The sequence below is a fragment of the Nothobranchius furzeri genome, chromosome 12 (genome assembly GCF_043380555.1).
Source record: "Nothobranchius furzeri strain GRZ-AD chromosome 12, NfurGRZ-RIMD1, whole genome shotgun sequence".
Lineage (NCBI taxonomy): Eukaryota > Metazoa > Chordata > Actinopteri > Cyprinodontiformes > Nothobranchiidae > Nothobranchius > Nothobranchius furzeri.
Window position 1 is genome coordinate 34,768,247 of NC_091752.1, and position 465,535 is coordinate 35,233,781.

At 41.3% G+C, this 465,535-nt stretch overlaps 7 protein-coding genes and 2 long non-coding RNA genes across 39 annotated transcripts; 7 read left to right on the plus strand and 2 right to left on the minus strand.

Moving 5' to 3' along the window:
• The first annotated feature begins 2,100 nt into the window (after positions 1–2,100).
• On the plus strand, positions 2,101–12,725 carry LOC107376033 (phosphatidylinositol 3,4,5-trisphosphate 3-phosphatase and dual-specificity protein phosphatase PTEN). Of its 2 annotated transcripts, XM_015944917.3 has the most exons (10): positions 2,101–2,404; positions 7,189–7,273; positions 7,360–7,404; positions 7,488–7,531; positions 7,705–7,943; positions 8,751–8,892; positions 9,985–10,053; positions 11,352–11,518; positions 11,961–12,263; positions 12,340–12,725. In XM_015944917.3, exons 1-10 carry the CDS (start codon positions 2,317–2,319, stop codon positions 12,517–12,519), a joined length of 1,362 nt encoding a protein of 453 aa, XP_015800403.3. In that variant the 5' UTR covers positions 2,101–2,316; the 3' UTR covers positions 12,520–12,725. The 2 variants fall into 2 exon arrangements, with proteins under 2 accessions (XP_015800403.3, XP_015800404.3); XM_015944918.3 differs by lacking the exon at positions 9,985–10,053.
• Positions 12,726–44,590: 31,865 nt separating this feature from the next.
• Positions 44,591–59,143, plus strand: fas (Fas cell surface death receptor). The gene is made up of 9 exons (XM_015944919.3): positions 44,591–44,749; positions 45,462–45,574; positions 46,038–46,169; positions 46,580–46,694; positions 46,812–46,879; positions 46,973–47,067; positions 47,157–47,198; positions 58,063–58,081; positions 58,635–59,143. The coding sequence occupies exons 1-9, from the start codon at positions 44,679–44,681 to the stop codon at positions 58,931–58,933; spliced, it is 954 nt and encodes a 317-aa protein (XP_015800405.1). The 5' UTR covers positions 44,591–44,678; the 3' UTR covers positions 58,934–59,143.
• Positions 59,144–64,867: 5,724 nt separating this feature from the next.
• LOC139062118 (uncharacterized) lies at positions 64,868–68,225 on the plus strand. Its single transcript, XR_011515701.1, has 3 exons — positions 64,868–64,910; positions 65,049–65,135; positions 68,091–68,225. It is a non-coding gene; the product is annotated as an uncharacterized lncRNA (long non-coding RNA).
• Positions 68,226–68,292: 67 nt separating this feature from the next.
• On the plus strand, positions 68,293–70,454 carry ppifa (peptidylprolyl isomerase Fa). 3 transcript variants are annotated; one of them, XM_054750359.2, is made up of 6 exons: positions 68,293–68,385; positions 69,165–69,195; positions 69,302–69,390; positions 69,474–69,570; positions 70,053–70,128; positions 70,207–70,454. In XM_054750359.2, exons 3-6 carry the CDS (start codon positions 69,382–69,384, stop codon positions 70,340–70,342), a joined length of 318 nt encoding a protein of 105 aa, XP_054606334.2. In that variant the 5' UTR covers positions 68,293–68,385; positions 69,165–69,195; positions 69,302–69,381; the 3' UTR covers positions 70,343–70,454. The 3 variants fall into 3 exon arrangements, with proteins under 3 accessions (XP_054606334.2, XP_015800408.3, XP_015800410.3); XM_015944922.3 differs by lacking the exon at positions 68,293–68,385 and adding an exon at positions 68,592–69,060; XM_015944924.3 differs by lacking the exon at positions 68,293–68,385 and adding an exon at positions 68,852–69,031.
• A 6,025-nt stretch (positions 70,455–76,479) lies between these two features.
• On the minus strand, positions 76,480–141,490 carry LOC107376036 (zinc finger CCHC domain-containing protein 24). Of its 3 annotated transcripts, none has more exons than XM_070542561.1 (5): positions 141,021–141,490; positions 136,306–136,506; positions 87,095–87,259; positions 77,011–77,086; positions 76,480–76,617 (listed from the first exon to the last, which is right to left on the minus strand). In XM_070542561.1, coding segments are annotated over exons 1-5 (684 nt in total). In that variant the 5' UTR covers positions 141,261–141,490; the 3' UTR covers positions 76,480–76,615. The 3 variants fall into 3 exon arrangements, with proteins under 3 accessions (XP_070398662.1, XP_015800406.1, XP_054606333.1); XM_054750358.2 differs by lacking the exon at positions 76,480–76,617 and adding an exon at positions 86,269–86,360 and having other exon boundaries at positions 76,922–77,086; XM_015944920.3 differs by lacking the exon at positions 76,480–76,617 and having other exon boundaries at positions 76,746–77,086.
• A 5,347-nt stretch (positions 141,491–146,837) lies between these two features.
• On the plus strand, positions 146,838–162,780 carry LOC107376040 (annexin A11). Its single transcript, XM_015944928.3, has 15 exons — positions 146,838–146,965; positions 148,402–148,611; positions 149,560–149,636; positions 150,374–150,634; positions 151,069–151,156; positions 151,538–151,632; positions 151,931–152,044; positions 152,161–152,251; positions 152,481–152,560; positions 152,877–152,933; positions 156,340–156,433; positions 160,907–161,002; positions 162,048–162,106; positions 162,200–162,322; positions 162,489–162,780. The coding sequence occupies exons 2-15, from the start codon at positions 148,404–148,406 to the stop codon at positions 162,546–162,548; spliced, it is 1,503 nt and encodes a 500-aa protein (XP_015800414.1). The 5' UTR covers positions 146,838–146,965; positions 148,402–148,403; the 3' UTR covers positions 162,549–162,780.
• An 11,364-nt stretch (positions 162,781–174,144) lies between these two features.
• On the plus strand, positions 174,145–233,394 carry dlg5a (discs, large homolog 5a (Drosophila)). 2 transcript variants are annotated; one of them, XM_015944930.3, is made up of 33 exons: positions 174,145–174,662; positions 200,863–200,931; positions 201,537–201,711; positions 202,055–202,198; positions 204,833–205,016; positions 205,732–205,991; positions 206,164–206,476; positions 206,756–206,986; positions 207,283–207,467; positions 207,615–207,740; positions 208,899–209,031; positions 209,120–209,247; positions 209,330–209,505; positions 209,613–209,716; positions 212,033–212,125; positions 212,225–213,277; positions 214,739–214,859; positions 214,954–215,098; positions 215,493–215,626; positions 215,747–215,836; positions 217,890–218,058; positions 219,501–219,663; positions 226,861–226,994; positions 227,640–227,804; positions 227,880–228,063; positions 229,484–229,632; positions 230,194–230,364; positions 230,791–230,981; positions 231,055–231,198; positions 231,383–231,510; positions 231,722–231,831; positions 232,884–232,993; positions 233,081–233,394. In XM_015944930.3, the coding sequence occupies exons 1-33, from the start codon at positions 174,362–174,364 to the stop codon at positions 233,182–233,184; spliced, it is 6,087 nt and encodes a 2,028-aa protein (XP_015800416.3). In that variant the 5' UTR covers positions 174,145–174,361; the 3' UTR covers positions 233,185–233,394. The 2 variants fall into 2 exon arrangements, with proteins under 2 accessions (XP_015800416.3, XP_015800417.3); XM_015944931.3 differs by having other exon boundaries at positions 215,493–215,593.
• LOC129166838 (uncharacterized) lies at positions 232,116–241,581 on the minus strand. The gene is made up of 3 exons (XR_008565734.2): positions 241,442–241,581; positions 240,147–240,248; positions 232,116–232,166 (listed from the first exon to the last, which is right to left on the minus strand). It is a non-coding gene; the product is annotated as an uncharacterized lncRNA (long non-coding RNA).
• A 519-nt stretch (positions 241,582–242,100) lies between these two features.
• kcnma1a (potassium large conductance calcium-activated channel, subfamily M, alpha member 1a) lies at positions 242,101–451,474 on the plus strand. Of its 25 annotated transcripts, none has more exons than XM_015944934.3 (33): positions 242,101–242,617; positions 283,977–284,144; positions 324,612–324,673; positions 349,147–349,240; positions 349,718–349,829; positions 383,213–383,288; positions 383,628–383,703; positions 385,429–385,599; positions 388,192–388,283; positions 398,573–398,683; positions 398,792–398,897; positions 400,141–400,223; positions 400,303–400,372; positions 401,120–401,275; positions 401,733–401,842; positions 401,970–402,038; positions 403,886–403,897; positions 406,899–406,985; positions 407,065–407,141; positions 413,578–413,751; positions 418,970–419,050; positions 422,426–422,519; positions 426,739–426,865; positions 429,415–429,639; positions 430,182–430,374; positions 436,880–436,993; positions 438,297–438,380; positions 439,812–439,942; positions 444,968–445,162; positions 445,485–445,603; positions 445,700–445,924; positions 446,814–446,842; positions 451,117–451,474. In XM_015944934.3, the coding sequence occupies exons 1-33, from the start codon at positions 242,327–242,329 to the stop codon at positions 451,266–451,268; spliced, it is 3,966 nt and encodes a 1,321-aa protein (XP_015800420.3). In that variant the 5' UTR covers positions 242,101–242,326; the 3' UTR covers positions 451,269–451,474. The 25 variants fall into 25 exon arrangements, with proteins under 25 accessions (XP_015800420.3, XP_054606336.2, XP_054606339.2 ...); XM_054750361.2 differs by having other exon boundaries at positions 426,742–426,865; XM_054750364.2 differs by lacking the exon at positions 438,297–438,380.
• Positions 451,475–465,535: the final 14,061 nt, after the last annotated feature.

The window sequence follows — 465,535 nt, forward strand, 5'->3', positions numbered from 1 at the left end:
GATAATATTACCGTCTTATTATTACTAATACATCATTGATGTCCAATGCCGGTCCATGAGGACACGTCTTGCATGCTTAGATGTTTTTTTCTGCTTCAACGCACCTAATTTAAAGTAATAATTTAATCAGGTACAAGAAATCTTTGAAACGTGCTGGATTACGTTCACACATTAATTAAAAATGCATAGATTTTATTTCTTTTGGTCACTTAAGGGTTTTAAATAAAGTATATTCCTTTTAACCAGACATGAACGCAGGTGGGGTTGTTGATGAATATCATGGACATATTCGATGGATCCCTGAAGACTACGTGATTCACCTCCAGTCCAACAACCTCCTTTGAGTTGAGACTGAATGTTTCTTTAACTTTACTAAAAATGATGTGTTTTTATAAGATGTTAAGATGTTTATTCCCAGAGGAACATGGCGAGAGATCTTTTGGATGGCATCATTAGATCAATAAGTATCTTGAGTCAGATCAAATGCATTTTCAAAACTGCCAATTTCATTATTGAGTAAATTCTGAATATATAATTTTAAAGTTGCAGTAAAAATATGAAATATTTTTCATCACTGATACATTTTTTTAATAAACTTTAGGGGAGCTTCGGTGTCTTATGGCACTTTTCGCTGCTTTCTCTGTTAAAAATGAGCCATGTTTTAACCCTCTGGAGGCAGGCGTTGCAGACTTGCAACAGTTGAAACCTACCTGGTTACTCCACATATACGTATTTCATGAGCATTTTTTTTAACTCAGAAGTACCCCTGAAGGACTTAGTTGTTCGTCCTTTTATCAAAACTTATTTTGAGCTTGAGAGGGTTAATACATTAATAAAATAATATAGAAATTGGAGTTTTATCATTTGAGTTAGAGCTCTTTTTTGCACTAAAGGACCTGTAGACGTACACTGATACACATATGTGCTCTTTATGTGTGAATTACATGAAAATGAATGAGTCTTTCACAATGCTTATCGTTAGATTGCATACTAGAGTGTGTGGGTGTAAAATAATTGGCTTAACCTGAAGCTTCGCATTTTGTTCTGAGTCTGATTACTTTGAGTACTTGTCAAAAAGGAAGTCATACTCATAAAAACTGCTTGCATAATTTAAAAGTGTGACTACAATAGCAAATGTTTCACAGCTTTGAGTTCCCAAAATGTTTATTGATTGCTAATTCAATATTTGTTCCATTATTTTCACAGGGAATGAAACAGGATTAAAAAAGGAATAAAAATAGGTTTACAGATGTTGAAGTACATTATGTTTTTGTTTTAACTGGCTTGATAAGAACGTTTTAGATGTTCATCAGCTTAAATGTGGGCCTCAGGTCTGAAAAAGGTTTAAGAAAAGCTGTTCTACATTCTAAAATGACAGTTAAAACCTCGAAAAATGACATTAGGTTGGAAACTTCCCTAATTACAGCCCCACGTGACCACTTTGACAGGAGGGAGCCGCCGTTGAATGCCGACAATCTTGATCCTTCCGCTACAAGCACATATAAACAAGATATATTCTGGGTGTAAACTAATTATAAATATTAAATATTAGTTTTGAACGCATTTAATTAATAATATAGTGAATAGTAGTCAACTGGAGCTAATTTATTGTGATTAACCATGTGGACTATATACAGCCAAAGCGGAAGGATATGCGTTGTAAAATCCAAGCCTGCTCTAGCTTCTTTTTTTCCTTCGGTTGGAGGCCATGACGGGAGCCTGAGAGTTCAGCTGGACCTAGAATAAGAAGATGATTCCCCGGGACGTAACTGTCAAACCAGCCCGTGTAGATCTTTGATTTTTGTATAATCTATATACATCCTAGGTGGAGTCTGTCACTTTTTTCTCTTTTTTTTTTCCAAATGTGTTCTTGGCAATCAGTCGACGACAATGTTGAATCGCTAGGAGGTTTTTGGGTCGAAAAAGGAGGCTAGCACGGCTAATGCTACGTCTTATTAGTGACTGGGTTTTGAGAGCCGGTGAGTTCTCACTAACTAACCCCTGGCTGTCAATTGCGGCAGCTGTGACTGAAGTCGTCGCTTCGTCTGGCATCTTAAAGCTTCTCGGACGGTAGCTGCATGTATCTTATTTGGAGGAGTTTTTTTGCTAAACGAATTTCAGGATCGGGAAAGTCGGGCCTACGCGGAGGAGGAGCAGAGCGAGGCCCGTCTTTATGATCCAGAGAAAGCCTTTTCTAATCCTACATCTACCGACTGCCACTGCTAGCTCTGCGGGGCTAGCTCCTTATCTACGAGGGATCTGCAGAAGTCCGACGACCATTACCAGATAAACATTTCTTTTGCGTTTTTATCCCATATGGCCACAATGACTGCGAAAATAAAATTAATCGTTAGTCGGAACAAAAGGAGATACCAGGAGGATGGATTCGACCTGGACTTAACATGTATCCTTCCTTGTGTTCTATCTTTTTTTACAGCTTTTTTAAAAAAATTCAGGGGCATGCCAACGATTTTTTGATCACTACAGCTGAGCTGGATCCAGAAATGTCTGTGCTATGGCGTGAGGTTGGTTGATTTTCTTGTTGGATGGTCACACAGAGCAGCTTTGCTGTCAACTAGCATGTTTGAAAGATGGTGGATCTGTCAAAGCTGCGGGCACAAATGTCACAGGCAGATTAAAGTTGGAAACCCCTGCTAGCTGAACGCTAGCGCGTGCATTTTAACCAGCATACGGGCATTAAACGGGCACCCCATTTTTTTTTCAAGCGGTGGATTAACTTTAGGTTGCAACATTAATTGCAATGTAATTTTTTTAAAACATGTTGCAGATCTTCTTAAAAATATATTAAATATACTGAACTAGGGGTTAATTTATTAATTATTGTCATATTTGTGCAAGAAATCTAAAGACTGAATCATTTCAAGCTTAAAATGAAAATATTGCAACACATCTACGTAGTTTGCCATTTATGTATTAAATTGGTGTTGCTAAATTTAAGGTTTTCCATCCCAGATCACTGCAACACTATTGAATTACAAAATAATTATAGTTGACCTGATTCTGCTTGCTACTAGAGATGAGAGGCTTGCTTATTTCGCTGGTGATAAACTAGATCTGCAGCTAATGTGGTCTACCAGGGCCAACGAAATGCATAATTTAATGTGTGACAGTGCTGTGAGCAGGTCATGGTTAAAGCTAGGGTGGATGTGGCCTCCATATCTGACGTCAAAAGAGCTTGCTGGGGGTTTAACGCTACAAGTGCACTTGCTATAGAGGGTGGGATAGTAGGTGAGATAATTATTACTTAAATGCTTTTTTTTCCCTTCTGTTTATGATCCAGTTTATCGATTATGATTAGTTTGTCTTCACAGTAATGGTATGTGAAACATGCAACTTTAAGGAGTAGTAGTCTTGGATATCTGTTTGACAATTCTGACGGTGATAAAACCACCTTCATGTAGGAGTCAACAAAACACTATTAAAGATTTATGTTTTTATGGATCTGAATTAATTTAACTTGAGAAGGGAACGCATGTGGGCGTTTAAGAAAAGGCCCATAAAGTTGATTACTTTTAATTCAATTTCAACGCTATATGTGGAAACATCCCCTTATGCATGTGCATGACTGTACATCACAGTGGTGGATCAGATGTTTCTCACATGGTTTTATAATGTGATGGGTGTGTGTGTGTGTGTGGCAGGGCTCTGTGGTGCACTTCTACACACATTCGCAGGTGTTAAGGGGATCACTCCACTCCAAAGCGACGCTTTAAATTTGATGTGGGTCCTTTTTTTCCCTTTGTAATGACCCTGTTTTATCATTTCTGGCTCTGTCTAAAAACAATATGGGCTCTGCAGTTATGTAATGTATCATGGTTCTGGGAATTGCCCTTAAAATAGAGTTGCCAGTGATCTGGTATCTGGATGCTCTCTCCTTCTCTTACCCTCTCTCAACCCACCACCTCTCCTTTTGCTGTTTTCCTAACTACCCCCCCTTCCTGTGCTCTCCTCCTTTCCTGTCCTCCCCACCTCCTCGCCTTGCGTTTACTGATTCTAGCACTCTACTCCTCCTCTCCTCTTTGCTTGAAGTAGTGAATTTGGTGTATGCATAAAGCTACGACAAGGCTGGCTGTAAAGAAAAGGCATGCAAGCAGCACATTTTGATCCCCCCTCCCTCCATGTCTTCCCAGCTGCAAAAACTACCTAATTCCTTCATTAGCTTCTGATAGAAAATAGATGATGAAACACTAGTATTTGAAACTCACGTCACATCTGCGTCATACTGTCATAGGGCAATGCGATCTGACGATATAAGATCGTTGAGGATTATAAAGCGATGACGATCTACCAAAGCTCGGTGTCGATTTGCGTTCTGTCACAAGTGCCATCATTTCTGGACGGGTCTACGGGCACACATTTTTTTTCTCAAGTCACACTATTTGCTAGTCTTCTTCTTTCAGTACGACATAAACACTAATGAACCAATCAGAGCAAGTTTAAGGCAGCGTGTTGGTTGTTAAGCTGGGGTGCTTGATAGCTGAGGAAAATAATCTAATAATCGATGCACTAAGATGCGGACATACGCAATTATGAATCTTTGAAGAAACACACCATACTTGGTTATAGCGGCTAGCCGCTAGCATTGGTCACTTGCTTGTTCCGTCTTAGTGGCCATTACATGTATTCTCACTAGGGATGCACGATATATCTGTATCGGCCGATGTTAGTCACTGTTTAACCTATCAGTATCGATCCAATAAATGAAACTGGGCTGATATTAACAACCAATATTTTTTCCATCTTGTTTCCGTTTATCTGTTTAAGAGGGCGAGGGGGTGATGTGTATCTGTTTAGTCATGTGACAGTGATTGTACTCTTCTCAGAAGCGCAAATGTGTGTGTACATAACGTAAATTCAGTTTTAATAATTTTCATTCTATACAAAATCTGCTGATTTAAGAAGCATTGATGTCGGTATATCGGTATCGGCAAATATCGGTTATCGGCAACAACAGCCCCACCATTTTATATTGGTGCATCACTAATTCTCACGCGATCAGGAAACCTCTGGGTCAATGTTCTGTTCCAAACTTTGCATTTGGCTTCGTGGCTTTTATTTGGGGAAGTTTGTTTGGCTTTTAGCGAGCTTTTTCTCCGTGGCTGCAGACCGGAGCTTTGTTTATGCCAAACCCCTCCCCCACGTAGTCGGGGCACATCTACGGAGAGCTGTGGGGCCCAAATAGTGGGAGTGAAATGACTGACTAGAGGATGCATGAGATAAAGATGCATTATGAATTTAGCTATGATGATAGATTTTTTTTCCTCTGGACAAGAAATAATTACTGGTAATTTTATGGATGACAGGATGTGAGCCACCTTTAGAATTTGTTAGTTATAAATATATAATACATATAAGTGCCTGTGCGAGATTTGAGACATGCATCTCTATCTCTCAACTGTGATTAGACAGATATTGGAATTTTAAGATTTTTTTTAGGATTCTGAAAGCTTTTCTTATTTTCTGTGAAGATGTATGCGTTTAAATTTGTTATTTAGTGGCCTGAATTATTGAAATGGAAAAAGTCGTGATAAAATCTTGTTATTTTGCAAAAACAAAATGTGAAATCATTTGTTTCCATATCACCCACCACCCATACATCGTCACTTAACATTCACCAACCTTGACTCCCAATCGCTGTTGGTTTAGGAAACGGCAGAGAATGTCTTGGCTTGTAGAAGCTAACTGGTAGCATTAGCAGCTCCACCACACAGCAGAACTCCTTCAAGCTTGTTTGTTGAGATAAAACATCCATGTTGCAGAGCAAACGGAGTCAGTGGAGTTGCACAGCTGTTAGCCAATCAGAGGCAAGACGTCTGAAAATCAGGAAATAAGACTCCAAAATCTGTCTTCTGAAGCTTTCTCATCCAGCTGAATTGTCTGTGCTGAAACGGGCACACCGAAGCTTTTTCTCCCCAGAGTACGACTAATATGTCATTCATTCCCACTAGAGACCACCGCAAATGTATTACAGTATGAGTGGAGAGTCTCTTTAAGGGCCCCTTGCTATGTTCAAAATCTTGAACTTTCCCCTTAATTAGTTCTTTTGAGGCAGCAATTTACAGGGTGATGACACATAATACAAAGACATCTTTAAGTGTGTCTAGCTATCAAGTCTGTGTAATTTACTCCCATTCAGCTGCATTTAGTGATGTAGGTCAGCTGCAGAGGAATGATTTGGTTTTCAGCTAAATGGGTTAAAATGGCTTTAATCATGTTTGAGGTGGCTTTCCACCACCAACTTCATGGACTTTCTCTAAACTCTGCAGGTCTTCTACTCAAGTAATGAGCTGAGTGTGTACCATGTAAAAAAGGTGAGGGGGGTGTCCTTGTGTTTTATGCATGTACAGACCCCTTATCTGAGGGATAGAAGCAGCTTTTCTTGCCAGAGCTGTCAAATGCCTCTGTGAAATTTCTCTGACCAGTTAAGTAGTGATTTGACTCGATGGGAAGGGAAATAAAAGCTTGGCTAGATAAAAATCGGTCTCATCCAATCATAAATATTCAGCTTTTCTATATTTGACTGTGTGGCACAGGAAGTGTATGAGAAGGTTGCCCTTAAGTCTGTGTTCAAAGGTGTGAGATCCTACAGCTTATGGCTTCAGTTGCAGGTAGGCGTTGCAGCCTGGCCTGCAGATGTGCGTGTCAACTGATTTATATACACACACACACACACTTCTAGATGACACTGATGTGCACCTTTTTAAGATTTTTATTTGTCACATTGTAGGTTTTTTTTCTTGCACAGGTAGACTAGGCGTAGCAGGAACAAGCACAAGTGTGGTCTCTCAGGGTGGTGACCTGGCACTCTTTAACACAAAGCCTTTTCTTTGTTAAACCTTTTTTTTTTTTGCCTCAGAGACATCATGATGGCCTTTAATCTCCCAGATATTCAAATGAGTCTGACTGGGCTCCTAAGAGATAAGCCAAACATTTGCAGTCGTCCCAATATAACTTTTAGGCTCTAAAAATATCTGCAGGTCACGGAGCGGAGACTCCACGTGCACACACGTGGGCCTGGCTGTTGCAGGAGGGCTGTTACTCCTGTCCTCTTTAGCAGCAAGGCCACACACACTCACACATGCTGTATTTTTATCACAGCCGATATGCAAACACAGTTAAGTGTATGATTTGTGCCTCCATGCATTTCCTTGACCCCTGGCTGAACAGACATCTACCCAAACATCATTGCTATGGGCTTTCCAGCGGAGAGGCTGGAAGGCGTGTACAGAAACAATATAGATGATGTAGTACGGTGAGTGGCACCCCCTCCCAAAAGAGAGACATGAAAGAATATTTGGTAAATGATCAAATCTGAATTTTTTTTTTTCTTGTTTGCAGGTTTTTGGATTCAAAGCATAAAAACCATTACAAAATATACAACCTGTAAGTGTTCCACGTTCTAATCTGCCTTGTGTTTGCTCACTAACTTCCCTTTGCATGATGGCTAACTGTTCTTCCCATTTCAGCTGCGCAGAAAGACACTACGATGCTGCCAAATTTAACTGCAGAGGTAGGCTGTCATCACTCTAGAAAATAAAAGCCCGGTGACACTCAGTTTAAAAACAGCAAGTTATTTACTGTCCCCATCGTTTCATCACTGACTTGTTTACGATGTGTTCTCCACATTATTTTCATCTTTTTCTTTTACAACTGTGCGTGGGTCTTCATCCTAACACGCTTCAGTTGCACAGTACCCCTTTGAAGACCACAACCCCCCTCAGCTGGAGCTGATTAAGCCGTTTTGTGAAGACCTGGACCAGTGGCTCAGCGAGGACGACAATCACGTGGCGGCTATCCACTGTAAAGCGGGGAAGGGCCGCACCGGAGTGATGATCTGCGCGTATCTCCTCCATCGACGCAAGTTCACCAAGGCCCAGGACGCGCTGGACTTCTACGGCGAAGTCAGGACAAGGGACAAGAAGGTGAGCTTAACGTTTGCCAAAAAGACACATTTGCAAAGGAAATAGTTCTTTATACATGCTTTGCAGGGGCATGTCCAGAGGGTGGGCCTTGGGGGGCACGGCCCAAAACAAAGACAGTAAAACATATGGAACTTATAATCTATAAAAACATAAAATCTAAAACATAAACAATAAAATATCAAATGGAAGATGGCATTTATTTTTTGACTGTTAATAGTATTTTTAGCATTAAACTGAGCTTGGTTCATGCTCCAGAACATTTCTGAAAATCAGATTAATGAGACTACTGGGTTGAACCTAAACAACAAACCAGGCCAGATATTTAATTAATTGTTGATTTTGATGCCATTTCATGGATGTTTGGTTCCAAAGCTCACCTATTTCTGTTTCTAATTAACAAGAAGTTAAAATGCTAAACCTGGCAAGGACATCTACTTCGGCCAAAGTGTGCCCTCCTCTCATTTCTATAACAATCCTGACCTTACAATGTCAGAAATCCAATTTTATTATATAATGAATGTATGCATGGAAAAAATCCCATACTCATTGATAAAAGTGCACCATTGGTATTATGCTTAGACTTAATTTTGGTTTATAGTAGCCAATTAAACAGATCGTTTTGTAATTTTGTAAAAAAAAATATATATATATATATCCATTTATTTTTTTTATTTGTTATTTTGTTTGAGTTATGAGCTGTTTACATGTGCCACCCTTGTCCAAATGTGTTCCCCTACCTGGCCTCTCCCAAAAAAACCTAGACACGCCACTGATGTTTAGAACTAATTTAAATGTTTTCTGTTAAAGGGAGTCACGATCCCAAGCCAGCGTCGCTACGTCTACTATTACAACCACCTACTGAAGCACGGGCTGGACTACAAGCCGGTGGCGTTGCTATTCCACAAAATGGTGTTTGAAACTCTCCCCATGTTCAGCGGGGGCAACTGCAGTGAGTCACATTTTAATGTTCAAACCCATGCCTGCTTCAGCTGCTGGAAGGAAAAGGTAGATTCTGGATGTGTGGCGCTCCCCCCGTGCTCTGCTTCAGCACCGCAGAGCAGATGAGGTCATCGGTGGTGCAACCCGTGATCTAAAACTCGAATTTAACTTCCTTATTCTCGGCCTCTTGTCTAGAACGGCCTTGTCGATTAGGTCCTCCTTAACACCTGGTGATGTTTCAGTGAGGGGGTTTACGTTAATAAATACATCTCACTGCCACGTTCTGGCCAGAGAAGAGTGTTTAGAGTGTTTACATCTCAAGTGTCTCTTTATTTGATCTTACCAGGAAGTCAGTAAAAGTCAAAAGAGGAATTAAACGTCTTGATCAGTGATTTTTTTTTTTTTTTTTTTTGCATACAAAAGCGCTCTGGGGATTTAGTTTCTGTCCCTGGGTTTGGCCCGATTCCATACGTGACCCGTCCCACTCACCCAGATCCTCTGTCCTTCCAGCACACGTGTTTTCTGTGTATTATTCGGCTGCCGTTGTGGTTTAATGCTGCTCTGTTTTGGCCTGAAGAGGAAGAAACATCAAACAGTTGTGTATATCTGCTTCAACACGTGACTCACGCAATGTTTCACTCCTTTTTCCTGTCTATATTTGTCTGTTTTGACTCTTTTGGTCAAAAAAAGATTCTCTTCCTCTTCTATTTCACATCTGTGGCTTTTCTCACCTTAACACCAGAATGTGCTCGAAGGCCCTGACTGTATTGATCCTTCTCCTTCCTGCTAACTCTTAAAATATTAAACCACAGCCCTATTCTGAGTTTGACATCTTCGTTTTTTTTTGTTCTTCCAGAGTTTAGCTCAGGGCAAAAGAAAAGGAGAATTGTTTAGATCATTAATTTTTTTTACAGCAAATGGATTTAATGTGTTTTTTAGTATCTCATAAAGCCTTATCAGAAGATGTAACCCCGTCTGTAAATACACACTGTTTATTGATGAGGATGTAGATGTAAATATCTTGTTTCTGCCTGCTGTGCCATGGCGCCCCCGCCAGGCCAGCCAGGCCTTCCTTGTGATAATTTCCTTCTCTCTCTCTAAGGGGACAGTACCGTTAAAAACAGGAGCGAGCCGACCCCTCAGGGCTTCAAGAAAGGGAATTGGCATTGGGGTAAATGAGTCTTTCATCCATTTATTATTTCATTTGCTTTGATACGGGCCCGGAGTTCCACCAGGCGGGAGCTGTTAAAGGTAGATCGGTGAGGATAGGAAGCACCACATCCCACCCTGACCGGAAAACGGGAGGGTACATAAACCCCAGCTTTCCACCGGTCCGGATGTGAAAGCGTTAAAAACGTACTTCGCTGCAGTTAGCCGCCGTTACGTGTTGGACCTGTCCCAGAAGCAAAGGATCGCCATCGTTATGTTTTCAGTTCATTTTTTACGCGCTACGCTTCCAAAACACATCGAACTCCACAGTTTAGATTGGGCCAGTCAGGAAGTCAAACATGAAAGCAGTGTTAAACATTTGGAAACTTTCCAAATGAGTCACTTGCGGATTTGCTGTGAAGCCGCTGTAGCAAAGGTAAACGGAACAGAACATAAACCACAAACCTCTTTCTGCTTGTTTGTTATTGTGTGGATTAATTAAATTACTAGTGATGCACCGATATGAAATGTTTGGTCTGATACCGATTTCTGACATTAAGATCACTGTTATGGCCAATAACCGATAAACTGTCATTAATGCTTCTAAAATCAGCAAATTTGTATGAATAAAAATGATTCAAGCTGAATTTACATTATGTACACACACCACACACATTTGTGCTTCTGAGAGGATTACAATCACTGTCACATGATTTAACAATTACACATCACCCCCCTCATTCTCTGAAACAGATAAACAAATGGAGTCGAGATGGAAAAATATCACTTGTTAATATCGGCCCGGTTTTATTTACAGATATGTTAAAAAATGACTAATATTGACCGATACTAATATTGATGCCGATGTATTGTCCATCCCTAGAAATCATGCGTGGTGTTGATATTCTGTGACTTTGCGGGACCGGTGATATGGAACACTTTTTAGCTCCCGCTTTGTGGCAGAATCGCTCCCGGTTGGAAGGGAGCTCGCGGGTAAAACACCTTTTTTTTGTTTCACACCGTTTTCACGGCCAGTGGAAAGCCAGGGTTAGTCTAGGTGCTGCAGGCTGTTGCGTTGGTGCAAAACCAAAGTTTCCTGTCAACCAGAATAGGGTCCTACTTCTCTGGTTCTGGGTCTTTGTTTCTGTAACGTTCTGTGTTCTACTTGGTTTTTACTTGTCGAGTTGGGGGAGGTGGTGGTGTGCTGTGTTTTCGTCCAGCTCCTGTAATAACTAATATCCTGTCCTGCTCCCCCGACTCTCTCTCCACCCTCTTCATGAATCTCACACCCGATCTCACCCCGCCCCATCCCTGTTGCAGATCCACAGTTTGTGGTCTACCAACTCAAAGTCAAGATTCACACATCAAACCCAGCGCACACGCGGCGCGAGGACAAGCACATGATTTTTGAGTTCCCCCAGCCGCTGCCAGTCTGCGGAGACATCAAAGTGGAGTTCTTCCATAAACAGAATAAGATGCTGAAGAAGGTTAGTCTGCAGATTTAACACTCCTAATCCAGCTGATGCATGTTTATGATGACTGATGGAGCAGAACCCAGAAGATATTTGGCTGATTTATAATTTTTTTTATTTTTTGCCAGTTTTTCCAGATAATAAACAAAAAGCATTAAGCTCTCCCACTGCCCCTTAAGGGTTTTTATATTTTGTGCCAGTTGTGTTTCTGCCTTAATTACTGCAGTGAGCATTAACCCAAGGCTGAAAACAGATCTACAATGAAAAGTATGATTTAGAAACATCATGGGCTGTTTTTTTTTTTATATTTTTGAGAAGAGCATGTGAATCTATTTGAGTTTCTTTCTGGTTTGGTGTCAATAAAATAAAAACCCAGAAGATTATCGTCAACTTTAGCTCCAAAGACTGAAGCAATTGAGTGAAATTCTGTCCCATTTTCTTCCTTCTTCACCTTCAGGACAAAATGTTTCATTTCTGGGTGAACACCTTCTTCATCCCTGGACCAGAAGAAGGTGGGGAGAAGATGGAGAACGGGACGGTGAACAATGCGGAGAGCCAGCAGGGAGGACCGGGCCTGAGTCTGGGTCTGGGCCTGGGCCTGCAGCAGTGCGCTGATGGCAGGGACGGCTGCTGGGACGGAGACGGGGAAAGGGAAAAGGGGGAAAAAGACAAGGAATACCTCATCCTCACACTCACGAAGAACGACTTGGACAAAGCCAATAAAGACAAGGCTAACCGCTACTTCTCTCCAAACTTCAAGGTGAGTGCAGGTAGAGAAGCTGTGACGAGTTTTGTTTTCAGTTCCTGAATCTAAAATCCTTCGTCTTGATTTGCAGGTGAAGTTGTATTTTACAAAAACGGTGGAGGAGCCCTCAAACTCTAGCAATTCAACAATCGTCACCCCGGACGTTAGCGACAATGAGCCAGACCATTATCGATACTCGGACACCACTGACTCTGATCCGGAAAATGAACCTTTTGATGAAGAGCAGCACACGCAAATCACTAAAGTGTGAACTCTTTTAAAGCAGGAAGAGAAGAAATTATACACCTGAAAAAAGGAGAAAACTTGAATATAAACTCAAAAGAAAGAACCTTTGTCCCTTCCTCCAGACGGCAATAGAATATCATCATGTCAAAATGCCAACTTTAGGGAAAAAAAAGATAAATATCCTGACCAATATATTGTTTTATTTTTCTTTTTTTTTTTTTCTTTTTTTTTTTACACAGCAGTGTACCATGTGTGAGGTATCGACACTGTTGCCCCATGGGAAAAGGTGCTGTAGCTATAAAAAGGTGTTTATATATATATATATTATATATATACATACATACATACTTACATATATGTATATACATATATACATGCATATATAAACAAACTTTTGTGTCAAAGACAATGGAAAGAGATCCACAATCAGGAGACTGGAGTGGAAGTGTGGGAGAAGTTTGAATGAAATACTAGGACTATGCTGCTCCTTCTCCTGTCTAAACCAAGGCCAGTGCTGCAGTCACTTTGTTTCTTTCCTCCCTCCTCCTGTCATCTTCTACTCCTCACCTTTCCTCCTTATCCCTCCTTCCTAGATTCCTTTACTGTGAATGCTTCTTGTGCTCTTTGCAGGCTGTCTCATGTGACTTTTGGCCTTTGTGCAGTGCAGACTGCATGTAGGCAGCGGGGTTGGGGTGGGGTTGACGAAGAGGCTGTGATGATGTCTAAAAGCATTGCCATTCCTGTTCCCACTGTGTATACGTTTAAATTATGCAGAACAAGGCATCCCATGTAATTGTTAATGTTTTTTTATCCTAAGATAATAAAAAGTTATAATACACAAAAACAGCAGGGAGACAAGTGTTTGCAATAATGTCAACACTACATTCAGAGGACAGTGGTGATTTGCATGTACTGGAATTGGAGTCCATCCCTAATAAATGTATGCAATGTTGTCATTTTCTTAAAGAATCCACCTGTTGAGATGTCTTCTGCAGTCTTCATCAGTTGCACCGGTTTAAAATGGGTTGGGCCACAGCTCAATGATGGGATGGGATGGGATGGGATGGGAAAAGAAAGCGAAAGCATCAAGGTTGCATGTGAGTTGGCAGCTGGTTCATCAAGGCGTTCACGAGACAAGTAGAGGAAGGAACGGCTACCACCCCGGGAGGGAGGAGGGTTGCGAAGCTTCGGGCAGACTCGCCTGCTCTGCTTGCAAACTGGTGTGACTCCCCGAATGAAAGAGTAACAGGATTAACAACCATGTCTCTGATCGGAGAGCAGAGACGGGCCAGACCCTGGCCCAAAGTCTCTTGATGATAAAATAAAGTATGAATTAAACATATGTTTGAAAAACTAGAATAAAGTTCCACCCCTCTGTAGGCTGCTGTAACATAATCCCCCCCTTTGCTCTTTTAAGACTGCTGGGTTCTTTGGTGTTGATAGAGACATCAAAGCCAACCAGCGCAGTGTCAAATGAGCCAGGCAGCAGTCGCCAGGCCCTGGCTGTAATTGGCAGAACAGAGAAGGGGGTTAAGACTGTGGTAGATTAATAATGAATGTGCTTTACTGAGTTTAGAGAGAGGGGGGCCTCGGCGCTCCACTGGCACCGAGGCCTTTTTTTAGAACCCAACTTTCTAAAAGTTTTCACATTCTTAAATTTCACCTAAAGAAATGCAGCTGCTGAAATTTGAACCTAAAGTAACACGCTTATCACTTCATCAGTTGATGATTATGTATTCCCCTGGTATTCCAAGTGATACTTTCCCCAGAGACCAATAATTTAAAAAACAACACAGCAAAAACAGATTTCTAAGAAGTAATGCAAGGCAGCTTTATTTAAATAGCACATTTACAACACAGGGCCAATTGAATGTGCTTTACAATTAGCATTAAATGGCACAAAAACAAACATGAAAACACAAATTAAAAATATACACAGATAAAATTATAATTTAGAGCTAAAAGGAAAAGACAGAATTAAGGTTGAGCTATTACATCACAGATTACAGTGGAGGTGATGCAGCATAAGAAACTATTCATTCAAAGGCTGATGAGGACATTAGGGTTTTAAGTTTTGTTTTAAACAACTCTAGGGCTGGGGCACATCTGAGGCCTGTTTGGTTCTGACCCGTGGTTCTACCAGCTGATTGTTTTCTAATGATCTCAGAGCCCTATTGGGTGTATATACTGGGATGAGATCTGACATGTTATTTGGTCCCATGCCATTGAGTGATTTGTAAACTAGCAGGAGCACTTTGAAATCTATTCCGTAGTTTACTGGTAACCAGTGTAGAGATCTAAGAACAGGAGTGATGTGCTCCGTTCTCATAGTTCTTGTGAAGACTCTAGCAGCAGCATTCTGAACAAGCTGCAGTTGCTTCACAGCTTTTTTGGGTAGACCAGTTAGGAGACCATTGCAATAGTCCAACTGACTAGAAATAAAAGCATGAATGAGTTTCTCTAAGTCTGGTCAGGAGTCAGGACATGGGACCTCTGACTCTTGATATTTGATGAAGGTGATAAAACGCTGATTTAGTTTCAGCCTTAATATGTCCAGAGAAGCTCAGGTCGGAGTCAATAATAACACCAAGATTTCTAACCTGGGTCTTTGTTTTTATTCCCCTGGAGTCTAGCTGAGCAATAACATCCATTCTATCCCTCTTGTTGCCAAAGACAGTAACTTCAGTTTTGCCATTGTTTAGCTGAAGGAAGTTTGACTGCATCCAGTCGTTTACTTGCTCTAGGCTCTGACAGAGTGAGTCCAGTGGACGATGGTCACTAGGTGATCGGGCTAGGTAGATCTGGGTGTCATCAGTATAGCTGCGATAGGCAATGTTGTTATTAACTATGGCTTAACCCAGGGGGAGCATATAGAGATGGAAGAGTAGCTGTCCTAGAATTGAGCCTTGGGGGATCCCACATGTCATTGTAATTTGATTTGTGATCCCCAACAGAGACAACATAGCCCCTGTAAAAGAAAAAAAAAATTACATTTAATGATCTTATTTTTTGGTCTAAAAAGAAAGTTATTCTCTAGAAATGTTACATTACTTAAAAAAGGTTAAATGAATAAGGTAAATTCTCAAATATAATCCAAATTCTCTTGTCGGGAGTATAAAAAAAGTCTAAGCAAAAGTTGATTGGCTAGAATTCTTAAAGAGCAAGTCCTCCCCTACCAGAGTCTTAGGCCCAATCATAAAACTCGCACTTCCAGCCTTTCGCCCTTCATTTGCTGGCATACTGAGAGGGCGGAGCCACTAACAAATACACAAAAATAAGCTCATAACGACAAAGTGACATCATAATGCACCAGCTAATGTCATAATGTACCTCTTAGGCAGTGGTGATGGCAGATTTAAATTCAGTTTTAAGCAAAATATTTAAATTTGAACCAAGATGAACTAAAGTGCCAAATTATTGACTACATGTGTCTACAGCATGATTAGACACTCATTTCTATAGTTTATCAGCAAAAACAAGTTTATTTGGGGGTGAATCTTTAAAAAAAATGCTAAATAATCATTTTTGCTAGTTTTAAGAAATCTAGCCAATCAACCTTTGCAACCCATTGGGAGATGTTTTTAAACTTAAAACTAGAAAATTTGGATCATATTTAAGAATATTTACCTTATTTTAGGTAATGCAATTACACAACACCCCCCAAAAAATACGATAAAATGTCCAAAAACTAGTTTTGTTTAACTTTCTTAGAAATCCGTTTTTGCAGTGTAGTGAACCAGAGGTTGTTGTTAGCATTTATATGAATATAGCTTCATATCAGAATGCCCCCCCCCCCCCCCCAATCTGTATTAGATTAACAGAGTTTGCATAAACCCTCTAAACATGTCCGTTTTTCACATAGTAGGCATTTGGACGTTTCCAGCCGGGGAGGTCCAGACAATGCAAATGTGGTTGACAGAGGCTCGGTTCCACGCAGAATCAGATCATCTCATTTGTTTAATGCATGCCTTCTCGCCTAATCTTTTTTCTGTCCTCCTGTCTTGTCACCACGGTTTTAATTTATATTTAAAATTGACTGAAAACGAAAGAGGACTGCATGAGTGTTTGCTTTACATAACATTGTGATCTTGATTTGGAAATATTGTTTCATGATGATCTGGGTGAAAAGATTCTGCAAGATATTGTTTTCAATAATTGCTCCTTAAGGGAATCTCAGTTTGATGAACTTGTTGCTTCATCTCCTCTCTTCTGCCCTGGCAGCTTGGACTAAGATGAGAGGAGAAGAACAGAGGATGTGCAATTAAGGAAATGAGATATGAGGTACATCTCATTAAGTTAGGACATGGAGCAAGTAATCATAATACAAGGATCCTCAACTGACCTCACCTAAATAGTCTGGCGGTGTTTAGCTGATTCAGTCACACCAGCGCCAACGGGCTCTGCCAGAGTGGTTGTATAGCAACACGCTAAGAAGTTAATGACAAAAGCACTGCAATCAAGCTAATCTTTTAAACCCCATTTTAACTAACAAGCTCGAGTGCCGTGTTGACAAAAATGTCAACAGATTAGTGGGGCCATGAGTCGCTGTCGCCGGGACTTTGCCCTGAAATGTAGAAATGGAACCGGACTCTTCAGGAACTGCTGAAGCCAAGACAGTTGCTACTTTGCATCAATTTGACATCTTTCCAAATTTAACAGAAACGTGCAGCTCGTTTTTGTGAATGTGAACAGACCTGGTTTTAGGAGACAGCTTTCTGAGCTATTAAGAATCGTATGTCTGTGAAGGCTCCAAAAGGTCCCACTGAGAACATATATCAATTTTTTTCTTGTAAAGATTTTTCATTTGTAGGCTTTGAGTTCTTTTGTATTTCTTTGTAACAGTTTTCTGTGGGTTAAACATGATGTTTGAGTTTAAAGAGCAAGTAACGCCTAATTTAACTTTTTTTTTGTGCTGATAACCTGTATAGATGTGTCTAATGGTGCTGTACACATGTGTAATCCTTAGTGTGGCAGTTTAGTGCAACTTTCTTTAAATTTAATATTTCAGCCCAAAACCATAATTCTATCTCCATCTTCAGGTTAAAACTCTGCTCCACATTCATGTAGAACCAGCTGTGGCTGATGGTTAAGCTGAAAAACATGACATTGTCAGCAAAGTACTACGTGGCTGCACCACACTGGTCTCCAGGTGAGGCAGCCGCACCTCCACCTGGCTCAGCCACTCACCTGCCAATTTGACACATTAGCGCTCTGAGCCGCTTGCCTCCTTGATAAAAATGCCCTCCTCCCCTTTTCATCTAATCTTCGTGGTTAACTGGAAATCCTCCAGAATGCTACAGAATCTGTTGCTTTTCTCCTGAGCGGTAAGTCTTGTGTGAGTGCGTGCTTGCATGTACGCGCTCGTTAACAACTCATTTTTAGATAGAGAAACTCCAACAGCACACGCGCGGGGGGTGGGTGGGGGTGGGGGGGGTGAGTGGGGTGCAGTCTATCAGTGCCTCAGTGCCGCTCTCTCAGTCTGCCAGGTGACGCCTCTTTCGGAAGTGCTTTCCTAACAGGAAGTGTGGATGAAATACGTCCCCACCCATGCCTTGACCCTCACTTTAAAGGTGTGGATCACTGAGAAACCATTTTTTAATTCTTATTTCTGATTATAATCTGTCACTCTGAGTTTTTCATGCAGGCTGAACATGAACATGAACTCCCTCACCTATCTCCTGCATTCGCTTCTGGTAGATGGTGAAAATCTACTATTTGGAGATCCTGACAGATCTACATCACACTGTCACGACAGGGAAGGCTGTTGTTGGTTTAGCAACCAGGAAATGGCAGGACGTCTTGGCTGGTAGAAGCTAATTGTTAGCATTAGCAACTACACAACACAGCAGAACTCCTCCAGGCTTGTGTTCTGTGTAGAGATAAAACAACGTTGCAGAGCAAGCAAAGTCAGTGGTAGGGTTACCCAACCTGAGGCTAGATGTCCAAATATCAGGAAATAAGACTCCAAAGACCCATCTCTAAACTATCTCTCCAAGATCTCACAGCTGCTCTTGATGAACATCTACAATAGCTTCTAGTCAGGTTTTTGTAGAGCTCATTCTACTGAAACAGCTCTTCTTAGGGTCTCTAATGACCTGCTCACTAAGAGTGATGCAGGGTTCGGCTGGAACCGGATGCAGCCTTTGATACTGTCACCTGCTACTGGATAGGCTGAAAGACTGGGTAGGCCTATCAAGAACTGCTCTGAAGTGGTTCTCCTATCTGTCTGAGCATTCCTTCTCTGTGACAGTCTCCAAATTTTGGGCTTCCTCCACCTCTCTCGCCCAAGGTGTCTCACAAGGTTCTGTGCTGGGGCCTCTACTGTTCCTCCTTCACCTGCTTCCTCTTCAGCACATCCTGAGCTCCTTTATAGGAATTCTATGCCATCTTTATCCTGCTTATGCTGCTTCCACATCAGCCTAGCCTGGGCTGGACAGCATCAGGTCCAGGTCCTGCACCAGTAGTGTTTGTTCACACGCACTTCTCAGGAACATGCATCTCTGAGCACGTGGGCGGGGCAAAAGCTGTGCAGAAAAGTCTGCGGTTTCTCCCTTAAATTAAACAAACTGACTCTAATATTGCATCCAGACTGCTGTGTCTGTCCTCCCATGGGGCAGCTCAAGCCTGGCAGCCCTGTCTGTAGGGCTGCTATCAAATATTTTAGTATTTGAGTATTCTATCGACTCCTCCATCAATTAATCGAATATTATATTTGACAATGTTTCAAGTGAAATGAGATTGTGGTCTGCTGCTAAAAATGTGAAAATAAAACAACAAAATTATAAAAGGGTCAACAATATGTATTGAATTAGTGTTGTCTTGTTCCCTCTTCCCCAGCTGATATTTATAGGTAAGAAAAATTTTATGGAACAAAATTTGACTTATATTTCATGAAAATAATTGGTTTAATATCACTCATCATAGTCTAAACATGTCTAAATATAGCCACATATGACCAGTAGAATGGAATTATTAAATTAACATGTTCAGTAGTAAGCTACTGGAAATGCTACTAACATTTAATTTCTTCTAGTAACAATGTAATGGTGGCATATATGATTTATTATGTATGGGTTGGCAACATAATCCAGTCTAAATTGTACCCCATGAAGCATTTGTGCTGCTTGTAGAGTTTAGTTATTCACAACCATTGCGTTTTTTCTGAACTCCACTTGATTGTGGGCATGCTACGCGCTAGTTTAGCATTAGCTAATCTGCCCATAATTTAACTCTTGATCCCAAACTTTGGACCACTTCTACCTTTTACAATGGTTTCTGTCTTTGCTGGTTTCTCTATTTCCCCCACTGCACCTTACCACATAGTGCGCCAGTAAAATGTGTTCAGACTGCGGTGTGTACAGAAAGAAACCTCCAGCAGAACCTGGCTCCGTATAAGCAGCCATCTGCCGTGGAGATTTGAGAAGACATGATACAAAAAGCAAATAATTAAGCAGATGAACTAGTAGTAGCATGTTCTATGTTAAAGAATGTAAGAAGTTTAAATCGGTGGAGGGAGAATGTTCAGTGGTTGGCCCCCTCCAGGAAGGTGTAACAGCTCAGCATAACTCCAGACCTGATGCAGCCTCTCTGGGGGGGACTTAGAGAAAATAAAGTTAACAGCTGAAAAAACAGGAAATAATCCAATCAGTGGGTAGTGGTGAAAGAAAGTAGCGGAGTGTAGAAAGTGGTCAGTATGTCCTCCAGCAGTCGAGGCCTATAGCAGCATAACAACTGAGATTATTCAGGATAACCTAACCTTTTAGATGGAGGCATGTGGGAGGCAGGGCCACAGAGAACCTTAGTGTCAACCACACCTCTCTCTACACCCATGGTTGGGCATCGAGCATCAACTATCCGCGGCCGATCTCCGTGAAAAATAAACGTGATCTGCAAGTCCCCCCTCCCCCACCCGGCGCTCAGCGGCCAAATATATTGTAAACTTTAACTCTTGCAGCGTAGAGGAAACTTGTTAAAATGCGTCAACACTGTGGATTTAATAGAAGCTTTAAAGAACAAACTCTGGATGGTGTGAGGTGAGTTTGTCTCACTGCAGAAATAAAAACACACACGGAGCGTCAGCAGTCAGACGCAGCCAGCTACATTTAAGTTTCACTTTCTGTTCTGACTGAATGCTGCTGCAGCATGGAGGTGTAGTTCTCAGTCATCCTGGACATGATTATCCTGAGAGTTTTAGCTGAAAACAGCTGGACGTTTCTGGATATGTTGGAGACATTTAGCCTCTCATCCCAGAGGCTTCTTCCAGACTTTGGTTGTGGTCAGAAACAAACACACTGGTTGTGCTGCAAGTCTTTTTCTTTTCTTCTCCAAAACACGTTTTAGTCTAAATGAAGGTGATGTTATTGTTCACAGAATTAAAATTCATGTTGAAGTTAAGATTATTTCGTCAAGTAGGACCTGTGGTTAGCAGGCTCATGTAAAGCATGTCATGTCTTGAAAGAATCGGAATCAGGAATCGATAGGAACCGGAATCGAAACAAGGAATTGGAATCGGAATCGGAATAATTCAAAATCAAAAGATGCCCAACCCTACACCCCACTCATCCATCTGCTGGGCTAACATCAGTCAGTTATTTTGTATAGTATGCTAGCGAGCTAAATTATTATACAGTTACGTAGCAAAGACGGCGAGCAGAGTAAACCGGGTTGGGAAGATAACTTTGTGTTTTCATGGTTGTTTGACAGTATCCGTTGTGTCTGGTGTTATAAAAGATTCTGTGACTTTGTGAACAGATGCAGTCCAGAATCTGTGCGGCTTCTGGACGGACTGCCAAACACACCGACTGTGGACCGTGTGGGGAACGTTTCCAAAAAGTTGCCCCGCTAGAGCACCAACTGATTAAAAATTTGACATAATACATTTAAACATAGACCCGTAAAAACCGTGCGCACTATCACACACTGTAAATGGACGTCGCTGTCATTTTTAGTAAAGAATAAAAAAGGCTGGGAAATATTCCAGATGCACCTCTGCATGTTTCACTTCCTGTCTGGCTCATGTAATTTCTTTAATGTCTTGACTATTCCGCCAAAAATAAACTCTGTAGGGAAACTTTCCAGAGCTCCACATCTGCATCCACACCGCACCACAGCCAGTGTGAATGCTCTGACTGGAGTCAAGGATTTTTGGTCTTTGCGGAAGCCGGACTGCATATGGTTCACACTCAGTGTAAATAAAATTTGTTTGAACGCCATTTTCAAGAATGCACACTACACCTTTATAGTTCATGGTTATCTTTTGAAACTTTCTTTTTGAACTGAAAGGCTTTCCATAGTCCAAGAATCAGACTCTGTTTAAATTACACAAGCCAACACTAAAAATTAAGAGATTTAAGCACAGTATTTATGACCAAATAAAGAGTGCATGGGTGAGGGTGGGGGGTCAGTTTGGCCTACAAATAGAAGATAAGCCGAAGCTGGTAACCCCATTTCCCTTCCATCTGTTGGTAGCAGTTGTAGAGCGTGGCTGCACTCACCAGGACCTGGCAACCCATCCCCCAAGCCCTCTTTCTCTGGCTGACTGCACAGCTGTGTTGCGTTTGGATTAGGCCAAGAATAAAACAGGAAGTAGAAATTAAACAAAAGCTGACACACACGCGCATACACACAGGCACTGCAAGTTACCGAAGACTCTGCAGCGGCCTGAGTGACAGCCTGTGGGAAAAAAAAGAAAAGTGCATACACACACACGTGTAGAGCAGTGCACTCTGAAACACACACACACACGTGTAGAGCAGTGCACTCTGAAACACACACACACACACACACACACACACACACACACACACACACACACACACACAGTTTGCTGTACCATGGGAATAAAGTCAAACTCTGCCTCCAACACACTAACAAGATCCCAGGCATATCTTTTCTCCGTGCCCACGCTCACATTTATGATCTTTTTACATACTTGCTGCTTCCCTCCTCTTCACAGTGGTCTGTTGTGTTTGACCAATGAGGGAAAACTCCGTCTTGCCAACGTGAATGTGTTTCACTGGTAGGCATCGTTTCTAAGGCTTGAATGAGATAAAGACAACTTAAGTTATCATCGTGTGAGCTGGTTTATTTATTTATTCATGTTTTTCCCTAAATTAATCTTTTCCATTACAGCTGGAATCCCATCTTGATTTTCCTTTGAGAGAGATTAGAACATGAAAATCAGAACTGCTTTCATCAGCTTGTGGTAATCTTTTTTTTATGTTGATTGTTTCAGAGCAAGAAGCCCCACTGCTGATAAGACACCATCCACGAGAATCCGTTTGGATTCTTCCTCATGTATTCATGTGAACTTGGTCCTACTTACAACCTATCCTCTGCATAGTTTCTCTTTGTGTGTGTGTGTGTGTGTGTGTGTGTGTGTGTGTGTGTGTGTGTGTGTGTGTGTGTGTGTGTGTGTGTGTGTGTGTGTATGTGCACCGAAATAGCCTGGCGATAGTGCACAGGAACTATGGTGAATGAGGAAGTGGAATTGGGAAGAAGGAGGAGGAGATGTTTAGAAACAAATCTGTGTGTATCTAGCTGAAAAATGAAATGTGCAAACGACGGAAATCCACTGAAGTGTTTCTCGACATTAGTTGGAGCAACATTTAATGGATGTTCCGTAAATGTTTTCAAACTTGATTTTTACTGTCAAGACCTGAGTCACCTAATGAGTCACTGGAGCTCTGCTTCTGAATGTGTGATAGAGACAATGTGTTGACATGGATATGCCAACATGCTTTGTCAGTGTGTGTGTTTGTCTGTCTTCATGAATAAGACAAGCACATGGAAACACTTACTGTATCTGGGACCCCCTCCTTCCCCTTCCTTAGCACACACACACACACACACACACACACACACACACACTCACAAGTTCTAACTTTTCTGTGATCAGTGAAGAGCACATATGCGACTATTGTACAGAATAAAAGCCATTGCGAGCTGCCAGAGGCACAAGAAGCAAGACATGGAAGAAGCATATCAAGTTTCCCATAAGGTTTTGCAGACTTGCAGCCACCACTGCAAACACTCTCACGCTCCTGTGACAGGCACTCTGAGGATTTTATGCATCTTTGTGTGAATTTGTGCGCACAGTCTGTGCATTTATCTGACTTTATGACAGGCTCTTTTCTCCAGACTTTTACTCTGAAATCTTAGAGGCAGTGCAATCCTTCCCCCAAGCCACCTCCTCCTCTTCTTCGCTTCAATCCCTCTCTCCGTGTAGTGTCATCGGGAGGGTAATATGAGGCAAATGGCTGCTGATGACAGTCCCTAATCCTCACGCTGATAACTGATAGTCACCCGCGTGCTCCTCATCCCCATCTCATCCTTTTATACAGAGAACGGGGGTGGGGGGTGGGGGTGGGGGTGGGGGGTGGATGCAAGTGTGCCTGCTGATATCCGAAGAGTCCCAGCTGAGAATCATTATCTGAAATGACTGATGTGAGAAAAGGCTGATGGACAAGACATTAGTGTTGGAGTGAAGGTTACTGTGGATTCTTACAGAGCATGAAATGTGTCACACACAAAAGAGAGAAAGGCAAACACTGTAGATCTTGAGGGTGTGTGAAGGATTGAGTCAGAGCCCTCACACACTTCATGCTGTTTTATTAGGGTTCAGTTTTATTTGTTAATATTTTAACACCCAGCTGATCCATTTAAGGTCAATCCACTTACAAGACATATAGTGTTGGTGCTCAGCTTTTGACCAAATACAGTAAGTGCACCCAGCAATTTCCATGAAGCTGCAGATAAATGGATTTGGCCCCTGTAACGTCAACCTCTGTAATCTGAGTTGGACTTGGCCAAACAAAAGAACAATCTATTAAAACGCCTAAAAGGATTACTAATCTAATTAAGTAAAGGCTATAAAAGTGGACTTAAAACTCATTATAATACAGGTCAAAAACAACAGACTGGCATGGTGACAGAATGGTGTAAATAAAACAAAAAAATGACCTGCAGTTGTACAGCGCCTTCCTGAGTCAGATGACTCCAAGAGCAGTGAATCATTTATCCATGCACATGCTGGTGGTGATGTGCCACATTGAGCCACAGCAGCCCTGGAGCACACTGACAGAGGTGCGGCTGCTGAGCACAGGTGAGTGAAGTGTCTCGGGACACATCCAGACAATGGGAGCTTGGGATCAAACCAAGGAGGAACCTCCGCTTGCTAAACGTGAAGCCAACGTGGAAGTGCCAAAATTGCAGTTCATCCGCTATCTACTAGGGGCTGGCTGTCTCCAGAAAGGAGCCAGTTCCCATAGACTCCAATGTTTAAAATGCCAGCTTCACAGCAGAAATAAACGTGTTTACAGCCTGGTTCAAAAAACCATTTTAGGTGTAATAGGTCAAGTTTACCGACAAGACTGCGTGGGGTGAATATTTTTGTAACTCATCCATTTATATGTTTATACAGCTTGAAATCATGGCTGGTTAGAGTAGTGTCTTTTTGCGTGACATGTTGCAGTTGAATGTCAGCGCTAGCAACTTGTCCCCAATCTAGATCCAGGAAAGGCCTTGGCCTCACATTAAGGCAGAAGCCTGATTCATGCTTCTCTGTCTGCGTCAGTGCAGAGACATGCAACGCCATTATCCGTCCTTGCGGGCCTGCTGGAGAGCCCCGCAAGGACGGACAGAGTCGAGCTCTCTTTTCTAAACATCCGTCTGTCGAGACGGAGAATGCAAGCCTGTGATTGGTCAAGGCGCCGCTGCCGTCTACACCGCCAGCATTGAGCCCTCAAAAACATAAAGAGAGCCGAGGATAACTAGCGGCAGACACGGAGAAGCTTGAAGAATACATCGCAAAAAAACTCTAAAAATAGGAACGTTTAATTTTCCCGTGACTGGATGAGTGAAAAGATGCACAGCAAGCATTTTAATTGTAGACAGAAATGACAGGAAACGTGGGTTTAGAGGTGGCGAGCGCATGATGAGGTGGAGGAGAATGAGAGACAAATTTGTCAGTGTTAAAAAGTCTCTTATATACACAAAAAACACAATATAAACGCACTATCTTGGACCGATACACGACAGGATACCACAGAACAGCGCTACGCCCTCTGTTGTCCTGGCGGGGAATTGCTTTGCAACACTCTCCAGGAGACGGAGAAGTAAGAGAGCAAAACGCTTCCGTCAATCCGTGCGTGTCTGTCCCTTGCGGAGCTGACGGAGAAGCATGAATCAGGCTTTACTCACAACATAGGCTGAGTTCCATATAAGGGCGTTACCATTCTTGTAGAACAATCAGCCTGCACAGCTGCAGAAGTGGAATGCAGCCATCATCCACACGCCTCTTTTCCTATTAATTATCTTTTAATGCTGCTCAATGAAGAAAAATTGTATCAACTCTAGCTGATTGCAACATAAATATTTGCTTTCAACTGAAATATTGTAATAAAATTTGCATTAAAAATGCTAAAAGTGACTAAAGGATGATCAAAATAAGTCAAATTATAGTAAAGCACTTTGTTCTATGATTCGGGCTCAAATAATAATAATAATAGAAATAGTAACTCAGAAGAAACTAAACCTAAATAAAAATATCTGACAGTGCTTTGAACAAAATGCGTACGGAACAGCTTTGATTCAAACAATCTCTAAGCGTTACTTATAAATAATAAAAAGAAATACATATCAAGAGTAATTTGAGCAAAGTTGCTCAGTAATATCAGGATAAAGCAGCACAAGATCTGTCATAAGTTTACCAACATTAGTTGCTATTAGCCACCAAAGCCATTAAGAAAACCCCAGAGTGCACTGAAGTGAGCCATTTAGATTTTACTGCTTATGAGTTCCATTTTTCATTTGAAAGTAAAAAATATGGAGTCCTTTTTTATATTTAAGCTTTACTTGCACACCATATCATCTTGTTTCCTGATACATGGATTTATAAGGAGATGTTTTGATTTTGCGCGATTGTTTCACGGTCAGTTTCAAGCACCAACATCTTTGTTTTATGATGAAAATGGTTAATAACAGACCCATTTTACCAAAAGTTAATACCTGAGATTCTTTTCCAACAACAAAATGAGTCTGAGCTACACAAATACAGGGGCGTAGATTTGGCATGAACGGAGGTGATGTGTCCCCACCAACATCCAGCGATGACCAAATAGTCCCCTCCAAAGTTTAAAAACAAGCCAATCAATATCTCGTTACCCTAGAGTTGCAGAAAGGGTTAAAGTACCTACCTCTGTAATAATAATAATAATGCATTGAACTTTTATAGCGCTTTTCTAGACACCCAAAGACGCTTTCACACACTCTCACATTCACACACTGCTAGTGATGGTAAGCTACTTGTAGCCACAGCCGCCCTGGGGAGGTCTGACAGAGGCGAGGCTGCCATTTGTCGCCGTCGGCCCCTCTGACCACCACTAACACAGGCAAGTTGGGTGAAGTGTCTTGCCCAAGGACACAACAGCAGGATACCCCTGGCGGGAGCTGGAATCGTACCCATGACCCTCCGATCATGAGGCAACCCGCTCTACCACCTGAGCTACTGCTGCCCCATAATGCATATGGCCACTACGAGATGTAGATTTAGAAGTCTGTCAAGACCAAATTTATGCCAGTGCATGAATAGATATGTTTATTATTTGTTTAAAACCTCATAGCTGAAGTTATGATTTAGACCAGGGATTCCCCCAGGGGTGCGCGAGCTGCCGCTAGGGGGTGCGCGAGGTGAAAAGTGTAATGGCTGCAGGAGCTCAGAGGAGTCTGTCATATGTCACCATTAGCATAGCCAGAAATTCATTTGTGGGTGGGCCAAAGGAAAAGTACCTGCGCACGCTGTCAATAGCAAGATATGTTCCGTATTTGATCATTTTTAACGATGTTGGAGAAATCTGAAGGTGGTGAGTCATTCTGGCAGATTGTAATTAACTCCCTGTCTCATGCAGGTGTTCTGACATTGTAAACCTCACACACAGAACATTGTGGATGTAACAAAATAAATCAAGAAATGATTCCCATTCAGGCTATTAACAGCGCGCTGAAGATCTGAAGTTCAGAGTGCGTCTGTCAGAGGTCAGACGCGTTCCAGCGGAACCACGGCTCACGGGTGCACAAGTGAGCACATCTGGGCTGGGCAGAAGTAATTTTACAACATTGGTTTAAATAGCGCCAATAAAGAAATGCGGTGACTGGAGCGGCTCATGGAGCTGTGCCGCACACACACACACACACACACACACAGATTCAATAAGCGCACGCTGCTCAAACTCCGGCGTTGCGCTGCGCCGTCAGACTGAAGGCAGAAATGAGCGCTGCCTCCTCTGTGATAAAAACTTTTAAGAGGTTTTATAACAACATTTTTCATTCAAGGCCAAATTAAGATATTAGCTTCTATTTTGGGATGACGTATGAAATTCGAGTCCGCTCCAGCCAGTGAATCCTCATGAACCTGACCACAACTCATGTTACTGCAGCATTTGTTATTCCAGTCCGCGTGGCAGCGGATCGCAGATTCAGCCACACCAATAAACAGCAATAAGTCGGTCTGAGGCAAAAGTGAACCTCTTGGCTATAGCTTTTCCATATTTTCCCCTATAGACATTTGATTACGCACAAGTAGGTGACCAGCTCAGGTTTATGCAGAGCAGAAGGAAGGAGAGAGCTCTGGCCACAGGTTAAATGTTTCTACTTAAAGAAAACAGTTAAATTGCATTGTTTATGTGCTACCTGGGCACTCTAAATATTTATTTAAAATTAAATCAAAGGAAATTGTAATGGTATTGAATGTTTATTAATTACTATTTAAAAAATGAAAGTGATGGGGAAAAAAGTCAATCATATTTTTTTAACCCTGTCTGTCGATATCCATGCCCTGATGTGGGGGCTGGGGGGGCGATGCGTGGACATGGTCGGGACATAGAAGGGGGTGCGCGGCTAAATACGTTTGGGAACCGCTGATTTAGACTATTGTTTTACAGCTGAAGCTACATTTATGAGCAATTTCAAACCAACATCCAAAACACATCAAATGCTGTGTTTTCAGCAGGGATGGACTTTGTTTTGTTTTCTGTTTTCTTATCTGACTGTTTTCCTGTCCTGCTGTCTTTCCCTCATCTTCCTGCATCTCTTCTCATTCCTCGAAAAAAAACTTGCTGCCTGGCTTCCTACTTTTTCACCTCATGAGTTATATTTGAAATAGCAGAGTGTGCATTGCGGGGTCGTGCCAGTGAGGTGAAGTTACTGGAACGCATCATCAGTCAGTGCTTTTTGACCTCTCTGCTCAAAAAAGTCCTGGTACGCTGAAAGTCCATATAACTGATGTAATACATGTTGAAATTGGATCTTTTTTCAGGCTCCCCTGGATGTGTAATTTGAGGGCCTCCGGGGAACCCATCGCTCTGTCAGGGGAGCCGGGCTCCCCATATCTCCCCCCGTAATTCGAACCCTGATTCTGCAGCCCTCTACTGGCTAGATACTGCACTTATCAGTTTTGTGGAGTGGGTAGGTGCTCTATAGGGGGAGCTCTTTAACTGCTTTACAGCTGTTAGCTGTTATGCTAGCAGTTCGCTTTTTCAGTTTGCTGATCATCAATAAAAAATGCAATAAGAAAAAAAAAGTTTGCTTTTTTTGTTGGCATCATGGCGGAGCCTGGAAGTAAATGTAAGAGAGTAATTTCTTTGGAGGTGAAGCAAAGAGCTAAAACCGGAGTAAACATCAGCGCGGCCTACACTAGTTTGAGGGAGCTAATGGAGGCTAGAAAATCACGGACTTATGGTGACCTGGATTTGTTATTGGATTTGTTGCTACTGCACTTGTTAATAATATATTTTGTCCAGAAGGGTGGATCGTTTTACTTCGTGGTTTATTTTAGTATCAGATGGCTAGTGTTAGTGTTAGCTAATAGTTAGCGCTAGCTACAGCAGGCAGCCGCAGTGTTGTTTATGACAGTTGTAGTTCCATTTTCAACCAGTAGGACAGAGGAACAGGAAACTGCTCTGTTGCTGAACAGGTGCTAAAAAAGTCGGCTTCTAACAAAATTATTTAAAAAAAACCTTTGTAACCCAAATAGTTTTTTCTTTCAGTTTAAGCAAATGGACATATCCAAAGAGCCAAAGGTTTCTGTAGTTTTTCAGTGACCAGCCAGCGTTATCTACTTGTTTATCAAAGCTAGATTAAAGTTCTATCATCTCCATCACTCCTTGGACTGGATGAGAAAAATGTCAGCCATTGTAGCTCTCCGTTGCTGGAACATATGTTTTTTTTCTTCTCTGGAGCATCAATAGTTGTTTGTCAGAACATCTCCAGCGACAAACATCTTCCGTAAACCAAAAGACTCCCTCTTTCCAATCTGCTCCACAGTGAGGAATGCTCTTATTTAGACCTTCTGACGTACCTGTAAACTACTTTTCTGCACATGTTTATGAGCAAAACTGCTTTCACCACGTTGATCACTACCTCTGGAGGAGAAATCCTCCGCCGTCCGTGGTGCTTGTACAAACAAGTGACATACTTTCTGGAGGCCTAGTGCATGTCAGTCACAGGGGTGGGTTAGCATGGTCCACCCTCTCATTTAAAGCCTGCCAGTCAACAAGCTACTCAACCAGCCCTCAACCCAGCCAGCCAGAGCTTTTTAAAGGCCCTCTGATTTGACAGAATCCCGTCGGGGTGGGGGGATTAGGATTAGCAGCTGTTTCCCCTCAAACAGTGGAGGATATGCTTTAGCTACACCACACTGATGGCAAATTAATAGATGAATAGAACATGCATGTGTCGTCTCAGATGTGCTAAAGCTCCCCATTTCTTAGTGAGGAAGGTGTCCTTTTGCTGAACTCTGTGGATGTGCCACACACACACACACACACACACACACACACACACACACACACACACACACACACACACACACACACACACACACAGAGCAATGGAGAGGGAGGCAAAGGCATATTGTGGCCGTGAGAAAGGTTCAAAACATCACTTTAATCTGAGAGCACAAAGCCAGCTGCAGATTATGTCTCTCTGCCTCTCAAGTGATTCTGCTGCAGATCCGGTTTAGATGACCCCTGCTAACACCCTCAGCTCTTAACCCCAGACAAACACCGATAGCAGCCATCAAACAAGAACACACAGCAAGCACACAGGTATTATCCACCATTCTCAGAATGAATGTCAACTGTCAGTATTCACACACATACACACACACACACACACACACACACACACACACACACACACACACACACACACACACACACACACACACACACAGGCTTATGTCAGTTTCTTTTGCATACTCCTCAGGTTATTCCAGGAGGCACCAAAGGCCCAAGCTGTTGCGTAGCTAACAGGTTTTTGAGGTACAGATGACACCCTTTACAGTCACACACGCTGCCCCAAAGTGAGGATGACACTGCTGTAAAGTCTAACTGGCAGACCAAAAACAAAAACCTCAAAGGAGCAGTTAGCCAACTCACACATATTGTTTTTTACAGCAAAGCATCGGTCATACACAGTACCTGTACAGTCACCTTCCATTGAGTTGGTGACCAGTCATTTCTAACACTTGTAAAACATTGAGCTCTACTCCTAAATAACCAAACTAATCTGGGTTCTTTTTTTTGTCTAAAAAGCTTTAAAACAACAGTGTTACAGTTAAAGTCTTTTTTTGAGAGAGAGACTGGACAGAGGCATAACGAGAGGACAAGGAGACAAAAGTGAGGTAAATTTGCCACAATACTCCTGAGGGTCAGAGAGGACATGTCCAACTCGAGGAAAATTATGAAAGCGTGACAGACAGGAGGAAGTAGCATTCTGTGTGAAAGTAGCCTCTTTTAAAACCTTTTTGAAGTATTACACTTTAATCGTCTTTTCAGATTTTATTAAGCTGTACTTTGTTGTTTGAATGGACCTCAACTCTAACCCTTCTCATTTAGATCAGCAGATTTGAGCAATGTTTAAATATTTTATGTATACTTTATAAAATCACAACAACCTCAACCCCCACACCCTTAAATGACGGTTCTGAGTGTGCATGTGTGAGAGTGAGTTCACACCCCGGGTGTTTCCTGTCAATGACTACAGAGCAATAACCTGTGCATGCACATGCACACTAATCCAATGCATTGCATGTGCGTATGTTTGTTTTTATAGGAAAGGTGCAATTTCTTCTTGAGAGTGAAACTCTGTGATGCAGTTCTCCGCAACCAGCTCTTGTGTTGTGGTATAAACTAAAACCATAAAGCAGAGAAGAAAAGTTGGTGCAATCTCGTGCATCCAGACCTCACCACTCTGCAAGCTTGTACTGATCATGAGAACTTCCGAGGATTTAGACGGAACCAGGAGGCTGCACTTTGAAGAAAAAGTGTTTTTGCTTGTGCAACGCTTACAGTGTTGTGATTCAATGGGACAAATGATACAAGTAATGACTGATGCAAAAGTGAAACACACTATTCCCTTAAGCAGCCTGTTTCACCTTTATGGGTGATTTCACCCATGACAGGGTCTTCCATCAGAAGCAAAGTGCAGAGGTTTCACGTCCCTCTGTGATTGATGAACTGACATAAGCCTGTGTGTGTGTGTGTGTGTGTGTGTGTGTGTGTGTGTGTGTGTGTGTGTGTGTGTGTGTGTGTGTGTGTGTGTGTGTGTGTGTGTGTGTGTGTGTGTGTGTGTGTGTGTGTGTGTGTGTGTGTGATAAAAAGAGAGAGAGAGGCCCTATCTTTACTTGAACCTTCACTACTACCAGTGGCGGATTTAGCAATTTGGGGGCCCAAGGCGAACACAGACATGGGGCCCCCTTACACTAAATTTTCCACAATCTTATCTTTAACTAGATATGCGAAACTCTGCCCTCATCTGACATGAGTTATTTTCACTTTTTAGTAGTCCTCCTCTTTTTTCCTGTCTTTTTCTCCCTGTGAGTGCTTCAATATTTGCTCTGCTTTCTTCTTCCTGTCAGTGCTCCTGTGCTTTTGCCTTTCTTTTTTTTTCCTTCTATTTTCCATTTTGGTCTATGTTTTCCTCCCTTTAAACATTTTCCATTGTCTTTCCTTTCTGCTTCCTTTTGATGTTTACATAGAAAAACGACGTCACTTTTGGAAGTGAAGATAAAATCTTTTTTAAAAGCAAACTGCTTCTTTCTCTTATTGGAGCCACTAGGACAACTCCATTTCATACTTAATGTTTTGACTACCACTTCGAGTTTGTTACGAACGCTCCCGTCTTTCTTCTTTTTCTGCTTTCTCTTCTTCTTCTTATTTGTGATCTTATGGCACTTGGCAAACAACAATTTGGTGCATTACTGCCACCAACTGGATTGGAGTGTAATGACTACCAATCACTTCCTGTTTGTGCATCGGCGTCTTAAAGGAGTAGTCCATTGTGGCATTAACAGAGGGGTGCCAGCAGTCAGGGCTAAGCCCCCCCAAATAAGAGGGTCCCAGGCGGGCTGCCGACATATGCCTAATGGTAAAACTGCCACTGACCACTACCACAAATAAGTGAGCGTGATTCATCACTTCCTTCCTATTAAGCAGAAATAGCACAAAAGCAGAGGGTGTAAACCAAACGTTACACTTCAGAACACTCAGCTCCCCGCCCCTTTGTATGCTTGCAAGTGTTACGATACGTACAACTTGTGTGTCTGCAAATACACACGTGCAAACCTCTGTTATACAAAATGTAAATGATTCCTGATTACCCACAAAGTCCTTTTGACTTCCTGTTTCCTAATGAAGTTCGTTTGAAAATGGCAAATAAAGCTTTCTGTGCTTTTGTCTGTCTTTGTGTGAACATGCAGAGTGTAATGCACGGGGGGGGGGGGGGGGGGGGGGGGGGGGGGGGATCTCCAAAAAAGCTTAGCTCTCGACCTCTGGTGCCATCTGCCAGTGACAGGGCAGAAATGCAAATCAGATTCAGACATAAAACACACCATGCTTGCTCCTTCCATTAGAGCAGCCTACAGAAATAAACTAGGTCAGACAGACCAGCAACCAGCTGTGTGTGTGTGTAATAAGGCACACGCGCCTCTCTTTGTGTGAAGGGGGGGATGGGGTTTGAGATAGAATTGAGGGTTCTTAATATTTGGGACACTCTGTAGTAATCCAAGACAAAGAGCAGGTGGTCCAGTCAGCAGACCTTTCAGGATGTCGGGGCGAGGAGACTTCTGGGCTACGTGACGAGCCGAAGGAGCCCGATGACAAATACAGCCTCTTATCTGAGGCTGGAATTAGACCACAGCCAGGGTGCAACTGATAGGGAGCGAATTAAACTCTCACAAACGAAGCTCCCGGGAGGGTGATGCAACATAGAGGCAACGCTGGCGTAATGCAGACAGATGCACCCTCCTCTCTCCTATTGCTGCGATGCCTCTGAATTATGAATGAGGCCCCCTGTGCATCCCTTCAATGCAAAAGGCTTCTTAGCTTCATGCCCACCATCTACTGTTTGTTTTCCGTTAATGCCTCGCGCTTAAATGCAGCCTTCGACTGTCACTGCTGACAGGGAGAGAAGTCTTAATCGAAAAGGTTCACAAAGAACTGAAGGGAAATTTCTTTGTCTGACTGTCTGAATGCATGCATAAATCTGATTGGTCAAAGCTTCAGAAGCATGCCGAGCTTTTTTGTTTTGTGTTTGGTAAAGAAATATGTTGGACCCACTTTACAGCTTCACTTACATCTGAGGCATCCGAAATGCTGCAAACGATTCACTGAAGAACTGTGCATATTCTCATGTTCATGCACCGAGTCCTAAATTTGCCAATGTGAGAATATGAAACTGGATTAAAAGCAAGCCTGTGAAGTTTCTTTTTCTCATTCGGCGTGATAAACATGGAGCAATATGAGCTGAATAATAAATGGCTGCACGCCTTTCAGTATCATTTCAAAAACAGGCCTTCTATTTATAGCTCGCCCAAACCTTCTCTTCTCCAGCTAACTTTCTCTGTTTTCTTTTTCCTCCAACTGATTTCAGGCACAGATTGTAAATGCGGTCACAAGGGAGGGCCAACGATTCTCATTTCCTGCAGTTTGGTCCTCTTAAACAAAATGACTCCCCACTCCCTGAATTCTCTGAAGTTCCTCTGAGATATCTGCAGCTGCATTTGTGTGTTTGTTTCTCTGTTGTCATTTTTTTCTGTTCACAGAACGTGTGCATTCACTCCAGTTTGTAATGTTGAGCCGGGCATGTGGCTGAAGGCATGTGCATGAAGTTAGACGGAAAAGTGACTTGAGATGAAAAGGTTAATATTTTCCAGGCTTGTAGGTGGGAGGTGATTGCTTTGTTCATGTGATGTGGGCAGGCTCTGTGTGTGTGTGTGTGTGTGTGTGTGTGTGTGTGTGTGTGTGTGTGTGTGTGTGTGTGTGTGTGTGTGTGTGTGTGGTTTTCATTGCACATTTATGGGCATTTTCTGTGTGGGTGAATACCAAGGGTTCATGTAAAGTTTTGCAATGTTAGAAAGTTGATCACTTCACTCAAGCTTGCATGCCTGGTGGCTGGTGTGACTGTTGGAACAAGGGCTATTTTAAAAAAAAAACACTTGCAAGCAAAAAATCATGACAAGATAAGGAAAAACATTTGCCTTTTGTGTTGCAGATACAGAAACTCTCCTTTGATTGCAATAAATAATTTAACATAGTTTGTTCCAGGATTTGTTTGCACAGACAGGTGATTAATCTAATGCAATATAATCTAATATAATGGTTGACACAGAATCAAAGAGATCTTGGTGACAGATCCTATAGTCCATGATGTTTTTAGAGCTGCAAATCCCCCAAAACAGGGGCGTCTCAAGCCTTTAAGGAACTCCTGGACTTAGCCCATTTAGGCACTATAATTTGTATAGTTTACTTTTATATTGCCAGAAACTTTTTTTTTTGCCAGGAAAAGAAATTTATCATGTTAAAGTTAATTTCATGGCATAGTTACATCCACTGCACAGAGGATTATGTTCATGTGGGTCATCAGCACAAAATATACAAAAAAATAAGTTTGAGGAATTTTGGCCTCTGAAGGCTTCCATACCTGTAACCTGGTTATGTGGGTGAGGGGTTTGCCTCATCTCTTCACATAAAGAGAAAAAAGACAGCAGTGAAGCAGTGAATTTAAATGCTAAGGGAGGGAGCATGTAAATCACTACAGTAATGATAAATGACCCGCGCTTGTGTAGCGCCTTTCAGAATCAGAGGAATCCAAAGCGCTTTACACTACAGTGTATCATTCATACATTTAGACACACATTCACACCCTGGTGATGAAGAGCTACGATGTAGCCACGGCTGCCTTGGGGCACGCTGACAGAGGCGAGGCTGCCGAGCACCGGCGCCCCGGCCCCTCCGGCCACCACCAGCAGACAAGGTGGATTAAGTCTTGCCAAAGGACACAACAGCAGAATTCTCTGTCCGGAACCTGGATCAAACCTGAAACCTTCCGATTACTGGACAACCCGCTCAACCTGTTGAGCTACTGTAGCCCAGCTTGCTGTGAGTGAGAGAGTGGCGAGCAAGCCTGTGGATATTGGGCTAATGAGTGAAAACAAAACACACAAAACATTCGTGGCTGAAGCCCCGTCAACATCGGCCAGGGCGACTTGACTGCATGAAGCCGTTTTCCTGATAAAAGAGATCATTGCAGTTAAAGGTGAATAAAGTAAGAATGACATCCTGTGGTCAAAAGTGGGTACTGCAGTCCACGTATCAAAACAAATGAGTCTGCTCTGACTCTGAGCAACTGGTACGGGTCAGCGCCAGAAGATTCTAGATGTTGAGTGAAATTGAGTCATACACAGTAAGATGATGAGTAGATAAACGCATTTCACTATTGAGTTGTTGAGAATTGAACAAGTAGCTTGAGATATTTTTAAAGCTGACAATTTTTCCAATTCACTGTTAGCATTGTTAGCTCAACGTTAGCCTCTAGCCTTCTTCACCCAATATTAGAGAAATAAAATGGCGCTTACACACTAGTATTGGCTCTACTCGGCCTGGTCTGGGTTTGGAGTGTTCTCATTTGAGTAGCCTTGGATTTTTCCGCACACAACTGCACATCTTTTCAGCCCTCTTCCAAGGGCGGTCTGCCTGAACCCGAACTGGACCAACACACCCACTGCTGACTGATTGGCTGGCTCAAAAGCACGCCTACCATTGGGGGAGCCTCCAATTGGCGGATAGAATCGGCCCGCGTGGGGTTTCGCGCGTGCGCCATTCATTATTGTTCTGAATGCTGTGGAGTTAATGAGCCTTTGACTTCTTAGAGTAACAAGAAATTACTTCTGGGCAGCTCCTTTAACTTGCTAACATTCTTTCCACAACGCTGCTGCTTTTTCCAGCTGCTGTTGGATTACAAATGCAGCAGATTGCTGACGCAGACTTGGCAACCCCACAAGCTGTTTTTATTAACACTGTGTGTGACTCGCTATGTGTTTGAAAGCAGATTTTTCACCAAGAGTGTTGTTTTGTTTTAAAATGCTGTGTGTGTGATGAAGGAATGGTTGGCTGCAGCAACCCAGAACCCACCAGCGCCAGAGTCCGGGGCTATGCACGCCCCAGCAGCCACCAGTGGATAGGAACCAATAGGCCAGCTCAAAAGGCAGACCAGAACCCAGGGAAGAAGGGGGGGGGGGGGGGGGGGGGGGGGGGCAAAGGGAAACCATTAAGGACTGCCAAGCCCCCAGTACACTGTCACCCCCACCGATGGTGAGCGATGCAGTGAGTGCCAACCATGCCCCCTACCCATAGGGATGGTGAGGATGGTAGTTGGAGAAGACACCCTTGGCCGCAAAAATTGGGAGGCCAAGCAGCAGAGGGCCCATTCGGTGAACAGCCTCCAAGGCAGCAGGCAACCCAAGATGCCCGAGATCCCAAGCCAACAGCCAGCCACCCACCATGCTACAGCACAGGCCAGGGCCTCAGATCATACCCCAACCCGTGGGCACGCATCTCCAAGCATCCATCCCCACAACGGCCCCAAAGCCCCACAGGTAGGCCCTAGATCCCCACAAGTTGAAATATGATTGGTTCTGGAACCAGTTAGTATGGAGTAGGGACAGAGACTACTTCAGCCTTTTTTAAATAATAAAAACTGACAAGCCACCAACTGAGAAAGAAATCTGTTTTAAAATACTCTCCCTTCCAACACGGTTGAGACATTAGACTGTAAAATCCTCACTTTTTGTACCTCTATGGAACAACATTAATGTCCAAACAGAAAAAAATCAAAACCTTCATCAAAGCATCAAACTACCTCAGTAAACTTGTCTTCTAATGGTTCAACCCTGCTGCTGCACAAGCATCCTGTCATCCAGGGTAAGAACAAAAAATATCCTAAAAGCCTAGAAATTCATTGAAAGTAGAAGCGCTGAAGTTCATCCAAGGGGAAGAAGGGTTGCATAAAAAAAAGAAAATCGTGTTTAAGTTTATAAAAGAACCCAAGATAAACATTTTCTGACGATGACAATCATAATTGCTAAATTGCTTCAGATAAATTGGAGCAAATGCTCTCAGGCACGTTCACAAAGCAGCAGCTTGGATAAATTTTAGGTTCGAACACAATAGCTTTGTTTTTCTAAGATGATCTGAATCCCGGTTTCAAACCATCTTCCATTATTCTTTTAAGGTTTCTGTCAATCCAAGATCCAACTGTTCTTTTAGCTAGCTGAAGGATATTCAGTTTATCAGTGATAGAAACAGTAATTCATGGATGACCTCTGGTGCAGGAGTGCCTTACTCCACACCTCGGGGTTTGAGAGACACAGACGTAGTAGCTACCTCAGCTATGAGGAAGTTTGTTGTCGAGAGAACTGAAGTGTTCTTTCAGTTTATGTTTTATTAAAAAGATGAGCTAACGCAACAGCTATACTCGAGGGCTGACGAGGACAGGTAGGATGTGCTGCGTGCATCAGCTGGAGAGAAGGCCTGCTTCTGTTCTGCTTCGACTGAGCTCTAACTGGATGTTCCAATACCAGCAGTCCCAATAAATCCGTCTCTACGGGGGGTTTAAAGCAGCACGATTTCTGTCTTTCCTCCAGAAACAAGACGTCCAATCTACACTCTTCACCATTGTCTTCCCACCAGACAGCCCAGTGAATGAGTGCTTGCGGCCAAATCCCTCTTAAATGTGCAGACGCAGACTCGGCTGCCCACAGATACTCCCGGCTTTAATTAGGCGGACCACTGGATGTGTTGCTGGGGGGAAATCTCTCTGCAAAGCCTTATCATCAAGTGGCAGCTTCCCAGATTATGTCTTTTCATCTGGTATATGTGCAAGTGAGTAAGCAGAGAGAGAGATACTGTAATTGTGTTTGCCAATATTGTGCAAATCACATCCCATAGTTCTAGTGTACATTATACCACACAAAGATACGCAGGCATGTGTGTGTGTGTGTGTGTGTGTGTGTGTGTGTGTGTGTGTGTGTGTGTGTGTGTGTGTGTGTGTGTGTGTGCAGAAGCACATTGCTCAACCTCGCTGCTTGTGTGCTAATGGAGTGAACAGTGTGCTTCAGATGTTCTGAACTTGTAGAGCTTTCCCATGAGACCTGCGTCATAGGCAGCAAGGTTATTTCCTGTAGCTGAAGAGCAGCATGACTCTCTTCCTGTGCTCCGTGAGAAGAAGCATCAGGTTTGTCCTCCCGGTCCCTGCTTCTTCTGTGGTTACGAGGCTCATCAGACGTTGGCGACAGAAAGCATACGCAACACGAAGCTCCACGGTTTGGGTCAAGCCTGGGAGCGTAAAGCAGCAAGCGCCCTTTCATAACGTGTGTGAAATTCTAAATTGACTAACGCCTGACAGGAAAGATTGCAGCTAAAGTGAAGTGTGACATTCGTGTGCCTGCGGGAGGATTTTGGAAAGAAAAGGAGAAGTTATGTTTGTTATTCTTAAAAGAGTGGTGTGACCTAATTTCTAAAAAGTAAAATAATAGTGTGTTTAATAAAATTGGTAAAACCTGTGTTGACCGGCTGCTTTCCCTAAGTCTCATTGTTCAGCTTTGTCCTGCAGAGCAACATGTCTCATTTCAACACGTTCTTCAAACAACAAAAGCATTGTCTTCTTCTTTGTAGAAAAAAATACCTGCCTCCCTTCATTTTTGGTGCAGCTGTTAATTTGCTTTACTTTGTATTTAACCTGGGAGCTGCTAGAACACACTGACCGTGGATTTTAATGCACCACCTTACTGCTGCCGTGTGTGTGTGTGTGTGTGTGTGTGTGTGTGTGTGTGTGTGCGTGTGCACGTGGATTCAAATGGTTGATTTTGTGCAAATGCATTTGTTAATTATCACTGGTTTTTACAATCAGAGCTGGGGCAACAACAGCAGAGAAATAACAGAACAGTGACACTATTACTCTTCAGATTTATTCCTTTTGGATTAGAACTTTTTATGTGAATGATCCTTGCTCAAATATTGTATAAAAACAAATTATGATAGTAGTACAGTGTAACGTCCAGAAATGGTCAATTTTCACCGACATATTGATCTACACAATGTCCGGTCATCTACAGACCTAATTCCACTGGAGCTTCTATTCTGTCTTCTAAAGTCCAGAAGATTCTGCAGTCCTTGTTGACATTTCAGGGGGAGCAAGATGTCACCCTATGTTCCCAAACAAAGCCTTCTTTTGATAAGACTGCAGGACTGCACACTCTCATGAAAGAACTTTTACGACTCAGAAGTTAAATAATCATTAAAGAAACATATGGTTGAATGAACAAATGTTATATGAATATTAATGTTTGAATAATCTGTGCCTAATTTAATGAAGTTGAAATTAATTTTAATATTACAATGAAACATTTTGATGTTATGATCAGTAATGTCTGGTTTAACAATTGAATCATTATCTATACTCATACACAATGTTCATAAGATATAAATTAAAGTTAACGTCACTGCACATAAAGATTCTTCATCCACAGAATTAGAACATCTTTTGTATCTGGAAAAGACGTGTGTTCTGAGGTGTGTTTGTTACAGTTTATTTCGATTGCTAAAACTCAAAAAGCAAAAATGAGGCACAATTTTCACAACCTCTACTTCTGTTCCCAGTCGCTTGACTCAGTTTATCACTACTTAAGATTGCCTTATCATATTAGAACTCTGATTTTCCTCCTTTACACTCTGATGTCAATTTCACATCACCATGCTGTCAAAACACAACACACAATTTTCAGGTTTACACACACTTGTCAAACAAACTTTCAAAGCTTCAATCAACAACACACAAATATTCAAATCTCTAAACTTTCGGGTCTGGCGAGCAATTTGCAATCAGGGACTGCAGCATAAAAGTAAGTTTCCACAAGGCTACCCAGTGGTTTCAGGACCACCCACCGTTTTCCATTTAATACCTTCCACCTTATTCCCCCTTCCTCAATCCCACTGAGGAGTTTTTCTCAGCCTGGAGGTGGAAGGTGTACGAAAGGAATCCACAGAGCAAGGTCCCACTGCTTCAAGCCATGGAGGAGGCTTGTAGCGATGTGGCCTTTGAGGCCTGTCAGGGCTTCATGAGGCACTCGAGGCGGTACTTCCAGAGCTGTTTGGACCAGGAGGACATCGTCTGTGATGCTGATGAGACCCTCTGGCCAGGCAGAGACCGGAGGCATGATGGCCCATGATTATGCTTGGGGGGGGGGGGGGGGGGGGGGTAACCGTAAAAATAAAATGTTTTGTCTCAAAATTTGTGTGATGTCTAATGTTTGTCTCAGAGAAAAGTGGGCACTGTCATGTAATTCATTGTGTTCCCTTTCGACAATTGTGTGTTCAGTTTTGCTCTTCAGTGTTCTTTCCATGCTTGGTAGTGTTCACGCAAAGGCTACTTGTGTTTAAGCAATGAATGGTATGTGTGTGTCATGTGAAAATGTGGCTGTGTTTACCAAATGAAAACACATATTCCATTTTGGGAACATGTTACGATATGTGATGGCAGGGTTTTGTTGCAAAGAGAAGCCACGGTTTAGGAATTTGTGTGTGCAGTTTTGAAAGAAACGTACAGTTTTGAAAAACGCATTTTAGCAATTGAAAAAAACTGTAATACCTCTTAACCTCTTTTGTCCTGATTGGCCATGTGATCATAATATGGGAATATTAAAACAGAACCACTTGTGGAGTGATCTAGTTAGTTTTTGAGCAGAACTCCGGACTGGCCACCGGGGGAAAACTCTCTAACCACCGCATCTCTTAACAAGCTGTCAAAACCTACACGCTACAGCTGACACAGCAAAACGGTTCCTTCAGCTATTTAGAAACAGCTGTTCTAGACGCAAACGATTTCATCTATCTGTTGTGATCCGGGAGACGACTCTGGACCGACCTGGCCACACTGCGATCTTTTCTACGAACTTCGGTACCTTGGGGTCACCCGATCCAACCCCCCCCCCCCCCCCCCCCCCCCCCCCCGACATCTCGGATACAAAAGGGAGTCTCCTCAGGGGTACGTAGAACACAGCAAGATTGCGTCTGATGCCGATTTGGTAAGAACCATCTTCATAATTTAATGCAAACCAAATTCTTTTCACAACCAGAACTCAGTTCTTCTAGATACAAGGTTCTGATAAACACACACCATTCAATCACCATACATCACATCCCATCCACTTATATTCATTCATCACATAAAGAGTCCTAGTTGTCATGCTTTAAATTGTTTAAAAAATAAATTTCTTACCTTTTATAAACCTGACTGTCTGAATTGATACGAAGTGTGTTCGATCACTGAAAAAACAAAGAATCCTAGAATCTTCTGATTAAACATTCAAAGACCAATCAGAGTGATACACTATATTTATATAGAATATCACAGCTCATTGGTCTTAAGTTAAGGTAATATGTTAAGCTTAAAAGCAACAATATTTACCCCCACAACAACAGACCTTTATCCAGATTAGAGTAGATTCTAGTCCTGCCACGATTAAGATTAAGAGGGGAAATTTGTGCGTTACCACATCTCAGGACAGATAGCAAAGGAGTACTATTGTGACCAAGATTAGTCGATTCGTCACGATGATGACGACAAACAAAATAGTCAGCAGTAAATTTAATAGTCGACGTTTATTCTGTGAAGCATTTTTTTTATCTCGCTTGCTGCAGCACCTTCTGCTGCTTTCTGCTCGAAGCGCTTGCGCAGTAGCGGCCATCCGAGTCAGCCGTCGCGCCGACGGAAAAACAAGACATCGTGGTGAGCCGGCAACATAGCTCAAATGTTTGGGAGCCTTTTACAAAGTTAGAAGAAAAGCACGTAAAGTGCAAACTCTGCAAAGTAGAACTCTCGTTTCACGGGAGCACAACGGTGATGCACGAACACCTTAAAACGAAGAACGTCGTAGCGGAGGACGAAGAGGGGCGGTCGCCTCTGTAAGCTCGTTAGCTGCTAACATCAATGGGGAGTTGTTTGTATTCATAACTGTAGCAACAAGAGTAGCAAAACCTCCCTGAACCGTCTACAGGTGGTTCAGAACGCCTGTGCTCAGCTTCTGACCAAGTCCTCCAAACACACCCACATCACCCCACTTCTCCTCCAGCTTCACTGGCTGCTGGTTAACTTCAGGGTTAATTTCAAGATCCTGGTTCTGGTCTTTATAGGGCCTTACATGGACAAGCACCATCTTACATTGGTGATCTACACCCCCAGCAGGTCCCTGAGGTCCAGTGACCAAAGCTTACTGGTTGTGCAGCACCAGGCTTAAGACCAAAGGTGACAGATCATTTGCTGCTGTGGCCCCCAGACTCTGGAACTCTCTCCCCCTGAGATCAGTGGACTCAGTGGTCTCCTTTAAAGAGAAAAGGCGCCTCGTGATTTTTATCTTAAGAGGCGCTATGTATAAGATTGTTTTTTCTTTCTTCAGTGGAGGTGATTTCATTACCCTTAGCAGGTACGTCACGTACAAGTGCTAATCATTTAGTCTTTAAAAAAAACGTTCCCCTTCAATGGATGAGTTTATTTAGATGGCACATAACTGATCACACTTCAAACTAGAAGCTAATGATGGGTATATTAGAGCATCCTGGTGCTATAAGCTATACTTTACACACAACACGGTTAGTCGACTAATCACCAAAAAAACTGATGATTAGTAGACTATTAAAATAATAGTTTGTGGCAGCCCTAATAGATTATTTGGTTTTCTTCCCCTAAAATTTACAATTTTCATTTTAAATGTAATTTTTTTAGTGACTTCACATTAAACATTAAAATGTCCCACTTAATTAAACAATGCTGCTAAGAGAAGATGAAACACTGGATATCCAGTAACACCTGCAAGTATTCATTTTTGTTTCTGTAAGTGGGCCATGTGAGCCATGCTCAGCCTCTGAAACGGTGACTCAGTGGGACTACAAAGGGCTGAAATTTGATGCACATGCAGAAACATCCAAATCCCACAAGAGTTCTCCTTCAAGTTTAGTTTTAGTCCCTACAAACACTTCTCCTCCTGCTTCCTGTAGTTCAAAGTTAAATCTGCACTTGGCAGATCAAACAAACATGGCTCTTTATTCCTTTAGTATGTGAAGTAGCAGTTGAAAAAAAAACATTCTTAGAAGCATGAAAAAGTCACAGAAAAAATACTGCATATTAGTTACTTCATAATTAGTATTTCAGAAACACCTCATTAGAAAATCAGTTTAATGATTTCTGCTGTAATGTTACTACCTCACATGGTTATAAATAAAATCTAGATACTATGAACCAGGTTTGTTTGTTTCTTGATTCTTTCAGGTAAACTGACGTTACATTACATTAATTTAATTACTTCATTAATAAATTAATCTCAATTAATTAATCAAACCATTCTGCAGTAATCAAACCAAAGGAACAACACCCCCACCTAGTGGTAGAAATGGAGGTAACAGTTGTAAATCACAGAAGTACAAAACACATTGTTTTTACATCATTATTAACATGGTCAGATGTAGATAAAATGAAATAAATAAGAAGTTAAAATAAAAATAAGACTTTTTTTCACACAATGAAGGGTGTTGGCTTTATTATTATTATATGAACAAAATTAATTAGGTCCAAACAGTATAGTGAATAATGCTTCAGCTTTTTGCTAATTTAAATCTTTGTAACAACCTATAAACTCATTACATTTTTTAACAAACGCCAATGAATGCTTACGTTTAAACGACGCGGAAAATGTGTAAAACATAAACGAAACCGAAAGTTGCATGAGAGAGACAGAAAAAATGAGCCTTGGGAACCACCCTGGATTTGATCAGAGAGACCTTTAACTCAAAAAGCACAATGGCAGCCTGTGACCTAAAGTTTTCGATGATTTTTACCGTTTTTACTGTATTTTTGTTCTGCCAGGAACTGTAAGTACTTAAATAATTCACTGCTGTTACAGGTTGACCCGCTAGGATGTAAGTTTGGTTTAGTTTTCAGTTTCCAGAAATTGTTTTTTCGATATCTTTAAGGCGGATTGATTAGACAAAGCTATGTATGAAAAACAAAGATAACATAGTAACTTATAATTTTTGTTAAATTCAACTCGTGTTTTTGCCTAAAAGTGGGTGCGGTTAGAACTAGCGGACCGTGGACGCTTCATGAAACCGCAACTGTATTCGACGTAACCTCAACAGTTTAAAATCTCACTGTTATCGTGTTAAACCTTTGAGCTACGCGTGAACGCTCCTAACAACACGGTTGGTTGGTTTGTTTATCTGGAGAAGACTTTACAGAAAAGCGACACGCGCTTCGTTGTGTCGCAAAAGTTCATTTACGTCTGGTTTTAAATAAATTAAGGTCGCGAACAGCTACATTAATAAAAAGGAGTGTAGGAAATCTTTACAAGACCAAGATCGTGGATATCTTGGTGTGAACCAGCTAATGATTAACAGAGAAAAGTGACCGTTCTTCATGATTAGCTACCAAAACAAGCAGCTACACGGCTACTTCCGGTTATCTATCCGGAAGTTGTAGCCCGCTTTAATTTTAATGTGTAATGTTTTAGTAACGTTGTTAGAAATGTAAATATACGTCTTCTAAGCTTAGAAAATAAGTTTAATTTTCATTTTCATTTATTAGTTATGCCTCTCCCTTCTCGAGTGTGCATGGAAAAAGAGTCTGGAGGAAACTAGAAGTGTGTGCAGACGGTTCCTACGTGCATGAACGCAATACCTGTTGTAAGTGTGCAGTTGGTAAGTGACAGGCCTTTATTTTATTTTTATTAAAATAATTTAATTGTGAAATAAAATACATGATTCACATTACATAATGTTTTTTAACCATGAATGTTTTTAAAAAGATAAAATATCTTGCTTTCTGCAAGTTTAGTTTGTATGTTCAGAATTTCTCTTCCTTCTAAACAAATGTTAGTTTACCTTATTGAAGATGTGATCACGTAAGACAAAAACTCAGAGATTATATTTTTATTTCGATGTGAGAGGGGCAAACAGATGAACAGTTGAATTAGATGGCAAACATGTTTGTCACTTTGATTTTCCTGTTCTCTAAGTCAGCTTAGTTTGACTGACAAACTAATGTTTTCCAGCTGTTTTATCAGTTTGGGCTTTATTTGATTAGCCTTTTCTCCTGTTCTAAAAAATTTCTATCAAAATTCGAAAACAGCACCTTTTGGATTTGTGTTTGTGCTTATTGCAGGTCAACGACTCAAACAGCACTGCAACGCCACACATCCTGTGACATGTGAGCTCTGTGAATATGGCACGTTCAACAGTATCCCCAACAATCTGGACCACTGTTTACCCTGCACATCCTGCAACCAGCCCAACGGTAACAATATGACATTTGCAGATTTTTAAATGTATGTAGCGTTACATGTACAAAGAAAAGCTGACACACAAAGACATTTTTTCTGCAGGTTATTTAGTTATAAAACTGTAGTTGTTGCTAATCAGAGTTCATCACTTAGTCCTGTTGTCCTGTAACTAGCATCAATTTAATATTTTCAAATAAACTGATAGTTTTATTTATTTTTAAATGATTGATTTACATCACACTGCTTTTTACTGTGGACGTGTCACATCTTTCTACATTCAAAAAACACAAACCATGCCTCAGATCTGAATCCAAACATCACAATGTTTTTATTTATTTATTTTTTGTTATTGAAAAGTTCACCTTGTGCAGATACTGTCCAGCTCATCAAACAACAACATTGTGTCTCTATGCTCCCCTTTAAGCTAATTTAGAGGAAGAGGACGCATGCACACCGGGCCGGGATGCAAAGTGTCGCTGTAAGAAAGATCACTATTGCAGCGAGACTCACGAGTGTAAAATCTGCCAGCCTTGTGACACGTAAGTCAGGCTTTTTTAACTGATGCATTGTTCAAAGTTGCTGCTTGTGTTCAAATCTCGTCTCCTGCCAACTAACAATTGAAAAAGCAGTGGGTGTAAGGTTTTTTTTTGTTTAAGGTGCGATTCTGTGGGCATTAAAGTACCCTGCACATCCATCAGCGACACAATCTGCAACACAGAACCCAGTATGCTCATAATTAAGCTTTAAAGTACCCGTATCTCAGTCATTTATAATTAAAAAAACCTTGCTGGGATAAAAATGTTCCTCTGTGTTTCAGATCCTGGTGTGATTGCTGCTATTGTTGTCCCTTTGCTGTTAGTTATTTTGGGGATATTGGCTTTCTTTGGATATAAATATTTGAAAGGAAAGAAGGTGAGTTTTTGTTTGATCCTAGTAAATCCACTTTATTTAATGTTTGTTTCAGTCTCCATGCGGAATCACAAACTTTATGTTCTTCACAGATGCAGCAAGAGTTAGCGAACTGCACCGGTGGCACCAGTGATGTAAGTTTCTCTGTTTGACAACTTTCCTTGTCGTGTGTCACACACACACACACACACACACACACACACACACACACACACACACACACACACACACACACACACACACACACACACACACACACACACACACACACACACACACACACACACCAGGGTTTTTCCCGGCTCAAATTAAGGCAGAGGTGGTACCATCCTGACCATGCGCCAGCACAGGCATACTCTGTGCATTCAACTGCCTCATTTTTTTAAAGGCAAAATATTATAAAAGGCTCAATAATATGTGTAACCCAGAAGCTAGAACCTTAATGAGGTATTAACTAATTGGCTTACTAATATGATCCATCCTCAATTTAGATAAAATATAAAATATAAATTAAGGAAATTAACAATACTAATTAATAGATATCTAATTAACTAATAGATAATTTCATAATGAATTATTGGAAGGGTGAATAACTAAAATAACGAGTTTAATATTAAACATCGGTTAAAACAAGAATCTTGAACATCACTAACAGAAACAGAAGAGGAAAGCTGTATACTATTGGTCCAGGTGGGAATCTGAAATTTCATTGGCTGAGAGAAATAAGTCCCGCCTCCGCGAAATAAAACCGTGCGACGCAGCTGAGCGAGAGGAGAGACAAACGGCTGTGCAGCACGCAGATACAGAAAGCAAAGACTGAGCGGTTAGAGAGAGAGAGAGAGAGAAAAAAAAACAACGGTCGAGGCCGTGAAGAACCCTGATTTGGGTGCCGCATAGATAGAGGGAGAGGCGGACTTGACTCCTTCTAATAAGAGCTAGGAACTTGGAACCAACGCGATTTGTGTGGAGACGACAGAGTGAACCAATCCTCTGTAGGAGGGAACCGTTGGAGCGCGTTGGCTGGGTTTTTTTTTTTTCCTTGGGTTTGATCCCGACTCCTATGATCACTCACTTGGAACGAGAACTGGATTTCTTCCTGACGAGGGAGATGGCGAGCCTTAACCACTGAACGAACCAGGACATCTCAAGTAACTGAAGAGCAGACTGCTCTCTTCTGTGAACAATCTCAACGGTGCGGTAGGAAAAAATCGCACCACCGGACTCTGACTTTCACCCCAAGCGTGGGGATTTGACTTGACGCCGGCTGACTTGTGACTCATATGATCAAATCTCATACCGAGCATTTTACTATTGTCAATTGTTTTCATCTGTTTTTGTGTGTTATCTTTATGTGTTATATTTCCCATTATTATTAAAATTTAGTATATAAACCGTTTCATGCTATACCCGTGACTCCAGTCATTCTTAAACAACCTCCAATTCTCCCCGAACCTAATTATTGGCCCATTTGTTTATTTTTTCTTTTAATTATCTTATTGTATCCTGTAATCCGGTTACATAAAACTTGGCGAGCCAGCCAGGAGAATTGTAGAGTTGTTACCTTAGCTAACCATTGACTGACATCATAAGAGTGCCTGGAGGTCACAGTGGTTTGCCATTTTGGCATTATTGGTACTTTTGAGTGTTTTAAAATGGAAGTTGTGAAAACAGAAAAGGTCAAAGTTTCAAATGCTGTTTTAATCAGTGGGTTAACTGATACAGACCTTGATAACGAAGTCTTTGGGTTTATGGAAGGATTCGGACCAGTTAACAGGCGCATTAAGTTACCAAACTGTGATCAGATTATTGTGGAGTTTCAACATGAAGCCACTGTTAAGGAATTAAAGAAACAATGTTTACCCTATGACAAACCTTGTACTAGGAACCCAGATGTTTTCTTCCATATTCAAGACCTAGCCAGCGCGTACAGTCTAGAAACTAGCACATCTGCCACTGATGCCTATCTGTCAGAGCTCAGGGACATAGCTGCGCGTAGCAATCAATCATTTAAAGACCTTCTAATGGAGGAACTGGCAAAAATTGGGGAATCTTTAGGAAGGGATACCCATGCATCTGAACCAGTCACTGAACCAGAGCCAATGCTCCATAGTGACCAAGTTACATATTCCCTGCCTTTAACACCAGAAGTTAACTATATGAACAACTCAAAGGACAATTGTCCACCTACAGAGACTGGAAAACAAAACCCTTGCATTCCACCAAATCTTTTAAACACACCTGAGGTTCAGCGAGTTATTGTGGAACACATTGTTAAAAGCAGTGAGGTTATCCCTCCGCCTACTTCACAATACAGACTAAAACCGTTCTCAGGGCGAGTTCCACACCCTTCTTTTGAAACTGACTATGATACTTGGCGTAGTAGTGTAGTGTTATGCATAAATGATCCTTCACTCACCAAGTCCCAAATTGTACGAAGAATCGTGGAGAGTCTGTCAGCCCCAGCAGCGAGCATCGTTAAAGCTCTTAGTCCAAAATCCGACCCGGAAACGTACCTTGAACATCTCGATTCAGCTTACGCAGCTGTCGAAGACGGCGACGAGCTCTTTGCTCGCTTCTTAAACACAAACCAGGACAGTGGTGAAAAACCTTCCGATTACTTTCAGAGGTTATACACCTTGTTAAACCTAGTTATTCAGAGGAATGGAATTTCCTCCAGTGACGCCGACCAGCAGCTGCTCAAGCAGTTTTGCAGAGGCTGTTGGGACAGCTCGCTGATTTCAAACCTGCAACTCGAACAAAAGAAAGACAACCCGCCTCATTTTACAGCACTTCTCCTCAAACTGCGCACTGAAGAAGACAAACAGGCTACTAAAGCAGCACGCATGAAACAACACTTAGGGGCACAACGAACTAGAGTGTATTCAAATGTGCAAACAACATGCTCTCAGAGTAAAAACACTTGTGAACTGGAAATAGATGATAACTGTGATGACTTACGCAAACAAATCGCTGAGCTCAGGAGCCAAATTGCACAGCTTAAGGTTAATAACACAGATAAAAAGGCAAAGAAAACTCAAAAAGAGTCAAAACCCCGTGTGGGGACTAAAATTCCAGATGAGCCCAAACAGATTCAGCAGATAACAGCAGTGGTGCCCAGACCAAAGCCTGGATACTGTTTTAAGTGCGGAGAAGATGGGCACATAGCTTCTAGCTGTAGCAACGAGCCAAATCCAGCACTAGTTGCAACTAAAAGACTTGCTCTTAGACAGAAGCAGCGCGAGTGGGAGATGTCAAAGCCAATTGCTCAGTCTCCTCCTTTAAACCGGTAGAAGCTCCTATCGTGGGACAGATAGGTGCTAAAGTAGAACCAAGTCCCTCTAAGGAAAGGACAGAGAGACTTTTTTGCAAGCCAGTTCATGCTCATTCAGTGCCAAAACTTCCCAAAAGATTAGTGGGTGGGCGATGCACAGCTACAGTCTCAGTTAACAGTGTTGAATGTAATTGTTTACTGGATTCAGGGTCCCAGGTAACCACCATTGCCAATTCTTTTTACCAAGAACACTTACCTGACCTCTCAATTAAACCCATCAGTAATCTGTTAGAAGTCGAGGGCGCAAACGGTCAAGCAGTTCCTTATTTAGGATACATAGAGATAAGTGTCACATTTCCAAAAGAGCTCGATCAGTCTGGACTTGAGTTACCTACCCTTGCGTTAGTGGTTCCGGATATAAGCTCAAACTCTGATACACCACTACTCATTGGCACAAACACACTCGATCCTTTGTATGAGCAATTGTCTGCCAATAACTTACCTGATTCCAAGGCACTCTCTTATGGGTACCAACACGTGCTAAAAGCCTTTGCAGTCAGAAAAAAACAAAGCAAAGATGGACGAGTTGGTGTGGTGAAGCTTCGAGGGAGAACCCAAGAAGTTCTCCCTGCAAATAAAAAACTGTTACTAGAAGGGTTTATGCAACCCAGCCAAAACAAGCATGAGCCTTATGCACTCATTGAACAACCCACCAATGGTTCTCTACCAGGGGGTATAATTGTAGACTGTTGCCTCATTTCCTTACCTTCACATGGTCCATACAAAGTACCTGTTGTACTAAGAAACGAAACTAACCATGACATCACATTACCCACTAACTGTGTGATCACTGAGTTAGTTAAAGCCGATCGTGTTATGCCATATCCAGAACCTGACAAAAGTGATCAGAAAGTACTTGCGGCGTGTAGTTCGCAGCAACAGACTTCACCTTCAAACCCTCCTCTCAGTTTTGACTTCGGTACTTCGCCCTTGTCCGAAGAATGGAAAGGGAGGATCACCAACAAACTTAACACTTACTCCGATGTGTTTTCGCACCACGATCTTGATTTTGGTCATACACAACAGATAAGACATCACATCAACTTAAAAGACGAGACCCCATTCAAACAGAAATCTCGGCCGATCCATCCACATGATTATGAAGCCGTGAGAAAACATTTGGAAGCCCTCTTGGAAACCGGTATAATAAGAGAGTCGGAGTCTCCATTTGCCTCACCAATAGTGGTAGTTCGGAAAAAGAATGGTGAGGTACGTCTATGTATAGACTATAGAAAGCTTAATCTGCAAACCATTCGCGACGCATATGCCCTGCCTAACTTGGAGGAGTCCTTTTCTGCTCTCGCTGGATCACAGTGGTTTTCTGTGATGGACCTCAAGTCAGGTTACTATCAAATAGAGATGTGTGAAAAGGATAAACCTAAAACTGCTTTTGTTTGCCCGTTTGGGTTTTATGAATTTAACCGTATGCCACAAGGAATAACAAATGCTCCAAGCACTTTCCAACGGGTTATGGAAAAGTGTATGAAGGACATTAATCTGAAGGAAGTGTTAGTTTTCCTAGACGACTTGATCGTCTTTTCCAACTCCTTGGAAGAACACGAAACCAGACTTTCTCACGTTCTTGAACGGCTTAGAGAATACGGACTCAAGCTATCACCAGATAAGTGTCGTTTTTTCCAGACATCTGTGCGTTATCTTGGACATATAGTATCTCGAGATGGCATAAAAACCGATCCAGATAAGGTGGAAGCACTCAAAACATGGCCGAAGCCTCAGACTTTGAAGGAACTCCAATCTTTCTTAGGATTTACCGGTTATTACCGACGCTTCGTTAAAGATTACTCAAATATTGTCAAGCCACTAACATCTCTCACGGCTGGTTATCCACCCAAACGGAAAAACTTTAAAACACCACCATGTAGATCAAAGTACTTGAACCCCAAAGAACCCTTTGGGAATCGTTGGAGCCAAGACTGTGAGAAGTCCTTTCAAACTATTATTGAAAAACTTACCACTTCGCCAGTTCTTGGCTACGCTGACGCAAAACTCCCATATCTAGTACACACAGATGCTAGTACGACCGGACTCGGTGCAGCGCTATACCAAGTGCAAAACGGTGTCACACAGGTAATCGCTTATGCAAGTCGCGGTTTAAGCTCTAGTGAAACTAGGTACCCTGCGCACAAGTTGGAGTTTCTAGCCTTAAAGTGGGCCATAACAGATAAGTTTCATGACTATTTGTATGGGAACACATTCACTGTCATTACTGATAATAATCCGTTAACTTACCTCTTAACAACGGCAAAACTCGATGCAACGAGCTATCGTTGGCTAGCTGCGTTGTCCACCTATAATTTTGACATCAGATACCGTGCAGGTACACAGAACGTTGACGCGGATGGCCTGTCTAGGAGGCTGCATGATAAACCTGAAGACAACTCAAAATTCACTGAGGAATGCCAACGACTAGATGAGTTCCGATCTCATCTTTTATCCTCTGTCAAAGAAGTCGAGCTTCAACTTCAAGCCGAAGCAGTGAAGGCAACATGCCAAAAGCACATGGTCTTGGATGAGACTGATTCTCCTTGTGGTTTAGTTCAGTCACTTGCCATGTCTGCAGCGGCCATTCCAGACCTATTCCAGTTGGAAGACAATAGTGACAGTTTCTTTGCTGTGCCCAAGTATAACCATGCTGACCTTGTCTCCTTGCAGAGGAAAGATCCAACCATTGGCCGAGTCATTCAGCTGCTTATGACTGACAATAAACCGCCAACTGATACTATTGCAGAACCCCCGGTGGTTCTTAACCTTTTGAGAGAGTGGAAACGGTTTGAGTTTCAAAATGATTTACTGTACCGGAGACGCCAATTAGGACCAGAGACATCATTGCAGTTAGTCTTGCCTGATTCATTACGTTCAACAGTCATGCAAAGCCTACATGATGATATGGGGCATCTTGGGGTTGAACGTACGACAGATCTCATTCGGTCCCGTTATTACTGGCCAAGAATGGCTAGTGATATCGAAATCAAAGTTAAAACTTGCGAAAGATGTATCCGTCGGAAGGCCCTCCCTGACAAAGCTGCTCCAATGGTGAGTATTACCACCACCAGACCTATGGAGTTAGTTTGCATGGATTTTCTCTCCATAGAACCAGACAGTAAGAACACTAAAGATGTCTTAGTGATTACAGACCATTTTACAAAGTATGCAGTGTCCATCCCAACCAAAGATCAGAAAGCCACCACCGTCGCGAAGAACCTGTGGGAACATTTTTTAGTCCACTACGGGTTTCCTGAGCGTCTTCATAGTGATCAGGGACGGGATTTCGAATCACGTACAATCAAGGAACTTTGTTCTTTACTTGGTATCCGTAAAGTCAGAACGAGCCCTTATCACCCTCGTGGCAACCCCGTTGAACGGTACAATCGTACATTACTCAGCATGTTGGGAACTTTACAAGCCACTGAGAAACATCACTGGCGCGATTTTGTAAAACCACTTACTCACTCGTACAATTGTACAAAAAAATGACGTGACGGGATACTCTCCCTACGAGCTAATGTTCGGTAGGCAGCCTCGGTTGCCTATAGATATTGCCTTTGGGTTACCGCATTTGAACAAGCCCTCTATAACTCATTCTCAGTATGTTAAAGAACTGAAGAGTCATCTGGAACAGAGTTATGACATTGTCATAAAAAACTCTCAAAAAACAGCGAGGAAGAACAAAGAACGGTTCGACAGAAACATTCGTGAGTCCACACTAGGTGTGGGAGATCGTGTTTTAGTCCGAAATCTTCGCTTAAGAGAAAAGCATAAATTAGCAGACAAATGGGAGCAAACAGTGTATATAGTTCTCAAACAGATGGAAAACTTGCCAGTATACACTGTAAAACCAGAGAATGGAGAAGGACCCAACAGAACACTCCACAGAGATCTTTTACTGCCTTGTGGTTTTCTCTCTTCATTAGAAAATGAAACAGAACGCGTTACGAAACCTAGCAGACCTCATACAAGACAGAGTTCAGCCTTAGAACCTGACCCAGATGAGCCACTTGACGAAGAGGTAGATGAGTTTTATCACTCTGATCTTCCACAAGTGCTAAACCGACCATCCTATCAAATAGCGGTCACCTTGCCAAATAGGGAACTCATAGCAGATTCAGGACCGGTAAATAATATTCAACAACAAAACACACTATCCTTACACACAGGGGATCGCAAGGAACCAACCTTAGCTGGTAATGAAAATGCTGAATTGTCCTTACTTGACAAAGGCATCAACACCGAAACATTCTTACCTGACAGAATGAGTGAAACTGCGACATTCTTACCTGAAAGAGTGAAAGAAGCAGCAACATACTTATCTGAAAAAACGAAAAAAAACGAAGTATACTTACCTGACGTAGAAACGGGGGATGAAACTAACACAAACCTACCTCAATTGGATGGTGTCCTAAAGTCGCAGCAACGTGATGTAAGTTTTGAACCCATCATACACGATCAGACACATACATCTGAAAAGACCAAAGTCTTAGAGAATAGCTCATCAGCTCTGTCGGAAACAGAGAGCTCACTTCGTCCTGTCTCAGTTGAGAATCAAACCGAAACGGATGAGCATGATACTGTGCAACCAGAGATGTATGTCAGGAGATCTGAACGAAGTAGTCAGCCTCCTCAAAGACTAACTTACTCTCAATTGGGCAATCCACTAGTGACCGTAGTTAGGTCCCTTTTCCAAGGACTTAATGTAACCCAGAAGCTAGAACCTTAATGAGGTATTAACTAATTGGCTTACTAATATGATCCATCCTCAATTTAGATAAAATATAAAATATAAATTAAGGAAATTAACAATACTAATTAATAGATATCTAATTAACTAATAGATAATTTCATAATGAATTATTGGAAGGGTGAATAACTAAAATAACGAGTTTAATATTAAACATTGGTTAAAACAAGAATCTTGAACATCACTAACAGAAACAGAAGAGGAAAGCTGTATACTATTGGTCCAGGTGGGAATCTGAAATTTCATTGGCTGAGAGAAATAAGTCCCGCCTCCGCGAAATAAAACCGTGCGACGCAGCTGAGCGAGAGGAGAGACAAACGGCTGTGCAGCACGCAGATACAGAAAGCAAAGACTGAGCGGTTAGAGAGAGAGAGAGAGAGAAAAAAAAACAACGGTCGAGGCCGTGAAGAACCCTGATTTGGGTGCCGCATAGATAGAGGGAGAGGCGGACTTGACTCCTTCTAATAAGAGCTAGGAACTTGGAACCAACGCGATTTGTGTGGAGACGACAGAGTGAACCAATCCTCTGTAGGAGGGAACCGTTGGAGCGCGTTGGCTGGGTTTTTTTTTTTTCCTTGGGTTTGATCCCGACTCCTATGATCACTCACTTGGAACGAGAACTGGATTTCTTCCTGACGAGGGAGATGGCGAGCCTTAACCACTGAACGAACCAGGACATCTCAAGTAACTGAAGAGCAGACTGCTCTCTTCTGTGAACAATCTCAACGGTGCGGTAGGAAAAAATCGCACCACCGGACTCTGACTTTCACCCCAAGCGTGGGGATTTGACTTGACGCCGGCTGACTTGTGACTCATATGATCAAATCTCATACCGAGCATTTTACTATTGTCGATTGTTTTCATCTGTTTTTGTGTGTTATCTTTATGTGTTATATTTCCCATTATTATTAAAATTTAGTATATAAACCGTTTCATGCTATACCCGTGACTCCAGTCATTCTTAAACAACCTCCAATTCTCCCCGAACCTAATTATTGGCCCATTTGTTTATTTTTTCTTTTAATTATCTTATTGTATCCTGTAATCCGGTTACATATGCATTAGATTGGTGTTTTGTTCCCTTTTCCCATCTGATATTTATAGTTAAAAATATTTTTAAATATTTAACCTACAGTTCAGTAACATTTTAGGTTTGTATTAATAACACTCATCTTAGTCAAAACAACACATAAATATATCTGTCATGGTCTGGGGAAAACGTCTAACCCAACACATGCAGAATCACAACCCGAACACAGAATGATGGAAATATTTATTGAAAACGGGGAACAGAAGGCACACTGGGAAGTCCAGTGGGATAGAGAACGGGAGCGCAGCGTCTGGGAAGGGGAGAGCAAATACAGGTGAGTCCAGGGAGGTAAGTCTTAACTAGGAAGGTGCAGAGAAAAGACTTACTGGGAGTTGAGGGGAAGCACAGAAATGAGGGGGGCAGGTTGAGAGCCGGGGTGTATCCAAGTGGGGGGGTCCAGGAGAGGGAGCGTGAGGTGAGCAGGAGAGCGGGTCGGTCGGGATGGATGGAGAGCGAATCAGAGCTGAGTCCAGAAGTCCTATGGAGCACGAGTGAATAATCCTGAGGCGTCCACAAACCTGAAGGCAGGTAATCACAAAATCCAAAAAAAATCACAAAAGTTCACAAACACTAGAGCATCCAAAAAACTAAGTAGCACAAGGAGGGCTGGAAACTACCAAGCTGTAGCAATCATCCGGCGTCGTGGTGTGTTCTCCATCTAGCAGGACCCGCTAATCGCTAACCAGGTGCAGCTGGGAAACTCCCTCTCCTGCAAAACACAACTCAAAGATGGAAAGTTGAGAGGAGTACTCACCCCGGCTCACGACAATGTCCAGTAAAATATAACGCATTTCATTAACATGCATTTGTATTGGAAATGGTAATAACATTTAATTTCTGCTGCTAACAATGTAATGGTGGCATGTCTACTATGTTAGGGTTAGGGGGTGTTCCGTTTTTTCTTGGCCCCCAAAATGCCTTGAAACGGCTCTGGGTGTGTGAGTGAGTTTTGAAGGTGATCTGAATTGTATCAGATGCATAATTATTACATGTGTATAACTTGTTCTTTTATAAAACGTGTAGTGGAGATAAATCTACCTACATGCTACTTTCAAGCTTTGTTTTCTTGTTTTTATTTAACTATTTCCTGTCCTGTCTCTTGTCTTCCTGCATCTCCTCTAAACTCTCCAGAAAAACTGCTGCCTGGATTCTTATTTTTACCTCAGGAGTTACTTTTGAGCAGATCAAAGGGATCTCCTGACCGCAAAGTGGAGTGCGCATTTTGATGCTGCGCCAGTGAGGTGAAATCATCTCAGCACACGATGAGCGGCGTGCGTCAGGCATGATTAAAAGTCAGAGTACCAGAGGATATAAACGGATATGAATGATCATGTGTTAATAATCATGTTTTGTTGCACCACCTTGAGAATGTATCGTGCGCCGGACGCAGCAGGCGCACCAACAACCAGCGCTCTGCGTCCTCTCCGCTCAACAGAATCCCGCTACTCTGAGAGTCCATAAATATTGTAATATAGGCAGAAACTGGATCTTACCCTGATATCTAGCCTCCCATAACTCGATCCCTGCTCCTGGATGAAAAACTAGACATTTTGGTCAATGTAGGAACTGTAGGAACAATGTAGGCTGGGGCGGCACAAAAATAGCTGGAGGCGGCCGCTACGCAAATTTGAAGGCAGGAAAAACCCTGCGCACACACACACCTGATCATTAACATTTTTGTATTTTTCCTCTTAATTCTTGTCAAGCTGCCTCTTTATGTAGGAGACAAAGGTTTGTTTTCTGAAACCATCCGTGTCTGTGTTGGTGTGTGTTTACTGTGTAATAACTTAGAATAATTTTCACATTTCTTCTGTTTCCCAGGAGAGGAATCCTATTAGAGGTGAGATGAAAAACTTCTATGAGATCATTAACTCATTGGCTGCCGGCCCTTTCCTGATCGGTAAAGCCCTTCGCTGCCAGCGTTTCGCACCATTTTTACTGTTTTGTTCAGAGTGACAGAACGTTGCGCTAGGATGATGTCGATGTCAAAACAGCCAAAACAAAGAGGAGACTCACCTCTTACATCAGGAAGAATCTGCACGTTTCGAGCTTCATATGTTCTTTCATAATCCGTTGTTGAATTGTGATCGGCAGAAGCTTTTCCGGTTCACGCCTCACCTTTTTTTTTTTACAAAAGCAGCCCAAAACGATCTACTAACACATGGATTTTCTGCTTCCTGATCACGTGACGTGTGACATGCAGATGAAGATCGGCTTTAGAGCTGAGATGTTTGTCCGACGCCCACACAGTAAAAAAAATGCAAATGCATTCATTAGCAGTGAACGGTTGGATTTAAAATGACGACTTTAGTCGTCAACGGCAGTGAATGAGTTATGGTGATTTATTTTTCCCTTGCTTTGTTGTATTTATCCACATTTTTTCACCTCTTCAGATGAGCCAATTCCTATGGTGAAAGTCCAGCCTCTCATCCTCGACATTGCAGAAACGCTTGGATGGAGGGACATGAAGGATTTAGCTATTCGAAGCGGCATTCCAGACACCAGAATTGATGCTGTACGGCTGAACCACCCCAACGACACTGAGGAGGCGTGTCAAAGTTTACTCAGGATTTGGGTGGAGAAGACAGGCAGAAATGCTTCAGTAGAGCTGGTCCAGAGCCTTCGACGTAGTGGGAAAAGAGACAAGGCAGAGAAGATTTTAGAGATTTTGAGAAAAACTCTAGATGCATAAGGTTTGGTTACCTCGTAGAATTAAACACTTGAAACATCGTTGCAAATTTCTGTCTTTGCACAGATGTGTAAATAAAGTATTTTAGGGTTAAATGATCTGCAGTGATGTATACTTGTATGGAAGAGACTGTTGAGTGTGCTCAAAGTTACATTTGATGATGAAATAACAGGTTAGTTATTTGTTTTACATTTAATTAAATCATTTTAAAACATTTTGGCCCCGGCCCTGGGTGTGTGAGTGAGTTTTGGAGGTCAAATCAGATCAAAGGGATCTCCTGATCGCCAAGCGGAGTGTGCGTTTCGATGCTGCGTCAGTGAGGTGAAAACACCGCAGCACACCATGAGCAGAGCGCGTCAGGAACGATTAAAAGACAGAATACCAGAGGATATGAACGATACGTTACAACCATGGTTACGACCTGGGGTAACATGGAGGACACGTGACACAGGCAAAACCAGTATAAAACAAAGATTTATTTAACAAAACTTGCTTCTGACGACAGGCTTAAACTAACTGAAACAGAAAATACAAGGAGCTGAATTGGCGACAAAATAAAGAACACACATTCACAAACACGTGTTGTCTCATTAAATGGCACCACTGTATCCAAACTGAGACCAAACACTAAGCTCTAATCAGGGACTCCCCTGCAAACTCTAGAGGTTTTAAGCAGAACCTCACCTGCATTTCTAGGGACTCCCCCTCTTCAGACAAACACACACTAACCAGACACTAATAGCCTACTATGACACCAAACACATATCGGCTACATGGATGTAAAAATGCAAGCCAAGGAGACATCAGGCCAGAGATGTCACGTTCTGCCCCTGCCTTCCTGACTGTGTCTCTCTCCTGCCCTGATTAGCTCTTATTGTTCTCACCTGCCCCTCGTTAACCTGCCCATGTGTTCCTGATTTCCCTGTGTATTTATACCTCCCTCCTTGTGCCAGTCTTTGTCAGATCATTGTTGTTTGTAGTCACCGTTGTTTTGTTCCTGTCGTTCCCATTCCACCATTAAAACCATTTTTATTTTTCTGAAGCCTGCATTTTTACCTCCTGGTCAGCTCTTCCACACACGGTCCATCATCTCCACTCCACTCAACGTGACAAGAGAAATGTGTCTCTATTAGGGATGTGTATTGGTGAAATTCTGGCAATACGATATGCATCACGATACGGGGGAGACGATACGATATACCACGATATATTGCGATACATTCAGCCAGACAGTAGTAGCGATTTTTTTAGACTGAATCTATTGTAGGAAATTTCAATAAACTGCCCAAACTGATACTTAACATGTTTATCGTGATGTATCTGAACCATAATAAAGAGATTTACATTTCAATAGTGGAAACAAAACCCATGCACACTGCTGCCAACTAGAAGTCGGCTTTTGAATTGCACCAAAGGAAATGAAAATACACAAATGTTTGCAATGGAATTCTTCCCAAAATTCGATACACGGCGTTTGAATCTGGGACGTAATTTTGGGGGGGGACGGGTGGGACATGTCCCCCCCACTTTTTCAAAAGGCAGTTTTGGTCCCCTGCACTTTTTTCCGTCCAAAAACAATATTACGCTCCATTAAATGGATTTGGTTGAGCACTAGGACCGAAACGGAAACCGGTTTCCTATTAGACCCGCCCAAAAGCTAATCTATTGGCTCTGCTGATACTTGCTAACGTATTATTGGCTGTTGCTGCTGTCACTCCAAATTGTAAACAGTCAGAACGTGCTCACGTTGTTTTGCTAGTTTGGAGCCGCTAGGGAACACCGGTACTGAGTCACATCGTCAACTAGACGCTGTGTAATATCAGAGCTCAGCTCAGCTTCCATTACATAACATTTGAATAAGTGTTCATTTGTGAGTCTTTGGTAGTTAGGCACAGCCAGGAGGCAGCATGTCAAGAAAACGAAAAGTGGATATAAGAGACTTCTTTCAAAGTCAAAACGTAAGTTGGAACATGTGACACCCCTGCATTAAGCTCAGACTCACCTCCTCCTTCACAAACATACTCAAAACTAACTTTTACAAACGCATCTCCTCCACATAACTGACTCCTCGGACACAATTTATTCGTATTATTATAATTATTTTTTTTATTATTACTATTATCATCATAATTATTATTACTACTACTAGTAGTAGTAGAAGTGTAACTTCAAAACTTTTATCATTTAACTTTATTGTAAACTTATCTATTGCAATGTATATGTTCACATTAAAAAGCTCTGAAAAATGAACAGTATCATCATCATCAACAGATTTTTTTAAGCTTAATGTCAAAGATGTACACTTTTCATTAGATTTATCTTATTTTTTCCATTTATTTTTTGTGTGTTGAAATGCAACAACTGTTTAAACACTTTTAAGGGAAAAAAACATATTTAATATGTTTTTATACACTCAAATGTTAGGGTGATGATAATGTGTAAAACATTAGTTCAGCATGTCCTCTAACACAGCAAATGAACAAACGGCCAGATCTCAGGAGGGACCGTTTATGTATAAATAATTTTTATACTTTTGACTAGGCCTGGGAAAGTAACACATTTTGCTGGACGATATTTTGTCCAACAAATTGTTGATGATAAACGATATTGTCAACATTATCTAGACCAAAATAACCACTAATATAATGTTAATATATCATAATAATGCAAGTACACCCTTTAAAATGCAACAAATAAACCTTCATTTAACATTGAAATGTCCAGAACCAGAACTTCTAAATGAATAAAAATAACAAACAAAAATTAAATAAAAAAGGAATCTCACTCCCTGTTAGAAAATGTTGCACCAAAAACAATAAAAAAAAGACCCAAAACAATAAATACAATGGCCTATCCATTGTCAACAGCCAAAACTGCACTTCAATAATGATAATAGATAAAAATAATAATAGAGTTGTACATTTTTTAACTTTGATATATATATATATATATATATATATATATATATATATATATTGAGGATGGAAAAATTATTGAGATGGGCACGTGACGTGTCAAGGGGTCTTTACATAACACCCCCCACCCAAAATCCGCACAAGCCTGCTGTGTCCCCCCCACTTCTGAAATCAAAATTTCGTCCCTGGTTTGAATATCGATATAATATTGCAGGAAACAATATCACGATATATTGCCATATCGATATTTTCTTACATCCCTAGTCTCTATTCTGCTGCTCTCTGAGGAGTTGTTCCAGGAGTCTTTTTGAGCTGTTTGTCCTCCTTCAGCTGCTGATTGTGATTCTCTTCAGCTGAGTGTTTCAGGGCTGAGCCAGGTAGTGCAGGAGAAGAGAGGTGCTGCAGAGTTGCTCTTCTCAGCACATGAGGAGGAAAACAGGTGGATGAGAAACATAAAACAAAAAACAAATGGTGGTGGCCATAACATGTGTTAATAATGTTTTGTTGCGCCACTTTGAGAATGCGCTGGATGCAGCGGGCGCACAAACGATCAACGCTCTGCGTCCTCTCCGCTCAACAGAACCCTGGTACGCTGAGTCCATAAATATGGTAATACGGGTAGAAGCTGGATCTTTCCCTGAAAGGTATCATCTAACTATTCAAACCTGGAAGCTTGCAGCTCGTCCCTCACTACACGGGGGTTGTGGCTCACAGCTGCCTGTTGGTTGCGGTAGCTCTCTGCATGGTGCTGCCCGGGCAGCAGTACTCTGCCTTTAACAGTGGGCAACCATGGGCGATAATCATTGAGTAAAAAAAAAAAGAAGCTTAATCAATTATTTGATAACATCGTGGATTCAGTAAGGACGATGTGATGAAAACTAAAGACAAATGTAAACTGCAGAAAGACTTGAGCACCAAATCAAGTGAACACACCCTTCTCTACATGCAGCGCAACCAGGCTTTATAGAATACCTAAGTACCTGACAAGTCAAATGTGACAATATGCACATGTGATATCCAGAATTAGAATATGAGAGCGTGTCCTAAATAGTTTGTTTGCTGGAAATTAATGTTAGTTTACATTTCTATTTGTTCAGTTATGTTGGTTTTTCAATCAAACAACTAAACGTTTTTAGTACTTAGTTTGTAGTTTGTATAATAGAAATTTAAAAATTATTAACAATGAACGGATCTGAGGGAACAATACCAGTAATAAAACTAGCTGTGGAGCAATTATGCTGCCACAGCCCCATCTACTGGTCAACCTTAGTCTTTGTGTGTTCATGCATTTATCGTCCATTCATCGTTATCAGGCTGAAATCCTCAATATACAGTCATATTGACTTTAGGCCACATTGCCCAGCCCTACTATACGGTACATATGCTGGTAAATACCACATAAATATTTCATGCAGTTGTAAATCCATTTCCTATGTACACAGGTGCAGTACGGAGAAACCCGCCGATTGGCGGGGCTGCTGAAGCTCAGGTGGAGGGAATAATGAACAGGGGGCTCCAGCTTGCAGCAGATTGAGAGGGAGGGAGAAAGAGATGTTTTCTTGCAAAATAAAGTTCTTCTTAAGCTCACTCTACATATGTTTGAGTGATATTATGCAGTTAATTTTTGGTTCTATATTTTTGACTAAGGTCAGTGTTTTCATGTGTTGAGTTCAGCGCATTTTACTTGTTTGTAATGCATTTATTATTTGTTAAATACAAAAACTTTTTTGCAAAATTGTATTTGTGATTTATTTTTATTTAGCGTTTTATTGTCTTAGTTTTACAGTGTGTGGGCCAATGCTGGCCTGGGGACTCTCAGCCAGCTCAACTTTCAGTACATGGGCCAATAATGGGCCTGGGGTTATGCCAGCGCTCAGCCAACACTCACCTGTACTGGCTCACTGAGTGTGGGCCTCTACAGGGCCAAAGCACACAATGAGAGACATCATACAGTGCATGGGCCAGACCTGGGCCAAAGCCATATTGTGTCATTTTTCTGTAAGTGGGCCAGTATTTAGGCAAGGATGTGGGCCAGAGCTGGGCCGGACACATTTTGCTATGAGGGAAGGAGCTGCTGGTCAGCCTGCAGGAGACTGAGAAGAAGGTTCTCCTAATGGGTGAGACCCCACAAGGAAAGTTGACCATTGAGATGGGTTGATGGTTTATCCCTTGGGTCCACGTGGCAGGGTTGAGGAGTGAGCACCACCTCACCCCTGCCATGTGGACCTCAAGGGATAAACCATCAACCCAGCTCAATGGTCAACTTTCCTTGTGGGGTCAAGACAGTGGGAGGGTTAAAGAAGACGTTGACATGTTGGAACTATCTTTAGCACATCTTTCATATGTTCTAGGAAATTAAAATGTTAGAGCAATCCAAGTCAGATGTCAAAAGTTCAATCCAGTTCCTGTTAAATGTTTAATTGTTTCTAGCTTTATTATTTGAAAATAAATATTGATAAAGAGGGATTTTAGCAGCTTTAGCAGCTGTGGACACTCTTGGCATCCAGGTTATTTCCTCAGATTTTCCCTGTTTATTAGTGAAATATAGTTTTATATCTAACTTCGGTGAAAACTACAGGTCAAACTTCAAAAAATATGGAGCAAAAGTTATTTATGTCAATAATTCAGCTTAAAGGGGGAAACTAATATAAGTGACATACTCATGCAAAGCCTGGTGTTTCAGCCTTTATTTGTTATAATTCCGATAATCATGGTTTACAGCTGATGAAAACCCCAAATTCAACATCTCAGACAATTAGGTTGTCTGTTGTTAAAATCATTACAACAAGGATTTTAAATAGAGAAATGTTGGACACTTGAAAAGTATGATCATGCATCTGTACTCGGGACCCCTTTTGCTTTTAATGAATTAAATTAACTTTTGCACCATCTTGTAATTTTCTGAGTTTCACCATGTGCTAACCTCAGTGCAGATAAGGGTATCACTGTGTGGACTCACTAGAGGCGCAGCTGAACATGTGACAGTGATGAGCTGTCACACTCTTCTTATATAATGGTGTACCAGATTTATGTTTGTTTCTACAGAGAGGTCTGCGCACAGAGCTGTGAGCTGACAGCAATTTATAATTTACATGAAGCGAAAAAGACAAAATTAACTTGTTTAGCAGCTTAATAATTAAATGTGAGAACCAAAGCTGAGTTAAACATTGCTGATCAGGTGCTTGTTTGTTACATCATTTTAGACTCCCTCCTAAAGTATCTGGGACAACCTGCAGCTGGATCTTCTGTCCAGGAGCAGCCGTGCTCCTCAGCTTCTCTTCTGTCCTCAGGTGAGTCTGTCATGTTGGTAAATACTTGTGATGATTAAAATAGTTTGACTTGTGTGAAAATAACGTCATTTTTTTGCCATGACATTGAGTTCATATATTTCCTCGGGTTTCTCATTATGCTTATGGACCTGGAGCCACCAGAGGAGACATGCTGCTCCTCCTGCCACTATCTACTGCACCTGCTTGTTCAGGTGACTGACTTCTGCTCATACTAACAGAAGCATTCATTCCACATTCGGTGTGAGCCTGATTAATGTCAAGATTTTTATCAGTAACTTAACTCTCATTTATTCATGTAATGATGTATTCTTTAAACATATATCAGGTAATAATTTGTGTTGCAGTCCCACAGCAGATACTTACATGTATATTATAGTTATTCTTTATCTTGTGTACATGTGGTTTAATTGCGCCACTGCCTGAGTTCGTCTAGGGTGCCATATGGTCTAGGACTGCCCCGTGCACGCAGTATCTGAAAATAATGGAATAATGTTGGTAACATTATTTTATAAAGAAAATTCAGATTTTTTAAATAACGTGGTTCTGTGATAACATATAATATCAGTAGTTTTATGAATGTTTTGTTATATTTCAGTAATACAGTGGACAGCTGCTGCTACTTAACTGATCTCTTTGGAACTAAGGCTCTTTCTGCAGCAGCATGAGCATGCATTTGTTGCATGTGCACCTGTGATTGAGCCCCACTTTCACATCTTCGAGTCTCAGGTCTTCATTTTTATCTGCTGAGTGATTCTTTTCTTCCTCGCCACACCTGCCTCTCAGGTTCAAACTGGAAAGGCTGAACCGACGTTGTAAACCATAGGTCTCTAGGTCTCTGCTCATAAAGTGAGCTTTTGTTTTGTAGTTCAGTGTTTTAGTTACTAGGCTTGGCTTCCTGCCCCTTTGGATTTTTGGTTCACCATCCTAAATAAAGGATTTTACTTTTTACATTCGCTCCTGCCTCGTGTCATCTGGTGTTCTGCATCTTGGGCCCAAATCTCCTGCTCTCAACGTGACAAACTCCGCATGTGTTGATGGTGTTGATTCATAATTTTGATGCCTTCAGTGAGAATCTACCAATGTAAATGTCATGAAAATAAAGAAAACACATTGAATGAGACAGATGTGGCCTGTACGCTCTCTCTCCCTCTCTCCCCCTCTCCCCTCCCCCCCCCTCTCTCCCTCTCTCCCCCTCTCTCCCCCTCTCTCTCTCTCTCTCTCTCTCTCTCTCTCTCTCTCTCTCTCCCTCTCTCTCTCTCTCTCTCTCCATAAATATATGTATAGATGATTGATTTTTTATTTTCTTTAATTGAAATAATGCAACTCGAATGGCAACGTGCATCCCCACAAATGTTACATCAAAATGACCAGCTTAGCCATGGGAAGTGTGGTATATCATGATTTTTATATCACCCCATCGTCACCCCAATATCATGATTTTGGGCCTCTATAACACAACTCTATAACTGAGCGGGCAGGTCCCTTTCAAAGTTTCTTCAGGAAATTTCTAGTTATGGAATATTATTCCATTTTTATATAATCTCCAGATTAGGTTACATTAACTTTTTTCAGTTTTTTTTAATTATAATAATAAGATGCCTGTCAAAATGTCTGCCTTTCACTGCCCGGCTTTCCTTTCATGGTTTCTCATTTACAAACACAACTTCTCACCACATCTGGGACAACACAGACATCTTGTATAAACACAAATATGGAACACTGGTATCAATTACAATAAGTGAGTTGATTGTTTGATTTTGAGGGATTTTTATTTACACACGAAGAGTTTCTTATGAAATATAATATATATATTTTTTTCAAAATGATACAACACAACCTCATGCCATATCTCACTGGAATAAATTAGCAAATGATATTCTGTAGATAAAAGTCTGGCTACTACCTAATAGATATCTGATTAATAATAAAGTTAAAGAAATATCCTTTAAACTCCAGCTAACTCTTATATAAACATAGATTTAAGAAAGCAATTGATTTGAACTGTAGCTTTGGTAATTCTTGGCCTGAAACTGTGATGAATTTACTTTGGCACTACCCAGCAATTTAAACCTTTTGGCTGTAACGTTGATTACAACGTCCCTGCTCTAGTTCATGAATTCAGATCTCGAATGGGCTTCGTCTGGACTGTTAGCTTCGTAAGTAACGTTGCTTATGTGATCATCTGTGAAGCCGAGAACAGGTTCACAGTGCAGAGGCGCAGCTGATGGTTTCGTAGCAGTATGCAATTTAAAACTTCCTTGGATTACCTTTTTAAAGAGCAAGTCACCCACCTCCAGAGTCGTAATCCACTCCCACTTCCTGTTTGAAAAACGCAAGAAATGCTGTTGCTTGGCAGGCTGAGAGGACGGAGCTGCTAACAAATACACACACACAGGCTCACAATGGCATTGTGACATCATAATGTACCAGCTAACGTCATAGTGTACCTCTTAGCCAATAGCAATGGCAGATTTACATTTAAATGCAATGAAAAGTTTTTACCTGAAGAGGGCGCAACACTGACAGTTTTAGGCAGAAAATTAACATTTTAATTAAGATGCATTGAAGTGCCAAATTATCGATTACATGTGTCTACAGCATGATTAGATACTCACTTATATAGTTTTTCCAGCAAAAAACTTATTTGGGGGTGACTTGCTCTTGAAAACATTTGCTGTGCTGAGCAGTTCCGGTTCAGTTGCGTGCGCTGTCTGCATCCAAAAAAGTCCCTACTGCACAGAAGAAAGGCATTTCCATATAAGCCTGCTGTGTGTGTGTGTGTGTGTGTGTGTGTGTGTGTGTGTGTGTGTGTGTGTGTGTGTGTGTGTGTGTGTGTGTGTGTTCGTCCGAGTCAAACACAGTTGTCCTGGCAATTTCTCAGATGGTCGTTCAATTCAACAGCAGCTTTTATTGTATTTATCCTGAAACAGCTTTCATGTGCTCACCTTGTTCCAGATGCCCCAAACAATCGGAAAGAGGCTTCATTGGAGAATATGACTTTGCCCCAGTCCTCAGCAGTCCATTCGCCATACTTTTTGCAGAAGATCAGTCTGTCTTTACTGTGGGGCTTTTTTTTTTTGGGAGAGAAGTGGCTTCTTTGCTGCCCTTCTTGACACCAGGCCATCTTTCAAAAAGTCTTCACCTCACTGTGAGTGCAGATGCGCTCAAACCTGCCTGCTGCCATTCCTGAGCAAGCTCTGCACTGGTGGCACTCCGATCCCACAGCTGAATCCTCGTTAGGAGATGAAAGGTGATATATATGTATATATATAATTTTTGCTAATAACGACGCCGTGGTAAATTGAAACTCTTTCTTTGAAGTTCTTGATGATCCTATAAATTGTTGATTTAGGTGCAATCTTAGTAGCCACAATACCCTTGCATGTGAAGCCATTTTTATGCAACGCAATGATGGCTGCACCCATATTATATTCATGGCAGCCTCTTGCCCCAACACTTTTAAATTTTGAAAAAAATCTCACTTTGAGATATTTTTAAAAAGGTTGGCAGCCCTGTGTGGTGTAACAAACGAAAAACAATATTAAAAAGTCTTAAATTTGCCTCTAAAATTATAATTTTCTTTACTGATTTCCCTGAGTAATTCAAAAGAGTCTGAGCTGCCATATTTAGGGAGTCCTGTATTGTGTTTTGATGTATGAAAAGGCGTTGTTCCGCTTTCTACCACGTGGTGTCGCTATCCGACAGGCAGGAGCGTTCTTCCTATTACGTCACATGTAAACACCAGGAGCGTTCATGGCCTCACGTCCTCCTCAAAGCGGCAATGATACAAATAAAGAATCGAATGAGATTCAGCTCGCTGGGCATTACTGCTGCCAGGCTGTTCTCCTCCGGTTCTGACAAGAACCCGGTCGTGTTTCTGGATATCGAGGCCGACGGTGAGCCTCTTGGGAGAGTAGTCATTGAGGTAGCAGCTGTAGCTAGCGGACTAGCCGCTAACTGTCAGACACTTGAATTCAACTGCAGCTAACTCTGAGCAAACATCTTTTTATCACTGTGTGTTTCTTGCAGCTGAATGCAGACGTGGTGCCAAAAACTGCAGGTATATATATATTTTATTTCATTTTGTTATTATAATTTTTTTCAATGGTGTGGACTGCTGCTTTGGACTTTTTCCTACAATAACAATAATTTATCCAACTGAACAGAAAACTTCAGAGCCCTGTGCACAGAAGAACATGGCTTTGGGTACAAAGGTAGCGTGTTTCACAGGATCATCCCAGAATTCATGTGTCAGGTACGGTTTTATATTTACACTTTTTGTTTATGTCCTTTAACATAAAGAAGTTACACTTCTGTGTCGCTGTGTTTTGGTTTCAGGGAGGAGATTTCACCAACCACAATGGCACAGGAGGGAAATCTATTTATGGGAAATCATTCAAGGATGAAAACTTCAAATTAAAGCACACGGGTCCAGGTAAAACCGATCTAAATCACATCTGACACTGGAAGACGGTCAAGGTTCTCAGAGTTCACAGCCTTATGTGAGGATGTTAGATTTTATGTAAAAAAAAATCCAAAACAACGATCAAAAAGGACAATTTATACGCTTCCCACAATTATTTCAACAGACTATTTAATAACTCTCCACTAGGTGGCATTGCCTCATTTCAAAAAGCTGTTTAAAATTTTGTTCATATAGATTTAGCAATCCTCATGTGAATGACCTACTTTCTCCTGAGTCAACAAGCACACATAAAAATAATTTAGTATCTTGAAAAAAAAACTTTTTTTCTTAAGTTGCACGTTTTTTCTGAGCCTGTTTCTGTTAAGAGAAACAAGCTTTTCCAAAAACATTTCACAACTTTATCATGTGATGAGGCAGTCAGACTAGACCAGCGGTTTAATAAAGAACATCAAGGTTCTCTGGGTTTTGTTGATCACGATTTTCTTCTGCAGGAACTCTTTCAATGGCAAATTCAGGACCAAACAAAAATGGCTCACAGTTCTTTATCTGCACCACAAAAACTGAATGGTAACAACTTTCCTGCTTTTACCCAAAACTGTTAATCAAGCACCTGCTGAAGTCATTTGTTGTGTTTTTATTTGACAGGCTTGATGGTAAACACGTGGTGTTCGGGCAGGTGAAGGACGGGATGGATACAGTCATGAAAATGCAGACGTTTGGTTTACATGATGGAGGAGTGATTAAGAAAATTGCCATCGCTGATTGTGGGGAAATCAAATAACATCTAAAAACCATTTAAAGATGTCCCAGTATGCAAAACCTTTAATATTCTCTACATCTTCCAACTTCTGTTTATGCAAATAAAATAAAATAAAAAATTAAAGTAAAAAGTGTAACATAGAAAAGCAGATTTTCGTGAGTAAACAGTCTTCTCATATTGATGTCACAAACTGGCATTATCATTTTGAGATTTAGTCACATTTTTCTAAATAATTTTCACCTTTTATGCAAATTCATCATTTATGAGGTCTGAAATAGAGAACATTAAAACCAGCCTTCATTAGAAACATGGCAACAAAAAGGCTGATCTCTATATTTTAGGTCAACACTTAGACCTGTTTATTGCCATAGTTAGGTTGTAAAGTTATGGTTCATCCATTACCACACCACCTAATAAATCAAACAATTTTTCGGAGTTTACAACCTCGGGTTTGAGCACAGGACATTTCCTCTCTCGTGCCACCAGCTCTGCTGGTTCCAAAGCTTCCTGGAAAAGATCCAGTAGCTTTTTTTAGACCAACGCTCCAGCAAGAAGGACTTCCTGTGCATCGGAGCAGGATGCCACATCCACCTATCCTAACACAGTTAACAGATTATGTACATGTGGTCTATAGGCTCAGCCAGAGCAGATGATTCCATCCTGAAAAATGTCTATATTTTGCACATAGGCCTCTTCTATCTCAAGTACGCACCATCTCGAGGGGAGAGTGTGGGAGGCCGAGGTTATGTCCGAAAGCCGGTGGAGTGTGTGGTGCTGCTTATCAACCTAATACTTTATGAAAGTAAATAATGAAGCGATGTGAAAAGGAGGCTGTTGCCCCTAAATGAAAGCATATGCGTTGTGACCTTCCATCGTTTGTTTGAATTCTCAGATTACATCGTTGCTATAACAACTTGTGCAGCTCAACTGTCTGAGCCGGAGATGTTGTAACAAACTTGATAGAATTCGGGTCCCCACCCACTCGTTTAGTTTTAGTTATTTGGAATTCATGTCCAACACTGTGCATGGAAACTTGGCTCAAAAGACAAGTGGTGTCGGCCAGTGTTTGTCTCGCACACACACAGCTGGTACAAGCTGGATTCTTAATGTCTGCGTCACATGTTGTCCTCTCTGTTTTGGTGTCTCTGTCCACAGTTGGACTCACAAAGTGTTGAAATCAAAGTCTGGCAGCTTTATGTGTATCTATCAGCACTTTTAGGGAATGTGAACAAGTTCCCCCCCCCCCCCCCCCCCCATTATGCAACACCATGGATAATCCACTAAAGACACTGCCTTCTTCTAATCTAAAGTCAGCTTTGTGTGATACTTTAAATATTTTAAAGTAACTTCTGCAAAGATGCAAAGAACAATTTACCCCATACCTATTGCAGATGGCTACCTCTGAATAGCCTCAATTTGGTAAATTAGAGAATGCTTCTAACCGGACTAATGATTTAATAGCTAGCCTAAGTGGGGCCTGTCCTAAAACAACTAAAAACACTATTTTATAACCTCTGTCACTGTTATAAATGTCTTTTAGCAGTTTTTACGTAGAATTAGTTACTTGCAGCAGAAATAAGAAGTTGAGCCAGCAAAAAAAAGAAGCTGTTGGCATTTGCACGAACTGCTTTTTTATTTTTGTAATTAGTTGTTTAAGCATCATAAACATACCCTGCTCAGGCCAGCTGTTACCTTGTCTGAGGGCTAATATCTGCTTCCCAACACTGGTCCTCAGGGCACTCTGTCCTGCATGCTTTCCACGTAGCCCTTTTAAACACCAGTGTTTCCCTGCTGCCACACACCTGACTTAAATGAATGAGTGAATAACTGGTGCCTGCAGCACTTGATGTCCTGAAGAGACAATGTAAATCAGGTGTGCTGAAGCAGAGATATGGAAAACATTCAGGTCAGTGTGCCGTGAGGACATGGTTGGGAAACACTGCTCTAAACTGATGGTATCTTACCTGCTGCAGGTAACTGAACAACTACATAACATTTCCACAGAATGTCACAATCTTGCAGTCATATTACAAAGAAATTGCAGAAAATTCCTATTTATATTTAAATAAATTATTAATGGGGATCTAGGCATTTTTGACTTGCTTTAGCACCCCCTAGTGTCTGTTTAGTAGAGTCAAAAGTAAAACATCCCTGTGCTTTTGTCTTTTTAACACCTTAATCTAAAAGCTGAAAAGTCTCCTCAGCCTTCATTAGTATCTACAGGAGTGTTTCATTACTAAATTAAACAAATCAGAACAGACTGCAGCGCTAGGTATGTCAGCTCAGTCCCAACAAGGCGGGCTGCCAGTCTGAAGTTGCAAGTGGAATCTTCTGGTCACAGGGGCCATAGAGACTGGGTGTCCTTTCGTTAACCCTGCAAAAGGTCATTTTAGCACATACTGGCTCAAGAAAATGATTAAAAATCAGAAAAAGTTGCAATGTATCCTTTTAAATTAAATAAAAAATACACATAATAGAACATTTTTTAATATATTATAAAAATATGTATTAATTATACATAATAAAATATCTAGTTTTAGTTAAAGAAATTATAACAAAAAATGTAATCAAAAACTAATAATAGCCTTTTCTGGCTGAAATCAGAACGTATTCCCGGTTTCTGATCATTGTTCAGAGATCTCGTAAAAACAAATGAAGCACCTCAGAACACACGGTAATAATTCAATTTAATGTTTATTCACCAAAGACGCAACAGCACAAAAGCACTAAAATGTTTGACCCCATCTGAACAAATAAGGCACATTTTGGAATGCCGTTTCGTGGACATGAGAGACAGACCTGCGGTGGACTTTCCAAACCTCTCCTGTTTCCTAAACACTTCACCTCATGTCTGCCCTCTGTCCATTTCAAACTTTGCACGACTGCAAATAAATGCATTACAAACATCTCAAGAAATATGCACAGTATAGGATAAAAGTAACTTTCCAACTTGACCACATTAGCTTTACCGCATTATATTCAGTAAATACGTGTTATTCGTAGAGGCTACACTTGTGGTAAATGAAATAATCAGAATAATGTACTGTAGAATTTTAAATACATTGCACAAAATAATATTTAACTCAAACACATGCACATGCAAACTCAAACAGTTCTTTGTCAAACACACTCTTCTGACAAAAGTATACACTTTCTACACTACTAGTAAAAGTTTTATAATAATTTCTTGTCATTGCTGCGTTAAGCAAACTACATCTCACAGTTTAATGTGCTTATACAGTGGTGAGTATCCATCACTAGTTAAGAAACAAACAAACACAAAAGATTTCTGCATGTTAACACAATATATCTTCATATTATTGTTTACAAAACAAGTACATGGGGCTGTATGGATGTAAATGGCAGCAAATAATTAGTCACATAGCAACTGAAAAACGTGGGTTATTCAACACCAATAACGTCAAAACAAAACATGTTTAATACATGGCTTATAAATGAGAGGATATTCATTATGTACCAACTTTTTTAATAATAATCTATGCAGACATCAATATTTCCTTCTTAACTTTGTTGCATATTCTATACAAAAGTGTTGTAAAAAGTAATTCCTTAAATATTTCTGTAGGATAACCCTTCAGATTATTGTAAAAAAACAGAAAAGAAAACACTCCCAGCTTTGATTATTACTCAATAACAGGCCCTTCTTCATAGACAAAGAAAACTTTAATATTGTTAAACACTTTCTTGAAAAGGATGGCCATCTAATATATACATAAAAATCTCTTCGGCAGGGAAACGTTTGAGTTTGAATTTTCAACATCTTTAACGTGTTCCAAAATACACATCTCTTTCGTAGAAAAAAACAAAAACAAATTTGAAATGTAACGAAAGTAAGTGTAATTCAAGACACCCGAGTAAATCCTTTTTTCGTGTTTTCTTTCATCTGCTTCGTATTCGTTTTGAGGCGACGTTTGAAACAACTTGTTTCTGTGTGGAATAAAGTGTCCAGAAAGGATTTAATAAATCACAACACCATTACTTATGAGGTTCATTCAAAAGGCATCATTGGTACGTATTCATCTCACTACAGCCACGTGTTTTTATGTTGACAGTGAGAGTCTGATAACACCTGATAGTCTCATTTTCACAGAGAAACAAACAGTAAGATAAATGGATTGTTCCCAACAGTTTTAGGCTTTAATATATATTGTTTAAGTAGGATCGTATGGACTACCTATGAACAGTAAGTATCTTACCTGCAGTGGACAGGTGATCTTACGTTAGAAAACTACGAGGATGTTACTCTAACGCCTATGTACAACGAGGTCAATTCAACTTTATGTAGTCAGTTTTGCATAAGACAATCGTTTATGTTATCGCAATTTTTCAACTGAATATTATCTGTGTTGCTACACAAAACCACACGTATAAAGGGCATATTGTGCAACCAATTGCTCTTAGTTGCACATTTAGCTACACGAGTGATGATGTAACCCAGGGGTGTCCAAACATGATGGCTAAAATCCTCAAGTTAGAAGTCCTTGAAGGCCACAACATTTTTTTCATTAATTTTTTTCTTTATAAAAGCATTGCAAAAATTCTTTTAAGTGTTTTTTTTTTTACAAGACCCAAAAATAGGCCTATTAGTAGGAATCGGATCATAAGAATGTTAAAAATTGTCAATTTACATCAACAGCCTGGACAAAATTTCACCATTCTAAAAATGTAATTGGGGGCAAAAGCACTCCAAGGGCCACAAATGGCCCCTAGGCGGTGCTTTGGACATGCTTTGTGACCTGTTTTGTGCAAAAATCTGTATCATATTGGCTCAAACCACTAGTGAAATCTTTAAAGATGTTTAAGGTAGCCTAAATGTATTCTCGAATGGGATTTATTGTGCCAACTACTCTCGTGAGAATTTCTCTCTAAATCTCTAAACTATACCTGCGGTCTTCTAGAGTTCTAGAGAGACTTCATCCATATTCAGGAATAAATATCGACAACACCATGTTTAAAGTTTTAAGTTGCTATAATAAAGTTGCTACTAGAGACTTCATCCATCATTAGTGTTAGCCTCCCAACCTTATGGGGTACGAAGTCCTTGGAGTGCGCTTACATTTCCACACGCTGTAATGTACCATAAAAGTAACTTGGTTCATTTAGGCTTTTTGGAAAAACATATCTAACAATGAATGAGTTCCAAAAAGTTTTTTAACAGCAACTTCATTCAACCTACCCACTTTTAGTGTATTTATAAATTCCATGAAAAACCACAGTGTTCCTGGCAGCTGGAAATGCTGGATCAACTTAAACCTCCAGATCAGTAAAGCGAGCGTCCATTCTCCACGATCAACCTCTAACAAAGGGTCGTTTTTTTCTCTTTTGTCACATCTTGAACTTCCACCTGACTTTCTAAACATCAACATTCCCCATGCACATCCTCCGCTCCACCTCTAGGCTCTTTAACATGTCTGAAAGTTTAAATCCTATAGCCTTGACTTAGTTTAAGGCACATGTAGAATGTAACAGTATAAAATATCAAACTTCTTGTAAAATGGTTTAAATACAGTACATGTGAGCTCAGTCTTCCTATAAAAAGGCTTTTTGAAAGGCAGGTTTCAGGCGCTTTAGAACACTAAACATAATCACGATGGATACCTCTCTTCCTTAAATTACATTTATGAACTGTAGGCACCTTAAAATATGACTATGCATACTTCCCCATTACTTTCAACACATATAAAAATCTGGTGCATCACTTTCACAAACCAGTCTGTATGTAAACTTTGTTTCTTTCAACATTAACATCCTTCTTTTAATGTGACCGCCCTACAAAGGCTACCTGGTATCAACTAAACCTAAACGACTTTTATATTAGAAGCTTAACCTCTAATATCGTGTTTGTATTTTAAATTACAGTAATGCAACTTATCTGGCTAGGATTGGGATGCGTGGAACACTGCAGATAACTTAGTAAAGCTACAAAGACAGGGGGCTGCAATTTAACTGAGGAGCATCTCTTTAAGCAACTGAACCTACAGTAGTTTCTAAATACACACAGAAGCAAGAACACAATAATTTGATACACACACGTTAAAAAATACTCATGTCCCAGTTAAAATTCAAATTGCACACTAGACAAAAGAGAAAATAAATATGCCAAATGTAAGCTAGGGATGTATGGCACTTTATCCCTCAGTTAATTCACAGTTAAGAAGATGTGCTGCAGGTGCGGCAAGACATCGAAGGCCTCCATTTACATCATACCGTTGTTAGTAGCCCTGGTTAAATCATTTCACACACTTCACTTGGCAGGAGGATGGAAAAGCAGATTTCTGTAAACACAAAGCCAACAAACCCCAAGGTGAGGCATTGACACTAGACTTCTCATCAGTGACACCAACACAATACATACTTGGTGCCGATTCATTAGTATGATTGTTTGTTGCAGTAATGCAGTTTCTAATATATGGACATTTATTTAATGTTTTTCTTTGAGGAAAAGCACACAGAGCGATTACTCCTGGATAAAGAGGTGGCTAAGAGGGAGAAGGCATCCCAGTGAACGAGAGGATCTGAGCTACTGTTCCTAGATACAGATGGACAGGTTAGCTGTGAACTGGGTTCTGAAGATTCCAGGTAACACAACTTGGGACACAGTCGTTCTCCTCTTCCTCTGGATAGAGATGATTATTGCACACGGCGGCAGTAGTAACCCAGAACTTTACATTTCTCACACAAATGCTGTGGGTGCTCCTTGCTCTGGTCGGACACGTCCAGGCCATCTGGCTTCTCTAAAGGTCGCTGTGGATACAAACAACACAGTTAACAAGGCTCAATAAAAACCTGAAGAAAAAGCAGCAGCCGGGTATAAAAGCTTGGTAGTTTTGCGAGCAGTTTCTTTGGCAGCAGGTCTAGCACTGCAGCACGGGTAGCTAATCTGTTCTTCAACACCATTAGAAAATTCTTCAGACCAGACGTGAACTAAACACAATTAGCTACAGAGAGACATGGCAGAGCACCAGGAGTTATGGAACAGCATTGTGCTGAAGCAAAGGGATCTATTAGGATCTGATTATGATGACCTGCACAGAAATATTAGCATTAGGCTTCTTGGAATCATTATCAGGTACAAAGGAAATGTTTCTGAAGCCAGCACAGTTGGAGGTGATTTTAAGGGACCAGCTGGACAATTTTATTCCTCATCTTTTAGTTGGAAACACACAAAAAAGTAACACTTTATTTACTCGAATCGGTCCAACTGAAGGAAATCCGGTTACCATGGGTCATTACAAAGAGATTGTCAGTTGTCCACTAGTGAGTCCGCCAGCAAACGTTGAAACTTTAGTAAAGCAATGTCGAAGACATTATGGGCTTAAGGAAATTCCGATGTCCTCTGGTGTCCTCTCAATGGCTAAAGTGGAGTGGAGCTGGAATTCTGTGGTGTCAATTGAAGGTTCCAGCAAATGGAGTCCAAGCCTTAGCCTGTTCCCTGGAAAGGCCTATTACACATTAGGTATTTTGACCTGAAAGAGTATGGAGAAGGTGACGGCATTCCACTTCTGGAGCTGTGCACTCATTAATATAACTGCAAATAACATGCTCAGTTCTGCCTTTGCAGGCAATGAATGCCTCAAGTGTTGACTTCCTGGGCATGACCAGACACTGGGTTTGCTTCTTTTTGATGCCTTGCCAAGCATTTACTGCAGCAGCTTTAAGTTGCTTTGGTTTAAGGGCCTTTCAGATCATAGTCTTCAGCATTGTCTTCAGCAAGTTAAATGCTCAGTGGGGTTAAGATCAGTTCACTGACCTAGTCATTTGAGATTATTCCACTTATTCTTAATAAAGTTCTGGGTTGTTTTCGACATGTTTAGCCGCATGCTGTCCTTCAACCGCTGGTTGTCTAGGTGGTGTCCTGAAAACAACGTGGGCTACATTGATGATTGGAAAACTTTTTGGGAAAACCTGGTCTGATGCGGAGAGATGGCATCCATCCCTCTTTGGATGGAGCAGCTCTTCTTTCTAGGAATATGGCCAGTTTTATTAGTCCTTCATGGCAACCCAGGGTCCAGACCAGGAAGCAGAGTCGTAGTTTAACACACCCCTCTGCAGCTTCTGCACCCACCCACTACCCCATAGAGACAGTGTCCTGCCCACGGCCAAAATCACACAGATTAAATATCAGGCTTAATAAAGCAAATCATGGAAATCTCATAAATATTAGAACAAATTAAACTGAGCAGAAAACTACAAGTGAATTTGTGACACTTAGAGCTGACAATTTATTTCTAATTCATGTTAGCATTGTTAGCTAAAAGCTAGCCTCTAGACTTATTTGTCCGATAATAGAGTAAAACAAAAAAGGATGTTGTGGCTTCGTAGGGTAACGATAAATAACTTCTGGGTGCTAGCTAACATTCTTTCCACAACGCTGCTGCTTTTGCCAGTGGATGGGCTTCACCTAAATAGACAGGGGACCCGTACTCTAACAATGAGCCTGGCTTGTCCACGACCCCCCCACCCCCACCCCACCCCCGCCTACTCCACCGGCCTCAACTGCTCCCACTTCCTGATGTGTAGCTGGTCCATGCTCCTACCAGCCCAGCCATGATTTTAACAGTAAATCACATATCGGACTTGGACCTTGCCATACCTCATTCATACCTGTTATTATCAGCAGAGAGCGGACAAACAATCATAAACCAAACAAAGGCAACCCCAATAATCTAAAACAGTTACCAAAAGTCCCACCTTCAGTTAATACAGTCACTCCTTCACCAGTTGCTATTAATATGGCTCTTTTAAATGTTCATTCTCTGCTGAACAAAACGTTTTTAATAAATGACCTGATTTTAGATCGTAATCTTCACTGTCTGCTTTTAACAGAAACATGGCTGAGTTGAGATGCACCTGTTTTTCTCACAGAGGTCTCTCCGCCAGATTTTAATTTGAATTTTTCGACGAGGAGTAGCAAAAGGGGAGGCGGTACTGCTTTTATTAGTTCATCAATACTTTCTGCCAAACCAGTTTTATTTGATCATTTTACCACTTTTGAATATACAGCAGCAGTTTTTAGTTCTCCTCAGATTTTATGTGTCACAGTTTATCGGCCTCCTAAGCAGAGTGGCATTTTTATTCAAGAATTTTCAGAGTTTTTATCAATCCTGCTCAACTGCTTTGAAAGGATCATTTTAGCCAGTGATTTTAATCTACTTATAGATAATCCTTCTGATCCTTTTTCAAGGGAGTTTTTAAATATTCTGAGTTATATGGATTTTAGTCAACATGTCATGCAGCCAACTCACAACAGAGGACACACCCTGGACTTGGTCATCACGTATGGCCCGTCCACCAGTGTGTCCTCTGTTAATGATTTGGCTGTATCTGATCACTACTGTGTATTTTTTAGCATCACCAGTTTAATCCAGCTGGAACCCTCTGTGAGAACTGTAATGAAACGCCATCTCACCCCTGAAGTGGCTGCAGGTTTTCTTGAAGTTTTTAGAAAGATCCCTCCCACTCCGGTAACTGCCTCTTGTGATTTTACTGTCAATGATTTTAACAATAGACTGAAATCCGCTCTCGACCTGCTCGCTCCACTTAAAATCAAAAATCTATATTCAAAACGTGCTTCACTGTGGAGAAATGAAAATCTAAAGAAACTAAAGAGAAATTGCAGGGTTGCAGAGCAGAGATGGAGAAAGAACAAAACAACTATAAATCATCAAATATATACAGAGCTACTTAAATCATATAATAACGCAGTGAGAAATTCAAGAAATGCATAGCTTTCCAAACTCATTCTAGACAATAAACACAATCCCAGAATACCTTTTTCCACCATAAACAACGTTTTAAACCGTACATCCAATTCACCTCAGAAAACACCCTCAAATGCTCTCTGTGAGGAGTTTGCAGCCCACTTCAGAGGGAAGGTAGACACCATCAGAAAGAATATTTTATCCTCCATAAGTAATAAGGTCTTAGATAAATCTGAATGTGTGTCTATACCAGAGGAAACACTGGACAGCTTTGTCCTGATAGAAGCTGAGAGTCTTGATAAAAGTTTTCTCCTCAGTGAGACCCACCACATGTGTTCTGGACCCAATCCCAACTTCGTTTTTTAAACAATTCTTTGGATCTTTTAGTGATGAGATTTTAACCCTGATGAACTGTTCCCTTCAGACAGGGGTCTTTCCTGCTGCCTTTAAAAGGGTGGTGGTGAGGCCCCTGTTGAAGAAGAGCAATTTAGATTTTAATGAATTAAACAATTATCGACCAATATCTAACTTACCATTTTTAAGCAAAATTCTAGAAAAGTTGGTTTTAAATCAACTAAATGATTTTATTAACACTAATAATGTCCTAGAGACATTTCAGTCTGGTTTTAGGGTAAACCACAACACAGAGACGGCCCTTCTGAAGATTTTAAATGATTTTAGAGTAAATTATGACAAACGGAAGTCGACAGTGTTGGTTCTACTGGATCTAAGTGCTGCCTTCGATACAGTAGACCACACTATTCTTTTAACTGGTTTAAAACAGATCGGCCTCTCTGGTGCTGTACACAGATGGTTCACATCCTACCTCACAGACAGGACTTTCATGGTGAGTTTGGATACCTGTTCCTCTAGGGTCCATGGGATTACATGTGGTGTGCCCCAGGGTTCAATTTTAGGCCCAGTGCTTTTTAATCTTTATATGCTCCCTCTTGGCAGTGTCATCAGGAGTCACGGGGTCAACTTTCACAGTTATGGTGGTGATACACAGTTGTACATCTCTGTGTCTCCTGATGACTCTCGGTCAATGGATGCACTTTTTAACTGTATTTTAGACATTGAATCCTGGATGGCAGAGAACTTTCTGCAGCTCAACCAGGACAAAACTGAAGGTTTATTCATTGGTCCTGAGGCCCAGAGAGAGAAGCTTTTACCGAAATTACAATCTCGGTCTTTTAATCTATCTGAACAAGTGAAGAACCTGGGTGTGATTTTTGACTCGACTTTTATCCCACACATTAAAAATATCACAAAAATAGGTTTTTATCATCTAAAGAATATTGCCAGAGTCCGCCCCATTCACCTGAGTGTCACAAGCCTTTTATCTTTGACCAGATTGTCTTCCGAGCTTCGTCCCGAGTAACCTTACCTGTTTCCCCCTCCCCTTCTGGTCGAGCCTCCACTTACAGAACCTGCCATAAGTCACAGATCCATGCCTGTCTCCCGCTCCCAACCTCTTCCGACCGACCAGCTCTCCGCCTCCTGCTGCAACCCCCTCAGGACTCCGAGGATTCCCCCCCACCACCACCTTTGAGGATTACCCTGTCCCGCGCTCCTCCTGCCACTCACCTGCCAACCGAACCCTCCTCTCCTCCTTAACCCCGAACTTTGAGCCCCAGGATTTGGAGTAAATGAACTGAGCTAAGCTCCTAATCATCACCTACCCTTTTACGGTGCTCCTTTAGTTGGAACTAATAAATGATTGTTTGGTTTCTCACCCATCCTCCTGACTCTGAGTTGATTCTGTATGTCTTGGGTCAGACGGTTAACACCCAACATGACAACATAACTCCACCTTGTGTTAGCCAATCTATATCGTTTCTAAATTAAATGTTTATGTAATTTAATATTGAACTCCTTCTGTGTAGGTTAGTGAATGCTTTCTGTTTTTACAAATTCTTTATTTTGCCCCTACTTTTGAGCAGATTAGCTCCCACTTTCTTATCACCTCCTTAATTCAACAAGGACAGAGCTGCAGCTCATTAGACAGCTCTCACCCTTGACTCATCATCATTGTTTTGTTATTGGTAGACAAGCTTTATAAGATGACGCTTGCTCTAAATGACCCTTAGATTTGCTCAGTAGTATGATGACCTGACAACTGCTATGTGATGGTCATATTAATATGAGAATGACCTGATTACATATGAATCTAGTAGTTTTTAGGTTTGTCAGTCTTTTATTTTTGATTACTTTTTGTTGTTTCTGAGTATAAATCCTTTAGTTGTTCATTATCACGTTTAGTTAGACTCCTCTGCTTGACCCTTTAGCTATGTAGGGTTCTTTCTCAAGCACTTTCTAGGTTCCTGTAGTATAACCACTTTTACACAAAGTACACTTTTGTAACTTATGAATTATTTCTTAGTTATTTTTTTGTTGCTGTTTTTTTTCTTTTGGTTAGAACGTCTTTTCCCTTCCTGAAACGGTTAACATCTTTTCAAACACCTTTAGAGTTGTGTGCATCTAAAAACACCATCAGTTATTTTATTTTTGATCATTAACTGAATCTATGTGACAAATGAGTTTTATTTTTCTTAGAAAAATCTATTGTTCAATTTAACGTACTGAGTTTTATTTTGTTTGGATAATTCTGCTGTCCAAATTCGCTTAGCATCTCTGATTTAAACAATGAACAATATGGGTTTGGAACTAATAATAAATAGATTGACACTGAATCTTAATAAAACTAATTTTATACTGTTTAATGATAAAAAGAACAGTGATGTGTCATTGGAAATAGATGGGACTGAAATTCAAAGAGTAAAAGAAACTAAATTTCTTGGAGTTCTTATTGATGAAGACTTGACATGGAAATCCCATATTAGTTACATAAAAGGTAAAATTGCCAAATCCTTTGGAGTATTACATAGAGTCAAGTTTTTAGTGACTAATTCTGGTTTGTTGGCATTGTACAATTCACTGATTGTTCCATACCTGACTTATTGTGTAGAAATTTGGGGAGCAACATACAAAAGCTATACACAACCCTTATCTATTTTACAGAAAAGAGCTTTGAGAATCATCAGTTATAGTGGCTGTAGAGATACATCAAACCCGTTGTTTATTAAATATAAATTACTGAAATTTCATGATTTAAAAGACAGGAAAATCTTACAAACCATGTATAAAGCCAATTTAGGTAATCTGCCAACAAACATTCAGGGGATATTTGAAAAGAGAACTAGTAATTACATGCTGAAAGAAACTGATGTGTTTACAAAACCTAGATTTAGAACTAATATTAAGGAATGGAATATATCTGTAAATGGTGTTAAATTATGGAATAACCTTAAAAGGGAAATTAAAAAAACTATGTCATTTAATATATTCAAAAAATTTACCAAATTGAATGTACAAAATAATTATGAAAATGTAAATTAGATCAATGATCATGATCACTCTGGAATTAAGAACAGGAAAAAGTTCTAAATGAATCTGTATGTGTGTCTGACAAAAGGAAATTGTATATAAATAGATTATTTCTTCTGGAAAAGAGGGCAGAAGTTATAAGATGTTTTTCTTCATTCTGCTCCTTTTCGTAAAAATATTCTTTGTTATGTATTTCTTAATGTTTATATGTTTTATTTGTTTTTATTGTGAATGAAATATAAAAGAGGGAAAAATGTAGCAGTATTTATCTCCTGTTGACAAATTTTACACATTATTTGAGCAGCATTATTGAGTGACATTGCACATTGTTGATGTGCTCTGAAGTGATCTTGCCTTACTGAATCTATGTGGATTTGAAATATTATTTTTATAATTAGGACTGGTATCGTTGTTAGTTGATTCCAGTGTTGGAAGCAAAGAGATTTAACTATGAAGTCACTAGAGGTGAAAGTTTCTGGCATAATGAAAATGAACATGTAACTCTATGATATTTTTGTTTTGTTATTAGTTGGGGAAGCTGACAAGCTCTCACAGATGGGTTGATTGTTTTGATTTCACTGGATTTCAATTTTTGCTACAGCTCTTTTACATACTTTTCAGATTTTAAAAATAGGGCTCAATGCCTGCCTGCTTTGATGCTCAGCTTTAAGGGGTGATTTGGGGGGTTAAACCAAATAGTTCCTGAGGGCAGCCACTGCCCCCCAAAGGGATGGGCCAAATGCAGAAATGTAATTCCAGCAGTGAGAGATAATGACTAATGGGGCTTTAACTTTAAGGATAACCTGTTTTGCCAGCATAGGGAGTTAATTTGACTACATGTTGTACGTTCACACTTCAATCTCCCAAATGCAAACAAGACACCTGAAATCAACTCCAGGCCTTATCTGTCTAATTGATGGTGAAAAATGAAGGCATTGTCCATGAAATTACTTTTAAATGAATTACCAAATATCTTTTGGCCCATTTGAAAAGAGGGTGGCACATGCTACAGAACCGAAACCCATAAACCCATCATCCAATTTGAATGTGTCCCTATTCCCTACAGTGAATCACGAGTGTCCACACTTCTTCATTGCGAAATTGTAATCTGAATATATTTCAGTAAACAGGTTAACAAGTAAAACTTGTGTCAGTGTCCAAAGGGACCTAACTGTAATATCTGTCTATCTTTTGATAACTATGTACTTATCTGATGTTGTATTTCATATCATATAAAATATTATAAAAATGCATATTTAGGCCTAGTCCACACGTAGCCAGGTTTATTTAAAAACGAATATCCGCCCCTCCAAAAACTTGCATCCACACCACCTCGTTTTAAAAAAAAACTGTCCACACGTACCCGGATAAATGCGTTGTTAAGGACATGCCAGACCTGTAGGCGGCAGTACTTACCCCGTTCTTAACCTCGTCCTTCGTTTGTGGTCTTCCGCAAGGAGCAGTAATTCCACTTGCAAAAACACACAATCAAAAAGCGCTTGGACAATTGATAAAGCGAGCGCAGCTATGAGGGCATCTGAGGGCATCCATGCTGTCGGCTAGCGTAAACACAGGTCGCACACGTGATGTCAGCATTTTTTTGTCGCGGAAAGTGACGTTGCGGACCTTAAAACTCCGGTTTTATCTGTCCACACGCAGATACCCAAAACGGAGAAAATGCAGATCTTCACTTTGGCCGGAGTTTTTGAAAAGATCCGTTTTCGTGTGAAAAAACTCTGTTTTCATGTGGATGACAGGCCAAAACGTAGAAAAATATCTACGTTTTGGCAGATCCCCGGCTACGTGTGGACAGGGCCTTAGTTTTATCAACAAGAGTATTTCTCTGACAAAGGACACAAAAGCAGAGAAGAGTGGTGTTTACCCACCACTGAATCCAAAGGAAACATGTGAGTCAGGTTGAGAAATACTTGGCCATTAGAACACGGTGATAAGTTATTATTCTTGGTGACTGTCTCACCTTGATGAACACTATACAAATGATTAAACACAAGTTTTGGAAACAAATATCTTTTTTAGTTGCCAAGCAATTAGTAGACATTAGTGGTGCAATATCTCTTTCCTTTTTCATTTCATCCAAATGTTAACTGGGTGGAGCGCCAAGGAGAAACTCTAGTTTCAATCCTAGATTTCTTTTAGTAAATTGAATGACAAAAACGTAAAAAATAGGTTAGACAGTACAAGATAAAGTTGTACGGAAATGTACCTCACTTGTTTTCCTCACTTGTATTCAACAAGCTAATTGAAATTATATTAAAACCATAGACTGTAAATATAAGATGGATAAACCCTTCGTGCCATCACCTGTAGGTTTCTAAAGAGCCCAGTTTGTTTTAATGGTTCGCTCCCACCCCTGCCATCTTGGCCGTGTAACGTGTCTTGTCATTTCCAGAAACTACAAAAATGGAACTGAGACTGGGACTGTTATTATGTGGGCAGATGAATGGCACGCATCAAAATCTGAGTCAATTCAGCTACAAGCTAACTGAGATAACTGAAGCTAATGGAGGTTGATGGACACTTTTAGAGCTGTGATATACTTGATGTTTGACCTCATGTTGGCACAGGCAGCAGGTTCCATCTTTGTTCACATACTTGCTGCTGCACAGAACTGTACTGCACTTAGTACTGGGGTGTTCCACTAGGGGGTGCACTAGAATACTCAGACCGCACAGAGAGTCGAGTTTGTGGGTACAACCAAAACAAACATGGCGTCAATAGAAGAGATCAGTAACTGGTTAATTTTGGGTTTACGACAGAAAGAGACAGCAGTGATATCGAAGATGGTATGAAAGACCTCTAAACCAGAGACTGAGTCACCATGGTGAGTGTGTCTTGCTCATTTTGTCGACTCCACCTACTGGTTACCCGTATACTGCAGCATTCGCACGTGTCCCCGACTCATCTGCTACCTGTCAATCAAATGAACATGCCCATAAGTATTCATAAATTCAAGCTTTAATTACTCATCTAAACAGACGAGTTAGAAAAAAATTCATCCCTCTCAGAGTTGTTATGCTGGGAAACTTGACCTAGTAAACCTAAAATGGTTTTTGCCTCAGGCTATAAACATGTTTATTTCTGCTGAGAAGTTGGCGTTCTTAATATTGGAGTCATTGGAAAGTTGCTACTTTCTGGAGTCAGCCCTTGTGGATAAGGGGGAACTGCAATTTTTGTCACTTGTACATTAGCTTCATTTTAGGCAGGTGGCGTTTACCCCTTGATTAAAACAGAACTCTTTTGCAGCTTGTTAATTAAGTTTGAGTATTTTGGGGGGGGGGAAAGGACACCATGGTTAACGCGGTTCCAAGTTTTCCTTCTAAACAACTTTCTGAGTTACCACATGTGAGCCCTTCCAATAAATACTTTTGTTTTAAGTTTTGACGGCCTTTTGTAAATAATCCTAAACTTTCATGGGTCAGGAAATGTTATTTGTTTGTTCAATGCTGGTTTATTGCCACATAATTGTAAGTGGAGTGAATCTTATTTCATTTTAATGAGGCTGTCTGGAATAAAGTCAAAACAAAATGAAAAACAGTCTGAATTCTATTGGCGTTGGTTGAGGCGAGCCATTCGACGGTGTGAGTAATACTTTCTACTGAGCAAAACATTCTCAGAAGTCGTTGCATCATGCTGGGCGAAGTACCTGTTTGTGTGGATACACATTGATGTGACATTTGATACATTCTTGTCCCATGTTGGCCCAGGAGTTTCCACTCATCCACTTCCTTTTACACTTGGGGCACTTGTACTCGCCAAAGCATCGTTTTTTCCCCTGGTAGGGTGTCAGTCCTTCACCTTTAGGTCGGGCCTATAAGAGAAAAGTAAATGAAAAAGTAATTTCTTTGTATTAGCTTTATCTGATTGGAAATATCATAAAAATTAAATGTTGGAAATCTTTTTTTGGTGCATAGACATTTTTACGGCATGCTCTAGCCATAGGTTGAACAATAACAAATGCCAGAGAGACAGCTGAGTGGTTCCATCTCTAACTTAGTCATAAAGAAAAGTCCTAATGACGTTTATTTCCAATGCAGCTGTGTTACATTACTCCTCTGACTCTCGTGAGGGAGATGATTACGAACAGTCAGCTGTGAAAAAAGCACTGGCCCGAGGGCGTTATTGTCAGGAGGAGCCGCCCCTATGACTTCATGTTGGCAATTTTTATTTGGGTCACTAAAACAACATATGGAAGAGATGTCCTTTTGGGTGTTTTTGTCTTCCTTTTGTTCCAAACAAATGCACAACTCAAAAGGATAAATCACAAATTGTCCACTGCATTGCCCAAAAAATAAACCAAAATGTACACTTATTAGAGAGGTAGTCAGAGCATGTCCTTATTGCTTTTCAAGGGGGAAGTCATCTCACAAGCTTTTCTTACCATCTAACAGCCATTATCAGAGCGAGACATGTGCGTTTTCATGAGAAAAGCAACTGCATCTCTTAAAAAAATACATAAAATAAGGAATTTTGAATACTCTGCTTTGCACAGATAAGACAGGATAGAAAGAAGAAATGCTTTTCTCTGCCGACCACTCTAGCAGCCAAGAAATACTCTGGTTTAAAAGCAAAACCTTTCCTGTCCACTCCTGACCCCACCTGAAAGATTGTTTTCATAATCACGCTATCACGAGATACAAGTTTGCAACGTAGAGGGTGTGGAGACTTACTGCACCCCAGCCTGGGTATGAGTAACAGAAACTTAAATCTGCAGCATCTGGAGCTCTCCAAACAGACGTCAGCACTTTGCATCACCACTAGCGAGTGAGGACAAAGTACTCTTCGATCCAACCCTTCAAAGGCATGACCTCAACCCCAGCTTTGCATCTTGAACTGCAGCAACATGACTGGAAAATTTGACACTTATGTTCTGAGCCACACCAGTCCTAATGCACTGACAGTGTTTTGATGCAATCAATGGTTTGTCTTGAAGACAATGCCACAGCAATGCTTTGTTTGGAAATGCTCCTTCAAATGATGTAGTTACTATACAATCTAACTATAAACAGGCTGCCATTCCGGTGAAAATGCAGCATTCTCTGTGAAGGATTGTGGAGACAGTTTGAGTTCCAACATGATTCTCCCAACAAAATTTGAATATTTAGTAACTGATAGCTTCTCGTTACATCCGTTTGGTAGAGTTTAGCCAGGACTCAGCAGGACAGAAACAGCACTCATCCATCGCATGATCATTCCTCTCTTGCTCCATGCTGTTTCCAGTGTGCGGCCTTGGCCTCTGGCTGCACATCACGCTCTGTCTTCAGCTTAGTGCTTTCAGATTAACTAAACCTCTCTGTGCAGATCTGAGTACCGAAGAGAAAAAAGCTGCAGCACAAACTGTCGTCTAAAGTCAATGCAAGTTTTCAAATACAAGGCAAACTGACCAAAACGTTCAAATTAGCATCTGTTTTGTAAATTAGAAATGGAGCCTGTGGGGGTGTCCAGTTCTGTTAGGTGACTTGTTACAGATGAAATACATCCAGCTGATTTCAATTATGATCAAAAGACTACCAGGAGTGACAAACTGAGTCACAAACCAACTGACTCAGTGATGATCAGGAGAGTTCACAGGCAGCACCAGCGTGAACCCGGTCACCTGAAGACTTGATCAGATCAAAAATCAATATCCAAGGGGACTGCTTTGATAAGCTCCTATAGACTTTAATCTTGTGTTTGCCAAAGGGAAGAAGTTTTTGATGGCTCAGGATCAGACAGCATGCAAAACTAAGAAAAGGCTTTTTACATTTTATCCCTTTGATGCATGAATTATGAAATCTTCAACCATGATATATTTAACTTTTTTTTCATTCATCTTAAGGTGTGAATGAAACAAATTTCATATTTACATAGTTTTTGTAACATTTAATTTACACATAGTTTATTACATGTACACCTCAGTGGACAGCATGCATTCTGAGCATGAAATATGTTGGCTTGACTTACTGAAGTCCAAATGGAGGGGCCCAAATGCAATAAAGTCTTCAACAGTTGTGCTTAATAGCAAAAATAAATAAATAACAATTTTGAGTACCTGTCCACTGTAGTGACCATTGTGCATCAAAGGGTTATCATTAAAAATGGGGAAAATGTTGCTGTTTCCCACTGAACATCAGCTTTTAATACAGAAAAGAACCTGAACAAGAAACCTTCCATGCATCCGCATGTTTCTAGTACTAAATAAAAGTCATGTACCTTTTCTTCTTGCTGTAAATAAAGTTAAAGCTACAATAGCAAATTTGGAAAACAAATTAGCTTAACACTTTTTTCTACATCTTAACACTGTTCTAACATAATATAGCTAAAGATATTGAGATATAAAAAAAGATAAATGAGTGAGAAATTTGTGGCTCAATAATATCTGAGGAGAAACAGCCAGCTGGTACCACTATCAATTTTAAGACAAACTACCAAAAAGTCCCAAGAAGAAAAACACCACTTGAAGTCACGGACAAATTAAAAGACGTTTAAACCTAGAAAACGGCAATTGGTGTTTAGCGCTATCTCATTTTCTCTGGCAATGGCAACGGTTCCGGTTCCAGCAGAAGCGTTTTAGGGAAGATACCTGAGGGGTGGGGTGAGTGTTCCGTTTTTCTCAAGAGTGTAGCTTTGCACCAAATCTCCCAACTATGGAGAAGGCTGTTGTTGATTTAGAGTGCATCTTGGCTAGTAGAAGCTAGCCATTAGCATTAGCAACTCCACAACACAGCAGAACTTCTCCGGGCTTGTGTTTTTTGTGGAAATAAAACAACAATGTTGCAAAGCAAACGGAGTGAGTGGTAGAGTTGCGTTGCTGTTAAGAAATCAGAGGCAAGATACCCGATTATCAGGAAATATGTCTCCAAATCTAAGGAGCGTGGCTTCAATCAAGATAAAAAAAAACAAGATATATCCAAACAAAAATGATGTCCGTGGCATCATGTTTACAGCACAGTGGCTGCCCCAACACCACTTTTTTTACAGCATAGTGAAAAATACATGATCACACCACATTACCGCCACAATTTGACCACTTATGATGCCGCCTCTGCTTTGTGGCAAAACGGCACCATTATTTTTTGAAATAGGTTAAAGAAAAGCCCAAGATTAAAAAGTCCAAAGTTGATGCCAAAGCAGTGTATTGGAAATCGATTTAAAAAAATCAATGTTGAACATCTCAAGTGCTCTTTATCAGGTTTGACTGAGTAGGTTTTTTTCTAATCTTGTAGACAACAATAAGCAGTAAAAAAGAAGTGCATTTCTTAAAAAAAAATGTAACAAAAGGGGTGCATGTATGGTTCCCATTTCCCGTGGATTTACCGCGGATTACGCCCCTATTTTAATTTGCACATTAAATACTTCCACCAACGACATTCCACGCAAATGCACACTTACCCCGGTTTCACACTGAAAGCATCGGCGGCGCAGAACGGCAGCAAAACGTCACTGCTTCAAATATAATCCATTATAGTCTATGGACTCAAACCAGCAGCGACGTGGCGATTTCCAAGCACGTCCCAGAAGCAGCATGCAGCGCCACGCCGCTAAAGATAGGATTGGGTTCTATTTTTTCCACGATCCGCTTCTGGGACGCGTCAGTTTCCTCAGTTAACATAGGGCTAGACAGGAAATCGCACACGATTTCAGTTTAAAATCCCAGATAATTTTCAAAATAAAAGTACTGCAGCAATGCAATTTCATACATATAAAGCTTACGTGTGACCCGACAGCTTATTTACTTACAGCATCGTTTCAGAAGTACAGATGGAAGTAAATTTTAAAGCGTCCGAACGAGTGTACAAACAGCAGAAGCGGTACTTCTCCAGATTGCACTTTAAACGCAGACTCGCCAATGGTGAGTATGTCCAAAGACAGTGGCTGCTTTACTCTCCATCTTTCGGAGCTGTGTTTTGTTTTGCATGTCGCATTTTCAGTGATGCTAAAAGCAAATCGTGCTTTGAAACTGGTTTCAGTGACTGGAAACATGCCACAAACCGGATGAAACAGCATGAAAACAGTGAACATCGCAGAAAAGCTATGCTAACATATATCACACTTGGGTCAGCTGCTGGAAGGATAGATACAGCGCTGGAAAAACAATTTGAATCTGAGGGTGCATACTAGACTGAAGTTTTGAGAAGAGTTGTATCTATTGTGAAGTTTTTGGCAGAGAGAGGACTTGCTCTTACAGGATCTAGTCATGTTTTTGGCAGGACTGATTTATGGTAATTACCTGGGCATTCTGGAGTTAAATAAGCGAGTTTGATCCCTTTTTGAAGTCTCACATAGAGAAATATGGAAAAGCAGGTGCAGGGGCACCTTCATATCTTTCTTCTAAAATATGTGAAGAGTTTATTCAACTGATGGGTGATCGTGTTCTGTCTGAAATAGTAGGTGAAGTAAACATGGCCAAATACTATTCGATCTCTGCTGACTCCACCACACCAGATGTTTCCCACCTTGATCAGTTAACATTTATTCTGAGATATGTGTCACCTGAAGGGCACTCCCAGGAACGCTTTCTTAAATTTCTTCCCATAGAGAGCCATACAGGGGAAGCGTTATGTGAGCTTGTACTCAAGGTTTTGGGAGAAATGAACATTGACATTGCAAACTGCAGGGGGCAGTGTTATGATAATGCTGCCAACATGTCAGGAGTATATAAAGGACTACAGGCACATATAAAAGAAGTCAATGCCCTTGTTGAATGGGTTCCATGTGCAGCACACACCCTGAATTTGGTTGGGGTCAACAGTGTTAACTGTTGTTTTGAGACAGCTGATTTTTTCCAGTTTGTGCAAAACCTTTTTAACTTCTGCTCCAAGTCAACAGCAAGGTGGAACATAGTGACAGCTGGACTCAAGCCCAATGCTAATAAGCGCATTGAAACATTGAAGTCACTTTCTAACACAAGATGGGCTGCGCATGCAGATGCCACACAGGCCATATGCATAAGCTATGCAAAAATTCAGAAATCTTTAAAGAATATTGTACATGACACTAACCACAATGAAGCAACTAGAAATGAAGCCAGGTCACTTGATAAAAAATGGACAAACTTGAAACTGCCTTCATGTGTACTGTGTGGCATTTCATCCTCCAGCGCTTTGAAAAGGCACGTGTAGCGTTGCAGGCTGTGGAGCTAGACTTGCGCAAAGTTGTGGATTTGGTAAGATCCTTGAGGGACTACATTGGAGGTTTGAGAGATCAGTTTGACAGGTTTGAGTCGCAAGCAAAGGAGTTGTCTCCAACAGTCTCACAAGTGCCACCACTTCAGAGGTGGAGCAGTCAGCGAGACACAAGTTCTCCACAAGTGTGTTTTTGGTGGTTATTGATAGACTACTTGCTGAAATGGATCACAGATATGCTGCATATGATAACCTCAACAACACTTTTGGCTTCCTGAACAACCTTTCTAATGTCACTGCCCAAGAACTACGAAACAAAGCCTCTAATCTCCAAAGAAAATATTCAGCCGATCTGGAGATGGACTTTGTAGAGGAGATTGTCCAGTTCAAAGATTTTATTCAGAGTAGAAGCTTCACTTCTGCTCCATTACTTTTACAGTTAATCAAAGAAAAAAACCTACAGAGCATCTTTCCGAATGTGGATATTGCATTTAGGCTTTACCTGACATCCCCTGTTACAAATGCAAGTGGTGAGAGATCATTCTCTAAGCTTAAAATAGTGAAGAACAGACTCAGATCCACAATGGGACAAGAAAGACTGAATAGTTTCACGCTCGTGTCCATTGAGAGTGATATAGTGAGAAGGTTGGACTTCAGTGATCTTGTCAACTTTGCTGCCAAAAAATCCAGAAAAGTAAGCATGTTCTCAAAATGCTGATGGGTTTTAAAAACTTTGACAAATGAGTGAAAGAGCTTGGTTGCCTGATCCATCTTTTGCTTTGAGCACAGTCTTCTATCTTAGTGGCAGATAGGTACGCTTTTGCCTTTTGTTTATTTTTGTTTAAGTCATTTGACAGCAAAAGCAAAATTTGAATTGTATTAAAATGTTCAATGTGTAAATGACTACCTAATGTTAGGTTATTGATTCACACAGCTTTTAGAAGCCAAAGTTGAAATAACGTTTTCTTTCTATTAAATGCAAATTCAAGGATTATTGTAGTGTGTATGAATTGGTTTATTAAAGATGTGTGATCTAAACAAAAGTTTCAATTTGTAGTCCTTAAAATAATATAGTAAAATTATATGTGTGTGTGTGTGTGTGTGTGTGTGTGTGTGTGTGTGTGTGTGTGTGTGTGTGTGTGTGCGTGCATGCAACAATTTAGAAAAAAGGGGCCACCTAAATTGCCTGAAGCCCATGGGCCCACATCCTCCTAAATCTGGCCCTGGCTACAACAACATACTCGCCTACCCTTCCCCTGCCACTTTTTCTGCCGGTTGGCAGTGCCTCGGTCTGCCTGCATATCCACAGCTCCCGAGTCGGGGATGGGAAGTTTTTGGGATCTGTCGGGTTGCTCCCAGTGGCTGCCTGGTGGGGTCTGGATCCTTGCGTTCTGTCGGGTCCCCGGCGGGGTTGCTCGCCCTTGGGTCCCGGGCCACTGTGTTCCGAGCTCGGCCAGCTCGGGGTGGGCAGCTGCGGGCGGGCCTGAGGGCTTGCCGCTGTTATCTCCCAGGGCTCTGACAGCTGCTGGTTGCGACCCCCGGGATAATCCTGTGCACCTCTCAGGAGGGGGGTTGGGGCTTCTCCAGTGGCTGTCTCCCTGGGGTTCCTGCGCTTCAGGGAGACCCATGGATCTCTGGGGCTTGGAACTCCTCCATCTTCCACACGTCTTTGGGGTAAGGTCTGTGGCCCCTCACACTCACTATTGGACACTCCTATAGAGAAACCTTACATATGCAAGCATGTTTATGTACACAGGTGCTCTCATGGTGCTCTCACAAGGATGGACTTGGGCATTTTCAACACATGTCTTCAGGCACTCCTGTTTCCAGGTCCGTTGGGATTTAAAACTACCAAAAATATTTCTAATAAAGTTTTGGTATCAGGCATGGCACTATAGCAGAAGCTCTAACGCTCCACCCGTGAGATTAAAACTGTAAGGCTTGTCTTCAGCATTCAGACATCAATTCTGATTGCTTCACAGTCGGACAGGACACGGTGAAAAAAATAAAATGAAAATATAAAAGTAACACACTTATTTGCAAAAATCCATGTGCAATTCAGTTTAGCAGAGCTGCTAAGCTCAATAGATCTCATTTGGACGCTTGGAGTCATAAAGCTAAGTGTTGCACTTAAACTGTGGTCAGCTGTTATGACCCTGTTGCAACACACTGCCTCTCTTGGAGGTTTCAGCTGAAGCTCAGTGTCTAGGCACAAAATTTACGGACGCAGTTCGTGTTGTGCACTCCACTGGCTTCCCAAACACCTGGGAAATAATGCCACAATAACATCTGGACTGCTGTGCCACCACAGCTGACATAGAAAAGGTTGCGGAAAACAGGACTACGAGACGATGCTGAGAGGTGATGAAGCAAGCGTCTGGGATTCCTCACTGACTGAAAATGCCTCAGTGTTTTGTTTATATTGACGCAGTGAATTACAGATCAAAACTCTCAGCTGTAAACAGTGAGTAAATGTTTTAGTTAGGCCCAATTCACAGAAAAATAACCACTTTAAAGCAACGTTTACAAACTGAACACACAATGTGCAATGACAAATTTAATGGAACTGCGTCATCATTACACTGCACATCACTCAGGAGACGAGCCTGCATGGCAACATCTAAAAAAAAAACCTTTGTCTGTTTAAGTAAAACCATCCGAGCCTAAGGTAAACGCTAAATGGACATATCTGAGCAATTAACAACCTTTTGGTTTTCAGTCAAGTGGAAATGCTGCGAAACAGCTGTTGATTTCCAAGCCAGAAGGCAGCTAGTAGAGTTCGTCACTTTAAAAAAACAGAGCTTAGTGTTTGTTTAAGTCCCAAGGCTGGAGCTCGGTGAGTTAAAGATAAAGGTCAGCAAGTGTGCTCTTAAGAGGACAGCAGAGCTAGATGACCACATCCTCCTCTGGTCCAGATCACAGACCCATCACACAAATGTATTTGAATTTTGGGTCAGCGAACTAGTAATCGAAGCATGTACAAACATGTACTACACACAATTCACAGAGTTTGAGTCTACACAAACAAGGCCACACACAGACACAAGCAAACACTGCCCTCTCTCCCTTTTGTCCCTTTCAGAATCCAAACAGAGCAAATTCCACATCCACAGGTTTTCTCCACTCATGAGACACAACTGGGACGTCTCAACCCACAGTTTCCAGCATCACTCCCACTCTTCTTCCACACTGTTACAGGTCATCCTTTGGCTTGGATCACAGGATTAATGAGCTTGCAAACTGCGACAAATCGGATAAACAGAGCCAGACTTGACACACTAAAACAATAGTGGAGACGAGAATGAGACAGAAGACTGGGATGAAACTGGCTGGTTGAAGCTCTGACTTTAACCCAAACAAATGCACAACGAGCCAGAAACAACTGTTGAATAACCCTCCAAATCGGCTTTTTAGATGCAGGACGGGAAACGGAAGGCGAAACTGGGAAAAGAGGGAAAGAAGGAGGAGGAAATCTAAATCCAAAGCAGATGGCCTCCATAGGGGCAGAACACCGAGGGCCGTCGTAAAATTGCTGCTCTGCTTTCAATTAGGCTTTAAACTTTCAGAAAGACAGAGGAGGGGATGAAGCTGTGTTAACAAACCGCTGTAGTTCTGGCCACAGCTACAGTGGACCAAACTTATTATGTGAAGGAATGCAGAGAGAGAAACTATTCTCTAAAGAGAGTGTGCATGTGTCAAACGTGCACAAATAGAGCAACATTAGGAATATGAAACATGTGCACAACCATGAGGTACACCGCTGAATTTACAAAGACGGGTGTGAGTGAGTTATCCCAGTCAAGACGACACCCAGATACTGCTGTGAAATTGATTAAAAAGGCATGAAGTCCAGACATCTGACCCTGAAATTATTGTACGAATATCATTTCGCCATGAAACCATCTTGAAGATATACTCGATTGTAAATTCTGAAGCTACTTTGGTGACTGACCACTGGAAAAACACGGTCCAAACCACTGTCTGAGGCCTAAAGGTGATGCCTTTAACATTGATGTCATACCAGGCAAAACGTAACGACCAGCGAAAAGACACTAGACTGCAGATTCCCAGACAATTCCTCCAAACCTTTGGTGCTCTGTCTCCAGAAACAGGATAGTGCAGCCTTGGTTAACTTTAAATGTTCGGTTCAAGCCAAACCTAATAGGAATTGTTTTTGAAACCACTACTTTCAAGGTTGTGGAAAGTATTTCATTCTTTATTAAATATGTTTGCAAGCTTCTGTCAGTGAGCCACAGGGCAGCTGTGGCTACAATGTAGCTCATCCACAGTGTGTGAATGTGTGTGTGTGTGCGTGGGTGAATGACTGATTATATTGTGATGGGCCTTGGGGGGTTCTAGAACTCTAGGAGGTGCTCTACAAATACAGGCAATTTACCATACATTGGAGATGGTCATAAAACAAATAAATACAGAGATCAAACATGCAGTAAAATCCCTTTTTGTGAAAGTGGTTGTAGTAATTGTGCATAAAAACATTTAAGTCGAAATTCAACTGTTTATACAGTATTATGGAACAATATGTTCAAACTGCAGAAATAGTCAATTAACTATACAAAGCACTCAGATTGTGCAGATAAAGATAAACAATTTTAGTGTGTTTTTCTAGAAATAACGTTATTTAACCTGGAGGATGTGGAGAGTCCTTAATGTCTTCTTAACAAAAATCCTTAACTGAAAAATAAAAGTATTTGGTAATTAAAGACCTAGCATTTCTTAAAAGACTGCTTATGACCCTCTACTAGAGGCCGACCGACACAGCTGTTTCTATTGCTGATACTGATCTCGATATGTAAGGGACATGGTCAGCCGATATGTACTGCCGATTTTTATAGACTAATTTTCATGGCAGATATCTAGATATTTTCTGCCTCATTTTCATGCTAAAATGTCACTAATAACATTGGTTGATGCACAAAAATTCTGAAGCTGAATCAGTTTTTGAACTTTGAATTTACCCATTTCTCAGTTGCTTTGGTGCATTTCTCACAACAGAATTAAACTTTGCACAAAAGTTAGTTCAACCTCCACAACATGTAGTCGTTTTGGCACAACCTAGTGGCGGTTTCATGTTCATTTCATCCAAAGGCAAATGCCTTTGGACATGAAGCAGTTGAGTAAGTACAAATGTCTAAAGAATGGTCACTTTTGCCTTGCTATTCATCACTATCTCCTTGCTTTTATCATGAATGTCACAATTATTTATACTTGTACCGGCTGAATAGTACTTGTCCTTACTACTAATAGTCTTCATTTCATTGCTTGTGTCATTGCACTCAAAATTGTTGAACATCTAGTCAAACAATTTGTACACCCATTTTGAAAACCCTATTTTTAAGGAGTTTCCATGGAAATCTCCATAAATTCCTTTTCTCAGGTGAACCTTATCACACACTAATGAAAAATGGTGTGTGTCCTGGTGGCAATCGGACAATGTATGTAGTGGTTTGGGATAATGTTAGCTTCCATCACTCTGCTGTAGTCAGGCAGCGGTTTGCAGCACACGACAGGATGCTTATGGAGTTTCTTCCTCCTTACACTCCAGTCCTAAATCCAATTGAGGAGTTTTTCTCTTCCTGGAGGTGGAAGGTATATGACAGGCACCCACATACCCAAATGGCCCTGCTAGCAGCTATGGATGCAGCTTGTGAACTTTACCAGATGCATCGATAGAGCTGACATTCCCTGTGATGTTGATGAAAATATGTGGGCAGACAGATGGGAGCGTCTAGATATCAATGATTGATATGCAGCAGTGTCTGTTCAGTTGTTTTTTCATAAGTACTGCAGTAAGGTTTACTGTCTAAGTGAGTTTATGTTTGCTGTAAAATGTTTGTTTTACTGTATTTCCCCAGTTGCCCAATGCTGTGAACAGTTTCAATTAAATATTATCAAGAGTGCATATGAAGTGTCTTGATTTTCCTTTACAATTTATGGTTTTCAACATGCCATGCATGGTGTCCAGACTTGACATGTCATTGGGAAGCACCTACAAAGAAATCCGTCACAGTGAGATCATGTTCAAACCATTTGATTTTGTGACCAAAGGTGCTGGTGTAATGACTTGTAATTGTGACAGCCCTGACACTTTGATTGACATAAGTACTTGCTTTTGATGAATATATTATCTGTTTTGATTAAGGGACTTGCTTTTGAAGCATTGACTACTTATTTTGAGCAACTGACTTGCTTTTGAACAACTGACTTTTCTTTTTTGATGAAGTGACTCACTTTTCCAAGTTATCCACCATGTTTTGCAGTTTGCACTAATTGTTTTGAGAAGAGCCTTAGTAGTGGTGCAGAGATCAATTCTGTTGTGAGAAATGCACCAAAGCAACTGAGAAAAACTGTTAAGAGCATCTTTACTGTTCTTTAAAATGGTAGAAAAACATAATATAAGGTAAAAGTTCCTTTGGTTATCCTTCTAGGTTTTCAGATAACTAGCAGATGTTTAAAAATACTAAATCAAGGGAAAATCTGCGGTTTTAGAGTCACATTACGTACCTCGAGGAAAACTTAGAGAAAGACGTGCTTGACTCCAGTTATTTTTAGTTGCTGTGGTAACACCGATTCAACTGGTTTAAAGATGGGTTAATGTTTGAGTATGTTGGGGTTGTACAAACTCCTGTTTGTCTGGACATCGTGTTCATCGATTTCCACAACAGAAAATAAATATAAGCATAGAGATCAGATCTTATAAACGTAGAGGTGACATGGGCTGGGGCTTTCTATCGGCACTGCTGTAACTGTGGGCCACCATGTTGGATAGGTCACCAGTCACCCCCCAGTTCATTCATTGGGCTAGAAAAGTCAATAGTTATCCCACATAATCTGTTTTCAATAGTACACAAGTTGTTGGAATCGTAGACCACACAAAAAATAGCATTGTTGTTCACTCAGTTTAGGTTTTGGAGAGTGACCCATCCAATATGGGGGCGAAGTGGTAACACTCCAGCTCTCATTGTCACCTCTACATATTTTGTTTCATTTCATCTTGTTCCCACATCTTGTGGCAACTACCTGTTTGTTTAATAAAAATAGTACAATCGTACTGATTTCAAAAGTAAACTTTCTTCTCCTAAAGAAGACTTGCTTTTTATTCTGATCACTGTTTGAATGTGGGACTACTTTTTTTAGCATAATGAGAAAGTAGTAAAACGGCTCTCGCGTGATCGTTTTAGACCAATGCCATGCTCGCATTTCGTAATCAGGAACCATAGCGGTATACTGGGAGTCAGAAAATAGCAGTGATTATGATTTAATTACCTTAGAAACTCATAAATTAGAGAACAAAACATTTTTTTATGGAAACGTGTTTGATGTAATCTGTCAGCGGACAAGTTTCTGTAAAATTATTTTTTAATTAATAAAATACTCTTACCAATTTGCGTTTCCAAGTCTGTGTACATTTTGAAGTTCCCACACTTCAACAGCTTCTCTTTCACCATTTAAATTAATTATCCCTGTTTAGCCTGTTCCTATCAACTCTTGCTGCTGGCTCCAAGCTGTAAGGCTGTGCACCTACAGTATTTAACATAAATGTATGTTCGTATTCAGAACCTGGGGTCTCATTTATCAAACATTGTGTAGAATCCTTACTAAAACCATACTTATGCTCAGCAAAAAAATGTACTTACGCCAATGACGATGGCGACCGCAGATAAAGGAAGCACAATTTTACAAGCAGAAATTGACAACACATTCTCACACCCAAAGCATCAAAATATGACGCGTGTGACCAAGCGTCAATATGTGACGATTCGGGATGCCCCAGCGCATCAGGAGACGACGATCAGGGACACACTGATGACGCACTGTCCCAGAGCGTCGGTATCCGACGCCGGTGGTGAGACGGACATTAGAACAACTTGTGAACAACTTAACCTTCCCCTCACCCCAGTCCTAACCTTAAGGTCACAGTTACGGACCTTAAGGTTAGGATTGTGGTGAGGGGAAGGTTAAATAGTGGAATAATGTCCGTGTGACCGCGGGCGTCAAACACTGACGCCAGCGGAGCCACGTGTCCCTGCGTGTCCCTGATTGTCATCTCCTGATGCGCTAGGGTATCCCGAAACGTCATATATTGAGGCTTGGTCACACGCGTCATATTATGACGCTTTGGGTGTGAGAATTTGTTGAAATTGTGGTACGTGTGGGTGAGGTGGAGAAATGAAAGGAAGTGCTTTTGCAAAACAAATAAGAGAAAATCCACGGAGTGGCAGCGTTGCTGAAGCCGTCAATGTTGTGAATTCTTCAGAGAGATCTGTGGCGGACATAAAAAAAAAAGTTCCAATGGGGATTCAATCCCCAGACTCCCGGGTGGTCACGCATGCTAACCAGTCACCCAAACGGAGTTCTCCCTTGTCCAAGTAACCAGGGTGCATGATCAATCAGGTCACAGTGACAGGACGCTCACACTGTCACAGATGCATGACATTCTGTCTCAATCTGTCCCCCTGCTGATATTCTGCATTCTGTATTGTGCACTTCAGGCTGTTTGTGGTGTGTGTGTGTGTGTGTGTGCACGCGCATGTGTGTGAGCATGTGGGGGTCTTGTTCCGTGTGAAAACGAAGCAGTACAAGTGATAATGCTGCATGATTTCATAATTTTTATCCTTCTCAGCAGCAGCACTGCAGGTGCTCTCCATGTCCAAAATGTGTGTAAGCAAGGCCCTTAGTCAACTTAAAGTTGCACACATTGTTCCGCTACGTTTTCTTTCATGAATCCCAAAGCTTGCGTGGAAAGTTGCTTACGCAGTTTTCCGACCCCGTTATGTGCGTAAGCAAGCTTGATAAATCAGGCCCCTGTTCCTCTAAGTGAAACTTTAAGAAAAGATCCTATAAAAATCATTTGAAGTGTTTTATGATTACAAAGACTGAGCAAGCCAATAACAATGTCTTCTTAGGTTATTTAAGGCAAATATTTCAAGCAAAACCTCTCTTCCTGTTTGTCGTAGGCTGACCACACCACGGCAACTCAAGTGTGAAACATAAATGTACAAATATCCAAGCGGCATTCAGAACAGAAATCAGAAAAAAAAAACTTGTACTGCTTAAGTTCTGTTGTGCAGGAGGATCTATCTACCTTGTTTTTATTAAAACCACAACTACTCAACTGCTGTCTGACATAGAAACAATTACAGAAAAAGATCTAAGACCACCTGTCAGCCAGAACTCGGGGCCAAGGGAGGGCGTGCAGATGGCCACTACTTCAAGCCTCTCAAAAGAATGACACTGTCACCATCTCAGCTGTGTTCAACCGCACACAGAACAAGCATTTTTATTAGCCGTTTCCGCTGTCAGGGTAAACAACCGCAACTTCATGCCAGAACCTCAGCCAGGTGCATTATGGGGACTGTTTATCAATCCCAACATGCTCTACAGGCTCTAAATACAGCCCCTGTTTTCTGTGCATCTCTCCCCCCTTTTCACTGCAATCTTTCTCACCTCCCTCTCTCTGGTCTGCTCCTTTGCTAGTGCAGCTGTCTCTTTATAATGCCTGTAAGGAAAAGTGGCTGAGGCCTTTAGTGATGGGAGGAACAGGTGTGCTGTTGGAGTGATAAATCTGCCCTCGCTCCAGCACAATGCACCTCTGTTTATGAAAACAATTTCCCCAGAATGGGTCTGCATCGAGCAGGCGGACAATGAATACTCAGCTTGACAAGCAAAGAAAGAAAAAACAAGTTGAGGGGAATTAAAAGGTGCAAAATATCACTTTGCAATCAGAATCTGAATAAAAGCTTGGCTAGCGCCCATTTATAAGGAACATGCGTGCATTCACATCACTTAGTAAAACAAATGTTAATTACAGTCAGATGAAATGAATCCAAGTCTACATTTTGCAACTAATAATTACACTTAATGGCCTAAGACGTCATTGCAAACTGAACGTGTTGGCTCAATAAACGGGAACAAAAGCATGACATATTTGGTATCAGAGGAAAATAAAAATTATTAATTTTTTTCTTAAAAATCTGTCTCAGCCTTTAGGACACAATTGGAGAGTCATTACACAGCAAAGCCATGTTTTTCCAGATAGATCTGCCCTAATCCTGACTTGCTGGCTAAAACTCTGAACTGTGGGCCGCTCCCCAGTGCTCTTCAGAGCTCCAGTCACCAGCTAGCATCTGGAAACCATCAGTGTAAACAAAGGAACAGCGGAGGAGCTCAGGCCTCGCTCTGACTTTCCACATCCCCCAGGACATCACTCAGAGAGCAGCGCAAGAATCCCAAACCAGCACCAAACTGGTGTGTATTGCATTTCCACATACCCGTAAGTGGGAAAGAGTGTGTCCGTGTATGTATCTGTGTCTGCTCTTGTGTCCTCACCCCAAGGTTTGTATTATGTTTGGCCACAGCTCAGAAAGGGCTAGATCAACAGATACAGGGGATGGAGTTCAGTCCACAATGTTAGCTTTGGGCCTTCTTGAGTTTTTGTTTAGTTTGCTCATTAAGCGTAGTATTTCTGCTAAGGCTTCTAATTGCTTTAATGTGGTTTCAGTTAGCGTGCTAGCGCTGGCTAAGAATGGGGCAGGAGAAGCAGAAACCTGAACATGGCTTGAACCTGAGAACTGGCCTTTCTCTGTAAAACATAAAAATGATCAAAGCACCAATCCAGTTTGATTCTTGTCTTAGACGATGACTTGGAAATATTTCCTAGGTTTATCACGGCAGCGTTTTATCAGCGTATTATCTGTAAATCAACTGATTTGGTCCCTTTTAAGTCAGCTTGGATGTCCCAAAATGTTGCTCATGGAGCCTGTAAGCTCTGAGCTTCTTTGATGCTTGTGTGTGGACTGCATCCACCACCCAACATTGCTTTCTTTGCTATACAGCTCCACTCCTGCAACTGCTAAGATAAGCATTGTTATCTCATGCAACTGTCTCCAAAAATAAACTCCAGAATCACACATCTTTAACGGCACACAATCACACACCAGTGGTGGTAGTAGGGATGCAAATGCATGAATGCATGCTTTAATTCTACAAGCACAGTAAAATAACAGGGTTAAACCAATGAGATGGAAAAAATTTGCACAGCAAAGAAATTGGAATGAAAACTACACAAACAAAGAAAGCACATTAACCTTGTGTTTCCCACCTATTGCTCAAGTCAAACACCATTTTAGGGTTCTTTCACACCAGACTCCTTTGGGCCAGACTTTCCAACTTGGTCCAAAACAAAACTACATATGTGAGATCTTGTCTGAAACAGGTCTGGGATAATTAGGTTTATTTATTTGGCAAAACCCTATTTTTCCCTTTTATCAAATCAACTGAAAATATTTCCACAAAGACATTGTCAAAACTAAAAGGAAAATGATCTGGGGTAAAATGAGGGGCAAAACATGTAGGTATTTAAATTCTGATTTTGCAGCTATGCTTAAGTGGTGCATAACGTAATAGACACATTTTCCCCATGAGCTCAGCTGCACGTCCCTTTCTAACGCATTTCAGACGCATATCGGCAACAAAAGCATTTCACGGAGCTGGTCCCGCGAGGTCACAAAGTCACTAGAGACCACGTGTTATCAAGCAAGGAGAAAGAAGGAAGCATGTATCCAAAAAGTCTGTTGTTCATTTTCTGTTCTGTTTACCTCAGCCATGGAGGTGTCACATGTTATGAGGTACTTTTTCAGTTTTATTAGTTAAACAACAAGAAATATGCAAGTTTATTCTTTTCACAATGTTCCTATAGGTAGGTAGGGTGGGTAGACAGGCAGACAGACAGATGATAGATAGATAGATATAGATAGATAGATAGATAGATAGATAGATAGATAGATAGATAGATAGATAGATAGAGATTGCAGACCATGTAAAACCCATAACGATGTAAACCTACTCGTCTTAACAGCTGTACGAGTGTTTCTAGAGCTCAGGCTGATGGAGAATGGCACTAAGGTTAATGGTAAATGGCCTGTATTTGATATAGCACCTTCTAGAGTCCTAGAACCCCCCAAGGTGCTTTACAACAAAATCAGTCATTCACTCATTCACACACACATTCAAACACTGGTGGGGATGAGCTACGATGTAGCTACAGCTGCCCTGGGGCGCACTGACAGAGGCGAGGCCGCCAAGCACTAGCGCCACCGGTCCCTCCGACCACCACCAGCTAATGTTTGACAAGAATCAATACATTCCCAAATCAAAACCCAAAATTCCTATCTCAAAATTAGCATATTTCATCCGACCAATAAAGGAAAAGTGTTTTTAATACAAAAAAAGTCAACCTTCAAATAATTATGTTCAGTTATGCACTCAATACTTCGTCGGGAATCCTTTAGCAGAAATGACTGCTTCAGTGCGGCGTGGCATGGAGGCCATCAGCCTGTGGCACTGCTGAGGTGTTATGGAGGCCCAGGATGCTTCGATAGTGGCCTTAAGCTCATCCAGAGTGTTGGGTCTTGCGTCTTGCGTCTCTCAACTTTATCTTCACAATGTCCCACAGATTCTCTATGGGCTTCAGGTCAGGAGAGTTGGCAGGCCAACTGAGCACAGTAATACCATGGTCAGTAAACCAGTGGTTTTGGCACTGTGAGCAGGTGCCAGGTCATGCTGAAAAATGAAATCTTCATCTCCATAAAGCTTTTCAGCAGATAGAAGCATGAAGTGCTCCAAAATCTCCTGATAGCTAGCTGCATTGACCCTGCCCTTGATTAAACACAGCAGACCAACACCAGCAGCTGACACGGCACCCCAGACCATCACTGACTGTGGGTACTTGACACTGGACTTCAGGCATTTTGGCATTTCCCTCTGGCCAGTCTTCCTCCAGACTCTGGCACCCTGATTTCCGAATGACATGCAAAATTTGCTTTCATCCGAAAAAAGTACTTTGGACCACTGATAGTCCAGTGCTGCTTCTCTGTAGCCCAGGTCAGGCGCTTCTGCCACTGTTTCTGGTTCAAAAGTGGCTTGACCTGGGGAATGCAACACCTGTAGCCCATTTCCTGCTCACGCCTGTACACGGTGGCTCTGGATGTTTCTACTCCAGACTCAGTCCATTGCTTCTGCAGGTCCCCCAAGGTCTGGAATCGGTCCTTCTCTACAATCTTCCTCAGGGTCCGGTCACCTCTTCTCATTGTGCAGCGTTTTCTGCCACACTTTTTCCTTCCCACAGACGTCCCACTGAGGTGCCTTGATACAGCACTCTGGGAACAGCCTACTTGTTCAGAAATTTCTTTCTGTCTCTTGCGCACGAGAGAGAATGCCCTGTTATCCTCGGGCACGCTCTGCTGGCCTTGCAGCACTTCATCTAGCCGTAATCTGGAATGAATTCAAATAGCATAACGAACTTTAGTTTACCTGTCGAGCAGAAAACCAGCAGCGGTAGAGGCGTCTGTGGGGAGCCCAACCTTTGTTTTCAGCGCACGCCATCATTGAGAGTAAGCTGTTGCTAGCTCGGCTAGTGCTAGCCATTCAACTGAAGATTGGGTTAAATAATACTAAATGCCTAAAAAACACACAAGCAAAGATATGCCGGTCACGGAGGACATGGAGGATAACAAGCACTCCCTAAACTTTATGTCAGGTGAACTGACAAAGTTAACATCGCAGCAGGAGAGTTTATTTAAAATTGTCAATTAAGTGAAATCTCTACAAACAATGTTGACGGAACGGGACAAGAAGATAGCTTTGTTGGAGGAGAGGATTGACGAGTTGGAGCAGTACACGCGGAGAGAGGACCTGGTGATAACCGGGCTGGAAACGCGACATAAAAGTTATGCCAGAGCTGCAGTTAATGCCGACACAACAGAGGATGTACCGCGGGAGGAACTACAGTCGCTGGAGCAACAAGTGGTAGGCTTTCTGCAAAGTAAGGACATAAACATTAAAAGTGAGGCAGTATCCATCTGTCACACACTGCCCAGGAACACGGACAAAGCTAAACCAACTATAATTATTAGATTCACCAGCAGGAAGCAGAAAAATGACGTGTTAATGCAAGCTAAAAAACTGAAAGGAACGAAGGTGTTTTTAAATGAACACTTGACAAAAAAATGGGGAAGTAGCAAGAGAAGCAAGGAAGTTAAGGAAACTACATAAAATTACTGGCACTTGGACCCGGAATGGAACTGTATGGATACGTGACCTGGCCGGATCTGTGAGGCCGATAAAAAACATGACAGAACTTGATAAATACAAACAGAGAAGGACCCAGGAGGAGCCAGCCAGTTCTGATTCATGAAAGGAACAAGGTCAAATACAAACACTGAATGGACTCATTAACTTTTGAATGGACGCACATATTAACTCAATAGATGAAATTAATGATAAAATATATGAATTAGAGAAGAATACAGATTATAATTTGCTTTGTCCTGTTATTAATGAATGTAAATATTATACAGTGGGAGGATATAATGATATAATAAGGCCTGTGATAGACAGAGCACTGACTATCATTCATTTCAATTGCCGTAGTTTAAAGTGTAATTTAGGAAAAATAACAGATTATTTGAATCAAGTAAGTAAACGCTTCAGTATGCCAAAGCTGTATGCCAAAATCATCAATATTAGAAACAATAAAAGGCTTGAATTACTTCAGTTGTGTGTAATGAATCTAATATATATGAAAGTCTAATGTTTATCAGTACATTACAGAGAATAATGAACTTTATCACAATATGCAAATTTATTTGAGAAGGACCTGTGTCTATCTATCTATCTATCTATCTATCTATCTATCTATCTATCTATCTATCTATCTATCTATCTATCTATCTATCTATCTATCTATATATATATATATATATATATATATATATATATATATATATATATATATTGTGTAATGACAATCGTGATGGAAACCCATTCTGGGGTGACGAAGGCATAGAAAAATGTTTTATTCTCTTTGAGCAACATCACTCTGCTACTGTGGTGAAAATTGGTGCCACAAATCAATCAGCATATATAGATAAAAAAATTACATTTAAAAAAGTGGTCAGATGGAGCTTAAGATGGGAATAACCATTGACACTATCAAGGCACTATGTTGATCATTTAACGAAAGCATTTAGTATGTGGTATATTTTTTGTCACAGATGCACCGTCATGCGTCACACAGTTAATGCACCAATAGTTCATTTAAAGATAAGTTAAAGTAATACCTTAAAAACAGCATATATAATTTTTATTCTCAGTTCAGAGATGAGGGGTCTGATTATAGGTCTGTGTTTTTGGTGTACAAGTCTAAAAACGTGTCCTACATGAAACATTTTACCGCCTCACCATCTCCAAAAGAAGCTTATACAAGGTCCAAAGTTTGCAGAAAGTTGTGCACATTGTTCTGTCAAAATTTTCTTTATAAATTACAAAGTTTGAGTGGAAAGTCACTTACGGAGATTTAAGACCACATTTTGTGTGTAAAAAGGCTTTATAAATAAAACTTACAGAAAACAGTGAGAAAGTGTTTTTTATTGCTTAAAAAAATTAACTGCAGTAACCAAATCTGACCACAGGATGTCAGTCTTACTTCATTCTTACACATTGCACCTTTAAAGTGACAATGTGTATTTTCTCTGTCAATAGGGGCAGTATACCTAAATTATTGCTAGGAAGCACTATGCTTATGTTTGAGTAAGACCTTCTCAATGGATGGCCATTAGGGTCAAAAATCTCTGGGAGTGCAACCTCCAGCAAAATGTCAAGCACATCAGACTCCCTTTCATCACTGGCAACATGTGAAGAGGTAAATGTGTAAAACAACAATGTTTATGAATAGTGAAAGTTTTCTAACTGTTTGTTACAAATCAATAAATGCATTTTGTCCTCACGGGCTCCCGTAGAAGGAAACATGGCATCTGACATCGCCCAGAGACTCAGACCTGCTCCCATGTATTTTATACACAATTTTCATGGTTATGTGTTACGAACTCGTGTATATTTTTCAACTGGGCATCACTTAATTTATTTTCAACACAATTGTGATGGATATTTCCAGAGGTTAACGGTAAAAACTACATGTTGCCACTTTAAGTTCCAATCAAAACTAGTAACAGGCACACTATAAAAAGCAGTATACTCACAACAAAGCATCCCAAGTGTTTCCAGGTTTAGACATGCCCATAAGATGTTTGAACTATTATTTGTGTTTTTGGGTTCATGTTTTCTTTTAAGAAGTATAGTATTCAGAGGGGAAAATAAGAACATTTAAAAGTGGGGTGAATGAAAAACAAACCAGAACAATTTTGGTATAAAATCAAAACCACAATTATTTAAAAACTGCAGTTTTAACAAGCATCACTTCCTAAAAGCATCACTTAGCAAAATGGACCTAAGCACCATGAAAATCCGTGTAAGATGGATAACAGAGTAGACATTCGGGGCTAGAAGTTTGTACTTATGGGTTTCTGGATTTGCCCTCATGGTTCACAAGTTGTTTTTGATAGCTCACCGTGACACGGAGTGGAGGATTTCAAGATGAAAACTATTACATCCATTACCACAAATCGTTTTCCAGCTCATGGAAACTGCAAATGATGACTTTCTAGGAAGTGGTCTCCGCTTGGCAAAATGTGCAGAGTCTGTGCATTAAAGCATGATTCTCTCACAAAGTGAAATCCCACCACAGAGACAGACCAGTAACTTCTGTTTAGTCTTTTCATTGTAAGGCTGCTACAAAACAAAGGGACAAGTTAAAGCAAGACAGCTGCTGCTGAGATAAAACATCCCACCGCTGTCAATCATACAGATAGGAGCACAGGCTTCACAAAAACTGGGGTTTTGCATTTTTAAGCATCAAGAAATCTACATCCTTAAATTATTTGTATAAAATAGTTTGCTTAATTAAAATAATTTTAAATCCATGCAACTGCAACAAAAAGGTGACGATGTAAAATTAAACACATTTCAAAGTTGTTGTTTTAATAAGAAATGTTTGAGTCAGTGGATCAACTCAGTCGAGGATCATAAAAGTTGCAGCAAACAAAATAGCTTTGGGTTGCTGACGCTTCAATCTGGTGATGCTCAAGTGGATTAAAACAAATCTCAGCTAAGTCAACTTTAATCATATTATTCCCTGAAAATGAAATTCCACAACCTGCAATTTCTGCTTGTTTTGACAAACTGGAGGTGGAGGTCCTTTATTATTTATTGCTGTAAGCTGATCATTTCAGTTTTGTAACACTGACAGCTCATTTATTGTCAGAAATCCCCTGATATTCTGCATTTGCTGATGCCCCAAGGAGGCAGCGGCTAATATAAACTACAGACCTGCTGCACATGTGTGTTTTTCTTCTCAGTAGACCAGCATCACTGGTGTCCAAGACAGCTGCAGAGACACATCACCAGGCCAGGATCTTTTTTTTTTTTTTTTTTTTTTTTGCCAAAAGCCAATTCCCAGATTCCTAGATTTCCACAACCCAGCTTCCATAATTGGCCACAGATCTCAATGTCATGTTTTTGGATGACTGATGAAAACCCCTGAGAGTCAAGTGCGTGTGGTTTAAATTCTTAATGAAAATACTTAGTATATAAATAAAAGCTTATGTTTCTTTCTTTGTGGTATTATAATCATTGTTCCGTTAACACACCAGCTTGACATGCAAGCTTCCTTTTTTCACTGGCTTAGCATTATTTTGCTACACTTACCATATTTACGTGGCACTAAGGTCTAATGCTACGTGAGGATGTGGGTGTAAGTTTCCCCCTCATCCCCTCTCCTAGCCTTGGACTTAGCCACAGTCCCGCTGCAGCTGCACAGCAGCGTTGGGTTACCGGTCCAGTGAATGACAAGGGCAGGTTGGGTGTCAGACTGGGGCATACAGCGGTGCACAAAACATTGTCCTCTGCCACAGGAAGTGGGTGCTAAAGCTGCATGCATCTCACAGGTATCACTTGCAGTTATTGGAACGGGCCTGGGTGTGTTTGTGTGTCATATTTTTAACAGTGACTCTGCTGGATATAACATGTGACGCTAATCTTAGCGTCACCCTATATGGCCCTATATGGTAAGTTGGTGCTAACAGCACAAGGCTCTTCTCTGTTCAACAGGTGAAAAATAAAATGGCTTAGCAGATGCATATTACAGCAGTTACAGTGATTTTCTGATTTGACACAATAAAACAGAAAATAAGGCTGATGAAACATCTTTCATGAGCCTTATCTGTTTCAGGCTCTGCATATTTAGGTCTTTTTTATGTCCTAAGTAATCTTACAGAGTGAGTGTTAGAGCAGAGACAGATGCAAGGCCGTCAGAGCCTCTGCAGAGACTGGAAGGAAGATCAGGGGTCAAACTGTAAAAACATTCCCATGGTGCACCTCCCCCCAGCCCTCATCCCCGCCAGGAACGTCTCAACAGGGAGGTCTGTGCACAGACACTAAGAAGACAGGGAAAGTTTCTAAATTAAATATGGATTTTTTTAATGCAGAAAAGACAAGTGTCCATTTTTTTCACTTGGGAGGAACAAAATATTAATAATAAAGCACAGTGATGGAAGTGCATTATGATACAAATATAATGGCACGGCTGATAAAGTGACTTATTTGTGACAGCAGTTACAAAAAACACTTTCATTTTTTTCTAAACTTGTCTGTTAAACCTGTTGCCTTCAGGAAAATGTCATAAAGATACATAAAGATGATATTTTTCCCTGCGACTGTCTGAGCCATTACAAAGTCAACACCAAAGGGAATTTACAGCCCATGAACTGACTGAAACTCTCCATTTTTAGTCAAGAGTTTTCTCTAAGCGTAATACATTTTCATGAAGCTTGCTCCAAGACACCAAGCTGCCCCGCAGACCTGACCACACATCCGGCCAACCAGAACAGACTTAGTCTTCTAATAAAGAGGTCCAAGCACGACAACGGTCCTGCAGCAATGCACAACATATGAATTAGATGATTTAACAGTAAAACAGGAAAAAACTTTCCAATTAAACACAAAACCAATCCTCAGTGTATAGTTATTAAACAGAAATAAAAGACGTTTACATAAACGATTAATAAACAAGTAGTTTAAAAGGCCCTGTGTAGTTTTCCCCCTCCTTGCTTTCTAGTCTCATTTCTTTCTTCTCTAACTAAATCTTAATTATGAAAAACTAATAAGTCATACAAAATAATGTCTAACCCAGCCCTGACTCCTAGGAGAGCTATAGCTTCTGTCAGACAACATATTCAAACCAGACAGAAAGAAAATACTGCAACAGAATTGAAACCATAGACGAGGCCCCTATAGTCTTTGTGTTGACACATAGTCATAAAGACAATTTAGGACTGTCTGTGTGGTTTTAGTTGACTCTTTTTTATCTTTCGCCCTAAGATCTAAGGCAGTGTTCAAATACACTTGAGTTTGACGCAACACTGTGATGCTGTGAGGGCCCTGCTGGGGGAACAATGCAGGCCTGCCTTCCTGACCCCTCCGTCTAGCGTATCCTACAGACATACAATGACTGCCTTAATTACCAGACTCCATTCCCACCACTAGGGCTTTCCCCTGTAGATCCCATTCAGAACCACAGTCTCTCCCTGAGGTGCCCATTCAACCACCACACAATGCCAGCAGTGTCAGTCACTGATCTTTAGATGCCAACTCTAGTCCAGGGTGCCAGCAATCGCAGCTTCAACCTCAGTTCATCTACTTGTTCGTCCGCTCCTTCAGTCGAGTCGTGTATCACAAAAGAAGCTGTTGTTTTTATTTGACAAGAATCAGCGCTCATACAACGACCAGTTAGTTCAGCCATATATGGATAAACCAGTTGAGAAAAGCACGGATGGTAAGTTTGACATTGACATTGATTGATGTTACCAGAGATTTAGTGTTTGGTCCAAACTTGTCTCAGCTCTTTATTGAGTTACCAGAAAAAATGAAAATTAGGAAATGGGTGCAATGTAATAAAGTTATTTTGACTAACTGGATTCTCAGTTTAGCTAACAGGTACATTATTTACACTATGGTGCAAAAAAAGAGACCACTGCTAAAAATGTGTTTCCTCCTAAAGTCATAGCTTTAGATTGCTGATTATTGACAAAGTGAAAATCTGACCTCTAAACCTCAAACCCGGCCTTCCCTAAGTAAATGTGAACCATCCTGTTCCAAGTTGTAGTCAGCACCGGGCATGCTGACCTCCATTATACTGCAGCAGCGAGAAGCACGGGCTAATATTCCCAGCTGTACACGTTTAAGGTGGAGAAGTAAAATGGTACTCATGGTATACAAAAATAAAATGTTACTTTAAAAAGTTTTTGTTCTAAGTTAAATAAACCAGACCCAAACACATAAACGTTTATTTTCTATTATTTCCAGCTAAAAGTCTAAAGAGACTGGCAAAATAAATGATGACATAACAGTTTCGCAGAACAGACTCTAACCAAAATAAAGCCCAAACATCTCTTGAAGGATAGCAGATTGCCTGCCACCTTTCATGCCAAAGTTTTAAAGGGAGATCCAGTGGTTCATGAGATAGTTTTCTAATGGTCGACTTCAACAGTTAAAGCCAACGTTTTAAACAAAGACCCTGAGTTAGGTATAACACATGGAACAAGAGTTGGATATGACTCCTAACTACCTCAACACCAAATCCTTGCTTAAGGTTTGTAAAACTGAGATGGACCCGTGATCTCTTAAGGCCAACTTGGATTAAGTTGACTCTGAAGGTTAATCAGTAATAATTTAGATCCAGTCTTTAAGTTCAATAAAATCCATCCAATGGTCGATTTACATCTAATGATCCATCATTTTACCTTTTAATGGTGAGCTGTAATTAGACTAATGAAGAAATGTGGAATTTGTTAAACAACAGCTCATTATTTCAGGTATCATAGATGGGATTAAAATATGACAGAATGTGCTAAATGTATTTACAACCAGAAAACTGAAGACATTGATCTTATCTCATCATCTGCATTGATTTTAGCCAATTAAACAGAAGATGGAACAATTTATCTTCATCCATCTTTCAGATTAATCTGATTGCTGATGAAACATTTCATTACGCTTGAACATTTATTTCACGAGCAGCTGTGAATTTACCTGACTATAGTTAATGAAACAGCCTGCTGCTTCACAGGGATGCGGTTTCCAGTGTCACAGTTACCAAAACAGGAAGTGGTGTGATTGTTGTCTCAGCAGAAATTGAGAGGAAGAATGGGATTTCTGACCAAAACACAAACCAGCTGGCAGGAAACCACGCTTTTATCATTCTTTTAACTTTGATTTCCTTTCAGAGGAAGCGTCCTCACGCCTCTTTTCACGGTCTCCTCGCTGCCTCCAAGCACTTGTGCCATTCTCAACCCTCAAATATGACACAGATTAACTAAATAACACCGAGTGGCATGACAGGGACATAACCAACTGTCTCACCTGTCACAGCAAATTAATGCATCCATGTCAGACCTGTTCCCAGGGCACAGAGATCACAGAGGTGAAATGTGGAGCATTCCCTCCTGACAAATGTTGATGTGTGACTGTGGTTGTGAAAGACAGGCTGTTGATAGGATTAATGAACTACAGGATGCAAAAAAATTTGAAAAAGACAATAGCTGCTGGAAAAAGAAGCACACCATATAGTAAATATGTAAATTTAAGTTTTATCAACTAGCAGCAGAGCTAATATCTCCAGCTAAAACATTTGAATTATGAACAAGTTAACGTAAAATAATTAATAAGGAGTTTAGTCAGATGCCTGAGTCAGAACTTGAGGTTAAAACTAAAAAACTGGAGTAAACAGCTACAGCGTGGGTTACAAAATTTAAAAAAATGGCTCAAGTTAAAATAACAATTTCCCAAATTCTATTATCAACCCAAAAAGAAACTATGAGTCTATAGAACTCTAGACCAACCGTAGCAGTAGCGATTTAGCTCTGTAGAATCTTTGGGTCTGGGATTGGCCCAACAATTTTGTGTCTAGCCAATTACAGTGCTCTATGTTTGTAGAGAGATGTTGGGTGGGCTTAGCACCAGAGCTGCGATGGAAAAAAAATGCAAAAATTGGCATCGGTTACAGAACAGCTTCCATTGAGAGTCTAAAGGTGATTCTCAATGCCAAGGCACCTGGTCTCGCATGGCAGTGTCTTGCGAGGCCAAACGCCTAGCTTATGAGGACACTGTCCTTCCTTGGTCAAAGAAAACGGTTAAATGGAACAGACTTGCATCACGTGACCACAGCTTCTGCAGAGGTCACATCACGTGAAAAAGTAGCTGCCAGCTTCTGACCCGGCATTCTATTGAAATTACTGCACTGTATTCTGGGAAATTTTTGACCAAGGTCAGGCTATACGGCACCTCCCGTGTATCCTTGTTCAGCTAGCTAAACGGTTAACAAACAGAGAACAGACGCCTCGGTAGAACATGAACATTGGAACATACCTTGGTAGTTCCTGATGACGTATATTCTGGGCAACTGGGGTGCGACCAATACATTGAGGCAAAGTTGCTTGACACTGAGAAACACCCTAAGTCTCCTCCCTTTCCGGATTGCTCATGGCTTCATGGAAGAACGAAGCAATGATTGAAAGTCAATGGGGCAAAAATAACTAGTTTCTAATCCACTTTACCTTAGGCCCTGGATCGCACATGTTGTACTTCAATTGTAAATTAATGATGAGTGTTTCGACCACATCTGTCACGTACTTTGAGATACATCAGCTTGTAAAAGATTGTAATTAGCATTAGCATGTCATTGGCATGTCGTATATATGACATCCCCACAGAATCCCCTCTCCCGTAGCTTAGCTGCTACTTACCAAATGGCAAGATTTATGGTGGTACTTTCCTCCTGAAGGAAGAATTTGAAGTTCGCTGAACTTACAGCCATTTTTCATCTGTTTCTGGTTCAATGACGTCAATTTGGTGATGCACATTTGTAGTCCTGGACATATTTTCACACAAAACCTAAAACATTGTTTCTCCCCCGTTCAAAAATACGTAAGCAGAAGTAGATGGGTGTGACTTAGGCTTCCTATTTGAAAGACTTTGAACTACTTTGGCCAATTTAGATTTGGACTTTTCTCTGGGACATGAGCAGACAGAGGTACTTCAGTAATTTATTTGGAAAAAGGATGTATTTGTTTCTTCTTGGTGTATGGCGGACTGCCCTTTGACTGATTTCCGTAGAGATTAATACGTCACATTGTTCTAAGTGGTCTGAGCGCTGTCCAATTGTGTGAGGAGGCAGTTTGAAAGACAACCTTAGATTCGCCCCATGACCAAGCTCTGTCTATGGGTTTTGGTCAGACTACATATGTACATAAAAAGGATGGCTTCCCAGGCTAACAAAATACATCAGATAGCAACAGCAAGGACTCATTTATATGAAATTATTGATAACCAAAGGATATTCTGCACAGTTTCTTATTTTTTAGGATGTCCGATCACATTTTTTTGCTCCCGATCTGATCCCACGTCATTTTATTTCAAGAATCTGCATTAATTACAAATGCATTAAGAAAAAAGGAGAACACACTAGTGTTGTCTTTTAAGTGTTTTTAATCATTAATCTGTTTCCGTCTTTCTGTATTTATGTCATTTCTTTAATTTATCTGCCATCAAACATCACTCGTTTAGGAAGAAATGCGTAAAAAATAAATTGCTGTTTACCATTTACATTAATAAGAAAAGTGTTCATATTAAGCATAAATTAAAAGTAGCCTTGTCGCTCATATTTTGAATTGTTTACTCAGTGTTTGGCTGTTTTCAGCAACATGGATTGCACGGCACATGACGGTCAGCAGCAGAGTAACTTTTTCTCCAAAACACCTGTAGAGCTGCTGCGTCTGTTAAGGTAGGAAGAGAAAGCAGATCATACCACTACTCAAGGAGGCAGAAGAACCTGACGTTTGCAGTCACAGACACTCATTTAATGTGAACGAATATTGCTTTGGTGGCATTTTTCCTGTCCTTAGACTATTTCTTGGTTTCCTAATGTATCTTTTAGTGTTGCTGGCTTAGCTGAATTGCTGCAGCGAACTGAGCAGGGTCAGTTTTTTAAGGTGGCACACCAGTGTTAATTGCAGCACTACCTTTTTCACCTTGTTAAATGCCCAGTTTGCACACATTACACATGTTTATTACACTCCCTTTGCTGTTCATTTAAAAATACATCCACCTTAAAGACATTTTCTCTCTCTTGAGGTGACAGCTATGCTCTGTGTTAGCTAACTGCTACATGTTATGGTGCATGAATTCCCAGACTACCGGTACCTTAAATTGTGGGGCTTTACGGCATTGTTGTCTGTGGAACAATGAATACTGATGTAGAGGAGCTTGTTGAATTTAAAACTAAGCCATTACTTTTTGTTTTAAAAATGTCTTTCTAGGATGAATTTAAAAAGTAATGTTTACCAATTTTTCCCGCCGATTTCGATTTCCCTGAAAATCACATGATCGGACCCGATTTGCAATCACATGATCGGATCGGAGCATCCCTATTATTTCTTAAAAATATTACTGCCTCTAAAACATTATCCAAATTAGAGAAAAGGTGGAGCAACAAAACTAAAGAACTTTAATACCAGAAGGCAAGAAATTGGGAGTGAACAGATTTAAATCTTTGTTATTGTTTTTTATTATTATTATGAACTCCATAGATAGGACTTGTAGTGATGAATCTTTGGAAGATTATAAACCTTCAGTATGTATATGTGACACATTATAACATGGACAACACCTACACCACCCCAATGCATCAGCAAGGTCATAGGAAAAGAAGCCCATGATTACTACCAGCTTCATAAAAGCATCAGTGTTTTGTCAAAAGCAAATATTGGCAAGTTTAAAAGTAAATATGTTTTCTGAGAACAACACAGTAACAGTAGGCAGTGATGGCAAGTCATTAGTTTTATCACCAGGAATGGGGACTGGGGGGAATGGAACACAATTTGGCAAGTCGCACTTGACTCAAAAATGCGATTTGCATCTAGTGTGAAGAGGCCCTGGCTGCACAGCTCACCTCACGTTGACACCGGTGCGGGAGATTATGGAGAGCATTTGTCACAAAGGGCAGACTGCTGCTGAAATTAACACCACATGAAGTGTGAGGACTAGCACTGGAACTGGCGTAGCAAAAGATCCCGGATACAAATCAGCAGGATGTTAAGCGAGGTTCAGCCGTGGTCAGACTGACAGATCGACCTAGGAGTTAAGTAAAACACATCCTCAACATTTAGTAAAAACTTTATTTTACTAGTGTGATAAAGAAGGCTTTGTAGGGATCAATGGACTCCATTCTGATCAACACAGTAATGCAGATCAAACTGTAAAGAACCTTTGGGTCTGGCCATTGCACAAATGTTGTTTGAAAATGATTGGTTGAAAAGAAACAAGTCAATCTGAACCAAGTATAACAAAAAAAACTGTTTTTATTTATTTACTGAAAAAACTGTAGGATCTATTCCTAAAAATAGCTCCTACATTTTTGAGCTCTAAACACATAATAATAAATCATACAGAAAATGTGCAGAAGGATGGAAGTACGGGTGCCAGAAAGCTATAATTCTTAATGAGACAGAGCAGAGCAAGTCCATTTTATCTCTAAAACATAAAAAAAACTTGCACAGCAGCAGAACATGCTTTTTCATATTTATAACCAGGACTGTAGACAAATATATTTTCTGTTATTTAATCATCCCAAAGGGGAGCAATAATAAGAAGCTACCATTTAAGTCATCACTTAAATCAGTATTGGAGCCAGCTGTAGAGCGGATTCGTCCTCTGAACAAAACAAATTCATGACGGCAAGTGGAAGACATCCTGGAATAGCACCAAAGCATGGCAGCAACAAGCATTCTGTTCATAACTGGGGGAGCGACCTCATTTTCCGAATAAAAGCCAGTTTACATAACACCTCTGTCCCCATGACAGGAGCACTGGGCAGCTGCTGCCAGGCCTGTGGCTTTCACTCAGCTACAAGAGCTGCCTGAAAAATTATTCCTCCTGTACAAACAAGCCTGCTAACATTTAGAAAAAGAAATCTATTATTGCTTTTGCTGTTTAACTCGTCTTCACTTGTCATCAAGAATCTGTTGATATCAATCCGTAACTGGCACGAAAAGGGAGTGAGACAATCAGCATTTGTTAATAAAATTGGCTGCGGTACCCAAATTAGACCACAGGATGTCATTCTTACTTCATTCTTACACTTTGCACCTTTAAAGTTTGAAATAAGCCACACAAAATAAATACAGTAACTGCATGTACATTCTCGAAATGAAAAATCAACATACTGTTCTCAAAATCGATTCAGTATCATGACACAAAATATATTGTTTTGTATCAAAATCAGTGTATCAAAATTTCCTTACATACTTAGTGCACAACAGGTACGATCAGTAATATAAATTGGTACAGTTATGTAGCTCTATCTACAATGAAAGGAAAGCCAATGTGCCAAACTGTAAAATGCGTAGTGGAAAAATGCAAAAAACTGAAGTATCTCAGGCTAAGCATTCGGTGGCTGGTGACTGGGCAGTGAGTTGTGTGAAAGACACACATGGAAGGTGAATTGATGGAAAAAAATACCCAAGAGAAACCTAAATAACTGAAATGGGGTTAAACTGTGGAGCCTGTTTGGAGGCTGTTGGGCTTTGCCAGTTTCTGAGTTACTGTTGGCAGTTTAATGAGCAGCTAAAATACAAACCAGAGGATGTCTGAGGGTGTTTTTGACATCCACTGATAAATTCTTACATCTATTGCTAGATTAATTTCACCGCTTTGGCAGTCAAATGGGTTTTGTTTAGAAAGGTACCATATTTTAATGCTTTGATTAAAGGAAAAACACTGGTGAGTTACATGTTGCGTGATATGAAATCTCAGCATTAGATGATCTAATTCCCATGCACCGCACAGTCAAGCTGTCCAGGAAACATTTCATCAGTACACAGGGTTTTTTACAGACCTCCTGAGATCAGCCATCATATGTCACATAGCAAGTCGGAGAATTTTAATTTTCGCATGTGCTCCTCATTACCATTCATTCCATTCTAAAGAAATGTAGGGCTGGGCCTGAACTGCAACGCAACCAGTGAAAAAGGGGAGAGGTGAGACTTCAGAGAATATCAAGTCCTTGAGTCCAACAAAAAAGTCCTTGTAAAAAAAACACTTCATAGACAAAGGGTCACATTAATAGTGTAATATTAGAGGCTGCAGTCCAGGCAAGAAGTTTACATTTTCAATTACATCACCATGACACAACAGACTCAGACCTTCCTCCGTTAAACCAAAATACACAAAAAAATACTTAACCTGTAACTTGCGTTTGTTTAGTATCACAACTTTATTACAACTTTTTATACAAAATATGCATTGGAAAAGGGAAGAATGTAAGGTCCGGACAAGGTCCTGCCCCAAGTGGAGGACTTTTAGTATCTCGGAGTCTTGTTCATGAGTGAGGAGAAGATGAAGAGTGAGATCGATAGATGGATTGGTGCTGCGTTTGCAGTGATGCGGGCGTTGTACCGATCTGTCGTGGCGAAGAGAGCTGAGCCGAAGGGCGAAGCTTTCGATAAACTGGTCGATCTACGTTCCTACCCTCACCTATGGTCACAAGCTTTGGGTAGTGACCGAAAGAACGAGATTGCAAATACAAACAGCTGAAATGAGTTTTCTCTGGAGGGAGTCTGGGCTCTCCCTTAAGCCAGGCAGACACTGTGCGACCTTTTCACTCGTAGCGTTCAGCTTTAGCTCAAACTGTACAACTTCCCCGCAGAGCAAATCTCAAGAGTCATGTGCTCACACTGTACGACCTAGTTCTCGGATGTGACCTGACTGCTTACACTGTACGTCTGGTAGCAACACGTCGGAGCTAAAAATATGCTAAATACAGCATTTTTTACACAACATGCCAAACTTTCTTGTGTTGTTATTGATGTCTGTTGTCCTTTGGGAGTGTTGTAGGAGGACATAAAGGGATTCATGGTAGTTGGATGAGGAAGACGATAAAAAGTAAATCAGTGTTTTATTGATTTAATTTGACATAAACATGTTTTATTGACAATCCTTGTCAATGTGTGCAAAAAAAAAGTGTAGACATAAAAACGAACAACGTGTGTTAATAGGGAAATAGCTGGCGAGCCGTGTTGATGCATTCCATCTTTTAGTTCTTTTTAAAACACAGAAAGGTTTTATTTACCTGTAACGTTTAGTTTGCTGCTGCAAACTTCGTCAGCCTGACGAAGTTTGCAGGTCTGTGGTCTCTGTGCAGGACTGTGGTCAGGTCTCTCTCCGAGTCCGAGAGCTCCACAAGCGGTCAGCCCGCACAGCAGACAGGCGCCGAAGCGGTCAGAGCTGCGCCGGGCTGACCACTGGGGAGAACCGGGTGGAAGAATGGAACACCGAAGTCTCCCTCCGAGAGCTCCACCAACATGTCATATTTCAACCCATTTTTATGTTAAATCGTCGTCGTCTTCCTCTGCTTATCCGGGTCCGGGTCGCGGGGGCAGCATCCCAACTAGGGAGCTCCAGGCCGTCCTCTCCCCGGCCTTGTCCACCAGCTCCTCCGGCAGGACCCCAAGGCGTTCCCGGACCAGATTGGAGATGTAACCTCTCCAACGTGTCCTGGGTCGACCCGGGGGCCTTCTGCTGGCAGGACATGCCCGAAACACCTCCCCGGGGAGGCGTCCAGGAGGCATCCTGACCAGATGCCCAAACCACCTCAACTGGCTCCTTTCGATCCGGAGGAGCAGCGGTTCTACTCCGAGTCCCTCCCGAATGTCCGAGCTCCTCACCCTATCTCTAAGGCTGAGCCCGGCCACCCTACGGAGGAAACTCATTTCGGCCGCTTGTATCCACGATCTCGTTCTTTCGGTCATTACCCAAAGCTCATGACCATAGGTGAGGATTGGGACGTAGATCGACCGGTAAATCGAGAGCCTGGCTTTCTGGCTCAGCTCCCTCTTCCCCACGACAGATTGGCTCAGCGTCCGCATCACTGCAGACGCCGAAACCAATCCGCCTGTCGATCTCCCGATCCCTCCTACCCTCACTCGTGAACAAGACCCCGAGATACTTAAACTCCTCCACTTGAGGTAGGACCTCTCCCCCGACCCGGAGGTGGCAAGCCACCCTTTTCCGGTCGAGAACCATGGTCTCAGATTTGGAGGTGCTGATCCTCATCCCAGCCGCTTCACATTCGGCCGCGAACCTACCCAGCAAGAGCTGAAGGTCAGAGCTGGATGAAGCTAGGAGGACCACATCATCCGCAAAAAGCAGAGACGAGATTCTCCTGCCACCAAACTCGACACACTCCACACCACGGCTGCGTCTAGAAATTCTGTCCATAAAAGTGATGAACAGAACCGGTGACAAAGGGCAGCCCTGGCGGAGTCCAACCCTCACTGGGAACAGGTCCGACTTACTACCGGCTATGCGGACCAAACTCACGCTCCTCTGGTAAAGGGACTGAATGGCCCTTAACAGAAAGCCACCCACCCCATACTCCTGGAGCGTCCCCCACAGGGTGCCCCTGGGGACACGGTCATAAGCCTTCTCCAAATCCACAAAGCACATGTGGATTGGTTGGGCAAACTCCCATGCCCCCTCCATCACCCTTGCAAGGGTATAGAGCTGGTCCACAGTTCCACGGCCAGGACGAAAACCACATTGCTCCTCCTCTATCTGAGATTCAACTATCGATCGGACCCTCCTCTCCAGTACCTTGGAGTAGACCTTTCCAGGGAGGCTGAGGAGTGTGATCCCCCTATAGTTGGAACACACCCTCAGGACACCCTTCTTAAAGATGGGGACCACCACCCCGGTCTGCCACTCCCTAGGAACTGCCCCCGATGACCACGCAATGTTGTAGAGACGTGTCAACCATGACAGCCCTACAACATCCATAGCCTTGAGATACCCAGGACGAACCTCATCCGCCCCCGGGGCTCCGCCGCTGTGTAGTTGTTTGACTACCTCAGCAACTTCTGCCCCCGAGATCGGACAGTCCATCCCCAGGCCTCCCAGCTCTGGTTCCTCCTCGGAATGCGCATTGGTGGGATTGAGGAGCTCCTCAAAGTATTCCTTCCACTGTCCGACTATAGCCTCAGTTGACGTCAGCAGCTCCCCATCCCCACTGTAAACAGTATGAGCGAGTTGCTGCCTTCCTCTCCTGAGGCGCCGGACAGTTTGCCAGAACCTCTTTGGAGCCGATCGATAGTCTTTCTCCATGGCCTCACCAAACTCCTCCCACGCCCGAGATTTTGCCTCGGCAACTGCCACTGCTGCACCCCGCTTGGCTATCCGGTACCTGTCTGCTGCCTCCGGAGACCCACAGACCAGCCACGCCCTGTAGGCCTCCTTCTTCAGCCTGACGGCTCCCCGAACCTCTGGTGTCCACCAGCGGGTACGGGGGTTGCCACCACGACTGGCACCGGCCACCTTACGACCACAGCTAGCAACAGCCGCCTCGACAATCGCAGAGTGGAACAAGGCCCACTCGGACTCAATGTCCCCCACTGCTCTCGGGACGTGGTCAAAGCTCTGCCGGAGGTGGGAGTTGAAGACCGTCTTGACAGGTTCTTCTGCCAGGCGTTCCCAGCAGACCCTCACTATGCGTTTGGGTCTGCCAGGTCTACGCGGCATGTTCCCTTGCCATCTGATCCAACTCACCACCAGGTGGTGATCAGTTGACAGCTCCGCCCCTCTCTTCACTCGGGTGTCCAAAACATACGGCCGCAGGTCAGATGATACGACTACAAAATCTATCATCGACCTGTGACCTAGGCTGCCCTGGTACCAAGTGTACCGGTGGGCATCCTTATGTTCGAACATGGTGTTCGTTATGGCCAAACTGTGGCTTGCACAGAAGTCCAATAACAAAACACCGCTCGAGTTCAGATTAGGTGGGCCGTTCCTCCCAATCACACCCCTCCAGGTCAAGCTGTCATTGCCCACGTGAGCATTGAAGTCCCCCAGCAGGACAATGGAGTCCCCTGATGGAGCACTATCTAGCACTCGTCCCAGGGACTCCAAAAAGGGTGGGTACTCTGAACTGATATTTGGCCCATGAGCACAAACAACAGTCAGGACCCGTTACCCGACCCGAAGGCGCAAGGAAGCTACCCTCTTGTCCCCCGGGGTAAACCCCAACACACAGGCAGAGAGTCTCGGGGCTAACAAAAAGCCAACCCCAGCCCTCCGCCTCTCACCCGGAGCAACTTATTAATTATTTTACCGTATTACATCTAAATTTCATGGTTAAACAGTACATGTTAAAATGGTAGTTAGCTAGCTATTTTGATAAGCTCAGCTAGTGCAAAAGCGGCAGTGACCTAAAATACATAAATATAATTTTACTTACCAAAAAAAATGAAGTGGAGACTCCTTGGACGCTCTATTAGTGCAATTAATACCACAGCAAGTCATTTTGTCCAACAATTGCACAAATAATATCCAAAAAAGAATACACAAACGCTACAACTACTGGTCTAAGTTCAGAGACTAAAAATCGCAGAACAGTTTTCAGGCGAGACCAAGGCTCAGACTGAGGCTACTGAGGCCTTTCCTTTCCTCTGTGGTCACGTGGGTCTGATTCTCATTAATTATACAGAATTTTAGGCATTTAATACACTTAAACTGAAGAGTGACAAAAAAATTTACCCCCCTCAGAGTTGTCATGAGAATAAACTAGATCAATTAAACTTAAAACATGTTTTGGAACGAGGCTGTAAACATGTTTATTTCTGCTGTGAAATTAGTATTTTTAACATGTAAGTCAATGAGGATTTGCTTGCTTCTGACACCAGCCCCCAGTGGATGAGGGAGGAACTGCAATTTATTTCACTTCTGCGTTGGCCTCAATTTCAGAGCCGCATTGTGGGGACTTGGTGTGAATGGATGAATGATACACTGTAGTGTAAAGCGCTTTGGAGTTCTTAGTGAGAGGCGCTATAAGTGCGGGTCAATTATCATTTATGTCCTTTTTATAAAAGATTATGCAGTGGAGGGGGTATGGGGGAGGTCTCTGAGCTGCTTCAGACTTCTGTGTATCTTGGACATAACTTGCTTTTTATTGCAATCAAAGCCACTCTCCTTAAGTTTTTTTCTGCACTCCCCTCCTACAGGTGTCTGTCCTCCACAGTCCCTGTTAGGGCTGGGCGATATGACGATTTTAGACCGTTTTACAATCTACACATCTGACGGTCTGTCATTTTTGAGAGACCTTTTTATCACGATTCACAGCTCTGCTGTTGAATTTCTGCCTCTGAATGAAAAGGGAACTTACCCCAGGCGAATGACACGCCTTTGTTTGACCCTTAACCAATCAGAGTGAGTCACGGTAAAATATTAGTGCCCCGCTTGTTTTCACCTGTGTGTGAACAAACATGACTTCGGCCACGGCTGAGAGCGACAACGAGGTTTTCGTTCCGAAGAGGAACGCCTCGTCCATTATATGGAACTGGTTTGGTTTTTCACCAGATGACAAAGAGCAGAGAAACGTCATTTACAAGGAGAGCGTCAAGGCAAGTGATGGCAACACCACAAACTTGTTTAATCACTTGAAAAGAAAGCATCCCAAACAATACAATGAGAGCCAGCTGGCAGCTAAAGCTAAAAAGCCTGTGGCTGCAGCGGCTAGTGCTTCTTCCAGGCAGCAAACGCTAACAGAAACACTCACAAAACTCAGTCCCTACGACAGAGACAGCAGACGATGGAACAGTGTGACAGATGCAGTGACGTACCACTTGGTTAAAGATTTGTGTCCCGTGCGAACAGTAGGAGCGGGATTTAAGAAAATGATAAAAACATTGGATCCGTGCTACGAGTTTTCCAGCCGCAAGTATTTTTCGAACACAGCCATTCCACGCATGTACGCTGAATGCAAAGTGAGAGTTGCAGAAAATATTCAGAATGCGCAGTTATTTGCTACCACAAGCGATCTCTGGTCCAGCCGCACATCAGAGCCGTATTTGAGCTTAACTATCCACTACATGAGCAACTGGGAGCTACATAGTATTTTGAACAAGTTAATGTTTGCACAATACGTTTGCAATTGACATGTTTGCACTTTAAATATGTTTACGATTTTAATTTATGTTAAGTTACTTGAAAAACGAGAAAAACTGATTTTTGTAATTGTTTCTCTCAGGGCTTTTATCATCTCTGGTGTGAGTTTAAAATATAAGTGTGTTAGCACTGTGTTGATTATCCCTAATATGAATAAATGTTTATTTATTCAATGTTTCTCTTCTTTAATACGCAATTGAAGTTATGCTATTCATGGATAAAAAATCGTGATAAAATCGAAATCGTGATAAAATATTGGAAAAATCGTGATATTCTATTTTTGCCATATCGCCCAGCCCTAGTCCCTGTGCATCCTCTGATCTGAGCTCAGCTGTAACGGAGAGAAGCTCCTGGAGCTCTGCATTGCTCCAGTTTATCATCTCAGCTGATTCTGTTTACAAAAGTGAAACTTACTGCCCGTGTTTACTTTCATTTTCAGCTCGGAGTTCGGCAGTAACTCCCCACGTGATCATGACACTACCCTCTTTTACACCACAGCGTAATGTGCATTTACGTCTGGCGTTGCGCCAATTTTATTACCAAGCGTGGTGGCACAAATGACGTGGTCAGTACTATAAGGAACTAACTTCCCTCTCTCACCGGTAGCCGTGTTTTGCTTGCTGTTGTTTCATGTGTGCTATGACGTTGTTGCTTGTCAAACTGCTATATGAAAAGAATGTTACGGAAGCTCCGGAGAGCCAAAAAGGCACCTTTACATAAAAACTCGAATTAGTAATTTTTTTTAAATTGCCCGCAAAAAAAATTATAATTAATTATTCATTAAATTGATTTTCGCACAGGCCTAACCAGAGGACGCCCCAGCATCTTAGGATGCCCCAACACCAGAGGACACCGCAGCACCACAGGATGCCCCAGCACCTCAGGACGCCACAGCACCTTAGTTGCATCTTATTTTAAACACATTCTGCCTTATTGACAACACAGCCTAATATACACCATCAGTACAAACTGTATAAATTGTACAAATGTGATTGTTTTTTAAAGTAGTTTCTTTAGTTTATCAAGGCAGCATTTATTAAAATGAACACACGCTCATTCATGTCCGCTCATGTTCTCTACTTTATGACTTTTAATTGTGCCTCGCGCGCTCCGTCATTATACGCTGTAGTGATTTCACCTCGCTGACGCAGCATCGAAACACGTACACCGCTTTGCGGTCAGGAGATCCCTTTGATCTGCTCAAAAGTAACTGATGAGGTGAAAAACCCTCAGCCACTTAATTATACCAGCCACCTGATCCAACAATCAGGCTCAGCCTGGGGCTCCAGGCTCCAGATTCACCGGCAACCAGGACTGAGAGAGAGCAGCCAGGCTCTCCAGCAGCCTCTAGGCCCAGCAGCCAGGCTCCACCAACAGCCAGGCACCACCAGTAGCCTCCACGCCCAGCAGCCAGGCTCTCCAGCAGCCTCCAGGCCCAGCAGCCAGGCTCCACCAACAGCCTCCAGGCCCAGCAGCCAGGCTCACCAGTAGCCTCCATGCCCAGCAGCCAGACTCCACCAGCAGCCTTCAGGCCCAGCAGCCAGGCTCCACCATCAGCCTCCAGGCTCATCAACCAGGCTCCACCAGCAGCCTCCACGCCCAGCAGCCAGGCTCACCAGCAGCCTCAAGGCCCAGCAGCCAGGCTCCACCAGTAGCCTCCACGCCCAGCAGCCAGGCTCCACCAGTAGCCTCCACGCCCAGCAGCCAGGCTCTCCAGCAGCCTCCAGGCCCAGCAGCCAGGCTCCACCAACAGCCTCCAGGCCCAGCAGCCAGGCTTCACCAACAGCCTCCAGGCCCAGCAGCCAGGCTCACCAGTAGCCTCCACGCCCAGCAGCCAGGCTCCACCAGCAGCCAGGCTCCACCAGCAGCCTTCAGGTACAGTAGCCAGGTTCCACCATCACCTCAATACCAGCCACCTGATCCAACAATCAGGCTCAGCCTGGGGCTCCAGGCTTCAGATTCACCGGCAACCAGGACTGAGAGAGAGGTAAGCCTAATACAATGGCCCCTCCTAGAAAAACAGAGAAACTCGAGGAAGATATGGAGGAAATTAAAAAATCATTGAATTTTATGTCAGCCGAGCTGTCTAAGCTAACAGTACAACAGGATCAACTACTGTCATTAATGGATGAGGTTAAGACACTGAAATTCAAGCTTGCAGAAAAGGACAAGAAGATCATGGTATTGGAACAGAGGGTGGATGAACTGGAGCAGTATACCAGAAGGGAAGACTTGGTGATAACTGGTTTGGAAACAAGACATAGGACTTATGCCAGAGTTACTGGAGATAGAAACACAACTGAGGATGCTCCACAGGAAGAACTCCAGTCACTAGAACAACAAGTGTTGAGCTTCTTGCACAGTAAGAACATTCATATCCAAAGTGATGCAATATCAATCTGTCATACCCTTCCGAGAAAGGCAGACAAATTAAAACCAGTCATCATAGTGCGATTTACCAGTAGGAAGTACAGAAATGAGTTGTTGAGGCAAGCAAAAAAACTGAAAGGTACAAATGTGTACATAAATGAACACCTGACGAAAAAGAATGAAACAATAGCCAAAGAAGCAAGGGTGCTGAGAAAACAAAAAAAAATCACAGCCACGTGGACAAGAAATGGTGTTGTATGGATTAGAGAGCAAGAAGGTCTAAATGCAAAAATGATCAAAGAGTTGAAAGATCTGGAAGTGTTGCAGGGTAAAAGATGATTTATTGTGTAGCACTGACTAAATAATGGATAGTGGAAACAGTTTAACAATGGATATGGAACTACAAATGAATTCATAAAGAATAAATGGATTCCCATGAGAAAATATATGAACTTGACAGTAAAATAGACGAAAGTTTATTTGAGTTAAATATAAATAGTAATTATTATGCAGAAGATCAGCTAAATAGTGGGTTAACTAACAATGATTCATTATCAATCATACACATAAACAGTAGAAGTTTAGTTTCCAAGATGTCAACAATAAAGGACTATTTAGGTAAATTTAAAAGTAAATTCAAAGTCATTGCCATTACTGAGACTTGGCTTTATGATGAAAGGATGACTGAAGTACAAATAGAAGGGTATGAACTTCATTTTGTAAATAGAATAAATAAAAGGGGTGGTGGTGTTGCCCTGTACATTAACAATGATTTAAAATGTAAATTAGATAAGAAAATGACTATGATGGAAGATAATGTTATGGAAATGGTAACAGTGGAAATTATTAATGACACATCAAAAAATATAATAATCAGTTGTGTATATAGAGCACCCGGTTCTTGCATCAGGTCATTTACAGATAAAATAAATGAGTTTGTGGATCATATTAAAAACAAAACATTGTTTATGTGTGGGGACTTTAACATTAACTTAGAACATCCTGTGGCTCTTAGAACATCAAGTGATTTTTTTGATATGATATATAGTTTAGGTTTGGTTCCTTTGATAAACAAACCTACCAGGATCACAACCGAAAGTGCAACAATAATTGATAATATATTCACTAATAGAAAGGAGGACGTTGTTAAAACTGGGATATTGATGACAGATATTAGTGATCATTTACCTATTTTCGTAGTGTCTAAATATCACAATAACAATAAAAATATCATAAAACATAATTGTATTAATTATAAAAGAAATAAATCAGTTAAAGCCCTGGAGGACCTAAATAAAGATCTTAAAATGCAGAACTGGACAGAAGTCTATGTCAGTGATGTGAACAATGCATATACATCCTTCATGAAAATACTGCTGAAATTGTTTAACAGTAGTTGTAAATTAATTAAAATAACAGGTAAAAGGGACAACCAACCATGGATGACTAATGGAATTAAAAATGCATGTGCCAAAAAAAATAGTCTGTATATGAGATTCTTAAAGTTACAAACAAAGGAAGCCGAAGACAGATATAAAAAATATAAAAATAAATTAGTAACAATAATTAGAAAACAGAAGAAAGAATACTATGGTGAGCTATTGAATAAGAACAAAGAAAACATCAAGACTACATGGGGAATAATAAATAATGTGATTAACAGAGATAATACAAATGCGAGACTCCCAAACTACTTTGTAAAGGACAATAAAGACATTTATGAAGTTAAAGAAATTTCGAATGAATTCAATGATTTTTTTATAAATGTAGGAAGGAGTCTGGTGGAAAGCAAACCAATAATTCACGATACAATGAATACAATACCTAGAAATGTCAATAGTATTCTCCTTGACAAAGTAGATCAACAAGAAATAAGAAACATTGTAAAAAACTGGGGAAACAAAAGATCAACTGATTGTGATGATCTGGACATGGTGACTGTAAAAGCTATAATTGAATCTGTTATTGAACCATTCACTTACATCTGTAATCTGTCACTATCTACAGGAGTCTTCCCTGATTTAATGAAAATTGCCAAGGTGGTTCCATTATTTAAGAGCGGTGATAAACAGAGTTTCACTAATTACAGGCCAGTGTCACTGCTTCCACAGTTTTCCAAAATATTAGAAAAAGTGTTTGCATTAAGGTTGGACAAATTCATTGACGAAAATTCAATTTTAAATCATGAACAGTATGGCTTTAGGACCAAACATTCAACAGCAATGGCAGTTATGGATTTAGTAGATAAAATTTCATCAGCAATTGACAATAAAAACCATTTCATTAGTGTTTTTATTGACTTAAAAAAGGCATTTGATGTCATTGATCATTCAAGGTTACTTCTTAAATTACACCGGTATGGAATAAGAGGGGTGGCGCATCAATGGGTTAATAGTTATTTACGCAATAGAAAACAGTTTGTTCAAATAAATAATGCTAAATCTGAATTAAAAGATATTTATTATGGTGTACCACAAGGGTCAGTCCTCGGACCTAAACTGTTCATATTGTTTATTAATGACCTGGTAAATGTGTCGAATTTACTTGGCACAGTTTTATTTGCGGATGATACTACATTGTTTTATTCAGGATTAAATATACATGAAGTAACTCAAGTGATAAACAGTGAATTGATTAAAGTTAAAAAATGGTTTGATATAAATAGACTGTCACTGAACCTGAACAAAACAAACTATATATTGTTTAATAACAAAAGAAGCTGTGATGTATCTTTAATGATAGATGGAATGGAAATTCAAAGGGTAAAAGAAACCAAATTTCTTGGAGTCATGTTCGATGAGAGTCTCACGTGGAAATCACATGTAGGTTATATAAAGGGGAAAATTGCCAAAGCCATAGGGGTATTATATAGAGTCAAGTTTCTACTAAATTTGTCGGGGTTGTTAACATTGTATCACTCACTGATTGAACCATATTTATTTTATTGTTTAGAAATTTGGGGAGCCACTTGCAAAACTTTTACACAACCATTGATCATTTTGCAAAAAAGAGCATTGAGAATCATTAATAACAGTAACTATAGAGATCACACTAATCAATTATTCATTAGATACAAAATACTGAAATTTCCTGACTTGGTAGAGTGGAAAATATTGCAAATAATGTACAGAGCGAATACAAGTAATCTACCAACTAATATTCAGAAAATGTTTCATAAGAGAGTAAGTGGGTACATGTTAAAAGGAACTGATGTCTTTGAGAAACCTAGATTCAGAACCAAAGTGAGGGAATGTAACATTTCTGTAAATGGTGTAAGATTGTGGAATGCCATTAACAAGGAATTTAAAGAATCAACTACACTTGCAATATTTAAAAAATGTATAAAATCTAATGTATTTAGTAATTATGAAAAGAAGAATTATAATGTCAAAGATTAGACGTGAAAATATTATAAAGTGACCGAGGTTATATTGTGTTTGTTTGGCGGATAATTTTATTTCGTAAAAAGGGGCAGAAATCATAAGATTTTTTCTTCTGTCTGCTCCTTTTCATTCAAATGTTTTTTTTTCAATATGTTAATGTATCCTGTATTTGTTTGTGTTTATTTTATACATTGTGAATGAAATAAAAGATAAAAAAAAAAAAAAAAAAAAAAAAATGCATAAAAAACTGTTATATTGTGAGATGTTATTTAACATTTTCAATTCAATTCAGTTTACTTCTATAGCGCCAAATCACAAAAAGAGTTGTCTCAAGGCCCATCACAAAGTAAGTGTTCCTTTACAATTCAGTTAGTTAAGCAAATCAGTAAAAAAAAAGTTTCCTATATAAGGAACCGAGTAGATTGCATCAAGTCACTGACGCACAATCCTCATACTAAACAAGCATGTAGCGACAGTGGAGAGGAACGCTCATTTTAACAGAAAGAAACCTCCAGAGGATCCTGGCTCAGTTTGAGCAGCCATCCGCCACGACTTACTTGGGAATTAAGAAGACAGAGCAGGCACACACACGCGCACACACACACACAATCCTCCTAGATAACATCTGTTAGCATGAGCTGATGTTAGAGACCACGGCGCTCGGCTACGATCACAGCGGTCCGAGGCTCTGTTGTAATTTAACAGTCCCAGTCTAGATCTCCACAGGCGACCTGTATGACCACAGCCTCGCATGGAACCACCCCGACAGTACGGTCTGCCAGGCTTTACTCATTTCCTGGGGGAAACCCTGGATTATCAACCAAAATTAACCCAGCCATTTCTATTACTTGATTTTAATCTGTCACAAATCACTTGTTCAGAAGTGTTAATTAGTCATACTGACTCAGACAGTTGGTCAGACTGAAAAAAATCAAAACATGGTTCAAGTTTAAGCCATGACTGATAATAATTACTACATCAAAGCCCTTGTTAAATGATACATGAGTATTTGTGAAAGTGTACGTTTTGACATTGCATGCAATTGATACGCAATACTGTCCTGTTAATTATGATTTGTTGACCTTATTAGTTTATATTTTCTAAGGTTAAGTAATCATACTTTTTTCTCTCTACAGAATGATGTCAAACGCTTTCATGGCTAACTTTAATATGAGGGATGTTGGCCAATTTCAGAAGAAGCCATTTAAAGCCACACCTTTATATGATGTAATTCAAGGTAATTTTGGGCTTATGCCAATCTAAAAAAATATGTTGTTAATTTAATATTGCTGCAAATGTTTTGGCCTCCTTTATCTATTCAGGAGACATCACAGCCCAACAGTCTTTATCAGAAATGTCCTATTCACTTTCTCAGTAACACATGTATTTAAGGGTCTTTCTCAAAGACACTTCAGTGGTACTTAAATTTGTGTGAAAAAAGTCTTTTTTTTCGCTAATCTAGCACACATTTGATCTTTTATTGATTAAATTCTTTTTTTACTTCATCATGTTGCATTGAAATTTCACATTGTCCCACACAAGTTTCTGTCCCACATTTGGTGATACGGAATCTGGTCTCCATAGGTGTGCAGAGCTAATTTTCGTTAATAATGTCTGCTGTGATGGACAGGAAACACAATTGAGGAGCAGAGAAATTAAGTGAAATTAAAACTACACACCAAAAAAAAAAAAAAAAAAACATTCAAGCAAACTCTGGTTAATGAACTTAACTAACAGATAGTTGGTGAGGGAGGAGATCATAGAGCAGGAAGTACTTTGTGTGTTGGAGCCTTTTAGATCATGTTTGGTTTTGTGTGTTTGGCTTTTGGGCTGATGAGTGATGCAAACATGTTAATTATGGGATGTCCTATTGGAGACATGTACACCAGACAAAGCTTGTACTCTAGTAAGAGCATTAATTTAATATACTGTAGTTGAATGTAATTTTTCCTACTTTTTGTTTTGTTGATAATTATTATTGTTTTATTCTCCTTCTTCAGATGCTGTGAAGAGGTGGAGCCCAAATTGCACAGAAGCTGAAATTGATGCCGCTATAGCGGAACACCTAAAGCATGCCCCAGGAAGAGCTGGCAGTGGGGGTCACAAAAAAGAAGTTTTCAGGTTCAAAAGATGTTAAAAAAGATGAATAAAAATAAATGTGTCCTGGAATTGTGTGGCTTTTTAGGTTATCCCGTTATTGTTCATCATCTGTAATGAACTACCATAATGAAAATAACACACGCTTGCAGTGTCCTTGTTACATCTACTTAAAGTAATAACCAGTACATGCATCAAACCCTAATCCCCCATTCAGATGCAGTTAATTATACTAAGTACTAAAATGCAAAGTGCAGTGTTTGATTTACACGTGATTTTAAAGTATTACAGATGCTCAGGTATTACTGGACCGATTTTTTTACTTTTTAGAACCTTTGTCAAGTTTAGATGTGCAAACATATAGGTTGCCAGTCACGATTTAATACAATGGGTGTATTATTAGTTTATATGCATGTTTATATGCCTAGGTTGAACTACATGTAGTTAAATTGTTCAACTAATTGTCAAAATAACAATTATACATGTAACCACAGATAACAGTAGACATACAAATGTATCTGAATGGATTTTTAGGAAAAGTTCTGTTACTTTTTTTTTTCAATTGATGTACGTTGTCCTACCACGGTCATTTTTGTCCGTGGACAAGACATTGCCATCGGACCATGTTTGCTGGGTACCAACATTCACTGTGGGTTCTCCGGTAAGACCGCTGATGAGAAAAAACAAAAATGTCCACCTCAGAAGTCAATCGGTAAAGCAAGGTCGGACGCAAGAAATATTCTATTTATTATAATTATTATTAAATGTAATAACTACATTTTATTTTACAGTGTAGATGAGATGTACACTGACGGTCATTAAACGTCCAAATGAGACGAGCCGAAAGACGTGTAATTCACGTCCAAAAAGTGTAATTCACGTCCAGAAAAGACGTCGGTTCAACTTTCATTTTGGAACTATTTTTCAACCATGACGGTACGTGTCGGCCCAGCGTCTTTTCAACGTTGATTAAACGTCCGGATGTTTGCTGGGTTTGTTTCTTTTTGGTAAACTCACAGCCATCGGTGAGATGAGCAGTTGAAATCCTTTACGTGTTTTCATACAAAACCCTAAATAACTTTTGACGCTTGTCGAAAATTAACGCTTTCTTGGCATCGAAACGTGTCTTTAAAATTCATATAAAATCTATGGCACATTTAAACCTGGATCAGAAAACATTTCATAGACTCCCATTCAAATTTTTGGACAGTAGGGGACTAATGGACCACAAGTTAAGCAGTTAGTTAAGAAGTAATTGATAAACAGGCTATCATTGGTATTTTTTTCTTTAAAAATCTTAGATTTTAGCTAGGGATACACAAAATATCACCATGAACATCGATATCAGTATGTCAGCCATTTTTTAACATATCTGTATCCAACAAGTAAAAATGAGCCGATATTAACAAACTAACGTTTATTTTTACTAGGACTGCAACAACGAATCGATAAAATTCGATGAAGAAATGCTAACCCTAATAAACATTTGATGGCATGCTTTGGACAGTTATTCCCTGTAGAAAGAATAATGTGTAGGTTACACAAAAGATCTGATTGAAAGTGAGTCTCTATGTAAAATCTTTTTGCAGATTTAACAATCTCACACTGCTGTACTAAAATAAAGAAATAGAATTTCTGCTGCAAGTATAAAACTCCTAAAAGTGTATGCAAAAGACAAACTTAAGTGCACAAAACCGTATTTTGGTGGATTTCCTTTAGTTTCATGTAGGATAAGATGCTGCAGCCTCTGATCAGAACTTAATGAAACCAACAGTCAAACCTCAGGTTCATTTATTATCACCATTACATCTGTTTGGGTAGTTTTGTAATCCTCCAACAGTTAAGACGCACATAAATACACATGGACCTCCTCCACACACACACACACACACACACACATGACTACAGAGGACAGAGGCCAGCCTGTTTACAAGTAGGTCATACCAGGTTCAACAAGAGCTTGAAAGAAAGAGAACTGACTGAAGCAGAATCCAGCTTTTAACCCTCTCAGGCTCAAAATAGGTTTTGATAAAAGGACGAACAACTAATGCCTGATTCATGCTTCTCCGTCTGCGTCAGTGCGGAGACACGCAACGTCCTTGCGGGCCTGCCGGAGAGCTCCGCAAGGACGGATGGAGTTGAGCTCTCTTTTCTAAACATCCGTCAGTCGAGACGGACAACGCAAGCTTGTGATTGGTCAGGACGCCGCTCTTGTTTACAGCGCTGCCATTGCACCCTCAAAAACAAAAGAGAGCCGAGGATAACAAGCGGCAGACACGGAGAAGCTTGAAGAATACCTCACGAAAAAACTCTAAAAACATGAACGTTTAATTCCCCGTGACTGGAGGAGTGAAAAGATGCACAGCAAGCGTTTTATTTGTGGACGGAAATGACAGGAAACGTGGGTTTAGAGGTGGCGAGCGCATGAAGAGGTGGAGGAGAATGAGAGACAAATTTGTCTGTGTTAAAAAGTCTCTTATATACAAAAAACACAATATAAACACACTATCTTGGACCGATACACGACAGGATACCACAGAACAGCGCCACGCCCTCTGTTGTCCTGCCGGGCAACTGCTTTGCAACACTCTCCAGTAGACGGAGAAGTATGAGAGCAAAACGCTTCCATCAGTCCGTGCGTGTCTGTTCCTTGCGGAGCTGATGGAGAAGCATGAATCAGGCTTAAGTCCTTCAGGGGTACTTCTGAGTTAAAAAATGCTCATGAAATACGTATGTGGAGTAACCAGGTAGGTAGGCTTTAACGTTGCAAATCTGTAACGCCTGCCTCCAGAGGGTTAACACCATTGCTGACTTATACGGGGAAAAATTAGAAAACAGAACAAAAAGTATATTTTATAAAAGCATTTAACTGTAAACTATGAGCTGTCTGTATCACTTAATGAGCAGATTATGTAACAAAAGTGTGTCACAAGTAGTCTTACCTGAGGGCAGTCTTTTATGTAATGACCCTTGTTGAAGCACAGGTGGCACAGGTAGTTGGGCGGGGGACGTTTGTTGGGTTTCCTGGGCTCTGAAGACAGGGAGAGCTCTGAGAAATGGTCCGTGAGGGAGCTGAGTCCTTCCACGATGTTGTTCAGGGAGCCATATGGGGACACATTCTTATAGACGTTGTTGTTCAAGGCCTACAAAATAATTTCAGACATGGTCACGTTTAAATTAGCCTGTAAAAGGTGATTTCAGTTTGGTGAGGGGAATGACAATAAGGCTAAACCCTTCTGAGATTATTTCCTTCTTTTGATTCAGAACATCTGACAGAGGGCCCAGCTGTGCTTATATGAGCAGGAAAAGTACCGAGCGTGCTCAGAGAAAGATGGGACTTTACAAAGGATGAGTCACTGTAAACAAGATGGGAGGCATGTGCCCCCACCAGCCTGCGAAGCATCACCAATGTCACCAGTTTGGTGGTAAACCCAGTTTGTGGTCTGCGCCACAGCGCTGGGTTGCATGCAGCGAGACTCAGTGAAATTGCAGAGGATGCCCTGAATATTAATAACCGGGAAAGCATCGCCTGCAGTTCCTGAATTTTCCATCTCGTGCAGGATTACATCAGTTTAGTTTCAATACTGAAACAGAAAACAGAGGCGGGCCTCTGAGAGGAAATATGTTTATTTCAGTTTGACCTTGTGGAAAAGTTGCAGCAACAATCGTCCGCCTTAAATTCCCAGGGTCTAACTGCACTCTTACCAAACATCTGAGACGTGAAAACCCCTTTAAGTGCGTAAGAATTACGATATCCACATTTGCACTCCTCCTCATCACTCAAAGTCATGCATAAGTTTTTGGTTTATTTCTGAAAACGAATGTTCCGGTTGATGTTTAATGTTGCACAGCACAGAAACCTTAGACTTGGCAGCTATGCCAGGACCCAGGGCCAACTCTTTATCTGGAGGCTGTAAGATTGTCTCGCTAAACAGCTCCAGCTTTAAAACTCGTGTTCATTTATTACATGTAGTCACAGTAAATCAAGCATTAGAGCTCTGTAGTTTCTCAAGAGTTTTCCATCTGCTGTGTGTTTCATCTCTATGTATTTCTCCCCACTTACAGCAGAAAACCTGTTATTTTTCAACTTTGTTTGTTTTGTGTTTGCTGCAACTTGCATCTTAGAGGCGATTGTGAAATGATTTGAATAAATACAAAAAAGCTCTACTTACATTTGCCACATTTTTCCCCCCACTTTGCTTCAAGCCTCCTATCTTGTCAGCCCAGACGAAGGAGAGATTGTTTATTTAACGCATTTGTGTGTCTTGAGTGATCGCGAGCGATGGTCCTCAAGAGGTGGTATGTTGGGACATCAAACTAGTGCCACCGCCACTCACCGTGTGCTGAAACAAGTCTGGCATATCTGTGGCTGTTCAAACCGATCCTGGGGTGAGTTGTCACAAGCGGAGGGGGTTAATCAAACATGGATGTGTTCACAATCTACAGAATCCTCTCCACTTGAGAGAGCTACACGGGTAGATTTGTTCACAAGGCTGTTAGAATAATCACCTAAAACTAAACGTGAAAAAAACTCAAAGATCTCAGAACCCTCTCGATAACTGCATGCTCGTCTATCTGCGGTGTGATCCCTTACAGCAAAACATAAACACATTTTACATTTTACTCATCTCATCGTTAAATCTCTGCAGTGGATTATTTTACTTGGCTTAGTCTGAAATGCCCCCTCCCCTCCAGCACCACCACCAAAGCATTTCCAGACTCCGTGTGTTCTCTCACAGTTTGAAACACTTTAAACCCATGAGGACCAAATGGGATTACACAATTGCATGTAATACATAATGTGCAGACTCCATTTCCAGACTTTTTTTTCTATATATTTAACGACTCAAAAAGCTCTCTCTGGTTACCACCATAATGAGCTGCAGGACCCATCCAATATATGACCTCATGCATACTAAAATCTCAGCGTAATCAGCACAGCTTTTTAACACTACCATATGCTTGTAGCATGCAATTTCAAATGGGCTGTTTACATTTGTTTATGTCTGAGGTTGGGGGGGGGGGGGGGGGCTGCAAGGGTCATGGTTTTGTGGCCTGGAGCACAGACATCTATACGTAGACGCCCCATGGACTGGCGCTGCCTATTGGAGCTGCCGTAGTGGTCGGCCGCCACCTTATTAGGTGGGTCTCCATTGAGAGGGTGCTCGCTGCAGAACCACAAAGGCAGAGCTGCACCAGAAGGTGGAGCTGCACCAGAGTCAGCCCCGCCCATTCACGCAAACAGCCTAGCCCACTGACTTCTTCTGTTTTTTTATCTTTATTTTTTATTTTATCGCAAACTAACCTGACCCACATGAATTACGGCTGTTACTAGTTTACTACTGTTAATGCTATGTTCTATGCTCCAATTAAGCTAGATAAATATAACTTGCTACATGACAAAGCCTGAATATATCTCGAAATGAAAAGGTTTCTTTTAGCGAATATGTCCATAGCCGCTCCAACCGAACTGGGGTAAAGCAGCATTTAAGGACAGTTTTTTATTGTGTTCTGGTAGTCTAGTGGCAAAAGCATCAATTTTAACTTTTGGTTTCCCCTCAGCTGATGCTGGTTCGACTCTCGGTGGGGTCGACTCGGCAACAATCTATTGAAACATTTAATTTGTTTATATTTTACTTGTAATGTTTATTTTCTGCAAAATATTTATGTCTCTAAAAGTTATTTGAATTTGGTCGTTCCTAACCAGCATTTTAGTTGAAACTCTGCTCACAAATGGACTCACACTGGCTAAATAAACGAATAAAAATAAAACACATTGTAAACGGTATACCAATTAATGGTAAAAACATAGTACTGGCAAGTGTAGCTAGAAAAGAAGAAAAAAGTTTGCGCCACTACCGGGAGGCGAACCTGAGCAAAACTACATGCAATTCTGACTCCATAACCACTTCACCACTACATCTGATAACAAGCAAGTGGCGTCACATGTTATTGTGCCATCCAGTGTGTCTTTGTAGATGGGATGTATGGTTTTTCTAGCGGTGTCTCAGTAGAAGTAATTTCAGAAATAATTTGTCAGAAAATTCACAGAATTTCCAGATTTGAGAACCAAGACCAGACCCGCTTCGGAGAAGAGGACCGAATTGAAGCTGAGATGGGAGGAAAATGTGTGAATGAGGCCAAAAATAGCTTTGGCGTGTTTCTTATGAGGAAATGACAATATAACATGATAAAAAGTTCCAAAATTTAGATTTTTAATTATATGGAACTTTTACAAAAACGGTTCAATTAACTTCTCAACTCCGTCCTCAATCTTGCATTTTAGATGATATTAGCTATAACACCCTCTTTGGTTCCAGAATGCTATCAAGTCTGACAACTGGAAGGAATTGGGCTGACTCTGGTGCAGCCCCACCTTCTGGTGCAGCTCCGCCTTTGTGGTTCTGCAGCGAGCACCACTTGTCTCCATTCGACCCCGTGCATTCATTTCTACTAAGGTGCTTACCTAACCAAAAAAAAAAGCTTTTCACAGAATCAGACACATAGCATGGCATGATAAATAAAATATAAATATAATTAAACAAGATATATATATATATATATATCAATTGTACACTGGCTGCTGCAACAGTAGGCTGCACAGAAACGGGAATATTTGCTCCCTCTGCATTGACTTTGGATAGGGAGGAGACCTATCCAATATGGCAGCAATGCTGTTATGCTCTCCATCGCCCAATGACGCATCTGCATATTAATGTCTATGGTTTGGAGTATCAGATTTGAATCCCCTGCATGCATTATTTGCATATTTGTTCCTAAAAACGATTCCAACCTACAAAAATAGACAATATGTAAACATGAACTGGTTTTGTTTGCACAACCTGGCCTATTTGAAGAAGTCAGCAGTGCTCAGCACTGGAGCTGCCACACAGAGAGCAGAGTCTATTTTCATCTGCCTGCTCTTTACTTCCCTCACAAAAACACATTAATGTTACATAATGTCATTTTTATTTTTTTTATTTATTAAAACTGACCAACTTGATCAATGATTAGCCTATGCAAAACTCAAAATTCAGACTCCTTCTTTTGTCCATGAACTCAACATCACTGGGGTAGTTCATACTTGTAAAAACATATCTTTTATGTAAACAATTTGACCCAAATAATTATAATTCTCATGTTCATCATAACATAAATGCATTCTGGGAGTTTTAGTTATTTGAGATGAACTGGAAGTGTGTGTCAGGAGATCAAAGCTGGCTAAAATCAAAAATCGGTATCAGCTCTAAAATCCAGAATCAGTGCAGTTTTATTTCTAGGATCCTGATATTATCTTTCATTGCAAGTAATTTGTCAATGTTTTTGACATAAAAATATATTTCTCTAAACTAGACACTATAAAAACCATTTAAACCTAAAAATTTTGAGTTGTTGATAGGAAACAATCTATCAATAGATTTAATTATATCAGTGTTAAAAGCAAAGAAATAAAAAAAAATAAAAAGATTGACAGCTATTGCTGAAAAGTATAAATACCATGGCCTGCCTATGTATGTCCTGGCCAGAATAGCTCATCTTGTGTCCTGGAACATTTGCTGCCCAGGCAGGCAATAAAAAGATGCACTAATTCTGTTTCTCTGCCATTTAAATTCAGCCAAAGATCTCAGATTAACGTGTGTAGGGTGGCATATTTCACCTCATTGCGCTGCAGCTGAAAGAAGTTGTTGAGATAGTTGGAGTTGAGGGAAGAGCTCAAGTCCCCCGCTGCGGGAGCCTTGCTGAAGCTGAGATCCGGGTGGGAAGAGCTGGGTTCGGGTCTGAACGCGTCAAAAGCGCTGGTCTGGTGGGGGTCTTGCAAGGACAGATAGACCCAGTTGAGAAGTTGCGCGGGCTGGTACACGGAGGCACTCGTGTCAATGGCAGACAACAAGCTCATCTTTCAGTTAAGTTGGGTTAAACTGGATTTTCCACCGCTGATAGTTGGACTCCTCTCAACTCCCAAGTCAGCCGTCTCGCTTTTCCGCTCCGCTGCCCCGGGTGTTGGTCGCGTTCCCCCCTAAAACTCCCTGGCCTCCTCGCGCCGGGAGCCACGTCAGTTAAACGTTACTCCAAAAGTCATGGCGCTAACCTAAAAGTATAAAAAGTTTTCCCCTTCTCCCCATGATCCGCTATCTGTCTGTAACGCAGCGGGGCAGAAGGGGCTTTTTGAATATGTTATGAGCAAAATCGACGTCATCAGGGAGGGAAAGCCAATCAGCGCGCAGTGGCTGTGAATATTCATCATTTTCGCCTAGCGCTTCATAAATATTTTTGTCAGATAAAAATAATTACCGAATGAAATAATTCTAATGCTCCTTTATAATATTATTGTGTGATTACTGCTTGATTGAGCAAAATATGTTTTTTCAGTCGAGGGTGGATTGTTATATTATTATTATCATTATTATCATTATTATTATTATTATTATTATTATTATTATTATTATTACTATTATTATTATTATTACGGCTACTGCTACTACTACTAGTACTACTACTACTACTACTACTACTACTACTACTACTACTACTACTACTACAGGACGGTAGCTAACGCAGTGGCGGACTGTGAGATCTTTATTTAAGTCCTCTGCGCTTCATGTAAACATTGAGACTATTTAGCAAATGCAACTAAGCAGCAAGTTCATCTTTCAATGAGCGTTTTACTGAGCATGCCTGTGCCTGCAGAGGGAGGCGGACTGCACTAGAGTGAAAATAACCTTTGAACTTGGCGTCCTCTTGTGGCAATTGTTATAAGCGCACCTGTGAAAGTCCCCTGGCCTGTGCTAAAAATATTACCATGAAGATTGTTTATGTTTTATTTTGTTGGTGGTGTTCATTAAGAAAACGTATGTGTGTGTGTATCTTATCAGTAAAGGGTAAAAGTAAATAACAGCCACATTCAGCCACAAGTATCTTCTTATAATAACACAAATTATGTGTGACAATTTTTAAGTGATGTAAACCGTAATCAAGAGAACAAAATGATGTGGCTTCCTGTTTAAACATAAAAATGAAATATAATAAAAGGAAATTCTAATTTTAGAATAAAATATGAATAGAAGACGGATTGCTGATATAGCACCTCTGTAGATAAAGGAATCACAAGGCACTTCACAACTTCAATAAAAACAGTTTACAATGATAAAACTGATTTAAAAAAAGATAAAGGAGAAACACCGATCCCTAAACATACAGAGATGACAGGAACACCAGCATAAAAAGAGGCTAGTGAGAAAAATAAAGTTAAATCTATTTAGAGACAAATCTAATCTAATATAAAGCAGGGGCGAGTAGCATCAGAGGTTTAGGGGGGCTGAGCTACCAGAGAGCTACCGGCCAGCCAAGATAAATTTCAACATTTTGTACATTTAACACAATTTAATTCACACATTTATGAAAGAAAAGAAAAACACAGTTTTCCCAAATCGAATTGTGGTTTTACATATTTTAATCAACATTTAAGAATAATCTGCAGCCATACTGCCGTGGACTATAAAAGCAGCCAAGTCTTGGGCTAGGCCACTCCTCCACAATGAATTGTAGTATTTTTGTTATTGTTTATTTATTTATTTATTTATTTATTTATTTATTTATTTATTTATTTATTTATTTATTTATTTATTTATTCACTCATCTTTATTGGTAAAATTGTAACATCAACACAATTGTATAAAAAAGTGAGTGACATTTAAAGCATAGTTCAAAATAAAATGGTCATTGAAACACATCGAGTGAAAAATAAGTGAACAAAAATAAAAGAGAACAGAAGAATAACATGAACACACACACTAGGGGGAAAGTTAACAGTCCAATAGACTAAATAGCTTAAACAGAAAACCCATACCTCTACATTGCTTTAGATAATATTAAGTTATAGATCAATAATAAGTTGGGATCCTTAGACTAATTGATTAAGACTGACACAATTCAGTCCTCTTCCATTTTATTAGCATTAGACTTAGAGGAACCTATTTTCCTCAAAAATTTACCCACTTCAAATTTTAAAAGCTCCCAGTTTCTAGCAAATTTCTTTTCCAAGAAGGGTTTTGATGAGAAATGAATTATAAGGTCTTTAATTGCCCTTTTTACATTATCATGTTTCACAAGAGAAGTGCTCATTTTCCAAAATGAACCATTTCCTTTTTTTACAGGGGTGAGGTGTAAGGTAATAAATATTGATTCATGGTCAGTTAATGGTGAAGGACCAATACTGACATCGACCATGTCTATGTCGAAAAACTCTGATATGAGCATAAAATCCAGCCGAGACTGTCGAGAGCCTGATTTATCATTCCATGTAAATGTTTTTTTGTTTGGATTTTGCACTCTCCAGATGTCTACTAAATTGAATTTAACCATGAGTTTTTTTAAACTGTCTCCTGTAGTACGTGTATGAGTAGATGGGAATTTATCCAGGTTATAATCAAAGATTTGGTTAAAATCCCCTTCTAAAAGCAACTGTGCAGTAGGATTTTTAGTTAACCAACAATCCAGAATATTTTCAATAAAGCATCAGACTAGTATTTTCAAGAGCTGTATTATATCCATAAATGTTCGCCACTAAAATAATATTATCATTCAGTTTTATTATTTGGGATCACAATCAGTAAGACTTCTCCCCGAAATCGATTTTTTTAGCGTAATAATTACCCCAGCAGAGCACTAAGAACCAAACAGTATTTCCCCACTGGTTTCTCCAAAAAGCTGCCACATCCGCAGCGGAGTGTGATTCCTGAATAAAAATTAAATCTGTTTTGTACTTTTTCAAATAAAGAAAAATAGCTTTATGCTTAACTAAATTATGTAACCCCTAGTGTTAAGAGAAAGAAATGATAAAGTAATTTTCTAACAGGTTAGAAAAGTCCCAAACACTACTTGATGTAAACGAGATCAGCACCAAATAAATCAAACATATTACCACCAGACCAACTTTAACAAAGTGGGGAAAAAGGCAAACCGTGAATGCCCAAGAACAGCTTTGGCACCCTGAGAATGAGGATTACCTTTCAATATTTAAGCAACAGAACATCCATTCTGCAGTTTATACATGTGCTTCTGAGCCATTCATAAAGGCTTTCCCTCCCACAAAATATGCTACTTTGACTTCTTCCCGGGCATTTTGGAAGATTGGCCACAGTTTCAAGCGCTGCTCTCTTTCCTCCTTCGTTAAATCCTCAGCAAACCACAGGCCTTTGTTCTGAAGAAAGGCAGACATCTTTGCTGCTTTGCATATCGCATCTCTGTACCTTCTGGAGACAAAGCGGAGGATGATACCCCGTGGATTTTGATTATCTGGTCTTCTTTTCCCCAATCGATGTGCAATGTCCACTGCGTCTAAAATCTTTTCCCGCTCCGAAGGTAGTAGCTCCTGGCAAATCCCGATCACCTCCTTTCTGACATCCTCACCGTCAGCCTCTGGAACACCGTAAAGTTTCAGGTTCCAAAGTCATCTGTAACGATCCAGCTCAGGGACGCGATTTGAACATGCCAGGGTGGATGTTTCATTATTTTCCATTCGTTTTTCAATGCCAACTATTTTATCATTCATGGCTTTCACTTCACCGCGGACAGATTCCACCCTTTTCTCAGTTGCATCACTTCTGTTGTTAATTAATGTGGCAGTGTGAGCGTCCTGTCACAGTGCCCCGATTGATCATGCGACCTGGCTACTTGGCCAAGGGGATGTCCCTTTGGCTGACTGGTAAGTGCGCATGACTCTCATCCGGGAGTATGGGGATCGAATCCAGCCCGGGCCCTCGTTTCTCCACCTTGCCACATTTGGTGTTGTCGGCAGGATCCATGTAGTACTGTCAAGTAGGTCCATAGAGGTGAAGATTGTGGCACCCTGCGCGGAAGCACGAGAACGTGCTCGTGGAAAAAGAGGGGGGAAGATGTGGCAGTGTGAGCGTCCTGTCACAGTGTCCTGACTGATCATGCACCCTGGCTACTTGGCCAAGGGGATGTCCCTTTGGCTGACTGGTACGTGTGCATGACTCTCACCCGGGAGTATGGGGATCAAATCCCGCCCGGGCCCTCGTTTCTCCACCTTGCCACATTAAGTTAGAAAGAGTTCGAACCACTTCATTTGAACTGGAGTCTTCAAAGGAGACATTTGTTACAGTTGGTTTTTTGGCTAATGGTGGCTTGGATGGAGTTACAGGTAGCGGTGGAAACTCATCCTTACTTTCCATTTGCAGTTGACCAGAGGTAGCGCCATCATAGCAGTGATCACTAGCAATGTAGCATGCTCTGTTAGCATCACTCAGTCTTTTATTTGCATTCCTGGGCATGTTTCAGTCACCAATAGCTACCGTTTACTATCAAAACAAAGCACACAAGTATTCCCTTACTTTGCAGTAAACGTCCGGTTGTTTTCAGTCCTAAATATATTATATTGCAGATTTGGTGCTGAGAGCTTGAAAAAGAACGTCCTCTCATGCCGCCATCTTGAGCCGCCCCCACAATGAATTGTAGTTGGAATAGCAAGGCAACTCATGAGCCACCCGTTGAAACAATATGGCTCAGGGCTGCTCACCTCCAAAACAAACCTTCCTTCCATCCCTCTGTCCTCTGGTGAAGCAGGTAGAGATAACTTCTCTACCTTAAATGAATAGTCTGACCCCTGTTTCACACGGGAAGCATCAAGCTGTGCAGAACGGCAGCAAAACGGTTTACTCGCGAGCTTCAATGTGGTCCATTGCACACATTGATTCTTGGCCACAGAACGCTTCCTCGCTGGACTTGCAAGATCACAAGATCCTTCAAGACTCCAAAGGTCACGGTTTGTTTATGCAATCTGTCTTGAAACCAAAATGAAGGAAATTACTTTTGGTTATGCTATTTGATGTCATCTATGATGTTGTTTCTCTACCCTGCCAGGACTAAAGCCATGAAAAACACACGGCTGCACTTCTGGAATGATACTAGTGGGAGTGAATAAGCCGTTAGATCACTCGTAAGATTCATATTTATGAGATTGCGTTGCTGCAGTACTTTTATTTTGAAAATTACCAGGGATTTTACACTGAAACTGTATGTGATTTCTTGTCTAGCCCTGTGTTAACTGCAGAAATAGTTGTGTCCCAGAAGCAGCTCATGGCAAAAATAGAACCCAATCACCTTTAGCAGCACATCGTTTCTGGGACACACCTGAACATTGCCACATCATGGCTGGTTTGAAACACTCCATAGACTATAATGGATTCTATTTGAAGCAGTGATGTTCAGCTGTTGTTATGCGCCTCTGATGCTTTCAGTGTGAAGTATGCTTAAAGGAGCTTGCTTTGCTATTAGGGACTAGGAAACTTTATACCTTTAGAATGAAATCTGAATATTTGGTTACATTTTATTAAGATTTAAATAATTCATATTAACTTTGTATATTTAGATTCCATTTTGAATCTTTTATATAACTTTATATATTGATACTAAATATTTGTACTACTTTTACAATCGGCGCCCCATACAGGGCGGGTCGCCTTTTATGGAAACTATGAGTTCCACCCACCTGAGTTAAACCCTGTCAGTCTTCTACTAAAGAGCACAGATCCTTTGGTAATAAGTCTTTACGCATTCTAGGGAGGAACTGGAAAATTAACAGTAAGTTCATCGGAAAAACTAATCAAACATTTCCAAAAACGAATGCCTATCGAGAAGCTGTACGAACTAAATCCGAACTGCTTGGGTCGTCGTTGTGGTATTACTGTAACTCCGGTGGTGATTAAACGTTGGTCTGAATACGTTATTTAGCCATCTAAATATATAGCCTATTTAGTCGTATAAAAGTCTATGTAGTACTTTTAGGTTTTTATATTTATATGAAGTTGTCGCACTGCTTCCGGTATTTTAGCCGTTACGCTAATAAAAGATAAGGCACAGTGTTCGACAGTTCCGGGAAGTAGCCTTGTCCCGTCTTAATTCAAGGTTCATAGGCCCCAGGCAGGGCTATGTGTAACTTATCCTCTCCCTATCAGAGTCATTTATCTTTATGTCGGTTTCATTTACAAACACAGATTTTAGGCATATTTTAACCCACAAAGTTGTAATGGTTTCATTTATCTCACTGCTTTTCCGAAGAGCTGAATTATGAAAGATGTTGGTATGTTGAAAACATTGAAATGAGATCTGTTTAGACCTAAGTATTGAATCTCTTTATCATAGAATTTAAGTTTAAGGAAGGATTTTATAGTTTAGGTATTAATATTTTCCAGTTACTCATCAACAAATTGGCTTCAGATGAAAATGTAGAAATATCAGTTATTGCCCATTTATTGACTCCAGAATTACACAATAAAGTACTTAATTGAAAGGCTTCTATACTTCTGTATCTGTTTTGACTTTCCAGGATATCTCAGTATCTCGGCTAGCTCATTCAAACTTATAGATGTATTTTATTATGTAATGTAAATCATCACGACTGTCCCACATCTGTCTCTGTTACCATGGACTCATCTAGCCTGTCTTTGCTTATTCTAAACTTAACCAAAATCAGAGTTGTCCATGACCACATACTACCTGACTACCAATGGTTTTGGTCAAACACCCTCAGTATTGAGCAGCATTCCCTGTATTAAGTTGCACTACATGTGCATTCCTAGAAAACAAACAAGAAAAAAATAGTTATCAATTGATTTAGTTAAGAGTTTTGTGTCAGATTATTAAGAATAATTTGAAATAGAACCCAGGTTTAATTAAAAAAATCTTAATAGGCTTTGATTGTGAGATCTACTTGTTTCAAACTTGAACAAATTCAGACCTTAAAGGTTAGTAGTAACGATGACCCTGGTCAGAAAAGTGAGTCCAGTGGAAAAAAAATGAAGCAAATCAGGTTCATAGTTGGGTGTGTTTTAGTCTTTGTTGGGGTGTGTTTTAGTCTTTGTTGTTATGTTTATTTATGCGCTTTTTTTTAAACTAACGTTCCCTAACAAGGTATTTTCATTGTTTAGTTTTTTTTTCTCATGGTAGCAACACAGTATGTTATTTTCTCATATCTGTCAGCTAATTGAATTAACTCTTCTTATTTCTAACGCTCATAGGAATGAGCTATCCAGGATATCCCCCTCAGTCAGGTGGCTACCCACCACAGCCGGGGATGTACCCTCCTCAACCAGCTGCTTACCCTCCTCAGCCAGGATGTTACCCTCCCCAAGCAGGAGGAGGCTACCCACCACAGCCAAGCGGCTACCCTCCTCAGCCTGGTGCCTACCCTCCTCAGGCTGGAGGTTACCCACCTGCACCTCCCCCAGGTAAGTAAACATTAAGCATATTTATGTGATTACATAAGGATGTTCGTCTAAAACTTAGTACATTTAGACAATGGGTTTCAAATTTGGTGTCAAGTAAATAAAACACCATCATCAAGTACAAATGAAGTATTTAGACTCTACTATTTCATAACCCTTTAAGTGAAATGCTATGTTTACATGTTCTTGTCAGCAGTGCTTTCTTTACTTTCAGACTATTGCACCCAGACTTTGGAACAGTCTGCCTTCAAATCTCCGTCTCTCTAACACTGTAGAGGTCTTTAAAAATCATCTAAAAACTCACCTTTTCATCCAGGCATTCCCTCCCTAAATGTTTCAAAAAGATGGCTTTGTTTGGGTTCACACCTTCACTTTGTTTATACTCCTGATTTAATTTTCTACTTTATCATTGCTATTGTTTTTTGGATGTTTATATTGGTTAGAGGTATTTGCCCTGATCTTTATCATGTTGTACAGCGCTTTGTGATTTATATCTGTGAAAGGCGCTATGTAAATAAACTTTTACTTACTTACTTACTTACTTTTTCAGTCTGGCATGGGGTTGAATAATCCAGTGATAATTGGTAGAATGTGATCTCTATTTCCTAAAATGTTTGAGCCTTTTCCTCCATGGTTAGTTGTGTATCCTAAAATAATCACGGGAAGTGTTGTAGGTATAAAGGCTGCTTGACTGAGCATTTACCAGTCTAGTTGTGTTTGTAAGCAGCAAAGGCAAATGACTGGATCTATTTATCCTAGAAAGCAAACCCATCTCAGCTGTTTCCAAGTGAAATAAATTCTAGTCTGTTCGCGTGCTGCTCCTATTCTCTGTTCAGATTTTTTTGTGCTTGCAGGGTAATCTAATAAAGCTGGAATGAATTCTGTCTCTGTGAAAATTGAGTCATTTTCATCAGACAGTTAGTCACGCAATCACTTTTTTTTCGGCTGCAGGGTCCTGGGGAGGTGGCCCTACCAGTGGATACCCCTCCCCCGGTTTGGACGGCTTTTCCAACACTGGATACGGCATGGTAAGTTTAGCCTCGAACATCCACCTGAGAATTCTGAACGTACACCTGTAATGCCTCGTGGTTGGATTGCTACATTAAATATTTCACTTAGAATTAATTACACAGATTTAAAAGGAATATCTTGTCTTTTCACGTCACGGTAAGATTATTTTTAATAAGTATTCATCCTAAATTCATCATCGTCATCTTAGTTTTCCTTCTCAGTTTATTTCTCAAGTTCTCTTGCGTGACAGCTATGTTTCTTGTTAAACTCTTACCATGGCTCTTTAGTTTCATCATTAATCTCTAACGTTTCCTCTCTTTTGCCTTGTTTGTCTCATTTTTGCCTACTAAAGATATATTAAAGTGCATTTAAATTAGCATGACCACACTTTATTTGATTTTGATGATCGATAAACTCTGAGGTTGAAAATGTTACAAACATCAACTTCAGTTTCTCTGACATTGGAGCAAAGGTCAAAGGATTATTGCATAAAAGAGTCCGATTCAGATCTTTTTCATTCTGCAAATACATCCAGGCGGGAGCAGCTGTCTCTGCTTTTCATTACATTTGTCACAAAGGCTCTGACTTTCTATTATGGGGTGCCAATCTTTCCCTATCACAGGCTGGAGGAATGGGGGCTTATCCTCCAAACCCATCCACATACCCGCAAGTAGGAGGGTACCCACCTGCCCCACAAGCTGGTGGGTATGATGCCTTCTGTCCTAACCAAGAGTCATGTGGCCTGTACCAACAGCCTGGGGGGGGCATGCCCCAACAGCAGTGGCCCGGAATGGGCTACCCTGGCCAGCCAGGCCAGCCTGGTCAGCCAATGCCTGGGTACCCTGGTGCACCATCACCCAACCCTCCCATGCCTGGTTATGGAGGAGGCCCAGCACCCGCTCCAGCGCCTGGACTAGGACCAGGACCCATGCCAGGATATCCAACGGACCCATCACTGAATCCGCCAGTGCCGTCCTTTGGTGGTGGAGCCATGCCAGTGAACCCTGTCATCAATGTAAGATGATGAAAAAAACCAGTCTGCTAAAACATGTACCTATGTCTTAGGGCTGAGCAATAAATCAAAAATCTATCACGATCGAAATTTCTGACACTAATCGATATCATTTTTCACGTCAGTAAATTCGATAAGACAAAAATGGAAATATGTTATTGGTTGGTGACGTTCATGTCCCTTTAAGAAGCTGTACCGCCTCATGTGACAGTGTGACTCAACCTAATACACATGACAGCGCCATCTAGTGGACAACTTTTGTTTCTGTGCGTACCTGTACTTATCGTCCATTTATCGTTTTCAAGGTGAAATCCTCAAAATATTGTGATATTGATTTTAGGCCATATCGCCCAGCCCTAATATGTCTAAAGTCCATGGATGGACAAAACCGTTATTAACAGCAAGGCATTATGGGTATTTTCATATTTTTATACCAGAGAGGATTCAGGGGAACAATCGTGGACTATCCTGGAGCCGACCCGCTCAAAGACGTAGAGGTCCTGAGGAAAGCCATGAAGGGTTTTGGTGAGTCTTTTGATCCATCACAAGGCTGTTCCAGTTTACCAAACCGTCTTCCTGACCCATCAGTGGTTTCAACTAATTAATTAAGCTGAAGTTCACTGAATCCTTATAAAACAACTCTAAACTTTTGTCATTTTAGAATTTTGTATGTATGAAATGGTCATAATTGATCAATTACATTCTTATTCATCAAAGTAACAGCTTTTACTTTTATTAGCTCTTGATAGAATAGGTTTAGGTTGTAATCTTATTTTTTCAATATTCATTGCATATGAAGTTTTGTTTATGCAAAAAAATAAAAAGTAAACAAAAAGAATAATAATAAAGAAAACTCTTTGGCCCTAAGTCACCTTTCTCTCTATTTTATGTGATTTCTGTCTGCAGGAACTGATGAACAAGCCATAATTGAGTTACTGGGGAGTCGCTCCAATAAGCAGCGCGTTCCTTTGCTCCGAGCCTACAAGACCTCCTACGGGAAGGTAACACTCCTCTTTATGCTTACATTTGGGATTATATAATGTTATTTTAGCCATAGATTGCACAGTTCTCCACTGGGAGAAGAACCTGCTTTTTATAGATGGCCCACTATTTATAAACATGAAACAGACATGGATCCTTGCTCATTACGAGGCTCTGCATGAAGCATGTGGCAAACAGACAACAGGTGCTGGTGCTGCAGTAAAATGGAAGGAGGATTAGATTTCCTCAAAGGTCACCGTAGCTGCACACAGCAGCAGCTCTGAGTTGTTGCCTTTTTTTAATTTTTATTTTTTACAGGATTTGATTAAAGACCTAACATCAGAACTCTCTGGAGACTTCAGGAAGCTGGTTTTGTCCTTGCTGAAGACCCCAGCTGAGTTTGATGCCTCTGAACTCCGCAGTGCCATGAAGGTGAATTCTTAGAAACTTGTGAATGTTGCATATTTGTACGAACACAGACATTCTTTGGCTGTCAAAAGACTATAGTAGCAAACCCTCGGTCTGTCTTTGTGTTGTTTTGCTGACAGGGAGCTGGAACAGATGAGGCCTGTCTGATAGAGATCTTGTCTTCTCGCTCCAACGAGCAAATCAAAGAGATAAATCGACTTTACAAAGCAGGTGCGATGCTGCAAAGCAACACAACCGCTGTCCTCTTGTGTGTTCTCCATCACACACTGGCTTAAGATTGGCTTTACATGAAACCATACATTAGTTTTCAGTTAAATATTCATTTAAGTATGTCTGCTGCTGTGTTTATGTTCGAGTCCTTTATCCTACAGTAATCTGCCTTTATCCAGAACTGTTAGAATCGTGTCGGTTAACTAAGTTTTTACATTTTTCAATGCAGAGCACAAGAAGTCCCTTGAAGAAGCCATTCAGAGTGAAACTTCAGGCCACTTCCGCCGGCTCCTAATTTCTCTGGCCCAGGTGAAACTGTGATCCATGTTCTTTTCTCTACCTGCTGTTTAGTTTTAGCAGCTACCACAATAAAGTTCAGAATCCTAAATACCAAGGACCAGATAAAACAATTGAAGTTCAACAAACTTTAGACTGAATGTCTTCATTTTTTTATTTTTATTTTTTTACATTGTACTGAGTTTAGCGTCCCACTATATTTAATTTTTGACTCCTTTAAATCACACTTGAACTTAAATTTCCTGTATTTTGGAGCATTTTGTGGTTTTTATCTGAAAGATACTATATAAAAACTTTACTTACTAGAAAAATGTTTATTATCCTTCAGGGGAACCGGGATGAACGAGAGACCGTTGATGCCTCCTTGGCTCAGCAAGACGCTCAGGTGCATTTGCAAATCTGATAATTGTTTGTAAATTAAAAACAGCTGTGTGCGTATGTCTTCATATAGAATAAGTTGGGGTCTGATAAGCTTCACAAGCCGTATAAAAACAGTGTGCAAGTGACTTCATTGTCCCATTGCAGGGTTTTTCCTGCGTTCAAATTTGCGTGGCGGCCGCCTCCAGCTAATTTTGTGCCGTCCCAGCCTGATTTCACTCTGCCCCCAGCTATATGGATGTTATTTTAACTGCAGTTGCAGCGTTGCACCACTACAGGGGCGCTGTATCAGCAGCGGTGCACCAAAATGTGCTCAAACCGCTGCAGAAAAAGGTCAAAAAGTAGCTTTTCTTACTAGTTGGTACATATCTATGGTTGGTGCTATTGACGTACTGATTTTCCCCCAGGCTCTTCCATATCAGTGCAGGGCTGTACAGTGCGACGAAAAAAACTGTGCGTGTCTGTCTATTTTCAAACGTAGCACTGGTGCATCATCTTTGAATTACTATTTTCCCCAGAACTTTAGTAAACAAACGTAAGTTACGTGTAAGAAAAATGCATTTTACTGGTGCACAGTGTGGTAATCTGGATGCAGTGGAGGAAACTAAAGGAACCAGCAAAGGCACAAAGGCAGAACCGGTCCAAAGTTTGGGATCAAAAGTGCAGCTACTCGCAGATTGGCAAATGCTAAAGCTAATGGGTAGCAGTCTCACGATGAAGTGGCGCACAGAAAAATATAAGATGATTGTAAAACTAAGAAAGACTAAACTCTACAAGCGGACAAAAAGTCCCAACCATCCTGTTTATTCTGCATGCTGCAGCGCTATGGATCAGAACCGCTGCAGGTACGAGTCACATTACTGCTACAAGTCTGCTTCACACACAGGAGCAGGAAGTAAGGCAAGCCATTGTAGTATGTAATTCACAAACGCTTCTATCTTTGAACATAATCTAAACTGGATTATTGCCAGCCCGTACATAATAGACATGCCACCATTACATTGTTAGCAGCAGAAATGAAATGTTATCACCATTTCCAATACAAATGCGTGTTAATGAAATCCATTATATTTTACTGGATATATTTATGTGTTATTTTGACTAAGATGAGTGTTATTCATAGGCGTAGATTTGGCATGGACGGAAATGGCATGTCCCTACCAATATCCAGTGATGACTAAATAGTCCCCACCAATAATCTGACCGCCTCCGCTAAAAAAACAAGCCTGTCAAATGTCTCGTTATCCTAGAGGTACAGAAAGTGCTAAATGACATTCTCTCCTCGAGTCCTACCTCCGTAACGCATAAGGCTGATGTGATTGGCCGCGCATGTTGTCACGTGAGACTCACATGACAAACTACGCTGGTTAGCAGTGCCAAAGCTAGAAGGAAAACGTTCTAAATCACTCTTGTGTGCTCCACAGATGTCGGTGGAGCTCATGCGCTCCACCAACATCTGCGTCTTGCGCACGGGCACAGTAACATTCTCAAAGTGGCGCCACCAAATATATATTTAACACACAATCGTTCCTAACTGCTTTGGTACTTTCTGTCTTTTATTCATGGCTGACGTACATCACTGCTGCGCTCATCACCCGTGCTCCACAGCCGCAGTCAAGGCAGCATTTCTTCTGGAGAACTAGATCCTGCATCTCCCTGTGGCAGATGCAGGATCAGAGACCGACAGGACAGGATAATAGTCAAATAATAAGAAAACAAAACAAAGAGCTTGGAAAGGAAAATGTAGGTAGATTTACCCCACTACATGTTTTAACGTTATAAAGTAAATATTATTTATAAGCTCATAATATTGATATATTCCATACAGTTCAGATCACCTTCAAAACTCCGTTCCACCCAGGGCCATACCAAAGCATATGGGGGGCCACGCCAGCGAGGTGTCTCTTATTTATTTTTTGGGGAATAGGCAACCCAAGTTGAACTGATGCTGTGGAAAATGACATTTACATAGAATAACATAAGCTAACTGTGCTAGATTTATTTCCTGTTCACTGTTTACACAATAGACTTTTTCAAACAATGTTTTTGAACAGAAACTGGATTTGACTTTAGGTTTTCTCTGTTAAAGACAGTATTCAGTGATTTTACACACTTCAACACGTTTTCTAAATAAAATGAAACTCTCTTTTTTATTTGCTTATTTATTGCTCGCTTTTTCTGGAAAAAAATTATAATTAATTGCGATTAATTATTTTCAGAATTTCGAGTAATTATTAAATTAATTTTAATCAATTCCCGGCCGTGTGTATGTATATATATATATATATATATATATATATATATATATATATATATATATATATATGTATATATATATATATATATATATGTATGTATATATGTGTATATATATATATATATATATATGTATTTTTATATATATATATATTTATATATATATATATATTTTAATATATATATATTTTAATATAAAATCGTGGTTTTAATGTGTGGATAAAAAGTATTCTACCTAAAATGAGTGGTGACCTTATGAATGAATGGAGTGATGGGCAGTTAACGAATGAGTACATGTATAAATCCCCACCACTGTCAAGAGCAAATCTACGCCACTGGTGTTAATACAAACCTAAAATGTTACTGAAATGTAGGTCAAACATTGAAAAATATTTGTAACTATAAATATCAGATGGAAAAAAGAGAACTAAACACTAATCTAATGCATATTATTGAGCCTTTTATAATATTTTGCCTTTAAAAAAAGTGAGGTAGTTGAATGCACAGCGTATGCATGTGCTGGCGCATGGTCAGGATGGTACCACCTCTGCCTCAGTTTGAGCCAGGAAAAACCCTTCATTGGATTCAGAACGTGATCTGTTCAAATACTGGAGAAGGCATCTGATATGGAAAAGTCAAACAAAACAAAAAGGCGTCCATAATTTTCATTTTGTATCAAGCAGGAACACATTTTGATCTCTTGCTGGTACGCTTAGTTACAATAAAGTATTCAAAAAGCTTCAGGTTGAACTTTTGCATGAATGAAAACAAAAGTTAAATTGTGATTACCAGTGTAGAGTTTTAAAACAAGCGACTCGTACGCTGTGATCATCAATTACCCAGCAGACAAGAAACCGGTTTGATGTCACCCCCGCCTTACACACCCTCACAAGAACTCATTTACAGTATGGGAGAACATCCTGTTGGGGAATGCTGCAGGGCTGGGCGCTTGGCTAATTTATTACAAGCAGCAAGTTCAATGCTGCCTATTTTTAGAGTAGGAGTCCTGATTGTTTTCACTGGTGCAGAACCAAATGCAAAGCAGAATGAAAACCCATTTTAGCTTCATTAACCAATTGTGAAATCTATGTCCTTGTTTATGTTTTATTTATTTTGCTGACACCATGTGTGCATACATGATTCTTATTGTGCTGTAGGCCCTGTATGCTGCTGGGGAAAACAAACTGGGTACAGATGAGTCCAAATTCAACGCCATCTTATGTGCCAGGAGCAGGGCCCATCTCAGAGCAGGTAAAGCGGTCACAAACATAAACGAGCACAGCTTAAGAATCGGGTTTTCACTAACTGGCATTTAAAAAAATGTTATTGTATACATTTATATTTCACCCTAGATTGACTTTGTTCCTTCTTTTCTCCTTTACACCTTGGCTTCATGAAGCCTTCGTTTCACAGCTCCACTCCTCCACTATTAAATAGGAAATTGGAACGTTGGTACTTCAATCCTAGGAGTCAACAATAAGTCTTCTTTCTCAGTTTGAATACAAATGAAAGTGTAGGTGGAAGAAAACTAGCCCATTTTTATGTTAATTTCTTTTTGTGTCAGCAGATACAAGTTGTAATGGAGAACTGAAATTTGAGTGACTTTAAAACTTGGAGGCGTATTTGTACATGAACAGATTTTTAAATGTTATACATCTAAATGTAGGGAGCCAGAACTAGAAATACTCCGATCCAGGCACGGGATTTTGAACTGACCAGAATCGGGTAGGAAAACCCATATTTAACCATTTAAATTCATCCTGCAAAAGAGATTTTCAAACGGAAAACAATGGCTTTGTTTTGATTTCAACCAGTTCCTCTACATCAGTATTCTTTGTTCTACAGACGACGTCGTAAAGCCCCACAATTTAGGGTAGCCCTGGAATTCACACACCGTGATACGTACAGTGGGTACGGAAATGTACACACAGCATCCCATACTGACAGAAAAACAGTTTTTTTTTTCCTGCAGATTTATTAAAAAATAAAACTAAAATATCACATGGTCCTAAGTATTCAGACCCTTTGCTCAGTATTTAGTAGAAGCATCCTTTTAAGCCATGAGTCATCTTTGTACAGATGCAACAAGTTTCCTTCACCTGGATTTGGGGATCCTCTGCCATTCCTCCTTGCAGATCCAGTTCTGTCAGGTTGGATGGTGAACGTTGGTGGACAGCCATTTTTAGGTCTCTCCAGAGATGCTCAATAAGGTCTAACCCTCAGGCGTCATTAGGTAAATTTAGTCCCTTTGGGCAGTTTTTCCTTTTTTGTTTGGATGCCATTTTAGCTTTTTTTTTTTACGCAAATTGTATCAAATTTAGTTTCAAAACCTCTCGACAACTGTTGAAATAGAATTTAGAATTTAGAAAATGGAACAAGGGAACACTAATAAAACACTACCCTCTTGTGGCCTTTGAAGACATAAATGTTTGCTCGTAAAAGTGGCTACACAAAATGTTTACATTCCTTTTTCGTTTTGCTGTTAAACAACTTCCCTGCTTCCCTGTGCAAACCTATATAAATCTAATCATTTAGACAATTTTAACCCTTCAAATTCTAGTTTGATTACTCAATGTCATTGCTGTAACAAAAAATAATCTCTGGATTTCAGCTACGGTGATCTTTGGGTTCTTCTTTACCTCTCTCACCAAGGCGCTTCTCCCCCAGTAGCTCAGTTTGGCCAGACAGTCTGCCCTAGGAAGGGTTGTAGTCGTCCCAAACGTCTTTGGGATGTTTAAGGATTATAAAGGTTACTGTACTCTTAGGAAACTTAAGTGCAGTAGAGAATTTTTGTAATCTGGGTCAGATCTGTGCCACAATTCTGTCCCTGAGCTCTTCAGGCAGTTCCTTTGACCTTATGAGTCTCATTAGCTCTGACATGCATTGTAAGTGGTAAGGTCTTATATAGACAGGTGTGTGGCTTTCCTAATCAAGTCCAGTCAGTATAATCAAACACAGCTGGACTCCAATGAAGGTGTAGGACCATCTCAAGGATGATCAGAAGAAATGGAAAGCTCCTGAGTTAAATATATGAGTGTCACAGCAAAGGGTTGAATACTTAGGACCATGTTATATTTCAGTTTTTTCATCCATCCATCTATTTTTAGCCATATATCCTGAGTCGGGTCACAGGGCAGCAGCTTAAGCAGAGAGGCCCAGACTTCCCTCTCCCCAGCCATTTAGGCCAGTTCCTCCGGGGAAATCCTAAGGTATTCCCTGGCCAGCCTAGAGACGTAGTCTCTCCAGCGTGTCCTGGGTCTTCCTTTTAGGTCTTCTCACGTTTGGACGTGCCCGGAAAACGTCACCAGGGAAGCATTCTAACTAGATTTCTGAGCCAGCTAAACTGGCTCCTCTTGATTTGGAGGAGCAGTGGATCTATGCAGATCCCCTTCCGAATGATCAAACTTCTCACCCCATCTTTAAGGGCCCAGCCACCCAGTGGAGAAAACTAATTTCAGCCACTTGTATCTGCGATCTCGTTCTTTCGGTCACTACCCAAAGCTTGTGACCATAGGTGAGGGTGGGAACGTGCTGTCATGACTTGCGGGAGGCGTCTAACCCAAGACATGCAGAATCAACACGACAACTCGGAGTAAGTAAAAATAAAGTCTTTTAGTATGAAAACGGGTACTAAGGACGCACTAGTAAGTCCAGTGAGTAGGGTGCCGTAAGGCGTTAGTCTAGAGTTCAAGTTCCGCAAACAGCGGGGAAGGTGGCGAGCCGAGGTGAGTAAGGACAGGGTCTAGTTGAGTGAGGTGGGTGAGGAAGCGGAGAGGGGAAGGGCAGGAGCCATGGAGGAGGATGGGACGAAGTCCTGGAGATCCGGGGTTCTAGCGGCGAAGGTAATGGACGTGGTAGTGGTTCCTAAACAGGGCAAAGCAGACTGGGGTTCAGAGATGAGTCCAAAGTCATAATCCAAAAACAATCCAAGGTCAGAGATCCAAGTAATCCAATCACGAATACACAAGCGAGCAAACAGGCGAATATGAGTGGCAGAGGCTAACCAAAACTGTAGCAATCATCTGGCGTCGAGTGGTGTCTCCATCCTCCCTTTATACCAGAGCCTTTGATTGTGAATCCAGCTCAGCTGGTGTCCCCTCCGCTCCTCACCTGTGGAAGAAATGTTTGCGCTTTGGGCTTCCTGACAGGGTTGCGGAAGGTGCTTTATAAATAAAGCTTTGATTGATCGATTGATTGATTGATTGAAAAGAACCTCAAAGATGGTTTATTGAGGAAGAGCACTCACCTCACCTGGTCTCTTGAATCATGACACGTACGTCGACCGGTAAACTGAGAGCTTTGCCTTCCGGCTCAGCTCTCTCGTTGCCGTGACAGATCAGTACAACCCCTGCATCACTGCAGACGCAGCTCCAATCCGCTTATTGACCTCGTGCTCCATCTTTCCCTCACTTGTGAAAAAGACCCAGAGATACTTAAACTCCTCCACACGAGCATGACCTCATCCCTGACCTGAAGAAGGCATTCTACCTTTTCTGATTTAGAAGAGCTGAATCTCATCCCAGCTGCTTCACACTCGGCTGCGAACCACTCCAGTTCTTCTATTTTAATAAATCTGCAGAAATTTCTAAAATTATGTGTTATTTCTGTCAATATGGGGTGTTGTGTGTACATTAATGGGGGAGAAAATGAATTTAATAGATTTATCAAATGGCTGCAATATAACAAGGCGTGAAATATTGATGGGCGTCTGAATACTTCCTCACCCACTGTAGCTGTAAGCTAACAGAGCATACTTGTCGCCTCAAGAGAAAGAAAATGTCTGTAATTAGAATGTATTTTAAAAGAAACAGCAAAGGGAGTGTACTAGAGATGTGTAATGTATGCTAATTGGGCATTTAACATGGTGGAAAGGTAGTGCTGCGTTCAACACTGCAAATCTGATGCACCACCTTAAAAAAGCGGACCCTGCTCAAATTGCTGCAGCAATTTAGATAAGCCAGCTGACGCAAATAAAAGATATGTTAAAAAAAGAGAATGTCTAAGGACAGCAAAAATACCAAGATAACAGTATATTTATCACACTGAAAAAGGGTCTGTGGTTGCAAAAGACAGGTTCGGCAGTCTCCTTGAGTCGCGGCACTATCTGATATCTCATGCTAACTTTACAGGCGCAGCAGCTCTACAGGTGTTTAGTAGAAAAGAGCGACTCTACTGCTGACTGTTGTGTGCTGTGCCATCCCTGTCTGCCAAACCAGCCTCACACTGCGTAAACGATTTGAAATGAGAGCGACACAGCAACTTTTACATATACTCTTAATGTTAACATGTTTCTTATTAATGCACTTCCTAAATGAGTGCTGTTTTATGGCAGATAAACAAAAGAAATGACAAATACAGAAAGAAAGAAATGCATTTATGATTACAACAACTTAAAGGACAACGCTAGTGTGTTCTCCTTTTTTCTTAATGCCTTTTTTTTCTTTTCCCCTTGTCCTGTCTGGCTGTGAAGCAAACAGAATTGATGTCTGAATGCTGGTGAAAATGCATTTTTAAAATATCGGATCGGGAATTGGTATCGACAGATTGTTAAAGTAAAATAACTCTGAATTGGATCGGGAGCAAAAACCGTGATTGGAACATCTCTAGCCAGAACCATTGATTTTTGTTTTCTTTTCTTAGAGAAACTCGAACTTTCAAGGAAAAGAATCATAATTGTGTCCCTCTTCAATGTGTAATTTCTGTTACTGGTGTGTGTGTGTGTAGTGTTTTACGAATACCAGAGGATGTGTGGCAGGGACATTGAGAACAGCATCAGCAGAGAGATGTCTGGAGATCTGGAGAGCGGCATGCTAGCAGTCGGTAAGGAAGACCTCAAGCCAACTGGTTCATTATGTTGGACACCACTTCTACGTTAGGAGCGTTACATTTTCTGCTCATTAATGAAACGACTAACCTCACGATTCATAGTGCACGCTGTTTAATCTTAAGAATGCAGATCACATTGCACCTGTACATTAATTTTGATGCTAAGTGTGCTACGTTGCTGGGCTGATGTGCTGTTTTAATGCTAACCACATGTTTCATCTCTCCTTTTTATTTTGCCAACAAATCTAAGGGTTATGGTACAGTAACCAAATGACTTCAGTGTTTTGAATTAACATTTATTTGTTGGTTTTACGGTCTACGTTTTCACGTGCTGTGCATTGCAGTGGGTTTACACTTATTTTACATAATTTCACAATTTGTTTGCGAGATCGTTTTTTTTAATTATTTCTTCCATTAGTTAAAAAAATGTTCATATTGAAAGCTAAGCAAAAAATATGCATCTGATTGTACCTAAAGCATCTTTTCAAAGGGGTCAGTAGCTTTAAAAAGAAAATTTAGATTTAACCTGCAAGATGAGACAAATTTGTGAATGATTTAAACAACAACCCTACATTTGCAGCCTAGCTCGTTGATGGAAGATGCTGCATCATTCATAGATCATACTTCCCTGCACCTCAGTGAGCCTAAGTGATGGATTGAATCACCCTCTATCTATTTTGTCTCCTCCTCGTCTTTAGAACAGCTGCTTATTCTTCAGAAGCACTTAGAACTTTTTTAAAAGATGCTTTTGTGAATGTTTTCATTTATGTGTGTGTGTGTGTGTGTGTGTGTGTGTGTGTGTGTGTGTGTGTGTGTGTGTGTGTGTGTGTGTGTGTGAGTGTGAGTGTGAGTGTGAGTGTGAGTGTGAGTGTGAGTGTGAGTGTGAGTGTGAGTGTGTGTGTGTGTGTGTGTGTGTGTGTGTGTGTGTGTGTGTGTGTGTGTGTGTGTGAGTGTGAGTGTGAGTGTGAGTGTGTGTGTGTGTGTGTGTGTGGCAAAAAAGTAGTAGCAATGTTGCTAACGATGTCTCCCTTCTTTTCAGTAAAGTGTATTAAGAACACACCTGCCTACTTTGCTGAGAGACTTTACAAGGCCATGAAGGTGGAGCATGATTTTTTTTATATGTTATACAACTAATTTAAACACTTTTGTGGATGCAGTTCTCTAAATACGTGTGATTGCACACTCTTACAGGGGCTTGGGACTAAAGACCGAACCCTGATCCGAATCATGGTCTCCCGCTCTGAGGTTGACATGCTGGATATTCGTCAGGAGTACATTAAGAACTATGGAAAATCGCTGTACACTCACATCTCCGTAAGTATCCAGCCATATCTAGGAGCACTCCATTTTTTAATAAAAGTGTGTGTGTGTGTGTGTGTGTGTGTGTGTGTGTGTGTGTGTGTGTGTGTGTGTGTGTGTGTGTGTGTGTGTGTGTGTGAGAGAGAGTTAAATGTCTTAAGTTTATTCTTTTGATTTTTAGGGAGACACATCAGGAGACTACAAGAAACTCCTACTAAAACTTTGTGGTGGCAATGACTAAGAAAATTCTACAAGTCAGGGAAATTTACAGCAAAACAGATGTTTCTATGTAATGTATATGGATTATTTTCTAGCTTTTTAATGCATTATACACAATCTGCAAACCTACTCTGCCACCTTTTTCAATGCTATGTTAATGCGGCTGTACTTGCTGTTCATTGTTTACCTCTATATCATACAAAGTAAAGGCTTTATATTTTTTATGTTGACCTGTGCAAGGATATAAAATGTTTTAAGAGTATAAAATAGAATATTAGCTATACAGTTTTATGATTTTTTTAAACGCTAAGCGTGCCATATGATATTAAAGAGACAATGTTTAGATTTTACCGTTAACCTCTGGAAATATCCAATGAAATGTTGTCGAAAATTAATTAAATAATGCCCAGTTGTTGAAAAATATTAGCAACTTTGTAAAATAAAAGCATAAAAATCTGGTCTAAAATTTATGGGAGCGGGTTTAAGGCCCAATCCCAATAGCGCAATCCTGGGCAGGGTGCAAGTGCGTAGAGTGTCCCGATTCTCAAGTGCGGAAGTTGATCACATCCCTTTTGGGTCCTTGATCCACTCTTCACCCACGTGTGTGAAGAGTATTACCCAAAGTCCATTGCTGCGGGAGAAAAGTCACAAGTGCCCTTTCTAAAAATGTTTTTTTTAATGAAATTTGTTTATTTTAGTACAATTAGTTGATGCTCTGAATGTTTTAGACAAAGCAGCAATGAATGTAAATCGATTTCAAATAGTTTGGTTGTTTGTTTGAAAGTTGTTAATAAAGGTTTTTTTTAAAAAGGTATCACAGCAACCACCATCCCGGCATGCGTTGTGGTCGATGACGCAATACTCCCTGTCCCAATTCGGCAATTATTTGCACACTTGTGTACCACGCACTGGAAGCCTTACTGCGCACTTCCTCCAAGTGCACTTCACAGAAGACTGTAGAGGGTGCAGTGAGATTATTGGGATTGGGTCAAAAGCCCCATTCCCACCTGTACCGGGTCGGCCCGGGCCGGGTAGCGTAGGTTGTTTACATATCTGGGTGGCCTGGAATTTTCCCGGGCCAACCAAGGCTCATTCTCGGCCCTCTTCCCGAGGGGTACTGCTTCAGGCCGACCAGGGCCAACACACCCACTGCTGACAAGAAATTCACACCTTCCATTAGAGCAAGCCTCTGATTGGTGGGTAGAGTCAGCCCATTCACACCTTCCATTAGAGCAAGCCTCTGATTGGTGGGTAGAATCAGCCCACATGGGCTTAAGACAAGGATGTGTGGAAACAACCGGGCCAGACTGGGGCCGACTGGGGCTACCCGGCCCGGGCCGACCCGGTACAGATGGGAATGGGGCTTAAGTCTCTGGTCCACACCATATTAGACACCATGTTTCCTTCTACGGAAGCTCATGAACACAAAATGCTTTCATCGATTTGTAGCAAATGGTAAAAAAAATATTTGTCATTCAATAATGTTTTGAACTTTTACCTCTTCACTCATTGCCAGTGATGAAAGGAAGTCTGATGTGCTTGTCATTTTGCTGGAGGTTGTGCTCCCAGGTATGTTTGACCTTAACGGCCATCTGTAAATAAGGTCTTACTCCAACACAAAAATACCGCTTGCTTGCAGTGATTTAGGTATGTACTGCCCCCTATCGCCATGGAAAACACATAGTCACTTTAAATACCAGAACTGGCCTTCAGCTTTTTTCAGCGCTCAAAAAATCAAGTTAAGGAGCACTCAGGTGAAAATATGTCATTTTTTAAATTCTATATTCTGTTCTGTAATTGTGCTGGTGTATGTTTTTTTTGTATGGCCTATTCATGTTGCATGTAAAACTCAGCATTAAAGCAATAAATGTTGACCATGTCTACACAAGACCATGTCTTGCTCAGCAAGATGGCGCCCATGAGTGGCTGTGCGTCTGCTAGGCTCCTGATCTGTTTTGGTTACTTGTTGTTTTTTATTGTTTTTTCTCTATCTGGTGCGGAGTCCCTGCTAACATATGATCGAGACTTACTGTTGTCGATCAGGTCCGCGATGATCAACCTCCAGAACTCCGATACCGGACCGGCTTTCCCACCGCCTCTGGAACCTGGCGTTAACCCAGATCTCGGCCCTCTGTTACCTGTGGGCCTGCCGCTTCCCCGGAGGCCATGGAAGAGGAAACGGGGGAAGAGAGCCGGCTTCTTCGTTCAGCTTCGAAAGATCCGGAGAGGCGAAGCTCTGCCTGATTGCTGCTCCGCGGCTGTGTTGTGGCGGATCCAACAGAAACTTAACGGAGTTGGGTTGATCTTGCTGCTAAATGGAGCCCCTGATGCGGGACGCTACCTGAAGGCGTGGGAGACAAAGAACCTCCGCGGGCGTAGCCTGGAGTCGCTACGTAGCTTAGCCCGCCAGCCGCCCGCCATTAACGAGCCCGCGGCACACACATCGCCAGATTCCTCCGCGAAAATGATGTTGATTAACGCGCGCAAGTCTCACATCCTCAACGATCTGTTCCGGACCAAAAAATTAAACTTTTTGTGGATTTCTGAGTCGTGGCAGCGCGAAAATGACGTCACTCATCTCCGTGAGCTCTGTCCTCAAGACTGCTCTTTCTTCTCTGCTCCACGAACCACAGGCCGCGGTGGAGGAACAGCTGTTATCTTTAAGAAACATTTTTCATGCCAAATTATATCCTCAAACTCCTACAGCTCATTCGAGATGATCATGATTAAAATTGGTCGAGTTCAACCAGTTTATGGAATTCTGGTCTATCGCCCACCTGGATCTACTTCATCCTTCCTGTCTGACTCTCAGGATCTCCTATCTTGAACTATTAAACTAGACAGGATAATCATAGTTGGAGATTTCAACATCCACACTGAGGATCTATCTAACAGCTCCACTAGGGAGTTCCTAAACATTATGAACTCTTTTAACTTCACTCAACACGTGTCTGGTCCCACTCACAGAGCAGGCCACACCCTGGATCTGGTCTTTTCCTACGGACTTCTTATTGATAAGCTGCAGATAAATGATGTTGTGTTCAGTGACCATAAGTCAGTTTCCTTTCATATTAACCTAAATTCTGAATCTCTTTTACCAGTCTCTGCTAAGCAACGACATATTATCAACAGTTCTACCATTTTAAATTTCTCCTCCCTCTTTGACTTTGTACCTCCTTCCTCTGATGACGTAGAGCTCCTTACCAACTCATTTAATGATCACTGCCTCAAAATTCTAGATCAGGTCGCCCCTTACAAAACCAGCCGCAGTTCCAGTCCCTCCAGTTCACCCTGGCCGAACAACCAGATTCTTGAACTTAGACGCTCCTATAGAAAAGCGGAACGACAGTGGAAGAGGACAGGTCTGGTTGTTCATCGCGAATATTTTAAAGAACTTCTCGAATCATACAACGAAGCTGTAGAAAATGCCAGGTCTTCTTTCTTCAGCAACCTCATATGCCAAAATAAGAATAATCCTAAGGTTTTGTTTGATACCATCTCCAGCATCGTGTCTTCTCCGCAGCAGGCTCAGCTATCTTCAGCTGATGACTGTAACAGATTTCTCCACTTTTTTGCAAACAAGGTGCTGAATCTGAGATCCAGCATTCCACCAGCCCTCGCCCCCTCAGGAGGGAAGGCCCCCCAGTGCTCCGAGTCTTTCACCTCCTTCTCCCCAATTACACTAAATGACTTAACCTCAATAATCAGTCAGATGAAGCTCTCATCATGCTCTTCAGATATCTTAACTCCCTCTGTTTTAGTCGGGTCCCTTGCCTCTATCAGTCCATCTGTTGACTATAATCAACAGCTCACTGAGCCAAGGCTGTGTTCCATCTTACTTTTAAAAATGCAGTAGTGACCCCTCTCTTAAAGAAACCCAACCTTGACGCCAGCTCTACCAGTAACTTTAGGCCCATTTCTAAGCTACCTTTCATCAGCAAAGTACTTGAGAAGGTTGTTGAAACCCAACTCAGATCCTGGTTTTCTAAGTCAAAGATCTCTGACCCCTTTCAGTCTGGCTTTCTGAAGCAGCACTCAACTGAGACTGCTCTAGTAAGGGTGCATAATGACCTCCTGATGGCTGCTGATGCAGGGAAATGCTCTGTCATGGTCCTGCTTGACCTCAGTGCAGCTTTTGACACTGTAGACCACAACGTTCTACTAAACAGGTTAAAGGCCCTGGCTGGGATTTCAGGTTCTGCTCTAGACTGGCTCTCTTCCTATCTCACTAACGGAACATTCACAGTGAAGTCAGAAACCTTCTCCTCAGACACTGCCACTCTAACATGCAGGGTCTCACAAGGTTCAGTTCTAGGGCCTCTACTATTCGCATTCTATATTCTTCCCCTAGCTGGCATCATTCAATCTTTCCCAGACATCTCCTACCACATCTACGCTGATGATATTCAGCTCTATATGTCCTTTATGCCACACCAGTTGGACAGGCATGGCCACACTTGTACTCTGCCTGACACAGATCAGTAACTGGCTGTCCAGCAACTTTCTTGTCCTCAATGCTAACAAGACAGAGACCCTGATCGCTGCCCCCCCGGAACTTCAGCCAAAAATCGAACAAGAAATTGCCTCTTTTTGCCCATCAGCCAAGGCCAACATTAGAAACCTGGGAGTTATTTTTGATCCAGCTTTAAGTTTAGACTCACACGTCAAAACCATCTCCCGCTCTTGTTTCTTTCAACTGAGAAACATTTCAAAAGTCCGTAAACTGGTTTCTACTGCAGATCTGGAAAAAATAATCTATGCCTTTGTGTCATCATGCTTAGACTACTGTAACACTCTTTTTACTGGTCTCAGCAAAACCTCCCTCTCACGCCTTCAAGCCATCCAAAATGCAGCAGCCAGACTCCTAACCAAATCCAGCAGACGAGCTCACATCACCCCAGTTTTACAGTCCCTCCACTGGCTCCCGGTAGAATATAGAATTCAGTTTAAAGTTTTAGTCCTGACCTATAGAGCTCTTAACAACTAGGCTCCAAGCTACCTATCTGAGCTTTTATCCCCACACACCACCTCACGGATCCTCAGATCCACATCTGAAAACCTCCTGGCTGTTCCTCGAACCAGACTGAAAACCAAAGGGCAATGTGAGATCACTGACCAACAAGATGGAGGAACTCCGAGCCCTTTCAAGGACTCAGCCAGAGTTTCGGCAGTGCAGTGTTATGTGTTTCACTGAGATGTGGCTGCAGGACCATATCCCTGATTCCAGCGTCTCTCTGCCAAGATTCCTGACTGTACGAGCAGACAGAGATCTGAAGAGGAGCGGGAAAAGAAAAGGAGGTGGAGTGGCAGTGCTTGTCAACAAAAGATGGTGCCATCCAAGTCATGTTTCAGTGAAATGTCATCTCTGCAGCCCAAATGTTGAACTCTTGGCAGTAAGTTGTCTCCCATATTATTTGCCAAGAGAGTTCACCAGTGTTGTCTTGGCAACCGTTTTAATCATGCCTCGCTCCCTGCTATACTTCCAACATTTCAACAGTTTGTCAGCTGCTCCACCAGAGAAAACAAGACATTGGATTTGTGTTATGCAAATGTAAAAGAATGCATACTTGTCCAAAACAAGACCTCCTCTGGGACAATCAGATTGCAATCTTGTTTTTCTCTGCTCAGAATACGAACCACTTGTTCAGAGGCAACCTGTGACAAGAAGAACTGTGAGAAAATGGTCACGGGATGCTGAAGAAGCCCTGCAGGGTTGTTTTGAGACCACAAATTGGATGACTCTCTGCCAAGGATATGAAGAGGACATCAATGCCATGACTGGATGTGTCACTGACTATATAAACTTCTGTGTGGACAACATCACACCCACCAGAACAGTGAGATGCTTCGCTAATAACAAACCCTGGATCACCAGTGAACTGAAGAATCTGCTAAATGAGAAAAAAAGAGCCTTCAAGGAGGGAGACAGGGAATTATTGAGGAGTATACAGAAGCAACTGAAGATCAAGATCAGAGACAGCAAGATGGCATACAGGAAGAAGCTGGAGAACAAACTACAGAGGAACGATATCAGCAATGTCTGGTCAGGGATGAAGAAGATCACAGGCTTCAAGCAGGGGGAGGATTGCACAGATGGCAGCCTGGACACAGCCAATGAACTGAACAAGTTCTTCAATAGGTTCAGATCAGGAACAAACCCAGCATCCTCCTCGCCTGTCCCCAGCCAATCAGACATCCCATCCTCCTCTGATCCAACATTTTCCTGTCACACGCCAGTTCCTTTGTCCTCTAACGCAGTCATGGACTCTTCTGGTTCTATAAATCTGTCTTCAACCAAGTCAGGAGATGCTGCTGCCCCATTTACCTCCCCCTCCCACCTATCTGTCTCTAGAAGTCAGGTGAAGAGGCAGCTGGAGAGACTGAACAGGAACAAAGCTGCAGGTCCAGATGGTGTCAGCCCCAGGGTACTGAAGGCCTGTGCAGAAGAAGAAAATATCATTTCTATAGTGCCTCTCAAGATAAAAATCACGAGATGCTCAGCAGCTCCCACAGAGCAGCTCTGTGGGATTCTGCAGCACCTCTTCAACCTCAGCCTGGCCCAGGAGAAGGTTCCAGTCCTGTGGAAGACATCCTGCCTTGCTCCAGTTCCAAAGAAAACTCGCCCATCAGTCAATGATGACTACAGACCGGTTTTCCTGACAACCTACATCATGAAGGTCCTGGAGAGACTCCTGCTGAATACGCAAACTAGGACACATCAGGACCCGCCGCAGTTAGCTTATCGCTATGGAGTTGGAATTGAAGATGCCATCATCCAGCTGCTTCAACCAATCCACTGTCATCTGGACCAAGCAGACAGCACTGTGAGGGTCATGTTCTTTGATTTCTCCAGTGCATTTAACACAATCCAGCCTGATGTACTTTGCCAGAAACTCCAGAAGACACAGGTGGGGGCCTCAACTATCGCCTGGATTAATGACTACCTGACAAACAGACCACAGTTTGTGAGGCTGAAGAACTGCACATCAAACCAGGCGATCAGTAACATTGGAGCACCACAGGGGACTGTACTCTCACCATTCCTTTTCACCCTGTACACCTCAGACTTCCAGTACAAATCAGAGACCTGTCATCTACAGAAATACTCAGATGACTCTGCAGTTGTCGGGTGTATCAAGAGATGGACAGGAAGCTGAGTACAGAGAGCTGATGGAGCGCTTTGTGGCATGGTGTGGAAATAATCTTCTTATCTTGAACGTGAACAAAACAAAGGAGATGATTTTAGACTTCAGAAGAAACAGGGAGGAGTCAAACACTGGTTCCATCATGGGAGAAGAAGTGGAGGTGGTTGAGGAATACAAATACCTTGGAGTTTACCTGGACAACAGACTGGACTGGAGAAAGAACAGCGAAGCCGTTTACAAGAAGGGACACAGCAGACTGCACTTCTTGAGGACACTTAGGTCCTTCAATGTCTGTAGCAAGATGCTGCAGATCTTCTACAAGTCTGTTGTTGAGAGTGTAATCTCTTCAGCCATCGTCTGTTGGGGAAGTAGCATCAGAAGCAGGGACCTGAAAAGGCTCAACAGCCTAATAAAAAAGGCTGGTTCTGTTCTGGGGATGCCTGTGGAACCACTGGAGGAGATAATGCAAAGAAGGATTCTCCAGAGAATCAAGAAAATGATGGACAACCCTGAGCATTCTCTTCACAAGACTGTCCGACAACCGAACAGTGTCTTCAGTCAGAGGCTTCTTCAGTTTCGCCTCAACACTGACCGCTGCTGGAGATCCTTCCTGCCAACAGCCATTGTAATATACAACAACTCTTTGACAACGTAATTATTATTATTATTCAGAGCTACTACAGCAATCAGTTTCCCTCTGGGATTAATAAAGTATTTTTGAATTGAATTTGAATTTAATTGAATTGAAATGTTTTCATAAAAACACTTAAATAAAAAAATGTCCACAATAAATACTTAATTTTGATCATTTAGCACCAGTAGAGGGTAGTGTGCTCCTTTTCATTCTCTATATTAATACTAAAATGTCTATTTCCAACCAGCAGAGCTAATGATGCATCAAACCTATAAAAATCTGGATTGAGTTTTATTAATTTGACACATGAAAACATCTATTTCACCCTAGATGATGAAAGCATCTCAATCAAAGCAACAGATCAGTGGGTAACACTTGAATATTTGCATTTTATCAGCAAAATTCCAAGTGAGTGGCTACTCAGGGAACTCTATGCCACTTATTTCCTGTTGACTTCACCTTAAAACACCCGACAGTAAAGATGTGGCTCTGTGCTTGGCTGGTTAGGTTTCTGTGGGTGGGTTCACTGCACTACACTCAATAATGATGAGGTGGGGAGGGAGGCCTGTGGAACTGATGACAGCTGTTAAGCTGCTTTGGCCACATTAAACAAGTCCACAAAGCCACACTGGAAGAATACATTTGGAACATGTCACGCTAACAAATTACAGAGAAAGTTTTAGGCTTCGAAAACACATGCAAGGGTTTTAACCTTTAGAGTTTGGATGGAGATTAGAGTAAATTATGTCAGATGTGAGAAGATTGTTTGGATCCTAAAGATAATACCACAATGCTTTGACATGTTTCTGCAAAATTCACAATTTTGATGTGAAGATTATAAACCGCTGATCTGTTCGAAGGTGTCCAGCTCAACACTATTTCACAGTTAATTTAAAACCTGCAAATTGAGTTGCCTGATTTAACATTTCTAATCATCTGGGGCTTCTTTCACATGATCTTAGCATGTGCTGGGGCAGAGGAACACAAAGGAAACTCATCACCAACCAGTGGTGGATTTAGCGATTTGGGGGCCCAAGGCGAACACAGACATGGGGCCCCTTACACTAAATATTCGGCAATCTTACCTTTAACTGGATTTGCGAAACTCTCCCCTCTTCTGACAAGAGTTACTTTCACTTTTTATTAGTCCTCTTTTCCTGTCTTTCTCTCCCTTTGAGTGTCTTCAATGTTTGCTCTGCTTTCTTCTTCCTGTCAGTGCTCCTGTGCTTTTGCCTTTGTTATTTGTTTTTCTATTTTCCATTTTGGTCTATGTTTTCCTCCCTTGAAACATTTTCCATTGTCTTTCCTTTCTGCTCCTTTTTGATGTTTACATAGAAAAACAACATCACTTTTGGAAGTGAAGATAAAATCTTTTTTAAAGCAAACTGCTTCTTTCTCTTATTGGAGCCACTAAGATAACTCAATTTCATGCTTAATGTTTTGACTACCGCTTCGAGTTTGTTACGAACGCTCCCGCCTCTCTTTTTCTTTTTCTGCTTTTTCTTCTTCTTCTTCTTATTTGTGGTCTTATGGCACTTGGCAAATAACAATTTGGTGCATTACTGCCACCAACTGGATTGGAGTAGAATGACTAACAATCGCTTCCTGTTTGTGAATTGGTGTCTTTAAGGAATAGTCCATTGTGGGATTAAAAGAGGGGTGCCGGTTGTCAGAGTGAGGGGGCGCCCTTATGTTGGGGGCCCCAGACGGCCACCGACCTATGCCTAATGGTAAAACCGCCACTGTCACCAACACAACATTTCAGAAAACAACATTTCTCAGAACAACCACAAATGTGCTGTTTTTGCTTAGTTCTTTTATTAAGCTCTGACATAAAATAATGAACTTTATGTGTAACGTTGTGGATTTTATAAACCCTAAAATCATTGTTGTGCCGTTCTTGGCTCGGACAGATTCAGCTGAATCTCCTCTCAGACAAACAGTGAAAAGAAAACTATAAAATTTTCTCTCTGAGAAAGGGACGGGATAAATGATGGATATCCTTGCTGACAGTCTCTTCAATAAAAGATAAGGCTATTATCTGCCCCGTTCTAGGCTGTCCTATAAACAAATCTTGTTTAACAATTTCCAGTGAATCATCAGACAGCCAGAAACACCGCTATCCTTGTCTAAACAATAAATTCATTCATACCCTCAAGATAAAAAAAAGCATTAGGCTGTCCTCCTAATTCATATGTATGTCCTCAGAAAAAAGGGAACAAACGCTGCTGTCCAATCCGTGTCAGCAGCAGAAACCTGCTTCCCTTTGATATGAATGAATTGTAATTAATTTTTCATCCGAACGAATGGCACATGGTTGCACAAGCCGTGCAGCCAGCGTGGCAGAGAGACAGAAGGGAGGGGATAGAGTAGATGTCACAGTGAGATTCAGTGAGTGCATGAATAAGGTCATGGTTTGAGAGGTATGGCTGCAGACGCCTGTCTCTGTGCCAACAATCTATTCAGCTGCAGAAGGTGCACCCGCCGTCATCAACATATCCTCTCTTAATGCAAATTTCATTTGTCATCATATTTAATTGTTCGTTAACTATGAAGCTACCGCCCTCATATTTCTCATCTATCATGGGGATATAGTACTCACTAAAAATGATGCATGCAGCTATTGTGCAGTATGTCTTTATGATTTCATGGACATTTTCCTTAAACAAAACACGTAAGTGAACCAAGTCATTGGCCTTCTGATGATAAAATGTTTTCATGGTAAATATAAAGATTAATATAGTTAGTTGTGTTTACATACAGATACATGCAATTACACATGTTTATTTCTATCAATTGTTGTAGTGCATGCAAATTCTGCCTTAAAAAAAACGTGATTTCTGCACTAAAATGAACTGTATTCACATCCAAAATGGATGTGCTCTTTTTCAAGGCTTCAAACATGACTGAAAACTGTCTCCCTAAGAAGTGTGAGCAGTTCCTTTGTGATTCTTTAATTGATCAAACATCTAAATATACAGTACATTGCAAATATTGCATTTGCATTTAGAAGCATCCTTTCGGTCAAAGAGGAATGACGGAAAAACCAGACAAATTCACTAAATACAATAGAAAATTACATCTGGCTGAATAAAGATCCCGGCCTCTTAAAACAACAAGATGAATGTGCTTCTGAGTAACCAGCAATTATTGCAAAACTGTTGTATTAATTTTAATTTGTTGTTATAAATAAGTATTTAGGAGAGCAAATGCAAAAGCCTTGTATTCTTTTTCTTGCATATGTTTATTTTTCTTATTCTGTTAATAACTAAGAAATAGTTGAATATGCTTTTGTAAGTTTTAGTTTTATGAGTAAATTAAATGAATTGTATTTTCATCTACATCGTGGAAGTTAACTACAACAGTTTTAATCTGATTTCCGGTAATAACCGTGATCAGTACATTAACCATAACGGCTTCATATGTGGCGAAAGTTTGAAATTTATTGGAAATTTTCTTCATTCTCATGTTTTTTTTTCCCCACCTGGGATTTTCAACGTACTACGGCCCAGTGTGTACGCCCATTGAAGAAAGAGGCGTGTTTCCGGCCAGACTCCGCCCTATTTGACCATATTTGGTCATTGAACGAGTCGTTGATTGACATCGGGCAGCAGCTGCTGAGTTGCTCAGACATGGCGGAGGGTACAGTGTAACTGAGGCTCAGCGGCGGAGTTACGGGAGTTTTTCCAGCAGTTGACTCGGCAAAGGGCGCATAAAATGATACAAGGAGGAGAGGAAATGTTCTCAGCGACAGCGTACTCCGAGGGGAAGCAGAAAACAAGCTGAACTGCTACACGTTAGTAAGATGGGAAAATGCATCGCTGTTTAGTGCAGTCAACAGCCTTGGGCAACAAATATGGCTTCTTGTGCCTTTTTCAATATGCTATTAAAGAGGATCTCCCATGCAACTTAATGCCGTGGTGGCTCTGGCGAACTTCTGCAAGCCGCGGTAAGTTCACTTCAATCATCGCTCGGTACTTTTGATCGGTAGGGATCTTCCATCCACTTGAGCCGTCTGGGTTAGCTGGGAAAGCTACGGAACTACAGCGGAGAGCAATGGAGCCAAAGCACAAAGAGTTGCTAGACCAGTACCACCAGAACTTATTGGAGTCCATAACAGATGCCGACCGAGTCATCGAGTTGCTGGTAGTCTCTGGTACCTTAAGCCAACTCGACAAGTTCGAGCTGGAGCAGAACTGCTCATCTAGCGCCGAGAAAGTCGACCACCTTTTGAAGATGCTGATGAACAAGGAGAGCGACCATTTCCTCGACCTGTGTGTGGCCCTGGAGAAGGCGTACCCTGACCTGTACGCTGCCCTGTTCGGTAACAACGGGGGACCAGTGGACCACTCCACCGGTAAGAGTTCACACGTCAACTATTCCCCAATGAGATTTTACTAGAATCCCAAATAAACGAGTAGTCCAGTCCTAACATAGCTGTTCTCCTGCAAGTGTGGTCAAATCTGGGTGGTCTGGTGCAATAGGAGGGTGTGTGCGCGTGCATACAATAAAGTAATGCAAGGATCAAAGCGTCTTATGCAGCTGCATGTAAATTTTCCAACGTGTTGCAATGACATACATGAATCCACAGAGTTGTGTAAATTAAAATATAGCAGTTGAATGAAATAGTTACCTTGACCTGCACATTTAATTCACTTTCTGCTTTTAACTTCATCCAAGGACAAATTTGCATCACTCACACCCATCATGCTGCACAAAAAACTCCTTCATGCAAACCTTTTATGTGCACTCTTTAAATGTATTCACATTTACCGTTATCCACCGTAAAAGCCTCTTCCGCCATCAGCTGCACAGGGTTAGTAGATGGGTAGCCTGAGTTGTTTCCATGACAACGGTCTTACTACTGACATGTTGGTTCATATCAACCTGTACATGGGTGTTCAAGCAGCCTACCCGTGCATGCTTAAAGCATCTTTCATATCAAGTGAAGAGGAAATCTTATCTTAAGCCGTTTAGCCCGATATGTCGGCGGCGGTGCATTAATGCCACATTTTTTAATTCGATTCATTGTACTCATTTGATTTGTGCCCTTTTCCCTCCCAGCAACTGCCTTCACTTCAGTGGTTTTGGTTGCTGTTTCCCAGAGACAAAGGCCAGCCAAGTGTAAAAACCATGTCTAGTTTTGCCTGTTTTGTTTTGTCTCAATGACTAAAGCCAGTCAGTGGCTTTCTTACAACCAGCGTCATGCCCTGAGGGTTTGAATGCAGGATGAGCCCTGGGATCCAGAAGTAGGGAGAAGATGCAGAGAATGACTCCTCTTTGGCAGACAGCGTTTCAGAAATAAACTCAAAGTTTCAGGTGATGTTTGAGATCCCAGCATAGCTGTAGATTTATTTTGAAAGGCTTGTTTACTGTTCCTGTGTGTCTTGGTCTAAGTAGACCCTTGCAGGTAGTGCTGAGCTGGTTTCTTGCTGCTCTGCTCTGCTGACAGGATCATTAATGCTTCCTTAAGCTTTATTACTTCCTTGTATTGAGTGTTGGTGCTGCAGAATTACACTTGGCAGTGTGGGTTTGAGCTTTTCTCCACACACACATACACACACCTTTTTATTCTGTAGCACTGGGCCTCAAAGTTGACATGTCTTGTGTTTGGAAATACCGTGCACAAGTACTAAGCCTGGCTTGTCAGTCAGTGGTTATTCAACAGAGGATTAGGCCCTGCTCCCCTCAATCTGGTGCACACTTTCTCTCTGAGATGCTTTTTAATGCATCCAGTCATGTGTATCAGCCACTGTGCTTGTGGCATTCATTTTTTAAGTAAATCATTACAGTTTTCATATAGCTGATTTTTATTTTATTTTTTAATTTGGGAGGCATTCTGGTGTCCTGATTATGAAGATCTAACCCAATCTTGTTGGAAAGAAACCAACGAAAAGCCTCTCACCATCTTCCTTCTAGTACAGAAGCGCGTGGAAAAGGCTCATGGGGATGAAATCTTCAGAGCCTCTGAGTGTTTGTGAACAACACTGGGTGTGTGAAGAGAGGGAATCTGAGTGTGATGAGTCTTGCTGATAGCAACCTGCTCTCAGCTTGTCCTCTGCTCATGCTGCCTGTCTGCTCTTGTTCTCTGATGTGCTTCCTATGCCAGCTGAGCCTCCGAAGATGCGCGCATATGCAATCACCCGAAGACAACATTGTCCCACCAAAGGAAAAAAACAAGCAGATGCCCGCATTAATACTCGATGTTTGATGCGTAGGCTGTGTGAATTATTTGTGTTTTTCTTTCAACCTGCAGCATGTTTTCTGTAGAGGTTGTGCAAATGTATCCTCATTATTTCGTGAATCTGTGCTCCTTCAAATGATGGCTCATCCTTTTGGAAGAACGTATCTCACTTGGATAAAATTGCACTGTAGTGATTTGCTCAGATTGTTGAGTGCTGCTGAAGTTTCAGCAGAAGCTAGTGTGTTAAGTTTTCAGGTGGAAGGGTTGTTAATCTAAGCAGCCGTAATGAAGCTGTTTTTATGTCTTGGCCTGTGTGCTCATGTTCCTGCACTGCTTGAGCCGCATTTACCTCAAAAACGGAATAGTAAAGCTATACCTGCAACCCTCCACTCTTTACCTCACACACTGTGCATCATCAAAAGCACCGTTTTTCTGTTTACTCTGTGTTTGTGTTGTCGGATCTTTGATCCTGTGGTTTGTTGTCCTGTCCTCTGAATCACCATTTACTTTACTACAACCCACTTTATGTATTTTCTCCCACTGAGTGTTTTTATTTCTCTACACCCTTAAATAAAGGGACTCACCAGAGAGACAGCGGAGGGTGATAGAAAGAGGGAGGAAGAGTGAGGCAGACAACGGGGCTTTTGTTGAGAAGTTGAGCAGGCCCAAAGTGCAGAGTCAGCAGCTTGCTCTGTGTACAGCAGCCTAGGACATGGGCCAGTGTTTTTGTGTTACTGGAGGGGGGGTGCTGTACCCTCTGTCACAGAGTTTCTGTCCTATTCCATAAACCATGGTGGGCAGACGGGATGAGTTATGACCCTGGAGCTCTTTGTCACAAACACAGCTCTTAAATATCTCCCAAGAGATGGACCTGGCTTCACTTTCTTCGTCACTCACTGTCTGCGTCAGTTTCTGTCATTCAGTGACGCACGCTGTCTCTTACCTTGTCATCTCAATTTCTTTCGGTTCACCACTCTTTGGATCTCAGTGCTGCTTTGCCAATGTGCAGAGGGAGCCATCAGTTCATCATATTTAGAGGAGCAGTAACGAAAGGTTGACCTTATGGTTTCCTCGGATCATTATCTCCATAGTTCCAGTAGAAAGATGTCACCACTGCCTATTGTTGCAAGTGTTCTCTTTTTCACTTGTGATGAAATCAGATTGTTGATTTGAGAACCACAACCAGGAGGCATTAACTCATTCGCTGCCAGCCGTTTCCTGATCAGTAAAGCCCTTCGCTGCCAGCGTTCCTCACCGTTTTTACTGGGTACATATTTAAGAGTCACAAAACGTTGCGCGTTAGGATGATGTAGATGCCAAAACAACCAAATCAAAGCGGAGACTCACCTCTTACATCAGAAAGAATTTGCGCATTTTGAGCGTTATCCGTTCTTTCACAATCAGTTGTTAAATTGTGATCAGCAGAAGCTTTTCCGGTTCGCGCCTCACCTTTTTTACAGCAGCGGCCCAAAACGATCTCCTAACACATGGATTTTCTGCTTCCGGATTTTTTGCTTCCTGATCACGAGACGTGTGACGTATGCGGATTAAGATCAGCTTTAGAGCTGAGATGTTTATTCTCATGGTGCGGGAGCTTGTTCCGATGCCCACACAGTAAAAAAAAAAAAAATGCAAATGACGACTTTAGTCATGATTGGCAGTGAATGAGTGAATGTGGAACAGGACCATTTTACACATATTCCACTTCCTCACCACGCTCTAATTACTCTTCAGAGTAGAGAAAATGCCAGAATATACAAGTGCTGGTCAAAAAATTAGAATATCATGACGATTCATTGCATTAATTCCATTCAAAAGTGAAACTTGAATACATATTGAATTCATTACACACAGACATGTTTATTTCTTTTTATTTTGATGATTATGACTGACAACTAATGAAAACCCAAATTCAGTATCTCAGAAAATTAGAATGTTGTGAAAAGATTCAATATTGAAGAACACTGGTGCTACACTCTTATCAGCTAATTAACTCAAAACACCTGCAAAAGCCTTTAAATGGTCTCACCCTAGTTCTGTAGGCTACACAATCATGGGGAAGAATGCTGACTTGACAGGTGTCCAAAATACAACCAATGACACCTTGCACAAGGAGGGCAAGACACAAAAGGTCATTACTAAAGAGGCAGGCTGTTCACAGAGCTCTGTGTCCAAGCTCATTAATCGAGGCAAAAGGAAGGATAAGATGTGGTTGAAAAAAGTGTACAACAATAGGGATAACCGTACCCTGGAAAGGATTATGAAACAAAACCCCATAAAAATGTGGGGGAGATTCACAGAGTGGACTGCAGCTGGAATAGGTTCTTCCAAGAACCACTGTGCACAGATGTATGCAAGACATGGGTTTGAGCTGTTGCATTCCTTGGGTCGAGTCACTCTTGAACAAGATACAGTGTCAGTAGCGTCTCACCTGGGCTAAAAACAAAAAAGACTGGACTGCTGCTGAGTGGTCCAAAGTTATGTTCTCTGAAAGTAAATTTTGTATTTCCTTTGGAAATCAAGGCCCCAGAGTCTGGAAGAAGAGAGGATAGGCACAGAATCCATGTTGCTTGAGGTCCAGTGTAAAGTTTCCACAGTCGAGGATGGTTTCCAACAGGACTTGGCACTTGCACACAGTGCCAAAGCTGGTTTAAGGACCATGTTCTTCACTATCCCTGTTCTTGATTGGCCAGCAAACTTGCCTGACCATAACCCCATAGAAAATATGTGGGGTTTTGTGAAGAGGAAGCTGTAATACACCAGACTAACAATTCAGAAGAGCTGAAGGCCATGCCATGCCACATTGCTGCAGTAATCCAGGCCAAAGGAGCCCCAACTAAATATTGAGTGCGGTACATGCTCATGCTTTTCATGTTTATACTTCTCAGTTGGCCAACATTTTAAAAATGTATTTTTTTGCATTGGTCTTAAAGTAGCTTTCCGGAGTTTTCCCCTTTCAGAAATTATGTGTGATTTTTCAGAAATCCGTAGAAGTGATTGTCTTATCATGTACTGTGATATAATGTAAGCAATACGTCTTTTTTTTTTTTTTTTTGCTAAGCACGCCCCTGCCCCGCAGAGCTCTGTGCAATAGGAAACTGAGTGTCTACCAGAACTAACCAATAGCGTTAGACTACTGCTTACATTCTTCACATTTATGGAAGTACCTCAGCTGATGCAGAGTTGATGAACTTTTCACAATGTTTAAAATATAAATGTATAAAAACGTAACACGACATAAGAATAATACTTGCAAAACGTGTTTAAGCCGGCTACAGAAGCACAAAGAAATGTGAAGTCGCCATCTTAAAAAAACGGATCAAGACTATTTGTGTGATATGCTTGTCAGCCACTAGATGGTGCAATCAGATAAGAGAAATACTCCGGAAAGAAACTAATTGATATTGTAATATTTTGAGATACTGACTTTGGGATTTTCATTAGTTGTCAGTAGGGATGCACAATATATCTGCGTCAAAATCGGTATCGGCCGATGTTAAGTCATTTTTTTTAAGATATCTGTATCGGTCCGATAAATAAAATTGGACCGATATTAACAACTGATATTTTTTTCATCTTGTTTCCCTTTGTTTATCTGTTTCAGAGGATAAAGGGGGTGATGAGTGTGGTATTTTTAGTCATGTGACAGTGATTGTTAACATCTCAGAAGCGTAAATGAGTGAGGTGTGTACACAATAACGTAAATTCAGCTTTAATAATTTTCAGTCTATACAAAATCTGCTGATTTCAGAGGCATTAATGTCCGTATATCGGTATAGGCCATAACAGTGATATTCATATCGGTATCAGCCCATAAATTTCATATCGGTGCATCACTAGTTGTCAGTTATAATCATCAAATGAAAGAAAAAAATCTTTTGAAATATATCAGTCTGTGTATAATGAATGAATCTAATATACGAGTTTCACTTTTTGAATGGAGTTGGAATGTGCTATGAGCAAAGCAGTTGACTGCTATGACCACAGCCAATGGGCTACGGGCAGAGCACCGCACAGCCACGTTAGCATAATACGACGGAGCACAAGTTCAAAGTACATCGAAGACATTCGTTAAACATCAAGTATGAACAAAGTTTCAAATATAAACAAAGTTTTTAACGACTGTACTTATAAACTGCCAAAACAGTGCTTCTCAGTTAAGTGTTGACTTATCACAAAAGTCAGCCATTTGTGGCTATGGGCGCGCCCTCGTGGCTGTGGCTACAATTGGAGCTCGACCTCGCTCTAAAAATAATAAAATAACCTGTTGAAAAGCACTAGAATGTGAGAAATGACTTCAGCTAAACACATTTTTTTGTGGGGGACCCCTAGACCAACACCCCTGTCACCCCAGATCCTCTCTCTGCCTGTCACTTCAGAGCTGAAGACAAAGCTGAGACGTGGCTGAACATGTGTCGGTCTTTGCCTATTCTTAGAGGAGCAGAAACTTGTTAGCAGAAGGTAAACAAAGGCTTTGCTACTATGTGTAAAAACAAGATTCTCAACTTTATATAGAATCAGGTGTCGGTCATTCTGACAGACTGGGGTTTCTCCGAAGCATGCAGGTGAGCAGACATTTCCAATGGAGAACATCATCAAATCAAATCAACTTTATTTAGCACTTTTCATACAAAAAAAATGCAACTCAAAGTGCTTCACAGATTAAAATGGCCCCACAGATCCCATATTCCCATCCCAGCCCCTCTCCCCAAGTGTAAAACAATTGACAATTACGGTTCCCCTCCCGCACCCAACTTCCTAAGTGGACAGACAGACAGACAGACAGACAGACAGACAGACAGACAGACAGACAGACAGACAGACAGACAGACAGACAGACAGACAGACAGACAGACAGACAGACAGACAGACAGACAGACAGACAGACAGACAGACAGACAGACAGACAGACAGACAGACAGACAGACAGACAGACAGACAGACAGACAGACAGACAGACAGACAGACAGACAGACAGACAGACAGACAGACAGACAGACAGACAGACAGACAGACAGACAGACAGACAGACAGACAGACAGACAGACAGACAGACAGACAGACAGACAGACAGACAGACAGACAGACAGACAGACAGACAGACAGACAGACAGACAGACAGACAGACAGACAGACAGACAGACAGACAGACAGACAGACAGACAGACAGACAGACAGACAGACAGACAGACAGACAGACAGACAGACAGACAGACAGAGGAAGTGAAGGGTCAGGTAATGAACGAGACATCATCAGCGGAGCCATCTGCCCTGACAGCAACAGATCCACGGCAGCAGCCAAGACACCAGCCCATGACGCCCAGTGGGGGAGGGCAGAAACCCCCACCACTACCCGAGGAGCGCCCCGGCCGCCGCCACCGGCCCCAAGGCAGAGGGCTCCGCAGAGGAAACACTGGAGGATTAAAATATATAACTGTAAAATAACAAAAGCTAATATGGATAAAAAGTAACTGATAAAAAGTGATTATAAAGATAGTAAAAGAAAACATAATCATGTAAAAACACTAAGATGTAAATAAAATGATTAAATTAATTAAAAGAGACAAATATGTGTGTGTATATATATATATATATATATATATATATATATATATATATATATATATATATATATATATATATATATATATATATATATATATAAACAAATATGACAACAGACTAGATAAATAGTAATCAGTTAAAAGCTAAGCTAAAAAGGTGGGCCTTGAGCCTATTCTTAAAAGCCTGGACGTTCCCTTCGGCCCTGAGGTCCTCCGGCAGCCCGTTCCAAAGGCGAGTGCCGTAGTACTTGAAGGACGCCTCGCCGTGTGTGTGAGTCTTAACTTTAGGGATAACTAGGAGACGGCTGCCAGAGGAGCGCAGAGACTGCGAGGGTTTATATAGTAAAAGCATTTCTCAAAGATAAGAAGGCCCAAGACAATTAAGACACTTAAAAACCATTAAAAGAACCTTAAAATCGATCCTGAAACATACGGGGAGCCAGTGCAGTGATTTTAAAACCGGAGTGATGTGCTCCCGCTTCCTGGTCTTCATCAGGACACGTGCTGCTGAGTTTTGTAAAAGTTGTAAACCTGAGATGCTCTTTTTGGGAAGACCAGAAAGCAGGGCATTGCAGTAATCAATTCTACTGGTTATAAAAGCATGCATCAGCGTCTCCATATTGGCCCGGGAGAGAATGGGGCGGACTCTGGCGATATTCTTAAGATGGTAAAAACCTATTTTTGTGATGTTTTTAATGTGGGGAATAAAAGTCAGCTCAGACTCTAAAATGACACCCAGATTCTTCACGTGTAGTGATGGATAAAAAGACATTTATTGTAGTTTAGGTAAATGTTTCTCTCTCTGGGCCTCAGGACCAATGACTAAAACTTCAGTTTTGCCTTGGTTGAGCTGGAGAAAGTTTTCAGTCATCCATGATTTAATATCTAAAATGCAGTTAAAAAGTGTTTCCATCAGAAGACACGGAATCATGAAGGTAACAAAATTAATCAAGAAAAGATTCCCATCAGAACATCTGAGCATTATTTCAGATTTGGGCTCCATGATCAGCATAGCTCACTGTCAGCCTGCTGAACAGCTATGGAGAGCACAGTAATAATAATAATTAGGTTGATTATAACTTGTTTTGTTGAAACTAGGGCTGGGTGATATGGCCTAAAATCAATATCATGATATATTGAGGATTTCACCTCGATAACGATAAATGGACGATAACTACAGGTATGCGCGGAAACAAAAGTTGTCCACTAGATGGAGCTGTCACATGTATTACGCTGAGTCACATTTTTACGTGACTCAAGGTGGTACAGCTTCTTAAAGGGACCAGGGGCCTCATTTATCAAGCTTGCTTATGCACAAAACGGGGTCGGAAAACTGCGTAAGCAACTTTCCACGCAAACTTTGGGATTTCTGAAAGAAAACTTAGCGGAAAAATGTGCGCAACTTTAAGTTGACAAAGGTCCTGGCTTACGCACATTTTGGACATGGAGAGCACCTGCAGTGCTGCTGCTGAGAAGGATAAAATGATGAATTCCAGCAGCATTATCACTTGTACCGCTTCGTGCGCACACAGAACAAGCCCTCCCACATGCACACACACACACACGCGCGCGCACTCACGCATGCACGCATGCACACACGCACATGCACAGCCTGAAATGCAGAATATGGAATGCAGAATATCAGCAGGGGGCAGATTGAGACAGAATGTCATGCATCTGTGACAGTATGAGCCTCCTGTCACTGTGACCCGATTGATCATGCGCCCTGGCTACTTGGACATGGGAGATCTCCGTTTGGCTGACTGGTTATCATGCATGACTCTCACCCGGGAGTCTGGGGATCGAATCCTGATCGGACCATCTTTTTTATATTGACCACAGATCTCTCTGAAGAACTCACAACATTGACGGCTTCAGCAATGCTGTGTCACTCTGATGATTTTCTCTTATTTGTTATGCCACTGCTGTGACCTCCAAAAAGCACTTCCTTTCATTTCTCCACCTCGCCCACAGGTACCTCAATTTCTGCTTCTGTGAAATTGCGCTTCCTTGATCTGCCTTGATCTACGGTCACCATCGTCAGTGCTGCAACAGCCGGCTTATGTATATACATGAGATCCACAAGGCACTTTGCATTGACTATTTATGGCAGTAAGTGGGCGTGGTGAGGGTGGGATGTGACTGAAATGCAGCTGAGAAAAATTCTCGTTAGTCTCCGATAGGGATGCACCGATCAGGTTTTTTGCTGCCGATCACCGATACCGATATCAAAGAATGCTGATCACCGATACCGATCACGTGGATTGACCAGAAATTTTCGACAACATTATAATGAGTGCTACAAACTACATAATTTGGGAATAAAGGAAATGTAACCTAATCTAAAATAGTCTGTATTAGGGCTGTCACGGTGTGAAAATTTAACCTCACGGTTATTGTGACCAAAATTACCAAGGTTTTCGGTATTATCGCGGTATTTTTTTTAAACGTGCTACATTTTTACACAACTAAATAAACCCTGTATGTCAGGAAATATTGTCCTCAGTTTGTGTCTAAATTTAGCCTAAAATTAGTTATTTTGTAATTATGTTGTTTATTTGTTTACATTTTTCCCCTTTAGCCTTTAAAATACCAATATTTGTCCATAACTTCTTATTTTATGTCTGTTTGATGTCATCATTTTAAATATATTAGACCAGATGATACTCAGTACTCCAGTAGCCTTCTAATCAGATACTTTTTTACCCTTACTTGAGTAATAAACCCTATATCAGGAAAGTATTGTCCTCGGTTTGTGTCCTTCCAGTGAGCTTTGCAGATGTGGGAAAATGTCATCAGGCAGTAATCATTGTTAAATTCATAATTATTCTCGGAGAGAGACCAACTCTTATCTGCCCCTGGGAGCCCCGTAATGCATAGCGTCATTTCAATATGGAGGTGTCCGCGACACGGTTTATATGCAGGTAGCGGCGCTGCGGCTGCTTTATAGAGCGACTTGTTGCATTCTCCCTCAACCCAAAGCCTCGGATCACGCATTTTAGCTAAAACGCTAACGTTAGCTTGCCTTGCGTTGACTGTAGAGTTGTGGGTGATGGTCATCAGATGTGTCATGAGATTTGAAGCGTTGCTGCCTTTCACAGACACTTTTTCTGCTCGCGCTGCAAACAGGATAGCCGTCCGTCCGTCTTCTATAAACTCCCTCGGCATTCTTCAGATATCTAAAACATGCCCGTACTTCCCACTTTGTCTTCTTTGAGGGATAATAAATGTTCTGAGCGCTGCCGTCTCCTCCTTTGACCATTATTTCAGCTTTAGCTTCAAGAAAGTTTTGTTGTAAACAACAAAGTGCGCATGTGCCGCCGGCAACTTCAGCCGATGATACGGTGGCTGGTAAGGGTCACCGCGCCTACACCGCAGCCACGGTAAACCCACCAAGATAGTATAGTTTTTTAAAAAACAAGACGGTTATTATTATTGTCAACTTTTTTTTTTTTACTGAGGTTTACGCTACACTGGTTACCGTGACAACCCTACCTGATCGGTTTGCTTTGATCTATTTTGAAAATTCCGATCAAAACCGATAGGGGCGCTATCGGCCGATTACGATCAAATGCCGATCCATCGGTGCATCCCTAGTCTCCGATTTATGAAGCGGAGATTGCGTGCAGCTGTGCGTACTCCATGTTTGATAGATCACAAACCTACTTGGCTTAAGTACATTTTTTGCTGAGCTTAAGTATGGTTTTAGTAAGGATTCTACGCAATGTTTGATAAATGAGACCCCTGAACTTTGCTAACCTACACACATCTTTTCTTTTTTATTATTATCTAATCTATTGACATGGGAAAAATTTCCTTGATAAGAGTCAGAAATTTTGATAACGATAAATTTTCGATTTATTGCCCAGCCCTAGTTGGAACCCATGAAAAAAGAAAAACCTGGCACAGTGTCTCTGTTAGTGGAGTAAGGTTTTTGAACCACTACTTTTTATTTTTATTTGATTAAACATGTTGAAGTAGTGCTACGCTTACTCAAGTGACACATTTTTGGCAGTAATGAAACGTCTGAGCTCCATTTGTTTCCTTTGAGGTCGTAGAGATCTACAGTGTTGGCAGTAGAGAGTTTTTAAAACACCAATACCTAGCCTCTTTCTCAAGTTTAACCCTGTAAGGGATGCTTAATTTGTGTTATTTTATCCATCTTTTTGATTCAACAGCTGTGGCTTCCCCTAGCAATGCGAGTCATAAACCTAAAATAGTGCTGCGGGTGTGGTTGACTTGCAGGTCACGTGTCTGACAAACACCGATTGAACTCGGTGATTTGCTGGAATGGGAACAATAAAGCTGGTTCCTGGTTAGTCAAAGCCATATAAATTGGCACCAAACATTTGTAGTGCACGTTTGAGCAGATTGGTAGCCAAAGAAGCCTTTATCACAGACAGGTCCTGTCTGCCTGTATAAACTGGTGGCTTTGCTTATATCTTTGGAACTAAACTATATTTTAACTGCAATTAAATGAAATTAATGTATAAATGAAATGAAAATAAGCAAATTGGGCTAATCCTTTGAGACTAGAGGTGAATTTCTGCCTTTTAAAAGAACACACCAGTACAAAACTTTGTGATTTCTACTCATTTATTAACAGCATAACCAGTGTTGTTAAAGTGAGAGGTCTGACCCCGGCTTTCCACAGGAGCCGTCAGCAGCACGTTACTGCAGCAGCACGTCATAGCTGCTGATAGGAACCGCTGTGGTCAACAGAACCTTTTCCACTGGAGCCGTCAGCAGCGCGAGTCAGCCGCGTCTCGGGAGCAGCATGTCGTGGCCTTTACGCACCGGTTCTATTTTCTACGCGCGACGCCTCTGAAACGGGTCAAGTTCGACATTTTTGGGGAAGGAAAGACAGGAAATCGGACGCGGAAACAGAGAGAAGCTCCTGAGATTTTCAGAATAAAGAACGTACTGCCTTCCGGTTGCTTTACTTTAAAAAAAGTTACTAACTGTGCAGCCCCGTGAGAAGTTATCACCTAGCTAGCGGTCTCCTTTGTTTTTCAGGTCCGTATTGGCGATTATAAAACGGACAGAACATAAAACACAAACATTTTGGAGCCATGTTGAAGTTTTCTCCTGCTTGTTGTTGTGTTTACTGACGAAGTCACTCGTGTGACTTCGTGCTCGGTCTGTGACAGCTGCTCCCCTGCTGCTTCGCGTCTCGTGGGAAGGGCCAAGCAGCAGTTTACACGAGCAAGACGTGCTGCTGCAGTAACGTGCTGCTGACGGCTCCTGTGGAAACCCGGGGTAAGGCTCTTCACATTTTTGTTCTAAATAAAGGCAATTGCAGTCGGGGTAGAAGGATGAATTAAGATGCCTTGGCAATTGTTTAATAATGACTTTGCATCCCAGTGAATCAGAAACTTAATTGAATCACAAAGAGACTAAAGAGTCTAGGGCTACACGATATTAGGAAAACCTGCGATATTCGATAACAGTGCTTAATATTGCGATATCGATGTTACTCACGATAAATGAACAAATACTAAAGTATGCAGTGTTGATGTTGTCTGGCGTGTGACGTCTGCTCTGGGTTCAAAGCAAACAAAAACTAATGCATGAATTTCATTACAACATAACATTTTTATTGCAAAAATATGCAGCTGCACCTGCTACTGTATTAGCAGCAAAACAACAAACTGCATGCATGCAGCTTCTCAGTGACTTTAAAACATCACCACCACCATAAAATTTTTTCTGATGCTTCAAATACAGAAAAACATCCCATACCAGGGTTTTTTGAATAAATAAAAAAAAAATCTGAAAATAAGTTTAAATGTTAAATAATAGTTAACATCACTTAAATGCAACAGCAAATTCTCTCATTGCTACTGAACATTTTCTCCACTTATGTGGTTATTATATAAGGCTGTTGCTGTAATTGGGAAGTGAACTGTGCTGGCCCAAACTAGGAGAATATTAAGATTTTCTGAGGGAAAGAGAAACACAATTGTCTACCTTTCAGAAGAGGAACTGGCAATAAAAACTACATGGAAAATATGTGAAAACGTTTGTTTTTAACCCCAAATTGAACAAGTTTACCTAGATCTTAAAAAGCAGCTCAGATGATGAAACTGCAACTATGATTCTGATAACAAGCTAACAAATTGAACTAGCTCCTCTAAGATAACCGGCTAGCAGAGCTTCTGACTGACAGTTTATGTGCAGCAGCAAATCAACTATCCTGATTAACAAGGTAATAAAAGCTCATAAATGAAAAATGTCTTTGATGTGTGGGGGAACTTTTCCAGGCCCTCTTTAGCAGGGTGGGACTGGGAGGAGAGTGCTGTAGCCTTTTAGCTGGAAGCTAACCGGAGCCTGGGGCTAACATCACCACCAGGTGGAACACTAGCGACATGGAGGTAGGTGGGTTGGTTCACCGGGACGTGTCGGAGTCAGCCCGATTATTATCAGCCTCTTAACGACACCGAGCGGACTCACGTTCACGTTTGAAAGCAACGCTGATTCCAGAAACATCAGCACAAAGTGCGTTCATTGCGCTGAGCCAGCATGACAAACAAGGGAACAGCACCGCTAACTCATTTCGGGTGTTGCTTTCCATCCTGAGGGTCTACGTAGGGGGCGGGTGTATTACGTGAACGGACCCATCTGATTGGCCGCATATCAGAAGGGCTACATTTGATTGGTCAAATAATACTTCCACGTAAAAAACAGAGCTGGTTTACAAAAAGTTGATGTATGACACGGATGGAAACGATTGAACCAAACATTTATCACCGTTTTTGACGTGCTTTGCGATGGGCCTATCGCACGTCCTGTTATCGCGATGACGATAATTTTTCGATATATTGTGCAGAGCTAAAAGAGTCCCACCCCATAACAAAGATTGGATTCCAGCTAATTACATTTCAAATTAGTGACATTTCGTTAGTTTCTTTTACTCATTGACTCTAATTTAAATCCTTTATCTGATTATATAAAAATACAAGGTGTTATAATTAATTATTGTTTACGCTTTAGTGATTTTATGGTAAGAAAGGTAACCTCTGCAAATGCCATTTAAAATAATAACTTTATTTTATTGTAATGTAACAACTTATTGGAGCATACACATACTTAGCTTCTATTTTCCATGCAGTTAGAAATTCAGTGGATTTTGTGCATTATGAGGTCTTCTGTGGAAATGACTAGGCTTGTTTTTTTTTTTCTTTTGAATTAAAGCAACAAGAATTCTCTCTTAGAACTCAAGTTCATCACAAACCACCAGTTTTCTATGTTCTCTGAACTTTGAAACTGTTCTGAGGAGTTACTGACTTTCTTGTAAATCAGTATCTTTCAATAGGAAAGAAGAGTTAGTATCACTCTATTCTAGATCACTTAATGCATAATAATCTCATAAATGAGTCTCATCCAGCTTCGTTTCTTTTCAGAACAACATCCAACCCATTTTTCTTGTTCTCTTGGTTTCACCAGTTAGTGATGAAACCTATTGTTCCCATCAACCTGATCTCATTGACAAATGTATTTCGAAAGCTGTCCTCAACAAGAAAATATCAGGAAAACTCAAGATTCTTACAATTTTACTTCCCTGTTTTGTTTTTAGTATTTTTTTTTTGTTCTAGAAAACATTTCATTGGCTATTTTAGAGAATGACCATCTGCTCTCAAATGAAGTAAGTCTGGTACGTTTGAACTTGTCCAGGTATTGTGTGTTCCTTAGCACTGGGTTAAAAGTGAACAATCTCTTCATATGAAGGCTTTTTTGCTGAATTTCCTCAACACTTTAGCTTTCATTCTAATTATTCTCACCAAAATTAGAAAATGTATAGTTGTTGCATTAGTCATATTTGTGAGTAATAATTTAATATAAATTACTATGTCCTTGTGACCTTTTAAAATTTAAATACTGTCTGATTTATTAAATTATTCAGACACATAAAATGCTCTCTAGATTACCAAACTCTTCTCTGTGGTTAAACATGACAAGAATGTCAAAATGATTTGTAATTAAATATTAAGCTCAAGGTTTTCAGCTGATACTAAATGATATTAATAATAAAAAAAAGCCTTTCACCAGTGACTCGTCAGCACTAAAGAACTGATTTGCAGCATTCATTCATTCCTTTTCACATAGACAGACTTTTGTGGCTACATTTGGGCTAATATTTGTGCTAGCTGCAGTATAATGCAGAGCCTTTTGGGGACATCTTCCTCCTTTTTTATCTTGGATCCAACCCACGGCAATGGCAAGCTGTTCATAGGAAAATCATGCCACATTTATGCTGAGCTAGTGTTCTTTGCATAGATAAAATGGGTAATACTGGATAAGACCAGGGGTCTTTCTGCAGTTTCTGTGCTGCATAAATGATCTGACAGGTCTGCTGGGAGTTTTTACTCTTGTGTATGAAAGTATCTAAACAGATCCAAAAATATGGGAGGTTCATCTAGGACAGGTGGCCTCGTGTTCCAGTCATCAGTATAATACTTGCTTTATATATACTGATGCAATCTGGATCTGAGTGAAAACAGTGGGAATGACCCAAGCTGTGATGTGAGTTGGGCACCCTGAATATCCTGGATAGTTCCTGCTTCTTGGAGTCCTATATATGTGTTTTAGTATCGGTCTTTGTCAGATGATGTATGGGGTGGCTGTAGCGTGTTGCATTATGGGATAGCTGAGTGTATAAACAATGGAAGCATTGGTTGCTTTGTGTTGTTGTGAGCTTATCAACCTGCAGAAAGTGATACACTCCTGTTGTGTGAAGGGCTGCCGCGCTATCTTCACAAGAAGGCAAAAAAGTTAAACATAGGCAGGAGTTGCATTAACTCATAAATTTTTTCATTGTGATAGACTGATTACCCCAACACATGCAGGTGAACAGACATTTTAAACTGAGAACATCGCAGAGGTAAGAAAATCAATCGATAACATTTTCCAATCAGAAAATCTGAGCATTATCTCACACTTGTACACCATGATCAGTGCAGCTCACTGTCAGAGCCCTGAGGAGCTGTGGAGAGCAGCTCTGAGCACCTCTGCGGGTCACAGAGGCAGGTAAAATGTTCCTACTTTAAGTTAAATTGTTCAATTGTGACATTAATATGTTTCTGGACACACACGTCAGCTTGTTTAACCCCTTAGAACCCAAACCCTTTTGAGATGGAACAGATTGGAATAAATACATCAAAATATAGAAAAAAAATTAAAGAAGTAAAGTAGTTTTCGATATGTATGGATAGAATGTCACTTGGGGTTTTTAAACTTGAATATTTGACTCAAGAAGCAAATAAGCAGATGTTTGAAATGGGATGTGGCACCACAGGTCCTTAAAGGTTAGACTAATATTAATGAAAAATGAATGAAAATGAAAATGTGAATTATTATTTATTATTATATGAGAAATGAAAAAAACCAACAACACTGAAGTGAGTTGCCTTAACCCACGCGTAGTGTTGTTGGAAAGCCCTTCTTGAACACGGAAACTCAAGAGCAACAAAGGTGCAAAGATTATAAAACGGGCCCGGGTCAGTTCCTGAGTCCAGTCGGGTTACGATGTGGTGTGTACTTGAAGCTTTGTGTGCCGTTTGCTTGTACAAGATTAATCTCAGTTGTACAGAGTGACAGATTATAAATGAAAAATAGGGGATAAGGGAGTGCTTTGGACCTCTGTTTCTGTTAATATCCAGATGTGAAGGAAAATGAAGCAGTACTAAGACACATTTGTGGGACTGAAATGTCACTAATTTAAATAGTCGTCATCATCTAAAGCATTTGACTCAGGATTTAGTGGTCGGGGATGTTGGTGTAAACTCTCTCTGCTCTCCGGTTTAATGCTGCCTCGTCCTTTAGCCTTACTTAAGTACACTATAAAATGAGTGTTCAGCAGCAGTAGTGTTATTATTTACGCCTCTGTAGTGTAAAAGCTGTGAAGGCGACGACATAAAAAAGAACAAGCTGAGGGAGGATTTGGACTCTTGTTAGTATACGGTGTGTGGCTTTTATTTATTTATTTTTGTCAAGATGTTGTTGATCACTGATGGTGAAAAAACCTCATGGTGACTAATAAACAGTACACAGCATTCATTTGCAAGGCATCTTCTCTTTTATGCTCTTTGCTTAGTTCATAAAATTTGATCTGAGGTGGCTTTAAGAAAGGAACAGATGTTTCAAGACTTACAAACATGCACTGCGTGAAAAGCATCAGCTAAGATCCATTTGCAGTCATGACCATGTGCATTTTTACATTTGAGAGTCCTTCATTATTTGAAGATAAAGAAAACAAGAATAATTTGAAGTCACCCTTCAATAGAAAAGGGAGCGAGACTTTGCATCTGATTCTGATATGGCTCTCCTCTTCTAGCCGCAGCCCTGAAGCTCTTCTTTTCCTACTCGCTGCAGAATTCACTATTCCTCCCATCCAGATTCTCCATGGCAACGTGTGTCATCATGCTTTATGTGCTGGAGAATATAATCTGGTTGTCTGAAGGAACTGTTGGTAGCTTAGTGCATGGCTTGATTGTGAAGGGAAGCAGGCGGAGGAGTGGGGGAAGTAGAACCTCATCGGTGTAGGAAAGCTCTCCTCTGACCTATTTACATCTCCGCAACAGGCCTTTGTTACCATATCCCCAGGGCCATGATGAGATATTTCTCACCTTCCGAGTAGGGCTGGGCAATAAATCAAAAATTTATTGTTATCGAAATTTCTGACTTTTATCGAGATAATTTTTCTCATGTCAATAGATTTGATAATGAAAAAAGAAAAGATGTGTGTAGGTTGACAACATTCATGCCCCTTTACGAAGCTGTACCACCTTGAGTCACGTAAAAATGTGACTCAACATAATACACGTGACAGCCCCATCTAGTGGGCAACTTTGTCTCTGCACATACCTGTAGTTATCGTTCATTTATCATTGAGTGCGTTTACATGCAGCCAGTAACCCTTTTAAAACCCGAATATTCACAAAAACCCGGTTCCGCACGGCCATGTAAACACAGCCAAAAACCCTGATATGCTCACAACCGGGTTTTAAAAACCCGGTTACTACACCTGGGGTAACCCTTTTCTAACCCGAATGTTTGGTCGTGTAAACGCATATCGAGAGATCCCCATCAAAGCGTGTGTTCTGCGCATGCTCTGTTCGCAAGGAATCTTGGTCTTGTGAGTAGCGAGACGTCTTGTATGCGCCAGAACACCGGAAGTAAACAACAAGTTGGGAGCAGCACTAAAGCGCAAACAAACACGGTCGCTATCTCTTCCGAACTGGGAAACATGTTGTTTTCACGGATACCGGAACAAGAAGAACCAGAAATGACGCATATTGCATCTGGACGTAGTCCACACGTTCTGACGCTACCCCAACGTCCGCATTTAAATCGGGTTATGCAAGTTAGGGGTAACTCTTTCTATTTATACTTGTAAACGGGTTATTCTGATCAACTCAGAAACCCGAATACCGACCTTAACCCGATCATAACCCGGATATTGGCGGCATGTAAACATAGTCAATATCGAGGTGAACTCCTCAATATATCGTGATACTGATTTAAGTCTATCGCCCCACCCTACTTCAGAGGAAATCTCTAGATGGAGGTCTGTAATCACTTACAATATCTTAATGATGAAACTTGCCACAATGTGTTAATTTAACTTCAGCATTGGGTTTGTATTGTTTGCCTGTTTAGATTAAAATTTGTAAATTCACTATGTGGTGCATCAGAGCCATACTTGCCTAATATATGTCCATTTTATTGATGCTGTGAACATGCTTACAAATGATCATCCTCACGGTTTGTGGCTGGTTCTAATTAGTATAGATAATAAAAAGCTCTTGCCACTAACTCATCGTTGATCGTTAAGAGCCGGCGTGTCTGACACACAGTCTATACAGCATTCCCTGTGTGCCTCCTGGGTTGTTTTATCAGTCAGTACACTCATCTAAATATGGAGATTGTGCTGCACACATTTGTCGTTGCAGCAAAATCAGATTGTTCTACGAGGATTGTCCCAGAACAGCCTCCTCTCTGGGAGTTTAGGTAAAAGAGATTACTGGGATTTTAATTTATTGGAGTGTTTTTCTTTCTAATCACATAATCCGACATTAAAGAAGGTATGTAATTATAGATTTATCAGGGAGAAGGATAACGCTGAATCTACGGTCTCATCTGCTAGGGACATTTTAGCCCATGTGCTCTCATCACTTTGCCACTGGGTTGCCCATAGAAGTGTTCTGTATGAGAGATCCACCATCCCTGTCTGAAGTAGGGATGTGGATTGGTGAAATTCTGGCCATACGATACGCACCTCGATGCAGGGGAGACAATACGATATCGTGGGGCAAAAAAGTATTTAGTCAGCCACCGATTGTGCAAGTTCTCCTACTTAAAATGAAGACAGGGGTCAGTAATTTTCATCATAGATACACTTCAACTGTGAGAGACAGATTGTGAAAAAAAATCCATGAATTCACATGGCAGGATTTTTAAAGAAATTATTTGTAAATCAGGGTGGAAAATAAGTATTTGGTCACTTCAAACAAGGAAAATCTCTGGCTCTCACAGACCTGTAACATCTTCTTTAAGAAGCTTTTCTGTCCTCCACTCGTTACCTGTATTAATGGCACCTGTTTGAACACATTATCTGTATAAAATACACCTGTCCACAGCCTCAAACAGTCAGACTCCAAACTCCACTATGGTCAAGACCAAAGAGCTTTCGAAGGACACCAGGAAAAGAATTGTAGACCTGCACCAGACTAGGAAGATTGAATCTACAATAGGCAAGCAGCTTGGTGTGAAAAAATCAACTGTGGGAGCAATTATCAGAAAACGGAAGACATACAAGACCACTGATAATCTCCCTCGATCTGGGGCTCCACGCAAGATCTCATCCTGTGGGGTCAAAATGATCATGAGAACGGTGAGCAAGAATCCCAGAACCACACGGGGGGACCTGGTGAATGACCTGCAGAGAGCTGGGACCACAGTAACAAAGGTCACCATCAGTAACACACTACAACGGCAGGGAATCAAATCCTGCAGTGCCAGACGTGTTCCGCTGCTGAAGCCAGTGCATGTCCAGGCCCGTCTGAAGTTTGCCAGAGAGCACATGGATGATACAGCAGAGGATTGGGAGAATGTCATGTGGTCAGATTAAACCAAAGTAGAACTTTTTGGTATAAACTCAATTCATCGTGTTTGGAGGAAGAAGAATACTGAGTTGCATCCCAAAAACACCATACCTACTGTGAAGCATGGGGGTGGGAACATCATGCTTTGGGGCTGTTTTTCTGCTAAGGGGACAGGACGACTGATCCGTGTTAAGGACAGAATGAATGGGGCCATGTATCGTGAGATTCTGAGCCAAAACCTCCTTCCATCAGTGAGAGCTTTGAAGATGAAGCGTGGCTGGGTCTTCCAACACGACAATGATCCCAAACACATCGCCCGGGCAACAAAGGAGTGGCTCCGTAAGAAGCATTTGAAAGTCCTGGAGTGGCCTAGCCAGTCTCCAGACCTCAACCCCATAGAAAATCTGTGGAGGGAGTTGAAAGTCCGTGTTGCTCGGCGACAGCCCCAAAACATCACTGCTCTCGAGAAGATCTGCATGGAGGAATGGGCCAAAATACCAGCTACTGTGTGTGCAAACCTGGTAAAGACCTATAGTAATCGTTTGACCTCTGTTATTGCCAACAAAGGTTATGTTACAAAGTATTGAGTTGAATTTTTGTTATTGACCAAATACTTATTTTCCACCCTGATTTACAAATAAATTCTTTAAAAATCCTACCATGTGAATTCATGGATTTTTTTTCACATTCTGTCTCTCACAGTAGAGGTGTACCTATGATGAAAATTACTGACCTCTGTCATCATTTTAAGTGGGAGAACTTGCACAATCGGTGGCTGACTAAATACTTTTTTGCCCTACTGTATATTGCAATACATTCAGCCAGACGATGTTAGCGATTTATTTTTTAGACTGAAATTATTTTAGGAAAATTCAATAAACAGTCCAAACTGATGCCCAACATGTTTAACATGAGGTATCTGAACCATAATAGAAAGATTTACAATTCAGTGGTGGAAACAAAACCCATTGCATACCACTACCAACTAGCGGTCGACGTCTGAATTGCTCCAAAAGAAAAGAAAAGACACAAATGTTTGCATGTACGTTCTTCCAAAAATTAGATACACGGCTTTTGATTTTCGATATATCCCAGGAATAAATACCGCAAGTTCGCAACATATAGCCATACCAATATTTTCTTACATCCCTAGTCTGAAGGGTATTTTAAACAGACAAGTCCAAAAACTGAGCTGACACATTAGCTCTCCGTGGCTAACATCTTTTACTAAATATTGTCAGTAACACACTAGGTTCAATGAGTGAGTTGTTGCGGTTGAACACCACCAAGGAAACGAGTGAGAGCTTTTACGTTTGTGCATAGACGTGCTGATTGTAGAGAATTAATGCCGTGGGTCTCCACAGTGGTTCTCGTAGTGTCTTCTGGAACAATATGAAATCAAAGCATTACGCTCTAAGCACGCTGCAGAGAAGAAGTGTGGAGCGCTAGACAAGGAATGTCAGAACAAATTAAAAGCTTTTTCCACTCTGCACCTCTTTTTTTCCAGTCTCTCTCCTCCTTCGCCTCTCACTCCATATCTCTTTTGTGACTTGGTGAAGCCATCTCCTATCATCTGCTCTCTTCTTGACCATGCCTTCTCCATGTTTCTCCTCTTGTCTATTTTTCTCTCTCTGCTGGACTTAAGATGGAGGGGCTCATTTGCACAGAGCTCATAGTTAATTAGGCTTGGCCTCTTCACACAGGAGAGCAGGAGCTAAAGCCAGTAGGGAGGACAGAAATGGAAGTCCAGAGCTGCTGCTGTCAATCTATTATGGGCTTGCTGCTGACATTGTTGGAAACCATTCATTTACTTAAAAATAACGTTAAAGAGTAACTGAACCCCAAAATGACTTTTTTTTGCTTATAAACTGTATATCTGGGTCTTTACAAATGCAATCTTTCTGTTTCCGTGCATTTTTGACATGTTCGTGTAAACTTGATTAAATCAAGAATCTAGGTCTAAAAACATCTTAGTGCTGCCCCCTGTGGCAGAACAGCAGCTACTGCATTTTAAACTTGTGATTGACTGGGGCTCGTACAAGTTCACGTCATCGGTACAGTCTCCTCCCCCGCCCTCCCAGGATGGAAAATCCCCACACTTGGCCATGCCACTCTGTGCCTCCTGGCAACGTCCACTTTCATAGCATTTTTCAGATCTTGACTAGTTACATTTTCTGATAGCATGCAGTCCCTCTAAGTTTTAGTTTAGTGCAAAACCTTAGCAAGATTCTTGTTAGATTATATTAATAGAAACATAGTGTATATACAGGTGCTGGCCAGTAAATTAGAATATCATCAAAAGGTTGAAAATATTTCAGTAATTCCATTCAAAACGTGAAACTTGTACATTATATTCATGCAATGCACACAGACCAATGTATTTCCGATGTTTATTACGTTTAATTTTGATATTTATAGGTGACAACCAATGAAAACATCAAATCTGGTATCTCAGAAAATTAGAATATTCTAAAGGCCAATGAAAAAATGTTTGTTTCTCTAATGTTGGCCAACTGAAAAGAATGAACATGAAAAGAATGTGCATGTATAGCACTCAATACTTAGTCGGGGCTCCTTTTGCCTCAATAACTGCAGTAATGCGGCGTGGCATGGACTCGATCAGTCTGTGGCACTGCTCAGGTGTTATGAGAGCCCAGGTTGCTCTGATAGTCGTCTTCAGCTCCTCTGCATTGTTGGGTCTAGCGTATTGCATCCTCCGCTTCACAATACCCCATAGATTTTCTATGGGGTTAAGGTCAGGCGAGTTTGCTGGCCAATCAAGGACAGGGATACCATGGTCCTTGAACCAGGTGCTGGTGGTTTTGGCACTGTGTGCAGGTGCCAAGTCCTGTTGAAAGGTGAAGTCTGCATCCCCATAAAGTTGGTCAGCAGCAGGAAGCATGAAGTGCTCTAAAACTTCCTGGTAGACGGCTGCATTGACCCTGGACCTCAGGAAACAGAGTGGGCCAACACCGGCAGATGACATGGCACCCCACACCATCACTGACGGTGGAAACTTTACACTGGACCTCATGCAACGTGGATTCTGTGCTTCTCCGCTCTTCCTCCAGACTCTGGGTCCTTGATTTCCAAAGGAAATGCAGAACTTGCTTTCATCAGAAAACATAACTTTGGACCACTCCGCATCAGTCCAGTCCTTTTTGTCCTTGGCCCAGGCGAGACGCTTCTTGCGCTGTTTCTTGTTCAAGAGTGGCTTGACACACGGAATGCGACACCTGAATCCCATGTCTTTCATGAGTCTCCTCGTGGTGGTTCTTGAAGCGCTGACTCCAGCTGCAGTCCACTCTTTGTGGATCTCCCCCACATTTTTGAATGGGTTTGTCGTCACAATTCTCTGCAGGGTGCGGTTATCCCTAGAGCTTGTACACTTTTTTCTACCACATTTTTTCCGTCCCTTCGCCTGTCTGTTAATGTGCTTGGACACAGAGCTCTGCGAACAGCCAGCTTCTTTAGCAATCACCTTTTGTGTCTTGCCCTCCTTGTGCAAGGTGTCAATGATTGTCTTTTGGACAGCTGTTAAGTCAGAAGTCTTCCCCATGATTGTGGTGCCTTCAAAACAAGACTGAGGGACCTTTTAAAGGCCTTTGCAGGTGTTTTGAGTAAATCAGCTGATTAGAGTGGCAGCAGGTGTCTTCTATATTCAGCCTTTTCAGAATATTCTAATTTTTTGAGATACCAAATTTGGAGTTTTCATTAGTTGTCACTTATGAATATCAAATTTAAATGTAATGAACATTGGAAATACATTGGTCTGTGTGCATTGCATGAATATAATGTACAAGTTTCACGTTTTGAATGGAATTACTGAAATATTTTCAACCTTTTGATGATATTCTAATTTACTGGCCAGCACCTGTATAGTGTTTTATATTTGTTTTATTTTTATTTTTCAGCAACTGTAAAGGTCCAGACACTTAACTAATTAACATCAAATTTTCAGCTGACTGCATTTGGATGACCATTTATTTTGACATTAATCTAAATGATTTGATTGCAAAGACAGATGCCACAGTGCTGCTGTGGACAGTGTGCGAATGTCTTAAAGATGCATTATGTAGAAATGAAGTAAAAATGACATCATGTGGTAAAATTTGGTTACTGCAACCATTTTAAACAGCTCTGGAGCTTTTTTTTGGCCGTCGTCAAATCATAATTGTTGGTGCTGCAGTATTAGCTCACAGGAGACACGGCACCCCCACACTCACTGGTGGCAAACAGTGGTTATGTCCCTCCTTCCTTTATTTTGAAAGGAGAAAAACTGACAATCCCTGCAGCCAGCTGGATATGAAATATGTTTCAGTAGAACCTTCCTTCCTAAATGACTGAAACATTAAACTCTTTTGTAGAGCTGAAACAACTAATCGATTTAATCGATTATAATCGATTATTAAAATAGTTAACAACTTTTTTAGTCATCGATTAGTTGTTTAATAATCATATTTTACCGCATAAAGAAAATCCCAAAAGAGTCTTTTGGGATTTTCTCACTATAAAATTCTCACTATATTCTTATATACTACACCTTTAAGTTCACCTCCTTTTCATCGGTAGATAAAACTTGTAGGCCTCATTGACTTTTCGGTAACATCCTTTGGTCAAAACACAACAGCCATCTGTTTATAATAGCCGTTCTAACAATGAAAAGCTGGTTGTTTGAATTTGCGATAAAAAGTTTTGTAAAATTACAAAAAATGTCAAATACTTTTTCTAATTTCCAGACAATGACAGCATTTAGCTTTCAGTTGTTAACGCTCTCCAAAAAATAAACAAAAAAACTGATAAAAAAAAAAAGAAATGAGCTTAAAAATATCAAACCTGTTTAGTAACAATGTAAAATACAACTTAAAATACAAACTTAGATGCTAAGCATTATTTCTGTGAAATGCAGTACAAAATATATTTATTTCAGTTCATATGAGTAATTTAGTTTTATTTTAGTGTGTCTTGCTTAAACGTTCAGCTGTATGAGACCTTTTCTACACAGTGAAGCGTAAGCCTCTTGCAGCTGTCGACAGTCATGCCATTTTGATATAAAACACCAGTGAAAACAAGTTAGACCCCCACGTCACCTGTTGGAAAATATGAGTGTTTGCTGAATGAGAAAACATCTGTTAGATGCAGTCGACAGTAAGCGTAAGTCAGATATATGTCTTTAGTAATGTGTTTGTGCTCTCAGCTGGCTTCATGTTACCCTTTAGATCTGGGGGACGCTGCAGTATAATGGAGATCTGCGTGGTCTCATCTCTGATTTGTGGTGAAAAATACCAACCCCCCTCGGCTCAACGGTGTGTACGTCCATTCAGTTCGAGAATCATTTCCTTTCCCTCCTTGCGCGTGACATAAAAAGGGAAAATCCCATTTCAGCTGTGACATTGTGCCTGCGTAGCAGAAACGTACAGAGACTATACATCAAAGCAAGGCAGACTGCACAGTGAGAGAAGGCAGGTTTAATGACAACAGAAGTCTGGAGTGATAATATAGAGCCGCTAAGAAGGAGTGTTGAAGTTATTATTCCGAGCGTGAAGCCTGCACCACATTTATCACACGGCAGAGCGGGAAATATGGAGCTGACGGTGTAATAGTCATTCCTCTCCACTCTGTGCTGGCAATTAATTCAGGCTTGTGTATAAGTGGCTGACCGATCTGTCAGTGCTGGACCTCTTAATGCATCCCTTCTCTTGGCAGGTTCCACATACAGCGTTCTGTCCACCATGCCATCTGACTCGGAAAGCAGCAGCTCTCTCAGCAGTGTTGGTATGTAGAAACATGAAAGTCCCAGCCATCACACTTCAACTATGCCATAGCAATGCTGAACTGATGTCTACCTTGCAAATTTCTGACTTGTGATGAGATGTTTACACTGACTGGAATGCAGAGGACAGGAAGTCGGAGATTTATTTGGCCTTTAAGCCCCACATTGTGAGCAATAACACTTGGCCAATTTCTCTCTCATTCTTCAAGGAAGTTAGCCATGTTTGCCTTTCCCTAGCTTTGACAAAGGTCCAAATGACTCAGCTGTGTTACATAAACCTCTGTGAGGTCCAAAAGTTGAGTCAAAGATGCATATAATCCCCAAGACTTCCTGCCGTGGGTGTTCTTTTGAAGAAAACGACCCAATATGTGACTCCATCAGAAATGTGTTTTTAATACAATCTGACTACTTGGCAAAGTGTCAAAGAGTCTCAATAAAGAAAGGATTACCTTGTTACTACAGTGGAAAATACTCACCAATGTATTTAATATTCTATTTTTGCTACAATCAAAAGAAAAATCCTAGAAAACAGCAGCAAGTTCCTTTTGTGCTACAGATTTTTAAAAATGTGTTGTTCAAGCTCTCAGTAACGCACTCGTTTTTACAGGTTCGCCTGTTAATGGAGAAGCATCTTCCCCTCCCCCAGCCATTAATGACAACCGGCACACCAGTGACAACCTGGACACCATCTTATTGCAGCTCCGCCAGGTGACCAGGGAGCGGGATGAGCTCCGCAAGCGTCTGGCCTTGGCATCGCCTGGGACCACCTTCGATGACTGCAGGTGCAAATGTTGGCCTGTTTCACTTAAATTTTGTTGTCGTCTATTTAAATCAAAGCACTGTGCCCTTGAATCGGTTGTTTTAAGAGCTGCGTAGCTTGATCTGGAATGTATTCGCTGTTAAAATCACTATGGTCACGGTGTCAGCGTGGCATTTTGCTGCAAGTAAGAAAAAATCAGAAAGTCGATGCTTACGTTTGTGCCTAGTGGTTGATATCATCCATATTTAGTCAGACATTTTGTTCAGATATTTAAAATTCTTTCATGCATAAATATTTCACCTTGATTTGAGTTATCAGCCAAGGCTGGGTAGAAGTTTGAGTCCTTGCTGCTTTTTCATCTTCAGGCCAAATCCCAAAGCCAGCCATGACTATGAGCGTCTGAAAACTCAGTGCATGAGGGCCATGGCAGATCTGCAGTGTCTCCAGAACCAACACACCAAAACACTAAAGCGCTGTGAGGAGGCTGTGAAGGAGGCTGACTTCTACCAGTAAGTGCTTCTCCTTTTACTATCTTGCACCTGTTCTCGTCTCCCTTGTGATGAACTCTTCGCTCTCACTGTTTGCCTGTATTATTAGTGAGTGCAGACCATCTGAATTACACATGAAAGCAAGAGTGATTGCGTGATTCCACTCATTACTGAAAAATGCAGATTGTGTCACATGCCACCCACTGCTTTTCAGCATACAAATAATGAAGTTTTATTGCATTGTTTTATGGCATTTGTAACAAATACTGGCGTGGAGCGTCCATTAGCCTAATTGAAGGAGCAACCCTTAAAGCTAGAGCCAGATTTCACTTTGCAAGGGCACTGGCTCTACGGAAAAACCTGCACGCTTTTAAAAGCATGGAAATGAAGGCTTTTATGTGAGCGAATCATTCTCCTAATAGCCTGTGAGTTGAGGTAAGATTTCTGGAGCATGGAGGCAGAGATTAATTTCCAAAATAAGTAAAATAAGAATATTGTATGATGAATTAGCACATAACCATATAGCTGAAATGTACTCCGTAATTTTATTTGTATAGAAATAGTATTTTTATGATCAATTGTAATTATGCCAGATTTAAATAACAAAAACATGACAATAAACATTCTTCTCCATAAATTAAGTCATGAAGTTCCAAAAGTATGTTTTCATGGTTTAAATTAGAGGTGTGTTTTGGCAAGAATCTGGCAATACGATGTGTGTGTGTGTGTGTGTGTGTGTGTGTGTGTGTGTGTGTGTGTGTGTGTGTGTGTGTATGTATATATATATATATATTGTGTATAAAATCACACAATACGAGATGATACAATATACTAGCCTGGCCTGCCAGACTCCTCCAGTGTTTAATTCTGCACAGATAAAGGCTCAAGGAAGTCTCCTATTCAATTAACCCAATCCCCTGAGAATTTTAACTGAGCCAATCAGCGCTGAGTAGCATACGTCACACACTGTACCGCTGAGTTTGTCGAACATGGTGACTGAAGCAGAGTTCGCTGCGGCTCTTTCCTCTGTTCTAAATGACTTGGACACGTCTTTACAACAACAACAAGTAGAAGCGCTAAAAGCCTTTCTCGTAAAGGAAGATGTTTGCGCTGTCGCCGGTCACCATTTTTGACTACAGCTAAAAAACTACAGCGCCAGTAGGCATTTCCGTCTTTTTCCTGATTGGTTATTTTTGAGCTGGCTAGTCCCGCCTCTCATGTGCTGCTCTGCCTGTAACCAGACTAGTTCTCTGTGTAGAATTAAACAGAGGACGAGTCTAACAGACCAGGCTACAAATGAAATGCCATAAATGTTTGCATAAAAATGGTCAATAAAGAAATCAAAATGCTGCTTTTAAATATTGATTCTGTAATGAATTAGATTACAGGTTATTTAATAAGCCATAAGGCGTGGTTTTCCATAGGAAATATGAAATCCACCTTACGGATCTGTGAGGTTATTTAAACCAGAAGATTGGAACTTTTTATTGCAGGGATTCGATAACCGCTTCTTATTCACTCAGAGACAACAGGAGAGAGAGAGTCAAGTTTAAAAGTTAAGAATTTTATTACTAACAAATTGAACTAGACTGACTTTAAAACTAAATGTATGGTGTAACTAATGCGGATGAGACGGTGAATGGATGACGTGTGATGTTAATCAGAACCGGCAAATCTGAAGAAGCGATTAGTTCTGACGGGAACTGAAGGTGATGTCTTCGCGTTAAGCTTTGGTTAGGAGATTCATAAACACATGAGACACCATTTGCCGGTCTACCTACCCTTCGTGGAAGTCCCCGTCTAGATCAGGAATATCGAGGTCCAGCTTGACCTTCTCTGGAACCGAGCCGGTAGGAAAAGCAGCGGTTCCGATCAGTCCAGTCTGTGAGTTACTTCCGGGTGCACGACAGTTTGTTGGCGTCTGGTGAGACCCAAGCCTGGGTCTTGATGGTTCAGCTTTTATTCTGAAAGGAACTGTTGCAGCAGTTGGAACAGCAACAAATTTTTCAGCTTTTCGTTGGTTCTTTTGGTTGAAGAGTATAGATCAGGATTGGTCACTCCGTCACTTTCTCTGGAACGCCTTGAACTGGCGTTAGAGCTGACGTGGCAAAGTTTTATACTTCGGGTGTTTTGGTTTATTGTCGAATGAAAAATCACCAAACACCATCAAAACCACGCCTCCGTCAGATCTGTAAGATTCTGATTGGATCAGTGAAAGTAACGTGTCATGTCTTTTAACGCTACGTGAAATCAGTCCTGTTGGAACATTTAAAGTCATAGTACCTTTATATTCTATAGGATTATAAAAAAAGAAATTAATATTTTGATTTCACAGATCGGTCACATCTTATTTATTGACTAACACTTTGATGGACTAGCTTTATTAAGATGGAGTTCTTTGATTAATTAAAAGAAAAGAGTTCATTCTTCTGTTGAGCTGAAAATAAGCAGGTTAGAAGGAATGCATGAGACCTTCAGACCATATCTCATGCAGACTAGTCCTGTACAGAGGAGGAAAAAAAACTGTCATTCCGTTACAATTCAGTAACATAACATGAAATCATGTGATTAGTGTAACAATTTTTATTTTTAATCCCTAGTTTAAATGTCTACAAAACGCTCTGTGTTTACTTTGATGTGCGTTTGTCCTCCTAGCATGCTGCACAGCCGCGCCTTGGGCGACCAGGGCCAGCTGAAGGAAGAGATGGAAACACTCAGGAGGGACAGCGCCCAACTCGTCCGAGAGCACAACCACCTGAAGCAGAATTGTGAGGAGCTCAAGCGACTGCACAGTCAAGACCAAAAAGAGTTGTCAGACCTTCGACTTCAGCAACAGCAGGTGCAAGTGAATATGAGTGTTTGCTGGTGCTATTTAGATTACATTTTATTACTAGGGTGAATATTGTTTTTATGAGCTAAGATTTTATACGTATTTTTCAACCCTTTTTGTCCTGTTTGTTGCTTTGAAATCGTAGTCCTAAATAGCACACCGGTGTTGTGACTGGTGCTGTATTACACTGAAGTTGTGTCTCACACGGCGCCCACGGGGACACTGCAGTAGTTATAAGCACAGGGCAGCAAAGCAGAGAGGGAGAGATGCACCCAGAGCATTTCTGAAAAGGGCAAGCACAAAAGAAAAGGGCTTGGCTTTGGCAAAGGGCACACTGACCCAAAGCATGTAGCTGCAAGATCAGTGTATATACGCTATATGTTGCAGAGCTGAGGTCAATACAGCCCTCGGGTCACGGCAGCTCTCAGAGGAATAGGGAAGACTATCAGCAAGAGCTGCAGGAGAGTTACAGAATTATTAATGTAGTCTGAAGGTCAAAGACTGTAGATAAACAGCTTTTTTTCATAAGCTGGCCATTTCAATTTCAGATGTAGAAATATGTTTAAAATGATGAAACAAAATTTCATTCACTTCAAAAATGCAACCCTATAATGTACAGTAACGCCATCTGCTGCTAACATAAGGGACAACAAATACAAACAATTTGGACACTCTGAAAGCTTGGTTATGGGAAATGTATTCACTTTTTTGTTGTCTGCATCAGGTAATGAGAGAAAAAGGCTCATCAGAGGTGTTAAATAAGCTATATGAAACAACGATGGACAAGCTGGAGGGTGTGAAGAAGGACTACGATGCCCTGAGCAAGCGCTACAGTGAGAAGGTGGCCAGTCATAACACAGACCTGAGCCGCCTGGAGCAGGCAGAGGAGGAGAACCGGAGGCTGCAGAAGCAGATGGATGCTGTACTGAAACAGAGAGACTCAGCCATGCATTACCAGCAGCAGTACTCTACCTCTGTGAGGAGGTAAGGCCACACACTCACCTGGCAGACAATATGATGGAGAAGTGGGAAGGGTGTGGTTTGTTAAACGGAGGTTTGATGCAACAGAACCAAACTTGTAGTGGTCAAACAGCAGCCCTCAGTGTAGTCTGATATGACCATTTTATGCTCTCGTTTTCACTCGCTGCTCATTTAGGTTTGACTCGGTGCAGCAGGAGCTGAACAAGTCCTCGGCTCAGAACAAGGAGCTACAGAGAGAAATGGAGCGACTGCAGGCGGAGGTGAGGCGCTACAAGAACCTGCAGCTGAAGACAGCGAAGGATTGCGAGAAGTTCAAGGAGGAGAGGGACTCCGTGTTCAGCGAGTATCGTCTCATCATGAGCGAGAGGGACCAGGTGATCAAGGAGCTGGACAAGTTGCAGACTGAACTGGAGGCAGCAGAAGCCCGACTGAAGAACACGTCATCAGAGAGGGTTGTAGCCAGTGAGGAGCTGGAGGCACTCAGACAGGTATCAGAACGGTCTCGACTGCACATCTCAGCTGTGAGGGAGGTTACTGATCTGTTATTAAAACACAGTGTTTTGGATAATACTTGTCAGTAATAATCAGCAGAATATTAATGACAAATGTCTGAAGCAATGCAAAACCAGTTTTCATCTCATGACTTTCTCTCTTGCTCATTTTCTTAAATTTGCAGTTTTCTGTACAATATTTTTTTTGTCTGTTCTATAAATGACTTTGTGTTGAGACGTCCTTGTTTCTTCCCGGCTAACGTTGTTCTTGTGCAGGAGCTGAACTCGTCCCTGGTGGACCGCGACAGGGCCATCTGTGAGAGGAACGAGCTACTGGAGAAGTACTGCCACGAAGTGAAGGACAAAGCAGAAGCCCAGAAGGAGCTGAGCCAGGCCTGCAAAGACATCGAGATGGTCCGGGAGGAGAGAGACGTGGCCCGAAAGGAGAGGACGGAGGCCATCGTTCAAAGGGATCAGCTCCTCCGAGAATACTATCAGGCCAGACAAGTAAATATGCAACGCTCCCCTGAAAAATCACTGAAAGTATCTGTTGATTTCTTTATGGTTCATTTTTTTGACCTCTTCTGTTATCTCTGTCGTTACTTATAAATCAAAGTCTTTACTAAGTTAGCCAAGCACAGATTGCCAGGTAGAGATAAATCACATAAGTGGAGTGTTTCTGGATCACTGATCTGTTTCATCTGATAGTAACTTCTTCAGTGGTTAAACAGGTGCTCAATCAAGACATTTAAATAGAAAACAAAACCACCTAGATACAAAACTTGTTTCTATGATGCTGTTAGAAACAAGACTCCGCTACCCTGGACATGGAGCGAGCCAATAAGGAGATCGAGGTGCTAAGGAAGCAGTACGAGGCCATGTCCCAGGAACTGAAGGAGGCCACACAGGAAGCTGAGGTGGCCAAATGTCGAAGGGACTGGGCCTTCCAAGAGAGGGACAAAATAGTAGCAGAGAGGGAGAGCATAAGGTCAGTATGTGCTATCTGAATCCTACACACTGTGGTGTGCACACACACACACACACACACACACACACACACACACACACACACACACACACACACAACGCTTTTTTTTGATCATTTTCGCACCATCTGCTTTGTGTCCCTCCCCAGGACTCTGTGCGACAACTTACGGCGAGAAAGGGACCGGGCAGTCAGCGACCTGGCTGACGCGCTGCGTAACTTGGACGACATGAGGAAACAGAAGAACGACACACTGCGAGAGCTGAAAGAGCTAAAGTCAGTCTCCACTTTCAGGGCCTTTGTTGTGCTGTTAGGGTGCAGAGCATATGTTTGAGAAAGCTCCCAGTTTCCCTCCATCTCCTTCATGCCTTTCTCCTGTGCTGCATTGGGCTCTGAGCCGTTATGGAGCTCGGTTGTTTTTTGGCAACACTTCCATTTACCCAGATTAAAGTTTAATCCCGGAAAGCATTAGTGTTTTGAGCACACATAAACATTTTATCTCCCACTGGCTCTGATTCTCAGTTTTATACCGTGTGTGAAACCTCCATCTGCTGGCCAAAGTGTGTACGACGACCATTAGGCTGATTTTAGAAGCTTTATTTTATCATCACGACTACAACCAGTGGTGTTTATGTAGCTTGTTTGTGTTTTCTGTAGATTACATTCTGCAGTGACTTTGCAAGTTCCTCTTTCGTCTTTAAGGGATGCCATACCTTTGGGGCTTGAATGTCACTACAGCCCTGTAGGCAGGCCTCAGTAGGACACCATACATCTTACTGACAAAGACTGTGAAGAGCACTCTACTTTTAGTGTTCTTCTGATATAAATAAATATTGCATCTCCTAGTCCATGAAGGACAGTGGGATATTTTAAACTTGAAGCCTTATTTAACACACTTTCAAGCATCTATTATTTTACGTAGCCTATTGCATTCAGTTGGAAAATGAGCTGTTTTTCTGAAATAATGAGATAATTATAAAAAATGTCCCTCTTCTGTGTTTTAATGAGAGGGTGTTCTGAGCCTGTAGGCAAAGAGGAACTCAAACACATCCTGTTTTTTGAGATTTTACAACTTTACTTTGCTTTGGGATGAGACGCTGGGAAATACTGTTGTCTCTAAACTATGTGGATGAGATGATTATTATTAGTTTGTCCACTTTGCTCAGACGCCAGAGAGATTTGTACCTGTTCAAGAGTACAGCCCCATCGGCTCTTCTATCCAAAGTAGTGTGCACATTCCTTTCCTCTATAATTCTGTCTTAGGAGAATGGTTGAGCGATACTCAAGGACTGGGACAGTTTATGCTGTTTATTCAGAAAAACAGAGCTTTTAAAAAATTCAGCCGAATGCAATACATTTCTGAAAAATCTTATCAGTTTGCTTTTGTAGTCTGAATGTGCGTGAGCAACCTTTAACTCTGTCCTCCTTTTTAAGGGAAAAGATTGAGAGCCAGCTGGAGAAGGAGGCCCGGTTCTGTCAGTTAATGGCTCACAGTTCTCATGACTCTGCCATCGACACCGACTCCCTGGAGTGGGAGACGGAGGTGGTGGAGTTTGAGAAGGACCGGGTAAGAACGGGACTCGAGGAGGTGATGTATTCTCCCTACGTTTATTTTTTCTCTGAATGAATTAACTTTGACGCCTTTGTCTTCATAGGATGACATGGATTTGAAAGCGCTTGGGTTTGACATTGCTGAGGGGGTAAATGATCCATATTTACCTGGAGATTGTGGGATATTTGTTACAAGGGTGGATAAAGGAAGTATTGCAGATGGAAGGTTAAGGTATGAACTTCCTGTCCTTTTTTCTAGATGAAGAGTTTTTTTCCCACCTGAACTCATTGTTTGTTCTTTTTTTGTATGTCAGAGTGAATGATTGGTTATTGAAGATTAATGATGTGGACTTGACCAACAAGGACAGGAAGCAGGTGGTGAAGGCTGTCCTCAATGGAGGAGGATTGATCAACATGGTGGTACGAAGGAGGAAATCTCTGGGTGGGAGGATGGCCACTCCTGTTCACATCAACCTGACGGGCCATAAAGGTCTCTCAGGGTTCAATTATTCATTCCATTTGTTTTCTACAGCTTTTGGTCTTATGTTATTTTATATTTAACATTTTGTGATCCTTTTTACCTCTCTTTGTAACCAGATTGTGGTATTGGTCTGGAAAGTGGGCTGTTTGTCACTGCCATTGTCCAGGGGAGTCCTGCAGCCAGGGAGGGCTCTCTCACAGTTGGAGACAGACTGATTGCTGTGAGTTGTTTTCTACCACTATAAAATTCTGTTTTAGCACTTCTGTTCTCCACGTCTGCAGTTAGCTCAGACTCGCTCCGCTTTTTAATCCAGACATTGATCCATTCCAGTATCCACACTCTCAACCAGATAAGGCGAGATTTAGTCAAGCAAGTGAAGCAGAAGGAGGAAAGACTCCACCTTTTTTAAATCCCCCCCAAATCTGCTGCTCTAGAGTTTAGGTCGAGCCGACTGTGGAAGTGTGGTTGTAGTTTACCCTCATGTAAAAAAAACAGGGAGAGAAGTGTCAGAAGGCTCTAAAAGGGGTGGAAACATGACCCTGTACGCAGCATTAAGCGATCAGTGGCTTCAAACCATTTTTGGTTTAAACTTAATTTGGAAAACCAAGCATTCCTTCTAAGTCAATTGAGCAAAGCGCTTCAGTGTCCTGCAAAACCTAGGCTATGTTCACACTGCAGGCAAAGCGCATCAAATCCGCCATTTTTCCCCACATGCGACCCATATCTGATTTTTTTATGACGGTCTGAACCGCACAGATCTGAATTATTTCAAATGCGATCTGTGTCACTTGAATATGTCATGTAAACACATATTTGATGTTTCTGAAAGTGACTGCAGTCTGAACGGTCATGTCGTGTTAAATCCGTCTCCTACGCCAGTGGTTCCTAACCTGGGGGGTCCCGACCCCCACAAGGGGGCGCCAAAGCCTCTCACTGGGTCGCCAGGACCTCTCCACTTTAAGGGGTTAAAACTTCATTTATTACTTGTTTATAGCCTACATTTTGCTCACATTTTTTTTTTCATGCGTGAAAAGTTTACTGATATTAAGACAGGAAATAATTAGTACAGAAAAAGTAACACACTTTTAAGAACATTTTGCTCAGCTCACTGTTTTATTTTCAAGTGTCAAAAGTTCATTACAGATAGGAATGGTTGATCAATCACAGCCTTTACAGTAAATAATCTAGTATAAACAGTAATATACCCATTTAAGTACATTTTGCTCAGTGTATTTTTTATGTGTCAAACGTTTATTGAAAGGAATGATTGATTTATCAGTGTTTACAAGAAACAATGTGTTCAGAAAAGTAATACAAACTGTCAAGCACATTATGCTCTGTTTGGTTTTGTTAATGACTTTGTTCTGTACTGGAGCCTATACTATTACTGTTATCTATTGAATCAAAGCATATTAAAATGTGCTTGAACAATTTTATCATTTCTTAATAATGTTTTTTACTGGAAGAGAGAATGGGAGGGGGTCGTCAAAAATTTTACTGGTAAAAAACGGGGTCCCTTGGGAAAAAGGCTGGGAACCACTGTCCTACGCCGCTGAGTCAGCGGAGGTGAGTGTTGTGTGTGGATGCTCCTGAGGAGAAGCGCTGACATAAGGGATCAAGAGTCTGTCAGGACATCCTGTTTTAAGTTTAGGAATTAAAAATACAGGAGAGAATGAGAACGGGAGCAGGAGGTGCTGCTGGAGCGAAGCATCTCACCGGTCTTCGTGAATGGAGGGAGGCGGGTCTCCGTGATTGAATTAATACCGGAACATTTTCAGTGAATAATAATTCAGGAAGACGGCGGGAACATGGACTAAAATGGGTTACAGTTTTGAAAACAGTTTCGAGTCCAAAACAGAAGAATTAACAGGTGTGATCCTGATCCTGTGGATAAACTGTCAGTGAAAACGTTCACATCACAACTCGAGCAGGGTGTTGCGCGACTCTGCCGGTCCTGGTTTTGGCTAAGTGTGACTTCTTTTCTTCTGCGCATGCGGGTCGCTTTAGGGCCATGAAGCGTTCACACTGGAGAGAGTTTGATTTCGCATTTCAGTCAGTGTGAACAGTCACACAAAGTGATCGGATTTACACCAAAAAATCGGAATTGAGCATCAAGGCCTGCAGTGTGAACGTAGCGATCGATTTGTTGAGTTAATCCAATGCACGGTCACATTTCCCCATACATGTTAATTATGAAGGTTTACTCATTTTTGCATCCGAGTCTAGCCTGTAAATAAACATTTTCTGTTGCTTACATGCAAATGGTTTTGGCCCATTTCAGGTTAAAGTAGTAAGTTATTTCCTATAATCTCCTGCTGTAAAATTTCCCACCTTGCTCTTTAATATATCTGATAGAAAAAAAGTTTATTCCCATATTCAGATGGGATGGGATGGGATGAAAGTAGCTGGATTTGAGTGTGAGGGTGGATGTGATGCTCTTTCTCTGTCTTACTCTGAGGCCTGAGTATATTTGTGGTTGAGCTCATGCAAACATGCTGTTGAATGACCTGTCCTTATTTCCAACCTGTCTGTGCAGATCAATGGAATTGCTCTTGATAATAAGTCTGTGACCGAGTGTGAAGCTTTGTTGAGGAGCTGCAGGGACTCTCTCAGCCTTTCTCTCATGAAGGTGAGACAGTTCTGCGTGTTCACAAAGTGTTTTTTCTTTCTCGACCTTCTCTACAGTTACCTAATGCACCTTGGAGATGTTGATTTCTTTTCCCCATAGTTTTTCCCTCACAGCACATCAGGTCAGAACATTTTTGAGGGTCTGCGTGAGTCATCTGAGAAGTCCAATGGGCGAGTTCACCTGTCGGAGATCCACTCCAGGAATGGCCGCAACCTCAAACACAACAGCTCGACGCAGACTGACATCTTCTGCCCTGACGTCGCAAGTGCTAGTTCAAGTAGCGTCTCTGGGGAAAGGAGGAAGGTCAGAGGTGAATTTGATGAGATGTGCGGCAACGTGAGCAAGCCGTTCTCCACAGGTTCCCTCCATGCCACTAGCCTCTGGCCAGTAACAGATTTAGGAACTGGCCGTTACGGGCCCAGTGCTTTCCAAGAGTGCTGCTCTTATGCAAAAGGGCCTTCCTCCTTACCCTTTGAGCCCGTCTCCCGCTCAGACTGCATCAGTATGGAAACGACCCTGGAGAAGAAGCACAGTGGGGGCACCTGGCCCAAGATGATGGTAGGAGGTATGTCGGTCGCACCAGACGGTTCCAGTCCAGTCCCAGCAGGTACCCCACTCTCCATCTTTAAATCACCCAAGCAGAGAAAGTCCATCTTTGACCCGGACACTTTCAAATGCCCCGAAACTCCCTCCTCCAAAATGGAGTACATGGCAGCCAATCAGATAGCAGCAGTAGCTGCTGCAGCAGCTTGTCACTCGCCGCAGCCTTCAAAGACAGAGTCCCTCTCCTCCTCCTCCTCAACCCCCACCCCAACACCTCCAACTCCTCCCACCCGCAGTGACTCCTTTAAGTTCAAACACAAACATCAAAGCAGCTCCACCTCTGACTGCACCATCACTTCAGATGGCAAAGGAGAGGCTGCCGTCTCCAAGGCAGCAGGAGAGACCAGAGACAGAAGCGAACGAGAAAGAGACCGGAATGGAAACCACTATTTCCTGGAAGGAAAGGTCCTGACCTCTAGAAAGTCATGCGACGAGGACATCGGCCGCACCAGAGGGGAGGAGTCAGAGGTGAAGAGACCTCGTCCCAAATCTGCTCCTGCTCTTCGACGTAGGATGACCCCACAGACCATCACGCTTCCCTCCTTCCAAGTGAGTCAATTTATCACGAATCTCAAATCTATAGTGCATCTAATTCCGCTTCCTCTTGATGAGTGTAAAGTATTTTAGGCAGGGCTTAATTTGAGCCGGAACAAGATCCGGAAACTATCTTATTTTGAAAGGACCGTTCCGGCAACTGTCTGCTAGGATCCGGCAACTCACGCAACAAACTTGTGCTATACGCAGGATTTGAATTACGGGTGAGCTAGGGAGCTCCTGGAAGCCCTCAACACACCCAGGGGGGAGCCCAAAAACGATCCTGGTTCTACTTATATTAAATGATCTATGTGGACTCTGGGGATTATTTAGAGCTGAGAGGAGCAGAGCTCTGATCGTCGATGCGCTCCAGACAGATGCGTCCTGAGCACGGCCACAGCAACATTATCAAAGTGTCGCCACCTCAAAAACATTTAACACGTGATTGTTTATGTCGGCTCATATCCTTTCATGCTTTCTGTCTTTTACTTGTGCCTGATGCGTTTTGCTGCTGCTATGCAGAACGCATCAACTGTTTCGTCCTCCGGAGATTTCTCCGCACCGGTGCGGTCAACGCACGGTGCGCACTCCTCTATATTTGCGGTCGGTAGATCTTTTTGAACTGCAGTTCAAAGGTAACTCATGAGGTGAAAATATGAAGCCAGGTAGCAGTTTTTCTTTAGAATTGAGAGGAGATGCAGGAAGATAATAAACAGGATAGAAAAATGGTCAAATAAAAACCAGTTAGTTTTTGTACCTCGTGGTTGCAACAAACAGACACCATTGAAGGTCATCAGAAGTGAGGAACAGAAAATGAAATAATTATTTTAATGTTTAGAGCAGCAGGAACTCTGAGAGGCTGCAGGCGCATCAGTGAGTTTGCGGCCGCTGTGCAGGGGGAGAGGGCTGAAGCAGGGGAACAGTAAAGATGCAAAAACTACCGTTGTTGAAAGAGATGTGTGTTAACTTAGAAAATGTGGGTACAATTTTAATGACTTGTCCCCCCGTGCTTGTTCCGGCATCTGTCTTGCCTTTAGTGAACTTTGGTTTGACGTCAGTATTTGCGTTCCAGGAAGGTTTGATTTACAAATGAAGCACTGACTTAAGGTTACAGGTTTCTCTGACTTTAAAAGCTTAATGCAGGAAATATCATAGCTAGGTTTTGAGTCCAGTCAGCCAAAGTATTCATTTAGTAGTAAAATGTATTGGCTGTCGCCGGGTTAAGCCTGTGAGATTTGCCTCTTGGCCAGCGTGTCGGAGTGATTGATGCTCTAGTACTCGTAGATACCCAGCTGAGTCAGAACCTGGCTTCCAGGCCATATGTCCACTGACTTCACTTCACGCCGGAGCATCCAGGGGACCCAGAGTGGAGAAATGTTCATTTTACTTTTGCATGATGTTTATGTTGTGATTTTTTCTTATGAAAATATTTAAAAACAAAATTATCTTAGACCTACTGTTTATAATTCATCACAGAGCTACTCCAACGATGAGCATTCTCCAGAGCCCAGGGACATGCTGCGTTCTTCTCCCAGCCGCTCTCATAGACACAGCGTTGGCTTCGTCCCTACGGTCTATAACGGCACCCTACCTCCAAGTGAGAGTCTCCCCCTTTTTAAATGCCTAACCATGCCCAGCATCATCACAGATTCATGGTTCTCTAACGTGGAGGTTTGTCTGTGATTTCTCAGATTCAGCCCACCGTGGGCTGTCTCCTTGCCCTGCGGTGACGGCTGTGATGAGGAACCCTGTGTATACTGTGCGCAGCCACCGCGTTCACACTACAAACTGTCCATCTGTTGCATCTCAGATCTGTCACCAGCACACCCACACCAGGTACCTCTGTTCTGAAACCATAGTGTCTGATTTATCTTTCTAATTTTCCATTTAATATTCAGAAAGTGGTTTACAATCAGCTGGAGTTAAAACTCGTACTCGTCGAGTCTTGAGCACACTTCTTCATCGTTTGTTGCCACGTTCTCTGGCACCAGCTGCCGTTCTAAATTGATATTGATGTTTCGCACCAATGCTGTTCTGATGAGTCTTTTTAATCAAACATTATTTCTAAATTACTTATTTTCCCAAAGGCAGAATCACTAATTAAACTGACAGCTATGCTTTTATGTAGTGCTGTTGTGATTTGGCTCAGCCTACCAGTTTGGATGTCTCTTAAGAGTAAAAGAATAACCGTCCGTATGAACAAAAGTAACTTTAATGTACATCTATGCAGCCCACAACACCAGGGTCATCTGAGCCTGGATCTGAGCCAGCAGAAACGTGCAAATGACTACCCAGAGTCCTCCTCGTCACGCAGCAGCAGAGCTTCACACGGTACAAACTCACTGCCCTCCAGCGCATGGCTCGGTCAGTCTGACACGCACGCATAAACACACGCACACATGCCAAGGCCCTAAGACTCCATCCTGCTTTGACTTTCAGAATGTTGTTGCAAAGGGCTAATTTTTGGACGTGATCTCTCTCCAGGGTCTTCCAGTAATGTCCAGTACCGCACAGAGAGGATCAAAATTCCCTCCACTCCTCGTTACCCCCGATCCATGCTGGGTTCGGATAGAGGTATTGTACCTCATAATGCAACACATTTTTTACTGGCATAAAAATACTTTATTTTTTTTAGATCTACTTGTAACCTCCTGCTTTGTCAAGTCATCTATGAAACCCGAAAGAAAACGCACGACTTTAAAATGACAAGAACAGAACAGACTCAAAGAAAAAGTTTTATAAGTAGTGTGTGTGTCAGAAAAACATAACATACTGGCTTACCCAAAGAATAAAACACCTAAACACAAGCAGAGTAGTGCCATAAACACAGTCCTGGTTAATGACCAGTGTACATACCCCCATGCAGGGCTGGGTGATAAATCTATCCCGTCTCATCTCGTCTTCTTCCACCTATCCCCTTCCGGGTCACGGGGGCAGCATCCCAACTAGGGAGTTCCAGACCGTCCTCTCCCCAGCCACCTCCACCAGCTCCTCTGGCAGGGCCCCAAGGCGTTCCTGGGCCAGATTGGAGATGTACTTTCTCCAACATCTCCTGGGTCGACCAGGGGGCCTCCTGCCGGTGGAACATGCCTAAAACACCTCCATGGGGAGGCGTCCAGGAGGCTTCCTAACATGATGCCCAAACCACCTCAACTGACTCCTCTCGATATGGAGGAGCAGCGGCTCTACTCCGAGTCTCTCCCGAATGTCCGAGCTCCTCGCCCTATCCCTAAGGCTGAGCCCAGCCACCCCGTGGAGAAAACTCATTTTGGCCGCTTGTATCCGCGATCTTGTTCTTTCGGTCATTACCCAAAGCTCATGACCATAGGTGAGGATTGGGCGGTGTATCGACTGGTAAATCGAGAGCCTTGCTTTCCGGCTCAGCTCCTTCTTCACCACAACAGACCGGTTCAGCGTCCGCATCACTGCAGACGCTGCCCCAATCCGCCTGTCGATCTCCTGCTCCCTCCTTCCCTCGCTCGTGAACAAGACCCAGAGATACTTTAACTCCTCCACCTGAGGCAGGACCTCTCTCCCGACACGGAGCTGGCAAGCCGCCCTTTTCTAGTCGATCTTATCCATTATTTTGAATTTCCTGTTCAGGAAGATTTCATTGAACTAACCAAAACATTAGCAAACTGAAATAACTGACAGATAATAGATATCCTCACCGTGTCTGATACGTAACATACAAATGCTTTTATGGTCACTGGAAGATGTAAACGAAACCATGTAGGTGTTGGTGTTTAGCATAGCTGCATTCCAAGCATTAGCCTGATCCGGGTTCGGCTGAAGAAACTGACGCAGCAACAGCTGTTTCTGTGTCAGTACTAGTGTTAGTTTGGCTAATAGAAAAGTGATTTTCTACATATCAGTGGAGACATTTAAATGCCCATTTGAAATGATCTGACTCTAAATTTTTCTAAGGAATAATGTGGACAGCTTTAATTATAATATCAAGATTTACAAGCAGGTTTTACAGCTTGTGTTTAGTTAGACTTTCAGTTCAGGTCAACTCCCAGAAGGGATGATTAAAATAAAAGCACATTTTAAAAAATGTTATTCTGTTATTTGTTATTTCGGTTTAAGACAGTAAAGGGAAAAAAATCTAATAAAGTTGGAAATCGAAATGAAAAACATTTCAATCTGAGATTTTATTTAGAAACCATATCACCCAGCTCTACCCCCTTATAAACAACAACCTAGCAAATTCACTTCACAGCACAAGAGAACACGCTCCATAGGTGTCCACCTACATCTCAAGTACAAGGGACACCATGTTAGGGACAGTTTGAGGTGACCTCTGGCTTCGTCCATCCTACAGAGGGGCCTCGATTCTCCTCTCCTGGTAGTTTCACAAGCAAGTGGCTGTAAACAAATCACAAAGGCTCAAAAGTAAAAAAGGAACATGTCCAGGGTTCTGTAGTCTGTACAAACCTAAAAAGAAGGTGGAACCATCATGCTTTTTGTTCCGCGTGATATCAGTTGTTGAAACAGAAAAAAGAACCTTTACAAGTCGTGTGCGGCTGTAACTAGTAACTTAATTGTTATCCATAAAGCAGTGGCACAATAAAATAAAACATCAAACGTAAACATTTTCTTAAACTCTCTCTTTCCTTAAACCCAGGTTCCCTCTCACACTCCGAGTGTAGCAGCCCCAGCCTCATCACGCCGCCACAGTCGCCGCTTAATCTGGAGACTTCCTCGTTTGCCAGCAGCCAATCACAAGGCTCCATTTCCACTCTGCCCCGGATCTCGGTCAGTCCTGTGCAAATAGGGGAGCGCAGGAAAGATAGGTATGATCCAGAGGATTTTTCACACCTGAGCTGCATGCTGTCGCTGTTGTTGTGTGGTAAATGCATTTGTTGACTCGTAAGTATTTAGTTCCTTCCACACGCGGATGACCTTTTTAGAATTGAAATCTAGTTTTTTTAGCGGAAGTAGCGCAAATATTTTTATAGTTACTCCCAGGATATTTCAAAGGGTGTTGCTCATTTAATAAATAATGTTGAGTAGAAATTTTAAAAACCTTTGAGTTTGCTGGAATAGTTTTTCATCCATTGGTCCAACGTTTGTGTCCCATGCTGTACTGACAATACGTCTCAAGCTTTGACTCTTTACTGTCTCTGTATCATATCTGTCCCCCATTCTTCTCTCTATCTTCCTCCCGCCTCTGTGCAACCCTCCGCTTCCAGATCTCTTTATCGTAATCGCTCTTTTCTAAGGATTCCTCTGGCTGCGAGGCCGAGGTTCTCCTCACTCAGGAGCCTCAGGTTTGTTCTCCCTCACAGTGCTACAAACTGAGGAATGCCTCCCCACCCCCAATCTTCACACTGTTCACGAGCTTTAGAGCAGATGAGGTGGTAGATAGATTGTGGCGAAGCAGAACACTCTTTTGCAGTTCATGTGCCCTCTGTGGAATTCTAAAAGAGGTTTAGTGATGTTTCACTACCCACCCCAACAGATCGCGTTCACTTGGAGAGATGTATTAATGTTTATTATTGCATGCAACAGTTTAGGTTTTACCCAAAGATGTTCATAAACTTTGATTAGCCACACTCTGAACTTCAAAGGTTCATTGTTATTCGTGTGCCTGCCCATTGAATCTCAGTGCATGTACCATTCATGCTGTATGGTGACAAAACTGTTTGCATGCATGCCTAAAGCCAAGTTACCCATGAGTCTGCACTATGAATGTTATGCAATGTATCATCCAACATGCAGCTTCTGGGTCATGGTCTTGCCTGTGCACTCCTACTCTTTACCTCAGGGGGAAATGCTTTACAGTCAGAGACTATCTGCCTATAGGACACCCAAAGGCATGTCCAAACCTTGTTATGAAGATGCACAGAGTTCTCTTTCACGTGAAATGATTTTTTTCCTTTGCTCGTGTGCTTTAATTGTTCTCATTATATTCATATACTGAGCTCTACAGCTGTTTCACTTTTAAATAAGGTGATAATCTTAATAAGCCACATGGGGTGTTAAACTTTAAGTTCAGGCTTTGTTTGAACCACAGCATTCTGTTTAAAGTGTTAAATATTTTAGCCAGATGATATTTCCAGCAACAGCCTGGATGGTGAGCGACTCCCCAGAGCTGTAAATAAATAGCCGAGCCCAGCGGGGATAATGTCACTTCACCTTTTTACCCCCTTTTTTTTTTTTTCTTCTCGTGTGGTATCCCAGAGCTGCATCCTTGTGAGGTTGCTCATTAATGCAGATTCCTCTTTCCCACCAGACCATACTTGGAGGAACCACGCAATGTTATTGTGCACAAAGGTGCAGAGCCCCTGGGCATCTCCATCGTCAGCGGGGAGAATGGAGGCATCTTTGTCTCTAAAGTTACTGGAGGTAGCATCGCCCACCAGGCTGGCTTGGAGTATGGAGACCAATTACTGGAGGTATGAACAACCCACTGAATGTCACTAACACTCTAGCCTCAAGCAGCATGAATGTCAGATGTCTGGAAGAACTCGATTAGCTCCAGATCGTTTAAAAAATAACTTAATTACTTAGAGAACTTGATTTTGTTGTGGTTTTAGAAATGAATCAATGTTGAAACTTTGTTTTTGTTTGCTTGTCATTGAACAAGTTCAAAATACCTCCAGTTCTTTTCTGTGGCTAATGTTATAATAGTTTATTAACAATGACGTTAACCTTATTTGTGACTCTGCAGAAAACAAAATCTAACTTCGTCAACCACTCCTCCAAAAGAGAGAAAACAGCACAGAAGTGTAAAAGAAATGTGACCGTAGAAACAGCATTGATTACATGGACAGTTATGATTCTATTTCAGTATATTTTTGGTGAAAAAAATAACTTAGTTCATTAAATGAAATATTTTCTGAAATTGTGAACTTACACTTACTTTACCTTTAAATTCAGCAATCAAAATGACTGCTCAAGGCCTATTTAGTAGTGAGAGAACCACGTCACTACCTCACTACTTCACTACTTACTACATACCATATAAGGTGGCCCTTGTAGTGGTAAAGTTACAATCTGGAGGTTATTTTTTTATCCAACACCACCATCTAGAGGCTGACAAATGTATCACACCTATTTATGGCCGAAAACAACACTTCTCATTTGTGAACATGCACTTGTAGTCGGTCAGCACAGCTAAAACACATTGTTTAAATATAAATATGTATATATATATGTATATATATATATATATATATATATATATATATATATATATATATATATATATGTATATATATATATATATATGTATATACAGTGGGGCAAAAAAGTATTTAGTCAGCCACCGATTGTGCAAGTTCTCCCACTTAAAATGATGACAGAGGTCAGAAATGTTCATCATATGTACACTTCAACTGTGAGAGACAGAGTGTGAAAAAAAATCCATGAATTCACATGGTAGGATTTTTTAAAGAATTTATTTGTAAATCAGGGTGGAAAATATGTATTTGGTCACTTCAAACAAGGAAAATCTCTGGCTCTCACAGACCTGTAACGTCTTCTTTAAGAAGCTTTTCTGTCCTCCACTCGTTACCTGTATTAATGGCACCTGTTTGAACTCATTATCTGTATAAAAGACACCTGTCCACAGCCTCAAACAGTCAGACTCCAAACTCCACTATGGCCAAGACCAAAGCGCTTTCGAAGGACACTAGGAAAAGAATTGTAGACCTGCACCAAACTGGGAAGAGTGAATCTACTATAGGCAAGCAGCTTGGTGTGAAAAAATCAACTGTGGGAGCAATTATCAGAAAATGGAAGACATACAAGACCACTGATAATCTCCCTCGATCTGGGGCTCCACGCAAGATCTCATCCCGTGGGGTCAAAATGATCATGAGAACAGTGAGCAAGAATCCCAGAACCACATGGGGGGACCTGGTGAATGACCTGCAGAGAGCTGGGACCATAGTAACAAAGGTCACCATCAGTAACACTCTACAACGGCAGGGAATCAAATCCTGCAGTGCCAGACGTGTTCCGCTGCTGAAGCCAGTGCATGTCCAGGCCCGTCTGAAGTTTGCCAGAGAGCACAGGGATGATACAGCAGAGGATTGGGAGAATGTCATGTGGTCAGATGAAACCAAAGTAGAACTTTTTGGTATAAACTCAACTCGTCGTGTTTGGAGGAAGAAGAATACTGAGTTGCATCCCAAGAACACCATACCTACTGTGAAGCATGGGGGTGGGAACATCATGCTTTGGGGCTGTTTTTCTGCTAAGGGGACAGGACGACGGATCCGTGTTAAGGACAGAATGAATGGGGCCATGTATCATGAGATTGTGAGCCAAAACCTCCTTCCATCAGTGAGAGCTTTGAAGATGAAACGTGGCTGGGTCTTCCAACACGACAGTGATCCCAAACACACCGCCCGGGCAACAAAGGAGTGGCTCCGTAAGAAGCATTTGAAAGTCCTGGAGTGGCCTAGCCAGTCTCCAGACCTCAACCCCATAGAAAATCTGTGGAGGGAGTTGAAAGTCCGTGTTGCTCGGCGACAGCCCCAAAACATCACTGCTCTCGAGAAGATCTGCATGGAGGAATGGGCCAAAATACCAGCTACTGTGTGTGCAAACCTGGTAAAGACCTATAGTAATCGTTTGACCTCTGTTATTGCCAACAAAGGTTATGTTACAAAGTATTGAGTTGAATTTTTGTTGTTGACCAAATACTTATTTTCCACCCTGATTTACAAATAAATTCTTTAAAAATCCTGCTATGTGAATTCATGGATTTTTTTTCACATTCTGTCTCTCACAGTTGAAGTGTACCTATGATGTAAATTACTGACCTCTGTCATCATTTTAAGTGGGAGAACTTGCACAATCGGTGACTGACTAAATACTTTTTTGCCCCACTGTATGTATATATATGTATGTATGTATATATATGTATGTATATATATGTATGCATACATATATGTATATATATATGTATGCATATATATATATATATGTATGTATATGTATATATATGTATGTATGTATATGTATATATATGTATGTATGTATATGTATATATATGTATGTATGTATATGTATATATATGTGTGTGTGTGTGTGTGTGTGTGTGTATGTATGTATATGTATTTATATATGTGTGTGTGTGTGTGTGTGTGTGTGTGTGTGTATGTATGTATATGTATATATATGTGTATGTGTGTGTGTATATGTATGTATATATATATATATATATATATATATATATATATATATATGTATATATATATATGTATATATGTACACACACATACATAAATAGGTGTGATATATTGTGGACCCTCTGCGGGTGTTCTCATTCTTCCAAGCTCGGGTCCTCTACCAGAGACTTGTTCCTAAAACTGCACTTTTCTGGACTGAGATGTCTGATGTTTTTCCTGGGATCTGCTTTTGCCACTCCTCCAGTCTGGGGGTTACTGCCTCAAGTGCACTGTTGACCACGGGCACCACTGATGTCTTCACTCTCTGGGCTTTCTCAAAGTGTTCATTGAGGCCCTGGTACTTCTCTAGTTTCTCATGTTCCTTTTTCCTGATGTTGCATCACTTTGTATTGCCACATCAAACACAACAGCTGTCCTCTGTTGTTTGTCCACCACCACCACAATGTCTGGTTGGTTTGCCATCACCATTTTATCAGTCTGGATCTGGAAGTCCCAGAAGAACTTGACTCACTCATTCTCAACCACCTTAGGGGGTGTTGCCCACTTTGACCATGGGGCTTCCAGTCCATTCTCTGCACACATGTTTCTGTACACTATACCAGACACTTGGTTGTGGCGTTCCATCAATGCTTTCCCTGTCAGCATCTTACACCTAGCAGTTATGTGGTGGATTGTCTCAGGGGCCTCTTTGCATAGCCTGCACCTTGGGTCTTGTCTGGTGTGGTAGATCTTGGCCTCTGCTGTCCTTCACACCAGCTCTTTCTACCCATTGGTAGGATTTCTTGATATCAGCCACTTCAGTTATCTGTCTGTGGTACATCCCATGGAGGGGTTTGTCCTCCCACAATGGTAGTTGCAGCATCTCTTCCTCTGTTCGCCATTGTCTGAGACTTTCACTAAGCACGTTATCTGTTGGTGCATTGTCCTTGATGTACTTATGGATCTTAGATGTTTCATCCTGGACAGTGGCTCTCACACTCACTAGTGCTTGGCCTCCTTCCTTATGGCTAGTGTACAGTCTGCGGGTGCTGCATTTTGGATGGAACCCTCCATGCATGGTTAGGAGCATCCGTGTCCCAATATCTGGGGTCTGTATTTCTTCCTTCAGCCAGCTTATTATTCCTGCAGGATATCTGATTACTAGCAGGGCGTAGCGGTTGGTTGCCCCGATCCTGTTTTAGCCATTGTGCTGCCTTACCTGTTGTAGGTATTTGGCTGTAGCTCCTTTCCTTGCGGCTTCATCAAGGTTGCCATTTGCATGTGGGATACCAAGGTACTTGTAGCTGTCCTCAATGTCTGCTGTTGTCCTTTCTGGGAGGGTGATCCCATCTGTGTGGACTACCTTCTCTTTCTTGGTCACCATCCAACCACACTTCTAAAGTCCGAATAACATCCCAATATCAGTGCCGAGTCAATGTCTCTTGGTGTACAGCTTTGTCATTCATGTAGAGGAGGTGGCTGACTGTGGTTCCATTCTTGAGTCAATATCTATAGCCAGTCTTGTTTATTATTTGGCTGAAGGGGTTCAGACCAATGCAGAACAGTGGTGAGGGCAGAGTGTCTCCTTGGCATATGCTACATTTGATGGAAACTTGTACAATTGGCTTCAACGGTGGTTTTCCACAGCCCCATAGAGTTTGCAATGAAGGCTTTCAGAGTCCTGTTGATGTTGTTGTACAGCTCATAGGCTTTCTTGTAATCAACCCAGGCCAAGCACAGGTTTGTGTGTCTGGCTTTGCAGTCTTGGGTGACTGTTCGGTCTATTATCTTAGTTGCTGTGATGCCTAACATGAGCTTCCATGTTGTGGAGAGCCAGGTTTTTGGCCGATATTTAGATGAGACTGTACCCTTGGAGGGGTCCTTCAGGATCAGGATTGTTTGCCCATCAGTTAGCCCTTCAGGGTGAGTCCCATCCTTTATCACCTGGCTCATTTGTGCTGCCAGGTGCACAATAGTGTGCAGTGAGCTTCTTAAGCCAGTCTAAAGCCCTTCCAGTCAGTCTCCAGCCTTATTGTTACCCTGCCACTGAGAATACACATCAGCTGGTTGGGTCGCCTGGCTTCACTTTCTCTCATGTATTTCTTTAGGCAGCTGGCCATGGCTTGAAGCCTTTGTTTGGCAGTTTCCAGTGCTTCAGGTATGGGTTCCTGGCCGTAGCTCTTGGGTCCTGGTTTTGTCATTGTACCTTTCTGACCGTTGGCTCACTTCTGACCATGTGTCTTGGCTCCTCCTTGCCATAGAATTTGTGTTGTATCTGGTCAATCTCAAGTTGTGGTAGCAGTTGCTGTTAGTGTTGAGTGCAGGTTTTGAAGTAACCATTCTCCCTGCATTCTCTGCATGTAACCCGTAGACTAGGATTGCTGGAGTAATAGCAGTCGTTTGAGCCTACATCTCATTCATTTCGGTTGCTCTCATCGTAGTATTTATTATTCATTTTTTGAAGACTTACTTGTCTACGAGAAAGGTCACCAACTGTGCCTCAGTCTAGGTACGTCCTCAATTGACATCTTTATGTAAGCAACTGTCTACAGTGGTGTGAAAAACTATTTGCCCCTTCCTGATTTCTTATTCTTTTGCATGTTTGCCACACAACATGTTTCTGATCATCAAACACATTTAACCATTAGTCAAATATAGTACAAGTAAACACAAAATGCAGTTTTGAAATGATGGTTTTTATTATTTAGGGAGAGAACAAAATCCAAACCTACATTGCCCTGTGTGAAAAACTAATTGCCCACCTTGTTAAAAAAGAACCCAACTGTGGTGGTTCACACCTGAGTTCAATTTTTGTAGCCAACCCAAGCCTGATTACTGCCACACCTGTTTCAATCAAGAAATCACTTAAATAAGAGCTGCCTGACACAGAGAAGTAGACCAAAAGCACCTCAAAAGATAGACATCATGCCAAGATCCAAAGAAATTCAAGAACAAATGAGAACAAAAGTAATTGAGATCTATCAGCCTGGTAAAGGTTATAAAGCCATTTCTAAAGCTTTGGGATTCCAGCGAACCACAGTGAGAGCCATTATCCACAAATGGCAACAACATGGAACAGTGGTGAACCTTCCCAGGAGTGGGCGGCCGACCAAAATTACCCCAAGAGCGCAGAGACAACTCATCTGAGAGGTCACAAAAGACCCCAGGACAACTTCTAAAGAACTGCAGGCCTCACGTGCCTCAATTAAGGTCAAAGTTCACGACTCCACCATCAGAAAGAGACTGGGCAAAAATGGCCTGCATGGCAGATTTCCAAGACGTAAATCACTGTTAAGCAAAAGAACATTAGGGCTCGTCTCAATTTTGCTAAGAAACATCTCAATGATTGCCAAGACTTTTGGGAAAATACCTCGTGGACTGATGTGACAAAAGTCGAACTTTTTGGAAGACAAATGTCCCGTTACATCTGGCGTAGAAGTAACACAGCATTTCAGACAAAGAACATCACACCAACAGTAAAATATGGTGGTGGTGGTGTGATGGTCTGGGGTTGTTTTGCTGCTTCAGGAACTGGAAGGCTTGCTGTGATAAATGGAACCATAAATTCTACTGTCTACCAAAACATCCTGAAGGAGAATTTCCGGCCATCTGTTCGTCAACTAAAGCTGAAGCCATCTTGGTTGCTGCAGCAGCACAATGACCCAAAACACACCAGCAAATCCACCTCTGAATGGCTGAAGAACAACAAAATGAAGACTTTGGAGTGGCCTAGTCAAAGTCCTGACCTGAATCCTATTGAGATGCTATGGCATGACCTTAAAAAGGTGGTTCATGCTTGAAAACCCTAAAATAAAGCTGAATTACAACAATTCTGCAAAGATGAGTGGGCCAAAATTCCTCCAGAGTGCTGTAAAAGACTCGTAGCAAGTTATCACAAACGTTTGATTGCAATTATTGCTGCTAAGGGAGGCCCAACCAGTTATTAGGTTCAGGGGGCAATTAGTTTTTCACACAGGGCAATGTAGGTTTGGATTTTGTTCTCTCCCTAAATAATAAAAACCATCATTTCAAAACTGCATTTTGTGTTTACTTGTGTTATCTTTGACTTATGGTTAAATGTGTTTGATGATCAGAAACATTCTGTGTGACAAACATGCAAAAGAATAAGAAATCAGGAATAAGAAATCAGGAAGGGGCAAATAGTTTTTCACACCACTGAATTGGCTAATGGTGAGCAGCGGTCAATTCAAATTGCATGGAGCTCTATGAACAGGGATGGGCTTAGCAAACACAATGAGATATTACCTCCATTATATCATTATATCACAGTACAGGGTAAGACTGTTAATTTTACAGGTTTTTAAAAATCATAGACTATTTCTGAAAAGGGTAAAAGTCCAGATTGCAGCTCTAACAGACTGAACACACACTTGAGTTTCCGTCTCCTGGTTCTTTTCTTAACATAACCTTTTCTAAAAGTGTCTTTCTAATCACACTTCTTTGTTTTATCAGTACAATGGTATTAACCTGCGAAATGCCACGGAGCAGCAGGCTCGTCTCATCATCGGCCAGCAGTGTGACACCATCACCATCATGGCCCAGTATAACCCTCACATGTACCAGCTGGGGAACCACTCTCGCTCCAGGTAATCACTTAGATCCTAGTCGGGATGTATTGCTGATTCCTGAATCGGTTCTTATGAGGTAATCTGTTTAAGTGTTCATTTGACCCATTATTTACTTAATTAGCTTTAAGATGAGATAAATTGGCTCTCAAATATGAAGACACACAGATGTTGGTAATGACAGTTTCTCCTCTAGGTGCTAAAAACAAATGAACTTAAGCATTTCATTTTTAAAAAATGTTTTGCATGCGTCCAAGTCATGCTTGAGTTGACTTCTCAGACTGAAACAAAAGCTATTCTTCCAAACAGGAAAACGTGATCACAGTGACTTAAAACAACCTTCTACCAATCGGAGAAATGAATCCATCATGTAGCTGAACAGCGCTGCCATTATATTTCACTTTTTAATGATTATGGTAGCCAAAGTTGATCTGATTAGGAATAAGTTTGCTCAGGATTGCTGCCAGATGTGCTCTGTCACAGCAACGGAAACAAGAGCCCGCCATTTGTTTGGCTCTAGGCTGGCTATTCTTGCTGCCCGCATGTAGAATTACAGCTGATATCTCAAGACCTGCAGCTTAAATGTAATAAAAATAACACTTTTCTATTAATTTGCCATTTCGACACCAGAAAATACAGTATTTTGTAAATTGCTGCTTCCTGCAGTTCTCGTCTCGAGCCTGTCAGCGCTCAGTCGACTCCACAGGGGAGCGGGGCAGCTACTCCTGACAATCACTCCAACATCGATACGCTCAGCGAACAGGACGAAGGCACTCTCACTCCTTCATCCAAGCAGACCACACCCACTACCAGCCCTCACAACTTCATCAGGTAAAAACTGAATATCCTCATAAAGAGAAATCCAAATTTTTTCCTCGAACACCTGTTTACCTGCAACTTTTACAGGATTCCATCAGAGGGCAGCAGGAAGGTGGGCGAGCCTCGGCTGGTGACGGTGCGTAGACCCGGGGTGGAGGTGGGAGTCACGCTCTGCGGGGGAAACCTGCGGGGCGTCTACATAGAGAGTCTGGACGAGGACAGTCCTGCCAGAGGTCCGGATGGGCTCCTATCTGGAGACCTGATCCTGGAGGTAACTGCTGTCACACACAAACACTCAAAGCTCATTTAGTCATATTTGAAGATTTTATTCTACATTTAGCATTTTTCTTCTCTTCATTTGAGATTTTGAAAGTTAGATTTTTCATAAAGAAGAAGAAGAAAATATCATTTCTATAGCGCCTCTCAAGATAAAAATCACGAGGCGCTTCACAAAAACAAAAAAATATAAAAATTGTAAAAATATAAAAAAGCATTTAGAAAATGTCTAAAAATATATTTAAAATGAGCAAAAATAAGCAATTGTGATTTAAAAGAAAACCTGTTAAGAAAGAGAGAGAGTGAATAGGAAAGAGGGAAATCAGTGGATCCTGAGGAAGGTGGAATAGGTGGGGAGAGCAGAATAAAGAGAGAGTGGTGAAGATCATACAAAAGCCAGCTTGAACAAGTGAGTCTTCAGCTGCTTTTTAAAGGAGACCACTGAGTCCACTGATCTCAGGCTCGGGGTGAGAGTTCCAGAGTCTGGGGGCCACAGCAGCAATTGGTCTGTCACCTTTGGTCTTTAGCCTGGTGCTGCACAACCAGTGGGCTTTGATCACCGGACCTCAGGAACCTGCTGGGGGTGTAGGGACTAAGAAGATCACCAATGTAAGATGGTGCTTGTCCATGTAAGGCCCTATAGACCAGAACCAGGATCTTGAAATGAACCCTGAAGTTAACCAGCAGCCAATGAAGCTGGAGGAGAAGCGGGGTGATGTGGGTGTGTTTGGAGGACTTGGTCAGAAGCTGAGCACAGGCATTCTGAACCACCTGTAGACGGTTCAGGGAGGTTCTGCTAAATGTCTTTTGCTGAATGCATGTTGGTGTAATAAACTTTTCAAAGTGAGGATTTCAGTTTTCTTTCTTCTCAAACTTTCTGTGCCACTTTAATTGAAACTTAAGCACTGCCAGCGGGTTCTGGCATTTTCGTTCCTGTCATTGAACTTCATCGATCTCCTCTGTTTCCCTTCATGCTTGTAATTTTTTCAGACCCCCACAAAATTCACGATAGACATTTCCCAGCATGCTTCTACTTTAGCTGCACAACATCTGCTGTCTGAGAGGCCGTGCAGCTCTGTCATCTGACTGCACAGCATCAGCCAGTCCGGTTTGTTTTCTCCCCCCGTACATGACTCAAATCAATATGGCGACACTTTTAATAGCACTGAAAGCATGAAGAAGGTGTTGCTATTTACTAGTGTAGCTTTCAGTCAATGGGATTTATTTCTGCAGAGTGAAAACAGCTTGTCGTCTGCACGGTTGTGCAGTTGGTTTCCTTTCTGTGTGGGGTTAGATTGTTCTGCCCATGCTTGTTGGGTTAAAGTGTGAGTCGCTGCAAAATGAACATTCTTCTGCTTTTACGTGTTTCATATACTATCTTATTGCTCATCTGCATTTCCTGTTGTTCCTTGCAGTATAACTCGGTAAATATGAAGAATAAGACAGCAGAAGAGGTGTATGTTGAGATGCTGAAACCTGCAGAGACGGTCACTTTAAAGGTGCAGCATCGGCCCGACGAATTCAGCACCATTAAAGATGTCCCCGGAGACGGCTTTTACATTAGGTATGTGAACGACATCTTTTACAGCCAAACTGACTATTTTGGGATAAATCAGTGTAAACGGACCTCAGTTCTTGCATGGCTTTCATCTCCCCATCATTCTATTTAAAGGCTCATCACAAGAGAGCTGGACAAGCTGGGCTCTTTCCCATCTAACCAATTATGTCCCAGATCCCGTCTGTGGCTGCAGTGATGCTAATCATGCCACAAATTTAGGTTATCTAATCCCTTTGTGTTCTCCGTGTTTTTCCAGGTCATTTGAACTACTTTATAAATGAAAGGAAAATCGAGCTCTAAATAGTTAGGTTTTATTGCTGGGAATCCGGGGGGGGGGGGGGGGGGGGGTGTTGCTGCAGCTGCCGCAGTCACTTGTCATATAGGCAGACATGTTTGTGATGTCATCTGCAGCAAATACACCTAGCTTGTCTGGCTGTCACAGATTAGACCATTTAGGAATAACTTAGGAGACTCCGGCTAGAGCAAAGCTTACTTTATCCTAAACCTCACCTCCATCGCTCTTTCGTTCTGCCCTCCCCATCTATCTTTGTCTCTCCCTCTCACCAGAGCACTTTACGACAGGGTGGGGGAGGCTGAAGGGGACCTCAGCTTCAAGAAGGATGACATCCTTTACGTGGATGAGTCTTTACCAGAGGGCAGCTTTGGGACCTGGATGGCCTGGCAGCTAGATGAGAATGCACAGCAGATCCAGAGAGGACAGATCCCCAGCAAGTACATGTGGGTGGAAAATGTGGCACACAGTTACACACATGCATGTTTGAGCTAGCGGTAACAGCTGTAACAACCCTCCAGGTCCAATCATATGTAACATATCCGTGTGTGTGTGTGTGTGTGTGTGTGTGTGTGTGTGTGTGTGTGTGTGTGTGTGTGTGTGTGTGTGTGTGTGTGTGTGTGTGTCTGGGATCTAAGGTCTGGTTGTCCTTTTTGTTTGTCTCTGAGTTCACTCACTGATCTCACTGTCTGGTGCTTCTGAGACCTAAATAACCCATAAATCCATTCAAATATAGAAGTCCAATATTTTTAACGGGACGCTTTTATAATAAAGTCTGTCTCGTATAACTAAGACGAATTTGAAGATGAACTTTAGCTCTTACTGGAGTTTGACATGTATGCACTTACTGATGATACTAATCTGAAACTTAGGATGGACCAAGAGTTTTACCGCAGACACAGCGTGACAGAAATGAAGGAAGATTCCGGTAAGACGCTCTCTGCGGCGGCCCGCAGATCCTTTTTCAGGAGGAAACAGAAACACAAACGCAGCAGCTCCAAAGATAGCAAAGAGATGGTGGCTCTGGACACCATCAGCACCGACTCCATCCCCTTCTTTGATGGTGAGACGAAGGATTTTGGTCTTAAAGGTAGGGTTGGCACGAAGGATGATATTTAACGGTTTCTGTGTGCCAGACTGCGTGAGCCTGGCCTATCAGCGAGTCCAGAAGGTGGAGTGCACATCTCCTCGACCGGTGCTCGTACTCGGGCCTCTGACTGACCCGGTGAAAGAGCGGCTGATTAAAGAGTCTCCTGGGAAATTCTGCAGATGTGTGCTGGGTGAGTTCACCTCTCCCTGATGTTTACTATAAAAATGAAAGAAAACAAAGTAGAGCACCTGCATGTACTAGAGATTTGGGGTGTTAAAATAAACCTAGCATTTAATTTGGATCATGAATTTATTTTCAGAAATAATCCATCTTTTTTCAATTCTGTGACGTGTGTTTTCCCTCCATGTCTGCAGAGGTGATGAAGGCCTCCCAGCAAGCCATCGAGCGTGGCGTCAAAGATTGCCTCTTTATCGACTACAAGCGCAGGAGTGGACACTTTGATGTGACCACCGTAGCTTCAATAAAGGAAATAACAGATAAGGTATTCATCAGTTTACTTTTTGTCTTATCAGATTTTTATCTAGATGCCTGGGCCGGTATCTGTCTCCCTTTAATCTCAGCATTGACTCAAGATGAGCCATCCCGATTGCTACTATTGGCTCCAGGCTAACCCTGAGGGAAGAGCAGGATCAGATTTAAGCTGTTTGATCACAGTGAACTGATATTTTAAATGAGTTACTTTTCTAATCCAGGGTTGCCACTGTTTGCTTGACATCGCCCCACACGCCATTGAAAGGCTCCACAGCGTTCACATTTACCCCATTGTTGTCTTCATCCGCTACAAAAATGCCAAGCAGATTAAGTAAGTGGGCAACATGTTTCATATCACAAATTAGAACTCTGATGATGAGGATGTCTTGATATTGTGTGTGTGTGTGTGTGTGTGTGTGTGTGTGTGTGTGTGTGTGTGTCGCTGATTGATTGATGGAGCAGGATAAGCCTTCACACTTATCATTCCACCACAAACCCTTTGTTTCCATTAAATCTCTCCCACAAATATGCATAGATAATCCTAGACAGCTGGTAAAACACGCCTGCCACGTTTCCCACTTCATAGAGCCGAGCGCCTTCACTGTAGCGATTTTACTGTATTTACCTGTTTGTTTCCACCTACTGATGGTCATTTGTGATGGATTTCTAGAGAAAAGATAAACAAAATGACATCAGTTGAGAGGTATTAAAAAGATTAAAGCAGCAGTAAACAAGTTTTCCACTTCTCCCTCTTACTGGTTTTAAGCAGAACTGTCATAAACAGTCCTGCCACAGCCTGCTGTAGCTAGCACAGCAAGAGCCGATGGATAATGAGCAAGCCACAAAGTAAAAATATTCACAGTGTTGGACAAAAAATTATGATTACATGCTAGTCAGTAGCAATAAAGCCAGGTCATCATCAGTCCGTGATAGCATAGCCTCCGCCAACTCCCTCAGAGGAGTGTTGGCTGTGCCGATGTTCACTCTGGTTTTAGCTCTTTGCTTCCCTTCGATGATGCAAATGAGTAAAATTCTTCTTCCTCTTCTTGTGCTTTTTATTGACAGTCAGCGAACTGAAACGGCTAATTGCTAGCCTTTATATGAACTACCTGCACAGTAAACAGCTACAGCTGTATAGCAGGTAGACTTCCTACTAGTGTTCCTACCCAAACCATAAAAGTGCAGTTTCTGGTCAGCAGGGGGTTACTGAGTGCTGTCCAGCGTGAAGTTGCTCAAGTTTATGGCTCAAGAACCACTGAAACCAGTTTGAAATCAATAGCCTAAAGTGTTTACAACATTTTAGCGTTACTGTAAATGGTCTTTGGTCATGAATGTGATCAAAATGTAAAAAAAAAAATAAATAAATAAAAACTTTGTTGACAGAGAACAGAAGGATCCAGTCTATCTGCGGGACAAAGTCTCTCAAAAACATTCCAAGGAGCAATTTGAAAGTGCGCAGAAGATCGAGCAAGAGTACAGCAAGTTTTTCACAGGTTTGAAAGGAGCTAACTCTTCCCTTGAATTTCTGTTAAAGATTTTGAGTGCTTTTTAGAGTGATTGGAGGATTTCTTTGTTTCCAGGTATTGTCCAAGGTGGCACCCTCCCTTACATTTGCACTCAGATCATCACTATAGTTGATCAGGAACAAAGTAAAGTCCTGTGGACTCCACTCGGCTGCCCCTAGAGGACACCAGCAGCCACTGCAACAAGCTCTCGTCTCCATTCCCCAAACACCGATTAACTCTCACTCTGCACCAATAGGTACACCACAATGAGCTAGTTGTGTAAATTATTGATTTTTTTATTTTTTATTTTGTCCTCATGATTTGTAATCTGTTTCCTTTATTCCTCGTGTATCTGGAGCAGGTTGGTAGCATTTGGATATTAAGTTGTTGGTCTTCCCTGAGATGGTGTCTTTGTAATGCTGCATTGTAAGAGTCCGTTTGCAGACACAGGAGCTGTCTGATTATTGGTGTTCAGTGTTTGCTGGAATATGTGTGCGACCCCCTATGAACATTAACCTCAACACTAATGAAGTTCAACCAACCAAATTACATTTGTGGATTCCCTACAATTATGCACCCATTTACCGATGACTGACAACTATATATATATATATATATTTTTAATGTGTGTGTGTGTGAAAGTGTGAACAAAACCTCGAGACTGTTGTTCACAATTGTAAAAGACAATTTCAGCGGAGGTGGTGGTTGGCATGGATGCACCCAGACCGCCATCAGACATCAACGGTTCATCACAGAAGTGCAAAAGCATCAAAACCTCTTCAAGTATGTAGCTGTGGACTCCATGAAGCTGCCTGCCACCAAGTCACCGATGTTTGCTCTATGCATCATTTCTGTAGTAGCTGGACGTGTGGACAGTTTCTAGGCCTTTCAGAAGTGCCTTTAAAAAAAGAAACCTGATCTGAAATCAGCCCTCAGTCATTCAAGCAGTTTTGTTTTTAAATGTTCTCTTCAGTCCACCATCACTCATTGAGGCCAACATGATTGAGGGGCTGATCTGAGACCAGTTATTCTTAGAGCGTGGAACAAAAGTTGAGGTATTGAAGGTAGGCCGAAGCGGTGGCCAGTGAGCTAACTCAGAATGCACTCCAGGCTAAGACAGACCACTGTGTAACTATCCTGCTCTTCAGCATATATTTAACAGCATAGAGTATACTATGTATGGTATGCAGAGAAACCTGTAAAAATAAAAAACAAAAAAACGTATATCTATATAAGTATATATTACATGTATTTTTACTAGGTTGTATGTCCCAGATTGTTCAGCAGTCATGTCTTAACAGGTATTAGCATTATTTTTTACTGTATTTTTTTTTATTACTGGTTGTAAGTCACATATTGATGTTTTCATTAAGACCTAATGAAGCAACGTTTGCAGGGTAATTACCTTTAAGAGTTTTCCTCTGGTCCGTTTAAATGTTACTGACTTTTTATTGTTGTTTGTAATTTTTGGTTTTTATTCAGAAGGCAAAAAAAACCCATCCTTTCTATTATTGTGCCAAAATCCACTAAAACGACTTCCTTCCTTTAATTCCTTTTTTGCACTTGTTCATCTGTAAACCTTAAACATGTTTCCAGCATCCTGCTAACAGGTACTACGATTTCTATAACTAATTCATGTTGTGTTTCATGTCCGTTCCTTACATTTCATTGATGGCCTTTTATCAAAATTAGAAAAGAAGATAACTTTGTATTTGAGTTCTCAAAAAGGGATTTGTTCTTGCACATTTTTTTTCCAAATAAAAATTTTTTCACACGTTTGACGATCGACCTTAAAGAATAAGTGGAAGTGACGTGTACCGTTACTATTTTAGTTGGAATCCGTTACATTGAGGTGCAACGTGAAATAGTTTATTCTAGAGAAAGGGTCCATAAGGAGTCTAGATGAAAGGTACTGATTGGACCTTTTCTTTCACTTAACAAAAAAAAAAAAGATTTGTATGTTGAAACATTAACATGAGAATAAAACTCATTTTTTGGCATCGCAACACAGACTCTGGATCTTCCTAATTAAAGTAAAAACAAGTATGGATTTTCTCACGCTTAGCTGGCGAGGACCACCTGAGAAGAACTATAACAACTGTTTTCATTCTGCTAAAATGTTTCCATCCTTGAGAGTTGTTGGACATACATTCATCCTTATTGTCGAAGGTAGCGGAGAAAAGAGGCTGATAAAATGCCATCAATTACTGAAATGAGATAAGGTGTGATGCCTGAACTTCAGATGAATAAAAACAGCTGAGGAGACTGGCTTTGTCTCTTCATCAGCAGCTTCAGCGATAAATCTGGATGCAGTTGGACGTTTTTAATTCTCGGTTCAGAATGTTTTTTTTTCCACATCAAAGCTTTTTCAGTCTACACGAGGAAAGTTTCTGTTCCATTTCTATGGTTAAAGCTCCTAGGATTCGAGTTTAGATGGGAGGTCCCTAGCAGCATCGTAAGGTCTCGGCTGAGCCCAGAAGAACCACATGTTTACTGATAAAAGGAATATTTATAGTTAATGATGCTGAACAGAGCTTTGGGAGACGTTTAAGTAATCTGTATGCATTTCGGAGCTTGTTACTAAAAAGGTAGATAAACACAGTTCACTGACAACACACCAAACTTTACCACATTTTAAAAGGCGGTAATCAAACATCAGCTAATTCAGTTAAAATGAAAGACAAAAACATTTCTAAATGTAACAAACTAATAGAATACACAAGAGTGATGTGAGATGGTTTGTGGAAACACTACTCCCGTTCTTTCCACGGTGGCGGGGCCTTCACCCAGGAGGCTATATTTGGTTCTGTGTGTAGCATATGGTGGAGTTGGAGACGACCACTCCAGCAAACTAAAGGTCAGCCTGAAGATGTCTTCTGCAGTTTTATTTCACAATCTGCACCAATCTTTAGACGGCATTCTTGGAAGCATATGATTTTTTTTTAAATTAGAGATCAAGGGGCCTTTGGATTTTTAATTATGATGCGTATGATATTCTCAGCAAAAGCTCAATTGAATCAAGCTGAATAAAAACTCTAAAAATGTGTGAGTTGGTTTCCATCCAGTTGAACAGCCTGAAGCGATGCCAGAACCTGCTGGCTGATTGAGTGCCTCCAGCTTGAGGTTAATTCCTATGAGCGCCTCTTTCTGAGTCACGTGCTCTTCTGGCCAATAATGTCACAGTGAATGATGACCCTCCAGCTGCTTGTCAAGTTCACCGGAGCAAGAAATCACCCAGCGTCTCCAAATACCCACCATGCAGGGCCTGAAATGGTCTGAAACCTGGGCCTTGTAGCTGTGCAGATGCTAGAGTGTTTTATTTTTGACGTTACTTAATTCTTCCTGGAGAAGGCTGCATTGAGGCCACTAACTGCACGCCGAATCTGATGTGCCGCTCCTGTTCCTTACGTCCTCCAAGCCCCCTCCTGCCTGTTATAGAAAGAAGTTGGGTCTGAAACCCTTCAGCCGGGGTGTCTGTTTCAAGACAGCTGCTGACAGCTCAACTGAACTTGAGAAGACTCGAGTCTGACAGAAGAGGATCTTTGTAGTTCTCGCTGGGAAGCTGTAGCCTTTCTTGGCTCTCGTCAGATCATGTTGTTGAAGTGAGGAGGCGTGTTCCTCCTCTTTCTCAATTTCAGCTTGATGGCATGAACTCGTATATCTGTCTAATCTTTGATTCTGTATGGTTTTCTCTCAAATGTCCTATTTTCTCCACATCTGTAGGAACCTCTTGTCTTGGTTCGGCAGCCTTGTGGGAACCACTTACAGCTGCCCTTTCGTAGGAGATCCATCAGTTACAATCTCACCTAAAAGATTTCTCCTGTCTCTAAAAAAGCTCAAATATTTTTTATGCAACCAATATTTATAATTAATATAGTATAGTTAAATCACATTTCCACATCTGTAGTGAATCTGACTGCCTCTATAATAATCTTTCTTGTTATTTGGAAGAAAATGTTTATAAATCCATAAAATGATGGTATTTAACCAGCCAAATGTGCCATTGTTGAGTTGTGTTCATTATTTTTTGCCCAGTTTGAGTAAAGTTTTGTTGTTTATTTTTAAATATCCTTCTACCACCAACCTTCCTGGGATTAATGAACATTAACCCCTGTTGCTCATCACATAATGACCTAAAGTACTTATGTTGCATTACTCTTTTTGCTATAACGATTAAAAGATAAAGACACCAGTTCACTGTTTTACCAGCAGGAGGACAGCAGCCCAGCTGCCTTAACACTTGCTGATCAGAAGCTGGCTGGCTACTCCAATAACACCAGCCATAAATCATGTTCTGCTACATCACACAGCTTGTTGCTCTGCATTTTATATTCTGTATGCAGTTCAATGATAATTAAGGACTTCACAGAGTTCCCTTTGTGAGAACCCAAAATGCTGGCACATGTAGTCACAAGTATGAAGTGCTCCAAATGAAAACCGGGCCGGCGCTTTGTTTTACTGCCCAGCCTTTTGCCAATCTCAACGACAGCCAGCAGTTACAGCAGCTATTTTTATTGAAGCACTAAAATGTCCAGGAGAATAAATCATGAAAGACATCATTGTAGACACGTTTACTTAAAGAACAAGATTAGATGTCACAACTCCACGCTTCTGTGGACATCTGTTACTTATTGTAATTATAAAAGAATTTCTTCATTTCTGTTCATTTTACTGAGCTTTAAAAAAGATTTGGTATCATAGTAGCTCTGGGACTTTTTAGAACATTAAATTAATATTTAAAAGAGTTCATTCAACAGAACATGTGATCTGTGTTGGAAAACCGCCTCCATTTCTTGACACAGGTGGTTGATCCACTGAGGCCAATGGTTATTCAAGGCCCGAGCCAGCTGTTTTCTCATGTCCCTAGCTCTGACTGTCCACTTGAGGCGGGCCTCAGCATCATCACCAATCCACACCTGTTTTTTCTCCTATGATGAGAGCTAAAATTGTGGGCATATTACAGTAATTGACTGGGAAGGATTCTCCCTCTCTCTCTCTCTCTCTCTCTCTCTCTCTCTCTCTCTCTCTCTCTCTCTCTCTCTCTCTCTCTCTCTCTCTCTCTCTCTCTCTCTCTCTCTCTCTCTCTCTCTCTCTCTCTCTGTGTACGCATGTGTGCATGAGCGCGCTCATTTGTGAAAATGAAAACTAGGATTCCCATCAATGCCACTATCAGTAATTGAAAAAAGGAGCACTATCCTTGATGACAATTTAGTGCAGTGAGACATCGCCATGTAAAAACATTTTAGAGATTTGTTCTGTTTTTGCTTTGTTTTCAATGTGAGTAAGCACAGAAAGCCATTTTAACTGCTGGTTTGATTGATTAGTAGAATAAAGCTATCCAAACCAGCCTGGCCCCTGAGTGAGAAGGTAAATTTAAAGGGGCAGTAGAATGTAAAGCCACGTCTACCTTGTTGTTGAGTAAAGGCAGCTTGAGTGGTCAAAGGTAGCATACCAAAAAGTCAGAGCTGTGTCTGACCTGCTTTAGTCATCTTGAAAAATTAGGGATAAACAGTGTTGCTTTTAACAAGTAATTAGTTATAGTTACTAATTACTTTGTCAAAAAAGTAACTCAGTTACTTACAGAGTTACGAGATTATAAAAGTAACTAATTACCAAGAAAAACAACTACTTAGTTACTTTTTTCATTAAAGAATGCAAGAAAAATGGGTTCCCCTCTTAATTAAACTTACTTAATTTACTATAAATTACTACAATAGTTAAATATAAATGACTAATGACTGGAACATAATAAAATGTATGTCCAAATGTTGTTTTATAGACCTGAATAATTTAATTAAAAAGCACTTAACAGGAGGAACTACTAACAGGAACATTACACTAATCTAGACTATTAAAAGGTCACTGTGTGGTTTTTAACAAGACCCCAATGAGCTAAAATTTAAAATTGCAAATAGAAACACCTGTAAAGGTTCCTGAGCCTTTAAATGGTCTCTCAGTCTATAATTAAATTACGGAAATAAATGTAAATTTGTACAGTATTTTAATTTTTCCAGCTTCACATAATTGTGGGTTTTTAGTAGCATTTCTGTTGCTGGTAATCTAGTAATCGTTAAATAAATAAATAAATAAATATCCTTTAAAATGACACTAGAAGAGGCACAAACCTGATGGAGGACTTACATTTACTAACTTGGGTCAGACCCAACCACAGAGGAGCTGAAGCTGGGTGGTAAACACACACAGGTAGTTCTGATAACACCTGAGCTCCATGACGTGTGAGACTGATGCATCAGTGTTACAGCGGGACTAAAGACATGATCAGAAACAGGTTACAGCTGGATGATCTAGGAAGGTAGAAGGTCATGGCGTCTGAGTGGTGAACAGGTGAGCGGACCTTCGGGATGTCCCGCTGTCACGTTTAGAAGGATGTAGACTATTCATCCCATCTTCCTTGTTCTTCACGGGCCGTGATGCGCTTGGATGAAAACATCTGCCTCTCTAGCTCCTGATCAGCTGATGACAGCTTCAACACAATGCTCTGCTTAACGCACGCATTATCAGTAACAGAAACAATGTTTTGATAAAAGAAGACGGTAATTAGTTAGTTTGCTCGTTACTGAAAAACATTTTTTTAGTAACGCAGTTATTTTAAACAGCGTAATTCCCATCACTGCTCTGATGGGTCTACAGCATGCGGTGACTGAGACAGTGAGAACACTGAGTGTCTCCGCCCACCCGGGCCCGGCCAATCATCATCGTGTTTGTAAGTGCGTTACCGACACCCCTCTCTCCCTAGCTGCAGCTGAAGAGTGGCGGTCAGAAAGCCTCACACTGTTGCTCAACGTTGGACAAGCACACAGTAACGCACAACCTTCCGTCCCCAGTAACGGTAACGGTGTGGCAACAGAGGGAAAAGTAATTAACTAGATTGAGCCGTTACCCAAACAAAGAATGCCATTAGTAACGTTGTTATTTTAAACAGCGTTATTCCCATCACTGGGGATAAACAGTTGGTTCTGAGAAAGGTGGTTTATGATGTAATAATGCACATCTGAAACCACTTTAGTGTCAGCAATATATACGTAAACACAGGTCACAAAACAACTCTAGGCTGAGCTGCTGCTAATACTGGCATGAGCTGCTAACGGTCTTGATGGATGAGAGAAAAACAACCACTCACGTTCAAGGATGTACTGGGGCTATCCAGACATTAAATATATGCCAGATAGATCCCTGGATTGTGGTACCATCCGATTCGGTAGATGTCCTCATCCTTGTTCGTCTGCAAGCCCAAATCAAACCAGTCAAACGATGCCAGACAGACTTGTTCCTGTTTATTCTCATTGCTGAACACAAACACACACGCACGCACGCACGCACGCACGCACGCACACACACACACACACACACACACACACACACACACACACACACACCAGCCAGTCAGCATGCAGCTCATTAAATATTCATGTGGTTAAGTGGGCAGGTAAAGCCAGTCTTTTCAGAGTAAGGCTATTTTATGGGGTTTTATGTGCCCATTTATCAGGGCTCCTGGGCCATTGTGAACCCTAACAAAGTTTCATATGCTTTATAGTGGCTCAAAGATTCATTTCTAGTTGTAAAAAAATAAAACTCACTCTAGGACACCTTTAATAAGTGGCTGAAACACCCTAGGCAGCAACAAATCAAGTGTTTGGGATTACTGGTAATATTGTCCCTCTCATCTTAGCTGCAGAATAGTTTAAACCCTCTCAGGCTCAAAATAAGTTTTGGTAAATGGACAAACTACTAAGTCCTTCAGGGGTACTTCTGAGTTAATAAATGCTCATGAAATACGTATGTGGAGTAACCAGGTAGGTTTTAACGTTGCAAATCTGCAACGCCTGCCTCCAGAGGGTTAATTCAGGGCATGTTTAAGGTCAAAGGGTCAGACATTCTTCTTTCTGCAGAGTCCATCAATTACAGCAAATGGTCCAGTTCCTGAAGCTGCCAAGCAGTTCCAACTCATCACACTGCCACCACCATGTTTGACTGCAGGCATGATGTTCTTCTGAAAACATTTCACATAATATTTCCAGATTTTTTGGGGGGATCAAGAGGTTTTGTTGTGAGACAAAACTTGCACTATTTCTCTTCTTCATTGTTGAATCATGAACTCGGACCTTAATGTTAACCTTAATTACCTCCGACCTTAGCTGCAGGGCTTTAGTTGAGGTTCTGGGTAAAATTATTTTTCTAAATTGTAAGTTGATTTGGATTTACTAAGGCTGTCTTTGATCTGAAACATTTGTGTTTGACAGAAAAATCTGAAGTATTTTGTATGGAAGAAATAAATGCTTAGAGCACCACCACCATGAACAATACCATCATGATTCGCCTCTCCTCCCACTTTCTTTTTCTTTTTTTTCCCAAAACCTTGGCGACGTGCGTCACTTGCGTGCAACCAAAAGACGCAAAGGCGCAACTGTAGCCTACCTCCTTCACAGCCAAGCAGCGGAGACCAGTCGGCCCTTGGAATAAACACCGTTGCGCTCTCGCTGCTCTCTGTCCGTCTTTAACTTTGGCGCTTCGCTCCGCCCTCCTACCTGCCGCTCTCCTCTGGAGCGGATCCGGCAGACGCGCTCAGCTGGCCACTCCGTGTCGTGCCAGGTCTGCAGGGAGACCGAATGGAGGCGGCGACATCCACCCGAGGACCGTCAGTCCTTCTTTTTTACGCAGAACTGACAACAAAAACCGCCCGCCTGAACATGTAGTCTTCTGTCCTGCGTTCAACCCTCAACACATCCAGAATCCAATTACAGGCTCGCTCGTTTTTTGGTCATTTGTCCTGCTTTGCTGCAAACCCGCTTACCATCGATTAGCAGAAAGTAAACATCGATTCGTCGCCCATTGATTGACAGGATCCCCCTGAATGGAAGACGGCTAGAGAGGTCGCCTTTTTTGTGTGCGGAAGACAGGCTGCAACAATTTCTTCCGCCGCTGTTGACATTAACGGAAACGTCAGTGGCAGCCTCGGCGGCTGGGAACGACGCCGTCTCTGTCACGGCATATGGCGTGAGAGAGGCAGAAAAGCCCCCGTCGGAATCATGAGAAGCGCACAAGATTCGTCATTATTGCGGATTTGAATGCGTCTCTCCGAGGGCCACCGAGACGCTATTTTGGTTAGGCTTGCGTGCGCCGCGTCTCACGCTGTCACAAATAAACAATTCATAGCTGCATAAAAGACAGAACCGGACGCCATCGGGTGGGTGATCATTATAAAGAAAATAGCGGGATTTGTTTATTTTCTGTTTTTATTTCAAGCAATATGGCTGGTGAATGGGGCTGGGGACGCTGGCACAGGCTCTCCAATGCTCCTAGATGCTAGCTGAGGCGGATGGCACGGTTCCCCATGGAAGCGAGAGCTCTATGAGGACAAGCAGTATCAATAATAATATCAATCCGGACTCTTCGATCTTAATATCCAAAATGGACAAGGTGGTCATCCCGTTCTCGCCCCAGGTGCCATGCGCCGAAGACGGACAGCGCATGTGGTGGGCATTCCTCGCCTCTTCCATGGTGACGTTTTTCGGGGGTCTCTTCATCATCCTGCTATGGAGGACCCTCAAATATCTGTGGACCGTTTGCTGCCATTGCAACATTAAAAACAAGGTATGCTCGTTACTCAAATGTCCAGACAATGTTGTCATTCTGCAGAAAACATGATCTTTTTTGTCTCTCCGGGTTGTTTACTCCCACTCTGGAACGAAGGGGGTGATGTTGCGTGAAAGATGGGAGTGAAGGGATTCCGTCATTTTATTTAGCATCAACATGCAAATGTCCTCATCATGCCACATCAGCTCCAAACCTCTATGACAACCTTTCAGATGTTCAGTTTCATGTGACCAAACAGTTGATCCTGCTCAGACCACTCCGACCCATTCAGAGTCGTTTGTACTTTTAAACAGTTTCCCCCCTCATCTTTTCTGCTGGTTAATATTTATCCCCAGAGATGGTTGGAGTGTGTCCATTCGGCACCCTGAGTGCTGTGGTGGTGTGTTGAAGGTAACCTGTGTGCAGGACTAATATAGAAATAAGATAATAAGGGTGACTGCCTATTGCTTAGCTTGGGGTGGATGAATCATAGCTGATTCACATTTGGCTCATACATGACTCACACACTTGTGTGTAGTGTGAGTCCCCTAGATGGTCCAAAGGGGCAGTTAAAAGGCAATGTTCCTCATGGTGTGTTTAAAAGTCATTATTTATAATGTGTGCTTAAGATCATATACGTTAAAAGATAAACTAAATTAAAAGAGATTTCCTCCCGTGACCTTTTAGTGCCCTCGGCTGTTGTGTCTCTTTCTCCCTGGAATTATGACAGAAGGAGGACGGAGAGAGTTGGAGCCACTTTTACTGACAATAACTAAAAGGAAATAATATTTTTTTCATCAGTCGTGTTGAATGTTTTCAAACGAATTTCAGTAAATTTTATCTTAATTCTGGTTGTTTTAATTTCTCCCACAAAGTACAAGCAAGTCTAGAAATCAGTAGTTGGCTAATATGAAAATCAAAAATCAGAATTTTTTTTTGCTCCATGAATGCATCATTGCCAAGCAACAATATAAAATCTGAGATGTTTCTTTTCCCTTACTCACCATCTGTCATATGGAAGTCTTAACTTCAAAAATCATTATTTTCAAGTTATTGAGAATTTGTTTTTTTCAACTAATCTACTAATTATAATTCTTAAATCTGAGTTATTCAGTCAGAGGTGTACAAGACTCTAAAATCTTTACTCTAAATACATAAAATATTGCATGAAAATGATCAAAATGTCACACTTTCTGAAGTACAAATTCCTAGACACATTTGGAAAAACTAAAAATTCTGACATGAAATGGAGAAAAAAACATTTGTATGTTTCTACAAGCATAAATGATGTAAAGCTTTGTTTCAGCAGCAGGTGTACGTTTGTTTCTAACTGCATGCTAGATGTTTTCTTTTTTAGTCATGTTTCCTGGCTTCAAGTCAGAGACATCAGTGGGTAAACTAATACAAAACTGCTTTGGGGATGCATTTTAAAATAATCTGATCAAATCAAACTATTCTGGCTCAAACCACAACACCACCACCTCCATGCTTCTTTGATAGGATGAGCTTCCTAAGCTGGTCTGAGGTGCTTTCTTTATGGCTTAAACCCAAAAGTTCTGCGTTATTCTCATTCAGGCTAAAAACAATCAACAGATCTGATTTATTACTGACAGTTTATTTATTTTTTGGGGAGAGCAGCAGCCTTTATTTCTTTCGGATCTGTGTACTAGTTATGTTCAAACTCTTTTCTAAGATAAACCTTTTAAATGTGGTCAACAACTTTATTTTTCTAGGATTTTTCAATATTTTCATAAATACATTTTAAACAGTATGAAAAAACACGCAGATTTGTTGTTATTCTGAGAGCAGAAACACGGTCCAACCTTATCTTACAAGCATTTTCCCTTCATTTTCACCCAGTGTGTTGTTTACGTCATTACTTGCCTGTCCACCTCCTGTCATGTTGCTACGCTCACAAACTGCAGCATCAGTAATGGCAGCAGACCACATGTCCTCCTTCTTACGTCTCACAATCTCACTAGGAACGTGATGAAAACAAGTCATGCAGATATAATTAGGGCTCCATCTTGAGGCTGCTGGTGCATATCTGGTTGCGTGCTATCTCATGGAAATGAGGAGAAATGATAAAAATAAAAGCCGTGCAGCTTGCTGTGGAAGGCGGGCCCATCCTGTTAGGTGACTTTGGTGGGCTTTACACTTGGCTGCCGAGGGAAAAGGCTTGTTAGGAGAATTAAGAAGGGGAAACTGGATCTGTGTTCAGCTGACTAGCACAACCAGCTGGGTTGGCAAGTGTCGGACTCAGGATGTAGAGCTGATGCGGGGCTGTGGCCGGCTCACTGTGGCATTACTGGGAACTTGGAATCGGGGGCAAGTAAGTGCAGGTGGAAGCTGAGAGACGAAATGAGGTTGTGTGAGGATGATGGAAGGTTTCAGTGTTTCCTTGAGCTCAGCCAATGACACAGCTGCATTCTTGTTATTTATAATACTCGTCTGTGTCAGGATTACAACCTCGTGGTCAAATGGTCATGCAGAAGGATGGAGGGGTTGTTGTGAATAGAAGCTCAATGGAGGTCAGAATAATCCTGTTTTGTTTCTGACTCTGGAAACAAGACTTTGATATAGAACAAAATGTGAATGGATGAATTGAGACGGCATAAACTAACAGGTAACCAACCAGTCGAATGAAACTGGTTTGCAAGCACCAAACCTGTGTGTCTTCTATCAGCTGTTGGTTTCAGAGCCACATACCAACCACATCTGTAACCCAATTCACTCCATTCCCCCAATTCACACCAGTCCTCAGGTTGTTGGGACGGCAGGGCTCCTATGCAAAACTCTAGACCAGGGGTGGCCAATCCTGATCCTGGAAGGTCAGTAGTGATTTCCCTGCACCAACACACCTGATTCAGTGATTGAATCACCTGTGCAGCAGCTCATCAGGAAGTGCCTGCTAATCACCTGCTGAGTGAAATCAGGTGTGTTGAAGCAGGGGTAAAACTAAAACCTGCTGGATACCGGCCCGCCAGGACCAGGATTGGGCACCCCTGCTCTAGACTGTACCAGATGCATATTTATTAGATTTATCAGCATGCTTGGGTTCATTGCTGGCATGCATACACAAACATTTACCGTGAATGCTCTTAAGCATACATTTCAAGCCTTCTTTCGTATTAAAACCTTGTTCCAGAGAAAAATAAACATCCAGTATTTGAGTTAGAATCTATTTTTCTAATTAAATAATCGGAAATGCGATTTTTAAAATCTCTAACAATGTAAAATAAAATAAAATCAAGGCATAGAAATGTTCCTCCAAACTGTATTTTCTTTTCTCCCTCTAGTTTTCAAATGCAAAAGCTAGATTTCCTATTTTTTACGTATACATGTGGAACCCTGGGATGAATGTAGCTTAAGAGTTCACTCGTTCAAAAATAAAGATTTCCCTGCGAGGCACAAGCCTCAGTCAGGCCAATTGTAATTTATATTGATAACTGAAATAAAACGCGTGTTCAAGCACTCTGCTGGAGTGACGGCAGCCATGTTTTTGGGCTTGTTAACAATAAGCTGGATCTGTTGTTTCTCGGCTTTGTGTCTTGCTGAAGATGCAATTTTCTGCAGGATTATTTTGTTGCCTGGTGCTTTTCTTCTGCATGGTTATCTAACAGTTTAGGTGTTTACTTCTCATCATTCCAACTCCAGCGTCTGTTGAAACATGAACGGCTCTGTCGTCCTACGGCTGCTTCTCTAGGTGTTTTATTCTTATTTTTTTAATAGACTTCATCATTTGTTCTCAACTTCTGCAATAAAAATGTCTAAATATTTCCATTTTTCTTGTCCTCTCACTCCTGGTGCCATTAATACAAACTCTTCCAGTGGAGGAGTCCATCTTCATGTCTAACACAGTCTACAGTTCCTTGTCCATAAAATGAAACACTGGTTGTGGATTTATGATCCTGAGTGAGACAGAGAGCAGACAGGAGTCGGTCCTCCGAGTGTGTTAATGTCAGCTGCATTTGAACCAGCTGCACATGTTTGCTGAACATGTCAGAGAGTAATGCCAATCATTTGAAACTGCGCTCTGTTTTAGTACCAAAAAAGGCAGAGGATGAAAGTGTTCCCATCCATTCTGATTCAGTTCAACACGATGTGTTTTTATTCACTTTAGAGCCAACAGCTGTCAGAATATGGTTGTTTCTGTCCAGACAGCACAGGAGGAGTGATGGCGCTGCGGGTTTTTCGCTGCCTGAACACTCTACCTGGGAACGTGTTCACCTACAGAGGGTGCAAAATGCCACAGCTCGTCTTTTAACTGGCACTCGAAAGTTAGAGCACATTTCCCCTGTTTTAGCTTAACTTCACTGGCTGCCCATTTCTTTTAGGATTCATTTTAAAATTCTTTTATTTGCTTTTAAAGGTCTTCATGGCCTCGCCCCCTCTTATCTCTCTGATGTGATACAGCCTTACACTCCCTCCCGCTCTCTCAGGTCTGCTGATCAGCTGCTCCTGATTGTACCCAGGACTGAGCGTAAACATAAGAGGAGATCGCGCTTTTGCTGTTGCAGCTCCAAAACTGTGGAACAAACTTCCTTTAGAGATAAGACAGGCCAGTTCCTTATCTGTTTTTAAGGCACTCCTGAAAACACACCTCTTTACCCTGGCTTTTGATACCTTGTGAGATGTTGGTTTCTATTTTTTATTTTATTTGAGCTGTTTTAGGTGATTCAGTGCAGTTTTATCAAGTTTTATCAAGTTTTTATTTTTTAATATAGGGCTATTTTAATTTTATGTATCATGTGTTTTATTTATCTTTGCTGTTTTCTGTTTAGTCAATTGTTTTAATGTATTTTCTGTACAGCACTTTGTTCCTGTGCTGGGTCTTTTAAAGTACTTCATAAATAAAACTGGATTGGATTGGATTAAAGCCTAAATTATTCCACATTTATTCTGTTTTCTCTTAAAAACTGAAAACAACAGTACACTTTAATTAGCACAAGAGTGTTTTAGTGTTTTTCTGTTTGCATCAGTAAAGTCTCACCCTGGCAATCACAGGAGGATTGAAATGTCATCTTAATGAGTGATGATGCTGCAGGTTGGTCTGCTGTCCTACAAGATCAGACTTTACTCAGGTGTTGTGAAGTTGTAGGAAGTGATGAATCTACAGCAGTGAGTTTTGAGTCTCTGATTCTTGCCAGCGATCAGCTGAAGCTTTAGAAGTCCACTTCATGATCATCTCTAATGAAATACGACAGCTGGGTTGAACTTTAAATCATCACAGGGCGTTTTCCATAATGGAAGATTGTTATTGATTTTTATGCTCCAAGGCTTGGATCACATTGCAGTAAAATTAATCAAATCCACCTCAGTGTTTGCTACACCAGTTGTCTGAATAGCAGTGATAAACCAAAACCGTATGGCACGGTGGACAAAGTGTGCCGGGACGCTCTTTAGCACACTTCCCCGTAAGCGAACCGGATCATGGAGGGAGAGGAAGTGTTGTGGGTCTGTGTATTCCCTTATGCTTGGCAACGGACCAGCTGCAGTTTGCCAGAGCAGCACGCAGCCCTCCATCAGCTGTCGCTCTCACTAACCCCAGCCTAACTTGGCCCAGCTCGCACACTTCATCCCACTCCAGCTTTGTTCGAAAGACAAGTGAAGGAATAAAAGGCAGGAGAATAAGATGCATCTCTACACAAACATATTGCAGTTTTGATGCCATGTGTGGACTGTGTGAAGGTGAACATCCGTGCACGCGTGCTCAGCCGCTGACTCGCATGTGTCCGGCCATGTGTTGATGATGCTTGAGCGTGTCACGCCGCTATCCCAGGGTGAAGCGGTTTCCACTGCAGCAACCATGCCATCCAACATCCAGTTAAGCAGAAGAAGAAACCCTGCAGCTGATGATTTTTAAAACTAATCATTAGTTTATTAAAATTTAATTCAATGTCAGTCTGACGAAGGTGTGCCGCTGTCCCTTCTTGTGTCCGTCTGCCTTTAAATTCTGAACAGGTGGATAAATAGATGCTAATCTTTAGCAGCATAGTAGAAATAGGGAAGCTATTCTAAACTTGCTACCCAATCACTGCTCAGTATTCCTTTTTGTCATCTGATGTGGAACGTGTGACTCACACATCATTAATCAGTTCAGATTCTCCTCTATATTCCTTGATCCCTTATTCTGTCTGGTTAATTTGATGGCCGTCTAGGGAGAACTGTAGCGTGCCGTGATGATGTTTATTAATCCAGTCAATCAGAGGCCGTATATCAGGCCACACTATGTATATCAGGCAGACAGAGTCATCCCTACCCCCTACAGTACCCAAATATGCTCCCCTGCTGTCCTGCTGTCATGTCTTCTTCAGCCTGTTCAACTAAACTATTAAAAGGATCTCCACGCCCCAGGAAATATCCAGAGGTTAAAGGTTGGGGGTAGAGGAACTGTATACCTGGCTCCACATGGGAGAAGAGTGTTAGAATAGCATTCCCATCATTGGAAAAATGTGATAGGGTCTTAGTTCACCTGATCCTTGTCCAACTAGCAGAGGGAAACTATTTACTTGTATCCACGATGCAGTGGGGAGGCAACTAGTTAGTGACCCGTACTGCCAGCATGATAATTACCTGTTGTTTGAGGTTCATCTTCTCAGTTGGTTATAAAGTTCATTTTCACAGGAAAAGTTTGTGCATAAGTAGGGATGGGTACCGAATTTGGTACTTTTTAAGGTACCGACCGAATTCCACAGTACCGACCGAGCACTGGTTCACTTCATTTGAAACGGTGCCAACTGGGTGATGATGAAACCAGCGACAACGATCTAAGTGAGACATCCTCATCTTAATCTGCTCTGGTAGGTAAATATAATGTTTAAGATAACGTTACCTTGATATGTTAGCTTCCGTTTCACTAATGGTGCGTTCGCTTTCTCCTCGGAACTCCGAAATTCCGACTAGAAGAACATGAACGCGCTCTAAAGTTTGTCTTCACTTTACTAAATGCGACGGGTGATTGGGTGAAGATGAAACCAGTGACAATGATTTAAGTGTGAGGCATCATCGTTTTAATCTGCTCCAGCAGTTAAATAAACTGTTTAAGATAACGTTAGCTTGATATGTTAGCTTCCATTGCCACCATTATCTTCTAATGGTGCGTTCGCTTTCTCCTCGGAAATTCTAACTTCCCAGTAGGAAAAATCAAATGAACAAAGACGGCAAAAGGAATGAAGATGCACAGTAAATTTAGTTCACAGTAAAGATGTTTACTTCAGTTTAATTATCAGCTTATAAAACTACAAGGACGATGTTAAAATACAAACAGCTGTATGTTATTTATCGTGATATTTATCAAATATGGTTATATATTGAGAAAAATATATATCTAATTATAAAAGAGAATAAAAATATTAAACACTCAAAAGTATCGAAAACTGGTACCGTTAAGTACCGGTATCGATTCGTAGGTACCGGGAATTAGTACCGAATCGATTCAAATGTCAAAGGTACCCATCCCTATGCATAAGTTGGTTGTTTTTACATAACAGGCATTTTAAAAATTGAAGAACCGTTCATGTTTAGCAAAAATCCGTCAAAACTGCATCACAATAGACGTCCCCAGCCACACAGGCTTGTGATGCACCATCCTACAGACTCATATTTTGTGGTGCTGATAATCCGGCCAAGACAGCTGTGTACGAGTCCCCCTTTTAGCTTTCTCTTCTTTCCACGAGCCCATCGCCAGTCCTCAGAAATCAGCACTCCTGCACACACATCATAACAGTTAACATTCTAATTGATGCATTGAGCTCTGTGATGCACAAACACACAGAGTTGGGTGTGTGTAGACGACACGACAGTGGCTTCCAATGATCCCAGCAGGTGCTGTTTGTTTCTAGACACCAGGTGTCTCTTAGCAACATCCAACCTGTGGGTGAGCACACACGCAGGACCTACATCCTCATAGAAGGATGTTAAGATTGCACCCCACCACAACTGGCCCCTCAGCAACCAGCCTCAATTAACCTCAGAGGGGGCCAAGCTAATAAGCTAATCGTTATTCTCCTAGCAGGCTTAAAGCAGGCTCAGGTTTCTCTTGACCTTATGGCCTGCACACTACAATACCAGTGCTGCACTTCATATGGCAGCGCTTGTTAGCTGAGTTATACACATGAAAACTAAAAAGGAAAAAAATGACAACAAAGTGCATCTAACAAGCTGAACCTTCTTCAGCCAAGGAGAGCAAGCCTGCTAAAGAACAACACGTTCACTCTTGACATCTTCTGGCATTTTCCAGAGATGTTGCACAGAATGAAAAGCCCAGCTGTCAATTACAACCTAGTTTGATGCTTCCAAAAGTGAAATCCCAGAAGGTCTTGCATGACTCGGGTTTCCCGTGCTGCCTGGCATAGTTCTGATGAAATGGATCTAGACATAAACAAAGCAAGGCAGACCAATTTCAGAGTGACAGAAGCTCTGTAAAATGATGCCTCTGCAGTTGAGCTCCAGATGAATACATGTGTAGACATCATGTACGGAGGATGTGCAGAGAGCATGGGTTCATAGCTGGATGTGCTCATTAAGGATTTATGATAATGTAGAGTTGCTCTCTGGCAGCCTTTATCTATGTATTAAAATAATGCATTAACGGATTAATAGTGGAGTGTTGGGTTGCTTAGCTGTCCACCTGGAAAGCAATTTGTACGTTGCTTTAAATGGTATTGACACATATATTTAAAGAGGACACATTTATCAATTCTTTCCTTTTTCATCATTTTGTACTGCCATATGGGTCTCTACTGCCTCTATAAACTCTCCAAACATGAAAAAAATTGTCCATTTGCTATCTGTCTGTGTTTGGTTTTGGGGATTTTGTGCCTCAAACAAGCCATTTCAAAAAGCACCCATTTGTGACATCACAAACGAGTAAAGTAGAATATATGTGTTTGTGTAAGAGAGTTGCTGCTGGAGGAGCAGTGGCTCTACTCCAAGCCACTCCCAGATACTGGAGCTTCTCAGCTTATAGTAGGCTGAGCGGGGTCTGGGTAGGCGTGGCCAGCTCTTGCTCGTTTTCTTAAAGTGACAGAGCCCTTAAACGACCCATTCTGGAAAGTACTGAAAATGTCAAGAATAAAACTGCTGAAATTGCCTAATGTGCGAGGGATTTAGTACAATAACATAGTAAATATGCATTGTATTGACCATAGAACTATTATAACTTAAGAAAAAAAAGTCATAGAATCCACCCATCCATTTTCTCCCGCTTATATGGGGTCGGGTTGTGAAGCAGTGGCCTAAGTAGAGAGGTCAACATTTTCCTCTTCCCAGCTACTTGGGCCAACTCCACCTCTGAGTAGAGGAAACTCCACAGTGGTAGAGTATCCAACCCCTCTCAAGGAGACTGTTTCCAGAGGCAGACCCATGCGTCGAGGTGAGTCTGACCATTTCTAGCTGGAACCTCTCAACCTCCCACACCAGGCTCTTTCCCCACCAAAAAGGTGACATTCCATGTGCCGAGAGCTAGTTTTTGTAGCCAAGGATCAGATCGCCAAGGTCGCGGCCTTCGACTGCCACCCATCTCACATTGCACTTGACCCCTTTGGCCCCTCCCACGAGTGGTGAGCTGATGGGAAGGGGGACCCGCATCTTCGATTCGGGCTGTTCTTGACCGGGCTTCACATGTTTGGCCTGGCCACCAGGTGCTCGCCAATGTTCCCCCACCTCCAGGCCTGGCTCCAGAGGCGGGCCCAGGGACCCGTGTGCAGACAAGGGAACACTGTTTCCGTTTATATTATTTATCATATGGGGCCTTTTGGCCTGCACTTTGTCTGATCCCTCACCTATGACCTGTTTGTCATGGGTGGCCCTACTAGGAGCATAAAGCCCTAGACAACTTAGCTCCTGGGGTCATTGGGATACTCAAACCACCCCACCATGGAAAGGTGGCAACTCAGAGAGTTGAACTCATAAAATGTCCCCTGTTATCTTGATTAGCATTATTTGTCACTATAAGCTTTGAATATAGTTTCTGTTTGAGGCTCATTTATCTGTAGTTGGCGTACGTTAAACTTATTAAGGTTTCAGTGTCAAATGTTTAAAGATGTAATCATATCTGTCAATAAAATGTCTTCTACCCTATTTATAGGGACATAAATTCTATATGAAATAGATTAGTCTGTGGAAGTGTGTGTGTTTGTGTGTGTTTTCTCTGTTGAGGAAGAAAGTGTAGTTTAGTGTTCACATTGATTCTTCTTTACCGTACCCTGACAATGAAATTTACTGCCGTCAATATGTTCTCTTTACAGTCAGGATTCTCATGTTGAATGTTTCTGGTCAGTTTACAGGCCATGCTGAAATCCATTGATGCAATTATAATGTTCACCAGGGGAGCAGCAGGGATTATTTCATATATTCAGGCAGTGTAATTTAATCAGTAGTGCTCATCTAGGTTGTGGAATCCATTGGCCACGGTGACACACAGCAGTTGTGCTCCATCTTTTATGTGTTGGCAGGATCTATCAAGCGTGGTGACCACGGGCCTCAGGTACTCGGTGTGAGTGGAGGTTTTCAGCACCATGGAGAGCTCAGGATGAGTGACTGAGCAAGTCTTCTGTTCCAAATGCAGGACGGTTGTTGTCGGTGGTGTTAAGCATTTAAAAGACGGTTGTTAGACATTTTGCTTTAAGGAATCTTGTACATAGCGGGTCTTTTAAGGAAACTTTTATATTTAAATTAAATAATCAACAACACAGTAAAACATTTAACCCTCAGGCTCAAAATAAGTTTTGATAAAAGGACAAGCAATACTGTATATATATTACAGTTTGTAATCAGGATCAGTACCTTTAAAAATATTTAGTGAATATCAAATGATTTGTTTTCTTTGTTAGAATATTTTTCTTTCTTCTTGAATTCTGATTAAGAAAATCATAGAAGACAGCGACAAAATGCTCCGTGTGAGTAAACGTTTTTTATTTTTTACATATCTGAACATCACATAGCAACATGAAGCAGCTCAGTTAGTTGTACTCTGGCTCTACTGTGTATAATTGTATTTACAGACAGATGGGAGCAGGTTAAAGTAAATGCAAGGTTAATTGATTCCACTTTAACTTAATAGGGATTTAAATAGCATGTTTAAAAACCAGCAGCGGAATTGTACTGGGGAGTTGTTTCCCCTCACCGAGTGTTGCTTAAACAATAAAGGCTTTACGATCAGTTTTACACTAGAGGCTTCTTATTTTGTACAGATTGTGAGTGTGTGCAAAATATATGTATTATTGTCTTTCCTACAACCTTTTACTTGTTTCTATATAATATTCAGTCTTCTCTTTAAAGGAAATATTATTCAACCACCTTTCATCAAAAAAATAATCAAAGACTAAATGATTTCTTTTTCTGTTATCCGTACATCAGAAGTCGGGTTGCGGGGTCAGGAACCTAATAATATTACTTTTTATGCTTTAATGATTATTATTAATAATAATAATAATAATAATAATAATAATAATTATTATTATTATTATTATTAGTATTAGTATATATTATTATTATTATTGTTATTATAATTATTATAATTATTATTATAAGCCAATTATTGCTCACCAATGAATCATTAAAGCATAAAAAGTGCCTAACTGAATGGATGAAGCAGAAAGACAAAGGGAAAGATGCTCTGGCTTGCTGGAGTCAACATATACTAGAAATTGAAGAAAAGTATAAAGGTGTTTAAACAATATTACTTAGATAAAAGTCAAATATCAAATACATTTTAAGACTGATTGTTAGATATTTAGAAAGTAATAAGAACAACAAAAGTCTTTATTGTAAAGGAAGGTCTAAAACCAAAGGTTTTGTTCCCTCTGGTAGATTTTTTTCATCATATTTAACAGCTCTGTACTTATTAGATTATGCATATTTGATCACTTTATGAGCTGACATTTCGGCCCGAGGGATTTCACTGGGAAGAAGATCATGAGTGTTCAGAGCTGAGGGGGTTTAATATCAAGTTGTAGTTGATATAAGACTGTGTAACTTGCAGCTGAAGCAAGCTGAAATTCACACAACTCCCACAGAACTACCACACAACTTGTGCATACATACACACACATGTATATAAAAGCTACACACACTTAACAAACAGTGTTTCTATCAAAGGCGTATCTGAATCTTGCTGCTGGTCTCTAATCTGTGACAGAGGGTGGAACAGGAGACAGATAAAGTTCACAACATCCCCAGATCAGTCTCAGGTGAACATGAGTAACAAAGAAACTGGCAAATCACCAGAATCTTGCATTTTCATGAGTTAATCCTCTTTTTTCATTTCATTTGTGTTTTAAAGAGACAGTGTGCCGTTTTTACTGTTGTTTTCTGGATATATCCATCAAAACGTTTTTGAAAATGAATGAATTTATGTCCAGTTGTTGAAAAATATTGGTATCGTACCATAAAACCATAAAAATCAGGTCTAAAGTACATATGGTGCAAGTCTAGTGACTTTGGGTGACACCATATTAGACGCCATGTTTCTTTCTGGCCCGCTTGGTGTCATGCACCTGTCGATGACATCACACTAGATGACTGGCTGGACGTACCACTTACGGACGTTACCGCGTTCGAAAATAGTTAGGTAGTGAGAAACACGAATTTAATAACTAAAGTGCCAAAACTCTTTCCAAAACATGTGAAAGAACAGAATCAAAAAAGAGATGCAATATATTTTGGCAAAGTGTTATTTCCGTAGTATGATGACAACATCAACAGTCACATGACCCCGAGGAGATCCGCAAAGAACAGCGCCAGAAAACTCGTCATAGCATTCTCTCGATGGAATTTACTGAAGTCCATCAAAGCTTGAGGAGTCTCGCCAAGGTCGCATGCTTTCTGCTCCACCGGTAACAACATTCACCGTATTGTTTTTTTAAACTAGCGGCAGTCATGGTGATATGGTGTAAAACTACCCTGAAACCTATGTAATGCCCCCTGGCACCAGGAAACTACACACTGCCACTGTAAGTGTGTTTAAAATGATCTCCTGTCCTAAAGCAGCTGCCCGTTTCCTTCAGGTAGCCCTCGAGTTTTGTCCAAAAGTGTTTTGCTGTGAGATTTTGGTTGCCAGGCAAGACTGATCTCTGCTGCTAAGCCATTCTTATTCAGTTGGTCCTCTTGGCAAAAACTAGTGGCGTGTTTACCTGTTGCTCAGAATTAGAGATCCTGAGAAGGAAGCTTAGAAATAGAAGGGTAGGAGATGAAACAGATGTTACCTTCTTAGCACATTCAACAGACTTCATTTTTGCCTTCTGCTTCAGGTTATTGACCTCTACTTAGAGGAACAGAATTGGAAAACTGCTTCTTGAGTGTGGACTAAGAAGGAACCTTTCACCTGTCTCAGAAGCCGTTGAGGTCAAATTTGACATGTGTCACTGCAGGAATTAGCTGCATGCACATTCTCATATAACAGCCCAGTGAATCCAGCAGAAGCATGGGGACTTTTGAGGTGAAACCCTACCTTTGCAAGCTGCTCTGCAGCTCTGTCCTCTTGCAGCCGGACTAGCTGTGGCGTGCCGGCATGGCTGCTCTGTGATTACCTCGTAGCACAGCTTCTAACCATCGCTGTCGTGCTCCCTGTCCATCAAAGTAACATGTTCTTGGCGAGGTCTGCACGTGAGTGTGTGAAATACAGGGTTCATGTGATTTAAAAATGCATGCTAGGTGATAAGAACAAACACACACGAGTCGGGAAATACATCACCTTGTTAAAAATAGATGAAGAGGATCTGTTTTAGCTTCGCTAAGGCTCCCAGAGGCTAGCTATTAGTAGCCTTTTCCACACTCGGGTCCCACAACAGAAAAAACCCACTCTTTGTTGCTGGTGTTGCATTTTGCACACAAAAACATTTAATTACCTCAAATATTGTAAATATTTCACATCTTGTGTTTTTGGCTGCGTTTTTCTAAACTACAGAGAGGGGATTTGAAAAAGCAATAAGAAGCCACCGGGCAGAGTGGCAGCAGCTGTGATTTATAGAGATAGCAATGCATAATGTGATTTACTGCTTTACTCCAGGCCTGCCTCAGCCCTGCTGCTTTTATTCACAGCTAACACACACACACACACACACACACACACACACACACACACACAAACACACACACACACACACACACACACACACACGCACGCGCACACACACATGCACGCTATTAGCAGCATTAGGAGTCTGACATTTAGACAGTGTGTGCCACATGGGTGGTGGTTTGTCTTAGTGTGCAGCTTCATTGTCACACCACATCAACATGGAGGCAAGTCAAGAAAGTATTTATTAGAAACCAGCTATACAGACAACTGGAATTCATCTGTAGAAACCAGAGTTTAAAAGGCAACTAACAAAAGAAAATGATGCTAATTTGTGTCCTGGCGGGTTGCCAAATCAGTGCTGTGCTCATGACCATGCTTCCAGCAGCGAGCAGATAGCCAATTGTTTTTGTTTGTGGAATAAACATGAATTGTAAATGTCACAAAATACTATCTTAAGTTCATATTTTAGGGTAATTCCAGATTTAACGTAATCATTCAGCAACTGGGAGAAAGTGTTACATCACCTAAAACAGATTGTGCTAAAATCGGATGAAGAATGACAAAATGGACCAGGATGTTTAAAAACTTTAAAGGGAACTATGGAGTTTAAGCCTGCTTTTAGCATCCCCTAGTGTCTGTTTGTAGAACCAAAAGCAAAATCTATGTCCTTGCTGTGCGTTTGTCTTCTTAACACCTTAATCTAACAGCTGAAACGTCTCCCCAGCCTAAATAATAAAAAACAAATGTTTGCATACAACAGTGAAGCAGAAATGTGTTCCTTAGAAAGGTAGATCCATCCATTGTTATTGAAAACAATTTAATAATTACCATTTTATTACTGACATAAGGCCAAGTAATTAGCAAAATGTTACATTAAAACAGACAAATGTGACATTTAATTTAATTATATATCTATATAATAGAATACTGACACTATTAAAGGATTTTTTTCTACTTGAATCCTACACTAATGCAGCAGTCGGGTGCATGCTTACGACCACGTGCACACAAAGTGTCTATAGTGTTACATACTGTCAGTTTAAATGATGCTAACACACACGAGCGGGAGTTTCTCTAGCTTTCAACCCTCCTTCTGCCACAAATTCTGACCTACTTTTCAACTCCTGGAGGGGCCGCAACCTCCTCTGTGCCAGTTCATATGAGAGCACGGGTCATTAATTGTCACCCAGTGAAAGTAATACCCCTGCAGTGGTGGAGGGCTTCCCCAGGAGAGCAGAGTTGTGGGTGTATTTGATTAATAACGCAGCCTCTGTTCGGGTTACCTTGATCCATTTAATGTTACGGGCACATGTGCATTTCTGAAGAAGCGGAGCCACTATTGGCTCCATCAGTTGGATGCTATACACACTACACATGTTGCACTTAATGATTTCTGCAGAGCTTTTTACAAACCTCGTGAATGAGATGCATATAAAACGCTTGAGGTGCAACAAGTGGAATCTCTCATGAATAATAAAGATGTTGTTAATTTGCCTCTTGGTCATGGATATTGCAGCTGCATTATAGATGGGAGGCTTTGAGGCTCAGCTGGAAGGTGGCATTCTTTACCTTGATACTATATTTGCAAATAAACATCTACAAAACCCCACATCTGTTGTTTTGTGAACCTATTTATTATTACAGAAGAAATTAGCCTACATTGAATTAAACTCTATATGTCCTTCATAAGGCAATCCTCTTGAAGGTAGATATGGCTGACGTTCTGCAGGGAGTAAACTCTGGGAATTCTGGGAACAGCCATGTGATTGTTGCCTGGAACTACACATTAAAATTTGGCCCTGATCCTGCCGCTGTAGTAATCAACAGCTGCGGGGCTTCAATGTGCTCTGATTAAGAAGGAAAAGAAGAAGCCTCAGTTATTCCAAAAATAAACCCTGAGATAAAAATACATGGTGACATCATTCTATCCATGGGGGTGCATTGTGATTGGATTATTTCATGTACGTTGCACAAAGATGTCTGTTTTAACTCATTCAATCCAGGAGAACATGGTTCCAGCAGATGGCCTTGTTGAGGGAAGCAGTCACACATGCCGAGTAGGGAGTTGTTTTCATTTTAGGTAAGGATTTTTACAGGATACTGGGAATTTCATGGGTCTGCTTGTTGAACTGGGTTTTAAAAATATAGGGACATAGGAAACTGCAACCAATCAAATGGAGTTAGAGGGCTGTCTTGGATATTTTTCGTCAGCAGCTGATTAGCGCTGTCTCCAGTTGCACCACCTTTCCTGGAGGATTTGGTGGTGGGATTCTTGTGGCTAAAGCAAACTCATGATGTAATCCTGTATTTTGAAACAAAAGTTAAGTATTTCAAGGATGATTCATATCTGAGTGTTTCTGAAAACCATTGTATTTAATGTGTGATTTTCAAACCCATCGTGTTGAGTAAAAACCTGAAATCCTGATGACGTTCACCCTTAAACACACCAACTTATCTTTAAACACAGACGAAACATGTGCAGATTGACCTCTGTTGTCTTTTACCGACCCAGAGATCCAGAACATTTCACACCTTTGTGCATCACAGCTGTTTCTTTCTGTTGGCATGGCCGATGCATTAGATCTCTACGTTTTCAAGGTAGTCACTTCCCAGTATTCAGCTGGTAGAGCATCGGAGCTAAACTGGTAATGTACTATTAAAGAGGACTGAACCGTGCTGCTAATTACTTTTCTAATTAATTACATTTAAGAGCAGGTTCACTGAGAAACCATTTTTTACTTATTATTTTAGAAAAATGATTGGTCACTCAGAGATTAACTTGCAGGCTGAACAGGAAAATAGTCTCCTACACCTATCTCCTGCATTAGCACTGATAGAAAACAGATGGGAAAACTCTAGGATTTAAAGAGCCTGAGAGATCTAAGTCAAACTGTCACTTAACTTTCGCTACAGGGAAGGCTGTTGTTGGTTTATTGTCCAGCAAACAGCAGAGAATGTCTCATCTAGTAGAAGTTAACCATTAGCATTAGCAACTCCACCACACATCACAACTCCTCCAGGCTTATGTTATTTTTGGAGATAAAACATCAACGTGGCAGAGCAAACTGAGTCGGTGGTGGAGTTGCTTTGCTGTTATCCAGACTCCAAATCCTGCCATTTGATGGTGCGTTCCAGTTGTCCTCGTTTTTCTGAGATAGGTTAGCTGGAAATGGCGCAATGAACTCAGAATTCTGAGCTGCAAACTCGTAGGTTTCAGAGGACCCTGAGATCCCAAATTTAAAGATGGCTGTGCCCAGTGCTACCAGGAAGTAGTTATCGTCTTTATTTGTTTCTCATTTATTTGTTCTGTTTTCTTTCTTTTTGCTATTTAACAGCACCGGTAATCAATCAATCAATCAAAGCTTTATTTATAAAGCGCCTTCCGCAACCCTGTCAGGAAGCCCAAAGCGCTGAACATGGTTCAGTTGAAGGTAAATATATTGAATAAATCTAAAATAAAAGCAATTCAAATTACAAAATACAAATTACAAAATACAAATTACAAAATAGGTGAAACATTCTGGTACAGGACAAATGTGTAAAACAATGGATAGAGTGAACCAATGAAAACTGTGAAGTAAATTCAACATAAAAGAGGGCCAAAATCAAACATGTTCTGGAAACGCCAAGCGGTAAGTTGTTTATTGCTGTTATCAATAGTTACGTTGTTGAAAAATTCACCGTTGATACCAAAATTGGCCGGTGTTTATGATTTAAACTTTTCCTGGCCTTAAAATTTTTACATAAGAGTTGAAATGTTTTTCTGGTTGTATGTGGCAACTGTCGAAGGGTGTGTGTGTCACTATCATTTAGATGTGGAGACTCAACAACACTGGTGACGTCCGTTATTTTTTAATTGAAAGCTGGAATGAAAAACAAGCTCATTACGTCATTTCCTGCTCGAAAATTCTGAGATTCGAGGACAACTGGAACGCTCGATAAAACGACTTCCTCCTACTGCTCAGTTCTAGCAGAATGGCACACCGGGGATTTTGTTTCCCCAGAGTATGACTTATAAGGCAGTCATTCCTAGAGACCACTGCTAACCCAATAAAGATATGAGTAAACTTGATCTTTAACTTCATTTTAGCTATTTTTATTTGTTTATGTTTATGTTTATTCATTTAGCAGACGCTTTCATCCAAAGCGACTTTCAATTTATAACCTACAGGGCATGTTGTGATCTGTGGGGGAAATTGGAGTACCCGGAGGAAACCCACACATGCATGGGGAGAACACATAACTCCATGCAGAAAGGCCGCAGCCGAGTTTCGAACCTGCAACCTTCGTGCTGCGAGGCAACAGCACTAACAACTGCGCCACCATGCAGCCCTTTGTGGAAATCATGTTACGATATGGAGAAGGACTGGACAAATCATATTGGTGATTGGATCAGCCTAATAATTTGTCATTGATGGTAATTTTTCTCTCTGCCCTACATAAAAAATCAAAGTGTCTGCCCCCACCCCCAAAAAAATCATTTTTAATCCAGTTTGACATTTAATGGATTTTTCTAAATTGACACTTATCATTATATAATTGGAAAACAATGTCCATTTCCTATTTTCCAAAATTTTAGTTGCTGCTGTAGACCAGTTGGGCACAAACAACACATTTTTGTCTTCTGTGCATGTCTTTCTATAATCAACTAGTGCATTTACTTTTTTAGTTTTCTTTTCACAAAAATACTTCAAAATACGTGGCTATTTTCAAGAGTTCGATGCATTCGGGTGAAACCCTGTAAATTACAATTTAGAGCTAAAGTTAATCTATTTCAGTAGTTCAACTTAAAAAGTGAAACTAATATATGAGATAGAATCCAGATATTTCAGCCTTTATTTGTTATAATTGTGATGATTATGGCTTACAGCTTATGAAAACCCTGCATTCAAAATCTCAGTCAGACTATTGTGAACAGGTTCAATGTTCTAGACTCAACATGTTACACTCTAATGAGCTAATGAACCCAGAACATCTGCAAAAGGTTTCTGAGTCTTTAGATCAGGAGTATTTAATTCCGTTTGGTTTTAACTCTGCTTCAACACACCCGATGTCGATCAGCAGGTGATTAACAGGCCCCTGCAGAGCCTGATGAGCGGCTGCACAGGTGATTCAATCACTGAATAAAGCGTGTTGGACTAGAGAAACCACTAAAACGTGCTGGATACCGGCCCCCCAGGCCCGGAATTGAATAGCCCTGCTTTAGATGGTCTCTTGGTCTAAACTGGATTACTGACATAAATGGACTTTTACGCCTTATTCAAATTTTTCCAGTTTCACCTGTACATAGACACATCATTCTTCACAGGTATTTTCAGATGCCATCCATGTCTGTTTAAATATCCTTGTTCAATAGATTTTATGTAATATTCCTGAGACACTGATCTGGGTTATCTATAAGCCATAATCATAATCATGGGAGCTTCATTTTTCTGAAATAAAAATATAGATTTTTTAAAAAGACATCCACATTTCTTGAGACACACATGCACAGATGATTCCCAACAGTTTGCTGGAATACCTTCACATGTTCCCTGACTCCTGTTCGTTTCTCTAGCGAGGTCTTCTAGAGTCTTCCAAGTTAAAATGAAGGTTGAGATAATTTCATGACAGACTGGTAGTGAGATCACCTGCTAAAGGACCTTCAGAATGAATGAGAGCATTTAAAGACTGTGACAAGTGTATGTAAGCCAATGGAGGGGGGTGTAACACATGTGTTCTGTGTGCTCTAGTGTGACTGAATGTGATTTCATTAAAGCCCAGTATGAACAGTGGCATTTTTAAATAACTCCAACACAGCACTCTTGCTGTCATTGACATTTCCTTGAGACTTGGCTGCCGCGGGTGACATTAGATGAATGCGGACGAGTATGTCTTGTTAAGCTCGAGCCATGAGGATTGAGTGGGCTCCAGGATTGCACTTGGACTATTTTTCACCCTCCAACACATTAAATATAACATGATGATATTTTGATACTTGTATTATTAGGACACCTTTCCTCTTCTAACTTTAATTAGAATTGTCAGATATGTACATCCTTGATATTTTCTATATGATTAAAATGACATAATTAAAAAGGTGATGGTTTATAGCTTATATTAAAGAAGGTCGTTATTTTTTAAGTGATTATTTGCCTCAGAGTGCTGTTGTCTGTTTTAGTGGAAGGTTGTCTAACAGTTTGGAAAATTAGCAAAATGGCAATTAAACGTTTCGTGATAGGCTTGCATCATCTCCTGAAGGTCAGGAAACTTTAAATGTCAGCCCATTTCACATTGTCAAGTGGCCTTTTGGATAGACGAAGTGTTCATTCAATTCTCGTGCCTTCTGATTTCAGGATCATCCAGATAAAGGTTAGATTATTGGATGGTGAAACACAGACAGGTTCAATACACAGGCGCTTCGGATTTGATGAACAAGATTAAAGCTGTTATCTGACTGCGAAGGCTGAGTCCCAACAGAGGTTTTCAGGGTTAAAATCAAAACAAACCTAATAAAGTTAAATCTTTCTATCAGGTTAGAACATCAAAGGCCATCAGATGAAGAAAGCAAACAGATTCCCACATTTAATAGTTTACTTTATTTTGAAGTGGGGTTGCATGCATTGATGCTGAGTAGTCAGTGTCTTACCTGCAGTAGATACCAGTTGATCTAAGAGTTTCAGAAAGGAGAGTTAAGCTAACAGCGACTCAGAGGAGCACCATCTTGGGATACAAATTTGTTTCAAAGAAAGCTAAAAAAAATACAGCTTTTGATTTCATAAAACAAGTTGTGCTCAACTTGGACCATTTTTAATGGTTAATAAAAAAATGGTGGTGTAGAAATGTTTGCTAAACATTACTTAAGATCTTGTCTGATTAGCTCATTACAAATTAGGGGTAAAAATAGGAACATGTTATTTCCAGTTATACCACCATACCATACTACCTTTATTTCTATCGCACATTTCAAACACGTCACGTGAGCCGACCAAAGTTCTGCACAAAACAGTCATAAAACAATATCACAATACAGATAAGAACAATCGATAAAAACACGATAAAAGAGTCACTGTCCAAAAGCCAATTTGTAAAAATGAGTCTTCAGCCAAGATTTAAAAACAGCAATGGATGAAGACTGCCTAATAGAAAGGGGTAGTGCGTTCCAAAACACTGGGGTGACATACACAAAAGCTTGCTCCCCCCCTGTTTTATATTTCATGGGCGGAGTACAGAGCAGAAAGCAGTCAGCCAACCTCAGTGAGCGAGCCGGTACGTAAGGTGTAAGCTTCCGATAAATAGTTTGGAGCAAGACCATTTAAGGCCTTAAACACAAAAGGTGGAATTTAAAATCTCACCCTGAATGTTACTGGAAGCCAATGTAAATGCACCACGTCTATTTGAGTTTGTTAGGAACCGTGCTGCAGCATTCTTTGCTAACTGCAGCCGGTTCGAAGCTGAAACCGTAGTACCAATGAGAAGTGCATTAGCATAGTCCAGGCGGGAGGTGAGGAAGACATGAATAACAGATTCCAGATGTGATCATTTCAGAATCGGCTTCAAGCCGCATTTATCGAGGAACCATCTAGAATCCACTATCCAGTTTCACCCCAGATTGGTCACACACTGTTTTAGGTGAAAGTTTAGAGGATTGATAGCAGATGAAGTGTGAGGTACAGTTTTTGGTTCAAAAATAATTGAGGCAGTCTTGGACTCATTTAGTCTAAGGAAGTTGGCCGCCAACCATCCCTTAACCTCCGATACATTCAACAGTAGCGAGTCCATGTTTGGTCCATTTGTCGCCAGTTAGATCTGACCATCGACTGCGTAGAAATGGTAACTGATACCATACCTCTCAAAAATCTTTCCCAAAGGGAGGAGATAGATGGAAAAAAGGAGGGGCCACTAGGGCTGTCGCGGTTGAGGAATTCCCCCTGCGGTATGCGATATTATTGCACCCCGTTTTTATTTATGTACTTAGCAAATTTGTTTGTTGATTACTAAACTCATGGCAATATTTCCTTTGAAACATTGTGCCTACACATTTAAAAAATGTTAGAAAAAAATACATGGCCATTTTTAACACTTTATTGAATGCAGATCAAAGGGCAGCAACGGCATTCTCTGACTGAACTTAAAAACAACATTCAGGAGGTTTAACTTTGAAATGCAAATTTGGCTGCAACATCTAACAGAAATAAAAAAAGTGCCTGTTTTGTTTTGTAGTTTAAAATAAAGTATACAAAATGAGATGTCCCAGGCACTGTCATTTCACTTTCACACACAAGAATAACTTATAACTCGGTCATGTCAAATTTGTTGCCCGCTGGCTCTGAACATAGACACAATCCCTGGAACGCAGCAGGGCTGAGATGTTGATCACTATTGTTTGGGATGAATGTCACCACACGTTTTAACCAATCAGATTTTTTGTGGGCGGGGCTAGAAACAAAATATTTTTGGACATTTTCAAATAATTGTAAACACTGCCAAGTTGAATTTTCCTTTTAACAGATTTTAAAATGTCAGCTAAATGAAAACACATCATTGATGGTCATAAATCACAAAAATAACAGGGGAGGTTTCAACAGGGCACGGGTAGGAGAAAGGTGGATTAACAAAAGCAAGAAACGCAAAAAAATATCTCAACAAGGATGTATAATATGTATAAATATATTAAGCTCTGATATGGATTGGATCAAATGCATGCTCTGTTTCATTCTAAGCCAGTAGATGTGAATAATCCCATCCTGCTTGTTAAGTAAGTTTTCTGAATCGATTTCTTTTCTGCTGATTAGTTAAAACACACACGGGTAGTGGCAGCATCCCACCTCATGCCTCTGCCTTTTTTTCTTCTTCCTCTGCCCCTAACTTCCTCCTCAAACCTACGCACGCACACACACACACACGCACGCACACACACACACACACACACACACACACACACACACACACACACACACACACACACACACACACACACACACACACACACACACACACACACACACACACACACACACACACAGTGTCTCCAACACCTACTGTCTGCCCGCCAGGTCTTTGTTGCTAAGCGACAGGCACAGCGCTGGACTGCTCTTGTGAAAGCGACGTTTGTCCGTCATGATCTCATCCTTTCTCATGCCTTTTACTAGTTGAGATTTTCCTTTTTTAAGAATTAAAAATCACGCATGTTGGAAAATAATCAGTCAAAAAGAATTTAGATATTTGAAGTCTTCCTTTTTGCAAATTTTTGTAGATATAAGTGGTTAATGCATAGCGGTGATGGAGTCTTTCCAGTTTACTCATTTATTCATGTGTATTTACGCTTAGTTTACTTTTTAGTCACTTATTTGTAGTCCTAAGTTTAGGGATTCCAAAGCACATATGGGGACTTTTTCACTAAACTAGATATTTACCTGTTTTTGATAATTCTTCAAAGAAAAGTTATAATTCCCAGATTTCTACTATGATCTGAATCTGTCTAAAAACATGCCTCAACCGTCAGAGTGCCTCCCACTCTTCCATTACTCCTGTTCATGCTTCTAGGTGGCTTTATTCCTTGTGATTAGCCCCTTGGACTTTTACGCCTTTTATTTTGACAAACGAGCCTGCAGCAGAGAGCTAAAAAGCACTTATGACAGTATTGATTAACAGTGGCCATTAGTGCGTGGAGTGGAGAGAGGACTTTCTTGCAGTGAGCGCTCACAGGCTACCCAGAGTTGTGGGGCTGAGGATCAGTCGTGTGGAATTCCCTCACCGCTGCATCTTAAAGAAGCTCAAGGGCTGGATGTTGCATCACTGAAATACATATAATTCATCTACATGTGCTATTTGTGCTCGGTAATAAAAGATTAAGCAGATCTATTTGGAGTTTTCATGTCTACAAAGAACCCTTTTTAAGATTCTCAAGCTCACGTAGAGAAGGAATGAAAATTTGATGACCACCTTGATTAATCCGTCTCTCTCACGCAGGCGGGCTTCCACACACCTCCCCTTTCGCCTGCAGCGTCTCTTCAGTGTGATTTCATAAAGTAAATACCCATATCGTGCAAAAGCAGCCATGGCACGTTTTATGTGCCCCCCACTTCTTAGAGACTCACACACGCACGCACGCACGCACGCACGCACGCACACACACACACACACACACACACACACACACACACACACACACACACACACACACACACACACACACACACACACACACACACACACACACACACGCGCACGCACGCACGCACGCACGCACGCAAACACACACACTCCGACTTGTCCTTTGGTTTAAATAGTGCTGCACTGTTTGGACAGTAGAGGAGAGCTGATTCAGTCTTCACATCATTCCATGTGAAAGCTCTCGTCCTAACACACCCCGACAGCGTTTTTTAAATGTTGGTGCTGAATTCTCACCATTGTTTATTTGTGCTCCGCGGCGCAGCCTGCAAAGGTCAAATTGCTGACTGTTTTCGCCTAACCCCCCACCTTCACCAACACACACACACACACACACACACACCACGGTCCCAACACAGGGGATGCCTCTCCTGACCGGAGGCGAAAGGCAATTCCTGCAATACTCAATGTCAGCCCCTCAAATTTGAAACCTGCTGTAGCTGAAACGACGCTAACAGGAAGAGGCAGGTCAGAGCGGAAACCAGAGCCCGATGCTTGTCTCACACGCCACACAAACAAACAGGGTTTATTTTGAATTCACTTTAGCGTCTCTCATGCATGCACACTGTTTTTGGCTATTTGATTTCATAATATAAAGCTTTGATTTTTGTAAAGTCAGAGTTGGAGAGGATGCCTCGATCCTCACCAGCAGCACAGTTTACACTCCACATCACAAAGAGACTTAATGCAGCACAAATACAGTCCACTGTTTCCTCCGAAGGCGCTGACCTTTCTCTTAAATGCACAGATTGGTTTGTTGCGCCGCCATCTTGCATAATTGTACTCATCTCTGCTGGCTTGATAATCTAACATGCTGTGACGTTTCATCCCGAGTCCTGTTCAGCTTAATGGACCCTGTTAGCTGAGGTCAAAGTCCTCTCTATCATGGGGGTTGATGTGAAGAGATGGAGCGTTCTCCGTGGAACCCGTCGGAGCGGCTGTGCTGTGCTGTGATAGAAAACAAGCAATCATAATCTGCAGGGTGTCCTCTCCAGATTCTCCCTTCGCAACTCCGGGGTTAAAACATGCAAATTCTGCATGGAAGAAGCTGATTTACTTCCCCCAGTGGGAGGTGTGAGATCTAAATTTAAAATGATTAAACAAGCCTAGAGTTAGAAAACCATTTGCACTTCCATTTGTTAGCCTCTGAGCTGTTTTTCAAATCAAGGGCAAGTCTCTGAATCATTAGACACAGACGACTGCCTTTTTTACTGCCGTTAAGAACCGTTCTTACATTGACTGTCGAACAAAGTTTGTAGTCTTAATTGACACAATTTATGCAAGTCCCAATTAGCCAAATTGTCCCTGTTGTTTTACGACCCCTCCCAACCTCCCAGGCACACTGATCAGTATTTACAGCCACATTTCTGTTGCCTTTGTTCACATTAAACTTGAAGCTTATATGTTCATATAGTCCTGTGCTCTCAAATGGGTGGCATGACTGATTTGAGAGTATTATTTCTTCAGGAGAAGATGAAGTTAACGAGTCCTGTCTCTCAAGCAAAAAGAGCTTAATCTCTAGGTTTTTCCTGGCTTCTCTTAAGCCTTTGGAGTGGAGTGAAGTGAGCAGGAAGAAGCACAAAGGTTTTCAATCCTACAGTCCATGTGCATTCATTTCCAGGTTGAATGATGTTGCATTGGTTCTGGGTATCAGCTCCATTCTCACACCCATATGGACAGACTTTTTGGGAAGGTGCAAACATGAAATGAGAAACACATTAATTGACTGAAATATCTCACCTCGCAAGCCTGCACAACAGGAAAACTAACTCATTGTGCAGAAGGGTGATTAGGTGCTTCAGCCAACAGGCACCAGAATTAAAATAAAAAATTAAACAAGTATGAACTCTTAACACGATATCTTCATCCATCGTCACCCGTGAGCTACACATGTAGGGAAATCTGTCACTTAAACACCGACTTTCAGCCTCTCCGTCCGCTCTCGTCTGTTTTCCAGGCGAGGCGCTGCTCAACTCGAACAAGGTCTGTGACATACTCGGCGTTAGGGTGTGTGATATACGATACTCAGCGGTGATTGGCTCGGTTAGAATTCTCACGGGGTGGAGTTATTTGAATAGGAGAGCTCCCAGACTCTTTCTCTGTGCAGAATTAAACAAAGGAAGAGTCTGGCAGCCAGGCTAGCAGTTTCACGCAACCTCCCCCAATCATGTGGTTTGGTTGTTACACATTTTTAAGGAACGGTTGATTCATTCGGTAGCGAGTTGTTGTCTCGGCTGAATTCAAACAGATGAATAAACAAATATATATACCGTAAATCCTCTAATACAGGCCCGGGCCTGTATTTGACTCAAGCTCATCAAGCTCCAGGCCTTTATTGGAAGGAGGGCCAGTATTAGCGGCAGGCCTCTATTTCTATTTGAGCAAAATGAACTAATGGTTCGCTGGAGTTTTTGACAATTAAAATTGAGCCCACATTTTCAAAGTTAAACACATTTCTTTTAACAACGGTAGTTTCTGCTTCAGCCCTCTCCCCCCTCCCCCTGTGCAGCGGCCGCAAACTCACTAATGCGCCTGCAGCCTCTCAGAGTTCCTGCTGCTCTAAACATTAAAATAATTATTTCATTTTCTGTTCCTCACTTCTGATTACCTTCAATGGTGTCTGTTTGTTGCAACCACCAGGTACAAAAACTAACTTGTTTTTATTTGACTATTTTTCTGTCCTTCGAACATCTTAGGTGTGTTCTTGCTGTGTCTTTCTAAATCCATTCTTTCGTTCTTTTTTAAACACAGAAACAGTTTTGTTTACCTGTTTGTAGCTACAGTTTCGCCGACAGCTGCCGGCTTCTTCAGGCCTGAAGAAGCCGGCAGCTGTCGGCGAAACTGTAGCTACAAACAGGTAAACAAAACTGTTTCTGTGTTTAAAAAAAGAACGAAAGAATGGATTTTTCTGTCCTGTCTGTTTATTATCTTCCTGCATCTCTTCTCAATCCTAAAGAAAAACTGCTACCTGGGTTCATATATATTCACCTTATGAGTTACTTTTGAACTGTAGTTCTAAAAGATCTACCGACCGCAAAAACAGCGGAGTGCTCGCTGCTTGGCGGCCGCATCAGTGATCGGTGCGTCACCGGAGGACAAAACAGGTGATGCGCCCCGCTCCACAGCGAAACGCATCAGGCACAAATAAAAGAATAAAAGACAGAAAACATTAAAGGAAATGAGCCGACATGAACGATCGCGTGTTAAATTAGTTTTTGAGGTGGCGACACCTGATTTGATAATGTTACTGTGGCCGTGCTCAGGACGCAGATGTCTGGAGCGCGTCAACAATCAGAGCTTTGCATGCGCAAGCTGGTTAAGGTTAGGATGGGGGTGAGGGGAAGGTTAAATTGCAAGAGGGTAAACGTCACTATATGGTTAAATGTCCGTTTTACGGCGGGTGTCAGTACCGACGCTCTGGCACAGCGCATTGCCTCCAGACGCGCAGGAGCTTGTCACCTGCTGACAGCAGAATGCTGTCTTTTCCGTGGACTGCATCTTGTCTGTCATTATCATGTGACAGCGACTAGTCGATGACAGGCATAAAAAGTCACTATAGAGCGGTGAAGTAGACTAGTGACTAGTTCATACAACCCCTACTGCTCCCCAGAGTATTCTGCAGCATAATCAGCACGTTCTCTTTGAACTTGATATCAAATTTTCGCCTCCTCTTCGTCTCCGCACGGTTAAAGTTACCCTCGCGGTCTATCACTGGCAAATCAAAAGTGAGACGATGACACAACCGCTCCCTGTACTTGCTTGTTACCACATTCTACCCGGCCACAATAAAAAACCGGCCATTATTCACCTCCGTCGACTCCGACACCGGCCAAAATATGATACCCGGCAGTTAATTAAATACAGGCTAATATTAGAGGATTTACGGTAATTAGAGTATGATTGTGTTTATTTTTCTATAAAGTATCCTGTTACTGCAGGAAACTGTTCAAGAAAAAACTGAAATGCAATTTTTCAAATGATCAGGATTTTTGATATTTTGTATATTTTGATATATATCTTGAGTATTCAGCAGTTTTTCGTAAATCCATCTTTGAGGTATACTGGGATGCTGCTCTTTACAGAGCATTGTCATTGATCAGTGCAGATTAGACAGCAGGGAGCCAATTAGAGCAAGAGCTACCATCCTTGTAGTTTTCTGCTCGTGGATAACACCTCATCAGCCTGTTGTGCGGGAGGCGACAGAGCCCTTACTTTATCTGAGTGTTGTTCACTGAGTCACTTACTGGCAGAGAGAGCAGACTGTCTGTCAGTATTTAGGAAGAAAGCTCAGTAAGGTGTTCTGAGGGAAGCTGGGAGTCGGGGTTCAGACAGGTGATAGGGCTTTTGCTGCTGTTGTTTGCACTGTTACATTTCACATTTTCTGAATGCCGCAGAATAAAATCAAGTCTTTGGAGAGGACAACGGCTTGTAGTGTCAGTTAAAAACTTTATCAATGTCCAAAATCAAACATTCCCCAAAAACACACAAACTTGTGTAAACCCATGAATGAAAGGTAGTAGAGATATGTATTGGTGAAATTCTGGCGATACGATATGTATCACGATACAGGGGAGATAATGCAATATATCATGTTATATTGCGATACATTCAGCCAGACGATATTAGCGACTTGATGAAGCTATTGTAGGAAAATTCAATAAACAGTACAAACTTATATGTAAAATGTTTAATATGAGGTATCTGAACCATCATAGCACATTTACATTTCAGTAGTGGAAACAAAACCCACTGCACACTGCTGCCAACTAGTGGTCAGCATTTGAATTGCCCCAAAAGAAAATACACACATTTTTTGCATGTATATTCTTCCAAATATTCGATACACAGCTTTTGAAAATCGATATAATATTGCCAGAAAAATATTGCAATATATTGCCATATCGATATTTTCTTACATCCCTAAAAGTTATGTAGTTTTTTTGAAGCAATGATAGAAATGGAGTCAACATTCAAGGTAAAAGCCAACAAATAATGGCTGTGGTTTCGAGCAGTAAGAGCATCATGGCTTCCGGTCGGTAACAAGATGGCGCCTGTGCTTGACTTAGCCGCAGTCACAGCCACTTTTTCAAACTTTTCTCCACTAACCTCTGTTCTTCTGATAACGACTCAGATTCCTTAACTTCTCAGTTTAACGAGTACTGCCTCTCCATTCTGGACAACATCTGTCCAGTCAGAACCAGATCAGTTCCTGCAGTGAACCCTGCTCTCTGGTTTAATGACAGCCTTCGCAGCCTTAAGTGCAAATGCAGAAAAATTGAGCGCTTGTGGAAGAAAACCCATCTCCACGTCCATCTGCTGCTCCTAAAGGATCTTCTGACATCCTCTAACTCTACAGCCAGAGACACAAGGGTTTCCTATTTTTCCAACCTTGTGTCCCAGAGCAAAGGGAACCCCAAGGTGCTGTTTAACACCATCAGCAGCATCGTCTCTCCTGCCTCTCATACAGCCTCCATCCACTCTGTTGCAGACTGTGAGAACTTTGTCTTTCTTTGTGGACAAAGTCAATAAGGTTAGATCTAGCATCTCTCCTTCAGCCTTATCGCCGCCTCTCCCGACTCCAACCAGGCCCACCATCCTAGATAGCTTTGCTCCTGTTTCTTTGCCTGAGTTAACCAAACTAGTTAACTCTATGAAGACCTCTGCATGCCCCCTCGACATCTTACCCTCATCTTTGTTTAAAAGTGCTTTTCAGTCCATCGGTCCCAGCGTGCTCTCTATAATTAATGCATCTCTGGTTTCTGGTCAGGTCCCTGCTTACTTTAAGAACGCTGTAATCCACCCGCTTCTTAAAAAACTGAGTCTCGACCCCTCTCTCCAGCAGCTTCAGACCCATCTCTAAACTTCCGTTCATCTCCAAGATCTTGGAAAAGGTTGTGGCTAAACAACTCACAGCTGCTCTTGATGAACATAACATCAATGATAGCTTCCAGTCAGGTTTTTGTAGAGCTCATTCTACTGAAACAGCTCTTCTTAGGGTCTCTAATGACCTTCTGACTCACAGTGATGCAGGGGACTGTTCTGTTCTGGTCCTGCTGGACCTGCCTGCAGCCTTTGACACAGTTGACCATCACCTGCTACTGGAGAGGCTGAGAGACTGGGTAGGCCTATCAGGAACTGCTCTGGAGTGGTTGTCCTCTTATCTTTCTGAGCGCTTTTTCTGTGGCCGTCTCCAAGTTTTGGTCCTCCACCACCTCCCTTACTCATGGTGTCCCACAAGGTTCTGTGCTGGGGCCTCTGCCTTTCCTTCTCTATCTGCTTCCTCTTCAGCACACCCTGAGCTCCTTCAAAGGAATCTCCTACCATCTTTATGCAGATGACATCCAACTGTACATCTCCTTTAAGCCCCATGAGATGTCTAAGCTGCAGCTGTTACACACCTGCTTAGACTCTATCAAAACCTGGATGGCTGGGAGCTTTCTACAGCTGAATGAAGATAAGACCTCACAATTCTCATCTGTGCCCCAGACAAGCTGGTTCCCAAAGTCAGAGACTCTCTTGGTCAGCTTGCTTCTCACACCAAACCTTCCGTCAGGAATCTTGGCATGACCTTTGACTCAGCTCTCACCCTGGATTCTCATGTCAGTTCTCTTGTTTGCTCTTCCTTCCTCCATCTCAGGAACATTGCAAAGCTGAGTCCCATTCTGTCCCGCTTTGAACTTGAGACAGTTATCCACACCTTCATCTCCCCACGCTTAGACTACTGTAACTCTCTTTTCACGTGTCTGAGCAGAACCTCCCTGAACCGTCTACAGGTGGTTCAGAATGCCTGTGCTCGGCTTCTGACCAAGTCCTCCAAACACACCCACATCACCCCGCTTCTCCTCCAGTTTCATTGGCTGCCATTCAACTTCAGGGTTCATTTCAAGATCCTGGTTCTGGTCTATAGGGCCTTACATGGACAAGCACCATCTTACATTTGTGATCTTCTTAGTCCCTACACCCCCAGCAGGTCCTTGAGGTCCAGTGATCAAAGCCTACTGGTTGTGCAGCGCAACAGGCTAAAGATCAAAGGTGACAGATCATTTGCTGCTGTGGCCCCCAGACTCTGGAACTCTCTCCCCCTGAGCCTGAGATCAGTGGACTCAGTGGTCTCCTTTAAAAAGCAGCTGAAGAATCACTTGTTCAAGCTGGCTTTTCACCACTCTCTTTATTCTGCTCTCCCCACCTATTCCACCTTCCTCAGGATCCACTGATTTCCCTATTTCCTATTCACTCTCCCTCTTTCTTAACATTTTTAATCACAATTGTCTATTTTTTGCTAATTAAAAATATATTTTTTAACAATTTTCTAAATTCTTTTTTATATTTTTACATATTTTTTTTGTGAAGCATCTTGTGATTTTTATCTTGAGAGGCGCTATAGAAATGATATTTTCTTCTTTTTCTTCTTCTTCTTCATAAAAATGTCATTTTGAGGAATCCTGAAGCAGTTTGTGTGTGACACAGCTACCTCCACCGTCTCTAAAGCTAGCCAAGATATCTGCAACATCAATCTTGTGACATCAAAGAGCTTTAGGGTCTTGTTTAGACATTTTGAAGTGTGTCTGTCAAGGCTGCTCATGTCCATGATGGAGTCCAACATGGTGAAGTAGCTCAATTAAAGCTGTTGTTGGATGTTTTTCACCATCGTTTCTGATTGGATTACAAATGACCACTAACTACTTCAGAGGGAATAACACAGGTTACCATCTGCCGCAGAACTTGTAAGCGTAGCGTGTACTTTTTTCTGTTTGCAGTGTTTTAGCTGCTGCTTGTAAATTCTTCACCTTCAAGTCCCATTGAAGCACATTTTCTGATGTATAAATGGACCAGTGTGAAGCTTACTTCACTTAGACCTAATTTGCATAGAAAACATGGCTATGAGATGGTGTGTATCACCATAGCAACGAGCCATCTCCAGATTAGTGAGAACAAAAACGAATTAAAACCTGTAGAGAAGTAAACGGCCGAATATTACCACAGGTGGTGGTCGTTTCCATGCTGTCATTTGTCATTCTTACACTCATTTGTTCATTTTAAATATGTTGCCACTTACATTTTTTTCCTGTTTTGCAAATCTGAGGACATAAGTATTTTCAGTGTCTAGTTTCCAAGGGTCATTAATATACACACAGCACCCCACATTGACAGAAAAACACAGAATTTTAGAAACGCATGCAGATTTATTAAAAAAGAAGAACAGAAAAATCACATGGTCCTAGGTAGTCAGACCTTTTGTTTAGTATTTAGTATAAGCACCCTTTTGAGCTGACACAGCCACGAGTCTTCTTGGTAAAGATGATACTGTATATGTGCATGCAGGGGTGGTGTTTTTGTTTGTCATATTGACCAACAAGGTTAAAAGAAAACCATCATGATCTTTTTTTCCCCGGAACTTTCATTTCTAAAATAATAATAAATAAAAATTCTATATAATTTTATTTTTATTCATTTTAATTAATATTTAGTCGAAAGAGGCTGACCAGAGTTTACCCAAAAATGAATGTTACAGTTGAAAGGTTTCACTTAAAGTAAGAACATTTCACCAGCTGCGGAACGAACACACACCTTCCTTCTGCTCTGCATAAACCTGAGCTGGCCACCTGCTTGTGCAGAACCAAACGTCTCAGTGACTTGCTGAAGAGGTTTTAGTCATGAAGTTCTTGACTTTTGCTTTGGACAAGATCATGGCTGTTGTCATGATTTCTGGAGGATGACTCTGCTCTTTGCCGCCACACTGAAATAACAGCGCTGCTTCAGCCAAAGTTTTAAAGTCAGGGAACATTTCTCCAAATAAAATAACCAGAAGTCTGCAAGACTCTCCAAAAGAAGGATTTCCAGACCCAGAAAGCACTCGCTGTGGCGTACCGGTCACAGGCATGCACCAAGCTCCTGTCTACAGCTCTTCAGAGCCCTATTCACTCTTGCACGCTGTCAATAGCTAGATGCGTTGAGAATGGTGTCCCAAGTATGAGATGATGCTCAGATAGGGATTCTTTCTTGGCCGACTGTGGTACCTCTGCGATGTTCTTTGTAACGTTTAAAATGTCTGGGTGAGTGTGAATTGCAATCTGCCAAAATGACTGACAGCCTTCAGATTTTTCTGTCACCATTAAAAAAGATACGTTCAAATACAAAAAATATCCAGTTAATGTGACCCCAGATTCAATTTAGACTGGCCTTTCAATCACCCATAAGTCATGGTGACATCTATTTTTATCTGGAGCCACTGAGAGGTCTAAAATGTTATTTCAATGGAGGAGATTCAGAGCAGCATTCTGAATCAACAGGGCTGTATATTCCTTCTTTCTTTTGTTTCCCCTCCAGCCATGAGGATGTGTCCCTAATGCAGACATGTCTTCATTCTGCGCTCTTTTGTCTGAGCAGAGGGACACAGAGGAAAGAAGAGCCTTACAAAAGCTTTTACGTATCACTGCTGAGGAGAAATCACAGTTTGGGACAAAAAGCAGTCATGGACTGCAGCCAGTTGGAGGAGTGATCTCTTGTCCTGTTATTCAGATGAGTGGGCTGTCCGGCGGGGGTGGAGAGAGAGTAAACCGCTCAACTTGTCTTCCTGTTTGCTAATATTGTGAATGCCATCTATTTACTTCAGCGTCCACAATTTGTCTAATTCCAGTTTGGCCCACATTGCTCAGAAAAGGTCTGGTGCAGAAGGGCAGCACGGAGCTAATGTAATTCTGCAGATGGACGAACTCTTGCTGTCTTTGGTGAGATCAATGCATGCATTAAAGTAGCACATTGGACAGTTTCAGGATTAAGTCACATTAGTCACATAAATTAATGTTTTCTTTTAAACTTGTCTATAACTGTTGATAGTGAACCATTTAGATGTGTACCATTTCACTGGCTTAAAAAAATAATAATGGATTTACCTCCATTCCCTGCATTAGCCGTCAAAATAAAGGGAAATCGATCGGTTCAGAAAAAGTCAGGCTCTTGTACATCATAAAGATGATTTGTATGCGTGGCCTCACCCACTTTTTGGCATCCAGGAGAGAGCAGAGCCTGTCTTGGCTAGTAGTTTAGCATTAGCATTAGCAACTCCCCAACATAATGGAAAGAAAGAAAGAAGGAAAGAAGGAAAGAAAGAAAAAAGAAAGAAAGAGAAAGAAAGAAGGAAAGAAAGAGAAAGAAAGAAAGGAAGAAGGAAAGAAGGAAAGAAGGAAAGAAGGAAAGAAGGAAAGAAAGAAAGAAAGAAGGAAAAAAAGAAAAGTTCTTTCTTTCTTTTATATAGCGCCTCAAGATAAAAATCACGAGGCGTTTCACACAAACAAAAAAAATTAAAGTATAAAAATGATTTTTTTTAAATTATTCAAATATGTTTAAAATGAGAAAAAAATGTGTGAATAAAAAATGTAAGGAAAGGGAGAGTGAATGAACAGGAAAGATGGAAATCAGTGGATCCCGGGAACGGCGGAACAAGAGCAGAACAAGGAAAAGGTGGTGGCGATAGCCAAGCCAGCTTGAACAGGTGAGTTTTCCGTTGCTTTTTAAAGGAGACCACTGAGTCCACTGATCTCAGGCTCAGAGGGGGAGTCTGGGGGCCACAGCAGCAAATTATGGATCACATTCAGACGTGTGTTATTTGTGGAGGTAAAACATCAATGTTGCATTTTTAATCCAAGAAAAAGTCATGTTGCTGTTAGCCAATCAGAGCCGAGACGTTTGCCAGTCACGAATATTAATGAGCAATATTGTAGATTCTGCCGTCTTCCGGCCCCCAATCCTACGACAAACACCAGTTTGGGCATGAACAATTTTAGGAAAATATTGAAATGCGATTTTTCTAGAAGAAATTACAAGTTCAGTTTGATTTAAGATGTTCTTTGAATCAAGCTTCAGCACAATTTTCACATTTTACAGTAATATTCACAAACTTGACAGGAACTGAAATAATCCAACTAATAATTCAAGGATAAAAAATAATGATAAGAATTACTTTCAAGTCTGTTTATTAACAACAAACAAGCGTGCGGGCCACCTGAACGCTCAGTCAGCCTGAATGTGATTCTCACAGAAACTCTGTTCTAGCGCTGCACTTTCTACGTGCTTACTTTACTTTACCGTAACTCCATGATGGTTTGTTCCATCAGAAAAAAATTCTAACATGGTTTTGAAAGCAGGGAAGTCCACATAGTGGTATTACAGTAAACTCCTTTCAGCTGTAGCACCATCACCTCCGTCTCACATGTGAGTGACGGACAGAAAACGGCGTCAGATGATCACAGACATAAATAATATTTGCTGTAGTTGCACCAAAAGAACAAACAAACTGAAAAATGACAACGTGTGCTGCTCTGTCACCTCAAGCATTGGGCACCCAAGACCTGCTGCACTCCACCTCTGAGAAAAGTTTATTATTCTTATTGATTGCATTGGTTGATTGGAAATTTGATTTATCCTCAGTTTGAATCTGTGCAATCCCTAAATCAGTCTCAAGATCAACAGTTCGGTTCACAAATATCCTCTTTAATATCGAACTTTGTTCTCTCTACTTTGTGTTTTGCTGTAATACCAGAGGAAAGCTGACATATCTCTGGTTTCCTGCGAATTACTAGCAATAGTCTGGCACCATTTGACCTCCATTCTGCACGGTTCAGCCGGCGCACAGATAAAAAAGCTGTTCTCCACACGGTGTTGTCAGAGTCAGCCTTTCATCTGTTCTTGACAAACAACAATGTTATGCAAGGAGGCTCCAAGTTCCTGATCCCTCTTGTCTTTCTGCTGTGACCCAGAGAAGGTCTGTAGCCCAGACCGGCTGGGGAACTCTACCGGCATTAGAACAACAAACAGGGAGATTGTAGTTTGTTACGAGAATCACCACATTTACGTCTCCCAGCTGAGCCTATAAATAGCTGCTCAGGCTGGAATAGAGTTTTCCCGAGCGATGTGTTGGAAAGCCGGAGTAACAGCTGTGTAAAAGCCAAGGCCTGTTAGATCAGCGGAGTCAGATGGGCATGACCTTCTTCCTTCAGCGCACCCATCTTCATTTCCCTACGATGTTCTTCCCAGTTCTCCCTGCTCCTGCCTCAGTATTTTGTCTATTCCTTGTATTTCTGTCTCTAGTGTGTTTTATGTGTCTCTCTATGACACCACCCTCCTTTTTTAAATAGCGTTGTCCTTCTGGCTTCTTGTCTCCCTGTGACTTTGTCTTTTCTGCCCTTGTAGACATCTCCCTGCCAGTTCTTCTCTTTGTCTTCCTTCTTGTGTCATGTTTTATCCGTCACTCTCTTGCTTATTACCAACATGCTTCCCTGGTGTGCGCTGCTAATTGGTGCAATCCTAATATTAACAGTGTTCATCTTCCTTGTTTTAAAAAGGCCCCTGAAGTAGGTGGCTGACAAGGTACATTTTCTGTTCAGAAAGGAAAGAAAAATGGTGCAACATTTGGCCTTTTGATTGGAAACCATTAAATCAAACAAAAGGGAAAATGTAGTTTGCATTTAATTTCAGATTTAAGGGGGAAAAACAACAATTCAGTCAGGAATAATTTGGCAGCATTGCCGGTGTTTTTAAGGCAGGTGTGTTTATTTGCAGCAGACAACACGTCCAGCTGCTCTTCAAAAGAAGCACGTCTGCCACAAAATTATTTGCACTATCCAATTTCATGCCGAGCATGTCGTGAGTAGTTTTTCAGACAACAGCGGTATTCGGTGAGATTGCAGCCTGTTACCTGTAGCTCATAATGCAGCTTTCTGTCTTCTTTTAGGTAGAAAAGAAAAGAAAACAACAGAAAATATACATGAGAAATCTATTTCCTGCAGCTTTTCATCAACTCATTTGGTGTAAAACATTTACTGTGCATTATCCATCTATCAGGTGGGCTTTTTTTCTGTGCAACTTTTAGTTTACCCGTAAAACCATTGACCCCCTTCCGCTGCTTGCTTTCTCCCCCAGAGTTTGACATCACAGGTGCGTATTTATAGCCAGCAGATGGATTCTCCCATAACAGTATGCTTCAGTGCCTCCATCCCCTTCTGTTTAGCCTACCGCCGACCACTCAAATGAACTGGAAGAAATACCCTGTTTACATTACATTATCTGCACTGATCTGTGAAGCCATCAGTTTGCGACTTCATCCATTATTCATGTGTTTCCCTGCAAACACGCACGCTTGCACGTTCAGGTGTGTAAGCAACAACAAGCACTCTCAAGTTAAACAAGCCTTCTGACTAAATACAAATAATATAGTTAAAAAATATTTGCACGTGTCTTCCATATGTGCAATAAATGTTTCAAAGCTGCATCTAATTCACGTTTTTGCTGCAAAACAGACGGTTTAAAATAGAATTGGAGAGATGACGAGTAGTGCATGTAACTCATTTTGAACTGCATTGCTCATATCGTTATTTTTGTTGTCTCTGTGTTGCATGCATCATTTCCCCTGGTATATTTCATTACTTTTTCATGCTTTAAACAAGCATTGAATTGCACATATATGCCATTTTCATCACCACCCATCTTCGATCATCTTTTTGTCAGTTCTTATGGTTGTTTCTCTGTAAAAGTAAAATATCCCAGGAACCACTGGACCAATGTTAATAAAACTCCAAAAATGCCTTTCTTGGAAAAACATCTGTACATGTTGTACAATACAAATCAGCACTTTGAATTGAACTTAAAGATATGGCACTTACACATTATCGTTGGCACGGCCCCAAAAGGTACCGAACGGCACCGGAATTTGGTTTCACACACAGGTCAGATTTGCGTTTTCAGTGCTGAGGCAACTCTTTTTCTCAGACTTTTTCCCCGGAGGTCAGACTGGGACCGAGGCGACACTACGAACTGATTGGCTGGCTGAAATTACGCCTACCGCCTCCGATATACAGAGCCTAAGTCTACTTCCACACCATGCAATGCAAGTCCTAAAAACGCTATCTTCTAATCCGCTTTGGCCTACACTTGTATATGGATATGTTGTACTTCAATTTAAATGAAAAGTACTGATGGGTGTTTCGACCATGCCAGTCTCGTACTTTGAGATTTATTAGCTTGTAAAAGTTAGTAATTATCATGAATACACTCCAGAAATCGGCACGTTGCATATGTGACGTCACCACATAATCTCCTCTCCACTAACGTAGCTGCTACTTACCAAATGACCAAATTTATGGTGGTTCTTTCCCCCTGTGGGAAGTTTGCTGAACTTACAGCCATTTTCCCTCAATTTTCTCCATGTCTGGTTCGATGACATCACTTTCGTGAAGCACATTTGTGGTCCTGATCTTATTTTCACACAAAACATAAAATAGCGTTTCCCCCTGTTCGAAAATAAGCGCGTTCTTGGTATCAAAATGTATCTTTAAAATTCACGGACATCATATGTGAAATCCACAAAGGCACAAAACAAGCAGAATTAGAAAATAGCATTTTTAGCCCCATTGACTTGGCTCCCTATGCCAGAAGAATGAGCCAGCGGGGGTGGGGTTCCCGCATGCGCGATTGATTTTCATGCTGGATGCTGTTGCGTAAACTTCTGTCTGTAGCACGGAGCAGCTGTTCCAGAGCTGCCGATCAGTGTGGAAACGGGAGAAGAGAATAGCTCTGAGTGTGTGTGCGCGCCTGTTGTACGTATCGGAGCTCTTGCCCTGACAAGCAGACAGCTGCTCAGGGGAGAAATCTGTGTGTGTGTGTCTGTGGCACAAGATTATGAGAACACACACAGCAAATTAATTAAATAATGTGGTTCAGAGTGTCCAAAAGCAACACAGCTCATGTCCGCCTTTGTTTACCTTATAATGGAGGAAACGTCGTATTAAGCTCTGCCCACAATTTCCGCATTCCCGAGAAGTCCCTTGGATTTATATGTGAACACTACACCGCCTGTTCAAGACCAAACTCTTGCCGCCCAGCCCGACCAAACCCCGACCGTGCCGATGCTAATGTGTAAGCGCCAACACATATATAACACTATATATATCAATGAAGAACACATGCAGCCAAAAAGACCAAAAACACTAAAAATTTCCATATTCCAGACGTTAATATACTAACATTTAAAACAGTAATCCTCTCCCGCTTCGTTCACAATTATAGCAAGAACAAATATCACCTGTTTGACCCAAGGTGAATCTGGGGATAGCCTTAAGGATAGTAAGGATACACCAGATCCATCTTTGAAATTCGGGGAAAATTAACAAAGAAATTATGAGTATACTTTGAATTTGGACAGCCTTATCGCTTAGTGATGTAACCAGCCTTAAAATGCCTACTTAGAAGGATGCAGGCTCTGGTATTGGACGCAGTCAGACTCAGTTAGTTTTGCAGAAGCTGCCTTACTTAAGGTTGTCCTGAAGACAGATTCTGATCACTGCATATTGCTCACATCTTTTCTTAAAGGGCAAGTTCACTGAGAAAACATGTTTTTACTTATTATTTTTGAAAATGAATGGTCACTCTGAGTTTTCACGCAGGCTGGACATGAAAAAGTCTCCTACACCTATTTCCTACATTATAGAAAATAGACAGTGAAACACTTGGTTAAGCAAATCCTGACAGATCTACGTCACACTGTCATTTAACATCTTGGCTCGCGGCGGGGAAGGCTGTTGTTGGTTTAGAGTCCAAGAAACTGCAGAGAACGTCTTGACTAGTAGAAGCTAACCATTAGCATTGGCAACTCCACCACACAGCAGAACTCCTTCAGGCTTGTGTTATTTGTGAAGATAAAAACATTAACATTGCAGAGCAAACAGACTCAGTGGTAGAGTCGCGTTGCTGTTGGCCAATCAGAGAAGTCTGAAACTACTTTCTCCTCCAGCTGACTTCTATGTCCTGAAACAGGTGCACTAGAGCTTTTTTTCCCCAGAGATCGACTTACAGGGCACTCATTCCTACTGCCGCTGCAGGACCACTGCACATGTATTAAAAAGTGGAGTAAACTTGACCTTTGAAACTTATCTGTTGGAATTAATCCTATTCAGGTGTGCTGCAGCAGCTAATTAGCATAAGCCAAAAAGATGTGTCCGTTCTACAAACATGTACATCCACAACACGCGGTTGCCTTGCAAACCCAAGCAGACTGGATCAGTTAACTCATTAACCTCATTAAATGGTTAATGTATTGAGACGCCAAAGCCACAGAAGCAAATTCTTCAAATTGTACTCTTGACAGGTACTTTTAAAGTTGTTTTTTAAAAATTTTCTGAGAACAGAGTTGTTTCATTTGCATCTAAAGCATAAGTAACTGAATTACCTAATGGAGAAAGCCAACGGCAGGAGCAGATGACGATCCGAAGACTGTGTCAAGCTTTTTTAGGCCCAGTTTATTATAATTGTTATGGGGTTAGAATGAAATTAGGAAAATGGCAGCTGTGTCCATGCCATATCATCATCAGATGTAATCCAGTTTGATCAAGCAAGCCTTTTGAAATGGACAGAACACTCTCAAGGGCTGAACTTTAACGGCACTGTTCCTACAGTCAAAGAAACACTCAAGGTTCTGCCTGTAGTTGTCCCATGCATAATGTGAAACTAAAAAAATGCAAAGATAAAAAAAAAAGTTGACCACCTGGGTTATCAGGGAGCCAAGGATCGACTTTTATTTCCAGATATTCTCTGTGAATGTCATTTCTTACAAGGTTTTATGTGACTGTGGGTCACGTGCTGTAAAAACAGCATTTATTCATCCATGTTTGCACACGTGCATTTAATTGCTACTTCAGTGGCTTCAAACATAAGGAAATCTACACATTTCTTTTCCCCCCAGAAGGCATGGGAAGCTTGATGCCAGCTAGTGTCAGGTCAGGAGTGAGGGAACAGCTGCACGCAGTGACTGTGCCAGGCAAAGCATGTCAGCAAACGGCAGTGCACACAAGAAGGAGCATTAAGAGACGTGTATGACAGCGGCGCTGTTGTGCTCTTTACTCCCAGGAATAATTAATGTATAGAACCATATGTGCAAATCAATTAGAGCTATTTTTAGCTACACGGTACACACGTTAGAACACACACACACATTCAGCCTATAGCAGATGGGAGCTGTCATGGCTGCAAGGGTTTGTTTTCCTTCACAAATCTGCAGCTCAACTCTGGACTATCGCACTATAGTGTTTATGGGAGAAAATAAGATCCCTGTCTGTGTTAAACAAACCCATGCAACCTGAGGTGTCTTAATAGTGTCAACACTGTTGCTTTCATCCTTTTATTTATGCGTTGTTGTTTTTCTTCTTTTTTCAGGAAGCACAAAAGGTGAATAACCCTGCCAACAATCAGGCTGCAGACAGGACAGCAAAAGGTCCTGATGAGAAGGAGGAGGCAGCAGCCAGCGAGGTGGGATGGATGACTTCAGTCAAAGACTGGGCTGGTGTCATGATCTCTGCTCAGACACTCACTGGCAGAGTTCTGGTAGGTTTCACTTCTCCCCCTGCATAGAAATGTAAAAATATCAAAATCTAAGCACAACTTTTATGGAAATGTTCAGTGCACACCAGTTGAACCTTTCCCTGTAGCAAACTGCTTTAATGCTCACAGGGCTGCGTTTTGTGTGCAACCACAGCTCTCCGAGTGTGGCATATATTAGGATCATTAAGTAGATGGATTAAGGAAGCTTAAAAAAAGTGTGGTTGTTGTCCAGCCTTCTTTCTGCTGCAGTGGCCCAGGTGCAGCATGCCTTAGCACCATTTTACTGCGCCTCTGTTAGCTCAACCGGTGAATGTGTTTTTATCTGTGTGGGTGTCCATGTGCATGCTTGTTGTATATGAACAGCATCCAGAATATGAAATTTTAGTGCAGTGGGTAAGAGGCTGTCACTTGCAGCACATCTCTGTTTATTGCATCATCCTCCACTAAAGAACAATTCCTGTGTATCTGCAGTTCTTTATGTGCATGTTTAACTGTTCTTCTGATATGTAGTTCATTCCTTTATTGCTTACTTTTGAATAATGCGGCCAAACCATGAGTAATTTTATTTATTTATTGTTGGAAAAAAATGCTGCTGTTTGTAGTTTTTTTCAACTTGTGCATGTGCATGTCCATGTGCAACAATGGGATGACTAGAATATTACGTGCAGCTGGCACTTGAACACAGTTTGTAACGTGTCCCTCTCATGGTTTAGCAGGATACGGGTCATTTCTTGCTGCCCTGACCTCTGAACAGTTATCTATAGCCTTTTGGTGTCTGTTGCAGCTAGCCTCATTCAGTTACCTCTGAATAATGAAAAAGTTTACAATGTCTGATTACAGCAGGAATACATTAAGCATAAAGCCTGAATAAAATGGAAATGATGGGATGTAGAAAGTGTAAAATCAGCACTAATGCACTTTTTTTCTCTCTTTGAAACTTAGAAAACTGTGGGAAATTGTATAAGAATATGCAGTGTATGCATATCCATCAATTTATTGTTTGCATTGTTGTACTTTATGCAAACCCTGAACATTTAAAGGCTTATATCCATTCTTTGTTCGTTTTTACATTTTTATCGGTAATCTTGGTTTGTTTTGCACAGTGGAGTGAATGAAATCGTTGTGGGAGTAAGACGAGAATAAATCCAAACTAAATACAAACGCTGTCATTGTTGCTGCTCGCTGGAATGTTCCTCACGCCTGGATGAGGATAGTTTGGACTTGGAGTTTGGAGAAGAAGATGAAAAATCCTGAAGGGAGCTGTCAATTTGCTAAATGAGCCTCTCTTTCATCACTTTCCCACACACAGCTCTGCTGGCATGGACACAGCTCCCTTCTCCTTTCATCTTCAGCTCTGACTGAGCACTCTCAATCTGCCCTGTATGTACGCTCCTGTGTGCTGTAAGCGCGGGTGAGGGAGTTTTAGTAAAGCCGGCAGAAGCAGATGGGCAAACTGAAAGAAATGTTTGTTACAGTCAAGGAGAAATGAGGCACTGGCTGCTTTTAAGGGGTTTCTGGGCTCAGAGGTATCCCAGAGTATCGCCTACTGTGATTTGTGCTACTTCTAGTGGAGCTGATAATTCTGCCCAGCAGGCTGTTTACTTACGTCCTCACTCTTAATGATATGCAGCACAATCCTGCAAGTAGCAAGAGCTTAGTGAAGGTGAGTGACTAGCTCATCATGTGGGTGGAATCTGTACATCTGTGGGCTCTTGTTTTCCTCAGATACTATACTGTAAAAGCATGATCTGTCATGTGAATGTGTGAATGTATGTACCATGTGTGTGTGTTTGTGTGTGTGTGTGTGTGCGCGCACTTGTGGGTGGTTAGGTGATTTTGTGGAGCTTTTGCTCCTCTATCAGTGCTTCTCTGCAGATTGGAAATTGCAAGAAGTATTCGTGTACACAGAACCTGGCTGGTAACCATAGCAACTGCTGTGTAGTGGTGCTCAGTCATCTGACATTAGTGGCTTGTCTGTATGACAAACAAGCGGGTGGAAAAAAAAGGTTCACTTACATAACATAAACTTTTATTCAAGGGGAACCTCATACACAAAAGGCTCCTCACCAAGTAAAGTTAGTAAAGAACATATTTCAGTTGGCTGCTAAGAAACTGTTGGACTTAAAATGGGCCTGTTGTAGAAATAACTTGGCATAAATGATTCTTCCCTCCTTTTTTGTCTTAACCAAAGAAATTCCAGTAATTGAGCAAAAACATTTATTTTTTTTACATTAGATTTGATAAAATAACAGGACACAAAGTGTCGCTATATTTAAAAAAAAACGTAAAATAATAAAAGGGGCCCAGAGAGCTGGAGAGTGGGTGGAACATTGGGTTGTGAAGGAAGAACAGTGTTGTCAACAGCGTTATGGCTATAGATAAATTATATCAACAACACATTAGCTATAACAGTCAGGGATATGTATATCCTGTTTGCCTGAAAATAAATCTGTCATAAAGGCAAAATTCAAAAGTAGCAAGACTCCCACCTAGAAGTCTTTCACTGCTTTTGGAGCTGGCCATTAAGACAATTGGCAATATTATTTAAAAATATATAATTTCCCCTATTTGTGAAATGAACTTTGTCTGACAAAACTGTCCCTGGACTGTCATGTCTGATGTGAGGATGCACAACAACTGCACCATTTAAGCTAGAAATAAGTGTAGCCATAACAATGTTGACAAACCTCCTGGCCTTCTCAATTTTAGCAGGTTTTACACCTGCCCTCCATCTACACCTTTGGGTGAGTGATGACATGATGATCATCATATGAGGGTGTAGAAGGTGAAGCCGGTGCAGGTCCTCCTTCATCATGTTGACCAGCTTCACACTGCTGACCACCCCCTGGCGCAACAGTGGATGAGAAGGACATCAGGAGCTGCTCTTCCTCGCAGGTAGTGGGAAAAGAAGGGGAGAAGATCTTTCGACCTCGGTCCGCCCCAACCGAACCAGGAGACACGGACGTCAGGGAGGCCAAGGTTGTCTCCGAGGGTCTCTGCAGCTCTCTGGGCACCACACCTCACGTAGCTGTCTCCAGTGATCCAAATGGCTATGGAGAAAAAACAACAGGTTTGGCCTAGCTGTTTAAAGTACAAAACCATTCATGAAGTGGTCAAGACAGGTACTTGATACTTACACTTGCTGCTTTGTGTAGTTGATGTTGGAGACACACAAGCTGCCATGGTGACCTTGTAACAGATCTAAGAAAAAAATGTAATAAAAGAATGAAACTTAAAAACTCCCAGACCTCATTTCACGATTGCTAATCAGCTATGGCTGATTTATTGTTTGGATCACAGTGAGTTACACTAATTCTAATGTATTTTTATTTCTATTATACATACATACTTTTTAAGTATTATTTTCACATGACTGTTATCAGGCTGTCTTGTTCTGGTTCTCATGATAATTCCGTTTCTTCCAGTAAGTTATCTTGTGCTTACTTCATCTGTATGTCTCTTTACTTTTGGTTAATTGTACTGAGTCCAGAATAAAGGTACTTGGCTTAACAAGATACAAACAAGTATTAAGTTTTAGAAATATATGAATTTTATTTAGCCTGCTTTTATCTCAAATACTAATAACTATCGTATTTTTCGGACTACAAGTCGCACTTTTTTTCATAGTCTGGCCGGTCCTGTGACTTATATTCTGGCGACTTGTTTACCAAATTATGTAGGCTATACCGTGCTGCTGTGGGCAGGCTCCGGACCAGGAATGAGCTCCCCTGCCCAGCTGGGAATAAACACACAGCCATCACCTACCTGCTGGAGCCTGTGGTGCACCATTACGCACCTGATCCGGCCCAGGAGGGAACTCCCCGACCCGCAGGGAACTAAAAACACACAGCCATCACCTGCTGGAGACTGTGGGAATTACGCTGTTTAAAATAACCGCGTTACTAAAAAAGTTTTTTTCAGTAACGAGCAAACTAATTAATTACCGTCTTCTTTTATCAAAACATTGTTTCTGTTACTGATAATGCGTGCGTTAAGCAGAACGGTGTGTTGAAGCTGTCATCAGCTGATCAGGAGCTAGAGAGGCAGATGTTTTCATCCAAGCGCATCACGGCCCGTGAAGGATGAGGAAGACGGGATGAATAGTCTACGGCTGCAGACCTGAATCTGCAGCCATGACCTTCTTAACGTGACAGCGGGACTTCCCAAAGGTCCGCTCACCTGTTCACCGCTCAGACGTCCTGATCTTCTACCTTCCTAGATCATCCAGCTGTAACCTGTTTCTGATCATGTCTTTAGTCCTGCTGTAACACAGATGCATCAGTCTCACACGTCATGGAGCTCAGGTGTTATTAGAACTACCTGTGTGTGTTTACCACCCAGCTTCAGCTCTTCTGTGGTTGGGTCTGACCCACGTTAGTACATTTAAGTCCTCCATCAGATTTGTGCCTCTTCTAGTGTCATTTTAAAGGATTGTTATTTATTTATTTAACCATTATTAGATTACCAGCAACAGAAATGCTGCTAAAAACACACAATTATGTGAAGCTGGAAAAATTAAAATACTGTGCAAAATGACATTTATTTCTGTAATTTAATTATAGACTGAGAGACAATTTAAAGGCTCAGGAACCTTTACAGGTGTTTCTATTTTAAATTTAAAATTTTAGCTGATTGGGGTCTTGTTAAAAATCACACAGTGACCTTTTAATAGTCTAGATTAGTGTAATGTTCCTATTAGTAGTTCCTCCTGTTAAGTGCTTATTTATTAAATTATTCAGGTTTATAAAAAACATTTGGACATGCATTTTATTATGGTCTGGTCATTAGTCATTTATATTTCACTACTGTAGTAATTTATAGTAAATTAAGTAAATTTAATTAAGAGGGGAACCCATTTTTCTAGCATTCTTTAATGAAAAAAGTAACTGAGTAGTTATTTTCTTGGTAATTAGTTACTTTTATAATCTCGTAACTCGGTAAGTAACTGAGTTACTTTTTTGACAAAGTAATTAGTAACGATAACTAATTACTTTTTTAAAGTAACGTTCCCAACACTGGAGGCCCATGTGGCGGGGTGAGGTGGTGCTCACTCCTGCCACATGGACCCAAGGGATATACCATCAACCCTGCTCAATGGTCAACTTTCCTCACGGGGTCACACCCATTAGGACAGTGGGAGGGTTAAAGCTTCATTTATTTACTCAAACAAGCAGGAAGTGCAACTGAAACTGATTATAAAAAAGTGCTGCTGCTTTTAGCAGTACAAGATCAAACCCAGAACCAAGAATGATTTATGATTTTTGTCCATGTCATGCCACTTTTCTGCTAAAATATCAATATGCTCAAGTCATCATCAAGTCAACAGATGCAAGTTGATTCAGGTCGCAAGTCATTGGCGTTCAAGTCCAAGTCAGGTTGTAAGTCTTTATAGATTTTATCAAGTCAGAAGTCTTTAAAATAATGGCTCGAGTATGACTCAAGTCCAAGTCATGGGACTTGAGTCCACACCTCTGCAAACCCATTCTTAACACTGCAATCAACCTCTGCCTTTTATAAACAGCAAGTTTCAAAAGAAAGATAGATGAATGGATGTTTGATGATGACAGTGATTCATTTATTTCAAACGTGAAATATTTGGAAATGTAAACGTATACGTAAAGGTTATATAACCTGCTGCCTCACACACATCACCGTACATCCTTCCAGTCACCTTGTGTGCTAGAAAAATACTCGGGGTAATGACCCTCTCTGCAGGTTTTTTACTGCCTTATTCATGCATGACCTGCCCCCATGGCTAAATCCTTATGGGATGACCTCAAACGTAATTAAACGTGCCTTTTTACTGATACACCAAAGGTAGAATAAAAATAAAGGCTGTGGCATCTGTAAAATGGATTTATGCATTTGGCAGAAGTTTTTATCCAAAGTGACTCAGGAGTGAGGTTAAAAGGTGGATGGCCAAGGACACAATGGTAGAATGACTTGGAATGTGCTGGGATGGAACCAGCAACCCTCTGATTACCGGCTTGAATAGCTTGAGTAATTTCTGTGCTTGCTCATGCCTGCTATTTAGATGTGGCAGCCATCTTGAATCATACTGGCTCCAAAATCTAATCAGTTGTAGATCTACATCTAATTACTGGTAAACTGTACCATGTTCAGCGCTTTGGGCTTCCTGACAGGGTTGCGGAAGGCGCTTTATAAATAAAGCTTTGATTGATTGATTAATTCTTACTTTAAGTAAACCCCATTAAATAAACCCATTGATAATTGAATCAGGGGACTGACCTGTAAACAAGCTTGCAGTAAGAAAATTGAATTGAAAAAGCTCCTTTGATGTGACGTGAAACACCTTCAGGGAAAAGTGAAGCTGCCTCTTTTTCCTGAAACCTCATTTTCATCAGCGCATACAAAAAGTTTCAAATCACCACAGAATCGCACATCACGCCGCAAAATGACCTAACAGAGGACATGTCTCTTTGAGCCGTTTGCGACATCTGTCCACCCAATATTTTGGCCTCAGAAAGATGGGTGAAAAGAGGAGCACCTCATCACTTTTTTGACAACCGTATCACCCCAGCTGCCTTGTTGTAAGACCTCATTAAGCACTGAAGGGCACAGCGTCAGAGGAAGTAACCTTACTCTCTTCGGCACAAGAGAAAGGCTCTTTTGTTTCAGCATATAGATATTTTAATTACAGTTGAAGTGACAGAATGCTTGGTTGCTGCTAGAAAAACAAAAACGCTTTTCCTGCATTATCGGAGCATCTCGGCTAGTTGAGTCCAACATCTGCTTTTGTAACAATGTATGTAATCCTATAATGTCCAAGAAAAATAGCTAGGATTATAACCCCTGAATGTAGATGTTCCCCCTATCCCTCTGTGCAGTGGATTTGCGCGGCATGGTGGTCCGGAAATAGGTCAGTCCTGCCATGTTTCTTAATGGGATCTTGGGTGGCAACCAGGGACCATCTGTTCACACGGCCCGTTCTCTAATCCCTGTGGTCATCCCTCTGCCTACCCGTCCACTCTCAAACTGCGTGGTACTCTGCATTTTGACCTCTATCTTCTGAAAATACAACAAACGCAATGCATCTGTTTGTTTTCATGCAAGAAAAAGTGACGGCACATGGATGCAAGCTGCGGTCACGGGCAAAATGGGAATAAAATGCACAAATCGGAGCAGCAGAACCACTGACAGAATATGCATGTTCCCTGTGACAGTCCTTCCGTCTGTGCACCTTTGTCGGTGCTTACCCCTCTGTTATCTGCTTATGTGTGAAAAGTTGTTTCTACTCAGCACATTTGTGTGTGTTTTGGCAGAAAGGTGAGATTAGTCGACGTGTAAAGAAACCGTGGGTGTGTTTCATTGTTTTTTTTTTCATCAAACATCCTGTTGGGGTGAAAATGCCGTTCTCTCACCCGCCCCATGAGTGCACGGAGAACAGCTGCCATTCACAGAGTTCTAGTTGTCAGCCGGATGCAGTTTATGATCATGCAGGGTAGGGCTGCACGATATTAGGAAAACCTGCGATATTCGATAACAGTGCTTAATATTGCGATATCGATATTACTCGCGATAAATGAACAAATACTAAAGTATGCAGTGTTGATGTCGTCTGGCGTGTGACGTCTGATCTGGGTTCAAAGCAAACAAAAACTAATGCATGAATTTCATTACAACATAACATTTTTATTGCAAAAATATGCAGCTGCACCTGCTACTGTATTAGCAGCAAAACAACAAACTGCATGCATGCAGTTTCTCAGTGACTTTAAAACATCACCTCCACCATAAAACTTTTTCTGATGCTCCAAATACAGAAAAACATCCCTTACCAGGGTTTTTTGAATAAATAAAAAAAAAAAATCAGAAAATAAGTTTAAATGTTAAATAATAGTTAACATCACTTAAATGCAACAGCAAATTCTCTCATTGCTACTGAACATTTTCTCCACTTATGTGGTTATGATATAAGGCTGTTGCTGTAATTGGGAAGTGTACTGTGCTGGGCCAAACTAGGAGAATATAAAGATTTTCTGAGGGAAAAAGAAAAACAATTGTCTACCTTTCAGAAGAGGAACTGGCAAAAAAAACTACATGGAAAATATGTGAAAATGTTTGTTTTTAACCCCAAATTGAACAAGTTTACCTAGATCTTAAAAAGCAGCTCAGATGATGAAACTGCAACTATGATTCTGATAACAAGCTAACAAATTGAACTAGCTCCTCTAAGATAACCGGCTAGCAGAGCTTCTGACTGACAGTTTATGTGCAGCAGCAAATCAACTATCCTGATTAACAAGGTTATAAAAGCTCATAAATGAAAAATCACTTTGATGTGTGGGGAACTTTTTCAGGCCCTCTTTAGCAGGGTGGGACTGGGAGGAGAGTGCTGTAGCCTTTTTGCTGGAAGCTAACCGGAGCCTGGGCCTAACACTAGCGACATGAAGGTGGGTGGTTCACCGACACATGTCGGAGTCAGCCCGGTAAAAATGATTAACGACACCGAGCAGAATCACGTTCACGTTTGAAAGCAGCGCTGAATCCAGAAACATCAGCACAAAGTGCGTTCGTTGCTCTGAGCCAGCATGACGAACAAGGGAACAGCGCCGCTAACTCAGTTCGGGTGTTGCTTTCCAAAAGGGTCTATGTAGGGGGCGGGCGTATTACGTGAAGGGAACCATCTGATTGGCCGCATATCAGAAGGACTACATTTGATTGGTCAAATAATACTTCCGCGTAAAAAACAGAGCTGGTTTACAAAAAGCTGATGTATGACACGGATGGAAATGTTTGAACCAAACATTTATCGCTGTTTTTGCCGTGTTTTGCGATGGGCCTATGCACGTCCTGTTGTCGCTATGACGATAACTTTTCGATATATTGTGCAGCTCTAATGCAGGGTGTGTGTTTATCTCTGTGAGTACATCTTTTATAGATTATTCTTTAGTTTTGCTTCAGATTATGTATATTATCTTTTATAGCAGCAGCCTTTAATACCCAGACCGTGTTTGTGTCTGTTTCTTTATTCATGAATGCCTGTGTGAGCATCTGATGCTAGTTTGCATTTGTTATGTTTGTGCATTTTATGTGAGCATGTGCCTTCTCCTGCCTAAACGTGTAAATCTGTGTCTGTGTGTCTCTGTTTTGGCTGGCTAATTAGCCTTCTCTGCAGAGCATGGAAGTAATTCAGATCAGTCAATAAACTCAGCAGGAATGCTGGCTCACGTAGAGTGGCTCTCTGTAACAAAGGCCTGGTGCATTTGCAGAAAACTATTTTATTGTGTCACAAATGTGTGTATATATTTATGAATTGGCTGTCAAGAACCTGATTAGATTTTCACATAGCCCACTAAATGTAACTCATCTCAGGAAATTATGCCAAATTTTACTTCCTATGTGTATCAAATGTTCAGTTTTAGCTGCACAGCTTATTAATGTGCAGTTTGACCAAGTTAACAGTTCAGACAATGGAAATTCTACTTTAATCTGTCTTCAGTTACAGAAAGTTGCTAATACTCATGGGTGTGGGAGAATAAACAGTGTAGTTATTAATCTTAATTATTTTCTCTTAAAGCTGAAAAAAAAAATCTTATCTAAATATTTCATGAAAATCGGGCCAGGAAACCAAATTTTATTTCCATTAACTGAGCCACCTCAACCTCGATAACAACAGTAAACTTCACCCTCAGGCGGTTTGGACGTGAAGCAAAGTCCAGTTTCATGATTGGATTTCAAAATAAAAGTCATCATTTCACATGTAAGGGCACATTGGCATTTGGTCAGTTCTTTTAAATCAGATAATTGCTCCATCAAAAAGTGTTAATAGTATACATTATTTCTTTTCCATGCCACATCTGGCTGTTATTGTGTGACTGATGTGTGGAGGAGTTTGTATATTTAATTTTGTTGAATATTTTGGACTTTAATTCCGAAAGTCAACAACAAAACAATTCAGCCTGATTCTTGAGAATGAGAGTTTATCTGGGATATGCAAAAATCCATCAAATCATTAGTGTTTTGCCCATTTTTGAATCCCAGCACCCCTAAAAGTGATCGGACCCCCCCAACTTCTGGTCAACCACGCCTGCATAAAATTACATTAAAAGCAATGGCTCTCAAAAATAAACCTTACAGATTGCTGTAATCCACTCACCTTTCCATTTTTTAGCTATCAAGTTCTAAACATTTATTTATTTATTTATTTATTTATTCAGTCATTCATTCAGTTTTGTCAGATATGTTGATGGCTGCTTTAACTCCATGCACACCCATGTTGATCCATAGATTTGCAGACTTTCAAAGTTATTCAATTTTTTACTTTTCTTTCACTTTGTTGTTATTTAAATTTCGTTTTAAAATTAAATTCAATGAGATGAAACCCTGTTTTCTGTTTCAATAAAAAGAGCATTTAAAAAGTAATGCTTGTGTAGATTTATGAAGATCCTGTTGGCCCTAGTTTTTAAATTCCCTCTAGGTTTAACTGGTTCAGGAGTTCGTGGGTCAGCCGTGATAGGCCAGTCCTGCTGGCTGGGCTGTAGCCACATAGGAAACACAAGCCGTGCATCTTGTAGTGGAAGTTCATTTGAGAAGTGTGAGGAGGCAAAGTGAGGGGAAGCAGAGTGTCCCAGCAGGGAGCCCTGGTATCTTGTTGTATCGTTTCAGCTGGTGGAAATGTACGCACTTCTCTCTCACCTGAAGCAGCTATGGTGCAGCACATCTGAGCATGCATCTACAGTGTAGACACCTCATTATCAGAAAACATCCTGTCAAGCTTATGTTTCCTAACCAGAAGATACATTACAGAAGACAGATTCAGTACCAACACTTCACACCAAGTGGTTACACTTTATCTTTCAGCTCGCTGCCACTTTTGAATTGTAGAACACTTGGGAAAACTTTACATCTCTGAAATGGTTGTTCCCAGCTTGCCCTCGTGAATGATTTTCCCTGTATCCCTCCTTTACGCCTGTCATTACTCTGAGGTGCTCTGTGGGATGACTCATTGTTGCTTTTCTCCCTCTCCTCTATTCCCCAATCTATTAACTCATCCATTTGCCACCTGTGCCTCTGCTGCTAAAGAGCCAATGACCTACAGCCGTCGTCTCTCTCTGCAGCTCCTGTGCCCTTTGTCAGTCACACACACACACACACACACACACACACACACACACACACACACACACACACACACACACACACACACACACACACACACACACACACACACTGTTTCACGAAGGAAAAGGTCGGGAGAGCAGACATAAAAGTGGTGTTACACTTAGCTGGCTACCCAGCCTTTTCCTCATTAGATCAAATTGGCCCGCGACTCAAGAGGCCGTGTGTCTGAGACTCTGTGGCGACGGCGCTTTCACTCTAAGAATATTCAGAAATGAAATCCTACCAATGAAACTCAGACGAAATAGTGTCAAAACTGTTAGAAATTTCAAATAAAGCCAGTAAATAAATGCAGTTGGAGTATTTTATTAATGTTTTATAACAATATTATGTTGGCTCTGCTAAAAGCTCGAGATGAGAGGTGATCACATTCTGTCATAAACGTGTTGTCATGTAGTACACAATCAACAATCAGAAAATTACATTTACTGACCGGCATGTTGCCTGTTCTCATTGACGGTTCTAGGGGCGGGGCCACAGGGGCATTGGCCAAGGCTGAAATCTGATTGGCCCTGTCCCTGTCCTGTAACTCATCTGGTCAGAATATAGACAGATGCAATTCCAAGTCCAAACACTAGTAGCACTAATGAGCCAAATAGGAATTTCCAGCGTGAAATCTTGTGTATTTCCTAATGCACACTTGAAGCATCAGAGGCGCAAAAACATTTCTGCTTCAAATAGAATCCATTTTAAAATATGGGGTTGACCCAAACCGGCCGCAGCAGAGAACATCTCAGGCGTGTCCCAGAAGCAGCTCGCCACGCCACGCCGCTAAACATCGTATTGGATTCTATTTTTGCTGCGAGCTTCTTCTGGGAAGCATCAATTTTCACAGTTAACATGAGGCTAGACAGGTAATCACACACAGTTATCATGTAAAATGCCTGGTAATTTTCAACATGAAAGACTACTGCAGCTATATGATTTCCTATGTATGACTCATTTACTCCCAGCATCTTCTTTAACCTTCTGGAGGCAGGCGTTGCAGATTTGCAACGTTAAAACTAGGGATGTGCAAGTACACCACTATCTGTATCTGTTTAACCATCAAAATTATATGTATCTGTATCTGTACTCGGTGTGGGCGTGGCCTAACCCGGAAGTGTGTGTAGTTTAACTGGAAGTGGGTGTGGTTTACATCAGTACATTATTTTAGGTCTGAAATTCATATGGATTGATCAAAAGTTGCTATGTGTATTGTTTATTTGAAAACTATTTGCAGAGCAGCCTCAGAATTTAGATTAAATATTTTTGATCACAATAGTAAAGGAAATATTACAGAGCACGCTTTTCAATAACATCAGAACATTAATAGTTAAGTGCATGAAATGAGAGAGAGAGAGAGAGAGAGAGAGAGAGAGAGAGAGAGAGAGAGAGAGAGAGAGAGAGAGAGAGAGAGAGAGAGAGAGAGAGAGAGAGAGAGAGAGAGAGAGAGAGAGAGAGAGAGAGAGAGAGAGAGAGAGAGAGAGAGAGAGAGAGAGAGAGAGAGAGAGAGAGAGAAAAGCGGGAGCGGAGGCAGTGACCGACGCAGCACGAGCCGTTTTCAGCTCTGAAACCGAAAAATAGGAGAGTTGGAGAAAACTTAGGGAGTACTGACGAAACGTGAACAACAGTGAAGCAAGCACAGAGAGATCCGTTACTGTGTGTTTGTGTGTGCGTGCGTGTGTGTGTGTGTGTGTGTGTGTGTGTGTGTGTGTGCGTGGATGGGCCGGACTGAGCTCCCGGCCGGCCAGAGTTTTTTGTGTAGGGAGGGGCGGGCGCTCTATGTGACTGGCCAATCACAGAGCGTGAAGACTGTCAGTTACCCAATGAGGATATTCCTTCAGCACGATTACAGATATTTACAAGTTTTACTCGTTTCATGCTCGTATTCGTCAAAAATGCTTTATCCGTACCGGATACTCGTCTGAAACGAGTGTCCGGCTCATCCCTAGTTAAAACCTACCTACCTGGTTACTCCACATACGTATTTCATGAGCATTTTTTAACTCAGAAGCACCCCTGAAAGACTTAATTGTGCATCATTTTATCAAAACATATTTTGAGCCTGAGAGGGTTAATCCTGGCAATGGAGAGGACCAATTTTATATACGATGTCAATCAGTGATATCACCATGATCTCCTTCTTCTTCTTGGTTTAACCCTCTCAGGCTCAAAATAAGTTTTGATAAAAGGACGAAAAACTAAGACTTCAAGGGTACTTCTGAGTTAAAAAATACTCATGAAAAACGTATGTGGAGTTACCAGGTAGGTAGGTTTTAACAGTTGCAAATGCAACGCCTGCCTCCAGAGGGTTAATGGTGGATGACTTAAACAAACCTTTGAAGTCTTGAGGGATTTTGTAATCTCAACAATCCAGTGAGGAAGACATCGGAGAAGACTCTCAGCATCTGAGACGCTCCCCGGTAAGCACTGATGCGCAGCAAAACATGCCAGTAATCTGTCCCACTGTCGTTCTGTGCTGCTGATCCCTCAAGCGTTGATTCGAAGTAAGGATGCTGGACTGATACTTGATCCCTCTATAAATAATGTGGCCCCTTGATTGACCCATGCTCAGAAAAATCTTAGGGTCCGTCCCTGGCGATAGAGGACTCAAACATTCTCGCATTTGTCATTTAAAGCTTCCTGTCACCTCTCCCCATCTGACCTTTGTCATGGCTGCCTGTGACTCTGTACTTTCAGCGTGACGCACAGCTAATGGATCAGAACCTTCAGAACCATATCAATCCACCCACATCCATCAGCATCTTTCTCTGCATCACACATTTCGTAAAGCTTGCTGAAATAAGGGACATTGACTGGTGATCAGAATGTCTTTGAGCTAAATCCTCCTGTTAAACATTATTTTTTTTTACTTTTTGACACATCAACAAGTAGAGGTCAAACCTAACTCACATCTGATCAAGACAAAAAAAATACACTCTCCATTTAGTTTGAAAACATGTCCTGCTCGCTACAGCGGCTTGCTGAAATACCAGCCTTGAAAAAAATGAACCAACACCACACAGTACTTTGCCTGCTGACAGCTGAACACTTTAAACGCATTCCGTTTCCAAGGAGGTTTTTTCATTTTAAAGTCCTTGTGCAGACATCCACCAGTGACAGCCTGCACTTGTGTTGGCTGAAAGAACTGCAGTCATTTCAGATTGCCGTCACACATGAATCCATGCTCTTTCAGCAGAAATTTCAGACATTCCCAGGAAAGCCACAGATAAAGCAGCTTCATGGAATGTTTAGCGGCGATGGTGACACACTGTTTTATTTTAGTTTGAGACAATGGAAGATGAAACAGTTGTTAAATTATGTTTTAGGAACAACGTATAACTTTTCTCTTTGATTAACTACATTGTGTTTCCTGGTTTGACATGGCTGCATGTGATAGCAGCCGGAAATTTTTTCAATTTTGTCAGTTTAGATTGTACCGTACCGTATTGTACCATACTATACCGTGCCGTATTGTACCGTACTGTACCGTATTGTACCGTACCATACCATATATCGTATTGTACCATACAGTTCTGTATTGTACCCTACCATACCATATCGTACCGTATTTTTCCGTACAGTACCGTATTGTACCGTACCATACCGTACTTCCAGAGTAGCTTCCAGAATGTTGCAGCACCTCCGTGTATTTCTTCCATCTCCGAAAAAAAATATTCCACTCCGGTTGTTTCCGTCCTTAACTTTTCTATATTGGCCTTTAATGTCTTCAGCTTGGCCCAACACCATGCTGAGGTCTACTTGAATCCTTTGGCGGCCATCCACTGGGAAAAAAACTTGCATTCCTTACTGAAGATGACAGAAACTTGTTGCTACTTGCTGGCATTTTCTCACATTTGTGTACATGTAATGAAAGTACAAACAATGGAACTCCAAGGTTTGTTTTGCTTGTTGTATGTAGCAATGTATTTTTGTCCCCCAATCAGTGAACTGTGTTGTTGCTCCGCCCTAACCATACCGCTCCAGAAATTTCTGAATCTACAACAGAAAGGGGCCAAAAAGTCCCATGCCAAAAAAGTCTGTGGAAATGAGCCTTAAGGTCTTATTGGAGAGCAAGTCCATGAGGGAAACCCAGACACCCTTCTCTCCACCAGCTCTCTTTAGAGAATCTCAGGATGTTCACCAGAGGGGATAAATAATCAATCCAGCTACTTCTGTGTCTGCCCCTGAAGATCCTCCCAGAAAGACTCCATGGGGAGGTGACCAGCAGGCATCCTTGCAAGATGCTTAAACCAGCACAACTAACAATGTTCCACCTATGGGTTGAAAGAGCTTCCTTTCATTCTGGCTGCTTTGCAGTGTCCTGGTGCACACAGCAGCTTTGAACTTACAGATAAAATCGAATTAAGGTAAAAAGAGGGTCTTATTGGTGTTTTGGTAGTAAATAATGTCTGCAGCCATTTTCAGAAAAACAAAAAAACAGGATATTTTTGTAAGTCTCATTTGGGTACAGCTGCTCTTGATGTTTTTTTCTCAATATCTTTTCTGCCTGATGTGTGTGTGTGTGTCCATTTAAATAGACATTGATCCAGGGCTACATCAAGCAGCCTTCTAAAGAAATGATGCAGATGATAACATTTGTCACACAATCCTTTTGCACAAGTGAATGTGTCATAGAGAGCAAAGGGATGGAAGCGCTGTCAAAAATCGAATGTGAATTCTTAATTTAAATAAAAATCTGACCTTCTAACAATGAATGATGGCAAAATGACCTTGAGACATCTCTGGTGGTGCCGCTACCTGCCTGCAGCTGAGTAAGGATCAAGAGGATATTTTCCTGAAGGGATTAATGAGGCATCACGTTATTAACATTCAACTTTGTCTCAGTGCACACTTTATGTGGTGCAAGTCGATTGCTCTGCAAAGCAAGCGCTGCCTCCTCCTCAGCCTGTCTCATCACCTATATATCAGCAGGTCTGAGTCACACAGATAGAGCGAGTGTGGGAGTGGAGGGATCAGTGGAGATGTGGCTTTACTGCAGCCCGACCTCTGTTTTATAAGGGTGGGGGACAGGTTATTATTGCTGCAACATCCGTGGTAGAAGATGGATGATATGGTTCCACTCCTACAAACACTGACCCAACGGGCAATAAAAAGCAATTGTCATGTGACATTTTATTTCAGTGGGAACAGTCGTCTTTGCTCTGCTGTGCGTCTTAAAAAGTGAATGAGAGCAGCCTTCATAGGTGGCATAAGTTGTGGGCTGTGAAAACTTATTTATTTATTTTGAGGATCCTACAGATTTGGAGACGGCCCTTGTTAGAGGTATGTTCTCAGGTTTGTCCTGAACATGCTGTTGTCATTTGTGTTGTGTTTGCTCCTCTAATTGCTTATCGGAGGAGTCAGCTCAGTAGGGACCATCTGCTAAGCCTTGCTTCAGATCCGTTTACCCCCACTGCGACTATGTTTCCTGGGATGGGACGGCCACAGTGTGTCCCTAAAATGCATAAACTCCACCAACCTGTCACTTACTGCTCACAGTTTCCATGATATCATTATGGGATGATCCCAGGTGATGTAAGAGGATCAGGAAAGAAAAGGGGGAGGGAGGAAGATTCTTTTATGATAGGGTTGGAGAAAGTGACACGTGTGTGTGTGTATGTACACAGTAAATACATGTGAATTTACTTAATAATGTTCCTTTTTTCTTGGATGCTAATTGTTTTTAGGCACTTCCTTTAGGCTTTTCAACAACATCTAGTCATGCATGTGAGTTAGTCAGATAATTTTTGGCTTTGTTACTCTCTCACTCTCCTATTAAGAGCAATGGCAAGGTGCTAATTAAATGGTTTGTAGGTCTGTCTCTGCCTCTGGCCCTAAATTACATCAGCATTGACTTCAAAGCCTTGATGAATCAAAGAAAGACCAGAGGCAGTGCAGCCTGACGCCCATCTTTTCCGCTTCTGTACAAGAACACAGTTGGGTTTTACTGCAAGTCTGCATCGAATATATAGAATATTTATCTCTGATGGCATTCTCAAATCCATGATGGCTGGTGAACGTTTTTGGGGTGGGACGCATGTTTGCCATCTATCTTTAGATGCACTATCCACATATCACCACTAGGAGATGCCAAATTATCATTCTTATGCATCACCCCGTTACCAGGTCCGTGAGTACTTCCAGCAACAAAGTTGTTTCAAAAACATGCTTAAAGTGACAGTGTGTATTTTTCCTGGCGATAGGGGGCAGTAAATACCTAAATCATTGCAAGCAAGCAGTATTTTGTGTTGGAGTCAGACCTTACCAACGGATGCCCATTAGGGTAAAAAAAAAAAAACTTCAGCACAACAACAAGCACATCTAACTCTCTTTCATCACTGGCAACGAGTGAAGAGGTAAATGTGTAAAACAACGACGTTCATGAATGGTGAACGTTTTGTAATTGTTTGTTGCAAATCAGTAAATGCATTCTGTCCTCATGGGCTCCTGTAGAAGGAAACATGGCATCTAATATGGCGTTGCACAAAGACTTAGACCTGCTCCCATGTATTTTATACCAAATTTTTATGTTTATATGTTACGAAGCCTCCAATATTTTTCAACAATATATCGAAGGATGCTCCCAGATATTAATGGTCAAAACTACACATTGTCTCTTTAATATTCACCAACATGTGCAAACTGCACACGTTCTTCACAGGAAGGTGGATTATCTAAACGATAGAATCCAAGTTTTCTACCTCAACAACACCCAATGACAAGTGGCTAAATGAAAAGGCAAAAAAAAAAAAAAAAATAAATTTAATTAAATGCCAGACTCTCCTCTTTACAGCAATATAAGTACCATTACTCTACCTGCAAAACTCACAGAGCAACGCAGCAGCAAAGCAAACAAATCTAATTTCATGAAGTCAGAAGCATACATTCTGTCTTACCTTTGCAGGTTTATGATCTTAATAATCTGTTATAGTAAAAAAAATCCTCTCAGTTCCTCAGTTTTACCTGCTGGAGAGTGTTTACAAATCTCCAATGCCACATTTCATCATTTTCTGGTTCTTCATAACAAAATAAACTCCACAAGGTGTACTCAGCTGCTCTACAACAAACAAAGAACGCTGAGCTACAAAAAAATAAAATACAACAGTAGAGAGCTTTCGGTTCCAGGTGAACATCCTGAGCTGAGCTGACACTCGCCCAGTTATAGCGTATGTCTATGGTAAAGATTGCTGAACAGGAAATACGTCACAAGACAATGATAAAAGTGTGAGAGAACATTTTAACCACAGCACTAATTGTCTGTGTGATGTATAGATCCTTTAGTTAAATTTTCATGTTTTTTTTATACATTGTGATTCCTATCTTCTTCCTCTTCCTGTGAGACTGGTGGGACAGCACCCTAGCGCCCCCTATGGACAAGCCGCCACTGCTCAAATCACTTTTGCTAAAACTCAACTCTAATTGATAAAAAATTCCTTGTTGTCTTGACATCATAATATAACATGCTTTTTATAAACCCATTATTTGTGGTCACACGTTGATACCCTCACACAACTTTTGAAAAAGGCTCATTATTTTCATACTTTCTATATTTATTTTAATCAGTTTAGTGTTGTTCTCGATACACTGACTAGAGAGCACAGAACTCCATCATGAAGCTACTTGGATAATGTATTAAAGGCAGAATTCTTTCTTTGACAAAAATCACCAAAAGGCCTGGCTGTCCTGTCCTCTGAAGACTGAATATTGCCTCAATTTCTGTTACCCTGTTTTATTGCTCTGCTGCAGTTGTGTGTGTTCTCCTGGCTCGATGCACTCCCAGTTATTCCCACAAGTGGTATATTACCGTGGCAACATCTCACATCTCTTCCTTGCCGGATTGAGCTCCGTGCCCTCCGTCCGTCTCTGTTTTGGTTTCTCTCTGGGTGAATTTTGTTCTATCCCTTTTTGGAAATATTTTCAGTGGATTAGTTGAGTGAAATTGTACATTACTATAAGAAAAAGCTTGGATGGAATGCATTGATGAGAGATTTAGCTAAAAATGTAAACACATTTAAAATGCATTCTGCTATAAAACTTTTAGGCTGACTTTTTACACCAACTCCAGTGGTTAAAGGCACCGTTTAGCTTGCTTTTAGCACCCCCTAGCATCTGTTATTATTTCTCTGTGGTCAAACCAAAAGCAAAACCTATCTCCTCCCAATGCGTTCATCTTTTTTCCAGTCGGAAGTTGCAAATGCAGTATTCTGGCCACAGGGGGCAGCGAGGGTCGGAGTGATATTTCATTTGCCCTGTAAAGGGTCATTTTAGCACACACTGGCTCAAGAAAAAGATTAAAAAATAGGAAAAAGTTGCAAAATATTGCTTTAAATGTAATTGTACAAGATGTATTTCAAAAACTTTGGGGTGTTTTTGAATCAATATGCATAATAATGGGGTACTGTATAAACTATTTTATTTCTTTTAGTCTTGCTGTTATAATTCCTAACTAATATAAAGTTTGTGAACTCTTTTCAGCAGGTAATGAGGCGAGCTAGTGACTTTCTCCAAAAATTACAAACTCAGCAGCAAGATATTCTTCACTCAGCTGTTATCTGAGCAAAAAGCCCCTGACTGCAAGTGTTTTTCAGCGTTTTTACTGTTTTTTGAAGAGCCACAGAACATTGTGGTCTATGATCATGTAAGCACCAAAACTAGCAAAATAAAGAGTAGACTCACTTCTTATATCAGGAAGAATCAGCTTGTTTCTAGCTTTTTTCCGTTCTTTCGCAATTTGTTGTAGGCGTGTGAGCAGCAGAAGCTTTTCCGGTTATCAGTTAACAGCAGCGTCCCAAAACAATCACCTAATTCATGGGTTTTCTGCTTCCCGATCATGTGACATGTAACACACACGGGTGAAAATCAGCTTTAGAGCTGTGATGTTTACTCTCGCAGTGCTTGTTCCCACACCTGCCCCTTAAAAAATGCCATGACGACTTTAGTCGTTAAGCTAAACTTTAAATTAAATAAAACTAACTTTAGCAACAGAAACAGATGCAAAACGTTTGTTTAGATATTGGCTGTACACTTTAACATTTCTTTATGTGGTTGTAAAGTTAACCTGCTTCTGGAAGGAAGTATCCAAAATGTCCCAAAAATTTTAGAGGGGCTCTCAACTTCCTCACATGAATTTGCATTTATGTAATTTGCCCCATCTGACCAGACCATAGACATCTAAAATAATAAGTACATGGGACTAAGTAATTATGTATTAGAGTCACTAATGCATACAAAGTAAAACACACATCAATACAAGTTACTATTGCTAAGAAAATCTAGTGCAAAGTATTTAAACTTGGTTACAGATGGGCGACGGTGGCACAGAAGTTAGGTGTTTGCCCTGTAATTGGAAGGTTGCAGGTTTGAGCCCTGCTCAGTCAATTGCAGCTGTGGCTACAATGTAGCTCATCACCACCAAGGTGTGAATGTGTGTGTGAATGACTGATTGTGTTTTAATGTGCCTTGGGGGCTTCCAAAACTCTAGAAGGCGCTATAAAAAATACAAGCCATTTACAATCTACTACTGTTTGAGTATTTACAACTCAGAAATACAAGCTCAGTAAGCAAATTCCCAAGTACTGTTTTAGTTAAAATAACATGTATATAGTGCATTTTAATTGGGAAGTATACCCACTGTGCAAAGAGTTTGGACATCCTACAGACGTGGTCTGGACCGACAGACTTAATATAGACATGATCTGCACGTCCATGCAACATTGTTTGCAGGGTTAGTAGTTAATTACCTAGTCCCATGTACTTTTTATTTTTAGTATGATTGGTTTCTATGTTTCTTTTCAAGTAAGCATAACTAATCAGGTTTTACAGTGATCAATTCCAGGTTTCTATTTTGTGATCATAACTTACACTGATGTAATTCAGATGAACCCTTAAAGAAATTGTAAAGGGGCCATATCATGGAAAATGCTATTTGTGGAGCTTGAGCATGTAATGTTGTTTCGTCATGAAAAATACCCCCAAACCTGTTTTTGGCTACATTTATGCATACTCTTGTTTTAAATGCAAATTTTGAATTGTAATTTCTAAAAAGGCCTAATGTATAAGTTGTACGTTAATCTGGGTGTTTCTCAATGTCAAGAAACCTTACCTTGACGTCTTGGTCTTGCTCCGGTTCCCAAGGAGACACGTCATTAGGAACCGCCAAGGCATCTGTTCTCCGTTTGTTAGCCGTTTAGCTAGTTGAGCAAGGATACGCGGGAGGTGTCTTGTAGCTTGGCCTTGGTCAAAAATTTTCTAGAATACAGCGCGGTATTTTCAAAACGATGGCGAATCAGAAGCCGGCAGCTACTTTCAGGGCAAATTTCCAGTTTAAGTCAACTAATTGTAGCTATTGGGCTAGTATCTAAATATTGTTTTATATTCAAAGCAGTTATCTATGGTTGGTTAGTTACTGACTAATTGCAGCTTCGGTGGCTAGCATATAGTAACTCACTCACATATTTAATTTAACCAATTTATACACAGTTTGAAAAGTAAATGGCTCATTATACATTTTTATTTAAACTTGTACGTATAAACTACAACGTTACTTCACATGTCACGCACCGTGATCGCCGCGGTCACGTGATGCAGGGCTGCCAACTTTTGAACATTTAAATGCGTGAGGGGGGTGCGCAGACTGTTTCACCATGTTCACTAACCATCAGAGTGGAGGAGGGGGGAGAGGTCTTGAATAATCAGCATGAAATATTGGAGGTGTGGCGTGAGAGCATGTACAGAGGGTCAAATGCGAGTGTCTCACTCTCATTGCGTGAGAGTTGGCAGCCCTGTGATGTAAATCTGTTCCATTTAACCCTTTTCTTTGAACTAAGAGGGACAGTGTCCTTGTAAGCAAGGTGCCTGGCCTTGCAAGGGTGCCTTGACATTGAGAAACACCCTCTATCTTCCTGCACCTAACTTCTGGTCCTGCTCCTCTCCTGGAAGCTAGCCTCTGGTCTGAAACATGTCTTCCCTGGCCAGCTCAGGTTATGTAGTGTAATGGGCTCGACACACGGGAGGCGACAATCGACCGCGATCAGCAAAATTCGTCGCCGTCGCTTTTATTAGCTGACACACGGGAGGCGACCCGCGGCAGCGGCCAGCGGCAAAGCCGTCTACGCGTTCTGTTCCATGGCGAAATTGAAACTTCTGTTGTTTTGTTTGGCTGTGTCAGGTTGGAGGGAATTAAGGTTATTTAAGCGGTTCAGAGTTAATAAAGTGGTAGATATGATGTTTCACATGGTGCTGCTAGAGTTATGTGTAATCTTACTTCTGATTTTACTATATAAAACATAATAATAATCAACTTCTCCTCCATGTTTGCTCGGAGATGTACGGAGCATCCTGTCCGCTCATTGGTCAGTGAATGAAACCTCCGTTGATTGGTCCTCGTCCGAGCGACAGCGATGAAAAGTTGAAAATGTTTCAACTTTCTGGGATCGCGTCGCTGGGTCGTCCGTGCACGAGCGCAAAATTTCACACGCACTTTTTTCGCTTGGTAGGAGGGAGACCCGCGATTATCGCTTTGTCGCGCATGTCTCATTGAAAATGAATGGAGGAGAGGCGATGTCGCCTCCCGTGTGTCGAGCCCATTAGTGACTAAATGCTCTCACAGAATTAGCAGTCTAGTGGTAAGTGTGATGAGCTGGCATGTGGTTCTGTTCAGGTTCACATCCTGGTCTCACAAGTAACTTTTTTTCTACTTTTTTAGCTGCACTTGCCAGTATGATTGTTTCAACCCTTTATTGGTAAACTGTTTAAAAGTAAGGACTAATCTGTTACTTTTTTGTTTTATTTAGCCAGTGTGTGTCCATGTTAGGTGTGCCGAGTAAATCTAGTAAAATGCTGTATGGAAATGATCAAATTCAAAGATGTTTAGAGACACAAAATATTTAGCAGAAAATAATCAATAAAGCTAAAATACGAAACATGAAATCTGCATCAGCTGGCTAAATAAATTACTGCTGACACCACCGAGATTCAAACCCACGCCAGCAGAACTGAACTTTCAGGAAGGCACCTTTACCAACGTTCTACCATAGCCAATAACCACATTGCTGTTGTAGGCACAGTTTGTTGAAGGAGACATGGGCAAAGTTGCACTGAAATGAAGTTTTTTATTTCTGGGTATAAAGTCAAGCTGGTGAAAATAACTCATATTTAAGATAAGTTACAGCTCAATAGGGCCAATAGTAATATTTTTTCATATCTGTTAAAATAGCATGATATAATGGAACCTTTAAAACCTGTGTTATACATCCTACTAATGTTTTTGTGGCCATTAAAATCTCTTGATTTAATAAAAATTGTATCTATGTGGTTGTTTAGCTGTATTTATAAGCAGGTCAGTGCCTTTCAGAACTTGGGAATTCATTGGGCCCCCTCTGCCAACAATTGTTGCCATAGTGTATCACTGTCATTTTTGACTCAGAATAAAAAATCACTACGGTACTAGCGCAACTTTTTCCATTTATATGGTAGTAGACAACGTAGACAAAGGTTTTAATTTAAAACAATTGTGTCCAAGTGCTTCCTATTGCATGACATCATCTGCTTCCTGCTCCTTCACATGGCAGGTGAAAATTTTCCTAGAAAGGTCATTTTTATAAATTTCTCATGATTTTTCCCCCCTAAACATATTTATAATTATTTAATCATTCAAGTGTCTAGCTAGCGTAACCTTCACCCCAAAAATTGTACGTAGGATAAATATATTTTTCTTTGTGGGCTTATTTCTGTGAGTGGCAACAAAAGTTGCCAGTGGACACAAAGCGTATCACTAACTAAAGGAAAACACTGTCTGCAGAATTGCTCCTAATTTGCTGATTTAAAATTGTGGAAGGATGTACAATGGAATACAATGAGAATACTCTTCCTCACTAAATAAATTCACAGGTATTCAAAGCCTGTGTGTATAAAAGTTTTATACGTTACAACTCTGGAAAAAATTCAGGCACAAATGGGTTAATATGAAAGAAATTAATGACAGATTAGTTCAAGTATATTTCACTTGGACCCTAAAGAAATCCCTCTTCTTTTGGGTAAGTCTTTTCATAGCACAACTTTTGCTTATCTAGTGAATGAAACAATTTATGGCTTATGTGGAGTTAATAAAATATTCCCCACCAGAGGAATATAAACCATCAGCAAATGACCCTTTTGTTCTCCTCCCACCACCATATCTGAAACCCGCTACAGTACACAGACGGGCCTGTAAGTAGAAGTATAATTGAATATAAAACCTGTTCGTTTTTAATTTTCTTTTCCTTCCTGTGGGCTGTGGGCTTGCTTGATGAAAGCGTGCTACCAGACACGTTCACTCCTGTTTACGGTTGAAGGTATCAGTAACGTGTTAAGGTCATTCATGACAAGCTCCAGGTATTCACACGGATGTCTGTTACACAGCTGGACAGCTGTGCACGGCACCCGATCGGATGTGACAAAGAAAACAGGGCCAGAATCAACCACAATTCTTTCTGCAGAGCTTGTCAACAAACAGGGAAAAGAAAGAAAGAAACGATCTTTCATACAGCGTCTCTCAAGATAAAAACCACGAGGTGCTTCACAAAAACAAAACAAAAATGTTAAAGTATAAAAAGGTTTAAAAAATGATTAAAAATATGTTTAAAATGAGAAAAGAGGAAAGAAATGTAAGGAAAGGGAGAGAGAAAATGAATAGGAAAGATGGAAATCAATGGATCCCGGGAAAGGCGGAATTAAAAACAGAATAAGGCGAGGGTGGTGACGAAGGTCACGGGACACTCTTGCAGCTTTTCTGTCCATCTGTTTCAGTTTGATCTCTCATCTTGCTTCATTCCACCATCTCTGAACCTGCCTGACTGTTAGCTAGAGAAAGTGGGTTTTGACACGGATGATGAGCTCCTCATTAACCTTCAGGAAATTAAACGAAACCTTGATTTAATTAGATAAAGATCATGTCACCGCTGCATCTCCTCAGACGACACCATCTCTCTGCAGGGGGAGGTTTTGGTGTCACAGAAAGGTGGTCAGAAAAAGACAGGATTAGGACCACTATGATGTTTGATCATCCAAATGTTAGTGGAGATATCTGGTTTAATTGAAAGGAAAGCAGCATTAATATAAATAATTCTATGTTTAGGAAAGCGTCTGTACTCCCGTGGTAGCAAAATAATATAATTTTTTTCTTTTTGGTAATGAATAAGCACTTCTGCAGAAACGTGTAAAATGCATCACACAGGGTAGTTCCCCTGCAAAAATGGAAGCAGAAAAAGCATCATTGTGATAAAGTTTTGATATTATTAACTTTGGCAGAAATGATTTATGCTATAATTTACGGTATATAATGGGATTGTTTGGCGGTAACTGCTGCCTGTGACCTGCATGATGTATTATATAGTCTGTAGAGTAGAATATGACACTTAAAGAAAACCTTTAGTGTTCACACAACAAGCAGCCCGGCCACCTCATTTCAGAGTGTTATTCAGATGGGAAATGATGACAGTTATGTAACTGTCAAGTTGGTCACTATTTACAACATGACTCAGTTACAAGTTTAACAATGCTGAGGTTAAAAATCTATGATGAATATCATAATACTCATCACAACTCTTTTATTTACTGTGTAAACACTGGTTCTCTCTTACAGTGAGGTCTGTGTGTTATGGTTTGATCAAATCCCTTTTTAGATGACATCACATATGGATTCTATCCAACATTTAATGAAAATTGACTAATTTAAAGTGACACTTTGCAACTTTTTCATATTTTTAAATTATCTTGAGCCAGTATGCGCAAACATGACCCATTTTTTTAATGTTTTAACTTTATTTAGTAAATTTACAAACAAACATGGCACTTTGACAATGTTAAATCCAATAAATAACCTGAATTGAAAAGAAAAAAAAAAGAGCTGACATACCTGATGCTGCAGTCTGCTTCCAGCACATTTCCTGCATGTTTTAGATCACGAAGACAGCTGATTTGTTTAACTTAGTGATGCATCACTCCTGTAGACACTAAGGAAGGCTGGGAGACATTTCATCTGTTAGATTAAGGTACAATAGGGGGTGCAAGCCAAAGCTGCCTAGTTCCAGTTTAAACTAAAATAGAGCAAGTTCAAAAGCACATTCAATAATGTGGATGCTCAAACATCTTTTTACAATTGATTAAACAAAAATATTTAGCTGCCTCACGTCAACTCCCTTTTAATTAACCTATAATGACGTAAATATCTAACTGCAAATCTTCGTTTTTGTCTGCTCCTCCTCTTTCATGTGGAAGAATGAGCTGAAAGTGAGGCTAATGCTGGCTCACTTCTAAAGTTTACTGATGGGTCTAAAGTTTTCAGGTCACATGACAACATGTATGGCTGGAATCTCCTCACCCAAATCCCAGACATAGTTAGAAATTGTGAGTTTAGAAATCAACATGTTATTGCTCAATGCTTGCAACAGACCTCCCCACCTCACACTGTAGGAAAAGGGAATAACTTTATAGGAGAGACATATATGAGTAAAATCACTAAATATTCAACATATTAATGAACATTATTCTGTTTATACTTGTTTTTTGTGCCACAGTTAGAAAAATCCTCCTTTTTGGGACTCTGGACTTGAAGCCGTTTTTAAAAAAACAGGGCACTTTCCATTGTTGTATGGATTTCTTGTGATTGTCCCAAAATTTGCAAAGACATTTACAGAAGGAAAATTGAACCTACAATCTTCTTAATACTAATTAACTAGCTATTAATTAATTAATGTAGAATCAAAGTTAGCACTGCAGCAACAAAGAGTTTAATTTAGAATAAAACAATGTTCCCCTCCAGCTACCATGCATATGCAAAGCGGACATAAAGGTGATTTGGTGCTGTGGAAGCAGGTTTCTGCAGCACAACGTCCCGTTTGATATTCTGCTGCTGTACCAGTTTTTCCAGAAGAAGCCATCTATAAGCTCATGTAGTGGATGTCAAGTGGAGAATAAATATGATAGTTGAAAATTTTCCCCTCAAACGTTGTCAGCAGCTCTTGGCAGGCTGGTCTCTCTCTCTCTCCCACACACACACACACACACACACACACACACACACACACGCACGCACGCACGCACGCACGCTCCCTCTCATTCTGTCTTGGAGGTCCTCCCTTCCGTCTCAGGAACAAAAACACACACAAAGGTTGAACATATGGTGACGTTGAAGACTCACACACAGAGAGGTGAAGATGTGTGTGCAGACATGAACATGCAGTGGCATTTAAATTCATGCTGTGCCTTAGAGGACATACTCTAATATACCCCATCCCATCCCTCCTCCCTTCTTCCTCCTCAGCTGCACACTTTCTCATTCTATCGCTGCCACAAGCTGTTTTCTCCCACCTTTTAATGCTCGTGTCCCACTGGAGGCAAGGAGCTGTTTCTAATATTCTCACATCCTTCCATCTCCTGCCAAAATCACTTTCATTTTTTTCATCTCCACTCTCCCTCTCTTTTCCCTCTCTGTCCTTTTCCTGAAGGTCATTGTCACGCTCTTAGTTTCTTAAAGGCTGCCTTTAGACAAATGATGCTGCAGGGAAAGAATAGCCATCCTATTCTAGCATTCATGGATCAAATGTGGGCTCCTTGTTAATGTTTAATTTTTGGATACACACTTTTCGTAGTGCACAATTACTAGAGAATATTTGTTTCTAAATTACTGAAGCAGCAGAGGCGCATTTAGAGGAGATTTTTCCAGATAGGTTGTCCTGTGTGTATTACAGATCCCCACAGGCCTCTTCTTCATCTCCCACTGACAGGAGCTCATTTTAGGAGCTGCTATTCCATCAGACCCGAGAGGCTTTTCTTCACAACGACCCCCTTCCCGCCGTCTCCCCTGCCAATCACCATCTCTGTTACCTAGGTGAAACAGTATGTGGGCACCATCAGATAAAGGCCACAAAGGTTAAACGAAAGCATTGCTATAGTGTCGCAACACTGAATGTTGATTTACGTGATTACCTCACTTATCAGAGATATATGAAAAAAAAATCACCTGGTGGACATGTGTTGGTTTATTTACAGTTAAGGAGATAAATTTACACCTTAAGCTTGAGTGTGTTGTTTTCCTTAAAGGTTTTATTTCCCATACAATCATTATTATTTATATTATTTGGCCAATAGGATGGTCGCAGCTAGAGCATGTGCTGATAAAAATGATTTATCAGTCCATAGCTCCACATTATTGCATTTTAAAGGTCAAAATTGGGATAAATAGTATTCTTAAATCAGAAGCTATCCACATTCATCTTAAATTGTATTTGTATATTCCAAACACAATCTGTAAGCTAACATTTAAAAGGGAAACGTAATGTGTCATTGCATGTGGTTAAAAGTCCAGTTTTCTAAAGATAATAAATGGTGTCCCCTGTAGGGTTTGGGAAATAGAGTGCTTTAAGAGCTCACTATATATAAATATATATTACCTCTACTTATGACCAATGAGCTGTGATACTCTATCTAAATATAGAATATCAACCCTGCTTGGTCTTTACTGTGTTTAATTAGAACATTCTAGGATTCTTTATTTATTCAGGGATTGTACACACTTCGTTTTACTTCAAAAAAGAGTCAGGTTTATACAAGTAAGAATTTATTTTACCAACAATTAAAACATGACAAGTTAACTAACATTTACTGTGATGGATGGAACTAGATGTGATGTGTGAACCTTTGTGTGAATGTGATGTTATCCGAACTTCCGTATCTAGGAGAGCTGAGTTCTGGATGTAAAAGAATTTGGTTTGCGCTAAGCTATGAAGTTGATTATTATCGCTATCTGCGTGTCTACTTCACCCGTTCCTGGAGACCCTTGTGGTGGATCCAAAGGTCAGAGAGGTCGGATGACCTCTGGCACTGGAGGGCTGTAGAATACCGTGGCACCGACTCTTCAGTCCAGAGATGTCTCGGGTCATGACAGATGGATGGAACCGCGCGTCTGGTGGACTCTTAAGGAGTCTAAACAATATCAGACTGTTCTGCAGGAACTGTTTGCTGTATCAGCTTCGCAGGTGCAAAAAGATTTTGACGTGTCAAAAGCTTTGATGGTTAAAGTGGGTTTTGCTTCAGATGGCCGGTCTGAAGCTTTTCTCAAGAACTGATGAATCAGCAGAGTGTTCCAGTTTTAATGTTCTCATGTTATGATTTGTGTAGCCAACCAGAGGTTGACAAGTTTGAGGAATATTACCAAAAGTCTCAGAAACACACACCTTCTTTGATACCGGATGCTCTGATCTGGGTAAAGGAATATCTATGTGTCACGCATTTAACTTCTTTCTTTGTTTTTGTGAAGCGCCTCGTGATTTTTATCTTGAGAGGCGCTATAGAAAATATATTTTCTTCTTCTTTCTTCTTCTTCTTGTTCTTGTGTGAGTGCAAATGGTGATCTTGTCATATAAACATGCTGAAACATATTTCAGTCACTGTAATAATAATATGACGACATTCATTTCAAACTTCAATCATTGAGCACAGATTAATGAAAGCATTTCATTATACTATAATTATTATAAGTAGCAATAAACAAGTATTTGTTTATTATCTAGCTTATAAGTTGTAGAAGTTCATATTTAATTTTGGAATTCATTCTTTGATTTAGCAACTGATCCGAGCTGCCAGTGTTCCTTATTCAGAGGCATGAAGAATCCTGTAGGACGATAAGGGAAGCTTGGACATTGAGGAGAGAACATCATTGTTGACAATTCGTTATCATGTGTTCAGAGCTGCAGAGAGGCTCTGAGATCCAGCTGATAAGATGAAGGCAGGTCAATTTAAAGAGAACACATGCAGTCTCGTGTCTGCTTCTTGACCAGATGTTGAATGGTCAAACTGTACCTAAAAACTGACCATTGCTGGATGTTACACCCTCAAGGCTCAATGTTGGAAACAGTTTTTGTCTCCATTTTCAATAATTACTTGGAGAATCTCTGTACAGCTTAAGTTCATTTTTATGCAGATGACACCAAACTTTGGTCTGGCTGTGCTGAAATGAAATTTTGTTGTATCGGGACGCTGGTTCAATGACAATAAACGTGATTCTAATTCTGATTCTAATGTGAACAAAACTAAATAATTGTTGTTTTTCAGAACTCACTCCCAAATCTCACATATGAGTGACATTTCTGCATTAAAATAATGTTGACCATAAAATATTATTATTTAGCTGCTCCTGTCAGTCTAGGGTATTTTGACTATATGGCAAAAAACCGAAAGTTAAGGCTTTCATTATTGAAATAAGCCCTGTCGATTCATCAGTTAAAACCAAAGCTTGTCCAGGCTACATTTTTAAATGTTCTTAATGAACAGTGTTAATCTTAGCCAATAAAAGTTAATGCAAAGCAAATGGTCTTTTTTATTTATTATTAAGTGTACAATTAACTTAATATTCACTTCACACAGTTGTTTGTAATAGAAAAAGTGGCCTGAGATATTTTTAGAGCTGACAATTTGTAATTTACAGTTAGCATTGTTAGCTTAACATTAGCCTCTAGTCTGCTTCACCCAATATTAGAGTAAAACAAAAAGATGTCGGGGTTTCTTAGGGTTACAAGAAATAATTTCCTTTTTATTGGCTCCAGTTCTGTAAATGACTGTAGCGTTTTACCTGCTTCTGTTGAATCACAAATGCTTGTGCTGTAGCGTTAGTGTAGCGGTTGCAGTACGGTCAGGTACCTTGAAGAACTACTCAAGACAACCAGACTCAGGATCTGCACTTTATTGCTCTAAAAGAACACACATAGCAACAGGGAGGCAGCGTTAGTGCATGAGGCGCTCTCTTTCCCAGCCTCCAGCCTGGCAGTGTTGCAGCTTCTCTAGAGTCAATGTTCAAATTAATTATAACAAAACATAACCCAAATCACTTGGTTAAAATAATAGATTTCATAAAGGGACTTTACGGAGTTTTGAATTTTTATGCTCGCGATTGCCCCCTCTGGCCAAACGCTTAACGGCAGCTTCAATAGGAGGCTCGTGCACGAGGCGCGCATGCTGTACGTGCACACTCCTTAACGAAAATAACAGCTGAGACGAAGCTCTGTGAAGCTGACGGGGGTCAGCTTCACAGAGCTCTGAGAGCTGACAGTCCCTTGTGTGTGTGTGTGTGTGTGTGTGTGTGTGTGTGGCCCGGAGGACAGAGGGCAGGAGAATGTGCAGCTAATTAATTAAATAATTTGGTTCTGCACCTTTCTCTTCAGCACAGCTGACAAAGGTTTATGATGGGTCGTCCTCCTGCATGCTCAGATCATTCCCTTCCCTTGCTTGAAAAATTGTTCCAAAACGAAAGTTGAACCCACATCTTTTTTATCTGTGAATTCAATGCCATTCGGCGAGTCAAATAAAAATTTGGGCATCTTACTGTAAAAAAAGATACCATTAATTTAAGAAAGAAACTCTAAAAAAACTGTGTTGTCACCCAGAATCACACCCAGGTCTCCTGCACGAGAGTCCGACGTCTAACTAGATGAGCTAAACCACCACGGACATTTTTGGTATCTGTAATATTTATATCCTTAATTACAGCTAAAACAACGGTCAAAGTACGGTTCGGTGCCGTAACTAATTGACTCAGCTACAATAGCTTGGCGCAAACTTGGCAACCTCAAAGGCTCACAGACTGTAAATAGTGACTACGACCCCCTTTAGCTTTTAAAAGGAGAAAAGCTGACAACCACTCATCTTGCTGAGAAGGAAATTGGTTTCAGTATAAGCTTCCTTTCTATATGACTGAGACATCACAAATTACTTGAAAGCTAGGCTAAATAAGATTAAAATAAATCACAACAGATTGAATAATATATAAAGATACACACTGCGTTGGACTGGCTCTCTGTCCAGGGTGTACCCCGCCTGACTGCCCATTAACCTCTGGAAATAGGCACCAGCCCCCCCCCCCCCCCCCCCCCCCCCCCCCAGCGACCCTACGTGGACAAAGCGGGTTCAGACAATGGATGGATGGATGGATGGATGGGTAAAGATACACATTCAAAAAATATGAGACAGTGGTCTTTCTAAATGTGCTGTGGAGAAATTAGTTCTGCTTGTTATGGCTAGTTGTTGGTTTGCACCTGCTCTGTTGACATTGCCAAATTTCATTTTAAACAGAGTCAGCAGTGTGAAAGTGTTACATTTCACACCATGTTCATATTTTCATGCATCAGGATATGCACAGCTCCAGCACCTTCCAGTTTTGTTCTTTCTGGTCAAACAAATTTAAAAAAGACTTTCCGATACTTTTTGGATTAAACAAATATTTGGTCTGATCCCTTCTCAGATTTCCTGGGACTGACTCAGGTGGTCTGATGAAATTTTAAATGTTTCTTCTTGGCACAAATACATTACTTATGAGTCTTGTTACAGCAGGAAATCAGTTTTATTATATCCCAATGTTACGTAACAATCAGAATGTATATTTTTTGTCTTAAAATATTTCACTAAGTCTGAAAATCAAATAGCAAAAATAAAATCAATTTTTTAAGCTGAGCTATTTATTGGTTGATGTTAAGAATAATCAGTATTTATATAACTATTTAACTAGAATGAATAATAGTAAAAAGGGAAAAAGAGGCCTTGCTACCTGTTGATCTCCCACTGAAAGACACAATATGGCAGGCTCAGATGAAGGTACCAGTCCTAATATCTAATCTGGACACTAAAGTTAGATGTAGATTGATTTGCTACAATAGTGTCGAAGAGGTCAAGCAATGTATTAAATGACTTGTATGTCCCTTATATGTAAAACAGTCAGAAATATATTCTCCAAAAGTTCTGAAGAGTGTTGATCAGAGTTAATTGTTATTACTAAGCCTGACCATTAGTCCCATTATGGATTGAATTTAAATTTAGATCTTAGCATGAAAATACACCCTAGCCTATGTAAAGTTAGCTTCTTTCTCAATTTAAGCTCACTTTGACAAATGTTGTTTAAAACTAGTTTCATTTTTCTTAAAGAGCAAGCCACCCTCTACGAGAGTTTAACCCCACTCCCATTCAGAGGTTCCGCTAATAAATACACACAGACACACACGCGCGCGTGCACGCACGCACGCACGCACACACACACACACACACACACACACACACACACACACACACACACACATGCACGCACACATGCACGCTTGGGGTTGAACTAGTCGACTAGTCGCCCTCACTGCTCTATAGTGACTTTTTATGCCTGTCATCGACTAGTCGCTGTCATGTGATAATGACCGGCAAGATGCAGTCCTCGGAAAAGACAGCAGGTGACGAGCTCCTGCGCGTCGGGAGGCGACACGCTGTGCCAGAGCGTCGGTACTGACACCCGCCATAAAACGGACATTTAACCAAATTGTGACCTTTTCCCTCTTGCAATTTAACCTTCCCCTCACCCCCATCCTAACCTTAACCAGCTTGCGCATGCAAAGTTCTGATTGTTGAAGCGCTCCAGACATCTGCGTCCTGAGCACCGCCACAGTAACATTATCGAATCAGGTGTCGCCACCTCAAAAACAAATTTAACACGCGATCATTCATGTCGGCTCATTTCCTTTTATGCTTTCTGTCTTATTTGTGCCTGACGCGTTTCGCTGCTCTGGAGTGGGGCGCATCACCTTGTCCTCCGGTGACGCACCTCACCGGTGCGGACGGCGATCACCCCGCTGTTTTAGCGGTCGGTAGATCTTTTAGAACTGCAGTTCAAAGGTAACTCATAAGGTGAATATATATATATGAACCCAGGTAGTAGCCTAGTTTCTCTTTAGGATTGAGAGGAGATCCAGGAAGACAATAAACAGAGACAGGACAGAAAAATAGTCAGATAAAACAAGTTAGTTTTTGTACCTGGTGGTTGCAACAAACAGACATTACCTTCATTACCATTGAAGGTAATCAGAAGTGAGGAACAGAAAATGAAATAATTATTTTAATGTTTAGAGCAGCAGGAACTCTGAGGGGCTGCAGGCGCATCAGTGAGTTTGCGGCCGCTGTGCAGGGGAGGGGGGAGAGGGCTGAAGCAGAAACTACCGTTGTTAATAGAAATGTGTTTAACTTTGAAAATGTGGGCGCAATTTTAGTTGTCAAAAAAAACTCCAGTGAACCAACCGACCCCTCCCCCCCTGCTTCAAGTGTATGACGTCATCAACGACTAGTCAAAGTTGGCTCGATTTTCATTACTTGACAGTCGACTTTAAAAAAAATTAAGTCATGCAGCCCGTAATGCACGCACACACATACACAGGCTCACAGCGGCATTGTGACTTCATATGGTACCAGCTAATGTCATAGGGTACCTCTTAGCTAATAGCGATGGCAGATTTATTTCAAATATAATGCAGTTTTTACCTGAAGACAATGCAACAGTTACAGTTTTAGGCAGAATATTAAAATTTTAACTAAGATGCACTAAAGTGCCAAAATATTGACTACACTATCCATTTATATACAGTAGTTTATCAGCATAAAAAGTTGATTTAAAAAAAAAACTTGCTCTTTAAAGTCTTAGTTAATCACAAAATCTACCAAGACAAGGTTATTAGTTTCTTTTTATTTAGCACTGAAGAGTTTTCCATGCCTGTTTCGTGGTTAAAGGGGGAGGTGCATCCTATATGTCACTGGACGACAGGCAGGGAACACCCTGATCAGGTCAGCTATCCATCTCAAAGTCAACACAGAAACACACTGGACACAGAGTTCTCACACTCCTCAGGCCATTTCAGAATCACCCATTAACTTGACATGCATGCTTGAGACTGGTGGAGAAAGCAGGGGAGCATGGGAAACCCCCACAGAGGGTTGAGAAGACACAACAAATGTATTATTATGCTTAAATTAGATATTTCATGATTTTTTTAGAGGTATAACAGTGCTCAAAAAAGTGAGTAGCATTAAATTCCTACTCAGTTGAAGCTATTTCTATTGTTTTATTCTTGACAGTTTCAGTACTTTCCAGAATTAGGCCACTTTAAGAAAATGAACTGACTCCCCCAATCCTTCAATGAGGCTGCTTTAAGCTGAGAAGCTCCGAAATCTTGTTGGGGCTCTGAATAGAACTGCTGCTCCTCCAAGTAAGAGGTGGCTCTGTGTTAACTCTTTTAGGATTGACTCGTTTTAGGCAGCTAATTCCTGAAACCTTTTCGTATTTTAAAGGCAGCAGAGACACACATGGCAGCACAAAAGGTTTCAAAAAGTGAGTTTTGCATAAAATGTTCAACATTCTTGTATTTGAAAGGTGTGGTTTAGTGTTATATTTGGAACGAAGTTTTAGGAGCTTACCAAAAAATCCAAGAGATGTGTTTAAAGGGCATTTTTGTTGTAAGCCGGTTCAACAAAACACACCAGACCATCAGTATCAAAGATAAGATAAAGTGTTTGACTTTATATTCTAGACCTTTATTCTGTGCAGCATGGGCCATTTATAGATGAACGATAAAGAGGGTAGCAGAAGGACGGGAAGGTGTCCTTCTATCAATCCTTTATTTGTCGAGGTTTTACTTTAGAGATGGCATTCGTTTGACCTTGGATGGCAACACAAAAGAAGCTGTGAGGGTGTCGGACCATATGATAAGAGAAGCGGGGACTGGACTATATTGCTGCATGGATTTTATGGTTCTTCTCCTCTCCAAACAACAAATCAGATATCAAATCCACGGTATCTTGAAAAATGGGTTTACACACACACAGAAACAGCCTCTAAAAGGAAAAATCAGTTGACAGATTAAATGCGTCTTGTTTCACGCATCGCTGATGTGTACAGCATTAAAGTAGAAAGAATGGGCTCATGAGGAGGAAATTGTTTTGTCTTTTACCTTTAGCTTTATAGTTGTAGATTCTGACAGAAACTAGATAAACGTATTAGAGAGCCTTTTTTATGAGGTTACTTTAAATTATAGAGTCTATATATTCTTTGAGTTTAAATGAAGACAAACATTAAAAAAGATCTTCTGTGTACGACTTAATATTCATCTTTAAAATGCAGAGTGAGTTTGGAAGTTCATCACCAACCAACTGCTTTAGTCTGGTTTGTTATTCCTCCTGTGCATCTTTCTAGTCACGCAGTAGGAATCTGTAGTTGGGGTTGAGCTGTAAAGCGTGTGACTGGAATACAGAGTGTTTCTCTGGCAGAATGTCAGACACATACATGCATCTGTGAATCGGCCTTGAGCCCCCTGAAGGGAGATGCCATTGTTCCTTGCAGCATCAACGTTTAACAGAAACTTCAATAATTACCACGCCACTCGTAAGAGTCCTGCACTTTCGCCCATTCTCTTTCATGCCATGGTGTTTTGTGGTGTTGTTGTGAAAGATAACCCTGGAGCTAATGCAGTTGTTCGCTGCTGGAGTCTGTCCGGCACTCCACGGGCGATTGGATTCTTCCTTATGCAGTTTTTAGGAACCATCAACATTCTAGCAAGATATCATCTCATTTGACTTCTTGATGAACACAAATATCCCAGTATGAGTCGTCTATTGCTGATTTACATAACTGCAGCTTTTGCGGTACTATTTGCTGTGAATTTGAAGTTGTGAATGAAAGTGTAAATGTCATTAGCTCCTCATTTTATTTGAATACAGTAAAATGGCGTTGTGTGCTTTATAATAGACATCTTCTTTGTGCAACCACAGCACAGTGTTCACCTGCACCACAGTATCGACCTGTAGGAGTTGAACGAGAGAGAGAGCCTCAGCTGCAGAGGTGACGAACAGAGCTAATCCTGATTTCACCAACCAACCTGCCTGCCAAGGATCCTTTCTACATACTGTTTACTACTGGGAAAAGTGGCATTAACAACTGTGGAGTCTGAAAGTAAACCCATCAGGATTATTTAACTGTGAGGGATACTGTTTTAGAGACTTTGTGGCATATCCTATAGTTCTGGTTTGGCATTGGTGGTCAGATTACTTTATAAAAAGCTTTCTAGTTAGATTTTTGTTGCCCGGGTTGACTGGTTAACTGATAATTGTAAACGTGTCTATGATTGTACATGGTGGTCTGTGATGGACTTGTCTAGGTTGTACCTTGTCTCTTGCCGAACGACTGCTGGAGCCAACACCAGTGGATAAAATGCATCAACCCTGAAAGTGATGAGAGCAGTTTTAATAACTTGAAAGTTGATGCCTGTAACCCAGATAGATTAAATGCCCAGCCAAAAAGAACCATATCAATTCCACTAAGTGATTGTGCAAAATGAAAGTTTGCATAAATATTTAAAGCTTGTTGTGAACTTTAAGAGAACCCGTTTGACACATGTTGGGGATTTTAGTTCAGTTCTTTTATCACTTTTCTACCATTGCTTAAAAAGGGCAAACATTATCATACATACTACAACTAGATGGCATAAACACAAAAATATTTTACACCTTTTCTTAATTAAATAACCTTTCAAAAAGAGTAAAAAATAAGTTCTTGAAGAAAAAGTGAATTCTTATTAGGTTAATACCTGAAAGCAGGCTTCCTGTTCTCAAAAAAAAAACAACAACTGCAAGCCCCCTGTAGCAGATAAAACATATTTTGAGGCGCTGCTCTTTTGACTTTGCTAGTTGGCATTAATGTGAAGTGATCATCCTGTATGTTGTCAGCTCACATCACCTGTCTCACAGACTCCGCCTCGTCACAGGACGCACTTGGAGGACAGAGGAAGTCATTAGACAGGATCCCTGTTGGAAGAGGAAGTGGTGTGTGACATTATTGGCTGTGTTTTCAACTTCCACTTGCAAGCCACAATGTGCTTATGAAGATCTTTAGACTGTCAAATAAAAAGAGAACATTGTGTGTTTAGATGTGTAAATTATTATGTGTTTACAATTCAAGCGGTGTCAGATGTGCTGCTACCTTTAGCTGAAACCCGAACCCCCCCCCACACACACACACACGCGCGCGCGTACACACGCGTACACACATTTGTCACAGCCCAGTTCACACTTGCAGCCTTCCAGCGTTGCCTGCAGAAGTGCACCTTGGAAAACATTTGACAGATAGCTTAGCGCCTTAAATATAGAAAAGGATACACCAATGAAAACCTACACAGCTATTAAAGAGAAACACAGACATCACATCCGTCACATGCTGCTCCTCTGACACGATGCCAGCGTTTTCCAGTTGGAAACAAATGTGACTCACTTTTGCCACCTCACCACATAAATAATAAAATGTGCATAGAAGTACTGGTAACACTTTACAATGAGGGTCTCTTCATTAACATTACTTAGTGCATTATTAAGCGTTAATAAACAAGGGATCCCTTTATTTACATTCTCGATATTGTTAACTATTAAGTGTCCTTAAAGAGTAACTAAACCCCCAAATAACTTTTTTTAGCTTATAAACTGTATAACTGGGCCGTTACAAATGCAATCTTTCTGTTTCTGTGCATTTTTGACATGTTTATGTAAACTTGATTAATTCTAGAATCTAGGTCTAAAAACGTCTTAGTGCTGCCCCCTGTGGGTTGAACAGCAGCTACTGCATTTTAAATTTGCGATTGACTGGTGCTGGTACTATGTCACGTCATTGGTACAGCCCCCTCCCCATTTTTCTAACCATTCTCTTTAAGGTTAGGACAAACGGCCGGGTGGTGCCTGCTTAGGAATGCATTACTTAATATGAACATTAATATTAAGTAAATGTTGATACTTTATTTAATAGTTTATTCATGCTTAATAATGCACTCAGTAATGTTAATAAAGGGACCCTTATTGTAACGTGTTTCCAAAGTACTAATTGCTGAGTTGCTGGATTTGACTTTTATTTATCTGATTTGGAGGTAGAGGCGATTTTAATGATTTTTTGTTTTTATTGAAATTTTATGAACCATCGTTGAAATGTTGCTGGTGTGTGTGTGTGTGTGTGTATGTGTATGTGTATGTGTGTGTTGGGGCAGGCAGTGGAGGGACTAACCTGTCATATGTATGAGAAGTACTTATGGAATGTGCTGTAAAGGGGAAGATGGGCAAAAGAACACAAATGTGAAACTGAGACTCCGTCACAGACAGAAACTCAGGAACAGGCATTCCTTACCCTTGACTAATAAGGTAAGGTAAGACAGGGAGCGGTGCAGTAGCAGCAGAACCTGAGCTCAGCATTTCAACAGGTTATTCAATACGGTAAAGATCCAAATCTTACAAGACAGTTTTGTTTCAGCAACCGGAAATTACAAACTGCGTCACGACAAATCAAAACACTAAACGGAGACAAGAGCCTAACTGGTACAGAAATAAAAAGAGAAAATGATGAGTGTTCCATTATATATAATATTTATTTATTTATTTATTTATTGCATGAGAGTGTATGATGCAGACATCCAAAGTATCCTCTCCTACATCAGTGCAGAAATCTGCATCTTCTTCCACTCTTTTGTGGAAATATTCCAACGTGCAACAACCCACCCAAACCAGTAAAGTGCACTTGCAAACACAAGCAGTCACATCACAGTTATCGCCACTATCATCATAATCACTATTTACAACAGCTGACTATTGTGTTGATGCACAATGCTTCCTCCCTTGTGTTCCTCATTCAGCTTTTTCACAAAAGACGTCCACTGTCCCTCTGGTAATTTGATCTTTCCTTATTGATGATGGGAACTTGACCACTTTCAGGGGAATTCTCCTTTGTATTCGTTCAATGCATAGTGGCCGATGAACGACCCGGCTGCATTGTTAATAGTTTGCAGCAAAATTTGCCAATGATGACCCAACGTTTTATCTTTAATATGGATACATGAGATTTTAGGGCAAACCCCCCCCCGAAATTAACATACATCTGAAACTTTTCCCTGATTTATTACGTCTACCGTTGGAGAGATGGGAAAAGAGTAGGCCTATGTGAGAAGTGTGACTGTGGAGTGAACAACTGCTAAAAAGCTGAGCAGTTACTAGTGAACATGCAGCGATGAGCTGAAGAAATAAGAAGCACCATCATCTTAAACTGACCCAGTTATCCTATCATAGCAGCCAGTCCAGGTCATTCACCACCTCCTCCCCTCCTCTTTCTGCCCAGAGTTACTAAAAGGAATGCATGTGAATGTCTGTGGAGGATCACAGAGCAGGGAGACAGTTTAGCTGCATAGATTTCATGGATTGTTCTGTTATTACAACAAACCTAATGCCCCCAGCCCCATTGAACATGTGGTTTTAAAACAACAATGGATGTTTGTGATTGCTCTTTACTGATCTCTGGTATGTTTTTTGGTGTCACTGCACACAACCGAGATCCATCAACAATGATGGTGACAGATACAGGTGAAACTGGAAAAATGAGAATATGGTTCAAAAGTCTGTTTATTTCAGTACAGAAGGCAGTTCTTTCCTATACAGCAAAGCAATCCGTGAAATCAACAAACTAATGTTTGTCTCATCTTTCTTCCTCAGGTGGTGTTGGTCTTTGCACTCAGCATTGGAGCCCTTGGAATATACTTCATCGACTCTTCAGAGTAAGTACTGATGAGACATTTGAGCTGAAGTCAAAGCTGAAGCCAAATTATTGCTCATCCTTTAGCACTGATAGTGTATTTAATAACAGAAAGACCTGATCACACTTGTTGTTTAGATTATTGGCCTGCAAGCTTTATCTGATGTGTGTGTGTGTGTGTGTGTGTGTGTGTGTGTGTGCGTGTGTTCACATCTTGACAAAAAGTGGGCTGGAGCAATGTGTTTATATGAACACAAACATAGACAGGTCTATATTTGATGTTTTGTCAATGGGAGCCCCATCAGTTTCCATGGCAGCAGTACTACTTAGTGTCTGTGTTGCAAAGCCTGCTCCACATCTGAGCACAGGATTTAGGATATTGTCGGTTTTTGGAAATTTCTTGCTGGCAGTCACCCAGAGACAGATTGCAGCCCTGGCATTGCTCCCATAACCATCGCAGCCTTTCATGCATTCAAAGGGATATTAAGTATTTGAGATTTGGTCTCTGTTGTGCACCAAAGTGCTTTGAGTCAGGCTGCTACAGCATCTTGTAGGATGTAAAAGCTTAAAAAAACATTTCACTCAGTCTAATTTACTTTAATTGGTGGTGTGATTTTAAAACTGACTCTGGTGCCTGCAGTACTCCGATAATTAATGGAGGCTGTGTGAATGAAAGAGGGGAAAGTGACTGATCTGCCCCTCAGCTGGATCATCTCCTCCCTCCATTCACAGCATGCAGCATCCAGAAAGAGTCAAGCAGGTTTTTGAACCCTTTTCTTCGGTGATCCCCAATGCGCTGCAGTCCTGCCTCTGCATGGCCTCGGCCATTGATACTGGTTTCATGCTCATGAAGGCAGTGATAGAATAAGCACGCAGCTGCTTGTGTGAGCTTAAATGTGTGTGTGTGTGTGTGTGAGAGAGAGAGAGAGAGAGAGAGAGAGAGGGAGAGGGAGAGAGAGAGAGTGTGTGTGTGTGTGTGTGTGAGAGAGAGAGAGAGAGAGAGAGAGAGAGAGAGAGAGAGAGAGAGAGAGAGAGAGAGAGAGAGAGAGAGAGAGAGAGAGAGTTTGTGCCACTGTTAAGTTGGTGGGAAGAACAGAGTTTTCTTCCAAGTTTCGGAAGTTTCTTGTTAGTGGCTTCCCCTGATTGTCAGTGGCGCTGAGCTGCTGTTATTTTAAAGTTAAGAGTAAGCCCAGAAAGCTAACACCTGCCTTGTTTTCCCTTTAAAACACCACACTATATTAGCTAGCATGCTAAAGGTGGGGAACATGAAACGGGTGGGAGGAGGTTCAGTTTGGTTCGGAGTTGGTTCTGAAAGCTTTGACCTCAACAGCAGCGTGCGTGTGTGTGTGTGTGCGTGCGTGTGTGTGTTTGTGTGTTTGTGTCGCAAGCCAGTGTTGTACCACTTTCTGCAACTATCAGTTTCTTTTCTGCCTCTAGGGAGGAACCTGAAGGAAGGGGGTCACTCATTTGATCCCCGCCCCATGTAGCTTGCTTCAACTGCACTTACCCAAAAATGTACATTGCTCTTTTCAGTAGTGTACAAAAAAATTACATGTTTATGTTTATGTATTTAGCAGATGCCTAAATACATGTGTATTTAGATTTAAGGGCTATGGTTTGCTCCCAGTTATTATCAGATTATACTGTTTCAGCTTCTGCAAGTGCAGATTTAATAACTTGTTTATATACCGGACTCAATCCAGATGGATTATCAGGAAAATAAAGTACCATGAGCATCAAAAAGACTAAATAAAATTCTAATGCATGCCATCTTCATTCTATTTAGAAGTGGTTTATTCTGAAGTGAGATGTTGGCTTTTTGGAGCTTTAAAACATTTCTGAAGGGAAAAAAATGTTAGCACCTTAATCATTACTTTATGTTCATATAGCAAAACCATGTTTTTGAACTTTTCTATGGCAAACTTTTAATCTTTTAGTTGTTTTTCCACCACTAGGCACTATAAACAACAATTTATTGCAGTCAGAAACATTTTTACTCCAAGCTTAAATCATTTTATGTGCTTTACTGCACCCAAACAACTGAGACCAGACTCGGTGGGGCTGCTTTTCACAAAGATTACAAACATTACTCTGTGCCTTTTTGTCTGGACTTTATTTCATGCACCACTGATTTACCAAACTAAGCCTCAGATTTACTGCAGTGTCTGGTGCTCAGGAAGGTCTATTGCAAGGGAACCATAACTTAATATCCATAGAAGACACTGTGCTACTTCTTCATCATATATTTTCCGTTTTATTTGGATGTTGTGAGGGCTATTTCTACAAAGGAAATGCAATAATTTGTGGGGTTTTTTACACTTTCATTGTAAGTTTGACTGTGAAATTATATCCCTGAGGAAAATAAGTCTAAAACACCCAGGATTGCTGTAAAAAAATTCAAAGAAGTGCATCTAAATAGCAATGCAATTTTTTTTGTCTTATCTCTCAGCACCAATGGAAAATAATTCCTGGTATGAATTCAGTCACCCACTTGTACCTCAGGATAAAAACCTTTACTTCCTCCTCCACATTTCAGCTTTTTTTGTATACTACCATTACCCCATTTTGCTCTCATCTGCTTGTGGCACTTTTGCTCTGTTAAGTCAAAAATTTGGGATGGAGACAAAAATGTGCACATCTTAAAAGTTCTAAAATGTCAAGTGATCACCAGGGACTCAAAATAGTTTGTAATTCTGTTTTCAACGGCAATCATAATCAATAATGATATTGTAAAATTATTTATTGCTTTCAGTAACTGCAGTTACATTTATTATCTACTTTAAGTTGTGCATTTTGATAATTGGTGAAAGTAGGTTAGGGTTTCTGGAATAACTTCAGAGGTCACAACGTCTTTACAAAAAATCACAATTCAACACCAATGAAAAGGTAAATGGCCTGTATGCATACAGCACCTTCTAATGCCCTACGACCCGCAAGTCTCTTTGCAGTACATTAATCATTCAAACCCCCCCCCCCCCACACACACACACACACACACACACACACACACTGGTAGTGATCAGCTACATTGTAGCCACAGCTGCTCTCAGGAGCACGGACAGAAGCGAGGCTGCTGTACACAGGTGCCACCACTCTGACCACCACCAGCAGGTAAAGTGGGTTAAGTGCCTTGCCCAAGGACGTGATTGCAACAGACTTAGCGGGATGCAAACCTGTAACCCTCCAGTTATGGGGCAGGCACTTAATTCCTCTGCCACCATCAACAAATACAGTTTACACAGATATGATGTGCAAAGAAGAGGGAATATTAGTGTTGGACACGTTTAGATTTTATCTCAATACAGGCACTTTAATGATTTATGGTACACGTACTTGAAATATACTTTTTGTGCACCTTTATTTTTAAGTCAAATTTTAAGAGGACAAATTAGTAAAGGTTTTGTTTTGTTTATTACCCTAAGCGAAAAACAATTTAAATATTTGTAAAATTAAAGAGTTACAGTATGAAAAGTCAACAGCAGAAAAATAAAGTGCAAACAATTATTTAATCTTTGTTCAAGAAATATAAAATATCTAAACAGTAACATCTAACAGCCAAAACTTAGATTTGTTTCAGTATTTTTTATTCTGCAAACCTGGAAGTGTTTTAATCTAGAGGCGGGCTGTTTGTGAGTGAGACCCTACAGTCCCATGATGTGCAGCAGCGTAAGCAATGGAGCTATCAAAATATGATGCCAAATATTTTCTGATACTAGTATGTGCTAGGTTGATACTAAAGAGGTCCAACGTTCCGGTACCCAGCCCCAGAAACCACAATAGAAATAGAATCTAAAACATAATAAAGTTCAGTAGACCTTCTGTTCCTGCCTGTAATATTCCTCTCTGCACATCTCAGTGTATTTCTGTGTAAGTTGGCCTCCCGAAGGCATTGCCCTGATCTCTTTGTGCTCTCATTTAGCTGTAGCTCCTCGTCATTGTGATTAGCTCAGTCTTCTCATTAGACCGTGCACATCCTCTCTGAGGGGGATACTGACCAACCCATGGCAGGTTTGGCCCACCCTAGGGCTATCTCACATCCTAAATAGTCCACAGCTTCTTTTTCATCTTTTTAACACCAGCTGAAACATGTGATGGACTCACCAGTTATTTATTAACATTTAATCTTTCCAACCTAAATATCTCAAGTTTTCAGAGATAGTATAACTCAAATGTGTCAGGCTTGCCATCAAGGTTAAAAAGCTAAGATTTCAAATGGTCTTATAGTAAAAAAATGGCAAATGGGCTTGATTTGATATAGCGTCATCTAGAGTTGTACAGTCCCCCAAGGCTCTTTACAACACAACCAGTTATTCAAACACACGCACGCACGCACGCACGTGCACGCACGCACACACACACGCACGCACACACACACACCCGTCAGCTACAATCTCAAAAGGCTTTCTTTCAATGACAACTATGCAGATGTCATCTGAATATCATTTCTAATAACTGGATGCTCCAATGAGCTCAAGGTGCATTCTTTACCACACGGTAAAAATGCTACGTAGATGCCCTTCTCTCCTCTTTTCCTCTTTGCTATTAAATAGGGATATGTATTGGTTAGATTCTGGTGATACGATACATATCACAATAAAGGGGAGATGATACAATATATCACTATATGTTACGATACATTCAGTCAGATGATATTAGTGATTATTTTAGACTGAATTTATTGTAGGAAAATTCAATAAACAGTCCAAACTGATACTTAACATGTTCAACATGAGGTATTTGAACCATAATAGAGGGATTTACATTTCAATGGTAGAAAAAAAACCCTTGCACACTGCTACCAACTAGCGGTTGGTGTTTGGATTGCACCAAAAGAAAAGAAAATACACAAATGTTTGCATGTAAGTTCTTCCAAAATTAGATACACAACTTTTGAATATCGATATAATATTGCAGGAAAAACATCACGATATATTGTGATATCAATATTTTCTTATATCTGTACTATTAAATGTTAATGATTCAAGAATCAATAAGAATAAATAATTACAGGTCACTCATTTAATGAAAGCAATTACTCTACCAAATTTTGAAGATACACACACCAGTCTCATGCCAGTTGGATAAAGTGAACATGTTTCTAAGATTCTTCTGAAAAGGCAAAGCCTTACAGTTCAGTGCCTGTAGTTACAGCAAAAGGGACATTTGGGAACAGAAAATAAGTGCATTGGGGTTGGATTTTTGAGGTCTGGTGCTGTGATAGGATTTTTATTTTCATTTTTTGTCCACTTCAGTGGTGAAAGAGTGTTTTAGGTGAACGGACACACAAACACATATGTCTTGTACACTGTGGGTAAAATGTTGTAGAAAATGCACCTTTCTGGACAGTAGACACCTGTCACCCCAGAGATGCTTTGCCTCCATCATTCTGCATTGGAGCAGAAGGAAAATACTGAAGACCCTTAAAAGGGAATGGATAGATTGTGCGTCCTTTTAGCTGAAAACAGAGGTGATTGTCTTCGACTTGGCCTCCTTGTTTATGAATGAATGAAAATGCAGCATCAGTAAAAGGGCTGTCCATCTGTTTGTTTTCACTAAGTGGTTGTTTATCATAGTGTGCATGATAATGCACAAAAAGACACTGCCTGTTCTATTTCTCTGCAGTGCACTTCCGTTGCCAAACTGGTGCTATTTTGATCGTATTTTCAATAAGAGGATACTGCGTCCTTTTCCACCCACATTTGAATCTGCTTTAATACCTTGGCTCATCTTTTATCCTTCATCCCGTCTTTTTCCTCCTCTGTGCTCCCATGAAACAAAGAGAAATGTAGGACAAAGTCTCTGCAGGCTGCTCTCAAAGGGATGCCCTTGTTCCTGTTCCACTTCTGCTTCTATTTCTCTCCCCTCTCAATCCCCTGCGCCACTCAGGCAGACTTGTGTGTACACTTGCACAGTCACGTTAACTTGCAGAAGAACTTCTGTGTACTTGTGTCTCTGGGAGGCCTTCTATGCATCTGTAACTCTATCATTAGTGAGCGATCAATGACCCCGCCAAAAAAAGAAGTAGTGCCTGATGACTAATTAATGGGGTAAGGTGAGAAATAAGGCAAAGGTGTGAGATATGCTTGGTAGACTTTGTGGCAATGTAGGGTAGTAAAATGACCTCTTTTCCTTTGAGTGTTGACAGGGCTTGGGTGTTGAGGCCAGGATATCTAAGTCTCCCTCTGAATCAGACACACCATATACACCGAGTACAGTGGTGTGAAAAGTTCTTCTATAGACTCTTAAATGCTTAACCATAATTGTTTTTCTTATCAGTCCAACACAGTGGTAGTGGTGTGATAGTCTGGGGCTATTTTGCTGCTTCAGGACTTGGATGACTTTGATGGAACCATGGTTTCTGCTCTTTGCTAAATAAAATCCCAAGGGAGGACCTTTGAGCTAAAAGCAGAAATTCAGAATTTGTTGTCATCGGGCACCATCTAGAGGCAGAAAAGCATATCACAACTTAAAGAGCAAGTAACGTCTAAATTAACTTTTTTTTTTGCTGATGAACTGTATACATGAGTGTCTAATAGTGTTTTAAATGTGTGTATTCGTTATTTTAGCATTCTGGTGCATTTTCTTTAAAAATTAAAAATTCTGCCTAAATACCACAGTATAGCACCACCTTCAGCTTAAAACATAGAGTTTGAGTCATTTTGAATACACTTTAGCCAATGGCTAAAGAGAAAGATACTACGTAAACCAGTAGAGTACTATGTAGCAGCTCTGTGTCAAAGTTATAAAAGCATCGGGAGTCTCGGCCACGCCTTGTGGCGAGTTGGGAGTTGGATTTGCAAGCGAGTGTAGGACGGTTAGCGGTAGTTCAGCATTAGCATATAGCATTAGCATATCCTAATCTTTAGCATAGCGTTTAGTGTTATACATACTTGTTTAGTGTTAGCTTGGCTGTTAGATATTGTAGTTTAGTTAGTGTTTGGCTGTTAGTGTAATTAGGAAAGCAGTTCGGGTTTAGTGCTCCATATCGTGTTACTATGATGAGAAGGTGTACCGTAGTGTGGTTGCGGTGGCTCTGTGGGGTTGCACTCCTTTCCACTGGACTTAGAAATTAGGCGCCAGTGATTTTGCGCAATCAGTGTCTGGAAGACAGTCAGCTCCCACCTGGTGCTGTAGTTTGCAACCAGCATTTTACCCGCGATTCCTTCGCCAACATGATGGAGTTTGAACTGGGTTGTTCTGCACGTCTCCTTTTGAAGAGGGAGTCCGTGCTCACCGTGGCTCTTCTGCGATTTAGATGAAGCCCACCGACTCTGCTCCCCCACCATGGCGGGCTCCAGTCTGAGGTGAGTAAGCTAAATAAAAGTTTCAACATCTTCTAAAGACAATTCCCTACCTAAATGCAAAGTTTGAGAGACGTGGTTCACTTAATTTAGCTAATATCAGTCTGCACTGCCTTCAGGCAGATTTGTCAAGTTCACAAAATGTGGAACGGGATGTAAGGTTAGAATCAGCGGCGAATCAAAACATATCTCGAAGCCCTGGCCAACAAAACGGTCCACATGACTATTACTGTCAGGCTCGGAGAAAATTCGGGTTGTTTTTGTGTCAGTCGGTAATTCTGCTAACAGTGGCTCTAACTAACGCAGCACTAGTTGACAGACAGCATTACAGCGTGAAATCCAGCTTTACACCACAGTGTGACCCGATTCTGTGAGGAATTCTGTTCAGGAGGTCGCACTGCAGCAGACTAACTTGAGCCCAGGGCTCCTGGAGAGCTGCTATCCAGCATGTTTCAGTGATTTTCCTGCTTTAACAGGTTAGATTAGCTGCTAAGCAGCTCAGCTATTTGTTGCTGATTAAAACCAGGTGTGTTGAAGCAGATAAACCTCTTAAACATGCTGAATACTAGCTCTCTAGGGTCGTGGAGCCAAACCCTGCAGCTAATCTAATGCTATGGCTAACGGCTACTTACCATTCAGAGCTGGTTCTGTTGGGTCGTTTCCGGTAGTTTCAGGCAACTCACAAGCTCAAAACAATAAGGCTCAGGTCCGCTTGTCTCCTCCAAATAGACTTGGTCCCTTTCTTCTTGAGTGTCTGGGTAAGGAGGGGGAGAAACGTCCTCCACTTCTAATGACTGCTCAGAGTGAAGGGAGCTAGCATCGTCTCGTTACCGTCTTCGTCACTGCCGCGGCTCCGCCCTCTCGGTCCGCCAGGCAACGCCTACTAATGTTGCAGTTTTTAAAATTGATCTGTGGGTGGAGAAGGACTCTGAGGCACACTTGACCTGCTCTTTAAACTCCTCTGTACTTCTGTGATTGCAGCCCAAAACAATGCCTCTCATTTGTGAGCACACGGTAGGACAGTTGAACGTTACTGACATCTTTTATTATTGTCCGTCAAAAAAACTTTAAATCGTCGGAAAATATGACTGACGTGCCTCTTCTCTGATCCTGCCAAAATAAAATAAACCTCCTGAAAACCACAAATTTGCCCGTTGATAATTTGCTCAGAATCGATGAAACCGACATTTTTTTCAATAATCCATCAGAGATCATCTCCGCAGCAGCTGCCCGCAGGAGCACTTCTTTGGGGTATTTTAATAGATCTAATAGTGCACTGCAAGCTTAAGCAGCTGTATTACAAATATGAGGTCACTTAAAGGGACTGAAAAGAAGTTTGAAGTTTTTATACTCGCTATCGCCACTCAGGCCTAACGCGTAACTGCAGCTTCAAAAGTAAGCTCGTGCATGAGGTGTGCATGCTGTACGTGCACACTCCTTAACGAAAATAACAGCTGAGACAGTCCTGTGTGTGTGTGTGGCCCGGGGGACAGAAGAACACAGCAAATTAATAAAAATAATGTGCCTCTGTCTCTGCAGCTGCACTTTCTCGTTGGCCGGCCGAACGTGCAGTGTGTGTATGTGTGTGTGACCTGGAGGACAGAGGACAGGAGAACATGCAGCTAATTAATTAAATAATTTGGTTCTGTACCTTTCTCTTCAGCACAGCCGACAAAGGTTTAAGATGGGTCAGTCCTCCTGCGTGCTCAGATCCCTTCCCTTGCTTGAAAAATTGTTCCAAAATGAAAGTTGAACCCACATCTTTTTTATCCGTGAATTCAATGCTTTTCGATGAGTCTCAAATAAAAATTTGGGCATCTTACTGTAAAAATATATCATTAATGTAAAAACGAAACTCCAAATAACAAATTGTGTTCTCAACTGTAGTCAAACCCAGGTCTTCTGCATGAGAGTCAGACACCTTACTAGGTGAGCTAAAGCGCCAATCATGTTCAATCTATCTGTAACATTTATATCCTTGATGACAGCTGAAACAATCCAAAGAACAGTTCGGAGCGAAAATGGCTATTTTATTGCTAATTTGCAGGAAATATCTAGAAGAAAGTTCTACAGAAAGTAGCTAAGGGTCCTCAGAAATGTAGCTAGGTTCATCACTAGGCGTTAGGAACAGCGACAAAGTCGCTGAGTTGGCACTGCCTCTCTCTCTCTCTGCTGCTAAAGCTACGGATAGTAAATGCTACGGGCTATGCCTGAGCGTGAACACGCATGAAGCAGCCTGCTCGACCCGAGCAGCTCTCTTTTTATGTGATTTTACAGAAAAACAGGCAATGACAGTAAAAATGCCAGGGCTCCTTCTACAGGACCAGGGCATTGCAGGAGAATGTATGAAGAAGAAATTAATTATTTCTATGCATGTTTTGACTGTCAAACTTCCTTATAGTCCCTTTAATATAATTTCCTATTATTGTGATATTGTGTGCTGAACTTAAACACCAGACAGAATGACATTTTGTCCTCAACAGCGGTTTCTCAGAGTACTTTAACAAACAGCTGAGATTAACCCCTCTCTCTCTCTCTCTCTCTCTCTCTCTCTCGCTCTCGCTCTCTCTCTCGCTCTCTCTCTCTCTCTCGCTCTCTCTCTCTCTCTCTCTCCCCCCCTCCCTCCCTCCAGTGGGATGCAATAGTAGACTTGTTAATCTTCATGATTTTCCAGTATAAATCAGTGCTTGTTAATATAAAGAAATTTCAGTTAAATGCATTATATAGAGACACACACAGTGATTTTTGAGAAGCGAAACTAAGTTTATAGTATTTAAAGAAAGTGTGTAATGATTTTTTTAAATCAAAATTAGGCAGGTTCATAAATTTGGGCATCACAACAAAGAATTAACTCAGTATTTCGTAGATGCTCCTTTTGCAACAGTAACAGCCTCTAAATGCTTCCTACAGCTACTAAAGAGTAAGTAAGTAAATTTTATTTATATAGCACTTATCACAGACATAGAATCACAAAGTGCTCCACATAGATCAAAATTAAACATAAAATCGTAAAATTAGAATGATTTAAAAACAGAAATAGATTAACATCAGAAAATATTAAGCCATAAAACTAAATAAATTCATAAACAGATGAAAGAGGATTACATATTTGAGTTAAAAATGAGAAAACAAAATATTTCTGTAAAAGCAGCTTTAAATAACAGGGTATTTAGCTGTCCAGACTGTCAATACTACTTAAGGATTAAAAATCATTCCAAAGTCGGGGTGCAACAGCCTAGAAGGAGCGATCAACTCGACTTTTATATCTGGTCTTTGGAACTTCTAGAAGGTTCTGGTGGGTGAACCTGAGGGCTCGGTTTGGAGCATAAGGCTTTACCAATTCAGTAATATAGGGAGGAGCTTGACCATGTAGAGCATTGAAAGTTATAATCAGGATACTAAAATGAATTCTAAAGTTAATGGGGAACCAGTGCAGAGACACAGAATAGGAATGATGTGAGCTCTTCTGTTTGCTCCAGTTAGAAGCCTTGCTGCAGAGTTATGGACCAACTGAAGACAATCAAGGGCTTTTATGTAAAAACATGTGAAGAGTGTGTTACAGTTATCTAGACGGGAGGAGATAAAGGCGTAGATAACCATTTCAAGTTCATGTTTTGACACCAAACTTTGCGGTTTGGAGATATTTCTTAAGTGATAAAACAGTTTTGGACCAATGTTTTTGAGTGGCCTTCAAGAGACATTGATTGGTCAAAAACAACTCCCAAATTGCTCAAGTTTGTCTTGACTGCAGAGGATAAATGAGCAAGTTCTTGACTAATCGGGGGAACCATGCTCATGAGAGTCTGGTATTTTGGTATTTTTGGACCATTTGTCTTTACAAAACCACTCTAGTTCATTCAGGTTTGATGGCTTTTGAGCATGGACAGCTCTCTTTACCTCACACCACAGATTGTCAATAATATTCAGGTCTGGGGACTGAGATGGCCATTCCAGAACATTCTACTTGCTCCTCTGCACAAATGCCTTTGTAGATTCTGTGCATTGTGTAGGGTTGTTGTCTTGTTGAAAGATCCAGCCCCGGTGCAGCTTTAGCTTTGTCACTGATTCCTGGACATTGGTCTCCAGAGTCTGCTGATATTGAGTGGAATCCATGCGTCCCTCAACTTTAACAAAATTCCCAGTCGCTGCACTGGCCACACCCCCCCACAGCATGATGGAACCACCACCATGCTTTACTGTAAGTAGCAGGTGGTTTTCTTGGAATGCTGGTACTTTTTCCTCCATGCACAACCCCCCATGTTATGCCACGCTTCCTCTACATCACTCTCACATACAGCATCTCCTTGTGTAAAGTGCACCGAATAGTTGAACTATGAACAGTAACTCCAGGTTAAGACTATTAATTTTATGGATTTATGAAATATACATAAATTCTGGAGGGGTCTCTGGATAAAATAAAAAAATAAATTTGCACAGAAAAGAGGGACAAAATTCCTCCCCTGTGATGCGACAGACCCATTGCCTCTTGTATCAAACTCTTTTGATACAACTTTTAATCCCTACCAATGGATTTACAACCAGGTAATACACCACAGGGTCAGTTTCTTCTGCACTCAGAGCCAGGTTTGTTGGGATGGTTTTTTCCCCTTTAGGAAATTGAAAATGTATTTGAAGTTTACTCAAATTGTCTTTGTCTCCTAATAAACATTTAAATGTAACAAAAAAAATGTTTTCCCACATCAAAGGAAATGGCATCTATAGTATGACCCCATGTCCCCGTTTCCTCAGATTTAATCTTCAAATTATAGCAATGACTAAAATATGTATTGCTTTTATTGGCATTTTTATTAGTATTTTTTCATCCACTTATCAAATGTCAACCTTGTACTCATAAATGCGTCATTATTAAAATGCCTCTGCCCAAACTTGATGTGCCAGATGTTTGTTCATCTGAAGCATCTGGGAAGTTTTCCAGACTGATTGGAGAAGTGCAGACACTTCATAAGAATACTTGGCAGACTATGTGATTGGATAAACCCTCTTAATCATCAATCTAAAGAAAGCAAACAATTATAATTTGGTTGGTCAGGTAGGATACTATAAAGTTTGTTTAAACAGATAAAAGCAAGAATAAATAAAAATACTGTGGAGGAGGCACAAAAATGTTCTGGAAAGACTTTAAAATTAGCAACTTTGCTAATTTACATAAATGATCTGAATTCTGCTGCACCATTTAATATACAATGAAATCCTAAAATGTATATTTCAGAAGAGTAGTGAGATTCTGGAACAAAACAAAAAAAAAACCCATTTATTAATTGACTCTTTTTTTGATGCTCTATATAAAGTGGTTTCTTTTAGTGATGGGGATATTTTTATTTACGGACTGCTCGTGACAAAAATAAATGACTCCTTCATAGTGGAAATGCCTGCAGTAGGATGCGAGCCGTTTGCATTCACACAAAAAGTGATTCATCTATTTTTAGCCTCCCTGGATGGCTTTTATTTGTCCGGTTTCCTTTCAGGGACCAAAGTGCTCCTTAGTTTAGAGACAGTTCCCCAAACTATATCAGTCAAGTACAAATGTAGTCTTCTTTCATCTTCACCTTCTTACCATTTCCTGTTCTCACCTCTTTTTTTCCCAGAAGTTTAACATGAAAGGCAGACATTTCAAAATCAACCACTATTTGTTTATTCTGAACACATTTTTTTCAATGTGCACTGACAAAATTAAGCAACAGCTCAGCCTGCACACAGGCTTTCTGGAGCAGTTAGGCATTTGTGAGGCATGAAGAATGACTCACATTTGGTGTGTGTTGCACCGTGATTGTGAGCATTAGTCAAGTGGGCAGCAGTGCATTGTTATTGTTTTCTCAGGGGGACAACCTTGCTGTTGCTTCTGCAGTTATCCAAGGTCATGAGCTGACTGATGAAGGACCCTCTCCTGCTGACTGACTGAAGATGTTTGAAACTATTTTTAGAACGTCATCGTCAACATGCTGATTTGCCCTTGAGAACAAATAAGTTTTACGTCTCTGGTTGCATTGTCGGGAGTTACTGGTTGGAGAAGGTTAAAGCAGAGGTACATTTTGTCCTGAAATGGCTCACATGCAGAGAAAATATTGAGCGGCTGGGTTTTAGAGCTTATCACTAAAACGCAGCGTCTCTAACATTCAGTATGATGTCATCAGGGTCCGAAATTAAATTTTTTACTCACCGGCCAAGTTTGCTGGTAGATGATGAAAATCTACCGGCCAAGCATTTTTTACCAGCCAAAATTCTAAATGATTTAGATCTACCTAAAGCATGTTATTCTATATTATGTTGATTCCAAACAGAGTGACAAAGTAATTAAAACATCAATTAATAAGAAAAACAACTCTTTTGTCATTTTTACTATTTATTTATTTATTTATAGAGATGTTTTTATGAACTCTTTCATTGAAATCTAGTCAGACTCCTTGTTTTCTCTGTCCATGAAGTCTGGCCTCCTGTTGCTGACACCGTCGTTGTGCCAAAGCATTACAGCCTCATTTAGTCCTTGATCTCTGGAGAACACAGCTGCACCATGAGAATATCTGAAAGTGTGTCAGGGCTAGGGTTGTCACGGTAGCCGGTGTAGCGGTAAACCCCAGTAAAAAAAAGTTGACAATAATAATAACCGTCTTGTTTAAAAAAAAAAACAAAAAAAATCTCGATGGATTACCGTGGCTGCGGTGTAGGCGCGGTGACCCTTACCAGCCACCGTATCATCTGCTGAAGTTGCCGGCGGCACATGCGCGCTTTGTTGTTTACGACCAAAACTTTCTTTAAGCTAAAGCTGAAATAATGGCAGGAGGAGACGGCATCACTCGGGACATTTATTATCCCTCAAAGAAGACAAAGTCGGAAGTATGGGCATTTTTTGGATATTTGAAGAATGCCGAGGGACAGTTGTCTGTGAAAGGCAGCAACGCTACGTGGCCATCATAATGTAGCCATTGTCTCACGACTCCGCCATCTCCAGTTCGCCACTTTTCACAAAATCTTCTGGTTTTCACTGGTCCTGGTGGTTTTTCTTCCAGTTCGACAAGTTTTCCTTTGGACGGCTGGCTGACTCCAGTTAAAAACCGCCACATTTCACCGCTAGTTTTAACGCAAAGCTAACTGCTAACTTGATAAACTGATTGAATGGGATAGGTAGAAATGACGTTGGATGCGGCGCTCACGTTTCGCGTACGTTTGTGTACGTTGCATACAGGCGGGAGGAGTATCAGACATCCATGGAAGATGACTGATAAACATAACTAATTTGGTGCAAACATTTACTCGCCAGGTGGCAGAGCTCAAAAATTTACTCGCCAAATGGAGCAATTTGCTCGCATTTGGTGCGTGGCGAGTGTTAATTTCGGACCCTGGATGTCATCCTAGGGCTGGGTAATAAATCGGAAATTTATCGTTATCGAAATTTCCGACTCTTATCGAGATCATTTTTCCCATGTCAATAAATTTGATAATAAAAAAAAATCAAAAGATGTGTGTAGGTTGGCAACGTTCATGTCCCTTTAGGAAGCTGTACCATCTTGAGTCACGTAAAAATGTGACTTAACGTAATACATGTGACAGCCCCATCTAGTGGACAACTTTTGTTTCTGCACATACCTGTAGTTATTGTCCATTTATCGTTATCTAGGGGAAATCCTCATTATACCATGAAATTCATTTTAGGCCATATCGCCCAGTCCTATGTCATTCTTATAGGTCTTTATCTCCTCTCTTGATTAAAACAATGAAAATGTCTTTGGGACATTTTTTGTCTCTACCTCCCTCCATGTGCTGCTCCTGTTGTGTCCTCCTCCTGTCAGACTGGGTGGTGTAACCCCAGGCTGTGCCAGCTTTTAAAGACTATTAAGAGCTGTGGCAGATCTATTTTCTGCAGGACTCTGGCAGTGAGGGGTCCCGTGTGATTGCAGTCTGTGGAGTGACATGAAACAGTGAATCTGGGAAATAATCGTGTCTCAACCATGTTTTATTTTATTTTGTTTCCGTAACACAGGTACACAAGAATTTAATAACAGTAACACTTGTAGTGCAATGAAATACAAGACAAGTCATGGAAGCTTGTAACTTTTTTGACATGGAAGATGGATCAATATGAGCCTCATTTCTTGGAACATTGAGGCAGCTTGTTTGGATTTTTTGCAATTTTATGTTTAACAATCTAATTTTCCTCTATAGTTTAGATTAAGTTCAGTTTAATGTTGCTGTTGAATAACAAATATTACTTTAGGATTTTGTACTAATAAGGTGAACAGGTCCAATCCACTTCCACTAACAGTTAATTATGAAATTCTAATGGGCGAAAAGAAATGTATTCTAATAAGGGGAGTGTAGTATTTACTGACACTTAGTGGCAATAATGCTAATTACATCATTTTCAAGGATTTGGGAGAAATCATACTGAAATCATACTTCTGACTTGACTTACCTACACATACAAATGGTGTTATGGAGAAAAAGACCAACATGCACATTTTCTATTTATTAGAATTGGAAATTTGATTACATTTATTTAATTGTTTAGTTTTGATTTAGTTAGCACTTATCCGATTGATAAGTGTTTGGGCAAGATTATTCCTTATTTATGAGGATTTGCAGTTTGTTTAATAAATTCAGCAGCAGTTGTTTAAAGTGACAGTGTGTATTTTTCCTGGTTATAGGGGGCAGTAGATACCTAAATCGTTGCAAGCAAGCTGTATTTTTGTGTTGGAGTAACACCTTACTAATGGATGCCCATTAGGGTCAAAATAACAAGCACATCTGTATCCTTTTCATCACTGGTAACAAGTGAAGAGGTACATGTGTAGAACAACAACATTTAAGAATGGCAAAAGTTTAGTAACCATTTGTTACAAACCAGTAAAGGTTTTTGTCCTCACAGGCTCCCATAGGAGGAACTATGGCATCAAATATGGAGTCGCCCAGAGACTTAGACCCACTCCCATGTATTTTAGACATGATTTTTATGGACATATGTTACAAAGCTGCCAATATTTTTCTACAACTGGGCGCCATTTCATTTATTTTCAACAACATTTTGATGGATGATTCCAGAAATGAATGGTCAAAACTACACATTGTCTCTTTAACTGGACAAGAAAATACATGGCTGAGATTGCCTCCAGAGATTATAGTAAAAAAAACAACCAATTAAAAAAATTATAGAAGCTGTCATATCAGTCACATTTACAATTCACTGTTGTTGTTGCAAAATTTACTTTTGTGTAAACAAAAAAAGCTTTAACTTCTTTTGAAAACATCTTCTGTTATTCTCTAATAACAAAAATCTTGGTATGGCATTCCATGCAACCACGGCTCTGTAATAAACCGCTCTTTGCCTTTTGATTAGTTCTGCAGCGCGGTAGTGCGCACCTTATGTCACTTGTCTGTCTCATGTAATCATGATTGTCCAAAAAAAATGATAACTTGTCACAAATTATTTTAGGTATTTTTGTAGTTATTATATTTCTTATAAATGTTATCAGTGAATACTTTAATCTACATTTCACTGTTAACCAGGCCAACCTATCGTGCATCATACTTGCATTTGTTCTATAATTACAACCCAGAACAATTCATGCAGCTATATTTTGTGCCACTTGTAACTTATTTAAATTCATTTCACTTGTATTAGACCAAATAACTGATGCATAATCTAAATGAGACAGTACTAATGTTTGAACTAAAGTTTTTATCTGCAAACGAGGAATAAATTTACAACAATATTTGATTGTGCCCATACTTCTTCCAAGTTTCAGCAGGACATGATTTATGTGACTAGTAAAAATAATGATAATATAATAATATATAATATAATAATAATAATAATAATAATAATAATAATAATAATAAATATATTGCACAAACTGTTTATTTTTGGGTGAAAATGCTGTCTTCAGCTAAAGTTATTTTGAGGTATTGTGCTGTTTTGGAACTACTGTAGTTGTAGATAAATGGTTTGGATGTTTGGGTTAGGGTGCCCTCAGTCAGGAAGATGGTGTCCTGGCGTCTCTTGCCGAAACTCCAGGATATCCAGCATCACCCCTGGAAGACGGGTCACCACTCTCTCGAGAATATAATCTCTCTCCTCCTGGCTCAGGTGTTGTAAAGCTGTCTAGAAATTAAAGAGCATATGTTTACATGACTAGATTCATATGTCCAGTGAGTGATGTTTTCGTTTTTGGCATCTCTCTATTATTTTATTTTTTTACACAAATGGCTACAACCAACCTGCATCTCAGCTATACTGGCAGCTCTCAGCTGTGCAAGCCGGTCTCGGTCCTCTTCTCTGAAAGCTGTTCGCTGCCTGCCCCGGCGCCCTGGTCCTCTTGAAGGAGCTCTGGACCTCAACCTGCTGCCCTCACCCCTTGAGCGTGTCCTTCCCTGACCCTCGGAGCGACCTTTTCCTCTCCCCTTTTCTTTAGCCCCTGGTCTCAGACTTTCCCACGACACATCAAAGTCTGTGGCAGGCTCGGGCACATGCTCCCCATCTGAACTGTCTTCCATCACTCCTTCCAATGTGAATTCCTGAAAATCAATGACAGTAATGATAAAAATGACTGTATTACCCTGTAGGTCTTGTTGATATTATGATTTTATTTTGATGCATTTTTTGAACTAAACATTGATATTTATGTTCTTATTTACATTGTTGTGATGCCTGTCCTGTAATGAAATTGGTTTCACAAATGATGTCAGTGACTTGAAATTGGATGTTCTTACATGATGTATAAACAATAACATTAGCTTATTAGTAAGCTTAGTGCAAAATAATAACTGTAATTTGTCTAAAAACATCAGAAATCACCTGCAGCCACAAAGCCTTATGCTGATAAAGTAGCATCATGTTACTGTCTTGCTCGCCAGTCACAAAACTGGCTTATGAATATTTCATAGGAAGGAGCACTTGCTTTACATCACGAGTGTCATGGCTAAATTAAAATGCTAATGTTGTTATGGAATTTTACAAATATTAGACTAAAGTAACAATGTTACTTACTTCATCGCTCGACACGGTGCCTTGTTCGAGCCGCGCTGTACATCACTGAAACTTTTTTTTCTAGTGAAGAGTTTGTGCGCGCTCTCGTGCCGGGCTGCAGTTACTCACAGCGCCGAGTGCGTCGCTAATGAGTTTCGTTTCTTCATCCTGCCCCATGCTCCTTTAAGTTCAGGCTCAATCACAGTTTTACAGTACATCTCAGCCTCACTTCGTTCCTGAAATTTTTTTGTCTCTCCTTTAAAAATTAGGATTGGCATAGCTGGAAAGACCATACCGTGTCTCACTCCTGCGCTCTTCAGTTTAGCTCTGATCTCCCAGAAACCAGCCCGTTTCTTTGCCATCTCCCTTGTCAGATCCGGAAAAATACTTCATTCCTCGTACTTGTTAGACACGTTCCTTTTTCATCACTTCTATAATCTTCTCCTTCATTGACAACTTTTGCAGGTGCACAACCAGCCCTCTTCCACCCGCTTTCTTCCCTTGTCCAATCCGGTGCGCCCATTCCACTTCAGGCTCAGACGCCAGCTTTCCTTGAAATAAATCTTTAAATAGTTCATTCATATAAGCTGTTGGCTTGCCTTTTTCCACCTCATCTGGTAATCCAAAAACACAGAGATTGTTTTTACGGCTATCCATTTCAAGCCGCTCAACTTTCCCCATCATTTCTGCATTTTTCCTCTCCAGTGTTCCGCACTCCGCTTCCAACTTTATTATGCGGGTATCCATATCAGACAAGGTTCCATCTACTTTGCCCAGTCTTCTTACCCAAGTTGAAATATCATTCGTGATGGTATTAAGTTTTTCAACCAGCACACTCATCTCCTTCCTTATCATCGATCGTGTCAGTTCTGACAGCTACTTGCTTTCTTACGCACCTGCCATGTCACTTTGTCCCACCTGTTGAGACACTTCCACTTCGTAATTTTCTTTTTGTTGGCGCGGCAGTTTCGTTTTTTTCGAGGGTATGACACTGCCAACAGTCTTATCTTTCAGATCCACCAACCTTAAAGTCACTTTTTCCAGATAAAACACCACAATTTTAACACATTGTCAGAGCTCGGCGTTTTCCCCGTCCTTGATCCTGACGCATGCGCATCGCTCAGAATAGAATAGAATACTCTAGAATAGATAGGTCAGACTGTACCTAAACTGACCATTGCAGGACGTTACAGTTCCTTTGTTTAAATATTTCCTTTAACATTAATCAATGTTCCGAAAAGCCATTACGTTGTACTTTGAAGCAAAATTAAGACAAACTTATTGAGAGTCCAATGCCGCCACGCTCCCATTTTCCCGTAAAAGAATGCTTTGGGTCACATGACAGTAGATTAGCCATTATCCAGAATTAGGCCAGAGTTGGGCCTGAGGTAAAATACAACAGTGACCACTCCAAATGGTGTCTTCAGTGTGCACCATCTGTACATTTGTGCATATACGGCTATTCATGCTTATACATGCACGCCTGTATTGGCCTTTGTGTGTGTGAGGATGAATAGACGTGCATAAAAGTTCTGTAAGCTTTATCCAAGCATGTAAAGGAAGCGAGATCTTTGTGTGGATGATTATGTGGCTTGTTTGAACCTAATGGTGAAATTTAAAGAAAAGAAAATGAGTACAGGTACACTGTTTATTATAAGGCAGTGTGCATGTTTGATTCAAAGGCCATGCACATGGATCAGTAATCCTTGTGGTGGTAATAATGGAGTATTGTTCTTTGAACCTCATGAAGAGTGAAATCAATATGGTCCAGAAACCTCCTAAAATAAGGAACCACAATTGACCCAAACAGTCACTTTTTTACTCAATCGCTTTATTACTTTGAGTCATTCTGCACACGCTATAGTGCTGAGACATAATTATACATCCTCTCAAAGATCACTTCGGTCCTCGGGATATTTTCTAGTCAGACCATTCAGCTGGATCTCCCTCCTCAAGCCTTTGCAGTTAACCATTAAAATGAGGCTTCATGTCATGATATGTGATGTTAATTGATAGATTATAAAGCCTAGCTTCGCTCTAACTCTGGAAGTTGTCTTTGAGTAAAGGGTCAGTGATGAAACTTGCTCAAGGGTCCTTGATTATTCATGTTTTTGATAATTTAGTAATAAACAGATGGCATTTTCTGAATTCTTTTGTTTACAAAACCATTAAACAATTGTACACTTGTGATTGCTTATAAATGGTAAAAATGGAAATCAAAGAATGAGGATAAATTATAGGTTACTTGTATTACTTCTCATTTTACTGATGTTATTGTTCTTTAAAGGTACATAAAGTAAGAAATTAACAAAAAATTCATCACAACAGTTTAACGTCTCAATCATGCTGGTAGGAAGCTTAGTTTGAAACGGATTTCTCTCTTCTTAGTCGGGTGCAGGCCTGTTTTTCTCCTTAAAGGCCCCGTGTGTGAAATCCATTGAAATGAGGATGAAAAATTGCGACTCTTTAGCGCCATGCAGTTCAGAGAAAGTACTGCAGCTACGGTGGCTCACTCATGAGTTTGACTGTATAATCAATTTCCAACCTGTCTAGTCTAACCCACACAAAGCTTAAAACAAGCTACTCGACCTTTTTAAAAAAGCATTTATAATCATGACTGTTTTATCAACCTGCCAGTTCTGAAGGAAGCAGGCTAGTTCTGTTCTTGAAGCGGTCACGATTCAAACACGGAGGGGCGATGTCAGCCAGGAGGTCAGGTGTTGTGAGAAATTGTGTTCCCCAGAAATATTCTGTCCCCTGTGTCGGGAGATCACACTTATGCCTATTTTCACAACATTTGTGATAAACTTTTACGGGAAAATCATGTAATGTAATGTAATAATGTTAGGCTTGTGATTTTTATTTGTATTTCCTCCTAAAAACAATAAAAAAGATACAGTAAAAACATTCTTGTTCACTCTTTTGCAGCAGGCTTATTGACCATTTTTGAAAGTAATGTAAAAGGATGTAATCTCACTCAGTTTAACCATCTTTAATTTGAGGTAGTTTAGTCCTCATACTGGACAATATAAGTTATGTGGATTTGGAAAAATTTGCTCTTGACTGCCGAAGGGAAACAGAATATTTCAGGGGAACATAATTTCCCGCAACACCCATTTCACTTGGATCACAGCGCCTCAATGTAAACAAACTGGCTGCCTCTACCAGCTTATATGGATACGGAGCGATCACTGGCTGATCGTTAACCACGGCTGGTGAAGGAGTGTTGGTGAGCCGGGGACACGATGGAGATGAAGTAAAAAATGCTGACTTATCCACCAGCTAATCGTTGCTCACGGCTGGCGTGGTGGAGATGGGCATCACGAGCTACTAGTTAGCCATGGCTAGAGCCGGGGAGACACTGTGTATGCTGTGCGTAAACTCCCACAGATTACCAGCAAAAGGAGACCAAGTCTAAAGGTAAAGCTTGAGAAGAAGCCTTCTGTGTCGGAGCGACTCTGTAACGCGTGGAGAACTACATCGCTGTTAGTAAAGTGCTGTGCAGATCAAGTAAACAATGCTGATTTAGCCACTGGCTAGCGCATGAGCGCTGGAGCGTGTTGGGCGAGACAGCAGGCTGCGGGAAGAGAGGAGACTTGAGTAGAAGTACTTTGGAACGGACACGTTGGGACCGGATCGGGAGTTCTGGTACAGACACGTTGGGACCGGATCGGGAGTTCTGGTACTAGGAAAAGATGGATGAACAACTTGAGGTGAGTTTGGGAGTCAGAGACACTAATCGGAGGCTGGCGTCCCTAATAGCGGGCAGGGGCCTGAACATATGCAGCTTCCTTGTGTTGGGCATGATGACGAACTGACAAATTTTGTCTTTTGATTTAATAGTTTTTTTATTCAAACTAAAATTACAGCGACAATGTGGCTATTCTTTTCTATTTCTTAGTTGAATTACGAGACTTCATGCTTCCAGGGCGCACTGCTGCCCTCTGCTAGTTCTTTCAGGTTACTGTCATAGTCCAAATGCCTAACATTGAGCTCGCATGTCCCTAAACAGCTACTGTATTTTAAGATGGTGGATGACCATGGAGCGTCGACCACAGTTTATGTATTTTAAAATGTATAATTTCAAGTTGAGAGGAATATTTAGAATAGATGTTGGTGAGAAATATTAGTGAAAAAGGACAAATTTGTGAACTGGAAACACAGGATTTGATAGTAAACTGGTAAAAATATCACACTCTGGGGCTTTAAAGAGGGATGTTGTCATTGTTTACAATCAGTGAGCCCAGGGTGTTGCCTAGTCAGCTAACGCTGGGGTCTGTAATCGGACACTGGCAGGCAAAAAACAGCAGCATTGTGGACAGAATATTAAAAGGAGCACTGAGCCATAACTGGCTAGAGCCCAGATTTAACCACAGGATGTCAAAAGTACTTCATGCCCTTTTAATCAACTCATTTGGACTTCTTATAGCCCATTACCTATGGATGTAGTATTCATTTTAAACACTACTCTAAATTTAGAAGTCTCATAAGCAAGAAGCAGAAAGGACCATCATTTTGAATAAAAACACTAGCCAACTCTCTAGGCCAAAACATAACTACATTTGGGCTAAATGAGAACAATTTGTAAAAATCTACACCTAGTAGTAAACTAAATGTTAAAGACATCTGCATTGCACTGAGATTAACAAGAAGTCTTACTGCATAAAACTGCACCAGCTTGTTGTGACATATGTGTACTAAGCCCTTCCTGCTGCTGTGTATCAATGTGTGTTGGTGCTTGTTGCATGCTTTAAACCAGCATCTGGTTGGTTAATGTGCTGAAGACATTCATTCTTAAATTGAATTGTCCATGTGTTACGTAAAATGATTTATGGACCCAAAGCACCACACTGCCAGGACTGATGAGGCTCGAGGCCCACCAGTTGACAACCCCTTTACTTACTTAACACTTTGTGAAATGTTTACTCTTGTTTCATGTGAACACGTGGGTCAAAAACACCCAGCTTGTCAGTGCTTTATCTCACAATGGCTTATATTTATGAGAGACAACTCTTTTATCATCATGTGCCCGTTTTTTCTCTTAAGCAACAGTGTCTCTCTCTTGCATTCTCTTCAGCTGCAGAAATATCTGTGGAAATACTTCAGTCTGACAGACACTGAATAATTCATCTGTGCTGAAAGTACTGTCACATCAAAGCAGCTACGAGTTTCAGTACTTTTTCATCCGTTTCATCTGCATGTGATTGACTCTGCAGCTCAGTCTTTTCATCTAACTCCAAGAACCCCAGAGACTCCATGGAGGAAATATAATGGATTGCTGAAACTGTACTATTAAATTATTAGGGCTGAATATTTTAATAAAGAAATTATATCTAAATATGGGTAAATGTTTTAAACGTATATTGTTGTTCAGAACTGCCTGTTCATAACTTTTATGAACAGCATTTCTAGGAGCAGCCAAGGTGCTGAGGGGATCCGTTTCGGCCTGAGGGCTGAGTCTCTTTTTGCAGATGATGTGGTCCTGTTGGCTTCATCGGAACAGGATCTCTGGCTCTCATTGAACCGGTTCGCAGCCAAGTGTGACGCAGCTGGGATGAGAATCAGCTCCTCTAAATCCGAAACCATAGTTTTGAGTTGGAAAAGGGTAGAATGCCTTCTCCAGGTCAGGGATGAGGTCCTGCCCCAATCAGAGTCTTGTTCATGAGTGAAGGAAAGATGGAGCATGAGATCGACAAGTGGATTGGAGCTGCGTCTGCAGTTATGCAGGCATTGTACCGATCTGTAATGGTGACAGCTCCCAATTTACCGGTCGATCTACGTTCCTACCCTCACTTACGGTCACGAGTTTTAGGTAGTGACCAAAAGAATGAGATCATGGATAAAAGCGGACAAATGACTTTTCTCCGCAGGGTGAGAAGCTTAGTCCTCCGGGAGGGGCTTGGAGAAAATCCACTGCTCCTCCACGTTAAGAGGAGTCATGTTGAGGTAGCTCGAGCATCTGTTTAGGATGCCTCCTAGATGCCTCCCTGGTGAAGTTTCCTGGGCATGTCCAACTGGCAGGAAACCTAAAGACCCAGAACACGCTGGAGGGACAATGTCTCTCAGCTGGCCAGGGAACGCCTTAGGATTCAAACCAGAGGAGCTGGCTAGGGAGAGGTTGAAAATGGATGGATGGATGGAGGTATAATTGTTTTACCATCAGTTTCATAGAACAATGATCTATTTTTTCTTTTTCTCTTTGCTTCTTTGTTCCAGTCCTATAGAATCCTGCCCAAACTTCTACAACGATTTTACTCTACAGATCGACATGGCCTTCAACGTCTTCTTTCTTCTTTACTTTGGCTTGCGGGTAAGCCACCTGTGCATCTACACTCACGCCTGCACCCAGAGAAATGTGTATCCACGTTGCACTGTGTACTGTGTTGCATGGAAACATATAAAACTACATTTTTTGTTACAAATTTTGTCAAAAGCCCTTTTTCTCCCAGGGCTACTCCCAGGGCCCACTCTGAATGCCTTTAGTTTCACTGAAACCGTTTTAAGAACACAGCCATCATGGCTGTCATGTCACAGCAGCATTGAAGTAGTGCAAACGCAAGCTTGGCATCCTGAACGAATGAATAAATAAACTCATAAGCTGCTTACACTGCCATCCGTTACTATGACTCAGCAAGGTGGGGGGATCTTTTGTTGTTTTAAACTGTATGTCAGCACTGACACTGCAGCTTCAAGTGACAGCTTGTGATGGCGTTTTGTGTAAAATTAAAAGTTAGATGTCATGTTAAATGCCATTCTTGTCTACCCTGGTTGTGTGTTTCACTGACAGTTCATAGCAGCCAGTGACAAGCTGTGGTTCTGGCTGGAGGTCAACTCAGTGGTGGACTTCTTCACCGTTCCTCCTGTCTTCGTCTCCGTCTACTTGAACAGAAGCTGGCTTGGTAAGTTTGGTTGTGTTGCACTCGTCCTTTTATAAATCACATTTTGATTCTTGTTGTTGAATCTTGTTATAGTCTGATATAAAATCAACACTAGGGATGTCCCGATCAGCATTTTAGGCTCCTGATCCAGATCCGATCTTTTAACTTCAAATCCGATTAGATTTCGAGTCCCGATCCGGTAGTTTGCCTTCACTATTGAAATTTATGAAGCTGAAAAATATTTTTAGCAAGTGACTCAAGTTAACGTTCTAAGACTAATTTCAGTTACAGGCATTGCCATTATTGTTGTAAATCCCATGAAATCAACTTCCTGTTTTGAGACCGGATGTAGAATGTTATGTTACCGGTAGCTTTATTTTGCGGTGAATTGCTAATGTGAAGATGGACTCCAAAGTACCAAAAAGGACAGATCGCGTTCAGTTACAAAGAGCACAAGGTGGACTGCAGCCAGTATTTGCAGCTCTCGCTTTGTTACTCTCTTTTCACTCTTTGCTTTTTCTTCTGTGCGTGTTTTAATGCCCTTAAGGTGGGCGCAGCTAATGCTAGGTCTCTTTATCAGCTAACTTCTCCACGTGAAACATCGGTTCTGCCTCCTGAATTACGGAGAAACGAGAAACAAAGATGCAGCAGAATTAAGCTCCAGAGTGGGAATGGAGATATTGGCCAAATCTACCCGTCGTGATTATGGGAAATGTCCGCTTTCCCACCAATAAAATGGGCGAGCTCTTACCCCCAAATTCCACTACCTCCGCTCCGGTCCGCCCCCGCCTTCCGCAGCCACTCGCTTCCGAACTCAATATTTAGTGGTACCTGCTCTACAACGGCTCCGCTCCGGTGCGGAGACCTGAGGTGCGCAAACAAGCATGCGTGGGATTTTTGAGATCTTGCGATACAGTCCGAGCAATAAACGCGGAAGTTATATCCAAACACCCGTTGTGTGGGAGAAGCATCGAAATGAACTGTTTAATCTGCCCATCATTTGTGTTGAGAGATCAGCAGTGTTTGGATCAACAAAGTATGTCTACTTTGATAGTGGAAACTGTATTTATGGCTTATTTTTGTGCATTTAAATTTCAGCCGCCATTGATAGTTGTTAAAAGTTGTTAAACCTTTGCATATGAAACAAAAAATGCCTTTTGTTTATCGATTTATTGTGAAATAACGGAAGCTGTGCTTGCTCCCTTTCCTGTTGGGCGGTTGTGATTCCTGTCCATTGACTGCTGAGGTGCTCAGGCGTCCGGCAAAAATAGGATCGATTCTATTTTTGCCGGACGCCGGAACAGAGGTGCGCCGCACTGCCGCAGCACGGCCGCAGTAGTGGAATAGCTCTGATTGACTACAACGGGACCGATTTTGCTGCGGAGTTGGTGCCGGAGCGGAGGTAGTGGAATTTGGGCGCTCGGTGGGGCTAGCTGCAGCGAGACTACTGACAGCCTGATGTTTTTTACAGAGACGTGAATGAACGAGCTCATAGCAGACTCTGAGGTTTCCCTGGAAGGATTTTAATTCATGCGAGCCGGCAGGAGAGGAGAGCAATTTGATAAGTGTCCCAGACATCTTGAGAAATGTAACTCGCCGCTTGATTCATCATCCATTTGTTGACTTCTTTTGGAAAACCTGACCGCAAACCGGGGAGGACTGTCACACAGAAAAGGAGCCCCTTACAGGAAATTTTCCCTCAGAAGTAGCATATGCTAACGTGCTCATAGTCTATTTCGGGAGCTCTGCAAGACTCGTCAGTTGTAATTGCCGATCTCTGATCACTGAAAAATATGAAAAAATCGGCCCAGTCCTATCCAGGGATTAGGATCGGGACATCCTAATCAACCCTCCTGTTTTATAAATCCAGTTTCTTTTCCTTTGCACAGCACTTTTCCTTTTAAAACCCTCTCCCTCAGCCTCCCAGTCGCCCGTCTGTCTCCCCCCTTTAGTGGGGGCATGTCTCCGAGGCCCTGTTGCTCGAGGCTACAGTCAACTTTCTCTCATCATTAGAAGTGACAGGTCTAGGTTCCTTTGAAGTTTCAGGCATCACAGCAGAGTGAATGGACTAATGGGAGTGAAAGAATGGGACTGTGGTTCTGCACAAGTGTGTGTGTGTGTGTGTGTGTGTGTGTGTGTGTGTGTGTGTGTGTGTGTGTGTGTGTGTGTGTGTGTGTGTGTGTGTGTGTGTGTGTGTGTGTGTGTGTGTGTGTGCGTTACATTAATTAGTAGTTGCTGTGCTAAAGCATCTAATGGGACACATTCACTCTGTTCCACAAACAAAGAAAGAGATGCACATGCAGAAGCATGTGTGAGCCCAGTAAACACTCATGCATGAGCAGACTGGAAAACACCATAACCTGCATTACATAACAACCTACTTTTTCCCCACTGTGTTCAAAGAGCGCTGACCTAAATTATACTGCAGTAAAGAGTTTCTTTGTGAGTGTGTTCTTTTTAAAGTGCATTGATTTACTGTTTTTATTTTTATTTTTAAGAAAGAAAGAAAAACCTATTTCCTGTAAACAGTAATCAGGTGGCTTTTATGTGTCAGTGAATTAAAAAATGTCTCTTCCCTAAAGCAGAAAAGTCTGCTGTGAGGTTTTAAAGTATTCACTTAAACCCCAGAAGATCCGTATAAAAAACTCCTCATATGTTTGCTTGATGGCTTCCAGTCATTTTGCACACTTGTGTCACTCATTGTGACATAAGTATAATTACTCATTCTACACAACTTTTTTCCATAGAAATTGAAAGCCGGCCCCCTGATTTTTCATGCATCTACCTAGAAGTGGGATATCATGATGTCTGTAGCAGCTGCTTTTATTCATTTGACTTTATTGTGACAAGGTATTGAAGACTTGATGTGGTAGATGATAACTTAAAAAATTATGTTATGTTATTCATTATGAGAACAACTGCTCCTCCTCTGAGATTTTAAATATTTCAAAGTTAAAGCCTAGTTATTCATCATCTCACACTGGTGAAATTACTTATCTGTATTTGACTCATCCCCTTGGGGAGCGGTGAGCTGCAGCTGTGGCTGCACTCGGGAACTATTTGTTGGTTTAAGCCCCCAATCCAACCCCTCAGAGCTGAGCGTCAGCGGGGAGGCATTGGGTCCCATTTGTAAAGTCTTTGCCATGACCTGACTGCATTTGTACACTGATCTCCCAGGCCCAGGGCAAACGCTCCACTCTGCCACCACTAGGCCACTGTTTCACTAACATGAAAGAGCAATTTCACTGAGAAATCACGTTTTAATTATTATTTTTCAAAATGATTGATCACTGAGTTTTTCATGCAAGCTGAACATGAAAATAGTCTTTTGAATTAGCTTCTGACAGAAAATAGATGAAAAGGCTTAATTCAGAAAATTCTCACAGATCTACGTCACACTGTTACTTAACCCTCTGGAGTCGGTGTAATTAGCCAATTTGACAAGTTTAAGTGTTCACCTTTATATTTTAATCTATATTTCATTGTTTATGCCTTGTTGGTATCATTCTTTTTAGCACAACCTCGACTATGTGAATTTAGAGTCATTTCTTCTTTTTGTCATACTGTATTAGCACACTGAACCTGAACGTACACAAAGATCAAAATCCGAGTAGAAAAAATGACAGTTCTTGCAGTGAAAACCACAAACATTTGTAACGAACCATTTTCAGCTCTCAGAATAAAACTATAGGGTGTGGGTGCAAAAGCCAAATTGCCAAATGTAGCAAACAACTGTTAAATGCAAGTTTCTTGCATCAAAATTAGGGGTGGGAATCTTCAGGAACATCACGATTCGATTTGATTACGATTCAGGGAGCTCCGATTATTGATGCATCTTTCTCCTCCCTCACCTGGCTGCCAAGTGATTAAGTGGTGCTTACGAAAAACATTTGTAATGATGAAACATTAATTTACTTCCAATATCTTTTATTAACACAAGTATCAGTGCAATGTTTTAAAGAACAGAAGTGCTGTCATTAACAGCTTCCAAACAAAATTATGCTGGATGTCCAATTGATTTGAACATGAATAACTGTTCTTTTTCAAAAAATAAATACGATTAGAAAACAAAATTTTGAGTATAAATACCCTTGACAAGAACTTCAATTAAATGTATAAATAAGTGTATAAAACAGGAAAAAAAAGGCGTATGGACGCAAATCTTTTGAGGTAAAACTTGCTATGGACTTTGTAATTCTGATTGCCTTTTCTGAGTTTGGTGGAATTTTTAACATCGCCTGCTCAATAGTTCTCTGGTTTGGTGGCGGCAGCCGCAGCTACCGGCATCTTTTTCTCCTCCTCCGAGTGAAAACAATCAACGGTGTTTCTCATGTTTGTTGTGTTTCCAAAATATTTCAGTATTTTTTTACACAACCTAAATGGCTTTTGTCCAGGTCCCTTTTCCCCTCAAACTCATAAAAACTCAAGTAATTCCATACGCTTGCTTTTATTGTTGGCAGTGCTGGCCGTATTCCTCAGTTGTCCTGTACATATAATAACCGTTCCATCCAAGCTCCAGACTTCCTTTTAGCTCAGTTCCGCTTTTGGCACCCTGTCATTAATAAAATTGATTTTTTACTTTTTTAAAATCGATTGATAATCATTCATGTTTGCATCTCGATGCATCTAAAACATGAGTTTATCTCCCATCCCTAATCAAAATGCAAGGCATGTCTCAGGCATTTTTCATGTAAAACTACTGAAAATGGAGTTCCAGAATTTCTGTCTACCTGCTACTTCCAAAAATGTCCAGCAGAAGACAGGACCAGGTTTAGCAAGTCACAAAATTATATACATAATATATTTGCATTTACATTATATACATATATTTACAAAGAAGGTGTCATGACCAGACACCACAGTTTATGTGTGCCAAGCCTCAAAGTAACACCAGTGGGTGTCCTTCTTGACTTTGTCCACTTGGAAGCAGCAACAAGCACACTCCCTGAAGCAGAAAGTCTTCCCTTCCTGCACCTAGCAACTATTTACAAATGCTTTTGTGATTGGGTGATCTGGTTCATATCTCAGCCTATAGGATAAGTTTGGTCTTGTTTTTTTCCTGACTCCCAAGTCCTATAGCTTATGGTGAAAAGCAGGGAGAGAGCAGACAGCAAGCTCCGTTGGCAGGATTTCGCTCTGCATCTGCCACAGCTCGAATGTGCAAAAGCACCTTTTTTTTTATTGTTTACCTTAAACGTTTTACTTTTACTTGGAGAAACATGTGAAATCACAACTGTTATTTAGTTTTAAGGCCTCTTTGTCAAAACAAGATGTAATCATGACGCTAAGTGGTTTCCTGATTGCATAATAACGGGAGTAATGCGACCAGCTCGCCATCACACGCCTGGCACGTGGATTGACTCCAGAGAGTTAACATTCATGGGCTGACCCAGTTTGAAACATTACGGTGAAGGCTATTGTTTTAGTATCCAGGAAACAGCAGAGAACATCTAGTAAAGGCTATCTGTTAGCATTAACAAATCCACCACACAGCAGAACTCCTACAGGCTTGTGTTATTTGTGGAGATAAAGCATCAACATTGCAGAGCAAAAGGAGTCATTGCTAGAGTCGTGTTGCTGTTAGCAAATCGGAGGCGAGTTGTCCAAATATCAGGAAATAAGACTTGAAATTCAGCCGTGTTCTGCGACTTTCTCATCCAGCTGGTATCTATATCCTCAAACAGGCGCACCAGAGCTTTTTTCCCCCAGATAATTACTTACAAAGCATTTATTCCAACCAGAGACCACTAAAAATGTAGCAAAATATGAGTACAGTTGATCTAAAAATTTATTTTTGAATCGGCTTTGAGACTGCTGAGTTGATCACAGGTGAAGCATGCCTCCTGGGACTGAAGTGTAAAAATACAGAAGTCAGTAAGTGGGACATAATTTATTTCTAATGTGGGTGGGATAATGGTGAGAACAACCATTTTTACCTCAAAAGTAGCTCATCCTCTGATACTGTTTAACTGTGATTCAGTTTGATCCAGGAAGTCGTTTTGTTAAAAGTGACGTCTGTTAGGAATGTCGTTCCAATCCAAATGCATCAGTCTTCAGTTCATCCAAAGCTGCTTTGTGTCATTAGTTGTAATCCTCCTATAAACTCTTTCACTTTAAAAGGAAGTGTTGAGTTAAATTAAATATTAAGTCAAACACCTGGTAAAAATTCTGCCTGTTATTATTTTGACAGCCTCTATGTTGTCAAACTTTCACTCCATAGCTGAGTTCCTCATCGCCCACCGTTCAGGTTGGGAACCACTGTCATAGTTGATGAGATCACACTGGCCCAAAAATACAACAGGGATATAAGATGTCCTCATCTTAGGAATGTTGCTGGTGTGGTGGCCCTGATGGGGATGATGAAAGTTTGTGAAACAGAAAAGAGAATGCTGGCTACCCGTTGGAGGCGGTCGGGTTGGTTAGCGCCTGATGAATTCCAATTCTCGCGCTGCTCTGGGTGGCTGCATGTTGGAGTAGCTTTGTTAACTACATGTAAGTTTTGCCTTTTTTGAACATTTTTTCTTCTAGCGTCCTAAGAAAAACTGTTATGTTTTGGACCTTTTACTTTTCTGTTTCTGGTGCTGTGAAGCTTAGAGGATTTTTACTGCTATTTTTTCACTTATTTCCCTTTTTGAGCACTTGTTATGATGCGTAACCATGGCAACAAGCTGGTTTACAATCGGGAGCAGCTGATTAACACTGGAAAGGCTGAAATAATACCTCAACTGAAGCCACAAATCCCAAATGAGCTAAAACGCAAGAAGCGTGGATGCAGAGCAGGAGCAAAACGGAGACAGAGAAAGAGGAAATTCAAACCATCTCTTCCATCGATCATAATGGGCAATGTGAGATCACTGGCCAACAAGATGGATGAACTCCAAGCCCTTTCAAGGACTCAGCCAGAGTATCGGCAGTGCAGTAATATGCGTTTCACTGAGACGTGGCTGCAGGACCATATCCCCGATTCCAGCGTCTTTCTCTGCCAGGATTCCTGACTGTACGAGCAGACAGAGATCTGAAGAGGAGCGGGAAAAGAAAAGGAGGTGGAGTGGCAGTGTTTGTCAACAACAGATGGTGCCATCCAAGTCATGTTTGAGTGAAATGTCAACTCTGCAGCCCAAATGTTGAACTCTTGTCACTAAGCTACAAACCCAGCAACCCATTTGGCTATATCTGGTGATTTTAATCATGCCTCGCTCTCTGCTACACTTCCAACATTTCAACAGTTTGTCAGCTGCTCCACCAGAGAAAACAAGACATTGGATTTGTGTTATGCAAATGTAAATAATGCATACATGTCCAAAATCAACACCTCCTCTGGGACATTCAGATCTTGTTTTTCTCTGCTCAGAATACAAACCACTTGTTCAGAGGCAACCTGTGACAAGAAGAACTGTGATAAAATGGTCACAGGACGCTGAAGAAGCCCTGCAGGGTTGTTATGAGACCACAGATTGGATGACACTCTGCCAAGGATATGAAGAGGACATCAATGCCATGACTGGATGTGTCACTGACTATATAAACTTCTGTGTGGACAACATCATACCCACCAGAACAGGGAGATGCTTTGCTAATAACAAACTCTGGATTACCAGTGAACCGAAGAATCTGCTAAATGAGAAAAAAAGAGCCTTCAAGGAGGGAGACAGGGATTATTGAGGAGTATACCGAAGCAACTGAAGATCAAGATCAGAGACAGCAAGGAGGCATACAGGAAGAAGCTGGAGAACAAACTACAGAGGAACAATATCAGAGATGTCTGGTCAGGGATGAAGAAGATCACAGGCTTCAAGCAGAGGAAGGATTACACAGATGGCAGCCTGGACACAGCCAATGAACTGAACAAGTTATTGAATAGGTTCAGTTCAGGAACAAACCCAGCAAACTCCACGCCCGTCTCGAGCCAATCAGACATCCCATCCTCCTCTGATCCAACATTTTCCTGTCACACGCCAGCTCTTTTGTCCTCTAACACAGTCACTGACTCTTCTGGTTCTATAAATCTGTCTTCAACCAAGTCAGCAGATGCTCCTGCCCCATTTACCTCCCCCTCCCACCTATCTGTCCCTAGAAGTCAGGTGAAGAGGCAGCTGGAGAGACTGAACAGGAACTTGGCTGCAGGTCCAGATGGTGTCAGCCCCAGAGTACTAAAGGCCTGTGCAGGGCAGCTCTGTGGGATTCTGCAGCACCTCTTCAACCTCAGCCTGGCCCAGGAGAAGGTTCCAGTCCTGTGGAAGACACCCTGCCATGTTCCAGTTCCAAAGAAAACTCACTGGAACTCTTGGAACAGAGTTTGTCTCTATCTTTTAAGGTCTGTGTTGGACCGATCAGAGACCAGGAGAAAGGTAGGAGGTGTCATCAAGGTCCTCTGACATCACATCTTTTCTAAGAGACTGTTTTGCTTACTATGTGGTCTTAAGTATGATATAACTGTCACTGTTGATATACTAATATAATATGTGACATGACTGATAATAAAATCATCATGAAGTCATCAAGTAGACTTGTTTGGTGTATTTTAGATCAGAAATAATAGCTTTTAACAATAAACTGTTATTTTGATTCATTATTACTGTCAAGCAATCAAGTCCTGTTAAATTCACTTTAGATAAAACATTCATTGTTCTAAGATTTGAGTTAATCTGCGCAAGGAGAAAAATCATTGTATAACAGGAATATGGTTGTTTTATTAAGGTTAAGAGTCTTGTCTTCTGAAGAAGATTACTTGTGGCTTGATGAGGAAGATGCAGAGGAACTTTTTTTATCTAATTTTGCCTGGGCCCTCATTTCTCCACCTTGCCACACATAAATTACAGGTCCTTTTAAAAAAAATTAGCATATTGTGATAAAGTTCATTATTTTCTGTAATGTACTGATAAACATTAGACTTTCATTTATATTAGATTCATTACACACAACTGAAGTAGTTCAAGCCTTTTATTTTTTCTAATATTGATGATTTTGGCATACAGCTCATGAAAACCCAAAATTCCTTTCTCGAAAAATGTGCATTTCATGAAAAGGTTCTCTAAATGAGCTATTAACCTAATCATCTGAATCAACTAATTTAATCTAAACACCTACAAAAGATTCCTGGGGCTTTTAAAAACTCCCAGCCTGGTTCATTACTCAAAACCGCAATCATGGGTAAGACTGCCGACCTGACTGCTGTCCAGAAGGCCATCATTGACACCCTCAAGCAAGAGGGTAAGACACAGAAACAAATTTCTGAACAAATAGGCTGTTCTCAGAGTGCTGTATCAAGGCACCACAGTGGGACGTTTGTAGGAAGGAAAAAGTGTGGCAGAAAACGCTGCACAACGAGAAGAGGTGACCGGACCCTGAGAAAGATTGTAGAGAAGAACCAATTCCAGACCTTGGGGGACCTGCGGAAGCTGTGGACTGAGTCTGGAGTAGAAACATCCAGAGCCACCGTGTACAGGCGTGTGCAGGAAATGGGCTACAGGTGCCGCATTCCCCAGGTCAAGTCTCTTTGGAACCAGAAACGGCGGCAGAAGTGCCTGATCTGGGCTACAGAGAAACAGCACTGGACTGTTGCTTAGTGGTCCAAAGTACTTTTTCCAGATGAAAACAAATTTTGCATGTCATTCGGAAATCAAGGTGCCAGAGCCTGGAGGGAGACTGGGCAGAGGGAAATGCCAAAATGCCTGAAGTCAAGTATCAAGTACCCACAGTCAGTGATGGTCTGGGGTGCCATGTCAGCTGTTGGTGTTTGTCCGCTGTGTTTTACCAAGGGCAAGGACAGGAACATACGGCAGTGCCTGGCCCGGGCTCCGGGGCCTTGGGTAGACCTTGGCTCCTTTGCTGTTCCATCACAGGGGAGGGTGATGTGCAGGAGGTGAAGGACCCAACCTTACCTGGCTATCCTATGTCTTATATATTCTGGAAATTGTGCAAATGCAGGGATGGGAGAAGATATTCTGCTAGGGTGGGGCTGGGTTGGTGCCCTCGGACTCCGTGGGGCCCTGTGATGCTGCTGCTTTGGGCCCTGGCAAGATGGGCTGGGGTCTCCATGCCCTGGGTGGAATTTTGGCAACAGATATGCCTATTAGGGCCAGTGGGGGAGCTGGCTCTTTGGAGGGCTTAAGTCCAACCAGTCATTCCTTCCCATCCCCACACATTTTCTCCTCCTGCTCCCTCACATCATCACACAATCATGCACATAGGACCTTGGGGGGTGGACAAGTCAGGGGGTGCGGATATGGACCCCATTTCCGCATTCCTGTGGCAACCTGCCCCCCAATTTTATTTGCTCCTTAAACACTTCCACCAACGACATTCCACGCAAACACACACTTAGGGCCTTGGGAGTGAGCACATTCAATGGCATTTGGCAGGGGACTCCTCCCTTCTCCTTGGACTTCTTTTGATGCTATACATCTTTGTCTCCCCTCTCCCGCCACACCTGGTGTGGAGTGTGGTGCCTTGGTCTGCCTGAGTGTTTGTGGCTCCCGTGTCAGGGGGTTTATGATTTTTGGCATCTGCCTGATCAATCCCGGTGGCTGCCTGGTGGGATCTGGGTCCCTGGGCTCTGCTGAGTCCCCGGCGGGGATGGTCGTCCCTGGGTCCCGGGTTGTTGGGTCCCAGGCTCGGCCGGCTGGGGGGTGAGAGGCGGCGGGCTTGTGGGCTTGCTGCTGATATCTCCCGGGACTCTGCCAGCTGCTGGTTTTGACCCCCCGAGGCGAACCTCTGTGCCTCTTGGGGGGGCAGGGGCTTTTCTGGTCGCGACCTCCTTGGGTCCCTGTGCTCTGGGGCAGCTCCTGGATCTCTGGGACTTGGAGCTTCCTCCATCATTTATGCATCTTTTGGCGGGCAGATCTGTGGCCCCTCACGCTCTCTATTGGACGCTCCTATAGAGAAACCTTACATATACAAGTGCGTGTACGCACACAGGTGCTCACATGGTGCTCTCATAAGTATGGACTTGAGCACGTTCAACACATGTCTTAAGGCAATGGTTGGCACTAAATGCACTGTGATTTATTACCGTGTGATTGTTCAGTAAAACAATGTTGATTTTACATTTCTTCATCAAGTTGATGCAGTGATAGCTTGCTCCTTAGGGTTGGCCATCGTTTGATTTTGAACGATTCCGATTCCAATTCCTCGTTTCGATTCCGGTTCCTATTGATTCCCGATTCCGATTCTTTGAAGACATGACATGTTTTACATGAGCCAGCTAACCACAGGTCCTACTTGATGAAATAATCTTAACCTCAACATGAATTTTAATTCTATGAACAATAACATCACCTTCATTTAGACAAAAAACATGTTTTGGAGAAAAAAAAGAAAGGCTTGCTGCACAATCAGTGTGTTTGTTTCTGACCACAACCAAAGTCTGGAAGCAGCCTCTGGGATGAGAGGCTAAATGTCTCCAACGTATCCAGAAACATCCAGCTGTTTTCAGCTAAAACTCTCAGGATGATCATGTCCAGGATGACTGAGAACTACACCTCCATGCTGCAGCAGCATTCAGTCAGAACAGAAAGTGGAGCTTAAATGTAGCTGCTGTCAGTAACAATCTAACAGATTTTAAACAATAAAGCTCTCAACAGAAATAGTTCAGAAAGGAAATTAAAATGTTCACAGCTTTGTGTGTGATTTATTATTATTATTATTGTAATTATTGTGGCAGAAACTGGTGTGGTCCATCACAGAGAAGCTGCTCTAGCATGATGACTTTTAATTATTCTACAGGTTATTGATCAGTCTTCTGACGCTCACGTGTGTGTTTTTATTTCTGCAGTGAGACAAACTCACCTCACACCAGCCAGAGTTTGTTCTTTAAGGCTTCTATTAAATCCACCATGTTGACGCATTTAACAAGTTTCCTTTACGCTGCAGGAGTTAAAGTTTACATCACAGTGTAAAAGTTTGGCAGACGCGTTTGTTTATATTTGGCCACTGCACGCTGGGTTGGGGGAGGGGGGACTCGTGCTGCACACAGACAGCTGGTGTGATCAGCTTTGAAAAGCGTTGATCACAATTTGCAGATCACGTTTATTTTTCATGGAGATCGGCCGCTTATTCCTCTTCCGTCGGCATACTAGGAATCAAAACTAGGAATTGAAAAAAAAAAAAAAAAACGTTGAGCGATTCCGGGAAAAATGAACAGTTGGAACCGGTTCCAATCGATGCTCGATGCCCAACCCTATCATAATGCTCCTGTTGTATTGTTGTGTGTCCCCTTTCTGCAGGTCTAGAAGTAGACTCTTGTTCATCATTGATTGTTTCAAGAATCATTCAAAAAACAATAACAATAAAGTTTTAAGTATCAGGCATGACACTTAAAGCAGATGCTTTGATGCTGCACCTGAGAGTAAAATCTATAAGGCTTATTACTAGCATTCAGAGATTAATACTGTTTGCTTCACAGCCAGACAGGACACCGGAAAAAGATAAAAACAAAACAATCAAGGGCAGGGTCAATGCAGCTAGCTATCAGGAGACTTTGGAGCACTTCATGTTTCCATCTGCTGAAAAGCTTCATGGAGATTTCATTTTTTAGCATGACCTGGCACCTGCTCACAGTGCCAAAACCACTGGTAAATGGTTTGCTGACCATGGTATTACTGTGCTCAATTGGCCTGCCAACTCTCCTGACCTGAACCCCATAGATAATCTGTGGGATATTGTGAAGAGAAAGTTGAGAGACACAAGACCCAACACTCTGGATGAGCTTAATTCAATTCAATTCAATTCAAAAATACTTTATTAATCTTCGTCTTCGTCTTCCTCCGCTTATCCGGGTCCGGGTCGCGGGGGCAGCATCCCAACTAGGGAGCTCCAGGCCGTCCTCTCCCCGGCCTTGTCCACCAGCTCCTCCGGCAGGACCCCAAGGCGTTCCCGGACCAGCTTGGAGATGTAACCTCTCCAACGTGTCCTGGGTCGACCCGGGGGCCTTCTGCCGGCAGGACATGCCCGAAACACCTCCCCGGGGAGGCGTCCAGGAGGCATCCTGACCAGATGCCCAAACCACCTCAACTGGCTCCTTTCGATCCGGAGGAGCAGCGGTTCTACTCCGAGTCCCTCCCGAATGTCCGAGCTCCTCACCCTATCTCTAAGGCTGAGCCCGGCCACCCTACGGAGGAAACTCATTTTGGCCGCTTGTATCCGCGATCTCGTTCTTTCGGTCATTACCCAAAGCTCATGACCATAGGTGAGGATTGGGACGTAGATCGACCGGTAAATCGAGAGCCTGGCTTTCTGGCTCAGCTCCCTCTTCCCCACGACAGATCGGCTCAGCGTCCGCATCACTGCAGACGCCGAACCAATCCGCCTGTCGATCTCCCGATCCCTCCTACCCTCACTCGTGAACAAGACCCCGAGATACTTAAACTCCTCCACTTGAGGTAGGACCTCTCCCCCGACCCGGAGGTGGCAAGCCACCCTTTTCCGGTCGAGAACCATGGTCTCAGATTTGGAGGTGCTGATCCTCATCCCAGCCGCTTCACATTCGGCCGCGAACCTACCCACCAAGAGCTGAAGGTCAGAGCTGGATGAAGCTAGGAGGACCACATCATCCGCAAAAAGCAGAGACGAGATTCTCCTGCCACCAAACTCGACACACTCCACACCACGGCTGCGTCTAGAAATTCTGTCCATAAAAGTGATGAACTGAACCGGTGACAAAGGGCAGCCCTGGCGGAGTCCAACCCTCACTGGGAACAGGTCCGACTTACTACCGGCTGTGCGGACCAAACTCACGCTCCTCTGGTAAAGGGACTGAATGGCCCTTAACAGAAAGCCACCCACCCCATACTCCTGGAGCGTCCCCCACAGGGTGCCCCTGGGGACACGGTCATAAGCCTTCTCCAAATCCACAAAGCACATGTGGATTGGTTGGGCAAACTCCCATGCCCCCTCCATCACCCTTGCAAGGGTATAGAGCTGGTCCACAGTTCCACGGCCAGGACGAAAACCACATTGCTCCTCCTCTATCTGAGATTCAACTATCGATCGGACCCTCCTCTCCAGTACCTTGGAGTAGACCTTTCCAGGGAGGCTGAGGAGTGTGATCCCCCTATAGTTGGAACACACCCTCAGGTCACCCTTCTTAAAGATGGGGACCACCACCCCGGTCTGCCACTCCCTAGGAACTGCCCCCGATGACCACGCAATGTTGTAGAGACGTGTCAACCATGACAGCCCTACAACATCCATAGCCTTGAGATACCCAGGACGAACCTCATCCGCCCCCGGGGCTCCGCCGCTGTGTAGTTGTTTGACTACCTCAGCAACTTCTGCCCCCGAGATCGGACAGTCCATCCCCAGGCCTCCCAGCTCTGGTTCCTCCTCGGAATGCGCATTGGTGGGATTGAGGAGCTCCTCAAAGTATTCCTTCCACCGTCCGACTATAGCCTCAGTTGACGTCAGCAGCTCCCCATCCCCACTGTAAACAGTGTGAGCGAGTTGCTGCCTTCCTCTCCTGAGGCGCCGGACAGTTTGCCAGAACCTCTTTGGAGCCGATCGATAGTCTTTCTCCATGGCCTCACCAAACTCCTCCCACGCCCGAGATTTTGCCTCGGCAACTGCCACTGCTGCACCCCGCTTGGCTATCCGGTACCTGTCTGCTGCCTCCGGAGACCCACAGACCAGCCACGCCCTGTAGGCCTCCTTCTTCAGCCTGACGGCTCCCCGAACCTCTGGTGTCCACCAGCGGGTACGGGGGTTGCCACCACGACTGGCACCGGCCACCTTACGACCACAGCTAGCAACAGCCACCTCGACAATCGCAGAGTGGAACAAGGCCCACTCGGACTCACTGTCCCCCACTGCTCTTGGGACGTGGTCAAAGCTCTGCCGGAGGTGGGAGTTGAAGACCGTCTTGACAAGTTCTTCTGCCAGGCGTTCCCAGCAGACCCTCACTATGCGTTTGGGTCTGCCAGGTCTACGCGGCATGTTCCCTTGCCATCTGATCCAACTCACCACCAGGTGGTGATCAGTTGACAGCTCCGCCCCTCTCTTCACTCAGGTGTCCAAAACATACGGCCGCAGGTCATATGATACGACTACAAAATCTATCATCGACCTGTGACCTAGGCTGCCCTGGTACCAAGTGTACCGGTGGGCATCCTTATGTTCGAACATGGTGTTCGTTATGGCCAAACTGCGGCTTGCACAGAAGTCCAATAACAAAACACCGCTCGAGTTCAGATTAGGTGGGCCGTTCCTCCCAATCACACCCCTCCAGGTCAAGCTGTCATTGCCCACGTGAGCATTGAAGTCCCCCAGCAGGACAATGGAGTCCCCTGATGGAGCACTATCTAGCACTCGTCCCAGGGACTCCAAAAAGGGTGGGTACTCTGAACTGATATTTGGCCCATAAGCACAAACAACAGTCAGGACCCGTTTTCGACCCGAAGGCGCAAGGAAGCTACCCTCTTGTCCCCCGGGGTAAACCCCAACACACAGGCAGAGAGTCTCGGGGCTAACAAAAAGCCAACCCCAGCCCTCCGCCTCTCACCCGGAGCAACTCCAGCAAAGTAGAGTGTCCAACCCCTCTCCAGGTCTCGGGTTCCAGAGCCAATGCAATGTGTCGAGGTGAGTCCGACTATATCTAGCCGGTACCGCTCAGCCTCTGCCACAAGCTCCGGCTCCTTCCCCGCCAGCGAGGTGACGTTCCATGTCCCAAAAACTAGTTTTCTTGTCCGGGGATTGGACCGCCAAGGCTCCCGCCTTGGTCTGCCACCCGATTCGCATTGCACCGGACCCTTCATGTTCCTCCTGCGGGTGGTGGGTCCACAGTTGGACGAGCCCATGTATCCGGTTCGGGCTGGGCCCGGCCGGGCCCCATGGGCGAAAGCCCGGCCACCAGGCGCTCGCTCACGGGCCCCAACCCCAGGCCTGGCTCCAGGGTGGGACCCCGGTAACCCTCCGGGCCGGGTACTCCGACTCTTCGTTTTAACCGCCATGAAAGATCCTTCGAACCGTTCTTTGTCTCACCCTTCACCTAAGACCAATTTGTCATGGGAGACCCTACCAGGGGCACTAAGTGCCCCAGACAACATAGCTCCTAGGATCATTAGGGCACTCAAACTCCTCCACCACGATAAGGTGACGGTTCAAGGAGGAGACTTTATTAATCCCAGAGGGAAATTGATTAAGGCCGCTATCGAAGCATCCTGGGCCTCCATAACACCTCAGCAGTGCCACAGGCTGATGGCCTCCATGCCACGCCGCACTGAAGCAGTCATTTCTACAAAAGGATTCCCGACCAATTATTGAGTGCATAACTGAACATAATTATTTGAAGGTTGACTTTTTTTTGTATTAAAAACACTTTTCTGTTATTGGTCGGATGAAATATGCAAATTTTTATGAGATAGGAATTTTGGGTTTTCATGAGCTGTACACAAAAATCATCAATATTAGAAACAATAAAAGGCTTGAACTACTTCAGTTGTGTTTAATGAATCTAATATATATGAAAGTCTAATGTTTATCAGTGCATTACAGATAATAATGACAATATGCAAATTGTTTGAGAAGGACCTGTATATCATAGTGCCAGCCACACATGCACTGCCTTTCTTAATGCTGCATCCGTAAAATAAAACAATACATTCTTAAAGGGCAGCTAGGCAGTTTTGGCTTGCTTTTAGCACCTCATAGTGTTTGTAGAACTGAAAGCAAATCCTATCTCCTCGCTGTGTGTTTGTATTTTTAACACCTTAATCTGACAGCTGAAATGTCTCCCAGCCTCCATTAGTGTCTACAGAAGTGATTTATCACAAAATTAAACAAATCAGCTGTGTTCATGATTTAAAACATGCAGGAAATGTGCTGAAACCAGACTGCAGTGCCAGGTATGTCAGCTCAAGTCCAAACAAAGCAGCCTGCCAGTCTGATGTTACAAGTGTGATATTCTGGCCACAGGAGGCGATAGGGGCGGAGTGGCCTTTCATTAACCCTGTAAAGGGTCATTTTAGCACATACTGGCATAGTGGAAAAAGTTGCAAAGTATCCCTGAAAGTCTCAAACCTGCTACCCAGATTCAACACTAACGGTTACAAACGCTGCATTTAATCCTCAGTTTGTCCAACTTGTTAGCTGACGGTGAAGCTATTGGCCTACTAATTCATTTTAGCACATGCTGGCTCAATAAAAGATTTTAAAATATGAAAAAGTTGCAAAGTGTTGCTATAAGAAGGCATGCTTTTATTTGGATTTTGAATAGCCATTGTTAGTGATGTCATTCTTTATCATGGAAGATTATTCTGACCTAATATCATGCAATGACTCATGCAAAAAAGAGAAAGGGGTCTTATGATAGGTAAGAATTGTCTGAAAGTCTGCACTGACTTCTAAAATACGGCCCCTTTTGCTAAAATGTTACAATCAGCGGATGGATAACAGCACACCAACGCTGATGGTCTGATGACCTGTCCAGGCTGCACCCTGCCTAGTGACTGGTGGATCCACCCTCTGTCCCCCCATGCGCCCAGGAGGAAGGGGTGAAGAAGATGAATGAATAAATAAATCAAAAGCAAATCATGCCAACGCCAAAACCTCACACTGACCTTGAATGATGGTGAAGGAGGGAATATAAAGCTGCATCAACTCTCAAGGCTTATGTGCCTCACAGTTGTATCATGTAACAGTAACATTTATATGGTTTCAGTTAAACCAAACAAGAGGATTTTATGGCAGCAGTAGTATACAACAATGAGACTGAGCATGGAGAAATGATGCAAACCCAACAAAACACATGCAAAGCTAATGTTAAACATGTCATACAAAGTGCTGCAAAGCCTCAGTTATAAAATTAACAGCGTGTAGAAGTGCAGTGGGATGTGGTGCACCCTAACAGGCTGCTGATAGCTATCAGAATACCAATGGTGTTCTCAAACTGTTAGTATTCAGATTCTGTCAAGGACAGGAATAATAATTAGCTGCCTACGTCCTGCAACAGCAAGGGAAGTAGACCTTGTTGTGACTGAAAAACAAGCACATTAATTAATCGGTTTAAAGGTCAGAAAAAAAAGATCAGATGTCTGATACTGGATCTGATTAAATGGGAAACTTTTTAGATCCACTGATAAATGAGTGATGCCTGCCATCGTGTACCTTCACCTGTTAGCCTGAGAGGATTTTAATGGATTAATCTATAATTGGTGCAGCATATTAAGTATATGGTTCCTTAGCAGGCTTTGTTAGAGGAAGTCAAGGGGGTTGTTAGGAATGAGTATTGTGCTCCTAATTCCCTCCGGAGAAGCTCATTGCTTCTTTCCACTTACTGCTATGGAACACACCAAAGTCAAAAGGAAATATAATTAAGAGGCTTTGTTCTTTACTCTGGAAGCTGTGAACCTGCATGAAGACCACTGAAGATGATGAGTGATGTCCAGTGTGTTTGTCACCTCTGCTAACCATGTTTTAGCCCAGACTGAGCATTAATAAGAGGAATACTGATTTAGAGTATTTCTACCATAAAAAGGTGAGGTGATCTCCTTTAACCACCTGATTTTAGGGTTTCTACCAAGGGAAACAGTGGGTCAGACGTGTGGCTGTGTGAAAGATGTTCATTGATCTCTTGGCAGTTGAGCTTCAGCTTTCACTCCAGTCTCCACAAGGAACACATCACAGGATACCTCATTGTATCACCATGAAACCGTGGTACAAACGAATTTTTCTAAAGTATTTTACAATATAGTGTTTTCTAATAATAGTTGTATACAATATAATCAATGTGCTAGTGAGGCAATGCACAGAGCTCCAGTGTAAAAGCTGCAGGCATGGATTATTTTTCCAGCCTGCTACTGCTCCCTAGTGGAGTACAAGTATACAGTTGGATGTAGAGGCTTATGGATCTTACATGACATGAGTGCACATAGCTGAAAAGCCAGTGGTAGAAAAGAATGTTGCTCCAAATCAAAAATAAATTGAGAAAAAGTCCTAATTTCTTATGCTAAATTGAATGTTACAGGATAAAGTATAAAGTAATAATCTAGAGGTGTTTTTGTTTTTTTAAGGATGAGATGAGAGCCAGCAGGCTGTGTGTCTGTTAGAGCTGTGTAGCATCATATAATCTCACACTGGATGAGCATTATCCCGGATGAAGCATCTCAGACCTCTGATTGATAAAAGGCTCCAGTCAGAACATCAGAACATGTGGCCATGGGTCCACGGTCAAGCTCGCAAAGCTTCAGTCAAGTTAGAGTTGGCACAGAAAGCAAAAATCTTTTTGAATGAGCAACTGATGAGCTGATGTGTGTGCATGAGCAAATGCGTGTGTGTGTGTGGGAGAGCGAGCGAGAGGGAGAGAGAGAATGTATGCAAGAGTCTTTCTGCACATGTTAAAGAGATATATTTTAATTTCTTTAACCCTTAACATGGCCAACATCTATATTTAGACACTTCCACTCACATCATAAATGATGTCAGTGTGCCTTTTCACAAACTCTTAGAATTACGGGATTTCACCCAATCAATCATCAGAGATCAAGCTAGTCATAGTTCACGCAATGGCACCATTCGACCAATCGGTGCAAGGTTATGACACGCCAAATATTGGTGTGTCTGCAGAGCCAGAAAACTGCTGTCACCTCTCGTATTTACGGTCAGATCTCTAAAACTAACAATGCTAGGTTTATGAAACTCTCACATCACAAGGTTGACTAGTTGTGCTAAATAAGGATACATGTGTTGTAAATGTTAAACTTAATGAAGGTGGTGAAATCTTACCATGAAAAACAAAGAAGCCATATTTTTTTATGCGCCCTGAACAAGAAAAGAAAATATGTATATTTTTAGGTAAAATCTGCGGGTTTTTTTTTTAGATATAATCTTCATATTCTTGGTAACAGTAATAATAACAATAATAATATTGAATATATAGTTCAGTTTTAAAATAAGATTTCTATTGAAAATAGAGGAGGATAGTTATTGTGCCAACCGATCTCGCCATTAGTGATGATGATGATGAAGAGGAGGAAGATGACATTGAGGCAGATCCTCAAATATAAAATCTTCTAAAATTGTCTAATAATCTATATTTGATTAGAAATTGTATCTACTGTTCAATAACTATTCAAAAATATTCTACAGGAATCTGCTTTTATATAAATATACTTGTTTGATATATTCTGTATTGTTTTACAGTGACATTATGTTGTAAAATTAGCTAGATTATTCTAAAGCGTCGTATAATTATCTGTTTTATTTTAGGATTTCTATTACCAGAACAGGGACAACATCCATATTTGATCACTTTTGTTTTCTCAGATTTTCTGCATGAAAATAAATATTATTGAAAATTATAGCAACAGAAGAATAGTTTTTCACCACAATAACACCCTGGGGTTGAAATTGAAACATTAAAACTACTTCAATGGGTACCCTATAAAAGGTTAAGCATTAATAGGTTTTACTTAATCTTCTGTTGTTGATTTAGCAGTAGTATGAAATAATTAATTTGGTGTTTCTTAGTCAAGAATCAACTTTCTCTAGATGGAACTATGGTGCTAAAGAGACTTTTCAACCCCTGTGCTTTCAAGTTAAGTTATAAGTCATTATCTTAATCCATGTAGAAAGATTCCTGAACAGCTTCTGTTTGGGATAATTAGCCTTAATGTCTAGGACTGATAAGCTAACTGCTAGTTATTACAGGTCATCCATGAAAATAAACAATCAGTGATGAACAAGAGTCTGCTTCTAGACCTGCAAAAAAGGGCACACAACAATACAACTGGAGCAAGCTGTGACTGCATCAACTTGATGAAGAAATGTAAAATCAACATTGTTTTACTGAACAAGCACACGATAATGAATCACAGTGCATTTAGTGCCAACCACAGCCTTGAGACATGTGTTGAACATGCCCAAGTCCATACTTATGAGAGCACCATGTGAGCACCTGTGTGCGTACACGCACTTGTAAATGTAAGGTTTCTCTATAGGAGCGTCCAATAGAGAGCGTGAGGGGCCACAGATCTGCCCCCCACAGATGCATAGGAGATGGAAGGAGCTCCAAGTCCCAGAGATCCAGGAGCTATCCTAGAGCACAGGGACCCCAAGGAGGCCGCAACCAGAAAAGCCCCTGGCCCTCTCAAGAGGCGCAGAGGATCGCCTCGGGGGCCCACAACCAGCAGCCGGCAGAGTCCCAGAAGATATCAGCAGCAAGCCCTCAGGCCCGCCCGCAGCCTCCCACCCCCCAGCTGGCCGAGCCCGGGACCCAGGGGCGACCACCCCCGCCGGGGACCCAGCAGAGCCCAGGGATCCAGATCCCACCAGGCAGCCACCGGGATTGATCAGGCAGACGCCAAAAATCATAAACCCCCTGGCCCGGGAGCCACAAACACTCAGGCAGACCAAGGCACCACACTCCACACCAGGTGTGGCAGGGGGAGGGGAGACAAAGATGTATAGCATCAAAAGAAGTCCCAGGATAGGGGAGGAGTCAAAGGCCCCACCTGACATATACAGTCATACACAGACACAGTCACACACTCCCTCCCTCATGCTACCAAAGACTTACAAAAATGCACGCCGGACACCCACTCATGCTCCCCATACACTACACACCCTATTCACTCTGGTCCCGATACTGCTACACATGGGGTACAGCCATTACCGGTTCCCAGAGTTCGACCCTTTCTGCTGGGGTACTGATGAGCAGGCTCCCCTGCCCAACGCTGAGCACAGCAACCCACCACCCCAGACCCCAACCACGATGGCCAGATCTCCCTCCTAGCCTCCAGCCCCGGGAAGCCAAGTGACAACAGAGGTGTGCTAAGACCCTTAGTCTCCCTCCACTAGCTCCAATATAGTGTTAGTTCGTGTTGATGAGGTGTATTTCATGGCTGTGGTGAGCGGGCAGTGCGGGCATCGTCTGGCCTACGCCAGCTGATTCCACCACACTACCCCACTTGCACCCACAGCCCTCAGTGTCTAAGTGCAGTTTAAAATTGGAAGTGGGTACCAGCACTCGGGATGAGGCTGAAAAATCCCCCTGCCAAATGCAGTTGTATGTGCTCACTCCCAAGGCCCTAAGTGTCTGTTTGTGTGCAATGTCGTTTGGTGGAAGTGTTTAAGGTGCGAATAAAATTGGGGGGCAGGTTGCCACAGGAATGCGGAAGTGGGGTCCATACACACACCCCCTGACTTCTCCACCCATCAAGGTCCTATGTGCATGAATGTGTGATGATGTGAGGGAGCAGGAGGAGAAAAATGTGTGGGGATGGGAAGGAATGGCTGGTTGGACTTGAGCCCTCCAGGGAGCCAGCTCCCCCACTGACCCCAATAGGCACCTCTGTTGCCAAAATGCCACCCAGGGCATGGAGACCCCAGCACATCTTGCCAGGGCCCAAAGCAGCAGCATCACAGAGCCTCACGGAGTCCAAGGGCACCACCCCAGCCCCACCCTAGCAGAATATCTACTCCCATCCCTGCATTTGCACAACTTCTAGAATATGTAAGACATAGGACATCCAGGTAAGGTTGGGTCCTCCCCCTCCTGGACATCCCCCCCCCCCCCCCCTGTGATGGAGCAGCAGAGGAGCCAAGGTCTACCCGAGGCCCCTGAGCCCAGGCCAGGCACTGTCGCATGTTCCTGCCTTCTTCCCAGCAGCATACATGTCAGGACCCGACCCCCAAGGCCCCGCCCAGATCCCCACATGGGGCCAGCCACCCCCACACCCCGAGCCCCCAGACCCCCACCCAGACCCGCTCAGGGGCAATGCAGCTGCCAGGCAGCGACCCATGGCCACGGCCAAGACCCCCAATAGGCTCCACTCACAAAAGTTAGTAGTCCACCCCTCGAGGCAACCCAAGCACCTCAAGAGGGGGGCAGCAGCCCCCCAGTCCCAGACACCCCCTGTGAACCCACCTCCAGGGAACGTCCGGATACTCCAAACTCAGACCCTCCACCCCATCACCCACATCATCCCGCAGGACAATATCAATGATCCCCCATTATTGCTATGTGATGGAACCGATCAAAGGAGCCCAGAGAGATTGATTTGAAGTGGAAGCAGAGGTTATATCAAGTGTAATATGGTCTAACAAAAGATTTCTATACTGGTTAACGCAATGAGTATCTCTATTTTTCCAATTCAAGAGGATATTTTTCTTAGCGATGTATATGGCAGTCAGAACCACGTGAACCAAAGATGTTTCATTTGGGACATTGTCCAGGTTTTCCAGTAAACAAAGAGGGGGGAAGTTGGGATATGACATTTCAGACACTTTGACAGGTCTTCACATACTCTACCCCAAATGTCCTGTACAGGCGGGCAGGACCACCGTGATTGTACTTATCAGGAACGTTGTTTGTGGAGTGTGTACAGGTGTTAGAAGACGCAAACCACATCTTGAACATCCGATGACCTGTATAGTGTACTCTGTGTAGAATTTTGTACTGAATTAATTGTAAATTGGGGTGTCTGATCATTTTAAAAGTTTTTAAACAAGTTTGGGACCAGAAGTTCTGGTCAAAGCTGACTGATAGATCCACCTCCCATTTTTCAATAGGGATTGCTATTCTATCGTCTATTTTGGACAGTGTCTTATATACTTTAGACAGTAGTTTGGGGTTTTGAGATTACAGAAGTCTAATGCCCTTGGTGGTGTTTGTAATTCTATTTTATTGAGATAAAATTTTTGTTTTACTACAGATTTAATTTGGTGGTATTCTAAAAAGTTATTCTTATCCATTCCAAATTGGGAGACTATTCTATTAAATGGGATGAAGTCCAATCCTTCATATATGTGTTTCAGGTTTAGGATTCCTTTATTTTTCCAGTCCGGAAGGTTCATCATTTTGTTGTTTTGCAAAATGTCAGGATTGTTCCAGATGGGTGTGCGTCTGCATGGTATTAGTGAAGATACTTTTGAAGCCTTCATGTTTTCTTATGCTTGAGCTAATAAATGGTAAGTCTGAAAGCTCTATCGTATTCAAAGTGTCTGTTCTATGTCTAACCAGTGGGTTATCTTGCAACCATCTTGGTATATATTGCAGCCTGTTGGCTAAGAAATAATAACAAAAGTTGGGTAGATCCAGTCCTCCTCGTGTTACGCCTTAGTCTTTCCTAACAAAACGTTTGTAGATGGCAACATCTAGGGATGTCTTGATCGCATTTTTTTTTATCCTTTCTGCAGAAACTGAGTTCTGATCCGATTCTTCAGCAGAGTGTTACAATAAAAAGAAAAAGAACACAAAAATGGTTTCTTTAAAGTTTTCCCTATTACACATTTCTTTCATTATGTATTTATGTCATTCCTTAATTTATTTGCCAAAAACATCACTCGTTCAGTAAGTACCTTGCTAAGAAACATGTTAATATAACAAATATTTTTAATAGTTATCTCATTGCTTGAACTTCAGTTAACTTAATATGCAGCCATATAGAGCCACACGCCTTCTCGTGAAAGGATAGGCACATCACAGTAGGCAGAGCTCATGTTGTATATTTTCTAGATGATCAATGTTTCACAGTGTTATATCTGATCTTGTCCACCTGTTTCCGATCGTTTGAAAAGCACTTGATCGGATCGGAGCCATTAGCTGGTCAATCCCGAAGGAACTTCCTGTGATGGATAAGAAGTAGTTCCATGATAGGTTTAGCAGAAATCAGCCCTGATGAATGAAGATATGTTTGATATTATTCAAAATCACTGGGATGACTTTTGTAGCACTGGAGTTTTCTGACTGATGATCATTCTGTTCTATTTCACAATACCTCATAAAATCGGTTGCATTCCAGTTAGACTGCACGAATAATAGTCATTATCTGTAAATACAGCTTTTTAACTCTGCCATTAGCACAGCATCAATCAACTGAGGAGACGTTGTGCACTGCAAGCTGCCGTGGTCGACGGAGCCGAAGGATAAATGAGGGGAAAAAGCTCAAACTGTGAGAAGCATTGAGTGATTCTGGACAATTAGGCATTTATCTTTGTTTCACAGCAATTTAGTTCTGAGGAACAAATAAAACATCAGCTCAACCGTACATCCATGTGGGTTTTTACAGTGGAGGAGCGCTCTAATTAGGACCAGAGCGCATTCAGACAGAACCATTAAATCCTAATCTCTGTTTAATTATGAGGAGTGACACTTTAAGGCTCAAACTGAAATGCCTGCAGCCCAATAAAATTTGTGAAGGTAACAAATATAGCCTTTTTACTAGGGATGTTCAATATTATCAGCCAATATCGGCCTTAAAGTGTAATATCAGAAAATATTGATATTGGTTTTTACTCCTTCATGTCCCAACTTTTACATGCCACACACAAATTATACATCAAACACTTCTGCTTCATCTCCTCTCTCTCAAAATGCAAAAATAAGACGGATCTGAGTTTTAGTTTTTGAGATATTTTAGCTTTATTTGGCCCAACTTGTGAATAATTATGAATTTGCCCTGTATAAAGGATGTGCTGTCGCTAGCCAGCTAACAAAACAACAAAAACAAGCACAATATTCTTCACCCAAGGCTTGCTTTTCCTAAATTAAGATCTTTATAAATGTTTTATCACTGTAACCACAATGTACAGAAACAGAAATATACATTACTGACACACATCTTCGCATCATGCTTAGCAATTAGCCTAGCTTAACATGTGTATGCTCATGCTACATACATTTTATCAACTCTAATTTCAACACACACACACAAACATTCCCAAAACACATTGACAAAGACAAACGTTCTCCATGTTCTCTATGTCAGTGATAGGTCTGAGTTTAGAGAGCTCACTCTGTCGCTTTTCGCACAGGCAATATAATAGATTGTTTGTAACAGAGATGTCTCATCTGTTTTCAAAACCTAAAGCATTTTATCTTTTTTATCATTAAAGTGACAGTGTGTATTTTCCCTGGTGATATGGGGCAGTAGATAGCTAAATCACTGCAAGCAAGCATTATTTTTGTTGTCAAGTAAGATCTTACCAATAGAGCTCCGGACCCCACGTGACTCTCAGTTAGTGGACGCCATTTTGGCATGCAAAAAAGGTAAACAAACACGGATGTAACCATGAACATGAACGGGATCCGCTTGGATTTTACTTCGTCGGAGTTTACTTCACACTTTAAAACAGAAGAAATCGTTTTATATAGTCAGAAATTAAATAGACGGAACATCTCCGACCCTTACCGTGCCCCTGGGATACTTTTTAAAAACGCCAGAAGCTGTCAGAGCAGACTTCTTACCGGCACAACACCGGACCTGGCCGGGGGAATCCCAAGGGGTTCCCCCGGCCGGAGGAGCTGGGGAGAAGGTCTGGGACTCTCAACTCTACTGCCCGCTCCGACGCCAGAAGCTGTCAGAGCGGGCTTCTTACCGGCACAACACCGGACCTGGCCGGGGAACCCCTTGGGATTTACCCGGAGGAGCTGGCTCCGGCGGCTGGGGAGAGGGAAGTCACGCTACTGCCCCCGCAACCCGATTCCAGATACGCGGATGAAAATGGATGGATGGACGGACAAATAACAGATTTACACGTAAGTAGTCTCGATGACACAGATAATAGCAATCCAAAGTGCTTTTTATGTGTGATCTGACAATTTATCAACCATTGCTTAAAAATTAAATACAGCTTAGCCGGTTAATTGCTGTGATCATAAAACACGGAAACGGCAGCATGCAGAACTCACGAGGCAACGTTTTACATGATGTTTACTTGCTGCTGTGAGTAATAAGACAGAAAAAGCCACGCCAAAATAAGTTTAGGAAGCCCACTAAGAATCATAATAAAAGCATTTAAAATAAATACCATACACAGTTGAGGAAACGTTGGTTTAAGTACCTGATATGAAGTGGTCGCTGCATAAGCGAAAACCTTTACTCTCGGGATCCCACAGCTTCATTTTCGCCCGGTCACTAGCGCGTTTTATTACAATGATCCAACGTTTGCGGCGCTCCGGATCTTGGGGAATCCTGTAGATGGCTCATTCCTTATGTCGTCCGCATCTGTTCTGCATCCTGGGGCACAACAGGAATCTACCATATTTCCCGTTTGATTGAGTTTCCTGACAATAACAAATAGTCCAGCTGCCGGCTTCTGCATGCCAATATGGCGCCGTTTCGATTTGAACTGTTGCATGCCGGGAGAAGTGACGTCAACTCCCGGAGCTCTATGGATGGCCATTAGGGTCAAAAATCCTTAGGAGTGCAACCTCCAGCAAAATAACAAGAACATCAGATTCCCTTTCATCACTTGCATTGAGTGAAGCGGTAAATGTGTAAAGCAACAATGCTTATTAATGCTGAAAGTTTTGTAACCATTTGTTACAAATCTGTAAATGCATTCTGTCCTCATGGGCTTCCGTAGAAAGAAACATGACATCTAAAATGGCGTCGCCCAGAGATTTAGACCCGCTTCATCAGAATCAGAATCAGGTTTATTGCCATTGTCAGTGAACAAACAATTCACAAACTAGGAACTTGCTTCAGTACTAATGTGCTACATATAACATTAATAATAAGATTAAAAATAGAATAAAATAGAATAAAATGTAATATATATAAAAAAAACTAGAATAAAACTTTCAGCTATAAAAAATGGCAGGTAATGGTAACATGACGAGCATGGTTGTGTGTTTATAAGCTATTCACAAGTCTAACGGCAGATGGAAAGAAGCTGTTTTTATGGCGGGAGGTTCTGGTCCTGATGTACCGTAACCTTCTGCCTGAGGGAAGTGGCTCAAAAAGTCTGTGACCCGGGTGCGAAGGGTCAGCTGCTATCCGACCTGCACGCCCCCGAGTTCTGGAGACGTACAGGTCCTGGAGAGATGGAAGGCTGCAGCCAATCACCTTCTCAGCAGAGCGCACAATGCGCTGCAGTCTATGTTTGTCCCTCACCGTGGCTCCAGCGTACCACACAGCGTACACACAATGTATATTAGACTCAATTTTTATGGGTATATGTTTTGAAACCGCCAATATTTTTCAACCACTGGGTATCTTTTAATTAATTTACAACAATATTTCAATGCGTATTTCCAGAGATTAATGGTAAAAGCTACACATTGTCACTTTAATTCACCTGTACTACTTATTAATCAAACTTTTTGCCATCTTGAACTTAATAACGATCTTTGGCCTAAAGGTGTCACAGTGCATTAGTCAGGATTATCTAAGGAAGAATGTCATTCAGCTGCTGTTGGAGACAAAGTAAACATATTTATTTCCGAGTAGATTGAACTATTTTGCAATTTTGCACAACTAATGTTTAAAGCTTAAGCATTCATGATATGGATGTTAGCAACCTAAATGATGGTAGACAATAATGGAAAAAGAAGGCAATGTTGAGCATCTCTACTTTTTACATCTGAATTAACTCCTGAGGTTTGCTGCCTTGTGGGCTGCTGTCTGATTAATGACAACAACACAATTGAGGAAAATATGAAGATGCTTTAGCTTAATTTTCTAGAAATTCTCACTAAACAACTGTTAAAAAACTAGTTTCATATTAAAAGCCACATTATTAACAAGCTTACTCAAGTCAGGGGTGAGAGAACAGGGATTATTTTCAGCTGTTTACAGTCAAACATACAACAAAAGTAGAAAATTGTGACTCACTGGAGCATAGACACCAGTAATGAAGCCAGATTAGCAGTTTAAAGATTGTACAAACTGCCATATAATTCTTGTTCTAGGATTAAACAGAATTATGGCTTGCAGCTTATCAGTAGGAGATTGCATTATAGCACACATGCAATAAGAAAGCCGTGCATTTAGGTAGCAGACACAGATTCAAGCAAAAGCGATAAAATGCTAAAATGTTCTATTTTCTAAAGCCAAGTCAGAGTTTTTTCCTGATAAAGACAATTTGCCACTTTTCTGATCAGCTAGTTGTTTCCCTTCATGAGAATTTTCCTTGACTTTACAAACTCTGATTGCCAATGAAGGTAAGATCAGTGGCGCCCGATGGGGTGGCCAGGGGTAGCCACCCCCTAGAAAATTGCAGGCCACCCCAGGGAACACCAGTGTAAGTCATATTAATGTTCACACAAACCATAAACTTGTCTTAGTTAATGAAGACATACAGGTGAAACTCGAAAAATTTGAATATGATGTAAAAGCCCAGCGCTTTGGGCTTCCTGACAGGGTTGCGGAAGGCGCTTTATAAATAAAGCTTTGATTGATTGATTGATAAAAGTCAGTTTATGTTGGCAATTCACCTTAGACTGAGAGACCATCTACAGGTAGCTGATGAGTGTGTTAGAAAGTGTACACAGTCTGTCTCCTTCATGCTGAAAGAAAACATTTGTTAGTCACACTAGTTCGAACCATCACATTAACACTTGATCTGATAATAAAGGAATAAGTAAATATTGAAACAAAAGAAAATAATGAATAAATTCAACACTTGACACTTTGAGCCTAGAATATGGAACCTTTTCACAATATTCCCATTGTCTGAGATTTTGAGTTTGGGTTTTAATAAGGTGTAAGCCATAATCATCACAATTATAACAAATACATCTTTCTGTTTTAGGGTTATCTTACATATGTGTTTTGGGTGCTTTTTAAGCTTAATATACTACACTACATTTGACCAATAAGATGTGAAGTTCTATATAAATATGGAAATCCAGTCTGATTGGTCTTTGAATGTTTAACCAGAAGATTTAGAATTCTTAGTTTATTCTGGGATAGTAAGACACTTTGTATTAATTCAGAGAGAGTCAAGTTTATAAAAAGTAACAAATTTATTTTCTAAACAATTAAAAACATGACAACTAGGAAACACTTTATGTGATAAATGAATCTAAGTGGATGGAATGTGAGGTGTGATGATGTGTGAAGGTGATGTTATCAGAACCTTTGTATCTGGAGAAACTGAGTTCTGAGTGGGAGTGAATTTGGTCTGCTATAAACTACAAATGATTTCTAATAACAGCATCAGACGCAATCTTGTCGTGTCTACTTACCCTTATCGGAGACTCTCTTTTGGATCTGAGATGTGGGGGAGTCCGTGGACTCCACGGTACCGAAGTTCGTAGAGAAACCGCAGTATGACCAGGTCAGTCCAAAGTCGTCTCCAGGTCACGACAACCAGGTGGACTTGTTTTGCATCTATGGAAGGACTCTTAGAGAGTCTGAGCTGTGTCAGCTTTGTTCTGAAGGAACCGTTTGCGGGCAGCTGTAGCGCGCAACGGGTTTTGACAGCTTGTCAAAAGATGCAATGGGAGAAGAGGCTTCCTCCGATGGCCAGTCAGAGTTGGGCTCAACTAGCTCACTCAGCAAGTGATTCTGTTTTAATAACGGCCATATTTTGGTTTACTGACAAATCAGAACTTGCCATGAAAATGGGTTTTGCCAAAAAACCTCAGATGCACACCTCCCTCAGATATGAAGATGCTAATTTTGTGGATAAGAAAATATCTATGTGCAGTGACGTTAATTTTAACTTGCGTCATGGAGATATGGTGAGTGTGTCTTGTCCAGTCACGTACGCTGATTAAATATATACAGTAGGTCATATATTTCATTTCATCCCTATTAATCTAAGCACAGATTAATCAAAACATTTCATTTAACCATAACGTTCATTTCATTGTATGATTTAATTATGAAAGTTCATCCTTCTTGTTCTATAAAGCAAAGCAGTCTTAGATAAGAGGGAGCTTGTGAGGGACCTTGGGCTAACAACAGTATCCTTCTTGCAGATTAAAGGCACCAGTTAAGACTTATGTCTCCAAATGACCAGATACTGAAGAGGTCACACTGTGGATGAAAAACTGACCATTTCTGGAGGCTACACTGTTAAAAGGGAGTTTTTCTCTCTACTGTTGCTGCGTGCTTGCTTAGTATGAGGATTGCTGTAAAGACTCTGACACTAGTCAGTGACTCGATGCAATTTGCTGGGTTCCTTATATAGGAAACGTTTTGCTGATTGGCTTAATGATCAGGGGCCTCATTTATCAAGCTTGCTTACGCACAAAACGGGGTCGGAAAACTGCTTAAGCAACTTTTCACACAAACTTTGGGATTTATGAAAGAAAACTTAGCGGAAAAATGTGAGCAACTTTAAGTTGACTAAGGACCTGGCTTACCCACATTTTGGACATGGAGAGCACCTGCAGTGCTGCTGCTGAGAAGGATAACATTATGAAATCCTGCAGCATTATCACTTGTACTGCTTCGCTTTCACACGGAACAAGACCCCCACACGCACACACACGCGCGCAAACACACATGCGCACACACTCACACACACAGCCTGAAGCGCAGAATACAGAATATCAGCAGGGGGACAGATAGAGACAGAATGTCATGCGTCTGTGACAGTGTGTGTCCTGTCACTGTGACCCGAATGATCATATGCCCTGGCTTCTTTGACAGGGGAGATCTCTGTTTGGCTGACTGGTTAGCGTGCGTGACTTTCACCTGGGAGTCTGGGGATCGAATCCCATTTGGACCATTTTTTTTTATATCCGCCACAGATCTCTCTGAAGAATTCACAACATTGACGGCTTCAGCACTCCATGGATTTTCTCTTATTTGTTTTGCAAAAGCACTTCCTTTCATTTCTCCACCTCACCCACAGGTTTCAATTTCTGCTTCTGTGAAATTGCGCCTCCTTGATCTGCCTTGATCTACGGTCGCCATCGTCATTGGTGGAGCGCTGCAACAGCCGGCATATGTATATGCATGAGATCCACAAGGCACTTTGCATTGACTATTTATGGCAGTAAGTGGGCGTGGTGAGGGCGGGATGTGACTAAAATGCAGCTGAGAACCATTCTCATTAGTCTCCAATTTATGAAGCGGAGATTGCGTGCAGCTGTGCGTACTCCATGTTTGATAGTTCACAAACCTACTTGGCTTAAGTACATTTTTTTTGCTGAGCTTGAGTACGGTTTTAGTAAGGATTCTACGCAATGTTTGATAAATGAGACCCCTGAACTGTATCTGAAAGGTTTACTTTGTGAAGTGCCTTGAGACGACTCTTGTCATGATTTGGCCCTAATTCAATGTGCTACTTTGATTTTTACAAGAATATTTTGCCTCTGAAGAATTTATATACGTAAGGAGTAGATCAAATACATAAATAAATAAGATCTGGTAAATAATGTTTTCTAAGATGATGTTTTGTCGGACAATAAATCTGCTTAATACTTTTTTTTCTGCATCAGATGGACTTGTTTCAAATACCACAATGAAAATGTTTTTGTTTTAATAAGGATTATTGTTGTTTTTTCCCCTGCATCATCTTCATCTCTAATAATCCCTGGCAGCATGTCAACCTTTTTGGAAATTAGGTGCTGCACAGCTTTGTGCTGGATGGAGAATGAGATCGGCTGTGGTATTCTGTAATGCAGTGACAGAGCTGGGAGAAAGGTTTGCACCGTGGGGATTAAGGGCACTGGAACACAAATGAAAGAAAGAAAGGAAAAAATAAAGCCTCTAGTATTAGAGCGGTGGTATTTCTCTCACAGAGACATTATCTGACCGGACTGTCATGAAAAACCACACACCTCCAGCTTCGTGTTAGAGCTCCGTCATCTAAAGCTTTGCTTTTTAAAACCTTCAACAGAATTTCTTCATCTGAAATTTGTTCATCGAGGACCGTCTACTTCTGCTCTTTCTCCAGGAACGATCACACGTCTTTGACACAAAGATCTCAAAAGTGTTGCATTCCCTACTTGATTGGAGGATTTATATTATTTTCTTTTGTTTTTGAGGATTTGATGTGAAGCCATGATTCCTCCTAAACTGCTTGTGTACCGTCGCACTCACTGTGATGTTAATTTAGAGAACCTCCAGGAAACATGGAGGCGGAAGAAATCTTGTGGAGACCTGTTTCAGAATGGGTACAGGGTGAGGCAGGGCCATCGCGGACGCAGGGACAGGGGGAGTGAAACTGGGTTTTACCACTCAGTCTGGTCCTGTTTACACATTCTCTCTAACTGGGGTAAGAGCTTTGGTGTTCATCTAGAGGTGTATGAAGACAGACTAAACTGCTAGGAGAACATTTTATAATGAGGATAAAAAGAAATATGTAAAATGTCAGATATTCTCATACAAACAGAGAACAAAGATGGGCGTGCAGTTGTTTTAGGGGATCTATGTTACATAAAAAGACAACAAAGCTGATGTCATATTGTTCTGTAATCCCTCAAGAGAGCTGTTTTTGGATTCAGGCTAAAGCTCGCTTTACATAAGTCCAACCAACTTATTTGATTGTTTGAACACTTCGGCCTCTTTAATAAAAACACATTTTCATCTGTTTGTGTCCACTTACCCTAAATGTAAGGTGTTTTCTATTATTTTCTGAAAAATATGTGTCATGTTGTCAAACAACAATTGCCTCTAACATTTTCATTTCCTACCAAAAATCCATTTAATATTTTGTTTAAATGCATAATTATTACTTATACACATGACATGCTAATCCTATTCCCTGTCTGTGTCTTGTTCTTCTCACAGGTTTAAGGTTTCTGAGGGCACTGAGACTGATTCAATTCTCTGAAATTTTACAGTTCTTAAATATTTTGAAAACAAGGTAAGAATGAATAGTGAAAAACTCTTTAAAGTTCATGTTCATCATAAATCCCTCTTTGTTACTGCCTGCAGTAGGAATGTCTGGGTACTTGCATATTTTTCTGTTACTCCAGACTTCTTGCATATCTATATAGAAAAACACACTTTTTGTAGCATGTTCTGTACAAATTCAGCATACTAAGAGGAGTTCAGATTTTATTTTTTATTTTCTTACAAGCTTTCTCTCATTTGTTGCAGCTTTTAAGGTTTTTGTGAGTTTTATGTCTGATTGATATCTGCTTTTAGTCACAAACAAAGCTCAGTGTTTTTGTAACTATGATCAAATTCTTCTTCTAACCAGCAATTCCATCAAGCTGGTGAACTTGTGTTCCATCTTCATAAGCACATGGCTTACAGCGGCTGGGTTCATACATTTGGTAAGTGCATATTTGTGTTAAAGGTGCAATATGTAAGAATTCTACAGTCAAATAATCACAAAGCAGTCTGTTTCTATCATGTTGAAAAAAAATGTTACATTCAAACAGATTTTATTCTCAGCTGGCTGGGGGGTGGGGGTGGGGGGGTCAGTTTTTCTCCTTTCAAAAAACGACAATGCAGTTATTGTTTACAATCGGTGAGCCCATGAAGTTGCCAAGTCTGAGCCGAGCTAACGTTGCATTTGTAATTCCACACCAGCAGGGAAAAAGCTCCAGAGTTGTTTAAAGAACCAAAGCCAGTAAACAGGTGTGACCCGAAAGTTATTCCTTGTATCCGTAAGAAGCCATCTTTATGTTTTATTCTATTTGGTTAAAGAAGGCTAGAGGCTAACGTTGATCTAACAATACTAATGGTGAATTAGAAGCAAATAGTCAGCTCTAAAAAATCCCTACAACTTGGCAGTGAGAAAGTGACATTTTGTTTAGAAAAAGAGACTGCAGTAACCAAATGTGACCACAGGATGTCATTCTCACGTCATTGTTACATATTGCACCTTTACGTCCCACCAGAAATGAGATTTCTGACTGATAAACTGCAAACATTGTTACACAAATAGTTTTACAGTTCCCTGTTATTTTCTTAACTCTCCCACTGTCCTAATGGGTGACCCCGCGAGGAAAGTTGACCATTGAGCAGTGTTGGTGGTTTATCCCTTGAGGCCCACTTGGCAGGGGTACGGTGGTGCTCACTCCTCACCCCTGCCACATGGACCTCAAGGTATAAACCATCAACCCTACCCAATGGTCAACTTTCCTCATGGGGTCATCCATTAAGACAGTGGGAGGGTTATATGTAATCAGAAGTAGTTCATACATGCAACAAAGTAGATTAAAACCATTATTTAGGGCATATTATTTTTTTGTCCAGTAAAGTAAACATCAGATTTTCAGTGTTTCAGTATTTTCTGACAGAAAACATATTTGTAAACCATTTGTGAATGTCGTTTCCAGTCAGCTGATAAAAAGGATGTTTTCATATTTCCCAGTTTGTTCATCTTTTAATATGGAATGCATGACTGGTAATGTTGATGTCCTGCTTTAGAGAAAAGTGACTGCTTCTTAGCACATTTAGCACAAAAGAGGAACTAAGGTGTTTTGTTAGTGCTTTTTGAATTAGATGAAGGTGCAAAACCTCAAATTGCACCTGCAATTGAAATGCAATCCTTTGTTGAATTTGGGCCTGAGGGTTAGGGTTAGGTCCCTAACCCTACCCGTAACCTGCAATTGCCCTCTTCAAGGTAGGTTAAATTTAAATGAAGCATGCAGTAATAGTTCATGTTATGGGTGTTTTAATTTAAAATGTGTGGCAGTTATTTAACATTTGATAAAAGCTCTGATTGTGGTTCAAACTTCCTCAGTTTCCGTGTCAGATCTCCTCACTAGGAACTGTTTATAACTGACTGTGAGCTTTAGTTGTTGTTCATTTCTTTTACAACCTGTATCTTGTGACTTATTCAAACACATGTGGAGTACTAGTTAGTTTGACCACTAGATGGTAGTCAAAGCTTAAAATATGGCTAAAACATATAACAGAATACTAGAACAGCTCCACCTGGAAATGTTTATCCAAATTTTCTTTCAAACAGTTCCTCATAAAAATCGGTGTTTATAAACGCTTGCTAAATGTCGTGTCTTCTCTCCGTGTTGTGCCTATTTCTGATGTAGGTGGAAAACTCAGGGGACCCCTGGGAAGACTTCAAAAACTCCCAGACGTTGTCTTACTGGGAATGTGTCTATTTGCTGATGGTGACTATGTCCACAGTGGGCTACGGGGACGTCTATGCAAAAACCACCTTGGGCCGCTTATTTATGGTCTTCTTCATCCTCGGCGGTTTGGTAAAGTCAAATTTTTATTCCTGCCCATGCGGACCTTCTCCCACTGTTACATTCTGTCTGTTGCTATTAACAGACTGTACGAACTTGCTAAAATCCATTATAATTACAAGAAAATGCTAATTATCTTACTGCATGATGTAGCGTTTTAAATATTTTTAAATTGTTACCTTCTCCTGTACATGTTATTTCTTTGCTACAGTGTAACCTCCTGTTTGGCCTCCTGTATCTTGTCTACTGTGGTTCCAGGTCTCTGTGTCCCTTGGTCCTTGTCTCCTCACATGTCCCTCCTGTATTTAATGGATTAGAGAATATGAGTTGTATGATAATGCTGTCACTGTTCTCTTAAAAGCAGTTGCGGTTTCAGGACACCCCTCCTTCCGTGTCTCCTCCCACAATTCCAACAAACACAGGGGCAGGGCGATGAGGCTTAGGCCAGCCTGACTGTTACCATAGCAACAGCAGCCTCCCACTCCCTCTCTGTCACCTTACTGTGATGTAGCATCCTGTTGGGTTGCCATGAGCGCATTAACTTACACGCGAGCATGCATGATTGCACACACACACCTGTGACAAACACACACACACACACACACACACACGCACGCACACACACACACACACACACACACACACACACACACACAGAGGATTTGGTCCAGTCACAGCTGGTATATTCTGTGTTTGGACTCCAGTCTGTATGGTGATTACCTGCAGCTGTGTGATCCTGTATTGCTTTGTGATCATGTTGATAGATGCCTTTCTCTCTAGTGCCGAGAGCTCTGGAAGTCTTTATGTAAGCACCTTAGCCTGCTTTCTGTCTGCAGCGCTGGCAGAATAATGATTTCAGGCTGAAGGTATTTTAAGTCCAAACTCATAAAACATCAAACATTCCCATATACAGATGGACTTTTTACGAATTCTGTAATCTAATTAATAACAAACTAGTATTTCTTGAAGGATTGCAGAACATCTTTCATACCAGAGTTTTAAAACACGATTTAAAATTGACAAATGATAGAGTTATATGCATTTTGGTAAAATCTTGAATCTATTATGTGTGATCACAAGCTCTTATGTAATCATTAAAGTCCCGTAGTCATCCTCACACACTGGTGAAATGACTTTCTGGTGAAATGACTGCATTTGACCCATCCCTGTGAGGATCGGTGAGCTGCAGCTGTGACTGTGCTCGGGGACTCTATGGTGGCTTAAACCAAGCCAATCAAAACACAAATAAGGATCCCCCTCAGCAACTACCTACCTACATGCCCAGCCAGGCTCCTTTAAAAGTGACTTTGCTGCATTAAAGACACGTTCCTGAACTCTGCGGATATATGCTCTCTGTCGCCCTCTCAAGGCTTGCTGCGTAACGTCAATGTTGTAAAATCAAATCTGACAGTCGCACATGTTAACTGGCTGTTTTCCAACTCGCGTGCCCCAACCAACACATTTAGCGGCGTTTCAACATTGAATTGCGTTTTATCAGGACTGTATAACAACTTTATGACCGACCAAACACAATGATGGTTAAATCATTTATTACTTACCTATCCATTAGCTGCACGGCTAGGTGGGTGTTCTTGCACTGCCATAGTGGCTGGCTGCTATTTTAGATGGGCCTCCATTCGCCCACGGTCCATTAATTTCTACTTAAAGAGGTGCCGCACAACTAAAAAAACACATTATATCAAACTTTTTCTCAAAATCAGACACAAGTTGCTCACTCTAAAATAACTTTGGTCTTTTCTACAGTCACTGCTTTGGAGAGTGAGACCCATCCAGCGACGCTGATACGCCATCCAGCGCCCGATGAGACATTTATGTATTCATGTCTATGGGGTCTACATGATACTGCTGTAAATCAACACACAGTACTTGTGGCGGTGGACTGTGGATCAAAGACGGTATAGCGCGTAAAACGGACGTGGAAACCCATAACACTATCACAGCTCTGAAAATGAACATAATAGATGACAGTATGCCACATAAACTAAAAAAGAAAAAAAAACATTACTTAAGGTGTAAAAGTTGCGGAATGGGTCTTTAAACAGGAATCCCAAACACAGTTTATCAACATAAGGAACAAGTTGGAATGTGTACATTTAAACACAAAACCTAACCCTCTGATCAAAGGCCGCGACTCTTTGCAAAATGCATCCAGCTCATTTCCTCTGCCAAAAAATGAGTCTTAATGTGTTTTGCAGCTGTGGACCATCAGGTGGGGCTATTCACATCAACCTGCCAGATCATCTGTGTTTGTTGGACAAAACATGGCACATAGGGTTGGATTTTCCCTTCAACACTCTGCTAGCCACAAAGGTTTTGAGAGCGATCACAAACATGTAAATTCTTACACGCTAAGGATACTCACCCCTGAAGCCTTGTCTTTAAAATAAACAACATTACTCTCTCATCCCCAGCGTTCTTCTGCAGACAACGAGAGAGGCTTTTTTCAACCTTTAACTTTTCTGATGAACTAAAAAGAAAAACCAAACAGGAATTCGGATTCATGCGCTAGGTTCTCGACAGCCCACTCAACAACACAGTAGTCTCTTTTTTAGATTCTTCTTCTGTCTTCTATCTTCTCCTTAGGCCATGTTTGCCAGCTACGTCCCTGAAATCATAGAGTTAATAGGAAACCGCAAGAAATATGGTGGTACCTATAGTGCGGTTAATGGGAGAAAGTAAGTATTCCAGATGGTTCTGCTGTTTTCTGTGTGCAGTAGAACCCTCTCTGCATGCCTTTTTCTTTTTTTTCTGTTCCATGCATGTAGGCCATGTTTGCTCGCTACGTGCCAGAAATTGCTGCTCTCATCCTTAATCGGAAGAAATTCGGAGGGAGTTATAACTCGACTCGAGGCAGAAAGTAAGTTGAAATCCAGACAAGGTGTGGTTGTGTGACTCAAATGCACCCCCCCTTTTCTAAGTTGATAGGCACCGGGGGTTATTTACCTTTTTGAATGGTAAACTCAGAGTAAAGTTGAAGTACGTAATGTCACACTGCGTGACTGGAGACCTTGGCCATTAGGACACATGTCCACGCCTCATCCTTTCACTCTTTCAGTCCTTCTCAAAGCTTTTCTTAATCTGCTTCTAACTGTCCTTCATTTCGAGCTTTCCTGAAGTCATTTTTGTGCTGACCATTTTCTTTTCACCATCCTTTACACATCCTGTGTTGCGCTTTAATTTGGTTTGGAAAATAGAGCTTTCATGACTATTACACATTTTTAGATCTAAAATGTAATGTGTCCAAAGCTGCACAGCCAAAACAGCCATGTTTATAGGTAAAGAGTCATGAAATCCCTACTGTCCTCTTGAAACGATTTTCCTGCAAGAGCTTAGAAAGATTCAGACATCTGCAAGAGCATTATTATTGGTGGTTCTTTTAAGCATCATCAATCCCAATGACCATTGCAGGATTCGAATTTTTATTTATTTATAAAATGTTTGCTTGTTTTGCTCAAATTACTTTTGCATGCCCTACATTTTCTCCAGACCTGCACCATATCTGAGTTCTTCTTATTAACCTGCAGTACTGTGGCTTTTTCATTGACCACAAACTCAGTGAAAAAGTCCTCCTTTCTGTTGTTTGTCACCGCTAGCACATTGCATCACCTATGCATGACATTACTCTGGCCCTGATCTTCAGTCAGCTCCCACACCCTGAATGCTGGATGCCTCGCTTCCACTGGAGGCTCTCAATTGCTTTTTCTGCTTGCTTCGCCTGCTTGCTGCTCGCCTGGTCCTTGTGTCGGTGTGAAGTTTGGCCCTTTTGTGCAGTTTAGCCTCCTGCTGCAGAGGCTCCAGTGGATTGTAGAGCTTGTGTGATTTTGGTCAGTCTGCTGTTTGTGCAAGAAAATCACAATTCACATTGTGAACCGCTTCCTTATCCCCTTGTGGCTCAAATTTTACTAATATTCAGCACAAAATATTTATTTCAATCTAAAGGTTCAGGGCATACAGCGTAGCTCTTTTTTCCTCTTCTTTTTAGTCTAATTTTCTGCGACACTTGGCAACTGCCTCTATTTGCTGTCTTCTTTCTCTGGCTCTTTTCCAATCTTGCTCCCATCAATTTCAGACACATTCGGTGGAGTCAGCAGCAGGAGAAGGCTTTCAAAAAAAGCCTTTGTTCAATAATGTTTGCCTGTCATGGAGATAAGATTGATGAAATGTTGTGTTTAGCCAGTGACTCCGGCCCAGACTCACAGAAAGGTGCTGAGAGAAGCCCTTGTCAAAACTGAGAATAGTTTCTCTCTCTTTCACACATGAGTTTTCTCCCTCTACACCCGCTTTCCTCTCCCCTCCTTCTGTTTGGACAGATGGTATCAATCATAAAATACCACCAAACACACAATCTGAGCTCAGAGGAGCTCCGAGCTTTTGCATATCCATTTAGAAATGTGTATGATCTGACTCATATTAAAAACGGTTTAAGGTTTAATTGTGTTGCGGGACCAGTGCATTATCTTCTAGGCGCTGTCAACACACGGGAAAGCATCATGGAAACAAGATTAGCAGATTACAAGTAACTGACTGATTACAAAGCTTTGGATTGATGAGGTCATTGTGAATTATTTTAAACCATTTCCCTGGCTGCTGTCATTGAAAACAAACCTTTGAGGTTATTTGGAAGTGAAAGGGACTGGGTTTATGTTTCGTGCTAGAGCATACGCCCAACAGAAAAGTGACTGCTCTCATCCAGTGGACGCCGATACAGTAATGACAAGTGTTATGTTCTGTTGGCGCCCGCTGAACTTGGCGCCCTGTGGTTTTCATTATGACTCCATGGTTTCCATTAGCCCCAATTTCAGCCGAGGGGCTGGCACGGAGACTGACTTCAACCCTGGCTGAACTCCGGTGTGGACTTTTGAAAGTTCTTTTTGAGGGTTAGCAACTTGAAGTGTGCAGATGCCAGATATGTGCCTACGATCAGATATAAACGCACAGACCTATTGATATACAAGTTGCAGGTTTCAGCATTTAAAATCTTTATTCAGGTACCTAAAACTATATAATTGAAGCTAGCAGTGGCTCAGCGCAGCGCTTGCACAGGAATTATAACATTTTAATGATGGGATTTAGGGGAAGCTTCAGCACTGACCTAAGGATTAGAGCAGTTGCAAACCAGTGACCTCTGTTGCTGATATTTGAGCTCTCTGTTCTTTTGTATTCATTCCAAAAACATCCTGAATGTTGTCTGTAGGCATGAAAAGTGTGCATGCTCAGTGATAACACCTTTGCATGTATTTTTAGTGTGTTGGTTTCTTTTTTTTCCCATTTGAGTCGTTTCTCATAGATTTATTTAAGAATATGTGCCTTGGCTTTTAATTCCTGTTTTTTGTTTCATTTAATGTAGGTTTTTAATAACGTTTTTTTATTTGTGCTTAAGGGAATTATTACAGTAAATTATATATGGTACCCTTTCCCAATTTTCTAAATGCACCATGTTGAAATTAATATCATGGTTTGCACACAGAAGGAGGAAACGTATGGCATCAGGAGGAAATTAATTCAGATTACGGACCTGATCTGTATAGGAAATCTTATTTGCATAAAGTTTGCTATAAATGTAAATTCATGAGTCGAGAACACACATTTCAATCATTTGTTACCTTTATGTTTGCCTAAATCTATTTTTTTTCCTTTAAAGCACGAAGAACTTCTGAGTTAAACCAAACCAGACCTTAATCAGCCAAAGAAAGCTTAAAGCAGAAATCCAGTGTTTTTTCTCTGAGGGCACCACCTAGAGGTAGAAGACTTTATTGCACATTTAAGCCCCTCCCCGTGCTTCCGTGACACAGCTGTAAGCAAAGCCTCTCATACGTGAATGTGCACCTCTAACTGAGCTAAAACACATTTTACAATTAATATTCACATGCTTTGCTGTGTACACACACACTCACACACATGATTGGGCTGCATGGTGGCGCAGTTGTTAGCACTGTTGCCTCGCAGCACGTAGGTTGCAGGTTCAAAACTCGGCTGCGGCCTTTCTGCGTGGAGTTGCGTGTTCTCCCCATGCATGTGTGGGTTTCCTCCGGGTACTCCGGTTTCCCCCACAGATCACAACATGCCCTATAGGTTATAAATTGTAAGTTGCTTTGGATAAAAGCATCTGCTAAATAAATAAACATAAACATAAACACATGCACTGGCTGTGAAGGCGGTTTTAGCTGCTCCTTTATTCGCCTTGTTTTTGTAAATGGCTCGAAAAGGCCGCCCAGGCTCTGTTATTGACATCTGTACGTAAGCAAATGTTGGTGCTGCTTGCGCTATGCTGTGGCTCTATGGGACAGGCAACAGGGTTAGCACAAAAATATCTCTACAACACGGTAAGACTATCACTCATGGATTTCTAAAAAAGTCCTACATAAATCCTGAACAGGGGAAAACTGTATTTCTGCTTTAAGTCCCATAATGCTGTGTTTCAAAAATAGCCTAAATATGACAGTGAGACAATAAAACTCCAGATGTTCTGTTATGACGTTTGTTTTTGGGTGTCACTGCCCTCATCTAGCCACTACGTTGAAAAATGTTCTGGGTGCCCCCATGATCATCTGGGGACAATCTGTAGGTAATAAAATAAATACTTGCCATTTTAATAATTGATAAAACCAAAAGTTTGCTCTTCTCTGCAACCTCTGCTGCTCGTTAAAATATCTTAAAGGACGGACACATCTGTGAAAAACATTATGTTCTGCAAAATCCACAAGCTGTCATCCCCTCAATATGACTGTCACTTTACTTTGCCAAGTCGACGTCAGATCAATCCGGTCCCATCCATTTGGTTCATGAAGTAAACCTCTTTAATATCCGAGTTTCCTTTTAACCTGCCAGAGCAAGTTAGATGTCACTGATGTTCTGTACAGTTTCAGGCATTTTTAAAGGTTAATGTGTTCACCAGAGCTTTTTGTTTCTGTGTGTAAATGCTGTTTAATGGATTGAGGGGAACTGTTGATTAGATTTACACATTATGACCACCGAAATCTTTTTCTTTTCTTTTCTTTTTTTTATTGTAACTTAATCTAGATTGTGTTAAAGTGTTCCAGTACCCAGGCACTTTAACTAAAGTGGTTCAATTGTGTCTTGGCACATCAAGTGGTGGCTGGGGCCTTTGTCGTTCCACAGATTCTCTTACAGGTCTCCATAGAGCAATTAGGATGTCTGCTCATTGTCTACTCTAATTACTGTCAATATAAGAGCTAGATTCAATAGAAATACTTCACTTACTTTAACTTCAGCTGAACACATCAGTTTACCTCTGAGATTAGGGTTAGGGTTAGTGTACTTAATGAAGAAAATCATCATCATTGTGCTAAGGGTGCTTCTAAAACTAATGTTAAAGGTGAAAATGTTTTTAAAATAATCTTAAAAAAGTGAAAACAGCTGCAATGTTGGTGTTAACTGAAAGGAAAGCAGATGAAAAGTTTTCAGATGCATAAAGTTCTAGAAGAACTAAATCATCATTGTTGGAAGAATGATCCCTGACATTCCAATTTTTCTAAGACAATTGTTAAACAAACAAATAAACAAACAGGTATATACAATGTGACTCAAAGGGTAAAATCATAAAGGTGTTTTATTTAGTGTAATTTTTTAGCACAGTCTTGAGTTAAGGATCGTGTTGCACTGGGGTCATTATTTCAGGACTGGGACTTTTCCCAGACCCGCTCGGTGTAAACCAGTCAAACATTCCAAGCAGACTTTAAAGAATTTCATTCAAATCTTTATGTCACATCTGTGCATTTTTCTCCTTGTTTGCTCTTTTACTTTTTTTCTAGCAGTAAAAAAGTAAATAAAGATGGCTGACCCTTTTTGTAAAGTTTCTCAGCGGCAGAATCTAACATTTTTTTATGCATAATGGCCTTTTATCACCTCTTTGACTACGTCTCTGTAGCCTTTTTTGAGGTTTTAAATGCTACAGCATTTGCACATGTGCTTTTTTACCACTATGTCTTACAGCTCTACACACCTTTTTTCTCTCAAATTATAATAATTATATTATTATAGAGACATTTCTGAATTATTTAATAAAAATAAAAAGCAAAAGGTGTAAAAAAAAACTTCAGATTTTTTTTCCTGCTTATTTTGCTCTAATAAATATAGAAAACTTAATCTGAAAACTGTGCATTTGCAGTGTATCTAACATCAAACTTTCTTAACAACTGATTTATGATCCAAAGTTTCAAAATAAAAAATAAAAATTACAGAAGCACCACAAGGTTAACTTTTGAAACAAACATGATCCAATCTGCCTAATCGAATCCTTTTAAAGTAACACTGAGCAGTTTCCAACTTCTCTGCCCTACTGGTTGAAAGTGGAATTACAACTGTCATAAACAACCCTGCAGCAGCTTGCTGTAGCTGGCGCTAACAATGAGCTAATGCTAACATGAGCCAACTCATACTAAATAAACCTCGAAATCAAAAGATCCACACTGTTGGATAAACATATTTTTGCTTACAAGTCCAGTAGCAACAAAGCCAGGTCACAATCAACCAGTGATTTCACAGCCTCCAATAGCCTCCTTTAAGAGCAAGTCACCCCCAAATCAACTTTTTTTCTGACAAACTATAAATGTGTGTCTAATCGTGCTGCAGACACGTGTAGTCAATAGTTTTGCACTTTTGTGCATTTTAGTTAAAATTTAAAATTTCTGTCTAAAACTGTCAGTGTTGTGCCGTTGTCAGGTAAAAACTCTGCACTGCATTTGAATTTAAATTTGCCATCGCTACTGGCTAAGAGGTATCTTAGAACAGGGGTGGACCGTTAAAGCGCCCGAGCGCCAATGGCGCTAAATTTTCTCGTCGGGCGGTAAATACTTGACGACTTACCGCCCGGGTGGCGCCCAAGCCTTATTTGTCATTTACACACTGGCTTTCACCTACATCATGGCCCCGCCCTGTAGGAAGCCGCCGTTTTCGTTTCGCGCGCGTGAACCTGCGCGCCTCTAGCCACGTTCTGCACTTGTACGATTCGTGCACGTACTGCACATTCTAGTTATAGTCACGTGAACTATAAGTTCACTATTAAAGACGAAGTGGAACCACGCTAGAAACACACAAGCACGCAGGAAGATCGCGCCACCACAGGGATGGGATTTCTTGATGAAATCTCCGGCAAAACGCTTTAAAACTGGTGAGGAGAAGCGAGACAGTTCGAAACGGTATGAAGCAGAGAAGCGTGTGCGTAGGTGGAATGATTCTTGGCGGTTTAAAGAAGAAGGGAGGCGCAGAGAATGGCCGTGTTCGAGTTGAGCAGCGCATCGCCTGGAAAACAGGCGAGATTAGACGGAAGCAGCGGGGGGAGTGGCTGAAAGCCGGCGTTTCGCCGGGGACACACCGGCCGCGGAAGCGCCCGAAGCGCCGAGAAGCGAATTGCTCACGAAATTCGGCCGCTGCTCGCCGCTCCTCAGTTCAGATCAGACGCGCCCCATTTGAGGCGCGCCTCGGCTCAGCTGTAGTTTTTCTTTTAACTACTTGTCCTCCATTTCCTCTCTCTTTTCTCAGCTCTTTTCCTCTACGTGTGTGTGTGAGAGAGAGAGAGAGAGAGAGAGAGAGAGAGAGAGAGAGAGAGAGAGAGAGAGAGAGAGAGAGAGAGAGAGAGAGAGAGAGAGAGAGAGAGAGAGAGAGAGAGAGAGAGAGAGAGAGAGAGAGAGAGAGAGAGAGAGAGAGAGAGAGAGAGAGAGAGAGAGAGAGAGAGAGAGAGAGAGAGAGAGAGAGAGAGAGAGAGAGAGAGAGAGAGAGAGAGAGAGAGAGACTATGCTGTGAACCAGTTGTTTCTGCCAGTTGAATCTCTTGGATTTTCCTGCATGTGTAGCTCGGGGGTGACGATGGCTGAAGATATCGCGTCAGCGTTCACATTTGTTTAATTTTCAATTTTAATTCTGGTGCCTGTTAGCAGCTGAAACATCCTCACGTGCTTGTGGATATCATATATTGTATATGAAGACCTGACTGTAATAATTAAAGGTTATCAGCTGTAGGTTTAGTGTGCTCATAGGAAACGTGACAAAAGAAAACAAAACACATTTCTCTTTATGGCCTATATGTGATTTATAGAATACATGTGAACAACTAACATTTCATGTTCTACCACCGAATGTTTGGATCAAAATATGAACCAATCAGATCTTAGATCAGGTGAGAGCCAGGCGTTTCCCATCATCATCTAGGTTTTGCAGCCGAGGGAGAGCAACTGCAGTGCCTTGCTCCAAAATCTGCGGCCGCCTTGATCTCACAAGTTTATCGTTGTCTACGTATGCATGACGTCAGAGCAAGTCGGCATCAATTCGGACACGAATCTAACCGGCATGCACTGCTCGCCGATCACCGCTGGTCTAGTCTGCGCAGAACTGGCTCATCTCGAACACAGCCGATGGCTCGAATACAGCAAAGCGGAGTTGGTGATGTACTGCGTTGTATGCCGGAAGTATGCGACGACAAAATCGTGTTTTGTTGAGGGAACAAACAAATTCAAACTTGAATACGTTATTATGTTTGTGAATGTGTACAAAATAAAGGTTTATTACATTTAAAACAGTTCTGTTATTATTTTGACTCGTTTTGGCAGCTGACCAGTGGGGCCGGTAGATTCTTGGTGGGGCCGGTAAATATTCAGAGTTACCGGCCCGGCTGGCCGGTTGGTTTTGAAGTTAATGTCCACCCCTGTAGAACGTTAGTTGGTACCATATGATGTCACAATGTCGTTGTGAGCCTGTGTGTGTATTTGTCAGCGGCTCTGCCCTCTCGGTCTGCTAGGCAACAGCATTTGTTGCGTTTTTCAAACAGGAAGTGGGAGCGGAGTAATATTCTGGTAGGGGATGACTTGCTCTTTAAATTAGTGTAGGCCACGCCCAGTGACATGCGATGAGGTTCATTACTGGGGAGGCACTGACTGCTCTCGAGTCATATTTACAAGTAGGCTATATGATCCTGAAATAGAAGCTTGTATTTTAATTTTGACCTTCAATGCAAAATTGTGTTGTTTTAAAAACGTCTTAGTTATTGATGTAATAAATTTCATATTGTTCAACAAAACACTAACAGGTGAAGCAAAATATTATTTAATGTTGGGCAAATTTGATGAAACATTTATTTATCAATCAAAGATCCTTTATTGATCCCAGAGGGAAATTAGAGTTAGTCTTTGGAGAGCTTATATTACTCTTGAAAATTGTCTTCATGGAGGTGATGAAACTGACATAGCCGTGCTGTGAAAATCATTGTCTGATATCTCCTGTGGGGGCAAATCTGTAAAAGATGAGGAAAGAAAAATAAACAGCACTTCATAAAGGTGAGGAGATGGGTGAAAGTGGGACAAGCAAGAGGATACCAAGCTTGTGGCAAGCCATTTTAACATTTATTCAACAAATCTGTAAATATTTATTTTATATATCAGTAATTTAATTTATCCTAGACCTAATTGTATTTTTATTAGTCAAAACTGACAATGAAGACATCAACAGCTATGATGTTACAATAGATATTATAATTAAGGATATCTATAATAACAACTGCACTAGTAAGAATTTAGATAGCTTAGAATCCCTAAAAACCCGAGGTGGCCTTTTTGCCATTTATAGGGCGGACTGGATATGTATTCCAGTTATCTACAATTCCTAGTAGAAATTAACATACCAGATTTCCGTGAGAACATTCTTACTCAATGAACACTTCAGATATCTGAATTATTCTTTCAGTTAAAAATTCTTTGATGTTATAGATATTATAACAGCGTTATAGAACATAAAAGTAAAGTCACAGTTACTTTGCTAGGTAACTAATTACTTTTACAGTGTGGTAACAGAGTTAATAACTCAATTACTTTTTGGAAAAAGTAATTTGTAACTATTACCTATTTTTTAACGTAAGATGCCAACACTGCCTGTTACAATGCCTGTCACAATGGCCTGTCCTTTGGCCGCACGTCACTGGCCACGCCGATGCTCACTATGGCTTTAGCTCTTTGCAGTTTCTCCAAAGACACGACTCTCTTACTTTAACTTCCGGGCCCCACCATGATGCCAACAAAAAAGCAAGCATCTTTCTTCTTCTTGTGTTTTTTTAATTACAGTCGGTGAACTGAAATAGCTAATTGCTACTCTATATTAGCTAACCACACAGAACTAGCTAACAGCCGTTAATCACGTAAAGAGAGCCCCCTATGCACCTGCTCACTCCACAAAACTGTTAAATGCAGTTGCTGGTCTGCAGAGGGCTGCAGAGTGCTGTCCCATGTGAAGTTGGTAAAGTTTCTACTGTCATAATCACTGAGCCCATCTGATCAGTGCAGTGCAATCAGAGGACAAACAGGGACACAACCACCACCCCCCACCCCTAAAATATGAACCCTAATGTTTAAAACTAACCCTTTCTCCCCTTCGGCAGTAATCAGCCCTGTGCCTCCTCTTACAGACCCCCCCCCCTCCCCGTAATGTGCTGCTGAGTCTTGCCAACGAACTGTCAGATACTGTGAAACCCTGTTTAGGGGTTAGTCAACCACAGGCCCCTGAATCATTCTGAGAGCTTTGGTAATGTTTTGTATAAAACTATGAGGATATTGATGTACATGTCTTTGTCAGCATCCATTCTGCTCACAGAGGAGTGGTTTGGCTGAAGGGACAGCCTTTATATTGAGAACGGATGACAACCCGACCACTGTGGGATGTGTGATTAGATCTTAGGTTTTCTGAAGTGGTTCAGAGCTGAGTGTTTGATTGCACTTGTCATAATGAATTTAACTGGTTTCACTACATGGGGGAAAATATTCACTTATATGGCAAAAGATGTATAATTCACTTACTCGTCTGCTTTGAAAAGTCCTCTTTTGACATGAGGTTTTTTCTATTACTACTTTTTATTTCAGTTAAATGTTGCACTGCTTTGGTTTGTCTGATTATCTTTGGGAGAACTGCCAGTGTCCGCTGTGATTTATGTTGCCCACTCAAAAAGATGTCTCCCCCCCTTTCAGGCACATTGTGGTCTGTGGTCACATTACCCTCGAAAGTGTCTCCAACTTCCTCAAAGACTTCCTACACAAGGACAGGGATGATGTCAATGTAGAAATTGTTTTTCTCCATAAGTGAGTTAATCTTTTCCTCTCTTAATGCTTAGGGCACTGCAGATGATTATTCTTCATGTGAGGTATCCATGCATCTGCTAAACTGTCTCCTCTTTCCTTATATGCTAGTATTTCCCCTAATCTTGAGCTGGAAGCCTTGTTCAAACGCCATTTTACCCAAGTAGAGTTCTACCAGGGATCTGTTCTCAACCCTCACGACCTGGCCCGAGTGAAGGTACTGTTCAGGGCTAACAGCTCCAAGAGATAAAATCCAACAGATTTATGACAGTTCGTCTCAAACTTGCATGTAAACGATATTTTGAGGTGGGAGACCCGAATATTATTGTGCAATCTACATTTTCAGGATATTCTTGTTTTAAAAAACATTTTCTGCACTAACATTTAAAGATAAATATGTATCCAAGTCTGTTTTTGACTTAAAGACCAAGTTCACTGAGAAACTGTTTTTACTTGTTATTTTTTAAATGATGACAGGTCTCTCTGAGTTTACCTTGCAGGGTAAACATCAAAACAGTCTGTTTTGTACATTTGTTCTGTGTTTAACTTCATAATCCAGTACTTTGTTCTTTTTTTACACAGCTTAGTAAAAAAAAATTTACCTTACATGTTTCAGGTAATGACTCTAGCCATCATCAGAGTGGCGTCCATTTATCCGTGGGCAGCAGAGGACGACATTGTCCTCAACTGCCCGCGGATAAACGGAAGTGACGCCACCAACACCAGCGAACTTTGATGATGGCTAGAGTCATTAGCCGAAACATGTAAGGTAAAAAACAGTTTTTTTTAACTAAGCTGTGTGAAAAAAAGAACAAAGTAATGGATAATCAAAACAGTCTTCTACTCCCATTTCCCGCATAGAAAATAGACAAGGATTGGAGATTAGAAAAGCCACACAGATCTTTGTCACAGAAGTTATCATTCATGGACTGACCCATCATGGCTTACAACGGGGAGGCTGTTGTTCGTTTAGTTTCCAGGAGAGGGCAGAGTACGTTTCGACATGTAGAAGCTAACCGTTAGCATTAGTGACCTTGCCACATGGCAGAACTCCTTCAGGCTTGTGTTAGATGTGGGGATAAAAGATCAACATTTCAGAGCAAACAGAGTCATTGGTAGAGTTGTGTTGTCATCAGCTAATCAGAGGCGGGATACCCAAATTTTAGGAAGTCAGACTCTAAATCGTGTCACCTTCTGCTCCCCTCTGCTCTGGCTCACTACTAGTTCCTGAAACGGGAGCACCAGAGCTTTTTTCCAACAGGAATTAACTCACAAAACATTTATTATACAAGAGACCACTGGGAATGTGTTGACTGACAAAATGAGTGAATTTGGTCTTTAATGCCAGCGTAGAGACATGACATTTCTAGTTTTGTCAGAGTAAACTTAAGGTATAACTGAATAACGATTTGTTGTTTTTTTTTTTGAAAGTTTTCACTTGTTTGGTCCTTCATGTGCAGATCGAGTCAGCAGACGCCTGTTTGATTCTAGCCAACAAATACTGTGCTGATCCCGATGCCGAAGACGCCTCCAACATTATGAGGTAATGCACTCTGTGGAATCTGGGATTATTAGGAGCAAACCTCCATTTCCGTGTTCATCACATCTGCCTGTTTGTCTAGGGTCATATCTATCAAGAACTACCACCCCAAGATCAGAATAATCACACAGATGCTACAGTATCACAATAAGGTAAACCTCAGTCATTTATAATTCATCCCTTGTGAATGGTAATTTGGTGACATTTCACTATTGTAATTTAAAAAAATAACTTTTCCATGTCAAATAGAATGAGGGTTATTACATCACATACAAATAATATTTTTCAACATCAGGGTAGTTTATTACTGATAATTTTGACTGTTTTTTTTTTGCCTGCAACATGGTCTAAATGTCCATCCTGTTACGGGACATTTTCATGCTTATTGATGAGTGTTCTAAAAGCAAAACCAGTGTGCTATTTACATTTCTGAAGACTTACATTAATTTGATATAAAAATGCATACATCCTAGTTATGCTGAAAAGAAGCTTTACTTTAAGGCACATGTAGATTCATCACATTTCCTTTACTATGAGAGTTCAATAGCAAGGTTCCCTGTTTTAATTGATTTCACTTAATTTGCTATCACTAGGGAGGATGGCACCAGCTGATCTCTGTAGGGTGATTGTTTACATCTCTGTTTCTAACTACAATTATGAAGTATAAAGTACTTATAAAGCTTAATTTTTATTTACATCTTTAACATTGGCAATGCGTGAGCATCTCTGTAGAATAGAGTCTATTGCTAGTTGTGTTCTCATTCATTTCAAATAGATCAAACTAATATGAGAAACTATCTGCCTTCAAAGTTCCTAAAGTGCTGACCTATCCCAGTAGGAAACGCTGTACCCTTGTGTAGTCCTTGTTCTGTGACCCTTCTGTCTTTCATGCGTTGAAGGCCCATCTGCTGAACATTCCAAGCTGGAACTGGAAGGAAGGTGATGATGCTATTTGCCTGGCGGAGCTGAAGGCAGGCTTCATCGCCCAGAGTTGTCTGGCTCAGGGCCTGTCAACGATGCTAGCCAATCTCTTCTCCATGAGGTCCTTCATTGAGGTAACTCAGCACACATGAATTCACCTCTTCTGTTCAGAATGGATTCTCACGTTTCACTTGTGAGCAGATTTTTCACTGTTGAAGATGAGGTTAGCGTAAGTGGAGTCTGTGCTGTAGGTTATCTTGTGACAGATGGTCTCCATCTATCAAACAGCACATCCAGTGTTTTTTTTTCCACTGAAATACTTTCATTACTGTGTTTAAAGTCATTTTGGCAAATCATCTTTATAGCGACGGATCATACGGAGTCTGTTCAGTGTTTTGTGGTTTAGCATTGAGAGCTATTCTCATGTCATAAAGATGATGGATCAGCATTTAATGACCAGGCTGATACTTTGCAGGAGAACATCTGCAGACCACATTGAACGTCCATCAGGGGAAATAGTGTTTCTTTGTTTTCACTTCCTCTCCATTTTTATCCACATTTTTTGGCTTTTTGTCTCTTTTTCTCCATCAGATTGAGGAGGACACATGGCAGAAGTATTACCTTGAAGGAGTTGCTAATGAGATGTACACCGAGTATTTGTCCAGTGCCTTTGTAGGCCTCTCCTTCCCCACTGTCTGCGAGTAAGTCTCGTTCCACCTATGAAGCATTTTTGTGACAGGCAAATGTGGGACTGTGGAGATTAAAAAGTTGTTAGAAGAAAGCAGTCCTGCTCTTATCTTCTCTAATGATCTGTGTTTTACTTTACAGGCTGTGCTATGTGAAGCTGAAGCTGTTGCTTATTGCCATTGAATTTAAGTCTGAGCAAAGAGAGAGCAGGTTTGTAAAGTGAACCTTTGTGTTGTAACCGGGGTGAGCTACAGAGGGATTTGTTTTGAGTGGATTGTCTGAACTAGTAGTTTTATGAGAGAACATTTACACTGATCTAGAGTACGGTGTACATTTTAGGACATCCACAGGTCTCAGGTGTCAGACATAAGACTGTAGAGAACAGAGAAGGGAATTGTGCAATCAACAAGTAAACTCCATGCGGTGATTTTGTTCTCCTCAGCATCTGAACCAGGTTCACTCACTGTGCTGATTGAAATCACCTGGTTTAGTTGCTCAACTTAAGAAAAACACGGCATGGAGATGACTTGTTGATCCCACAATTCCCCATCTCTATTAGAGCATAAAGCCTGGGTTTCATTCAAAAACCCATCAAACCTCGGACTGATTAGTGATAGTCAAAAAGGTCTCAGGAAAAAAAGCCACTAGACAAAAAGGAATCAGGAAAAACAGCTTCAACAAAAAGTAGGATTGTGGGTTGATAACTTATTTCCTGAAAACTTTCGGTTTGACAACTTTTCTCCTGACAGCTTTTGGTTTGACAACTTTCTTCCTCACGGTTTTTGGGTTGACAACTTTTTTTCTGAGGACTTTTGGTTAGACAACTTTTTACCTGATGACGTTTGGTTTGACTACTTCTTTCCTGATGGTTTTGGTGTTATCAACCTTTTTCCTGACATCAATAGGTTTGACATCTTTTTTCCTGAAGCTGTTTTCCCTGATTCCTTTTTGTCTGATGTTTTTTTCCTGAGACCTTTTTGTCTGACACTATTTAGGCAGACATCTAATAGGTTTTTGAATTAAACCTGCGGTTTTTTTCTTTATGCTCTGATGTTTGACACCTGAGACCTGAGGATGTCCTCAAATGTACTCCGTACTGGGGAACAGGGCTGATTTTATAGTTCATACATCACGTTTTGTGCATGAAAGCACAGTCTGAAAACACTTCAATTCAGGCTGAAAATTAATTATTTGCATATAATGGTGACTTAAAAACTATAGTTGAAAAAAATTACAAGTGTTCCTAAATTTCTATGTTTATGTTCTAAGGAATGTCAAAACTCATAGAGTTTGACAGCTTTTTTAAAGGAATTTGAACCAATTTAGAAATAAAAATGTTCTTCTCAGTTCCACAAGTCATTGATAATAAATGGCAAGAAGGGTGTTTCAGAGACATGTGAGCTGACTGCACCAGAGCACCATGTTCTGTAACTTAAGGAAACTTTTCTGCACATTCAGATTCCATATTGTCTCCTCAGCTCGACTCTCCAGTGTCCCTGTTCAGTCCATATGATTACCACCAACTCTGCATTAGTGTTGGTTCCATTAGCTACACAAAGTGCTATATTTTTCTGTTTTCTCAACTGCCAAATCCAACCCACCCCTCCCCATTCGCCTGTGTCAAATGTTTTTGTGTGTGCACTGACAAGGCTGCATGACAAATGCTTATTTTGATGTAAAATGACTTTAGTGTTAATTTTCTGATGTGATATTTTACTCAGTATCTTTTCAAGTTGCTTACTTTTTAAAAATGCTTTTAAAAATGGAATTAAATCATTTTTGTTTCCAAAATTTTCTTAGAACTTTTTATCATTTCATTAATCTCTGCAGTCAAGTCATGTAATTATCAGAAGATAACCATTCCTACAGGACCTTTTGTAAATATAATTATTTTCTTCCTATAGTAGTCATACAATATGGTTTTTTCGTTGCAAGGACTTCAGTATCGGACAGGCATCATGTGCCTGGCATGCCTATTGAATCTGGAGAAAACTATTAGCAACAGTTTTATGTTGATGATAACTGTTTGATTTGAGATTTTTTCTTGTTGTTTGCAGAAGCCGAAAGCGGTATGCCCTCTACCTTATCTTACTTCCAAAGTTCCACCCAATCTCCACCACTTTAAAGCTTCTGACTTTGGGAGTTTTCCCAAGGATATTTTTCCAAACTCTATCTCACAGGCCTCCTTTTTTCTGACTTTTTATGGTGTCCGTTGTGCTTAATGCACTAACTTCTTTGCAGGCAGAGAGAGGATAGATAAATTGGACATGTCTGTAGAAGTTCTGTTTCTTTGTCTTTGCTGTTGTCGATGTACCAAGGCCAAACACTCACCCTCTCCATATCTACCTCTTTTTTGGTCTTTTCTGTTTCGTCTTTAACCAGACCCTGTGCTTACTTTGATTTTTTTCACCTTTCAGTTCCTTTTCAGTGTTGCTTTGTTAAAACCCTTATGTTTGTCAGCGCTGAGAAGCTAAGCATCCCACCCATTGGTTGTTGAGCTCATTGCCAGAGCAGTACTTTGTGGTCCTTTGACTCAAAATAAGTTCCAACTTTCTATATTCTTATCTCAGATTATCTGTTGCTCTCAATATTGAGATACATTTACTGGATATCTGCCATTTCTACAGGCAGTGGATGATCCAACAGCATGTTTGCTCTACTGGATTTATGAAACCAACATCACCCCAACAGTTGTTTTATTTTTTCTGTCTTTTTTCTGTTTTGGGGATAATTTCACACATTATAAAGGGCGTGTTAAAAGGTGTTAATTTATCCAAACTAAAGCTTAATTCACCTGTGTCACATCTCACTTTTGCATTCCATGACCCTCCCACATGTTCTGATTACTACATGTGTATCCATCTGTGCATGTTTGTGCGTCTGAGTATGTGTGATTACTTCGAGGAAGGAGAATTTGTGTGTGAATGTTCATTTTTTTGTGTGTGTGCGTCTCAGCCACCATGTACAGTCATGCTTGTGCGTCTCTCGAGTAGATGTTCCTAAGTGACGTCACTTCCTGTCAGTTTGGTGTTTGAGAAACAATCCAACTGCACAGAAGTTACTGCAACCGTCTGCATCTACGTACCTGTCCCTATATCTGTACTGCGGTGGCTATGCCTTTCTGTTTGATTAATGTCCTCCTCATGCTGTTTGGTAACTGCATGCTACAACACAATCACACAAGCTGTTCAATGCTTGCCTTGTTGCTCACAATATGAGGTTTTGATGCTTTTTGTTAAAAGCGTTGACGCACAAGTTTATACCTGATATGGGTCAAACGTTCACACACCTCTAAAATCTCAGATTTGGGCAGCAATGTTTGTGGATCTGTCTCAATGAAATGATTTTAGTTATTTTTACTGAAGAGCATGCCAGGTGTAATGCCTGTACACTCCCCTGGGGGCCATTCAATTTGAGGGAATGTTAGATCTTTTTTCTTTTTTTACTTCTTGGCGTGTGAAAAGAACAATAAGATCTGCATGACTGGTGGAATTTGACCACAATCCCTCAATCTGTGTTTAGATTCAGTTACTCCTTAATTGTTTAGAGACACACCAATCAACTGTTTTATTATGACCTCTAAAGAGGAGGCTGCTCATCTGGTGATGATGAAAAGTTTTCCATATTATTCCCTCAGACACACGAACCAAGCAGGGCAACTATGGACCCTACAGCGACTCGGTGAACTCAAGGAGTCTGAGATGTCACCACATAGACTCAATCCACTGGCCCCAAAGACACTCCCACATTCTCTCTGTTCATAACCAGACTGGTCATATCATTGGCCAGTGGTTAGTGGTCATAATATTATGGGTGATTGGTGCATTTGTTTTCTCGATGTAACCTTTTTCCAGAGCTCAGAAGAAAAATGCTTTGTGTGTAATGTTTCAGCCCTCAGTCGAAAATGTTCGTTTCACAATGCCAAACTTTAAATCATCAGGACATTATCTGATTGAGATCAGCTGTATGTTGCAACTGTTTGTTTTTATTGTTAGGACCCCCCCCCCCCCCCCCCCCCCCAAACACTGCCATATTGACAGTATTTAAATAGTTGTAAATGTTAAATTAGGTGTTGGAGAAGAAAATCCCAACATTCAATCAAACCATCTTTCAGCTGGGCTTTTATTTTGAAGGAGTATAACATTTATTTTTTAGGTTTGTGGGTTCAGTGTTTGAATATCTCAGTTCGCATAATTGATAATTGTTGCCCACAGGTAACCATGACTAGGGTGTGTGTGTGTGTGTGTGTGTGTGTGAGTACAGTATATGTGTATGGTGTGTTCAGTTTGTTGTGGTCTAATTAATGGGGAATGATACAGCCAATCACTGTAAGTGTTTAGGGTTTGGATTGAGCCTACTCACAAAAAAGCTGTGTGATAGTGTCCTAAAATATATTCTAAAAAACAATTCAAGTTAGCATTGGCTTTTGTGCAATTATTATTATTAATGCTAATCTTTTTAAGGGACTCCAATTATGAAGCAGGTAATACAGTAATGGAGTTAAGTATTATGAGAAAGCTGTTCATTCCCTTACATCCCACTGTCCAATACTAACTGAAACAACAACTTTTGCTGTGCTGCAGCCATGTCACCGTGGCCATCACAACATTTGTTTTGCCTAGATGACTGTATCTGAATGCTGAGAGTTAAACCACTCCATGGCCATAATTTTAATTCTTTCTGCTCTCGTCCCTTTTACTTGTACCTCTCTGTCCCTCCTCTCACCCCGAACCAATCCAGCACCATTCTGTAAAGAAAAGAATTAAAATTCAGTGTTCAACCATAATGTTGTACATTTTTGTCCATCCATGTGAGCATCACATCTGCAAAATGCTCAAAGTCATAGAAAACAAAACAAGCAGCATTACAGTGGAGTCAAATAGAACATTCATATGTTTAATGTTACCTAAGAAGGATGCAATAAAGTAAATGAAACATCAGCACAGTCCTGGTCAAATTCAAGGCTTTAACGAGTGTGTGTACCATTCCTCTTGATTAGCATGTTGTGGGCATGGACTGAGGACCACCTAGACATTAATAATCTTAATTGATCTGTTTGTGATTACCCAGCATCCTCATCAACCCAGGCAACCATGTCAAGTTGCAGGATGGGACTCTTGGATTCTTTATTGCCAGTGATGCCAAAGAAGTAAAGAGGTGATTCAGCTGGAGAACAAGCAAATAGTCACGTTCAATTTAGCTGTCATTTTAATTGTTAAATGTTTGTCCCTTTTAGAGCATTTTTCTACTGCAAAGCTTGTCACGATGACATCACAGACCCCAAAAGGATTAAGAAGTGTGGCTGCAAACGACGTGAGTAGCTTTGCTTTCAATGTTCATCCCGTTACGGCTTTCCTTTCCTTCCCCTCACCCCCAAAAGAAAAAAAAATATGTATATATCTGTGGGTTTGTCTGTTTTAAACAGTGTAGTAGTTATTTGCTCATAATTTGTGGCTTTGACTGTTCAGTTGTGTGCATTTGTGTTTTGTGTTGTCATACCATCATACTCAGAAAAGTGCACAAGTCTCGTTTGAACTGCCTAACATCTATGATGGTGTTATTACCAATCAATTTACTTCTTTTTCTAAATATGTTTTTATGCTTTTGTATAATTTACCTAACTGCAAAAGGAACTATACTAGGTAATTTGCATGAAACATTGTCAATATCAAACAACAGGAAGTTCCAGCTCCAATAAAAAAAAAAAAAATTATATATATATATATATATATATACAGTGCTCAGCATACATGAGTACACCTCCTTTAAAAAGTACAAGTTGAATCAGTAGCTCAATGAACAAAAGAACAATTTCCAGAGTTTTCACAATGCTGGGTTTTATTGAACACTTGTTTAACTCCGTAACATTAAATTAAGGTTAATAATATAACTTAGATCACAAAATCTTATGGGTTATGGGAAATATTCTTTGAACTAATTTTAGAGTATCAGTGACATTTTCCTGTGGGACCAGTTTGGTTTGAATGTCTTCCCCAAAATAAATAAAATAATCTTATTAAAACTACATATCATATTTTTTATTAACTTGCTGATATGAAAGTGTGACAACAAAAACAAAAACAGTATAGTCATGTGAAGGGGCAAAAACATAACTGAAAAACACTAGTACTAACAAATAGTCATCGTTTTCCACATAGTATTTGTACATTTTTATGTGATGATGTCTACTAATGGCCCAGTCAAAATGTTTATTGAAGTAGACATAATCTCATTACGACAGGAGCAGCACATAAATACAACCTGACCTAAGTACTTGTCAGCAAACGTTAGCCACTGTATAAATAAATCAGGAGAATATTTCTCCATAAAAGGTCACAGATAATCATTTCAACAGCGTTTTCCAGATGAAAACCTGCATTAAAAACAGACTCACCAGCCTCCTTTCGGACTGTGTCATCTAAACGATTAAGAATTATTCTTTTATTTATGGCAGATAAATATTAACAAACTATTCACACTGTGGTGTTGGACAGAGCATTATGTTTAATGTTCTCACCAAAGTTGCATTAAGTAAAAATGGCAGTTCCATTATTTGGATGGAATTCTGTGTGTATGTTCTGATTTATCATGTTTTGTTCTCCTCTATTGTTTTTTTCCATGTTTCTTTATGACCAATGACACACTTTTGATGTATTTCCTTCCCTGCTGCCATTGGAACACACCACTTTATTTTAACTACTCACTGGTAGTGATTTATTGTGAGTAAAAAAAAAGGAAATGGGTGCCTATTACCCAGAGTCCAATGTTTTTTTATTTTTGTTTATTTTCCCTCTTCAGCAAATAGTATATTGTATCTATGTTGCATGTACCAGTGTAGCTTCTGCATCCTTCTCCTCGCCTCTCATTGCGACGCTGTGCTCAGACCAGACCAAATCCAAACCAGCATCAGTTACAACAGCATCAGGGCTCCTCCCATTAGACTCTGTTAGCTGGAAATGACAAATAAAATGTGACATAATATATGGACAAGCCATATGGGTTCCACCAGGGTTTGTCCGCGGTTTCCATGGTGGCCCCATAGGGATTAACCCAAAAAGATGTGTGCTTACATAGATTTTAACTACGTGGGTTTTCTGAGAGTTTGACTCCAACACCGGCCCATTAAAATCTTTGTAGGCGAACCCCTGGAAACCTCGGGCAAACCCTGTTGGGACCTACACAGCTTGCCCATATTTATTCCGTATGGGGCCCACCTATGTGTCCTGGCTAGGATGACCTTCGCAGTTGTTGGTCGCAGTTTGAGCATCAAACTAATCTCATCTTTTTTGTGTTCAGAAGCCAATTTAATTCTTTTGTTGTTATTTCTGATTAACCCGTACTGCTGTAATGCTCCAGGAAACACGTAGTCGATGCAAGAAAGAAAAGTGAAACTGAATATTTATTGTAGATCTGGAGGAGCAAAAGGCAAGAAAACTAACAAGAATCGCAAAGATTAAAGCAGACCTGCTTTCTGTCAAAGGAGGGTTTTTTGTGTGTGACTTTGTTTTTCCAGGGAGCAGAATTTGTTCTTGTGGGAAGTGTGTTTTTTTCTTCATCTTTTTCTTAAAGCCTAGAAAAGTGAGGTTGCCAAAACCCAATCAGAACATTCTGGTCTCCCTCTTGTCCCAATTCACTGTGATCTCAGCCCATTTCTAAACTCTGGCTGAGCTTTCAGAGATCATTGCTTCATTTCTGACTTTAAACGTCACCACAGCGGTGTTGGGTCCTGCTGGTCTCCCTCGCTGCACTGGGTGACAAAAGTCCATGAGAAATATTCAGAAACAAAATGTCATAGTGCTCAGCCGCCAATAGATGGTGATCTCCTACCAGTCCTGTCTGATAAATGATCGTGACGTTTGTAGAAGAAACTCAAACCCCGTAAAAGCTGTTCAGCAAAAATACAAGATGGGTGTGTCTGTGTGAGAAATGGGATCAAAACAAAATTTTACATTTTACCAATTGATCCTCTTTTATGTGTTGAGTCCTTTTGTACTCAGTGTTTCATGTTCACATGATACGTGTGTTGCTCAAAAGTCATGAGCCAGTATCACTTCCCTTGCACTCTTGCTGAATCAGAAAGCTTTTAGACGGGGACGTATGTGAGTTTGCTGCTTTCTTTGGGACATCCTTATTATTCAACATAGCACCCTGATTGCTTCTATTCAAGGGCGCTTTCCTTATTGGTGGATCACAGGAGGGGAGGTACTTATTAAACACCCAAACAGTTGATCAGGGTAGCTGGATGTTGAATCACCAGTCAAAGATGTCCTACGATGGGCACGCTACGGTCTTTGGCCGAAGTCAGGTTACTTGTAGTAAAGGACATTGTCAGAGAGAGTGTGTTTGTGTGTATGTGGGTGTGGGTGTCCTGTGTTTTCCATCTTCCCCCTCCCGTTGTTTTATAAATCAACATTGTTACTTATATATACTGTGGTCCCAGAAACAAACTTCTTGATTTAAGAGATTTCAGCATGATCCTACGGCCTCACTGCACATGTCTGCCCATGACCCCCCCTCCCACTAAACTGGTTCATGACTGTGAACGGTTATCTCTTTGCCTTTCCTTGTTGCTGAGAGCATTTTTGCATGCTTCTCACATGCTCATAAAGCATGCGTGCATGCCACAAGATAAAGCAATCCCTGATGCCTTCTTAAATGATCTGCACCTTCCATTCTTTCTTTGGCCAAATGTCCAAACTGGTCACTTCATTTAAGATCTAGTTGTCCAATCTGAGTTTGAATCGAAGAAGTTCAGAGTGTTGGTAAAAGTGCCAGACGGTGTTTGCACCTTTCCATTGAGAGAATGGGGATCGGGGACTGTTTCTGCCCAGAGTCACAGCAATCTACTGATGCTTCTCTGGGGACTTTCACTCCTGCTCCCCTTTGGGTTCAAGGTTTCCCACACATAACAAAACACACATGTAAGAGTGAAAAAGCATCCATCCTGATCTTAGATGATATAAATCTACTTTTGATTTTGCTATTTTCTGAAAAAAATATTTTAAATGTCTATAAATTGACAAATAACAAATATTTCTGGAATACATGAACTAAATTTATAAGCAAGGCTGCAGATTAAAGTATCAGTTAAGAACTCATAGCTCAGTTTTACTATAAAAGTGTGCAAGACATAAAAAAGCAGAACATTATAAATATAGTTTGAGATGATAATTATTTGGTAGATTCTATATATGTGCACAAAAAGTAAAACAATCAGCTTTAAATAAAGTGAAAATTTTTATCTACAAATTAAAGGTGCATTGAATAATAACGACTCCCTTTGGTCAAATGTGTGTACTGCAGTCGATGTATCAAAACAAACAACCGTTTGTTGGCAACTGTTGCAAGTTACGGGACAGCACCAGAAGGTTCTAGATGATGAGCACAGCATAGCATAGCATAGTTTATTGATATAGCACGTAGGGCTGCTCGATTATGGCAAAAATAATAATCACGATTATGGTGACTGAAATTGAGATCACGATTATTTAGGACGATTTTTCAATTTATGTTGATTTTATTTGTTTTTATTCAGTCATAAAACTGCTCAGGGCACAATCAGGACGAAAATAAGAAACAAGATGATCACTAAAATAACTCCTGATTCCCAGTATAAAAAGACCAATATACTTATAGCTCATAGTTTATGACCCAAGGGCTATGACCTTGGTTTAACTCATTTAAGTCTAACCAGTACAGACCCAAATACCAATATCTTGCAAATACTGACAGCAAGAATTATACTGTGGCATTCATAACAAATACATGCAAATAAATTGATGTTCACAAAAAATTGCATAATATGTATTTAGTCGTGTCAAGGTGCTGTAGGAGAGTGCACTAGAACCGTATCCTCAGAGAGATTAGTTATTATTTATCAGCGTGAGGAACTTATTTCTACCTTATTTATAAACTATTTATTTACAAGTCCATCAGTTAATGTAATAATTGTCCCAACCACAGCTGCACCCCCCACCCCCAACCCGGTCTCACAGCAATCGGGGCAAGCTGCACGTGTGTTTAGCGCGCCGCACGCGCACATTTAGCCGTTTTTAGTGGCTCAGGAGTCCGCAGGTGCGGTGTGTGTGTCACTCACTCTGGTTGCTCCAACAAGGAGCCGGCTCCGAGAGCTGTTTTTTTAGCGACCGACATCGCTACATCATTCCCTTTCCTAATGTCCTGAAGAACGGTCCGGAGAGCAGGCGGTGTTTAGCTAACCTGCAGGAAACGTCGACGATAGTTATCCAGAAAGTAGCTAAGGGTTACCAGAGATGTTTCTGAGGTGTTCACTAGATACTTTTAAGTTAAAAAGTCAAGAAGGGGGTCTGAAAAGCTGCTAGAAATAGCGTCAAAGTCGCTAAATTGGCAACACTGTGGGAGGAGCGCTTCATTTGCAACTCGGGGCAGCGCAGGCGGGAGGAGCAAATAATCGGCTTGTTTTGTTTTTTATAATCGTTCAAAACTCAGATCGTAATCGTGATTAAAATTCGATTAATTGAGCAGCCCTAATAGCACGTTTAAAATGCAGCATGGGAGCTGCCCAAAGTGCTGCACAGGCTAAAACAAAACACAGCCATTACGAGGAGCTAAAACAAAGGATAAAAATCTCAATCAAAGGCAGATAAAATGAGTCATACACAGTAGGTTGATAAGTGAATAAGTACATTTTACTGTATTTTTTTCCCCCGTTCACTGTTAGCATTGTTAGCTCAACGCTAGCTTCCAACTATCTTAATCCATTATTAGGGTAAAACAATAGGATGTCGTGGCTTTAGTGCGAGTATTGGGATTTGGCCATTGACTACACGGGAAAACCTGTCAACCCCCGCAGCCGACTGAGAGGGAAATCTGTGTCTGCGATGTTCCGTCCAACATGATTGAGACTGTTTTGTTATTATTTCATCGTAAAATGCTTATTGTGTCGTCAAATATTTTAACGTACTGAGATTTTAACGCAATAGCATGGCAGCTTTAGCTACATTTCATATCAGAATTATATTTCCGTATGAGCAGAACCACTGGGTGAACTGGTTCATTTCATTATATTTGTTTATTCCACATGACACAAACAACATAAACAGATGACAATATAGTGATCCTTTATGAGTTCATATAGTAGAACAACTGGTTAGTTTCCCAGTCACATCCGACCGAACAGCCCTTGGGGAGCAGAGCAGTGAAAACTGCAGGTCTTGGAAATAGCATGACTCTGCAAGTCTAGCAAGTAGAGTAGTGTGATGCCACGGACAGAGCCTACTGCTGCATGATGGGATACAGGTACGTGATCCTCTCATTTAGCCCAATAGACAGAGGATGGACAAATGTTTGGAAGTATGTTTAAGGTTTGCTGCTGAAGACATTGCTCATGCCTTTTTCCTGAATGCCTCCCATCCCCTCTTCCCTTCCCCTCTCCCCTCTTTCCCAGAGTAATATTTTGTTTTTTGAACTTGTTTCAGCCTTAGCACACAGCTTGACCTCTTTAGACCCTATCAATGAGGAATAATCCACTAGTATTGGATTTATTCATTTTAAAATCTGGTTACTTTAGCGACACTTTCTCAGTCATGAAAAATGTTGAGTTTTCCAACCAATCCTGATGTGTTTATCTAAGCTGGGGTTCAAGTCTGTGGAGCAGGTAGCTAAGGTTTTCTGATGAAGTTACCTTCCAACTTCCCCAATATGAAGATTTCTCCTTTTTGCCATTAACCTGCTGCTTTTCCTCTCCTCTCATCCCAAAACATGACTGTAGCCAAGATGTCCGTCTACAAACGAATGAAACTGGCATGTTGTTTTGATTGCGGCCGCTCAGAGCGAGACTGCTCTTGCATGTCAGGCAGTGTACATAGTAACATGGACACCCTTCAGAGGGCCTACCCACTTTCCTCTGTCTCTGTTCATGATTGCGCAACCACTTTACGTGCCTGTAAGTTACACCGCCCAACACATGCTGTTACGTGTCTGTGATGTGTGCTCCGTGTGGTGTCCTATACAGAGGTACTGTACTTGTGTGTGTGTGTGTGTGTGTCTCAGGATGTTGTCTCTGTGGTGTGATTTGTTTCATGTGGCTTCATCCGTTTGTGACGCTGTTTTTGTTTGTTAATTCTGTCTAGCTTTAATATATTTCTGAGCAGATAGAATTTGAAGTGAAATGAAAGCGTTCCTGTCTGACGTGTGGTGGGTAAGTGGTGGTGTGGCCCTGTGGTGCTGCTGTACAGTAACTGTAGGTGTCAGACATGTGGCTACCGCATGCTGCACTGATCATGCAGTTGGAGCGTGGTGTTTCATGTTTTTATAACTGTTCAAGGTAAGACGTCTGCATTTGCAAAAAAAGGAATAAGCAAGTTCGTACTGAAAATGTGTTGCTGTAATTTGCGTGTAATGTTTGTCAAAATGTGTCTGATTCTTTAATTTGAACACCCTTACAAACTTTTGAGTTTGTAACATTTTTAGTTCAAGAAGTAAATTTGTTTGTTATTTTAGTTTTTGTTTATTTTTTATTTATCTGTTTTTTTTTTTTTTTTTGTTTTTTTTTTTGCTTAATCTTACTGAGCATCCATAGAAGATCTAGGAAATTAGTTTTGAAGATTTGGATAAATAAGAATCAGGAGACAGTGTTGATTCAGTAGTAGACAATCCTTCTTCTTCTTTAGTTTAACAACAGAAGAAGTGTCAAATCTGCATGAAAATAAATGGTAAAGGCCTTAGAAACTTTTATGTTTAACAATATTATTCCAAACAAACCATATTGGGACTATATAAATCATAGATTTCATTATTTAAAATGTTTAATACACTAGCCAGGCCACAACCCATAGACAGAGCCCAGTCGTGGGGCGTTATCTACAGTTGTCTTTCAAACTGTCTGCACGCAGTTGGACAGCGCTAGGACCAATCAGATCAATGAACAAAGTGAAATACTCATTGCTACGGAAAACAGTCAACAGGGCAGTTCGTCATAGGGAAACTAAGTCACACCCAGAAAATGGGGAACCCCGGAAGAACGAAAAAATGAGTGCAAGTCAGTGGGGTTAAAACGCTATTTTCTAATCCTGCTTGTTATGTGCCATGGATTTCACATAATTATGATGCCTGTGAATTTAAAAAAACACATTTTGATGGCAAGAAAGCGCTTATTTTTGAACAAGGGCAAAGTTGTTTTAGGTTTTTTATGAAAATCAGTCCAGGACTACAAATGTGCATCACCAAATTGACGTAGTTGCATAAGTAGCGACTACGCTAGGGTAGAGGAGATTATGTGGTGATGTCATATATGCGACGTCTGATTTGTTGTCAAAGGAATTATACATTTTTATAAGCTGATAAATACCAAAGTACGTTACAGGCGGGGTCAAAACACACATCATTATTTTTCATTTAAATTGAAGTACAACATATGCGATTCAGGGCTTAAGGCAAATAAAACGAATTAGAAAATAGCTCTTTTAGACCAGTGGTTCCCAAACTTATTTAGCCACGCACCCCCTTCTATGTCCCGACCATGTTAAACTAATGTTGTAAAATTACTTCTGCCCAGCCCAGATGTGCTCACATGTGCACCCGTGAGCCGTGGTTCCGCTGGAATGCGTCTGACCTCTGACAGAAGCACTCTGAACTTCAGATCTTCAGCGCGCTGTCAATAGCCTGAATGGGAATCATTTCTTGATTTATTTTGTTACATCCACAATGTTCTGTGTGTGAGGTTTACAATGTCATAACACCTGCATGAGACAGGTGTTAATTACAATCTGCCAGAATGACTCGCCACCTTCAGATTTCTCCAACACCGTTAAAAATGATCAAATACGGAACATATTGGCGTGCGCAGGCCAGAGTGCTGAAGCTCGGCGCATTGTTATTATGAAGCTAGGGCACATGTGGAGGACACACGCGCACGCAAAAATGTACTTGTTTTCAATTACATTTATTGGGCCCACTTACTTTTTCTTAGGCCCATCCACAAATGAGTTTCTACGCTAATGGTGACATATGACAGACTTCTCTGAGCTCTGCAGCCATTACACTTTTCACCTTGCGCACCCCCTAGCGGCAGCTCGCGCACCCCTGGGGGTGCGCGCTCCACACTTTGGGAATCCCTGTTTTAGACCCGTTGACTTGCTTTCATTTTTTCGTTGTTCCAGGGACCCATGAGCCAACTGGAAAGGGAGGAGACTTAGGCCCCCTATACTTCATTGGCTCCATTCGTGAGCCAACGCCATCTTTGTGGTTTTGCTCTATTGCAACTCTGGTGCTAAGCCTGCCCGACGTCTCTATAAACACAGAGAGCTGTGATTAGTCAGACCTAAACTTAGTCCAGCCAGTGGTAGACCTGCTGAGGCTACATTGGAGCTTGGCTAGACCAATCCGTAGAGCCAAATCTTGTGCTTCTGCTACAGTTGGTCTGGATTTCGAAGCTAGTCATGCACTTTAACTCATTTTTTAAAGACAAATACTTCCAGGTTAGCCTTCTTTTTGTTGACAGATGACATAAAATTGTACTTTTTATAAAAATGCTTTCAGCCTGTAATTGGAATGATCTCTCATCTAGAAAAGTTCCTCAGTTTGACAAATTGAACCTCAGAGAAAAAAAGGTGGTTTAATAAAAAGAAAGAAAGGATGTTGTGACCGGAAGGAGAGACTTTCTAACGCAGGAAGAAAAGAGGAGGTAGAGGAATCCTGGATGAGCCCTTCTTTTCCATTTTTCCTTTGAGTGGATGGGAAACACTAAATTGTCTGTCAATTAGACATGGCAGCAGTAGGCCTGGCTATCAAAGCCTTGGGTTCAGACATACAGATTTGATTTCCTTCTCAACATTCTCCCACCGTCTGCCGACTCAGCCTAGATTAGTGTCAAACACGGCATGATGAGTTTGGCTTGGCCTCTTGTAGTTGGGGCCTGCGCTGATATCCCTCGGTACCAATTACTGGCTATTACATGGTTACTGATCTCACTTTTCCTTCAACCCCCAGTAGGATTTAAGGAAAGCCTCCTCTGTCTTAGATTTCTTTCACTTTTTAAGTCAGAATGAACAAAGGAAGTATTGGGCTTTGTCAGGCAGGGGCTGTTGGATTTCCTCATTGTGTCTTACTTTTGTTTTTTAACCTGGCTATTAACATGCACACATATAAATCACATTTATTATATACATATATACACCAACCACATTCACACACACACACACACACACACACACACACACACACACACACACACACACACACACACACACACACACACACACACACACACACACACACACATGCTAATTGAAGTAGCTGAATGACATTTTAAAAAATTGTAACAAACAATTTGATCAATGAGCTAAAGAAATATTCAATGGTGATTTTGCTGTTCAGTTCTGGGAAAAATGGGAAAATAAAGAATATTATTTAGAAGTGAGTGGAAGGCGTTTTTAGGTTTTAGCATTTCTAGGTTTAGTTTGCTGAATTTATCAATTTAGGCTGTGAGAACGTCACAGAAGTGGTTAAAGGAAAGTGATCTATTGTTGTGTCTGGATCTCGATCATTCCAGAAAAGCCTTAGTGAACTTGTTAACGGGGATTCGACGATGGAGTAGCTGATGCAGCTTGAGGTTGAGATCTGGAGGCTACAGATGCTTTTGGCTTGTTCCCAGACCCTCATGGCTGTGTGTGTGTGTGTGTGTGTGTGTGTGTGTGTGTGTGTGTGTGTGTGTGTGTGTGTGTGTGTGTGTGTGTCTGTGTGTGTGTGTGTGTGTGTGTGTGTGTGTGTGTGTGTGTGTGTGTGTGTGTGTGTGTGTGTGTGTGTGTGTGTGTGTGTGTGTGTGTGTGTGTGTGTGTGCGTGCGCACCCCGAGATGTGCTCTTACATCTGCGTCTACGCATGCATGTGTGTGGATCTTCATCTCATTCCAAAGGGCCTTATCTGTCCTGACACAGAAATTATGTTTGCATTTTCATTTTCCCAGCCTTGCTGGTCTGTCACCAAACATGCTCTGACAGCTCCTGTCCACCAGGCAGGCTCGGGTCCCCCCGCCCTCCCCACCCTCTGTCCTATGTCGTGTCGCTACGCCCCAGATGCTAGCCAGTTAGTCCGCTGCCTCGGCGGTGCGGGTAGATTGCTAGAGACAGATGCCAGGGCCACTGTGGGTCCCTGTTTTGAGGATCTGTGTCGTAGGCCAGCCTTGGGCCTTCAGTGTGACCTTTTTTGCTGGAAGAGACTTTGACTAAGAAAGGGGGGGTGTCAGAGGCTCAGAGCTCAGTTCAAGTGCCCACTCTACCAGTGGTTATGCTACCAATCTTTTAATATCTCCTCAGTCAAGGTCACAAACTGTAATTCCCAGATAATTAACAGCACAGGCATAAACGAAGACCTTGGGCCCTCCTAATCGAAAACAACCCCTGAGCATTGACTTGGAAAAGTCCCAGTATTAGAAGCCTGTTGGTGCTAGAAGTCCAGACTGCATGTGTGTAAGAATCAGTGCTCTGTTAGTCTAGAGAAGTGTCTGTTTCATGTATTTTCTATATCAAATCAAATTCAAATCTTTGGAAGAATTCTCACATTTTCCATGAGATCTTCATGTCACCCTTTTTTAGAACAGTTTCCTAAAAGCATGGCTCCCTCTGAGAACTAACAGCCCATTCATTCATGGCTTTAGCCACCACTCCATCCTCCAATCATCACTGTCAGACGTATCATTTTATCTACTTGAATCCTTGGTTTGTGCTTGTCGTCGTTCATCAGCGATGCACAAGAGCTTCCTCCACTTTCATTTCCACCCACTACTCTTTAGTTGATGTCTCTCTCTGTGTGACCTGCCACTTGTCTTTGCATTCTCCTCAGCCAAATATAAGTATAATGGATATGTCAGATCACGTAAGTGTGTTTCTCTGCCCTTCTCCACTCTGCTCCCACCCTGTGTTTGACTGTACCCCCTCAAACGTACCATATAGTAATGACTCTGTTAATATCCTTTTATCTTGTGTTTTCTACTCCATCTTAACTGTAATATAAACCTACTTTAAACAGAACATAATCACTGTTACGTTTTGATTTTTTCGAGATAGAGTGATACATTCCTGGTGTGCGTCTGTAATAAAGATGAGTGTGTGTTTGTGAATTCCATGTAGTTCCATAAAATATTTGTTTGTATTTTGCTGCATGTAGCAGCAGATGGCGCTACAACACCAGGGAACAGTGGAAGCCAAAAAGAGGCTGGCGTTCGATTCAAAGCCGATTGCAATATAGGTAAATCTTTGGCAAGTAATTACTAAATGACTTGATTCTCATCCCGCTACCTAATAGGATTTGTTTTACCTTCCTAATGCTATTTTTCATCTCTGATATTCTTTGTACCTCTTTTAAGTTCTTTTTTGATAAGAAAGACGTGTTTGGTTCTGTTGTTTTTATGATGGCTGATTCCTTTATTAGAACTGAAGGAAACTGCAACAGCCAGTGATGAGGCTTTTGTTTTTTCAGTGACGACAACGTAAAAGTGCATGGCTTTAAGAGCTGTTTCATGCAGATGAACAGCAACGCTTGTTCATGTAGCTAACACTGACGGCGATGCCAGCTCAGCTGACATAGAAATGTAAGCATTTCTTGTTGTTACTCCTCTGCCTCATCATCCGGTTTACATTAGGAAACTGCGATCTGATAAGGTTTGCATGCAGGACAGCACCATCATGCGATTAGCATTTCAAGAAAGGACAGTTGCCGTCTGGGTTGTTCAGGATGCACAGTGGACCTGCCAGGCCGGCTGAATGCTCTGTAACGCTGCGCGTGTTTGACAAGGGCCAGATGAATCCAGGAGCTATCGGTGGCGCCCTGTAAGTCAAGGCGGCAGCTGACGGCTGGGATAAATGTCTGTTTATTGCCTCGGGCCACCCAAGCATGCTCTATCGTCCAAACAACCAAGCAACCACCCTTGTGCCAGGGCTTTGCCTCTGCAAGTCAACTTTGCAACCAGATATTTTACTTTTATTCCTCTGGTTCCTTCCTGCAGTGTGCCATGACCCCTTCAGTACATACAGGCTGACACTGCAGCCACTTAGACTGTGTGTGTGTGTGTGTGTGTGTGTGTGTGTGTGTGTGTGTGTGTGTGTGTGTGTGTGTGTGTGTGTGTGTGTGTGTGTGTGTGTGTGTGTGTGTGTGTGTGTGTGTGTGTGTGTGTGTGTGTGTGCTGAATAAATATCAGATGTGCATATGCCAAGAACAAACGATGATTCTTTCACCGGATGTGCAGCATTTAAAATAATAATAATAATAATAATAATAATAATAATAATAATAATATTATAATAATAATATTATAATAATACATTTTAAGGCATGCTGCTTTTGTGTACAATAGCATCAGTTTTTTTTATTAATTAATTTCTCTACCTCATCCAAAATGAAAGCCATACATGTTTAATGGCTAAGAGGTTTTAAATTAGTTATATTTTTATTATAAATTATTAGTTACACTTTTTTTTTAATTTGTCGAAATGAAAGCACCGTTCCACACATTAGAGATGAAATGACGACGCCTGATGAGAGTTGACTGGAATCAGCCGAGCCGTGTCTCTGCTTTGTTTTACCAGAAAGTGCAGCAGAAATGAGAAACAGAACTGAGAACCTTCTAATTAATTCATGCTCGTCACAAACTGCAGAGTAAATGTCATCGGGAAGGTTTTAGTTTGGAAGTGTCAACACCCGTCAGCGTAAACTATGTTATTTTATCTTTTATCACCTGATTTATTGGTTTAATGGTTACGTAAGTCTTTGCTTTAAATGCATCTTTATTCATCATGTAACTAATATATTAACTTTATTCTTGTATTTCAAATGTAGAATAAATATAGTGTGAATAAAACAAAACATATTTCATCAGTTTTAGCGTAAGTGCTGCTGAAACTGCTGACTGACACTATACCTTCATCACCCAACACCAGATCCAGGACCCCCTGGCCAGCTGGGGTAAATGAAGCTTGCTCCCTGTGGGGCTTTTGGATCCTAAGGCGGACCCCTAACAATCGTCCCTTAGCGTGTCTCAGGTCCAGTGGGCTGATCTCTAGCTGGGCGCTGACTGAAATGGGTCCGTAGTCTGAAAGCCACCGCCTCCCCAGTAATGCCACGCAGCTCGGTCTCTGTGGGTTGTCCCTTTAGCGGGGTGCACAGGTCAGAAACCCCGTCTGTCCCGTTCCTTTTCTATTTAGCCGCATGACGCTCCACTCTGCTGCAGATGCTGCTGCTGTTGCTTTAGCTCATTTGCACAGATCCCCCTGTCGGTGCAGCAATCCGTTCCAATGCACAGAATGACTTCCTTCCTCAGGAGTAATGAAGAAGTCTCCAATTTACATTTGACATAAAATATTAGCTGTTGTTGATTTGATTTGAAATGTTGCAGGACTTCTGAGCTCTTCAGTTACAAACCCTGAGGAAGCAGAATAAAACCATGCTATGATTTGCCTGCCAAAGCAGAAACAATATTTAAGAAATGCTTATTTTTAAACGTGTTACTTTCGATCTACATTAAGGGGAGTGAATCTTTTCTAAAGTGCTCTTAATAACAGATATTCTCAAGGCCCAATTTCATAAGGAAATGTCAGAGGATGACATTTTACTATAAGGCAAAGTCATATTTCTTAGCTTTTATTAGCAGAATAGGGTGACAGACAGGAACGGCTGCTCAAACAATAATGAAATTCCAAATGTGTGGAATAGTCACAGCTCGCTGTGTGCACATTGATTTGCACTAATATCATGCTGCGCTATTGATTTCCAACCAAAGGAGCGATTGGGGTTTGAAGTGACGGTGCGCTTGGCATTTGCAGATGGGAGAGAAGTATCTGGGTGCTGCTCTGAACGCTTTCAAACCTCACAAGCGACAGCAGCGGAGATCAGACCGCTGTTAGCTGGACTGGAATCTCCACACGGTCGGTCTCTGCTGCTGGGACCACGTAAAGTAAAAAAAAAAACATGTTTTTCTCATTTAGTAAACTTAGCAGTAACACTAAAGCGCCATGCTGAAATTTAAACAGCAGTTTGAGTGAATAACTCTTTACACAAAGACTATATGCATTTGTTGCTTTTAAATGTACTGATCCATACCGTTATTAACGTTCCCTGATGTCATTGTCTGCTGAACGCTAATCGTGCGCTTCCGTAAGCTCTGGAATGATGGGGTAGGGAAACAATAGTTTCAGTTTTATTTATTTTTATTTTTCAGAAAAGAAATAAACATGCTTAAGGTTAATGTCCGTAACGCTTATTTCATTGTCATTGCTTTTGCTGAAGGTCCATCTGGACAGAAGCAGCAGTGTTTCACTCAGGGCCATTGGTAGAGCAAAATAAGACAGGGGAGTTTGGGAAAAGAGCTTTCCAATTCAATTTTTAGAACGTGGATTTATGTTATTTTTGTGGTTTTCCTTTACCTTTACCTCTATAGAAGTTTCATTTAAATTTTCCCAATTTCAACCAATCTTTGATTTTCTTTGTCCTAATTTTATTTCTGTATTTAATTTCACTTTTCTTTTGTTTGCAATGTTTTGATTGATTGCTGGCTACCTTTACCTGTCAGGCCCATCACACTTGTCAGCCGTCTGTCTCTGTTCTGACATTCTGCACATGTATTTGCAGTCGAAGACGAGCATCCGTCAACGCTCTCACCTAAAAAAAAGCAGCGCAACGGAGGGATGCGAAACTCGCCCAACTGCTCTCCCAAAATGATGAGGTAAGAGACCGTGATCTTATTCTCACCACAGCCTTCAAATGGATAGCGAGAGGAAGGGAAAGGCTGAAGACGTGTCTGAAAGATACTTCAGAGTGCTGCTGATGGTGTGATGGTGGGAGTTTGAATGGATGGGGAGGGGGCAAATTAGGATTGGCATCCGGGTGAGGCAGGAAACTTTGTGGAAGAAAAAGAGAGAGAGAGCGAAATGCCCTGTTAAGCTCTGGCTGTTTAGGATGCATGCTGTCAGCTGTTAATGACAGAGCTGAAATAATATTTCTGTCATGAAAAGCAGCTGTGAGGAGCTGTTTGAAAACTCCTCTGGCTTTAAAGTCCCAGCTGTCACCTCCTCCAGTCTGGTCCACATGTACTGCTTAAACAAGGCTGGCACTAATGACATCGGCAACCAATCAGAAAGAACTGCATGGTTACTTTGCCCTCAGGCTACTCCTCTATTGTGGGAGCCCTTGTGAGTACTGTTTCTGGCACTTAAGGCAATGTGCGAGACGTATCATCACAATCAAATATGAATTCAAATATTACCTTCCTTTTATCCTGTCCCACGGAATTAAACTGCTGTTAATTGATTTTGAAAGATAAAAGGGGTAGTTTATGCGCACCTCTGGCTGCGAGGCGGGGTTAGACACACATCAGCAGCTAGGAAACACGGAGGCCGAGCTGAGCCGATTAGGATGGCACAATAAAGACACGGTGATGGGAACAGAACAGGAAGCACCCTTTGCTTCACTTTATGTCTCGTTGTGAAAGTCGTATTTGTGACTTCACACTGCCAACTCTGAGTTATAATGAGTTTATTTTTTACTTTCCCTTAGAAGAAAGTACGTTTATTACAGAACGTTTGTAAGAATAAAATAAAATTGATGCAAAACCCACCTTTAGCATCCATTTGTGCTGCCATTTGGGTCTCTACTGCTTCTATAAACACCTAAAACGTGAAAAAATGTGTCCATCCGTTTATTTGTCAGAGAGTGGTTTTAAGAATTTTCTCTCTAAAACAAGCCGTTTCAAAAAGTCTGTGTTTGTGATGTTTGTGACAAACAGCAAAATAAGAATAGAATCACTTCTTACTTGTGAGAGACACAATGCTGGAGGAGCAATGCTGGAGGAACAGCAGCTCTACTCCAGGCCCCTCCCAGATATCAGAGCTTCTCAGCTGATAGCAGCCTGAGCAGGTGATGGGTGGGCGTGGCCAGCTCCAGCTTTTCTTAAAGTGGCAGAGCCCTGAAACGGTTTATTGTGGAGATACTGTAAATGTAAAAAAAAATTTAATTAAAAAATTGTGCGAAGACCTTTGTGAACATGTTTAATATCGACCATGAAATTATTAAAACCTAATTCTTTGGTTCTTTTGAGTTTTCTGGCTTTCATTTATATAAACGCCAGCGTTTCTTATTGTGCTGTTTATGTGCTGCCTTTATATTCTAGCTGACTTCTTTGTGTCTTAGTTCTGCTGGGATCCCTTAGGCAGCGATGCTCCCTTTGCACTTGTGTGCCTGTGTGATTTTGTCCAGTATGCTCGTCTTCCTCCCCCTCAGTTCTCCACAAAACAAGGACTTAATAAGCCTTTACACTTGCCAAACCATTAGCTCAACACAGAGTCATACCCCTCAGTCTAGTTTGCAACAGAGCATCAGTTTAGATGCCCTTGCTCTGAGGGATGGAACCACTACAGAAACAGCCAGACACTGGCATATTTCCAGCTAACTGCTTGTTTAAAAGGGCTGTTTAGTTTGCCTAACTTAAAGCACAAATCCTTTTCTTCTTATCCGTCTCCGCTTAAGAGATGGTCCCTGTTTGCCATGTAATATATGCGTCTCCGCTTTGATCTCGCAGTGATAATAATTCTTGTTAGTTATTTGCTCAGTTTTGAAAACACTTCAAAGTGGTGTCAAAGTTTTCTCAGCTTTAGGGGGGCTTCTGTATACTGCTGGCTCTTGGGTACTGGGATGACAGGTCCTCTGTTAGAGGTGTAGATATATATTTTTCTTTTTGGAAGAATTAGCCTCTAGCAGAACATCACATTACCCATCGCAATCCACTGCCCCTCCCTTAGTTACACCGCTGCCCCTGTCAACATGTAACACCTTATATATTAAACATTTGCGCTTTACAAGCTGTATTTTATGCACAATGAAAAGTGATTGCTTGAGGTAGCCTTAGGGGAACTTTATTCTTCAATCAGGAAGGGGGAGAAACACAATAGAGAGCCGGCGAGAGAGCCAGCATACGTATCAAGTATGGTTTTTACAGGACTTGCAGCCTGAAGGTCTTTGTAAATAAATAATGATCAACAGATTGGCTGTGGGCTTTTGAAAAGCATGCCTTTGTCAGTTTGCGTGATGGGGAAAATTTTCAAAGCGAGAGGCTGCCTTCGGAGTCTGGCAGAGAGGGATTGGGGGAGCGCGCTCATCCCCAGCTTGTGACTGCAGAGTGATACACTGGAATAACTCAACTCTGTTTGAAATGTATGTAGAGGGAGAGAGTTGGAAAGAACAAGAGGGGTGAGGCACTGGAGTGAGATGCATTTATATACCACGAGGGAGATGCTACTTGTCATCCTCAAATGTGCCTCATGAAAAAAGCTGTTGGCACATGCAGGTGAAATGTGTGGTTTGCAGTTTCACTTTAGAAACATTTATTTTGTTCTTGTAATGTGCAGAAGTTGTGCTTATTGGAAAAATAAAGTGAATTTTTACAAATTGATAACTTAGCTGTGTTAGGGATAAATTAGCAGCTGCTGCTGACCCTATGCATCTCTACATGCTCTATGCTATGACCCTATGCTCACAGCAGCACGGCGCTGAGACGGGTCATGGCTGACACTGCACATCCGCTATCAGAGGATGTCACCGTATCATCGGCAGCTGATATCCCCTGGGCGTGGCCCTGTAGTGCAGACGTGATGTCTGCTTCTGTGAGCCTTGTGGTAGGTTCAGCCCGAGGCACGGAGGAGGAAGAGGAAGGAGGAGGGGGTGTGCGGAGCCTGTGACAGGCTGCCAGTCACATTGCTGACAGCTCTGTGAAAGATAGCTGTCTTGGCAGAGAGAGGTGGAGCGGCAGCCCGCCTGCATGCGCCAGTCAGCCCTGTGTGTGTGTGTGTGTGTGTGTGTGTGTGTGTGTGTGTGTGTGTGTGTGTGTGTGTGTGTGTGTGTGTGTGTGTGTGTGTGTGTGTGTGTGTGTGTGTGTGTGTGTGTGTGTGTGTGTGTGTGTGTGTGTGTGGAGGCGAGCGGAGCCGAGCAGAGCCGAGCAGATTGAAGTGACGGCGGGCTCCGTGGAGTTGATTGGCGCAACACGCGGCTCTGGATGAAAGATTCAGGCTGAGTGTAAAAACACTAAATGCTGTCAGTGTTATTATCACCTGCTCTAACTGATGGAGGGTAGAAGGGGAAGGAGCTCAGGAAAGAGAGGGTGGCTAATTGACAGCAGTTTTTTTTTCTCACTCTTACTTTTCCTGCGATGGCATGCAACCCAAATGCAGGTTGGGGGAAGAGACAACATCAAAGCTCTGTCAGTGAATGGCAGTGTTGATAGAGGATACAGAAAGTGATAGTGAGAGAGATGTATGTCAAATTTTTGAGCTGTTTTCTCCCATAATACTCACACGTCTGTCTCTGCAGCTCCCTGCTTCTGGAGCCTTCACTTGGTGCTACTTTATTTGGGTTGAATAATAAATACATTACCTTTGCATCTTGATTGCATTTAGAGGAAGTGTGAGGAGAGTGTGTGTTCCGAGTAATGAGACTGCTGTTTGGTGGTCAGTGTTACACTGGATTAAACTCAGCAGCCCACTGCTGTGGATTAGCCTGCTTGGTTGTGACATGCTGCTGAAACATTAATGGTCATCATTGGAGAGAGCAAAATGTGATTAGGCAAATTCCTGAAATATTTAGAATTTGAAACTGTCGGGGCTTTTTCTATGTGCTCCACATGGAGTCAGGAACTGGAAAATAGGATAAAAGCTGCTAATTGGCTTTGTGTTGTCTTGTCGTTTAGTCAGTACCGCTCAAGGCTTCCAGTTCCTCTTCATGGCAAAGTGAGCGAAAGGGCATTCGAGCTGTCTGATGTCTTGAAAGGAAGGATAAAAAGGAATTGGTGAATGATGTTTTAGTTATTAGGCCTCCTTGAATGAAAGGAGAAATAGAATGATGTTCTGATTTTCACAAAATGCAGTGATGTAACACAAGTTTGTCCCGTTTTCCAGCAGACACGACCCTCTTCTCATTCCTGGAAATGAACAAATTGAGAACATGGACATGAACGTGAAGAGGTATGACTCGACAGGGATGTTTCACTGGTGCCCTTCCAAAGACATCGAAAAAGTCATCCTGGTGAGTAGGGCTGCAATCCACACACATTAGCATGCATGCGCGCGCGCACACACACACACACACACACACACACACACACACACACACACACACACACACACACACACACACACAATAATAATAATAAAACATTTTATTTGTAGCGCCTTTCAGGACTCTCAAGGTCGCTTTACAGAAATTGCATACTACAGATAAAACAGTCCTCAGCAAGTTAAAATTACAAATCAATCAATCAATTAAACAAATACAAGTTAAAAGTGAAAACCAGTAAGTGCTAAAATACTAGACTAAAGGTCAAAAATAAAAATATACACAAATACATCAAGTAATCAGTCAATATCACATTATCATAAAGATATACATTACCCAATAAAATCTACATAGTACAGCTGAATTACATACACAATCAACTAAAATCAAATTAGGCATTCAGAAAGGCCTGTCTAAACAAATGAATTTTCAGTAATGATTTGAACTGAGTGATAGACCTGGCCATACGGATGTCTAATGGAATGCTATTCCATAACCGCGGAGCCTGTGAGCTGAAAGACCTAAGGCCCATCGAGGATAGACGGACTAGAGGTGTAGCAAGTAAATAATGGGAAGTTGAACAAAGAGATCGTGATGGCGTGTACAAATTCAATAGGTCACGTAAATAACTAGGAGCCATGCTATTTAAAGTTTTGAATGTCAAGAGTAATATTTTGAAATAAATACAGTAGCATACTGGGAGCCAATGAAGCTCCTCAAGAATCGGAGTAATATGTTGAGAAAAAGGTGTCCGGGTAATTGTGCACGCTGCTGCATTCTGCACTAACTGAAGTTTGTGAAGAAGTTTCTGAGGTAAGCCCGTGAGTAAGGCATTACAATAATCCAAACGTGACAAAACCAGGGCATTTACAAGAATCTTAATGTCATTTATTGTCAAGGAAGAACGTAATTGACTGATGTTGCACAGATGAAAAAACGCAGACTTAACCAATCCATTTACATGGGTATTGAAGGAGAGAGTGTTATCCAAAGTAACACCCAAACTTTTAACATAGGCAGATGGTAAAATGGGAGTATTATCGATATTGAGTGAGAAATTCAGAGATCTGGCAACATGTGATTTGGTTCCAACTGTGAGAAGTTCCGTTTTATTACCATTCAGTTTCAAGAGATTATGAGCAAACCAAGTCTGTATTTCACTTAAGCAGTTTGTTATAGCTATAATAGGTAATGACTGAACAGATGAAGAAGTGATGTATAATTGCGTATCATCTGCATAACAGTGGAAGTTCACATTGTACTTCCTAAAGATGTTTCCTAGTGGAAGAATATAGATGATAAATACAATTGGACCCAGAACTGAACCTTGTGGAATCCCACATGATACAGGCATGAGATGAGATTTATACGACATAACCTGAACAAAATGCGAGCGGTCAGAAAGGTACGATTTGAACCATGAGAGTGCTGTCCCACATACCCCAATGGTGGATAGGCGCTTTAGATGAATTTGATGCGATATTGTGTCAAACGCTGATGTCAAGTCTAAGAGCAGTAGTATGCTTACTAGACCAGAGTCAGATGCCATCATACGGTCATGAGTGACTTTAATTAGAGCAGTTTCTGTATTGTGGTTTTTTTCGGAACCCAGACTGTAGTTGTTCATACAGTTGATTTCCACTGAGGTGGTCTTGAAGTTGAGTAGCCACCACTTTCTCCAACGCTTTAGAGAGAAATGGCAGATTTTAAATAGGTCTGTAATTATTAAAAATCGGTTATAGACAGATTTGGTTTTTGAGAGTAGGTAAAATTATCGCAGACACACACCCCCATACACGCATGCACTCACATACTCGCACATGCATGCACACACACTTGCACGTGAACACACACACACACACACACACACACACACACACACACACACACACACACACACACACACACACACACACACACACACACACACACACACACGCACACACACAAGAAGCTAAACTTAAGTTAATTCGCCCAGGAGCCATCAATGCTGCAGTAAGGCAATCACAAACTAACTGTGTTGAAATTTCTTTCACTGCCTCTCCATTTTTTCCAGGTGAGTTTCTTTTATTTATTGTTTGCCAGATGCACGAAAAACCAGCTCTGATCTTGCAAGATGTAAATCTCAGTTAGAACAGATTAGCTGCCTTTTTTCCTAAAAAGAAAAACGTTGGCATGCAAAAGTATTTGATAATTACTTGACTAGACTTTTAGTTTCAGATCTAAAAGTCATTCCTTTGTTTTACTCTGGCATAAAAAAAATCTGCTTTTTATTGTGGATTTTCTTCTGGAGTTTTTTCTTTTCTTCATCTCTTTTCCCCTTTTTTCTGTTCATCGCTAGAACAAAAGTAACCTTAACAGTCATTTTGTCACATTCTGGCTAAAAAAACAAATTCTTGAGTTAAAAAAAATCAAACATTTGATTTTATTTTTCCTTCTGCCATGTCCTTTAGCAGAATTTTTCCTCATTTATCCCTCTGCTCTTTTCCCATTTCCCGCTCCCCTCTCTTCCCCTGCAGACCCGGAGTGAAGCCTCCATGACTGTGCTCAGCGGCCATGTGGTGGTCTGTATATTTGGGGATGTCACGTCCGCTTTAGTGGGGCTGCGAAACTTGGTGATGCCTTTAAGAGCCAGCAATTTCCACTTCCATGAGCTAAAGCCTATCGTGTTTGTGGGCTCGCTGGACTACCTGCGGAGAGAGTGGGAAACTTTACACAACTTCCCCAAGGTCTCCATCTTACCTGTGAGTGATGCGGGACAGAAATGGTCTAAAAGTGGGTTATTTTGCTTTTTAAAGTAACACAAATGAAACCCTGAGTGATGTTGCTGTTTTGATTTGATCAGTCATTGTTGAGCTGAACCATCACTCCACCAGAGCTCAGTAACCCCCCCCCACCCCCCCCACATCTTACTGGTGACACATCCAGCGTATCCAGAGTGGAGTTTAGAAGTGGTGCAGCTGCAGTGCCCATCACGGATGGAGTGGCGTGGTGCCTTAGAGCTTGTTAGGCCGGGCTTGACTGATGATCAGAGGAGAATCCCAAACGCTGCCTTCAGCACCAGCTAGCCTTTATATTAGTCCACGTCTATGAATCTCTAATGCCTGCTTAGATCAGTGGAATGTCATTGCCTCAGAACAAGAATACTTGTTAACTAATTTCCCAAAGCTCTGCTGGGCTCACGTCTTAAATTTGTTTTTCTCTCCCCCATGTCTGTCTGTTCTCCGTGTTTTTCTTCCTCTCCCATGCTGCCTCGCTCCTTCTCTGTGCTCTCCGCACCCTGAAGGGTACACCATTAAGTCGGGCAGATTTAAGGGCTGTCAACATCAACCTCTGTGACATGTGCGTAATACTGTCAGCCAATCAGAACAATATCGAAGATGCCTCACTGCAGGATAAGGAATGCATCTTGGCATCACTCAACATCAAGTCTATGCAGTTTGATGACAGCATCGGGGTCTTACAGGCTAATTCCCAAGGTAAGAAGCGTCCTATTAGACTCCATGTACTGCTGCCCAAAGGGGACAGGTTGTGGCAGGGAGGGAAGACGGTAGTCAAGTCTGGAAAAGGAGGAGAGGAAAAGACTGGAGGCAGATGAGAAGGCCACACATGAGGCATAGATGTAAGGAAGCACAGGGAGTGTGCTTAATCAGAATTCTCTGCAAGTCTGTGGTTTGCTGCATTATCCATATGCTGCAGCTGCAGAGTGTTTTCTTCGTGATGTTTTCAGACGTTGTTGTGTCTGGTAATTAAATGCTGCTAAACCTCTTTGATAATACTTTTTAATATTGTAATCAACACGACTGTGTCATTTTAATGTCGTTCTCCCTGATATGGAGCCCTGGCAGATCGTCTGGAACAGATTGTTGATGTTTGCAGACAAACATATGAACCTGGCATCCCATCAGGCCTCATCATCATTAAGCAGCGAGTACAAATCACCAGGCAGGCCAATTCAGCTGCTTCTCATTAGTCACGACAAAACTGTGACACATTGGAAGCACATGCTTTTGTGCACTACTCTAACATGCGCGCGCGCGCGCACACACACACACACACACACACACACACACACACACACACACACACACACACGGGCATTTTGTCCCAATATGATCTTTGAGCCAAGATTTGCAAACTGGTAATCTTTTGTCTACGGCCACCTTGAAAAGCTCAGAGCTGTCTCTCACAAATGCTCAAGGTTCAATACAGCTTTATTTTTTATGCAGAGTGCTTCCACATGCTTAAGCTGAGTTCCCATGCTGTTGTTTTTCCAGTCCTAAGTGAGTAATACGCCATCGGTAGCAGTGCCACCGAGGAACAATAAGCTTGGGTAAATCTCACCGCACACCACTCTGGGGAGCAGCACTTTCAGAGAGCCACCTCAGCACCGAAGCTTATTGGTCTACATCCTCTGCCCGGATCGATACTCGAAGCCGAGGGTTATCAATAATTGGGTCTTACACGAACTAGCCATTTAAGAAAACACACATTTGCAGCAACATGCAATCATGCATACAAAAGAAACGCACCAACATACCCCAGATGCTGCTATTGTTTAGGGATTCTTTCCTTCTGGCATCGCTCCTATTCAGAAGCTATCTGTGGAATTTGGAAGGTGCAAATGAATAAGTAAACACGTGCTTTCCTAGGGGAGAGCTTCTCACGGCTGCTGTAGCATGTAGGCAACCACAGAGCATAGCTGTGCCGCGGGGCTACAAGGATAAGGAGGTATGTAACCCAGATCTGGCTTGTCTAGTTTACACTGCAGCTGAAAACACACCGTTTTACTGCCTCTCAGCAGAAACAGCAAGGCAATAGAGAGCATCTGTGTAATCAAGCAGCGTTTAAGAAAATAAAACTAATGTAATTCCATTTTTAAGATTTAGAAAAGCATAAATGTTGTTTTTTGAAAGTTTGCTGTGCATTAGGATGTTCCTTTTCATACCAGAGGTGTGGTTTTTTCATTTATCAATATTTTAATATGTAAATCATTCATATTAAGACTAAATTCTTGAATGAACTCAAGAGAACCTCACAGCATAAAAAGAAGAATCAATTAAATAAAATAAAATCCTGTTCTCTGTTTGGAGCTTTAACCTGAGGTGTTCGGAAGCAGACCTCATGTAGTCAGAGGTTGTTCTCGCTGCACCGTCTTCCTGTTTACTTTGATGCAAAAAGGGAACGTTCAAGAAGCAAAATCCAAAAAGTTCCCGTCACTCTCCATGGACATGGACAACACGCTTCTTTGCTCCATTTGAGCTTTCGCTGTTTCCTGTTTTGTCCTAAGCCATCGTCTCCATGGCAAAAAGCTGAAAGATCGTCTTTGTAATGTCAGCAGCTCATTGAGATTTTTGACAAGAGAAGGTGCACACACACACACACACACACACACACACACTGCAATCGAAGAATTTGCAATCCTTTTAAAACTTTGTGACCCGAATATATCCCCTCCATTACGTTTCCCTGGTCGTGGCACTAGAAGCTGACGTTTTGCTGTAGTCAGCACTAAGTGATGGATGTCAAAACACAGACGATGCATTATGCATATAGCATTACAGATTTAAGGTGTTTACTTGTCACTTTGAGAAAATGCAAAAATGTGAAGTCATGTGAATTCATACTCCTGTCATTTGCGCTTGTATTTCATGGTTCTGTGCCGCACCATAAAAGGTTTTCAGGATACACTTTGCCAGTTTTATCGTAACAAAATGAACAGCATCTAAAATTTATGTCTGCCTTTGATGGAGGGATGTAAATGCTAAACTTGTCTGAGTTGACCCCTAAAAGCACAGTAACTGGATTTCAATTTTTAGCCAGATGCCCTGTTCACTTAGCCCTTTTTTTTCTGAATCCAGACTCTTGGATAGTTCGGATCTGAGCACAGTGTAAATAAAAATGTAGATTTTTGTTTTAGTCCTCTCGTGCTTTTGTAACTTTTGTTGTAAATCACACTCAAAAGACGTGCACGTTTTTGCCTCGCAGTGCAGTAAAAGTCGTTACGGAGCAAAAACCCAGTAACTTAATGTAGAGAAATGGACTTTTAGTGCAGGATCACTGCAATGTCTGAAACATTTCTGTAAAAATGTTCCTATAAAACATCTCATTTGGCTATTTTTTCATTTACTGTGAATCAGAAATTATAAATGAAGTGTCAATTAACCGCAATAGGGAATTCCTCCAAACGTTACACTATAAAAGTAACAAAGCAATGTTTTTCAGCTATTATCATTCTGTATTTGTGCATTATGTTGAATAGAACCACCCAAATTTAATTTCAGTTAAAAAAAACTGATATTTTAAGGTTTGAGTTGATTTTAAGTTAACTAGTTCCAGAGAAAATCTAAACGTTTGGTGGTAAATAAAATTTTTGTGATAATATAAAAAAAACACCATGCAACGATAGTGTTTTTTGACAATGTTAATTTTATGTACTTGGCACTCTACAAACTATTGAAATATATCACCAAATGTCATGCAAGTGTACAGGTGAAACTGGAAAAATTAGAATATGGTGCAAAAGTCCATTTAGTCATAAGCTGTAAGCCATAATCATCACATTTTTAACAACTGAAGGCTTGATATATCTGGCTTTGCTTCTAATGATTCTATCTTATATATTAGTCTCACATTTTAAGTTGAATTACTGACATAAATTAACTTTTTCACCATATAAATTTTTTTTGAGCTTCAGTGTATTTTTTTTAGATAGAAATTTTCAAATGTCTCACACTTTAAGATTTTACAAATTTATTTAGTCACTTGTACGCAAGGAAGTTTGTCTCTAATACTGGTGAGGACCATATACACAACATGGGTGTGGCTTAAAGACAGCTGGGGACAATTATTTTTAATTATTTATATACAAGTATTTGTTTGTTTGATGTTTAATTACATTATGCACTGCAGTGTATTGACAGGTGTTTAAAATCTGAGCTTTATTCAGTAAATAAAAGACTAGATTGATCCAACAAATCACAGATTACAAGACAGGCGCCTAACCTCTCAGCAGCACCTAAGCTTTTGATTTTAACAAAATTAAAAAAGACTGTTGCCGTCTCCCAGTAGGACCGTCTGAGAGAAACAGTGGAACTGATAACAGATATCACTGTGCTGTAGGTTTATGTTTATTTATTTAGCAGACGCTTTTATCCAAAGCGACTTACAATTTATAACCTATAGGGCATGTTCTGATCTGTGGGGGAAACCGGAGTACCCAGAGGAAACCCACGCATGCATGGGGAGAACACGCAACTCCACGCAGAAAGGCTGCAGCCGAGTTTCGACCTTCGTGCTGCGAGGCAACAGTGCTAACCACTGCGCCACCATGCAGCCCAGTAGGTGACAATAACAAATGACCAGTTTCATCATGTTTGATATTAAAGAGATACTTTGCAGTTTTGCTTGCCTTTAGCGCCCCCTAGTGTTCGTTAGTCTAAGAAAAAGTGAAACTTATCTCCTCGCTGCGTGTTTGTCTTTTTAACACCTTAATCCAGGGGTGTCAAACTCAAACTCACACGGGGCCAAGATGAAAATCTGGGACGAAGTCACGGGCCAAACTTAATATTTTTTGAAAAAGTGACAGTAAATTTGCACATTTTCTTTATCAACATATATGCAATTTTGAACCTTTAAATTTGGAAACAAACTTATTTCTGCATTAACACTGAATGTGGAATAACCAAATTACACACGAGCAAGTCAGTTACAAATAAAAGGCATCAGTGGTATTCATTACTTGTGGTATATTCAGCATTTTTAAATCTATTCAGGATTTATTTTTTCTTGTTGTTTATTCATCTTTATTATTTTTCATTCTCCTTTTTTTCTCCTGTAATAAGTGTCATCGCTGCTGTGACGTCTAGCTTTCCCCACTGAGGAACGATAAAGGGATTTTCTATTCATCTATCTGCAGCCTTTCCTGTTTACTGTAGGTTAAATCTTTTCTCACGGGCCAACAACAAAATAAAAATATAATTTTATCTATAATGAAAATGCAACATCTCACCTGTTAACTTTCATGTTTTGGAGCAGAAAAAGAGCATAAAACCAACATATTTAACGCTCAGTTTGCTCCACTGGTTTACTGTGATGCTCACCTGTTCCAGCCAGATACCTGCATCATGGGTTTGAGCTCTGAGCTGAGGAGGAGACTCCTGTTGTTTTGTTCATCTTCATCATAATAATGACAACATTAGATGACAACAGGTGCTCACATAGGTTTGTGCTGCTGAACATGTCTGAGCAGCTTGACCACGTTGTTGTGTGTCGGGGAGGAAACACAACGACAGCAACCACAGAGTCATGCTGGTTTGAGCGTGTCGCTGCTCGCTGGAGTTATATCAGCTCTGTCTGGAAGTTAGTTGGAAAACTTTCTCTTTCAGTCGTGAACACATCACTGAGCGGTTAAAATCTCCGTTTCTGGGCTTCAACGTCAGAAAATAGCTGAGTAAACTCGGCGCTGAGTGAGAGGAGTGTTTAGTTTGGCCGAGACAGCGGAGCTGCAGACACCGGCAGCAGACGCTGGAAAAAACACAAAGGATGGGGCGCTTCGTCTCCGAGCTAATGCCGCAAAGCATCATGGGAGTTGTAGTCTTTGCGGTAAAATTGGGCAGCAGCTCAGTTTTAATATATTTTTTATGTTTATCTCGCGGGCCACGTAAAAATGCTCCGCGGGCCTTATGTCTCACACATGTGCCTTACCCCGGGTTTCCACGGGAGCCGTCAGCAGCACGTTACTGCAGCAGCACGTCTTGCTCGCGTAAACTGCTGCTTGGCCCTTCCCACGAGACGTGAAGCAGCAGGGGAGCAGCTGTCACCGACCGAGCACGAAGTCACACGAGTGACTTCGTCAGTAAACACAACAACAAGCAGGAGAAAACTACTGGTTTGTGTTTTATGTTCTGTCCGTTTTATAATCGCCAATACGGACCTGAAAAACAAAGGAGACCGCTAGCTAGGTGATAACTTCTCACGGGGCCGCACAGTTAGTAACTTTTTTTTTAAAGTAAAGCAACCGGAAGGCAGTACGTTCTTTATTCTGAAAATCTCGGGAGCTTCTCTCCATTTCCGCGTCCGATTTCCTGTCTTTCCTTCCCCAAAAGTTCCTTCGAACTTGACCCGTTTCAGAGGCGTCGCGCGTAGAAAATAGAACCGGCGCGTAAAGGCCGCGACATGCTGCTCCTGAGACGCGGCCGACTCGCGCTGCTGACGGCTGCTGACGGCTCCGGTGGAAAAGGTTCTGTTGACCACAGCGGTTCCTATCAGCAGCTATGACGTGCTGCTGCAGTAACGTGCTGCTGACGGCTCCCGTGGAAAGCCGGGGTCAGTCTAACAGCTGAAATATCTCCTCAACATTAATTAGTGTCTACAGGAGGGATTCATCACTGAAGTAAACATATCAGCTGTGTTCATGCAGGACCGTCCAGCACCAGGCATGTCAGCTCCACTTTTACTTAGTCAAACAGGGACCGGACCAGCACTCTGAAGTTGCAAGTGCAGTGGGAGTCTGAGTGACATTTCATTAACCCTAAAGGGTCATTTTAGCACAAAGTAGCTCAAGAAAATGATTTAAGAATATGAAAAAGTTGCATAGTAACCTATTAACCTAAGCTAAAGCGCTAGCTAGTGCTTATGATTCAGCATGCTGATGACTGATTGGATGGAACAGATTTCCCACTCTTTCTTAAAAGTTGAAAATTTCCAGTTTATTTATACTCAAAGTGAATTTATCATTGATCAAATGAAATATAGACTTACATGTATCAAAGAAAAGCTGACTATAGTTTTGAAGTTTACAGTAAATAAGCGACACCGTGACTGAAACAGGTAGTGGAGTCTGTTTAAGAGTGCAGTAAGAGACTTCTCATTCACAAGTGGTGGGGACGGAACTTCTCATTATTGACAGTGGTGGCGACATGTCCCCGGCGTCCCCGCTTAAAATGATATCTATGCTAGTATGTGTTTTCTTGATGTGTTCAGGTTTCACCCCTCCTGGAATGGACAGGTCATCTCCAGACAGCAGTCCAGTACATGGCTTTGTGCGCCAGGCGTCCGTTACCACCGGATCCAACATCCCCATTATCACCGAATTAGGTAAAACTGTTTCCACCCACCCCAGCATGCCACGTCCAGTTTCATCCATCAGTTTCATTCTCGGACCCATTGATAAATGTAACAGATAAAATCTGATTTCATTCAGCTACCTGAACTTCACACTCACTCAGCAGCAAATGGACTAACACATGCCTGGTGTGATGTTTATTTTGTTTGTTTATTTTATTTTGTTTTTGTTCACTTTCAGTATGCTGGTAGTTCTGGCCAGCTTGAGTTCTTCTCTGCGATGCCAGATCTGACCGGTTGTTGTCAAGTGATGAATCAATTTGAGGATGTCAGACAGGCACTTTTAGGACAAAAGCTCCATCTTCTACAATTTTTCCCCTAATGGACAAGAGAAATTCAGCCTGATGGAAAGGGTGAGAGAGGGAGAAAAGGTAGAAGGAGAAGAAAAAAAAGTGCCTTGGTTGCAAAATAGGTCCATTTATTAATAACAATGCCACTGGTTGTATTCCCAATGGTGATGGGGACTCATGAAACTTTCAGATCTCCGAGGGGCCTTGTAAAGCACCAGAGACCAGCTACTTTGTCTCCCCTGACCCAATTAGGGAGCAATGGAGCATGAGGCCAAGCTAAGAAAAGGCCAGGAAGAAAAAGCAGCTACCTAATGTTAGTTCTACCCAGACCAGCCATTAACTGAATGAAGGCTCTCCCATTACGCCGCTGACCACATATATAATCGTCAACACCAGATAGTCTGCTGGAGTCATTGTCCTGAGCTCCTACACTAGCAGCTCCAGTGTTGTGCCTTTGCATGCTTGCTGCTAGCCAATTTCAGAGAGCAGCTACACTAGATGCGATAACATTGTCCCCAGGAAAAGGAATGAGGAGGAGCGTACGGAGGAGAGAGTGGCTGCATGTCACACCGCGACCATATACCATAATTATAATGTCATATGTTCAGGCTGCAGTGCCAGGAGCAGGCTGCAGTGCCAGGAGCAGGCTGCAGTGGAGATGAGATGTAAAAAAAAAAAACCTCCTCACCTGAGCTGCATGGTTGAATGGTTTTTTCACTGAGCGTGAAGTTGGTTTGTTTATGGATAAGACATTGTTTATCCCTTGCACTATGTCCCCAAATGATGTATTGTGGTTCTAATTGGTTAGCACTGCAACATGGCTGCACCTTAATCCAGAATGCTTTACTTTGAGACGCCGGACAACCATGAAGGCTTCAGAGCGAACCCGGAGTCGACTCGAGTATTCTAAAGCAGCAAATGCCTTTGGGAGTGTTTCAATAACAACGCCATTTCTCCCCCTCTCTGCACTGTCTCGCCACCATTAGCTAAACCTGGCAAACTACTGCCATTGGTTCCACTCAGTCAGGAAAATAAAAGTGGAACCAACATACAAATGATAACAGAGCTGGGTAAGCCAAGCCTTTGTCCTCTGCTGCCGTCGGTTCCCTCGCTCCGCTGCGCTGCTGCTCATCAGCTTGTCTTGATTTATCTGGCTGTAGTCAAGGCCCTCGCCGCTCCCATGGCTTCACTTTGAACACATTTTTATTCTTCATTCTGGTTGAAATGGTCTGTCTTGTTTTGGCTCTTTTGTTAAGGATTCTTTTTTTTTTTTGTTTTATTTCTTAACATTTGCAGAGCCCCACCAGGCCTTTGATCATGCTCAGTCTGTCCTTGTGGCTGTTTTCACAGCAGCACCCTCCTCGGCGCCTCACCTCCCCTCGCTTTTCCCTTCAACAACACTCAGACACCCCTCCTGCTACTCCACCCCTACATTCACTCGTTTGGCCGAGGCCCGCTTGCATCATCCCCTTTCTCTCCTTGATGGACATTTCTCTTCTAAAGGAAGCGAGTAAAGAAAATAGCTGAAAATGAAAAATAAAATGTACTTTTATTCTACAAAATATTTTTCCATTGTCATTTTTTGTGGCCATTGCACAGGTCAAATACTTTTGTTGTTTTCCTTTTGGTAACAAAGTATCCATGCCTGCTCGAAATCTGCTCCAAGAAGAAGTATTTAACATTTTGCTTCATGTGTGAGCTATTATTCAGTGTGACGTGGTGCATTTAGCAGAACATTTTGTTAATCTGAGTAATAAAACTGTTATCTGGCTTGACTTTGATTTTCAGCACACAGGTAAAAATCTACATTTCTCTTACAGTGATGATGTGCAGAAACATTCATGAGGAAAAGCTCTGGGGGGATAAAGCATGACTTTTAAGTGCATGAAGTGAGATAGTAGCCATTTTTGAAGTCTAATAGCTGCAGTTTATTCATTTGACGCACAAAATTATTTTTATTTTCAAAAATAACATTTATTTTATTGTAGTATTTGTAATGTATTTGTTTCTTTGTAAACATGGGGAGCCTCAGTGGCTACTGAGGCTATAAAACAGGGACTTCTGCAATGGTTACTGTTTTGTGTGCATAATGTGCTCTGAAGAAAATGTTCCTGAAGCTGTGTGAAACACATCCTGCATGTTGTATACAGAACATTAACTATAATGTTCTTGCTTAATTTAAAATGTTTAAAAACAGATAAAAAATAGTATATTTATTGCATTTTGCCTGCATTGGTCATTCAAGCTAACTAAAATGTGTCAATTATATGAAGAAAAAAGAAGAAGCTTGTTTTAAAAATTAAGTGGAATTCAAAAACTTATCTTACATCTAAGGTTAGCCTGAACACATCAGCAACCTTATATTCTTTTTACACGACCAAAGAGTTTGAAGATAAATAATAAAAAAAAAGGCAGTTCCCTAACTCTCAGGTGTGTGTGTGTTTTCACCAGTGCTGCCTTCACATTGGCCCTCTGTAACTCTGCTGCTTTTCCCCTTTTAGTGAACGACTCCAATGTTCAGTTCCTGGACCAAGACGATGATGACGACCCAGACACAGAGCTGTACCTCACTCAACCCTTCGCCTGCGGCACCGCCTTTGCTGTCAGTGTACTCGACTCCCTGATGAGTGCGGTGAGGTTTTAAACACTCTGCAACTCTGTTTTTACAAGAAAAATCCCACCGTTTCACCTAGAAGAACATAAGTTACAGATTTTTTGTTTTTGGTTGTAATCAAAGTTTTCTCTCATTTGGAGAACCACTATCTGATGGATGGCTGCTTTTTTCCCTTTGGTGGTGTGATGGCTTAATTCCTGCAGTCCTCTAGTTGAATGAGAGGTTAGAGGGGCATGCAGTGCTGAGCTGCGCAGGGAGTAGAGCAGGCGTCAGCTGTAGTCTGGCGCTGGTCAGAGGTGAAGCTAGCTAATGGACATTGCTCATCCATCATGAACGTCTGCAGGCCTGTCAGAGGCCCAGAGAGAGCTGCTGCCACTCCGGCACGGCTGCCGAGTGACATCGGCTGTCTTCACACATAGAAAAATCAAGTCCCGAACAGCTTGAAGGACAAGAGATTGTGACACCCAGACAGCGTATAAAATCTTTGTCTCAGAAGGAAATGACGGATATACTGGTGGAGTGGAAATAATTGAGCTTGTTCATGTATTTATGCTTAGACTAATAAGAATAATGAAACAAAATACAATTGGCTATGAATGACCCTATCAATTCTAATGAGAGAAACATTTGTTAAAAAAGATAACGTAAAGCGTTTATCTAAAATCACAACTGTGATGACTTGCTGAATGTAAGAAATAAACTAACTGTCTAACATGCAAAGATTAATACACAAGGACAAACATAACTGTAGTTGAAAAAAAAATCCACTTCGTTGTGGATGGCAGTTCAGGGCAATTTCTGCAACGAGTCCTTATAACCAGTGTCAAGGGCGTCAGTTTGTTTTCAGAGTTGCTGGGGACAATAACCATACACTTGAGTGGGGTTTAAAAATTGCTGGGGACAATAAAGTAGGCTAGCACAGGGGTCGGCACCCCGCGGCTCTGGAGCCGCATGCGGCTCTTCCATCCATCTGATGCGGCTCTCTGCATGTAAAATAATGAATGGATATTTAAATAAAATGCTTTATATTTTACTGCATTAATTTTACATCTGTATGCAAATTCTAAATGTAAAGATTGTCTGCGTAAACCTGAACAGGTCCAACCCGGTCTTACTGTGAGACCGGGTTGGCGCGTCACGCTTGTGCGTAATCATATAGGCGCTTCTGAGCTGAAGAGGATGTGAGATTCTGGGATTCTCCTCAGACGGCTCCTGGATGTGTCGCCACATTGGAGACAGGAACAAGCGCTATTCAGCCAAAGTTTCATCATCAGGGAACATTTTCTAAGTGACAAGACTCTCTGAGAGACAGGGTTTGGAAAACACTCGCTTCAGTGGGAGGAACCTTCCACATGCGCTCTGGTTCTCTGGGTGGCTCTGGGGTTAATCAAGTTTAATTGTTTCTCGTTGCAACAATCTTCACAGGAAGGCAAAACAGTTAAACGGCAGGTTACAGATATTTCCATTTGACTGTTTATTTTGACAGATGAACTCAAGGATGTTGCTTGGTTTGAAAGAATTACCCCGACGCACACTGATGCGCATGGATGAGCTGACATTTTAATCGTTAACGCACATCGCGGAGGTAAAATATTCCCATCAGAACATCAGAGCTTTATACTGGACACTGTTCAGCGCGGCTTGGAGCGCCCACGGTGGACAGTGAGCTGAAGATCTGGGGTTCGCGGCGCAGTGCAGAACGGCGCATGCGATAAGATTTCCTCCCACTGAAGCGGTCTGGAAACCCGGTCTCTCTGAGGGATTTGTCACTTGGAAAAATGTTCTTTTTATGAAATTATGAAACTTTGGCTGAACAGCGCTTGTTCCCGTCTCTAATATGGAGACGCATGACGCATCCAGTCTGAGGCAGGATAGCAGCTCAGAAAGCACCTGTAGAGACATTTGATCACGCACAAAGTTTATGTGGAGCAGAAGCGGTCGGGCCACGGCAGGTGAAACGTTCCTAGCCTACATGAAGTGTAACTGTTTAATTGTAACATTAATATGTTACTGGACAAGCTGGTCTGGTTGGTTAGACCAGTGTTTGAAGTGGAAAACACACACACACACACACACACACACACACACACACACACACACACACACACACACACACCAATTAAATAATGCTGACAGCGTGGACTAGAAGACAGGTGATGGTTTACGTGTTTAAATGATGATCAGACTGCTGTAAAATGTAATCTCCATCCACATCCAGACACAATTATCCTCTATTCTTTCTCTATTTGCTCTGCTCTTGTCTGGGCCGATCGCGACGCGCCTAACTAGCGGCTGATGCACAGTTTACGCATTTGGAGAGGTGGGCTGGATGCTTTGCGTTTACTGGAAGATGGTCCACTTAACGCACAGTTGTAGACTAAATATTAATGACAAATGAATGAAAATTAAATTGTGAGTTTTTACTTCATATTTTATAAATAAAAATGACGGGGGAACACATTTATGACGTCTTTTTAAACGAAATTTTCTAGCGCGACCTGCCTGCTTCACTTAAGTCGCTGCTTATTAAGGTCCGTCCAAAATTACCGTGGGAAATGGGTAATAATGGCTCTTTGATGGGAACAGGTTGCCGACCCCTGGTATAAGATCTGAGCTGGTAAAACAAAAATCCTCATCAGCAGGCGTTTTTGAAAGTGGGGGGGACACAGCTGCCAATCACAAATTTTGCCGGGGACATGTCCCCGGCGTCCCCGGTTAAAATGACGCCTATGACCAGCGTACCAGAATGAAGGAGCAGCCAGAAGCAAATGTTAGAAAGATCCAGAAAGTTGGGAGTAAGAAGAGCAGTAACGGAATAAAGCCAGGTTCACACGTGAAGATTTAAAGACAAAACTAAGCCCCACCCCACCCCACCCCCCAAAAAACAAGAATTTAAGAAAAACAGGCATCTATATTTAATAGGAAACCTATAAAAAGCTTTTGTTTTACCAGTGAGGAGTTTGGCTGCAGAGTTTTGTTCAACATGCCCACAGGCCAGCAAACACAAACACAAATACAGAGAACAGAAATAATCTAACTTGGAGGTGATGAAAGCTGTTGTAACTTTCTTCATAGCATTAGAAACAAGAAAGAACTGTAACGTTCCTTGCAGCTGGGGAAGGTACGGGAACGTCATTAAGAAGACCAGGAGAAGGATTTGAAGTTTGAACAGCTACACAGTAGTTCCCTCTTTCCTTATGGAAGGAGCTGACAGCCACGCCTCATAACACCCACAGAAATGACATAGTAGCGCTAATGGCGGGCTGCTGCGGCCGCATGTTTTTGATATGTCTCTGCTCAGATATACCTGTTTCTAACTTCTAAATTATCTCCTCAGTTTCCATCGGGTTCGACAGGAGCTGCTAATCACTCGTTTTAATTAAATCAGCTGTGTTCAAGCGGGGTAAACACCTAACAGCAGCGCTCGCGATCATCGCTAACGCTACAGCGGGCTAAAACAATAGTCCGATGTAACGAAGAGGTGCCAACTCACACACTTTGAGCGTGAGACTCACTCATCTGACTCCCTTCACATGGTCTCATGCTACACCCCCGCTTTCACAGGCAACGCCATCATCAGACCAGTGCCAGACTACAGCTGTCCACGAACAGCGAAGGAACACAACACAAATGTGCACTAACCTTAATTCAATGCGAGTCTAGTTAGCATTCATGCAAAGTTGGTGTGCTAAGCTGACTGTGGGTGTTTCTCAATGCTAAGGAACCTTGCCTTGATGTCTTGGTCCTGCCCCAGTTGCCTAGGAGATATGTCATCAGGAGCCACCAACCACTTGTTCCAATGTTCATGTTCTACCGAGATGTCTTTTTTCTGTTTGTTAGCCGTTTAGCTAGCTGAGCAAGGAAACACGGGAGGTGCCTTTTAGCCTAGCCTTGGTCAGAAATTTCCCAGAATACACAGCGGCAATTTCAAAAGGATGGAGGATCAGGGGCCGGCAGCTACTTTGTGGACAAATTTAGAGTTTAAATGTAAATCAACTAATTGTTGCAATCGGTCTGATATCTAAATGTTTTTTTTATATCCAATTTAATTATCTATGTTTGGTTAGTTGCTTAGTAGTTGCAGCTTCGGTGGCTAGCGGGTAGTAACTCACCTATATTTACTTTAACTAAATATACACAATTTCAAAAGTAAAAGGCTCGTTATGCATTTATATTCATATTGAAACTTATAACGTTACCTCCCGTGTCACATGACATTACGTGGCCGCTGTGGAAGCCGTGGTCCCATGATGCAAGTCTGTTCCATTTAACCATTTTCTTTGACCAAGGAAGGACAGTGTTCTCGTAAGCAAGGCGCCTGGCCTTCCAAGATTTTGCCTTGTGAGGCCAGGCGCCTTTGAGAAACACCCTGTGTGTCACTGCATCACCCTGCATTGCATGCTGGGAACTGGGGCTCATTCTCATTAATTGACAGCTGTGTCTTGTGGATACATAGCTCTGTTGGTCAACATAAGCTTGTGTAAATGATTACTTTGCTGTAGAGGCTTGAGGAGGGACTATAGGGAAGTATAAATGATGGACAGGGTCAGAAAGTCACATTTTAAGTTGACTTTCGGACACACAGCTTTAGGTGAAAATGTCCAATAACGATTAGAGTATTCCCAACCTAAATTACAAGACTTTAAACCTTTATGGGGTATTGGCAATAAGTATATGTACCAGCAAAGTATAGATCTGGAAATGATATGATCTACTTGCTGCTGTTAGGAAAACAACTTGGTGAGGACAGTGATGTGTAGCTGTTTGGGACTACAGCTAGAAAAAGATTTGAAAATGATTGTTCTCGCTGGAAGAGAGATTGATTTATTATTTTTTAATGAAATTATGGTTCAATAAAAATCTCCCAACTGCCATTTCTGCCTTGTATAGGTTAAAAGTACTAAAACACCAAATCTAACTTGTCTTTTTCCCCACTGAGATTTAGGATTAGGGTTGAACATCTGCTCTTTTTACCCCTCCTCTACACTTCTCTGTTTGTGACTCTATGATTTCTAACACAAGTGTCCTCTGTGTTCTCCTCAGACGTACTTCAACGACAACATCCTAACACTCATTCGGACACTAGTCACAGGGGGAGCCACGCCCGAGTTGGAAGGCCTGTTGGCCGAGGAGAACGCGCTCAGAGGCGGCTACAGCACGCCACAGACGCTGGCAAACAGAGACAGGTGTCGTGTTGCCCAACTAGCCCTCTACGACGGCCCGTTTGCTGACTTGGGCGTAAGTGGATGTCTAAGTGAGGATGACAGATTTTGGCAGCCATGTGCATCTGGCTGCCTCTGCTTGTGGCTTTCCTTAATCCAACGTAAAGAATGGCAATTACGTAAAGCAGGTCTTAGTGGGTGGAAAACACTTTGAAGTAGGACAATTACATCAGCAAAGGAAACACCTTTTTGGTGCTATTGTTTTACACAAGTTCCAATAAAGGAGCGTTTTCCCTAGAAACCCTTCTGACATCCAGTTTACACAGTTTTACATAAACGTATTTTCACTAGCGGTAAGGGGTTTATCAGAAGGATCTAACACGTCTTTCTTCCATCAGGATGGTGGCTGCTATGGAGATTTATTCTGTAAAGCCCTGAAGACGTACAACATGTTGTGTTTTGGAATCTACAGACTACGAGATGCTCATCTCAGTACACCAAGCCAGTGCACAAAACGGTACACCACCAGCCTTACGCTAATTCCGTTCTATCACATCGTAAAATGAAAAGTGTGTTGAGGTTTGATCCTTCTTTTTGTACGTTTTGTGACCAGATACGTAATCACGAATCCTCCGTACGAGTTCGAGCTGGTTCCCACCGACCTGATCTTCTGTCTCATGCAGTTTGACCACAATGCCGGCCAGTCACGGACAAGCTTATCCCACTCCTCCCATTCCTCCCATTCCTCTAGCAAAAAGAGCTCCTCTGTGCACTCTGTACCCCCCTCCAACCGGCAGAACCGCAGCAGTAAGACCAGGGAGGCCCGCGACAAACAGAAGTACGTGCACTTCCATGTTGTGTGTGGTATTAGTCTGCATGTTTGTTTTTTTTAACCTGTATTTAGGCGTGTGAGTCTGTGTGCAGACTGTGATGACACGTGCTTTTGGTGATTGTTGTGTATTGTGTGGTTTGTGTTCTCTGTTCATGCCTGGTTTTATTTATTCGTTTGATTTTCATAATCCTCTGCATGTGGATTTCACTCCAACATCACAGCGATCATTGTAGGATAAATTCACCATGTGATTAGCCAGGCTTATTAATCAAACTGGATTTCATTATGAATTAATTGAGTTTGTTGTCGGAACTAGCTCAGTGTTAAAACGTAACCGCAACACACATGTACTGTAGTCTGTTGTTTGGTCTTCTTGTTCTCTCTGTGTTATTGTGTAGTTGTTTCATGTGTAATTCTGTGAAGTAGTGCTTTGTTGGGTATTTGTGCTCATGATCAGTGCCTACAGATCATGGACTTACTGTATTGTGGGTTTCATTGGTAGTAAAATGATTAAGACAGTATGTTAATGGTAGTTTTGTGTGTCTGTTCTACTTGTTTGCATGTTCTTGTTAAGCAGCCACTAATTTCCTGTTGTATTTTATGATGCAGTTACAAGATGTTTAAAACTGGACACAATTGTGGATTTTTGTCTCGTATCTGCCACCTGATTTGGGAGACTGATGTAATCGTGACATATCCTCAAAAGCATGCAGATTAGTTATTTCTGAAACCGTAGACGATACGCTTTAAATACATCTTAAAACTAAGATGTTTTATATCGTCAAACTTCTGTAGTGACAATTTACGTTAAAATAGACTGGTAGACCTTTTGTCAGTTGTGTATTGACTATAAATACTACTTACTTACAGTAGATTACTTACTCTCTTTTTGAAGTGCAACAAGGATGAATAGAATGAGCCAAGGTATGCAAGTTAACGATTCTGCATGACTTAGCAACTATTTCTGGGGTTCTGATCATAACTATGTCCCCTGTGGATATTGTTATGACAGGGGGAGTTTGTTTTATTTATTGTCTTTCAGATTTTAAGTAAACCATGCCTCAGTTTAAGCTTTGCTTTCATGTGGAAAGCAAAATGTCTGCTGCTGCTCTTCCCTCCTACTTGCCATGATCAGGCTCATCTCCACGTTGCATGAGGCTGAGACAAAACCCCCACTTTTTTTTGTGCATTCCCTTAATATCTGAGTTGTCTTTACCTCTGAAATGATATTTTTCCACATTCTTTCTTTCCATTATTTATCATGCCTTTTTTATTATATAATTTACTTGAACTTGAGATGGTTTGCATTGTGTGAGAGGTCTGTGTGTTTGTGCATTTTCCCTCCTGTTGAATGCTTTCAGCCGACTGTAGCAGACTTTTAACTTGTGCTCCCATTGAGTACAGAAGACCATTATTTTACTAGCGCCTGTAAAAAGCACTAAGCAACAACAAGTTTTCCAAGTGTGCAAACCCACATTCTTACTCACATGTAGGTCAGGATCATTCAAATCCTCCTGATGCAGCCGAACTGCTTCTTCACAGAACTTTTAAGTAAAGTGTGTCCAGTCCTGTGCCATCGGTCACGCTGAGGAAGTGGGAGGTGTGACCAATTTAAAGTTTATATTAAAGGGGGATATGAGCCTGTAAGTCCCCTCCTTGTAACCCTGTACACTTGATATAATGGTTAGAGGCGACATCACTAGGTTCACCATATCAGCAGCAGACTCCGGAGAGAGATGGCAGACATCTTGCTTCACCTCAGGCACAATTCTACACATCAAATGTCTGTGCTTTAGCACACAGCCCTGCAGCCTTGAGCTTGCTGACACACACACACACACACACACACACACGTGCGCGCACACACACACACACACACACACACACACACAAAGGAATTTCCAGGCTTGTGAGTCCTCGTGCATCTCATACATGCATACACACACACACAGACAAGGTTTGCTTCACCTAGTAAAGTAAAAGTTTGATATTACAACTTCAGTCAAAAAATGGCAGTGGCAGATGTGTGAGGAGAGAGTTTATAAACTTCTGACAGCTGGCATTCACCCTTCCCTCTCCTCAGAAACAGTGCTCTCGCAGCCTTCTTAAACACGGAGATATTCTTTCTATAATGACACCTCCGATGCTGTCAGATCTCATTCCTGCTCTCACGCTGACAGCGAGCACGTCAAAGTAAAATATGAAATAAGACTGTGTGGAATATTGTGCACACTGGATAATATAACTCAATAAACTAGATTACCTACAGTGTTAGGTTTCAGAGATGATAGGTCAAGGGAAAGATAAACGTTGCTATGGTTTGATTTTTTTTTCAACAAACAGCGGAACAGATGTGGTTCCGCTGAGCCCAAGATTCATTGAGTCCGATCAGAGCATTCATATCAACTTCGGTGCCACGTGGAGCTGGATGTAGAGCTCCGGAAAAGTTCGGCATGGTTTCTGTTTATTTTTTCGGATGCCGCATGCGGATCGTCATGAAGTGAGACGTCTGCCAGTGAGGTGCATCCTGTTTATTTCAAACTAAAACCCCTGTCGCATTATTTTTTCCTGGGTTTTCTTTTATTATAAATGACAAGAATATCAGTCCACGTTGTTTTTACAGTTATATTTTCAAAGGTATTATGTCAAATTCGTAATTACTTGGTGATATCTGGAGACATCCAGAACAAAAACCATAGTCAGTGTGAATGACGGTCTGTCCAGAAGTGGTGTGGAAACCAGACCTCCTCCTTACCACAGTCTGCAGGCTTAACAGACATTAAAGACGCATCAGCTGCAGGGTTTAAATGTTTTGCATAAATTGCTAATAAACCAACTAACAGTTATTAGGGTGTGTATAGGCAGGAATCTGGTAGCGTTAAGCTTGGTTTATGCTTGACGCATTCACTTTCCGCTTGGTGATGTGGCTCACGGATGGAACGCGCTTCACAACTTGCAGCGTTTATGGTTCATGCGGCTTGTCTCTGCGGTGAGCCAATATTCTCCCAAACTGAACGGGGCAGCATGGAGCTCTACGGCATGCATCCAACAATAAACTGTAGTAGAAGTAAAAATTACTGTTGTTTACAACATGGCATTCCAGCATTTTTAACAGCGTCCTCGTCTTTTCCGACAGTGCGAGCTATTTCTCTCCAAGAATTATTAACATGTTGATCACGGTGATCTCTGAGAGCTGAATCATACAAATGTCTGTATTTACGAACCTCTGCCATACTAGTTCTTGCCAGTCCGCCATTTTTTTCCGCGCCCGACCGTCCGCGTGGTTAGAAAATTTCCTAGGTGCGCGGTGCGGAAAGTTTGGGCCGTGCGGAGGCACAGTGGAGGGGCGTGGTTGTTAAAATGACGCAATTTTGCCGCGCGGAGCCATGCGAACCTCGCGGACGCTTCAAGCATAAACCAACCTTTAGGGTTATATATCACGGTACAGGGGACTCAGTACAATATATTTGATACTAAAAGCCAGATGTTACCATTTTATGAATGAATGAGTTTTGTTGGAAAACTCAGACCAGACACAACCAGTGTTATGGCGAGGTCTCATTGTTCCATCAGAAAGACGGTAGTAAAAACTGCTGCCACCTAGCAGTCGGAGTTAGAACTGCACCACATGAACGAATTACAATAACAGTTTGCATGTAAATTCTCAAAAAATAAATACACTGCTTTTAAATATCAATTCAGAATCATAACACCAAATATCTCAATGTTCCAGGATCGACATTGTCTTACATTCCTAGTGACAGTACACAAATATTTTACTGGCAACCTTAAGCATCCACAAAGTTAGCCCAACTCCATTAATGACAGTGACATGCAGGATAAAATAGAGCAAACTGGGAATGTTTAGGTGTTGCAGACTAGATTTGATTTAGAATATTTATTCAGAATATTTATGACATTCATCTCATTCTACCCAAGGCAAACTGGGTTCTGGTGCGCTTGCGTCATTGGACTGTCTTACATCTTCAGCCAGGCTGCTTAACATAAGTTGTTAAATAGTCTTCATGTTTATATAAACTATTCTTTTGGTTGAAAGAGGGTAAATTAAAAGCATGTAAAACGTTTCTGAATGCATCAAAAGGAATTGTTTAGGTTTTATTTAGGGATGTTCCCATCACATTTTTCTGCCCCCGATCCGAGACATTTGATTTTGAGTATCTGCTGAAACTGAGTAACGATCCGATACTTCAACAATGCATTAAAAGACAAAGAAAAGAGAACAGATCCTGGTCGCCCTTTAAATTTGACTTTTTTTGTTATTATTTATACATTTCTTTCTTCTTCTATTTGTCATTTCCTTAGTTTATCTGCCAAAAAACATCACTTATTTAGCCAACATATTAAAAAAAGCCTTGTTCATATTTCAAGTAGTTTACTTCCTCAATATGCAGCTGTATTGAGCGATGCACGTTCCCATGACGGGGCAGACATGGCAGGCTCACAACTACCTACAACTACCACGGATGCAAAACCCAGCATCTTTCACTATCAGCTAGCTCCGTGTTTTTGTCCGAGTTGCCGCGGTGAACTAGGAGTATTAGTGGTGGACTAAAACATTTTTCACTTCAAAAGTGGTCTGGACTCCATACAGCTTCTATAAAGACCAAATATCCCTATGGTGTTGTTTTCGTCCAGGAAACAACACATATGGATGCATAGAAACTTGTTGAAATCATAACTAAGACATTGTTATTCCATTTGAAAACCTCTGATTCTGGATGATTTTAAGGGGTAATCTTTGTTGTTTTATAAAATTAAATCACATCATTCCAACTGATTCCAGTCATTTAAAAATCGGGTGGGATCATCCCTAGTTCTGTTATTTTATGTAGATTTTGGTGTCGGAGATGCATGACTAAAACCTAAAAATCTGATTCTATTACACATCAAACATATTTTATTTAACATTATTCTTAAGAGGAAAATTATCCCAGTTTGGGAATTCTAAAAAAAAGACAGTTTAATTGGGAGTGTACAGTGCTACCATGGCAACTTTTAATTGGTTTTTAACTTCATTGCACCAGAGCCCAGATCTCCCAGTTTGAGAAGAATCTCAAAAATGTCACACAACAAACTCACTTAAACTGAGGCAGTATGGTTGTCATTAACCCTATGTCACAAAGATTTTCAAGCTAACTCATTGTTTTTCTCTGTCTTTCTTGCCCTGCTTTCTTTAGAAAAGAAATGGTTTACAGATGAACCAGAAAATGCCTATCCAAGGAACATTCAGATCAAGCCCATGAGCACTCACATGGCCAACCAAGTCAACCAATACAAATCCACTAGCAGCCTGATTCCACCAATCAGAGAAGTTGAAGATGAATGCTGAACACAGAGTTTTCTTGCTGACTCACCAGACACCTGTGCTGTCTGCCTAGAGAGACGAGCAGAGGTCACCAGTGGAGAAGTGACGATGATATCGACAAGGATGATGAAGACTGACACATTTTCTTTTCACTCATTCTTCCAATCAAAGGGTTGGTTGGAAACCTGAACTGGAAGGGACCTTCTGTGTGTATACGCTACTTCCATGCTTTGGACATTGTTTAATTTATAAATCTGTCCATAGAGATGTACATAATGACAATCAAAACAACAAAAAAGGATTGTACAGCCCCTTCCCTTAGCACTTTTTGGAATTGTTTTAAGAGTTGAGAAAAAAAAAGAAAGAAAAGTACTTCCTGTTATTCTTTGCAATAGTTCACCTCTTCATGAGACCAGACTCCACGGGTAATGCAGCTGGTTAATTGGAACACGGGGTTGCAGCGATGACCTGACCACATCATCTCCCAAAGATCCACCCAGATGTGTCACACAAAATCCAGCTGGGAATATCAACACCGTATCTCTTGTCAGCTTCTGTTCTATTTGCACTAAAACTGAAAAATGGTTTCTTTTGGCAGAACTGGAAACATCTACCCCCGATAAAGTCTTTTTGGAGAAATTACGGAGGGATGGATCGGAACAAGGAAGGGATCCTTGGTTGTTTTTGGTTGCTGTTAATCATGTCACTGCTCAAGGTTTTCTAACTTAACACGCCACACCGGTTTGAGTACGAGCATTCCAGGAAACAAAGTTACCTTGCAGAGATTTCATGTAATAATTCAGAGAATAGTGCAATGTAGGTTCATGCTTCCACAAAAGCTACACGTCTTCTGCCGGTATGTCGCACACTAAGGCTAAGACTCAATTCTAACCCTGCATGAAATGTGCCTGAGCCCTTTTTACAACACACACTGCAAAGTGTGGTTAATTGGCTTGAATATGTGGTGAAGATGAAAAACAACTTGTCCAGTCCGTCAGAGTAAATGTACACGCAATGTGTGTAAGTTTGTGCATCTCAGTCACTTTTGCCTCTTGTGTTGCACTTATCACTGTAACCTGGTTTGTATGTGCTGGTGCAGCTTGGACGGAGCAGCATGCGGGGTCTTAGTACTAAAAAACAAAGTTGTGGTAGAAACAAACACTAATCTAGAGTACTAAGGATTTGGATCTGCTAACAACTCAGTTGCATTCAAATGAAACCAAAATCTCCAACTATGACTGAGCATGTCTAACATGAACACCCTGAACACGCCGCCATTGTCTCTGGTGGCAGAACCAGGCTCACAAAGAGTTCTCAGTGTTTTGTGTTTAACCCCAAGTTCCGATTGTGATAAAGGGAATGCCACATATCGCGTAAAGTGGGCATGAATGGGTCCTCCTCTGATCGGAGAAACTGCCTGGCACAGGGTTGGCACAGAGGCCGATGAGAGCTTGGATGTTCTCTGTTGCCAATCCAGACGTCATGCGCCTCGAAACTCTTAGGAGTTCAAACCGTGTTCAGTTTCCAATCATGAAGAAATGCTCAAACATAGTTGACAGCAATGCAATAAAGCCACAGACTGTGATTAAGAAACACTGAAGCTGTTCTTTATGCTTGCTTGTGTGCAACATGAGTGCTTTTTGCACATGTTGTGGCACCCTTAGATCCAAATCTAGCACTGATAAACATCAAACTAATCTGTGGTAGGATTTATATATTTAAACATTATTTTATATCCATGAACATAATCAATTTATACTTATTTTTCTAATGAAGAAATTAGTCTAGAAGAAAACAACATATCAAATCTTTTTTTTTTTGTGTGTGTGTGTGTGTTCAAATAAATCCCTATTTATTTCAAAATATATTAAAACAAACGATTATTTTTTTATTCCCCTTTTGCGGCTGCATCACCCTAGAGCGTATGAAGCTCAGACTAGCTTGCGTTGTGGGACCACCATCCTCGTCCTGCTAGCTCGGCTAAAAGCGCTAGTAGGTAGGAACTTGGGCCTCGCGTCAAGCCTTGATTAGTTGCACAGGACATTGTAAACTACCAGCTGTGAAGGTTTCTATGGAACGGTGGAGGAATGGTGCATTTTTGGGTGAATATCATATCTATCTGGTGAACAGAGCATAATTATAATAATGATAATGATAAAAATGAATGATAATGACCTAAATGTTATCAAGTTGCTCCCACTGTGTGCAGGCCAGAACCACCTGACCTTCATTAGATGTGTCTGACCTAAATTAGGTCTCTAGTAACAGGAGTATGTGTACACCACGGCACAGTGTGCTGGTGTTTTTTCACAGAAAAACATAATTATTAATAAAAACAGATTATCATGATTTGGAGTCACTGTCTACACAATAAAAGAAAAGTAATTAATTATAGAAAACCATTTTGGAATATGGAAACAATGTTATTGTGCTAAATATGTTTGTGTACCCGTTACAGACCACATCTCCTTCTCACAATGATCTGAGCTTTAATGTCCGTCTATAGGCTGTGCTGCAAATATAACAGAGCTTCATACACATTGTCTTGAAGTGAACTTTGAACTGTGATTACATCGTTGTCACACACACTGTAGCAGATAGCTTCCCTTTTAAAATGTGGGTAAAATGATTTTTTTATAATTGGATTGTTTATGGCAATCACTTGCTGTCCTGAATAAGAAACTTATCATTTGACTGTGACAATGATTATGGGCAGAATTGACAAACTGATTAGATGAAAAAACAAAAAATGATCTTAAAAATAAAAGATCTTGGATTTTTGTAAGAATAAATTATAAATACTTAACAGGAAAATGTCAGATCTGAGATATAGAAGATAGCACCAATTCAGCAACTGTTAAAAAAAATAACAGAACCTCTTTAGTTTTCCTACAACTTTGTTATACATTCCATTTTGTCGACTTATTTGTCAGAGAATGTCACAACTGGTTCTTATTTGTTTACAAAGTACCTGCAAAGCACACAGACAGAACTGGTCCGCTATCAGAGGAAATGCTTCAAACTGGCAGCACACACACATTACATCATTTGTTTAAAATATATTTTATAATTGCATTTTCTACCTTAACTCTCATTGGGTCAGTCACTTGGGCTGAGACAATGACCTCTCTCATTCCCACACCTGTTGAATTGTCCAATGGTTTTAGGTATTTTGTGCACCTCAAATATTTTTTTTAAGTGCCATGAAGCGTTCAAGTTGAACTAGCATCCTTCAGTCATTCAGGGATACATTCAGGAGTCCAAGTGTTTTCCACTGTGAGAAGAGTGTCTTGTACTGGCATGGAGAACATCCAAGCCAAATATGCCTCCATGCTAGTTAAGTGCCAGGCAGTGCAGTAGGTCAAGAGGAGGACCCAGATCTAAGTCCCACTATGGCGACAAGTGGCATTCAACATGTCTGAGGTATCTGCTGGGGTGCAGATAGATGCTAACCCCCATATCGTTTCTGTTGTGAGCTCGATTGGAGTCCTGTGGTGGATTGAGATATGGATGACTGAAAGATGCAAATAGAGGCCCACTCCTGTAACACCGCATCTGTTCTTTCCACTGGGAAACAAAAATCAAAGAATACGAGTCATATGCTGTTACAGTATGCTGCATTATGGTTGTACCCATGCTCCCTGTAAAGGCTAGCTATAATAATTGGGACTAGTAATAATTAACACTTATGGGAAATAGAGGAGGGTCTCTAGTCTTAATATCACATCAAAAATTGCATTCAGCTATTTTGTTGAGGAAATATATGTGTTTTTGCTGCCAATCAGTTCGAGAAGATAACAGGATTTTATTCTTAGTTATCGCAAATAGATTTTGTTGGCATATTGTCATTAAAGCAAACAGGAGTTTGACATCACATTCTAATTAGCTTGGACATGTTTTAGATAAAAATGGATTATTTGATGGTGCTGAGTTGATCTACCTGACACTGTCAAATATATTCTGCTGATAAATATACTGTCTTGTACAAAAAGTTTGTACATAGATTGTACATGGTTTCTTTTTGTATTTTCTCAAATTAAAATGGATGTATTTGTGTTCTAAACTTTGAAAGACTGTTTTTTCTTGCAAAAATAAAGGTTCTTCGGTATCAGCAGGTTGCAGGCTGAAGCACGTGTCTGCTTGTATTAGCCATGTAGGACTTTTCTTGTTGCTACGATTACTGAAAACATAAGATCCAACTTCAGAAAAAGAGTAATTTACTATTTAATTCATTTGTTTAAATTGTTTGTAATTATGTTTTCTTACATGATCACATTGCTTTAAACATATGCATGAGCAGTTAATCTGTGTATAGCACAGTGCAAAAAATGATGTCAAGTAAGAATAATTTCTGAAACGTGAATTCACATTATCATTGGACCTTTGAAGAATTTAAAAAACAAGGTGAGCCAACAATCAAATCCAAGTCACTACTTGTTACGACTGCCGTGAAAACAGCATCAGTTCTTACATGTGTGCAAAGTTACAGATTGCATAGGTTTATTGTCAATTCTACCATTAGCTAAAGTGGTAATTATCTTTTATATGTGTGGGTTGTATTTGAGGCTTAACCTCTGATTCACTTCAGTTAAATTCAGGCTGCAGAAAACTGTTAGGTGTTGCAAGCCAGATACTGTGGTGAGACTAAGCACAGCAGCAAGACTGCCCCACCAGGTCAGGTAAAGACTTAAGTAGGCGTGTGTTTCCGTTCCATTGAGTGAAATGGTCTGGGTCAGAGTGATCTGTTGTGGGCCTGTGTGGACTGGTGAGAGTCAGAGATTTCAAGGCAGATTTTCTATTGCCAGTTTGATGCTTACTAGGCAGGCGGGGTTAAACCTAACGTGTACCATCCTGTATCGCCAACAATAGTGAGAAAAGCCAACCAAACTTTGCTACTACTTTCTGGCATCTTCTCACGCTTGTGTACTAAAAATGATACAAACAAACAGCATTCTGCTGTTTTATTTTTTGTTATTTTTTTTATGCTTGTCACAGGAGTGACTTTTTCTGTTCTCTGATCTGTGTTGCGTGAAGCCACCCTCTCCACCCTAGTCCAGTGGACCAACAACTGGAGTAGTTCCATGAACGGCGTGGTCCGGGTCAGTTGTACGGCTTGCTTTTACAACAGAAACAATTAAATAATAGAAGCCCGGCCCACTTCAGCCTGTGCTGAACCCTTCCATGGAACTGTTGCATTAAGTTTTGAGATTAAACATTGTCAAAGACAATAGAAGTTATAGTCAGCCAAATAAAATTGTGATTACTTTCTTTCAAAATTAAAAGATAGAAGAACCACCAGCTCTGAAATAACAGAAACCTGTCCGGCCTAGGTTTATCCTTGTACAGTTCCAAGCACCTTGTTCAGAGGTCATCTTCATCGAAGAAATCTAGCTTAAGAGACCAAGCTGGTTCAAAAATAAAGGTATCTAGAGCCAACTTGAACTAATACTTTTACTTGAGTTAAAAATTGAAACATCAGGCGGCCGTTTTTCACAGAAAGCCAAATGGTGGACGAGATTCAGCACAATGGATGTTCACATTCAGGGCACAGGAATCCAGGTTCTAGAACAAGGTTAGTGGACTTTACTTCACTCAAAGAGGTACTCGATTCAAACAGAAAAATGCAGTGACAATTTTCAAATCTTTAGAGATCTTTGTTAATACAAGCTAGGAGTTTTAATATATTCTGAAATTGTAGCACATAAAAAACACACAAAAAATAACACAAAATGTAAGCAACATCCAAAACACTCGTGGAAAAAGCACCCATCACTACGTCTGCTGCAGAGTACGTTTCTCAGGTGGTAATCAACACTTTCTTGTACTGTGTAAGAATAATCAAGTCAAATCAATTGTACCTACGTAGCACATTTTCGCACCGGCAACGAATACAAAGCAGATTGTAATACAACAGTAAAAGCAATAAAACAATAAATAAATACAAAAACTATGTGGACAATCATGGACCATCACCCTCCTGAAGAGCTGTGCCAAAAGCCAGGGTATAAACGTAAGTTTTTTGTTGACTGTTAACAGATTGCAAATATAGTTTGTCTCACAGCTAACAGCAGCTGTGTTGGAGCCATCATGGAGAACGCCATGTCCCCTTTTGGTTTACGCATGGTCCAGGGAACATGTAGCAATTCCTGTCCCACTAAGCCAAGCGCCCAAGACAGTGTATCTGTTGTCATGAAAGGAAAAGCGTCGCTATGCAGAGCCTTGTAGACATGGGATAACATTTTAAACTTAGCCCGGTTACAGACCAGCAGCCAATGCAAGGCCGCCAGCACAGAAGTGACATGCTCCCATTCCTTTGTCCTCAGTAAAAACCTCGCCACCACATTTTTGCAGCCTTGCAATAGAATACTGGGCCTCTCCAACATACAGGGAGTTACAATAATCCAGCCTAGGCTCGGTAAAAGCAGTGGAAGTCACAAAACAAATTAAAATTGATTGATTTATTGATTGGTTCATGATTGATTGACTGATTGATTGATTGATTGATTGATTGATTGATTGATTGATTGATTTGCTCATCTACCTTGAGAGCTCCATTGAGTCTCACCACAACATCAGTAACAGATTTCTCATACAGCGCTAACAAAGCTAGGTCATAGCAGTGGCTCATCACACTTCTCTCACAAGAAGGGGCTAGCTTTATTGTGTTGTACTGCTAATTTGTTTAGGTGTGTTTGTGTACTAGTGAGTGTAAAGCTGAATTCTTTGAGGATTCATCAGGATTGTTTGAACCTGTTATCCAAATAAATACAAACAGATTCAAAACCAACAGCTAGGCCTTTGATTGGTCTTAAACCAGCAGAACAATGAACACAGTTCCATATTAAAAATTCAGCATGACAAAAAGGGACAGAATTGCATGTAGAAAATTTAGGGTGCATTTTCACTCAAAGTGACAATGTGTATTTTTCTTACCTTTAATCTATACAAAAATCTGTCTAAATGTTGTTGAAAATGAATGATGTCCAGTCATTGGAAAATATCAGTGGCTTTGTAATATATAACCATTAGAAATCAGACCTGAAATACAAAGGGCGGGTACAAGTCTCTGGGGACGCCGTATTAGTTGCCATGTTTTACATGAGCCAGCTCTGGGTCCTTTGCCTTCCGATGACATCACACCACATTCGTAAAAGTTATGTTAGCACATTGGCACCTAAGATTTTGATTGGTCCAGACAAATTTGCAACTGTAGTTCTTGTGGTTGTAGTCCTGTAGTAAAAAAAACAAACAAAAAAAAACATTTTTGGAGAAATTGTATTTATATTGCCAAGGAAATATAAAATAAAAGCAAAAATATCAGTTGATCAACGGAGACCCTGAGCAGCTCTTATTTTGATGAAATGGGAAAAATGTAAAAGTACTTTATTGAACAAATAAACAACATTTTGAAAAACTGAATTTATTTACATAAGAACTAATGCAACATACAGCATTCCCCATTTATAGAATAGACTTTATTGATCCAACATTGAGGAAATTCAACAGTTACAGCAGCACAAACACTTAAGAGAATAATTTGAACAAAAATAAAAACAAAGGTACATGTATATACACATAGGCAGTAAGCTAGCATTGTAACCTTCGACCGCTAAAAACCACAAATAAAAATTAAGAACTTCTAGAACTATGCAGCAAATGTTCCACAAAAATAAACAACGAATGATGAACAAGAGTCTGCTTCTAGACCTGAAGCAGGAGAAAAAAAAAAGAAAAGGGACACACAACAATACAACCGGAACAAACTACCACTGTGTCAACCTGATGAGGAAATATAAAATCAACATTGTTTTATGGAACAATCACGATAATAAATCACTGTGCATTTAGTGCCAACGACAGCCGACATGTTGAACGTGCCCAAGTCCATACTTATGAGAGCACCATGTGAGCACCTGTGTGTGTACACGCGCTTGTTTATGTAAGGTTTCTCTATAGGAGCGTCCAATAGAGAGTGTGAGGGGCCACAGATCTGCCCCCCAAAGATGTGTAGGAGATGGAAGGAGCTCCAATTCTCAGAGATCCGGGAGCTGCCCCAGAATGCAGGGACCCCAGGGAGACTGTGGCCAGAAAAGCCCCTGCCTCCCTCGAGAGGTGCAGAGGATTGCTCCGGGGGGCCACAACCAGCAGCCGGCAGAGTCCCCGGAGATATCAGCGGCAAGCCCACAGGCCCGCCTGCAGCCTTCCACCTCCAAACTGGCCAAGCCCAGAACCCAGCGATCCGGGACCCAGGGGTGACCAGCCCCGCCGGGGACCCAACAGAGCCCAGGGGCTCAGATCCCACCAGGCAGCCACCGGGATTAATCAGGCAGACGCCAAATATCTTAAACCCCCTGACCCGGGAGCCGCGAACACTCAGGCAGACCAAGGCACCACACTCCACACCTAGTGTGGCAGTGGGAGGGGAGGCAAAGATGTAAAGCAGCAAAAGAAGTTCCAGGAGAGGGGAGGACTCAAGGCCCCGCCTGACATATACAGTCACGCACAAACACAGTCATACACTCCCTCCCTCATGCTCACACACACACATACAACCTAAGACGTACAAAAATGCATGCCGGACACCCACTCATGCTCGCCATACACACCCTATTCACTCTGGTCCCGGTACTGCTGCACAAAGGGGACAACCATCACCGGTTCCCAGAGTTTGACCATTTCTGCTGGGGTGCTGATGAGCAGGCTCCACCGCCCAACGCCGAGCAAAGCGGCCCCAGACCCCAGCCAGATGGCCAGATCCCCCTCCTAGCCTCCAGCACCGGGAAGCCAAGCGACAACAGAGGTGTGCTAAGATCCTTAGTCACCCTTCGCCTGCTCCAATACCGTGTTGGTGCGTGTTGATGAGGTGTATTTGTGGCTGTGGTGGCGTAATGTATTTTTTAACTAGCAAAAGTCATGGCGCTATGCCAGGAAACTAAACACTGAAACTTTAATGCATTACCATAACAAAAGTAAAAACATTCAAACTCCTCCAACTTCTAGACTCTTGAAGATATACATACAGCATAAGCAGTTTTAGTGACCTTGTTGTTCAAATGGCTCCACCGGCATTCTATTGGATCGTGCCTTAGCCTTGATTTACGTTTGCTGACATGCTATTAGCTGCTCCATCACTTTCACCTGTCAGGCTGTCAGTCAATAGGGATGCACAGTGATGGGTGGGAATGACATGCTGTCCACGCTGGCTCATATATCTCCACGGAAACGCGAGCAGCAGATGAGCAAAGGACATCCTACCATGTATCTGACTGTGGTGTCATGTCTGTGCTGTGAATGTGCATCACATCAGCTTCTTAATGTCCACTTGGCCAACATAGAGCGATTCTGAGGCAGAAGATTCACTGGTAAAATAATCCTCTTTTCCTCCTGTGAGCTGTAACATGTTGCAGCAAAGCCTGCAGAGTGATAAGCATGTCACCAGATAGTACCAAAGTCACTTTTAACATTTATGTGTCACAGAAATGTTTACAACTTCTGATGCATTATGCTAAAAATTGTCATTTGTGTGCAAAACATGAAGCCTTTGAGTTGTAACGTTAGCATGACTTCTCAGACAGTAACCCACTCCTACATTATAGTGAGAAATTAGTGGACATCTCAAATGTCTCTGAGCCCTGCCCTCCTCCTCCTCCACACTCCTGAGCTGAAGTGTGCAATTTCACACTCCAAATGTCAAACAGCTGCTCCGCAGGAGAATGTATGACCCACCCTGGCATTTGTCCTCATTTCTCTCTCAAATGTGCAAACACTATTACCCTTGGGTTATCTTAAGTGGTGTGGTGAAGATTCGCAGCCTCTCCTGTCTACGTCTTGCCACTCACACCATCAAAACACGACAAGCGGTGGGGACAGAGCTGGGGTAAAAAGATGGAGTGAGGCAGAGGGGGAAAACGATGGAAATGGAGCAGATGTTTGTGTGGCTGCTGATTTGTGGCCCGATAAGGATGCTACACAGGCAGCTGGAATTGATGGCTTGTTAGTGAGGACAGGCCCCTCTGTGAGATGTTTTCAAAATGATTGATTTACAATAAAGTGGCTCCGGGTGTGTGCATGCAAGCAGAACTGATGCAGATCGATCCCACTGAAATTGATTGATCAGCCATTTAGCTTGGCAGTGTGTTTACCGAACGAAAGCGAGCAGGACTCTCCTCCAGGCATCTTCCCTCCCCATAAAGCAGAGGAGAAATGCCACCTCTGGGCCTGTCTCATTTCTCTAGCGATGGCAGGAAAAACAAGCCATATCAGAGCACACGTCATAAAAATGTAATCATATAGTGAGAAATACTGGCATAAACATTTACGATTATGTACTTTATTCTGCCATCAAAGCGCCTTCTGCAACGTGGAGATACTATGCCTTTAAAAATAATGACTTACCTGCTCCATGCAGAAGGAGACATGCCGGTTGCCTTATCTAAGTGTCACATTGAGGCTTTTGGGAAGAGGGCATACAACAGGCTATATGTTATATGCTAGAAGTGGATTTCTGTAAACAAGCGGCTTCTTCCAGGCCACGCTTAAAGCTGACACACCAACAATCTTTATCTTAGCCATTCTATTATCATTGAGATTACTATTATGCACAAAGCCGAATGGCCCTGAAGTGGTAAAACCCATAGTGTGGTGTATGTATTTGGCAATTTGAGCAAACACTGCACAGAAGGGGTTTCTGCATGGATTTTATAAGGAGTTTTACAGATGAATATAGCACAAGAATGGTGTTTATCATGTGACCCCTGCAACCTTTCAACACTTCCAACCTGCCAAAACAAAGCTCTCCACCTCTCAGCAAAGGACTTAAATCACCTGAGCTCACTCGGCTCATCCGGTTATTTAGATAATTGCCAACAAGAGTAAGCTTTTCCATTCTCTGGACAGCATGCAGCAGGCCCAACATGTCCCTCATTAACAATTTTACACACTTCGTCGCAGCAAGAGGCTGTCAGAATGCCAATAATATTTACCGTCTGCTGTGCCGGCTATTCAAGGGACTGATTGTTGTTGATTGCCCTGGCAGAAGCGAACAACATCCAAAACCTGAGATCCCTACAAATAAACTTCTGTTTTTTTAAGGAGCAAACTGTACTTGCATCCATGAACCAGTAAGTATCACACGGAAAAGATTGTTCATGTAATCCTTCTTCAAAGCTGCTATAGTAAATTTGGAAAACAAGTTATCTTAAAACATTATGTTCATGCCTCTTAACAGCTTTATATATATATATATATATATATATATATATATATATATATATATATATATATATGTATATATGTATATATACTGTATATGTATATAGATATATCTTTGTACATATATACATATATACTGTATATATATATATATATATATATATATATATATATATATATATATATATATATATATATATATATATATATATATATACACATATACACATATATATACACACACACATATATATATGTAAAGGGTTAATTTTACATCTATTTAATGAACCATAAGACATGAGATTCCATAGTGAATGTGAAATCCATCTTATGGATCTTTGGGTACTTTTAACCAGAGGATTGGAACTTTTTATTGCAGGGATTATGTAAAAACTTCATATTAACTCGGAGACAACAGAAGAGTGAGTCAAGTTTTAAAAGTTTAAAGATTTATTACTAAACAAATTAAAACTAGACTAACTTTAAACACTAAATGTATGGTGTAACTAAGGTGAAGTGAGACGGAAAATGGTGTAGCGTGGAATGTTGTTCAGAACCAGCAAATCTGGAGAAATGATTAGTTTTGATGGGAGGGAAGATGATGTCTTCGCGCTAAGCTTTAATTCAGAGATTCATAAACACATAAGACGCCATTCTGTCGGTCTACGTACCCTTGGCGGAAGTCCCCGTCTAGATAAGGAGGTGTAGAGGTCCAGCTTGGACCTTTCTGAAGCCGAAGCCTGTAGAACAGCCGCGGCCGCCGACCAGTCCAGTCTTTGAGATACTTCCGGGTCACGACAGTTTATTGGCATCTAGCAAGACCCAAATCGGGGTCGTGATGGTTCAGCTTTTATTCTGGAAGGAACCGTTGCAGCAGTTGGAACAGCAACAGATTTTATCCAGCTTGTCGTTGGTTCTTTCGGCTGAAGAGTAAAGTTACGGATTGGCCACTCTGACAACTTCTCTAGAACGCTTTGAACTGGTGTTAAAGATGATGTGGGCATAGTTTTATGCTTCGGATGTTTTGGTGGAAAACAGTCATTTCAGTCCATTACATATATATTTATGTAATTATTAGTGATGCACCGATATGACATTTTTTGGCCGATACCGATATCCAATACTAAGATCACTGTTATGGCCGATAACCGATATCTGCCAGTACCGATGTACTGACATTAATGCTTCTAAAATCAGCAGATTTTGTACAGAATGAAAATTATTAAAGCTGAATTTATGTCATTATGTATACACACCACGCACACATTTATGGTTCTGAGATGATTACCATCACTGTCACATGACTAAACAAATACACATCAACCCCCCAACCCCCCCCACCCCACCCTCTGAAACAGGCAAACGAATGGAGACAAGATGGAAAAAATATCGGTTGTTAACTCATTCACTGCCAGCCATTTCCTGATCGGTAAAGCCCTTCGCTGCCAGCGTTTTTCAGTGTTTTTACTGTTTTTTTAAGAGTCACAGAACGTTGTGCGCTAGGATGATGTCGATGTCCAAACTACCAAAACAAAGCGGAGACTCACCTCTTACATCAGGAAGAATTCGCACGTTTCAGGCATTATCCTTTCTTTCATAATCCGTTGTTGAATTGCGATTGGCAGAAGCTTTTCCGGTTCACGCCTCACTTTCTTTTACAGCAACGGCCCAAAACGATCTCCTAACACATGGATGTTCTGCGTCCCGGTCACGTCACGTGACGTGTGACGGTGGCTCGTTCCGATGCCCACAAAAGATGCAAGCTTGTTTGCAGATTCGCTGGAGCAGCTTTAAATATAACAACATTCTGAAATCAATATTTATAGAAATCTGTCAAGAGTCCATCTGAGCAATTTTTCTCTATGCTTGAAAATGACCGTACTTTTTGCTTCATTTTCCAATCGAGAAAGTCAGCTTTAGATGTCATTATGGGTCATTTAACCAATCAATGAGCTACAATATTTAAAATTATTTGCCAAAAGGGCTGGAAGGCAAGTAAATGGAATGTCTGTCATGGGAGTATTGAGCCTTCTCAGCCAATTCACCCAGTCTGTAATGATTCCCACGACATTGACATGAAAGATGTTGACACCAATTACACAATCTCCCTTTTGACCCCTGACAATTTTGTCTGGAAGCGTTAAACATCTCAATCCAGCACAAACACACTCGCTGGCTAACTTAAATGTGTCAATATCTGCTGCAGCGTGTCAATGAAGCACATAGTTTGTGCCTCTGTGTGAAAGAGACGGAGAAAAGAGAAGAGATCTAAAGTCCAATCCCCATCTCAATTCATCTGTGATAATAGTTTCCATGACGATGAAGCATGCGCGTGCATCAGTTGAGGCACAGATAAACAGTGATCCTTTACGAAAACAAGAAGGTCATTACAGCAGCTTGTCAAATCAATGCCCAGTGTGTCCAAGTTGATTAAGACATTTCTCCTCAGCTCTGACACTCCGTCAATAGCAGCGGGAGCACAAAGCGAGACAGGGGGGGGGGGGGGACCGGGGTTGTCTGTGGCAGAAAATGTGTGTGTGCTGGAAGGGAGGGCGGACACTCCCGATCTCTCTCCACGCACACGCAAACACACGCACAGAACTCAGATGATTGGAGTGAAATACCCATCAGTCAGGGAGCTGAGGTGGACTAATGATTCCCTGCGCTGCCTATTAGAACTACATGACAACTCAATGCTGCTCACAAAAAGAGAAATGGGGTAGAGAGTCAGGCAGGATTGAAGGGGGAGGTGAGGAGAGGGGAGTAAAGAGAAGGAAAAAGAGATAAAGAAAAGAAGAAGTGACCTTGTAGCAGCATCATTTGAGGCTGAATTAAATTGGCAAGAGCAGCTAATCTTTACCTCGGGGCGATTAACAGAATTACAGTAGAACAACAAAGGCACACGGGTTGGCTTCTCCTCTTTTTTTTCTGCCCAACACTGCCATTTGCAATTTGTGTTTAATGTCCTCTGGAGAAGTTCTTCGTTTTGCAACATGTTGCTCATGGTGGCGGTTTTGTATTTAAGATATAAAAATGAGTAAACCCCAATAGCTTGATGGTCTGATCAGAAATAAAGATTA

Coding starts and splice junctions, on each gene's coding strand:
- LOC107376033 (XM_015944917.3), top strand. CDS start 2,317: ATGGCCACAATGACTGCGAAAATAAAATTAATCGTTAGTCGGAACAAA. Junction 7,532..7,704: donor TGCCAAATTTAACTGCAGAG/GTAGGCTGTCAT, acceptor AACACGCTTCAG/TTGCACAGTACCCCTTTGAA. Junction 7,944..8,750: donor TCAGGACAAGGGACAAGAAG/GTGAGCTTAACG, acceptor TTTCTGTTAAAG/GGAGTCACGATCCCAAGCCA.
- fas (XM_015944919.3), top strand. CDS start 44,679: ATGGCAGCCTGTGACCTAAAGTTTTCGATGATTTTTACCGTTTTTACT. Junction 44,750..45,461: donor TTTTTGTTCTGCCAGGAACT/GTAAGTACTTAA, acceptor TTCATTTATTAG/TTATGCCTCTCCCTTCTCGA. Junction 46,170..46,579: donor ATCCTGCAACCAGCCCAACG/GTAACAATATGA, acceptor CTCCCCTTTAAG/CTAATTTAGAGGAAGAGGAC.
- ppifa (XM_015944922.3), top strand. CDS start 68,791: ATGAAAAGGCGTTGTTCCGCTTTCTACCACGTGGTGTCGCTATCCGAC. Junction 69,061..69,164: donor TTGGGAGAGTAGTCATTGAG/GTAGCAGCTGTA, acceptor TGTTTCTTGCAG/CTGAATGCAGACGTGGTGCC. Junction 69,391..69,473: donor TCCCAGAATTCATGTGTCAG/GTACGGTTTTAT, acceptor TTTTGGTTTCAG/GGAGGAGATTTCACCAACCA.
- LOC107376036 (XM_015944920.3), bottom strand. CDS start 141,260: ATGAGCTTGTTGTCTGCCATTGACACGAGTGCCTCCGTGTACCAGCCC. Junction 136,507..141,020: donor TTCAGCTGCAGCGCAATGAG/GTGAAATATGCC, acceptor ATTATTTTGTAG/GCCTTGAACAACAACGTCTA. Junction 87,260..136,305: donor ACATAAAAGACTGCCCTCAG/GTAAGACTACTT, acceptor TTTCTCTTATAG/GCCCGACCTAAAGGTGAAGG.
- LOC107376040 (XM_015944928.3), top strand. CDS start 148,404: ATGAGCTATCCAGGATATCCCCCTCAGTCAGGTGGCTACCCACCACAG. Junction 156,434..160,906: donor CAGGGCCCATCTCAGAGCAG/GTAAAGCGGTCA, acceptor GTGTGTGTGTAG/TGTTTTACGAATACCAGAGG. Junction 162,107..162,199: donor GACTTTACAAGGCCATGAAG/GTGGAGCATGAT, acceptor ACACTCTTACAG/GGGCTTGGGACTAAAGACCG.
- dlg5a (XM_015944930.3), top strand. CDS start 174,362: ATGGAGCCAAAGCACAAAGAGTTGCTAGACCAGTACCACCAGAACTTA. Junction 200,932..201,536: donor CAGCTCTCTCAGCAGTGTTG/GTATGTAGAAAC, acceptor TCGTTTTTACAG/GTTCGCCTGTTAATGGAGAA. Junction 215,099..215,492: donor CACCAGCACACCCACACCAG/GTACCTCTGTTC, acceptor ACATCTATGCAG/CCCACAACACCAGGGTCATC.
- kcnma1a (XM_015944934.3), top strand. CDS start 242,327: ATGCTAGCTGAGGCGGATGGCACGGTTCCCCATGGAAGCGAGAGCTCT. Junction 242,618..283,976: donor ATTGCAACATTAAAAACAAG/GTATGCTCGTTA, acceptor TTCTTTTTTCAG/GAAGCACAAAAGGTGAATAA. Junction 445,925..446,813: donor GAGGCCCGCGACAAACAGAA/GTACGTGCACTT, acceptor CTCTTTTTGAAG/TGCAACAAGGATGAATAGAA.